We start from the raw sequence: 491,821 nt of genomic DNA, 5'->3' as shown, positions 1-491,821 counted from the left end.
AGCAGAGTTCAAGGAATATTAGTTCTTCTCCTCTCTCTTTGATTTTGGCCCTCAGTTCCAATAACAAATCTGAATGAGGTCTGGATGACAATGCATAAAAGGCCTTAGTGCGTCTGTGAAATTAATCATGTCACCAGGGAGGAGATGGTGTCCTCAACTTTGACATTTTGCTACTGATAAGCATTGCCTTCAGCTGATTCACAAGGTGGACAGGTGATTATCACAATAGGACTGGTGATTATCCCCAAACAAGCCTCTCAGGTGTAGTCCCTTAATTAGCCAGTAAACACCTATTAAAACTAAGACTGGGAAATATACAATCCATTGACCCACAATTTAAAAAGGTTAACTTTTGTTTTTTATTTATTTTTAAATATTTATTTATTTAAGCCACTCTGGGTCTTAGTTGTGGCACGTGGGATCTTTAGTTGCAGCATGTGGGCTCTTAGTTGTGGCATGCATGTGGGATCTAGTTCCCCAACCGGGATCGGAACCTGGGCCCCCTGCATTGGGAGTGTGGATTTTTACCCACTGGACCACCAGGGAAGTCCCTTATTTTTTTTATTTTTTAAATTTTATTGAAGTATAGTTGATTTATTATACAATGTTGTGTTAATTTCTGCTCTTCAGCAAAGTGATTCAGTTATCCACATTATATATATATTTTCATATTCTTTTCCATTATGGTTCATCACAGGATATTGAATATAGTTTCCTGTGCTATATGATAGAAGCTTGTTGTTTATCCATCCTATATATAATAGTTTGTAACTGCTAATCCCAAACTCCCAATCCTTTCCTCCCCCATCCCCTCACCACAGGCAACCACAAGTCTCTTCTCTATGTCTGTGAGTCTGTTTCTGTTTCGTAGGTATGTTCATTTGTGTCATATTTTAGGTTTTTTTTTTTTTTTGGCCACACCACGCGGCATGTAGGATCTTAGTTCCCCTACCAGGGATCAAACCGGCACCTCCTGCATTGGAAGCATAGAGTCTTAACCACTGGACCACCAGGAAAGTCCCTTTTTATTATTTATTTATTTATTTATTTATTTATTTATTTATTTATTTATTGGTGTGTCATATTTTAGATTCCACATATAAGTGATATCATATGGTATTTGTCTTTAAAAGGTTTAAGAATTACAGTGAATAACAACAGATCAATAAGTGATTATATTATTTAGCTTAAACAAAGACATACTGCTCTACAGAAACACCTCTATTTCACTTTTGTGAGTCTAGACAAACTTCTGATTCAATTAATGAAAAATAGCCCTGGTATAAATGTTTAGAGACAACTCTTATTTTTTCTGCACCCTCTTCCAGCTGATTTCTGATTTCTAACAAGGACTCTTTCCTTCACAAAGCCTACAGTTTGGGGATTGGCCATGCTTTTAAAATATGACACGTGGGGCTTCCCTGGTGGCGCAGTTGTTGAGAGTCTGCCTGCCAATGCAGGGCACACGGGTTCGAGCCCTGGTCTGGGAAGATCCCACATGCCGCGGAGCAACTGGGCCTGTGAGCCACAATTACTGAGCCTGCGCGTCTGGAGCCTGTGCTCCACAACAAGAGAGGCCGCGATAGTGAGAGGCCCACGCACCCCGATGAAGAATGGCCCCCGCTTGCCACAACTAGAGAAAGCCCTCGCACAGAAACGAAGACCCAACGCAGCCATAAATTAATTAATTAATTAATTAAAAAAAAAAAAAAGAAAGTCTCTCCAGCCAAGGAGTCCCTGTGATTCCTGCCTCACACTAACCTCCTGCACCGTCAGCCCTGCAGCTTGTAATTGGTAGAGAGTTAGAGGCCCTTAGAAGAAGCGAAAGGGCTAGTGAAGGTGGCCAGCCAGACATAAAGAAATAAAAATGTGACTTAATCATAGGCATTTTCTCTCCTCTTCCTCCAAAAAAAAAAAAATATGACATGTGAAACAATTGTTGAAAGTTTTTATGTTGCAGGGGTGTGGAGCTAGGACAATATACATTGCAAATTTATACAGGTTCAAAACGTTTTCTCTTAAAAAGCAACTTCCTAATAGTCTGAAATGCTGTGATCTAGCCAGAAGTCAGATTTCTCTAAATTTAGAGCCAATTTTTATGGCGGTGTAGCAGACATTGTTGGCTGCCTAAGTAACCTATTTACCACCTTCAGTCTTGCCAACAGCACCCCAGATTGGTTTAGGTATCCACCATATTCTTCCTAGCCATGTGCTTCAGGAAAGTGAAGCGTTCCCCCAAGCTCCAGTCAGAGTTGGTCTAAATCAATCATGGAAATTCCCTTCCTTCTGTAGGGATTAGTCTTGAAAGGGCTACAACCCAATTATGATCAATGAGACAGGAGGGAAATTCGGTATAGATGCTTCTAGAAAAGCTTTTTACCTTTAAAAAGACTTGCCAAAAAAGAGAGAGGGAGGGAGGGAAGAGGGAGAGGGAGAGGGACAGCGAGGAAGAGAGAGACAGAGACAGAGAGAGAGATTGAATTTTTTTCTTCCTCTGCATGTTGGGGCGTGAGAATGTGATACTCAGATTGCTGTAGGCATCTTGAAACCATGAGGGAGCATCCATGATATACTGATGATGGCTGAGCAAGAAGATGGTAAGACTCCGAGACCTTGATGGGTCATTGAACTGCTTAACTGGTCAACTTTAGAGCTTCCTTACTTCAGAATGTCTTATTACATCTTGTTTTTGTATAATCTTTTTTGATGAGGGTTTTATGTTGCTGGTATGCAAAAACACCTTAACTGATTGAGGCTGAATTAAGTAGTGTAAAAAACTGAAGAATGCCCTGGAAACCATGTGTCAGCTTTAATCATTTTAGTGAATTACCAGATTTCTCAAGCAGACATAATCTTTTTTTTTTTTTTTAATTTTTATTTATTTATGGCTGTGTTGGGTCTTCGTTTCTGTGCAAGGGCTTTCTCCAGTTGTGGCAAGCGGGGGCCACTCTTCATCGCGGTGCGCGGGCCTCTCACTATCGCGGCCTCTCTTGTTGCGGAGCACAGGCTCCAGACGCGCAGGCTCAGTAATTGTGGCTCACAGGCCCAGTTGCTCCGCGGCACGTGGGATCTTCCCAGACCAGGGCTCGAACCCGTGTGCCCTGCATTGGCAGGCAGATTCTCAACCACTGCGCCACCAGGGAAGCCCAGCCCTAGGCAACCTCTAGTCTACATTCTTTCTCTATGTATTTGCCTATTTTGGACATTTCACGTAAGTGGACATTTCATACAATACATGGCCCTATATGACTAGCTTCTTTCACTTAGCAGAATGTTTTAAAGTATCCTCCATACGGTTGCATGTATCAGTACTTCACTCCTTTCTACTGCCAAATAATATTTCTTTACATGGATCTACTGCATTTTATTTACCCATTCGTCAATTGATGGACATTTGAGTTACTTCCACTTTTTGTCTATTATGAATAATGCTGCTATGAACATTCATGTTTTTGTGTGGACATATGTTTTTGTGTGGACATATGTTTTCATTTCTCTTGAGTATATATCTAGGAGTGGAATTGCTGGATTATATGGTAACTTTCCATCTAGCCTTTTGAGGTACTGTCAGACTATTTTCCAAGGCAGCTGCCCATTTTTTAAAAAATTAATTTATTTTATTTTTATTTATTTTTGGCTGTGTTGGGTCTTTGTTGCTGTGCGCGGGCCTTCTCTAGTTGTGGCCAGTGGGGGCCACTCTTGGTTGCGGTGCCCAGGCTTCACTGCGGTGGCTTCTCTTGTTGCGGAGCACGGGCTCTAGGCATGCAGGCTTCAGTAGTTGTGGCTCGCGGGCTCTGGAGCGCAAGCTCAGTAACTGTGGTGCACGGGCTCAGCTGTTCCGCAGCATGTGGGATCTTCCCGGACCAGGGCTCAAACCAATGTCCCTTGCATTGGCAGGCAGATTCTTAACCACTGCACCACCAGGGAAGCCCAGCTGCCCATTTAAAATTCCCACCAGCAGTTTATGAGGGTTCCAACCTCTCAATATCCTCACCAACAGTTATAATTATTTATCTTTTTGGTTATAGCCATCCTAGTGGGTGTCTGACTGAATTCTTAATGGTTTATAGGACTTAGCAAGGTTAAGAGGGAAGAAAATGCATCTAGAAGGGGGAACAGCATGAAGTGCCCAGGCAGGTATTGATATTTATGTTTGGTTGGAGCACTAGATATATGAGAGGGAATGTGGGAGATGAGGAATAAGAGTCAGAAAGTAGAGAAAACTCTGCTAAGGAGTTTGAAATTTACTTTGAAGGCTATAAAAGCCAGTGAAAGATTTTAACCAAGTGAGTAGCATGATCCACTCTGCATTTTTAGACTTAATCTGGGAGCAATATAGTGATTGATAAATAGAGACCAAAATGGAAAATAGAGACATCAACCAAAAGGGTAAGAGTGAGAAATAATGGGAAAGTGGAATATGGCAAAGGCGATAGAGATGTAAAAAAGAGGGACATAATCAAGACATAATGTGGAGATAGAATTTATAGGGCTTGGTATCTGTTTTAATGGGAAGGATGAGAAAGGGGGATTCAAAATAATTCCTTGCTTTCTGTTTTTGACAACTGTGTGAATTTATTATGCAATATGTAATATTAAAAATAAGAAAGAGTGGTTAAGACACGTAAAAGAAAACTATGGAATTCACCAAGATATGAAATATATAAGATGGACAAATTTGAGACTGAAGATTATGAACTCAGTTGTAGGTATCAGGAAATTACCTCAACCATATATGAAAAACCCACAGCTAACATCATACTCAATGGTGAAGATTGAAAGCCTTTCCTCTAAGACTAGGATCAAGACAGGGATGTCCACTTTTACCACTTCTATTCAATATATTATTGCAAGTTCTAGCCAGAGCAATTAGGCAAGAAAAAGAAAAGCATCCAAGTTGGACAGAAACAAGCAAAACTATTTCTACTTACAAAAGACATGATCTTACATATAGAAAACCCTAAAGATTTCGCCAAAAAAATAAATTAGAACTAATGAACAAGTTCAGCAACATTGCAGGATATAAAGCTAACACACAAAAATTAGTTGCATTTCTATACACTAACAATGAATAATCCAAAAAGGAAATTAAGAAAACAATTCCATTTACAATAGCATCAAGAAGAATAAAATATTCGAGGAATAGTCGAGGAATAACCTCGACTAAGGAGGCAAAAAACTTGTACACTAAAAACTATAAGACATTGCTAAAATAAATTAAAGAAGACATAAATGGAAAGACATCTACGTTCACGGATTGGAAAACTTAATATTGTTAAGATATCAATACTAGCTAAAGTGATCTACAGATTCAAAGCAATTCTTATCAAAATTCCAATAATATTTTTTGCAGAGATAGAAAGTTCCACCCTAAAATTCACATGGAATCTCAAAGGACCCTGAATTAGCCAAAACCATCTTGAAAAAGAGGAAAAAATTTGGAAGATTCACACTTCCTGATTTCAGAACTTATTACAAAAGTACAATAATCAAAACAGTGTGGTACTGGCATAAAGGCAGACATAGACCAAGGAATAGAATAGAGAGCCCAGAAATAATCTCTTGCATATATAGTCAAATGATTATTGACAAATGCACCAAGACCATTCAATGGGGAAAGGACAGTCTTTTCAACACATGGTGCTGGGAAAACTGGATATCCACAAGCAAAAGAATGAAATTAGAACCTTACCTTATATAATATACAAAAATTAACTCAAAAAGGATCAAACACCTAATCATAAGAGCTAAAAGAAGAAAACAAAGAGACAAAGCTTCATGATATTGATTTTAGCAATATTTTATTGGATATGACACCAAAAGTTTAGGCAATAAAAGAAAAAATAGATAAATTGGACTTCATCAAAACTGAAAACTTTTGTGTATCAAAGGACACTATCAAGAGAGTGAAAGGACAACCTACAGAATGAGAGAAAATATTTGCAAATCATATAGTATCTGATTAGGGATTAGTATCCAGAATATATAGAGATATATAAAGAACACCTACAACTCAACAACAAAAAGGCAAACAACACAATTCAAAAATGAGCAAAGGACTTGAATAAACATTTCTCCAAAGACAACATACAAATAACTGATAAGCACATGAAAAGATGCTCAAGATCACTAGCCATTAGGAAAATACAAATCAAAACCACAACAGGATAGCATTTTACACCCACTAGGATGGCTATTATAAAATGAAAACAAACAAACAAAACACCAGAAAATAAGTGTTGGTAAAGATGTGGAGAAATTGGAACCCTTGTGCATTACTGGTAGGAATGTAAAAAAGTGCAGCCATTATGGAAAACTGGCATTTCCAAACTGTTAGACAGAATTACCATATGATCTGGCAATTCCACTTCTGGGTACATACCCAAAAGAATTGAAGACAGGGATTCAAACAAATATTTGTGCACCAATGTTCATAGCAGCATTATTCACACTAGCCAAAAGGTGAAAACAACCCAAGTGTCTATTAACAAATGAATAGAGAAGCAAAATGTGGTATTATACATACAATGGAGTATGACTTAGTCTTAAAAAGGATACATGCTGTAACATGGATGAACCTTGAAAACATGCTGAGTGAAATAAGCTAAAGACAAAAAGAAAAATATTGTATTATTCCACTTATATGAGGTACTTATAATAGGCAAATTCATAGAGACAGAAAATAGAATAGAGGTTACCAGGGACAAAAGAGGGGAATGAGGAATTATTGCTTAATTGGTACAGAGTATCAGTTTGTGATGATGGAAAAGTTCTGGAAACGGATAGTGGTGATGGTTGCACAACACTGTGAATGTATTTAATGCCACTGAATTGTATACTTAAAAACAGTTAAAACATTTTTAAAAATTAATTAATTAATTTATTTATTTTTGGCTGCATTGGGTCTTCATTGCTGCAGGTGGGCTTTCTCTAGTTGCAGTGAGCTGGGGCTACTCTTTGTTATGGTGTGTGGGCCTCTCATTGCAGTGGCTTCTCTTGTTGCGGAGCACGGGCTCTAGCTGTGCGGGCTTCAGCAGTTGTGGTACGCAGGCTCAGCAGTTGTGGCTCGCGGGCTTAGCTGCTCCATGGCATGTGGGATCTTCCTGGGCCAGAGCTTGAACCCTGCATTGGCAGGTGGATTCTTAACCACTGCACCACCAGGGGAGTCCCAAAATGGTACATTTTATGTTATGTATATTTTATCACAATAAAAGATATGCTGAATCAGGCTCCCGGACTTCAGACTATACTACAAAGCTACAGTAATCAAGACAGTATGATACTGGCACAAAAACAGAAATATAGATCAATGGAACAGGATAGAAAGCCCAGAGATAAACCCACGCACATATGGTCACCTTATCTTTGATAAAGGAGGCAAGAATATACAATGGAGAAAAGACAGCCTCTTCAATAAGTGGTGCTGGGAAAACTGGACAGCTACATGTAAAAGAATGAAATTAGAACACTCCCTAACACCATGCACAAAAAGAAACTCAAAATGGATTAAAGACCTAAATGTAAGGCCAGGCACTATAAAACTCTTAGAGGAAAACATAGGCAGAACACTCTATGACATACATCACAGCAAGATCCTTTTTGACCCAGCTCCTAGAGAAATGGAAACTAAAAAAAAAATAAACAAATGGGACCTTATGAAACTTAAAAGCTTTTGCACAGCAAAGGAAACCATAAACAACATGAAAAGACAACCCTCAGAATAGGAGAAAATATTTGCAAATGAAGCAACTGACAAAGGATTAATCTCCAAAATTTACAAGCAGCTCATGCAGCTCAATATAAAAAAAAACAAACAACCCAATCCAAAAATGGGCAGAAGACCTAAATAGACATTTCTGCAAAGAAGATACACAGATTGCCAACAAACACATGAAAGGATGCTCGACATCACTAATCATTAGAGAAATGTAAATCAAAACTACAATGATGTATCACCTCATACCAGTCAGAATGGCCATCATCAAAAAATCTAGAAACAATAAATGCTGGAGAGGGTGTGGAGAAAAGGGAACCCTCTTGCACTGTTGGTGGAATGTAAATTGATACAGCCACTATGGAGAACAGTATGGAGGTTCCTTAAAAAACTAAAAATAGAACTACCATATGACCCAGCAGTCCCACTACTGGGCATATACCCTGAGAAAACCATAATTCAAAAAGAGTCATGTACCACAATGTTCACTGCAGCTCTATTTACAATAGCCAGGACATGGAAGCAACCTAAGTGTCCATCGACAGATGAATGGATAAAGAAGATGTGGCCCATATATACAATGGAATATTACTCAGCCATAAAAAGAAACGAAATTGAGTTACTTGTAGGGAGGTGGATGGACATAGAGTCTGTCATACAGAGTGAAGTAAGTCAGAAAGAGAAAAACAAATACTGTATGCTAACACATATATATGGAATCTAAAAAAAAAAAAAAAAAAGTTCTGAAGAACCTAGGGGCAGGACAGGAATAAATATGCAGATGTAGAGAATGGACTTGAGGACACGGGGAGTGGGAAGGGTAAGCTGGGCTGAAGTGAGAGAGTGGCATTGACATATATACACTACCAAATGTAAAATAGATAGCTAGTGGGAAACAGCAGCACAGCACAGGGAGATCAGCTCGGTGCTTTGTGACCACCTAGAGGGGTGGGATAGGGAGGGTGGGAGGGAGATGCAAGAGGGAGGAGATATGGGGATATATGTGTACGTATAGCTGATTCACTTTCATATAAAGTAGAAACTAACACACCATTGTAAAGCAATTATACTCCAATAAAGATGTTAAAAAAAATATGCTGGATACCTAGGGTATAGGACAGATATATAACATATAAACTTAAAACATGTGCCTATAAAATATTTATATTACAAGAACACACACCAATGAATTATTAGTATTAATAAGAGACAACTCAAATTCTAAAGTTGATCTGACAATACAATGCAATTTCCATCAATATCCTAACAGTATCTTTTTGTTGAACTTGACAAGTTCATCCTAAAATTTATATTGAAATGCAAAGGGTCAAAAATAGCTAAGACCCTCTTGAAGAAAAACAAGGTAAAATAATTTGATCTACTGGATATTAAGACTTATACAATTATCATAATGAAGATAGTGAGGTAATTAAGCCATTGTAGCTAAGATGGGATTAAAAAAAATGACAAATAGGCCAATGGAATGTAAGAGAGCCCAGAAACAGTTCCAAGTATACACAGATAGTTGATTTATAATAAAAATGGCTTTGAAGAGCAGTGAAGAAAGTATGGTCTTTTTAATAACTAATATGGGGACAACTGGATAGCCATACAGAAAAAAAATAAAACTTTGTCAGTACCTAACATCATATATAACATAAATTCCGTATTTATACCCATAACATAAAATAATGAAGGTTTGGAAGGTAATATATGAGAGATATCTCCCAAATATTATATTGTTATCTTAAACAGGAGACCAAAAAGATTGGAAAATACTGATGTTTAGCCATGTTAAGACTATTGTCTCCCAGGGTTCACCAACCCTAAACTATTCACAACCTTTTCTCAATCGCTGTCAGTTCCCCACAATGGAAGACCCACCTTAAACCAGCTAAGTCATCCCAAATTCCTAAAAATACCCTACCTTAACATCACCCTTTTCAATCATTATCAAGACTGTGTCAAGTTGAGGTTCTTCCTTGCCAAAGGCTTAATAAATAACTCAGTTTTGTTTGATCAAGTTTTCTTCAGTGACTTTTGTGGGGGAGCAAAAAATGGACAGTCCTTATCTTTTTTAGATATCAACTGAAATATTTATAGATGAAATGATATAATTTCTGAGAAAAATTTAAAAATAGAGAAAGTAGATAGGGATAGATAAGATTGGTTATAACCATTGTTGAAGGTGGGTAATGGTACATGGGAGTTCATTATACTATTCTGTCTACTTTTGTATGTTTTAAATCTTCTATAATAATAAAAACAGTTATTTTTCTTTTTCTAGTCCTTAAGAGGGGATATATTCATTAAGGTCACAGTAAATGTAAACTATCTGACCATGACTACCACGCTCACATCCAGAAAGCATCTAGCCAAATGCATCCTAAGTCATGATGGATTTTGCAGTTCTGCCCCTGATGGAAGGCAAGGAAAAGCAGAGTGGCTGTAGATTTGAGAGAAATAATTCTTTTTAATGCCTTCCTACAACACCCGTAACGTAGACCTAAGAGTAGAAATAATTAACTTAAATTTGACATCTAAATCTTGGTTTAAAAAAAAAATGGAATAGAGAATATTTTTTTGTGCTTTATTTATTCAGAGAGTAAAATTGTGCTACAGTCAGCTAAATTCTTAGTTGTTCTTAGAATGTGCTCCTTCCTACATTCTACACTGGAAAAATGAACCTTCTTATTCTTTCTTAGAATCATGGACTCTGAAATTGGCAGTTATTAGGATTCCACACACACACAGAGTGATGCTCAATTTGAGGCTCTGAATAGCTACTCATGTAAGTTGACTTTTCTGTGCATTTGTATGGAGGAGGAACCAGCTCAGGTTGATGTCCTGGGAACCAGTGAGGCTCTCGCTTAAACCCTGAGGGAAGAGAAAAGAGAAGGAGTCTTAGTAACCAATCTCATTCTTATTTCTGAGGGAATAGACAGTGAGGGAAGAGACAGTGAATCCTGTCAAAATTGAGAAAACAGAGAAATCATTCACTCATTCATTCACTTATTCACTCATTCAATTTACTTTTATTTGTGTTCCTTCTATGTTCCAAGCACTGAGTTAGGTCCTGAGAATATAAGAATTAAAAAGAATAGTCCACCTACTATGGGTTGAAAGTGGTATTTTGTTGTTGTAGCTTGTATCATATGTTGTTTCAAAATAGTGTCCAAACTGCAAAGAAAAAGTAGTAGATTAAAAATACAGGAGTCTATAACCAATACTGGGAAATACAGGACACAATGACATGAATTCTAACAGGCTCTGTCATATTTTAGATTGACTATAAGTCTATATGTCATTAGCCTATATCCTACTAATGTTCATATCCTTTGTTGGTTTGTTTGTTTAGGAGATTTAAGGGCAAGATGCAGATAAACAACAAGTCTAGGTAGGCAGGGACCAGGGAAGAAGCTACCCTGAATCAGAAGACATTATATATATATATATTTCTGTAGATTGATGAAGTTCAAAGAGAAGCAAGAGAAAAAGCATGCTACCCATCCTTTCATTACCTTACAATAATATAATGGTCAACTTGATAGTAAAGTGGGATAGGCATTCCAGCTGAGGACTGTTGCCCTTTCCCAACCACTCAATGAACAGAAGTCTGAGAGATCTCAGCATTGGAAGTTATCAGATTTCTGCCTCTCAAATGGCCATTGGCATTTCCTTTTCTAACAGAAGGAAACAAAGAAGAGAAAGTTCGATTACCTGGGAAGGCAAGGGTTTGGGCTGCACGATATTCTTTAGGTCATATCTTTCCTGGTTCCAGTTGCCCATGAGGGTACGGTTCGAATAGGCATCTTCATTAGTGGTGCATCTCCATCCATACTGGAAAAACTTGGACATATCATTCCAATCTGTCCACACTTCAGCATGGCCATCTGCATTAATGAGGCTGCCACAGTGTGGGTTTGTAAGGAAAGAGGTGAGGAATTGTCTCTGGGAAAAGGCAGGAATAGAAAAGCTTGTTGCACAAACCAGAGAGCAGAAAAGGCATCCCTTTCTCTTCCTTCGCCAAGCATAACATAACACCTTCTAAGAATCTAGGCTTTCCTCCCAGTTTAATTGTTGTGGTTCTGTTTCTTTCTCTCCAAGTTCCTGAATCCTTTGGCCTGCCCTCTCAATCAGCAGTAGTAGGTGACTATATAGATTAAATGTCCCCCCCGCAAAAGACAGGAGAACTTCAGTACCCCCAATACTATATGGAGAACTAGAAAATGTTCTGGTAATTTTGAGATGTAGGAATTTAAGGACTAAGAGTATTGCTATCGTCAAAGAGAACAGGGAGAAATGAGAGTTGGATAACTAGATAATACAATAAATGATCAATAAATGATAGTTTCCTTCCTTCTGGGCCCAGATCAAATGCCACTTCCCAGGATGTGGCATTCCCTTTTCATGATGCCTTCCCTCAAGTTAACTTCTCTTTCACTTGTCTCACACAGAACTTTATGTTCACATCTTTATATATTTATAACTTTATACCATATGTTAGAGTTCTTCAAGGAAGTGTGGAATCTCCTACACTGATCCCTTGAGGACACGATCTGTGTCTTTTTCATTACCATATCCTCTCCTTCTGTCTACCCTCCTAATCAATACTACTTTGCACATACCAGATGACAAATGTCTGAATTTCAATTTTTTGTAAGTAATCAGAAGCCTAACCATGTTTACTTTTGGTTAAAAGATGAGTCTGGTCCCTTGGCTTAGGAGCAAGACAATACCTTCCCTGAAGCCGAGTAATTTGAAGTCGAGGAGCTTGTGTTGTTTGAAGATTTTATAGTAGAGTGACAGAAAACCTTACTCTGCCGTTCCATGTTCTTTAAAGGAAGAGATGTTACCAAACCTGGCCCTCCCAGTTCTCCAAGCAAAGAAAGAATATAGATCACCCAGATCACCAGATGGCCATGATTTGGGAGTCACCACCCACCCACCTTTCCACAGGTAGAGACAAAGCCAACACTGTAGGTTTAAAGGTAACTGCCCTCACACCATGGGCCTTTGTGAAGATAGATGCACACACTGATGTCAACAAACAGCATGATGACTAAAGAGTAGCTGGTCCTACAAAGTCTAACAGGCCAAGTACTCAGACTGCAAACCAAGATGACACCGTCCCTGGGGCTGTAAGGACAGACATCACCACGCACTCAGTTGTCCACGCCTGAAACCTGGGGCTTATCTTAGACTCTGATTTCTCTTTCAACTCCCTACAACCATTCTCAATCACTAGGTCTTGTTGATTTTTGAGTCAGTCCACTACCCTCCATCTCCACTGCCAAGTTCCAATTCAGATCACTATCAGCCTTAGTTTCCATTACTGCAGTAGCCTTCTCTCTGACCTCCTTGCCATCAGCCTTTTTCTCCTCCTATCATTTCTCCATAGGAAAGCAGAATTTTTGAAAATGAAAATCTAATTGTGTCATCTTCCTATGTAAAATCTTTCACTGGCTGGCCACTGTTTTGAGAGCAATGTTCAAGGTTGTTAAAATGTCTATATGACCTGGTCCCTGCTTAACTTTTCCGTCTCATCTGTTACCCACTCTCCCTCAAAGTACATTTCAGCCAAACTCAGCTGTTGTGTTTTTCCATCATGCTTTTGCATATAGTGTTCCTTCTGCCTCTTCACTCCTCTTGACTCAGGTAAGGTGTACTTTCCTCCCTTTAGCTTTCAACCCAGGTGCACTTCCTCCAGGGAATCTTTCCACTTCACCCCCAAACTTGGTAAGGTTCCCCTCTGTGTGCTCCCACAGCACCCTGAATTACTCCATTCATAGCACTGCATCCCACTAAATCAGAATTGCCTCTTTTGCTGTGCATCCTCCACCAGACTACAAGCTCGGTGAAATCACAGGCCACATCTTGTTCCTCCATATATCTAACCGCTCTCACAGGCCTGACCCATAACAGACACTCAACATTTCTTGAATGAATAAATGGTAGGAAATAGAAGCACCTGGAGAAATTCCGAACAGCAGTAACAATGGGTTGCAGTCATTTCGGATGAGACGAAGGCTGTGAGAAATTCCTCTGTGTCAGGATGCAGGACACAGCCCAACCTCTTCTTGGCCTCAGCCCGGCCCTGCTTCCTTCACTCAGAACTCGCCTCACCTTCGACCTGTCCCTCGGCACTAGTGACTGCTTGTGACCTCATGTAGGTGTGACGAAGTCGCTCAGGGCTCAAAGGCATCTATTTTAACACTTCCGATAGGGTGAGGGAGTGAGGGGACGGGGTGGTCGGTGTATCGCTTTTGCACTCATGGCTATTTTCCTCCTCGGATGTCGGTGCACCAGACTCTCAAGACAACCGAGCGCTCTGGAGCGTCATCAACCAGCGACGGGAGAAGAGGTAGGGCCGCAAGAAACCGGCGAAGGAAGTGACGTAAAAAAGGAGCGCCTCCGAGAACGCGAGCTGGGAGCACGTCGAGGCCATGGCCCCTCGGCGCCTCCTGTTGGTTGGGGAGGGGAATTTCTCCTTCGCTGCCGCTCTGAGCGAGACCCTGGATCCGAGCACCAGTATAACCGCCACCTGCCTCCATCGCCCGGCCGACTTGGCCCGGGATCCGCTGGCCCGGGAGAATCTGCAGCGCCTGCGCGAGCGAGGTAGCGAGGCCCACCCCTCCGTGAAGCCCCGCCCAGCTGTGGCACCACCCAAAGTGGAAAGGGTGGGCACGCAGGGATTCAAGGAATCTGGGGGTTGCTCTTGGTCTTTACGTGGACATTTACAGACAGCCTGCTGTGTGCCTAGACCTGGGTTGTTTTGCACGGTTCAAGTTAGGGAGGGGTTTTCTCTCGTTCCAGGTCTTAAGACATCCTTATGTCTATATTTCGTTGCAGGTACCGAGGTACGCTTTGGTGTGGACTGCACCCAGCTGGTAGATGCCTTTGAACTGCAAGACAGAGAGTTTGATCGAATTTATTTTAACTTTCCGCACTGTGGACGCAAAGCTGGAGTAGCTAAGAACAGGGAACTGCTTGCCAAGTTTTTCCAGAGGTGAGCACTCACAAGTGAAATGTTTAAGATGTGCATTACATAGTTACTGCACTCAAACATGTTAGTCTGGGAAATATGGCGTACAAGAGAATATAATGCTCCAAAGGAACCCACACTCTAGTTGGAAAGGCAGACATTTAACCCTAAATGCTAAATAAAAGTACTAATAATGTACTGTTGGGCTGGCAAAGGGAGGATCATCTATTTTTGATAATGCAAAATGATGGTAGTATAGTCTAATTTAGGAGCCAGACTGCCTGCATTCAAATTCCCACCCACCACTTAGTAGTTTTGTGGGGTTTTTTTTTTTTTAAATAATTTTTTTAAAAAAAATTTTATTTATTTATTTATTTATTTATGGCTGTGTTGGGTCTTCGTTTCTGTGCGAGGGCTTTCTCCAGTTGCGGCAAGCGGGGGCCACTCTTCCTCGCGGTGCGCGGGCCTCTCACTATCGCGGCCTTTTTTGCTGCGGAGCACAGGCTCCAGACGCGCAGGCTCAGTAATTGTGGCTCACGGGATCTTCCCAGACCAGGGCTCGAACCTGTGTCCCCTGCATTGGCAGGCAGATTCTCAACCACTGCGCCACCAGGGAAGACCAGTTTTGTGATTTTTGTGATTAAGTTTACTTGATCCTTACTTGCTTTTGCTTCCTCATCCATAAACTGAAGATATTAACAGTAACTACCTCATAAAATTATTGTGAACGCAAAACAGTGTTTCATACTATTATACCATAACACATGATACTAATGGAGGTCTCTTTGGCTCATAGTTGTCATGAAACTTTTCACAGAGGCAGTATTTTAAGTTAACAGGCAGGAGGGGAGTGAAAAGAACAACTTTCTAAGTGGGGAAGAACAGCCTGATCGCTGAATCACATATAGGAACTTTACAGACATTGACTTTTCAATGAGATATAGATGAACAATACAAAAACAACATTGGATAACTCTGTGGTCAGCCACTAGTATCAGTTATGAGTTGAACATTGAATTTAAATTCTTGTTTACTTCCAGCTACTTTTTTTGCATGTTTGAAGTCTAATAGACCTTTGCACATAGATATGATTGGATTTTAATTATTTCACAGCCAAACCATATATATACAGCTAACTCCTATGGTAACTTCTACTTGTTTCTGATAAACGGCTGGTGTTTCCCTACCCTCGTTAGCTGTGCAGATGTTCTTGCAGAGGAAGGAGAAGTCCATGTGGCATTGTGTAGAGGACAAGGTGGGACTCCTGCTGATAAGCCCATGAGAGAATGGCACAACAGTTGGCAAGTGGTTGCTATGGCAGCTCTGGGGGGATTTATTTTAAGTGATGTGCATCCCTTCAGCTGTGAGGCTGTGCCAGGGTACAAGTGCACTGGATATAGGTAAGTAATAACAGAGTTCTAAGCCTTTTCCATCTCTCTCACTAATGATAAAAAAAAATCTCAGAGACAAACTTTTTCCTTCTCTATTTCTTGATTCAGTCTCTAGAAATACTTGCTTTCTTTAATAATGACAGACTTAATAATTGCTGTCTATTTTGCCAGGAGTCAAGATAAGTCCTTTCATGTAGAAGGTGCTTTGAACCATATCTTTACCCAGAGCTTACCCTATGAAGGTTTGCAACCAAGAATTTCCAGGATCAAACTTGGTGACCAGTGGTTTTCTTTTCTAGAACCAGAAGTACTTGTAGGAAAGCTGAACAGGTAACCTGATTTTACCAGAAATCACTTCTATCTCTAGTTGTATCCTGATTGGCTTGATAATCAGGCAACCATACATTGAATGGATGCCACATTAATTGTTAATGATGTCATGCTGTGAATACTTGTCAGTCTGGCCTGCACAAGCCTCTTTAGAATTAAAAATTGTCATATTTTCTGCAAATATCATATGATACCACTTATATGTGGAATCAGAAAAAAAGGGTGCAAATGAACTTATTTACAAAACAGAAATAGAGTTACAGATGTAGAAAACAAACTTATGGTTACCAGGGGATAAGGTGGGGTGATAAATTGGGAGATTGGTGTTGACATATACACCCTACTATATATAAAATAGGTAACTAATAAGGATCTACTGTATAGCACAAGGAACTCTACTCAATACTCTGTAATGGCCTATATGGGAAAAGAATATAAAAAAGAGTGGATATATGCATATGTATAACTGATTCACTTTGCTGTACACCTGAAACTAATACAACATTTTAAATCAGCTATACTCTAATAAAATTTTTTTTCAAATTGTCATATTTTCTGTTATATTGTAGGCTGTCAGAGTTCTGAAACACATGATATCTCTCTTTATGGTAGATGATTTCTTTATTTCCTTTCTGGATCAACTTAAGGATAATTCTTTTCTATACAGCTATTTGTGCTTTTAATGCTAGCTATGTTATAATTATTAATAATTTTAAGTTAAAAAAGTTATTTTTGTTTGTGTTTAAACAGGGGTTTCCTAGAAGCACCTTCATATCATCCTATCAAAACCATAAATGAGAAACTCATTGCTGAATTGGGGAAAGCTTTCCCTCTAAAAAGGCTGAAGTGTTCTTCCCCTTTGCTGCCACAGGGAGACACCAGTGTTCTCACTTCCTGCCACTGTGACATCCTATCATCTGCCTTTTGGATTAGTCTCCGTGAAGATAACTCAAATTTTGAGTCCCTGACTGGTGGGACAACACAAGACATGGAGGACTTTCTAGTGTCATTTTCAGAACTCAGCCTTCCCAAGAACCCTAGAAGAGACAGTAAGGAAGAAGCTCAGGAAGGAATGTATGGCCAGGCCAAGGTCTGCCTTACACCTTCTCTTCTAGTTCATGTTCAGGCTCTAATCCAAGCACCAGACTTCCTCCCAGGTTCTCTCTACATCCTCAGTGGACCTGTCTTTCAGAAGTGCCGCATCTCGCCTTTCACAATGCCAGCATTTCATGAGACTTTGTTTATCCTTGGATTTAATAAAAATCTGAAGGATGGCTGTCTTCAGTCACTACTGGATCATCTTAAGGGCATTCTAGATAGCCTTCTGACCCAGACATTGCTCAAGGGCTCTAAGCTGGGCAGTTCAGTGGAATTTGTCTTTCAACCACCTGGGGAAGATTATATGATTACTGTGAAGTCGCAAAATTTTGGCCCAGATTGTGTTAAGGATTTGATTATTGGGTCTGTTACCACATCTGCTACAAGCATCATACACAAAGACCAGTGTTTTGTGTGTGTGTCTATGAACTTGGACCTATTAGCCATGCTTGTCTGGGGTATCTCTGATTGGAGGATGTTGTGGACCTTTGATAAACGTTTCCTGAAGAATTTTGCCCCTGGGAAAATAGAACCCTTTAAAAGCTATTCCCTATATCCTCCATACTATGTGCATGATATTAGTTTTTGGTTAGATACAAAGAAAAGATTTGATGAAGTAGAGTTTCACACTGTGGCCCGAGCAGTGTCGCAGGACACTGTCATATCCATACAATTCCTTAGTCGTTTTCAGCATCCAAAGACGGAACAGGTCAGCCTCTGCTATAGATTGACCTACCAGACCTGTGACAAGGCCCTCACCCAGCAGCAGGTAGCATCAATGCAGTCCCAGCTAAGGAAGGAGATTCAACAACGACTACACGTGACACCTCGGTAGTTTAGTAAATTCATCTCTACATAGTGATCCTCATGGGTGTGGATGAAAAAGACCAATTGGTAACCGGTAGTTCTTTCTAGACTTTTTTTTTTTTTTTAATCTTTTACTTTGTCTATAGCTACTGATGGTTGACTTTAAAGATACCTGTGACTCGATCACTTAAAATTTACAGACTATAATGTGAGTGGTGACCTTTGGAGTTGTGCAATATTTTGTTCATGAGTAATGACTAGGAAAACAAACAAAACAGCATCCTATACACTAGATGCTGTAATGCTGAAGCAGTAGAATTTGAGTGTCTCATCAAATATATTTATAAATATATTTTCCGAATTGTCAATTCCTCTTTCCTTAACTCTATCATATCATCTCTCTAAATCAGTTGAGAGTAGTTTTTAGAGTCAGACAGACCAGCATTTATTACCTTGGGTAAGTTGCAAGTGCTCCGTATTATTGGTATCATCATCATGTTTATTCTGTGGTTGACTGCTGTTAAAGTCATGGAACTAAGTAAGTGTCACACTTAGAGTTCACACCTGGGTCTGTCTGACTCTAAAGCCCCTGTTCTTTCTGCCACTTTCTGTTACTTTACTTCTCCTTCCATAGTTTTTTCAACAGTAATCTCTGAACTGTGATTAACTCTACCCTTTTCCCCCCTAGATTTTGGGACTTCCTGTTGTAAGCATCTCTAAGGGACACTGGGAGATTGGCTCAGCCCAGGACTCTGCAGAATGGGGTGCTATAATGTGCATTAATGTATGTTCCTGTTAATTAATAGTTAGGCTCCACCGATTGGAGCTATATTGTAAACTCTGTGACGTAAATAACATTAATTTCTTTTAAAAAAATTTTTTTTAAATTGAAGTATAGTTGATTTAATATGTTGTCTATTTATTCTTGCATTTGGAGAAGAGCATGTGGAAAGGCAAGAATTGAAGCAAAGAAACAAATTAGGAGGTTATTATAATAATGCAACCAAGATATGATGGTGACCTGGACCAGGGTGGTAAGAAGTGTTTGGACTGGGTAATAATTAGAAGGACTTACTGATGATTTAAATATATGTGCATGCATGAATGTTTTGGAGTTAGAGAAATAGAGGAATCAAACAGAATCCCTAGGTTTTTGATCCAAGCAACTGGGAGAACAGAAGTGTTTTTAATCAGAATAGGAAAACTGGCATGGGAGTAAGTTTGGGGAGTGAAGAATCAAGGGATCTCTTATGGACATATGTATTGCTTAGCTCTCCACATAGACTTAAAGCTACTCGAGGGCAGGTAATGTGATTTATAGCTTTCTTCCATCCCCAGTAGTGCCTGGTACATGTGAAACCAAGCAGACCCTGCAGGGCCTTCCTGGGGACAGATTCCCCCACCCTCTCCGAGGCTCCCGCCTCTTGTTTGCAGAAAAGCTTTAGCCTCCTAGGCCTTCCCTGAACTCTAAAGAGTAGTTTTTTGTTTTGTTTTTCTGTTTTGGCCGCGCGGCCTGCGGGATCTTAATTCCCTGACCAGGGATCGAACCTGCGTCCCCTGCAATGGAAGCGCAGAGTCTTAACAACTGTACCACTAGGGAAGTCCACCAAAGAGCAGATTTAATCTGAGAAATGAGAAAATACAGAAACAAAGGAAAACAGTCATGTAAGACAAAATAATGATAGTTTAGCCATAAAAAAAGTCAAGTACCTTTAGTTCCTCCTCAAGGGCCACAGATAATATTCTGAGCCATATCCTTGTATGTTTTATTGATACTAAACCCCCACCAGGTGGAAGAAGTATGCTGATCACCAGCACAAAGACCGCAGGAGGTTGATGCTGTTGACCCCTCAAATACCAACCTGTTACCTCATCACCAACCAATCAAGGATGTCCATGAGCTGATCATGCACACCTCAACTCTTTCCCTCACCTTGCCTTTAAAAAACCTTCCCTGAAAGCTTCAGGGAGTTTCGGTCTTTTGAGCATAAGCTGCCTCTTCTCCTGCAATAGACACTGTACTTTGCTTCAACACAACCTGGTGTCAGTACATTGGCTTTTCTGTGTGTAGGCGAGCAGACCCAATTTTGGTTTGGCATCACTTGGATGAGGTATCATTTGAGCTGGATCTTAAAACAAGGGCAGGGTTGTGATGGAAGGAGTGTTAGGCAAGGAGGGCATGCATTCCAGGCAGAGGGCATACATGAGCAGAGGTAGAGATATGGGAGCATTTGGGGTACTTTACAGGCTAGCTGGAACATAAAATGTGTATAGGAAAGTAGTGGGAGATAAGATTAGAAAAGTAGGTTGGGGCTGTAGTATTTTTGAAAATTAATTGGACAGTATTGCACCGGATCAGTCTGAGATGGGAGATCCCTGTAAGGATGCTACTGTAGTAGACTGGGGTAGAGTCAGGGAGGGGGCTGCACTAGAGTGAAATGAAAAGGAGGTGGCTGTATGAGATACAGTTACACTGAGATGTCTGAATTTGGCAACTAGTAATTTCATGTGGGAATTGAGGAATAGGATCAATCTCCATTGTTAATACTCAGGAATTTTCAGTATGAAGTCATAACTTGGGACCCTGTCAAGCTTAGCACTCCCTCTATAACCTTGTTTTACTTACTGGTACAGAGCTTCACAGGGTGGGATAGAGCTCTGTGATTGGGGGAGTAGGCAGAGTGTCAGGAACAGATGAATGACCTCTGAGACTCACAGGCATGGTATCATCAAAGTGCCCAGGCAAAAATGCCTGTGTGAAATCAAGAGCTTTCTCCTGATCTCCTGGTTGGAAGAGCATGGATTTTGTAGTAAGACCTGGGTTGGAACATGGCTCCATCACTTCCTAGCTATGCAACCTTGGACCTCAGTCTCCTTTTTGATAAAACAAGGTTGTTGTATTATATTTTAAAAGGATAAAATATATTAAATGCTTACCATAATGCTGTAGTAGCAATGGCAGTGACTGGTGTCTGGTTGAATTTGCTGCACAGAGTTTCTTCAGTCTTTCACTTTTCTCCTCATTCTGTGGTCTGCCATTATGGCTTCATCTCTCTGAAGCAGTTAATTAGCTACAGGCTGTCCCTAATCACTTGCCAAAATATAAAGGACAAGGTGCCAGTGATCTTTAAAGAACTTCCTCTTTTGTAGGCGGCTGTGCTATTATTTTTAACTGAATATCTGCGTACTGGGTGGAATTAATTACTCCCTATTTGTGCTTTCTTTTACACAGGGATGCTGAAGGACAGTATTTGTAGGAGAGTGGAGAATGCTGAGAAGTGAAGGCAGAGAGAGAGGGAAGGAGGCATGCCTAGAGTTACAAGTATGTGGAAGGGATAGCTACAACGGCCAAAGTAAAGTCTCAGGTCGCATTTCTTTTCTACTCAGGGATTTGCCCCAATTAGCCCAGAGCACTATAATTTAGTCGTGTCTGCGCATGTCGAGGTCTTTTGTCCCTCGGCGGACACCGTTGCCAGCCAAAGGCTATGTCTCCGCGCTCGTCGCCTTCATAGGGCGCCGAGTTCTACCTTTTTTCCCACTCTTGCCATGGCGAGCCGAGGAGCCCGGCAGCGCCTGAAGGGAAGCGGGGGCAGCGGCGGGGACACGGCCTCGACCGCCGACAAGCTGCGGGAACTGCTGTGCAGCCGGGAGGCGGGCAGCGCAGAGCCCCGGCCCGAGTAGGTGTGCGGGCGCGGCGGGGGCGTGGCCGGGCGGCGGGCGGCGCGGAGCTGCGGGGGGAGGGTCTCGCCCGGGCGGTGTGGTGCTGCGCCCGGCCCGGCCTTACCGCCGGGAGGGCCCGCAGCCTCTTCAGCCTGCTCTTTCTGCTCTTCCAGGGCGGGTGGACGCTGGGTCTTCACCCGCCTTAGATTAGATCCCCCAGCTCGGGTCCCGTGTTGCTAGTGAAGAAAGCCTGCAGGTCTGTGCGGCTTCCGGCCCAGGCCCAGGGTGGGCTGGCGTCGCGGTGTCTGTGTGGCCGAGCCGCCGTGGGGGACGTAGGCGAGAGCAGAGAGTACCTTTTCCGGCTGTCTCTCCCAGCTTCCTTCAGTCCCCGCAGAGTCCCGACCCTTTACTCTTCTGTGTGGGCCGCACCACCTTGCACACCAGCAAACACCTCTCTCTTCAAGCCGGAGGGCTGCAGGTTAAGCCTGCGCTGGGGAGCTGTCAGCATATGGAATTGGAAAAGGTGATGTCCACTGCACAAGTTAGCCTCTGGGCATTTGAACAGATGGGGAAATGAATAAAGCCATGGAAAGTAATGACCTTGTTAGGAGAATAAAGAAAAGGCGAATAAGAGCTTGTGGCCTGTAAGTGAGTGATTTGTTGGTTTGGGGTAAGCGGAGTGTCATAGATGCAAAGAACTAAAGTGCATGAATTAGCTTACACCTTAAAAGCAGGAAGTAATGACTAACGTTGATTAAGGCCTTAATTCGTTCCTTATTTGTTCTACTCAGGACAATTAACGGTTCACCCTTTTAGGTGACTAACTCATGTGCTTTGGTGTCTCTTGACCTGTTGTCCTTTCTGTCTAGTTTTAGCCCTTCTAGTTAGCAGGTCCTTTCTGACACACACTTTTTTTTGCTTCTGAGCAGGTTATCTGGGAACAAAGCAGGACAAGTCTGGGCACCTGAAGGATCTACTGCTTTCAAGTGTCTGCTCTCAGCAAGGTTATGTGCTGCTCTCCTGAGCAACATCTCTGACTGTGATGAAACATTCAACTACTGGGAACCAGTAGGTGATTTCTTTAGTTTTCTTTTTTTGTTCTTGATTTCACTGCTTGGAACCTTGTTATTAATCGAGATACAAATGATATACAAGTGTGACTATTAGTAAAATAACCTTATTTTCATTTCTGTATTCTAAGCTGATGATTTACCTACTATTGAAGGATATAGGAATTTGCTGTTATACAAAAAAGGTGTAATTTGTAATTTTCTTAAAAATTTTTTTAAGTCAAAATAATACTTTGAGGTAGTTTAAAAATATTAAACGTAAAAGAAAAGCAGAAACTCCCTGTTCCACTTCTCATGGCCAAGTCCTTGTCCCCAGAGGCAATCACTTTCTTTAAACTTTTTTGGTTTTTTTCTTCTGATGTTTACTAAAATAAACAATGTTGCTACATACTATGCTTATATTGCTGTTTCTTGATTTATACTTTTATAAGTCTGTTGGACTCCCTGTTATAGGAAATGCAGAGGTGAAATTTTCTGATCACACTTTGCATAAAAAAATAAGGAATGCTTAGGGTAGGTAGTTTAAGGAAAATACGAGATTTAGAGTTTTCCTGTTTTGGTTAATGAGTATTTTTAAAAAAATAAATAGAGGGTAAAATTCAAGCTTTCAGTGTTGGCCAGACAATAATCTTGTAGGATTTATAATGTCTTAATATTTTTCAGTATTGGGTCATTTTGATTCTTATCCATTAGTTGCAAATCTTATTGAGAATTTCAGCATTTTTGTGTACCTTTGTCTCGTTAATACTTTTGCTTAGAAACTTCGCCTGCATCCTCTTAACAAGGATTTTTGGCCAATATAACCCTGAATCCATCCGTTTTGTACTTTCAGACACACTACCTCATCTATGGGAAGGGGTTTCAGACTTGGGAATATTCCCCAGCTTATGCCATTCGCTCCTATGCTTACCTGTTGCTTCACGCCTGGCCAGCTGCATTTCATGCAAGAATTTTACAAACTAATAAGGTAAGGGCAGGCCAACCTGGAAGCAATCACAACTGATCAAGAGGTGGGTGAGTCTCTGGAACAGTTTTGTGAAAAGGACCAAATATATTCGTAGTTAGGAGGGGATTTTTTTTAAGAAGAATCACTTATTCATTCATTATTCAACAAATATTAATGGAGCAACTTTTATTTGGTAGACACTTTGTTAAGTGCTGTGGGTGTAACAATGACCAAATCCCTGCCCTCATGGAATTTATAGTTTAGTGGAGAAGATGAACATGAAACAAGTAATTATAAATGCAGTGGGTCATGGAGGAAAAGTACAATGTGCAATGGGTTAGCATATTAGGGAGAGCTTAATTTAAACAGAATACTGAAGGATAATTAGGAGTTAACTGAGACCTAACCTGATTACCTTTCAGAAATTTGACTATGATGTGTCTTAGCATGGATTTCTTTGGGTTTATCCTGTTTGGAGTTTACTCAGCTTCTTGAATCTTTTCAAGAAGAAAAGATTTATCTTTTCATAAAGAAAAATCTTTATGTCTTTTCCCAAATTTGGGAAGATTTTAGCTGTTATTTTTTTTTAGTGCTTTTTCAGTCCTGCCCTGTTTCTCCTCTCCTGAGCCTCCAATGATGTGAATGTTAGATATTTTATTACAGTCCCATGGGTCCCTGAAGCTCTCTTCACTTTTTTCCAGTCTGTTTTCTCTGTGTTCAGATTGAAAAATTTCTGTCATCTTTTTTCCAGTTCATTGATGCTTTCCTCTGTCTGCTTCATTCTGCTGTTGAGCCTACCCATTGAGCTTTTATTTTGGTTATTGTATTTTTTCAGTTCTAAAATTTCCGTTTGGTTTTTCTTTTTATCTTCTATTTCTTTACTGAGACTTTCTATTTTTTCATTTGTTTCAAGCGTGTTCTTAATTGCTTATTGAAGCATTTTTACAATGGCTCCTTTAAAACTTTGTCAGATAATTCTGATATCTCATCTCAGTTTTGGTATCTATTAATTGACTTTTTTCCTTCAGTTTGAGATCTTCCTGGTTGACAAGTAATTTTTAGTTGAAACTTGGACATTTTGGGTATTACAGTATGAGACTCTGGATCTTATTCATGGGCCCAGCCTGCTTCCTCTGCACTATTATGCTTCTCTTTTAGCTGGCTTCTTTTGATACCACTGCAGCTGGAAAAAGGAGAGGGTTCTCCACCTTGTTACTGCCAACTGGGGCTAGAAGTCCAGGTTCCCAACTAGGCCTCCACTGATACCACCCTAGTGGTCAGGGTAGAGGTACCTCATTACTGCTAGGTTTGGGAGAGGTGGAAGTCCAGACTCTGCAAGTGGTCTCAGAGGAAAGATATATAGGATGGGGGACTTAGTAGAGAAATAACAATATGCGATGCTTAAGGTTTTCATTTCCATTTGGATATCCACTGTCACTTCAAATTTGGCATATTCAACCCAGAATCCTACCTCTTACATCAGTGATACAAACAGCAAGCAAAACAGGAATGAAGATATCTGTTCTCTTGTTCTTTCCTCCAATTTCCTCCTTTTTAGGTTCTGCCAGTGGGAGCCACAGGGCAAAGGGGGGTTGTAGCTTATAGGGTCCCAGCCCCATCATCATAATTAGAGTAGAAAAGGGTGGATTGTTGCTGAGAGACAATATGGTAATAATTGGCACCCCTAGTGATGGTTACCTTTACAACTTGCTACCCTAAACAAGAACAGTTTTATTTTGTCTCCCTATGGATTGAGGTGTGAAATTCTCTGAATTATACACTCAGGAGTGGGATCCTGTACATAGATCCATGGGCTACTTAATTTCATGGAGCACTGCCAGATTGCTCTCCAGAATGGCTATTCAACTTTGTACTCCCTGCAACAATGTTTGGGGTTTCAGCTTCCTAACATCTGAGCACTTGATATTTCTGACTTTCTAATTTTTGCCCTTCTCATGTATATGAGATGCTTCTCATTTTAATTACATTTCTCTGACAACTAGTAAGGTGGAGAATTTCTTCATATATTTATTGGTCATTCATATTTCCTTTTCTGTGAATTACCTATTTACATCCTTTGCCTGTTTTTCAGTTGGGTTTTCTGGTTTTCTCTTGTGATTTGTAGAAGTTCTCAATAGTAACCCCTTGTAGGTTTTAGATACTGGAAATCCTTTCTCTTAGGCTGTCACCTGTCTACTAACTTTGTGGTCCTTTGTTGAACAGAAGTCTTTAATTTTGATAGAGTCAAACCAATTAGTTTTTCACTTATGGTTGGTGGGTTTTGGGTCTTTCTAAAAGAAATCCTTCACCACAGGTCACAAAGATATTCTTATGTATTTTTCCCTAGTAACTTTATTATTTTATCTTTCACATACAAGGCTTTAGTGCATTTGAATTTTATTTTTTATAAATTATGGAAAGATCCAGCTTTATTTTTTCCTATATGGTGAACTGGATTTTCCAGCACCATCTGCTAAATAATTCATCCTTTTCCTTCTGATTTGTAATACCATCTCTATCATACATCTCATTCCCATGTATGTTTCTGGCCTTTTTAATTCTGTATCATTGGTCAGTTTGTCAGAGAGTACCATATTGCTTCTATTATTATGGCTTTGTAGTATGTGTTAATATTTGGCTGATGAATTTCTCACTGTATCCATTTTAAAAATTGTATTTTATTTTTAATTTTTTAATTTTTAATTTTTTTAATATTTATGTATTTATTTATTTATTTGGCTGCACTGGGTCTTAGTTGCTGCCCGTGGGATCTTTAGTTGCGGCATGCGAACTCTTAGTTGCAGCATGTGGGATCTAGTTCCCTGACCAGGGATTGAACCCAGTCCCCCTGCATTGGGAACACGGAGTCTTTTAATCGCTGGACTGCCAGGGAAGCCCTTAAAATTGTATTTTAAAAATCATTTTAGGGACTTGCCTAGTAGCACAGTGGTTAAGAATCCACCTGCCAACGCAGGGGACACGGGTTCGAGCCCTGGTGCGGGAAGATCCCACATGCCGCAGAGCAACTAAGCCCGTGTGACACGATTACTGAGCCTGCGCTCTAGAGCTCGTGAGCCACAACTACTGAGCCCACGTGCCACAACTGCTGAAGCCCGCGCGCCTAGAGCCTGTGCTCCACAACAAGATGAAGCTACCGCAATGAGAAGCCCGCGCACTGCAGCGAAGAGTAGCCTCCACTCGCTGCAACTAGAGAAAGCCTGCGCGCAGCAATGAAGACCCAACGCAGCCAAAATAAATAAATAAATAAAATTAATTAATTAAAAAAAATCATTTTAGAATCAATTTGCCCCTCTCCCAAATTCTGGTAGGTATTGATTAGAGTTGCATTGAATTTATGTATTAATATGAGAATCAATATTTTTAGAGTGTTGAGTCATTCCATCCCTAAAATGATGTATTTATCCATTTAGTTAGGTTTTCTGTGTCTTTTAATAAAATTTAAACAATGTATCCATTTTAGGCTTATCCATTCTTTGACTAGGATAATGCCTAGATTCTTTATACTTTTTGTTACTGTTATGAATGTATCTTATTTTCTGTAATTTTTGTAGGAGGTCATTGCAGGTGAGGAACACAATTGTGAGGAACACAGTTGATTTTTGCTTTTTGATCTTGATTGAAATCTCACTGAATTTCCTTATTAGTGTCAATGGTTTGTCAGGTGAATCTCTGGATTCTCTTTCATCTGTGCATGTAGAGTTTAGTTTCTTCTATTCCATTCCTTATGTCTCATTTCTTTTTTGTGTCTTTTTGCACTAACCTGACATCCAGTTACTATGTTGAATATTAGTTGCTATGGGAGCATCACTGTCCTGTTCCCAAATACAGTTCTTATATTAACTTGTGTTAATTTTTAACTTTCTAAGTGTGTTTTTGTACTCAACCAGCTGAAGAGTCCTTAAGTGTGGATACCTTGTACTAAAATTATCTGTATTCCTAGTAGCATCTAGAGAGTGCTCAAAGTATAGTAGGTTTTCAGTATGGTTTTATTGAATTAATGAATGAACTTGGGCATTTGCTGATCACTTGATTGAACATAATGATGAAAACTGAAAGTACTTTTAAGTTATATGCAGTAATATTAATCATATAATATATTTAAATAGTGCTTATTTTCAGAGGTATTCATTGCTCTTAAACATACCAGTATACTGTAGTATAAAAGCTATTCGGTACAATTCTTATTATTTTGTTATTTTTATTTGTAAAATTCATGTCAATTCCTAAAATTAATAAAACCACATTACAGACATTTGAAAAATAGGAGGAAAAATATGTACCTAAGTCTCACTAGCCTGATATAGCCACTTTTACCATTTTATTGTATTTCTTTCCAGTTTTTTCATATACAGTACTTCTGATTTCCATAGCTGTAACTCTGATGTATAAATGTTATATCATATATTTTCATTTAGTATTTTGTAATATAATTTTATAATAATTACAATCAATTATTATAATTGTCTAAGAAATGCTTGTTGAATAAATGAGTTTTATATCATAAGAATTTTTCCACTGTCTTTGTAACTGTAAACTTTGATATGTGTATAATAATCCATGAATAGATATAATATAATTTAACCATTTCCCTGTAATTGAACATTTTGTAGTTTATAAAATAGTTTTTACTAAATTAGTAGAGCTGCAATTAACATTTTTATGAATAGAACTCCTCCCCTCCCATATTTTGAGTTAACTTCTGTGGGCCGGAATCAGAGAAGTAGATATACTTCTATACTTGAATTTAGGGATATGAAAATTTGCATGGTTCTTGATACATATTGCTTTTCAAAAGGATTATACCAATTTATAGTTATTAGTGACAAATGAGAGTGGTTTCATCTTTAAGAGTTTTTCTAACTTGTATCTGTAACTTCTGTTTTCTTGTTCTGGGTTTCTTTCAGATTCTTGTCTTTTACTTTTTACGATGTCTGCTGGCTTTTGTGAGCTGTATATGTGAACTTTACTTTTACAAGTGAGTATAAAAGCTTTGCTTCTAAAAGTGCTATGAGGAAGCCCAATATAGCATAGATTATTACTCTGATAGTAGAAGCAGTGTTTAGAAATAGAAAACATTTTCCTTCTAGCTTCTAATATTATATCTAAAGTGCAATTTCTTATTTGAAACGAACCATTGGAAGGGAATACTTCTGATTATCACTTTCTTTCCTGAGGTGATAAATGGCATATCTTCATATTATTATTATTATTATTTTTTAAACATCTTTATTGAAGTATAATTGCTTTACAATGGTGTGTTAGTTTCTGCTTTATAACAACGTGAATCAGTTATACATATACATATGTTCCCATATCTCTTCCCTCTTGCATCTCCCTCCCTCCCACCCTCCCTATCCCACCCCTCTAGGTGGTCACAAAGCACCGAGCTGATGTCCCTGTGCTATGCGGCTGCTTCCCACTAGCTATCTATTTTACATTTGGTAGTGTATATATGTCCATGACACTCTCTCACCCTGTCACATCTCACCCCTCCCCCTCCCCATATCCTCAAGTCCATTCTCTAGTAGGTCTGTGTCTTTATTCCCATCTTGCCACTAGGTTCTTCATGACCTTTTTTTTTTTTTCCTTAGATTCCATATATATGTGTTAGCATACTGTATTTCTTTTTCTCTTTCTGACTTACTTCACTCTGTATGACAGACTCTAACTCCATCCACCTCATTACAAATACCTCCATTTCATTTCTTTTTATGGCTGAGTAATATTCCATTGTATATATGTGCCACATCTTCTTTATCCATTCATCCGATGATGGACACCTAGGTTGCTTCCATGTCCTGGCTATTGTAAACAGCTGCAATGAATATTTTGGTACATGACTCTTTCTGAATTATGGTTTTCTCAGGGTATATGCCCAGTAGTGGGATTGCTGGGTCGTATGGTAGTTCTATTTTTAGTTTTTTAAGGAACATCCATACTGTTCTCCATAGTGGCTGTATCAATTTACATTCCCACCAACAGTGCAAGAGTGTTCCCTTTTCTCCACACCCTCTCCAGCATTTATTGTTTCTAGATTTTTTGATGATGGCCATTCTGACCGGTGTGAGATGATACCTCATTGTAGTTTTGATTTGCATTTCTCTAATGATTAATGATGTTGAGCATTCTTTCATGTGTCTGTTGGCAATCTGTATATCTTCTTTGGAGAAATGTCTATTTAGGTCTTCTGCCCATTTTTGGATTGGGTTGTTCGTTTTTTTGTTATTGAGCTGCATGAGCTGCTTGTAAATCTTGGAGATTAATCCTTTGTCAGTTGCTTCATTTGCAAATATTTTCTCCCATTCTGAGGGTTGTCTTTTGGTCTTGTTTATGGTTTCCTTTGCTGTGCAAAAGCTTTTAAGTTTCATTAGGTCCCATTTGTTTATTTGAGTTTTTATTTCCATTTCTCTAGGACCTGGGTCAAAAAGGATCTTGCTGTGATTTATGTCATAGAGTGTTCTGCCTATGTTTTCCTCTAAGAGTTTGATAGTGTCTGGCCTTACACTTAGGTCTTTAATCCATTTTGAGTTTATTTTTGTGTATGGTGTCAGGGAGTGTTCTAATTTCATACTTTTACATGTACCTGTCCAATTTTCCCAGCACCACTTATTGAAGAGGCTGTCTTTTCTCCACTGTATATGCTTGCCTCCTTTATCAAAGATAAGGTGACCATATGTGCGTGGGCTTATCTCTGGGCTTTCTATCCTGTTCCATTGATCTATATTTCTGTTTTTGTGCCAGTACCAAACTGTCTTGATTACTGTAGCTTTGTAATATAGTCTGAAGTCAGGGAGCCTGATTCCTCCGGCTCCATTTTTCGTTCTCAAGATTGCTTTGGCTATTCGGGGTCTTTTGTGTTTCCATACAAATTGTGAAATTTTTTGTTCTAGTTCTGTGAAAAATGCCATTGGTAGTTTGATAGGGATTGCATTGAATCTGTAGATTGCTTTGGGTAGCAGAGTCATTTTCACAATGTTGATTCTTCCAATCCAAGAACATGGTATATCTCTCCATCTATTTGTATCATCTTTAATTTCTTTCATCAGTGTCCTATAATTTTCTGCATACAGGTCTTTTGTCTCCTTAGGTAGGTTTATTCCTAGATATTTTATTCTTTTTGTTGCAATGGTAACGGGAGTGTTTTCTTAATTTCACTTTCAGATTTTTCATCATTAGTATATAGGAATGCAAGAGATTTCTGTGCATTAATTTTGTATCCTGCTACTTTACCAAATTCATTGATTAGCTCTAGTAGTTTTCTGGTAGCATCTTTTGGATTCTCTATGTATAGTATCATGTCATCTGCAAACAGTGACAGCTTTACTTCTTCTTTTCCGATTTGGATTCCTTTTATTTCTTTTTCTTCTCTGATTGCTGTGGCTAACACTTCCAAAACTATGTTGAATAATAGTGGTGAGAGTGGGCAACCTTGTCTTGTTCCTGATCTTAGTGGAAATGGTTTCAGTTTTTCACCATTGAGGACAACGTTGGCTGTGGGTTTGTCATATATGGCCTTTATTATGTTGAGGAAAGTTCCCTCTATGCCTACTTTCTGCAGGGCTTTTATCATAAATGGGTGTTGAATTTTGTCGAAAGCTTTCTCTGCATCTATTGAGATGATCATATGGTTTTTCTCCTTCAATTTGTTAATATGATGTATCACGTTGATTGATTTGCGTATATTGAAGAATCCTTGCATTCCTGGAATAAACCCCACTTGATCATGGTGTATAATCCTTTTAATGTGCTGTTGGATTCTGTTTGCTAGTATTTTGTTGAGGATTTTTGCATCTCTGTTCATCAGTGATATTGGCCTGTAGTTTTCTTTCTTTGTGACATCTTTGTCTGGTTTTGGTATCAGGGTGATGGTGGCCTCGTAGAATGAGTTGGGGAGTGTTCCTCCCTCTGCAATATTTTGGAAGAGTTTGAGAAGGATAGGTGTTAGCTCTTCTCTAAATGTTTGATAGAATTCGCCTGTGAAGCCATCTGGTCCTGGGCTTTTGTTTGTTGGAAGATTTTTAATCACAGTTTCAATTTCAGTGCTTGTGATTGGTCTGTTCATATTTTCTATTTCTTCCTGGTTCAGTCTTGGCAGGTTGTGCATTTCTAAGAATCTGTCCATTTCTTCCAGGTTGTCCATTTTATTGGCATAGAGTTGCTTGTAGTAATCTCTCATGATCGTTTGTATTTCTGCAGTGTCAGTGGTTACTCCTCCTTTTTCATTTCTAATTCTACTGATTTGAGTCTTCTCCCTTTTTCTCTTGATGAGTCTGGCTAATGGTTTATCAATTTTGTTTATCTTCTCAAAGAACCAGCTTTTAGTTTTATTGATCTCTGCTATCGTTTCCTTTATTTCTTTTTCATTTATTTCTGATCTGATCTTTCTGATGATTTCTTTCCTTCTGCTAGCTTTGGGGTTTTTTTGTTCTTCTTTCTCTAATTGCTTTAGGTGCAAGGTTAGGTTGTTTATTCGAGATGTTTCCTGTTTCTTGATGTAGGCTTGTATTGCTATAAACTTCCCTCTTAGAACTGCTTTTGCTGCATCCCATAGGTTTTGGATCGTCGTGTCTCCATTATCATTTGTTTCTAGGTATTTTTTGATTTCCCCTTTGATTTCTTCAGTGATCACTTCGTTATTAAGTAGTGTATTGTGTAGCCTCCATGTGTTTGTATTTTTTACAGATCTTTTCCTGTAATTGATATCTAGTCTCATAGCGTTGTGGTCGGAAAAGATACTTGATACGATTTCAATTTTCTTAAATTTACCAAGGCTTGATTTGTGACTCAAGATATGATCTATCCTGGAGAATGTTCCATGAGCACTTGAGAAAAATGTGTATTCTGTTGTTTTTGGGTGGAATGTCCTATAAATATCAATTAAGTCCATCTTGTTTAATGTATCATTTAAAGCTTGTGTTTCCTTATTTATTTTCATTTTGGATGATCTGTCCATTGGTGAAAGTGGGGTGTTAAAGTCCCCTACTATGATTGTGTTACTGTCGATTTCCCCTTTTATGGCTGTTAGTATTTGCCTTATGTATTGAGGTGCTCCTATATTGGGTGCATAAATATTTACAATTGTTACACCTTCCTCTTGGATCGATCCCTTGATCATTATATAGTGTCCTTCTTTGTCTCTTGTAATAGTCTTTATATTTTAAAGTCTATTTTGTCTGATATGAGAATTGCTACTCCAGCTTTCTTTTGATTTCCATTTGCATGGAGTATCTTTTTCCATCCCCTCACTTTCAGTCTGTATGTGTCTCTAGGTCTGAAGTGGGTCTCTTGTAGACAGCATATATATGGGTCTTGTTTTTGTATCCGTTCAGCCAGTCTGTGTCTTTTGGTGGGAGCATTTAATCCATTTACATTTAAGGTAATTATCGATATGTATGTTCCTATTCCCATTTTCTTAAATGTTTTGGGTTTGTTATTGTAGGTGTTTTCCTTCTCTTGTGTTTCTTGCCTAGAGAAGTTCCTTTAGCATTTGTTGTAAAGCTGGTTTGGTGGTGCTGAACTCTCTCAGCTTTTGCTTGTCTGTAAAGGTTTTAATTTCTCCATCAAATCTGAATGAGATCCTTGCTGGGTAGAGTAATCTTGGTTGTAGGTTTTTCTCCTTCATCACTTTAAGTATATCCTGCCACTCCCTTCCGGCTTACAGAGTTTCTGCTGAAAGATCAGCTGTTAACCTTATGGGGATGCCCTTGTGTGTTATTTGTTGTTTTTCCCTTGCTGCTTTTAATATGTTTTCTTTATATTTAATTTTTGATAGTTTGATTAATATGTGTCTTGGTGTGTTTCTCCTTGGATTTATCCTGTATGGGACTCTCTGTGCTTCCAGGACTTGATTAACTATTTCCTTTCCCATATTAGGGAAGTTTTCAACTATAATCTTTTCAAATATTTTCTCAGTCCCTTTCTTTTTCTCTTCTTCTTCTGGGACCCCTATAATTCGAATGTTGGTGCGTTTAATGTTGTCCCAGAGGTCTCTGAGACTGTCCTCAGTTCTTTTCATTCTTTTTTCTTTATTCTGGTCTGCAGTAGTTATTTCCACCATTTTATCTTCCAGGTCACTTATCCGTTCTTCTGCCTCAGTTATTCTGCTATTGATCCCATCTAGAGTATTTTTAATTTCATTTATTGTGCTTTTCATCGTTGCTTGGTTCCTCTTTAGTTCTTCTACGTCCTTGTTAAATGATTCTTGCATTTTGTCTATTCTATTTCCAAGATTTTGGATCATCCTTACTATGATTATTCTGAATTCATTTTCAGGTAGACTACCTATTTCCCCTTCATTTGTTAGGTCTGGTGTGTTTTGACCCTGCTCCTTCACCTGCTGTGTGTTTTTCTGTCTTCTCATTTTGCTTATCTTACTGTGTTTGGGGTCTCCTTTTCACAGGCTGCAGGTTCGTAGTTCCCGTTGTTTTTGGTATCTGTCCCCAGTGGCTAAGGTTGGTTCAATGGGTTGTGTAGGTTTCCTGGTGGAGGGAACTAGTGCCTGTGTTCTGGTGGATGAGGCTGGATCTTGTCTTTCTGGTGGGCACGTCCACGTCTGGTGGTGTGTTTTGGGGTGTCTGTGGCCTTATTATGATTTTAGGCAGCCTCTCTGTTAATGGATGGGGCTGTGTTCCTGTCTTGCTAGTTGTTTGGCATAGGGTGTCCAGCACTGTAGCTTGCTGGTCGTTGAGTGAAGCTGGGTCTTGATGTTGAGATGGAGATCTCTGAGAGATTTTCGCCGTTTGGTATTACGTGGAGCTGGGAGGTCTCTTGTGGACCAGTGTCCTGAAGTTGTCTCTCCCACCTCAGAGGCACAGCCCTGATGCCTGGCTGGAGCACCAAGAGCCTTTCATCCACATGGCTCAGAATAAAAGGGAGAAAAAATGGAAAGAAAGAAAGAAAGAGGGTAAAATAAAATAAAATAAAGCTATTATAATAAAAAATAAGAAAAAAATTATTAATAAATTTATTAAGAAAAAAATTTTTTTTTAATTTTTAAAAAGTTTTATTAATTTTTATAATAAAAAATAAGAAAAAACTAAGAAAAAATTTTTTAATTTTTTAAAATAAAAAGTATGAAAAAACTTATTAAAAATTTTTTTTTAATTTTTTAAAAATAGAAAATAAGGAAAAAATTATTAAGAAAACATTTATTAGGGAAAAAAAATTTTTTTTAAGTAAAAAAAAACAAAAAAAAAAACGGACGGACCTAACCCTACGACTAACGGTGAGAGCAAAGCTATACAGACAAAATCTCAGCCAGAAGCATATACATATACACTCACAAAAAAAGGAAAAGGGGAAAAGTTAATATATCCTGCTCCCAAAGTCCACCTCCTAAATTTGGGATGATTTCGTTGTCTATTCAGGTATTCAACAGATGCAGGCACATCAAGTTGTTTGTGGAGCTTTAATCCGCTGCTTCGGAGGCTGCTGGGAGAGATTTCCCTTTCTCTTCTTTGTTCGTACAGCTCCCGGGGTTCAGCTTTGGATTTGGACCCGCCTCTGCATGTAGGTCGCCTGAGGGCGTCTGTTCCCCGCCCAGACAGAACAGGGTTAAAGGAGCAGCTGATTCGGGGGCTCTGGCTCAGTCAGGCCGGGGGGAGGGAGCCGTATGGAGGAGGCGGGGCGAGCCTGCGGCGGCAGAAGCCGGCATGACGTTGCAGCAGCCTGAGGCGCGCCCCGGGGAAGTTGTCCCCGGATTATGGGAGCCTGGCCGTGGCGGGCTGCACTGGCTCCCGGGAGGGGCGGTGTGGAGAGTGACCTGTGCTCGCCCACAGGCTTTTTGGTGGCGGCAGCAGCAGCCTTAGCGTCTCATGCCTGTCTCTGGGGTCCGCGCTGATAACCGCGGCTCGCGCCCGTCTCTGGGGTCCACGCTGATAGCCGTGGCTCGCACCCGTCTCTGGGGTCCGCGCTGATAGCCGCGGCTCGCGGCCGTCTCTGGAGTTCGTCTAAGCGGCGCTCTGAATCCCCTCTCCCTGCACGCCGCGAAACAAAGAGGCAAGAAAAAGTCTCCTGCCTCTTCGGCAGCTGCAGACTTTTTCTCGGGCTCCCTCCCGGCTAGCTGTGGTGCGCTAGCCCCTTCAGGCTGTGTTCATGCCGCCAACCCCAGTCCTCTCCCTGGGATCCGACCGAAGCCCGAGCCTCAGCTCCCAGCCCCCGCCCGCCCCGGCGGCTGAGCAGACAAGTCTCTCGGGCTGGTGAGTGCTGGTTGGCACCGCTCCTCTGTGTGGGAATGTCTCCGCTTTGCCCTCCTCACCACTGTGGCTGCGCTCTCCTCCGTGGCTTTAAAGCTTCCCCCCTCTGCCACCCGCAGTCTCTGCCCACGAAGGGGCTTCCTAGTGTGTGGAAACCTTTCCTCCTTCACAGCTCCGTCCCACTGGTGCAGGTACTGTCCCTATTCTTTTGTCTCTGTTATTTCTTTTTTCTTTTGCCCTACCCAAGTACGTGGGGATTTTCTTCCCTTTTGGGAGGTCTGATGTCTTCTGCCAGCGTTCAGTGGGTGTTCTGTAGGAGCATTTCCACGTGTAGATGTATTTCTCATGTATCTGTGGGAAGGAAGGTGATCTCCGCGTCTTACTCTTCCGCCATCTTGCCCCTCCCTCCCCATATTATTAACTTTAATTCTGTTAATACATATCTAACTGGTATTTTATTTAGTAGGATTTAGTAGGGCCCTTTTTTTTTCTTTTTTTTTTGGTCCTAAGAGATAGGATCATGATTTCTTTCTTCTCCCTTTGAGCTTAGCTGATAGGAAATTATTCCCAGTGTGGGACTCACTGCTCTTATTTGCACCCAGTACATTGTCTTTCACCAAGTACCTATTGGTTGAATGAATATTAGTGAAAGTATTAAGCATTTAAGTGTTCCAGTAATAAAAATAACTACCTTTTTTTAACATGAAACCTAACAAACATCTTATTTTAATAATGCTTTAAAAGGTATCTGGGCTTAGTAATCATTATTTAAAGTCTTCCCACTGCAAAACAGCCAAAAATATCAGATAAAAAAGTTCTTTGGCCTTGACTCTGGGTAGAATAGAGGAAAAAAAAAGAAATCCAGTGTTGCCTTTGAGGATTGTAATCTTAAATTGGTCTTTATATGAATTCAGGACTGAATTCAAATCACCCACATAGTCCCCTAAACCCCAAGTTGAGAATTTATTTTAAATTGTTCTGGGTTGTTAGTGTTCCCAGGCATCTTGCAAAAACAAATGTAAAATTTCTCTAGAGAAGTGGATCCTTAATCCAGGTGTCAAAGCATTACCATAGATAAAGTTCTAGTGAACAAGAATTTATAGTAAAAATAAATGACAAAGCACAGAAGGGAACAAAACATTATGAGTGAGAGCCAGCAGAGATAACAAATCAATAGAAAACTGACCTGCAAAACTTCATTTATTAGGAATTACTAAAATAAGAATATAAAATAATTACATTTAATATTTTTAAAGAAATAAAAGAAGGAATTGAAAACATAAAGAAGAAACAAGAGACTAAACAATCAATGGAGTGAAAAGGAACTTAAAGAATGGGAGAAAATATTTGCAAACCATATATCTGATAAGAGGTTCATTTCCAAAATGTATAAGGAACTCCTGTAACCCAATAGTAAAAAACCTAATAATCAGGCCAACATATATGAAAAGATGACAGTATCACTAATCATCAGGGAAATGCAAATCAAAACCACAGTGAGATCACTTCATATTTGTTAGAATGGCTCTTGCCTAAGGAGGCAAGAATATACAATGGAGAAAAGACAGTCTCTTCAGCAAGTGGTGTTGGGAAAGCTGGACAGCCTCATGTAAATCAGTGAATTTAGAACACTCCCTCACACCAGACACAAAAATAAACTCAAAATGGCTTCAAGACTTAAATATAAGACATGACACCATAAAACTCCTAGAAGAGAATATAGGCAAAACATTCTCTGACATAAGTTGTACCAATGTTTTCTTAGGTCAGCCTCCCAAGGCAATAGAAATAAAAGCAAAGATAAACAAATGGGACCTAATCAAACTTACAAGCTTTTGCACAGCAAAGGAAACCATAAACAAAACAAAAAGACAACCTACAGACTGGGGGAAAATATTTGCAAATGATGTGACCAGCAAGGGCTTAATTTCCAAAATACACAAACAGCTCCTACAACTCAATAACAAAAAAACAAAGAACCCAATCAAAAAATGGGCAGAAGCCCTAAACAGACATTTCTCTAAAGAAGACATACAGATGGCCAATAAGCACATGAAAAGATGCTCAACATTGTTAATTATTAGAGAAATGCAAATCAGAACTACAGTGAGGTATCACCTTGCACTGGTCAAAATGGCTATTATCAAAAAGTCTACAAAAAATAAAGGCTGAGAGGGTGTGGAGAAAAGGAAACCCTCCTACACTGTTGGTGGGAATGTTAATTGCTGCAGCCACTATGGAGAACAGTATGGAGGGTCCTTAAAAAACTAAAAGTAGAATTGTCATATGATCAGCAATCCCACTCCTGGGCATATATCCACAGAAAGCTGTAATTCGAAAAGATACATGCACCCCAGTGTTCATTGCAGCACTATTTACAATGGCCGAGACATGGAAGCAACCTAAATGTCCATTGATAGATCAATGGATAAAGAAAATGTGGTGTGTGTGTATGTGTGTGTGTGTGTATACATATATATATATATGTATACACATATACACACAAAATACAATACTATGCAGCCATAAAAAAGAATGAAATAATACCATTTGCAACATGGACGGATCTAGAGATTATCATACTAAGTGAGGTAGGTCAGAAAGAGAAAGACAAATACCATATGATATCACTTATATGTGGAATCTAAAATATGATACAAATGAACGTATTTACAAAACAGAAACTCACATAGAAAACAGACTCACATAGAAAACAGACTTACATAGAAAAGAAAGTTACGGTTACTAAAATGGAAAGGGGGTAGGGGAGGGATAAATTAGGAGTTTGGGATTAGCAGATACAAACTAATATATATAAAATAAACAACAAGGTCCTACTGTATAGCACAGGGAACTATATTCAATATCCTGTAATAAACTGTAATAGAAAAGAATATGAAAAAAAAATATATGTATATATACTTTGAATCACTTTGCTGTACACCAGAAACTAACAGAACATTGTAAATCAACTATACTTCAATTAAAAAAAAGAAAAAAGAATGGCTCTTGTCTAAAAACAAAGGCAAGTATTGGTGAGGATGTAGAGAAATTGGAACCCTTGCACACTGTTGGTGGGAATGCAAAATGGTACTGCCACTGTGGAAAACAGTATGAGGTTCCTCAGAAAATTAAAAATAGAGCTACCATATGATCCAGCAAACCCACTTCTGGGAATTTATATAAAAGAATTGAAATCAGGATCTCAAAGCAGTATTTGCACTCCAATATTCATTGCAGCATTATTCACAATAGCCAAGATTGGAAACAACCTAAATACCCAGTGAGAGGTGAATGAGGTGGGGGACATGGTATTATTCAGTCTTAAAGAAGAAGGAAATTCTGCAAATGTGACGACGTGGATGAACCTTGAGGAAATTGTGCTAAGGGAAATAACTGGTCACAGAAGAGCAAATATTGCATGATTCCACTTTCATGAGTTATCTAAAATAGTTGAACTCATGGTAGCAAGGGATAGAATTGTGACTGCCCAGTTTGGGGGCAGGTGGAAACGGAAAGTTGCTAATCAATGGGTATAAAGTTTCACTTATGTGATGTGAATTAGCTGTGGAGATCTGCTGTACAACATTATGCCTATAGATAACAGTACTGTATTTTACATTTAAAAATCTGTAGAGAAGGTAGATCTTATATTAAGTGTTCTTACCACAATAAAATAAAAAGGATTAAAAAGAAAAAAACAAATGAGACTACAAAAATGACCGGGCAGATTTGAAAAAGAACCAAACAGAACTTCTAGAAATGAAAATATAATAATTGATGTTGAAAATTCAGTAGATCAAATAACTGATTAGACGCTTCTAATAAGTAAACTAGAAGACTGATCTGAAGAAATTACTAAGAATGTAGTACAGAGTGACAGAAAAAAAGGAAATATGAGAGGTTAAGAAATGTGTGTGGTAGAGTTGAAAGATCTGATATATATCTAATCAGATCTAGGAGAGATAGAATAGGGAGAGGCAAGATTCAGGGAAGTAATAGCTAATAAGATTTTTCCAGAATCAAAGGAGAAAATATGCTAATCCACAGATTCAGGAAGCCTAACATCCTGAGCTGGATAAATGAAAAGGAATTGGTAAGACTGTGTAAAACAAAGGACAAAGAAGATCTTACAAGTTGACAGAGGACTAATATAAAACCTACAAAGGAATGTCAGGCAGTTAGACCAACAAAAGCATTCTCAAAAGCCAGAAGACAAAAAATATGTTCAAAGTTCTGTGAGAAAATGACTGTCATCCTAAAATTATGTACTCAGCTAAACCACCTTTTAAGACCAAGAGTTAAATAAAGACTTTTCAGACAAAATATAAAGAAAGATCAAACAAAAGCCAGAATTTACCATTAAGAGATCCTCACTAAAGAACCTTCTAAAGGATATATTTAGGAAGAAACAAAATTATTTCAGAAAGAAGCTCTGAGATGCAATAAGGAAACTGAGCAAGAAAATAGGTAACACATAGTTACGTCTGAACAGATATTGACTAAATGAAGCAATGATCACCTCTAATAATGTTTTATTTATAGGGTTGAAAAGGCCTGTAAGACAGAAGTAAAAGGAGGTATATAATTGCTTTAGAAACACTGACTTAGATAGCCATTTATTAAAACTTTGGTGTATCTCCTAGTCTTTTTTTCTGATAACTGCCATCTATTGAGCAACTCTGTGCCTGGCACTCTTCTGCGCACTTTACCATGCATTGCCCTCACAGAAACCTTATGCAGTAAGTATTATCATTATCTTCATTTAACAGATGAGGAATCTGACAGATTATGTAACTAGATGAGGGTACCACTGCTAGTGAGTGGAAGGGCCAGGATTTTAACCTGTGCCCATCTGAGGCCTGTTATTTTTCCACTATATCAGGCTGTTTTCCTACTGATATTAGACATAATCTAGCACAGAAAGTATACATTTCCTCTTAGGTAGAGAGCTTCTCTCCTGCTTAAGGAATAAGAATGTTTGGGTTTCTTATGCACATGGAATTGCTAACAGACCTGTTGAGACAGTTCTGTATTTGACTTTAGATCTTCAGTGTTCTCTGTGATGCAGACATGTTTTTGTCCTTTAATTTGAAATTTCCATCCCGAAGGTTTGCTATGCTGATAGTCTTTGCCTTTCCTCTAGGGCTGTGTGCAAGAAGTTTGGGCTGCATGTGAGTCGAATGATGCTAGCCTTCTTGGTTCTCAGCACTGGCATGTTTTGCTCATCATCAGGTAAGTAAAAGAGCAGGTGAGGGCATAAAAGGTTCACTGATATTTCACAGTTGCATCAAGCAGAAGAACTTGTCCAGATTAGGTTATATTTGTATAACATGTCAGTAATTTACAGTCCTGTTATCTACATGATCTTGATTGACCTTTACAGCCATCCTGTGGTTGTAAGGTCAGATAAATATTTATAAGTCAGATAAATATTTTCTCATTTTTGCAGGTAAGGACGCTGAAACTTAGAAAGGTGAAGTGACTTACTGAAAGTCAAAGAATTCATAAGTGGTAGAGCTGTTATTTTCATCAGGTTGCTTTCTATTACATTATTATATTTTTTATCACAGCAGGGCTGAGGAACAGAGGCGTCCACTGCCTTTCTTTGCTGTTAGGGGAAGGACAATAATCTTGTTATTTTGCTCAAGGAAGCACTTTACGTCTAAAAACCCTGGTCTTGATGGTTCTATTTTATGCCAATTATTTGCAATGTATTCTATAAAAGTATAAACGTATACTATAAAATACAGTATTCTATAAAATACTGTATTTTATAGAATAAAGTAAGCTTCTGGAAATTTAGAATAAAATTGTTAATGTAGAGTGGTGGCTTTCAAACTGTGCTGCCATTGAACGTTTGTGTTCTATGAGCTGAGCCAAAGTGGCCTGTTGCCAAAAGGTAGCCTGTTTCCAAGTTTTCAGAAAAATTAAGTTACTAGATATAATCATCTCAATTTTAATTTTAATTTTTGCTTGTGTGTACCAGAATCTAGTATACACACTAAATATACACAAAAAATAGTATCTAGCACAAAAGTATATATTTACTTTTCACTGACTGTATCAAAATCCATGTTCTGCAGAGATCTCAGGGCCTCACGCCTGAATAACTTTGAAAACCACTGTCCTAAATGAGACTATGCTTTGCCCTCTGAGCTGGCAGAGACCTCAGATTCCTCTGCTCCCCTTGGAGCTAGAATCAACAGCTTTGGATGGCATCAATATTATTTAGCATTTATCTGGGAAGGTTGTCCTTCACATGTTTTTTTAGTTACTTTGCTACTCCTAAAATTGATTCTTATGTGAGGGAGATCTGAGAGCATTTTTAGTTTTATAATTTCAGCTGAGGATGTTAAGGCACAGATAAGTTAAAGGCATCCTTTGATATGAGCCTCTGAACCCTTTGCTGAGTTTCTCAAATCATACTGCCTGTTCATTGTGGTCCCTGTTGGAGTTGGTATTGATTTTTCTAGTGCTAGGTGAAGCACTTAAACAGCAGGGAGAGGCAGATCTGCATTTTTTGTAGAGTTGTTAGAAACATTTTGCTGAAATGTGACTGTTGCAGAGACCCTGAAGGTGGTCAGTCCTCTGCTGTGTGCAACAAGAAAGTTACGCTTGATGGAAATAATTAGGGGGACATCTAATGGCCAAACTATCTGTCAGTGGATGAAGGATGCAAAGCAGTGCTGCCATCGAACATATTTGTTCCTTGAGAAGGCTTCTGAGAATTCCTATGGGGTACAGGTTGCTAATAGGACAGTCTCAGAAGACTATCAGAGGATAAACTTCTTCAGAAACAGATTGTTAGCAATGGCTCTAAATTTCTTGAAGCATACTTCTTGTCTGGAAATATAACCTGGAGGTACTTCTGGGGAACCTGGAATCCTGTAAGTTTTGGACTTGGGGTATAGGCCAGGAGATAAGTGGCATGGTTGGCATTGTATAATTGGGTGATGTGTTGGTACATAAAAAACAGGAGAGAGAAAATAAGAAAATCATTGAACTTTGGTGGTTTTTTTTTTAACAAGTATCACTTTACTCCTCATTTCTAATATAGCATTGCTTAAAGTATGTTCCTGGTTATTGACATATTGCAATGCAGCTATATTTTTAATAATTGATAACTCATGAATCTCAATCTCTTGTGCCTTTCCCCCTTGTTTTTTCATTTCTTTTGTCTTGCAGCATTCCTTCCTAGCAGCTTCTGTATGTACACTACATTGATAGCCATGACTGGCTGGTATATGGACAAAACTTCCTTTGCTGTGCTTGGAGTAGCAGCTGGGGCTATCTTAGGCTGGCCATTCAGTGCAGCTCTTGGGTAAGAAACTAACATGATTCATCTTCCATGTATCACTGGGTATATAGTCAATCCTAATGTTAGGTTATCTCCATATTCTTTGGGTAGGACCTAAAGTTGTAGGAATTAATTATTCAAAGATTCTGGGAGGTGGAAGAATATTTCTCTTAGTACTTATTGTTACGATTAATTCTAATAAGAAAGTGACTGTTAAGCATCTGCTGGATCTTGGGCACAGCTAAACCCTTTATGAACTTTATTCCTAAACCTACTCTGCAAGACAAATACAATTATTAGTGCTTTTTTTTTTTTTGGTGGGTCTTCATTGCTGCGTGTGGGCTTTCTCTAGTTGCGGCAAGCGGGGGCTACTCTTTGTTGTGGTGCGCAGTCTTCTCATTGCGGTGGCTTTCTTGTTGCAGAGCATGGGCTCTAGGTGCGTGGGCTGCAGTAGATGTAGCATGCGGGCTCAGTAGTTGCGGTGCGTGGGCTCTAGGGCACGCTGGCTTCAGTAGTTGCGGTGCATGGGCTCAGTAGTTGCGGTGCGTGGGCTCTAGGGCACGTGGGCTTCAGTAGTTGCGGTGCATGGGCTCAGTAGTTGCGGCGTGTGGGCTCTAGGGCACATGGGCTTCAGTAGTTGTGGTGCGTGGGTTCAGTAGTTGTGGCTCACGGGCTCTAGAGTGCAGGCTCAGTAGTTGTGGCTCACAGGCTTAGTTGCTCCGTGGCATATGAGATCTTCCCGGACCAGGGATCGAACCCGTGTCCCCTGCATTGGCAGGCAGATTCTTAACCACTGCGCCACCAGGGAAGTCTCCAATTATTAGTGCTTTATAAATGAGAAAGTGGACTTCGAGAGGTTTTGAGTAATTTGCCTTTAAGGTTATGTTTGCTTTTGGATGCAGGCCTTCTGACTCTTAACAGCTGATGTTTTTTCCACACTCTGCCACCCTGTAATGTGCATTTTCCCAGTCACCCAGGCTTGTTATCTGAGTTTCCTTTCAGTCCTTCTTCTTTCCTGCCTGCAGCATCTTTTTTTTTTTCCAAGTTCCATAGTATCTCTCATTCCTTTTGTACTTTTTGTTTTCACAACTTCTCTAGTTTGTGCTGCCTTAATTTCTTGCCTGTACCACTAGTTATTTAGAAAAATATGTTAGTTTGTGTTAAGGTTATTATCATAGTAGTATATCTTCATTATTAAAAAAAGTACCAGATTGTATGAGGTAAAAAGAATTCTTAGTTCTTTTCTCCCCTAACCCAGTCTTCACAGTTAGTCATTGCTGACAGTTTTGTACATATCTTTCCAGAAATTATCCTTACGTGAATAAATGCACACATACACATTTATACATACATACTTAAATTCTTAAAACAAACAGAATTATCCTATACATATGTATATCTTCTGTACATAGATTTATATCGTTCTTTGTATCAGTTGTGTAACATTCCATTATTATATGGCTGTCCATAATTTATTTAACCATTGCTTTATTGGTAGGCATTTGGTTTTCAGTTTTTTTGCTGTTATACCCAATGCTTCAGTGAACATTTTTGTACATATGTCTATACACTTGCGGAAATTTATCTATGGGATAGATTTTTAGAAGGGAGTTACTAAATCAGAATAGGCATTTAAAATTTTCTTAAGTGGATTTTAAAGGCTGGTTTCCCCACCTCCAATCTTATCTTCTATTCTATTCTGCATATCATTCTCAAATTATTATATTTGTCAAGATTTTCTGTGAGAGCCTCTTCTCTACTTTCTGCTCTCTCTGTCATCTTGATGAGTCCCATATCTTTATATAGTCCAGTCATCTCTTAAGCTTCACTCATGTATACCTAGCTGCCTATTGGATATCTCCATTTATATAGCTAAACATTTACAAAACTGAACTCATTATCTTCCCTCCATATCTGTCCTTTACCTATGTTTCTAGCCCAGTAAATGGTACCACCATCTGTGCTGAGCCAGGACCTGAAAATTCTCTGTGACTGTTTTCTCTTTCTCACGTCTTATTAATTGCTTGTACGTCTTGAATATCTTTTGAATCTACTTTTCTTCACCTCTCTCTGTTCTTTTATGTAGGCTCATAAATGATCTTCCCATCTCTAGTCTTGACCCTTATAAATCTGCTCTCCACACTCAAACTAGAGTTATCTTCCTAAAATGCAAATATGGTTTTATCACTCTGTTTTGTCTTTGTAATAGCTTCCCCATTGCTTTGTGTCACAGAGGTTGGCATTCTGTAGCCTGTGGGTCACACATCCAGCTGGCCTGTTTTGTACAGCCCAAGAACTAAGAAATTTTTACATTTTTAAAGCGCTGTTAAAAAACAACACACACACACACACACACGAATATGCAACAGAGACCATAGGGGACCTACAAAGCCTAAAATGTTTGCTATTGGATCCTTTAAATAAAAAGTTTGCCAACCCCTGCTCTATGGGGTCCAAACTTGAATGTGACTCACAAAGCCTTGTTCTTCCCTCCTTTTTACTTCTCCATCCTCCTTTTGTCAGTTTCTCCATTCCTTTTACTCTCTACTGGATTTACATTGAACTTCATGAGTTCCCCAAATACCTCTGAGTTGGCGCATTTTGATTAGTCTGCCTTTAGATAAATGATTTCAGGATCACAGTTAATCAGTCAGTTAGCAATGTACTGTCATTTATTGACTTATCAAAGGAGAAATGCAGGTGCTATGGAAATGTAACTAGTTGGGGAGAAAAAAGTAAAAACACAGAATGTTAATGCAATATTTAGGTAATAGAATGTGGAATTTCAAATCTTAGAAGAGATGTTCACATGACATTGCCAAAGAGAGGATAGAGATGATAGTGCCATATAAACGTAAAGATTTTATGGAGGAGGCAGGAGCAGAGCCTGTAATTGACATTGGGTAGATTCTGTGTAAGTAAATAGATTGGTGTGGGATGGAATTCTTTGTGACCGGAGCACAGGTAAGGGCTCTGACTAGTGTTCTAGATTAGGAAGTCATGGATATGAAGGTGATTGTTCATGCAAGAGGAGTTGAAGCACCCGAGAAAATGAGTATAGAGAGAGAAAAGCAGAACTTTGCTTTTGGGAGCTAGGACCATGGTAGGGCACACCATGAGGTAGGGAAAAAGAAGCCTAGAAAGGAGCACTAGGGAAGCCCCCAGAAAAGAACATCTGAGCCAGGGAGTCTAAAGAGGAAGGAGCAGATGCTTTGTGTCAAGTGCAACAGAAAGACAAAGGGAGATGAAGCTTGTGGAAAGATACTGGGTTTGGCGGACAGGAGATTCCTGGTACCTTAGATCAGTCTTAATAGCTTGATGTCAGGCCTTAAGGAAGAAATAGTGAAGGCAACACACGTATGCTGTTGATACTTGCTTGAGGAATTTAAGTGAAAGGAAGAAGAACAAATATTACATATTACATTTTGGAGCAATATTACGTATTGGAAAGGGATATATCAGAATTGAAGTGAAAGTTTGTAATATTATTTTATTACTAAAATCTTAATAAATCGTGGAAGGGAGAAATCAGTATTTATTTATTTGGCAGGGTGGGAGTAGGGCAATAGGGTACATTTACTTACAATTAATATATTTTAAATGTCCATTACACATAAATACGTGTAAAATGGAGCTCATTCCGAATACGAATATTTATATTTCTTGTGCATTGTGGGATGCATCTCACTCTGATGAGTCCTGTGAAGAGATCACATTTTTTATTTTTGAGAAGACATCCTTTCGTGTACCAGCTTTCTTCCCTCACTGTAATTGCTAGAGACATTTTATTCTCAGTTCAGCATGAGGTATGTGTAAATCTGACCTGTTTCAGTTACTGTTCTAAGTATTTAACTCCCCACTTTCTATTTCTCTGTCAAATAGTTTACCTATTGCCTTTGATTTGCTGGTCATGAAGCACAGATGGAAGAGTTTCTTTCATTGGTCGCTGGTTGCCCTAATGATCTTTCTGGTGAGTTTTCTTTTTATCTTGTTTTGTTCTAAAGTTGTAGTGAAAGCAACTTCTGATGTGGATGGAAAAGAGAACATTAGGAATTGATTCTGTTTTTCATTCTGAAGTTTATCCTATTAGCATTGTGAGAATGTTTCCAGGGCAGAACTCTACAATTGCTATATATTTTCTGCTCTATTTTAGGTGCCTGTGGTGGTCATTGACAGCTACTATTACGGGAAGTTGGTGATTGCACCACTCAACATTGTTTTGTATAATGTCTTTACTCCTCACGGACCTGATCTTTATGGTAAGGCCTTATGAAATTAGGGAAGAGTTAGGGGATAGCTTAATTTGCCTCAGCTTTGAAATTTTAATTCAGCTGCCACATTTTATCAAATATAGCCTTTCTTTGCTGGTAATGTTTTCTTATTTAAAAATAAATGACATTTGAACATAGCACAGTGATGATATATAGCCACTAAATATTTTTCCTTGATTAATGTGATGTTCAGATCTGGCTTTCTGTTAGTCCTGCTGCCTCTTATTCTCAGGTTCAGAGTAGTGAGGACTGTTGGGTATGCCTTGGGTTTTGATACTACTCGTTTAAAATTAAGTTACTTTTTTCTCTTCTCATTAGAAAATCAATATGATAACAAAAATAAGAAAATTGAAACATTCATAATCCCATCATCTCCAGATAGCTATTGTTAACACCTTGGAAAATATTCCTCCAGACATTTTCTATACATTTGGTATAACATTTGGAATTACTTTTTCTTTTTTTAATTTGTTTTACTTTAGTATTATGCATTAGGGGAGAAAGTTTAGAAAATCTATAGACAAAGTGTAGCAAATGGGGGAGAGGTCAGCATGAGAGGGTGGATAGTTTGGCCAGTTTAGGATTAAGAGGGGAAAAAAGGGAATGCCTTTAGTCTGGGGTTGGTTTTCCAATTTCCATCCATCTCCACCCCTCCCCTGATGGTTTTTTTTTTTTCCCAGCCAGCCCTTGAGCCTGTTTTGTTTTTTTGGTTTGTTTTTTTGGGTTTTTTTTGTCCCCGGAGGGCATTTGAGTTCGTGACCACTACAGAGGGATAAGCTAGAGATCTTTCTAATCAGATCAGCCAAGTCAGTAAACATTTTATGAGACAGTTTCTCATTAAATAAGTATAGTTTCTTCTGCCTTAATCTTTTGAAGGTCTTAGAGCATTCTGTATATGTGACTGTCTTGGGCTCTGCTGTGAAGCAGGTTAACATTATTTCTGTGTCTCTTATCAATTTAACCCACGCCCATCATTTTTCTGTGCCACTTTGCCAATAGAACCAACAGATTGACTGAGGAGAATTAAAGTAAGCATATGAATGAGATTTAATTGGGCCTCCTGGGATTTGGGGAATGTTGTCATTTTAGATGGCGAGTAATAGGTTAAAAATAAACAGTGTTTTGTTCAGTGAATTGAATCCACAAACTGCATAGTTAGAGAATAATTGCTAAGTGAAGGAATTTTAAAAGGCTCTTTTATGTGGCTCCAAAGATCTCTGAGACTATGAGAAAAAGCCCCAATTTTAAGCTTTTGCCTCTAGATGTCTCCCTTTATCTAGGGAGAGTTGCATGTTTTTAATTGCCCATTGTTCTAGTTTACTTGTAAAACTTCAGTTGATTCTACAGGACACTAGAAGGGGGACTGTCCTCCTAGATCCGGATTGCATATTAGAAATTGATTTACATGGAACCTATTGGAAACATACATTATATATAGGTGAATAAATTGTGTTAATTTGAGTTTAATTTTGAAAAGTTGGCTTCTCCACCTTTTAAATGGGTTATTACATATTGATATTCTGACTGCTTATTTATAAATAAAACTTTGTGTGAGAGTATATGAAAGTTTCATAATTTTTATAGTCCTCTAGATTGATGAGGATTTTACATCTAGAGATAAGCAGGTTGGTAGGGAGAACAGGAAAGAAAGAATAAATTCTGACCTAAGTTTATGTTTCTAGTTTAACAGTGGGTAGGTTTTGGGATCCAGGAGCAGTGGCCAGTCTTTCCCTGGATGTTGGCATCTGCTGTTCATTTCAGCCAGTGTTTTATGGGGAAGAGTCCTTGGGTCTCTGTTCTGCCAGCTTTAGTGAACCTGGGTTAGCTTCAGTTCAGATTTTGCTATTTTGGATGTGCAGGAACTGATCACTTTCCTAATGATAGAAAAAGCTTTGTTGGGACAGAGGGAATTGTCGTACTGGGTATCAACAGGACTGAGTGCGGGGCTGTAGTCAGCCAGACTTTAGGGGGTTGTTCCTTGATGGTAGAATTTTTGTGCTTTTCCCTCATCTTTGACAAATTTTCAGGGGTGTCTGATTTCCATGTTAACGCCATTTTGCTTTAGCAGACTTACAGAGAATGTTTCTTCCGTTTTAGGAGTAGGTAGTCTTTGTGTATTCTAGGTCTTCAATAAAGATTTCTCATGAATGAATGAATGAACAAATTCTGGAGTACCCATCAGATTACATAAATGCCCTGATCACTATTATGTCCTAGAACTATTTTGTCTAGACCTGTTGTGGTGTGCTAGGTTGGGATTATCTTGATACAAATTAAGAACAATAGAGGTAAAAGTAGTACTTTACCATTGTCAGCTAATTTTATTGTAATTGTTGAGTCCATTCAGTAAATATCAAAGACTTATATGCTGTACAGTTGTCAGACAGCCTGTTTTTTGTCATGGAAACTCTTTCACTTGTTTGGCATTATTTTGACTATTTTCTAAGAGTCTCCTACTTAGTGCTTTGTTAGCTATGGTAGGCACATAGTTTTTTATCTGAAAATTTAAAATGCGTTGTGCTGATAGTTTTTGCATACATCTAGTGTTGTTTCTTACATATAAGAACATAATAAGCCTATAAATACTTCTTGAATGAATGGATAAATGACTTCAGCTAAAGACACACTGAATCAATTGCTTTTGAGCATTTATCATGTGTCCTCATAGAATTTACTGTCTAATAAGGCTGCAGACACATGAATAGATAATTACAGTCCAATCTGTTATGTGCTACAGTGGAAAGACAGGGAATCAAAGGAGCAAGTTCATCTGGTAGTATCAGGAAAGACTTCTTAGAGGTAGTGATCTTTGAGCTGAGCCTGGAAGGAAGAGAAGGAGTTTGCCAGGTAGGCACCATGCGGGTACATTGTAGAAAAATAGAATTTCAAGTGTAGGGACTGCTGAGACAAAAAGATTGAATATTGAGTTCCTTTTTAAAAACTTAAAGTAGTTTTACAGCATTAGCTGAATTTTAGATAGGAACTACACAGGCATGAGCAAGATAATTTCAATCTCTCCATTGTGATTGTAATAATGGTCCCCAGCTTATGATGGTTCAACTTAGGATTTTTTTTTGACTTTATGATGGTGCGAAAGCAATACACGTTCAGTAGAAACCATACTCTGAATTTTGAACTTGGATCTTTTTCCAATAGGCGGTATGATATCTCTCGTGATGCTGGACAGTGGCAGCAAGCCATACCTCCCAGTCAGCCACTCCATCATGAGGGTATACAATGGAAACTCTTACAGCCATTCTTTACCGGCAACCATTCTGTTTTCACTTTCAGTACAGTAGTCCATAAATTACATGAGACAGTCAACATTGTGTTATTAAATAGGCTTGGTGTTAGGTGATTTTGCCCAACTGTAGGCTAATGTAAGAGTTCTGAGCATGTTTGAGGTAGGCTAGGCTAAGCTATGATGTTTAGTAGGTTAGGTGTATTAAATGCATTTTTGACTTACGATATTTTCAGTTTATGATGGGTTTATCAGGACATAACTCCATCATAAGTCGAGGACGATCTGTAAATATTTATTCTCTCTGTTGTTTCTGGTTTTCAAAGGGACCTTTCTATACTTTCTTGGCCAGATAACATATATTAATGACACATTCCAGACCTGGGCTGACTCTTGACTTTTGAAGCCAGGGGAAAGAAATAGTTTTCACAACTATTACTTGGACGAGGTAAAGAATACTTGGCATTTAGGAAATTTAGAGTAGTGTAGACATAAAGTTGCAAAGTTGTAGGGAAAACATCCCTATAGGGTCAGAGATCAAGAGGTGAAATTTAGTGTTGCAAAAAGGAAAGTGACTGGGCTTGGCACTGATTTTGCCTCTTTCCCTTGTAACATTTCAAGTTCTCAGATGTTGAGGTTAAGTATTTTTGTGTGTGAGTGAAGAGCAGTGCTGCTGTCTGATGAGGAGGACACAGGCCCGGGGAAGGTGTGGGAGGACAGGTGTAAGAAATGCTCTCCCCTCAAAAATAACAGTGGGTCTGCTCAAGGATGCCACTCGGTAGCCTAGGATGTGATCCGTGCCTGTTTGTGTGTTTTATCAAATCTGTTAGATCACAGGACAGGAGATTTCAGAAGGTAGGGGCTGGTGTCCTCTGTCAAAAGGCCCACAGTTTTCCATTCCGGCAGCGGCAGAGGGTGAAGCCCCAGAGGAGTCTTCTGGGGAGTGCTCAGGGTCACCTGCCAGCCACAGCTGTTCCAGAGCCTTCCCTCTTTTGTTAATCATTTCTGTTGAACCTTGGTGGCTTTTTCTTCTTGGTGGTGCAAATTTGACATTTATAAGGATGATTTACTATAATTTAGTTCCTAGAGTTCTATAAAATTGTAGGCCTATAAAATGGTTCCCCTTCATTCAATCTGTGGAACAATAAACATTATCCCCTCTTCTTTTAGCCTCTTGCAAAGCTCCCTTTAGCTCGTTTGAATGAAAGGAATTGAGGCACTTTCCATAAAGAGGGAGATAGGTGAGTCACTCCCTGCAAAGACCCTGCTTCCAGCTTCCTTTCACCTTTCATTTTGTACCAGTTAAATGCTTAGCTTGTCATTCTGACACACTTTTTTCTACATAGTTCAGCTTTGATATTTTCTGAGAGCAGCGCTGAATATCTCCCTGGAAAGAGATAAAAGTTTTTACTCTTTGAAGGCAGATGCCTCATCAAGTAGGAGAGGACACTGGCTAACAGAATTCACTATTTTTGTCCCCTTTTGCTCTTGTTTTTAAGACTGTTGTCAACTTGAACCTTCCCAAATCTTGACTTATCCCCCGATTTTTACACGATCCTTCAGGGAAGTAACAGTCTTACGAAATGTTCACGGCCTAGCTGTGAACTTGATCTATGAGCTCCTAACACATAAAAATAATTGAGTTTACCAACTTACTGCTTTTGGTTCCACATCTCAGAGTACAGCGTACCTTGGTAAAAAGATACCCCTAACAAGAGGGCATAGTAAGTTGTGGTAAAGACAAAAAGACTAAAGAGCTTTCCTGAAAAAACATATATTTACAAAGATCAAAGAGAAAGAGGCTTTTTTCTTTTGATGTTTAGCATCTGTAATAGATGATGTGGAAGGTGATCTCCTTTCCTCTAGTCACTCTGGTTTTTCTTCTCAGGGTGAGATTTCCAGAATTTTGTAAAGAAAAAGGTGGGTCAAGGTTGATAGCATTGCCACCACACTGGCAGTCAGGAGAGGATTGTGCAAAAACTTAGTTCTCTGGAAACTGGATGTCTAAAGAACTCAATTTAGGAAATGTGTTGTTAAATAGTAATTAAAATCCAGAGAAGACTTGTATTTCTGTTTTGAAAATAAAACCATCCATTAGTTTTCTATAACCCAAAAGGTTATTTGTAGAGAATACAAGATATAAATGCCTCTAATGAGCTTGGCCTGGGACAAAATCTGTTCCTGAACAGTCCCTATCATTGTATTTAGACAGGAAGGAGAGAGCTTTCCCAAAAGGTGACCCACGATTGAATTTGAGTCCTTCCTTAGGGTCTCCCTCTTCCTCTTCCTCCTCCCTTAGATGCTTCTAGCATTAAGGGTTTGGTTTCTAATCTTATTTTGCTGTGCAAGCTGCAAAAATGTCAGGCTTTTCTGCCTATTTCTCTGCCTTCTGATTACCCTTTTAAGCAATGCTGATTGCAGGAAATTGCTGTGGTGCAACGCGGGTGTCACAACACACAGTGATTAAAACCCGCATGTGTCATTCACTGCCTGATTGAAGTAATCACATGGAGGGGAAGAGCAGATGAAAAACCTGCTAAATGTGCAGAGGGGGGCTTTTTCTCATCATTTGAGTTTAAGGATTTTGAGTTAAAGAATCAAAACTTGTGTGAGTAAGGCTTGTGTTTTCAGTCATTTTGTTTCATTCTGAATCCCCAAAACTTACGAGCAGGGTCTGGGTCTCTGAACATGGTTTTCCTAAGGAAAACAAGTTGTTAACTTTTTACGGAACACAGGTCCCCTGTATACACACTATCAAATAGTGGTTGAGTGTATCAAGGGGAAGGATGCTAGAATGTAACTAGGAGAAACAGGTGGGAAGGAAATGGGAAAGGCCCTAATAACTCAGCCCTGCAAGACTGCAACCCACCCCGCCCACCCTCCCCCAACCCCTGTGCCCCTACTTCACGTGCCAATTCAAAGTCCAGGTTGTCACCTGGGCTTCTGACTGACCAGCTGTAGATTAGTAGTCCCAGCAGCCCCCTCCTCAGGTTCAATCAATTTGCCAGAGTGGCTCCCAGAACTCAGAGAAACATTTACTTGTGTTTACCAGTTTATTACAAGGGATACAAGCCAGGTGGAAGACATGCGTAGGGCAGGGTGTGTGGGAAGATAATGTGGCACTGCCGTGCTCTCTGGGTGTGCCACAGCCCCGAGTGCTCCTCTGCCTGTTCACCAACCGAGAAGCTCTCTGAACACTGACTGTCCTTTTGGGTTTTCACGGAGGCCTCATTACATAAGTACCATTGCTTGAATCATTGGCCACTGTTGATGAAACCCTATTGCCAGCCCCTCTCACCTCCCCAGAGAAGGGGACGACAGGACAGAAAGTTCCAACCCTCCTATCACTAGATTGGTTCCCCTAGCAACTTGTCCTCATCCTTAGGTTACCTGGGGGCTTTCCTGAAGTTCCCTCATTAATAGAACAAAAGACACCTTTATTACTCTCACCACTTCAGAAATTACCAGGGTAATTTTAGGAGCTTTGTACTAGGAATGGGGGTGAAGACCAAATAAATACTTCTTATTATAAATCATAGTGTCACCACTAAGCTATTTATGTTATTTGGTGGTTCTGAAAAGTATTAGTTCCGTTTGGGCTAGATATAGTGGTCATGATAGAAAATACAGCTAAATATTTGAAACCTGATTTCTAAGAGGGGGGCGGCTTGTGGACTCTCATACACATGAGGCACTGGATCATCAACAGTACTTGAACAAAGAACAGTATGAGTCAAGTGCTGTAATAGGTATTGGAGGCATCCTCTAATGATTTCTTATCTCGTTATCTCCCTCAGGTATAGAGCCGTGGTATTTCTATTTAATTAATGGATTTCTGAATTTTAATGTAGTCTTTGCTTTGGCTCTCTTGGTCTTACCACTGACTTCTCTTATGGAATACCTACTGCAGAGATTTCATGGTGAGTGGCATAACGGATGATAGACTTGGTGGGGGGGGGGGAGGGAAGAGAAGTAACAATGGGTACCAAGAAGTGAAAAAGAATCTACTTACTTTATTCTCCATTTTCTTCCTATGGAAATGGTTGGTTTATTGCATTTTCCATTTGTGTTCGTAGATTATTTAACTTATGTTGTTAACCTATGTGAACGTTTGGTTAATAATTGCAAGTGAGGAAGTCTGTATGATTTACAGAACCACCTGGGGAGGCAAAAACATTTATAAAATCTTGGGAGATAAGCCTATATTAGTCTTCTGTTTTTTAAAGAACTGTGTGTTGGCATGCAAGATTGCTTAAGATAATCAATGCTAGAGGCAAACATTCTCTGGGAAATTCAACCAAAATTTTGAAAACTAAACCATATAGAGGTTCCCCCAAATTTGATGCTTGTTCTGATTCTGTATTGCACAGCCAGTGTTTTCTCAGGTTGTCATGGCTCTGGATATGTAGTGCCCATAGTTTCTTTTATGGAAGACAGATCTGAGCAGAAATGCATCTGAGCTTTGGAAGGAGGTTTAACTTCAGACTTTTTAGTCTGATTTGGATGCCATGTGATCCCTCAGTACCATTCCCCATTCTGCTTTTCTACTATTAATGGTTTATAAAGACTTCACTGTGTTCAAAGAATATGAAAGCAGCCTTCAGAGTCACTTTTGTTTTGTTTTAGGACTTTCGTTGTAACATAACCATGATGCCATTATCCTAACAAAATTAACAGTAATTTCTTAATATCATCTAATACCCAGGTAATATTTAGATTCCTACATTGTCTGAAAAATAGCTTTTTATAGTTTTTATAGTTCTTTATAGTTTGTTTGTTTAAAGCAGGATCTGAACAAGAGTCATATAGTGAATTTGGTGTTATGTTTCATAAACTTTTTTAGAGGTTCCCCCCCTCACCTTTTTCCTCCTGAAGATTTCTAAAGAAACCAGGTCATTCATCTTGCATAGTGTCCCACATTTGGATTCAGCTGTTTGTCCCCTCGAGGTATTAATGTATTCCTCCATTCCTTGTATTTCTTAAGGATCATTTTTTCTTTTTTTTTGAAAAGTAACTTTTTCCCTGACTATAAAAATAATCTATGCTTGTGGAAAATTTGGAAATGCTTGTGATGTAAGTATAAAAACAGTAAAAATAAAATAAAAATAGTATATTAAGCTGTTCTCTAAAGTATGAATCCAATTTTGGTTTAAAAGTGTGTAATGTATCCACATGTCCACCTAGTAACTAGTCCCCATCCTTAGGTTACCTAGGGGCTTTCCTTTATACTTTTTAAAATACTTTTTTAGTACTTTTCTTCTGTTTTTTTCTTTATATTTTTTGTGTATTTTATAATGGAAACAATACTTTTTCAAAGGAAGAAACATTAAGAAATAAAAATAATAAAAGAAAAAAAGTAGAAAAATATAAAGAGGCAGGAAAGAAATTACCCATTATCTCATCATGTAGTACAACTGTGGTTATAATTTTGTACATTTTATAGAGGACATTTCAAAATTTTAGGCCATATTTTTAAAATATATTTGTTAGCTTTTAAGATACAGAAGAGGGAAAGATTGTTTACTTGTAGAAGATAGATTTTTTTTCTTATGATGAAGAAAATTCCAACCTAAAATACATCCTGGAAAGGTATAAGTCCTAAATTATAGCCTAAAATCTCATGATAAAATCTTAGAGTGGAAAGTTTAAAAGATAAGCTTGTTATTGCAGTTCAAGAATTTTTATTCCTAAAGAGTTTCTGCAAAAGCACGGATAACTACGGAGCACAGTTAAACATTGCTAAGTTGGGCTTTGATGACAACCCTGATCTTTTCATCTAAATTTGCTCAGTGTAGACATAATGGACACCAGGGGGCGCTGTCTATCTACCCTTGGCCAGTGATTCCTACGCACTGCTTGTTGTCACTAGTATAAGCCCAGTAGGGGATGCCTTCGCTGTGGGTTGCGGGTTTATCACTCAGTGTTCATGTACCTAACCACAGGAACCTTCCAGTAGGTGCTTAGGTCTTAGTTTTCATTAAATTCCTTTCATTCTTTCACATGCTTTTAAGTACATCTTGGCTTTAATTTTGCGATACAGAGTGGATGGGTACTGCACAACAGGAGAGAAAACTTGATCAGTAAACTTCCTTTAAGAGTGTTTTTATATTTGCTTTGAAACAAACTCTGTCATTTGTAGCTTGACGAAAACCAGTGATGGGTTTGAGAATCCTACTTTTTTCCTTTTCTTTGATCTATAGCTGTTTGGTGTATAAGTAAGATTAATGCAGTAAACAGAACATAGGAATTAAAATCCAAGAAATGAATTTATGTTATGCTTTTGGTTAATCTCAGGAACCTTTAGTCTTAGTGGCAGGACTCATTAGAAAGAGAAATCTGTTTTTTCTTCATCCAGTGTAGAAATTATTAAGCTCTATTACCCATTCACCTGTTCTAGCTAAATCCAGTATTGTGCCTCCCTTTAAATGTTGGACCTCTTGGGAGAGCTAAGGATTATATACCTCTTCCTACTTGACTCCTTTATTATATCAGAGAAAGTGTGAATACAAGAATTGAAACATTTTATTGGGTGCCCTAGGGTATACATCCCAGTTTGAGATCAAGAGAACATTGAAACTAAACATGTGTTTTGTTCTAATATGGTGAAAGGTGGATATTTTTCTGTCTTACAGTTCAGAATTTAGGCCACCCATATTGGCTTACCTTGGCTCCAATGTATATTTGGTTTATAATTTTCTTCATCCAGCCTCACAAAGAGGAGAGATTTCTTTTCCCTGTATATCCACTTGTATGTCTCTGTGGTGCTGTGGCCCTTTCTGCACTTCAGGTGAGTTTCAAGGAAATGTATATCTCCTTCATTCTGTTTCACTTTAAATCATTCATAAAGCTTATAGGCAAATTACAGAATGCTTCCACCTAAGATATTTTATCTGTACATTAAACCTGATACAGATCATATTATAAAGCTTTATGTATTGATTGCTTAAATGTTGCTTTGACTCTTATTTGCTGGTTACATATTTGCAGTGTTAACTTGTGTGTCAGTTTGTCTCTGTTGCCAGTAAGAATCCAATTGCTATGAAAGGAATTTTTTTAAGTCACTGAATGGGCCTAGCACAGAACGGTGGAACCACAGCAGAGCTAATGGAATGTCTACTCTTCCACTACAAGACCTGAATGAAACTGGCTTAAGTGTTTGGGATTACAGCAGGCAGTTAGCAATGTGGGACACTGTAATCCTGGCTTAAAACCTGTCCAGGTCAATTCCCTGTCAGAACTCATCTTGAATATCTCTGTATTTATGGCTTCAGAAGCGCCAGACTCTGTTTTTTTTTTTTTAACCTCTGCTACCATTTGCAGTGAGCAGAAAAAGAATAATTAGGGTGATAGGTTTTTTTCTTAACAGATTTATGTTAAGATATAATTCACAAACCATAGAATTTACCCATTTAAAGTGTATGATACAGTGTTTTTTAGGCTATTCACAGATCTATGTAAGCATCACTGCAATCAATTTTAGAACATTTTCATCACCTCAAAAACCCTGTACCCTTTAGCTGTCGTAACCCCCCTCCCACATCTCCTCAGCCATAAGCAACAGCTAATCTACTTTGTATCTCTATAGATTTGCCTATTCTGGACATTTCATATAAATGAAATCATAAAATATGTGGTCTTTTGTGACTGACTTCTTTCATTTAGCATAATGTTTTTATTTTTATTTTTTTAAATAAATTTATTTATTTTATTTATTTATTTTTGGCTGTGTTGGGTCTTCGTTGCTGTGCGTGGGCTTTCTCTAGCTGTGGCGAGCGGGGGGCTACTCTTCGTTGTGGTGCGTGGGCTTCTCATTGCGGTGGCTTCTCTTGTTGCAGAGGACCAGCTCTAGGTGCGTGGGCTTCAGTAGTTGTGGCACGTGGGCTCAGTAGTTGCAGCAGGCGAGCTCTAGAGTGCAGGCTCAGTAGTTGTGGTGCACCAACTTAGTTGCTCTGCGGCATGTGGGATCTTCCTGGACCAGGGCTCGAATCCATGTCCCCTGCATTGGCAGGCGGGTTCTTAACCACTGTGCCACCGGGAAGTCCTAGCATAATGTTTTTAAAGCTCATCCATGTTAGGATGATAGTTTTAAAAAATAATTTTAATTATAAAAGTAACTGAACTTTATTGCAGATAATTTTTCTTTTACCACTTTCTAAATCAGTCCTACTACCCTAACAAAATCTCCTTCTAGCATTTTTGCCGATCGTATAACAATCTATTATGATTGTAATCTAAGGTTCATGTAACTTTTCATCCCTCTTAATATAATTATAACATTCTCTATATTGCCATATCTATACCCATCATTTTAATAGCAATATAATATTCTAAGGTGGATATAATATACAACATTATTATGTAATATATAATATATTGAATTGGTTATATATAATGATTAGATATAATTTATGTTAAAGTTTAGATTGCTCACTTATTTCAGTATTATAAATAATGCTAGGGTAAATATCTTTGTTAAGGTATTTGGATTTTTTGCTTAAGAGAGATTCCAGAAAATGTGAAAGGGGTCAAACATATTTATGGCACTTGTTATGTATTGCAAAATTGCTTTCCAAAAGTAGTTTCTAGTCTAGGAGGGAAAGAAGGAAAGACAGAAATCTCATGGGAAGGTGTTCAAAGGCTGCAGAACTCATGCAGGTGTGTATATATTGTTAATGATATTCATCTAGTTTGTGAAGTAGTTTAGCAGATAATTAACAAAATTTTCCTAATGTTCTATGAGAGGAATTCTTTTTTCTTTTTGTTTGGTCATGAGACATTTTGTTGTTACTAAAAACTTGGATGAAAACTTGTTAGTAAGGAAAGTGAAGGTTAATAACTAGTTATATCAGAATAGATTGAGATATGTCATATATCAAAAAAAACTAGGAAAAGCATTTTTGTTTAAATATTTTTTAAAAATAAATTATTAGGACTTTAAGCATTAGGGAAGTATCCAAATAATTTTCCTATGAAGCTAGTGAGATTTCATTCTTGGCAAGCCCTCTGGCTAGGCTGATCTACAGACAATTTAGCAGAATTTGCTTTAATCTGAGAATTTGGAGTGGGTACTTCACTGTTTGCTACTGCTCAGACCCTTGGTAAAACCTCTTTTTCTGCTTGCTTCCTCTCAGTTATGATGTCTTGTGATTATGTATATTTTGCAAGGTGTATCTTCTTTTTTCAATAAAGTTTTCTTTCCTTCTAGAAATGTTACCACTTCGTGTTTCAGCGATACCGCCTGGAGCATTATACTGTGACATCGAATTGGCTGGCGTTGGGAACACTCTTCCTGTTTGGGCTCTTATCTTTTTCTCGCTCTGTGGCACTGTTCAGAGGTAGATGTACTGAGAATATCTTAACCCGTGCTCACAAGGCACTATACCTTGGGTTTTGCTTGACCCATGATTGTTTAATACAATTCAGCTTAAGCTGCGGGGGGAGGACTTTTCTACAGGGAGAACCTGTGGACTTCATATTAAGATTGGGATGTGACTTCTGTACCTTAGGATTGAAGAGAAGATTGAGAATTCCTTTTAGTGTGATTAACTATAAACGTCTTCTCTATTCTTACTAATTTTTTTTCCTTTTAAAGGATGAATTAAGGAAGCCTTAAACTTAGGATGCAAATTTGGGGCTCAAGTCCCATGATTATATTCTTTCTTATAACCATTATTTGGATCCAGAATATTGAAATGTGCTCAAAGAACGTGAAATTAAAAAGGTGGAAGGGTATAGAGAAGGGCAAGAAAGCAAATTATTTCTGGCAAAAATAAGACCTCTGCTTTAATCATCTTCCTAACTGTAGAGGCGTTTTACACTGTAGAGTGGGCTTCCTGCTGGGGTTGCGGTGTACCTTTCACATGGATCACAGTGGGACATTAACATGCATTATAATTAAATGTCAAAATCTCATCTCCCTCATCTTTGGCTTTCACAAACCTTTCTCCCTTCCAGGGTATCATGGGCCCCTTGATTTGTATCCAGAATTTCACCGAATTGCCACAGACCCAACCATCCACACTGTCCCAGAAGGCCGACCTGTTAATGTCTGTGTAGGGAAAGAGTGGTATCGATTTCCCAGCAGCTTCCTTCTGCCCGATAAGTAAGTTGCCCTTTAATTCTCAGAGTTTTAAATCAAGGTGTAAAAATAACAATTCTGTGGCAATGTCTTCTTAACTTTTCCTTCATTTTAGATTTTGCACAAGTTTTTGAATGATTTTCCATCTCAGAGAGCTGTGGGAACTGCGCTGAGCACCCATGGCCTGTGTTTGGTAGAATGAGTGCTGTGTCCGGTAATGCACCCTGCACTGCCCTTAACCACAGAGGTCTGGGGACGTCTGAAGACATTTTGGGCTCTGGGCTCCTGCTAGTGGCTCTTCCTGAGGATTCATATTTAAATTTTTATAATTAACTGATATTAATCCACTTTTAAAAGTGGTTTAGAGACTCTAGGTTTCTAGAGTGTTTTTAGAGAAGACATGTTTGTCGTCCGACAGCAGTGAACGTTCTCTACCAACGTATGGACACTGGGAAAGCTGTGGCTAAGACCTCTGTACCACTTTCCTTGATGCTGTCTGTTGTTGGATGTGATAGCATAGGCTCTGAGTTCCCTTGTATTTGCTTCATTTGGACAGAGAAGAGTCCTGTTTCGGGAAAAGGGAAGTCAGGTTAAGATGTCATGTTGCTCCATTTGGGGACTGGCTTCAGCAGCTTAGCTGGTGGTAGTATCTTTTGATGGATAAAGATCCTGTATCAGTCATTAATGATTAATTAAAACTTGTTTTTTAAGTGTTAACTTTAGCCTTTGCCTTTTACATTTGAAATAGTTTCACAACTAAAGGTACTTTTGAGGATTACTCAGGAACAAAGTACTTTTCCCACAGTGAGTTCTTACATTTCACTCTTTTCTCTACACACCTGATGAATTTGCTTTAATTTTGGTAAGTCCCTCTGATCACAGGTAATTGGCAATAAACTTTGATGTTTCTCTTTTGATGGTATGATCACTATTGCAGATTTCACTGCTAAGAGTTGGTGAAATGGGTTGAGAGACCTCTAGTTGAAAATTTCTCAACGATTTTGGACTGAATTGTGACCTCTGTCTCTATTCTCTCTGGTTGAGGTTTTAGCAGAAACATTTTGTCTCCAAGTGAAATGTTTTTCACATGAAAATTTTTTTTTTTTTGCTTGTGTATTTCAAGTACATTTGGCAATGTGAGCCCCCTGTGTTTTTCTTATTCTCCTTATTTGTGTTTCTGACAGTTGGCAGCTTCAGTTCATTCCATCAGAGTTCAGAGGCCAGTTACCAAAACCATTCGCAGAGGGACCACTGGCCACCCGGATTGTTCCTACTGACATGAATGACCAGAACCTAGAGGAACCATCCAGATATGTAAGGGCATTATTCTCCTTTTACTACTTTGAAAAGAGTTCTACCCTTAAAATCTGTTGGCATACGTAATAGAGCATTGATGAAATGGGACTTTTTTAGAAAGTGATTTCTTTAGGGTGAGGGATATAACGACTTTTGTTGAGAAAGGATGAACAGTATCATTTTTAGTTTCAAATGACCTCCTTTATCTTCCATGTAAAATATATAATTCAACATATTTTCTAAACTGGGCTGGAAAATTTCTTATGTTGAATTCAGATCATCATTTTGAAACACATTCTGCAGCTCTTATCACTCTTTGGTCCATTAAAATGCTTCATGGGGAACTTTCAAGTTATAGGTGGACCTTTGACCTAACTATTAGTATACTCTGGTTTTAGCAAGTGGACAGTCAGTGAAGGCTGTTCTCACACTGAGTCCATGAAGCAATATGTGTCAGGGCCGTGCTCTTCTACCCACTCATCTTTACGCACTCGGAGATCCCATGGGGATTTTATTTCAGTTCCTTTGAAAGATGACCCTTTTGTCATTTGATACCTGTAAAATCTTTGATTGTGGAAAAGGTGAGAGCAATAAAGATAATGTTCCTGGTTCCCAGAGACAGTAAAGGACTATTTTGTAGAATTATTAGAAAACACATTTTTTGGCAGCCTATCTGTTAAAGAAACATTTAACAATTTAAATGTCAAATACATTTCATTTAGATTTTCTTATTTAGATTTTCTTATGTCATACACTTAAAGTGAAATATCAGGACTTTCAGTTCTCTTCCAAAGCAAACCTGCAACCACAGCTGGCTTTTTGTCTCCCAGATTGGGGCAGGTTAGACTTCACGGAGACCCTCAGGGTTTATGAGTGAGATTCTTACTGTGTGAGCTTTCGCTTATAAGCTATGAAAATGGACATGATAAAATACATACTTGGCTTGGCTCCCTGAGAAGGTGACACATATATTCCACTAAGTGACTTATCTTGGAGCTTCCTTCTAACTTAAGCCTCTGATTCCTGTAACAGTGACAATACCCCTGGGCAGTATGTTCTGTTGTTAGTCATTTTTATTTTAGCTGCAGATACTCTCCTGAGAGCAGGCTGTGATGTACAGGGGATCACCATGGGGACACTGGATAGTCAAAAGGGTAGGAGAATACACTGTGATAGGGGGAAGATATAATAAATTCAGAGTGTTGTTGTCACAGCTGTATTTTGGGAAGAGATAGTATAGGGTAGTAAAAAAAAGAGCATGGACTTTGGAGTCAAGTAGGCCTGAATTCTAGTCCCAACTCTGTTGCCTACCTTGATGACATTGGGCAAATTAGTTAACATTTGTGTTTAACTAATTTCAGTTTCTGTCTGTGAAGTGGGAATAACCATACCTACTTTTGGAAGAAATAATAGGAGATTGGATATCATATCTCTCTGTCATATATAGCATAGTGTCTGGTACATAGATTTTCCCACATATGTTCTTAATTTGATAATGGTGTATTTGATGGATTAATTTTATTGCTCCCCAACTTGATTTTTATTACAGTCTGTCCAGACTCAGTGTTTTTCTATCCCAGTGACTTTGCTTATCTTGGTGACAGTGCCTGGACTTCCCTTGTCTACCTTCTTATACTATCAAAACTCTTTCTCTCTGAAGCCTTTCCCAACTATTTAAGTCCACAGTGAGCAGTGTCCTTCTTTAAATGCCTTAAATATTTATCTGTGTAGCTCATTTAGCCATTTAATTTTGTTGTCTTATGCTATTTAAATATTTCTGATGTATATGTCATATTTTTCACTATCAGATTGTGAATGCTATGGAGAGAAGGACTGCACCTTATTTCTTTTGTATTCACCATAGTGGCTAGGATAGTGCTGTATATCTAGTAGTTAGCCTATACATGCTTTCTGACTTGAGAGATGAATATTTATCATTGTTGAGATAGTGATGTTGAGAGAAAGCTGGCTATAAAATCTTCAGTGGCTTACAGGCACATGAAAAAAGCTCAGCATCGCTAATTATTAGAGAAATGCAAATCAAAACCACAGTGAGGTATCACCTCACACCAGTCAGAATGGCCATCATCAAAAAGTCTACAAATGGGACTTCCCTGGTGGCGCAGTAGTTAAGAATCTGCCTGCCAATGCAGGGGACACGGGTTCGAGTGCTGGCCCGGGAAGATCCCACATGCCGTGGAGCAGCTAAGCCCGTGCACCACGACTACTGAGTCTGTGCTCTAGAGCCCGCGAGCCACAACTACTGAAGCCTGCGTGCCTAGCGCCCGTGCTCCGCAACAAGAGAAACTACTGCAATGAGAAGCCTGCGCACTGCAAGGAAGAGTAGCCACCACTTGCCGCAACTAGAGAAAGCCCACGTGCAGCAACGAAGACCTAATGCAGTCTGAAAAAAAAAAGTCTACAAATAGTAAATGCTGGAGAGAATGTGGAGAAAAGGGAATCCTCCTACACTGTTAGTGGGATTGTAAATTGGTGCAGCCACTATGGAAAACAGTATGAAGCTTCCTTAAAAAATTAAAAATAGACTTACCATATGATCCAGCAATCCCATTCCTGGGTATATATCCGGAAAACACAGAAACACTAATTTGAAAAGATACATGCACCCCAGTGCACTATTTACAAACAGCCAAGATATGGAAACAACCCAGGTGCCATCAACAGACAGTTGGCTTAAGGAAATGTGGTACTCACACACACACAAATATTGCCATTTGCAACAACATGGATGGACCTAGAGAATATTATGCTTAGTGAAGTAAATCAGACAGAGAAAGACAAATACTATATGATATCACATATGTAGAATCTTAAAAATAATACAAATGAATACAAAAACAGAAATAGACTCACAGACATAGAAAACAAACTTATAGTTGCCAAAGAGGAAAGTGGGGGTGGGGGAGGGACAAATTAGGAGTATGGGATTAACAGATACAAACTACTATATATAAATAAGCAACAAGGATTTACTGTGTAGCACAGGAAATTATATCCAATACCTTGTAATTAACTATAATGGAATATAATCTACAAAGAAAAAATGGAATCACTACGCTGTACACCTGAAACTAATAAAATATTGTAAATCACCTATACTTCAATTAAAAAAAATCTACAGTGGCCTGTTGTACATTTCTTAAGCTTTGGTCGCAGGTTGTCTGTGGTTAGATCATATTTCCATGTTCTCCACTACCAGATACTGTTAAATTTAAGTGACTATATTAGCTTTACCCAAAAGGAGAAGATTTTCTAGAATACCTATAGGAGTCACCAAAATGCTGGCTGGTAAAAGCAGGGACAAACAGGTCCTATATGTATTCTGAGTGTGTAGTGTCTGTCACTGTGCTCATACACCTTTCTCTCTTTGGATTTTCCTGCATGGTGGGGGAAGTGCCCTTCAAATCCATTCCACTCACCTTTGACACTTTGGAAAGTAGAAGAGACACTTGATGGCTTACTGTGCATTCTACACAAACTATGATCAGGGATTAATTTCTTTCAGTTAACTGTTTAAAAAAGTATTTGTTTTTCTTTGATGATAAAAGTAATGAACACTTGTGTAAAATAATGAAAGCTATCAATAAAAAAAAATCAGCTATAATCAAATTACCCAAATATTAAACCACTGTTACCATTTTGGCGGTTTTTTCTTTCACTTTTTTCTCTTGCATTCATATGTGCATATGTATGTAAATAAAAATCTCAATTATTTTGAAAAATAACGTAGTTCTTTAAGAAACGGTGCCAGGATCAAGACTGTAGTGACCAAATAATTTTGCCCGAAATGTGAGAACACACGTTGTAGTACATTTATGTTTGTTACTTCTGGTATCAGGCCTGGTTTTAAGTATGGGTTCATTCAAAAAGGCAAAATAATTATGTTCTCTGTCTTTCCTGAGCATGCTAAACAGCAGCATTATTTTTATTTGCCCTTTGGTTCTGAGTGACAGGTTTTAGCCAACTCTTGGCTTCAATGCTAAATGATGTGGTCTGTCTCCTATTTCTAGTCTGAGTGGAAACTAAGAAACATGCATGACCTCCTGTATTTCCCTATGCTCTTTTACCTCTGAGTTTATCAAGAATTAGGAGTGAGTGTTTGTAAAGGCTCTTGGTTTCTACTGTATTGTTATAACCATACTGCAGCAATAATATTTTTTTGCTGCATATTCTTTCATGATAGATACTGAGTAGCTGTTGAACAGGTGGTATTATTCAATGGTACCTGCCAAGACTTTCTGCCAGAATCAAGGTCTGAATTTAGAAGATACATTCAGTGTCTCCTCTTTACTTCTTGACAAATCCAAATTTTTGTTCACTGTTTCAAGGTGAATGATAACCTTCTGTTTCCAAATCTGGTGTCTGATGTGGGAGCTACTTAGTCAGTGGATGGAGTTTGGGGTAAAAAACACGCGTTCAGGAGGGATCTTACAGATAAAGACTTTTCCCTGACTTTGACTTAATGCTTAAGCAGATTTTCAGGAAGCTTGTCCATCTGTTACCTTTGGAAAAATAAAACTGGTCATTGATTAATTTTTTTCCCAAATAGTAATATAGTCAGTTCTGCTATAACGTGATACACAATTGCTAAAGATAATTGTGTGGAAAACCACAAGGCTTGTGGGAAAAATGGAGTTAGGGACACAATACTCACAAACTTTGTCAGTGACACGTAAAAAAGATAGGAACCTAATAAAAACAGTGGCATAGTTTTATATATGTTAAATGGCGAAAAGTACATAAATGCTACAATAATATGGCAGTTTACCTTGAAGAAGACCTCAGGTTGCTTCTTGAAGTGGCATTGGGAGGGCTGCAGCTTGTGAAATAAGGGTTATTTGAAACATGACAGAAAGCTGTAATACCAAATATTGATGATGTGAATGGGTGTGGCTCATAACAGGCAGTGAACGGAAGAAGCTGGGAGATACTTGAGTGTGGGCTTGTATGCACTTTGTTTATTTCTGGGCTGATTGGTTCAACTGGGTGTAATTTTCTGGATTCATCTAGTTTTACTTGTGGATTAAATGACACATAAGCAAACACAGAAATTGAATTATGCTCACGTTGTTCCCTAATATATCAGTTGCATTGGAACAAATTTGCATTTTCAAAACAAGTGTTACAATAGAACTGACTGTATATTCTTTTTCTTCTTTATCCCTGCCTTTACCATTTAACCAATGGGAAGAATTATGGTTTTGGAAGGGAACTTAAGGTATCATAAAGTTTATGATCTCTTCTTTTTATGGGTGAAAAAATTGAGGCTCAGAGAGGTGGTAACCTGACAAAGGTTAGTCCTAGGCTAAGAAACTTGGTTTCAGGATTCTCCAATATTCTTTTCATGCCTCCTCTTCCAAGTTTATACCATATGGTGTATCACTTGAATATATGTTTTCATGCAATGGTTAATTGTTCTTTAATGTAACAGGACTCAATAGACATCAAGTGGTTGAGCATTACTTTTTTTTTGGCTGCGTTGGGCCTTCGTTGCTGCACGCGGGCTTTCTCTAGTTGTGGTGAGCAGGGGCTGCTCTTCGTTGCGGTGCGCAGGCTTCTCATTGCGGTGGCTTCTCTTGTTGCGGAGCACGGGCTGTAGGCACGCGGGCTTCAGTAGTTGTGGCTCGCGGGCTCTAGAGCGTAGGCTCAGTAGTTGTGGCACACGGGCTTAGTTGCTCCGCAGCATGTGGGATCTTCCCGGACCAGGGCTCGAACCTGTGTTCCCTGCATTGGCATGTGGATTCTTAACCACTGCACCACCAGGGAAGTCTGAGCATTACTTTTTTAAGAAGTTACTTTCCATTTCTAGAGCTCTATTACATGTATGCCAGGTACTTTATGTAGTAATCAAAAGAAGTGATTGGGGTCTACTCCCTTTTCTTTTTTCTCTCTTTCTTCTTTTTCTCTCTTTTAATCATTTCTCCTACCCTTACTGGAAGTCCTTATTCGAGGAGAAAATTAATTGCCCTATAGATAGCCTTACTAATTGTTATTAGCCTTGAGTAGCAGAGCAAGCAGATTAAAATTGCTGTAATATGTGCAGTAGAATAAGATTGGAATCCACTCTGAATTTAAGTTAAGGCCGTTCAAAATGCTTCTTTCAAATTAATTCACTAGTATCCATTGTGTTGGCATTTAGAAATGAAGTGATGTTTTCATGATCTTTAGTGATTGAATGACCCCATATTTTTACCTGTGAGTTTACATTTTTATAGTGCAGTAAACTTTTACTTGTGAATTTAAAGATTCATTCAATAAATATGTATTTAGCAAGGCTTTATGGGAGACAATAAAACTATACGACAGCCTATGCCTCTGGGTGACAACTACTTTTTAAAATTTTATTTTAGTATATATCAAAGAAATGAAAATCCCGAAAAATACTTGAAATCTTTCCCTATCAGATGTTTCCTCCTACGCCCCAGTGTTCCTATTTCAAAAAGAAGGGACTATCATAGGATAATATTGATGCCTGGCACAATGATGTAGTGGCAAGAGCACTGCGCTGGGAGTTAGGAGAGCCTATGATTCTTTTCTGGAATTCAGTGAAGTATATTTTATTCTTATATGATTTTATGAGTTTCTGAGACCCTTGAAATAGGTTTGCATCTCTCTAATTTGCTGTAACTACATCTGAAATCCAGTTGCAGTATTTAGATTTCAGCTGGTCCTGTTTTGTAATCAAATATTTCACGGTGGCAAACCTTATCTTGAAACATGATTTCTGGGCCACATGACCTCATGACCAGAGATGGAAGTCTGTCTGCTGTTTCTGTCCCAGAGGAGATGAGTATCTGTGTCATGCTACCTGAGTGTGATGTTTGAGAGTTGAGAAGACATGGCTGCAGACTCTATCCCTGGCAGAATCTCTGCAACAGCTGATGAGGAAAAGCTGTGAGAATATTTGTTATTGCCCAATCCCCTTGGCCCACTCCTCCCCCAACAAAACACACACCTTTTATTATTGATGTCTTGATCTCTGTCTCAGGCCTTTTATTTTCTTTTTAGAGTCTATATTTTTGTTTACATCTGAGGTGGCATTAAATTGTCATCCTTAATATGTAACATCCTTACATCTTCCTGATAAGATGTAAACAATGTGATATCGATTATCAGTAAATTCGTTTGAATTCCCCTCCCACCACCTTTCTTTTTCTTTCGGTTTAGAGGTGCTGATTTTTTCTTCTTCAAAGCTTCTAGTGGATTGTTAGAAACTGAAAGAAGTCACATTTCTTTCAAAGTGAGTCTTAAATGCTTGTATTTTACAAAATTTTATACTAAGACATATTTTTAGCTTCGACAGCTGGTTGATATGTAGCCTGTGACTAATGAAATGAAACACATATTTGTTTCACGATCATGTGTTAATGTCACCCTACAATTTTGTTATTTTTGATGTAAGAAAGAATGATTAAATCTGAAGAAACAAAAAAATGAGCTATTTGGTTACAATTTAAGTTAAATTTAAATCCAGCCTTTTGATTTTTGAATTGTATATGATGTGGTTATGGAATGTGGTCTCAGATTTTGCACTGAGACATTGATATAATTGAGGGAAGAAACTATTCTTTCTGATTCTCTTAGAACTAAGGGGCAGTAGTCACTTGGTTTTACCAGGGAGTCAAACTGAGAAATCTCAAACTATAAATAGTCACAGTAAAATAGAATATATAGCATGATCCAGATTCTATGAAGAAAAATCTTTATCTCCAAAGAAAAAAGCCTGGAACGTAAACTAACAGGTTGATGTTGATTTTCTTTGGGTGGTAGGATTATAGGTGATTTTTAAAATGCATTTAAAAAATATTTTTATAATAAATCATATTTTACTTTCATAAGTTAAAAAAATTACCATAGATATCTATAGATTACTATAGATATCAAATCTTTGAAACTACCAAGATCTCTGGTAGGCTTTACAGACAATACTCGGCATGCAGTCAACTGACCTCAGGTTTTTGTCTTTGAGCACAAGAACTGTCAACTCAAAATTGAGAGAGAGATTTTCTATTAAGTAATTTTTGCCTCTTAGCCTTCTGGCCTCTTAAGTCATTTCAGTCATTATATCTAAGACTACTTTTGCTGCTCTTTCTGCAAACTAGATCTAGATTGCTTCAAAGAAATAAATTTGGTTTACCTCTTGCAAGCTGTGAGGAAAAATAATTTTTTTTAAATCTAAAACTATAAGAAGATGTTGCTGTGGCAAAGAAACTATATAAAGTAATATGTTCAATTCTTCCAGACAGGAGGGGAGTTAAAGAATTATATAAAAATTTAAATAAAATTAAATAATTTGCCTATTGTTGAGGTTTGGACAAAAGGCCTTGTCCATCCAGTGAGTGCCGGAGACCACCTGTTGGCAGGTGCATCCCCAGCAGTCCTAGAGCACTGGCTAAAAAGACAATGACCTGTAAAGCTTATCAGCACAATAACAGTAATCTCCAATCTTTTGTCATCTTTTTATTCTTAATTATTTTTAAATGTTTCTTATTTTGTTCCTTCTTTGTTTATTCATCCACTCATTATTTAACTTTTTATTGTTCTAGACTATGTGCTGAAGATGCAAAGTGACAAAAAACATAGTCTCCTGTCATTTAAGAAAAGTCCCTAACAAGTAAACAAGGAAAGAAAAAATTTATGGGGATAGAAAGGAATTTGGAAAACAATGTAAGAACCAGAAAAAAAAATTTTAACTTCTATAATTAGTGTTCCCTGATAGGTTAAAAGAAAAGTTTGGGGACCATAAAACAAAAACATGTGTTTTGAGAAGGGAACAATCAGAAAATAAGAGTTCCTAGAAATTAAAAACAAGATAATAGAGACTTTAAAAATCAATAACATGATTAGAGGACAAAGTTGAAGAAATCTTCCGTACAGTAACAATACAAAAACAGAACAAAAAAACAAAGAGATAGAAAATAGGAAAAGGAAAAAAGATCAGAGAATCCAGCATCTAGCTAATAGGAGGTCCAGAAAGAGAGAACAAGTGAAATGGAGAAAAGAAAATTGCCCAAGAAATAATGTGAGAAGATTCCCCAAGAACTGAAGGACATTGCTTTTCAGATTGAAAGACCCCACAAAGTGTACCTAAAATGATGAATGAGAAATGATTCATACCAAGATGTACTAAGTACCAAAAGAAGTCAGCATGTATTATTGTTTGATAATTGAAACATCAAGAACTACCAGAAGACAACATTGGAAGAGTTGTGAGTTGTTGCCTCTGGGAAGTGGGACCAGGGAATAAGAGTGTACTGCTGTTTTTCATAATAAGCTTCTTGTACTACTTAAATTTTGAACTATGCACATACATTATTTTGATAGACCTAAAGATGAATTTAGAAAAAAACATAAATCTTCCCCTCAGAGTTTAGTAGGAGAGACAATAGGTAAATGGTTAAACCATTATAACATAACATGTTCCAAACTGGTTCTCAATATACATAGAGGAAATATTTAAGACAATTATAAACAGGGGAGGGTAAAGGAATGCAAAAGGAGGTAAGATCTCTACACATCACTTGAACTGGTACAGCCAATCTGGAAAACAGCTTGGCAGTTCCTGAAAACACTAAACATATACCTACCATATGAGCCAGCAATCACATTCTGGGGCATCTATCCCAGAGAAATTAAAATGTATATCAATAGGTAAATGGTTAAACCATTGAACATATACATATGTTCCCATATCTCTTCCCTCTTGCATCTCCCTCCCTCCCACCCTCCCTATCCCACCTCTCTGGGTGGTCACAAACCACCGAGCTGATCTCCCTGTGCTATGCGGCTGCTTCCCACTAGCTAGCTATTTTACGTTTGGTAGTGTATATATGTCCATGCCACTCTCTCACTTTGTCACAGCTTACCCTTCCCCCTCCCCATATCCTCAAGTCCATTCTCTAGTAGGTCTGTGTCTTTATTCCCGTCTTACCCCTAGGTTCTTCAATGACCTTTTTTTTTTTTTCTTTCTTCTGATTCGTCTGTTCTGCTGTTTAACACGTGTACTGAGCTTTTAATTTCAGTTCTTGTCCTTTTTATTTCTAAAATTTCCATTTGGTTCTTCTTTACTGCCTCTGTTTCTTTGCTGTGACTTTTTTTTTTTTTAACTTTTTATTTTATATTGGAATATAGCCGACTAACAACATTGTGATAGTTTCAGGTGCACTGCTGTGACTTTCTCTTCTTTTGTTTCAGCATGTTTGTGATTGCTTATTGAAGCATTTTTATCATGGTGGCTTTAAAATCTTTGTTAGATAATTTTAACGTCTCTGTCATTTCTATGTTGGAGTTTGTTTGTTGTCATTTGTCATGTCTTGAGATCTTCCTTTCATTGAAACCTGGACATTTTGAGTATTATGAAACTCTGGATCTTATTTAAAGCTTCTGTTTTAGCCAACTTCCTCTGACCCTACAGTGATGGGAGAAAGGGTGTGTTGCCTTGTTACTGCCAGATGGGGATGGAAGTCCAGGTTCCCCACTTGGCCTCCATTGACACCTGGAGCTGGACAGGAGTGTTTGTTACTGCTGGATGGCAGCAAGAGTTCATGCTCTCTACTAGGCTTATACCGATATCGCCTTGCTGAGAGGGGCAGGGGTGCCTTGTCACTGCTCTCCACATAGCCTCGACTGATGTCATTGGAAGGGGGTGGCCTCATTACTGTTGGACAGTAGTGAAAGTCCTGACTCTCCACTAGGCCCTCTCTGACACCACCTCAGCATGTAAGAGGAGGGGTGCCTCATTACTGCCAGGTAGCTGGGAGTCCAGGCTGCCTGCATGGTTTCTACTGTTGCCACAGGGTGGTGAGGGAGAGGGGAAGCTTGTTACTGCCCAGCTCCCTACTTGGTCTTTTCTGACACCATCCACGCTGGGAGGAGGGGTCCCTCTTACAGCCTGATGAAGGTGGAAAGCTGGGCTTTCCACTGGACATTTACTGTCAGAGGTATGTGTGGAATGACATGTTTTTGATGGCGTGTTGGCCAGTATGTTAGGTTTCTGAAGAGAAACAGAGATCAATAGAATGTGTGTATATGCATGCATGCATGTATGTATATGTGTGTGTGTATGTTTGTGTGTATTAGAGAGAGATTGATTTAAGGAATTGACTCACAGTTGTGGGAGCTGGTAAGTCTGAAATCTGCAGGGTTGATTGGTGGACTGAAGGCCCAGGGAAGAATTGATGTTGCTGCTCCAGTCGGAAGGCAGTCTGGAGACAGAATTTTCTCTTCCTAGAGGGGTGAGAGAATACTTCTTTTTCTCTTAAGGTCTTCAGCTGATTGGATGAGGCCCACCCGCATTATGAGGGGTAATCTGCTTTATTCAAAGTCTGCTGATTTAAATGTTAATCTAATCTTAAAAATACCTTCATAGCAACATCTAGAATGATGTTTGGCCAGATATCTAGGTATTGTGGCCTAGCTAAGTTGACACATAAAATTAATTATCACTGTTGGAGTAGAGTGGTTATTGTCTAAAAATATTGTTCCTGGGGTCCTGAGGTTCCTAGCCAGTCTGCCTTCTTTCATCTACTCTTTCTAGTTGTCTTATATTTATTTCATGCGTAATGTCCAGGGTTTTCAGCTGGACTCAGCTGAAGGAATATGGAAAAGTACCTACTCTGGTTTTTTATTTGTCACCTTCTTTTAACATATTAGATTAAATGCTTCATTGATGTTTGAGGCCATAGGTTTTTTTTTTTTTTTTATAAATTTATTTAGTTATTTATTTTTGCTGTGTTGGGTCTCCGTTTCTGTGCGAGGGCTTTCTCTAGTTGCGGCGAGCGGGGGCCACTCTTCATCGCGGTGCATGTGCCTCTCACTATCGCGGCCTCTCTTGTTGCGGAGCACAGGCTCCAGACGCGCAGGCTCAGTAGTTGTGGCTCACGGGCCTAGTTGCTCCGCGGCATGTGGGATCTTCCCAGACCAGGGCTCGAACCCGTGTCCCCTGCATTGGCAGGCAGACTCTCAACCACTGCGCCACCAGGGAAGCCCAAGGCCATAGGTTTTTATTTCTAATTCTCTTCTCTGTTTTCTCCTGAAACTTAAGTTCTTCCTTCTGTGTGTGTGTGTGTGTTTTAATATCACATCTTTTGGACTAGAGTGTCTGATTTTATGATTTTCTCTGGGTGTTTTTTTCCTCTTTCAGATTTTAGTTTAAATTTTTCTTTATTTAGTTGGAAGTTTTTCTAAGCACATTCACTCTGGTCTTGGTGAGCTGTATCCTGACCCTTGCCAAGAACTCACTAGTCTATAAGCCATAATTCAGAAATACAGTCCTGTGATTTGACTCCATTGTTTATATCCTGCTGTTCACTTCCCTTATCTTTCTCTTCCAAAATCCCAACCTTTAGCTTGGACAGAAATTGAAAATATCATCTCTTGGTTACAAAGACCTTCAGTATACTATCTGTGACCTCAGAGTCACTTAAGATACAGTGTCCCTTTCTTCTGTTGTTTGTTTCTGATGTGAGTTGGCAGAGCTTAGTGTTTGGCAGATTTGTGTCTTAGCTGGTTCCCTATCAAGTTTGATGTATTGCAGGAAGATAGAATACTTTTCTACTTTTCTTTTAACTATGTTAGGTCTGTTTTCACATGGATGCTTCTGAACTCCCCAGTCAGGGTCATGTACAGAAACTCTAATTCAAAGCCTGGGAGCCACAGCTGCTTCACATAAGTTAGTCTCTTCCACCTGGCCTGTCTGGCTCACTTACACCTGTGAGTGAGCATTTGCTATTCCTGTAATGCCATTCTTTTCTGCTGCCTTTCCTCCAGATAGTCTGCCAAACCACTTTTCAAACTACAGATCTTGTTTTCTACAGGAGTTCTTGCAGATTGAGCAAAGGAGAGCGTCTTATATTTCTTTTTATTTTGTTATTGTGACATGATTTTCCCATGGCTCTTTACCCTCTCCAATCCCCTATTAATTATGCACCATCCATTTCCCTTTAAAAAAATCTAAAAATCTTAATCTTTAAAAAAATCCATTTATAGCCACCCTTCAATTATCTATGTTAGTAGAAACAACAGTACATAAATAACCCCTACTCCTGAATATATTTTGCTATTAATATTTTGAGAATTCACAGAATTTCAAATAAACTAACAAAGTTACCCATTGAAACCCAGCATAAGAATCACCAGAAAATTATCACCTTTCCCAGTCTGTTTCCCCTACCTCTGTTTTCCCAACATTCATGTACAGAACAAATTATATAATTTGATAGGTTGATGGAAATATTAACCTAGGCAGAGCTTCATTTATTGAATTTATATCCTTTTGAATGGGTGACGAAAACAACTGTGAAAGGCTTGAATTTGAAAACCTTCTTTTCTTCTTGGTATGCAAAATATATACCAGGAACTGATGATAATGTCAATCAACTGATTAAGCAGAGAAAATTATAATAGAAAAATTGGTGAGCATGTTTTGCCAACTCTGGATGATTAAATAACTTTCTGTTACTTTTTATTTCTACTTTGGCATAATTGCTTTATTCTCTTGGCTGAATGCCATTTAAAGTTTATTCATCTGGTATTGTCCATCTTAGGTAGTGAGCTCCTAAAGGGTAGGTATCTATCTATATGTTTGTCTTCCTCTGGTCTTCTTTTAAATTACAGTGACAATATAAAAACCTTAAAGAAAAAATGGAAATTTTTGACAAAAATGGTGTATAGCTTTTTGTATATATGACTCAACTTAAGTAGAAGTTTTCTGAAAGTTGTGTGATTTATTTTTCTTTTTTTCCCCAATTTGGCACTTAATAGACTTTTCTTAAAGAGGGTAGTGATAGTGACTTCAGTCATAAAAACTGATGAACTTCATTCTATATTATAGATGTAGTCTTAAAATATTTTATATAAACTGATATTTTTAAAAATCAAATTTACAGGGAATTCCCTGGTGGTCCAGTGGTTAGGACTCGGCACTTTCACTGCTGAGGGCCTGGGATCGATCGATCCCTGGTAGGTGAACTAAGATCCCACAAGCCGCATGGCAGGCAAAGGAAAAAAAAATCAAATTTACAGAAGAAACCCTGAATTTGCTGTTGTAAAACAAAAGAAACAGTCTCCCATGATTTCTCAGTTTTCTGAAAATGCATTTTGTACAAAATAGTAGGTTTGTTTATATTGAGATATGTTCTTGAGAACTAAGAGATACGTAGATTGGGCTTCATTGAGTGGCACTACCACCATCCTGGGTATTCACCCGCCTGTACGTTGATAAAGCCCTTGGAATTGAAGAAGCTCTGTAAAAATTTAACATTTTTTCAAGCACACAAGCCCACAGAATTTCCCTAACCCTTTACATATTTAACAATGTCAGAATAACAATGATAATATCTTGGCTTTAAATAGCTCCTTGACTATTTAAGGAGTTCAGAGAACTGAATGATCTCATTTTGCCTTTGCCATTCCTGACAAAGATGTATCTTCAACTATGTTCAGTGCTAGTAGTAACATAGACCTTCTAATTGCCCATGTCTTGGCAATATGAAAAGCGGACCCTGTGTATTTGTTACCTCTAGTATAGGGATGTCTTTCAATATGAAAATACATCTAATGATGAACAGCAGTAGTTTGAGAAGAGTAGAATCAGCAATGTGGAGTATATTTACAATTATAATGAAATTATTTTCTCTACAGTGATCCTTAGAGTTGAGAGGGATTTTAGTGGTTTGTAGTCTAAACCCTTTGAAGAGATGGTAAAACCTCTGAGGCTAGGTTAAGAACTTCCCTAAATCACAGAGCTAGAGCTAGAGGTAGAGTATTTAGAGGTCCCATTTCTTGACATGCATGGTAATATTAGACAGGTTTAAATAAGAAGAGCTCTTAGTTGGGGGCAAGGGGTTCAGAGCATTATTCTCCTTTTCTATTGGTGTCATTTCAGAGAGTTAGCTGTTTCAAATACTTGTTTGTTTTATGATTCCTTGCTGGCATAATCCACATCTAATTATAGTAGGATTATGTACAATAGGATTTCTTTATACATTTATATTTTTTATAATGAAACGTTGTGGCTAAAACGGAGTCAAAAGATATCTTCTCAGAGAAATTCTTTACATGCAGAAAGTTCTGCAAGCTTGTAGAACTGGACTTAGTTGTCTCTAACATCTTGTCTATGAATTGAGAATAAGCAAGGAGTATCCATGTGGAGTTTTGCTTTACTCTTTTTTTTTTTTGGCTGCGTCGGGTCTTAGTTGCGGCACGCAGGATCTTTGTTGAGGCATGGGGGATCTTTTATTGCGGTGCACGGGCTTCTCTCTAGTTGTGGCATGCGGGTTTTCTCTTCTCTAGTTGTGACGCGCAGGCTCCAGGGCGTGCGAGCTCAGTAGTTGTGGCACACGGGCTTAGTTGCCCTGTGGCATGTGGGATCTTAGTTCCCTGACCAGGGATTGAACCCGTGTCCCCAGCATGGTAAGGTGGATTCTGTACCACTGGACTACCAGGTAAGTCCCTGGTTTACTCTTTTTTTTTTTTTTTTTTAATAAATTTATTTATTTTATTTATTTATTTTTGGCTGCCTTGGTTCTTTGTTGCTGTGCATGGCTTTCTCTATTTGCGGCGAGTGGGAGCTACTCTTCGTTGCGGTGCGTGGGCTACTCACTGCAGTGGCTTCTCTTGTTGCAGAGCACGGGCTCTAGGCACGTGGGCTTCAGTAGTTGTGGCACGTGGGCTCAGTAGTTGTGGCACACGGGCTTAGTTGCTCCACGGCATGTGGGATCTTCCCGGGCCAGGGCTCGAACCCATGTCCCCTGCATTGGCAGGCAGATTCTTAACCACTGCGCCACCAGGGAAGCCCCTTGGTTTACTCTTAAATGTGATTCTTCTGTTCATTTTCTGTGTTCTTTGTGTTCTCTAATCCCCTTCCCAAGAGCAGGAATTCATTCATAGATCTGAAGGGAGTTACATATTCTGTTCACAGTAGTGGGATCCCAGAATAATTAAGTTGATTTTTCTAGGCAACTCCCATACTTTAATTTTTTTTATTCTATAAAATATCTAAGTAAATCAAATCTTGTTATGATGAATTGTCTAGCCTTACTCAAAATTAGTAGCCAGTTTACTGGAACTTGAACTCATTTTGATAGCTAGAGACTTTTTAGTAGATTCATCACAATGTGATTTGATCTTTATTGTATATTTTGGAGGAAATAGATTGTCCTCCTGGGGCTTAGAAGCTAAGGGAAGAAATTCTTGGCACTTACAGATAGTTGGTCTCAGTTTTGGTGTTTGAAGTTATCCAGCATCCTGATGCAGCTGGTGACCATTCTTTCCTTCAGCAAATACTTTGTGACTGCCTGCTGTGTGCCAGGTACTGTATCAGGCACCAGGGAGACAGTGTTGCTCAAGAGGGACTCAGTCCCTGCCTTCACAGAGCTTAGAATGCTCAGCTATAAGGAGTCCTGGGCCTCTACAGTTGCTCACAGAGGGACATGAAGACATGTAATGAATCAAAATGTATTACATGTTTTGGAAAGAAAGAGGACATCCTGAATACTGCTTAAAGTTAAGTATTAAATTCATAGTGTATGTCAGCCGTTGTTGCTGTTTGGTAGCCTCAGTTAGAACCAAATTTTACTTACCTCTGGGCAAAGTGTCTAAACAGTTTTTTCAGCTTCAGTCCTCCCACTTGCCTTGGAGGTTACAGGACGATTGATTTCGATTGATCTTTCACATTATCACTTTACACTCTTAGAGGATTCTTTATTGCATTTGTTTACCAGAGAATTTTCAGTGACATTTGAGAAATAAGATGTTTTTTACATGGAGATGGTTTCTCTGTGATGTTCCCTGAACTTCACGTTGGCCCTTGCCAGAGATCTCTATTTTTACAGCTATGTGCGTCATTGTTGTTTCCAACTGATAGATGCATGAATGCAAGTTCACATCCTTCCTGCCTTAGGACTTGTGGGGGCTTGGCTCAGGCGGCTGGATAGACAGCAGGGAAGGTCACTGAGAAAAGGAGGTTAGACTATTAGTTCTTTCTTTGTCCCCACACGACATTCTAAGCTGTAATAAATTTATTGTTTGGTACAACTGTTAAACCCATTCCTGTTGTTATTTTTTTCTCAGTCTTCAGCCTCCTCCACAGCCTTTCTGTGGCTTTTGAAGTCTACTCTCCCCGAGTTTCAAAACAGTGTACTTCTTTGATCCTTCTCCTACGACCTCTCTAAGGGGTCTTTTCATACCCTACTTCTTCCACTTTCTTCTGCCCAGTACTTTAGGTATCTCCCCAAACTTTATCTGGGGTCTTCTGCTCCTCTCTGTTCTTTCTTCTCTTTTCCTACCCTTTCACCTTTTCCTCCCTCATCTTTCACTTTTTGATTCATGCACTCTTGTGTATATTTGTTAAATATATATTTACTTAGCACCTACTGTGTGCTTTGTACTATGCTAGGTACTAGGTTTTTGGAATGCATGCATGAATGAGATAGATACAGCTCCAGCTTCCATAGCATTTACTATTTTCCCAATTGATTCATAAATTATAATTGTGCAGTGTTTTAATGGAGAAGTATTGGTTGATATGAGAGCATGTAATTTAGGGACCTGTCCTAGTTTAAGTGGACAGTGAAGTCTTCCCTAGGAAATCATTTTTAGCTAAAATCTGAAGGAATTTCTGAGGTAGAAGCAGGGAGTGTTCTGGGCAGTTGCAACAGAAGACTCTAACTCAGCGGATTTTCCTGGTGGTCCAGCGGTTAAGACTCCGTGCTCCCAATGCAGGGGGCCCGGGTTCAATCCTTGGTCAGGGAACTAGATCTCGCATGCCGCAACTAAAAGATCCCTCTGCTGCAACTAAAGATCCCGCATGCTGCAACTAAAAGGTCCCTCGTGCCACAGCTAAAGATCCCGCATGCTGCAACTAAAAGATCCTGTGTGCCGCGACTAAGACCTGGTGCAGCCAGATAGATAGATATCTAGATAGACAGATAAATAAATAAATATTAAAAAAAAAAAGAAGGGGGCTTCCCTGGTGGTGCAGTGGTTGAGAATCTGCCTGCCAATGCAGGGGACACGGGTTCGAGCCCTGGTCTGGGAAGATCCCACATGCCGCGGAGCAACTAAGCCCGTGAGCCACAACTACTGAGCCTGCGCATCTGGAGCCTGTGCTCCACAATGGGAGAGGCCGCGACGGTGAGAGGCCCGCGCACCGCGATGAAGAGTGGCCCCCACTCGCCGCAACTGGAGAAAGCCCTCACACAGAAACGAAGACCCAACACAGCCAAAAATAAATAAATAAATAAATAAATAAATAAATAAATAAATAAATAAAAAAAATTAAAAAAAAAAATTCTTAACTCAGTATTCTAGTCACATGGGCCTTCTTTCAGTTCCTTGAATACACCATGTTTCTTCCCACCTCAGGTGATGAAACACAAGTTATCATCTTTTCTCAATCTTACCTAAACTGATTCTTCACTGCAATTCCTTCTTTTCCCCAGTTCACTGCGTTAGAAATCTTGGTGTCATTGATTTCCTTTGAAATAGACCTGAGATCTGCCCTTTCTGCTTCCTTCATTTGCTCTGCCTGCCATAGGGCTTCAAGGTGTGGTCACTTCACAGCTGGATACTGTGATAGTGACTAGAGTCCTTCCAGCCTTCTCCTCCAGCACTTCCTTGCCCCACCCTCCCCAGCATAGCCAATACGGACCTCTCGTTCTGAGACCCATTTTTAATTATATTACTCCTTGGTTAAAAAACCTAGAGTAGATTCCTGATGCACAACATCCAGATTCCCCTAATTTGGGTCCTCGGTTATCAGTCCTCAGGCTGCCTCTCTAGTTTTGTTTCTCAACACACACCTCCTGGGACAAGCAGATACTCCACCTCTTTCCCCTGTAAACCATGCTCCTTTCTGCCTTTTGTTCTCTGTTCTAACATTTGCCACCGTCTCCAGGAAAGCTTTTCAACTACTGTAGCCCCCAGTGATTTCTTCCTTTCTGAACTCTACTTATAATACTTTCTGTATTTCATATGTGTTAATATTATTTCCTGACCTAAATGATAAGTTTAAAAACAGAGACATGTCTTACAGGAATTTTATATACCCTGCTTTAGGATTCACCTAAGTATAGGTACTTAATAAAGGCTTTGATGATGCCCAGAAGATTGACTTTTACAGTTTTTTAAAATTGAAGTATAGTTGATTTATAATATTGCATCAGTTTCAGGTGTACAGCATAGTGATTCAGGGTTTCTGCAGATTATATTCCATTATAGGTTATTACAAGATAATGGGTATAATTCCCTGTGCTATACAGTAAAGCCTTGTTGCTTATCTATTTTATGTGTAGTAGTTTCTATCTGTTAATCCCATACTCCTAATTTGTCCCTCCCCTCTCCCTCTTCCCTTTGGTAACCGTAAGTTTCTTTTCTATTTCTTTGAGCCCAGAAGATTCATTTTGATATTATTTAGTGGAGGCTGCTAATCAAGGATTATGAGTCGTTAATATTGTAACTGTTGTGTCCTACACATTGGGCATAACTTGAATTGACAGTAAACACCAAGCTAGGTTGAAAATAGGAATAATTCATTTTAACGGGCTCTAATGCTCCAAGGTTCTTTTATATTAGTCAAGTTCTCACATTTCACAGAATTAATTAGGATTCCTTCTAATATTACAGCTATTTGCATACTGGTCCTTTATAGTTTGCAAGTTTTATTTAAACGAATCATCTCATTTAATCCTCAGTACAACTCTTTGAGGTAAATAGTATTATCCTTGTTTCTTTTAAACGAATCATCTCATTTAATCCTCATTACAACTCTTTGAGGTAAATGGTATTATCCTTATTTTTTACTGAAGAAGTTGAGGTATAAAAAACTTAAATCAGTGTGAGTCACCCAGCTAGTTTATTATGGAGCCCAGACCAGAGTCTAGGCCTCTGACTTAGAGTTCCTCTTCTAATTTAAAAAAATTTTATTTATTTTTATGTACTTTTTTTTATTGGAGTAAAATTGCTTTACAATGTTGTGTTAGTTTCTGCTGTACAATGAAGTGACTCAGCTATACGTATACATATATCCCCATATCCCCTCCCTCTTGGACCTCGCTCCCACCCCCCACCCCATCCGACGCATCTAGGTCATCACAGAGCACCGAGCTGAGCTCCCTGTGCTATACAGCAGGTTCCCACTAGCTATCTGTATTACACGTGGTAATATATATATGTCAAACCTAATCTTCCAATTCATCCCACCCTCCCCTTCCCCCTCTGTGTCCACATGTCCGTTCTCTACATCTACGTCTCTATTCCTGCCCTATGAATAGGTTCATCTGTACCATTTTTCTAGATTCCACATATATGTGTTAATATACAGTATTTGTTTTTCTCTTTCTGGCTTACTTCACTCTGTATGACAGACTCTAGGTCCATCCACATCTCTACAAATGCCCCAATTTCGTTCCTTTTTATGGCTGAGTAATATTCCATTGTATATATGTACCACATCTTTATCCATTCATCTGTCATTGGACATTTAGGTTGTTTCCATGTCCTGGGTATTGTAAATAGTGTTGCAGTGAACATTTGGGTACATGTGTCCTTTTGAATTATGGTTTTCTCGGCAAACCCAGTGGGATTTCTGGGTCATATGCTAGTTCTGTTTTTAGTTTTTTAAGGAATCTCTATACTGTTCTCCATAGTGGCTGTATCAATTTACATTCCCACCAGCAGTGCAAGAGGGTTCCCTTTTCTCCACACCCTCTCCAGCATTTATTGTCTGTAGATTTTTTGATGATGGCCATTCTGACTGGTGTGAGGTGATACCTCATTGTAGTTTTGATTTGCATTTCTCTAATAATTAGTGATCTTGAGCATCTTTTCATGTGCCTCTTGGCCATCTATATGTCTTCTTTGGTGAAATGTCTATTTAGGTCTTCCACCCATTTTTTAATTGGGTTGTTTGTTTTTTTGATATTGAGCTGCATGTATATTTCTTGTATTTTCTCAATCCATGCCTCCATTCTATTTTTGTTTTTTGATATTGAGCTGCATGTATATTTTGGAGATTAATCCTTTGTCCATTCTTCATTTGTAAATATTTTCTCCCATTCTGAAGGTTGTCTTTTGGTCTTGTTTATGGTTTCCTTTGCTGTGCAAAGGCTTTTAAATTTCATTAGGTCTTATTTGTTTATTTATTTTTTTATTTTCATTACTCTAGGAGGCGGGTCAAAAGAGATCTTGCTGTGGTTTATGTCAAAGAGCGTTTTTCCTATGTTTTCCTCTATGAGTTTTATAGGGTCTGGCCTTACATTTAGGTCTTTAATCCATTTTGAGTTTATTTTTGTGTATGGTGTTAGGTAGTATTCTAACTTCATTCTTTTACATGTAGCTGTCCAGTTTTCCCAGCACCACTTATTGAAGAGGCTATCTTTTCTCCATTGTATGTTCTTGTCTCTTTTGTCATAAATTAGGTGACCATATGTGCGTGGATCTATCTCTGGGCTTTCTGTCCTCTACCATTGATCTATATTTCTGTTTTTGTGCCAGTACCATACTGTCTTGATTACTGTAGCTTTGTAGTCCAGTTTGAAGTCACAGAGCCTGATTCCTCCAGCTCCGTTTTTCTTTCTCAAGATTGCTTTGGCTGTTCGGGGTCTTTTGTTTTCCATACAAACTGTAAAAATTTTTGTTCTAATTTTGAGAAGAATGCCATTGGTAGTTTGATAGGGATTGCACTGAATCTGTAGATTGCTTTGGGTAGTATAGTCATTTTCACAATATTGATTCTTCCAATCCAAGAACATGGTGTATCTCTCCATCTATTTATGTCATCTTTGATTTCTTTCATCAGTGTTTTATAGTTTTCTGAGTACAGGTCTTTTGCCTCTTTAGGTAGGTTTATTCCTAGGTATTATGTTGTTTTTGTTGCGATGGTAAATGGGATTGTTTCCTTAATTTCTCTTTCTGATTTTTTGTTGTTAGTGTATAGGAATGCCAGAGATTTCTTAATTTTGTATTCTGAAATCTTACCAAATTTGTTGATTAGTTCTAGTAGTTTTCTGGTGACATCTTTAGGATTTTCTATGTATAGTATCATGTCATCTGCAAACAATGACAGTTTTACTTCTTTTCCAGTTTGTATTCCTTTTGTTTCTTTTTCTTCTCTGATTGCTGTGGCTAGGACTTCCAAAACTATGTTGAATAAGAGTGGCGAGAGTGGACATCCTTGTCTTGTTCCTGATCTTAGTGGAAGTGCTTTCAGTTTTTCACCATTGAGTATGATGTTTGCTGTGGGTTTGTCATATATGGGCTTTATTATCTTGAGGTGGGTTCCCTCTATGCCCACTTTCTGGAGAGTTTTTATCATAAATGGGTGTTGAATTTTGTCAAAAGCTTTTTCTGCATCTATTGAGATGATCATATGGTATTTATTCCTTAATTTGTTAATATGGTGTATCACATTGGTTGATTTGCATATATTGAAGAATCCTTTCATTCCTCGGATAAATCCCACTTGATCATGGTGTATGATCCTTTTAATGTGTTGTTGGATTCTGTTTGCTAGTATTTTGTTCGGGATTTTTGCCTCTATGTTCATCAGTGATATTGGGCTGTAATATTCTTTTTTTGTGATTTCTTTGTCTGGTTTTGGTATCAGGGTGTTGGTGGCTTCGTAGAACAAATTTGGGAGTGTTCCTCCCTCTGCAATTTTTGGAAGAGTTTGAGAAGGATTGGTCTTAGCTCTTCTCTAAATGTTTGATAGAATTCGCCTGTGAAGCCATCTGGTCCTGGACTTTTGTTTGTTGGAAGAGTTTTAATTACAGTTTCAATTTCATTACTTGTGATAAGTCTGTTTATATTTTTTAATTCTTCCTGGTTCAGTCTTGGAAAGTGTACCTTTCCAAGGATTTGTCCATTTCTTCGTGGTTGTCCATTTCATGGGCATATAATTGTTTGTAGTAGTCTCTTATAATCCTTTGTACTTCTGCCGTGTCAGTTGTGATTTCTCCTTTTTCATTTCTAATTTTATTGATTTGCGTCCTGTCCCTTTTTTTCTTGATGTGTCTGGCTAAAGGTTTATCAATTTTGTTTATCTTCTCAGAGAACCAACTTTTAGTTTTATTGATCTCTGCTATTGTTTTCTTCATTTCTATTTCATTTATTTCTGCTCTGATCTTTATGATTTCTTTCCTTCTACTGACTTTGACTTCTCTTTGTTCTTTCTCTGGTTGCTTTAGTTGTAAGTTTAGATTGTTTATTTGAGATTTTTCTTGTTTCTTGAGGTGAGATTGAATTGCTATAAAATTCCCTCTTAGAACTGCTTTTGCTGAGTCCTATAGGTTTTGGGTCGTCGTGTTTTTGTTGTCATTTGTTTCTGTGTATTTTTTTATTTCTTCTTTGACTTCTTCAGTGATCTCTTGGTTATTTAGTAGCACACTGTTTAGCCTCCATGTATTTGTGTTTTTTACAGTTTTCTTTCCTGTAATTGATTTTGAATCTCATAGTGTTGTGGTCAGAAAAGATGCTTGATACGATTTCAGTTTTCTTAAATTTTCCGAGGCTTGATTTTTGACCCAAGATGTGATCGATCCTGGGGAATGTTCCATGTGCACTTGAGAAGAAAATGTGTTCTGCCACTTTCGGTGGAATGTCCTATAAATATCAATTAAATCTATCTGGTTTACTGTGCCATTTAAAGCTTGTGTTTCCCTGTTTATTTTCTGTTTGGATGATCTGCCAATTGGTGTAAGTGGGGTGTTAAAGTCCCCTACTATTATTGTGTTACTGTCGATTTCCCCTTTTATGGTTGTTAGCATTTGCCTTATGTATTGAAGTGTTCCTTTGTTGGGTGCATAAATATTTATAATTGTTATAGCTTCTTCTTGGATTGATCCCTTGATCATTACATAGTGTCCTTCCTTATCTCTTGTAACAGTCTTTATTTTAAAGTCTATTTTATCTGATACGAGTATTGCTATTCCAGCTTTCTTTTGACTTCCATTTGCATGGAATATCTTTTTCTATCCCTTCACTTTCAGTCTGTATGTGTCTCTAGGTCTGATGTGGGTCTCTCGTAGACAGCATATATATGGGTCTTGTTTTTGTATCCATTCAGCCAGCCTGTGTCTTTTGGTTGGAACATTTAATCCATTTCCATTTAAGGTAATTATTGATTTGTATTTTCCTATTACCATTTTCTTAATTGTTTGGGGTTTGTTTTTTGGGTCTTTTTCTTCTCTTGTGTTTCCCACCTAGAGAAGTTCCTTTAGCATTTGTTGTAAAGCTGGCTTGGTGGTGCTGAATTCTCTTAACTTTTGATTGTCTTTAAAGCTTTTGATTTCTCAGTCGAATCTGAATGAGATCCTTGCCAGGTAGAGTAATCTTGCTTGTAGGTTTTTCTCTTTCATCACTTTAAGTATATCCTGCCACTCCCTTCTGGCCTGCAAAGTTTCTGCTGAGAAATCAGCTGTGATAACCTTATGGGGATTCCTTTGTATGTTATTTTCTGCTTTTCCCTTGCTGCTTTTAATATTTTTTCTTTGAATTTAATTTTTGTTAGTTTGATTAATATATGTCTTGGTGTGTTTCTCTTAGGGTTTATCCTGTATGGGACTCTCTGCACTTCCTGGGCTTGGGTGACTATTTCCTTTCCCATGTGAGGGAAGTTTTCCACTATAATCTCTGCAGATATTTTCTCAGACCCTTTCTTTTTCTCTTCTCCTTCTGGGACCCCTATAATTTGAATGTTGGTGCATTTAGTGTTATCCCAGAGGTCTCTCAGATTGTCTTCAATTCTTTTCATTCTTTTCTCTTTATTTTGCTCCTTGGCAGTTATTTCCACCATTCTTCCAGCTCACTTATTTGTTCTTCTACCTCAGTTATTCTGTTCTGGATTCCTTCTCGTGTATTTTTCATTTCAGTTATTGTGTTGTTCATCTCTGTTTTTTTGTTCTTTAGTTCTTCTAGATCTTTGTAAACATTTCTTGTATTTTCTCAATCCATACCTCCATTCTATTTCTGAGATTCTGGATCATCTTTACTATCATTACTCTGAATTCTTTTTCAGGTAGGTTGCCTATTTCCTCTTCATTTATTTGGTCTTGTAGGTTTTTACCTTGCTCCTTCATATAGTTTTTTGTTGTCTCTTTTTTTTTTTTGATGGGTGAGATTGTGTTCCTGTCTTACTGGTTGTTTGGCCTGAGGCGTCCATCACTGGAGTTTGTAGGCTGTTGTGTAGAGGTGGGCCTGGTGCCAAGAATGAGGACCTCCAGGAGACCTCATTCCTATGAATATTCCCTGGTGTCTGAGGTTCTCTGTTAATCCAGTGGTTTGGACTCAGAGCTCCCACTGCAGGAGCTCAGGCCCGACCCCTGTCTCGCCAAGATCCCACAAGCCATGCAGGGCGGCAAAAAAAAAAAAAGAAAAATAGGAGCAGAACAATAACAAAGAGTAAAAAATAAAATAAGATTAGAAAACTAACAGATATGTTACAAAGAATAAAAAAATAAAAATATAGATGAAACAAGAACTGGAAGGTAAAACAGAACCACAATAGTAAAAAAGAGGAGAAAAGGAAAAAAAGCCTTGGCTGTGGAGGGTGGGGCTTAGGCAGGGGCGGGGTTTAGGCAGTGGGCAGGGCCTTTGCTTAGGACCACAGGGCCAGAAAAGGCCTTGGGGGGGTGGGGGTGGGGCTTAGGCTCATCTCAGCAGGAGGGGCCGAGGGGTGCCTCTGGCCTTCGAGGGCGGAGGGCCAGGTCCAGGACCCCAGCAGGCTCACTGGGCCCAAGTGGGCGGGGGAAATGCCAGCCAGCCGCATTTCCCCCTGATCCTCCCATCCCAGAGGGCCCCTCCCTGTTGGCCTCTCTTCTTCTTCTCCCCAGCCCTCCCTCCTATGCCCCTAGGATCCACATGGCGGAGGGGGCCCCAGAAAGCAGGGGAGCAGACCTGGAATCCCAGTAGGCTTCCCAGGGCCAAGTGGGTGGGGGAAACGCCCGTCGCGCCTCCCCTACTCCTCCTATCTTGGAGGACCCCTCCCCGTCAGCCTCTCCATTGCCGCACCCCCCCCCCCCCGCCTCCCTCCTATGCCCCTAGGATCAGCGCTCCCAGAGGGGGCCTCGGAGGGCGGGTTACCCGGCCTGGGAGCCCAGCAGGCTTTCTGGGGCCAAGTGGGCAGGGGAAACGCCCGCTGGGCCTCCCCTGATCCTCTGGTCCTGGAGGGTTCCCCCCATCATCTGCCTCCCCTCCTCCCTCCCTCCCTCCCATGCCCCTAGGAACCATGAAGCTGGAGGGGATCCTGGAGAATGGAGGGCCAGGCTTGGGAGCCCAGCAGTCTTCCCAGGCCTGGGTGAGCGGGGGAAATGCCCTCTGCACCTCCCTGGATCCTCCAGTCCTCGAGGGCCCCTCCCGCCAGCTTCTCCTCTTCTCCCCCCGCCTCCCACCTACACCCCTAGGACCAACGTGGCCCGGAGGGGGCCTCGGAGGGTGGAGGACCCGGCCTGCGAGCCCCACAGGCTTCCCGGGCCCGATTGGGCAGGGAAATGTCTTGGAATATCAGGGTCCCTCCAGGCATGGGAACCCCTCCCCACTCCCAGCCACCCCTCAGGGGCGCCAGTCCTGTCCAGCCTCCACTGTTCCTCCCCTCTCACTCCCCCTACGTCCTACCTGATCGCTCAGGGGTTCTTCCTGTCTCCTTAGGCGTTCTGGTCCCCCACTAGCGTCTGGCAGGCGCCCTAGTTTTGGGGAGACACGAACTCCACGTCCTCCCCCACTGCCATCTTGACCAGAAGCCTCTAATTTTTTAAATAAAATTTTTTTCCGCTTTATTGAGGTATAATTGACAAATAACATTGTGTAAGTTTAAGGTATACAATGTGATGATTTGATATATGTACATATTGTGAAATGATTACCACAATAAGTTAGTTAACGCGTCCATCACCTCATGTAGTTACCATTTTTTTGTGGTGAGAACATTTAAGGTCTACTCTCTTAGGTGATTTCAAGTGTGCAACACTGTATTGTTAACTGTAGTCACCATGCTGTACATTAGATCCCTAAAACCTTGTCATCTATAACTGAAACTTGACCAACATCTCTCCATTTCCCCCAGTCCCTCGCAACCACCATTCTACTTTGTTTCTATGAGTTCAACATCAGGGGTGCAGATATTGCTTCAAGGTAGTGATTTCATTTCTTTCAGATACATACCAGAAGTGAGATTGCTGGATGATATGGTAGTTCTATTTTTGATTTTTTTGAGGAACTGTTTTCCATAATGGTTATGCGAGTTCCCGTTCCTACTAACAGTACAAGGGTTCTCTTTTCTCCACATATTCGCCATTGCTTGTTATCTCTTGTCTTTTTGATGATAGCCATTCTGTCAGGTATGAGGTGATAATCTCATTGTGGTTTTGTTTTGCATTTCCCTGATGATTGGTGATATTGAGCACCTTTTTGTGTACCTGTTGGCCATTTGTATGTCTTCTTTGGAAAAGGGTCTATTCAGGTCCTTTGCCCATTTTAAATCATATTATTTGGCTTTTTGCTGTTGAGTTGTATGAGTGCCTTATAAATTTTGGGTATTAACCCCTTATCAGATATATGGTTTCCAAATACTTTTTCTCTTTCCATAGGTTGCCTTTTTATTTTGGGCTCCTTTTTTAACCACTGTATTTCTTCTCTGTTAGAGAATCTGCCCTTGATCATACTTAACCATTTTCTGCCGGAGACCTTTGTCCTTGTGTATTTTAGTTCAGTAACTGATTCCTAGAAAAAAAGAATGTTCAGCAGCTGCTTCTCAGGAAGCATGAAAAGAGGTTACATTTTTAAAATGGATTAGTATTTCAATTAATATGATTTTGCCTTAATATCTTTCTAAAAACTTTAAATGAAATTTGCATATGGATGGTGTGATGAGTGAAGCCTAAAGCTAACTGGTGTAGTTGGGTATTAATTAGTTACTACCCACATCTCTGGTAGACCATGTATCCAGCACCAAAACTAGATAATCAGACCTGTAGTATGCCTAGCCAGAAAAGGCCAGGCTGAGGTCAAGTATTGAAATGTCATACTCAAAGCTCCCTCACCAAAGGAGGTCTAGGCATGAGACCATGAATCTTTACCCCTTGCTGGTTCTATTTGATTACAGAGGCATGGCGCTGGCAAAGCTTTTAAAAACTTGTTTCATGTTTTTAAAATCCTTGGGAGCTACAGAGTGGGTGTTCAGACCAAAAAGGCTGCTTCCTGGAGTGTTTATGCAAAGGGTCATTTTTAGAGAGTTATGAGGAATGGAATTGGGTCTGACGTCAATTCTCAGTGTGCTTTCTCTCCCCGGAGGAATAGCCCATATGTAGAGACAGATGTGAGACTGAAGTCTCTTTTACATATAAATAATGCTGGGAGAGAATGAGAATATTACTGTGAGTTAGAGGTTGGGGAAGAACAGAGTTTACTGTAAGCCAGAGATGACCAAGTTGTTTTTTGTTTTTTTTTTTTATAATTTTTATTTTTATTTTTATTTATTTATGGCTGTGTTGGGTCTTCGTTTCTGTGCGAGGGCTTTCTCTAGTTGTGGCAAGCGGGGGCCACCCTTCATCGCGGTGCGCGGGCCTCTCACTGTCGTGGCCTCTCTTGTTGCGGAGCACAGGCTCCAGATGCGCAGGCTTAGTAATTGCGGCTCACGGGCCCAGTTGCTCTGCGGCATGTGGGATCTTCCCAGACCAGGGCACGAACCCGTGTCCCCTGCATTAGCAGGCAGATTCTCAACCACTGCACCACCAGGGAAGCCCCGACCAAGTTGTTTTTATACACACTTTTTCAAACATTCAATTGTGTATAACCCATAAGCCTAAATGTGCACAAAACATAAATGTACAGTAAATTAATAATAATTAATAATAATAGAACAAATACCTGTGTAATCATCCCAGGTCAAATACTAGAACATTACCAGCACCCAGAAGCTCCCCCAACAATTCCTTTTGATCACTACCCAGTTTCCCCTTCAGGAGTCTCCTGACTTTTATGGTAATAATCTCCTTGCTTTTCTCTTTAGATTTACCACTTTTATATGCATTCCTAAACAACATAAATTAGTTTTGCCTATTTTTGAACTTCATATACATGGAATCATATTGCATTTTTATGTGTCTTGATCCTTTTACTTAATGTTTTGTTTGTAATTACACATTGTTGAATATAGCTGTAGTTTGTTCTCTTTTATTACAGTAGAGTATTTCATTGTATGACTATATTATTTTACTTTTGATAGTTGTTTGGTTCTTTCCAGTCTGGGCCAGCTGTAAATAATGCCACTTTGAGCATTCTTTTTTTAAAAATAAATTTATTTATTTATTTATTTTGGGCTGCATTTGGTCTTCGTTGCTGCACATGGGCTTTTTCTGTTTGCGGTGAGCAGGGGCTACTCTTCATTGTGGTGTGCAGGTTTCTCATTGCGGTGGCTTCTCTTGTTGAGGAGCATGGGCTCTAGGTGCGCAGGCTTCAGTAGCTGTGGCACACGGGCTCAGCAGTTGTGGCTCACGGGCTTAGCTGCTCCGCGGCATGTGGGATCTTCCCAGACCAGGGATCAAACCCATGTCCCCTGCATTGGCAGGCGGATTGTTAACCACTGTGACACCAGGGAAGTCCCCACTTTGAACATTCTTGAACTTGTCTTTTGGTGCATGCATTCCCGTTGGATATACATTACCTTGAACCATGTGAAATTACCTTTTTTTTTTCCTGCGCCGTGCAACTTGCGAATTCTTAGTTCCCTGACCAGGGATCGAACCTGTGCCCCCTGCAGTGGAAGCGCAGAGTCCTAACCACTGGACTGCCAGGGAAGTCCCTGAAAGTACCATTTTTGTGGATCAGTCACATATTAACGATTCCATATGGTTCAATGTAATACCTAGGGGTAGAATTGTTGGATCATAAGAATTGCGTATGTTCAATTTTAATAGATTCTGCCAAATAATTTTCTAAAAATCTTGTACCAACTTAATCTCCCGCCAGCAACGTATAAGAATTGTTCCACATTCTGGCCTACATTTGGTATTGTAATTTTTCATTGTAATTTTGATTTGCATTTCCTTGGTTACTCATGAGGTTGAGTACTGTTTCATTTGTTTTTGGCTGTTTAGATTTCTTCTTATGAAGTGCCTATTCAAGTCATTTGCCTGTTTTTCTGTTGAATGGTCCATTTTTGTCTTACTGATCAGCAGGTGTTCTTTATATATTCTAGATATGAATACTTGATTGTTAATGTGTCACATGTATCTTCTTCCATTCTGTGGCTCATCTCTTTACTCTCTTATTGGTGTCTTTGATGAACGGATATTCCCAATTTTAATGTAGTCAAATTTATTCATCATTTCTTTTATAGTTAATACTTTTTGTGTTTGTCTAAAATGACTTTTGCCATATATAAGATTTTGACGATAGTCTGCCATATTATCTTCCAAGAGCTTTGTTTTTCACATTTAGTTCTGTAATCCATCTGAAGTTGATTTTTTTTATGTTATCAATTTTTTTATTGAAGGATAGTTGATTTACAACATTGTATTAATTTCTGCTATACAGCAAAGTGATTCAGTTATATAGATATAGATATAGATATATACACACATATTCTTTTTTATATTCTTTTCCACTATGGTTTACCATGGGATATTGAATATAGTTCTTTGTGCTATATAGTAGGACCTTGTTGTTGTGTACAGAGGTCCAATTTCATTTTTCCCCCAATGGATATCCAGTTGTCCCAGCACCAATTAGTGAAGAGATATACTCTCACCACTGCTCTGAGGTGTCACTTCTGTCATAGATCAGGGTCCATATGTGCCTGTATCTGTTCCAGGCTCTATTCTATTCAGTGGTCTGTTCTATTCCTGCACTAATAGCTCACTGTCTTAATTACTATAACTTTATAGTAAGTAAGTCCCCACCTTGTTCTTTTCTAAGAGTGCCTTGGCTATCCTTGTCCTTTTGCATTTCCATACACATTTTAGACTCAGCTTGTCAAGTTTCATCAAAAAAGTCTGTTGGCATTTTTATTGAGATTGCATTTAATCTATCAATTTATTTAGAATTTACATCTTTATAATAGTGAGTCTTAAATCTAGAAATAAGGTTTATCTCTCCATTTAATAAGGTCTACTTTATTGTTTATCAAAAAATTTTTTGAGGTAAAATTCATCATTTCAACAATATTTTATCATCAGATTTACCATTTTATTCATTTTTAGGTATACACTTCAGTTGCGTTAAGAACAGTCACACTGTTGTGCAACCGTCACCACTCTCTATCTCCAGAACTTTTTCAATGGCTTTCAGTACATTCATAATGTTATACAACCACCAGCACTATCTAATTTCACAGCATTTCATCATCCCCCCCACCCCCCCCAAAAAAAACCCATATGCATTAAGTTGTCACTCCTCCAATCCTTAGCAACCACTAATCTGCTTTCTGTCTTCATGGATCTGCCTCTACTGGACATTTCATGTAAGTGGAATCACACAAAATATGGTCTTTTGTGTCTCATTTCTTTCACTCAGCGTAATGTTTTCAAGGCTCATCTTTGTTGTAGTATGTACCCTTTTTAAGACTGAATAATATTCCATTGCATGTATATACCACATTTTGATTATATGAATATACCACATTATAAATTCATCAGTTGATAGATACTAGTCAATAAAATTCTATAATTCTTTATAGAGGACTTGCCCATATTTCGTTAGATTTATTCCAAGACACATGTTTTCAAATCCTTTTAAATGATATTTTTATAATGTAATTTGAAAATACATAATTTTTTTAAATGTAATTTAATATGTTGTTTACTGCTGTTATATAGGAACATATGATGTTAATTTTACATTCTATAAATAGTTTAAAGTTTGATAAAGTCTCTTAATCCCAAAAATTTATGCTGATTCTTTTGGATTTTATATTTATCAATCATATCATTGTGATGAATGAAGGACTTTTGTTTGTTTCTTTTCATTTCTTCTGCCATTTGTTTCTTTTTTTTTTTTTTTTAATTTATTTATTTATTTATTTTTGGCTGTGTTGGGTCTTCATTTCTGTGCGAGGGCTTTCTCTAGTTGCGGCAAGTGGAGCCACTCTTCATCGCGGTGCGCGGGCCTCTCACTATCGCGGCCTCTCTTGTTGCGGAGCACAGGCTCCGGACGCGCAGGCTCAGTAGTTGTGGCTCACGGGCCCAGTTGCTCCGTGGCATGTGGGATCTTCCCAGACCAGGGCTCGAACCCGTGTCCCCTGCATTGGTAGGCAGATTCTCAACCACTGCGCCACCAGGGAAGCCCTGCCATTTGTTTCTTCCTCGTATCTTACCCTGCTGACTAGAACCTCTAGTACAGTGTTGAATAGAGTAATGATAATAAGCAGCCTTGACTTATTCCTGATTCCAAAGGAAAAGCTTTCAACCCTTCACTGTTAAATACGAGATTTGCTATATTTGTATTCATATTTCAAATGATTTTTATCTTAGCTGAAACCTGGCATTCTAGGACAAATCATTTTTGATTTTAATTTTTAAGAAACATTTAAATGAGCTCCTGAGAGTACTTCCTCTCTGATTCGGTCATTTTTGGCAGTCTTGATGTATGACTTTGGAAGTCACACTGACCTGAGTCCAAATATGGCTCTACTATAAACTCATGTGATTTTGGTTAGGATTATAAATCCTTTTAGGGCAAGAACTGCATGCTATTTATTTAATTCTGTATCATTAGCTTTAACTTATTAATGCCTAGTACATTGTAGGGGCTTAATATAGATCTTGAAAAAAATGAAGTTATATAATTTGTCTCTGAGTCTTGGCTTCCTCATTTATAAAATAGGAATTAATAATCCCCTATAGACCTTTATATAATGATTTAAAAAATAATATGTGTAACATAGTTGCATGTAAAAAATGCAACTTTCCTTTGAGATTTACTTTTCTTTAGCTGACTACATTAGTAATTAAGAGGGTTCTGGGACCCAATTTCTAATATTGAGTGTTGGGGGGTTCTCCACAGTAACAGCAATTCTCAGACACCATCTGGGTGTCTTACAACTCAACACAATTCTTACACTGTCTACTCAGAGATACCATCAGATTCCACAGGTTGAGGGCTCAGTCCTACAAGACTGCCCCCTTCTCCTGCCTACGTCAGACGCCAATCTCAAGCCCAGGTTGTTACCTGTTTCTGACTGCCTGGCTACAGATTGGAGCCATGACCCCCTCCTTGAACTTTAGGTGCTGGTTGTAAGTCCAGGTTGTTCCCTATACTTCTGACTGGATATAAAGCAGAGGTTCCCATGACCCTCTCCTTGTGTTTGATTAATTTGCTAGAGTGGCAAACACAGAGAAGTATTTTACTTACTAGATTATTGGTTTATTATGGAAGGATATAATTCAGGAACAGCCAGTTGGAAGAGATGAATAGGGCAAGGTATGGGGAAAGAGTGGGGATCTTCATGCCCTTTCCAGGTACAGCACTCTTCCTGAATCTCCACATGTTCACCAAGCTGGAAGCTTTCTGAACTTGTCCTTTTAGGGTTTTATGGAGGCGTCATTACACAGGCATGATTGATTAAATCATTGGCCAATCTCCAGCCCCTCCCCCCTCCCCCAGTGACTGAAAGGTCCAACCTTCTTTTCACGTGGTTAGTTCAACTGGTGACCAGCACCCCCTCCCATCTTTACAGGATTTCCGAAAGTCACCTCATTAACATAAGCTCAGTTGCGGTTGAAAGGGGCTTTTTATGAATAACAAGACACCCCTTTCACCATTATGGCTTTGAAGGGATTTCAGGAACTGAGGACAAGAGACTGAATATTATAACAAAAGATGCTCCCATTGCTCTTATTGCTTAGGAAATTACAAGGGTATGGGGTGCTCTGAACCAGAAACCTTGGAAGAAGACCAAAAAAAAAATTTATTATAAATCACAATATCACAGTAATGATTCCCATCTTTGGGTTTTTATTTAATCTCATAGAAACTTGTGTTCTATATTTTTTTGGGACTACCATTGATTTACAGTATTGTGCTAGTTTCAGGTGCACAGCAAAGTGAACTTTGGCTGGGTGAGTGCGTGTCTCACCCCTGCCCTCAGGAGCCTAAATAGCACCCCAACACCCAGCACTCTTAGCTGAGTGAAGAGAGCACTGGTAACATTTTCCAAGGGCTTAGATGTTTGTGCTTCTAAAACCATGTGGGAATTCTTAGGATTACAATTGATGTTTCTTACCCTGAAAGGACCTTTGCAATTACTGATGAAGAGTTGGCCTTTCTCTGTTGCAGATTGACATCAATAAATGCCATTATTTAGTGGATTTGGACACCGTGAGAGAAACACCCCGGGAGCCAAAATACTCATCCAATAGAGAAGAATGGATCAACTTGGCCTACAGACCATTCCTTGATGCATCTAGGTATGTGGCTTTAGTCCTAAGAAATGTACTAGGACTAGTAAGGGCAAAAACTGGAATCTGGGATTGAATAACTTCCAGTCCTGGGCTAACTCTAGTAGCCATTTAATTTTATTTTTATTTGGGCCCAAACATCTTCTATTCTTGTCCAGTTCCCTGAGAAATCTAAAAGAGTGCTCTTCTTTTCTAGGCATCAGAGTGCAAAGTATATTCTGGTATCATTCAAATAACAGAATCTAAACAGATAGATCCACTGAAGAAAACACAAATAAGTGTTTGACATTGATTATTTTTGGCAATCAACTTCAGCTTTCTTAACCAAGAGTTTTCTAATACTGTTAGGAAGATTGACTGTGTTCTTTAAGGAGCTAGAAGTTCATATCCATTAATTTTGGACTCAAGGCTCAGTCAGAGATGGGGCCAGGCCTTACTAGATCTTAAGTAGTGAGACCAAATAGACCAGGGCTTGGCTGGCTCTTCAGAAAGGCCTCAGAATTCATGATAAGAGGTTGAGTCAGGATGTCCAGGTGAAGGAGTGGGGGAGAGTTAGAAAGGTGTAGGTTGTCTGTGAGCAGAGGTCCAGGTAGACAGTTGAAGTTAAGGAGGTCCAGGGAGGCCTGGTGGGCAGAGCCCAGGATCCAGGAGATCAGGCAGAAACAAAAACGTAGAGGACCAGGTCTTGAGAGGCAGGTTTGGGACTCAGAAACAGGGAAGAAAATATTTTCAGGAAGAGGGAGTGATTAGAACCTACTGTTAAGTCAGTTTGATTAATATGACAACTGTTCATTGGATTTGGCAGCTGATAAAAGCAATTTTAGTGGAATGGTGGGGGGCATAGGGACTTGAGAGATTAGAGGGGTCAAAGCAAAACTAGCAGGGAGGAAGGAGGCAAGATGGTGGAGTAGAAGGACGTGAGCTGACGCCTTCTTATGGAAACACCAAAATCACAACTAACTGCTGAAAAACCACTGATTAAAAAAAACACTGGAACCTACCAAAAAAGATAGCCTACATCCAAAGACACAGAAGAAGCCACAGCGAGATGGTAGGAGGGGCGCAATCGCAATAAAATCAAATCCCATACACGCTGGGTGGGCGACCCACAAACTGGAAAATAATTACACCACAGAAGTTCTCCCACAGGAGTGAAAGTTCTGAGCCCCCCATTGGGCTCCCCTGTCTCGGGGTCTGGCAACAGGAGGAGGAGCCCCCAGGTCTGAGTTTGAAGGCCACTGGTGTTTGACCACAGGAATTCCACAGGACTGGTGGAAACAGAAACTTCACTCTTGGAGGGCACACACAGGGTGTCGTGCACACCAGGACCCAGGGAAAAAAGTGGTGACCTCATAAGAGACTGGGCCGGACTTACCTGCTGTGGTTGGAGGGTCCCCTGCAGAGGCAGGGGGCAGCTGTGGCTCACTGTGGGGACAGGGACAGTGGCGGCAGCGGCTCTGACAAGTGCTCATTGGCATGGGCCTTCTAGGAGGTTGCCATTTTCTCACCAAGACCTGACCCCACCCAACAGCCTGTAGGCTCCTGAGTGCTAGGATGCCTCAGGCCAAACAACCAACAGCGTGGAAACACAGCTTCACCCATTAGCAGATAGGCTGCTTAAAGTCTTTTTTTTTTTTAAAGATTTTTTTTTTTAATGTGGACCATTTTTAAAGTCTTTATTGAATTTGTTACAATATTGCTTGTGCTTTATGTTTTTTGGTTGTTTTGGCCCCGAGGCATGTGGGATCTTAGCTCCCTGGCCAGGGATTGAACCTGCACCCCCTGCATTGGAAAGCGGAGTCTTAACCACTGGACCGCCAGGGAAGTCCCTTAAAGTCTTCCTGAATAAACAGCTGCCTGATAATAAACACACCTCCCAGACATGGCCCTGCCCACCAGAGGGACAAGACCCAGCACTACGCACCCAGTCCCTCCCACCAGGAAGGCTGCACAAGCCTCTTAGACAGCCTCATCCACCAGGGGGCAGACAGCGGAAGCAAGAAGAAATACAGTGCTGCAGCCTGCGGAACAGAAACCACAATCACAGAAAGTCAGACAAAATGAGATGGCAGAGGAATATGTCCCAGATGAAAGAACAAGATAAAACCCTAGAAGAACAGCTAAGTAAAGTGGAGATAGGCAATCTACCTGAAAAAGGATTCAGAGTAATGATAGTAAAGATGATCCAAGATCTTGGAAAAAGAATGGAGGCACAGATTGAGAAGATATAAGAAATGTTTAACAAAGACCTAGAAGAACTAAAGAACAAACAAACAGAGATGAACAATACAATAATTGAAATGAAAAATACACTAGAAGGAATCAGTGGCAGAGTAGCTGAGGCAGAAGAATGGATAAGTGACCTGGAAGGCAGAATGGTGGAAATCACTGCCGTGGAACAGAATAAAGAAAAAAGACAAAAGAAATGAAGACAGTCTAAGAGACCTCTGGGACAACATTAAATGCACCAGCATTTGCATTATAGGGGTCCCAGAAGGAGAAGAGAAAAAGAAAGGGTCTGAGAAAATATTTAAAGAGATAATAGCTGAAAACTTTCCTAACATGGGAAAGGAAACAATCATCCAAGTCCAGGAAGTGCAGAGAGTCCCAGGCAGGATAAACCCAAGGAGGAACACGCTGAGACATATATTAATCAAACTGACAAAAATTAAAGACGAAGAAAAAATATTAAAAGCAACAAGGGAAAAGCAACAAATAACGCACAAGGGAACTCCCATAACGTTATCAGCTGATTTCTCAGCAGAAACTCTGCAGGCCAGAAGGGAGTGGCACGATATGTTTAAAGTGATGAAAGGGAAGAAGCTACAACCAAGAATACTCTTCCGAGCAAGGCTTTCATTCAGATTCAGTGGAGAAATCAAAAGCTTTATAGACAAGCAAAAGCTAAGAGAATTCAGACCAGCTTTACAACAAATGCTAGAGGAACTTCTCTAGGCGGAAAACAAAGGCCACAACTAGAAACAAGAAAATTACAAATGGAAAAGCTTACCGGTAAAGGCAAACATACAGTAAAGTTAAGAAATCATCTGCACACAAATATATCAAACCCAGCAGTTGTGAGGAGAGCACAAATGCAAGATATTGGAAATGCATTTGATATTAAAAGACCAGCAACTTAAAACAATCTTGTTTATATATACACTGCTATATCAAAACCTCATGGTAACCACAAACCAAAAATGTACAATGGATACACACACAAAAAAGAAAAAGGAATCCAAACACAACAATAAAGTTAGTCATCAAATCAGAAGAGAAGAGAACAAAAGAGGAAGGGAAGAAAAAAAGACCTACAAAAACAAATCCAAAACAATTAACAAAATGGTAATAAGAACATACATATCAATAATTACCTTAAACGTGAATGGATTAAATGCTCCAACCACAAGACATAGACTGGCTGAATGGATACAAAAACAAGACCTGTATGTATGCTGTCTACAGGAGACCCACTTCAAATCATGGGACACATACCGAAAGTGAGAGGATGGAAAAATGTATTCCATGAAAATGGAAATCAAAGGAAAGCTGGAGTAACAATATTCATATCAGACAAAGAACACTACATAATGATCAAGGGATCAGTTCAAAAAGAAGATATAACAACTGTAACTATATATGCTCCCAACATAGGAGCACCTCAATATATAAGGCAAATGCTAACAACATTAAAGGGAGAAATCGACAGTAACACAATAATAGTGGGGGACTTTAACACCCTACTTTCATCAATGGACCAGATGGATTTAATTGATATTTATAGAGCATCCATCCAAAAGCAGCAGAATACACATTCTTTTCAAGTGCACATGGAACATTCTCCAGAATTGATCACATGCTGGGCCACAAAGCGAGCCTTGGTAAATTTAAGAAAATTAAAATCATATCAAGCATCTTTTCTGACCAAACGCTATGAGATTAGAAATCAATGACAAGAAAAAACTGTAAAAAAAACACGAACACTTGGAAGCTTAACAGTATACAGCCAATCCAACAGCCAGTGGATCACTGAAGAAATCAAAGAGGAAATCAAAAAATACCTAGATACAAATGAAAACGAAAGCACGACGATCCAAAAACCTATGGCACGTAGCAAAAGCAGTTCTAAGAGGGAAGTTTATAGCAATACAGTTTTACCTCAGGAAACAAGAAAAATCTCAAACGACGAAACCTTACAACCTAAAGCAAGTAGAGAAAGAAGAACAAACAAAACCCAAAGTTAGTAGAAGGAAAGAAATCATAAAGGTAAGAGCAGAAATAAATGAAATAGAGACAAAGAAAACAATAGAAAAGGTCAGTGATTGATCATGGCCTTAAGTGGGTAAAGAGGGAGGGGGGAGGGCACTGAAGGAGTGGAAGACCATGACAGGTGGTAGGATCATGGCCTGATACTCAAAAAATTGTCAGAATCAGGGCAGTAGTAGGAGAGAGCTTGAAATTCTCTTTCAAGCAGCAGTGAAGGTATGAAGTTCTCTGCATCACACATATTCTTTGGTGCCTGACTTGTTGTTTGACATAGTATTTGGGGGGCAGGTCGCTATTGTGCCTTCATTTTTGAGTTAAGAAAACTATGATGACGTGAGATCTGGGCCTGAAAGTATCTCCAGCCCTGGAGGGTCAGTAGATCCCAAACAACCTTCCTGTTAACAAAGGGAAACTTAGTGGTTCACAAATACTGACCAGCAGTACCTTGGTCACAGAATAAACTCTGTTTATAGCAAATGGGGCAAGGGAGTATTTTTGAGGCAACTTTTTTTTCCTTTTGGTTTTGAAGGATTGAAGTGAGAAAGGTTCCTCATCTTCCCATTTCCGCTTTTGGTAGCACACAGGCACAGCAGCTGGTAGACATGAAATGAGAGCCCATTCAAGGCAAAGAAGCCTGATGCTTGTATGCTTCTCACTGGAGAACTGGAAATCTTCTGAGGGAAGAGCAGAAGGTGTTGGTCACCTTCCCATCTGCCTTGTGGTGAACAGAGAGTGACCAGAGGTGACCACACCATCACACAGTGATGTGCTTGAGCATCACTCCCCCAGGGCCCGCTGTGTTCAGCACTCTCCTCAGCCAGAGGGAGCAGTGGACACAGTGGGAGACCATGAAATATGAGGGCCTTTCCCAGGGATGCTCCTCACTGCGCCTCCCTGAACATCCTGCTTCCCTAACAAGCTAGATTTTAAGGGCAGAAATACAGCATGACTGGCTCAGTTTGATAAACGTTTGTTGAACATCTTCTACACGTAAGACTATGTAGACTGTGTGCAGGCGAGATGGCTGCCCTGGGAGTTTATACTTTACCTGGGGAGGTACACCGTAGTTCAGAGAGGTGCCATTGGGGCATCAGAGGGAGGGGTTAGTTCCAGGAGGCTAGGGTGAGAGGGACTAAGGAAGACTCCAAGAGGAGATGACATCTGAAGGTCACACTGGTGATAGTATGGGAGGTGGATGAAGGGAGGGAACGTTGGAGGCATACAGACAAGTTGGGAGGCTATTCTGCTTGACTAGATGAGAGGTGACGAGGGAGTGAACTCAGCTGCAAAGGATGGATGGACTCAGGAGGCACATTTTTTCAGAGAAAGGTCAGGCCAAAGTTTAGATCCCAGAAGCCCGCAACTTTCCCCAGTGACCTGTATCAAGCTTTCAAATTTTTTCCTTTGCTGTGCTAGCAGTGCAGTACTAATCATTTTATTGTTTGCTTTCTCTGGCTGGGCTGGTCCCTAACCAGAAGCTTTCACAAGTTGAGCAGCACTTGCTAGAGAGACGAGACCCTAAGCTTATCACGTTGTACGTCCTGTTCTCTTGTACGTCCTATTCTCCTGTGGGTCCCTGGTGCAGCTTCATTTCCCATTTGCCCACTGAGCACACCTCTAGTATAGGTGGAGGGAAGGAGAAGGCTATTGGGGAATGCCTTCACAGGTTTTTAATTTCCCATAAATTGTACTAATTTCCCCTAACTGGCATTCTTTTCATGACCAAATGCTGAGAAAAAAAAGAAATCAGTTGGTTTAAGAACTGAAAAGGTACAGTTACTTGAAGGTATGCAAAGTATAGTGAAAAGAGCATGGGGTCAGAAGACATGTGCATTTAATCCTGGTTACTTGCTGGTGGTTCTTCTCTATTCCCAAATTTCTGTATCAGTAAAACAGAGATGATAATATTTTACATACTTTATGGGAATGTTGTAAGGATTAAATGAGAGCTGAAATATGAAAGTGTTTTTAAATTCTAAAGTATTATATAAATGTCAGACCTTCCAATTAATTAGCAGGCTGCCTGAAGTTCCAAAGTTATGCTGATTTTCTTTACATTTCTCTTCCTCAGCATTTCCTAGTATATACTGACCTAACTGCAAAAACAGCAGGATCCTACAGCCCCATCTGCCACAGCAATTTGTAACTGTCAGCATTGTGACATCTCCTGTTGCTGACTTCGGGCAAGTTGGACTGTACTGTCAGAGGCTGTGTGCCTCAGAGATACCACTCTGAGGCGGTGCATATGAAAGGCTCTTGGGAGCTTGACCCTGGAATGCCTTTGAGCCTATTGAACGGGGCTGTTAATGTTTCCTCTGTCTTCTTGAAACAATGGTTTTTGTACTTTAGCAATTTATATAACAAGGAGAAAGAATGGTACTATCCACATGTAATAGTCACTCATGTCTTAGACCCTAGATCAGGTGGGGCTGCAGGCCTACCTATTTACTTCTAGCTCGTCCTGAGGAAAGGAGGTTTTCATAAGCCTGTGACATACCACCACATGATCTTTTTAGAAATGTAAGCAGGTTAGTTTCTCAAATGTTGAAGCCCCTAAAATTTTTTTCCAGGTTTTTTTTTCATTTTATTGTGTTAATTTTTATTGGAGTATAGTTGATTTACAATGTTGTGTTACTTTCTGCTGTACAGCAAAGTGAATCAGTTATATCCACTCTTTTTTAGATTCTATTCCCATACAGGTCATTACAGAGAGTATTGAGTAGAGTTACCTGTGCTATACAGTAGGTTCTTTTTTTTTTTTTAAACATCTTTATTGGAGTATAATTGCTTTACAATGTTGTGTTAGTTTCTACTGTATAACAAAGTGAATCAGCTATACGTATACATATTTCCCCATATCTCCTCCCTCTTGCGCCTCCCTCCCACCTTGCCTATCCCATCCCTCTAAGGTGGTCACAAAGCACTGAGCTGATCTCCCTGTGCTATGCAGCTGCTTCCCACTAGCACCCTGAGGAAACCATAATCCAAAAACAGATATATACCACAGTGTTCATTGCAGCACTATTTACAGTAGCCAGGACATGGGAGCAACCCTAAGTGTCCATCGACAGATGAATGGATAAAGAAGATGTGGCACATATATACAATGGAATACTACTCAACCATAAAAAGAAACGAAATTGAGTTATTTGTAGTGAGGTGGATGGACCTCGAGTCTGTCATACAGAGTGAAGTAAGTCAGAAAGAGGAAAACAAATACCATATGCTAACATGTATATATGGAATAAAAAAAAAATGGTTCTGATGAACCTAGGGCCCGGACAGGAATAAAGACGTGGACATAGAGAATGGACTTGAGGACACGGGGCGGGGTAAGGGTAAGCTGGGACGAAGTGAGAGTAGCATTGACATATATACAGTACCAAATGTAAAGTAGGTTCTTATTTACCTATTTTATATGTAGTAGTGTATATATGTCAATCCTGAATCTCCCAATCCATCTCTCCACTACCCCCTTTCTCCCTTGGTAACCATAAGTTTGTTTTCTACATCTGTGTAAGTCCCTAAAATTTAAATCTGCTTTCTTTAGAGTTCACTTTGAGATCATTTTTTCTTTCTTCCTTTATCCATCTATCTGTCTGTCTATCTAAATGACATCCATCTAATCAGCAGATATTTTTTGAACACTGCCAAGAACTGTGATGGAGCTTAAGTATATGGTGGTGAACAGAACACACAAATTCCCTGTCCTCTTGGACCCTACAGTATAATGGGGAGGCTGGCATTAAACAAATAACCGTACAGATCAATCTGGAATTACAACCCATGTTAAGTACTTTAAGAGAAGAGTACAGGGTGCTGGGAGAGAAGGAGTCAGCAGCAGGACGTCCCTGGAGTCTTCTTTTATGTCCTGAAGCCAGCTGGTTAAGCAGGTTTGGAAATCAGAAAATATTTATTGAACAGCTATTATGTCCTTGTCACAGAGCTAGATTATTTAAGGGGTGTAAGAGAAGCAATTAGACACAGATTTTTACCCTTGAATAATTTACAGCTTTTGTAGTTACATATACAAAAACACCTTGAAAGACCATAGATGGTGCCAGGTTGTGTGCTAGAACTGTGGAGGTTAGAGTGTACTAACCTCCTGTAGCCTGTGAAGGCTTCCTGAAGGAGGTGGTGCTTGAGCTGAGGCTTAAAGGAAAAAGAGGATTTGTACCAGTGATAGGGTAGAATCACGTCTGTAATTCAAGGAGAAGAAAGCATGAGCACAGGTGTAAAAATAAAAAGAAGCCTGTTGGATGAGGGACCTGAGGGTCCATAAAGAAAAGTTTAGGGAATTCCCTGGTGGTCCAGTGGTTAGGACTCGGCACTTTCACTGCCATGGCCCAGGTTTGATCCCAGCTGGGGAACTAAGATCCCGCAAGCCACGAGGCACGGCCAAAAGAAAAAAGAAAAAAAGAAAAGTTTAATTTACCTCTTTGATTTAAATTTGCTTTTAGTTAAAGTGATCCATAATATATCATCCAAATCAGAACACTTTTAAAAGTGAAAGGGGCCCCGCCCTGGGCGAATTGAGATAGGTGGTCATCCTGTTGTAATGTGGCCAGGGTACAAGAGCTTATTCCAAAAAGCAGGATGGGAGAATGGAGCACATAGATGTAGTTCCTTTGCCCCACAGTCCATATTTACCATGTGGATTTGCCCGTAGTTTACTTATTTGATAACCTGTGGACCTTTCTTGGTGCTGTAGCGTGATTTGGGTCTTAGCTCTCTGAAAGGGAAGCGATGAGTCTAGTTTGAAGACAGTACCAGCACATAAAAAAATTGTCCTCTGAGTGTATGCCAATGGAGACTCAACCCCAGGGGGAAGCAGCCTAAACTTATTAGGACAATATTGTGACTGGTGCAAATTTAGGAATTCTATATACCTATGAATATGTGAAGAGGCGTGTTTTCTGTTGAACTTGTTGGAAGATAAGCAAGGCCCTTACTGTTGGACTATTGGAGAAGGACTCACATATAGGGCTGAATGTTGTTAGCCCGTCTGGGAGAATAGCAGCCCAGATGCCCATCCATTCTTTTCCTGTTAGGCTTCTTCTCTGCTTTATCAAAGGACTGGAGACCCCAGATCCCATTAGTTTGAGAGAAGATCCAGGCATAAGATCTTGATAACCATCTTCTTGTCTCCCCTTGCACATAGCTGGTACCAGAGCTGCAGCTTCCTCTCCCTACGTTTGCTATGTCTGTGTCTGGCTAATATTATAAAGGTTTATCAAACTTCCAAGGTATGGGGGCTAAATTAGTTGAAATATCACTTTTTAAACCAGACACATTTGTTACTCTGTGGACATCTCATACAACAAAGTTTCTAAAATGAGAGGATTTTTTTTTCTTTCTTTGAAGCATGGTATAATGGCTACTTGTGTAAAATAGCTGGACAAGTGGGTGGATGTAATGCTTACTTTGAGATTCCCCAGAGAGGAGTGAAGGGAGACTGTTGCAATAACTTGCCAGCTCAGTGGTGGGTTCCTTTCTAAGTGTGGTGAGAATATTTGGCTGAGGGAGTCTGGTGGGAAATGCCTCTCCAGGATGTTGGAGTTGGCCTCCTGAGCAACAGAGCCTGTTTGTAGCTTTAGAAACAAATTGGGAGGCCCTGCCAGTGCTTCGCACAGCCACTTTCCACCCACTCTTTCCTCCTTCATTATAGGTCCCTTTTGTTTTGCTTGCTTTGCTTTCACCTTTGGTTTTTGGATTGTGATATTTTCTTCTTCCCCATTTTGGAGCATATTAGCCTCATCCAGCTGAATTTTAGGCTTTGCCTGACTAACGATGTGAGATAATTTGGGGAGACTTAAATAGGACAGGATTTCAAAGCCCTGCCAAATTTATGATTACAGGTAGATGCAAGCAAAGAGTTAGAACTTCACATCTTCAGCTAGTATGGTAGGAGAGGGGCCTTTTCTAGTCAGAGGATTTCTATAGAGCAAGGTGGGGATTGTGGTGATAGCATCTGCAGCTTGTGTTCTTTCAGTGCCCAGCACAGGATTCTCATGGAGGTTTTTTTTACTGAGACTATTACTCTCCTTTTAACATCCAAGAAGAAGTGAATCCAGCAGCTGTGAGGCCTAAAGGGTACATGGCACCTGTATCCATTTTGGTTCTGTGTCGTAGTCTAGTTCATGACAGCCATTGTGTCCCCAGCCCTAACCCCAGCATAAGCAGAACAGTTTATTTCTGGAAGATAAGAAGACCACTGGAAAACCACTGTAAAGTGAAAATTAATTGGGAACTCTTGTTCCAGTTATTGCTGTGTAACAAATCATCCCAAACTTAATGGTATAAAAGGACAACAGTTATTTATGATTGTTTTCTCTCATGGGTCTGTGGACTGACTGGGCTCAGCTAGGCAGTTCTTCAGCTCCTCCGGATTCTTATACATTGGCCATCAGATGGTGGTGGGGACTGGAGGCATCTCAAAGGCTTTCCCACATGTCTAGCTGTTGATGCTGGGCTATTGGTTAGCTCTCAGCTGGGGCTGTTGGCCAAAACACCTACAAGTGGCTTCTCCATGTGGCCTGTGCTTCCTCTCAGAATGGTGGCTGGCTTTCAGGAGCTTGGATCTCAAGAGCTATATAGTTTTTTATGACCTAGCCTTGGAATTCACACAGTATCACTCCCACATCATTCTGTTCACTGAAAGCAAGGCACTCCAATAGCCCATGTTCAAGGGGGAAAGGAATTAGACTTCCCGTATTGATGGGGGGGGTGTCAAAGAATTTATGGACATGTTTTAAAAACGTCACAGCTCTTGATGCTGTTCTTCATCCAAATTAGATAATTTTTGAAAAAAAAATTTTTTTGAAGGCGATTTCTTGCAGAAGAGACCTATGGCGCCTAAAATAGTCCAGCAGGCTGTTTCCATCTGCGGCTTCTTGCTACCCAGGTAGAAAGGGAGACTACACCCCCTGGCAGAATTTGGCTTTAGGCCAACAGTTTGACATGCTTCAGATGGCATTCAGATCCTTTGGGTGGAATTAGTTCTCCCTCCCAACCAGCGATTGAAGTGCTCTTGTCAACTTTTCCCTACACGTCAGTCACAGTGGTGCCCTCAGCTCCTTCATCTCTGCCAAGAGTACTGAGAAACTGTAAGGAAGAAGCGATCAGAGTTTCTGTACTTTTGTAATTCTTTATCACCTTGTTATTCTCTTATACTTTCTGTTTCTTTACCAGTTTGGGGGCTGTCCTTTTTTTCTTCTCCCCAGCTGCTCTCCTGAGACCCTTTGTCTGGCAGGACTACTACCTCAGGCTAGATTTGGCTTCAGAACACACTGGTGTTTTGCTCACTGTATTCTTCAACTGCTTAATCATTATCGTTTTGTTTTTCTGAAGCTCAGAGAGTCTGCTTTCCATTGTTGTCGAGTTAGTTCTCCAGAAAGAGACTGTCTGTTCTCCAGGTCCATGCTATAGAGCCTCTCAGGCTTGAAGAGTATATACATACAGTGTCTTAGAACTGCCACCACTTTTAGCTAGCTTAGACCAAGCAGCTGGCATCATCAGAGGTGCTTGTTCTAGGTTTCTCGTGAGTTAGAACAACATCTCTTGTTGAATCTCACAACTCCTAGCACATATTAGGGTCTCAGAAAATATTTATCAATTATTTGATGTATTTCATGCTCTTAAAACTGGATTTATGCCAAAGCAAGAAGGAAAAAAAAGGTGAAATAAGAATTTCTTCAGAAGTTTCTCATGCTCTTATTTGGTAAAATAAAGATTGTCGAGTAGCTGATTGGCTTCTATTTCCTGTCTCCTGGAATGCTCCTTCTTTGCACCCAGGTACCACCCCTTAAGGAAATCCAAAGGCTGTGTGGAGAGAGGAGCCCACATAAAGGAGGACTGAAGGCCTGTAGATCTAGCTGAACTTGCAGCCCATGGCTGGCCATGAACATTCCAGCCAAAGCCCAGTGAAACAGAAAACCCATCAGTCAGCCACAGATTTGGGAGAAATAATAAATTGTTTTTTTAAGCTAAAAAAGAAGAGAAAAGATTGTTGAGTTATTTTAAAGTATACTCATTATTTCCTCTCTCTAAAACTTGCCAGAATCATCTACCTGTTGTGACCTCCAGTGCTACTTACTGTCTGTCACAGAGAAGTAGCTCAAATGAGGGTCCAAAGAGTAGGGACAGAAACCTTCTTGAACACTGTTTAGTGTCTTCTCCACAGGAATGGTGGATGGAGCATGTAATCCCTTCACACCTAAGTAGCTATCAGATGGAAAAAGGCTGGTCAAGAACATTTCTCCATCAACCTCGGTGGGACTGAACGTCAGAAAATGACCGCTTGCTTAATACCAATTCTTTCTCAATTCCCGCATTCTGAATATTGGTGAAAGGTCCCTGTTATGCTGTTATGCTGTTATGTCAGATGATTGGCCAAGGCCACAAAGCAGTGAAATGATTCACTCCGTACACCAGTCTTGCGGTGTTGTGATTCGTTTGTTCCTCAGCAAACTTCCAAGTCATGACACAGTGTGGATCTTTGGAGGTTGCTACCAAAGAGTCAAAACTGTGAATGTATTCATTGAATGCTCAGGGTCTGTGGACATGCCCATTGAAAACAGTGTCATTCTGGTCACACGAGTAATGATGATTTAGTAAATTTTGTGGAAACTGAAACCTGGAGAGGTTTCTTTCTTTTTTTTTTTTTTTTTGCTGCATTGGGTCTTCGTTGCTGTGCATGGGCTTCTCATTGCGGTGGCTCCTCTTGTTGCGGAGCACAGGCTCTAGGCACCTGGGCTTCAGTAGTTGCGGCACGTGGGCCCTAGAGTGTGCAGGCTTCAGTAGTTGCAGCATGTGGGCTTAGTTGTGGCACATGGGCTCTAGGGCACACGGGCTTCAGTAGTTGTGGTACACAGGCTCAGTAGTTGTGGCGCACGGGCTCTAGAGCGCAGGCTTGGTAGTTGTGGCGCACGGGCTTGGTTGCTCCGCGGCATGTGGGACCTTCCCGGACCAGGGCTCGAACCCATGTCCCCTGCATTGGCAGGCGGATTCTCAACCACTGTCCCACCAGGGAAGCCCCTGGAGAGGTTTCTTGACCTTTTGCATTAATATTCTCTTTGCTAGGTAAGAAATGGGAGGGTGCAAGTAGTTCTGTGTTGCTGGGGCATAAAGTGAGAGGCTGGAGGGGAGGAAAACGAGGCAATAAAGGAAGTAGGAACCAGGAGATGATACGAAACATAGAGTGTGAGAGTAATCTGATCAGCTCCATGAAGCCCTAGCAAGGACTGAGAAATGCAGGTCTGCAGAAATGCTTTGTAGGGCCAGCACGATGCTTTAAAATGGATTTGAATGCTTTTTTCCACTTTGTCAGAGTCTTCAGCATTCTCTGTGGTTTTGTCTCTTGTCTCTCCTCTTCCTGTTCCTTCAGTCACTGTTGGTTCCCCTGGCTACTATTTTACTGACATTTAGGCCATTTGTGTTGTACAGGTGTGTCCTACAGGTGTTTCTCATCTCCTTTTACCAGATTTTGTTTTTTAAACCCTTGATATGTGAAGCCTCCCTCCCCGCCAAAAAAAGATTAAAACTTTTTGGGGAAAAAAAATATTCTCTTTGCTGATATGGATGCCCTCCGCATTTCACTTGTGCTCTAAGATCCCAATGGCCACTGCAGCTTCCACCTCCCCACGCGCACACTGAAGACTCCTACTTTGCTCTGCCCCATCTGATGACTTTAGGACTGAATTGGTTGAGAAGAGATGAGAAAGAAGAGCTTCATATTATTTTTGATATTTCCTTTTCCTTGTAGAAGATGAATATTGCCAGAAGCGAGGGAGATAAACTAGATGCTCTGATTTAAGAGTCAGGGTGTAGTCATTCATTCATTCACAGGATATTTATTGAGCACTTTCTGTGGCCCTGTTCTAAAAGCTTAAATACAGCAGTTAGACAGGTAAAGTTCTGTCTTCAAGGGACTGATATTCTAGGGGAGAGTTAACATATAGCATGTAACTCCTGTGTCCATTTCTTTATTTTGGAGAAGTGATAAATGTCACCTCTGTCTTACTTACCATGAGAGTAATGTCTCTCACCCCATTTCCTATTAGAGAATATTAAAGACCAGCCACATTTTTGCTGCATATCAGCTTTTTGAGCAGTTCTTAAACGGCTTGATATGAGACTGAAGACTGACTGTGACTAAGATTAAGTCTTGAGGGAATTCTGAGATTCTCTTCAGAACTGATGATTTCTCTGAAAGGCCAGTTCTGTTCTGAGGCTCGTGGAAGTCTGTCACTGAACTGTGAACTAAGTGCAAGAGAGAACAAGAGACAAAGACAAAAAGAGAGGGAACTAGCTTTAAAAAGAAAGAGAACTGGCAGTGAGCTCAGACTACAGGTTTACACGGATAGTAATGTTTGGATGGATGGATGGATGGATGGATGGGTGGATGGGTGGATGGATGGATGGATGGATGGGTGGATGGATGGATGGATGGATGGATGGAGAGATAGAGAGATAGATAAAAATAAAAGAGAAAACCTGAGTACTCGGACGTTTTCTTTTTAAAACGAAAAATTGACCCAGCATTTCCATTGTGTCTGTTGAACTGGTGACATCAGGGACTGGCAGCCAGTCTTCCACTGACGTCAGCAAGAGCAGATTGCAATCTCCACAGCGGAGTGCTCCCCAGCCCTGATAAGTAGGGCTGGTAATTGAATGAGAAAACATTCTGAGCGATCAGCTAATTATGCTGTTCAGGCAATGGCTTTGTTCACGTCTGTTTCATCCTTGAATTGCCTGAGTGACTTTCTCACTGGGAGGGGAAGTACTTCAGTGTCCACGATAGAGGCACATATTTTGCGTCTCCCTCAATTATGCTGCCTGTGCTTCCCTAGGGCAATACTTTGGCATTTCACGTTATTACAGACATTGTATGAGTTTTGATCGGCATTAGTTTTGTTCTAATTTGTGATTCAGTCCGATCTTTGTTTCCACGTGTCTGAATGTGTGCACATGCATGTTATTCCAATGCTCTTTTCTTTCACAAAGGCAAATAACCAATTTGATTTCCCTTCTTCCAGCAATCATACAATATAACAATTTGAAAGGCCCTAGTCATGCTTAACATATTAAAGCTACTGATGGGAAAGAAATTAATCTAGAACAGCAGCTATAGTATTAGAAATGAAGGATTCACGTCAACTTGGTCTTCTGGTTTAAAAAAAAAAATCACAGAATCTTCCCGTCCCAGCTCAGAAGTGTATGTGTTGATTGTTTACTCGCTTCATCCACTGGAAGAAATTAGTGGCTTTAGGTGTTAAAGATAGATAATGCTATTAAAAATCATAAGCAAAATCTGCAGGAGAAAAGAAGGTTCATCTTCTAGTAAGGATTTTTCCAGTACCAAGCACTGATGATAAATTTTACTTAACTTCTCCTTACATTTTGTTCCCACCTCTTATATAGTTTTGTGTTCAGGCTTAACTAGAAATGCCTCCTTGCTTCCTGAACACATCTAGAATTTGATGCCAAATTTCTTATGCTTGTACACTGAGGAAGCATGGGAGAATCCCAGTGCTTCTTGGGTCTCTTGGGACAAACACATGCTTGTCCTTAGCAAGATGGTTATTGCAAACCACACATTCAGTGGGACTTTGAAATCCTCACTGAGAGTAGGAAAGAACTTGTAATTTTGAGGAACTTGAAAGGAGGCTGGTGTGGTGAGAGTGTAGTGGGCAAGGAAGAAAATGGCACAAGGTGAGGTGAGACAGGTAAGTGAGGGCTAGATCTCCTACGGCTTCGTAGATCATTAGAGTTTGGATTTTATTCAAGCCATTCTCCAGTTGTTGCTGAGTGGACAGCGCATTTAACCTGAGTTGCCTATAGATTTGGTTATGGATGGGCAAGTTGCTTTTTTTTGCCTAGTGTACCTTGGAATGTTGGATGGACAAAATGGAATAATGTATAGTAAATGCTTCTTCCACACCTATGCAACCCTCAGTGTTTGTTCTCTCTTCTGAATATGTGTATTATCACTTTGAACTTCTGTATCAGCTATTTAGTATTTAGTGTATGCTACATTATGGTTACGTTGTTCATATTGTTTCTTCCAACTATAGATTATTAGCTCTTTGAGAACAGAGGCTTCGGGGCTAGCACACAAAGCTCTACACATAGTAAGCACATAGGGTTTTTTTTGTTTGTTCAGTTGAAGGATTTGAGGTTTCCTTTAAAACTTTGTCTACTGGTTTTTAAAAATTGTTACAAGTAATATATTTCATGTACTTTTGTATATGTTTGAAATTTTCTATTGTAACAAATGGAAAACAAAGTAGGTTGTTAAAAAAAGCAATATGGTGCAAAGTACAAAATAAAAATCATCTGCTATATCATAGGGACTGCATAATTTTTGTTTTAATTGGTATTGTTAAAATTGCCTTTCCAAATGGCTCTTGCAGGTTTCCACTTTTATGGCAATGTCAGTTTCCTAATTTCTGGCCAGTGTTTGATACTGTCAGACTTTTCAACTTTTGCAAACCTGATTATTGAAAAATTGTATCTAGATTTACATTTCCCCAATTACTAGTAAAATTGGACATTATTTTTTATATGGTTATTGGCCATTTACATTTCTTTTCTCTGTTTATGTCCTTTGTCATTTTTTCCTTTTGAGTTGTTTGTCTTATTGAATGCAGGAATACTTTATATATTCTAGGTACTCTTCCTCTGTTAATTGTATGGTAAATATTTTGTCCCAATCTCTTTTATTTTTTTTTACCTTTGTTTCAGCTTGCCTTTTGCATTCAACAGTAAAGCATAGTGGCCCTTCTTCCATTTTAGGGAGGTCAGTATTTTTGATGATGATTATGTCCCATGTATAGCCCAAGATAGTTTTCTGAAATGATCTTTTAGAATGAACTCCTTGGCATGACCTATCAGCCTAAAAATAGTCATCACCATTTGCTGTCTTGGCCCAATAGACCCCTTTTGTTTTCATATATTTTAGTTATTTTAAAAATAACTTATACGAATAATGAAAGGATAGTTAAAAAAACTTCATTTGAAATTTTAATAGTAATATAAATGTAGCATCCCCAATCTTTATTCCATATTCTCCTGGTTTTGAATATACATACCTGAAATGGGCACCTCTGAACTCAACTAACTACTCATCAGCTGTCATGCATGAACCTGGAATATATACATCTTGAAAATACTGGTTCCAGACTTCAGATACATCTCTGATAGGTTCTAGCTTGTTACTTCTGGTTCTTCCTGCATTTGTATTATCAAAATACAAAACTTGAAGAATTTTTTGAAACCTTAAATGGCTCGTAATTTTGTTGAAGAGAAGACAACTATCTTCTTTGCTCCATAATTTAAACACTTTCATCTTTAGATTTATAAACATCAATCAAAATGATCAATTTTTTGAATTTTTTATTTCTTTATTATCTGTATCCTTCTAGTCACTTTTGTATATTAACCTGCCCTCAACATTTGTCCACTCATGAACTGTATCAAATAGAATTTGGCACACAAACCCCATAAAAGATAAAAGAATGTAGTCATATGCCCTTTTAGCATAACAGGATAGTCCAAGTTCTTGTCGCAAAATATTGCATGATGAAGTCGTAGGGGAGCAAAACTTTTCCTTCTACCCTTCTAGGTTCTTTTGGTTGGCCTAATAATCAAATTGACGTAAGATAGATTTACAAGATAAAAACCAATTTAATTTCATATGTACAGGAGCTCCATAAAAATAAGAGACCCAAAGACAAGCCTCAGGCAGTTGAGGCTTATATGCCATCCTGAGCTAAGGAACAGGATAGAGGCCTGGGGCTTTGGAGGGGAGGAGGGTCATTCACAGGACAGTAAGAAGGGCAGATGTTTTCCCTGCCACACAGATATGTCATTCAGATAAAAAATTATCTCTGGTAATACCTCTCTCTCTGAGCCAGCTTCCCTATCTAGATTCTTTTAGGTAGTTAAGGGGGAGGGAGAAAGTTCTTCCTGTGTCTCTTGGGCCTTATCTTCAACTCAAAATAATCTGCATGCTAAAGCTGTATGCTTTGGGGAGGCTCATTCTGAATCCCTCCAAAGTCCTTCCTGTTGAATGACTAACTGAATGAGAACACCTATTTCCTTTTTGTTCTTAGAAATATACTGTTCACTCATCATTTCTTGAGTTAGAAAATTTGTCTAGTATGTGGTCATCTAAAGACTCATAGTCTGAAATTTTGCCTTTTTGATAAATGTTACCATCATCATTAGAGTCTTAAGTGCTGCTATTTGTCTCTTTGCATTCATCTTCTGATTTGTCTAATTGTGAAATGTCTTCCTCTGTCAATTTTCTTCTCATTGGCATTATGGACAGAAAATTTTAAAATTCTGAACTCTCAGCTGTGCTCAATTAAAGCTAAGTGCAGACTACAAAGATAGTGTCTCAAGTCTCTTGTACCTTATTGAAAGATGACGCATACTTTGGACAGTGCAGTGAGAAAATTGAAGGATAATGTAATTGAATCACTTTTGCATCTTCCTTTTTGGGGATTTCATCACTCTTCCTTTCTCTTATCATTTGTCTTTTTTTTAAAGCATAGTTGTAAATAATCCAAGATGTAGGAAAAAAAAAAAAAAAGACCACTAAGATTCAATAATATAGCTTAAATTTGTAAAAGCTTGTGCTGGACCCATATGGTAGTTACAAGATAGAATGAGTTTTACTCTATTTTTGATAATAAGTATAATTTCTCTTTGTTGTTCGGAAGACTCTAAGAAGAATAAAATTATGAAATAACAGTCCTCCCAAGTAGTAAGGAATAGTTCCAAAAAGAAAGTAAAATTGGGCCCAATGGACCTAATGTTATACCAAGGACTGAGTTGACCGGAAATATATACTGACTGTATTAGTGGAGCTTTTAGTGTGGAGTCAACTGGAATGGAAATAACGTTTAATTCGGTCTAGCCTTTCTTTACTACACTGAAGCCTGCAGGAGTTTGCTCCAGCTTACAACTTTCTGTTCTGACCTTCCCCTTATCTGTGCAGCACGGACAGAAAGAATAAATTAACTTCTTATTTGACTGAGGTAGGTGCTTCCTCCTCCTGTTCATTCTGTTTGCAGGAGTCCTGCTTTATCTCGTGTGTCTCTCTTCTAATCCTCTTTTCTCTATCAAAGCCCTTGAGCTGTTAGCTGTTGAAGTGAAGTGCATCTCTGTTGAGCACAGAGCACTGCCAGCATCCCAGTTGGGGAGAATCTCTAAGAGGTGTGTATGCCAAGCACGATATCATTGTGTGCAGGCATTGCAGGAGTCTGCCAAACTCAGGGGTAGGCTGCCAGTACAAATGCCACGTTGACATGACATTTACAAATTGAGAGTCTGGAAAAGGACTGGCAGTGGAACACCCTTCAGCCACCTCATTTAGGTTGGCAGTTGCAGGGCCAACTTTTGGTTTGTAGACTCAGAAACCATAGTCAAGAAGTAATACTTTGTATAGAATTTAAAACTATCACTGCCGCTTTTTCTAGTAAGTGATGAATCCTGTTAGCCTGTTCCTGGGATGCAGGATAAACCAGAGTGGTAAGAGTGCAGAACCTGGAATCAAATCTGGATTTGAATGAGGGCTTTATCACTTACTGTGTAACCCTGCTCAAGTTACTTAATCTATGTAAGTCTCATTTTCCCATCTATAAAATAGGGATAATATCACTTTCCTCATAGGGTTATCAGATGGATTAAATAATATCCTTAAAAGTGTAAGCACTTTTCCCAGTGCCTGTTCAATACTAGGTATTCAATAAATGTGAGGTATTTTTCACATTCTTTAGAAACTTGTGAGAAATTCAGGTTTTTAGCTGTTCCTATCTATATTTTAGTAAAAAGTAAAAAGATTCTCTCTTTGACTTAAGAATTGCCAGAACAGTACGCACAGGAAGCCCAGAACACAGTTTTCTCCAGCTCTCTAGGAAAACTTAGAGCCAGAGTCAGGATCATTTGAGCATTTTGGCATCTCTACAGTTTCTTAGGTACAGAAACCTTTGAGGTGTTAAGAATTTATTTCTGTAATAGCAGTCCTTTGATTGAATTGGAATTTTTCTATGGCAAATTCTAATGCAAAGTGCAGACCTAGAGTTATTCTGAAGGATATCCTGTGGCTTAATAGAGAGGCTATCATTTGGGTGCAGGTAAGAAGGTACTTGGTCTTGATTAAGTCTTTTATCAAGATCTAGTAGCTAAATAACAGACTTTTCTGTGCTGCTTGTATAAAATATAATCCTCACCATAGCGCTTCGTTTATTTCCTTTAATCCTTTTCAATACATTAGTAAATTCTCTCAAATGATAAAATTCTGTCTTTTCTTTTTTCTCTTGTTTTTCAGATCTTCAAAGTTGTTGCGGGCATTCTATGTTCCCTTCCTGTCAGATCAGTATACAGTGTATGCAAACTACACCATCCTCAAACCCCGGAAAGGAAAGCAAATCAGGAAGAAAAGTGGAGGTTAGCACCATGCCTGTGGCCCCAAAGGACAACCATCCTGTTAACTGGTAATTCCACTGACAGGAATCCCTCCAAGTCATCGTTTGTAACATTTGTAATAAAAGCCGTCTGACAAGAATACTGGAATCTGGGCTCTTTGGGCTTTGTCAGAGTCAATCACATTCACTTCTTAATGTGTGTCTCTGTTCTGCATGTATACTTTGTGCAGCTAGGTGGAGAAAGGCCCTAAAGTCCGGGTAGATACATTGCTCCACATCTCATTGTTTTTCTTCTGTTCAATTATTTTGCTAGACCGGAGAAGAGTAGAACCAGCTTTCAGGAAGAACTGAAAATCCTGGGACTGGATGTCTGTGTTGAACTGTTCTACACACTCTGGCTTGGCATCCAAGAACTAGCCTCCCTTGGGCCGTATGAGCTTCTCCACCAAAGCTCTTTGGCAGCTCCTAGCAGACCTTCTCGTTCCAATCCTAGTGCTGAAAACGAGCACAGCCTAATTGCCAACCTACATGTCCTTCTCACCTCCAGCAAGACTAAGCTTTTCTAAAGCATGTCACAGGACCAGGACCCTGCCCTGGAGGTATCTCAGGAAAAAGGCAACCAGTTGAGGAACTGTGGCTTAATTTCATTACATAGGATGCCTCTTGCTTTCATCTTGTTTCCTTTACAACAAACTGTAACTATATGGGTTTGGGTTTTTGTTTGTTTGTTTTTTAAGTTTTAGCATGCTGTTTCTTGAGTTCAAGACTTCCCTGTATAAAGGTATCAACAGACCAGACTATAGCTGTACAGGACATACGTGGAGAAAATTAACTCTATCAGTTGGTAGATTTGGATGACATCACATTTTAAAGTAATTTATTCTGAGGCCATTTCTGAGGAAATTAAGAATCTCCCTTTTTTAAACAACCCTAGTGAAAAAGACCAGTGTATATTCATGGCACCTGTTTTTGAGTATGTCTATTGCAAAGCTCATCCTGCATGGGGCACCTCTAGTCAAATAGGCAATGATAAGGACTTAATTAAAACATAAGTATATACTTTACTTTGCTTTTACACACAGTATTTCATAGTTTACAAAGCACTTTCACATTATCTCATTTGATCCTCACAGTCATGACGTGAGGTAGACAAAGCAAGTGGTTTTATCCCCATTTTACAGATGAAGAAACTGAGACTATGGGGCAGGGGGCAGGGGGAGGTAAGGTGACTTGCCCAAGGCCACACAGCCAATAAGTAGTAGTGCTAGGACCAGAACCTGGGTTGCCTAACTTCTCATCCAGTGCTGGTCCCTACTCCTCACTTGACTATGAAAACATTACTTGAAAGAATGATGAGGTTGGCCAGAGACCTAATTGATAACGTAACTTTCTATTTTAAGGAAGAATTTTATCTGTGTTTCTGTGAGTTCTTTGGAGCCTCCAGTCTGCCTGTTGGTTAGACCATCATCGTGGTACTCTGGGATGCAACCTGGCCTGTGGCAGGAAAGTAGTGCTCATGTTTGGAAGTCAAGCTCCTTTGCAGCCACACAGGATCCAATACCAGTTCCATTCCTATAGTCAATCTGGGGTCACATTATAGTGCCTTATTTCCCTAAGGGTGATTGTGTCTAGTATCTGCAAATAGGATGCATTCATTTTTCAGAGTTTCCATCTTTCATTTTTCAAAGAGAAGGGATTTTCAGTAGGAACTGATTCCAAGAGAGGGGAAGTGACAAGGGAAGAAATGGCTAGTTACCATATAAAGAGTCTTCTCATTCAGATCCCCTCTAAAGGAATATCTGGGGAGGGGTTGAAGAATTGTGAGTCAGTAGGTCTAGATAGCATAGAACAATGATAACTGGAGAGTGAAGATAAACTGGGGTCCCACTCGCTGCTTTAAAGATTTTTGTATTTAATTTTCAATACTTGATTACTGTTTCCCAAGGCAAATATTGGCACATGTGGTCTGACTATAGGATGGAGAATTTTTAGTGAAATATCTTGCCATACCTGCAGTAATAGTGCACTGTCCTTCACAGTGGCTAGAGCTCTCTTTTTTTTTTTGCCGAGGTAAATGAGAGAGTACAGTAATGGAGGTCCATGGTGAGTGGCTTTTTTCTAATCAAAGTGGTACAGTGCTGATCCATTTTATCATGTTGCATGTTAAAAAAAAAAAGCCTTCTGAGCAAGAACTTACTGTAATATAGCACAAAAAAGGTCATGATCAATCTAGGTATTCCTTGGGAATATCAGTTGCTATCCCTTTTAAAACCTGATTTCGGTTTGCTCTGTTCTATGAATATCTTTGGTGAGAGCACAGTAAATTGCACAACACTCTGCCAAATTCGATGGGTAAGGGATATAAAAATGAATGTTTTTTTGTTGTGAAGGTGTTTTTCACATGGTATATAAACACGTTAAAACATCTCCACCTCAGCAATACAGGGAGGTTAGCTTTGCCTGGGAAGAGAGTTTCAAAACACTTGGTGAGAGTAGCATTCCTCCAGAGAATCAGTGTTCAGCATGAACTGACCGCTCTGCTCACTGTAAGGATAAAGTATCTCAGGTACGTTTTTCTCCACAGATTGTTGACTGTCAAGGAATGAATGAAGGTCTACAGCTTATTGGTAACAACCTTTGATTATGGAGCTGAGCGAGGGAGTTGGGTGTATTGGCAATTCCGGGGCTCTCTGATCTCTAGATCTTAAGCAGCCTTGTCTGAACCCCAGATCTCACAACACTGAGTCCTATTACTGAACCAGTATGTGTAGTAGCATCTGTTATCAAAGTATACCTGTCAACTGGTACGTGTCATCTGATAAGAAAGACCACTCATTTTAATCTCTTGAGATTATAACAGAAAAGTGAAGCCCACACTCTTTATTACTGAATTCAAGTGTAGAAACTGATTCTCTGTTTTAAATCAAGGTGGTTCTTGATCCCAACCATTTATTTGGGTCATTTTTTCTAGTTTGGAGTTCTGGGAAAGAACCTTCAAAACCCCATGTAATTCTGCAGCATTAGATCCGGATTGACCATTTGGGCAAAGCACAAATGGAAATCCTTTATTGTGTTTTGCATTTTGTGGGATTTATTGAAATAAGAATTCACCGTGATTGTGCTGTCTTCTGGCCAGTGTTGGGCAGCTCTGCTTTAAATTTGGTTAATTTTATTTTCTCTGAAGAGCGAAAAGAGGCACAGTTTAATCTTTGCCTCCATAGCCATATTAAGCTCATGCATTAATTCATTCTTAGGCTCCTACATTAAATGCCTTGGGTAAATAGATAAATGGACATGTGCTCCGCTGTAATTTTTTTGCAACAGAAAGATCTGACTTCCATATGGCATTGTTGGGTTTCAGAGGCTCTCTGGTGTTTTGATAAATCTAAATGAATGTTGCCTTTAATTTTTCCAGTATATAATCTATTCAACCGTGAGATTCATGCTGCAAGTGACATCAGGAAGCACTACAGTGTTGAAGCAAGAGTATTGTTCAATTCATTTGTCTTCCTGATCCTTGTACTTTATTTCACATGTCAGTGTTTACATTACATACTTGTATTTTCTGTGAAAGAAAAAGTTAAATAAATCTTGGCAGTTTGATTTTCCTTTTATTAAGCTGATATTTTCTCTTTTGCTTTTAGCTTTTAAATCTTTGGTGGCGATTGGAACCTGAAGGAGCTCAACTCATTCCATCACCCCCACTTTCATCCTTCAGTGTATAGACCTGCCCTCTGTAGACCAAATAGTCCAGAATGTTTATTCTGAAAACTCTGGCAAGAAGCCATTGGAAAACCCAGTGAGAGTTAGTTTAATTTTGTGGAAAAACCAAGCACAGTGGGAACTACTCAGTGTGTCAACATTGTGCCTAAAAGAGAGTTTCTGGGTCCATGTTATGTTTTTGGATTAAGAATCTCTGGGCTTTGAGAGTCTTAATATTCATAGAAATGTGATCTAGTAATATCTAACATTTAGGTAATTTTCCACTTTGTCAGGGGTTGTCAGGAGCAATAAAACTTTTTTTGTGAATGAATATCTAACATCATTCCTGTATCTTGCACCTTACAGCCAACAACTTCTAGTAGCCATCTGGTTTAGTACCACTGGTTACCAGTTTTCTTTCCATAGGACCCAAAATGCCCGGGAAACTTGGTTTGATTATTTCTTTCAAGTTGTTTTAGAGAAGGATATTTTATTAATATAATTCCAGAAGGGAGAAGTCCACAGCCCTAATGAATTTCTTTTCCCCGCCTAGAAGGTCATCCTTCTCCCTGTTTATTTCTCTTACTTTTAGGGCCAGCTTGAGTCTCCCTCTCTTTTATGAAGTCTTTCTAGACTTCAGACCCCTGTGATTACTTCCTGAACCCTCTTGAGTACCTAGTGTCTTTACTAACGACATAGAACCTTAACATGCAACCCTTGCAAACCTGTCTCTCAAGAACATTGTTGGCACGTCTGGGGGCAAAGACCATGTCACACTTCAAGGAACCTGCAACAAAAATACAGCTGTTGCTTTCAACTTGGTCGATTTTAGGCCACAGAAAATAGAGCAAGTCATGAGCCCTATAGTAACTCAAAGGGCAATTTGGAAGATGTGAATGAGGCTAAATGCTATGTATATTTTAGGAATTCTGAAGGACACATGCTTTCACACAAAGGAGGATTCCTCAGAATACCTTCGAAAAAGAGAGATTGTGTACCTTTATTGAATATTTTTATCATTACTTGGTTTTGGAGGGTCAGACAGCCCACAACACCTTCTGAATGAATTTGGAGCAGAAAGCCTCTCGTCCAGGTGTGAGGAGATGCTCGGTTCCTACCAGATACATGCCCTCCTAGGAAAAGGAAGTCTAACTGCAAGATGACTTCGTAGTGATACGTTCAAATTCAATAATATCAAGTAGTAAGTGGTTTTTTGCAGCTGAAAGCTGTTTTGGCTCTCTTCAGCCCTGGAGTTCACCACAGACCTGGCATTGAAACAAATTATAACCAACAGATTTGATAAATGAAATGAGAGACATTCAGATAAGGGATGTGAGAATACAGAATTGTAGTGAGACGACAGGCAGACTGGGAACTCCTATTGTAGCTCCTTAGAATAAACAGCTCGTGATTAAATTAACAATTGGGTTAAATAGCATACCTAAGTATGAGCATTTCTTTAAAATATTTAAAGAAATCTTAAGGTATCTTTATAAAATACTTCAAGGTAGTAGGGGTTTTGGGTTTGTTTTTGCTTCTAGTTTCTGGGCTGCATGTTCTGCCTTGACATGCCTAGAAATTCCTATCAGCCAAAAGATTGTGTGAGATAAAAGTAACTTCTTCTGACAAGGGTTTTTTGCAGACCACAACCATGGATTCCAGCCGTTTACTGCCTTAGGAGGATTATCTTTGACTTTTATTTGCCTGCAGAATCAGTATTTGGCAACTGGTGCCATTGGCCTGTAATTTGCCATTTTAACCCTCGAATTCCAAGTTGCCAAATGAGAAGGGTATGGTTTCTGGTCTGTTTGCTAGGCTGCTTCAGCAGCATTATACTCAATGCTGGAGAAGATGTGACCCACAGAGCAGTAATTCTCAACTGGAGCTCCACGGAAGAATCACCTGGGGACCCTTTAAAAATTGCCACTGTCTGCTTGGACCCACCCCCTTCCTCCCAGGGAATTCTGAGTTAGTGGCCCAAGATGGGCCTAGTCATCGTTATTATTATTATTTTTTTTTAAACTCCTTAAGTGATTTTTCTAATTACTCACTGCTATTGATATTAGAGACTGGAAAGCAAACAATCACACAAAAGATCAAAGATAATTAAGTCAGCAAAATGTTTGGTGTCTTTTTCCAATTACAACCCCTGCTAACCCAGGCCTCTTCCCCTCCCCAGACCCTTTTCTCTGCTTTTTCTGCCCTATCAAACCTTACCTGTCCCGTCTCTCATTCTCTCTGGGCCCCGCTTTCTGGGAAACAATTAACTAATGTGGTACTGAAGCACACTAATGGATGTTAATAATTTACTCTAGTTCCCTTCTCATTGATCCTCTCATCTCAGTACATTTGAATGATAACAATCTGGAAAAAAGGAATGACTAATTTTGGCAATTTCAGACCCATTCAAGTGCCATTTAATTTATTTATTATATGGGAGGAGAGAGTTTGAGCTGGCAGATCCAACCTTCAGGAAGACTGCCTGGCCTTTTTCAAACCCTCTTGGCCTCCTCAGATAAGGACCTGTGGTTGTCTTGAATAGGAGAATGAAAAAAAAAATGTGTGTGGGTCTTAAGCCCTCCTGCTCAGGGCACACTGAGGGAGGCTGCTTTGTCGATCTTATATACTTATCTGTTTGTTTGAGACAAGTACAGTGAAGACTTCCCCTTTGTTATTCTGCCACTGGTCTTTGGAGCTTCTCTGGAGCTGCTGCTACCCGCCCCTCCCCTCCGCAGACATGAGAGCAAAGGTTAATCTCATTTTGAGAGAAATGACCTGATACGTGTTCACTCAACCAGCAAGAAAACACCATGTATCATTCAGGAATTGGTCTTGCTCCTTGTCTCCCTATTAACAATATGTCTCTAAGCCTCCTTGGTATTTCCTATAATATGTTCCCATTTTTTCTTGCCTGTGAAATATTTGTGGAGTTCTGTAGAAAAGGAGGCTGGCTTTACAGTGCTACATTTATAAAAGAATCTTGTGAATTTTAAAAAAAAACTCAGCCCCTTCCCCTTTCCTTGGGCTTTTTTCTGTAACTGTGTTCCCAGAGTCTGTGATATTCTAAAAAATAGAACTCAGAGTTTAAATTTGTTGCCATGCTTTTTGGGTTTTGTTTTTGTTTTACTCCCAAGTATCACAGTTTCTGAAAACTCGAGGCAGCCTTGTCTGCAGTGCCCTAGTGTCCAGCAGAGGGCAGCCTGTTCTCACTAAAAATTTCAGCTCTCCTCTTCCTCCAGGAATCTAATTAGTTCCACTATTTGCTGTATCCTTGGTGTCAAAATTCCAGTGTAAACTGAAATATCTGAGTTGCATTTCTTTAGAATCTGTATACTTTAGAATTACGCTCCTATATTTCTATAATTACAAAATTTTCCTGGAGAAAACCGTGACCATAATTTGTGACAGCTGGATCATCACTGCTAACAGTGATTCCCTGGTTGGTAAATGATCCACAGGTCAATTCTTCCCAGTTAATTTTACCTCTGTTGACATGACCTTGATGGTATTCATAGGTAGTAAAAGATATGTGTTTGGTTGAGAGGGGGAGGCAGCTACTTTTAGGGGTAATTACCAGCCATTGACTCATTTTCAAGTTTCCAGACATGAGCAAAGCAGTCTTAACTTTTCCTCTGCTAACTTATTGATATCAAAGGCAACTCAAAGGCTATATGAATATTCAGAGTTCTCTCCTCCATCAGATGCCAACACATTATCTACAGCACAGTAGCTCAACTTAAGGTAGAAGGGGCTGAGCCCCTATAAAGTAAAGGGTCTGAGAATACCTTTGACTTCTCCTCATGTGTAGGTCGTGGGGTGAAAAGCAAACATTTGCAGAAGGAAGTAGAATTTGCATTTAAACGTATAGGGTATCCACTTAGGCAGATTTAGGCCTTTAGGGACAGACAAGTTCAGCTCTTTGATAAAGAAGGAAGATTTCCCTTCTTTATCCCATTTCTGAACTCAATCTTAGAACTATCTGGGGAATAGATTGAGGTTTGGGGTTTTTGTCATTTGGGGGGTTTCTTGTTTTCCTTTTATGTTTTTTTTACCTTCTAGATCATCAGATTTGCTCTGTGCAGAAATAATACGAGTAATAGCTAACACTTATTAAGCATTTACTATATGTCAAGAAGGTTTCAAGTTGCTTCTTTTTCTCACATAATCCTCACAACAACCTTGTGAGCTCGGTAACTATTATCCTCCTTTTAAAGATGGGGAAACTGATACTCAGAGATATTAAATGTCTTGCCCAAGATCACCTGGGTAGAAAGTTGCAGACCTGGGATTCAAACCCAAACAGTCTGTCTGGCTCCAGACCCTCTCTCGTAACCATGATCGTACTCTCCCTATTTCATGACCTCTTGTTTGGGTATTGTGCTCAGGTGTCTGGAATGGCTAGATGGGCAGAGATAAGAACAGGGTCTAGTCTTAGTCATGTCACTTTTTCAACCACCTTCTTATTCTGCCTTCCATAATCAGAGCCCAGAGCTTGTCCTAGTAAGACAGAGTGTTCAGTCTTTGTAGGGGCTTTTCTTTTCTTTCTTTTTTTTTTTTAATAATTTTTATTTTATATTGTCGTATAGTTGATTTACAATGCTCTGTTAGTTTCAGGTGTACAGCAAAGTGAATCAGTTATACATACACATACATCCATTCTTTTTCAGATTCTTTTCCAATAGAGGTTATTACAGAGTATTGAGTAGAGTTCCCTGTGCTATACAGTAGGTCCTTGTCGATTATCTATTTTATATAGAGTAGTGTGTATCTTTTAATCCCAAATTCCTAATTTATCCCTCCCCCCACCTTTCCACTTTGGTAACCATAAGTTTGTTTCTGAAGTCTGTGAGTCTGTTTCTGTGTTGTATGTCTATTGCCATACCACCCTGAAGATGCCCACTCTTATCTGTAGGGGATTTTCTAGAACACTGTGAGCCCTCAGCTAATTTTAATTTCACACAGCTAGATGAGAAAGGGAGCTGATTTCCTGAAGTCCTAGAAGTCAGTGGAAATTCTGGTTTCTGACTACAGTCCCAGCTGAATCTCTGCTGAGATGTGAATGGTGTGTCCAGGGGTCTTGGCACTGCTTCTTTCTTACTCCTGTGACCTTTTTCCTAACAGTTCTGTTGGGCAGATCAGAGAAAAAAAAAGGGGGGGGGGCTTCCCTGGTTGTCCAGTGGTTAAGAATCTGCCTTCCAGTGCAGGGGACCCAGGTTCGATCCCTGGTCAAGGAGCTAAGATCCCACATGCTGCAGGGCAACTAAGCCTGTGCGCCACTACTACTGAGCCTGCATGCTCTAGAGCCTGTGCGCCACAACTAGAGAGAAGCCAGTGTGCCGCAACAAAGATCCCGCCTACCGCAACTAAGACCCGACGCAGCCAAATAAATAAATAAATACTTTTTTTAAAATGGGAAAGAATACCATCTTCAGGGGACACCACAGGGAAAAGCTTTTAGGGGACCTGGAATATTTTAAGTAATCCCTGCTTTTGCTAAATCAAACCTCTGCCTAATTGGGGTCTGGGGACAGTATGCCCTGATGCTGGAAGCTACTTACGTTGGCTGGGTGTAGTACAATACATGGTGATGAGGGCTTACAAAAATAAGGGAGAAGGGAATCTGGACTCTACCCCGTGGACATAGCAGGGCTAGATAGGGAATAGCTGGCAGGAGGAGACTATTAATACACATGTATGGATGTCACAGGGGAAACCAACCAGGGGGAGGCAGAGTGCAGTCTACAGTGTGGTAACCAAGAGCCAGAAGGTGTGTTCGTTTGAATATGTAATAATTTTTATGGTTCAGTATTCAAAAAGCTTAAATGCAATGTGATATTCCGGATTGGGTCCTGAAACAGAAAAAAAGACATTAGTGGAAAAATGGATGAAATTTGAATAAAATCTGGAGTTTAGTAAATAGTAAAAACCAAACAAACAAAAGGATAAATGGAAAAATTGAAAAATCTCCCATTTCTGTTTCCCAGATACCCATAATCAACCAATGTGGTTAGTCATGTGTGTTCTTCTAGAGATTTTTTTTAATGCTTATACAAGCACATGTATGTGCATTCTATTTTATACAAATAGTAAGATACTATATACGTTGCTCTGGCAGTTGCTTTTTTTTTTTAAATCTTAAGATATTTTGATATTAACTATTTAGGAGTAATCTATTAATTCTGAACATTTTCAGTTTAAATTACACTGTGTACCAGAATTTCAATAACACTGTGTACCTTGCTTTTTCACTTAACACTGTAACAAAGGTTTTTTTGGGGCTGTGTATAGCATCTGGCAAGATAACCAGGGGTCTGTCCTAAGAATGTTAGGGCCCATAATAGGACTCAGGGGCCTAAGACTTTTGAGAAAGGTCACCGTGTCTGCTTGATCTCCAGATTTGTTGTATCTTAAATCTACCCTTGTGGTCAGGGGAAGTACTAATTCTGACTGCTGTTCTTTGGGAATTGGGGGCCGACAGACCTTGAACTTAGGTCTCCAGGTGTTCTCTTTATGTGTTTGGTGTGGGCACCAGATTCAGTGATTCAGTGAGCCCCTGGAAATCAAAAACGTAACTGCTAACAGTTGTGTCGTTCCTACCATTTACAAGGTACTTTACAGTATGGATCTTATTCCTCACAACAACCCCAAGAGAGAAGTAAGGTAAGATTTGTCCCTATCTTACCAATGAGAAAGCCTTCTGGAAGGCCTTGAGTCAGGTCTTCTGACTCTAAATCATGTAGATTTCATCATCCTTTCACATTGGTCCTCTTTGTTGCTAAAGCTCAGTTGATTGGAATGTTTTCTTTCCTGCCTCTGTTTCCTCAGTAGATGATAACTATTAATGGCTAATATCTGAGGGCTTACTCTTGTCAGGTACTAATCTAAGCACTCTATGTGAATTATTTAATCTTAACCACATGCGGTAAGCTTTACAGCCCCACTCTACAGATGAAGAAACCAAGATTCAGAGAGGATAAGTTATTTGCCCAAAGTCACACATTAGTAATTGGTAGAGCTGGGATGTCAATCTAGGTCTTCCTGATTCCACTGTATACTCTCGTAACCACTGTATAGACTGCCCTGAATCAGAACTGTCTCATTTCTTTGATTTGTTCTTCCCAAGAATTCAAACAAAGTTTTGCTCTGGAAATCCAATTTTACCTACGGTGATAAGCTGTGGCACGGAGGGAGGGGATAAAGCAAGGGACAGTGAGAATCCCTGATTATGAGTTCTATAGCTTCTTCTGAGTCACTGTGTGGGTCCAGGTAAAGTCTCTTTCTCTTTGTCAAGTATTCCCAGCCATAATATTGGGATTAAAATTTTGCCACAAAGTGGAAAAGAGAAAAAAGGAGAAAATATTGAGGTAAAGTTGAGGGGAAAATATTTGAGTCCCACAGAATGAAGACATTCTTCGTATAAATATAAATTGGAAATATCATTAATGCTACGGTGATAATGACTACTCTGCAGTGAATTAAGTACAGACCTGGGAATCACTTTCCCAGGGTCATCTTGCTAAATGAAGAGAGTTGGAAAATGCCTGTATGTGCCTCAGGTTTTCTGTGAATGAACTGGGCCACCCACCACTTCCTTGACGGCCTTCTCAATGGGATGACACTTCTGGGTCTGCCCTGAGAGAACCACCTACACATAGTTCTCTCTCCTGTGCTCAGCCTTCTCCCAGTAGGGTGACTCTGTGGATCAGATCAGCCCTTGAATGAGTGCTTATTTGCAAAGCTCTGTGAGGAAGAGGCAACCTTAATAAACGTGAGGCAAGAGGCAGGAGGATACGCCAATGTCATCCAAGCTTCCTCAGGACTGACCCTTTTCTGCTGTGACACTGAGAGCTGTTGATCCCATCTGCCTGTGCTTCTCTGTATTCTCCATGCTTCATCTGACGGGAACTGGCAAGTCTAACCTTGTCTTCCTTTGATTCATTTGATGAGTGAACTGTATGTGGGTGTCAGAACTCAGTGCTTTTGTGCTGAGCATGTCACGTTGTTTCCCAAGGGTTGCCTTAAATCCTCAGCCTAATCTCAGCGGCTGCCTCTGGTGCTCCCTGGTCACTAGTTTCTTGTGGTGTGTGTGGGACGTGGAAAGGAGAACCAGAGAGAGCAACAGAGGGGGGAGGAGGATATAGAAACAGCTCAGTGCCACAGGACTGTATTTGCAGTGCTTTGCTAGCTTCCAGGAATCACGCGAAAGAGGGATCATTATAATCTGGCAAAAACCACAACCAAAAGGGACAGAATTGTTTAGTGATAAGCAGCTGTAGCTGTCATTTGCTTTTTTTGGACAGAGGTGGCCTCCAAAGGCTACCTGAGCAGACTTTTCAGACTCTCCATGAGCAGATGCTTCTTTGTTGACATGGAAATTATTTTTCCAGATGAATTTTTAAAATCAATGACTTTCAAACATCAGTGAACATTAAAATCACCAGGGGTGCACGGCAAAATGTGCCCCATTCTCAGGGATTCTGATTCAGTAGATCCGGGGTGGAGGCCAGGAATCTGCATTTTTAACAAGCATTTTAGGTGATTCAGATGGTCAGTGGACTACATTCCCCAAAAGACAGTCTTAGATTTAGTTCCAGTTTCCATTCAGCCCAGTGTTTGAAATAGCCTCTTTCTGCTGCAGTCTGTTTGTTTTAATCACTTTATTGAAGGATTTACTAGCATCTCCGCATTTACTACCTGTTTCATCCTCACATCATCGCAGTAACTAGAGAGGGAATCAGAGGTGGTTAGCTCCATTTTATTGGGGGTGAGGGGGTGGGAGGTGGGACTGAGGCATAGGGAGAGGTAAGTCACGATAAGTCAGAGACAGAGGTGGGAACTGAAGTCCAGAATTGATGACTCTCAAACCGGGCAATTTTCTGGGGCCTATTTTCTCAGCTTGTGTTATTCCATAGGTGTCCAATTCATGGTGCTTGGGTAAGCAAAGCATATTTGAGATTTAAACAAAATAGCTTAGCATCCATCAGTGTGCTAGTTTTTGTTTAGCATACCGAAGCTCGTCTAAGCCTGAGCTAATATCTAGAGATGATATGTGTGGGACTGACTTAATGTGCTTCTTTCTGCGCTTGCTTCCTTTATCATTTCTGAAGCCTTTTCACATAAACTATAAGGGAACAGATTTCTCCTCCCCATGCCAATAGGAGCCCCCTCTGATCTCCTAACTGGTAAAGTACTAAATCAAAAAACCTATTAACTTTCCGCTTCTCAAACGAGTAGTATTTGGATCCATTTCTAAGGAAAAAAATCTTGAAAACCCTAAGTTTACTTAAATTATTTTTATTACCATGTTATTTAAATTTACAAATATAAAGTAGGAATATAATGTTCTTTTATTTATAGTTCTTATACAACTAAAAAAACCAAAATAGATTTACAAGTTAAATACAAATGAAACCACAAAACTAATACTACTCATAATAATATTATAGTAATTTAACATGGCAAATGATGTATTTTGCTGAGACTAAATTATCCCTTGTATTGTGATTATGTTATTGCCTGCGAAAGCTCAGCTTCTTTTGAGTTCAACATGCTTATGCCACCAAGTGACCTATATTATCTCAATTTTCTCACCACTTTTCTGTTAGAACTACTGTGACAGTGCAGTCCTATGATGTGATTTGGCTTTCATTTTGTGCTTGAAAACACCATTTTCATTTTAAATCCACCTCTGTTCTTTTCTCATGATCCCAGAACAATAAAAGCAGCAATGAACACACATGCAAATGCAGGTATTGAGATCACGTGGCAATACCAGGTTATAAAGTAGTCATCCAAATAATCCAGAATATGCTTATGCAAATCTAGAAAATAATTATCAAAATGAAAACAAAATTAGGGACTTCCCTGGTGGTCCAGTGGTTAAGAATCCGCCTTCCAATGCAGGGGACGTGGGTTTGATCCCTGGTCAGGGAACTAAGATCCCACATGCCACGGAACCACTAAGCCCGCGTGCTGCAACTACTGAGCCCATGCACAACTAGAGAGAAGCCCAGGCGCCTCAAAGAAAGTTCCTGCATGCTGCAAGGAAGATCCCGCGTGCCACAACTACGACCGGATGCAGCCAAATAAATAAATATTAAAAAAAAAAAAGACAAAATTAAAACCCTAGAGAACACATGCACAAACCTAAATTGAGAATTACTGTTCAGATCCATTGGTTCCCAAACTTTCACTACGATCAAAAGCCTTATCTACTGTGTTTACTTCCAAGAACCCCATGTTTTTAAAAAAAGTCTCCTAAATTAGATTTATTAATAATTTTCCTTTTTTTTAATTAATCAAACACAGAATTACCATTTCAGAGCTTGTGATCACCATAGGTAGCTATCAATCTAAGCTGCTTAAATTATAGTTCAAAACAAACAAACAAAAAGGGACATTCTAGTTATTCCGTGCTGCCCTAACACGGGTAAATGGAAACTTCGCACTAAATTTTGTAAGAAAGCCCTCCCATACCCTCACCTCCTGCCACTGCTGCCTTTGAGGACTCTTGGAGTTCTAGAGAGGTCAGTTTAGCCTTTCTTGTACAAGCAAAGTAGCCACGCCACCCAATTTGGAAGGATTAAAGCTTGCCCTAGTTTTGCTTGATTGTTGTACTTCTAGCATGCTAAAGACCTAAAAAATGGGAGGAAGAAAATACAACAGAAGGCACCATTCCAGTACCAAACTGAAAAGAAACACAAAAACAAGAGCGCAACATGTTTTTAACAGCTTGCATGGAGAAAGCGGAAAAAATATTGACTGGGGAGTTTGGATAGCACTGTTCATTTTCTCTCACCGCCCGCGTTATTTGTCTTACGGAGCAGGAGCCAGATACAATTCTGGCGCACAGGCCGGAGGAAGAGGTGGAGGGGTTTTGTGGAAGCTTGAGGATAGCGGGGAAATTAGGACTGGAGACCCTAATGGCCAGGATGAAGTCAGGAGAGGCGCTAAATCTTTTTTCCTCCTGTCCTTGGGCATCCTCTTTGGTCCGCCTGAGTCCTAAGAGGGCACAGCATGGTTCACTCAGGTAAGTCCCCGACGCCTTCAGATCATCATGAGCAGGATGAATCCCTGCCCCTGTTTCTTTTGCCTGGGGAAAGGACACGCGGGCTTCTTTCGCTTTCTCAGCCCACCTGTCTTTTGGAGTTCAGACCTGCAGCTCCGGCAACGGGGTCCGGGATGGGGCCTCCACCGGCCGGCCAAGCACTTGGTTCCCCGACCTCAGCACCAGCTGAGCATGGGTCTTAGCCCCGCCTCTCCGGGCGCGGGGCGGGGCCTGGGCACGGGGCGGGGCCTGGGCGCGAAGCGGGCGGCGGCGACCAAGCGGAGGAGAAAAAACATGGCGGGCGTGGTGGGGCCCGGCACCGGCCAGGGGGCAGCGGGCGGAGATGGAGACGATTCGCTCTACCCGATCGCGGTCTTAATCGACGAGCTCCGCAATGAGGACGTGCAGGTACTGGAGTCGGGCCGGGGAGCGGAGGTGGGCTCGGCCGGGCGCGTGGTAGGGAAGGGGGAAGGCCCGCCCCGGGGCAGGGGAGGCCCGGGGATTGAAAGCTGGGACTCGGAGCAGAAACTTGACAGGGAGGAGGGGAGAGATCCGTGAGGGATTCTGGTGGCTCGACCCGACGGGCCGGGAACCTCTCCAGCACCCCTTGTCCCGGCCCGCTGAGGCTTCGGCCCGGCGTCGCACCGGGTCCGGGGCGGCTGTGGGGGAACCGGCTTCCCTCCTGGGCCCTCCTTCCGGGCGGGGCGGTGGGAACGCCGCGTCCAGCCTTGGGCCGGCCGTCCCTGTAGCTGAGCGAGCGGGAGGAGGGCGGAGCGGGACCGCGAGGGGCTGGAGCGGGCTGCAAGGATGCCAAGGCGCCCAGTGAAGTGCAGGTGAATGACTGCCTTCCGCTGGGCTTGTGGGGTAGAAATTAGGTTGGATGGCTAACTAACCTAGAGGAGGCGGTGTATCAGCTCTGATGGAACTTTTCTTTGAAAAGGCAGGGGTTGTACTCAACCGTTTCACCTGCTTCACCACTGCCAAAGTTCTCTCTTTTTAAAATTGTCTCACTTTTCTGAATATTGTATTTTCTTTCATTTCTTTAATGGGCCCGTCAACGTGTTTCTCCTAAGAAATCTTCCTTTAGCTAATGAAGGCGTGTTCCACTGTTCTTGAGGTCCCTCATAGAATAAAATCTAAATTAAATGTTTTCTTCATTCTTACCTGTATGTTATTATCTCACCTGTTTGCAACTGCTCTTTTTTTTATTAAATTTTTTTAAAATGATTCACATTTTTAAAAAATTTATTTTATTTTATTTATTTTTGGTTGCGTTGGGTCTTCATTGCGGGCTTCTCGTTGCGGAGCACGGGCTCTAGGCACGTGGGCTTCAGTAGTTGTGGCTCAAGGGCTCTAGAGCGCAGGCTCAGTAGTTGTGGTGCACGGGCTTAGTTGTTCCGCGGCATGTGGGATCTTCCCCGACCAGGGCTCGAACCCGTTTCCCCTGCATTGGCAGGCAGATTCTTAACCACTGCGCCACCAGGGAAGCATGCAACTACTGTCTTTTGGTCTAAATCACAACTGTTTCTTGACTTCGTTCTTCTTTCTACTTTTTTAAAGCTCCGTCTCAATAGTATTAAGAAATTATCAACAATTGCTCTAGCACTTGGAGTAGAAAGGACACGAACTGAACTGCTGCCTTTCCTTACAGGTAAGTGACTCTTTGAGGAAAGGCATGGGCATTTCTGTTTTCCAGTGGCTTTCAAAACTTTGACTATTTTTTTCGAATTTGTTACCCACAGTATTAGTAAGTACTAAACTGAGCCTGCTGTTTCCCATGAAGAAACAGGACAGCATATACTGTAATTTTGTGGCCAGACATATTCAGACCTTAACTATTTAGCTAATAGGAAAGTAATTGATATGGGATTATGGATTTCTAATTCATTCTGTAAAACAGATCCACAAAGACTCTTGATTGAGAAGGAGGAAAAGGCTGTTAGGACTGTGACAGACCATCTAGTTACATGTTGAGTCTATTCCTAGTTTTGTGTGAGTGTCCACCTCTGGGCCAGCTATCCTTGTTGATGAGTACTGGGTTGTTGTCTTTTCCAGATACAATTTATGATGAAGATGAGGTACTGTTAGCTCTTGCTGAGCAGCTGGGAAATTTCACTGGCCTGGTGGGAGGTCCTGACTTTGCCCACTGTTTGTTGGTGAGTATATTCTGCCTACTCTCCTTCTAGAACTTTTGCAGTATAAATGATACCTTGTTTGGTGATAGGCACACTGCAGCATTTTTTATGCAGATCTTTTTATGGATAGTCACAGTGTTAGCTATTGAGAGGCTAAATAACTAGGCCCTTTGGACTCAATTAACCCTTTCTTATTTTTTCTGACTATGAATTAAAGAACTTCTTCCTCTTTTTTGCCTCTGTAGATTTATTTGTTACTTTAGAGGTTGGGAGAAAAAGGATTTGATGGTTTTTGTTCATGGCTTTTTCCCCCTTACAGTGGAAATCTTAATGCTCATCTAGCAATGTTATGGCTTTGGGAATGTTTATTAGTTTTGTCTTTAATTGTAACTTTTGCTTCTGACTTACTTTGCAAATTTGATGAATTCAGTTTAATTTAGTTGACATTTATTGAGAACCTATTATATCAGGCACTGAAGTTACAATGTTAATGTTAGAGAAGAGCATTATGAATGGAATGAGGCCTCTGTCCTTATGTGTCAACAAATAATTACTGTGCGTGTTAGATGGAAAAATCTGAAGCACATAAAAGGCATTCAGGTAATAGAGAAGGGAAAGGGATTAACCCAGGGTGATCAGGGAAGGTCTGTTGGGAGAGAATGTCTGAACTAGGTTTTGAAGGATGACTAGGAATTTGCCAGTTAGACAAGATAGGGCTGAATGCTTCAGGGCTTAAATATTGTCTGTATTATATTGCTGACTCTTGTGACTTCTGTCTTTACCTCTTACCTTTCCATGGAACTCCAGTACAGACACATGTAGAAAGATAGATATAAATATCTATGTTTGTCTTTCTCTATATATCTGCCTATGATTTTTCTACTTGGATGTCAAACAGGCATTTCAAATTTAACATCTAAAACAACTCAATTTTCTCCCCCAAATATGCCTCCTAATTAGTTGCCCCATTGCAGTAAATGGCATCACCGTCTACCCAGTTGCACAAACCAAAACCTAGAAGACATTCTTGAATTCGCTTTCCCTCATTTCCCACATCTAATCCATTAGTAACTCCTATAGATTCTATATATATTCCAAATTAGTTCACTCTCCTCCATCCCTACTACCACCTAGCTCTTCATTCCTCTAGTCTTTCTAGACGACATGATCTTTCCTCTAGATTACTGCAGTAACTTTCTAACTAGTTGCCTTCCACTCATGCCTCCCGCCCCACCACTACAGTTCACTCTTCACCCAGCGGGTGGATCACTCACTACCTGCCACGGCTCTTAGAAAATCCCAAATTTCTACCTTAGCTTGTACCTTAGTTTACAAAACTTGCCCCTATGAGCTTATCTCATGTGTTCCCTCATAACAACCTCATTCCATTCACAATGGTCTTCTTTCTGTTCTTTGAATAAACCAAGCTTATTGCCTTAAGACTTTTGCCCTAGGTATTCCCTATAATAAAATGTTTCTTTTTGAGCTTCCTGGGGCTGTCTCTTTGTCATTCAGATATCAACTTTAATGCATCTCAGAGAGCCCTTCGCTGACCACTCAACCTGAAATTGCTTCCGCACTCACCCCTTATCACATCATCCTATTCTTTTTTTTTTTGGCCGCACCACTTGGCTTGTGGGATCTTAGTTCCCCGACCAGGGATTGAACCTGGGCCCTTGGCAGTGAAAATGCGGAGTCCTAACCATTGGGCCGCCAGGGAATTCCCCTTATTCTAGTTCTTTACAGAACACTCAACACCATCTAGTTGTTTTCTTGATTAGTTGTTATCTTCCTCCATTAGAAAATAAACTATATTCAATATCCTGTGATAAACCACAATGGAAAAGAATGTATGTATATGTATAACTGAATCACTTTGCTGAAATTAACACAACATTGTACATCAACTATACTTGAATAAAATAAATTAAAAAAAATAAAATCAAAAGACCAAAAAAAGAAAAAAAAAAGAATGTGAACTCTACTAGAGCAAGGAAATTGTGGCCTTGTTTCTTCTGTATCCTCAGTGCTAGAATATAACAATAATTATCATTTTAAAAGAAAGAGTTTAAGAGCCTTGGAAGCATGGAACCGGTTGGACTGCAGGAGTTTACAGTGTTGGTGCTAGAGTTGGAAGAAGTGGTGGTCCGGGGGCATAGGAAAAGAGCATGGAGAGATAGAGATAGGCAGAGTTCACATCAAGAGACAGGAGCTTGCCTTACCCTGTAGTAGTGATAGAGATTATCCAGTGCTACTGCATGAGAAGAGGTCAGAGATGGCAGTGGACAGATCATGAAAGGCCTTTACAAGTCAGAAAGCAGTATCTTTTCAAAGCAGTGTCTTTTCAGAAATGCCTCTTAGAAAAGCTGAGTACTTTCTACCTCTGTGTATCAAATAATTTTTGAAATGTATTATTGGATAGACACATGTCTCTCCTTTGACTCATAATTGTGTTTCACTCTCCTAGTCAGTTCTACATGTGGGTTTTATCTTTTAACTTTTGCACCTCATGGTATATGCTGCATTTTCCTGGACTGAGTGTAAAGCCAGAAAGGCAGAGGTTCAGAGAACCCGCCCTCTGTCACTTTCTACTGGGCTGTGTTGTATTCACTCACTGATCCTAGCCCAGGCCAACCCCTTTGGTCTCTTCTATTTCTAAAGCTGCAGGCAAGGTTTCCTACTATCTCTGCCCTCTTCACTTAATTGTTCTTTTGGAAACTCCCACTCTGTGTGTGGCTAATGGGAAGATTCTGGATGTATTCTGAAAAAAGGATTTTGTTCTCAGCCTTTTATAGATTGGTGTGGAGACAGTGGACACAGGTAGCGTCCACCTCCAGGAATGGTAGAATAATGATCCAAAGGCCGTGGACTCAGTGTCCTGATGAGATGTCCTCATGTAATTGTGGTGCCCAGCGTTGGTCATGTTTTTGCACTTACTCTTGAAGTGTACATGATCCTGTCTGAATTTGGCTACAAAGCTTTTATTTATTTATTGTTTTGGCCGCACCGTACGGCTTGTGGGATCTTAGTTCCCCCGACCAGGGATCAAACCCACGCCCCCTGCAGTAGAAGCACAGAGTTTTAACCACTGGACCGCCAGGGAAGTCCTGCTACATAGCTTTTAAATCTAGTGATTCAGCTCACAATAATATTAATATTGTGTCAAGTCTCTTCCACTGTGTCATTTGTAGACACCATCTGGGAATTGCCATCTGGGACGTGAGATCTTGGCTGTCCTACAGAAGTCGTGTCTTCAGGTTGGACACACCATATGTTATCACCATGTGAACTGAAAGTAACCATTTGGTGTGATGTAGCTAACATTCTGGTTACATGTACCACCTCCCTTCAGTCACTTTAAAAGGTGATAATCTGTATCTAACCTGATTCAGTAAGTTTTCTCTCTGGTTTTCCGTTTTGGTCTATTTAGCCTCCTCTGGAAAGTCTGGCGACCGTGGAAGAGACTGTGGTTCGAGACAAGGCTGTGGAGTCCCTGAGGCAGATCTCCCAGGAGCACACTCCTGTGGCTCTGGAGGCTCACTTTGTCCCTCTGGTGAAACGCCTAGCGAGTGGGGATTGGTTTACCTCTCGCACATCTGCATGTGGTTTGTTCAGCGTTTGCTATCCCAGGGCTTCCAATGCTGTCAAAGCAGAAATTAGACAGTAAGATATGGTATTTTTTAGTTATTTGGGGTTATTGGGAGTTCACAGCTGACAAGTTACACAGTACCCTGTTACCAGTGAGTGACTGGTATCAGGGTAGTCGGATTGATGACACCACTTTTTATTGTCCAGTTGAATATACCCGTGGGTTTTCCTTTGTTACTTCTATGAGTGGACGTCTAATCCCTGATGTTTGTAAGAGAAAACCTCTAAAATTTCTGTGTGCGTTGGGGGATGCTTCATCAATGACATTTGACAGGAAATACCTTCATTATTTTATTTGCTGCAGGCACTTCCGTTCCTTATGCTCAGATGACACACCAATGGTACGACGTGCTGCTGCTTCCAAATTGGGTGAATTTGCAAAAGTTTTGGAATTAGACGGTGTGAAAAGTGAAATTGTTCCACTGTTCACTAATCTAGCTTCTGATGAACAGGTAAGTTCACTCTTAGTAATTCAAGTACACAGATATGCTCCTCTTAAAATTTTAAGAATTTCTTTGGGTGTTTTGGTTCTCATGGTAGGATCCTTTTTGCAGAATTAATATTTAATTCTGGCCTGGATAAAGTTTCATATGACCCATCTCAGTGTCCTTATAATTCTTTCTTAACCAGACCACAATTTTCTTTTACATTAGCAGCTGTTAAAAGGAAGGGGGTGTCAAAGAGGAAATGGGAGCCATAATTAGAAAGGAAGACCAAAGCCGCATTAAAGGGTAACATACCTTTGGGCACTGCAGGCTGGATTGTCATGGGAGACTAATGTTTCCTGGAATTTTTGGCTTTCAGATAAACAAGCATAGCATGTATTGGGAAAGCTGTTTGACCCTCTGCATCCTCTATGTGAGTGTATAGGATGACTTCACTTGATAGCAGTTATAAATCCAAGGATCTGGATCTCATTGGTGTAGAAATAGCAATAATAATACACTAGCAAGCACCTAAATAAATCTTTCTCAGCCTGTTTTAAGTGGTTTACATATGGGAAGTAATTCAGTCCTCACAACAGCCCCATTAGGTAGATACCCCTTTTCACATAATTGGAAACAGGCACAGGAAATTGAAGTGACTTGCTCAGAGTTGCATAGTTAGCAGTGTTGGAGTGGGGATTTGAGTCTAGGCGGTTTAGCTCCAGAGTTCATGGCCTTCGCTGCTAAGCTGCACTGCCTCTCTGTATGGTGCTTTGGAGGATCATCCCCCAGAGTTCCTGGACTCCAGAAGAAGAGCCCTTCAGGTTTTGCCTATTTCCTGCCCTACAATCTCTTTCTGTACAGGATCAAGAGCAGCAGATACATACCCATGAGTCTTATTTTCAGCTTCTAGATCTAAAGATGGTAAATCTTTCGAAAGAATTTTTTAAATTTATTAAAATAATATATAGAAAACAGCACAAAGTGAATATGCATCTTAATGAATCATTACAAGTTAATGTCATCTTGTAACTTTCATCCATGAAAGGAGATAGAACTTCGACAGCCACTACCCCGGAAGCCCAGCATGGGCTCCCTCCCAAACACAACCCCGCTCCCCAGTTCCCACTCCTCACTCTCCACCCCCTTAAGACTAACACTTTATCTTGACTTTTGTGGTAACCACCTCCTTACTTCTCTTTGCATTTTTATTACTCATACAGTATAGTTTAAAACAGCACTATCCAACAGAAATACAATGTAAGCTGCTGTTACTTTTAAGTTGTGTAGTAGCCACGTTTTAAAAAGTAAAAAACAGGTGAAATTGATTTTAATAATATATTTTATTTAACCCAGTATATCCAAAATAACTATCCTTTAAACATGTGGCACTAGTTACATTTCAGGCACTCAGAAGTAGGTAGTAAGTGGGTAGTGGTGGTCGCATTGGACAGTACAGGTTTAGAATCCTCATTTGAGATTTCGTTGATTACATTTCCAGTGGTATAATTTAACATTTTCTTTTGTCCTGCAAAATTGGTAGTTGAATCTAGAGTGGAGATTTGTGAAAGGGCCAGATAGTAAATATTTTAGGCTTTGTGGACCAGACAGTCTCTGTTGTAACTACAAAGCTCTGCTGTTGTATGTAGCACACTATAATACGTAAACTAATGGGCATGGTGCCGTTCCAGTAAAATTTTATTTACAGAAACTTGCTGCTTTTCAGATTTGGCCAGCACTTGCCCCAGCTCTGATCTAAAGGCTTAAGGAGAGTTAGGTTTGATATTTTGGGGGCAATAAGATCACTTCGTAGGTGGAGGTTACTTTTCATCAAGAGATACGTCTAGTTGTGGTATTAGCAGCAATGGATGCTCAAAAAAATATTGTGCTTAGTTGTAAAATACGTGTGTGTATATTCACTCTGACTACTGATAGAATTGCTGCTCCTGCCTTAGTCATTCATTGAGAAAGTATTTATCAAGCACCTTCTACATATCAGGCACTGTTATAGTGCTGGTTTACAGTGTTAAGCAGGGTGTACAGGGACCGTGCTGTCATGGAGTTTACAATTTAATGAAGGAAAACAGATAATAAACAAACAGAACATTGGGGATAAATACTATGAAGAAAATAGAGTCGGGTGACACAGTGGTGGGGAGTGATTGTAGGGCATTCCTCTAGACTGGTTAGTCAGAGAAGGACCGTGAAGAGGTGACATAAACTGAGACATGAAAGAAAAATGCCAGCCATGCCCTTTCCTAGGGTGTCAGAGCGCCAGGAAAAGAGAATTCCAGGAAGAGAGGACACTTAGTGTAAAGACCCTGAGGTTAGAACGTAGTGGGTGAAAGGGACTCTGATGAGAGACGAGTTTGGAGAAGATAAGCAGGGACCAGATTGTGGGGGACCTTTAAACCAGGGTGTAGGGTTTGGATTTTCTTTTCTAGGTGGAATGAGAATACACCGAGATTTTAAGCAGCGGTGTGATTTGATGTAATCTACATTTTTAAAAGATCATTCTGGCTTCCGGGTGGAAACTAAATTGTAAGGTGGGGTTGAGAGTAGAAACAGCAAGACAAGTTAGGAGACTTTTGTAATAATCCAGGCAGGAGACAGTGGTGAACTAGGGTGGTATAGTGAAGATGGAGAGAAACTGGAGATAGTTTTGGAGGTAGTCAGTAGAACTATGATTGAATTAGATGAAGGGAAGAGGAATCAAGATCTCTTTGATTTTTGGCTTGAGCAACTGGGTGGATGCTGGTGTCACTGCTGAGATGGAGAAGATTCTGGGAGGAGTAGCAGGTATAGGGAAGAAAATCAGGAGTTCTGGAAGAGAAGCAGTTGATTAATTGAACAAATATTGATGGGTATATATTTCCATAGATGATGGTAATCCCTTGATTCATCATAATTTTTGGAATCTGAAAATAGCTGTATAGCCACTACCAAGAACCTAGTTCTGCCTTTTTTAGCCTGTTCCTTTAGATAGAGTAGTGAGTATCTTGGGCGTAGGGTAAGTTATTGTTGATCTGTAAATGTGTAGTGTTTCGGAAAGTTGGAGTCGCTGTTATCCCTTGTGTGTTTGCACATGCCTAGATATACACATATAGGAATGTTACATATATAAAATATTTATATACGTATATATACACACACATACTCTTAAAATTTTTGTCTTGTTTCTTCCGGGTGCTCAGATGTTTATGTATTTTCAGTTCCTACTAATATATTTATGATTCCCAAATCTGTAGTCTCAATTCCCTATTTTTCATTGATTTGTCTAATTATATACTTCCACTTGTGCAAAGGACATATAGGTACTACGTTGATACTTGGTGGTTTACATTTGGGAAGCTGAGTTCATTAATCCCATACCTAATTTTTTCTGCTGGGTTTTCTATGCTTGGCTACCTCAAAGTTATTTTGTCCTTGATCATCAACATTTAAACTGAATTTTTTTTTTAAAATTACTTTTAAAATTTGTTTTTCTATGTATTTTTTTCCAAGTCATTATCTCATGCCTAAACTCCTATTACTGCCATCCTACAATGAGTATTTTGAAAACTGAGCTTCCTAAGTCATTCCCTTACCCTTATCCCCTATTCTCTTTCTCTGTTCTGATCTGTTGTACAAGCATTGTTTTCATTTTTATCCCTCAACTTCTTATAGTGAGGATTTAGAGACATCATTAAAATGTTTTCTTTTTTCACTTAATCTTCACATTTTATTTTCATTTTCCTTAATAAAAATCCTGCACTCTAAATAACGTCATTACTTTGCTGTGCACTCAGAGAACAGTCATTTCTGCCTTTATGGCTTTGACATGCCTGCCATTCCAGGCAAAGGGAGCAGCTATTTCAAGACATAAAGACATGAGCTGCATATAGTGTGGCTGTTTTTTTTTTTATTAAATGATACCCACGGCACTACCACACACCACATGCTGCCGCGTGGCTCTCAGTAAATATTATCTGACTAACGGAAAGGAATTTTGTTCATTAGGATTCAGTGCGCCTCCTAGCTGTGGAAGCTTGTGTCAGTATTGCTCAGTTACTTTCTGAGGATGACCTTGAGGCTTTGGTGATGCCTACACTTCGACAAGCAGCAGAAGATAAATCTTGGCGAGTTCGCTATATGGTAGCTGACAAATTTTCAGAGGTAAAATTGTTGCACTGACATTTTTTGAGTACTAAAGAAAAAAACCAGAAACCCACAGATTTGCTGTTGTACCAAAAGTTTCTGAATTGAAAGTGCTCATGGCAAAAACATATATAGATCTTCCTGGACTCAGGATGGGGTTATGTCCCGATAAACCCATTGCAAGTTGAAAGTGCATTTAATACCTGCTGGACATCATAGCTTAGCCTCGCCTACTTTAAATGTGCTCAGAACACTTACATTAGCCTACAGTTAGGCAGAATCATCTAACACAAAACCTATTTTATAATAAAGTGTTGAATATCTCATGTAATTTATTCAATGCTGTACTAAAAGTGAAAAACAGAATGGTTTTACATGTATCGGTTGTTTCCCCTCGTGATTACATGGCTGACCGGGAGCTGGGGCTTCCTCCCTCTGCCTAGCATCACGGGAGGATTGTACTGCATATCGCTAGCCTGGGAAAAGATCAAAATTCAAAATCTGAAGTTTGGTTTCTACTGAACGTGTATTGCTTTCACACCATCCTAAAGTTGAAAAATCTTAAGTCAAACGATCATAAGTTGGGGACTGTCTGTACTTGAAGATTGCGCTGTTTTGTGTGTTCATGTTATTTATTTTATTTAGAATACATTAAAACCTGTACAAATTTTTTTATAGCTCCAGAAAGCTGTGGGTCCCAAAATCACCCTAAATGACCTCATCCCCGCCTTTCAGAACCTACTCAAAGACTGTGAAGCTGAAGTCCGAGCAGCTGCTGCCCATAAAGTAAAAGGTTAAGGCATCAGTTTATGTTGTAGTTTATGTCATTCACTTTGGTGCATTTTTTATGTCAGTGAATTTTGTATTTTTTTTGTTCTAGATTATGTTTTCAAATAAATTTTAATGTGTTGAAATGTTACATTGTCACATAAAGCTACTCCCTTTATATTTAAAACCAAACAGCTGTGTTACCCTGTTTCTGTTTTTAGGAAAAAAAAAAAAAAAAGACATTTCCAGGTTGGATTGGTGTGATACACAGTGGCATATAGATTGACCAAAAAGCGCATTTAAAATAAGCCAGTTTTCCTCCTTGGAGCTTACTTGCTTAAACATATGATTTGATTTAACTTGAAACTGTTGATAAACCTGGTTAAATTTCTTCATTTGGCTCCTTGTAATGGCTCTATGTAAGCTTTTTTTTTTTTTTTTCTATTTATCTCTTTTAGAACTTTGTGAGAATTTGCCCATGGAAGGTAGAGAGACCATAATTATGAATCAAATTCTGCCCTATATAAAGGTAAACCTAACTTTAGTTTATTTTTTGTTTCACTTTGCCCTATATGAAGGTAAACCTTACCTCAGTTTTTGTTTGTATCAATATTACCTTAAAGCTCTTTGAGTTTAAACGTGGACCAGGGATGAATGGGACAGATATGTTAGCATGTGACATTGTTATTTATTACTTATTAGTGCTTTATAAGTGTAAAGTGTTCTTTGGTGCATAGGTTTATATTATTTGACAGATGGTCTGAGGAAACTTTATCAACTAATCAATACTGAAATAGTGCTGTCTTTTAAAATTCCTTGTGAAATGGTATGGAAGTTTCTGTTGTCTTGCAAAAAAAAGAAAGGCTTTTAATTTTGATTTTCTTTTAGGAATTAGTATCTGATACAAATCAACATGTCAAGTCGGCTCTAGCTTCTGTAATTATGGGATTGTCTACGATTTTGGGCAAAGGGAATACCATTGAACATCTTCTACCTCTTTTTTTAGCTCAGTTAAAGGATGAGGTAAGTCTGGCTATAAATTTTGTTGTCCTTTGATAGTCAGTGATTTGGTTTGGTTTTTGTTTGGGGTGTCACTGAGATAGAACCCCAAAAAGTAACTTATTTTAAACCATTGACAATGTTTGGGCATGGGGTTATAAGTTCCCCAGAAAATGGGCCATTTGATACAGACTTAAAAATGTCTTTCCATCTTCTCTGCCTAATTCCTGCTTATATTCGCTGCTTTTTTTTTCTCTTTAAACTTAATGGATCTTTGTTTGATAAGTTTCTTTCATTTAAATATAAATATAATAATATCAAAATTATAACGTTAGCTAATATTTATTAACACTGTGTGCCAGGCATGATCATAAATGCTTTGCATGTATTATTATTACATGTAATTCTCACAACAGTCTTATGAGGGTGGATCTTATTATTATTCCCATTTTACAGATGAAGAAGGTGAAGCACAGAGGTAAAATAACTTACCCAGGGTCTCAGCAGTGGTAGATCTGGGATTTGAATGCATGTAATTTGATTTCATAACCTATGCCCTTTACCTTTCTATAGATTTTTCATTGAAAGTTCTGGTTAAGATCAGTTAAATTATGTGCTTTGAATTATTTGTGTACTCAGTGTTAAGTATTTCTTCCAAGACAATACTTTTTTCACCCGAGTCGGTACTTCCTTATTTTAAAATTTATTTACTCATTGTGGTGGTAGGAGAATGTTGGGCAGAGAACTTGATCTTTACATGTGGTCTTTTGGGGCTTGTGTACTTGCAGTGTCCTGAAGTGCGTTTGAACATCATCTCCAATTTGGACTGTGTAAATGAAGTGATTGGAATCCGGCAGCTCTCTCAATCACTCCTTCCTGCCATAGTGGAGCTGGCTGAAGATGCCAAATGGAGGGTCCGGCTGGCCATCATTGAGTATATGCCACTGCTGGCAGGCCAGCTGGTGAGTATGGGTGCTCTGTGAACTGAAGGATAGCATCAGATAGTGGAGCAGATTTACCATGGCAAGTAAGAGGCCCAAATAGCTCCTATGGTTATGTTCATTTAGACGCATGAAAGTATGGTCTCTATTAGTTGCCTGTAGAGTGGTTTGTATTTTCATCAGTGCATTAACTTCTTTTTTTTTTTTTAACTTTATATATCCTTTCTTTTTTTTAAATTTAATTTTATTTATTTATTATTTTTGGCTGCATTGGGTCTTTGTTGCTGCGCGTGGGCTTTCTCTAGTTGCGGCGAGCGGGGGCTACTCTTCGTTGCGGTGCGCGGGCTTCTCATGGCAGTGGCTTCTCTTGTTGTGGAGCACAGGCTCTAGGCGTGTGGGCTTCAGTAGTTGTGGCATGTGGGCTCAGTAGTTGTGGCTCGCGGGCTCTAGAGTGCAGGCTCAGTAGTTGTGGCGCATGAGCTTAGCTGCTCTGTGGCATGTGGAATCTTTCCCAACCAGGGCTGGAACCCGTGTCCCCTGCATTGGCATGTGGATTCCCAACCACTGTGCCACCAGGGAAGCCCTGCATTAACTTCTAACAAAAAGGTATTATAGAAACACATTTCACCTCCCCACTATCTGAAAGCAAAGCCATAGGAGAATATAATTAATTTCTTGGTATATGTCACATAGATTTTGTGCTACTAAATGTCTCTGTGATTTAAGGAATATTTATCTCAGAAGAAAGGGAAGTATGGTTTTGAGATAAATCAGTTTTGACTTTTGCTCAGGGAAGCTTCCCTGTTTGCCTATATTCTGAGCAAAATGTCTCTGGTTACCACTTTTCTTACATTCTGGTTAAAGGGAGTTGAGGACTCTCCATATAAAAAAGGAGTGTTGAAGTTTGCTAGTATTTTGGCCAAAGTCCACATTATCACATTACTGTTTGAGATTCATGGATAGTTGTACTGATCTCAAATTAATTAAAATTTCAGTGCTGGGTTTTACAGCCACATCCTTTCCTTTCTTTTTTAGTAGATAGCCTCGTCAGTTCTAAATTTGATGTGCCCTCAGCATGTTGGTTGCACTTACTATAGTATATTATAACTGTCTGTTAAAATCTAGTTGAGGAGATAGACAACTGATCTCTTTTAGGGCAGGGACTGTGTTCAGTGTTTTATTTCCAGTGCTTACCATAGTGCCTGGCATTACTTAGGCACTTAACATTTGTTGATTGTTGAGAAAATGAATACCTGAAAATTTTTTGAGAAAGCTCGTAATATGTCAGTTTATAGCCAGCATTACTACAGTTTGTTTCCCCTCTTTCAACCCCACTTCTGTTCCTTTCATATCATAGCATATGGGATTTATTTTTTCTTTTCTTGGATCACTGAATTTGTATTGTTATTTTGGTATACTTAGTTTATGAAATGTGTCTTGTGTCTTGTGCATGTGTGTGACGTCATATGTTTTATAAAATGTGAAGTGTCCCATTCTTCAAAATGGATGCCAAAGATTATCATATACAGGTTTCCCCCACTGTTTGAAAGTAGAGCATTCCTAAGAAAGCTTTTGTAAGCTGAAATGGCGTAAAGCGAAGAAGCAATTACCTTAGGACACATCTTGCTAGCAGATACAGGAAGTAAGTCAAGATGAAGCACAGATGCTCACAGGCACAGTTCAAAGCAATGGCGGCCTGATGCTGAGAAGCTGAGTGCAGTTCTAGGGGAAGGAGCTGGGCAGGGCCACTCTTGCTGCTGTGGTGCACGCTGCCTGTCGAAGGGCTCGTTGACTCGCTGCAAAACAAATGCTGAACGCTGTTTTCACCTTTTTTTGTTAAAAAAATCCCCTTCATATTTCTTTTGGTTAGTGAAGACACGTATTGTTTTACAGCTCTTTTGTAAAAGTGAAGTGATATAAAGTGAACTTTCGAAAAGTGGAGGATACCTATATAGCTAATGGGGTCAGGCAGAGTCATCCTGTCAGTTTTTTTCCTCTGCCATTCCCAAGTACTGAGAGTCATCTTCTCTTCTTCACTGGTGACTGTCATGAATCACCTCTCCAGAGTCGAAAGCAGCAGTGCTTAACTGGTTTGCTAAAGATTGAAATAACTGTCCAGAAGGGAGGGTGAATTTTAGTACCATTTCTTTAACCTGTGTCCCTCCCAGACCTGGGAAGCCTGCAAAGGTTGGTAGCTCTCCGGGGGAGTATGGAAACAGGCACCTGGTGACTTTGGCTGCCTCATGCTTGTCTAGCAGAGGTGACATGCATCAGTCAGAAACATTTTGTTATACAACTTCAACTTCTTGTTATTATTATGTATTTTATCCTTTAAAAAAAATCCATAAAGACTTTTATTTCAGGTAGTCAATTTATAAAATTCTTTCAAGACTTTATGTATGGCCTGGCTTATGGACCATGGTGAGTGAATGTAAGGCTAAACCACAAGAATCAGGAAATAAAAGTTAATTAAGGCTCAAGAAAAATCCATGATCTGAAACGAAAAATAAGTCTTTGAGAGCGGACATGGTAATAATCTAAGGGTGTGCTAAAATAAAGCCTGTTCATAATCTATTATTATGAAGCCATTTTATCATATATTCAAAGCACTTTTATTACATTTCTTTATTGAAAATACATAATCACTGGTCAGAAACTTCTTAGGATCCAAAGAAGCTAAAGACTGTGAACGCGTAGACCTCAAGAGGAAGGTGCTGGGAAAGCATAGTTCACAGCGATCGCCCACATGATGTGAAGTCCCACGGTGCTGGGTCTGTGTAAATCAGCTCGAGGAGCTTGTCTGCAGCCTGTGCTGGTGTGGCCACCGTTGAGGGGGAGAGCAGTGGTGGAGAGAAGTAGGATGGTTCCACTGTGACTGTGCTGGGACCACTTCACTGTACTCTTGTGCCTGCTTTATCCTCTCTCTGCTTTCTCCCATGGATCCCAGAGTACTCTCTTTAGCTGGAGATAAGTCTGTCTCTTGATGTCAGGTTCTTTATCCTTAAGGATTTATTATGATATTAACCAAAAGGGGGAAAATTTGAGAATTATTAATATTACTGACTGGTATTTTCCTGGTAATTCGTTTTTACAAATATTCTAGAGATTGTTTGGCAGACTGCATGCTGCACTCTTCCTACTCGTCTGCAGTGTTGTATCTGGCTCCAGGCCACTCTATTCTCTCCCACTCAGCAGTGCCTGGGCCATCTCACTTCTGCTCTTCTTTATGACTTCTATCCAATAAAAATAGGTTTACAGTTTGTAAATCAAATCTCATGGTATTCTTTTTCTGGCTGGTCCATGAATTCAGCTTATTTGGAAATAAGTCATTTTTTTTTAGGTTTCAGGTCACATTGGTGTAATATAAATAGTACATCTTGATTTCTAAACTTTGGAGACGTTTATTAATGGAATCTTCTGTATCCATAGGGTGTGGAATTCTTTGATGAGAAGCTGAATTCTTTATGTATGGCCTGGCTTGTGGACCATGGTAAGTAAATAAGTTAATGGAAGGCCCATGTTTTTGCATATATCCCATTTTGTTCATATATTTCCTTTCTAGAAAGGAATCCTAATCTGACCATATTTTGTTTTACCAGTATGGGGATGAAGACAGGCTTTCATTAAAATCCAGTTAGCTTTTTCTGAGCACAAGTTTGACATTTCTATTTTCTACCAGTTTTTTTCTATCTTAAATTTTATTTTCTTCATTGAAAAATCTCTTTGCCCTATTTCTCACTCATTCTATTACATTATTTTCAGACTGTCTCTTTTATACGTATATTCATTCCTTTCTTATCTCAAGGTCTTCTACTCGGCCATGCCATCTTCGTGTCTTCAGCCACTGTAGACTGGGTCGGATAGGGATTGGAATCAGAAGAAAGGCCTGGGGGGAGAAATGGCTACTTGTCTTCTTTGAGGTGACATAGAGAAGGAGGCATACAGTGGTGCAATAGAGGTGTCTAGGAGTGGAAGACGTCAGCTGTGGCCTAGGATAGAGAGGTCCCAGATTTCTGGTTGTGTGAAAGGCATGTTTACTTCCTGTACCCTGGCTGCTGCTGCCATGATACTAAGAGAGGGAGAGCTGAGAACTCAGGGCAGGGTCAGATAGGACAGCATTTAGAAAATAGATTTTTTTAGTATTTTATCTTTTCTTTGCATTTATAGCATAGTTCATTTCAACAGTCACAGAATCTTTTTCTTCTAGTGCCACATACTGTGTTATAAATAAAAGCTGGAACTGCTGCTTATCAAAATATACAAGGCAATTCATGTTTTATATAAAGCCACTTCATGTTAACTTGTTAGCAGTTGACTTTTTGACCAGGTCTCAGGTCTCGGTATCTCCTCTTGTCTGCTGGGCAGCAATGGGTAGGAGGGGTTCCCTCTGTACCAGTGAGGTCCAGTGCCAGCCCCATGTCTAGACCTGGCAGCTTCGGTGTGGTCTGAGATCTGTTCAGATGAGGGCCCTGAGGACTTACAATGTCCTGTGAGCTTTGGTTCCATATTTTGGTGGATAAGATGGGTATCCTGCTTCAGTTCCACAGCTTCTTTTTTTTTTTTTTTTTTTTGGCTGAGTTGGGTCTTCGTTGCTGCACGCGGGCTTTCTCTAGTTGCAGCGAGCGGGGGCTACTCTTTGTTGCGGTGCGCGAGTTTCTCACTGCAGTGGCTTCTCTTGTTGGCACGGGCTCTAGGTGCGCGAGCTCAGTAGTTGTGGCTCACAGGCTCTAGAGTGCAGGCTCAGCAGTTGTGGCGCATGGGCTCAGTCGCCCCGCGGCATGTGGGATCCTCCCGGACCAGGGCTCAAACCCGTGTCCCCTGCATTGGCAGGCGGATTTTCAACCACTGCGCCACCAGGGAAGCCCCACAGCTTCTTATATATACTTTATGTACTGAACGTACCTCTGTGGGTGCTTATGGGTGACTCTTTGGGAGGAGTGGGGATGTTGTGTCTGCTTGTACATGTAGGTGGTTTTGCTGAGGGCATAGTTGTATCATATGGGAGATCATATGGTTAAGGAAGTGAAGAGGAGGAGTGTGAAAAAAATGTGCAAATCTCATAAAGGCGTATATATGTAGATAATTTCATTGTTTTCAAACTAGATTGTGAAGATTTTATTTCTATTTTTCTTGTCCTCTAAAGTTGCCTTTTTATGGCTTAATTTTTTTTCTTCTTAAATGAAACTGAGGTTTGGCAAATCATAGGAAAGGCAGTCTTCTCTTTTTAGAAATAAAGTGTTTATATTATTTCTGATAAATATTTGATGTTAGTGAGTCCCAGAAGATCAGTCCATACTTTCTTTGAAAGTTAGTATTCTATATGTATTTTGAGGAACTTTTAAAATCCTCCTGTTCTGCGAAGAATTGAATTCCTGACACCTTTTCCTTTTCCATGTAGGATTGTTCTGTCAATGCAGGTTAATTAATACTTCCTCTTTTCTCTGATTTTTTTTTTCCAATTTGGGAGCAACAGAGACCCTTGTGTCTTTTTCTGCAGCAGCATACTTAAGTGGGCATTGCAACTTTGAACCAATGAAATTCTTTGAACCAATGAAATGTCAGCTCTGAAACTGTTCTATACTTAATCACATGGGGTTTTGTTTTCACATTTTAGATTACTGCCATGTAGTGATCAATGATCAATTAAATTTTTGGAAACTTTTTTCTGCTTATTAAACTACTAAAAGGATATTGTAACAGATCCAGAGAACTATAAGGAAGAAAGCATCACTTACTTCTCTTCGCACGGTTGAGTGGATAGTATTGATGAGAGGGAGGAATTTAGAAGGGGAATTTATTTTTTATAGGAGGAAGGGAAAAGTACCAAAGTTAGTGAGCATATAGAGTGTGTTAGAAAGTCAGAGGAACGTTGCAAGTCAGCCAGACCTTGAGGGGAGAGGGAAGAAGAGGGAGGGAGAGAGACAAAACAAGCAGAGAGGAGAGGCAGAACCGTGGAATGGTTTGCATTCTTTTCACAGCAAAATTGAGAGAAGCCAAGAGCATAGTAGGCATCTGGCCAAGTAGAGTTGAGTGCAGTTAAGGTCTGGGTCAAGGCCGAGCGCTCTGTCTCTGGTTACTCTGGCAGTGAGATCCCTTCCCTGTGGTAATGGCATTAGGATGAGAAAAATCTCAAGCAAATAAAAAAAACAATGAGAGGAGAAGACACAGATGGGAAGAGGTTGGTGGCGGGGGGACGGTGTGCCCAAGACAAAGAGTGTGAGTGTGAAGGGAGGGAATGTGCGTTAGGGGCAGAGCAGTTCGCTTGAGCTGCTCCTTAGCGAGTGCTTCTAGGTATTCCCGGCAGGTTGCTGCTCCCACAGGCTTTGGTCAGGTTGCATGTTGGTAATAAATTATATAGTTCCTTGGCTAAGCTGTCTTGCCTGTTCTCATCAGTGGCATTGCCTAAAAGGATCTATGGACTGGGAAGAGCTGGGTATTTCCTGTCCGAAAGCCTTGTAGAAATTGTCCAGGATCAGAGCTGTGGCTTGGATAGCTATCAAGCCACAGCTGTCAATCACTCAGGAGGGTTGGGCCCATCTGGAGAGAGAAGTAGAATAAGGAGTCAGTACCCACCACTCTAGATTTGTTATCCAAGCCCAAATTTTGAGTCGTATCGGACACGTAAAATGAAGCATTGCCACACCGGTCTTTGTTGAGTGCTGTATGTAGCAACTAGTTGTTGAGAAGATCGTAGCTCAGGACTTTATTATCTAGATTTATGATGTCTTTGCTAAATGACCTCGTAGGGAATTACGAGGTTAAAGCAGGCACATATATTCATAGAAGACATTTGACATGTTGTCTCAACAAACATTTTTAAGGGAAAAAGAGGCAAGTCAGTCTTCAGTGTTTATTTGCTGTTGTTCAGATGACAACAGAGGCCTCTAAATAACCTCCTTTCTGTCATTCTCTCAGCTGTTCTTGCTGCTGCTGGAATAATCTTGCTAAAATACCACATTGGTCATAGGGTCACAACTTTGCTTTAAAAACCCATCATTGGTTTTCTTACAAAGTCTAAATTTAGCTTTCATGATGCTCTGTGTTCTGGCTCCACCCTAACTGTTCAACCTTACAGTCTCCAGATTTCAGTTTTTTCCTTTGTGCCCTGGGTAAATTTTTTTCGCCTTTCCAGGAATTCCTCCCCTCTTCTCTCCATTTACACAAATCCTCCCTAATCTTTAAGGCCCAGTGCAAGGCCTCTCTTTCCCAAAGCCTTCCCAGATCTCCCTGTTCTCTGTCCTCTAAACTCCTACAGCCCTCAGGGTCTTTAGTATACAATTTCATGCTTCATTATAATCAGTCTTAGATCACATGACTTCTTGGAATGCATTAGCTTTCATTTTTCTGCTAAAGTGTGTGATCTTTGAGGGCAGTATCTTATGCATTCTTTCTGTAACACATAGCACATAGTTGGCACTCACATTTGGCACTGATTAATTAATGATGTGTATAATGAGCTCCTTACCTCCCTTTTCCTTGGACATTCTATACATTTTGAAACTGTAATAAGACCAAATCAGCATACTAGGAGTCATGGCTGAGCATGCTTGCCATTGCAGTCTGACTAAATTGGAATGTTTACAGAGTTTTATTTTTGGTCCACCTTTGATGATGATGTAAGTAGAAGTAAACTAGGTTATGCTCATGATGTGAGCAGCACGACAGTATGTTCTTCACCTCTTCTGCAGTGTATGCCATCCGTGAAGCTGCCACCAACAACCTCATGAAACTAGTTCAGAAGTTTGGTAAAGAGTGGGCCCAAAATACCATCGTTCCCAAAGTGTTAGTAATGGCAAATGATCCTAATTACCTGCACAGAATGACCACTCTATTCTGCATTAATGTAAGTATTATATAGCTGTTACTGCTAAGCTCAGATGTTAAACCAGTTGTTCAGTACTGTATTATGAATTCTGAATATGTGGCCTTCTATTTGTACTATATTTCTTATACTGATTAATTTGGACAGTTAGGAGATGAGAGAAAAATGTCAATTTTTCAATTTGTGTTAAAATCTGTAGTCAAGTCAGTTCTGAATTCTGGTCTAATTCTGGGATTCTTTGCTACCTTGTATCCTTCATTCACATGCTCACACTGGAAACATTTTCCTGTTGGCCAGTTACTTTCTTATGAAATATTGTCTCTTTAGATTTGGGGATATTTAGAAAAATAAAAGTGTTTTTAATGTGCTGTCTTATTTCTTTTTCTAGGCGCTGTCTGAAGCCTGTGGTCAGGAAATAACCACTAAGCAGATGCTGCCTGTTGTATTGAAAATGGCAAGAGACCAAGTAGCAAACGTCCGATTCAATGTGGCCAAATCGCTGCAGAAAATTGGACCAATTCTAGATACTGAGTAAGATTTTAGTATTATTCTTTTTTTGAATACTTTTAAAATTTCACCCCATATAGGCAGAAATAGCTAAAATTAAATTCGGTGATTTTCACTTCACCTAGGATGTGGGATTGGTTAAAGAAAATAAGAAAGTAAGTTAACAACCCGTTTTGAGTGTGTCTACTCTGACTTTAATATTTAAGCTGTGTACATAATGTAGATCATTGTTCGAAGCTAATTCTGCAGAGAACCTGAGAAATTATTTAATACTTGTCAAGTTTATATTATAGGTATTTTAAGATTTTTTTTTATTTTAAACTTTAAAAATTACCATAGAGCAAATATATATATACACACACACACCATAAAGCATTTCTCTGGCTCAGAAGACTGCCTCTCACAGATGATACCGTTGCATTTTAGTGCTTTGCAGGAGGAAGTTAAGCCGGTACTACAGAAGCTAGGCCAAGATGAAGACGTGGATGTCAAGTACTTTGCGCAGGAAGCTATAAGTGGTATGTCTGTTTTCTGCCTTCCAGCTTTTGCTTCGGCTAACGGGGTATGAGTGGTGTTAAGTGGGCCAGGCGATGAGCATCTGGACCTGGGAGGTGGTAAGCTCCTGGAATGCGTGTCTTCTCTTTGGGTAGAACCTTCTTGGCCCACCACTGAGCTGGCCATTTTCCCAATTCCATGTCTAGGGCTGGGTAGGGATATGCTTCTTACTGGTAAGAACAGTTTTTTTGTTTGGATTTTAATTAGTTTTTAAAGTTTAACTTTTGATTAGCCTGACAGAGTAAAGAAACTGACCACAGCGAGAAGCTCATACATAGTCTTATGCTTTTGGATCATTTTTGTTGTGCTTAATGTTCGCATAGATAGTTCATGAAGTTTCTGTAGCACTAACTTGATTTTGTTTGGAATTTTCTAGTGCTTGCATTGGCATAACGAGGAGCAGGAGGGGAAAGACTTTACTAAATTCTTATCACAGATTTCTTGTCCATGTGTTCTTGAACTGGGTGGAGAGAAAAAATGGAAAACCTTCAAGACCTCATCTGAGCAAACGGCAACAACTAACAAGAAATCAAATTTCAGTGACTCGATTCTTTCTAAAGATTGTTTTTTACTTGTCTTCCTTGTTGGGATAATTATATTTTAACTGTTCTTATTGTTTGTGACCAGTTCCTGACACTTGCACAGTCATTTCTTGGCTGTCTCCTATTGATTTATTTAGCGCCATCTGATCTCCTGCATCCTCATTGTTTAATCAGGCCCCGGCCACTTAGTATTCCACCAAGCCTGGACAGGTTTGGACCCAGACGTGGAACAGAGTGATTCTTTTGATGTTTATATGTATCGGTGTGTCTCCATCATTCCAAAGTTAAATATACATGGTTTAGAATAACTTATTTGATAAGCACTCCACTTGGGAGACACATTGAGATTTAACTGTAGTGAGAGCCATATTTTCCTGGCTAATGATGGTCTGCCTCAGTGTCTCACCTGAAAGGGGAATGTGGAAGCTCAGGGTTCATGTGTTGGTTGTTTTGGTTTTTCTTTGCTCGATTTTGACTGTAATCATGTCATTCAGAAACCTGAAGTGCAGATGCATCTTGCCGCTAATGTGTCATGTTGAAACCGAACTCATTTTCCACAGCTCCCCACTGTGACTGCATTCAAAAATACTCTTCTTTCTCCCCGCTGAGAAACTTAAAATTTAGTGCCTCCTAATAAGCAGTGGTTCTACGGTTTGACTGTAAGATTGCGGTTGTATTTCTAATGAGTGAAGGAACCACTGGTATAATCCACTGTGAGGATTTCCTGCTCTTTACCTGGTTCTCCTTCCGGCTGTGTGAACATTCAGTCCTTGCTACACTGTACAGTAGTAGCTCTCCAAACTGAAGTTTCATTACTAATTTTTTGGTGTAGGTGATGCTGGAATCTTATCATTTGAAATGTTTGTTTTTCTACTTTTACAGTAAAACCTCATTAGTTCCTCCTGGAATTGAAGATAATGAGTTAAGCTGAAGGGTTTGCTGAAGCAAATTAATAGTACGTGAGGAAGCCTGTTGGGTCTGAACTACTTAAACAATTTTAACGCTCCTTAAAAAGCACCCTTTTACCACTCGATATGCTAGTTACTAATCACTCTTTTCAATTATATTAAAATACCTTCCGTGAGGATCTTTATGAGGCCTCACCTTTATTTAGATGCATTCAATTTACTCTTTATCTCTGATATATATACATATGTATTTAATGGATAATTTAAATATTTTTTCTTTAAAATTTATGAACATTTTTCACCTAGTCAAACTCAACTTGTCCCTATGCATTTTTAATTAATGAGGTTTTATTGTAGCTTATTTTTCTCTCAGTGCATCTCGCTATGTAGTTTCCTTGTTTCCATTTTGGTTTTCAGACTGTTTCTTTCATTCACAGTCTCTTAAACCCAGCGAGCCCTGTTCTGTTTTGTGAAGGTCCAAAGACTCCTAGAAAACTTTGTACGTTAAACCATTTCATAAAACCAAGTTTGACCAAATACTTGCAAGTTTGTCTTACCTTAGAAAAACAGAACATTTAAAATCAGAATTACCTGCCTGCATTTAAAACTGCCAAGCTAGTTTATAGTATGTTTCTATTTTATTACTTTTGGGCTAAGGGTTAAATACTTTCCTAGGCAATAATCTTTTCTACATTCTCATTTTAATATCTTAAACTACTATGCTGTAAACAATTTTAGTTTCATGGTTCTTTTTGGTTTTTTATTATCTGCAGGTTTTGTTTGTCTTCATTGAATTTCATATTTGAGAGACTGTTGTCTTGATTGAAACAAATTTGCACAACCATTGCTTTCCTCTGGTTGGAAATGCCATTGGTTTTGGGATAGACTTTTAAATGGCCTAGTGGACCCCCTGGGGAGCTCTGTGCATTGACCTCTACCCTAAAACTGTGATAAAGGGTAGACAGCAAGCCCTTGCTTTCTCAGGCTGGGTCAGGGAGCTCAGCAGGGCCCTGTCTTTTTGGGTGACCCCAAAGGGACTTCATTGTTTCTTTCTGACTTAAACAATAGGGAATCCCTTTTGTTACTCCTCAGAAGAATTGTTCTTTGGCTCATAACTTTGTCATTTTCTCCATGGATTAGTTTTCTTGTCTTGATTTCACTGGAATGTAAGCTCCAGGAGCTCTGTAAGGGCTGGGATTTTTGTCTGTTTTGTCCTCTGCTGTATCTGTAGCACCAGCACCTAGGTCAGTGTCTGGTGTATATAGTAGGTGCTCAATAAAAATATGTTCAGTTAATTTCTAAAACCTGTGCTCTGGTGTGTTTTGTGTGTGGAACAAGTCATGCAAGGTACCAGACTGCTTCTCATTACCCTGTTGACACAATGAAGGAATTTCACTGCTTTTAAGAAACAAGCTTTTTGTGGCCCTTCTCCAGTCCCCGTTCCACTTGGATTGTACAATGCCTGGACTAAGCACTGCCATACTTATCCATCCTAGGCAGTTTACAGCAGTTGTCTGATTGACTAGGAAAGTGAAGCAGAGACATATATACAACATATGTCAATGAAAGTCTCATCAGTAGTGGAATTCACCTTAGTGTTTCTTTCTATAATATTTATGGGGTTTAGCCCTCACAGGCTTAAGAGACCAGATCTTTTTTGTCTGTCTGTGCTGCCATGAAGATAGGAACCCGAAGTGCATTCTGTTTCATAAGAAGAAACAGGTTAATGTATGGTTTCTAACGAGACTTTGTTGAAATAATAGCCCTCAGCTCACAGAAATACCACAGCTTGGCCACTGTGATCCTAGGCCCCGGGGGTCTTTGCTGGACAGCTTGTCTTGACTCAACAGAGACAGCAGCCTGACCTTTGAGCTGTCTTATCCAAGTATCCAAGATGCTTGCATGGACCTCCAGGGGAATCAGATGTGTCATTCCTGACCCAATGGTTAGGCTGTGGTAATGCTGGCTTGTTGCAATTTTATTAATCGCTGTGTTGTTATGGAGTTAAAAATCTGTCCTGTAGAAATCACATTGGTCCCAACCCCCTGGGGATGGCAGGGCAGGGTGGCCAAACAAGTTGGGTGCTTGTTTCTTGCCTTTCACTTAAATTCCTCTGACACTTTTTTTTTTTCCTCCTGGCATTCTTGTCTTAAAACCTCCTTTCTGCACTGCCTGGATATAAACTGTGGAGGGAGAAGGAGCTGTCACCTTGTTCTCCTTGGTTTAACAATGAAGCGATTGTGGTCTGATGTTATGTAATTGTTTCTCTCTGATTCTCTCATATTCCTGTTCCCATCCAGTTCCTTGCTCCTCTTTCCTGTTCACGCACATGTCTCCAGTCTTTTTTTTTGTACCTAGAATAGTCTCACTATTCCCCGTTTGCCTCCACGAGCCTGCTGTTTCCAGGAAATTATATAATGTTCAGTTGAGACGGAAATCTGGAGGATGAAGAGAGTTTAATTACTCATTGGGTAGAGAAGCCAAGTCATTTCTTTATTCAGAGTTGTTGTCTTAAACTGATGTCGTCAGTTCTGAAAGGAGTCAGGTCTTTTCTGTCTGGCTGGGGCTCTGTAGGCTGTCAGTGACCCAGACCTGGGGGAGCACCCAGCCGGTACCAGCGGCCCTGTGGGGTAGCACTTTCCATGGCTCTCGAGGAAAAGCCACCTTCAGTCAGGTCCTGAGGTGAACCAGCTCTCCCTGCACAGAGACCCATGTGCTTCCCCATTGCAGGGCTGGAACCCCTGAGGCATTGCAGGTGGGCTTAGGGGGACGTGGCCTGGTTGGGACGGTGACAGTCTGCTGTCTGTATCTCTAGTGGTGGCCCAAAGGCTGAGGAAGCTAGATTTTCCTGTGAAGGACAGTGAAGAGCCCAGCGCCCCTGGGGCTGACAAGAACCACTTGCTGAGACCCAGAGGGCCTGGAGAGGACACTGGGAAGGTAAGTGCTGCAGACACTCCTGGCCTGAGTCCTTCCTTGGTTTGGACTGAGGTGTGGGCGGAGGGCAGCCAGCGAGGCAGGGCAGCCAGATCTTTACCTCGCTCCCTGAGGGGACGATCACGTTTTTAGGGCCACGGGAGTGTATTTGTAAAGCCTGTTGCCCTGTTTCTTGTCCCTCCTTCTGGGAGTGCTTTCTGAGGGGTGGGGTGGGCTTGCCAGCGCTCTGTCACTCATGTGGCTCTGCCCCCATGCAGAGGACAGAGGAGGTTTGCTGAAGAGTTGCTATTCCCACTCACCTCACAGAGTAGACAGTTCTCATTTGCTACAATTCCTCTCAGGTGGTCGCTTCCATTCAAGGAAAAAACCACTTCTGTCAATTTTACTGGGTAAGAGTCCGAAAGTTTCACAAACCCCACTTGACACCCCTCTGGAGGAGGTATGCCAAAGTTCAAGTTCAGCAAAGTTGGTGCCGGCCACTGCCCTGGGGCTGTTTGTTAGGAGGGTGACTTATGACCTACAGATACGTTCAGAAGCGCAGCACAGAGGGTCTGGCTGCCGTGTGCTGATGTCAGGCTGCACTTAGTTTATTTGGAAGATACTGGTATTTTCGCACCCACGCCAGTGGGTTTGCTTGGTGAAGCTTCTAACATCAAAAAGTTTGTCTTATAAATCTTTATGGCTTTTCCTTCATTTTCTGTGAACGGGGGCCATGCGAACCTTGTGCTATTGTCCAGGCCCTGAACTGCAGTCTTTCATCTTAGAATGTTCTCCCCTTCCTGCCGTGCTGTGCACTGTTCTCCCCGGGCCGGCAGCTCCCGGCTGTTCCTGCGGCGGCTGCCCCGCGGGAGGAAGTGCCGGGGTGACTGCTGCTTGCAGCCTCGGCAGCCCTGGGCCCTTTCGTCCTTACCTCTGTTTCACTGAACTTGGCCTCAGAGAAGATACCGTGGCCGAAAGAGTAGGCACAATAGTCACAAATTTTTAGACCTAAACCACAGACTTCCTTGGGAAGAAAGGAGTATGTTTTCCTACACACTCAGGGTCAACTGGCCATGCCATTAAATGCACGGTTTGCCTTTGATCTGCAAGTGGAATAGTTGAGGCGACCCCTCTGTGGCAGACTTGCCAGGTCTGTAGGCGGCCCCTGATGGCCACAAGCTGGGGAAACAGTATTAGCTGCTGTTCCTCGAGACTCGAGCCTCAGTAACTGTGCAGGCATCTTGTCAGGCACCTGGCAAAATCTCACTGAATCCTTGCAGCAGTGTGGTAGGTGCTGGCAGCTCTGTTTCTCAGCTGGTCGAGAAACTTCCCCCAACCTTGTCGTGTCTATTTGGGCGTCTTTTCTAGCAACGGAGGCAAGGCACTGCTAGGCCTCTGAGGCTGCAGATCACTTAACCCAGAAAAATCCCCTGCCCCGTGACTCAGGGAGCCTTCCCCGCGTTTGTTTCACTTAAGGAAAAGGACTCGAGGGTGAGATGGAAAGGGAGTTGGCTGTTGCCAGGCAGAGCCCTGCGTGTCAGGGGCCAGCAGCCAAGTGAGTGATCCAGGAAGTCATCCAACTGCAAACCAGAAATTGTTCTTAACCCCTCACTCACTCACTGTCCGTGGCCCATAGCAAATTCGCCCATCTGCCCCGACGGGGTCAGAGGGTCCCGAGAGCCCTGGGAACTGCCTCCAATGTCCACTGGCCTCTGGGCCTCGCGGGAGCCGTTCGACCTCCCAGGGGTCTGGCCTGCCCCTTGGTCCAAGAGGGAATGACCCCACGGGGTGAGAGCCAGTTCCTTTGGCGAAGGGTGTCTACTTGGTTCCTCCCAGACTGGCCCTTGGTGTCTGCGGAGCAGTCTGTGCTCTGGATGTCGCCTGTGGCCCCCGCCTCGTGCAGGGGAGCAGTGCGGCTGCCTCGCGCTCCCTGCCCACCCCGGGTCAGCTCGGCAGCTCCTTCCTGGCGGCGGACGGTGGTCTTCCCTCCTAGCCGGGCGGGACTGCCCTCCTGGACGGTCCGAGGGCTGCTCTCTGACGACAGGGCTGCTGATGGGCCTCTGTCAGGCGAGGGTTAACAGAGGATTTGTTTATTGAATCACGAAGTAGCTGTCACATGATTTTAATCAAAACACCATTTCCCTGACAACAGTGATGTCAGTCTTGTTATTGCAGGAAGGAGCAGCTGCGAGGGACAGTCAGGCTCCAGGCCGAGCCCGGGTTCGGAGGCTCAAATCGAGGGACGCATCATAAATAACGCTTGCAGGCACCGACGTGCCAAATCTGCCCTCCTCTTCCTCTTCTCTCTGTCCTGACGGCCTGTCCCGCACAGACACTGGCCGGAGCCCGGCCCCCGTGCCCCCAGTCTCCACTGAGATTGCACCTCCTGCACTCCTTCTACCCTTGTTTCTACTTCTGGTTTTTCCAGTTTTCCTTATTTTCCCCAAACTCAGTCGTTTGGGCCCCTAGGATCTCTGGCGTCTGCCTTCTGGCACCTGGCTCTCCTCTGTGTTCTAAACCAGCACCTACTGGTGAACCAGCAGTCCCGCTAGCCCGAGGTGGGGGACTGTCCAGCAGCTCAGGAGTCTCGGCTCCCTTCGGAGCCAGCTTCCTGGGGGCGGAGGGGCTGCTGTCCTGTCCTTTCTCTCCTGAGGGCAGGTCAGGGGAGCCTAGGGCTGCCTGAGGGTCTCCAGGGCAGTTCTAAGGAGCTTGGCTGTGGGTGCCTAAAGGCTAAGAGCTCCTTAAGGAAGGGCCAACCTCAGGGTTGCAGGATTAGTTCTCTTAAGCCCAGAAAGACTACAGGAGGCCTGCGTCCAATCCAGCTGAGGACTGATCACCGGGGTCAGTGCCGGGGAGGTCGGCGCGGACCGCTCCCAGGGCCAGTGGAGCAGTGTCTGCACGCCCTGCCTCCTCTTGGCGCCTTCTCCTCTCTGTGGGCTGGGGACCAAGCAGCTGTCTCTGCAGAGAAAGATACCCAGGCCCTCCAGCCCTTCTCTCTCCAGGAGCTTGGCCTTAGAAGTTGGGAGATGGATGAAAAAGGCCTCCTAGGTGGGACATGGATTCTCATGGATGTTCCTTCATCTGTGGTACCCATGGCTGGTGCTGCCCAGAACTCATCACTGAAAACAAAGAGATCCTGGGCAAAGTTCTTGGTTCTTAACCTGGAGCAGGTGCTCAGAATAGGGCAGCCACTCTTAAGTCTGTGACAGGATGTTGTAGGCACCAAGCAACCATTTTCTGTGTCCAGTGTTGGGATGCTCAAGAGTTAAATGAGAACAAGACAGGGAGAGGTGCGATACTGTGACAAGCCATTAAAGGGAGCTGGGGGTCTTCTGAGTGCTTTCTTGTTGGAGGCCGTGCTGGGCCAGGCTGCGTCCGAACCTTGCAGTAAAGCTGTGGTTAACTCAGCTAGTCTATGTTCCCAAGTTACCGCTGGGATAATGGGCCTTTGCAATGATTTGCCCAGGTTAGCGGCAGGGCTGGGAGTGGTGCCAGGGGCCGAGGACTCAGCCAGAGGTTCCCTGCTGCCTCCCGGGCTGTCCCTGGCAGAGAATGGGTAGGCTCCACCCTACCTGGTGGGCCTTTCTGGCCAGAGTGGCTGCTCCAGGGGGTGGGCCGGGGAAGCTAGGCTCTGTTCTCCCAAATCTGCTCCTGGCCAGGCCCTCCTTGCCCAGCCCTTTCGTCCCCGGGGCCTGCTCCAACTGCCTAGCTGCCCTTTGGCCCTCTCTCGGCTGGCACAGGGACCCTGCTAAACATCTGGGCTTCTCTAGTGACCAGAGGGCAGTTCTAGCGGGCCCCAGGCTGGAGTCGTTTCGGCTGGGAACTTGCTGGGAACTCAAGGTCCCGCAGCATGGCCCGCTCCTAGGAAAGGCCTTGGGGCCTTTCCCTCAGTTCATTTGTGTTCCACCCCCCAGCTCTGTGGGTGGCCCTGGCGTGGTGGTGATGCACTCACTCCTGAGGGTCAGGGTTCCCAGTCAGGCCCCCTTTTGGTATCTCAGGCCCCATTCAGGGAGTGAAGAGAGAGATGGAGTCAGAAGCTCTCAAAGCCTGCCTGACAGGGAGAGCGATGGCTTCTCCCTCCAAGAGGCCAGATCCCCGGTACCTCTGTCTTCTGGGCCCAGATTTTCTGAGCTCTCTGCCCAGCCAGCTCTTGGGGGCTCAGCTGCAGGGAGAGTCCACCTCCCACAGGCAGTGTCCTCTCTCCCCGCATCCGGGTTCCTCACCTGGTGGCTCAGCCCTGCACCTGCTTCACCTGGGCTTCACACCAGCTCTGAGTCAATGCGCTTGGGAAAGTCCCTTAGAAATTTATACAAAGGCAGCTATCAATGCTCCCTAGGGGTATTTGCAGCTATGGGTCCAGAGGAATTCAGCTGCACCAGCGGACTGGGACATCTATAGCAGGAAGGCTCCTTAGTCGAACGGCTGGAGGCACAGAGCAAGCTCTGCACTCGGCCTGACCTGGCTTTTGGGTTTGGCCTCAGTGATTTGCTAGTGATGGCTAGTGTCTGAGGTGAGGGTCCAACCCCTTCACTTCAGTCAAGACCCACATCTGTCTCCCAAGGGGACACTGTAAAGTATGAGCCGTGGGCAATATTCCATCCCTCCAGAGCTCCTCCGCCTTGTCATTTCTTTTCTTTTTTAAAATTTTAAAAATTTTTATTGGAGTATAGTTGATTTACAATGTTGTGTTAGTTTCAGGTGTACTGCCTTATCATTTATTTGAAGTGACATCACTGGGGCCAAAATGAGAAGGGCAGAGCAGCTGTACCCTGTGCAGGTGGCATTTATTTTGTAGCTGTGTGGCACCCAGGATTTAGTGCACAAAGCCCAGAACTTCCTCCCATGGTGCCCTGGGGCTGCAGGCAGAGCAGGGGGCTCTCTCCCTACCCGGATCCACCCAGGGAGGGATGGGAGCGCTCAGCAGGGAGGCCCTACCAGAACGGTAACTCTGAAGCGCGAGGGGTTGCAGACCGAGTTGCTAGTGCTCTGAGTCAGGGGTTAGAAACTCCTCTAACCCCGTGAACGGGCCTTAGGGGGTCCAGGAACCAACTCCTCCCCTGAAATGATCTGTCTAAAGTTGTATGTCTGTGTACGTATGTTTCCTAGGAAGAGGATCCAAAGCTTTCATCAGCATGTCGAAGGGATCTGTGAAACCTCAACTTAAGAACTAGTGGGGTGGAAAGGAGCAGATGGCCAACAACAGAACCTTGGGTGGGGCCCTGACTGGCGGCGACGGAGGTGGGCTCTGGTGACTGCAGACACGGCATCCCCTTGGAGGTGTGGGCACAGCTGACAAGCTCTAGACCCCAGCCCAGCTGGGCAGAGGCCCTGGATCTGGAGCTCAGGTCGCCCTTGAGCCTTTGGCTCACGAAGGCCACAGACCGAAAGATGTTCTGCACAACGTGAAGGTCAAGGGCTTGACTGGCGGCTAAAGTTCTGGCCAGTCTCTGCAGGCAGGTCTGTTATTTTTGCCTGTACCCTGGACACGGGGTGTTGTTTTTGGCAACACAAAATCCAAATGATGGAGAAACTTGGTGGGAAAGGGGAAAGTTTGTAAAACTTCGTTACTGAAATAATAGTGTTTTCCTTTAAAAAAAGGAAAAAGCAATTGCAACGCAGTGTTACTGAATTCTCGGTTGCAAACAGAGACAACAGCCGTTTGGGGCAGGACTGAGCGCCTGAGGCAAGCGGTGCGAGGCAGCAGGGCAAGTCGTTGGGGATGGCTCCGCGCTCTTCCCGCCCTTGGCCGTCTCCCCCAGGCCTTCCACTCCCACCAGGGCCAGTGGATGATCCCTCAGTTTGGACGCTGTCTCAGTTCTACAGCACGGGCTCAACTGGAATGGTCTGAGTGAAACCAAAGCCTAAACTTGCTGCCAGAAAGTAGGATTTTTTTTTTTTTTTTGGCCGCACCACTTGGCCTGCGGGATCTTAGTTCCCCGACCAAGGATGGAAACTGTGCCCCCTGCAGTGGAGGCGTGGAGTCTTAAGCACTGGACCGCCAGGGAAGTCCCAGAAAGTAGGACTTCATAGTGCCCTTTCATTCAGGGTCTGGCACTAAAACAAGTCTCGAACGTATGAGAGTGCCCCAAATGCCTCCGCAAACGGATTCTCCAGCACCCGAGGGCACTGAGCTGCTGGTTCCTGCCTCTCGGAGGGGGACCACAGTGTGTGCATGTGTGTGTGCGCGCGCGCAGCGTTGAAACCTTTCGCACAGAAGATGTGCCATCGTAAGTGCCAGTGTCTGGCTGGGCCCCCATTCCCTCCCTTTGCCCTGCAGCTTGTCATAGGTGAGCCCGAGGCGCCCGCCTCCCCTCCTGCTGTTTCAGAGGTCCTTGCCCGGCTCCGTCTCTGAAAGTCCAGGAGCCCCAGGCAGCCCTGGCCTTGTCCGTGTGCAGAGTGCGGTTAGCAGCGCTTCCGTCAGCGTTCTCAGCAGCTACCGGGTACTCCGGCGATTTCAGAGCAAGGTATTATTTACCCTGCTGACGTCAATGAGAACATATTATCCACTGTCCTTTTCTGCAGCCTGAAATGAGCACCAGCGCTCAGGGAACACAGCCACCTTCCATACTTTTCAAAATTCCACCCGAGGCCTGATGAGGGAAAGGCCCTAGCTCATCCACCTGACATTCATATCACCCAGGCTCTTGGAAAACAAGTTGTTTTTATTTTAATTAATTCAAGAGGGTTGGAAACGTAAAAACAGTACATTTTCCTTGTAGAAAAGTACCCCATTTAAATTACGTTTGATACAAAGATCATTTATTAAACTGCATTTTAAGCAATTTTCTAACATTGAGTGACAGGTTACATTTTGATTTTTTTCACATTGGAGCTATTATGATTTGCACTCAAAATACCAAAGCTATTGAACTCACCATTTTCTTAGTAATTAAAAAAAAAAAAAAGCACACAGAAAAAATGACTACAATTAGATTAATTTAATCAAAAGTAACTCTTTCACAAACCAAACATCCAGCAAAGACCACCCTCCTCCGTTCAGAAATAAGCAAATAACCTTGCCCTTTCTACAAAGTGCAAATATCTCTGTATCAATTTTACTTCCTAAATTGCAATCCCCAAAGAGAAGCAAACCTCCTTTTCTCTCTGGTTCTTTTTCCTTCAGAGATTTTGGTGGAGGCAGATTTCTTTCGCCATCAGTAGTGGGACAGTATCACCACGTGTATTTCCTTGATTGAGCAAATCTTGAACAGATAGGCATCACACAGCCAGTGGCAAGTCCCTGTTATCTGTATTTGCTAATATAACATTATTCCAATCTGGGGTCATATTTTTCCAGGATGTTATTTTGTACTTCTATTTTTAAAGCTCCTCCCTAACCCACCCACTTTGCCTCTGAAGACAAAAGTATTCAAAGTATGTTATTTTTTAAACCCTAAAAGTGCTTGATCAGCACTTCTACTTGATGGGCCTTAACTGTAAAGATACTTTATCCCCCTCCTCAGGACTGGGCAGAGTTCCTGATTCTTCTCTGAGCAGCACCCTTTCTTGGGGTTGAGTCTGTTGGTCTGCGATGGTGGGCCAAAGCAGTGCAATTTGGCCCCTTGGCAATCAAGAAAGGGTGTGTCCCATCATATACTTTTGCAGGGAGTTACTGTATTGTGTGAGGTGGAGAAATGAGACATCTGTGATGTGAACCTGGACTTCTGTAGTTAATTGGACACTGGAAAGATGGCGATCTGCGGGGTCTGTGTCTCCCTTGGCCTTGTTCATGCAGGGCCACCTGGACAACTACAGCTGTTACCTGGAGGGCAACTCTTCCCCCAGAGCCAGGCGGCTGTCAAGTGGGAGTAAGGTTTCGGGGACAATGTCACATTCACCCAGTGCTTAACCAAGGTGGGGGCTTTGTTTATACAGCTGTTTGCTCATGAGAAGAGTCAGCTGCTACCCAGGAGGGAAGAGCGTGGAGTGAGAAGCCAGAACACCCAGAAGCCCGTCCCGCCTCCGCCACTCACGGGCTCTGTGGCTTGGACAAGTCACATAGCCTTCCCAGAGCTTTGGTTTCCTCAGCCGTAAAAAATGAGGACTATCCGCTCAACTAACTAACTTCATAGTATTGTTGTGAGCATTAGAAAAGATTACTCGTGAAAGTGCTTGGTAAATTAATGTACAGACAGAAGCTACTGCTCCTTTTGGACAGACAAGCTGAGTGCTTGGGCAGGAACCATCACACCTATCATCACTGGCTGTGGGCTGTGCTGCTGCCTATTTCTCAATCTCTACAACAGTAGGTGCCCCATTCTGCCAAATGTGTTGAAATCTGCCCAGATGTGGACAAGATGGTGGTATAACTAGGGCGGCTGTGAGTCTTCTGGAATCAGCCAGGCTACCTTCACGAGGAAAAAGGGTGAAACAAAGATGATGTGAGGGGCCCTGTGAGACCAGGGACTCGGGGTCCAAGAGGGGCTGTGGAAGGCCAGCCTGAGGTCATCTCGTGCCTTCCAGGGGCTGCAGGCTGACAGACACAAAGAGCTCTGTAATTAGTCTCTTCCCTGGGACCACACGCCAGGGAGGACCAAACCAGTGAACCTGTCAGAAGGGATACATACATTTGTTATCATTTGTTTTGTCCAGTTTAGAAAGAGAGGCAGATGATACTGTGCTTGTCTTCCACACATCACTCTGAAGATAAGTTCTGGAAAAATTTCCAGAAGCAACAAGACGAGCAAAGATCCCTGCCTATACAATGACTCCAACTTACTACCTGTTCTCCAGTTTTTACCTTTGATGTCTAGGCACAAAGAGACTGAGCGGCTCGGTGGCTTCCGAGAAGGCAGTTGAGGCAGTCCAGCTTAGGGGTACACGTGCAGCCGAGGTGAGCCATGGCACAGGGGTTCTGCAACTGTTCACTGGGACCAGTGTCGTCCAATGACCCTACGAATTGTCTCAAAGGAGGACGAATGTGAAAAATTATCTAGAGTGAGATTTTCCTTAAGCCAACAGGGAGCTTAAGTGTAACTGCTGATACAGGCTTTCCAATGTAATCCAGGGCTAGAAATTCTGACCCCAACGCAGAAGCCAGTATTTACCTGGGGCCAGACCGCAGCTGGGAGGACCGGGCAAAGGAAACCATTCATTTCCTCAGGTCCACGTGTGTGCACCGCCCGCACCTGAGCAGGGGCTGCTCTGACCACCGTGCACCTGGACCCCCGAGCAGCCAGAGTGGGGGCTGCTGCTTTTCACCTTTCTTTAGTTTCTGGTTGGCCAGCCAGTCACTCTTGGGCTGTGAACACACCCTTCTTCCCGACTCTAACAATTAGGCAGAACTCATTTCTCTGAGAACCCCCCTTTCAGGCAGAGAGGAAGAGGCCAGCGCCACCACGAGTCCCTTCTGCAGAGGCCTTTCTTCGGCTGGGGGCGACACTCACACGAGGCGGTCCCCTCCCTCCCCATAAGGGCACAGGCCCCCCGTTACTCTGGGGTGAGGGCTGCCTTTAGTCCCAATCGCGGGCTCCTGCCCGTCCCGCCGGACTGACTCAGGACACGGCTTCAACACTCTGAGGAAGAAAGGGATTCTTTCTCTTTCCTTGGAGGCAAAGTTTGATGCAGAAAGGCAGGAGTCCTTTAGTTCCACCTCCTAGTCCTCCTTGGTGGGCCCCAGGTGTTTCCCCTTACGTGGAGGTTGGAGGGTCCTCCTCTGTGTTCCCCGGGCAGCAGGAGGGCGGGGCAGGCCTGGGCGGGGCAGCAGGAGGGCGGGGCAGGCCTGGGCGGGGGACAGTCTGAGCAGGTCACCAGTTTCAAATGGAACATCCACCCTCTGCCGCGCTAACGTGCTGTTTGCCTTACAGGGACCAGCATATCGGCTGCATGTAAATACTAGAGACACACTCGCCCAGCTGGAAATTGCAGAGCTAGTGCATTTTCCCCAAAGCAGAGACTAATACCCCTGGATTAAAAAAAAAAAAAAAAAAAAAAAAAGCATAAACAAAAAATAGAGTACCACACATATTGCACTTTTTGCTGAATGAAATTTTTACCTCAGGTTCATCTCACCAAAGTCTCTTCAGAGGAGCCTGGTTTACAAGATAATAAAGCTAATGGTTATTATACAGTAGTGTACACACTGCTAACGTGAAACAGACTGGAAAGAAAGTCATTATTTCAAAGTACCTCTAGTACTAAGCCTTCGTAGTGTTACTTTAGTATCTGTGAAGAGAAAACTGCTTGAAGGCTCACATAGGTCGCTCACTAGTCGGGGGACAGAGCAACGGCGATGGTCAGACGGGGCTGGGAAAACACCTGACTGACGGACGGCACCAGTCTCCTCTCGCCAGCTTACGTTTCAGCAAATACAGATTGTTATGGAATTCATTGATTTCTGCTTGAAATAAATGAGAAAAGCAAACAGGAGCTTACAACATAGTCCAGCGCAATGGGTCATGCTATTCACCCCGCTGTCGTCAGTCTGAACAGACCCGGCCACGGCTGGGTGCTCCCCAGTGTCTACCTCTGGGCCCTCGACCCTCCCGGGGCCTCTCCCGCCTCATCTGTCAGCCCAGTCGTCCTGCCGTAGCTCCCAGCTTTCCTGGGCTCAGTGGCTCATGGCCCTGTCGGGGGCAGGCATCTATGCCGATCTGTGACTCTGCCATTCCGGGGACTCTGAAATGAGCGGCCCTCGTTTTCAATCTGGAAGGCATTTTAATTTCATAAATATTATAGCGCTTCTGTAGAACATTTTGGGAATACATCCTTCAGTCTAAACAGTCTGTTTTGTAACTGCCTTATTTTGCAAAGACTTAAAACAGATTAGAGATCTTAATGAAAGGATCTCTTAAATGAAATGATGTTGTCTATTTCACGAAATCATCAAACTTAAGCATGAGGAGGAATAAACAATCCGCAGAAGGAACCTAATTCTTTCTTCCTGGGTTTTCACTGCGTGTTGTCAAATCACAAAAATGAGTCCTCCACACCACCCTTCCTTGCTCACACCCAGAGTCCAACCCCAAGCAGAGGGCCTCTGTGGAGCGTCCTGGCACCAAGGGGAGCCAGGACAGAACTCCTAGACCTTCCATGTTTCTCCCCACCTGCCTGGACACGTACTAAAAGAGGAAAGGCAACTTAAAGGTGTTTTCTAGATGCAGCATCAGTGTAGTATCTCTCTTCTTTGTGCTTTAAGGAAGATGCTTTGTGCTTAACGCATTCATCTGCTGATAGGACAAGCCATTCTAAAGGACAGAAACGATAGACTTTGTAAATAACACTGAATTTGTAACACTTGGATGTTACTGTCCAAATGACAGGTTACTCCTTACTTCTAAGTATACAGTCAACTAGCCGTAGCATCTTTTTTACTTATTCTGATGACTGGATCGTAAGGGTTAATAATATACACTGTGTTTGGCAGACGATCTGCTTAAATGGTTAACACATCTGTGGTCTTTTGAATATTGCTGTAATACTTGAACATTTCATTGCAAGTCAAAACTCTAAGGAAATTAAGGATGTGATTCCCACATGGTGGAAAACAAACTCTGAAGTGACTTTGGATTTAGCATCGACATAAATGGAAAACTGTTGGTTTCTACAGAAAAGAAATCATTAAAGCATGATCTGGGGGGAAAAAGGCACAGCACTACCACTTCACATGGGAGATAAAAGTTCATTTTTCTCGTCCTTAAAATTTCTAAGCCCTATATGAAACTGTCCAAATATACAAAGCTCAATAAACGACTAGCAACATCTAGTGTAAAGTCAAAGTAGTTATTACATTTTAAAAGAGACGCTAGGTCCTCTAAAGACCAACTGCCCCAAACCAGAAGTCTCCACAGAAGACTGTGCAGGAAGAGCCCGTCTTCCCCGGCCCAGGGCAGCTGCTCTTGACGGTTTCTTGAGTTTCCTGCCCCTGGTCTCCACTGCGGTGCATCTCTTGGTTCCACAGGCGACACCTTTGGAGCTCCGAGGACGCTGTGACACTCTGTGACCCAGGGCACCTTCTGAAGAGGTGTGTCGCCTACTCTCAGATGGAGGTGACTGCCAGTCTCAGGGGTCCGTCCCCGCTGCTGCTCAGTGGACCCTGAAACAAAGCTCACGCTCTTACCGCCTGGGGACAAATTGCATCAGCAGCTTAGAACTTATGATTCACTGACAAAGTACAACTTTCTTTCATTTCCTGTGCATCAAATTTCATTATGTATTCTTGATTTGCCTTTAAGGAACATGCTGTTGCTTGGTTTCAGTGAAAAATGTATTGCCTTTTTTTTTTTTTTGCCTATATGTAACGGCACACATTTTTTCCTGCTTTCGCCAAGGTTTCCCTCGATAATGAACTGATGTAGTTCTGTGTAAAACCTAGGTCTGGATGTCTTCTTCTTATAAAACTTTTGTTGGTGCCTCTGATGAGAGTTTGCTCCACTTGACCTAAGGGCACGAGCTGCAGCCTACAACTATGTTCCAGCACTTGCCACAGAAAACCGTGGTGGGACGGAGCCAGGAGGAAGCAACATCCACCCGGCCAGGCCCTCTGATTCCAGTTGGGTGACTTGACTTTTTCCCCATCAGGGAGAGGGGGGGAAAATAAGTTTTAAATTGAAAAGGCTGGAATAAAAATAGAAATACACACGCTCTTCACCTGACCCGCCTCACTTCCTGCGCTGAGGTTAATTTACCAGGACATAGCCACTGTGCTGTGGGTCCACGGCTTCCAGCATTTCACAATCAAAGAGTCCAGGGAACTCCGAGAGCGCTAAAGGGTCGTAGCTGGAGGGGGCCTCCTGCAGTCCTGAGCTCCTGGGACAGCCCGGCGCCGCCATGTCGCTCTGCTGGGCTCCATCCAGGGAGTACTGACAGGGAGCGGGGCGGTCTGGCTCGGGGGAGGCCGCGCCTGGCAGCTCGCAAGTCTGATAGGAGAACGGTAAGGGTGCCCGGGCGGCCCCTGAGTGCTGCGGTGGCGGTGGCGGTGGCGGCGGGGGAGCAGCCCGGGGACCTGGCGAGGCGGACAGCGGCTGCAGCCCCATCTCCCGGTACTGGCTGAGGAAAGGGCTGTACTGCATTTGCTCCGAGGCAGGCTCCAGGACGGGGCTCAGGGGCTGGGTCAGGCTGAAGGGCGGCGGCTGCTGGGATGGCGGCGGTGTCTCCTGGTGGGGAAGGGGCTGCGGGTACGAGCTCTCTGCTATCTGCATCTGATTAAAATATGCCTGCAGCTGAGACTGTTTCTGGAGGAAGAGCCGCTTCTGTTGGAGTCTAAGTTGGCAACACCAAAAGAAAGAATTTTAAATCTTCTTCAGTGATGGCAATTTTAATGTAAATCCAGTATCAGTCATTAGTGTCCGTCCTCCCACTTCTCTCTTTCCCACAGCAGGAAAAAAAAAAAAAAAAAAAAAAGTGGGGGTAGGAACCAGTCATGTTTGGTTTCTTAAACCCAATCTTATTTTTTGTCCCCCAATTCTGGCTGATCCCTCAGTGCTCAAGTGAACACGAATTCCTTTTCTCTAAGACTCTTTTTTCCTCCCTATGAAACAAGAGGCTGATTTCCCATCTGGAGTGTTTTGAAGCGGGGTTGACACCTTGGTCTCTGTGGGTGTCTGTAGGTTGATGGATTAGGGTAGTTCTACCTTGGCCAAGATGTTTCTACTAGTGAGGCCTGGGGGCACGGGATTACTACAAGGGAGGATGGAGGCCTTCTCTCCAGTATAACCCACTTAAGCTGCAGTAGCTCACTGATCCTGAAAGCTTAGGTCTATTCAGAGCCCAAAGGGGAAACACTAGGAGAAAAAGAAAACAAAGCCGCTCAGGGCTGCTACTCCCTGACAGGCCTATACTCCATGGACAGTGGAATACCCATGTTAGCGGATTGAAACCTGTTTTCCTGGTAGAGACAAATACTAGGGGAAAGGACAACATACCCAGCTTAAGTCTGCCACAAAGAAAGTGATTTCTTTGGCCAACCACCATCTCTCACCTGTGTTCTTGCAGCTGCTGTTCAAGGCTCCGTGGTGGTTCTTTACAATAAAGCTGACAGGTGTTCTGGGCTTTTGACAGAAGGCTGGGCTTCTGGAAGAGCAGAAAAATACAAGCGTGACATGTTGTCATCTAGGACGCAGTCATTAGACTGTCCTTCTGCCTGGAGGACGAAGCCAAGTGAGTCCTCCAGAATCTGCGCAGGATGCAGGGACTGACACTTGCTCGTTGAGACCCTGGGAGAACCTGTGGCCCAGCAGCATTGGGTCAGCAGGCCTGGGCTGTCTCAGCTCTAACCTGCTTCACTTTTCTGTCTCTAAAAGTCCTCTAGGACCGGGAGGTTCATGGAGACTAAAAACAATGAGAAAAGTGGAGTTAGATCTATAGCAAAGGCCACAGCACCTGCTGAATGAACACATGATTCATTCTTTATGGGATCTACGTTGCATCATTTTTAAAGACTTTTGGGCACCAATAGAGAGCTGATAGTACATTTTTTGCTGACTTGAGATTTCCATTTTATTTATTATTCACTAAGAGGCATAACACAGAAGCAAAGAAGCCAGGGTTCCCTTTCCTGCTGCTCAGTGGCAGTACCCTTTGCTGGCGTCTGAGGACAGACCTTTTCTGCTGCCAAGACAGAGCATAAGGCTAAGTCTGAACATGTTTCTAGAAACTACAAGTGCAGAGTCAGGCCCACCTGCCTATAAAGGAATTAAGCAGCTGCCCTAAAAAAATACCAAGCAAAATAGGTTCCTGCTTTGCAGAAAGGCAGGTTCGGGATGGACAAAGTGAGCTGGAGCAACAAGGGGGAGGATCCCACCTGGAGTCTGTGCTGCAGGTACTGGGCCTCCAGGCTGTGCCGCTGGGAGAGCTGAGGGTGTGCGCTGCCCGGGAGCGCAGACACGCTCTTCTGCTGAGGAGCTGCTTCTTCCTGAGGAGCAAGGGGTGGAGACACTTTCAATTTCCCACGTGGGAGAAAGTTCCAAATCTCAGTTTAAGCACCCTGGCAAATGTCCAAGGGGAACTCCAACTCTGCTAAGACATAATCCTCCATGCTTTTACAGTAACTAGTAGGCTGAGGGTTAATCACTTTGCAGAAAGTGTGTACATGCATTACCCGTAGTAAATGATTACCTAGTCAGTACTGGAGCAAAGGCCCCTGATGTCCACAGAAGGTTATTACCTTCATGTGGGCATCAAATGCTATAATATCCCTGATGTACTGAAAATGGGCTCAAATAAAATGTATTAAATAAACAGCAATATTTTTTGTATTTTTGGCATAAATAATTCACTTATAATATTTAGTGAAGTTGATATCACATCAAAAATAGTGGCAACAAACTTCTCATTTGTACTATTATTTGTAATTTCTGTGTGTGTGTGTGTGCGCATGAAGGGAGGGGAGTTCAAGGGAGACTCTAAGAGGTATAATTCATATAAAATCTGCCCTAGGAACCGAGCATCGCTTGACAGCGTCCAAGCCTCCATGTGGTACTGATCACCTGGGCCAGCGTGGAAGGGTCTAACCCAACCTGTCGGGCAGACGGCAGCAACAAGGAAGGCCTTCAGGCTGTGGTCTTTCCAAAAGAACCCTGTTTGCTCCAGGACTGGAGTAAATCCTCTAAATGAAATGACACACCATCAGGACACACTGATGCCTTATTCTCACCCAGCCACTGTGGGCAGGGCCCAGAGCACGCACCTGAGGGCAACTGCTGCCCAGGTCTTGGAGCTGAGGAGCAGGTGAGGCCAGGTTAGCGTCTGCCTCTGATCCTATTTGCTCATAGAGCAACTGCACTTTGTTCAACTCTAGGATCCCTTTGGTTCTAGCCAGATTCTGAAGGTGTTGTCTAAACGCTACAATTCCTGAAAGAAAGAACAACGACCAAACAGTTTAAATAAAACACAAGGCCTTTCAGTGACCAGAGGTGTGAAACCAACATGGCAACAAACCCCATCCAGTCCTACAACACAAGAGCTGTAGGAGCCAGCAGAGAAGGCAGGCAGTCACCTTGGGTGAGGGAAGTGTCTGACGCCCGGCGGCCCTCTCTGAAGCTCACTGGAGACCTGTTGTGGGCCTCTCGTTTCTGGGAGCTCAGAGCCTGCATGGTGGGGTTGGCAGGTCTCAGGCTCACGAAGGGAGACGTCATGCGGGGTGAGGGCTGATGGGCTAACATGATGTCCTTAAGGGAAGGCTTGTCCTCAAGAAAGTGCAGGTCCCTCTGAACAGACCCCATATCATACTCCGAGTCCACACTGTCAAGGGAGGGGTTGTCACGCACGGAGAAAATTTTCCCTTCAAGAGAAAAGACAAAACAAAACACACCACCAATATGACCACCAATAAATCGCAACTTCTTGGAACATGGGATACAAAGCACAACCAGCTTGAGTTTCCACAGCAACAGTGTCCTTAATTTCCAACCAAAACATCTTTCCAGAACTTTTTTACATGTCAATTTAATCAGCTTCGAATTTTGTGGTGAAAACACTCCAGAACCTGTACCCGTAAGATCTTGGCCACTCCAAAAGGGCCAGAGTCCTTGATGAGTCACAGAGCACTCGGATGAATCCTGGGCGTCGGGGGAGCCCACTCAGAGACGTTTCATCTTAATCTCTGAGAGCTGCTGAGCGGGCCTAATCTTAACTCGGCTGCATGTGGTCCACAAAGAAACAAGACATAGACAACATTCCAGGGGCTGGTTGGTATCATTCCTGTTTCTTGGAGAAGACTCAAGATGCCGGGAAGACCCAGGCCGGCCCTTACTGGAAAGCGTACCTGAACCAGGCATCACGGCCAGCTGATTGGTCACTTCCGACAGAGTGTGCCGCCTCTGCCCGCCGCGTGTGGACTGCAAGGCGCCCAGGGCCCGCCCGGGGTCTTCCTCGGTCTCTCCTTCTGTCTCCAGCCCTTCATCAATGGAGGTCTCCATCACGTCGCTGGGCAGTGACTGGCACCCCTTCCTCGCCAGGACGGGAGGCACAGGGTCCAGGAGACAGCCATTTACCTAAACGTCAGTGTGAGAGGGATGTGAGAGGAGCCATCAGTCGCTGCTCTGCTGAGACACTTGAAGAATCCACAAAGGCAAAAGTCAAGACCTCTGGCCAATTAGAAATTAAGTAAAATATTAAAAATGTACATATTGGTTACTAATGACAACCATGTAGATTAGAAGTTAAGGCAAGTCAACGGCAGCACCGAAGAGACAGAAGCCCATTATGACCCAGATTGGCACTGCCTCCCAGGTGTCTCTGAGTCATCATGATTACAATGAACAATTTTTCTTAGTGGTTTCCAGATGAATAGGGTCTATGAGCTTGAGGCCTACCAGTTATTATTATTTTTTTTAATAAGGGAAATGAAGAGGGGGAAGATGAGATTTAGAAAAAAGAAAACAAAACCAACTGCACGGCTCATAGCTAAGAAAAGAGTAGTCATCAGCATTCTTCGAATGTTCAACTGCAAAACATACTGGAAGGCTCTACACATACTTCTATATTCATAATTTAAGTACCTGCACATTGGATTTAGTCTTTAATTGGTTCTATGTGCCTAAGGAATGGAAAAAAGAATTCTTTAAAGACGGACATACCACAAAAAGGAGTGAAAAAAAAATTCAAATGGCAAACAGCCAAAGCCTTCCATTATAGAATAACAAATGACTCACAGGCCCCAAATTCCAGCAGAGGTTAACGAGCAGCAGCGCTCTGAATTCTCTCTGCTCCAGCAACACACACAGTATCTACGCTTCCTATCCCACGGGATGAGCTCAGCACAGCTCCGGTTGAGAGCGTCGCCTTCCTCTGCAGTTGCCAAGCAAACCACCTTGGGGGGGCAGACACAGCACACAAAGGGGAGCTGTGGTTGTGAGTTCTTCTGGCTGGTAAAAGCCCCATTGAGGAGGCAATTATTTACCTCATTACCTTAACTATTCCCCCGTGGAAATCGATCCAGTTTTCTCCTATGAATAGCTGCTCAGGAGCAGCCAGGCATCAGACTGAGCTCCCAGCAGCACTTTCACCTGGAATACACCGGGTAGCGCTATTGTTTCCTTTGGAAGCAGGAGAGGCTCATGTATGTGAGAGGTGACGTGGGACATCGCTATGCCAGACACAGGAAACCTTCCTCTTATGGCAACCAATCTGAAGGCGCTGCGAGGCCCTTTATTTGGAGAGGGAGACTTGGGTGACTCAGATCGTTGTTTGCTTGGGGGAGGGGATGGTTATTTCATAAAATCTGTTCTGGGGCTGTAGCCATTACTTGGATAAGGCAGCTAATGCACTACAGGGTTTTAAAGTGACAAGTGGTCATTTAAAAGGAAGGGTAGAAAATGCTTTCTTCCTAGACTAAGACCAATCTTCTCCATGGCACTAGAAAACAAAAACTCTGAAATCTGGCCAGCAACAATGATGCTCCCCTTCACCGTCCCCAGATAAGTGTTCCCTTTTTGACTAAACTTAAAAGTTTTCTTGTAGGAAAGAATGGTGGTTTGGGGACTTAACATTCATAACTCTACGCTACGTTCCTTGACTGTCTACTAGTATAATTTTCTAAGACTAGCCAAGGATGATTTGGAAATGAATAAAAAACAACAGAGAAAAGACTGTTATCAAGTAAATATCTACTGAGCATCTTTACATTTTATAGCATATGTCAAAATTTTGTCAGATATTTCTTGCGAGAAATATTTTGCAAGTACCGCCTTGCAACCATGCCTTTCTTTCCTTAGTAGAGAAAGGCCACTTTTTTCTGAGTACTCAAAAAACCTTGCGGTCCCCCCCAATTTACGATTTTTCTTAAATTGTCTGCTTATAAATTTATTTCCTCATCTAGACTACAAGAAGAATTTTTATCGTTCATTTAACAATGTTTACTGAATTCAGTTTCACCCTGGGACAGGTAGATGACAATGATCTGGTTTTTCAGATGATGCTTGGTGATGACTGAATCAGAAAATGCTGTGGTGACCCTTTCATAGTTAAGAGGTATGAACAGAAAGCTGCCCTAGAGCTCATGCAGTTTACAGGTGTGAACACTTTCATCTCTAAGATCAGGTCCTGAAACAGGTGATAATCATGCCACCTTTGCCTGCCAGTTTACCCAGGGACTTGATATAACAAATTAAACTCTAGGATTTTGTGACTGTAACATGGGCTGATCTATCTTAGTGACCTAAGCTGCTGGAAATGAGATCTTTTGCTCTAGGAAACAATCCAGGCTAACTGTACACTCTAAGACTGCAAAATACAATATGGGTGGGTAAAAGGTACATTTTCCAACACAGTGTTTTTGCCTTTCCTTAAAGTTCAGTAGATCACTTCCCTTCTGATAAGAGATCTCAGATGCAGTAGATAGCATACAGGTAGGAGTCAGCCTCTCAGAAACTCCACCACTAATTGATAACACCCCTGAGCTTACCACATACACAAGATTCCAGCACAGGAGATTGCCAGACTGTTATGGACTGAATGTTTGTATCTCCCCTTAGATTCATATATTGAAGCCCTAACCTCAGTGAGGCTATATTGGAGATGGAGCCTCTAAAGAGCTGACTGACACGGCAGACTAATGTATAGTACTAGCCAGTGAGCCTGGAGGCTGGGAATGTGCCTTATTTAATTTGTATCCTAAGTGCCTGGCAAGTTTGGCATATATTGAAGAGGCTCAAACCTCAGCTTCATCACTTATTAGGCAAGTTGCTTAACTTCTATAAAGCTCATTTTTTTTTTCCACTTGTAAAATGGAAGTAAAGTTGTTTGGGAGGATTAACTAAAACACTGTGTATATTAACATTATTTCTGGACCAAAGAGAATGCTATTTTACAACAATAAAAATTTTTTAAAGCATGAGAATAAAACAACAACATCTTCTTTTAAAGCATTTTTACCATCTTGAGGCAAAGTAAACAAATAACCAGGTGAGGAAGGAAAGAACTAGACAACCCCAGTTCCAGAAATTTATCCTAAGGAAATAATAAAAGGTATCGTCAAAAATTTAGACACAGGGATATTCACCTGAAGCATATGTAAGGAAGCAAAAAAAATTAAAGTCCCTGATGTCCAAAAATAGAAGAGTAGTTAAATAAGGGTTCATCTAATACAATATATTAGGCAGTTGTTAAATATAACTCATGCTTTCAAAGAAGATTTCATGGTATGGGAAAAATGCTCATGATGTTATATTACGTAAAAGCAAGGTACAAAATTACATATAATAGAATAAAATTTTGTTTTAACAAGTCTGCCTACGTACTGAGTCACCCTATACTCACCCACCCACCCATCCATCTATCCATCCATCTATAACCTACTCTAAGGAAACGTGTCAAAATGGGCTTACCTTTGGGTAGGGGGACTATGGATAAATTAATTTTTTTCTTTATCCCTCTTTGAATTTTCCATGTGTGATTCTGACTGGTTTGATGTCTTTTTTTAATCAAACCATGTTTGTAATAGTTTGTTTGTTTTTTAAAATTAATTAATTAATTTATTATTTTTGGCTGTGTTGGGTCTTCGTTTCTGTGCGAGGGCTTTCTCTAGTTGCGGCGAGCGGGGGCCACTCTTCATCGCGGTGCGCGGGCCTCTCACTGTCGCGGCCTCTCTTGCTGCGGAGCACAGGCTCCAGACGCGCAGGCTCAGTAGTTGTGGCTCACGGGCCCAGTTGCTCCGCGGCATGTGGGATCCTCCCAGACCAGGGCTCGAACCCGTGTCCCCTGCATTGGCAGGCAGATTCCCAACCACTGCGCCACCAGGGAAGCCCGGTTTGATGTCTTTTAATTATAAATTTAAAAATCCAAATTCAGAAGTAAAAGTGCAATTTCTCCCCTTTACAAAGTCTTAGAGGTTAACACTATTAAGAGTTTTTGACGAATATCCTTCTTAGATCTTCTGTTATGTGTACTACCTTTATAATTTAAAAAAGGTATTAAAAACGTCAATAGACATGAACAGCTCTACTACACTTGCACTTTCATAGTTTAGTTTCACAGTTCCCTTCCACTATCCGGACATGAAGACGGTAACTTGGAAAATCCTTTTCTCATAGAACTTTAATAAAGTGTTAAAAGTGACTGAAGTGTCCGTATGTGTGTGTATGTATATAGTCCATTATTCTCAAAGAAACTCTCAAAAGTGAGAGACTGACCCTAAGGGCTTGCATCTGCTCCTGTGTGGGCTCTGTACCACCTGGGGGTCTCGGTTACTTCTCAGAGTTAGATGACTGTCTCAGAAAGGTGCTATTTTGGGAGCAATCCCAAACCCATGTTTCAATGCAGACTTCCCGAGGGATTTTACTGATAGTTTTAAGTTTAAGTTGAAGACTTCTGGGAGGGAAGAAGAAGTGAAACCTCCGAGGCGCACAATATCTGCCACCAATCGCGAGCAGAAATGACTGAGCAACACATGCAGTTACGCGGCATCCTTTAGACGACAACAAATAGGCGTTAGAGGAAATGCATATGAAGCAAGACCAACAACAAAGGGCTAGTATCTCTGTCTGACGGTTTTGTGTGTGTGCGTTTATTTATGGGTCCCAGAGAAAGAGGTGCTAGGGAGGGAAGAGGCACAAAGAGTACTGCTGACATAAATGAGATGGTCCGCAAATAAGACCAGCGGATGTCTACAGCCTGGCTGAGTGCCAGGGTGGCCCTGCCAGTGTGGGTGGCCAGTTCCAGCATGGCATTGCTCTTCCTACAAATGCAAATATGCCATCTAGCTTCTGTCTATATCTTTCACAAAATCATTCATTTCCTGTCTGTTTCCTAGTTACGGTAACAATCACAAGCTTTAAAAATAGCTTGCCCTATATAATACGGCAGACAGTGCCCAATCTGTGTTTCGGGCCTGAGGCCCTCATAGCCAAGCTTTAAGCAGACTGCATTTTAAATTTTTCAAGGGAATTAGATTTTAAAAATAAATGAGTGATGTTGCCTCAATTTATGTCTAAATTTCTGGGTGAGAATGTAATAGCGGTTTATGAGGATTTGAACATGCTAGGCAACCACAGGCAGAGGAACAGACTGACTGTCCACAGGAAGTGGCCTCGTCCTCAGGGACAGGGACACTAACTCCTCATGGTCAGGAACCCGGCTTAACACCTGCTTATGGCAGCCCAGCATCAAGGTGCCTTGACTACGCTCTAGTCATTACTCATTATTTAACTTCTGAATCAGCTCTACCTCCAGAGCTCCCTATTTCTGAAAATGCTATTCACCTTCTTGATCATCAAGGCTCAAAATACCATTATCGGTCTGGACTTCTTTTCTCTGGACCCTAACAGTCCATCAGTTTTATCTGTGCAATCTCATTTATACCATCCCCTCCTCTCCAGTTTCATGGGCACCATCCTAGCTTAGGCCCTCGTCATCTCCCCTGACACACACTCTAACCTTCTACTGTGCTTGTCACCAGTCTCTCTCCTATCCAATGCAGGCTCCGGACCCTTCCAGGTTCATTTCTGAAGCACAACATGGATCATGGTGTTTCCTTATCAAAAAATCTCTGATTGTTTCCTACTACCTTGGAGAAGGTCCATTTGGAAAAAACTCTTTTTTTTTACAATTTAATTTTATTTATTTGGTCGCGCCGGGTCTTAGTTGCGGCTCGTCGGCTCCTTAGTTGCGGTACGTGGATTCCTTAGTTGTGGCTCGAGGGCTCCTTAGTTGTGGCTCGCCGGCTCCTTAGTTGCGGCTCGCCAGCTCCTTAGTTGCGGCATGTGAACTCTTAGTTGCGGCATGCATGTGGGATCTAGTTTCCTGACCAGGGATCGAACCCAGGCCCCCTGCATTGGAGGCAGGGAGTCCCAACCACTGTGCCACCAGGGCAGTCCCCAAAACTCTCTTTTTTAAAAAAATATTTATTTATTTATTTGGCTGCACCGGGTCTTAGTTGTGGCATGTGGGATCTAGTTCCGTGACCAGGGATCGAACCTGGGCCCCCTCCACTGAGAGCGCAGAGTCTTAACCGCTGGACCACCAGGGAAGTCCCAGAAAAAACTCTCTTGATAATACTGAAACACATTCCCATGTTGAGAGCCCCAACCTAGAGAAAGAGTCTATCCCTTGGCTTGCCATTCAAAGCAAGGCTATTTGTCTTTATTTTGTACAACTTCCCTTCACATGCCCTCTCCCTCAGCCACACTGAGCTCCTGCTCTGACTTAGAGGGACCCAGGCTTTCCTGATGTTTGCTGTTGCTCAGGCCTTTCCCTCCACCGAGATCTCACACCCTAGTTTCCACCCACCCTGATTCTGCCTTCCTCTCAATTCCCAGCTCTGACAGTTAAACCAAAGACATTCCTGATCAAATGAACTAAAAGCAACTCCCCCGTCTCCTTCTAGTCTTGCAGCACTTTGATTTTTTTATCTCTTTAAGGGACCAATTATGTTTTATCAATTTATTCAGTACCTGGCACATTACCTTTAGTTACGCCTCATATCTCTTCTGCTAGACTACAAACTTTGAGGCAGAACTAATGTCTGAGTCATCTTTTTATTACCTAACGAGGCTAAAAAGACAGGAAACCAATATTTGCTGAGTATCTACAATTTGCCCAAAACCTCACACACATTCTTTCAATTAATCCTCACAACAGTCTCATAAAGTTGGTATCGTTGTTTTACACAAGAGAAATGGAGGTTCACAGAAGTTAGTCACTTTGTCCAAGTTCACACAGCTAGTGAAGAACAGAGTCTATTTTAAACATACTCTAACACCTGCCCATTAATATGATCCTCTGTATATCACTGGATGCTAAGTATATAAAACAAAAACTAGAAGTTAAATAAATATGCATTAAATGAGGGAAGCTGTCATGTTCCATATACTAAAAGCCAACTTTATGCAGCACACCAGAATAAACTTATCTCCTTTAAGTATGTTCAAACTGGACAAAAAAAGATGTTTAACTGACCAAAAAAGATGGCTCATCATTTTGTAGCTGCAGCACAGGCAGCAGAAGAGAGGCCATAATAACATAGGCAAAGCCCAATTTAGCACCATAGTTATACTTTTGTTTTCAGAATTACAATTGGTTTAAAAAAAAATCGAAAATCTATGAGGGATCTAGAACTCGAGAGAAGGAATTGGTTAAGGAAAGAGAATGAAGAAGGATTCTGAAAAGTACACAGGAGATCTGACATGTTACGTAACCGTTGTAATGACAAGATGGAGAGAGAGCGAGGTTAGGCCTGGATACTTTTCTCAGGTCTTCTGCACAAAAAAAACTCCTCCCAAGTGACTTGAGGAAATGACAAAGTTCAGCTAAGCCGAAGTACAACATTTGTGTGGACAGAGTTGAAATCTCCAGCCAACCAACAAGCTTGGCGTCTCTCAAACACATCTGTACCTTCGGAGTGTCGACACACTCTTCCTCCATGAATGCTGCTTCCGCCTGACAGCCGGATGCTGGAAACGTGAAGGCGTCCACATTGGATGCCTGTGGGAGGAGGGCAGATCGCATCACTCGCACGTTTGGTGAATGCACCGTCACTGGGAGTCCCACAGTTTGTGTCTGTAAATATGGCAAGAACGGAAAGTTTGGGAACATTAATACTTTCTATATAAATATACAAAATTCTTGAAATAAAACAGTTCTTCCTGATTCAATTAAAGGATAAATAGTGATTTGTTGGAAACTCCAGAAAAGATGTGATGAAGTACGTACATGGTACAGGTATTGATCTGAAGCAGTCTAGCAATCAATTATTCTGAGATAGGTTGTACAGAATTTCTTTCCTGTTCCATGATGAGGTGCATAACTTTCACAGATGACAGGAAAGCTAGCCTTTGTAAGGAATCTAAGATGCTCTTTTTCAATTCAATGAACATATATTGTCTATATCCTTAAATATATTACCTTGGAAAGATACAAAGAAGAATAGAGAAGTCCCAGTCTCTAGGAGTAGGAGATCAAAACTGAACCAGAGATAAGATACACACACAACTAACTGTAATACAAAGTACACTGCAATAAGGGCTATCTACCTGCATCTCTCTTTTTTTTTTTTTTTTGGTGGGGTACGGGGTGAGATGGTATATATTTCTTGGCAAGGGTGTGAGTGAAGAGGAAGAAGAGAGAAGCAGCAGCTACTCGGAGGGGACAGGAATGTCCTTCTTTGAAAGAGACGCACAGACTGAACACACACAGCCTGCTTGCCCAGTGGAAACAGAGATGCTTATTGCTGAGCAACTTATGTTCCTGAAGTCAACCTACTCTAGAAAGTCCATTCTCCATGTCTCCTCTGTTAAAAATTCTAAGTAAACAAGTATTACAAAGTCTTCCTCATTTAAAAGAGAATTTTCCTTTATGACAATTGGCAAGAATTGATTTTGAAGATGAAACCGTTGGATAATCCTTTCCTCCCCATCTCTTCAAAACTAGCAGAATAATTTATCAGATGCCTTTTGAACATAACAGACGTTGCAAAACATCCGAGGGAACAATCATCATACCAGTTTCTAAAAGGCAGAGGAATGGCCTGTATTTTTTCTGCCATTGTCACTTTAAGGGATATAGGATGGTGAGCTTTAAATTCAAACAAGTGAAAAGGAACAAAACGGTATGATTCTAGCTTTTCCCTTCCCAAGACCTGGTTTTGATTCCTGGCTCCATCACTTACTAATTGTGTGAACTTAATCAGTTACCTAAACTCTTTGCATCTTATTTTCTTTGCCTCTAAAAAACGTCATAATATCTACTTCACAGTGAAGTTAGGACTGTAAAAGGTAACATGTAAAGCCCTTCGCTCAGTAATGTTAATTCCTCCTTTCTCCTTCTTTCTAAAGTCTTAAAATGACGACAATAATTTAATACAGGAATTAGACTGTAAAATGAATACACAGTTTTGTTCTCAGATACTATCTAATGGTTCCCAGTTAAAATTTCAGGTTAATGGTTTTCAATAATGGGGGAATATGTTATAAATACACTTTATACTTGACTATAACTATATTTAGAATATACTTTATATTCCAACATTAACATCATTAGATATACTGCATGAGATAAAGAACAAAATAGCAATAGCAAAGTGTTGCTATTATATGGATGGTAAAAAGAGACAGAAAATACACTGTATATTATTCTGAGCATGACAAAGAAATAGCTTTTCTTATATCATCATTCCTCAGGCCTATATCCTCAGCCACTTTTGAGACAAAACACTTTTTTTTCCTTTCAAGCATTAGTCATTTAAATTAATTTTTTTAGCCACAATGTAAAATTTAAACTTCCGAATAAAGCATATTTGATACATTCTTCTTACCCTTATCATTGGCTTTTCAATCAAAGGATAAAGCTGAACTTTGATTTCTGTTTCCCAAATTTATTAGACTGCTCCTTATTAGGGCAAAGCACTACCTGTAGACACTGCCCTGGAAATGAGATACCAACATGATAACTGTGATATGTTGTTCTTCTCACTCCCTGCCTCTTGTTAGCTGTGACTTTTTAAATGGCAGGATTGTGCTGGGCCAGACCAGGCATAACACATTTTCCTTTCACATCCAACCTGGACTACAATAACTTACTGTGAACTTCGTAAGGACAGAGAAATAACACATTTTATTGTGACAGCCGCTTCACAGGAAATACAATGATAGATTCAGGGGTCTGCTTTTTAGGATTCTTGGAATCATTGACAGGATTAAAGACGTCTTTTTGGCACAAGTTAGAGTATAAATATTCAAATAGCATGCCCAGCACTAAAGATCTGATTAAAGAATATGTTATTATAATAAATAGATGGTTGATTAATATCCCAAGCAAGCAGATATTACCAGTTTCTCCAAGAGTGGCCATAAACACAATAGGCACATGGAAAGATGCTCAACATCGCTAATTATTAGAGAAATGCAAATCAAAACTACACTGAGATACCACCACACACCGGTCAGAATGGCCATCATTAAAAAGTCTACAAATAACAAATTCTGGAGGGCGTGTGGAGAAAAGGGAACTCTCTTACACTGGTCGGAATGTAAGTTGGTGCAGCCACTATGGAAAACAGTATGGAGGTTCCTCAGAAAGCTAAAAATAGAATTACCATATGATCCAGCAATCCCACTTCTGGGTATATATCCAGACAAAACTATAATTCAAAAAGATACATGCACCCCTATGTTCATAGCAGCACTATTTACAGTCGCCAAGACACGGAAACAACCTAAATGTAAATCGACAGGAATGGATAAAGAAGATGTGGTACATATATACAATGGAATACTACTCAGCCATAAAAAAGAAAAAATAATGCCATTTACAGCAACATGGATGCAACTAGAGATTATCATACCAAATGAAGAAAGTCAGAAAGAGAAAGACAAATACCATATGATATCACTTATATGTAGAATCTAAAATATGGCACAAATGAACCTATCTACAAAACAGAAAGGGACTCACAGGCACAGAGCACAGACTTGTGGTTACCAAAGTGGAGGGGAGGTAGGGGAGGGATGAACTGGGAGTCTGGGGATAGTAGACGCGAACTACTACGTATAGAATGGATAAACAGCAAGGGAACTATATTCAGTATCCTGGGATAAATCATAATGAAAAAGAATATAAAAAACAGTGTATATATGTGTATAACTGAGTCACTTTTCTGTACAGCAGAAATTAACACAACATTGTAAATCAACTATACTTCAATAAAAAAAATAAATTAAAAAAAAAAAAGAGTGGCCATAAACAATGACCATGTCCACTAACTGTAATGACTTTTTAGATCATATGTTTATTGTCTTGAATCTCTTCTTCTGATTTTATGCTTTCCAGCACCATTAAAATGAAAATAACATTTTCTCCTATGGGAAAAATCTTTACTGGTCCCATGGGAATATGCTTATTATGGACAGACTTGTGCCCCCTGCCCCCACCCCCATCTATATGTTGAAGCCCTAACACCCAATGTGACTATATCTGTAGACAGGGCCTTTAAGGAGGTAATTAAGGTTAAATGAGGTCATAAGGGTGGGGACCTAATGCAAAAGGACTGGTGTCCTTCTAAGAAGAGGATAAGATACCAGAGATCTCTCTTCCTGCATGTGCAGAGAAGAGGATGTGCGAGCACATAGTGAGAAGGTGGCCATCTACAAGCCAGGAAGAGAGTCCTCACCAGAACCCTGATGGCCCCTTGATCTTGGACTTCCAGCCTCTAAAACTGTGAAAACATAAACTCTGTTGTTGAAGCTGCCCAGTCTGTGGTGCTTTGTTAACAGCAGCCCTAGCTGACTTTTTCTTACAGTTGTGGAGGGCAACCTCTAATCAGTAATTAAAGAAGAACTGGGATGAGTGTTTCATTCTAGTCTACTTACAGTTGATGGAAAGTTGGAGTGGAAGGACTATTAAAAACTAGTAGTTAGAATTCACAAGAAAAAGGCATATTTTTAAAAAATAGTCACCTGCAGTCAATTAGATGTAACATTTCCTGTATATTATGTGGCAAATATAAGTACTCTAAATCCATCTAAGATGGGAATCTCAACGTTTTCTAAGTAGTAATCATGGGTTGTTCATCACTATACCATAAATTCCTTAAGGGCAGGGACTGTTTCCTGGGTACCTATGAAACCATGATGGCTGGGACTGTGCCTGGCACATAAGTGCTCTATCTGAACGGAACTGCTGGTATCAATTAATCAATCTTATCTTTGTAGCAAACTTATGAAGTAGGTATTGCTATTTCCATTTTATAGTTAAGGACCCTGGAGCTCAGAGATACTGACTTGTTGAAGTCACTCAGCTCAGTATGGAACCCAAGGTCTGCTTGATTGCACAAGTCATGTGATCTCTGCAAAGGATCTTGTGATTTCCCCAGTTCCTTATCACTCTAACAAGTAACAAGCGATTTGCCACTTCTTTAAAAAAGTAGAACATCAAAGAATTCAAGGGAGAAGGCTCTACTAAAACTTTAAGCATATTTATAGTCATAAAAACAGAGAAATCTATTTTTTAACAAGTTCAATACTAAACATTAGAATGTGAAGTCTCGTAGGGAAGGGAGATCTTCTTCAACCCCAGTGCCTGTTTCTTAGCATCCAGAGGGCACTCAAGACAAGTTTCTGAATGAGCACTGAAGATTGCTATTTGAATTAGATACATTTTAAGTCACAGTAAATAGCTTTCTATGATAACTTGGATCAATGCATAAAATGAGAAGAACTCACGGGGTGCTTGGTAATAAAAAAAATGATCAAACGTAAGAAGCCCCAAGCCAAATGAAATATAACTTGAGATCTAAGGAATTTGCTTCAAGTTTAGATATGAAAGGAAATCATGTACAATAACATATGCGTGTGCTCAGGAGCAATCGTTTATGTAACCCTCACTTGTGTAATGTTTCAGAAGAATAAAGAGACTCGGGAGGGAAGCTGCTCAGCATGGGGGCTTTCCTGCTTCCTATCCTTCCGCCTGGCAGCATTTTCCAGAGGGAAGGGGCACCCTCCATCTCACTGTTACTAGCCCAACTTAGGAATCCTCATTTTATCTCCCTCCTCTCTATCTTGAAAGCCATACCACTCGACTTTGAAGGATCCCAAGTGCTCAGAGATACTTCAACCAAAATATCTGGAACTTTATTGATATATTATTTTACTCACATTAGTATCAATATTCACATTATATTAGATATTAAAATATGTATAACAAGGTACACCATTTACCTATTAAAATCAAGATGATTTTAATTTCCTGGGGTTTCTTTTTCACATATTCTGTAGAAGCCAATGCAAAATTCTATTATAATTCTATAAATTTTGTAAAACTGCCAAACAAAAAATACAAAGTGAAAACTCTTTTGCTCTTACTTGCACTTTATTTTATTTTTATTTATCTAATTTTATTTATTTATTTTTTAAACATTTTTATTGGAGTATAATTGCTCTACAATGGTTAGTTTCTGCTTTATAACAAAGTGAATCAGCTATACATATACATATATCCCCATATCTCCTCCCTCTTGCGTCTCCCTCCTATCCTCCTTATCCCACCCCTCTAGGTGGACACAAAGCATCGAGCTGATCTCCCTGTGCTATGTGGCTGCTTCCCACTAGCTATTGATTTTACATTTGGTAGTGTATATATGTCCATGCCACTCTCTCAATTCCTCCCAGCTTACCCTTCCCACTCTCCATGTGCTCAAGTCCATTCTCTACATCTGTGTCTTTATTCCTGTCCTGCCCCTAGGTTCTTCAGAACCATTTTTTTTTCTTTTAGATTCTATATATATGTGTTAGCATACGGTATTCGTTTTTCTCTTTCTGACTTACTTCACTCTGTATGACAGTCTCGAGGTCCATCCACCTCACTACAAATAACTCAATTTCATTTTTTTTTATGGCTGAGTAATATTCCATTGTATATATGTGCCACATCTTCTTTAACCATTCATCTGTCGATGGACACTTAGGTTGCTTCCATGTCCTGGCTATTGTAAATAGACCTGCAATGAACATTGTGGTACATGACTCTTTTTGAATTATGGTTTTCTCAGCGTATATGCCCAGTAGTGGGATTGCTGGGTCGTATGGTAGTCCTAGTTTTTGTTTTTTAAGGAACCTCCATACTGTTCTCCATCGTGGCTGTATCAATTTACATTCCCACCAACAGTGCAAGAGGGTTCCCTTTTCTCCACACCCTCTCCAGCATTTATTGTTTGTAGATTTTTTGATGATGGCCATTCTGACCGGTGTGAGGTGACACCTCATTGTAGTTCTGATTTGCATTTCTCTAATGATTAGTGATGTTGAGCATACTTTCACGTGTTTGTTGGTGACCTGTATATCTTCTTTGGAGAAATGTCTATTTAGGTCTTCTGCCCATTTTTGGATTGGGTTGTTTCTTTTTTTGATATTGAGCTGCATGAACTGCTTGTAAATTTTGGAGATCAATCCTCTGTCAGTTGCTTCGTTTGCAAATATTTTCTCCCATTCTGAGGGTTGTCTTTTCGTCTTGTTTATGGTTTCCTTTGCTGTGCAAAAGCTTTGAAGTTTCATTAGGTCCCATTTGTTTATTTTTGGTTTTATTTCCATTTCTCTAGGTGGGTCAAAAAGGATTTTGCTGTGATTTATGTCATAGAGTGTTCTGCCTATGTTTTCCTCTAAGAGTTTGATAGTGTCTGGCCTTATATTTAGGTCTCTAATCCATTTTGAGTTTATTTTTGTGTATGGTGTTAGGGAGTGTTCTAATTTCATTCTTTTACATGTAGCTGTCCAGTTTTCCCAGCACTTATTGAAGAGGCTGTCTTTTCTCCATTGTATATTCTTGCCTCCTTATCAAAGACAAGGTGACCATAATGTGCATGGGTTTACCTCTGGGCTTTCTATCCTGTTCCATTGGTCTATATTTCTGTTTTTGTGCCAGTACCATACTGTCTTGATTACTGTAGCTTTGTAGTATAGTCTGAAGTCCAGGAGTCTGATTCCTCCAGCTCAGTTTTTCTTTCTCAAGATTGCTTTGGCTATTCGGGGTCTTTTGTGTTTCCATACAAATTGTGAAATTTTTTGTTCTTGTTCTGTGAAAAATGCCATTGGTAGTTTGATAGGGATTGCACTGAATCTGTAGATTGCTTTGGGTAGTATAGTCATTTTCACAATGTTGACTCTTCCAATCCAAGAACATGGTATATCTCTCCATTTGTTTGTATCATCTTTAATTTCTTTCATCAGTGTCTTATAGTTTTCTGCATACAGGTCTTTTGTCTCCTTAGGTAGGTTTATTCCTAGGTATTTTATTCTTTTTGTTGCAGTGGTAAATGGGAGTGTTTCCTTAATTTCTCTTTCAGATTTTTCATCATTAGTGTATAGGAATGCAAGAGATTTCTGTGCATTAATTTTGTATCCTGCTACTTTACCAAATTCATTGATTAGCTCTAGTAGATTTCTGGTAGCATCTTCAGGATTCTCTCATGTCATCTGCAAACAGTGACAGTTTTACTTTTCTTTTCCGATTTGGATTCCTTTTATTTCTTTTTCTTCTCTGATTCCTGTGGCTAAAACTTCCAAAACTATGTTGAAGAATAGTGGTGAGAGTGGGCAACCTTGTCTTGTCCCTGATATTAGAGGAAATGGTTTCAATTTTTCACCATTGAGAACAATGTTGGCTGTGGGTTTGTCATATATGGCCTTTATTATGTTGAGGTAAGTTCCCTCTATGCCTACTTTCTGGAGGGTTTTTATCATAAATGGGTGTTGAATTTTGTCAAAAGCTTTTTCTGCATCTATTGAGATGATCATACGGTTTTTACCCTTCAATTTGTTAATATGGTGTATCACATTGATTGATTTGCATATGTTGAAGAATCCTTGCATTCCTGGGATAAACCCCACCTGATCATGGTGTATGATCCTTTTAATGTGCTGTTGGATTCTGTTTGCTAGTATTTTGTTGAGGACTTCTGCATGTATGTTCATCAGTGATATTGGCCTGTAGTTTTCTTTCTTTGTGATATCTTTGTCTGATTTTGGTATCAGGGTGATGGTGGCCTTGTAGAATGAGTTTGGGAGTGTTCCTCCCTCTGGTATACTTTGGAAGAGTTTGAGAAGGATAGGTGTTAGCTCTTCTCTAAATGTTTGATAGAATTTGCCTGTGAAGCCATCTGGTCCTGGGCTTTTGTTTGTTGGAAGATTTTTAATCACAGTTTCAATTTCAGTGCTTGTGATTGGTCTGTTCATATTTTCTATTTCTTCCTGGTTCAGTCTCGGGAGGTTGTGCATTTCTAAGAATCTGTCCATTTCTTCCAGGTTGTCCATTTGATTGGCATAGAGTTGCTTGTAGTAATCTCTCATGATCCTTTGTATTTCTGCAGTGTCAGTGGTTACTTCTCCTTTTTCATTTCTAATTCTATTGATTTGAGTCTTCTCCCTTTTTTTCTTGATGAGTCTGGCCAATGGTTTATCAATTTTGTTTATCTTCTCAAAGAACCAGCTTTTAGTTTTATTGATCTCTGCTATCGTTTCCTTCATTTCTTTTTCATTTATTTCTGATCTGATCTTTATGATTTCTTTCCTTCTGCTAACTTTGGGGTTTTTTTGTTCTTCTTTCTCTAATTGCTTTAACTGTAAGGTTAGGTTTTTTATTTGAGATATTTCTTGATTCTTGAGGTAGGATTGTATTGCTATAAACTTCCCTCTTTGAATTGCTTTTGCTGCATCCCATAGGTTTTGTGTCATCATGTTTTCATTGTCATTTGTTTCTAGGTATTTTTTGATTTCCTCTTTGATTTATTCAGTGATCTCTTGGTTACTAAGTAGTGTATTGTTTACCCTCCATGTATTTGTATTTTTTCCAGATTTTTTCCTGTAATTGATATCTAGTCTCATAGCACTGTGGTCGGAAATGATACTTGATACGATTTCAATTTTCTTAAATTTACCAAGGCTTGATTTGTGACCCAAGATATGATCTATCCTGGAGAATGTTCCATAAGCACTTGAGAAGAAAGTATATTCTGTTGTTTTTGGATGGAGTGTCCTATAAATATCAATTAAATATTGTTTAACGTATCATTTAAAGCTTGTGTTTCTTTATTTATTTTCATTTTGGATGATCTGTCCATTGGTGATAGTGGGCTGTTAAAGTCCCCTACTATGATTCTTACTTGCACTTTAAATAAAGTAAGTACTCACGTAAGTAGATGGAAATCCTAATAGATCATGTGAACGAACCACTCCTCTTCTCAACCTCTACGCAGGTGACCTCCCAGTTCTCCTAAGCCTTAGACTCTCTCCAGGGACTCAGATCCACTGTTCCTCGTAAGCAGCTGAGTCTCTGCCACCATGACTCTCTCAGCCTTGGGCTTAACAATGGAGTCATCTCTAATTTGTCGTCCCTTCCTCCCCAACATTTATTTATTACTTTATATAACAAACACTTATATAGCACTGTTCTAAGTGCTGAACAATTATTACCTAACTTAAACGTCTTAACATCCTATAATTATTCTCATTTTAAAGCTTGGGAAACTGAGGCAGAGAAAGACCTCAAGTAACTTTTTTAAGGTCCACAGCAGGAAACGGCAGAATCTGGGATGTGCTTGAGTCCCTGCTTTAAACCATCACATTGAGCTGCCTCTCCAGATCAGTGCTAAGTTCATCCAAAGTCTACCTCTGAAATGTTCCTTACACTTCCTCCTTCCTGTCTCCTTCCACTGGCACAGTATTAGCTCAAGTCTTCAGTATTTCTCATCTCAACTACTATAATCATCTCCTAACAGCTCTCTCCAAATTTCTTCTCTTCCCTAGCCAGTCTATCCTTCCCAATGTTACCAAATTGCTAGCTTGAAGTATGGATATAGTTTTATCACTTTTTTGCTTAACAGTCTTCAGTAGTTCCTCGTTTCTTCCTGAATTATTAGTAAACTCTTTACCTTGGCATTCAAAGCCCTTCACAACATGGCTTCAACTTAGCACTCCAACTCTTTCATTTCCCTATTCTTTAATTCAAGTGAATTAATTTGAAAAAGTCCTACGCTTGCCCACTTGAGTACTTCTGCTCACACTACTTCTGTCTACGTATAATGCCTTTAACCACTGCCTCTCCCTAACAAAGTCCTACACAGCTGCGAAGCTCTACCTTAAATGCCGCCTCTCCCACAAAGCCTTCCCCATCAGATGTATCTCTCTCCCCTTTGCCCTTTTTTTAAAAAAGGTTTTCTCTATCAAAATGATATTCACAGCATCTTCTAAATTTTGCCCTTTCTCTATTTTGAAGGATGGTTATTCATGATGTTGTCTTATTTTGCTTCTATAATGTAATGACTCTGAGGGCAATGACTCTTTTATACATCCTCTTCCCTGTAGTGCCTAATAAAAGAAGCTTACATAGTAAACCTGCAATAAAAATTTGTTAAATGAAATTGAATGTACAGGCTAGTTACAATAATTCTTAACATGTGAATGATAAAAAAATGAGAAATCTCTTAAAGAAAAAAACTGTTAGAAATAAACTTAATCCTTAAAAACAGGAAGATGATAAAACATTTGAGGATCTAGTGAACGACGACAGAAAAAAACTTTACAGAAAAACAAGGTGTAGAGGATGAAATCCTAACCCTTTGTACTACACGATGAAAAACGTGTCAAACATGTGAACAGGCACATGCACAGATAAGACTATTGGCTAATGGGGTGTTACCTTGGCAACTGTTTGTTCGGCGATGGTGCTAGGCCGACGCTGGCGGGCATCAAGTCTCTGCTCCACAGGAAAACTGCTCCTATGTGATTTCAGACGCTCCACCAACAAGTAATAGATGGCAGCAAAGTGGTTATAGCTCTTGTTCTGCAAAGCCTGGAAGAGAAAACAAGTGCCAAAGGCAGAGAACCATAAAAACCAATTCAATGATTTAAACCTTTCTAAAAAATGAGGGAAAAACACAACATTGTAAATCAACTATACTTCAATAAAATTTGAAAAATGAATTAAAAAAGGAGGGAAGATACCATGTGTTCTTAAAAACAAGCAAAGTAACAAGCAAAGTATGCCTCAAAACGAACGCTATTCCAGAATTTAGAATAGAAGACAGATAATTTCATTAACTGTATAAAGGATGATACCTCTGAATGACTTGAATGGCTCTTTTACGTTAATAGGATCCATTTATTTTTCTGCATTCAGAGAAAATGCCATTATTGTCTCATGCAGACATTCCCCAATGCTGTTATATGGTCCCATCTCATAGCTGCAACTAGGCTGTAAGGTTGGTTAGTAACCTGAGCCCAGAGGCTCTAATTCCACAGCCTCGACACAAGTCCAAACCATTGCAAACCCTGAAGTCAATGATTAAAGTCTTTGGGGAAATTTCTGGTGATTATTTTGGGCTGGAGAATGACATCTGGATGCTAGGTTGAGAGACGCTGGGTCTCCATTCTTAGGTAATTTTTTCCTCTTGTTTTTGCAGTCCAACCCTCTTGAAACCTTGAAAATAAAGTAGCTTCCCAATTTTTCACATCCCTAGCTGGCCAGCTCTCCCAGGATACTAACGGAACAGAAAACAACGGCTCCTTTGGCGTCTAATTCCACATGACAGGCTGCATGAGTGCTGTGCAGTGCAGCTCAGATGCAGAGCACTGGCAGCAAACATCACAGGCCAGGGGAACTGCACTCACAGCTGCCTTCAAGGGCAAGTACAAAAAAGCCTCGCTAAGCATGTGATGAGCAAAGCAGGAAAGCAGGCTGGTTTCATTTATGGCTACAATGAAGGAAAAGGCAGCACAGGTTGGAGTACTTTATCTTCACAGGGGGGCGTTTTATAGTCTTTCTTGTCATGCTTCATCCTGAAAAGCACTGTTTGTTCTTTGCCTGTTGCGGGGGTATTAAAAAATATGTACATCCTATGCACATGCCAGCTGTTAAAGGACAGAAACAAAGCTGCCAAGGAATTTCCCAGGTTCATGACCTTCTCAGTTCTACGACCCATAAAACTTCCAAATCAGGAATCCACCTGTTTTTGTCTTCTGAGTTTCTTCAGTTCACAACCTAAACCTGATGCCTACCCTTCTTGTTTCCTGCTCAGCCCTCAGCCTTGTTCCATATCTGCACATTTATGTTCCATATAAACTAGCTTATTACCTGTATAGAACTTCATGTTTCGTCTTAGAAGAAACTTTCTACTTTGTATTTGCTAAGCTTCCATCTTTGTCTTTTCTCAATCCTATATAAACACTTCCTTTTGAATTTTTTTGGCAGTTGGGGCAAAGGGAGGAATTTTTATATTGATTAAAAGCAAACATAAATATAGTGTGATGAAATCTTCAGGGAACACTGAACAGCAGGCCTAGGTACTGGGATGGCTAAAAGACCAGGATGACAGGTATGAGCATGAAATTTCAAGTTACTAAGTACAACAGAGTCCTAAAATTTCTTTAGTCGAATCTCTGACCACTTTACCTCAATGGTTTTCTGTTGATCTATTCCAAGGCCGTGCATCAATCGCAGAACCTGTTCATTAAACTCCCCAATGGATGGCTCATTTTCTTGCCCTTGTGGATAGAGAACAGGTCTCTGTACAGGAACTTCTACGAGCATCCACTTATGCTCCTTGATTTGAGCTATGGTTAGCCGTTTGGACGGGTCTAGGACCAACATCCTTCGAATAAGGTGCTCACAATCTACAGAAAACACAATGTTACAAAAGTCACGTAAATCACCTTGCACTTTGGGGTATTTACTTGACTCATGTGACTTTGTACAATGGTGTTAATCTTTGTATCCTCCACAGTGCCCACTGGAAAGCAGAAGGTCAAATGAATAAATGAATACCTGAAGGCTACTTGTATTTGTCAAGTTCACATGATGAATGCTGGCACACAAATTTAACCATCACTGTGAATGAATACTTAAGAAAAAACAGGAGGGTGTAGGTCTATCCAATTCTGTACTTAATGAACCTTTTTACTGAATTTCTCAACTTACAATATCTAGACACAGACTTAGATTTCCACTAAAGAAAAAAACAAGCCTTCTTCCTAGAAAAAGCAAATAATAAACGGTTCCTTACAGTCACTTCTGAGGCTGATACACTAAGGCTATTAAGTGAGGCCAGAGCTCTCCAAGGGACTGTTGCTATTCTCCGTATCAGTGCAACTGAGAAAAATGTACATGAAACACTAGTCACTTCTGATGACACTAAGTAAACTGCACTGCTGCAACCCTGGGCACTAGCTTATTCTCTGAGCTGACATCATATTCTTTACTACCCCCACATAAACTAGCCTTTTATCACTTGCTATGTTCTAGGCACCATGCTAAGAGCTTTACAGAGCTTAATTTAATTAATCCCCACAATACCCCTGTTAGAAACTATTGTTATTTCCATTTTATAGACTGAGGAAACTGAAGCACAGAGATATAACTTGCCAAGGCCAGAGTGCCAGTAAGTGGTGGACTCAGGATGAAAACCAGGTGGTCTGGCTCCAAAATCTATCTGCTTAACTACTAGAACATTACTTCTGTTACAGGAACAAGCAAGTCAAGGATGAAAACCAAAATCTAAACTGAGTAAATTTAACTGCTACCCATGCAGCAAGCCAATACAAGACTGGAAGGGATTATGGCACTTCATCTTAATTCAATAGTTTTGCTAGTTGGTTTAAAATTTAATTAAAAAATTTAATTTTGTAACTTCCCACCAAAAGATGCGGGAAAATCCATTTCATACTTAGAGTGAAATGGTTGTGAATCTGTATCTACAAAATGTTTCTCTAAGTCTAAAATAAACCTGGTTGTTTAGTAGCATATTGTTTAGCCTCCATGTGTTTGTATTTCTTACAGTTTTTTTCCTGTAATTGATATCTAGTCTCCTAGCGTTGTGGTGGGAAAAGATGAGGTATCACCTCACACCGGTCAGAATGGCCATCATCAAAAAATCTACAAACAATAAATGCTAGAGAGGGTGTGGAGAAAAGGGAACCCTCCTGCACCGTTGGTGGGAATGTAAATTGATACAGCCACTATGGAGAACAGTATGGAGGTTCCTTAAAAAACTAAAAATAGAACTACCATATCACCCAGCAATCCCACTACTAGGCATATACCCTGAGAAAACCGAATTCAAAAAGATACATGTACCACAATGTTCACTGCAGCACTATTTACCATAGCCAGGACATGGAAGCAACCTAAATGTCCACTGACAGATGAATGGATAAAGAAGATGTGGTACATATATACAATGGAATATTGCTCAGCCATAAAAAGGAACGAAATTGAGTCATTTGTAATGAGGTGGATGGACCTAGAGTCTGTCATACAGAGTTAAATAAGTCAGAAAGAGAAAAACAAATACCGTATGCTAACACACATATATGGAATCTAAAAAAACGATACTGATGAACCTGGTGGCAGGGCAGGAATAAAGATGCAGCCCTACTAGAGAATGGAATTGAGGACACGGGGCGGGGGGGGGGCGAGGGTAAGCTGGGACGAAGTGAGAGAGTAGCACTGACACATCGACACTACCAAATGTAAAATGGATGGCTAGCGGGAAGCTGCTGCATAGCACAGGGAGATCAGCTGGATGTTTTGTGATGACCTAGAGGAGTGGGGTAGAGAGGGTGGGAGGGAGGCTCAAGAAGGAGGGGATATGGAGATATATGTATGCATATAGCTGATTCACTTTGTTGCACAGCAGAAACTAACACAACATTGTAAAGCATTTATACTCCAATAAATATATATAAAAAATATAAATAAACCTGGGACATTTATAGGCAAGGGTAAATGGGAAGACTTGCTGTTCTTAATCTGGGAAACTTTCTGTTTCCAGTTATGAGTAGGAAGGCTAGAATCTCTCTCTCCTTCATGGAAGGGGTTGCTTATTTCTACAGCTTTTAAAGTGACTCGGTCACTTTATTTGGCACCCAAACTCAGAAAAAGAGAAGGCTTTGTTTAGGCACTCATTTGCAGAACAAATTCTGTAAAGCATAATTTTAAGATAAACAGGTTGTTACCTTCTGACATGAAATACGGAATCCGGAATCTTCCTTCTAACACTCTCTGCCTCAAAATTGGAAGAGTCGGTCCATCAAAAGGTAGAGCTCCACAGACAAGGACGTAAAGAACAACTCCCATGCTCTAGGGAAGAAAACAATGCAGTCTCTTTTCTACTGAGAACTTCAAACACTCTTTGTTTTCCTAAATATCCTCAGGGCTCTTAAAATCATACGGACTGAAAAATTCCTGTTTGAATTTACTATTTTCTCAGAATTAAAAAAAAAAATCTGAAATGCTGACCAGTGCAATAAAGCATCCTATAATAAATACCAAAAGAATTAAATTAAATCATTTTGATTACTAAACTTTAAATCATTGCTGATATTAGGATGATAACATCTTCCCCTAGAAATTCTTTCCTAGAATCTAATTCAAGATGCTCTGACTAATTATAGTCCAGTGGACAGGGAAAGTATGAACTATTGACTATGTGTTAGGTACCGAGAGATTCCGAGATGGGCCAGAGTACTAAGTATTCTCATTATAGATGCATTTAACACAGCAAAGCAAAGAAATACCCAAATATCCAGCTGTGGTCCTTCATACTGCTGCCCTTCAAAGACTTCTGGGGCTGCATAAGGGGGGCTGCCACACCATGTTGCCAGCAGTTCACCACTTTTAAAGAAATTTCCAAAACCGAAATCTATTGGGATGGAAATAAATGTTACTTTCATCTATGCTCTCAAACTATACTGAATTTCTCATAATAATTTTATAATATGCTATATTAACAATATCACTACTATTCACTCTGTGAGAATGCGATGGCATGTATCTTATGATGTTTCCTTAGCACTTAGCACAATGAATAGCAAATATTAAGTATTCAGTAAATATTTGTTGAATGAATGTGTTAATGAATTAAGTTTTCTTCTCAAAGAGAATGAGCGAGAGGCTGGAAAAAGACTTTATCTCTTGTATTTTTAAGGCTGAAAGAAAAATCCACTGATATGGACAATCAACTTGAATTTGATAATCTTAGAATTTCAATTACTCCATGATTAAGAGCTCTTGAGCTTATATGGTTTATAAAAAAAGAAACAAATGAGTAAAACTCTAAGATATTTACCTAAACACAACCAAGGGACTGGCTGCTCTCACAGCCCCAGGCTAACAAGATAAATAACCTTTTAAGGCAACTGAGGACAGAGTTTCCTAAGTAACAACTCTCTAAGTGTTGGCCCGCACATCCTGAACTAGGCAGATACTCATCTGCATAGCTCATTAACATGCAATGGCCCAGCCACAGGCTACCTATCACCAATATCACTTGTTTACTCATTTATGGAATGCAGTGGCATTATACTTCAAAATAGTTAATGGCCTTCCCCTTATGATATTAGTCACACTGAATCTGCAGCTTTGATAAACAGCATGCCCTCTGGAAACACTGTACTCAGATGCCTTCAATATGCATGAAAGTTACGGCGGAAGACAAATGCAGTGAGATTTGGTATAAATGCAAGCTTGTGCTCTTTTGCTAAGCCTTCACATAGTCGCATGATCTTAGTGAAGGAACAAATTCCTGTTGTTTTGCAAGTTAGAGCCAAAATGTCTCATGCTGCAACAGACTCCTGGCTGAAGGCTACACCTCAGTGACGGGAACTGGCTCTACTCTGGCTGGTGTATGCACTGCACGGAGAGTGAGCTTTCGGTGGTGCCCCAAGGGGACTGGAACAAGTCTCCAGCGCCAGACTGACTGGCTGTGGGACGTGCGTTCAGTCTTTGTGAGCCTCAGTCTCCCCAGTTGTAACACTGAAACATCGTAGTCAGCAGGTTGTTATGAGGATCCAGTGAGTTAACAGAAACTCACACTCCACTCACACCCTGAGACTATGGTGCACTTCTGTACCTTAGGGGAGGCATTCTCTTAGCTCCCTGACATAAGCAGTAGTAACAGAAACAGTCATGATCCCCAACACCACAGCCTCATGGCTGAGTACGATCTATGAAGCTAGGGAGACCTACAGCTGATTTCCAGTTTTGCCACTTTCTAGCCTCAAGGCCCCTACGTAAATTATTTAATTTTCCTGAACCTTATTTTCTGTATCTATAAGTGTGGATAATCCACCTACCCAGATAGGATGCTGTGAGGATTAAATGAGACTAAGAATGTAAAATGCCTGGAGCACAGTAGATGTGAAGTGTCAGCTCCCAAAGCCATCATTACCAATTACTGCCTTTCAGAGAAAAGGGTCCTGAGAAAATACACAGGAAGGGTAAAGAAAGTGTGGAGAAGCTTAAGGGTTCACAAGAGAAAAGATGGTGCATGTGGGGAAAGAGATGGTGCATCTAAACCTGGCGGAACACAGCTGTGGCCTGTCCTTGGCATCCAGGAGTACGAGGTGACGATAACACCTCCCTCCACAACGTAACTGCAGTTCAGTCCTACGCTCGGCTTTCCAAAATGACTGTCAGAGAGGTCTTATCTTCTCAATTCCACCTCTAGGACTAACCACTCACATCACATCACAACCCATGTGTCCATATTGATAGGTGTTTCTAATTTTCTAGAAAAACTGTACTCTCAAACAATCCAAGGACTAGATGTTCAAATAACATTTAAAGAGGAAAATGTTACTTTCACTCACACAGAAATGCCCAAGAAGCTCTGGGAAGTGTGTTTGGAGATCATGCAATAGGTCCAATAATTGCTGTACTTTAAACCATAATCACAGGATGAGTTTTAGCACATATAAGTTGAGAATACTCTCTAAATAGCATTGGAACGTTTTAACGTCTCAGAGAGTCATTCCAGAACTCCTTCATTCTGAACCTCCCCCGACTCCTGTAGAACGAACTCAAAGAGTGACTGGGACAGAGGTCTGTCAGGAAGGCGGCCTGGACTCTTTATTCCCCTAGGCTCTCTCACTGGATACTTCACAGGCAGGAAGAGAGCAAAAACTAGGAAAGCACCATGGTGCCTGTAGTAGCCTAGTCTCAACCTTGGCTGTACACATCTGGGACAAAGAAAGCGTCCTGTTAACTTAGAAGAAAAAGGGTACTAAACAGATGTTACTTCTATTTCCTGTAGGTAACTGAAGAAAACAGGAACTTGAGTCTGTAGGAACATTAAAAGAAGCACCGAAAGAAAATCAGGTTCATTAAAATTATTATAATAGCATTTATGTAGATGTCTTCTATAACCCTGTCAAAGCACTTAAATATTTTATTTGTAATCATCTGATGTATGGGTTAAGGAAAGCTTTGGAGTCAGGCAAATCTTGGGTTTTCCACTTAGCTGTGTGATCTCGGGCAAATTACTTAATTTCTCAGAGCCTTGGTTTCCTCATTTGCAAAATGGGGACAATGTCTACACTTCACAAAGTTATTATGAGTAACATATACTCACAATAAGTGAGTATATGTAGATAAGTACACTTACATCATAAGTAGATAACATAATAATGCTTTAGGCATGCTATTGAAACAAAGCAGGTGCTCAATAAACAGTAGCCACTGAGTAAGCTACTCAACAGAAGAGAAGAATAGCAATTCTTCTTCTTGTTTTACTTATCTGTCTTCTCTATCAGACTAAACTCCTTGAGAGTAGAGAAGGGGGAAATGATAAGTCTGTACCCCTAGAACTTAGTACGCTGTCAGCACACAGCAGATGTTCAATAAAGGTTTGCTGAATGAATATGTTGTCATTGTCTCTTTTAAAAGTGTCAGAAGCTGATCTAAGCTCTCCTAAGATAATTTCTTCTTAGTAACCCCATGAGGTATCCTTATTTTAGGAGAAAGTGAGGGTAGAAAGTTAACTACCTTGCTAGAGCTTACACTAAATTGCAGACTTACCAAGTCTGACTACAGAGCTCTCACTGTTAACCACCTTTATGTCTTTCTCTGGTACAGTGATATGTAGCTATTTTTGAGCAGGTTAATAATTGTCAGGTTTAAGAAGTGGCAATGGGAAAACACTTAAAAATAAAAGCCTTTTTATTTCTTCACAGGAATCTGGACAATTTGCTTCATTCACAGTCTGCAGCTTTCTGCCTAAAAGCATATAGTGAAATGAGGGGCGAGCAAGAGGGATGAAATATGAAAACGGCAGAGCTATGCAGGATTTTTTTCTTTAATGTTTTTTAAAAAATTTATTTATTATTTATTTGGCTGCTCCAGGTCTTAGTTGCCACGTGTGGGATCTTTAGTTGTGGCATGCAAACTCTTAGTTGCAGCATGTGGGATCTAGTTCCCTGACCAGGGATCAAACCCGGGCCCTCTGCATTGGGAGTGTGGAGTCTTAGCCACTGGACTACCAGGGAAGTCCCAGGATTTCTTTCTTATCACTATTTATTCATGTGGAATGGGTATTTAATGTTTCATCACACCAACCAAATTCACTGCTTCCTTCATTAAACATTTGAGTGCATACATGTGTCAACCACTGTGCAAACACAGAAGATAGTCTCGTAACAACAGAGAATAATCAAAGACCCCACATTATCACCTGACTTTTGAAAAGTATTATGAAAACAGTCACATGGGCATTCCTCTCTATGCTAGACCCAGACCCAGCCTGGTTTTGCTGGAAAGGAAAGTTTAATGTCTAGTTTAATGTCTTCTCTAATGTTCTGATCTACAAGTTAATACCTCAAATGATGGCTGCTGTGTCCCTCAGACACTTTTTTGCTTCCTGTTTCTCTGTCATAGAATGTATGCCATGCTATGTTGGATTCACTTTGATATTTTTAACTTTTAATTTCCAAATAGTTTTACAGAAGAGTTGCAACAATAAAGTGAGGAGAATTCCCTATGCCCTTCATCCAACTTCCTCCCCTAATGTTAACATTTTACATAACTATATTAGTAAAATTATCAAAACTAAGAAAGTAACACTGGGCTTCCTTGGTGGCGCAGTGGTTAAGAATCCGCCTGCCAATGGAGGGGACACGGGTTCAAGCCCTGGTCCGGGAAGATCCCACATGCCTCGGAGCAACTAAGCCTGTGTGCCACAACTACTGAGCCCGCGCGCTAGAGCCCATAAGCCAAGCTACTGAGCTTGCGCACCACAACTACTGAAGCCCGCACGCACCTAGAGCCCGTGCTCTGCAACAAGAGAAGCCACCGCAATGAGAAGCCCGTGCACCGCAACGAAGAGTAGCCCCCGCTCGCCACAACTAGAGAAAGCCCACGCGCAGCAACGAAGACCCAACACAGTCAAAAAAAAAATAATAATAATTAATTAATTTAAAAAAAAGTAACACTGATTCAGTACTATTAATTAAACCATGGACTTCATTAACATTTCGCCAGTGTTCTCTCTAATGTCCTCTCTCAGTGCAGGGTTCCACAATGCACTTAGTTGTCATGACTCCTTAGTCTTCTCTAATTTCTAACAGTTCCTCAGTCTTTCCTTGTCTTTCTTGACCATGACCAGTGCTGGTCAGGAATTTTGTAGACTGTCTTTCAGTTTGGGTTTGCTGGATGTTTTCTCGTGATTAGATTAAAATGACTGCTTTTTGGGAAGAACATCACAGAGGTGAAGTGCTCTTCTCAGGGCATCATATGAGGGGGTGCAGGTATTATGGCTTAATTATTGGTGGAGTTAACCTTGATCTATGGATTAAGGTGGTGTCTTCTGGGTTACCCCATTATAAAGTTACTATTTTTCCCCTTGAGATTAATAAATATTTTAAAGATACATTGAGTCTACATATACTCTGTTTCTCCTTAAACTTTCACCCATTAATTTAGCATTCATTGGCAGATCTTGATTGCAGCAACGATTACTGTGGTGTTCTAACGGTGAGCTTTCATTTCCCTCATTCCTTCTACAGTTATTAATTACAACTCTTCAAGAGTTGTCCCTTCTTCCCCTCTTATTTATTTATTCATTAAACTATTTGTTTATTTTTTACAATACTGTCATAGTATATTCATCATAAGTATTTATTTTATTCTTTGGGTTATAATTCAATACTATTGTTATTTATTTTTTTTTTTAAATTTTTTTATTTTATTTTATTTATTTATTTATTTATTTATTTTTGGCTGTGTTGGGTCTTCGTTTCTGTGCGAGGGCTTTCTCTAGTTGCGGCAAGTGGAGGCCACTCTTCATTGCGGTGCGCGGGCCTCTCACTATCGCGGCCTCTCTTGTTGCGGAGCACAGGCTCCAGACGCGCAGGCTCAGTAATTGTGGCTCACGGGCCCATTTGCTCCGTGGCATGTGGGATCTTCCCAGACCAGGGCTCGAACCCATGTCCCCTGCATTGGCAGGCAGATTCTCAACCACTGCGCCACCAGGGAAGCCCTGTTATTTATTTTGATGCTTAAATAGTTCCAGCTTTGGCCACTAGGAGCTAATTCAGGTTGGCTCCTGTATCCTTTCAACATGCCCCCATCCTTTTAAAATTTCGTTTTATTTTAAGTATTTCCTTATCTCTTGGTACCAGAAGATGTTCCAGGCTCATCTTGTACTTTCCTGCCCCATCCCAGGAATCAACCGCTTTTCCAAGGAGCCCTGATTCCTTTTACAGAGGAATGGTATTTAGAAACCAAGACTAAGACCTAGATGTACTCACTGCAACTGGGCTGTCACTGAGTCTAGGCCCTGTCATCAAACAGAGGAAATATACGTATGAATGCTTATCAGTGTATACACACACACACACACACACTCCTATATTTGTTTTTGTACCTGTCTATATGTATATGTATTAAGAAAAAACAATAACCCATGAATTCATAGTGATACTTCTCACTCCAATTCAGGGTTCAGACTAGCATTATTTTGATACTATTTTTATTCATGCATGATTGACTAAACAACTCTGACAAAAGTTTGAAGGTATAAAGAAGTTTTTTTCCTCTGCGGTAATTTGTCATTTGTATGGGAGTAATTGGTGGGAGTAATTGCTTGAACTCTCACTCATAATATACCTTGAATTTGTCAGATCAATCAAGATTTTCAACATTTCTTGAGCACAGTAGGGAAAAGACAAATCTTTCTCAAAGAACCTCTTAGCTTCATAATTTTAAGATATGAAATCATAAGAAGTTTTTGAAACAAAATGACAACTAGTCCTTCAACATGGTGTATGAGTTATAATCAAATCCAAAAACCATTTATGTCTTGCCTACTTTGGACTAGGCATTACACACTTGGTATTTTTGTATATATTATCTCATTTAATCATGATGACAGCCCTGTGAGGTATGAATGTCCTTACCTTACAAAGGGGGAAACTGAAGCTGAAAGTAGTTAACAGAATTGCCCAAATATCTACAGCTGCAAGTGGCTTAGCCAGTATTCAAATACAGGGCCTTTGAACTCCAAGCCAGGTGTTCTTTTTTTTTTTTACTATACCACAGATGTTCTAAGAACGTCACTAGTCAGAGAAGTTGTTTTTATTTTTTTTGTTGTAAGGCCTCATAGTCAGAGAAGTTTAATCCAACTTAAAATTGGAGATAAGGCTGTTATAAACCCAGGAAAAATCCTTTACATTATATAGAGATGAGAGATTTTCTAATTTATCCCTCTGCTAGCAGAAGTTGACAAGTGAGGGCTTTCTCATCTCTACAATATTGAATGCTATGTTAAAAGCATCCTTAATAAGTGAATGGGAATAATTAAGATGTTTGCAAAGTAAATGTCAAATATACACCTACATTCATTTCAGAAATCTATATTGATTTTAAGAATGTGTTAAAATAGACACATCTTGTCCTTTTCATGTGAAGATGATTTATGTTCCTATCCCTACAACGCTAAGGCATGTACTCCAAGGTTTTACTTTAACGTTAGTTTTGAGATTTCCTGATATATCCATATTTTCTCACCTGGTTTCTGTGTGGCCTAAAAGGTTGATAGAAGAGAGTGTTTGGGGTAGAGTCTCTAAACACAGAACAGATTAATTAGTGTTGACTGACTCTCATGGAAATCAACTTGGCCTTAAAAGCTGAGTCTTCTAATTACCTCTTATCTAACTAGTAACAGACCATGGATATATTTGAAAACAGTATTAGAACTGCTATTATTGTTTTCTGCTTTATATTTTGAAAGTGACTGACCTGAATCTTCCTGATAACAAAAATCAATTATTATTACTGTCATCACTAAATTACATAAATTATCAGTGCCCAAACGTCATTAGCAAAGGGCTAACGTTTTAGGAATAACAGGGCCTTACACAGAGTAAATAAACTGATTACTGTCTGATGGGAACAAAGCACATTAGTGAATACTGTCGGAGTGAAATAGATCAAACATTAGCATGCATACACATCACCTGGGGAACCCGCTAAAACGCAGATTCTGATTCAGTAGGCCTAGGGGTGGGCTTGAGAGTCTGCATTTCTAACAGACATCCAAAGTGATGCTCATGTTGGTCCCCAGACCACTCTTCCAGTAGCCGGGAAATAAAGAATGAAACGGAGGTTGTGAAAAAGATATAGCTGTTAAACAGTTTGTCGCTGTTTACTGTTGCAAAATAATTATAATTACTAAATACTTTCAAGATTTAATATTTAAATAACAAAGACTAAATAGAAGTCGTTAGGTAAACAATTAAGTCATTATTTTAAAAAGGAAAAAAGCAAACAGAACATTGAAAACCCGTCTTCAAGCTAAGAGAAAGTAAATGATTTCTAGGAATCAACACAACCAAGGCAATTTTTAATCTCCAGCAGTGTGCTATAATGTCTAATTTATAATTTTAAAAATCCTCCTACAGAGAAGCAGATGGTTTTAGGGTTAAATTTATCCTTGTTTCTAAAATTACCAGTAGAATTCAGATATCCAGTCTTGCTGAAGAGTTACACATCTTTTGTAGTTATTATAATAGGAACGAAGAAGACAATTATGAGGAAATGAAAGCGGACAAATGAAAGGTAGTAGAGTGTGGAGACGGAGCTGACCCACTGCACAAACTGAATACCGATCAGCCAACGCTGATGTCACTGCATACCTTGTTGCCCACCAGCAAGAGGCCAGCTGCACAGTTTACTTCCAAACATCAGTCATTCCCTCCCTACCTGACAAGAGGACACAAGAACAATCATCACAGTTGAGATGAAATGTGATCCTGCTGACCACTGTGAGACATCTATTTGTCCAATGAGAGAGTTCAGTGAGCTAAGAAGCAAATAAACGCTCTTCCTCAGCCCAAAATGGAGTGGGGAGGAGGAGGGAGATGAAGAGGGGAAACACAAAACAGAAGGAAACAAAACCCTTTGAGCTGTCTTCCATATTCCAGGCTTAATGTGCGGCTAGTGCTAAGTAGGCTTGAAGGATAAAGACAAGGTCTCATTATGTCTGCTGATGCAGAAGCTCTTTGCACATTTTACATAATAGTAGTGGCAGGAGGATAACAAATGGAAGACTTTTAATAAATATTTTACTAACAAAACCTGCTCCAGCCTCTCCCACCCTTTTTCGGTTCCAGGGCACAAAACTAGAATTATATATACAGAAACCCTGTCTCAAGGTCTTCTAATAAGCAGGAAGGTTGTTAGAAGCAATCATGAGAGGTGATGGGCTACTCAGAGATCATAGTCAATTCAGAAAGGAAGCATTCCTCTTGGGCTAAAGACAAGTGACTTGTGATGCACAGGTCAGATTAATCAGGCTTATTTCACATTACTAATTACACTGAAGGTCCCTCTAAGAAAAAAAAAATTAATTTACATCAAGCAGAGACAATTTAGAATATAAATGATAAACTTTCCTTGTACCTCTGAGATTTGTATTAATAAGGCTTTAAACCTTGGTAATTAAAAAAAAAAGACACGGTTGGGGGGGTTATATGGCTATCAAACTTTTCAGAATTTGTTTTCACATGGAATCAATTATACACTGAATACAAATAATAGCTACCTTTTATGAGTGTTTACATGGTGCCAGGAACCTTAATTAACAATTTATTTGGGACTTCCCTGGTGGTCCAGTGGGTAAGACTCCGTGTTCCCAATGCAGGGGGCCTGGGTTCGATCCCTGGTCGGGGAACTAGATCCCGCATGTATGCCACAACTGAGAGTTCACATGCCACAACTAAGGAGCCCTCATGTCGCAACTAAGAGTCTGCATGCCACAACTGAGAAGTCCACATGCTGCAACTGAGAAGTCTGCATGCCGAAACTAAGACCCAGCGCAGCCAAAATAGATAAGTAAATAAATAACTATATTAAAAAACAAAACAAAAAGCCCCCAATTTATTTAACAAAACCTTAACCAGCACTAACTATGTACCAGGCACTGTTCTAAGAACTTTGCAAATATTAACTAATAACCACTATGAGATATGAACTTCTGTCATTCCCTCTTAACTGATAAGGAAACTGAGGACAGAGAGGTTAGGTAATGTGTCCAAGGTCATGCAGCTAGTAAGTGCAGTGCCAGGGTTCAAATCCAGGTAGCTTGGCTCTAGAGCCCATAATCTTACCTATGACCTCTCTGTGTCTAACATTATCACTAATCCCTACAATGTTCCTGAGAAATGGATTAATCTCTGTTTAATAGATTTGGAAACCTAGGCTCAGTGAGGTTAATTAATCAGCCCAAGGTCACACAGCTACTAATGGCACAGCCAGAATTTGTACCAGTACTGTCTGATATCAAACTCCACATTCTTTATGAGAAGCCTTGTTTGAATTGTGACATTTTCTGAAAACCTCCTCCGAGTAATTCATACATATTAATTCTTATCTAAGTATTCATTATAAACATTTCAGATGAGGAAAGCTGAAGAATAAAACTAAATGTCCTTCATCTATTTACTCTCAAGTTAATGCCTAAATAGTCATAGCCAAAATAGCGTGGAGGAAACAGTACTGCAATTATCAAAACCAATGAAAGGGACTTCCCTGGTGGTGCAGTGGTTAAGAATCCGCCTGCCAATGCAGGGGACACGGGTTCGAGCCTTGGTCCGGGAAGATCCCACGTGCCGCAGAGCAACTAAGCCTGTGTGCCACAACTACCGAAGCCCGTGCGCCTAGAGCCCGTGCTCCGCAACAAGAGAAGCCACCACAATGAGAAGCCCGCGCACCACAACGAACAGTAGCCCCCCTTCACTGCAACTAGATAAAGCCCGCACGCAGCAACGAAGACCCAACGCAGCCAAAAATAAATACATTTATATTAAAAAAAAAACAACTAATGAAAGCCAAAATTTCTTTGCATTCTGCCTCTTACTCTGAGTATCCTAACACTCGTACTTTACGACGGCTGTAGGTCTCATAATTGAGGCGATGAGCACACACAGATGTGGGTGAATTCATGGCCCACCAGTGTCTGAAGTTTTTACCCGCTGGAGGAGCATAAACGAGAAGCTGATTTCAAAGCCAAGTTTCTGCATCTATTAAAATGAACCACGTCTGATACTTCTATTCCATTTTCTGTCTTATAAACAGAGACAAATGTTTTGATTTAAATCTGGTTTTGGTTTGCACTTCTCTTCAACTTCAACATACAAGATGGTTAAAACAGTTCATTTATTCAGCCCATTTAGCAATTAAAGAGATCTTCATAAGCAGAATAAACAGAGATATAGTATAATTTGAGAGAATAATTTTGTATTTTATTCTGAGGTTTTGTAATTTTTCCATGGAGCCCCATCTTTCCTACACGTATTAGATTTCTTTAAAATTCAAGAAGAATCCTCAGAGATCAGAAGACGATATTTTTAAAGGGAAGCAGGGCCATAAAAAAGTTATAAAAATCTATGGATAAAAATATATACCCTGGAGAAGTTCTTTCACAGCATTGGAACACATCTAAACTTCTGATGGCATGTGGAATCCTCCATGATCTGGCTCTGCCTACCTGACCAGGCTCTTTTCCTATCATTCCTCGCTAGCACTTACGCTCCAGTAGCTCTGGTCTGTAGTTTCCCTACACACCTTGAGTTCTCTGGCCTGCCTGCCTTTGCACGTGCTCATCCATTTGCCTGGAGCTGCCATCCCTACCTCACCCCCTCAATGAACTCTCCTCCTTTCTCCTTCTCTCCCCCAATCCCACCACAAATGCCTCCTTCTTAATCAAGTCTTAGCTAATCATTTCCCTGATTCTTCCAGGCGAGTTAGTCTTCCTCCCAGCCTCATAGCCTGTATGACAGTTATCTTTTTATGTTATATTTACTTAAAGGTCTGGCTCTGGATTAGCTCCTTGAGGTAAGAGCAGAGTTGAGTGTTTTTGTATTGCTGTTGTTTTTGTCATGAAATATTTGAGTCTCCAGGATTTAGCCCAGGAGCATAGTAGATGCTTAATAAACATGTGCTAAAATTTGGGGTAAATGGTGGTGAGGATGACAGAGAAAAAAATGTGGGCAACAAGAAATTTGAACGCTTAGCTATACTACGTGTACATGTATGTGTGTGTGTGTGTATCCACTTGTGAGATATGGAATTAAGGACACTAAATGTATAAATATAGAATGATGGAACCCAAAATTCAGTTAGTGAGTACTCCTTGAGGAATAACTGACAAACAATGTTTGGAAAATACAACATGGTGTAGTGGAAGAAGCACAGATACTGTGGTCAGAGAGATCTAGGCTTGAATTCCAGGTCTGCTACTTATTATCTGAGTTGCCCTAGGAAGTTATTTAATCTCTTTGTGTTTCAGTTTTTTCATCTGAAAACAGAGTACCTGCAAATAATGAAGGCTCAATAAATGTTTCTGTGATACTAGCTTAACCAGAGAGAACAACTTTAGGTCTCTGAGATTTTAACTGTCTTCTAGATAAAAATTAGAAGGCCTTGAATTTCAGATATTCAAAAATAAAAATAGCAAAAACAAACAAATAACTAGATTTCACATAATGACAGAAATACTGGGTTTATCTACCTATACTATAGGCCAGAATTATAGAAGACATTATTACAGCCAGGCAAAACTTGGTTATAACCTTAATGGAATATTCTGCATATTTTGTTTGCAAGGTTTTATGATGTTCTATTTTGACACTGTAATTCCTATAGCATATGACTCCCACCTCTAACCTTTCTTTCTCTGCCTGAAATGACTCCCAGAACTCCTTTAAGGTACTGTTTTTGTGAAAGTTTTGTTTTGGCGATAAAGGAATGTAAAGGTGAAGCAGGGGTTTCCCCTTCTTTCTACAGAGTAAAGGACTTCAAAAAAACAAGAATCGTCTCTGAGAAGGACAATTTTAGGGCAGCTGATGCTTTCAAGGAGAAGTAAACAAAAAATTACAGTGAAGTGCGTTACAGAAAGTTTGCAAAAAGGAGTGAAATGAATGAGACCAATGGAAGGGCCAAAAGAAGAAGGAAAACTGGGAGAAATGAACATACATTATAAATTACAGAAACACTAATACTGTATTTTTAAAACAAAAAAGATGAATCAGTACAAATCTTCAAATATAATGGGAATGTAGCAAATTAACTTAAAAAACACTCTTATTCAGGCAATTCCATTAGGGAAAAAAAAAAAAATCACAGACTACAGAATGAAAAATCCATTACTTCCCTGAAACAAATGTGACATTGGCGTTTAAAATTAATTATTAAAATTAAAGTAAGTAAAAGTTAAAGTAAGTAAAAATTATTTGCCTTCCCTAAAATGCCCAAGTTGAAAATGAATGATAAATGGCATAGAAATAAACCAGTTAAATGTACAAATCAGAGGCTTTTCATTTATATTTTATACCACAGTGCAGCAAACTAAGGCAGTTGTTTTCTCCCTAAACTTGGTGAGTCCAGTGAGTATCCAGCCTAGCTAGTCAACCACTTCTTGGTCAGCTTCTCTCATGTGGATGCCTCTGTCCCTCTTTAATACCCTAAGACAAAACACCACCGCTTGCAACTTTGCTAAGCTTTTGCTTTGTGCCCCTTATTTTCTTCCAAACCCTAACCAAAATAAATCTCTCTCTCTCCTTCCCACACCTACAACCTCTACTGCTGTATCTAGCACACACCCACATTCTCTTAATTGGACTACTGCATTAGGTTCCTGGTTAGTTTTCCTGTCTTCAGTCTCACCCCCATCTCCCACCTACCTTCACTCTGTGGCCAGAGAGACATCTTTCTAACATGCAAATCTAATCACCTTGTCCCAGTCCCACTTCATCTCCATCCCCGCCCTAAAATTTCCGATAGGCTATGCTCCCTATTACCTACAGAATAAACTCTAAAATCTTTTTCGTGGCCTTCAAGACCTTTCATATTCTGATCTTCGCCTACCTGCTCTTCCTGTATCAATCCCCCACAACTACAGATTTTACATTTAACTAATATTGAGCAATGGTTCCCCACCATTACAATTTCAATCTCTTTCTCTCTCTTGTACCTGCGGTTATTTACACAGTTCGCCTGTCCTACTTCTGTTTATCTCCCTGGCAAGCTTCTAACTCATCTCTCAAGCCTAAATTCAAAGAGTTCCTTCTTTGTGCAGCTTCCTGACTTCTCAGGTAGACTGATGTTCCTACATCTATATTCCTATTGCACTCTGTACATATATTTTTGGGCAACTATTATATTGTATTTTCATTATTCTTATTTCCCCACCAGACTTTTAAGATCACAGGAAATGACTTTTTGATTTGTATCCTTAGTACCTAGCATAGCACAGTACCTGACACATAAATATTTATTGACTGAATGAGAGTTTTGACCATGTGAAAAGGAAACTTGGAATATAAAATATTTATAAAAGATTTTGCCAACTGTGAAAAGGGTAGGAGGAAAACTAGCAAAATAATCCTTAGTCTCCATGTTATAAATCAAAACCCTATTGTATCAGAAGAAGGCAAGGTGCTTTTGTGTCGCCAGTACTTCTCATTCTACTGCCGTTACCTCCTTTGTCATTCTTCTGTCTACAACCTCTTTGCAGCCACCAGTCATAATTAAGAGAGCAGGGTAGAGCACCAGCAACCTATGCTACTCCTCCAGCCCTATCAGCCCCTCCAATCGCTCACACACTCAGTGGAGTGCCACAAAGGGGCCTGAACACAAATCAGACTGAGGATACAAATCAGACCCCAGTCGTAGTCTTGCCATGGTGTGCGTTGATAAGGAACTTATTTCCCTTACTTTTCATTATTACACATAGGACTAAGGAAATGAATAAAATACACTCTGAGAGAGCTTGATGTCATGGGTGGAGGCTCCTGAATCTCTGCCTGCAGGTCTGTTTCTGTACCCTGAGTGCCATGGCTCATATCTGATCACGTTAGAGCCAGCTGTGTCCCAGTTACCTGCTATTTTGATATTCATGTTGTTATCCAGCAGGAGATTTTCAGCCTTGAGGTCACGGTGCACAATCTTCCGACCGTGACAGTAATCAACAGCAGACAGGATTTGCCAGAATTTGCGCCTCGCCTCAGACTCATTTAACCGGCCGTGATTAGCAAGGTAGTCTGTAAAAGAAGAAAGAATTGAGAATTATTCACACACACCAAAAAACCCCACTATTAGTACTCAGGATTTTTTTTTTTCCCTCAAAAAGGTCTTTTAGAATCTCAAAATTAGTTAATAACAAGAACAATAAAAGAATGAATGAAGGGAAATACAGCACACAGAGACTCAAGTTCAAGGCCTTGGCTAAGTGCCTTTTCCTCTCTGTGCCTCAACTTCCTCAATCATAAAATGAGAGGGTTGGTCTTTTTTTTTTTAATTGACGTATAGTAGATGTAAAATATCATGTAAGTTACAGGTGTACAATATAGTAATTCACAATTTTTAAAGGTTATACTCCATTTATAGTTAGCCTATAAAATATAGGCTATATTCCCTGTGTTGTACAATATATCCTGGTAGATTGTTTTATACCTAATAGTCTGTATCTCTTAATCCCCTTACCCCTATATTGTCCCTCCCTCCTTCGCTCTCCCCACTGGTAATCACTACTTTGTTCCCTATATCTGAGTCTGCTTCTTTTTTGTTATATTCACTAGTTTCTTGTATTTTTTAGATTCCACATATAAGTGATATCATACAGTAAACAAACAACAAAAAAAGTTCTTTTAATAATGAGAGTTAGTGTTCAAGTAAAACGCTGTTTTCCAAGTTCCTTGCCCTGAGAAAAGTAATTCCAATCATATTTTCACTGGAGCCCAGATAAGTGGAGAGAGCCCAAGACCAGACAATAGCAACTGGCATAATATTCACAGTACAATTCAAAATGCTTTTTTAGGTTAAGAGATACAAACTACCATGTATAAAATAAACAAGCAACCAGGATATATTGTACAGCACAGGGAAATACAGTCAATATTTTGTAATAACTTTAAATGGGGTATAATCTGTAAAAATACTGAATCAATATGTTGTAAACCTGAAACTAATCATATTATAAATCAACTATACCTCAATTAAAAAAATGTCTTTTAAAGCCCAAACACTCTCTCTGTTCTTTGTTGAAAAATTTATTGAATATTTTTCCTAACCACATTTTAAAAATAAAATTTATTTAAAACAAAGAACATGAATAAATTCTGACATCTCATCAGACGAGGGATATCTTTCCTTTAAACAACGATTCATGAAGTTATTGTACAAACCACCTGTAAAAGGAGATACGATGGTCCCTGAAAGTAACTTAAATAATTTGTACCCTGTTCTCCTAATCAGTGGAGCAATTCTGATATACCCCAAAACATGCAGACTGGTTCTCAAAACCATGTTCTTTAAACAAATACACTGTGCAAGATACATCAGCTATTTTTGTGCTATGTTATAATATCTATTAAAGCAGTTTACTTGAAAATTAATTCTGTATGAATTCAATAAAACTAAACATTACAATTTATTCAAGTTTTACCTGAAGATCTAAAAGCCCTCTGAAATGGTCTTTTGAGGGAAAGGGGGTCAACATAAACCTTGAAAGGCTTTCCTATTTAAGATTATTTTATGAAGTTAGGAACTGCATGAGTGAAACAATATTTATAGTCACCTTCACATATTTTCTGCTCTAGGCTTTGGTTTTACTAGTTTTTAAATTCCATGCCTTGGCTCATGCCATCCTCAATATTTATTATAAAATTTACTAACATTTGTACAGTACTTTACAGTTTATAAAGCATGTTCATGTCACAGTATCTCACTTAATCTTCCTAAAAGCCCTCTATGAAAACTACTACTCTAATTCCCATTTTGTAGATGAGGAAACTGAAGATCAGAGTCATTAAGTAATCTGGCTGAATTCAGACAACTGGTAAGTGAATGGCTGATCTGGACCTAGAACCTTTGAAAAAAACTTTTTTAAAACTGTAACAAGCTTCTTTACTAGACTCCTGCTGAAATCCTAACTATCCTTCCAAAACCCTGCTCAAATGCCACCTTGCCCTAAAACAGTCCCTCATCACTCAGGTAGTAATAATCTCTTTCCTCTGAACTCCTTATCACTTAAAACAACACACTGCCTCACACTTTAATTATCTGTATATATATCATAATATCTCAATGTGCGTGCACATCTGGGTGCACATGCAGACACATACAGCCCTAATTCTAACACTCTGTGTACAAGAAAATAAAAGATAACCTTCATTTAAGCTTCCTGAGGATAGGGGCCATGTCATTCTCTTCTGCACTCCCCACACTGCTTAGCACTATGCACGAAACAGCACAGGTGAAGTACTTACTAAATACTTGTCTGACTAGTGTCTTAATATGGATGGTATCATGAAACGTTCCAAAAACAGTATTATAAAAGTGTGGAGTAGGAGTGCTATACCCTACATGTTATAGGCTTTAAATGTAAGTGAACATTTTGTATATTTTTCTATATCTGCTAGTATCACAAACCAAGATGAACAGCTCGTCACAACTCCCCTTTGCCTTTACAGAGCACACACAGTAGCCATTCATACTTGTGAAGGGGAAAAAAGGATCACTTAAGAACAAATATGTAGACTTCAGCCAAAATGTCCAAACTGGTATCAGAGCAACTATGTCTAAGTAAACTGGCAAGTGAACAGTGTGCTTTCTATTCATAAGAGTAAACCAGAGCCTCATTTCTATACTGGATGAGCTGGGAAATCTAATAAAGGATTGGATCCTTGGGCAAACAGAAATTCCCAAGGGGAATGCAATATGGTTTCTGTAAGGGATTATCTTTTGGCTAGTTAGTAATATCTTTCCTAAGATTCCACACAAATGCTACTTAAACTGTATCTATCACTAAATGAGACAATTTTTTCAGAAATGATTGACTTCCCCAAATAGACAAAATTTCTTCCTGTTGAAAATTCTGTATCAATGGGTCAATGGGAAAGATTTTTGAGATTTCGACAACACAGAGAAACCTAACAGATCCAATGTGAACAAGTACAAGTTAATATATGTGGAAAAATAACCCGAATTATTGCCTACAAAATGAGTCTTGGGAAGCACAGTAGAATCTACAGTAATTGTTTTTTGAAGCGATCAGTCCAAACTGGAACCGCTACAGCCAAGGGGGTTAAAAAGCTTTGAAGCCTGGCAGGAAGGGGACTGTCTGAAAAACAAAGGTGTGGTATATCTGAACCTAAAATTACTGTTTGAAGCTACAGTCATCACATGTCAATAAGCCTGTAACACACCGTGAGAAAAATGACAACATCCATGTTCCAGAGATTGAGACCAACTATTTAAAGAGATGTTATTTTCACTTCTTAAGTGAAAATCTCAGCAAGTATTTCAGCATATCTATGACCTTCCCCACTTTTTATGATTTCTGCAGTGTAAACATCCTCCAAAACTATACTATCTGCTGAGAGATGAGAAAGTAACTGAGGCAAAAACCTGTGGCTGCAAATTACATCAGTTTAGGTTTAGTATATCATCCCCATGAGGGGCACTGTTATCAATCCAAGCTCAAATTAATGCACAAGGTCTAAAGAGAACATGCAAAAAGCGCACATTTCACATTAAAAAACTACTTAATTATGGTAACAGAAAAAACTTACATACTATACATAGAGAATCCTAAAGATGCTACCAGAAAACTTCTAGAGCTAATCAATTAATTTGGTAAAGTTGCAGGATACAAAATTAATGCACAGAAATCTCTTGCATTCCTATACACTAATGATGAAAAATCTGAAAGAGAAATTAAGGAAACACTTCCATTTACCATTACAACAAAAAGAATAAAATACCTAGGAATAAACCTACCTAAGGAGACAAAAGACCTGTATGCAGAAAACTATAAGACACTGATGAAAGAAATTAAAGATGATACCAACAGATGGAGAGATATACCATGTTCTTGGATTGGAAGAATCAATATTGTGAAAATGACTATACTACCCAAAGCAATCTACAGATTCAATGCAATCCCTATCAAACTACCAATGGCATTTTTCACAGAACAAGAACAAAAAATTACACAATTTCTATGGAAACCCAGAAGACCCCGACTAGCCAAAGAATCTTGAGAAAGAAAAACAGAGCTGGAGGAATCAGGCTCCCAGACTTCAGACGATATTACAAAGCTACAGTAATCAAGACAGTATGGTAGTGCACAAAAACAGAAATATAGATCAATGGAACAGGATAGAATGCCCAGAGATAAACCCACGCATATATGGTCACCTTATCTTTGATAAAGGAGGCAAGAATATACAATGGAGAAAAGACAGCCTCTTCAATAAGTGGTGCTGGGAAAATTGGACAGCTACATGTAAAAGAATGAAATTAGAACATTCCCTAACATCACACAAAAATAAACTCAAAATGGATTAAAGACCTAAATGTAAGGCCAGACACTATCAAACTCTTAGAGGAAAACATAGGCAGAACACTCTATGACATAAATCACAGCAAGATCCTTTTTGACCCACCTCTTCCTAGAGAAATGGAAATAAAACGAAAAATAAACAAATGGGACCTAATGAAACTTAAAAGCTTTTGCACAGCAAAGGAAACCATAAACAAGATGAAAAGACAACCCTCAGAATGGGAGAAAATATTTGCAAACGAAGCAACTGACAAAGGATTAATCTCCAAAATTTACAAGCAGCTCATGCAGCTCAATATCAAAAAAACAAACAACCCAATCCAAAAATGGGCAGAAGACCTAAACAGACATTTCTCCAAAGAAGATATACAGATTGCCAACAAACACATGAAAGGATGTTCAACATCACTAGTCATTAGAGAAATGCAAATCAAAACTACAACGAGATATCACCTCACATCAGTCAGAATGGCCATCATCAAAAAATCTACAAACAATAAATGCTGGAGAGGGTGTGGAGAAAAGGGAACCCTCTTGCACTGTTGGTGGGAATGTAAATTGATACAGCCACTAGGGAGAACAGTATGGAGGTTCCTTAAAAAACTAAAAATAGAACTACCATATGACCCAGCAATCCCACTACTGGGCATACACCCCGAGAAAACCATAATTCAAAAAGAGTCATGTACCACAGTGTTCATTGCAGCACTATTTACAACAGCCAGGACATGGAAGGAACCTAAGTGTCCATCGACAGATGAATGGATAAAGAAGATGTGGCCCATATATACAATGGAATATTACTCAGCCATAAAAAGAAATGAAATTGAGTTATTTGTAGTGAGGTGGATGGACCTAGAGTCTGTCATACAGAGTGAAGTAAGTCAGAAAGAGAAAAACAAATACCATATGCTAACACATATATATGGAATCTAAAAAAAAAAAAAAAAAAGGTTCTGAAGAACCTAGGGGCAGGACAGGAATAAAGACACAGATGTAGAGAAAGGACTTGAGGACACGGGGATGGGGAAGGGTAAGGTGGGACGAAGTGAGAGAGTGGTATGGACATATATACACTACCAAATGTAAAACAGATAGCTAGTGGGAAGCAGCTGCATGGCACAGGGAGATCAGCTCCGTGCTTTGTGTCCACCTAGAGGGGTGGTATAGGGAGGGTGGGAGGGAGACGCAAGAGGGAGGAGAAATGGGGATAAATGTATATGTATAGCTGATTCACTTTGTTATACAGCAGAAACTAACACACCATTGTAAAGCAATTATACTCCAATAAAGATGTTAAAAAAAAACAAACTTATGAGTGTAATAGCAATTCTCTATACTAATTGCCTATGTGTGTATTTTTGTTGACTGGATACAGTTTAAAAAATTCTTCTTTCCTACGTTTACATTTGTTCTGATTAAGTAAAATGTAATTTTATGTTTGTTGGTTTTAATAACAAAACTCTTTAAGGCTATATTTTGTATGTCCTCCCCCACCCCCCAATTTTGCTCTTATGGTAACTGATTTTTATTGTAGTTTTACAAAAATCATGGTCTGTGACAGACAGACAGGCCAATCAAAAAAATTGGTGTTTCAATACTGATAATTTGAGAAATACTGATAATTTGAGAAATACTGGGATAGACAAGTAAACAGGCAATTACAATAAACTGTGATAAAGGCTAGCACAGGAATAAATATATCCTAATAAGTATTTTTGCATTTTAAATTTAAAATTTTTTATTATAGAAGTTTCAAACACACATGAAAGTAGAGAAAATACTGGGTTGGCCAAAAAGTGCCTTCGGTTTTAAAGTAAAAATAAAAGACACATTTTTCATTTTCACCAAGAAGTTTATTGAACAATGTATTCACCCTTCTGTTCTACTACCTTCTGCCGTTTTTCAGGCAAGTTCATAATTCCATCTTCCCAAAACTTTTTATCTTTTTGGGCAAAGAACTGTTCCAGGTGTCTTCTACAGTCTTCCAGGGAATTGAAAGTTTTTCCATTAAGAGAATTTTGTAAAGACCTAAATAAATGGAAATCCAAGGTGCAACATCTGGTGAATATGGCAGATGAATCAGAACTTCCCAGCCAAGCTGTAACAGTTTTTGCCTGGTCATCAAAGAAACACCTGGTCTTGCATTATCCTGATGGAAGATTATGCATTTTCTGTTGACTAATTCCGGACGCTTTTCGTCAAGTGCTGCCTTCGGTTGGTCTAACTGGGAGCAGTACTTGTTGGAATTAATCATTTGGTTTTTCCGGAAGGAGCTCATAATAGAGGACTCCCTTCCAATCCCACCATATACACATCACCTTCTTTGGATGAATACTGGCCTTTGGTATGGTTGGTGGTGGTTCATTTCGCTTGCCCCATGATCTCTTCCATTTCACATTATTGTAGTGTCCACTTTTCATAGCCTGTCACAATTTGTTTTAAAAATGGAACATTTTCATTACGTTTAAGTAGAGAATTGCATGCGGAAATACGGTCCAGAAGGTTTTTTTCGCTTAACTTATGTGGAACCCAAATATCAAAGTGATTAACATAACCAAGCTGGTGCAAATGATTTTTAGAGCTTGATTTGGATCTTTTGAGCATGTCAGCAATCTCCTGTGTGGTACAATGTTGATTGTTCCCAATTAATGTCTCGATTTGATCGCTATCAACTTCAACTGGTCTACCTGACTGTGGAGCATCATCCAGTGAGAAATCTCTAGCACGAAACTTCGCAAACCACTTTTGACACGTTCGATCAGTCACAGCACCTCCTCTATACACTGCACAAATCTTTTTTTGCATTTCGGTTGCATTTTTACCTTTATTGAAATAATAAAGCATATGCTGAAAATGTTCCTTTTTTTCTTCCATCTTTAATATTAAAATGGCTACACAAAAATTCGCCAATTTTGATGTCTTTTTTTAAATGCATGCTGATGTGACAACTGTCACATACAATCTAGCAAAATTGTTTTGAATGAAGTTAAAGATAACTAAGTGCTTCCAGAGCCATCTTACGGAAAAAACCAAATGAACCTTTTGGCCAACCCAATAATATAATGAATCCTCCAGATTTAAAAGTTATCAACATTTTGCCATACTTGCTTCATTTATCCTTTTTTTCTTTCTTTCCTTCCTTCTTCTTTTTTGTTGTAGTAACCTAAGGCAAATCATTTTGTTTCACCCTAAATACTTTTTACGTATCTCTAAAATAAATGGCATTTTCTTACACAACCACAGTACCATTATCACACCTAACAAAATGAACAACTCTTTTAATACCGTCTAATATGCAGTTTGAATTCAAATCTCCCCAGCTGGTTTATTTGAGTCAGGATCCAAATAAGATGTATATTTTGTATTTGCTTATTTTGTCTTTGCAATCCTTTTATTCTGGAACAGCCCCCCACCGCCACCCCCACCTTCCTTTTTTTTTTTTTTTTTTTCCCCATGCTACTGACTTCTTAAAGAAACTGGGTCAGCTGTCCTACAGAATTTCTGGATTTGCCCTTTGCTTCCTCATGATATTACTTAACATATTCTTCTATCTTCCATATTTCCTATAATTTGGAATTCAAGTATAAAGTATAGAATAGATTCAAGTTTAATTTTTTTGGAGGGTGGCGAGAATATGTCATAGGTGCATCTACCTGGATAAATATAACGTGTTTCTCCTGCTTTTAGGAATGCTAAGATTGATCAGTGAGTTCGGGGGTGGGGGAGTGGTAATACCTTGATCCTTCAATTAAAGATTCTCGTCACTTTTCCTCCTAACATGGCTCTCAAGCTCCAGTGTACATCAGAACCCTTAGTGGGTTTGTTACAACAAATTACTGGGACCTACCTTCAGAGTTCCTGATAAAGTAGGTGTTGGAAATGGCCCAAAAATTCATATATTTTTAAGAGGTGCCCAGGGGAAGCTTAAGATATGGGAACAGGGGCCACACTTTGAGACCACAGCACTAATGTTAATATTTATTGGTACCTTAATCAATTATTTCATTGGGGTTACAAAATTGTGATTTTCTAATTTTGTTTTATTCCTGCTACATTTATTAGATGAAATTCTTCTGCTGTCAGTAAGAGCTATTGAAATACAACTAAAACAGATCAAGAAGTATGAATGCTTAATTCTTCCTCATTAAGTAACAATTTTCAGAGTAAGGGGATGGCACACTAGCTACTTCCAATGATAACTAGTAAGATTTGTGTTTATTTTTTAGCTTGCTTTTTTTTCTCTCTCTCTTTTATGATTCTCTAAAGTATCATAATGACTGCATGGATTTTTATATGTTCTACTATTTCAATCAACTACAGTCATTGCTCATTTTGATGCTCAAATTTTCCCATCTTTGACCAGTGGGAACCCCTTTATACTGTTTTTTTTTTAAAACATGACCACAGAAATAATGCCTTTGTTGCTTTCTGGCATAATAAAAATGTCTGATGCTTATCTTGAATACTTCCTGCCCCCAACCAGGAATCAGTAATTGTTTTCAAGAAGCCTTGGTTGTTTTTACGGGGGAATGGTATCTGGGTGCTCAAGGCACTTTCTACTACTGGGTTGGTACTGTTTCTAAGCCTTTTCAGGGACAGACTAGGAAATAAGTGAGGGAAAAAAAATAAATGAATACATTCCCTTTCAAATTTGGCATTACAGGAATTACTTTTCTTTGATTTTTATATTTGTATTTCTTTTTCTCTTACATAAAAGATCCTGGTTCTTAACATTAACATAAATTACTTGCTTTATCCTACAATACAAATGAAATAGTTTCAAAATAGCTATGCTAATACTACTACTAACAAGAAAATTATTGATGAAGTTGAAAAGCTAACATTTCTTTGCAGCTCTTTTTATCCTGAGATTATATTGTCCTAAGAATATACTATGTTTTATCTAAATACTACCTTTTAAAGTTACTTAAAAGCTAGTTCTGTGTGGTGTGTTGCTAACATGATATAAAGATAGTATTATTTATGTGTTTGTTTACAAATATTAAGGGTTATTTTTCTTTCTCCTGTTTGATTTAACCTTATTTTTTGATCATGTAAAATACTTACCTGTTGTTTAATGTGATGCTGAAGTTAAAACTATGTAATAAGGGACTTCCCTGGTGGCACAGTGGTTAAGAATCCACCTGCCAATGCAGGGGACACGGGTTCAAGTCCTGGTCTGGGAAGATCCCACATGCCGTGGAGCAACTAAGCCCGTGAGCCACAACTACTGAGCCTGCACGCCACAACTACTGAGCCTGTGTGCCACAACTAGTGACGCCTGTGCACCTAGAGCTCATGCTCCACAACAAGAGAAGTCACTGCAATGAGAAGCCCGCGCACTGCAAGGAAGAGTAGCCCCCCCACTCACGGCAACTAGAGAAAGCCCGTGTGCAGCAACGACGACCCAACGCAGCCAAAAATAAATAAAAAACAAACAATGTAATAAGATATAGTCTGAGAAGACTTGCTTCCATCCCTGTTTCCTTCCTCTCCCTATAGGTAACTGTTTTTATTAGTGTTTGGCTTACCCTTTCTGTGTTTCACTTTATATGTGAAAATATGTATATATATCTCACACAAAAACGTTTATCCCTTCTTTTCTCCACTTCGTAGCATTATATAGAAATCTTCCACATTCCTTTTACAGCATTGCAGATACTTTTAGTATTTAATAGTACGGTGCTAAGAATGAAGGCTCAGGAGTCAGGCTGCCTGGGTTCAAATTCTGTCTTTACAAACTTGCTAACTAGGTGAACTTAAGCAAATTACTTAACCTCCCAAAACCTTCATTTGGTAATCCAAAAATGGGAATAATAATAGAATCCACCTCACGTAAAGATTAAATGAAAAAAAAGCAATTAAAAAAGAAAAAAACCTCTTCATGGCGCCTTGACACACATAAGTGCTCAAAACATTAGCTGCTATTATTTCAACTATGATTATTACTATTGTTGTTGTTATTGTATTTTCAGGGGTTGACTCAGGCTACCTTCCTTTTCTAACTACTATCTACACATTAGCCCCTTATGATATGATTTGTTTCACACTCCACCAACATTGCTTTAAAGTTCCTGGCAACTTCCCTAGGCTCAAGCCAATTACCTTTTCTCAGTTCTCATCTTTTATGACCTTTCAATTATATTTTATACTTAACTGGTTTCCAAAGTAAACATCTCTCCCTGTTGATTCCGTGTCTGTCTGGTTTTCCTCCATCTCTTTCACTAACTGGCTCTTCTTTCTCTTCTAACCACATAAAACTATCATAGTATAGTTCTGGCTTTTTGCTTTTCTTTTTCTATACTCCCTCCCTCTTAGAATTAACTCTCACCTTCCTGTGGGTAATCTTTGATCTGCTTTATTCTTAGCTGGATGATTTTAGTTTTCTTTCATACTCTTCTCATTTATTGCCTGTCTCAGGGATACCTCTTCAGTCACTACAGTCAAAATATGTCTTAACATCTGGCCTGGAACTTTCTGGTCACAGACTCTATTGAGAATCTAATGAAAATTATACTTACATACAAACACACACATAAAATTTTATGTGCAATTTCAAGGGGGTCTATAAAATCTTAAGTTTAATCAAGGTTAGGAAATTCTTCCTTGGAGGATTTCCTTCCCTGATTAGAATTCTTATAAAAATAACCTCCAGATCTGCCAAGCACATTTGACCTTTCAGCAGCTACTCTATTGTGTATTTAAACAGATTTTTCTTTCTGCTACTGCAGTGTTATCAAGACTGAGCTCATCCTTCTTTTTATAAACTTCATTACCACCTTCTAAGTCACTATAACTATCATCTTACAGTCACTCAACCTCAAAAATTCAAGAGTCATCTTCTACCAACCCCTGAATTAAGTGTAGCTGAAGCCCCAATAAGTAGGTTTCAAGATTTAAGTTTTATATGGTATAATTAATCAATGTTTTCATCTTGCTTTTATAGATTGTAAGTCTAGATTTCAGAGCACAGTGCGTGACAAATAAATGCTCAGTAAATATTAGTTGCTATCAACATCATCATCGTCATTATCACCACCGCCACCACCACGTGGCATCCCTTATCTTTCCCCAGGGATAAGGAGCAGTTTTCCCAGCCTCTTATCAAAGTGGAGAAACCCAGCCAGCTGACTCTTCTCAAATTTCAGGAATGTCAGAATCTTTGAATGACTACCTTTAAGCTTAATGCTCTTCAGCCAGAAATTATTAGCATCCCTTCAAGCTGGAGCTGAGTAACAGTCCAAAAGATTAATACTTTATGCAATTAAATATTTAATGTTATGTTAAAAGGATTTAGTTTGTAATTTCATCAATCTGTAATCTGGGAGTAAAGTAAAAAGGCTGATGCCAATTTAATATTTTATGCTTAAATAGCCTTAAAAAAACACCCCACCTCAGATAATTAAATCCCGGTCAGAGGTTCCTAACCCGCAAATTTACAAAGACTTCACATTTCTAATTACTAAATTTGAAGAGAGATCGTGTTTTCAGGAATGTGACCATTATGAATCCTGAAGCTCCAGTAAGGTAATCAAAATTGGTTCATTTGTTCTCTTCAAAATACTTTGAAGATCCATAATTTTCCATCCCAAAATTCAAATCTCTATTCATCTTTTTCTCTAACATTTCTTTCCTCTAATCAGTACAAAATATTACTATAAAATAAAACTCTATCTCACTGTAGATCAAGACTCTAGTCTTTGTCAATTTAGCCTGTGCTGGTTCTAACCAATTACTCTTGGAAAAAATATAATTAAGAAAGGAAGGTCCATTAAATAAAAACCTGAAAAACAGTTTTTAGCACATTAATATATGTACCACCTTACACTGTAAACACTAATAGAAAATGGATTAGGTGTATGATCCATATTGAATTAGGATAACATGGGTTATCCTAATTTTAAATATTAGATTATAATATTACTTATACTATTAAATTACATTAAACTTTTAACCTTGAGATACATTTATGAATATGAAACTATAGATTTTAAAACATTTTGCTTTTTTCTGTTTGTTTTTGTAAGTATATAATCATTTCAAATTGGGTGTTTGTCAAAAATTAAAGGAAATTGTTGCTTGTGGTATATACTCTGGCAATTTAATTGTGCTTTCAGCAATTTCCCTACATTAGACTGTTCGCATCTGTTAGACTCTGAATCAGTTCTTCAAGCTATGTGGAACTACTGAAACAAACCACAATCTTCTGAGAAGTAAGATGAGTTTTTAGTTACAGAGTTTAAAGTTTTAAAGATTATTTACAATCAACTTCTGTGACTCTACTTTTATGTTTTCAGCAACAATTAAAAGCAAATATGGTCAAACTTTTCTAACATTACATATAAACCACACATAGAAGCCAATAGACTGCAATATCTGATGATAGTAATGGATGCAAACAAACTGATGACTTCAAAAAATTGTTGTATCTTTAAAAAACACATAAGTAAAATAAATCTCTGATTTCCTTGTACCTAGGAAGATATCAAAATATAGCTGAAAAAGTTATGGAGTCAGACAAGCCTGATTATGAATGTTGTTTCTACTTCTCATTGCTGAGTGACCTTGGAAAAGTTATTTAGACCCCTGACTACCCGGATTTTTCAGTAAAAACCCTGAAATTTTGTGCTTTGTGGGAGGGTCCTACCTTAACTGCTCCACACATGAATTCTAACTTTATGGCAGAGAATATTTTTAGAATATTTTATTTTCATATCTATCCTATTGACTTCCATCTATACACAGCAATTTCTTTATCCTGTTGCATGAAAATATCATGCTGTCTGCAGTGTCTAGTAAGAGTCTAGTAGTTACAACACAAAATATGCATTAGAAAAAATTATATTTCCAATTTCAAATACAGCAAATCAAGCAAGACTTGTAAAAATAAACACGTACAAAGAACATGATTTTTGGCCCAGTTTCTATATATGTGTACAGATCTTTAAAAAAACACGCAGACACATCTCAGTTATGAATCAGAATAAATTCAATTGCGAAAGAATAATGAGCACAGTAGCATATGAAGACTTGGGCCCTCAATTGTACTGATTCTTTTCAGGTCAATCTTGAAGCACAACGCTTTCTCTCTCATGGAATCAAATTAAGGAAAAAGTCAAACTTTATTGTGAGTTTATTTTTTATAAATTAATTAATTTATTTTTTGGCTGTGTTGGGTCTTTGTTGCTGTGTGAGGGCTTTCTCTAGTTGTGGCAAGTGGGGGCTACTCTTCGTTGCGGTGTGCGGGTTTCTCATTGCAGTGGCTTCTCTTGTTGTGGAGCATGGGCTCTAGGCACATGGGCTTCAGTAGTTGCAGCACGTGGGCTCAGTAGTTTTGGTGCACGGGCTTAGTTGCTCCGCGGCATGTGGGATCTTCCCGGACCAGGGCTTGAACCCGTGTCCCCTGCATTGGCAGGCGGATTCTTAACCACTGTGCCACCAGGGAAGTCCCTATTGTGAGTTTAAAGTACAAGAGTCATCTGTTTATTCATTCATTCAACAAATACCTAGAGGGGTGGGATAGGGAGGGTGGGAGGGAGATGCAAGAGGGAGGAGATATGGGGATATATGTATATGTATAGCTGATTCACTTTGTTATAAAGCAGAAACTAACATACCATTGTAAAGCAATTATACTCCAATAAAGATGTAAATAAATAAATAAATAAAGCAGAAACTAACACACCATTGTAAAGCAATTATACTCCAATAAAAATGTTAAAAAAAAAAGTAATAGAGAAAAAAATCAAAAACAAATACTTTAGTGACCTCTTTGTGTCAGCCACTATGCTCAGCACTTTGGCCTCATGAAACTTGTATTTGGTTGGAGGAAACAACAATAAATAAGTAGACAAATAAAAAATTATAATTTTAAAGTGTAATAAATGCCAGAGAAATAGGGTGATCCTCTGGAAAGTATCTGGGGGAGGCTACTTTATATAGGGTGATCATGAGAGGCCTTTATGAGAAGGTACTATTTCAACTGGGGAGAAAAGCATTCAAGGAACAGATGTGGCACACTCATGAAACCCAGAAGAAACCAATGAGGCTAAAGCATAAAGATCAAGGAAAAGGGGAAGGCATATAATGAAATTGAAGAAGCAAGGTCAAACTCAGCAAGAATTTAGAAGCCTGAGGAGGGAGTCTGTATTATAAAATATTGGGAACTAGTTAATGGTTTTAAGTAGGTGAGAGACCTTATCTAACTTACATTTTTAAATTACTTAAAAATAATCTGTGAAACTGTGAACTCTATATTAATAAGCAATATAGTTCCATAAAGCAAAAACTTAAACAGAAGATTTAAGCACCCCTATGGGAACAGTCCTGATGGCTGATGTGAGAGCCAGAAGGAAATAAAATTCAGTCCCTAATAATGCAAACAAATTTATAATACATATGAGAAAAGAAGGCTAAATAATAAAGACTTTAGGTCTTCAAGACAACAGCAGAGATGTCAGGCTTACAGACATAAGATGAGATACTGTCTGAAACATCATAAACTCTCTTAATATAATTCCAGAGCAAGAGCTGGGTTCTCTTACTGATTTCAATATATGTAGTAACATTTCATTAACTGTACCAGAACTGCTTTTAAGGCAATAATTAAAAAAAAAAAAAAGTCAACTGAATAGCCTAGGAAAGTACCCAGTCATATTTAATACTACCAGATGATGATGTCATCTCAATGGCATTAAACATTCCAGACAATTCCTTAAATAGGTATTTTCATCTCACCTATTTTTATCATCTCTACAGGACCTCAAAGTCTGTTGTGAATTATTTCTGAGTAATGAATATGACTGGACTGATAAATGACTCACTCTAAACTGAACTACTGATGTTGTGTGCTATTTACTCAACTTATGGTAGTGTTATAATAATATTTATAAATGCAATCTGGTCACACTTCTAACACATTCTTTACACAGATAAATACATCCAGATAGCTATTTTGATATGCAATTATTTCTTAAGAATGAAAGAAATACAGTCTAAAGAACAGGCTGTGGTTTACCAAACTATGCAAGTTTTAGGAATTAGGATTCAAATGCCAAACTTACAGAATAAGATGCTGATGAAGAAGGAAGAAAACCTGTTAATTTTAATATTTTGTCTTCTGTATATATATACTCTAAAGATACAGTGTTAGCGAATACTTGAGATCTAAGACATTGTTGTCATTCACTCATAACTCAAAGGACAAATATATTTCTTTTACTTTTTCATTGAGTTCTTCAGGTGAATTGAGAGTGGAAAACAATGAAGGCAGGCTGGATTGCTTCATTCAGAAATGTGCACAGAGAACTCAAGACTGTAGCTTAAGCTGGTCCAGGCAAGAACAATTTTTCAATGAAACTCTTGCAACAAAATTAGTTAAAGAGGGCTTCCCTGGTGGTGCAGTGGTTGAGAATCCGCCTGCCAATGCAGGGGACACGGGTTCGAGCCCTGGTCTGGGAGGATCCCACATGCCGCGGAGCGGCTGGGCCCGTGGGCCATAACTACTGAATCTGCGCGTCTGGAGCCTGTGCTCTGCGACAAGAGAGGACGCGGCGGTGAGAGGCCCGTGCACCACGATGGGGAGTGGCCCCCGCTTGCCGCAACTAGAGAAAGCCCTCGCACAGAAATGAAGACCCAACACAGCCAAAAATAGATAAATAAATAAATTAATTAAAACAAAATTAGTTAAAGAGCAAATCATGTTGCTTGGGTAAACAAATTCAGGAAAAGTCAAGCCCCGTAGTTTATCATCCAGTGGCTTGACTATGATGTATGTTTCCTGGGGTCCTACACAGGTAAGTAATAATGACATTGTGAAGTCACTTGTCAGAGAGGAGAAAGGAGAACAGTGAAAGGAAAGGACTAGCTGGAAAAAACAAGTCCCTAGCTACTCGCTCAATTATTTAGAAATCAAAGACGACAGTTAGTTCAGTAACAAACTGACATTACAAGGTTGAAATGTTTCTGTGGTAGAATTTTGTTCCCATTTCTTTACTCCGTCCCTGTAAAAGGATTATACATATCTATACTCTCTGTTGTGTAACTCTGCAATGTTTCCCAGTAGAATAGATGGTATATATCCCCGCCCTATTGCCTTTGGTCTTGGTCATGGGGCATATGTGTGGTTTGACTTGATCCCTTGTGTTTCTACCAAGTGCTGTGAGAAGAGCATGCTTCAGAATGAGAAACATGTGGAGCACATCTGAACCCAACCTATAGCCTGAAATAAAGCGACCCCAGCTGACCCACAGACAAAAAATTTGTTGATGTAAATCACAGAATTGTGGAGTTATGTAACATTATCACAGCAGAAATATGACTGATAAAATTTTCAATATTAGAAAAGAGAGGACTGCTCAGCCATATAATGAACCACAGTTGTACCAAGAAATCTTTTGACCATTTTTGTCACACAATTTATGTAATATTTTGTGTTCCCTATTATACGTACACTTGTATTATTTTTACACACCTGGATGACTTTTTTAGATATCAAAACCAACTTGATTGGCCTTGAAGAACAACTAGTTGCGAACTGCTCATGTAGACTGCACTAATTATTGGCTCTGTTACATAAGGTGATGCAAAAAGGATTAGTCTGGTTTCCTTGCAGAAGGAGGTCAACGGATCACTTTTTCCAAGCCAGTTTGCCCACTATTAGCACCTAGACTTACCCACTGCCTCCTATTTCCAGGTTCAGTGCTGATTAGACATGGTTCTGAAGAACCAACTATGATTCAATTCCAAAGGAAGATAAAATAGGCGGAGGGATTAGTTATGGCTACTCCTAAGTCAAGGAAGTAATTAAAGAAGATAGCTCCAAAACAACATGGACTAATGTTGAAAACGCTCTATTCTCAGCTCTTACGCAAATCACTTAACCTTTCTAGGTCTCAGTTTCTAAATATACTTAATACAATTTCTACGGTTGCTTTTTAATTCAATATTAATACTTCAATGGATATCAGCTTTGTGTAAAAATGTGACTTCAAATTTCCCTTGGTTTATTTATTAAAATTTTTTTATTGTGGTAAAATACACATAACAAAATTTATCATCTTAACCATTTTTAAGTGTACAGTCCTCCCCTGGTTTACTTTTATCGCACCTCTTCTCTCTGTAATTTATGGTACAAAAATCCCTAGGGCACTTAGTTTAGGGCTGGAGAGAAGTTAGATGTATTGGGGTGGCAGTTCTAAAGCTACTACTCAATCAGCAGTGACCCGGAAAGGACAGAATCCTAGGTGGAAATGACTACTAGAAAACAGATCAAATCCAAGAAGCTCACAGGAAAGATAAAAGGTAAATGGTTTTAGTTTGGGCAGTATTCAGGGGTCTAACACAGGCAGGAAAGCCTGGATCCCTACCTCTGATAGTTTTAGATAACAAGAGCTAACATTTCATAAAGCTACTATTAGTGTGCCAAAACAAGAGTTCTCAGAGTGACAGAAATACAATTAAGGCCTCTTAATTGTATCACATAGCTAATTAATAAATGTTTCTTTTTAACATGAGAAAAGCTGTAAATGCTTATGACCCCTACTGGTTCTAAGAATTTAGTGGTGATGATCCTGAATAGCAGAGGAACAGGTATAGTCTTGAGCAAAGTTTTCTCCTGTGGTCCTTGAAACATTAATATTCGACAAAGGACATGACTTCAGAGTCGGGTTTGCAGATTCAACTCTTACATTTAATGATGTCTCCAGGTGGTTTAAGTGGCTAGCCTTGTGTTACAGGTGTGGTTAACCAGAAAAGATATTAGCATGGGTTTCTAATCATTACTATCAGGAAAACCAAACGCTATTACCACATACTCCTGACACTCAAAAGTTCAAAATAAAGCACTCTAAGACACAGGTTGATACCTTTCTCACTAACCTGAAAATTTTATTAAAGCCAGAGTTTAAACTAATAGTGGCCATCACAACTAACTGCTGAACAATCATTGACAGGAAGACACTGGAACTCACCAAAAAAGATACCCCACATCCAAAGACAAAGGAGAAGCCACAATGAGGTGGTACGAGGGGCGCAATCACAATAAAATCAAATCCCATAACTGCTGGGTGGGTGACTCACAAATGGGAGAATACTTATACCACAGGAGTCCACCCACTGGAGTGAAGGTTCTGAGCCCCACGTCAGGCTTCTCAATCTGGGGGTCCGGCAATGGGAGGAGGAATTCCTAGAGAATCAGACTTTGAAGGCTAGCGGGATTTGACTGCAGAACTTCGACAGAACTGGGGGAAACAGAGACTCCACTCTTCGAGGGCACACACGAAGTAGTGTGCTCATCAGGACCCAGGGGAAGGAGCAGTGACCCCATAGGAGACTGAACAAGACCTACCTGCTAGTGTTGGAGGGTCTCCTGCAGAGGCAGGGGGTGGCTGTGTGTCACTGTGAGGACAAGGACGCTGGCAGCAGAAGTTCTGGGAAGTACTCCTTGGTGTGAGGCCTCACAGAGTCTGCCATTAGCCCCACCAAAGAGCCCGGGTAGGATCCAGTGTTGAGTTGCCTCAAGCCAAACAACCAACAGGGAGGGAACCCAGCCCCACCCATCAGCAGACAAGTGGATTAAAGTTTTACTGAGCCCTGCCCACCAAAGCAACAGCCAGCTCTACCCACCACCAGTCCCTCCCATCAGGAAACTTGCACAAGCCTCTTAGATAGCCTCATCCACCAGAGGGCAGACAGCAGAAGCAAGAAGAACTACAATCCTGCAGCCTGTGGAACAAAAACCACATTCACAGAAAGAGAAAGATGAAAAGGCAGAGGGCTATGTACCAGATGAAGGAACAAGATAAAACCCCAGAAAAACAACTACATGAAGTGGAGATAGGCAACCTTCCAGAAAAATAATTCAGACTAATGATAGTGAAGATGATCCAGGACCCTGGAAGAAGAATGGAGGCAAAGATCGAGAAGATGCAATAAATGTTTAACGAAGACCTAGAAGAATTAAAGAACAAACAAACAGAGGTGAACAACACAGTAACTGAAATGAAAACTACACTAGAAGGAAACAATAGCAGAATAACTGAGGCAGAAGAACGGATAAGTGACCTGGAAGACAGAATGGTGGAAATCATTGCTGTGGAACAGAATAAAGAAAAAAGAATGAAAAGAAATGAAGACAGCCTAAGAGACCTCTGGGACAACAGTAAACGCAACAACATTCACATTACAGGGGTCCCAGAAGGAGAAGAGAGAGAGAAAGGACCCGAGAAAATATTTGAAGAGATTATAGTCGAAAACTTCCCTAACGTGGGAAAGGAAATAGCCACCCAAACCCAGGAAGTGTAGAGAGTCCCATACAGGATAAACCAGAGTCCCATACAAGATAAACCAAAGGAGAAACATGCCGAGACACATAGTAATCAAATTGGCAAAACCTAAAGACAAAGAAAAATTATTGAAAGCAGCAAGGGAAAAATGACAAATAACATATGAGGGAACTCCCATAGGGTTAACAGATGATTTCTCAGCAGAAACTCTACAAGCCAGAAGGGAGTGGCATGATATACTTAAAGTGATGAAAGGGAAGAACATACAACTAAGATTACTCTACCCCGAAAAGATCTCATTCAGATTCGATGGAGAAATCAAAAGCTTTACAGACAAGCAAAAGCTAACAGAATTCAGCACCACCAAACCAGCTCTACAACAAATGCTAAAGGAACTTCTCTAAGTGGGAAACACAAGAGAAGAAAAGGACCTACAAAAACAAACCCAAAACAATTAAGAAAATGGTCATAGGAACATACATATTGATAATTACCTTAAACGTGAATGGATTAAATGCTCCAACCAAAAGACACAGGCTTGCTGAATGGGTACAAAAACAAGACCCATATATATGCTGTCTATAAGAGACCCACTTCAGACCTAGGGGCACACTCAGACTGAAAGTGAGGGGATGGAAAAAGATATTCCATGCAAATGGAAATCAAAAGAAAGCTGGAGTAGTAATACTCATATCAGATAAAATAGACTTTAAAATAAAGAATGTTACAAGAGACAAGGAAGGACATTACACAATGATCAAGGGATCAATCCAAGAAGAAGATATAACAATTATAAATATATATGCACCCAACATAGGAGCACCTCAATGCATAAGGCAACTGCTAACAGCTCTAAAAGAGGAAATCGACAGTAACACAGTAATACTGGGGGACTTTAACACCTCACTTACATCAATGGACAGATCATCCAAACAGAAAATTAATAAGGAAACACAAGCTTTAAATGACACAATAGACCAGATAGATTTAATTGATATTTATAGGACATTCCATCCAAAAACAGCAGATTACACTTTCTTCTCAAGTGCACATGGAATATTCTCCAGGATAGATCACATCTTGGGTCACAAATCAAGCCTCAGTAAATTTAGGAAAACTCAAATCATATCAAGCATATTTTCTGACCACAACGCTATGAGATGAGAAATGAATTACAGGGAAAAAAATGTAAAAAGCACAAACACATGGAGGCTAAACAATACGTTACTAAATAACCAAGAGATCACTGAAGAAATCAAAAAATACCTAGAGACAAATGACAATGAAAACACGACGATCCAAAACCTAGGGGATGCAGCAAAAGCAGTTCTAAGAGGGAAGTTTATAGCTATACAGCCTACCTCAAGAAACAAGAAAAATCTCAAATAAACAATCTAACATTACACTTAAAGGAACTAGAGAAAGAAGAACAAACAAAACCCAAAGTTAGCAGAAGGAAAGAAATCATCAAGATCAGAGCAGAAGTAAATGAAATAGAAACAAAGAAAACAATAGCAAAGATCAATAAAACTAAAAGCTGGTTCTTTGAGAAGATAAACAAAATTGATAAACCATTAGCCAGACTCATCAAGAAAAAGAGGGAGAGGACTCAAATCAATAAAATTAGAAATGAAAAAGGAGAAATCACAACTGACATTGCAGAAATACAAAGGATTATAAGAGGATTACAAACAACTATATGCCAATAAAATGGACAACCTGGAAGAAATGGACAAATTCTTAGAAAGGTATAACCTTCCAAGACTGAACCTGAAGAATAGAAAATACGAACAGACCAATCACAAGTAGTGAAATCGAAACTGTGATTAAAAATCTTCCAACAAACAGAAGTCCAGGACCAGATGGCTTCACGGGTGAATTCTATCAAACATTTAGAGAAGAGCTAACACCTATCCTTCTCAAACTCTTCCAAAAGATTGCAGAGGAAGGAAAACTCCCAAATTCATTCTATGAGGCCACCATCACCCTGATACCAAAACCAAACAAAGATATTGCAAAAAAAGAAAATTACAGACTAATATCACTGATGAATATAGATGCAAACATCCTCAACAAAATACTAGCAAACAGAATCCAACAACACATTAAAAGGATCATACACCATGATCAAGTGGGATTTATCCCAGGGATGCAAGGGTTCTTCAATATATGCAAATCAATCAATGTGATACACCATATTAAGAAATTGAAGAGGAAAAACCATATGATCATCTCAGTAGATGCAGAAAAAGCTTTTGAAAAAATTCAACACCCATTTATGATTAAAAACTCTCCAGAAAGTGGGCATAGAGGGAACCTACTTCAAAATAATAAAGGCCATATACAACAAACCCACAGCAAACATCATTCTCAATGGTGAAAAACTGAAAGCATTTCCTCTAAGATCAGGAACAAGACAAGGATGTCCACTCTCGCCACTATTATTCAACATAGTTTGGAAGTCCTAGCCACGGCGATCAGAGAAGAAAAAGAAATAAAAGGAATACAAATTGGAAAAGAAGAAGTAAAACTGTCACTGTTTGCAGATGACATGATATTATACATAGAAAATCCTAAAGATGCCACCAGAAAACTACTAGAGCTAATCAATGAATCTGGTAAAGTTACAGGATACAAAATTAATGCACAGAAATATCTTGCATTCCTATACACTAATGATGAGAAATCTGAAAGAGAAATTAAGGAAACACTCCTATTTACCATTGCAACAAAAAGAATAAAATATCTAGGAATAAACCTACCTAGGGAGACAAAAGACCCGTATGCAGAAAACTATAAGACACTGTTGAAAGAAATTAAAGATGATACCAACAGATGGAGAGATATACCATGTTCTTGGATTGGAAGAATCAATATTGTGAAAATGACTATACTACCCAAAGCAATCTACAGATTCAATGCAATCCCTATCAAATTATCAATGGCAGTTTTTACAGAACTAGAATAAAAAAATCTTAAAATTTGTATGGAGACACAAAAGACCCCGAATAGCCAAAGCAGTCTTGAGGGAAAAAAACGGTGCTGGAGGAATCAGACTCCCTGACTTCAGACTATACTACAAAGCTACAGTAATCAAGACAATATGGTACTGGCACAAAAACAGAAGTACAGATCAATGGAACAGGATAGAAAGCCCAGAGATAAACCCACACACCTATGGTCAACTAATCTATGACAGAGGAGGCAAGGATATACAATGGAGAAGAGACAGTCTCTTCAATAAGTAGTGCTGGGAAGACTGGACAGCTACATGTAAAAGAATGAAATTAGAACACTCCCTAACACCATACACAAAAATAAACTCAAAATGGATTAGAGACCTAAATGTAAGACCGGACACCATAAAATTCTTAGAGGAAAACATAGGAAGAACACTCTTTGACATAAATCACAGCAAGATCTTTTTTGATCCACCTCCTAGAGTAATGGAAATAAAAACAAAAATAAACAAATGGGACCTAATGAAACTTCAAAGCTTTTGCACAGCAAAGGAAACCATAAACAAGACGAAAAGACAACCCTCAGAATGGGAAAAAATATTTCCAAATGAATCAACTGACAAAGGATTAATCTCCAAAATATATAAACTGCTCATGCAGCTCAATATTAAAGAAACAAACAACCCAATCCAAAAATGGGCAGAAGACCTAAACAGACATTTCTCCAAAGAGGACACACAGATGGCCAAGAAGCACATGAAAAGCTGCTCAACATCATTAATCATTAGAGAAATGCAAATCAAAACTACAATGAGGTATCACCTCACACCAGTTAGAATGGGCATCATCAGAAAATCTACAAACAACATATGCTGGAGAGGGTGTGGAGAAAAGGGAACCCTCTTGCACTGTGGGTGGGAATGTAAATTGATACAGCCACTATGGAGAACAGTATGGAGGTTCCTTAAAAAACTAAAAATAGAATTACCATATGACCCAGCAATCCCACTACTGGGCATATACCCAGAGAAAACCATAATTCAAAAAGACACATGTACCACAATGTTCATTGCTGCGCTATTTACAATAGCCAGGTCATGGAAGCAACCTAAATGCCCAACAACAGACAAATGGATAAAGAAGATGTGGTACATATATACAATGGAATATTACTCAGCCATAAAAAGTAACCAAATTGGGTCATTTGTAGAGATGTGGTTGAATCTAGAGACTGTCATACAGAGTGAAGTAAGTCAGAAAGAGAAAAACAAATATCATATATTAACGCATATATGTGGAACCTAGAAAAATGGTACAGATGAACAGGTTTGCAGGGCAGAAATAGAGACACAGATGTAGAGAACAAACATATGGACACCAAGGGGGAAAAGCAGTAGCGGGTGGGGGTGGTGGTGGGATGAATTGGGAGATTGGGATTGACATGTATACACTGATGTGTATAAAATGTATGACTAATAAGAACCTGCTGTATAAAAAAATAAATAAAATAAAATTCAAAAAAGAAAAAAACAGGGAGATCTGATGAACTTCAGAATTGGGAAACACATCCACGTGCTGGGAGGTTGGCACACCCAAGTCTATGAGGACAGAAGCTCCTGTGGTTGGGACTCTTCCAGATCTCACCCTATGTACCTCTTCATCGGATGTTCATTTGTATCCTTTATAATGAACCAGTAAGCTTAGGTAGAGTGAAAAAAAAACCCAGAAAACTAATAGTGGCCATATCTACAGAGTTTAGAAAATGCACCCTTCTCAAAGCTCCGTTTCCAAGTTAGAACATGGCTCCATGACTGGAAAAGCATTAAAAGTCCTTGTATCCTCTCATAGGTGGTGCTGTATATAGATTTCAGAGCAAGAGTTTTCTGACTACCTTGTTGCTGTTGTTTAGTTAGCAGTTTCTCAACAGTCTCTGACCTATCCTTCTAATCAATCTTTTCTATCCTCTTGTTCCTTCCTCTTTGAACAAAGGAATAAAAGATTAATGGTAAGTCCATTTTACTTTCTGGGAATTTGTTAAGACATGCTAAATCTAATCACTATTCAACTAGCCAATTATTACGAGAATGTTAACAATAAAAAATAAATGGATTCCTTCATAATTCTGATCGTGCACTTAAAAAATTGCTGCTCTAAGGTTAACTAAACATTCTAGGCATAGTCAAAGAATATTCTGTTGCAGTTTAACATGTCTCATAATACTATGGACTTTTAGAGCTGTGTAACTCTAGGAGGAGCTGAAGCTAAAGCCTTGGGGAAATTCTGAGCTTGCCCTATTTTTAAAGTCCATCATGTGCTAGTATTACCAACAGTTCAAATAGAATACCTTATGTACTATTCAAATATTTGTGAACCATTAAGTTTTGTACAAATAAAGATGTCTATTAACCAAACAAATTGGAAAAAAACAGTGAGATCTGTCAGTGACCTTGGATTTGATCCTTTGAAATCTACAGGATTAAGCAATCAGTGCCAGCATGGATTTATCATTCAGATGCAGTGAGTTTACTAAAGAAAATTTCATCACGCGGATAAATGACAGACTTAACTGGCAGCCTTTTGAACTACTATAATTAGGTTGCAGTTTGTGCCATGAAGAGAATGAGGCTTTATCAAATATGGGTATCCCCATAACATACAGATAAAAGGTAGAAAAGATACTTTGGGAACTGAGAATGTGGAGTAGGGTTTGGAAATGTAGTCTATGGTCAGTAAGAAAGGGATAGCCAAGATCAAAGAGGATGGTAGGAAGTTAAGGAAATGATGCATTCAAAAGGCAAACCAAAGTTGAGTCATTATGGGTAAAGTCATTATGGGCTGGGTAAATTACCATAACCAGTATACCACAAAGTGATTAATATCTTAATTGCTAAGAGGTTTTCCAACTCAGCTTATTAGGGATTTTTGAGGGAAAACATTTCTAATTTAATATGCAAGTCAAAATGAAAAGAGGTTTTCTTTATAATCATTTTGATGAAACACAGCAATTCCATAAAGATAGAATATCTCTATCCAAAATTAATAACAGCAACTATTTTTCTGAGGACTGTCATATCTTAGATACAGGTAGATTCTGAGAGAAATAAATATATACATACGAATGCATTCTCCCCTTCCCACCTCTCCAAACTCTTACCAGTTTAATTCTATTCCAGTCAAAATGAGACCTATCTGGAAACAGAGAGAAAAGGACCATGTACGTGAGTCATAATAAAGGAGTTACCTGTAATTCTTGTTCTCTTTCAAACTTTGCTTATACATTTCCTTCCTGATTTACCTATCAATGCTTCATTCATTTATTAACAAAATATTGGCCATGCTGATCTCTAGCCTCACCTATTAACTGCCTACTCACCAACTCCACGTGGATAACTAATATGCATTTCATACTTAATATGCCCCAAATAGAACACTTGATCATGTCTCCTAAGCCTGTACCGCTCCCTATCTTCTCAACTCAGGAAAAGGCCTAGAACTTTCATCTCAGAGTTAATATTTCTCTTCACATACAGTCCATTAGCAAATCGTGTCAACTCTAACTTCGACATATTTCTGGAATCCTACCATTTTTCTTTATCATTTCTCCTCTAGTCCAAGTCACCATTATCTCCCGCCTGAACTATTACAGTAGCTTCTTAACTGGTTTTCCTACTTCTGTCCTTGCCTCGCTGTCTTCTATTCTTGACACAATAGCCAGAGTGATCTTTAGAGACATTTTTATATATCACGTCAGTCCTCTGCCCAAAATCCACCCATGGCTTCCCATATAAAATGGCTTTTACTCAGAGTAAAAGCCAAAGTCCTTACCATGGCCGAAAAAGGCCCTAAATGACCTGAAATTGAAAACACCTTTGATTTAATCAAAACAACTGACTCAATAATTATACAATACAATGAAGTGTGATTGGTCATGACTCAAATCTGTTAATGCTATCAAAACCAAGGCCTAACCTTTGACAGAATTACATTCACAAGTTTGCAAGGACACGTGTACAAGTATGTTCAGTGCAATATTATTTGAAATAGCCAAAACCAAGCAACAATTTAAACATCCATTGATAGAGGAATGGTTAAATAATTTATGGCATATAATCATACTGTGAAATACTAAGAAGCTGTTAAAAACTGTGATGAATCTTTATGTATTTACATGGAAGGATTTTTCTCCCTCTCTCTGACACACACCCCTCCCTTTAGTAATTCCAAACTGAGTGCAGTTCCCCACATCTATTTGCCCTTGCACAGGCTGCTGCCTCTGAATATCTCCACCCTCCTCACTGTACTAATTCCTACGCATCCTTCAAGACTCATCTCAGAGTATCACCTCCTTAAGGAAGCATTTCCTGACTCCCCTGGCTGTGTAGGACAGGTGCTCAATGTTTGTTGACAAGATTAAAGGAAAAATATCTACATTTTCTCTACTCTAAAAACTAGCTTGAAACTTCATTCTAAAAACTAAGTGGTATCTACTCTCTCTTTCTCTCAAATACAATGTAATTTATTTGTATGTCACAAATTCTACCACTGATATGGAACTATGGTCTTTCCCTAGTGATCTTAAACCACATCTACTCAGAAAGGTGTGCAGTGAGGAATAACAGCTTTATTGAGATATAATTATCTCAACCATGTAATTTAATCATTCAGATCACACAATTCAATGTTTCCTAGTACATTCACAGGGAGATTTTTTTAAACAACACTAAAAACAGTCTGAATTTGGAAGCCATCAATTTGTGATTATCATAAGGTGTAACACAGAGGTGGTAAAAAAAAAAAAAAAAGCAATGATTACATCTTATATAATTGGCTTAAAATATTTCCTTAAGACAATCTACCTAGGGACCACATTATTGGGCTTATAGGAGTAGGAAAGAAACCTGTATTACTCTCAATCTCATCAAATGTTAAAAAAAAAAAAGATATTTCTAGGGCTCGATAAATATTTGTTAAATGAATAAAATTTCCAACTATCTAGTAAATATATCATCCCAATCCTTCATATTTAACATATTCCGAATGGAACTCATTGCCTACTGGTTTTCTTTGTAACTTCCTCATTCCTATTAATGGCGCCAGTACGTCCCTCATAGTCATCTTTGACATCTGGCTCTCCTTCATTCTTTCATAGTCTGTAGTTTTCACTTGTAATTTCACAGCTGCAAATTCATACTCAGGACACAATTCCCCTCCTCTACTCAGCCCATCTGAAAAGTTTCCTGCAGTTAGCCTCTAGATGTTTTGATGTGTATGATGTGAACCACACATTAAGTCTCAGTCCAAATTCAGTTCACAACCACAAACTGGGTCTTCGGCATCGTATAACAAAATAATACTCTTTAATTAAAATAACCAGTAATAGCCATTAATAAGTATTTTTAAAGATGCCTCTTGAAAGAGACACAGATCTCTGGTATAATCTTGTATCTTTCTCCCTAATACGTATTAGTGTTATCCATAACTAAATCTAACTTTTTTTTAATCTCCAAAATCTGATCAGAATGCTCATGCAATCCTGGAGACTCTTTTAATCACACACCTTTTAGACACTGTACTTATTTCTGGCACTGCAAATCGGTTAGCTATTCAGGAATTTGCTCTAACTCTCCTGTTCTCTCAGGTAGTATAAAAAGATAATGAATACATCTTAGAACTGTAACAGAGGATAAATATGTCATAGTTATTCTCTGCAGTAAGTTCTATTTTCATAAGACTTTCTGCCCTTTACTATAATTAGCACCAGAAGTTACTAGTTAGCTGTTTCCTAAAATGTACATTCAAGTTCCTATTTTTAGCTAAATATGGCATCATAAATGTAGTCTGGTTAAAAAGAAGATTTTTAATCTTTTTAATCTTTTTTTTAATTTTTAAGCTTTAATTGAAGCATTAGAAATTTATCAATCTGATGTGAAAACCATGACCATGCCCTAAAACTGAGGAGAAAGAGAACAACAATGAAAATAGAAATGTTTGGATAATGTTAGTACCCTAAAAACAAACAAACAATAAACAAACCAGATTACTGGTATTAGAGGAGGCTAGTCAGCCTGCAATTTATATTGCAAAAGTCTGTTGTTGCTGCTAATAGTCTGAATTACTTCAGCTTTTATAAATCACCTCTAATACACAGAATATCATTTTTATCTTTCAGTTCCAAACATAAGTGTTTACCAGAAAGCAACTTTTAGGCAAATCTACCCTCCCAGCCCCAAAAAGGATTTTGATTAATTTCAAAATAGATCAGTAAATAACATAGAGAAGCAATATGATACCTTAGGACAGTCCTTAGGAGAAAGCACAGGTATCGGAAAGCCCCATGTCCCTCTTGTAACATCAGCATTTAATGAAAATCCTATTTTAACTGTGATGGCTTTGTGCGTGTTCCACAAGATGGACTGAAATCTCTAGCTCCACCAAGATCTCCATGAGGCTGTAGGGAGGCAGACGTACCAGCCTTTTAAATCTTGGAGATACCAAGAGAAAGCAAACAAGAGTGTTCCTTCAGCATCAGTTGTAAGAGTCTTTATCCTGTCTACTACATGCCAGTGCAATAGAGCATATTGCTCCTGCCCTGCTCAGTTTGGAACTCTCCAAGGTTCTGACCCTCAATGGTGGTCAGTAACCTAGTGAGCAGCACTTGGAAAACCAAAGTCCACGCAAAACAGAACTGTAGGCTCAGTGGTCCTCTGCATTTCTAAATTTTGATTCTAATATCTCACACCTACTTTGGCCTTACCCTGATCATTTCATCCCATCCCTGGTCTATACCTGCCTCACAGCACCCTTGATACATCACCAAATCCTAAGAAATTCCTACAGTATCTGGATCTACTCCCTTCTTCCTTGTTTCATACATTCTCCCAAGTCCAGTATTTTAGGAACAGGGTTCAATGGATTGTGGGAGAAGGGTCAGATTTAACTTAACCTTGATTTGTTTGGTTAGATTAGAGCCAATGTAACTGGAGAAAAGTATTGCTCTCAACACTTTAAATGTTTTACTCTACTCACTTCTTGCTTGCTTGGAGAAGTTGGATGTAGTTCTCATCTTCTTTCCTTTATAGGTAAGTCCACCCCAGCCTCCTTTCAAGATTTTTTTCTTTATCTTTGATTTTCTGCAGTTTGAATTACAACATGCCTAGGTATAGTTTTTCTGGCGTTTATGCTGCTTGGTGTCCTCTAAGTTTCCTGGATCTGTGGTTTGGTGTCTGACATTAATTTGGGGGAAATTCTCAGTTATTATTGCTTCAAATACTGCTTCTGTTCCTTTCTCTCTTCTCCTCCTCCTTTCCCATTACTCATGTTATACCTTTTGTAGTTTTCCCACAGATTTTGGATATTCTGTTCCATTTAAAAATAATTTTTCTCTCTTTGCTTTTTGGTTTTGGAAGTTTCTACTGATATATCCTTAAGCTCAGAGAGTCTTTCCTCAACTGTGTCCAGTCTACTAATAAGTCCATCAAAGGTATTCTTCATTTTTGTTACAGTGTTTTTGATCGCTACCATTTATTTTTGATTCTTTCTCAGAATTTCCATCTCTCTGCTTATATTATTCATCTGTTTTTGCATGTTGTCTACTTTTCCACTAGAGTCCTTAGCATATTAATTAAAGTTGTTAAAAATTCCCAGTTTGATAATCCCAACATCCCTGTCTTATTTGAGTCTGGTCTGATGTTTGCTCTATTTCTTCAAACTGTGTTTTTTGACTTTTAATATGTCTTGTAATTTTTTTGTTGAAAGCTGGACATGTTGACTGGGTAAAAGGAACTCCAGTAAGTAGGCTTTAGTGGTATGGTGGTGGGATGTGGGGGAAAGGGAAGCATTCTATAGTTCTAAAACTCACAAAAGCGTGGACCACACCCACCCACCCTGCGCCCTGGAGTTTTTAACTCTCAGACTTGTCCACACTGAGCTTCCAAGAATTCATCATTCAGATTTTCTTACCCAAGTACTGGTTCCTTCAGAGGTTTCTGCTTGTGGACTTCCACTCTGGTAAGATGTGGATCTCTGCATTTGCCTGTCTGCTTTAATTTGGGGCGGTGGGTGGTGGTTTGCCCTGTGTTGATTTTTTAGTTTGTTCAGATTTTTACTTGTTGTTAGGATGGAGTGATGACTTCCAAGCTCCTCAGATTCCAGATCAGAAACCAGAAAAAAATATTTCAAATGTGTAAATTCCTAAGATTGCTTCCTCCCTCCCAGAAGTTTCTCTGAAGCCCTCAAGCCAAGGAGAAAAAGGAAAAGATAAGAGTAAGGTAATGAGCAACAGTAAGCGTTCTCCTGTTTCAGCCATCAGAATCACTCAAAGTAGTTCGGCCACCAGGAGTTGGGAAACAAAAGGCAATTTATAACATCCTGACTGCTATCCCATCTCTCTCACAGAAGCTGTGTGTGGGGAGGGAATGTTTCAAAGAACTGTCAGAACTAACCCCAAAAGAACACCTGGAATCTTATCTCACTCTCTCCCACACTCCAGTCTGCCCAGCACCAGTTTATGCTGCCCCAACCTTTTCCCGTGGTAAAGTCAGAAAACATGATTTCCCCTGAGACACTTTCAAAAATAGAAAAATAAGGAAAAGGACAAGGTTATGTAGAACGTAGCTCAAACATTTTATAAGCAGATTGAAGAAGAAAAACTTTGATTTTATTTCTTATGAATTTTGCATATATTGGATGGATGGAAGAAGGCAGAAGGCATTATATAGTGTTTGCTTGGTACTGGCCCAAGGTTTTCCTCTAATTCCTCCCTAGAGAGGGTAGGGGCCAGGATGACAGAATGACATAATAGAGCACAGGTTCTGGAGTTGTGATGCCTGGGTGCAAAATCCAGTGCCACCACTTATTAGCTGTATGACCCTGGGCAAGCTACTTTTCTGTGCCTTGGTCCTCTCAATTGTAAAACAGAGATAACAACTGTACTTACCTCACAAGTTTTTTATGAAGATTAAATAATTAGTGTTAAACACTTAAAATGAAACCTGGCACATGGTATCACTGACAGAAATTCTTGTCAACTCTTAGCTTTAAAATTCATCTTTAAGCAGATTGCTTACTACCACATGCACCACTACCCCTTGAGACCAAGCCACTATCATCTCTTGTCTAGACCTTGACAATAGTCCTAACCAGTCTCCTTGTCTCCACTGCAATTCCACTCCAGTCTGTTCTCCAAGCGGAAGTCAGAGTGATCTCCTAAAAACTAAGTCACACTATGTCACTCCTCTGCTCAAAACTCTCCAATGGCTTCCGGCTTCACTCAGTATAAAATTCAAAGTCCTTACCATGGTCTATTAGGTGTTTAAGGCCTGCCGTGATCTTACGCATTTCCTGTCCCCTCCCATGCTCCTTTTCCCCTTCTCCTACCATCCTCCACTTCAGTCTGCTCTAGCCACACTGGGCTCCTATCTCAAAGTTTTTGCATTGCTGTTCCCTCTGCCTAGATATCCACATTGCTCTCTTTCTAACCTAATTCAGGTCTTTGCTTATGTGTTCACTCATCAGAAAGGTCTCCCTCTAACCACTGCCCAGGGACTCTACCTTTACTCTGCTTTATTTCTCTTTTTAGCACTCTTCACCGCTTGACATTTTACATATTTGTTTGTTTATTGTTTTTTCTTCTCTTAGGACACAAATAAACTTCATGAGGACAAAGATTCTGAATCATTTTTTCTGTATCCCCTGGATCGAGAACAATATTTGGCATACGGTTTGGGCTTGATGAATATTTGAATTAAGGAATAGAAAACATTCACTATTATTATCCCATCTGTGACATCTTCTTCACACCAAATTATTCCAACAGCTTCCAAACAGGACTTTAGGCTTCCGATCTCTTCTGTCTCCAATTCATCTTACATATCATTAGGTCGTTCTTACTAAAACTCTGCTTTCATAATGTTATTCCTCTGCTCAAGAACACTCCTCTCTGACCTCAACCATTTCTCAGTATGCTCTGCAAGATGTTAATAGATGTTATATGACAAGAGAGACTTGGTAATTAAGAAAGTGTGGAAAATACAGGATTAGAGAAATTTGTGTTACTTCTCAGAGTCTTTAATTTACTAATGTGCATTATTTAAGTCTCCTGGAGAAGAATCTGTTATTTCCCACTATTTGTGACTGCAGAATGAATCCTTTTCAAGGAGCAGGTCAAGGATCAGCTTTTGCGAAACATGCTGTAAAAAATACTGGCCTGTGGAAGTACCTAAGACCATTTTCAGAAGTGACCATCAGGGCTCTAGGTAAAAAAGTAAAAAATACAGTTGTCTTTGGTGCCCTTCCTGCTTCCTTTCCCCATCCCTATTCTACATTCTATGGTTTCTCTTTCTTACTAACAAAGCTTATTAAGAAAAAAACCATCTCGGAACTTCCCTAGTGGTCCAGTGGGTAAGACTCCGCACTCCCAGTGCAGGGGGCGGGGGTTCCAACCCTGGTCGGGGAACTAGATCCCGCATGCACGCCGCAACTAAGAAGTCTGCACGCAGCAACTATGAGTCCACATGCCGCAACTAAGAAGCCGCCAGTGTGAATTAACGCCTGGAACGCCCTGACTGCTCTGTTCACCTCCGGCGGCCACACAGCCACCCAGCCCAGCACCCAGGACACAGCCAAAACCCCCAGCAAGGTGACAGTCCAACCCCCTCAGCACCCACTACCCCGGCGCTCAAGCCGCCTCAAAACCTGATGGAGGGAACGCCCCATAGCCGCCCCGTCTGGGTCCAGATCTGCTACGCTTTTTAGGAGTCTTTTTAGGAGTTTTTTTTGTTGTTGTTGGTGGTGGTCAGAAGGTGCTTTATTGAAGGGCGGGGGCTCCAACATCCCGCGGCAGCTACCAACGGACCTTGCGGAACGCCCGCTTCTCCACCAGCTTCACTTTGTACTTGCGCTTGAACTTGGCTCGCTCCCGAGGCTCCATCATGTTTCTCCTCTGGAAGCTGAAAGATCCCGCACCTAAAAGATCTAGCAAGCTGCAACGGAGATCCCATGTGCCGCAACTAAGACCCGGAGCAGCCAAAACAAACAAATAAATAAATAAATATTAAAAAAAAAGAAAAAAGAAAAGAAAAACCCATCTCAAACTGCAGATATGTGTATTGGCATATATATTTGAAAAGAAGAGCCTTTCTGGGCTTCTGACCTACTTTAGTTTTCCTTTTGATCCATAAATAATCTTGTTCTTCAATGAACATATGTTATATTTTGAATCTTTTGCTTGTATACTGTATCAAGAAGAGATTCTCATAGTAGATACTCAGTATTTTTAGATTCATTAGTATGCACAAATTCAGCAAGATGCAGGCCATGCAAAGTGTGACACTCCTTACTAAAAATTAATCCTGAAAATCATATTAGATAACACAGCTTGGATAGTAAATCTATTAGGTTCAGGTTTTGGCAAGAATATCTCTACTGGTACTATACTATTATACGGAATGCTCATTGTGAATAAGTGACCTTCTTTAAATTATATTCCAAACTTTGCAAAAATTTTATGTGACTGAATACTCAATGTTTTTTCATGACAACAGTAAGAAGCACGGTTTCACTGAAATGAATGTATTCATTACTGAAAATCTCTGAGGAAGGAGTGTGTCTGTAAGAATTCAGAAAATGGATCCCAGAGAGGTATAGACCATATATATTTCATGGTACCTGTCTGCCATGCCCTGTTGGGAGAGCCCTCACTTATAGTATAAAGTGGTTTTGTTTTATATTATGTATATTCTATACACTATACCTCTCTCTCCAGGCCATAGCTAACTGGGAAAGGGGCACATACCTCACCCAAAGATAATTGTAGTAAACTATCTTTCATTCTGATAGAACTTCAATTTTCTTCAGGTAAAATTCCCACAATAATTTCCATTTTAAAAGAAGAGCTTATACACCAGTGCACATGGACATATACCTTTGAACAGAAAGACTTTTCTGGGTCCCCATCAATAGACCACCATTCCTTTTCACTCTTCAAATATAAGGCTTCATTTACCACAGGAGGAAATGACTTCCATTCCAACTCCAGAGATGGGCCTGATTTAATCTCTGGGTACTCACGTTCCCGTTGCCAGTGATAGGACAGGAATTATATATTCCGGTGGCTTCTCTTTTTTACCTACAGAGTTTATTAACTCAAACAAATCTTTAACTGCAAATTTGGTCAATGAGACATGAGGGAAAATCTGCTCACTTCCAGGGCAGATTTTAGGAAAAATTTCCTCACTCCTAAGAAAAGACCATAGGAAGAAATGGCCACTTCTTTTTCTGAATGTCGTTGTATCTGGATGTGATGCCTGGAATGGCTGTAGCTATTTTACTAAGGGTAAAGCCAATCCCAAGGATGGCACGGTGAAGGGATGCAGAGAACTCAGGGTTCCTGATAACACTGTTGAGTCTCCAATCAACCAACTCTAGAGGCTGCCCTTCCTCTGAACTTCCTGTTATAGGAGATAATACATTTCCTCTTCGTCCAGCCAATTTGAGTCAGGTTTTTATTACCTGTAGCTGAATGATTGCTGGATCAGAAAGGATATTATGACTTGGGTTAAGTGAGTTGGGTAAATCAGATTCCTTCTCTTGGGAAATACTAGGACTAAGAGACAAAGAGGGAAGCTGCCCGTTAGTTGTGAGAAACTGAACTGAAAGAGTATATAAAAACTCAAACTCGATTGAGCCATTATAAAAGGAATAAGAAGGCAGAGGAAGTCAGCTAGGAGAGAGAGAGAAGAGGAATACGGAGCTGTGTAGCAAGAAGCAGAGAAGCCATTAGGAAGAATGAGACTGCTCCTTCGAGAAAAAGACATTCTTTTAGCTTTCTAGTTCCTATGATGCCCAGCTAATCTTTCCATAGTCGTGAATTACCATAAGACATCTCTGTAACCGGCCACTGCATTCTCCTTCATGACAGTTAGGTTGAGAGTGTTCTCTGCTACTTAACAAGCCCTGTCTTAGGACACATGAGGGTTGATGGAGAGGGGAAAGTCAAATTAGACTAAAGCTGCTAAATAAAAGGGGCCAAAAATAATGGATGAAGGACCAAAAATGCATGCAATGATAGTAAAAACCTAACAAATAAGATTATAAAAGAAAATAAAAAGTGAACAAAATGATCACACAATCAGTATCAAACAAATTGGTCACCAAAAGAGAACAGATCATGTGTCAAAGATGTTCTAAAAGGTATCCCAGGTCCGGCATTAGATTTTCAAATCCTTTCCTGACACATTTTTACCTTTCATTTATTCTTATGCTTTTGGAAAAGAATGCCAGGGCTTGACATTTTCTCTCTGCCACCTTTCTCCCATCTGGTGCTTCTTTCTTCCACTCCCCCACCAACTGAGTTCCGCTGACATTACCCCATATTAGTCCTGATTACATTTCACTTGGGTTATTGTAATACTTGTCAAGGTAATCACCATAGCTCTGGGATCTCCCAATTCCAATCCAAAGTAATCTTTCTAAAGCAGAACTATCATGTCATCCTTCTATTTAAAAATTCTCAACAGCTCTTCCATGTTTATAGCATTAATTAAGCCCATATTACTTCTTAGTCTACTAAATATACAGAACTCCATAATATATAGTTTTAACCCATCTTTTACACCCTTACTATCTCTTCCCATTACTATATTCTCCTACTATCCACCTTTCCTCCCCCATTTGCTCCAGTCAACCTGAACTGCTTTGTTCTCCATATAAACCTCAAAATTTTCAAACTTTGTACCTTAGTTTATGCTGTTACCTTCGTCTGAAACTTACCTCCCCCCACTCTAAATTCTCTTCCACCCTTGAAGGCAGCATAAAGGAGTAACAGATTTTTAGGAATAGCAGCATATTCTAATTAATAAAATCAGCACATGAATGGATCAGAGTAGACATATGCAAAATCAATTTAAGGATTACCAACTCAGTAATACTTTACTGAAATAGAAAGATAGACTGTAGCCAAAATGGGAGTTTATCAGCAAGGGCAGCAGCAATCTAAGAGTTATCCAAAGGTATCAATCAGAGAAACTAGATCCTTTGAATAGTCCTTCAAGTTCCAACTCAAATGCCATCTTATTTTAAAAAATCCTGCCTTGCTCTTTAAGCTTTGTCATTGTTACGGGAATATGTCTCATTTATTCCAATTGACTAGAAAGCAGAAAACCACATCGTATTCAATTTGTAGTCCACAACACTAAGAACAATGACTTGTAATAGATGTCCAGTAAATATCTGCATAAACTTAGTCTTAGGCTGTTGGAGAACAAAAGGGACATTGAGGTTTCCTTTTCTATCTTCAGGTTAAAATAATAAAGGAAAGACTTTTTAAAGGGTTCCTACTTGTCTCTCAAGGAGAATCTGAGTTAGCTAAACATCTTGTTTAAAGTATAAAAACAATGAACATGTGTGATGATATTATAATGAAGGAGGAATAGAAGTTTTTAAGAAAAGTTAAGTAAGAAAACTAAATGGGAATTGAATTGGGCAACTAGCTTACTAAGCAACTCAGGTCAGAGTTTCATAGCATAATTATTTTACTTGGAATGCCAATGATTAACAGTAAAGATCATATATTATTTGTAAGAAACAACGCAAAACAAAATTTCAGATCGGACACTTAAAAAATGTTAACATGCATTTCAGAACCAAACTGAATTGGTTATTTTGCATTATGAATAACTTGTCCCTGTTTCTTTCCATTAATGAGTTTCTCTAAAAAGAGATAAAAGTGGTGATAAATAGTATGTCAGTTATCCTCATAGAGTGGTAAAATAGAAATTGGTGAGTTATACATATGGAGAATGGGTAATAAACTTGCTTGAAGTCATATAATAACCAGGACAAAGTATCCTTATGTTAAGGCTTATTAGCATTTGACTATACTGAACCAAATTATACAGAACCAAATTTGGAATACAAATTTGGTTCTGTATAAGAATACACTGAGGATATTAAACTTTCTTGGTATATTGAAAAATAACACATTCTCTATTAAGTAAACGACTTAACTGTTAATAACAGAGAAATGGTTAAAAGCAATATAAGTATGTTTTGGGCTGACTATCTTGGTCCACAGAAGTGCAATCTTAGTTCAAAACAGCAATCCGTCAACGTTAGAGAGTCAATACTCTCAATTCCTCAATAAACATTTATATAATATTTACAATATGCTGTGGGCTAAGCACTCTGCCAGGTACTGAAAATACAAACATAAATAAGAAACATTTGTGACCCCAAGGAGTTCGGTTTAGTAGGGGAGACAGATCTAGAAGCATATAATTATAAAATGGCAAGTACAGCACTGAGAGCTATACACAGGCCATTATGGGACCACAGAGAAGGGACCTCTGCCTAACCTACCTAGCATAAGGGAGTCAGGAGAGGCTTTTTATGCCATTGTTCTTTCAATAACATCTATCATCACTGTCATGATCATCATCAAAAGTCCCTGTAGGGACTTCCTTGGTGGTGCAGCAGTTAAGAGTCCGCCTGCCAATGCAGGGGACATGGGTTCGATACCTGGTCCGGGAAGATCCCACATGCCGTGGAGCAACTAAGCCCGTGTGCCACAACTACTGAGCCTGCGAGCCACAACTACTGAGTCTGCGTGCTGCAACTACTGAAGCCCATGCGCCTAGAGCCCGAGCTCTGCAATGAGAAGCTACAGCAATGAGAAGCCAGTGCACTGCAACAAATAGTAGCCCCTGCTCTCCACAACTAGAGAAAGCCCGCGCGCAGCAACGAAGACCCAATGCAGCCAAAAAAAAAAATCTCTGTATACACAGCCAAAAAAGTAAGCAGTAGATTCCCCACACAGATTTTAAGCAATAGTTAATATAAAAAATAGAAAAAAAAATTACTGATCTCTATTGACCTATATATAGAAGTTTAGGATGTCAGATTTTACTGGTAGATAAGGTGACCAAAGGAAAAAGAAAAAAATTTAATTTAAATTTAATTCAAAAAATCTTTAAAAATCCTCCATCCCTCATATAGTATTTATTATATATGATAAATATATATGTTTATATATGAAGGATCTGCTGATAAATCTAATAAATTGTTTGCTACACTGAAGAATAATGTTTTAAATATTCTGATTCTGATTAACTTTTCTCTCAAAGGAATTTGTATTCTTTTTTTAAAAAAATTTATTTATTTATTTGGCTGCACCAGGTCTTAGTTGCGGCATGCGGGATCTTTAGTTGCGGCATGCGGGATCTAGTTCCCTGACCAGGGAACGAACCTGGGCCCCCTGCATTGGGAGCGTGGAGTCTTAACCACTGGACCACCAGGGAAGTCCCAGGAATGTGTATTCTGAAATCAGATTTCATACTCATAATTATCTTCTAAAGCAGCGGTCCCCAACCTTTTTGGCACCAGGGACCGGTTTCATGGAATACAATTTTTCCATGGATGGGGGTGGGGGAGGGGGGATGGTTCAGGCGGTAACGTGAGTGATAGGGAGCGATGGGGAGGAGCAGATGAAGCCTTGCTTGCTCGCCGCTCACCTCCTGCTGTGTGGCCTGGTTCCTAACAGGCTGAGGACCACTACTGGCCCGCGGCCCAGGGGTTAGGGACCCCTGTTCTAAAGAATCTGCATCTACAGTGAAAAATAAAACCAATCCATACCTGGGAAGAGAAATTTCACCTCACATAAAACATAAAGCCATATTCTCCATGAAGCTTTTATACTATACTCTAAAAGAGTAAAGCCGATGGGTGTACAGATTCTTAATAAGACACAACAGATGGACATGGTTAGTGAAACATGGTTAAGACTGAGGAGAAGCAGTTGATGACAAGCAGGAAAATGTACAATTCTCACTTGCATTTAGGTGTGGGGAACTAATTTAAAAGCTATTTGAGATGCCTGTCTTAGACTTGTAAAACAGCACATTAAAAAGTTATACTGATTAAACACAGCACAATATTAAAGAATTTAGATTTCATTTCAATTAGGTTTTTATACAGACAGAATTATAAACAGAGTACCAAATAACAAAATCATACAATTAAGTCAAGAAATTAGTAGAAAGAGGTAGGAAAATAGTACCTATTTTGGCTAAACAATCTGACAATGGCCAAATACTGTTTGAATAATAATGACTAAAATCTTGGAGCAGTCTATATTGCAAAGAGTACAAACCTGCAGAGAGGAGATCATACGATAATCAGAGATTTCAACAAGCAAATGAAATGTTTAGCAGAGAAAAGTAAATCAGCTACTCTAACCCTGACATCTATGTTTCTTTTTCCCATGAGGATTCACTCCATTATTGGAGCTTCTCTAAGACTTTTTTTCTCTCCTTTAAATGTGTTTAATTTGCACTGAAAAACGCTGAAGTAACACAGCAGAAATTCCTTTAAGAGGAAATAATAAGATCATTGTTACAGAGCAAAAAATATTTACTAACATATACTTTATCACAATCATGTTTTACCCTAAACAATTTCTATTTTTGCTTTCCTCACAGTTTTTTGTTTCAAATTCTTAACAGTGGATCACACCTTACAATTGACTGTAGAATTCTAATATACACGTGCAGGTGCCAAAGAATGACTAATCAATAAAATGGAATAAAGCAAACTGAAATCAGAAAGGCGTTCAATCTACATAGATAGATAACCTATAAATTGCAAATAACAAGGAAGGGGAAGAAAGACAGAACTGAGAAGAGAAAAAGACAACTCGCATTACAGAAACCACCCAGCTTGCCCCACAGAGACCCTAAAATTACTGGTGGAACATTTTGGTACTGGCTCTGAAACTGGATCGAATCTACTTTCTGATACCAGTCTTTGGCATAAATCTGCATCCTGTTCCTACAACTGATGATTCCTCATTGTTTTAAGTTCTTAGAAAGCTTCTGTGCAAGGCAATATGTACATTCGTTATCTGTATGTAATCTGAAATCCATCCCGCGAGGAAACAAGCCTTCATTAAACCAGTGTTAGAAGCCTCTCTCTGAACATGTCAAGTCCCTTTCCCACTGCCTTTCTATTTGGATTGTCTCTTCTCTCTCCTGCTGTTGGAAGAATTCTTCTAGTGCAGAGGAAGGATGGAACAAGGACTGAGGATCAAGTTACTGAGCATTTCTGAGCTAAGGAGGAAGAATGAGAGGCTGCTTTCCTCATTCTGTGGTTCCCAGGATGATTCCAGAAATGACAACATTCAAATTCAAGTCTAAAGTTATTTTTATAATGTATGCTCTGACTGAAGGATCTCCAACTAAATTGTCTTTTCAGAATTGAAGTATCAATGTCTTTTCCTATTACCTCTACTGTTGGATGGTCTCCTGTCTGTCCTGCTCTTGGGGTGACCCTTCTGGTGGAGGGGAAAGGTAGCTGGTCCCATGGCTGAGGGTCAAGTTACTAAGCCCTCTATCAGTACTGCTTAGCAGGAAGACAGACTACTGTGTCTTCCTGGAAATTTTCTTCTTGGGGCATCTGGAAAGGCTCAGGATTCAAGGTTGGGTTAAACTTCAATAGTTGGAAATAGTTGGTTCATGGAAGCCAAGTCACAGCTTGAAGCTCTTCCTTGGATCTGTGGGTTTAGATAGGGAGGTGACGCTCAAGGCTCTCAAATTTCTAAAAGTTGACCCAGAAAGGACTCCGGCCCAGTTTGGGCCTTCCAAAAGTTCTAAAAGAAAAAAAACTGAAACAATCTGACATTTATTAGGGATCTGTATGTACTAGGAACTAGGCTAAGAGATGGGGACACAACAGCGAATAAAACATAATATCTAGTCTCAAGAACAGTTTAATGAAGGAAAGAGCTGAAATAGACTGTTTCAGCATTACGATACAGGTGTGAGTGAGCAAGGTGTTAATGGAGCAGAAGAAGTTGGCATCCAACTCTGTTCAATCTACTGGGAACTTCCTTCTTTTCTAAAGCACTGTCCTAATCTTTAAATTAGACTTCAACAACCTCCAAGTCCTCTATATCACAACCTGTTTTCCAATATTACAAATATTGCCAGTCCATTTGGAAGTTATTCACCCTTCCATTACTTCATATGTATCATTCCTAATGTCAGAAATATCCTTCATCCTCCTACCCATCAGTCCTTATTATTTGCGTACTCAAACTACGTAGCAATATAATATAGTACAGTTGTTCTTACACGTTAGTGTTCATAAGAATCACATTGGGAAGCTTGTTAAAAATGCAGAGCCCTGGATCCCATATCCAAGAAATCTGATTCAGCAGGTCTGGTATGGGACCTAGAAACCTTTTTATATAGTTAGCCAGTATAATTTTGATATATTGTATACAAATTATACATAATATTAAAATTATATATAATTTTGATACCTGTTGTCTACAAAACATACTTTGAGAAACACTGTTATAATGGTTAAAAACATGAGTTTTTTTAGTCAAGACACATCTGGGTTTGAATCCTACCTTTTTCGCTTATTCACTATATTACCATGGGCAAATTTTATTTTACCACTGAGTCTCCCTTTCTTCACCTATATGAGGATAATGATAACACATTCACCTTTGTGAAGTTCAAATGAGACAAGAGGTACGAAGCAGTTGGTAGAGTGCCTGGCACATGGTAATGACTCAATAAATGCCAATTATTGTTATCAGCATTATTAACAATAATTTAAAAATTAGCTTTTCTAATCAAGACCATCTGAATCTGGTTGGTTCTGTCTCTTCAAGCATTTACGTTAGTTAGATGCCCTCTTACGCTAATTCAAGTTACTCTCATTTCATATCTAAGTGGTCCATGTTTTTCATGACAATTTGTTTAAAACTGAAGTGGTAAGCCAAAGGCAGCCCACACCCCCAAGATGATACTAATGACATACTGCCTATCACCGGATTCTTGGCAAAACTGCAAACTAGGTGATTTGATTTTGGTGTTCTATCAATTTCTGTCATTTTTCCCCTCCCTCCATCCTCATCCCCACCCCACATATGTGTGACCCATTTGACTATAGAGGTGTTTAAGGGACTTCTCTGGTGGTCCACTGGTTAAGGATCCACCTTCCAATACAGGGGACCCAGGTTTGATCCCTGGTCGGGGAAATAAGATCCCACATGCCACAGGACAACTAAGCCCGCACACCGCAACTACTGAGCCCGTGCGCTCTGGAGCCTGTGCGCCACAACTAGAGAGAAGCCTGCGCACCGCAATGAAAGACCCGACACAGCCAAATAAATAAATAAATAGATAAATAAATAAATATTAAAAAAAAATAAAGGTGTTTAAAAGTCAGAAGTAATGAATTTTACTCATAGTTCCCTAGCCACCAATTTCCCATATATTTAGTGTAGCCAATGGCAAGATTTAAAGTTACATGTGTGTTCTGTGTGAACTTAGGATTTGATTGCATTGTTTTCACATATATAAAACAATGTCATATATTTATACACATATTGTTTATATATACACATACATATTTTTATATATATATACACTTACATACATTTATATATATAAATAATATTTATCTGTTTTATTACTGTATGTTTTTCAGTGTATACTCAATAAATCTGACAGATTTTTAAAGAAATGGTATGTCTAGATGAGATCTTACAAACACCCATGCATCATCTTCAATCACAGTTATATGGAATACATATTTGTATAAAGAGCTGACATTGGCTCCTTGGTACAGCTAATAATTACTCTTATGTAGTATTTATATAATGTTTTTGGAGTAGCAAATTACTTCCATTAAAATTATCAGCCCACCAGACACTACAGAGCCTGCAAAGTTATGCTGGCCAGAGTAATATACTTGCCATTGACAAAGCCAAAATCACAACTTATTACGCTGAAGTAAATTAATCAAACTGAAGTGTCTGCCATATTGTAGGTGTTTGCTGTATACCTGTTGAATGAATGAATGAATGAATGTACAAACAATGGTTACCTTTATACACATCTACTGGACCAAAAAGAAGTAAGCAAATTATTTGATCTTAAAAAAAACCCAAAACACTAAAACTAAAAACAAGCAAGTTTTCCATTAGATCTCAGTTAAAGCCTATATAATTCTTACGTTTATTTAATTTTACTTTAGTGAATTAAAAACCAATCTTTCTTGCATATGATATGTGAAATATTAAGCATTTCAGCAAAGAATATGTAGCTTGAAGCAACTTAACAATATTATAAATCTAGAACTCAGAAGTGCTCTTAACAAAAGACTTAAAAGAGGTCCAATAAAAGCAGTAAAAATCTATTTCATTTTTATATATAATATTGAAGGTAGAAAACACAACTTTTCCTCTATGCTGAAACTCATAACGAACGAGTACTATTTCTAGAAAATGCATGCCTACTGAGACCAGCCATGTTATTAGGTAAACATAAAAGTAGAGCTCACTTTGGTTTTAGCTCTATTGAATACAACCTTTCTTTAAGCTTATTATTTTTACTTTCACTAACTTTATATGATTTTATGAAAAGTATTTTTCCAATTTTAAACATAAAATAACTTAGGGAAAAACAAGCAACATGGTCAATTCAAAGAATGTATATTTTGCCACTTGAATTACTAGAGGTCTGAATAGAAAAAATAGAAGAGGTTGAGAATGATTATTTAAGAAGATCAACAAAATGCTTATAATATTTTTAGATGTTGATGCCTAGCCTTTACTTTCCCCAAACTGATAATTATGCCAAAGATTTTATATCTCTACTAGAGCATTGTATCATTACAATTTCTGTAACAGGTGCAAATAAGTATTTTAAAGATAATAAGCAAGAAGCATTTCTGCTTTTTAGGGGAATGCTATTTTCATAAGAGCTTTTTCTTATTGACTTTCAATACAGAAGTCAAAATTCTTGTTTCAATGTCTTAAAGAATAGCAGGTAGAATATATAACTACTGCTAATTAAAGTCATATGTTTCTATAAAGGTCAGAGATTTTTCTTCTACTTGTTCAGAAAGTTCAGAACAGAGATAGTTGAACTAATTCATGAGTTGAAATTTAGTCGCTCAGAAAAGCCAAAGAAAAGGATAATCAATTGCTACAGCTAAGACTTAAAATATATGTAAATTAAGGATATTAAGCAATATTTTAGCTGGTTAGCGTATTGACATAAAGTGTATACATCTACTAATCCAATGTTTTATGAGGGAAGAATCTACAGAATCACAGTCAAGTAGTAAAGCTTTCAGGGCTAATGAACTATTTATAGTCAATGTTGAGAAGGTACTACTGCATTTGTATATGCCTTGAATATGTGTTTGTTAGTAAAAGACTATGATATTTTTCTGCCTCTCTTCATTCCCTAATCCACTTCTGGATGTGCAAAGACTTACGAGTGCTCCTAGAACAGTTAAAAATTGCTTTAAAAATCAAAGACCTGTTCTGGAGAAAAGATCTTGTCAGCCACAAAAAAGTGATGTTGAAAAAGTACTAGCAATATCTACCTTCTGCACTCCCAGCACCACCACCCCCTGTGACGTTACAGGGACTCCCACACAACAGCAAAAGTAGATGTAAGTGTCAGAACTTCATCTGCATTGTTCTTATCATTTATAAAATACTCTCACTTATATTATATTGCTTAATCCTTATGAATGATTCTACCTTGTTAGGTCACCTCAACAAGCAAGTATTACTAGCTCCAAGTAGATGATGTAACTTCTTAAGTACATAATAGAGCTAGGATAATTACATGGGTCTCCTGGTATCTAGTTAAGTGACTTTGCCACTGTAGTATTATAAACTTTAAGTATTCAAATACCTTCACTTGGTTACCTGTGGTTATCTTGGTAGACAAGATGTTACCTGACCTGGGGGGAAAATTTACTACGTACTTGCAATATGAATATATTATTTTAGAACACAGCGGTCACCAGCTAAAGTGTATACTATATGATTAACAGATTCAAAGTCAGAGTATAGACAGATACATGGAATATGTGCAAGGATCAACAAAATACTGTACTCACAGATGGAGAGACAAATGCGCAGAAAAAAAAATGAAACTATGTGACACTCCCCTAACCAGCTGCAGCATGCTGAATTATAATAGGCGCTCAAACACTGGAACTGACAAGCTACATAACATATCAATTATAAAATATGTGTAGCCTGACAGAATTTAGGGAAGAGTAAAAAGTATATATTTTGCTGAGTAACAATTCAAGAATACAAATACTGACTGGGAGACCATAATTGATGAACAAGACATATATTCCAGCAATAGGATATACTTGTCACAGCTTTCCATCTAGTTGGACCTTCTCCAAAAGATCTACACTCTAAATTGTCTTCTGAGGTTAACTGCAGAGCTGTCTCATATTTTTCCAAACAAAAATATACTTTTTTTCCCCGACAGTAAAAGCTGTGCATACTCATTGTGAAAAGACTTCAAACACAGAAACACAGAAAGTACAAATGAAAGCTCCCCATAATCCCACACTTTACAGCTCAATTAAAATTTTCTAAACTTTGCCCTATGTCTTGAAAATATGTATGTGTAATGAATTATATGCATTACATATAAATATATTTGTTATATAAATATTTCATATCAATATGAAACATATATTATTAAACCGCTTTAAATAGTGTTAAATAGTAATATATTTGAAAACCTAAATGCAAGCATACCATACATACTATTCTGCAATTTATGTTTTTAATCTCTTAACAATTTATCCCTTAACTTTACAGATTACCTAATTCCAAGGGTAATTCTTTCATAGCCACAGTTGATTCAGAAAGAGAAATTCACTAAATGATACAAACAGAAAAAACCATTTTTAAGATTCTAGACTTATTTTCACCTACAAATCCTGAAGAAAGTAAAAGAAAAGTGTTTCATTACACAAAAGGAATATTTTGACTAACTGTATCTAATATATAGTTTTGACTAACTATATCCGACATAATTTAGTATTCAAATGAAAAAATCTGATGAAGATTTAATTTGTCATGTCTAGAAGGCAATCTGTAACAAAAGCTCGAATGTTTGGCTAAGCAATTTCATTTCTAGGCATTTATCTTAAAGAAATAATTAAGAATATATTCAAAGATTTAGTTTGAAGGACATTTATGGTAATTTTTTTTATGATAGTAGAAAAAAATCTAAATGTCCACCCACAAAGAATTGGTGAAATACACTATATCATGTTTAATTGATGGACTACTACAAAGTGACTTAAAATAATTTTATAGGAATATATTTATTGAACTGAAAATATTTTCACAAGATATTAGGGGGGTACATAGGTATACTTATATTTCTTAGAAAGTTAAATACACACCTATCATATCGTCTAGCCATTCCATTCATTGGTATTTAACCAAGAGAAAAGTAAGTATATATCTATACACAGATTTGTACATGGATACTTATAACAATTTTATTTGCCATAGCTAGAAATAGGAAACAACCCAAATATCCATCAACAGGTGAATGGATAAACAAATTGTGGTATATTCAGAGAAGGGAATACAACTCAGCATTAAAAGGAATGAACTACTGATATGCAACAATATGGATGAATCTCAAAATAATTATGCTGAGTGAAAGAAGCCAGACAAAAATGAGAGTGTGTGTGTGTGTATACATGATTCCATTTATATCAAATTCTAGAAGGCTAATCTATAGTGACAGCAAATCAGTGGTTGCCTGGGGGTAGGGGGTTAGGAGGAGGAACAGGTGAGAGGGAAGGATTACAAAGGGATATGAGGAAACGTTGCGGGGGGTGGGGGACCCATTCATTATCTTCATTGTGGTGATGGTTTCATGGGTTAATACATATGCCCAGATTTTTCCAGTTGAATAGTTTAAATGTACAATTTACTGTCTGTCAATTATACCTTAACAAAGCTGTCACATCACACAAACACACACGCAAACTATACTTATGCTATCATCCCATTGCTTTGCTTGAAATCTAAAACACAAATGGAAAAGCGCTTAAAACATAAACATGTAGTTTAATGAATTATTGTAAATACCTATATGAGCACCACTAAGGTCAAGCAACAGAACATTTCCAGCACGCCAGAAGCACCTCCCCCACACGTTCCCCTTCCTAGTCACAACTTCCTCCTTCTCCCCAGAGCTAACCCTATTCTGACTTTTATGGCAATCACTTCTTTTTTAAAAAAAATGTTCTTTTACTATCTCAGTATGTACCCTCAAACAATATAGCTTAGTTTTTACATATTTTGGGGTTTTATATAAATAGAATGTGTTCTTCTGTGTCTGTTTTTTTCCCACAATAACATGTTTTTAAGAATCATTCACAGAGTGTAGTACATTGGTTTTTATTGCTGTATAGTATTCTGTTGTATAAATATACTACAATGTATTTATCCATCCTACTGTTGGTGGGCATTTTGGTGCTTCCAGTTGGGGACTATTAAACAATACTGTTATGAACATTCTTTTAGGTGCATTCTTGTCTATATATACATGAAATAGAATGAAATTTCTGCCCCAACGTTCATAGCAGCACTATTTACAACAGCCAAGACATGAAAGCAAGCCAAGCACCCATCAACAGATGACTGGATGAAGAAGATGTGGCATTCACGTGTGCACACACACACACACAGACAGACACACATACACAAAATGGAATATTACTCAGCCATAAAAAGAGCAAAATACTGCCATCTGCAGCAATGTGGATGGGCCAAGAGAACATTACGTTTAGTGAAATAAGTCAGACAAATACTATATGATATCACTTATATGTGGAATCTAAAAAAAATAATACAAATGAATGTATACGCAAATAGAAACAGACTCACAGATATAGAAAATGAACTTGTGGATACCCAAGGTGAGAGGACAGGGGTGAGGGACAAGTTAGGGGTATGGGATTAACAGATACAAACTATTATATATAAAATAGATAAGCAACAAGGATATATTGTACAGCACAGGGTATTATACCCATTTTCTTATAATAATCTATAATGAAATATAATCTGCAAAAATACTGAATCACAGTGCTGTACACCTGAAACTAACACAATATTGTAAATCAGCTATACTTCAATTAAAAAAGAAAAGAACCCCCAAAATTTCTGGGTCACAAGGTATATTTATATTTTACTTTACTTAATAATTTACATACTACCAAGAGTATATGAGAGTTCCTGTAGCTTCATATCTATGTGTTATCTTCATAGCACTTATTGCTACCTGAAAATTTCTTGTTTACTTTTACTTGTTTAATATTCATCTTCCCCCAGTGTAGAGTGTAACCTCCAGAAGAGCAGGGACCTGGCCTGTCTTGTCCACTGCTCTACTCCTAGTACCTAGAACACTGACTGGAACAGCACTCAACACACAACAGAGGCTGAACAAATATGTGTTGAATTACTAAATGAATAAGTGAAAATTCTAGCCTATGAGTAATTTCAGCCTGGGCTAAACAGAAGGACAACTGGCCTTGCTCAGAGACTTATATGTTATGCAGTAAAAATATTTATATGTTATGTAATAAAAAATGGATACATAACAACTTAAAAAACATGATTCTAGCTATTGAAAACTATGTGCATATACAGAGAATAAAAGTTGAAGGAAATAAACCAAAACTTAGAAACACTTGTCTTGGGTCTTTTTCTCTCTTCTCCCCACTTCTACCCCTACCTTTTACATATTTTCCAAAATTTCTTCAAAAAATGTATTATTCTTGTGAAAAAGGTAAACTTAAAAGAATGAACTACTGATACATATAATAACATGGATGAATCTCACAGACATAGGTTCAGTAAAAGAAGTAGACATAAAAGAGTATTATTCCATTTATCTGAAATTCAAAAACAGGCAAAACTAATCTATGGTGACAGAGATCAGGCTAATGGTTACTTTGTGAGGATACTGACTGGGAGGGAACATGAGGGAGCTTCCTAGGGTAATGGAAATGTTCTCTATCCTGTCCTAGGAAATGTGTACCTAAGAGGAATCTTAAGTAGAAAATTCATCAAGCTATAAACTTAAGATATGTGCACTTTATTGTACATAAATTATAATTCAATTTTTATTTTTATTTTTTTTGGCTGCACCCCGCGGCTTGCAGGATCTTAGTTCCCTGACCAGTGATCAAACCCAGGCCCCGGCAGTGAAAGCACCAAGTCCTAACCACTGGACCGCCAGGGAATTCCCAGTATACTTCAATTTAAAGAAAAGGAAAACATGTAAATGAAGAATGACTGGATAGGAACAAAAAATGGAAATGGCTTTTATGGTTTCCTGATTTTTTGTAACCACATATTCCAATTAAAATAAATAACAGAGGTCCAGAAAGCTTTTAAGTATGTTAGTCAAGAACGTATTGACAGTATTAGATTTGTAAATCAAATTCCTCAAACCATGGAGAAGCAAAACCTTCCCACAACAGTTTCTGAGTCTTTTAGTTTTCCTTTTCTTCAGATTCCTTTATTTTATGCAGCATGAGACATATTGTACATTTAGAATATAAGTTTGGAAATAAACTAACAGGTGAAACTAACAGGTAGCAGAGCTTTTCTCATTCCAAGCAAATCTGAATTTTCCAAAATCAATGATAATAATACTGCTCTCAACAGCAGAAGTCCTGAGAGCAGTCACCTAAAGCGTGAGATATATGCCATGTGGCTAATATGTTAGGAAAAATGTTTCCCTTTTTCTCAGTTCCTTGTGGGAAAATAGGATTTTCTACATTTCTTTGACACTGGTAGGTTTTAAATACGTTGTCTTACTATAATGCCAATTGGTTATTATTTATTTATTTTTTGGCTCTCAATGTACTGCCTACTTTTCATGAATCAGTAAAATCAATATTCAAAGATTTTTTGCTATTATCAAAAGGTTGTTATTGAAAAATAAAATCTATTCATATATTCGTAATGATTGCCTGACTACTCTATACTTTAAAACGTAATATACCTTAAAACCGAAACAAGTCCTACCTCATTCATTCAACTACTGAGTGCCTATTATGTGTAAGGCACTTTACTAGGTGCTGAGGATACAGAAAATGGATAGATATTGATCCTGCCCTCAAGAAACTCAGAGTGCAGTAGAAGATACATAAACTGACAATGGTACTTTACAACAGACAAAATCATGAGAATGTGAATGAATTAGTTTTAGATTAAACTGGCAACTGTGCATAGGATAGACTGGTAAGGGAAATACTAGAGGTGAGAGAGCACTTAGAATGCTAATCATGGGCTGGAGGTGAATTAATGACAGATGAAATGAGGGTTAAGGTAATAGAAATATAAAGAGCAGAAATGAAAAATATTTTAAAGAAAAAATTTGTAAGACTAGGCTACTAAGGAGATAATAACATAAAGAAGAAGACTGAGTCAAAGACATTCAGTGGTGATAAGAATGGTCAAACTGGTGACAGACTTTTGGACACTGGTAGAGCTTATTTAGAAGAGAATATGCTCAGTTTTGTAATTTATTCTCCAGATTTCAAGGTAGAAGGTAAGGATCTGGAGGTCAGGCTAATGCAAAGGCTCAGATTTGAGAATCATCTTCCTAGAGGCACTGAAGCCTTCAGAATAGAGGAGCTCACAGTGAGAAAATGTACAGAATTCCTTCTCTTAGGGGACGGAAAAATGAGACAGGTAGACAAGTCTTAAGCAGGAAAAGAAACCTGTCACAGAAAAGAATTTCCAAGAAAAAGAGTGCTTACGGAGTGTCAAATTGCTACAGTGAAGACAAAGAATGAGGACTAAAAAGAAGCAAGTAGACTTGGCCATGCAGTTGGTCACTGATAAACCTTTCCCAGACGCTATATTGTCACTGAGTTTGTTAACTCTTCACCCAGCAAATTATCTCTGCTTGTTATGATTGTCTGTTTTTTCCTGACTTTCTTCAGAACTTTTCTTGTACTTTCTAATAGCATTTATCACATACCATATTCTTGCATAGCTGTATCTTTAATTCTCTCTTTAGACAGAACCTTCCGCCTCAAATATCTAGGTAAGAAATCTGATAATTATTTATTGAATCAAGAGCCAAATAAATGGCCCATAATGGGATAATGAAGCAAAGAGAAAATGTTATAATACTTATCGTTTACTTTGCCAGTAGTGAAGCTAGATATTTATTTTTTAAAAATCCTGATATTTAATGAAAAGCAAATCTATTAAAAATGACTGAACACAGGACCAAAAGAGATTAGTTTGCATGCTTCAAGGTAGGCTGAGAACTAGCCAGTTTTCCCCTCCGACATCGAATCCTGGAAATGACCGAAAATTAATTAGTTGTCACCTGAGAACAAAAGGAATTGAAGAGCTAGAAGCTGGGGATATTCTGTAATTTACAACAGACTAAATCAAACTAAAGAGAAAAATCAAGGGTAAGATCAATATGGATCTTCAAAGGTAATACAGATGCAAAATGGCCACAGAACTATCAGTGCTCCATGCCCAAAGGCGGAATATAGGAACGGAGGGGGACCAAGGGGTAATCAACAGCATTATTAGTTGGAATACCACAGTGGGTGCAGCCAACTCAAATCAGCCTGTATTCATCCCATGCATAACACTCCTGGCAGTGACAGAGGGTATATGACCCCGGAGGGAGTACTGTGTATAAGATCTTAGAGAGACAGGGCAGTGTCCTAGGAGACTGGTGATACCTAGAAAGAAAAGGAAACATTCATTCCCAATAGATCAGCCACCAGGATATCTAGCCCAGAAATATTTCTACTCGCTCCTTTACTCTCACTGAAAATTGAGTGAAAACTCCAATGGCAGGTTTTAGCCCTCTTCCCAAGCAAGCTGCATAAACAGAGGCAGAAAAGAGTCTAACAAGGAATTTCAATTATAAAAATACATATGCAATCAAAGGATGAGCAAATGCATGAGGAACATAAATCCCATTTAAGACAGAAAACAAGCTCACTCAACAAACATACCTAAAGAAAGAGTTAAAAATATAATCGGAATAGGATTTTAAAATAAGTACGTTGACTTCCACTTCTAGCCATAATATAGTAACAGGAACCAGATGTACCCTTTATCTAAAACAACTAGAAAACTGGCCAAAATATATAAAACAACTGTGTTTAGACACTGGACAATAGGCAACACAGGCCTATGATTCCTAAGAGAGGGGAAACAAACAAGGTGAGGCCTACGATCTCCTGACTTTCTGTGTGGAGGCACACTCTGAACTTCACAGCAGGGACAGCACGCGTGTCTTGCGGAGTAGAGGAGACAGAAATGAGAATTCAAGAAGTCTCAGGTTTCTGGAAGATGTGGGGCTAAGTTCTGGAGAGGAGGGAGTGATGCAGAAAAAATAAAAAGTTCACAAATCTGCATGGGGTGCCATTAAGTCTTTGCTAAATTCTAAGATATGTGTGTACAAGATCAAATTCTACAAGGTTGGGCAAGGAGTGACTGGGGTGCTGTCAGCTACACAGTTCAGTTCCCAGAGCTCACATAGGGCTGAGATCATTCAAATTTCCACCAGCCAAAGTGGAGAGTTCTCACTGATCATTCAAGGCACTCGAGTAGAGACCTTAGTAGTGAGGCTAAATTGTTTCTAGTGTAAAGGTTATACTTTAACACCCACCCTAACAAAACCTGAAAGGATCAAAAAGAACTATAAGTAACTTAACTGCCTACCAAATCTCAACACTCTTTAAGAAAAGATGGCAAAATCCAAAGACTTGACAATGTAAAGTTCACAATGTCTGGCATCCAATAAAAAAAAGCACTAGACATAACAAAAAGCAGAAAAATGTAACCTACAGCCAGGAGAAAAACAGACAATAGAAACAGACCCAGATATGATATAAATGATGGAATTATCAAAAAATAACAATAAAAGGGTTATTTTAATTATGTTCAAGTATTTAAAGGAAAACACAGTGATGAGAAAAAAAGGAACATCTAGAGATAAGTATATATGTTTACTATCTTCCCAGACATAAGGGAATAAATCACATCTAAGAAAAAAAAATAGGAAATGGGAAAAAGAACCAATTGTAGAACTTGGAAACAAAAAGCTTCAGTGTTGAAATACAAACCTCAATTGACTTGAGAAACCTGAAGCCTCAGCAATGGAAAATACCTTGAATCAGTATAATTGACCCAGAAGAATTCCCCCAAAACTCAGGAACTGATGGCACAAGGAACTCTGAAAGTTGGTGTGAGTGAAGCTAAACTAAGGGTGATCAGTTGAAGACGTTTTAAGAAGCAATTCAATCCCCAAATCTCATCCCTCATTCTACGTAATTGGGTGTGTGCCCTGACTTCTACTCCAGTAGAAACCTGGAGGCTTAGTCTCTTGAGAGACTAAAACAGAGGGTTCCTAAACTAAGGATCCTAGGCAGAGCTGAGGACAGGGATACCACTGAAAACAAGAGGATTACATAAACATATGCATACTGGATATTGACATGCCTCAGTCTTCCTTACCCATGAGGTAACCAAGCTTTTACCCTCTGGGTAGAAGACTGGAAGAATTTTCTTGTCAACTCAAGACTGAATATACAAACACTGGGTATCTCTAATAAAAGAACACAGTCAGATCACTCTTATAGTTAAACTCATAGCTGACAAATCCCATCCACTGGCTTAGTTTCCAGTCAGCTTCTTAGTTCCTCCTTCTTGCCAGGAATTGACAACCAAATACGTCTAGTAATCATCTAAAAAAACCTCCTAACATAAAATACATAAACCAAAACATACACAACAACAGAAAAAACTCAAATTGGAGGAAAAAAGGAGAAGAAAATACAGCAAAATTATTGCTGTTCTCAGAGAGCTAAGAAATTGTAAAATCATCAAATAAGAAACAGGTGTTCCTTTTAAAGGAACAATCAGGGAAAGAAATAAACTTACAGATATTAAAAATAAACTTACAGATATTAAAAATACGATAGCAGAAGAAAAGTTGGAAGAAAACGTTTATAAAATCCCCCAGAAAGCAGAGCTGAAAGACAAAACATGGATAACAGGAGAATAAAAAAGAAAAGAAAATTCAAGGGCCAGGAGGGTCAATATCTGAATAATAGGCATTCATGAGAGAGAAGAAAAAGAAAATTAGGGAAGGAAACCATCAACTAAGTAATTCAAGGCAATTTCCTAGAACCAAAGTATATGAGTTTCCAGATTAAAAGGGCCCACCAATAGCCCAACACTGTGAAGCAAAACAGACCTACACTAAGGTGTATCATTGTGGAATTTCAGAAGACTGGGGACAAAGAGAAGATCGCACAAACTCACAGACAAAAAGCAATAATTCTCAACAAAGCATCAGGAACTGGATCACTCAAAGCTTTTCAAAAGCAATCCTGGAAACTACAAGATAATGGGACAATGTCCTCATTACTCCGAAGGGAAAGTATTTCCAACTTAAAATTCTATTCCAAGACAAACTATTAAATATTGTGGATGACATGCAAGATCTCAAGGCATGTAAGGTTTCAAAAAAATTTACTCCTATACACCCTTTCTTCAGGTTTCTGCTCAAATATGTATCAGAGAGGCTCTCCTTGACCACCTTTTATAAAGGAACAAATCTTCATCCCCATCCTGGTTTTCCTATCCTTCTTACCTTCTCTGAAACAGTGACATAGTACATTTTCTTTTAATCTGCCCAACCTAAAACACTCTCACTAAAATATAAGGTCTAAGAGGGAAAGGACTATATGTTCATTGATGTGTTCTGAGTACCTAGAACCGTGTCTGATAGACAACAGACACTCTCTAAACAATGTATTCCTGTGACAGAAATAAAAAAATAAAATTTCAAAAGTAGACATAGAGCAATAGCACGATCAGACTATCTATTCATGTATGAGGATAAAATGCAGGCATTTTCAGAAATATGAGGTCTCAGTGGTCTCTTTCAGAGACCTTTTTCTGAAAGAAGAATATTCTCCAAAAGGGGAAGAAAAAGATCATTCCCTATGCGGACTATGGTTTCCCCATTTACCCTAAGTAGGAAATCTATCTCTCTTACCACCTTAATCAGCAGATAAATTCTACCTCTGGTTCTCCCCTTTCACAAACAAAGAAATAGCTTTCTCTGAATTAATTCAACCTTACTGAAATTCCTAAATACAATGATTCACTTAATAGAAATTCATGCTTAAAGACACAGAAAACACAGACTGCCAAAAGCCTCACATTAACAGAATTCGGCTGGGTATGGTTATGGCCAAGAGCAGAATAGCTGATGCTTCTTCCTCTCCCTTCACTGTAGCCTAGCTGCAGCTACAGCTGCCAGACATGGGAGAAGCTCACTGCTCACAGAAAAGAATGTCAGCTTTGAATCAGAACTAAAGGCAAGCTGCCAATAATCAGCAGGAGATAGCTGAAATTAATACAGAAGTTAACAGGAAAACTGGACTGCTTTTCAGAAACTTGTCTATTCAATTAAGGCCTGTTATGCTTATATTTCCAAACATGTGAAGCTTAAAAATGATTTATTTAATCATTTCTGACAAATCCATTTCATTCATCAAATGTTCAGAAAACTGTTTCCTAAGATTTGTAGACATCAGCTCTTTAGACCTAGAAAACTGACCATGAACTCTTCTAGTACAGTAGTCAAGTCACTTATTTCTTTTTTTCTTTTCAATCCCCCACACTAGGCACAGTATCAAACACATAGTACTGAATAAACTGACACAATTCCCTCATTTCTAGAAGACACTGAGGTTCAGAAATGTTATATGGCTCACCCCACGATGTTTATATTACAAGTCAGATCTAGGACTGGCACACAGACCTCACTTGGGATTTTTCTTTTAATGTCTGACCGAATTTTAAAAAGATGAGGGGAGACCAACAGCAACTTTTTGGATCATGAATCATGGTGGCTCTTTCATGCAGTTAGCAGTCCCTAAAAGTTAACTAGAAAAATTTACAAGTAATCCAATTAGATAGTTAACTGTTTACAAGTGTCTAATAAAAATTCAAAAGGAAATATCCTAAATTTTACATCCAAGGACAGGCTAATTTTATCTGTGTGAACTCAACATGTGCATACCCCTTCTGAAGTATACACCAATTTAATATCTTTCTACATTGACATCTACCATCCTCAGGCACGTGAAAGCAACATTTGCCGATACATCTGCACAATAGATTATGTTCAGTTAATTAAGCTCATAAAATATGTGACCGGGATGTGATTGGGAAGGTAGATAGGGGCTACATTATTACATCAATTCTATATGAAATCCTGATTTTATACACTAAAGGCAATGAGGAACAATAGAAATATTTTAAGCAGAAAACTGACAAGGATCAGATCTGCACTTTAGAAAGATCATTTTGACAGTAACATGGAAGACGGATTAGAAGAGGGACAGATCTGGAGCCAAAGAGACCTTAGGCTGCTGAAGTAATTAAAGTGAGAAATGATGAAGGTCAAAAGTAAAGCACTGATGGAAGAAATTGGAGAAGTGAGGACAGATTTAAGCACTATCGCACCTGGAACCCTGGTTAATAATTTTAAAACCCAAAGAATTAAAACTTAAGTTAGAGTCATACTGGTGTTATAAAGTGAGTAAAACCCTCAAAGTTTATTTAAACTCATAATGAAAGGCAAATGAACAACTTTTCTAACATTACCTTTATGCTGTTAAGATAGTAACTAAAGGCCGCAAAAATTGTCACTTAGTTTCTCAGAGTAACCAAGTGTCTAAAGGTAGTTTGGCTAAAACAAAGCCCTTTTTCAGTCACCAGAGCCAGCATCCTAATACGTTACCACTGAAAGGGAAAGACAGGAAATGAATCAATAAACCTCAGGCACATGCTTGGCCTGGAAAGACACAGAATATCAAGGAGCAGAAATCTGAAAACAAAGGCCTTGGGTAATTTAATTACCAGGCCGGAATCTGCTGACTGCCGGTTTAATTGTTTGAACAGTGCCGAAACGGTCTGACAAGGTGACCACCCTAAGATTTTGCACCATTTTCTGTGTGTGACCACATGGACAAACATGAGAAAGAGCTCTAAAGAATGTAGGAATCTTGAATAACTTTCATTAATCACACTTTTGATTCCAAAGGAAAATTTCAAAACCTTATATTTATAACTAACTCTAGGCTCTTTTTAGCAAATTCATTTGCCATTACACACTCCATGCTGCTAGATTAAGAAAGTAATATCCTTCAGAGATGAGCACCAACTGCTATATAAGAAATGGAAAACAAAAATTACTCAGATTAAATGTATATGCTCTTATTTATCATTATACTCCAAAAAGGTTATTTTAGGGAGGCGTGGGAGTTGGAAGAAAGAATATAACTGTAGGGTGGTAACTACCAGTAAGTACTCAAAGACTGCTCAGTACACTAGAGGAAGCCAATTTTCTCCCTTGATTCAGTTAGTATTTCCTCATTCATGTTTATCTCCTGAAGAGTAGGCCGACAGAAAACTCCTTTCAAAATCTGAACAAAGAAGTACCTTCAGACTACTTCACCTGGCAGTGTTCTCCTGTTGTCTTCACCGAGTAAACAGGGTGTATAAGGCGAAAGTAGACTATTACACCATTCATTCAACAAGTGTTTATAAAATGCTGTGTATTGTGCTAAGTCCTCAGCAGAAGCTTACAATCTAGTAGATATAAAAAGATACACAAGGGGCTTCCCTGGTGGCGCAGTGGTTGAGAATCTGCCTGCCAATGCAGGGGACACGGGTTCGAGCCCTGGTCTGGGAAGATCCCACATGCCGCGGAGCAACTAGGCCCGTGAGCCACAACTACTGAGCCTGTGTGTCTGGAGCCTGTGCTCCGCAACAAGAGAGGCTGCGGTAATGAGAGGCCCGCGCACCGCGATGAAGAGTGGCCCCCACTTGCCGCAACTAGAGAAAGCCCTCGCACAGAAACGAAGACCCAACACAGCCATAAATAAATAAAATAAAATAAAAATAAATAAACCCCAAAAAAAGTTAAAAAAAAAAAAGATACACAAGAAGACCTTAAATAACAATGAAAGGCAGTATGTAAACAAATTCTAAAGTGAGTTGTGCAGGAAAGAGAATTAAATGCTTTCAAAAGAGGAAATCAATGTGGATAGAATTCATTGAGAAAGACTTTACTGAAGAGATGGAACTTCAACTAGGCCTTTAAAAAAGGCAAGACTTGGGCTTCCCTGGTGGCGCAGTGGTTGGGGGGTCTGCCTGCCAGTGCGGGGGACACGGGTTCGGGCCCTGGTTTGGGAGGATCCCACGTGCCGCGGAGCGACGGGGCCCGTGAGCCACAATTGCTGAGCCTGCGCATCTGGAGCCTGTGCTCTGCAGCAGGAGAGGCCGCGATAGTGGGAGGCCTGCGCACCGCGATGAGGAGTGGCCCCCGCTTGCCGCAACTAGAGAAAGCCCTCGCACAGACACTAAGACCCAACACAGCCAAAAATAAATAAATAAATAAATAAATAAATAAAAATTTTTTAAAAAGGCAAGACTTGAATATGTAGAACACAAAGAGCGTTCTAGGGCTCCAGATCAACAAGAGCACAGATTTGGAATCAGAAATTCATGCGTTCTATTTTGAGAATCAAAATGAAGATCTGAATAGTTATGGGTTTTGTGGTCATTAGATTAGATTTGGTCATTAGATTTGGTAAGTCCACTAGCCAGTTTCCAAAGTACTGAAGACAGGGGCTTAACTGCTTCCTACTTCCATTAAAGATAAGGAAGGAATATGGGACCAAAGCAACTCAAGAAGCTCTATCAAGAAGAACAGTTAGGGCTTCCCTGGTGGCGCAGTGGTTGAGAATCTGCCTGCTAATGCAGGGACACGGGTTCGAGCCCTGGTCTGGGAAGATCCCACATGCCGTGGAGCAACTAGGCCCGTGAGCCACAACTACTGAGCCTGTGTGTCTGGAGCCTGTGCTCCGCAAAAAGAGAGGCCGCGATAGTGAGAGGCCCGCGCATCGCGATGAAGAGTGGCCCCCGCTTGCCACAACTAGAGAAAGCCCTCACACAGAAACGAAGACCCAACACAGCCAAAAATAAATAAATAAATTAAAAATAAAATAAAATAAAATAACAAATGTTCAAGTACAATTGGTGTCTAAAAAAAAAAAAAAAGAATTCCCCCACCCTTGGTATCTAATCAAGTTCCTTTCTACCTCCCCTTGATACCTAACCAATTTCTTAAAAAAAAAAAAAAATAAGAACAGTTAGTTATATACACCATCGTGGACAAAACTGTTACATGCTTTGCCTGTCTTTAGTTTTAATGATAATTTAATTAATTATGATTAAATCAATTATATCCTCCAAGATTCAATTAATTGACATGCTTAAGGGGATAGGGGAGGGCAGAGAAACCTGCCGGCAGAAGAAAGAGTAACGTGTGATGTGAATGACAGAAGAAGCTTGTTAAGTTCAAAAAACTTTAAGAAGGCATATAACCAGTTAGTATAGTGGAGTCATTCACAGTTTAGGCTCTGAAGACAGACTACGGCTTCAAGCCTTGGTTAAGTCGCTTATTTGCTTGCGTGCTCTGCGACCTGAGCAAATGGTTTAACCTGTTCCTCAGTTTCCACTATTGTAATACGGAGATATTACTAGTCCCTATCTTATAAGATTTTTGAGAGGACGAAGTGGCACAGTAAATGTATAGGGCTTAGCACAATGCCTAGCATTTGACAAATGTTCAAGGAACGATAGTCTTTATTGTTATTGTTTTTAAGGCTCAGATGTGTACAGTGTAATCATCCTTGTTGGCCTTGTTAAGATTCCTGGACTTTATTCCAAAAACAATGAAGCCTCTGAAAAGTTTAACAGTTTTAATTGGATTTTTGTTTTAAAAATATGGTTTACTTAGTACCTCTCATAAGTAACCCCAAAGGAAAAATTTATTCTAGAATTTACTACCAAGAAAAGTCTTCCTTTCTTTGAAGAATAGGTACCTTTCTTTCTTTTAGACAAAATTCTGTAAATGACTATATCTTCTTTTCATTTTGACAGCCAGAAAGCTTAGAGCCAAACCTGAAGCGCTTAGGCCCTTACTGCCTGCATATTTGTGTTCACTTCCCCTACCTCCCGTGGTTGTTTTCTACTCTTACATGTGTTTTCCGATTCAATTCTTTATTCTTGTTTATATTTTACAATTATTGTTTTTGTATTATTTTCACTTAAAGCTACTTCAGCCATTTATGGAATGAGGTACAATCTAATTAACCAAACAAAAATAAAGGGCATAAACACCATAGCCTCATAATGCATGAATCATGCATTGTAGATGCATTCTCAGCATGCCACCAAAATCACTTTTTTGGCCTAAACCTAGTCAGATGAAGCAAGAAAACCAGATGGCACAGGAAACCTCTCTCTATGCAAAGAAGGAACAGATGAGGAGAGTGCAAAGACCTATGGCCTTTCCTGAATTAGCAGGGCGCAGTTAGGGCAATCAGTGCCAGGAGCAGAAGAGAACTTGAAAGTGGCAAGCTGCTGGGAAGTTATGTACAGACTCAAGGTTAGAGTTTTTATTTTTTGTATATGAATGTTTTTTCCAAAAGTACTTCACCCTCTTCTTAACCTTCAGTCGCTCCACTGTTCTGTTCTCAGCTCATGAGACCCCTTTGCTGTTTCACTTATCTCCCTCCTCAACTTGGATCTCATGGTCAGCCACTTCAACACTGCTCGAGTCCTACATGCATTTGTCCTGTACCATTCCATTCTCCAACCTGGGTCATTCATATTGTCTACTCTTTCCCCTCCTGGGTTGGAAAGCACTGCTGACTATGAGTCTACCATGAATTCCCTCCCACATAGCTAATCATTGATGCTTTTATTCATCCCTTGACTGTCATATGAACACTGCCAGCTGCTCTAAACCTTTCCCCATACTACAGTGTCTAATGTATTGCTCCTTCCCTGATGTCTCATGTGCTACATTACAGAATGAATTAAATCTATTCTATATTAACAAATTCATCTTCCTTCTATTTCCCCCGAAGTACCTCTGTAGCCATATCCTCAGCACAAGCTCTAATTCTCACTGTAACTGCACCCATGCACACTTTCTCAGAGAAGAAGGAATTCCTCTTCTCTAAGCTAACCATTCCCTCTGTGCTCTTGATCTCACTGTCTCGTTTACCCTTGTTTCACCAACTGTGTCTTCTTTCCTGCCTATATTCTCTTCTTTTCTAGCTTCTTCAAACACTAAGACCAACACCACAAAAAAAGCATGATACAATACTGAATTCTATATACCCCAATTATCCCTCAATTCTTTCCTTCTCTCCTTCTTTCTACCTTAAAAACCTCAAAATAATTTTATAATACCTTTCTCCCTTTTCTCACCATCGATATGTACATAACTTCTTGAAATTTGGCTTTACCTCCCAATTTATTGAAAAGTACTCTCTTCAAAGCATTGATGATCTCTTAACGACAAAACACACCCCTTTTCGTTCTAAACCCTCACTTGTCTAATCAGGACAGAAACTATCCTTACTTCCCAAGATATTCTTCTACTTTACCAATTCCACTTTACCCACCTGCCTCCTAAATGAAGGCATAATCAAAACTCACTTCTTAGCTGCCTTCTCTCTGAGGTCTCATTATTAATTATAGCTTCACTCATACTTCTACACAGATAATTGTCAAATCTATACCTCTATTACTAAACTCCCCTTTTTTGAGAGAAAAGGATTTACTGAGGTATAAATTACATACAGTAAAATGCAAGTTCTTAGGTGGTTACTTAGATGAGTTCTGATAATGGCATACTCTGTATAACCACTACTCAAAACAAAAATAAACAGTTCCATCACTCAAGATAGTCCCCTCTTATCCCTTTGCAGTCAATTTTCCCCTCTCTTCAGAAAGAGTGAAAAGAGACAACCACTTTTCAGCTTCTTGTAACATTATTATTATTTTTTTTACTTATTTATTTATTTTTATTTTTGGCTGCGTTGGGTCTTCGTTGCTGCGTGCGGGCTTTCTCTAGTTGTGGCGAATGGGGGCTACTCTTCGCTGCGGTGCACGGGCTTCTCATTGCGGTAGCTTCTCTTGGTGTGGAGCACAGGCTCTAGGTGCACAGGCTTCAGCAGTGTGGCATGCGGGCTCAGTAGTTATGGCTCGTGGGCTCTAGAGTGCAGGCTCAGTAGTTGTGGCGCATGGGCTTAGTTACTCCGTGGCGTGTGGGATCTTCCCGGACCAGGGCTTGAACCCCTGTCCCCTGCGTTGGCAGGCGTATTCTCAACCATTGCGCCACTAGGAAAGCCCCTTGTAACATTATTGTTGCCTGTTTTAGCAACTTGTTTATGTTGCTGCATGTATAAGTAGTTCATTCCTTTTTATTGCTGTGTCATCTTCCTGTATTGCTGTATTGCTATACCACAATTTGTGCTATACCACGATTTGTTTTGGATACATTTTCCTGCAGATGGACATTTGGGTTGTTCCTGCTTGTGAAAAAGGTTGCTATGAATATTCTTGTACAAGTCATTTTATGAATATTTGTTTTCATTTTTCTTGAGTAAATACCTAGGAATTGAATAGCTCAGTAACAGGATAGATATATGCTTAACTTTGTAAAAAACTGAAAAATAGCTCTCCCAAGTGGCTGCACCATGTTACACTCCCACCAGCAATGAATGAGAATACTAGCTGCTTTATATCCTCCTAACATTTCATATAATCTTTTAAATTTTAACCATTCTAGTTGATATGTAATGTTACCTCATTGTAGCTTTTAATTTGCATTTCTCTGATGACTAATAACATTTAGTAATTTTTCATGTGCTTATTGGCCATTTATATATCTTCCTTTGTGAAGTGTTTGGTTCCAGTCTTTTGCACATTGTTAAATTGGGTTGTTTGTCTTGTTAGTGTTGAATTTAAGTTCTCTTATGAAGGTTATTTGTTTCTATCTTCAACTGCCAACAGCTCACATCAAACTAAATGTCCTGATGTTATTTCCGACAGCACATCTAAAATCTAATTTGTAATTTTTTAGTTGGGAACGAGGCCTCTCTATTGCTGTCAACCACATCACAAATATTCTTCAATCACATTTGCTTTAAATCCTAACTCTCGATGTTTTCCTCTTGACAGTCAATAAGAACTCTTGAGAGATGGCAGATAGTAATTATTAATGTACAGGCTCTGGAATTGCATGGTTCAAATTCAAACTCTCCCACTTATTTGCTGTGTGACTTCGGACAAATTACTGAATCTTTCAGTGCCTATCTTACAAAGTTTTTGTGAGGTTTCAATAAATAAATTATGTAAAGTATTTTAAATAGTACCCAACAAAAAGGAAGTACTCAATAAATATGGCTTGTTGTTATTTTGGAAATGCCTTTTGCCTAAAATCTTTTCTCATGAATCTAACAACTAACATCGTAATCTAGGCATTCAGCCTCTTACCTCTAGACAATAAAAAGTCCCCTAAATAGCCTCCTTCCTCTCCTCTAATTCAGACTACACACCCCTGCTGGACTTATCTTCCTAAAAAAGTCCTTACACATATCATCGCCTTTTGGCTCTTCACCATCTTCTGGCTCACAGATGCCCACTCTGACAAATAATCCTAAGCCTTTATCCAAACACTCAAGGTCTTCCACAACTGCTCCTACACACCCCTCTAACATATGCTTCTTACTTATAGCAGTAGAGAAAGAATTCAAAAGCTATCAAAAGATTGTGCCTTAAACAGAAAAAGCCAGAAGCTGCAATATAAGCATTTTACTTAGGAAAATGGAGGTAAATCTAAATTAATCAGCTGAAAGAAGTACAAGTGGTTGCCTCTGAGAAAGGGAAATGGGGGTGGGGAAGAGGATGGGAAACAGGCATTTTTTGGTAACAAATCTTGCAGAATTATTTGACTTCTTACCTTAGTACATGTTTAACTTTTGCAAAAATAAAAACTTGTAAGATAGAAAGATACAGACCAAGAAAAATGGAAAGAAAGAAAGAAACAAACGGAGGGAGGGAAGAAGGGAGGGAAGAAGGGAGGGAGGGAGGGAGGAAGGAAGGAAGAAAGGAAGGAAGGGAGAAAGGAAGGAAGGAAGGAAGGAAGGGAGGGAGACTGATTATTAACTGAGGCAATTTGGTTGTCCTTACCTAAGGATAATCTGTAGACCTATGTAAGGAATAGTTGGGCACATCCATTTACTTAGTGGAGTTATCCTATTTGCAGATTGAAGAGTCTGAATTTTATCCAATAAATAATAGGAAGGTAAGTAAAGGTTAATGAACATAGTAGTAATATAATAAAAATAATAGTTGGGGAAGATTAAATAGGAAATATATCAGAAATGTACTTGACTGGAAAAGAAATAGGGCATGGTAAAACATGAGGTCGTCATAATTGAGACATGAGGGGATGAAAGCCTAGGTAAGGGTGATGACTGTGGAAACAGAAGGGTTTAATTTCAAGTTATTTTTCAAGAACACAGAGTATGACTAGCTGGCCACCTAAATACAAAACTAAGAAAAAAAAAAGGAACACAATGCCCTCCCGCACAGAGGAGGCACTAAAGGTATATTTGTAAAGAGTAATTCCAACATTATAAACATGAACATTAAATCTTAATATATAGTTCTTAATACATAGTTGAATATTGTTTCTGTGGTTCTGTTTCATCTAAAACAGACTGAAAACATTTTGGCTCAGAATTCACTTAAAACGTTATACATATTTTTCATTACTTGATTAATGTTCCGTGGACTGCATCTTCCCACTTCTATTTTACTGTCTTCATGGGCTCCACATGAGAAACTTGCTGGCTTTGCCTGCAACTACTTGAATCTACACTTTACTCTGTCTTATCTTCCATATTTACTCTAGCTATTTTACATGAAAAATCCCCAAATTATGCTTCAATTTATATAAAACAATGTGATCCAAACCTTTATCATCAATGGTCTTAGCAAGAAGTAGCAACTTAGAATATTCCATTTTCATAGAAATGACATCTAACACATAATAGCCATTTCTATCTAGTTTACTCATAAAACTACAGCCCGAAGCTTTAAAAAATATTCCAATGAATAAAGATTTAAAAATCCTTCCCTTGACCTCAACTACCTTCCCATTTTTTTTTCTCCCTTTTTGAAGTGGAAATCCTTTTAAGAGTTTTCTACTTGGCTCTCTCCATTTTCCTCTCTCATCTGCTCTTCAATGTAGCTTTGGCTCACTCACTCCACCAAAACTGCTCTTACCAAGAGCCAGATACAACGGTCAATTGTCATTCTTTATGTTTCTTGACTATCAGCAGCATCTGACATAGATGTTCACTCTATCCTCCTGAGAACACTTTCTTCACTTGGTTTCCAAGACACTGCATTCTCTAGGTTTTCTTCTCTGTCTTCTTTGCTAGTTCTTCCTATTTTCCTGAGGTTTTAATGTTTGAGTGCCTCGGGGATCAGACATTGGTCTCTTTCCTAATCATATTCTCTACTTGGGTGGTCTCCATCTGTCAAGAAATCCTATTGATTCTACTCATTCAAAACATACCGTGAGTGACCACTTGGCACCATGTACACTACTGCTACCCTGGCCTGAGTCATAATTATCTCTCACTTGGGACTACTGGTCTCCTACCTGGTCTCCTGTTTCCATCCTTGCTCACTACAATCTATTCTCAACACAGCAGCCAGTGATGCTTTTAAAATGTTAGCTTAGATACAAGCACTTCTTTGCTCAAACACCTCTCTAATGGTTCCCTAACTTTATTCAAGGTAAGAGCCAAAGTCCTTACATGGTCTACAAAGCCCCCAAATCTGCCCCACTCCTGCCTCCCATTTACTTTTCTGACCTCGTCTGACCTTTCTACTATTCGTCCTTGCTAGTTCTTGCTCTTCCCTCTTGCTTGCTTCTCTCCACCTACACTGGACTCCCTGCTGTTCCTTGAACACACCAAGCACACTGCTGCCTCAGGGCCTTTGCATTTACTCTTCCCTCTCCTTGGGCCACCCTCTCTTCCCCATATCTATATGGCTGTGCTTTCTAGTCTCTGTTCAAATGTCAGCAAGGCCTTCCCTGACCACTCTATCTCATACTGCAATCAACTCTCCCACTCCACATGCCCCCTTCCTTGCTTTATTTCTATAGCATGTACCATCATCTAGTATACTATACAGTTTACTTATTTTGCCTATTGTATCTCTCCCCACACTGAAAGGCAAGGTTCCTGAGAAAAGGAATTTTCATCTGTTTTCTTCATTGTGGTACTCTTCCCACACAGAACAGTGTGGGACATATAGTCAGTTTTCAATAAAGATTTCTTGAAAGACAATTAATATGGTGTAGCCAGCATTGCAAACCAGATCTTTTTGGCTTCAAAGCCCACACCGTCTATTAAAACTTCAGTTAAGAAGCTTCTAGTTGAAACAAATAGCTAAAGAATTTAAATAGCTTGAAGACATAGAAATAGCAACTATCCACAATGAAATACAGACAGAAAGAGGAATTTTCAAAGTTGGAATCAGTGAGCAGTGGAGGATTTCAAACAGCCTAATATATGTGCAATTGGAGTCTTTGACAAAGAGGCCAGAAAAATAATGGCTGAAAATTTTCTAAATTTGATGGAAACTTAACATTCACAGATTCAAGGAGCTCAGTGAGCACCAACCATAAGAATCATGAAGAAAACCACACAAAGGCACATCATAATCAAATTGTTAAAACCAGTGGTAAACAGAAAATCCTGAAAGCAGCCAGAGGAAAAAAAGGTACATTATATACAGAAGAATAAAGGAAAAAGATGACGGCAGATTTCTTGTCAGAAATAATGCAAATGAGAAGACAGTGGAGCAATATCTTTAAAGCACTGAAAGGAAAAAAGTCAACCTAGAATTACATACCCAGTACGAATATCATTCAAAAATAGACAAAATAAGGATTATTTTAGACATACAAGAGCTGAAAGATTTCATCGCCAACAGACCTGCACTGCAAGAAATGCTAAATAAAGTCCTTCAGGCAGAAGAAAAATGATGCCAGATAAAAATATGTATCCACATAAAGGAATGAAGATGAAAACATGCATCTACATACAGAGATGTGGCAATGGTAACTCCACCAGTAAATGTATAAGATTTTTAAAAATATTGAAATCTCTTTAAAACATAATTGAGTTTTTAAACAAAAATAATGACACTGTATTCTGTGTTTTATAAAATAGGTATAAATAAAATGTATGACAAGGAAATAAAGGCGAGGAAGGGTTAAATAGCAGTATATTATTGCCAGGTTCTTACACTCTGTGTGAAGTGGTGAATATTACTTGAAGGTAGACTGTAAGTTAAAGACTTGTACATGAATGTTCATAGTAATTCATGTGTAACAGCCAAAAACTGAAACCAACCCAAATGTCTATCCATACATGAATGGATAAGCAACTTGGGGTACATTTACAAAATTGGATACTACTTACAATAAAATGAAACGATATGTTATTACGTGCAACAAAATGGATGAATCGTAGAATAATTATACTGAGAGAAAGAAGCCAGACAAAGAAAGGGTACAGACTATATAAGCACCTTTATATAATAAAACTGTAGAAGACATAAACTAATCTATAGTGACAGAAAACAAATCAGTGCTTGCCTGGTGGTGAGGTGGGGCAAGAAAGATTACAAAGGGTCACAAAGAAACTTCTGTGGTGGTAGTTTCTTTCACACATCTGTGTGTGAAAACTTATTAAATTGTACACATTAAATGTGCGCAATTTACTGTATGTGAATTCTTCAATAAAGCTGTTTAAAAAACAATTTCGGACTAAATTTAGGTTAAAAAACAAAATATTTAGACTACCTACAGTGTTCTTGCTCCATAAAGTAAAAATAAAATAGATGAAAGCTAGAACCAATAAAACAGTTATAATTTTTTTAAGGGTTAGAATGGATCATAGAAACCAAGTAATCAAATATTTTTTTATTAGAGACAAAGGAACTGAGTCCCAGAGAGGTTTAGTGACTTCCCAGAGGTCTTGCAGCTAAAGTTAACAGCTTACTAAACTATAAGATCCACAATAGCAGGGACTGTGTTATTTAGGTCACCACTGTATCCCCTACACCAAGTACAATGTCTGAGACATAGTACAAGCTCAATAAATATCTGACTATCTTTACCCTGGAAAGAAAGGTAAAAAGGAAGATAAATGAAAGAAAATCTCCTTTGCAATATGACTGAAAGTTTCCCCCATCTTTGATTCTCCAATCTCTTTAACACAGATGAGAGAATTAAGCAATAGCTTTAATATCATAAATACAAGAGACTAAATTATATTCCATATTTTTAGCTTACTGGATATTTAATTATATTCTAATGCTTAAAAATTTCTAATTCATGTTAGCAACTTTTAAACAAGCAGGAGAATTAATAGAAGATACTCTATTCATAAGGCTTACTGACATTTTCAAATTTAAAAAAAAATGGAAAGAAATGTGCTTACCAAAAATTTCTCCATTTTTGGCATATTCTGTCACAAGGTACAACATGCTTTTGGTCTCCATTACCTATGGATAAATAATTCCACATTAGTCTCACAGGAGAAGATTGCAACATTCTATGGAGTTACCTAAATTAAAACTACTAATAAAAGTATCAAGTTATGAATAATTCAGAAGCTGGTGAAGTTGACAAGACTGACAATATCCTTATGCTAATACTTTTGTGAAAAATCTAGACCCTTCATCTTCCAAATGTGGTCCACAGACCAGCAGCACTGCCCAGGCATCTGTCAGAAATGCAAAATCTCAGAGCCCATGCCAGACCGACTGACAAAGAACGTTCATTTTAACAAAATCTTCAGGTGACTATAATGCACATTCAAGTTTGAAAAATACTAATATAGGTAACAGGCATTTTGAAGGTCAACTTTTTACCTCCTCACTGACTTTTCTAGCTGTGTTATATGGTAGAGCTTCTAAAATAGAGCTCAGTTAATCTGGCCTGTAACCTAGCTAATCTGGCACAATGTGGTAGTCCTCCTACTATACTTTCATATTTTTACAAAGTACTGTTATTTTAAAACATTGTTCAAAAGCTTCTTCATAGCTCCACTGTTATACACTTTTATTTAAATCAGTTTTTCTAAATTCAGAAAGGAACATACATACTGGCACATGCTAACAATGTAATATTTAACTGCTATCTACTGAAAGGCTAAAAACTAATTTTGCTCTAACATTTACGTTTAGGACTATTCCTAAAACAGGTCTGAAAACTAACAGCTACCTACAATTTGGGTCTGAACAAGTCCAACAGTAAGTTGATTTAACTGATTATTGGAGTTCATATAAAGACAGAATTATCATGTGAATCATGGTAGTTTTTTTGGTTTGTTTGTTTTGTTTTTTAATTGAAGTATAGTTGAAGAATCATGGTAGTTTTAACCTCAGTTTGAGTTATGGGTCATCAGACTTCTAAGGATGTGATTAGTTTCTTATAAGTATCCTCTTTAGGGAAAAAAAAAAAAGCCTAAAGGGAGAAACACTCTGATATAACTTTGCTCTAAGAGGCCCTCTGCAGTTTTAGGAATTGTTTTGAGTGGCACACCATAGTCTCTCATTCTCAACTAACAGTAATGCTCTCCAATGGTCTCCACATGGTTTACATTGTAAATCTCTATTGATAAAGTTATTTAGCCAAATATATACATGTATGTATGTATACAGGTAAATGTATATATACACATATATGTATATATATTTATGAATATATACACACAGAGAGACAAATTACATACTTGTGCCATTTTATAAATATATACATTATAAGAGGCACACAATATAAAAGATAAACAGAATTAGAAGTTCTAATATTTTCTTATTATACCCCAAGGGACACTTGTGCTAACCAATTTGAGTGCACAGAGTAGTGTGCTAGCACTAGCTCTCTGAGGGAAAAAAAAAAGAGTCTGACTTGTAAACCAATTTCTGTGGTGTAAAAATACTCCTACCATCGCTGATTTTGAGCTATTGACACTAACATGGTGTTAACTGGCTCACAAAACTTCTGAAAATTTAACAATCAGCTCTCACAAGCAAGTACAGGCTGAGCCCAGCACACCACTAGGTACACACATCATACTTTGGAGATCAAAGTCATAGACTAGCGTACTGTAACATTTTAGCTTAAAAACAGTTTTCCAATATAAAAATTCTAAATATTAATGAACAGAAATATAAAAAAGGGTTTTGTATTACATTATCATTCTTAAACATAAATTACTCTTCAAAAATCTGAGAAAAATTTTCCTTTTACAAAAACATGGCTTGGGTTTCCCTGGTGGCGCAGTGGTTAAGAATCCACCCGCCAATGCGGGGGACAAGGGTTCGAGCCCTGGTCCGGGAAGATCCCGGACCACATGCCGTGGAGCAACTAAGACCGTGCACCACAACTACTGAGCCTGCGCTCTAGAGCCTGCAAGCCACAACTACTGAGCCCTGTGTGCTACAACTACTGAAGCCTGTGCACCTAGAGCCCGTGCTCCGCAACAAGAGAAGCCACCGCAATGAGAAGCCTGCTCACCGCAATGAAGAGTAGACCCCGCTCACCACAGCTAGAGAAAGCCCACGCGCAGCAATGAAGACCCAACGCAGCCAAAAATAAAATAAATAAAATAAATAAATTTAAAAAAACAACAAAAAAACCCCCATGGCTTTACACTTGAAAGAGGTGCAGCTTATTTTACAAAAACTGTATCTTAATAAAGTTAATTTTTTAAAAAATGACTTATTTACTTTATCTGATAAAAGAACCATCCAAAAATAAACATTTGGCTCTAGGTATTATAAAGTATGCCACTAAGTAATATACTATTTTAGCCTTTGTATTTCATAAAACATAAACAATATATTTTTTAAGTAAGCAGAACTGCCATATCCTCATTAATGGTACCACCACCAAGACCCAGCAGGTTTAAGCATGTTATCATAAACGCACAACTACAAACTTTGTAAGCAAATAACTTACAGTCTGAGAGACAACTTAAAATTAAGCTGCTAGTAGTTTTTTATTTCCTAATTTTTAATTTAAATATAGAAAAATGGATGTATTCAGATGAATAAAAGCATATAGTTATTTTACAGACTGAAAAAACTAACATAAAAGAGAAAAATGATGATGTAAAATAGAGTATTGAATGTGAAAAGCATGGAGAGGTGTAAAGCTAAGTCATACCTGATAAAGTTTGATTATGTGAGGGTGGTCTAACATTTTCATTATTTGTACTTCTCGGTAGATTTTCTCAAGGTTCACTGCATCCAGCTGAGACTTATCTATTATTTTTATCGCCACCTGCATACAAGACACAAATAAATACGATTAGTATACAATGGTTAACATTTCCAGTTAAGAATCTTTTAAAAAAATGACATCTAAGACTTCGCCTGTAGGTCCCTGTGACGATGATAACTAGCTTAAATTCAATGCTCATTCATTCATCATTCAACAAGTATTTCTTAAACATCTACCATGTATAAGGCACTATGGCAGATTGTTTGGGAGTGTCTTTAACGTGCTATGAAGAATAACCTTGCAAAGTTACTTTAATAAAACATACTTCTCTTTCAGTACAACTATAACTCCTTATTCCATTTAAAAACCGAAGAAATAAAATCTCAGCAGTTTCAATTAGTTATCATCCCACGGCAAAGTACCTATAAACAAATGATCAGCCAAGTAAAAGATAGTTTCTTTTATACTGAAATACAATTGTTTTAGAAAAGCAAGTGATAGGTTCCAAAGCATAGAGATATACCTTTCTGGAAGAAAACTAAGTGTAAATAATTAAAACTCATCTACATGAAAAGATACCAATTGGATTAAATTTTGTTTTAAAAATCAAGTGCAAAAACTCAAATGTTAGTAATCACACTAAATTTTTACTTCCTTAAAGGAATTTGATTTCAAAAAATGTGGCCTCTTCCTGTCATAACTAGATAGGAACCCAAACCACTCAAAAGTTAACAATTTGAAGGAAATGCATCTGAAGGTGAATAACTAGGTAGTCAGAAATCAACAATCGCGTACTTTCTTCATGGAACCAAAAAGAACTAATTTTTTAAAATTAGTATTTGGCATTTGGTTAGGAAATAAGCCATTCTGACTCAGATAAAACTTTCAGATAATTGGGAACCACCTAAACTTTAATAAGTTTTGAAGAAACTCTGAAATGTACTTCACATTCTACCCAAAAGCATTCTGAACATAATTCGGTTTATGTTGTTGTTTCAGGGTAATTTTTTATATCAATTATTGTATGTGGTATAATAGTTCAATACTCCTAAAAGGTAACCAAGAAAATAGGACTCAACCTGTCAACTCACTTAATTCCCTTAGGCTCCTGTTAATACGTTTTTTCTTCTTTCCTTACAGTTGCTCTGTCCTTTCCTGTTATCTCTTAAAGTTCTACTGTAAGGTTTACTTCTTACCTTTCTCTATTTCTATTTTGCTGTCCATAGCTTGTTTCCTAATTTGAATTAATTGTAACTAATAGAAGAACTCAAGCTTCCCAAGGGAAATAAGATTACTAAACATGACAGGTAAAATTAAATTTATTGCCTAAGAAGAAAGCGGGTAGCTCCTTCTCTAGGCAGTAAAGTTTGCAGGTTTTGTGATAGCTATTTTCATTATGTTTGGTGGTATTTTGTTTATTCCCATATCAAAATATTCTAGAAAGTAAAAAGTGCTAAACTTTGACTGCTAGAGGAGTGACTGATCAATATTGTACTTGCTAGTAGGAACATTACTGAACCACCTCAAACCAATACATGTAAGGTGACCGCCCTGCCCAACTATAGTATGATAGAATACAGGATTATCAGTTATTTTGGGTAATTTTGGGTAAAAGCTGCCAGATAAAAAGATAAGTGTATATTTTAATTTCCTCAATATTCCTTAGGAAGGTAACATGGAGTTTCATAGACATGCATATTTTGAAGAAAATTTCTTGCCCTACAACTTCTGGAGTGCATCTACATACCAGTAGTCCCTCCCCAACAAAAAGCTTTTATAATGAAATGGGTCACAATTATCTAATAAATAGAAAAAATAAATAAATAGAAAGGAATCATGGTTTAAAAAAATCTCAGCATGCTGATTGTCATTAAGAAAATTTTTTATTATATATATCTTGAGCATCATATTTAATGTTAAAGAAAAAGTTTAAATACTAAATACCAATTAAAGCGAGGTATTACCAAGAGATTTCTCCTCTTTGATACTCTTTTGGAATCTGGGCCTCAAATAATGAAAAAGTGAAAAATATGTTATCTAATTAAATTTTATTGAGTTATAAACTTCATTATTTAACTGTTCTCAGCCAAAAAATTCTCTAATGACAAAATATAATTCTCTCCTCAATTTTATCTTGGGTCACAGACTGTATGTATGTGGACCACAAGGCTATATATTTATATCTTCACACTGTTACCCCTTGTTTGTAAGGCTGCTTTCAGAGGATTATGAAAAAGTAGATTGTGTGTTAGCATGCTCCTTGTAATAGTTAGGGCTAGTCTAACTGCTATAACAAGTAGACCCCAAAACGTATACTGATTTGAACACAACGGAAGTTTATTGTTCATGCAGCAAAACTGGACGGGTAAAGAAGTTAGCAGGTAGCCCTCTTCCATGCAGGCATACAAGGTATACAAGGAGTCTTTATTACCTTTAAAGGGTTAAATAAAGGTGGTAAAGGGTAAAGGATAGACAGTCCTGGGAATTCCCAGGTGGTCCAGTGGCTAGGACTCTGTGCTTTCACTTCAGGGGGCCCGGGTTCAATCCCTGGTCGGCGAACTAAGATCCCACAAGCCACGCAGCGCATGGGCAAAGAAAAAAAAAGCATAGACAACCCTGAAGGTTGTCCCCATTCCAGTCAGACAGAAGGAGAAAAAAGCTTGGAGGAGCCCTCCTGAGAGGTTTTTATGGGCCAGTCCTGGAAGTGGCACACAATAGTTAAAACTTAGTCATATGACCATACCTAAATGTAAGGGAGACCAAGAAACATTTGAGCTGTAGGTCCAGGAAGAAGAGGAAAGAGTGGATTTTTGGTGGTCAGCTAATCGTCTCTGCTATACTCTTCCAGGTAATTTCTTAACAATGGGACTCTTTACCAAGTACTTCCCAGAAATATGATGATGACTTTCACAACTGTACAGCACTTTTTAATTTAACAAGATCCTTTCACATATTTTATCTCATTTATATCTCAATTTTTTGAAGTAAATGGAACAAGCAGTACACTTGTGAGTTGATGAAACTGAGGTTCAAAAGATGTTACATAATCTACAAAGGTTCTAAAGCTCAAGTGAATTAATGGGAAAAAAACCACAGGCTTTCTAACTTCAAATTCCATCTTTTCACTCTTCAATGAGCCTATTATTCACACATTTACTGAGCACCTGTTGTATGCCCGGAATTATACCCAGGATACAAAAATGAACAATATCTGATTCCTACCTTCAAGGAACTTAATAGGTCTGTGAGAACAAAGAGAACACATTTTGGAAAATAAATTTAATGAACAACAACAACAAAAATCTGCATTGGGGGATTTCCCCAATGGTGTACGAAATTCTGAATTTACAAAAGAGTTGTGTTCCACTAGTTCATTTTAAAGATAACTATGAACTTAGATTTCTGGGAACTTCTTCTCTGCATCCCTTCTCTACTTAGTTCCGAACATAGTACCAAGGACAAAATCTCATGGTTACAACAGTCAAGCAAGGGACTCCAAATCAAAGGATCCTTTTTTGGTGTTGCTCATCTAAATTATTCAACTCTCTAATTCCCAATTATGCATACAATATCTTAAAAAAACCTTCAATGAATTTATGCAGTGATAAAAAATTAATATTTCTTCTGCTAGGACACAAAAGGAAGGTTTCCTATACAACTTTGGAGAGCGTATTGGATAAACTAGGATAATTACTATCAAACTAAATCCCATGTAAAGTAGCAACACTGGATATTCAACCTCATAAATAGGAAAATGTATATATATCTAATGTAATGTTATATGTCAATTATATCTCAAAAATACTTTTTCAAATTATATTCATAAAGATGAAAAAGTAAACACCCTTGTGAGCTAAAATTCAATGAGATGGCCACTTTTATAAATTGTTAGTAGGAATATAAAATAGGTTATAATTTTTCTGGAAGGTGATTTGGCAATCTTTAGCAAGAACCTTAAAAATCATCCATCCCATTTAGCCTAAGGCTTCTATTTCTGAGCATTTATTTGTAGAAAATAATCTGAAATGATGATGAAGATTTGTGTGTAAATATACTCAAGAGTATTGTTCATAATATAAAAAATAGAAACAATAATTGGGAAATAAGTACATGATTTATGGTAGGTTTATATTATGACTGTTATACAGCTATTAAAATAGTTCCTTTTAATAATATGGAGAAATGACGAGATTAAATATTAAATTAAAAAATCAGGATATCATTGCAGTCTCAACACAAGGTATATATAGAAAAAGACCAATAAAAACTAGATATAAATATGACAAAAATGTTATTGGTGGGTGAAAAAAAATCATGAATTATTTTATTTTCCTGATTTACTTTTCAGTGCAATTTTTCTTCAATGAGCATGAACTACTTTTCTAATAAGAAAAAAAAAAGAAAAGCGAAATGGAGTTATATTTATTATATATGCTAACTTCTCCATCTGTGAAACATTAGTCATTTTCATTTTATTATTTTTCTAAGTTCTCTATAAAATGATTATATTATTTAATAAGATTTAAATATTAATTATGAAGACTATATACATAGAAATGTTTCCAACATTAAGTAAAAAAAAAAAAATGCAAAAGTAACAACTATGTAAAACACAAATTTGCAAGGAAGACAAAGAATTAAATGTAAGAGCAGAAATGAAATAGTGTTAAGCTGATGGATAAAAGGGATTTTTTCAATTTTCAAAATGTAATTTAATGGTAATGGTACACTTTTTGATACTTTTAGAAAAAATTATTTCACTTCTCATAAAAGAAATACTAATCTCAAGCACTTAAAGAAACCACACACAAAACTGGCTTTGGGGGACTTTATAAGGAAGTTACACAATAAGAGCTATCCTTCTAGTGAAAAATCAGAAGGGATTAACATATGTTTGCTGTCTCAGGTAATATGTGTTTCAGTGCTATTTACTACTAATACACTAATTCTACACTGTCCTTCTGAAGTACCAAGTAGCAAAATCCTTACCATATAATTAGACCTCTGAAATTAAAAAAATGAATGCACTTTTCAAGCTTATACATCAAATCATAGGTAGAATCAGAACATACCAGCCTATTGTTTGATTGAATAGTGATTGTGATTGAGTGGTCTACAAATGAAAGGGTTTCTGAAAGCAGTAAAGTCAGTAATAAAACTGACATGGAGTTCTCCAGTTATCCTTTAAGAATAAATAAATTCAACATTTTTTCCAGTTTAAAATTTGACTTTTAAAATGTAAGAGTTTATACAATAAAATAAATCCTCATTAAAATTTAATCTGACTTTTATAATGGTGGGTAAGGAAAAGAGATTGGAGGAAAGGTAAATGTCACTAAACTTTTAGATCCATAAAAATTGAACAGAGAATTTTTAAGACTATAAAAGAAGTGATTAAAAATAATCTATCTTAAAAAGTACTTAAATAAATCAACAAAAAGATAACTCAATTAAAAAAATTGGCCAAAAGACAAAAAGCAATTCACAAATGTAAACAGTCATCTTATAAAACTGTGTAATCAAAGTAAATCAAAGAAATGCAAATTCAAATAAAAATATTGTTTTTCCCCTATCAAACTGGGAAAGATTTAAATAATATGCATTCTTCCTGACAAAAATTATTAGGTACTCCTTTTTTGGAGGTAATTTGGCATCTCATGCCATCAGATATGGATGTAAGGACATACTCCCTGATCCAAGAATTCCACTGCTATGGGATTATCCTGAGGAAATAATCAGATAGATGCACAAAGATGTATTACAGGAATGCGCTCTGAAATATTATTTTAGAAAGAGAAACAGCAAGAGAGAAAAATAATCTAAATGTTCAATAACAGGAAATTGATTAAATGAAATACAGAGAGTCATATGCAAGGATACTATTTAACCATGCTTTAGACATTATTTTTTTAAACTTGGGGAAATGTTAATAACAGATTTAGTAAAAAACACAGATTATATGTATAGATGACATCAATTTTATTATATACATATATATGTGAATAGCTAAGAGGATATGAACCAAATATTAACAGTGGTTGTCTCTTGGTCTGGATGGTGGAATTAAAATAAGAATGTTTATTTTCTTCTTCCAGTTTTTCAACAATGTCTACAAAGAACATGCATATCTTTTGTAATTGGGGGAAAAACACATAAATACTATGTTTACTTTAAAGAAGAAAAAACAAATTTTCAGTTTAATTCATCCAAGGTTCACATGTTAACCTGTTTAAAGTATTTTTAAAATGTTTTTTTAAAATGAAACGTTTCTGATGAAATTCCCAAATGTAACTGTCTTTCACGCTTCCAATAAACTCAAACTGGATATATGGGCTCCTTCTCTTTGAAGGGTGGGAAAGCATTTTCCACAAATGTCCTGTATAAAGGAACTTATACATAAATGACATATTTTAAAAATATGGAGGTGGAAGGTAGAAGAGGTATTAGGTACACTAAAGAGGAAAGAAAGATATCTTAATGAATTTCTGGAATCCATTTGGCTCCAAGGAAATGAATCTGCCATCAGTAGTGGGCCATAAATCAAATATCATCATGTGAATCCAGGAATCGAGGCCAGTTTCAGTTATTTCCAAATAAATGGTTTCTTAATTGCCTGATGACTGGGACAGAATTTCCCAGTGGAATTAAAAGCAGAATGCATGAAACTCTGTTAAGCATTTCTACAGAATATAAAAATTTATACAACTCTTATTTTTGCATGTTTGTCTCCCCCTCTTCCCAAAGAACAGATCATTCTGAACAATATGTAGCAGAATAAACTTGTCAAATTTTACTTGTCTGGAGTGCCAAGAAACTAAAGAAAAATTTCTAGCAAAGCATATATGTTCCATGAAAAATCTAATTTTTATTTCAACACACAGTTAAAGATCATTCATAGGCCTAGATACAAACATTACTGGTTAACTTATTTGGTAACAATTCCTCCTGTTGCACATCGTACAGCTGCTTCTTGACATCTGGAATATTTTACAGAACAAGATTAACACCAAGACTACAGAGAGGAGTCTTAAAATTTTAAAGCAAAATATAAAATTCAAATGTATTAAAAAATTGAGTTCTCTTCTTCAAGAAATACCATAATCAGGGTGTAATATGCCCTTCTCTTGTTTCTACCTTTGCTCTAAAAATGCAATTTTGTACTTAACTATTTGGAAAGCTTTAAAAATGCTTACACTTTAAGGTAGTAGTTAGTTTACGAATTATGCCTGAATATAAAAGCGCCCAAATGCACACAGAATGATTTCCAGTGAAAAAAGCAGTTTTTGAAAGTCCCTTGCTATGCTTTATATTCTAGATTTTCTTAATTATAAGTAATACCTACATGTCATTTTAATAAAATAATTTTCAGAACCTGTGTGAAATATCTTTAAGATTCCATGGACCACACACTTATATGCTCTTTAGTCAAGCAACACAAGAGGTATGGTATTGAAGAAAACTCAATTATCTATCACAGAAAAGGTCTGAAAATAACTAATGATGGTTATCTCTGGGTGGTGATATTATAGTTAATTCTTTTCATTTATCTTCACTTTAAAAAATGTTCAATAATAAACATGATAGATTTGATAATAAAAATACACTCTTTCTTTAATGTAAAAACAATACCTTCTTACTTGGTAATTTCCCTTCTAGGAATTTACCTCCAATCCCTCCCCCCTAAAATAATTGAAAATGCAGATACAGAGTTATATACATAAAATTTATTCGCTGCAAATTATTTATTATAAGTGAAAACTTGAAACTGCATAATGTTAAATAAGAAAATTGTTAAGTAAAATAGGATTCATCTACAAGGTAGAACACTATGCAGCTATTAAAAATGTTTAATAAAGTTATATATAATAAGCAAAATGTTTAGGCTACGATGATAAGTGGAAAAAGACGATACAATTTATATAAGTGTATCTACCATGGGATCTCATCCATGGGAAAAAAAAAGCATTAAAAAAAAAAGAAAGACTGGAGGGAAATATGCCATAATGTTAAGAATGATTTACTTCCACTGAGGGAGGAATTACACATGTACTTTTTTGTGCACTATACTCTTCTTGATATTTTCTACAGCAAGACTATGTTTCTTTTATAGAGACAAAAAAGTTTAAGGGCACAAATGACTGTTCTGAAATTTTACTTAACGGACAAAAAAACAACAACAAAAAACTAGTCATATGTTTAGCTGGAGGGAAAAAGTTCTTTACTAGTGCAGTATTAATAAAATACACTTCTCAAGGACACTCACAGCATATAGCAAACTAGCAACCACTACTGCCTAAAATAGTTTAACAGTCTAAATGCTATTATTCTTTTTCCATTATGTTAATTTTATAAAATTAGCTACTCTAATTCATAAATCACAAACCAATACTACAAAGCTTTTATGAAGTATTATATTAAGAAGCTGGATTCTACCACCACCTGCCTTCCCTTTTGTGTGCAAAATTTACATAGAGATCTAACATGAGAGCACTGCTTCAGATAATGATGTAATTATATTCCTTAAACAATGTTAAGCTATTTGATAGATTAGACCAAAATGAAGATCTCTTTTGTCTACTGATTTTTTTTTTTTCCACCTAAAAGGCAGTATTGGATCTCCCAAGCTCTGTGAAAATACATCATTTTTGAGTGATACAGAACAAGAGATGGAGAACCAATTAAAAATAAAAGGGTCCAACTGTTCATCACTTAGCTGTTTAAACTAAACCCTAAAATTTGCCTGGAGTTCAAACTTGTTGACCCTTACATTGTAAGACCCTTGTAAGACCCTTACATTTTAAAACACACAAATTAATATTGATGTTAGTGCATACTATATTGAAGAAATTTTTCTAAGCAGTAAGTATAATCATGATATTTTATTGATATTGTTCTTTATGCCATATTAATTGTTCCCACTATAATTACTGTATGTTCAGCAATGAGAACCTCAAATAATGTTAAATAACACTTTAAAGTTTCCAGTATCCATCTTACTTACAGTATTTGAGGCAGTTGTATTTATTAAAGATACAAATATTTACCCAGTGAATAAAGATAACAAATACTGCTTTAAAAATCCTCATTAACATACAGCAAACTACAGTAAGAAACAATTGCATCTGTGCTAAACAATTCTTAACGAAAATTACCACAAAAGTTCACAGAGCAACTTTATAAAACTTGACATGTACAGGAACTTTTCTCTTCATTAATGCCTTGCTATCTCCCTCACCCCTCTCATCTTTAATATCTCCAGTTACACTAAATTACCACAACACTCATACCCACCCATCTTAAATTCACACTATTTCTTTTTAAATGTTAAGAACACTTTCTTTAGAAAAGCAACGATAGATGGGTTCTACGGACTAGAAACTTAGCTTTTACCTTAAATCATTTTACACAAATATACTATGCACACAATTCAGGATCTGAGTGCTCTTTCATGATCTGACCTGTGCCTTCAATTACAAATGCGTTGATCTCACTGATAGCCAAACCATGATACTACTCCACACTGCCCCCTAGCCCTACAAGATATATCAGTTTAAAAGTTATGGTTTGAAAGGACAACCTCAAGAAAAAGTGTCAGTCACTTATCAGCTTCCCTTAAGCAGTTCTTAAATAGACACTATATTACCTAAATTTGACCTAATAAGTAACAGCTGACAATTAAATCTTTCAATTAATACTGATAAGAGCTGGTGAGAAAAAAATGTTATGTGCTGATGGGTTTGTAATTCAACCACCTAACAATCTAGTTCAAAAGTTCTGTAGAAGTCCTTTGTGAAATTTGTTTGATTTTTAGAGTCATTAAGCAAGGACCCATATGAAAATACACATTACAAATGCCTTCTTTTCATGTAATTAAAGGGCAAATAGCATGGCATTGGGCCATGGTTCTTTGGAGGAATGGAATTAACTTCTTTCTTCGTTTTTAAAAATGCTGGGATCAGATTAAGTAATCTCACTATAGTCACATTATTTATCATTACAAACTTAACCTAAATTTCTAACTCTGGTAAATTTGTGAGAGGAAAATTTGTGATCTTGGTCCTGATGCTAAAAAAATAAGTCGGATTTCGGCTGCCTCAGGATAAGCAGGGGAGGATGACACAATGACACATACCCCTTCTTTTTGGAAATGGAATTCTTCACATTAAGCAAAACTTCTAAGAACAACAGCTACAAAAATCCCTCTAGTTTTCAAATGTCCTTTACCTTACACAGCCATTCTGAAAAAGAATCCTATGTTATTTCATATCCAAACTCTGGTACATTTCGCACTAATAAGGGGAAACACTGAATAGGATGAAAACTGGAAGAAAAAAACTGAAAAAGGGTGAAACTCCAGAACAACTACAGTGAGGCACAGTAGACTACGTCAAAAACACAAGGTTTTATTCTAAAGAACGGTTTTGTTTCTACCGTTCTTCTAAAGTATTTAATTTGCACGTCTTAAAATAGAGACCCTGAGGAGAGCAGCTCGAAGCGGTGAAAGGAAGGGGGGGCGGGTTAGGTAAGAACAGAGACTTGCGAGAAAATATGTGCGGTGCATTAGAATGTGCAATGGAGGGGGGGATGCTAGCTTCACCGTCAGGAAGCAGTCGAGGGCTTTATGAGTAGAGAGGCAGAATATGCTGCGGCTTAAGGAACGCGTATTCACAGCCAGAATGCACACCTGGTAAAGGGATAACCTAGGATAAGAAAGACCAACCCACCAACTGTGCAAATGCACAGATGACCATTTTAACCAGCTCTATTGTCTGGAGTAATAGGTGGAAATGCCTCAGGCACGAGATCAAACTAGCCTGACACTAAGTCAGAGATACTGTCTGGCAAAAAGAGAGAGAGAAGATGGACAGTGGCGGCCCGGGCATTCCCGGCCAGTGGCCCCTTCCTCGCGCGGGGGAGGGGCGCCGGGGTCCTGGGAGCCGCGCGAAGCCCAGTCCGGGGAGTCCGAGCACAGGCGGTCCCCTCCTCGGGGCTGGCGACGTCTCTCACCGCGCAGCCCAGGAGCACGGAGACTTCCCCTCCCACCCCACCCCCAGCTGAAAGCAGGGAAGACGCGGAACTTGGGCTCCAGAGCGGAGGCCACAGACCAGGTCACGGCTCGGGTGGGAGGCTCTGGGTGAAATTCCGTGTGGCCACCGTGGTGGCCTAGGAAAGGCAAAGCCCCTTCTGGTCGGGCTTCCAATCGGAAGACACTGGGGTGCGGGTGACGCGGCCCCGGTCGCTGCGGCGCTCACCGACCCGTGGACCTCCTGGGTCCTCATACTCCCAGGCCCTCTCGCCTCAGCTAGTGACCCGGCCTCTGGGATCTCCCCAGGCCCCCGCTGCGGCCGCCCCTCTCGGTCAAGCTCCTCTCCAGAACCCTCGCCTCGGACGCTCCCGCCGAGCCCCGGGCCGCACCTCCGTCCTGGTGATCCGGTGTCGCCCCAGCTTCACCACGGCGAAGTTGCCTTTGCCCAGCGTGCCCTCGATTTCGTAGAACCCCACCCGGACCGGCCCGCGCTGCAAGTGCCTCGGGCCATCCGCCATGACCATGCTGGGCCCCGCTGCTAGACACTGCGGACTGGAGCGCGGGCTGGAGGGCGGCGGGCAGGCGGGCTGGCTGCTCAGCTCCGCTCGGGCGACGGCAGCTCCGCTCACTCCTTCGCTCAGTCCCTCCCGCTCCGCAGGGCCCAGCCAGGCGCGCGCCGCCGCTGACGTGCGCCGACGTCAGGGGGCCGGGGAAGAGGGGCGGGGGCGGGACCGGGCCTCGATTGGTCACCATGGCGACCGGAGCACCGCGGACGTCCGCGGGCGGGCGGGTGTGAGGGAGGGCAGATGGGCGGGGCGTGGACGGCGCGTTTCTTCCGGGCTGCGGCGCCCTCCATGCTCCCCGCCGCCTCGCCGCTGCCAGGGGCGGGATAGCAGCCCGGCCCGCCCAGTTCCTCGGCCACCCAGCCGAAGGGCAAGAGCGAGCCCTGGTGGGCGGAGCGGAGGGCTGCAGAGACCTGGGTCCGGCTCGGGTCTCCCTCCCCCGCCCCGGCGTTCTCCGCCCACCCGGGGACCTTCCCGCCAAAACCTCTCACCTATGACTACTGTGCATCCTAAATTTGGAAAGGGCAAAGAACTGTGGCTGAGCAATGCATTGCTCACAGGCTCCTTTCTTTGTATCCTTTTTCATCTGTTTCTATATAAATCCCTCCAAATTTGATGGCTCTTAGGAATCATTCTGACAGCATCGCGGGCGCTTGTAGACTCACAGAATGTCAGCGTTGAAGAGACCTTGGAGATCACCTAATCCAGGGATTTGAAGCCTCAAATGGGCTTTGGAAACTGAACCCCCTAAAATGTGTACAATTTTTTGCCTCTTTGGGCTTGCCTCTGGGGAGATGGGACTATAGCTTTTATCAGATTCTCAAACGTGTTGGTGACCGCGAAAAGGTTAAGAAATACTTATTTAATCCAATTTCTTTTCAGATGAGGAATCAACCCCCAGGGAATGCAGGGAATTGCCAAGGTCACACGGGTAATGCTAGAGTCAGGATTGCATATCACCACACCAATCTTCCATATGGTGACCCAAGGAAACAGATACAGCGTTATTTTAATATTTTGAAACATATTATGTGTCCTTAGACCTTGGTTTCTAAATGCCAGTCTCCAATAAAAGGAACCAGACTCTGGAGAAATGGCTGATTGCCAGACAGAGGGAGGGAAAGTATAAAATGTCCTTGAAAATCTTGTCCCATAAAGCAACATTTTCAAAGAATGATGAGGACGCGTCAAAAGGAAACAGGAGCCAGTTTGAAGGTACCTCCACTTACCCATCTGGGACAATTTGAGCATCACGAATGAATAATGATGGAAATGAATTATAACAATGAATTTAAAAAAAAAGAATCCACGGGTGCTTACTTATTCTTACAATGTTAAATAAGTATGGGGGGGGAGAAATGACAATTCTTGATAGTGGAATGTCAACTAATATACATAGAAGAAATGATGAAATTAGGAAATCACCATTTTGCAACCATTATACTAGTAATTGACTCAGATAGAATTATCAATAGATGTTAAAAATCATTGGGTGAAATTTTGCTGGGGAAAAGGATGTTTACACAATCTCAAAGTATCCTCAAATTTCTTATTCATTACAAAGGGATAAAAACAGTACTTTCACGGTGGAGAAATCTGACAGACACCACCATGACTAAATGGTCAAAGTTAATGTCACCAATTATGGGACAAAATGACATGATGTACCTCCTGATGTAAGGTACTGAGAAGTATACAGTATCTCTTTTGTAGTATTCCTGTCAAAAATACATCTTCTGAATCTAATCACAAAGAAACAATCAGAAAAAAATGCAACTTGAGAAACATTCTATCCAACCACTGGTCTGGATCAGTGTCCTGAAAGACTGTGGAACTGTTCTAGATTTAAGAGATTAAAGAGACATGTCACCAAAGGCAATATGTGACCCTGAATTGGGAGAAAAGTTCTAGAAAGGAATATTTTCTATGAAATTTGCCTATGGATTGCATATTGGATAATTTGCCTATGGATTGCATATTGGATAATATTATTTATTTATTTATATAAATTTATTTATTTATTTTTGGCTGCGTTGAGTCTTCATTGCTGCTCGTGGGCTTTCTTTAGTTGCAGTGAGCGGGGTGGGGGGGGGGCTACGCTTCCTTGCTGTGTGCAGGCTTCTCATTGTGGTGGCTTCTCTTGTTGCGGAGCACGGGCTCTAGGCGCACGGGCTTCAGTAGTTGTGGCTCGCGGGCTCTAGAGCGCAGGCTCGGTAGTTGTGGTGCACAGGCTTAGTTGCTCCACCACATGTGGGATCTTCCTGGACCAGGGCTCGAACTCGTGTCCCCTGCATTGGCAGGCGGATTCGTTGTTTTTTGTTTTTTTTTTAATGATTCAGCACCTCTTTTTTTTTTTTTTAATTGATTTTATTTTATTTATTTTTGGCTGCGTTGGGTCTTCGTTGCTGCACGTGGGCTTTCTCTAGTTGCAGTGAGCGGGGTCTACTCTTGCGGGGTCTACTCTTTGTTGCGGTGCTCGGGCTTCTCATTGTGGTGGCTTCTCTTGTTGCGAAGCACGGGCTCTAGGTGCGTGGGCTTCAGTAGTTGTGGCTCGCGGGCTCCAGAGCGCAGGCTCAGCAGCTGTGGCACACGGGCCTAGATGCTCCGCGGCATGTGGGATCTTCCCCGACCAGGACTCGAACCCGTGTCCCCTGCATTGGCAGGCGGATTCTTAACCACTGCGCCACCAGGGAAGTCCCAATAGTATTACTTAAATGTTAAGCTTTTTGAATTTTATGCTTGTGCTGTTGTTATGAAAAAGAGTACCCTTATTAAGAGATACACACTGAAGTATTTAGGGATAAAAGTTTTGATATATGGGACCTGCTCTCAAATGGTTTAGGAAAGATAGATAAGGCAAATGTGGCAAAATGTTAAATTGATAAATCTAGGTAAAGGGTATATGGTAGTTCATTGTATTGTTCTTGCAACTCTTCTGTAGTTTAAAATTTTTAAATTAAAATTAATATATATTTGTATATGTATACATTTTATTTCATTAATTTTATGTTTTTATTTTAATTTATTTTATATTCTTTGTGTAAGATCGTCTGGCTCTTGGGACCTCCACCCGCTCACTGTTCTTGTGCCCTTCACTCTTCCTAAGCAATACCTTATTCTACTGTGAGTTATGTTGTTTGTAAAAGTGAGAAGGAAATTGGGGCCGGGGTTGGGGTGAGGTGGTTATAAGACTGATGATTGCTGGGAGTAGTATATGAGGGTTCATCTAAGTAGACCAGGAGCCCACATATGTACCCCAGTCAAAAATAGTTCCTGTATACCCTTTTTCCAATTAGATTAATGTGTTTTAATTGCTTTGTGAATGGGTTCCTTTAGGAATCTGATGAAAAGCTACTTACTTAAGAACCAAAAAATACACATAGAGACCCACTAGAGCTAACAATCTCCTTCTTTTGGACAGATATTAAGATTCATTTCTATCTGATTATTTTAATCAGATAATCAGGCCAACTACCTCCTTGTGCAATCTGGGAATAAGACTTGATTTGGGGCCGGAAAGAAGAGAAAGGATTGGCAGGGAATACCAAAAGGTTTCTGGCAAACCAGAGTTCAGTTTGAGGGTGCGAGTGTCTAGAAGTTAGAGAAAGAGAGGCCAGAGGTGGGGGAGAGGTCGGAGGGGCTGGGCCAAAAAATAAATCTTGACCACCTGGAAATGCAGGAGGCGGGGGCCACTGAAAATTACTGGTAGGTTGTCAATGTAACCCTGAAGAAGTACATGTGGACTGTTAGAGTATTGCAACTTTGGAATACATGATTCAGCTCTGTTTCCTAGGTCCCAAAGATCTTCTCCCTCTCCAGTTTCAACCCTGTATGTCTCTTATGTGCTTTTGCTTCCAGTAATTGATAATTGTATACAGTTTAGCAATTATTAATATTATCCAAGTTTTGCTTTCCTCTTGCCTTTTTCTCTCTTTCTTTTTTCTCTTCTTTCCTCTTCCTCTCTCCCTACTCCACCCTCCCACCCCCGCCCCCCACGCACACACACCACCACCACCCTGCCCCTTGGGAAAAAGAATAAGGAAAAGGGAGAAAAGGGAAGATAAGAGAGGCTTCATACAAGTCCCACCAGATGACAGATTTCCTTAGGGTCTTAAATTTTAAAGGTATCTTAGAATCACACAAAATTTTTGAAATTATTTCAAAAGTTTAGAGAGAACCATACATACAGATGGGAAGATGAACTCACATGATTCTAAGACACAAAATTTTGTGTCTGTCCCACCTTTTTCATCTCCAGTTTTTGTATCGGTGAGGTAAAGTGACACAAAATTTTTGAAATAATTTTGTGTCTTCCCATCTGATACAGAAATCCCTAGACACTTGACAGATGGCATCAAGCCTTGGTTTACTGTTTCATACTTCATGCTTCACTACATGTCTCACATGTAATCTATGTGGGACAGTTCATATCAGTAGAAAATATTCTTTCTTCAGTTCTCCAAGCAAAACATTCCTAAATTCACTAGCTAGTTGACTATGTTTCTAGCCCACTACTCTTTCTTCTTGTGCTTCTCTGGACTCTGGTTTGTCAAAGTCTCTCTTAAAATATCATTCCCAAAACTGAATGCGGTAACCCACGTGCAGTCTAAGCAGTATAGAATACTGGCCATTGACTAGTCCCTCCTTTGATCCAGACACTCTGCTGGTACGAGTTCAGCCAAAGATTGTGCTAGTTTTCTTTTTTAGCAGCCACAGCCTACAGTTAAGATTAAAGCCAACTTAAACCTCTGGGTCTTTTAAATTAACATTATTGTTACCATTTTCTTGGGCAATTGCTTTTTTAAAAATGTAAATGGAAATTCTGATAGTTAAAATGTCATCTTGTTGATTTTGCTTACTGTTCCAGGTAATAAAATTGTTTTGATTCTTCACTCTGCCATCTATCATGTTACCTAATCTTAGTTCTCTGAGTCATTTGCAAATTCTACCATCATTTTCTATGTCATTATTGCAGTCATTATTCTTTGTATCACCACTCCTAGTACAAGTGTGTGACTCAGAGTAGGTTCATAACTGGATTGGTAAACTAGTGAATAGGGCAAAGCCTGGGCCGGACTTTTAGAGCTTGCCACTAGACATCTTCTAATTTGACTTCCAACAATTCACTTGATTTGAATTTTCATATAACCATGAGTTCCAGCAAGATCCTATGTCTAATGCTGTTGGGGTAAGATTTTAAAGAGGGTCCTCAACATTCTAATACCAGTGTTTCAATATATAAACTACCCCACTCTCAGTTACTTTCCCTTTAGTTCATTCTTTTCTATTATTGCAGTATTTTACTAATCTTCCTTAGCCCCACTAGGTTGTGTACTTCTTTGAGGGTAAGGATCGTATCTTAGTCATTTTTTAAATTCCTTAACTTTTCAGCAGAATTCAACAAATGCCGTTTAGTTTGACATTTATTGCATTTATGTGCTATGCACCATGGTAGACACTGGGGATGCAAACATGAATAAGGTGCTGTCTCTCTCCTTGAGAATTTATGGTTTAGAATGGGAGCTCTGAAATCTGATAGCTGAGGTATGACTTGTAGGTCTACTACTTACTAGCTGGTGACCTTGGGAAAGTTGCTTAACCTTTTTCTGCCTCAATTTCTCATCTGTTAAACAGTCCACCTGCCTCAAAGGATTACTATGAGGAGGGTGGATACATAAACAAATACTTAAAGAGGTGAGAGTTAAGATAAGAGGTTTGCACAGGGGGCTCAGAGGAGAGTTGATTAATTAAGTTTAAGGGTCCGCAGGAGAGGCTTCTAAAAGATGAAACTTGAGTAGAGTTGTAAATTCTACTAAGAGTTAGCCAGCTGAAAAAAGATCGGACGAGCATTTGAAGACAAAACTGCATGAGCAATGGTCCCGAAGGTATGAAGAGACAAGATGTGCTCAGGTACCTACCATCAGTTGTGAATGTCGAGACTCAGTGATGAGAGTGTCCACAGATAGAACGGGAAGATACGTGGGACCAGGTCATGGAGGGCTCCTTCTTCCCCTTCTAGCCAGACTGCTGCGAAGTTGCAGCTGGGCAGGAAACTGCTGGAGCGATGGATTCCAACTGTGGCAGTGATGAGATGTAAGGATTGGGAGAGGGATGCTGAAGATTGCTACCAGGTTTTTAACAGGAGTGAACAGATGCAATCAGTTACTGAGAGCTTACCATGTGCCATTCACTCTGCTGGGCACTAAGGTGGGTGAAATAAGGACCCAGCCCTCAAAGAGCATATAATCAATTTCATTCAGACATTCAGTCCTTATTTCTCTAATACATATAAAGATACTCTGAAAGCCTGTTAAATCATTGTAGAAATCAATATATATTATGTCTGCCTACTGGAGCAAAATGAGTTGTGCTAGGAGTCAGATATTCTGCCCTGCCATTTACAAGTTCTGGATACATAATTCTGGAGCTTGGCGAGGAGATCTAGGCTGAAAATTTAGAGACCGAGAGTACTGATAGTTGAAGTCAAGGATGTGGATGGTATCATGCAATGGGAATATCAAGGCTGAAGGAAAAGATGTTGCAGCTACTTATTGCCTTCTGCTAGTCTAGTCTAGGAGCCTATTACTTACAGCTCAGGGAGATAAGCCCACAGATTCATGGGGGCCAGGTTTTGAGTTTTTGACATTGTGACTCATCTCTTAAGGGAATAAACCTTACAAGTAAGTAAAGAGTCATTCTTTTCTAATCTTCAGTCTTGGAAAGTGTGTTATATTATGAAAACTGGCACTATATTAGCCTCTAATTTACTAGTTCTTTTTGGACCTGTTCTTTTTGGTTTCATAGGTATGTTTTGGGAGCTGTGAATATGTAAGTTTCAGTTTTTTAATATAATCATATCCAATTTTGGTGACTATTAATTTTAACCTAACCTTAGCAGATACTTTTAGATTAAGTGTTTGTTGAATTTAAATTTCTTGTATTTGTAACTACAAAAATTATTTTAAAATTTGCATTCATTTTTGGTCTTCAAGACTGAGGAATATATTCATTTGCTTAGTTCCTGGTCTAAAGATAATAAAATACAAAAACAAGCCAATTAAAAACTCCCCCCCTACCTCCCCTTCAAAAAGAGTGAAGGAGAATACAGAATCCTAGAGCATTTGTTTAGCATTCACAGGAGTGGGCAAATAGGGAGAAGTATGCCTCCCTGCCAAGGAGGAGAGGCCAGAGAAATAAAAGGAGAATGGATCAAGAGGGGAAAATATTTTTTAAAAGTCTAGGGAAAAGAGAGTTTAAAGGAGGAGAATTTCAAGAAGAAGGGAGTACTTTCAATCTCTGAAAAGATGTCAAGCAAGATAAAGATGAATTCATTGGATTTAGTCATGAAGAGATAATTGATGATCTTTGCAGAGGATTTCAGAGTACTGAGGGCGGAAGCCAAACTGGTGTGAGTGGGAAGAGGTGAAGAAGAGTGAATGTAGACTGTTCTTTCAAGAAATTTATCTGTGGAGGAACAAAGATAGAAGAGGATGCAGAGTCAAGAGAAGTTTGGTGTTTTGTTTTATTTTTAATTGGTAGAAGTTGAGCATTTTTGGAAAGAGTAAGAAGAGAGAAAGATGGAAATAAAGGTGATTAGAGATCATCTGTGGAAGGCAATGAAATCTTGAATGCAAGAGTCAGGAGGTGAGATGCCTCCTTTACTCTGATGTGGGTGGGGGATGGAAGCAAGGGCAATTTTGACTGCAGGTAAGTAGGTAGTTTGCAGTCCAGGAAGTTTACTCTTGGCATCGGTTTCCTCTGTGAAGTAAGAAGCAGATTATCCGCAGTGTTAGAGTGGGGCATTGGAGCATATAGATGAGTTGTGAAAGTTTGAAAAAGCTGCTATGAGAATGGGAGAGGAAATTGATTAGAACACATAGAAAACTTCCTGAGCAATAAGAATCTCCATCTGAAGCGAGAAAAACATGAATTGGTAGAAATACCAATCCACATGGTCATGGGACTTTTTGTAACCACGTTTGGTCGCCTGGGTGTCAGATTGATACAGGGCTTAAGCTTGCTGAGTGCATCCTACAGGATGTCAAGGGAGTTGAGGATTTGGCAAGAAAAAACACTGAAAACAAGTATCATGTAGTCTGGATAGAGAAAAAAGTGAAGATAAGAAAAGGCAGGGAGACTGAAGGGCAAATGGAGGGCTCAAGAGTCTAGAGTATAAATGAGATGAGAGTAAGGACATGAAATTTCTTGGGAAGGAGTTATGTCTATGCTAGTATATTTGGATGAGATATTATTTTAGGCGATCCTAATATCCAGGGGATATCCTCAAGAATGGATGATTAAAGTGAAGAGGAATGGTCTACCTCTTACCCCACTGTATTCCCAGTTACTTAACACAATGCCTGGAACACAGTAAGTTTTCAGTATATATGTGTTCAAAAAAATGAATAAAAATTCTTTATTTTCTACTTCGCAGTATATTATACCAATTCTCTTCTTCACATATTTCATTAGTTAACTATAATTATGATAAATTCTCTAAAAGAAAACTACTGCTTGCTATGAGTTTGTGTAAGATGGGGTCCTGATTCAGTCTGGGGGGTTGGGGTCAAGAAGTTTTCCTAAGGAAGTGACATTTAAGGTGAGAGCTGAAGAATCAGTAGGAGTAAGCCAGGGGATGACAGGTGGGGAGAGACTTACCAGTGTAAGTAAAAGATTTCTGAATATCTTGAGGTGGGAAGAAGCTGAAAACATTCCAACTGAATAGAAGAATAGAGACAGAGGCATGGGGCTGAAAGGGTAGGTTAGGACCATATTACATAAGGTCCTATAAATCATGAAGTACATTTTGATCCATTAGACTTAAAATGGGAAAAGTTGACATGCTATTGTTGTTGTTAGCTTATAAGCATTAATAAGAATTATAATGTTATATGGATGTGTGATTATACGCAGTGAAATTTGAAAGCTGAAAGATTATATTTGTCTAAAAAGTCTCCTCCAGCAGCCTACTCCTTCCTTCTACACAACCTTATTCCTTTGGATTAAACAAAGTAAATGAATAGCCTTCCAAAAACCACTATCGAAATGTACTTTGGTTACCTGGAGAGAAAGTCTCTAGGCCTCCTTCTACTCTGCTATTCTCATTTTTTTCCATTAGATTCATGATTGGGTTAATTCGGTATTTGCATAGGGAAAAGATAAGCATCATTAATGGAATACGAAGACCATTAGGAATAGCAGAGACCTTTGGCTGATGATGCTAAAGGGAGGCTCAGGTAGGCAAGCATTGTAATGGAGATTTTGAATGTTGGGCTGTCCTGTTGCACCTAAAGTTCCAGGGTATACTTGTTTCACAATTTTGTCTAATATAAACCTATGTAAAACCTCCAATTTTGCCAAGATAGAGAATTACCACAGGCTGGCTGCTGACCCCAAGATCCATCTCAGAGGAACTGTAGGAAATAATAGGGAAAAACTCCAGAGAAATCCCCAGGGACAAGGAAGCCTGTTTTGAACTGGTGTGTGTGTGTGTGTGTGTGTGTGTGTGTGTGTGTGTACATCTGAAGCCTAGGGCAGGAGAGTTGTGTGGAAATTAGCAATAGAGGCTCAGACTGCTGGTGTAAGTGTCCTCAAGAATAACAATCAGGGCAGAACAGAAGCCAGAGTGTGGAAAACTGGTGGGGATTGATGGACCTTGAACGTTTACTCACACCTCCCTCTACCCCCAACTCCCTCTAGCACCTAGGAGTACTTCCTTTTAAGGCTGCTTCTCCTTGAGGGGTGGAGGGTGGGATGGGTTCTAAAAGTAGGGCCTTGATCTTAAGAGTTATTTGGTGGTATAATACACAGCCCGAGCAATTAATTATGTAGTCTGGTGCTTGGAGTTCTCCACCTTAATGTTATCCCTTCCCCTCTCCTTGATCTCACTGGATGTTGACACAGACTGGGATCTGCCCTTTGGTCTTTTCCCGTACCAAATGCTAAAACAGAACAGCTGATAGCATCAGAGAAATATATGCTCAAAGGCCAAAGTAATGAGATATCTCAGGAGAAAAACTACTTGAAAAGAAAGCAACAGCCTGGATTACAGATGCCACCAGAAGCAAATATGTTAAATCCAATGGTTAACAAACATAAAATAAGCATAGTAAATAACTGATAAGGAAATCATAAAAGTCAAGAGGAAATGCTAGGCATGAAAAATACGTTCGTAATAGTAGAAAGAACAGAGATGGACGCTAGAATAGACGTAGCTGAAAAACAAATTAGTGAGCTGGAAGATCAGATTAGGGAGCTCTTTTGGAAGAAGAAAGGAAGAATAAAGAAAAAGAATATGTGAAATAAAAGCTAAGAGATAAAGAAGACTGAATTGGAATGTGAACGTCAGCTCACAGAAAATAGGAGTGTCAGGAGAAGAGGAAAATAAAAAGGGAGAAGAGGAAATACTTGAAGAAATGGAAATAAATTTCCTAGAATTAAAGAAAGAGAAATGATGATGTATTTATGCAGTTCCAAACAAGAGCAATAAGAAGAAACTAACCATGGTAATTTTATAATGAAATGGAAGTTTTACAAGCAAAAATAAAATTCTAAAATTTTCTAGAGAGATAGAGCAGATCAATCACCAAGGAATAAGAATCACCAGGATCTCAGACTTTTCATGAGCAAAAAGAAGATAATGGTAATATTTTTAAAATATTGAAAAGACAAAAGAACATTGAGCCTAAATTTATATCCAGCCAAATCGTCATTTAAATGTGAGGGTATAATAAAAATATTTTCAGGCACATAAGGCCTCAAAATATTTGTCACACAAAGACCCATATTGAAAAGAGTATTGGAAAAGGTCCTCAAATAAGAAAAGAAGCAAATCCAGATGCTGCTAGAGGTGTATGACATAAAGATAATTAAATACTTGGATAAAGTTTGGTGTTGTCTTTCAAAAACTACCAAAGACCAAAGAAAAGAAAATGAGAAATTATGTCTACCATAACCTAGACTTAAGTTCTACACAATATCAAAAGGTGGTGTCTTTAAGTTAGACATTTTTTTAAGATAGAAAAAAAAACCCCAATAAATTTAAAGAAAGTAGAAGGAAGGAGATGAGAAAAATAATAGCAAAATTAATGAAATGGAAACAAAAATAACAATACAGAAGATCAACAGAACCAAAAGTTGATTCTTTGAAAAAACTAATAGGCAAGCCTGTGGCAAGCCTGTGGCAAGAGTGATCAAGGGAAAAAAAGAAAAGTAATTTAAAAACTAGTATTTTCTTATCATCTTTTCATCTCAACTTTAAAACCTCAGGAGTCTGGAGCATGAATGAGATGAGAGCAAAATATGTCAATGTTATTGTTTGTAATATCATCTCCACACTATAGAAACGCATTTGAAGAAAATGAAATGGACAACTTCCTAGAAGAATATAATCTACCAAATGAATTAAGAAGAAATAGAAGGCCTTAATAGTACCATAACTTTAAGAAATTAAAGCAATTAAAAAAATCATCTCACAAATAAAACTTTAGGCCAAGTGGTTTCACAGGCAATTCTACTAAACTTTCAAGAAACATATCATATTAAACTTAGTACAAACTGTAATAAAGACTAGAAAAGGAGGGAATACTCCCAACTCATTTATGAGGCCATATAATCTTTTTTTTTTAACCAACTAAAAAATAAAATCCCTTTTTAAATTAAAGAATCCTAATGACTTTGAGGTAGATGAAGCTGTTATCAGATAATGAAGTAATTAGGTGTAAGATATAAAAATAACAAAACTGAGCAAAAGAAAGCACTGATTTGAAATTATCTTCCTTTAAGTTTGGATGAAAAATTAAGAGCACGTGCAATTCAAAGTTCTAGGCACAAAATCCAGGTATGTCATGTGGTGGACTTGCTTCTTCAACTTGGCAGCCAATGGAAAGGATCCACACTCTATGGACCAGCAAACTAAAAAATGACTGTCCCCATGAAGAAGCCAGTGACTTTGCATTTGAGTTTTCCAGCTTGGCTCATTCCCAAAAGTTCAGGCTTTGGAGTCCTAAAGTCTTCTTCAACATTTAACTAGTTCTTCATTGGTGGAAGGGGCTGGGACTGTCTCTCCACATGTAAACTGATTTTTGTCATAAATCACTTTTATAATGAGAGAGCAGCTAGGGCACGTTGCCACGTCTTCCCCATTCTCCAAATCTTCCTTGGTGATGCAGAAGTTATCCCCACATGGGCAGGGGTAGAAGTACTTCTCTGAGTCCTCGTCATGTTGGAAGTCCTCAATCTCCACCTCATCGTGAAACACCGCCATCATTACTGGGACCAGCAGAGGTCTGTCACCTCCGCTGTCTGACCCAGGCCAGGGCAGGTCCAACTTGGTCATATAATCTTGATCTTCAAACAAGACAAGGATAATATGAGAAAAGAAAATTACAGATAATTTCCTGAGGGTTTTAAGTGTAGAAATCCTAAATAAAATATTTGCAAACTAAGTCCAACAGAGTATAAAAGTAAAATATACCGTGTAGGGTTTTCCCAAGAATGCAAATAGATTTATAGAAAATCTATAAATGTAGTTCACAACATGAACAGCTTCAAGGACAAAAATAACATGATTATCTTAAAAGGTTTTGAGAAATATTTCATAGAAATCAAGCATAAATTCATGATAAAAATTCTTAGCAAATCAAGAATTTGCTTAACCTAATGAAGGACAATTATGTTATGGCAAACATTATACTTAATGGGGAAACAATAGTAGCATTCCATTTAACATTGGGAATGATTAAGGGCGCCCAGTGTCATCATTTCTATTCAACCTTGTATTGACAGTTTTAGCTAGTGCAATAAGGCAAGAAAAAGAAAGTAGAGGCATAAGGATTGGAAAAGAAGAAATAGAATTGCCAATTATTTGCTGATGACATGATAGCCTCATAGAAAATCAAAGACACTTGGGGCAAAGTATTATATTATTAGAAATAATAGGAGAATTTAGCAAAGTCAGTTCATTTCTGTACACCAGTAACAAATAACCATAAAATGTAATTTAAAAGAAGATATCACTTATGATATATTAAAAAAATCAGATATATAGGAATAAAAATTTTTAAAAAGATGTGCAGGACCTCCTTGGAGAAAATTTAAAACTATTGAGATTCATTAAAGAAGTCCTAAATAAATAAAGAGAAATACTATGATACATATTTCTTATTTCTTAAATGGAAAAAAACTTTAATATTATAAATATTTCAATTCTCCTCATATTGGCTCAGAGACTTAATGCAATTCCAACAAAAATTTCAGCAGGATTTTAATGGAATGTGATAGTTTATTCTAAAATTTATGTGAGGACTTCCCTGGTGGCGCAGAGGTTAAGAATCCGCCTGCCATTACAGGGGACACGGGTTCAAGCCCTGGTCTGGGAAGATCCCACATGCCACGGAGCAACTAGACCTCTGTGCCACAACTACTGAGCCCACGTGCCACAACTACTGAAGCCTGAGTGCCTAGAGCCTGTGCTCGGCAACAAGAGAAGCCAGCACAATGAAAAGCCCGTGCAGCACAACGAAGAGTAGCCCCCACTGGCCACAACTAGAGAATGCCCACGCACAGCAACGATGACCCAAATGCAGCCAAAAATAAATAAATAAATAAATAATTAAAAAAAAAAAAACTATGTGAAAGAATAAAGGACCAAGAAGTCAAACATTTCTATAGAGGAGTAGGGAGGGGAGATTTGCTTTATTAGCCAACAGGGTTTATTTTGAAGCTGTAGTATATACAGTATGATATTTTTTCAGAAATAGAAAAATAAACTTTTGGGCAGGTAGAAAACTCAGAAGCAGACCTATATTCCATGTATATATGTAATTTTGTTACATGACAGATGTGACCTGGCAGATCAATGGAGAATGGGGGGACTATTCAATAAATGAATTTGTAAAAACTGGTGATCTATAATGGAAAAAATGATATTGATTCCTTCCTTAAGTCATTTGTAAAAATGAACTCCAGATAAATTAAGGACTTAAATGTTAAAAGTAAAATTCTGTAAATTTTATTAGAAAATATAGGTAAATACATTTCTGACTTTGAGGTAGGGAAGAATTTATTAAAGACACATAAAAAAACCTCTAACCATAAAAGAGAAATCTGATGACATTAAAATTAAGATCTGAACACCAAAAGATATCTCATGAAAAGAAAAGAGAGAAGGTACCAACTGGAAGAGGATATTTGCAACCCAACTAACCAACAAAGGATTAATAGTAAGAATATATAGAGGTTTCCTCAAATTAATAAGGAAATAGCAAACAATCCAATAGACAATGGGCAAGAAATACAACAGGAATTTCACAGAAGAAAACACAGATGATCAATAAAATCATTATGAGAAGGTCAACTTCATTATTTATTGGGGGAAGGCATATTAAAACCACAACGAGATACCAACTTATACCCATTCAATGGGCAAAAATTAAGAAGTGGACAATGCCACATATTGGAGAGAATGTGAATTAACAGAGTGTTTTATACAAACTTTTGGGAGTGTAAATGGGTACGACCACTTTGCAAAGTTTGTTGTTATCTGATGTTGAACATTTCCATATTAACTCAGCAAATCTACTTTTAGGTATATACCCAAGAAAAACTCTATGTACAATAGGAGACATAAACAAGAATGTTCCCAGCAGCACTTATTGCACTCTTAGCAAGATAAATACCTGAAATGACCCAAATATTTATCAATAGAAAACAGATAAATAAATTGTGGTAATTTCACACATGGCATATTATATAGCAAAATAAATAGCTAGAAGCAAAAATATGAATAACCTGAGCAATAAAATTTTTTTAAAAAGGAAATTCCCTCAGATTTTATAGAGCCTGAAGCTCTTTTATAATGTTGAAAACAAAGAAAATTGAACAATAGAATTATTAGGAATACAAATATGTGATAAAGCTATAATTTCAAAAACAAGTTATAATAATAACTGCAAGATTCAAGGAAGGGGAAGTAGAGGAATAGACTGGGGAGAAGCCCATAGGTGGGTGCAAATGATTGTTAATGTTCTAATTCTTGTATTGGGTGGTTGGTTCACATGTATTTAAATTATTAATAATAATAAGCAAATTCATATATAAGTACATAATTTAGATAAATAAAAACAAAAGAGGACCATGCTTAGACCAGTGATGAGGGTGTGTTACAAATCAAAGATAATCCAATTCTGTGCACTTGAGTGGAAAACCAAGAACAATATCAACTCCCTCACATGTTTTGCTTTTATTATTAGTTATCATTAATCCACCCAACAATCCTATTTTTGGTTACTACTATGATTTTTTTTTTTTGAGGCTAAACCACAGAAAGAATTTATTTAAGTGGCCTGAGAGGACAGGAAGGTGGGAGCTGGGAGAGCTGAGACCAGGATGTCTGATACTTGCTTCCCATATCCTGTAGAAAAAGTTTTCTATTCCAAGACCTAGTCCTTCACATTTTTTTGTTTTCCATTAGTGTTCTGTTTGCTCATCTGTATGTATAGCATTTCAATGTACATTTACATACAACTTAATGTAAAAATGCCTTTTACTACAATAACCATTGTGCCAAACCACAAACTAAGAAGTTAATGTGCTGGAATATTAGCGTGGCAGTGCCTACTCCACCTTTAACTGCCGGCTCAATCAGTAAATATTGGATGGCCATTTCTTTAATCATCTGAATTTTCCTAAAATACATATTCAGTTATTCTTCCCCTCCTTCACCTGACTCACTGTTAAACTGCCTTTCTTCCTTTTACTCCATCTCATATTCTGCAGTCAAGACTTTTCAGTACCTACTCTTCCGAGAGATTGGCTCAAAGAGACACAGATGTAGAGAACAAACGTATGGACACCAAGGGGGGCAAAGGGGGTGGTGGGATGAATTGGGAGATTGGGACTAACATATATACACTAACATGTATAAAATAGATAAATAATGAGAACATGCTGTGTAATGCACAGGGAACTCTTTAACTTAGCTGTACAGTAGAAACTAACACAACATTGTACAACAACTATACCCCAATTAAAAAAAAAAAGAAAATTTTATGTATTATGATTTCCTTTTTACAGATGAATCAAATCTTAGTGAGTTAACATAACTTGCTTGAGTCCACAAAGCTGGCATGTGGTAGATTCCAGAATTTGAAGTTTCACCTGTTTGACTCTAGGGCCTAGCCCTTACAACTGGGTTAGGCTCCTGGTCATTAAGATTGTTTTAATCACTAGTATGCCAACCTAGAGTAATTGTTCTGCTGACGATAACAATCTCTAGATACGTGAAGGTAAGAGTTCACCAAAGAGTTCATGTAAGCGTTTTGCCAAAGTCTGCCATGGCAAGTTGAGGAATTTGCACATGTGTGTCATAATGGAAAAACTGTGTAAAAATGAAGAATCATTGAGTAATAAGAATTTGAATGCAAGAGAGCTCAAGTAAGAAATGTCATGCACTGTTGGATCAGGAGTGATTCATTCCTCTAGTCTGCATAATGTTCCTTTTCCATATGCCCACGCAGGAATGTATAGATATAGAGAGAATGTTCACAAAACCTTTTGAGTGGTTGTAAACGTGCTCTACACCTGATTTATTCTGCTTTGTGACCTCACCCAGACACCCTTCTTTCTGGTTTCTTGTGTCTTTAAAGCACACCAAATGTGAAGCCCAGGCCCCCTCTACTGGTTAGCCACATTTTGTCATAAGTGTCTTCCTAAATAGGCATCCATCCATCCCTGTGAGTAAAGATAAGTTGATGCTTATTTCTAGTGCCCTGATTTTTTTTGGAATGCAGAAATGACAGTGAGAAAGAGAGGGGAGTATGTATTTTTTGTGAAGAAGACAGAATGTCACCAAGAACCTGGTTCGTGGGCAGATGCCGTACAATGACTTGTATGGAAACTTTGCGGGAAGAAGATTGGAGGTGTGGAGATCAGCTTTAGAGGCAGCATTTGTAGCCTTTGGTTTATAGCTTAAAAGTCTATTAACTTTCTTTGACTCATCATCCAAGTTAAATTTATTAGGTAATCCCACAGACAGATGTCTTTTTGGGTGTATCTCTACCCCATTTCCCTTGAAGTTGGGATTCTCTTCTCCTTCCCGTGTTTACATGCCAAATCTATTCATCAGAGTAAAATGAGGACCTCTGAGGCAGAAATCACGTTTAATTTTCTGTCAGGTTCAGCCCCCAACTCCCAAATAGTGCATACCACATGGTAAATAACAACGATGCTACTTAGCTACCCTTCTCAAATTGCCACGTAAGGACGGAAAACATCCCTATACAGTAGCCCAAGGAAATTCAAATCAAAAGGATGAAAGAAGATGCTGACCACTCCCCAGAAGACTAAATACAGTAATTTTATTGTTGTGCACATAATCACTATTTGACGGGAAACATTTCAGTTTATGTTAGTTCCAAGATGTTGAAGTTCAATAAGTTCAGAAAACATCTATTAAAATGACTTCCCTTTTCCTCCACCCCTGAACCTCCAAATCCTTAAACACTAAAGAGGGCAAAACAACATGTTTCTTTTATTCTTTTCAACTATCAAAACCCTGACAGAAATATAGAAGCAACTCTGAGCATCAAGAAGCAGACAGGAAAAGCAGGTTCAGTGGGCAGGGAGCCAAGAGCCCTGGGTTCTGGTCTCAGCTCCACCAAGTGGTGGCTAGGTTACCATTGGAGAATCACATCAATTTAGTTTGTGCCTCAGTTTCCTTATTTGTAAGTAGTAATAATCATATCTGCTCTATATACTAACCTCCCTGGGTAGGTAGATAATGCATGAGAAAGTGTAACAGGGACGAGCCAAATCTGACTACATGTTGGATCTGTTTCTTTTACTTTAACCTTTGCTTCCTGTTGCTTTTGTTCACTAAAAGGATACTGTCTATACATACTGGCCTGCCTCAGGGAACCCTGCCCCTCTGCCTGAATGTCAAACCAAAGTGCCTTTGTTCAGGGAAACATCCAGACCCTGTCCACCTGTGGATGGCTGCAAGACAGCGGAAATTAACACATCCCCTCCCTGAAGCTGGCCAGGGGATATTTGTAAAACTTATGGCCTTTTTACTTTACTTCCCCACCTCCTCCCCCTCTCTGTGCTATAAAAGAAACTGGCATCCAAACCCCTATAAAGTGGTTAATTTGAGATATCTGTCTGCCATCTTCTCCGTCTGCCGTAATAAAGTCGTATTCCCTGCCTCAGCACCTCGTCTCTGCTTTATTGGCCTGTTGTGCAGCGAGCAGAGAGAGCTTGGCCTGAGTAACAAAAGTGCTTTGTAAACTCTTTGTTTCTAGGTCCTCTTCTCACTCTGTATTCTCTCTGGAGCAGAGTAGAGGGCGTTCACGTCACACCTACTCTTTCTACTCCATTATGTTTATGTACTGGAGGCTTCTGACGGCTCTCAGACTGGGGCGAGCGAGGCCTGCCCTGGCTTTAGAGGGCCTTGCATGTCAGAACTCCCCCGCCCCACCACAGAGTATTAAACAGCACCCGGGCCCCCCCTCACTTGGGCATTCAGCATTTACATAGCACGGCCATAAGCCTAAATATCCACTTTTATAACCAACACTGTTTAACCCCCAGGAAAACGTTTCGCACATCTCTTGCTGGCTGCCTCGGAATGTTGGGAAGGTTTGTGGGTCGTGCTGTTTGCAAAGACAGGGTCCCACAGTGCTGGGAAGTCTCGGGAGCATTGGGTGATGGAGGTGTTTGGATAAGAGGAAAGACAAATTAATCAATTCTTCAAACTTCTCTTTCAATAAGAATGACTACATTTTCCCATATCCCAATTATTGGTCTCCAATACGGCTGAGTGTACACTTGTCTTACTTCTTTTGTGTTCACAAATTTAGGGTGATTTCACAACTATCGCACATGGTGGCTGAAGAATATTTTGCAACATTAAGTAATTCATATCCCTCTTAAATTGTATACATGAAGTTCTAATTAAAATGTTTATGAAGCATGATACCAATTCTTTGCATTGGCAACTAGAAGGACAGTAAATTCTGAAAGAAGAATCATTTTATTTTTATAAACCTTTTAGTAACATTTAATTAAATTTTCAAAAATTAAATTTAAAATATTTAATTTAAAATGTTGACATTTGTTCATTTTAATTTATGCTTTCCCTTTTAATTTTAATAGATGCTTTTGAATATTTTAGAAGAGACATAACTTGGACATTATATGAAAAATAATTTTACACTTTTTTTACATTTAGTTTACCCTTATGATGAAAATATAGTAACATTTTGTACAGTTTGAGTACACTTATATTTTACTTTTATATCATTACTGTCAGGAAAGCACAAATCATGTGAGTGTCTTCATTATAACACCTTAATTAGTGATTTTACTAAAATAAGAGCAAGAAAAATAGTAGATACGCTATAAATATTGGTTGAGTGAGCAGAAAAATGCAAATTAAAAAAATATTAAATTACCTTTAAGAGTATGAATTCTACCTCAGAGCAATAAAAATTTATTATATAATTTTCTCAAGTAGGGGTTTTTCAAATGGGGATGTAAGAGACGTGCCATGATTGAGGAGGGGGAGAGATTTCTTAAAGTCTTTCTTAAATATACTGCATCTTCTGGAATATAAATTTTCCCTTTTAAGTTTTTATTTATTTTTTAAAGTTTTAATTTATATATGAAAAACAGAGTAGGTGTGAGATTTAAACAAATAAGATAGACATAGTACTTTGGAGAATGTTTATTTCCCAAAGATTGTGTTGGGCCACTTTCCCCGGGCTGTGCATTTACACATACGAGTGCCCCTGTGTGCGTGCGTGCGTGTGTGTGTGTGTGTGTGTGTTGTGCTGTGTGCAGCTGGCACTCTTCTCTCTCAGTTCTTCAGTGGAAAGGTTTAAGAAGCACTGAAAGAGATAACAAGCAGTTGACAGTTGGACAAGATTAGTATGCCTGGGGAGGAACTGACAAAATCCTTTTCTTTTTTTTTCTTTTTCTTTTTTTGTTTTTGTTATTTTATTTTATTTTATTTATTTTTATTTAAGAATACAGCAGGTTCTTATTAGTTCTCCATTTTATACATATTAGTGTATACATGTCAATCCCAATCTCCCAGTTCATCCCACCACCACCCCCACCACTTTCCCCCCTTGGTGTCCATACGTTTGTTTGTTCTCTACATCTGTGTCTCTATTTCTGCCTTGCAAACCGGTAAATCCTTTTAAAATCCTTCATTTGAAGAGGAGTGAGGCATTACACCAAGTCGCCAGCTTGATGGATTCTTTTTTTGTGTGGCACTAATGAGACCATGTCATTAATTCTGTTCCTGAGTGGGCTGGCTAAAGCTCTTCTACTCTGCTGAGATGGCCCTACCTTGGCCAACCTAGTATGAGGCTGCTTGGCTATTGGCAAAAGGAAAGGAGAGAGGACACAGTGCAACCTAATAGTGCTTTGGAAGAACAACCAAACGAACATTTTCTACCGAAGGTGGGTAAGTATTGCTTCCTTCGTGCAGGTCTGTGCTCTGAGTTCTCGGTTCCTCCAAGGCACTATGAAATCATAATTGAGCTCCATATTCCTTTCTGTTCCTCTCTGCTCTATTTTTCAGTTCTGCAACATGAGAGTGGTAACCCTAGGGATAAGAGTCAGAAAAAAAGGAACAATAATATTAGGAGTTAGGTGGCCTGGTCCTAGTTCTGCCCTGGGCACTAAGTAGCTCTGAAACTTGGCGCAAGTTCATTGAACTTTGCTAGGCCCCCATTTCCTCATTTATAAATGAGAATTTTTTGGTCGCTAGATGATCCCTAAGTTTCCTTCTCATTCGAATGTCTTGGATATTTTTGAACACTTTCCTGAAAAGTTTTCCCTTTATTTTTTGTAACCCCCCACAAAGTGTAAACTTAATGAAATTTTAAAAAGTCTTAATCAGATAGCTTTCAGGAACTCTGATAGGGTCCATGAGTTTCCAAACTTCTACAAAAATAGAAGGATTATATGTGTAGTTCTAATTTTGAATTGGAAGTATCAGTATGAATGAATAATATGTATGAAAAAATTTTTCCTAGCTCTGTCCACTGAAAAGGCCTAGAAACAGGCCCAGTGCTCAGAGCAATGAGCACTCCTAGCACCCAGACTGGTTAAAGATGGTCAGATTATGAGTATCAATAATGATAATCACTCAATGAATTGATGCTTACATTCATGACATAAAGACATGAAAAACCCAAGTCATTGACACTTTGGATGGAAGATGCAAGGAACTACCTCATTGATTTGAAAACTGATGAAGAAAATAATTGAGTATTTTTCCTGTTATTCCTATATAATATATATCAGATATCTATATAGATATCTATAGGTAGCTATAGATATCTATATCTATCTTTATATGATTTAGATATATGATGAGGGGAAAACGAATACAGAGATGATAGAAATAAAACATCACCATTTGGCAGTCCCTGAAGATTTAATGGCATTAAGCCATGGTCATCAATGGCTGACCACTCTGTAGTGGTCTTGTGGGAAGTTTAGGGGGCAGTCCTTAAGACAGTTCACACCTCTAACATCAATTGCAAGTTGGGAATTTCCAAAAGCACCCTTAGTTTTGATAATTCTCTACAAGGACTCACAGAACTCACTGAAAGCTGTTGTACTAACCATTATGGTTTATTATACCAAAAGGATACAGATTAAAAGTAATCAAGGAAAAAAGTGCATAGGACAGAGGCCAGGAAAGTTCCAAATATGAATGTTTCAGTTGTCTTCTCCTCATAGAGCTGTGGACACTGTAACTTTCCCAGAATCGATGTGTGACAATATGTCCAGATTATTGCTAATCAGGGAAGCTCACCTGAACCTTCCTCTGCAGAGTTTTGACTGGCCATGTGACTTCTCAGTCTCCAGGCCCTCCAAAGTTGAGCCAATTATGTGTGACCCAAGGCCCCCAGGCAAACAAAAACATTTTTTTATCAGGGATGATATTGCAAGAGCTTAGAGATTACCTTTCAGGAACCAAAAGCTGGATTCCTTTGGGACAAGATTAAGTTCTTTACTACACATCTTGTAAAACCAAAACCCAAAATCACCTACATTGAACTGGAATCTGATTAAACCTTTAGATGCAACTAACAATTTACAGAAAACATAAAGGATAGAGAACAAGTTAAATGACACCATAGGGATGCAGTCAGCAAACTCAGTTTATGGGAAATTCTACAGACAATCAACCTGCTATCTTTAACAAAATATTGCAAGGGAAAAAAAAGCATGGCAGAGAAACCTATAGATTAAAGTTGATTTAAAAGACATATTGCTCAGTTGCAATGTGTCTTATTTGGATCCCAAGTCAAATAAAGAAGCTGAAAATATTTACAAGATAATTGGGGAAATGTGGATGCTGATTGGATATTTGATGGATATTTGGATGTTGGATATTTGATGATATTAAGGAATTATTGGTAATTTTTGCATTTTATAATTGTGTTATGGTCATGTTTACAGCCTAAAAAGAGCCTTTATTTTTAAAAGATCCACACTGAAATATTTACAGGTGAATGATATGCCTGGGATTTGCTTCAGGATAACCTGGTGTGAAGTGGAAGTGGGTAGAGTTTTGGATGGAACAAGACTGACTAAGAAAGCAAAAATCTGGGCTGTGATAGTTCATGTATTCATTTTTGCCACTTTAAAAAATGCAAAATGGATATGTAAGACGGCTTGTGGGGCACAAGTCACCTTCCCTGGGCCTTGCTTTTCTGCTAAGGTGCTTGTGTATAATAGATCCTTCTTAGTTACCCATTACCTAGTTTCCTCTGGGCCTTTGAGAGAGCAGAAGTTGGTAACTTTGGTTGAAGTTGGAGCTAATATGCATAGCAGTTGTGGCTGTACAGTCATTGAAAGAGATATAGATGTGGGTACAAGATAATGGATATATTTCATCTATTCTTCAAGGAGAATGTTAGTTTTATTAAGACAATAAATTTAATGTGGATAAACATTGTCATATTATTCCGTTAAGATCAATAGGTTTTAAAGTTAAAATTAAAAGCTTCGTATTTGCCATTTAACTGTATATTTATTTATTTATTTTTTAAAGATTTTTTAAAAATTTATTTTTGGCTGCGTTGGGTCTTCGTTGCTGCACGTGGGCTTTCTTTAGTTGCTGTGAGGGGGCTACTCTTCGTTGCGGTGTGCGGGCTTCTCATTGCGGTGGCTTCTCTTGTTGCGGAGCTGGGGCTCTAGGTGTGCAGGCTTCAGGAGTTGTGGCGCATGGGCTCAGTAGTTGTGGTGCACGGGCTTAGTTGCTCTGCGGCATGTGGGATCTTCCCAGACCAGGGATTGAACCCATGTCCCCTGCATTGGCAGGCGGATTCTTAACCACTGAGCCACCAGGGAAGTCCCTGTATATTTATTTTTATATGTCTAAATGTATGCCCATGATGGAATATTAAAATTATTAAGTGAAGGGAGTTTACAGATGATGAAGAGAAAGTTAGGTATTTCACAAAAACATTGAGCTTCTTGTATTCAGTCTGCTTTGAACAAGAAACAGCAAAAAGTTATTCTATGCCCAGTTAGCAGAGATTCCAGGGGTCACTAAAATATACTTACAGGAGAGCCTGTTAACATTTTGTGAATTTTTTTGGTCATGCAACTTAATAACTTTTTAACAAAAATCTACTTCTGAAAAGGCTACAGCTCCTAATACTTATTGTTATTTGCTGGTGTGTATTTTCACTATAACCAGGACTATAACAGCTTCTTCGTTAGGCACATGTGATTTATGCGCCCATCTTGTCTATTCGACAACTTTTTATACTGACTTCTACAAATTCAGGCCCCAAATTTCAAAAAAGAAAACTGCTCAGACATCTTTGAGAATCAAACTATCTTTGAGGTTTCTCAGAGAGCTGCTGGACGGCACCAAAGATTTACTTTCTCATTTTGTAAAAGGAAGGGTGCTAGAAATCATCAGGAGCCCTTGGTATTCTCTGTATTGTTATCACCGACCAGGGTTCCTGGCCTTCCCCAATCAATAGAAATTGATCAGATGCCTGACAAGAAATTCAGGCAAGGCTTTACTGCGGCCCCTGCTGCAGCAGCGGGAAGAGAGAAGAAACAACAGTTCTTTTGTTTGCTCGCTCCCCAAGGTGGGGCAAGCTTGTTCCTGATATGGGGTGAGGGTAGGGGTGTGTCCAGGGGTCGGGCCAGAGGGTGGCTTAGGTGGCCTGCCCGCCCCTCTGGTGGTGTTGTGTGCAGGGGGCCGCTCAGTACCGTGCTTTTGTTCCCAACACCCTGTTTTGGCTCCAGGCTCTTCAAAAGTGGCAGATGGGCTTTTTGGTCTCTTTGTATCTTTTGGGTCCAGAATTTGCCCCAAACGCACGCAGTTATTTTTAGTCAGTTTCTTTGTATTTTGTTGCTTGAGGAGAGGTGTGTCCAGGTGCAAGCATTGCAGCACTGCAGCAAAGGGTCCCAGGTCCCAGCCAAGGGTTCCAGGTCCCAGCCTGTCTCATTGTGAGAGCTGTTTGTCAAGTCCATAGTGTGGGAAGAGCTGGCAAATCAACCTCCATAGGTCAATTGTATACAAAGCATACAAGTAAGATGTTATTAAATTTGTTATGTTATATTAAATATGTTATATGTTATACTACATGTTATATGTTATATTACATATGTTATAATGTTATGTTATATTAAAATGAACATGTTTCAGCAATTGTGTGTCTTCAGGATGAATAGATCATACTCATGCTCATGTGCAAAGACCAACATGATAACTGTCAACAAAATTTATTCACAGCTTTGTATTTTAAAATTCCTGTGTCTCATGCACACCAATGGTCATTGCAGCACTATTTACGATAGCCAGGACATGGAAGCAACCTAAATTGTCCATCAACAGAAGAATGGATAAAGATGTGGTACATGTATACAATGGAATATTACTCAGCCATAAAAAGGAAAGAGGGCTTCCCTGGTGGCGCAGTGGTTGAGAATCTGCCTGCCAATGCAGGGGACACGGGTTCGAGCCCTGGTCTGGGAAGATCCCACATGCCGCGGAGCAGCTGGGCCCGTGAGCCACAATTACTGAGCCTGCGCGTCTGGAGCCTGTGCTCCGCAACAAGAGAGGCCGCGATAGTGAGAGGCCCGCGCACCGCGATGAAGAGTGGCCCCCGCTTGCCACAATTGGAGGAAGCCCTCGCACAGAAACGAAGACCCAACACAGCCATAAATAAATAAATAAATAAATAAATAAAAATTTAAAAAAAAAAAGGAAAGAAATTAGGTCCTTTGTAGAGAGGTGGATGGACCTAGAGAGTGTCATACAGAGTGAAGTAAGCCAGAAAGAGAAAAACAAATATAGTATATTAACACATATATGTGGAATCTAGAAAAATGGTATAGATGATCTTATTTGCAAAGCAGAAATAGAGACACAGATGTAGAGAACAAATGTATGGATCCCAAGGGGGAAGGAGGGGTGGGAGGAATTGGGAGATTGGGATTGACACATATACACTATTGATACTATGTATAAAATAGATAACTAATGAGAACATACTGTATAGCAGGGGTCCCCAAACCCCAGTCCGCGGACCAGCAATAGTCCACGGCCTGGGAGGAACCGGGCTGCACAGCAGGAGGTGAGCAGTGGGCGAGCGAGTTAAGCTTCATCTGCCGCTCCCCACCATCGCTCCCCATCGCTCGCATTACCGCCTGAACAAACCCGACCCCACCCCGCGACCAGGTCCGTGGAAAAATTGTCTTCCACGAAACCGGTACCTGGTGCCAAAAAGGTTGGGGACTGCTGGTGTATAGCACAGGGAACTCTGTTTAACGCACTGTGGTGACTTAATGGGAAGGAAATCTGAAAAAGAGGGGATATATGTATATGTATAGCTGATTCATTTTGCTGTATAGTAGAAACGAACACAACATTGTAAAGCAACTATACTCCAATAAAAATTCATTAAAAAACAATACCTGTGTCAATTAGTTACAATAAAATATACACTTAATGGAATAAACTAAAAGACCCTGGAGATCTGTCAATGCCCTAATTGTCCATATTATTACTACTCTCAGGGTAATTATTGATTAAACCCTTACAAAGTATTCATGCATTATGTCTCACTTGTCTTCTTGTAGATACTGTTAGTTATTACAGTACATTAACCCAAGCCATTCAGTCCTGTCATCAAGAGGTGGTTTCTTCATTCCTTAACACTTGCCTAAACACACCTGTTATTACACTATAGACCAGTAATGGAGTCTTCTGAAAGAAACATTAAAAGAATCATAACCTCAGGAAAGGCCTGAAGCCTGTACTCTTTACTATTGATACCAAGTGGAATAGATTCACAGGTACAGGCTTTCCACTCTTAGTTGATGTCACCAAGTGCATGGTTGAATGATGACTGAGGATTTCCAGGACCTTTTTTTTTTTTTTTTAGTTCAAAAGCAGATGATTTTGTGATAGTAGATGGCCAATTATATACCAAGATTATAAGATAAGAAATTAATTATCTAGGATGGAAGGAAATTAAGATGAAATATTTGCTTGTGACTAATATTCTATTGATATATTCTATTAGGCAAATAAGAACACCCCTTTCTTCCTGATTTAGCACTAATTTTTGATTTAACAAGCTAACTATGTACAAAGTGGAACAAAACACTTTTAAATGGTGTCTTATTACAACTGGTCTCCCAGAGTTCAGGAAAAAAAATCTATAAAATATCTTAGAAAATGATTATAAGGTAATAAATCAAGAGGAAAACCTAAGAAAAGTGATTTTTTTAAACTTACAACATTTTATTTAAAAAATTGAAATATAATTGACATATAACATTATGTTAGTTTCGGATGTACAACAATGATTTCATACTTGTATAAATTGCAAGATGATCACTAAGAAAAATGATTCTGAGGAAAATAGTAACACATACTGATTGGCTTTGTCTGTAAAACTACACAGAACAATTATGGTTACACAAAGTGCCATTTATTGCTTCCCTTTACTTTTTCATGACCATGTCATTATTTACATAGGTTCAGAACAAATCTGTCTTTTTTCTATTGGGATTGGATAAAAATTTGTAACAGAAATGGCACATTCAAAAACAAATCTCATTTAATTAGGTGTGATAAACTCACTATTAAGAAACAAGGACTGCAGTTGAATATTTGGAAATGATGCCTACAAAATCCTTCCAGAAAACATACCTGTACGTGTTCTATGGCTAGTGGAATCTTGGCCTTACAGTTAATAAAGAATGCTACTTCCTGACAGACAAGGAACATTGGCTGACTTGGGGATCTCAGAGAAGGAACAGCACCCCAGTTATACAGTTACTGCAGGTAAAGCTTGGTAGAGGCAAACTGGATGCCTTTTGTTCCCGGACATAGAAAGGACAAGTGGATAACATCGATTCAAACACAGTACTTCTGTAATGCTGATGGGATCAAAGTATGACTAGGGGCTTTATGAAGCCTCTAGACAGATGTTAACTCATCACAAGACTTTAGTTCTTTTAAACCATACAATAAGGAAATCTTTGCATATGAATCAATACCTCTTGTGACTCCTATGTGAATTAAACTAGCCAAATAGGAAAAACCCACCAAGTTAATGACATGAATCAGAAAATTGCTGAACAAACCTATATGTCTACGCTTCAGGGACAGAAACTCACCAAGCAAGCAGGAGCGATACTTGTTCTGCTGCCGTTTTGACTTAGCTCATCATGTACCACAGTCAAAACCCACCCCCTGCAACAAACAAACAAAGAAAGAAACTTCGAACACTTGGCATTTTTAAAAAAACTAAAAAAAGGCAGAAACATCCTAACACTAGCCTCTGAATGAAGACCTGAACCCTTCTTGTAAGCTGCTAACAACCTCATACAAACAACTTTATTCCTGATTTTTGCAATATTGATATCTGACTGTAATCCTGGCAACTTCTCATTTTTTCTCTACATACCTGCTATGTTCTTTGTTTGGAGAACACAGTTGTTCTGAAGTATCGTCTCCCTTGCAAAATAGTGAAAGTAAAAAGTCTTTTCTTAATGGTTCTGTGTCTTGAGTTCTCCTTTCACAATTGGTAATTGTTGAAGCTGGGTGAACAGCTTCTCTCTAATTTTGTATATGCTCTTAAATTTCCATAATAAAAAATTAAAATAATATAGAAGGACTACACACAGTATTAAAGAGATATTGTTACTGCTTTCATGCAGAGACACAGGGCTTAGTCTAATTTTAGCTAGTTTCCAAACCTGAAGGCTACTTGGAAGCTGTGTACAATTTTACAGCACATGCTGCTGGTAGAAATGACAAATCATCACGATGATGGTACTGGGGTTGGCAGCCTGGACCCAAGGAAAGTTATCTTTGTAGTTGTGAAGCTGGTGTTTTCTGGCCTCACTAGTGAGGTTGGGGTCCTTAATGTCAAACAAAGATGAAAGGGGCCAGAGTTTCCATATCATTTGCTGTGTTCAGCGTGCATGTCAAAAACATATCCCAAAGCTATGGCAACTGAAAAATATTTGTTTTAATCAGTGTTTGGGAAACAAATGCTGGTATTTGGCTTTAGGGAAGTCTTCTTCAGCATTGGTATTGGCACATTCAATTCACAATAAAGTCCAACAGCACTTGTGTTGTTTTTTAAAATCCCATATGGACTTACTCTGTAAAACCTCTTGGCACACTTGCACATTTTTGTTTCCTGGAGGTTCCTTTGGATTTGTTTGGCTCTGGTATCATGATTATTTATTATATTTTCCCTTGAAATATAGAAAGAAAGAACTCGCTTGTTACATTCTGTCCTTTGTATATTTAACAAGTATTTATTGATCTCCTACTGTGTATGAAGCTTTATTCTTGGCACTCTGGAAAGATATAAAAATCAATCCGATAAATGTTTTGATCTCAAGGTACTTTCAGCCCAATCAGGAAGACAAGTTATGGGCCACGCATTGAACTAGATGCTGGGGATGCAGAGGTGAACATGCCAAATTCCTGACTCTGTGCTGCTCCATTAAGACAGATAAGTACAGAAATCAGAGAAGGTCTTATGGAAAAAAATAAGCTTGAAGATGGAGTCATAAAGGACAAATTAGAGTTAGCTAGACAAAACAGAGTGGGATGGAAGGTGTCTTTTTCAGTTGTCTCAAGATGTCTTTTCTGGTTGGTTGGTTCATTTCAGCAACCAAACAAAGTCCCCACATCCATAATTCCTTTTAGTTAAAATTTCAATCCAACCCATTACCTCGTAGGTAATGTTTCCTATGTTCTCTTTATCGTACACACAAAAGAGACAACTCCAAATTCCCCTAACTACTGACAGCCCTCCAGCCCACCCAGTGGGCCCAAGTCCCTTCTTTGAGCCTGAGGAAGGCATGATTTGGGGTGAGTTATCTGCCAAGTATGGCAACTTGCAGTGCTGCTTATTCCAGATCAATTTATTCAAGACTCTTATATTCATTGTCCGTGGGGTAGGGCTCAGGGTGAAATGTTGAGGACACGTGCGGCATAGGATTGGGAGTGGGGCTTAGGGGCAGAGTTCCTCAGCCTTAATACTACCTAACTGATCTCAGTCTTTAATAAAATTGGCTGTTAGAGATTCTAGATCTTGGTAGAGGAAAAAAAAAACTACCACCAAGCTTCTTTGCCCCCTTTCCTTTCCCAGCTTTTCTAGGGTCAAAGGAAAATGACTGAAATTCATGCCCTGAGATAAAGAGTGATGCTACAGTTATTAAATTCAACTCTCCAACCAGCAGGAGGCCGCCTCTGGTAAGAAGAACTAACACTTTTATAGGGTGTGGCTGGGAGGCTCAAAACCACAGGGCTCCAAATCCTACCCCTCTCGGAGAGTCATGTGGCCTCTGTGTGAGCTTCCTCAGAGAATGAAGACCTTATAATTCTCATTGTTAGCAGGTGTCCTCCTGTGTTTCACTGAAATCTCCCTCCCTGTGTTGGGAGTTTTGCTCTCTCTTGCTCCATAGAATGTCATGATTTGGGTGTGTGTGTGTGTGTGAGATATAAATCCATGACAGCTGGAAAATGCACTTTAATTTACAGTAGAAATGGTTTTGTTGCCTTGGTACAGTTATATTAAAAGTGTTCACGGCTAATAACAGCTAATATGAATTAGTACTTTTCACGTGCTGTTTGTTTCCCAGGGCTGCTGTAACAAAGTACCACAGACTGGGAGGCTTAAACAACAGCAAAGTATTGTCTCACAGTTCTGGAGGCTGGAAGTCTGAGATCAAGGTGTTGGTAGGGTTGGTTTCTTCCAAGGGTTCTGAGGCAGAATCTGTTCCATGCCTCTCCCCTAGCTTCTGGTGGCTGCTGGGCATCTCTGGTGGTCCTTGGCTTGTAGAATCATCACCCCAAGTCTGCCTTCATCTTCACATGATGTTTTCCCTCTGTGAGTGTCTGTGTCCAAGTTTTCCCTTTTTAAGAGGACACTGACCATATTGGATTAGAGTCCACCTGAATAACTTCATTCATGTGAACTAATTATGTCTGCAATGACCCTATCTCCAGAGAGGGTCACAGTTTGATGTACTGGAGATTAGGACTTCAACATATGAATTTTGGCAGACGCAATTCAACACATTAACATGTGTCAATGCTTTGAATATATTCGTGATTTTATTCTCACAACACTTTTAGGTAGGTAATGTTACCCTCATTTTAAAGATGAGGAAAATGAGGCTTAAGTAATTTAGTAATTTGTTCAAGATTGCACAGCCAGTAAGTGGCAGAAGCAGGATTTAGAACCTAAATTTAGAACACTCTGCTTCTAGAACCCAGGACTTTAACTACTTCATTGTACTGTCTTATTTCTCCTTATATCATTTTTACTTCCCTTTCCCTTATAGTTGCAGAAAGTTACTTGTCAGAAACCAATAAACATCAGTACAGTAGTAAGTAAAATTTCTATGGTACCCTAACACTGCCACCTGGTGGTGGAAACAATTAAAGCAGCTTCTAACTTCCTAGCAAAAGTTGCCTTACAAGAAATGTTCACTTGCATTTTCCTCTAATTACAAGAGTTCAGACAAACAAGTATGGATTCTGCTTGATATTGCTTTGCACCAAACACAAACCATAAGAGAAAAAATAAGAAAGGAATAGCACAAATTTTGAGCCCTTGATGGGCTCTAAATTTTGCTAGTTAAAATATGTAACTCATTATATTGATAGAAAACTCTTTAGTGTCTATTCTGTGATAATACATATTTAACAGCTTTGTATTTTTGAAACCTATACCTGGTCTTTTTTTTTGGCCGTGCCGCCCGTGGGATCTTAGTTCCCCGACCAGGGATCGAACCCACACCTCCTGCAGTGGAAGCATGGAGTCTTAACCACTGGACCGCCAGGAAAGCCCTACCTGGTCTTATTCTATTTTGAAAAACTGTTTTTTCCTGATGCCCTTGCTCTGGTGACTCAGTATAGACATTATTTCATTCTGCTGTTCAAACTCAGGATTCAAAAATAACTTGAGATTAGTTAGCAATTACTAACCACTTACTATTCTTTAAAGGAAAAAAAAGAGGGGGTGTACAGAATTGGCTTTGTTGCTTTTCCATCTCTGGTCATGCTATTTCCTAGGCCTTCATCTGGTAACTCTTTCTACAGTTTGCAATCCACTATTAGGTTACTAATTTATTATTTTATATCAGTAAGGTTTCCTGTTTATCCAATGGTTTATAATCTATCACTATAATTACTTATTTTGATGCTGAAATTATCCCACATTTGGCCAATGCTGCCCACTGTAAGCTGGCTCCTGTGATCTACTGACACATACCCATCATTCTTGGATACTTCCTTGCTTGCCTGCACAAAAAAATTTTCCAAGCTAATCTAGTATTTTCCCTACTCTGGCCATGGAATCAGCAATTTTTTCAAGGAACCCTTTTGTAAATCAGCTATACTTCAATTAAAAAAGGAGCCCTTGAATAAAAACAAAGAAAACAAAAAACAAACAAAATGAAAAAACAAAACCATGAAGGAATTGGAGTATTGAATAAAAAAAAAAAAAAAAAAGGCGCCCGGGTTTATTTTACTGGGGAATGTTATTTAGAAGCCAAGATCTGAGTGTCAGCTAGAGGATATATGTATATATATACATGGTATATTGAAAACCATGAGATCACACCGATATTTCTAATTTCAATCTAATACCACAGAGCCCACTCCAGTTTTCTCTTTTTTCATATCTGCAACTCCCTTCTCTGACGGCGAGAAGCCTGGCACTTCTTATCCTTAGCATGCTTACTTATTTCATCAACACCCCTGTGCAGTCCATCTCCCATCGTAGCTGCTGCCCCACGGCCGGTGTGGATGGCCTCCTTACTCACGTGGGCCACACCCGAACCAGACTTCTGCTCTGCATGGACATCTTCCTCATCCTGCTCCGTCGTGACACTCTGATCTAAGCCACCAAGTCCCCCCATGTCCCCAGACATGGACACTACCTTCCTCTGACTTACCTAATGGCTTCAGGACTGAAGGGTTAAAGAACAGGAAAGAAGGGAAGGGAAGGGAAAGGGGAGGGAGACTAGAAATAGCTGCACACAATTTAAAAAAAAACAAAAACTGATTACAGCAAATTCTCTTTCACTCACTTGTGTTCTGATGTGGCTTCATTCCCTACTAGAATGTAAGCTCCATGGATGGAGCTTGTGTCTGTCTTATTTACCATTATACGCCTAGCACTTAGCGTATTTCCTGACACAAAGTATGTATGTGAAAACTTTTTGAATGAATGAATGAATGTATAACAGGAAGAAAAAAAAGAGCTTTATAACTACCATGTTGGGAAATGTACATAACCTACAACCCCACTTGTCTAAGCCTTAGCCTGACATCCGGCTGTGTGTCACATCTGGCACAGTGTGTGGCAGGCATATAGTAGGTATTCAAGAAATTATTTTTAAATGGATAGATCCAAGGAATTATCTGATACATTCATTTCATCTACTGTGTGTCACAGTGAAAAAAAAAAAAAGCTGGAAACTATGGTTTTAAATGATGAATGAGGTTAACTAAATTTTCAAATGATACCAGGACGGGTAAGCTCAATGTTCAGTTTGAACATAATACTTCACATTTAACAACTGCTTGTTAAACTGGTGAAGTGTAATTATCAGAGATAGAAATGGAGTTGGTTAAATTCAAGCTAAGAAATCTGAGGAGGAAAAAAGAAATTGAGTAATTTAAATACAGGGTAAGGTTGGCTGTGTGCAAACACAGAAGAAGAGATCTGTGGGTCCCAGCGGAGACAAGACACTAATGAGAAAAGGAAGATGCAGAGGGTTAGCTCTGATTATAGCCTTAAGAATGGGTCCTCATTTTAAGTTTTAGTGACATAATTAAGTTGCTAACTAGCTTCTGTTTACTTGTTACTAATGCTTCCTTCTTCCCAGGCAGTAGGAGTGCTTTTCAAACTAAAATAACTCAGTATCCTCCCCCCATCCAGGTGGAGTGTGAAAATCGGGTCCTACAAACTTTTAAGCTGAAATATGTAGGTGATTTTACATCACTCTGAAAGAGGAACTGTTCATCCATCCAACGAGTATTGATGGTTTACTCTACGCAAGGCACTGTCTTGGGTGCAGGAGGTACACGGCTGGCAGGGCAGATTGGATCCCTACCTTCATGGAGCTTGCAGCCTAGTAGGGGCCAGAGCGTAGGGAAACAGGGGCGGATAAAGGCACAGATCACAGAGCCAGGAAGTCTGATGCAAAATGGGAACCTCAGTGTTTTGGACAATGAATCAGTCCTTCAGACTATATGGTCACTCCTTTTGCTTGAAATATTGTTACCGCCACAGAACACACTTCCCTGAAGCAGGCATAAATAATGTTTTTGTTATCCACCCTGCTCCCTGCCTCGGTAAGGCAGGTAATTGGCACTGATTAGAATCCACTACATTTGATACTGCTCCGACCCAGACGAGCTTACTCTGTCTAGATTGGGGCTCCAGGTGTCAGGCAAAGTTACAGACTATTTGAAAACAAGACATATGAGGAATGGTTAAAATAATAAGATTATTAAGCTGATAGCGGGATGTTGTTGGTGATTTAAACAATGACCTTCAGAACTTCATCTGGTAAATGACTGATGTTAGGTGACTTTTCTCTGCATTTGAGTCCAAAAGTTTTTGAAATAGTCAGATCCCGAAAACAAAAAGGTAAAATCGTTAGCGTTATTACTAATGCTATGTTGATGCTGCAGTAAAACACACAAACAGAACAACGTGCAGGAACAGGGCTGGGTACACAAATAAGCTGAGAAGCCTAGATTCAACCTTCATTTTCAGTTTCTAAAGTGTTTCCAAGTTAGATATTTCCAAGTTTGGATGTCAGGAAAAAGAAAAAAAGGTCCCCAGAGGCCACATGCAGAGGAAGGGCTGTAGACACAGACTGACTAACATTCTGTTTCCTGCTTTTTATTTGATTTGATTCTTCGAAAAAAATAGATATAAGAATTGCTGATGTGCAGCCCAGCTCGAGGCTGGCATAGGCGGGCTTTGAAAAGATTCTGTACTTTTCTGTCTCTTTGTGATGATGCTTTGCTGCTGTACAGAGCAAGAGAAACAGAACCTAGAGGCTGGTTTCCCAAGCTCCACAGCAGCTCCCCCCCGCCCCCCCAGTGAAAGCACTGTCCCTTGAAAGTCAGTTGTAACAATCAGTTGTTTACTTTCTATTATGTGCCAGACGCTGGACAAGGTGCTTTCTCAGAAGTTCCAGCCAGGTGAGGGACTGGGATAAGGGATATAGCCCGAACTGCGGGTCCAACAGGGGCTCTCATGCTCACCCCCAGGACCTGATCTGAGCACTTTCACAGACCTTCTGAGGGATTTCCTTATAGAAAATAGACTTTTGCTTCTCTCTTCTTTCTTATTCTTGTCAGTTCAGGGTTCGATCATGCATCCTAATAACCATATATTTCATTTTCCACCCACTCGGCTTCCTTGCTCCTTCCCACTCGGTCTGGGGAGAATTCATAAACGTCGTTGGTCACGAAGCCACTCTCCATGCTCACCAGCGTCAAGAACCCGCTTTCGGATGGGTTCATGGCCACGTTGTCATAGTCACAAGACACGGTGTCGGGAGTGGCCTCTCCCGAGCGCGCTCGGAATGAGATATTCTTCAGGTCCGGCCGGGTCTCGGCTAGATCAGCTTCGTTCTGCTTTCGTATGACATTGTAAACCTCCAGGTCTGGGCTGTTCCCCGGCTGAGGAGCGGGCCAGGTGGGGCGCTGCTCCTTCGTGCTGGGCCCTGGCTGCCCCTGTTTCCTAGGAGTAAAGAGAACCAGGGCTCAGTGGACAAGGGGACTGAGAACATCCCTGTGCCCCTGTGCAGGCAGGAGGGAGTCATTCTGGGCAGTCACTACGCTGTGCTTCTCACCTGCCTCAACCTACAGGTCAAGGTTTCGGGTGGGGTGGGAATAAAAGAGGAAAGTGTTGTTATGTATCTATCACTCACTGCTGCCAGAGCACAGAACGGAGGTGATGATTCTGGGATCCCCAGAGCCTCCAGAGGGTCCATGGATAGAACTGCATGGGGGAAAATACCGCATTTAAAAAAAATCCATCTCTAAGTGAAATGGAGCTTGTCCTTCAGTTTTGAATGTGGGCAGTTAACCTGAGTAGTAATAGCTTTTTTTGTTTTTGTTTTTGTTTCTGTGTTTTTCTTTTTGGCTGCACCACTCGGCTTGTGGGATTTTAGTTCCTCCACCAGGGATCGAACCCGGTCCTCGGCAGTGAAAGCACGGAGTCCTAACCACTGGACCGCCAGGGAATTCCCACTAGTAATATCTTGACTTGCTCACCAACAGAAATCATAGATATTTTCATATCACATCACAGTTATTACTTAAGATGTCTTAAAATATTTTATGCTCATCTCTACTTCAGTATTATGATACTTAAACTCACCACTAAATAAAGAAGCATTAATAAAGGAGCACGTGTATTACTGTTTCACATTAATTTTTGGAAATATTTTGCTAAACTATATAACAGCATTATTCCTTCCCTTGTAATCCAGTGTAATTTATTTTATGCATGTAAAAATATTGTTCTGGGAAGGGCTCCATAGGCTTCACCAGACTGCTACAGGGGTCTGTGGCACAAAAACGGTTAAAACCCCGAGATAGACTCCAGCTTCAAAGCCACAATCCCACATTGTGGTGAGGTGCTAAATAGATAGATAAGGGAGGGAAATCAAGACCCAACCACAGAGTAAGCAGTTAGAAAATATATTTGCAAGTTTTTGAACTGAATTCTATTTTTAGGTTAAAAGGAATTAACCAATGAAAATGATCATAGGAAGAGATAACATTTTTGAGTGCTTACTATATACTTATTCTGCATATATTAACTGCTTTAATTCTTCTAATAATCCTATAAGGAAGTTATTATTAAATGAAGTAGGGTCTACATTGGAATCTTACTAGTTTATCTTAAATTGGTCATCAAAGGGAGTCAAGTCTTAAACTGTACCTTTGCTTTCCTTCTTCTATGTAGACCATGATGATGGGGAATAAAAAGGTAGCTGAGAAGACCTCTGGTTACCTCAAAAATGGTGGCACATGATCCACTAACAGAGGTGCTTTAGGCTACTTAGTGCAGCTATTTTGTAGCAATCTACACTTGTGAATTCAATTAAAAGTCAATTAAAAGGATTTGGCTATTTCATTTTGAATTAAGTGGTTTAGCATCAGTGGTTTGCCAGGCTTTGGAACAGTCGTTTTCAGAGGGCTCACTATTCATTCCTTCACTCACCCAACAAGCATTCCTGGAGTGAGCGCATACATGCATGAGAGCACTTTGCTGAGTGATGTGTGGATGCACAGATGAATAACACGGTCTCACCCCTCAAGTCGTTTAAAATCTTCCACACACACAAAAATTAAAGAATGTAAGATCACTCTCTTAATCACAGCTAAGCACAATGCTTAGTACTTCTGAGTGCCCTGAGCCCATCAGAAAATTTACTCTCAAATCTGTAGAAGTGATTCTCTTGGAGCTGCCACGGCTTTTAATGAAGTCCAAATCTTGAAGAGGTCAGAAAACACAAAGGTTTACATGATGAAGGTTTTACTTGCCTCCTTCTACAGATCCAAACCCAACATACACCTGTGGTGACCACAAGGAAGAGGAGAAGGGGGATGCTGGGGATTAGGATGTAGGCAAGATTCAAGGCAGCTTCTGAAAAGAAAAGCACACATTATCAGCATTAGTGGTGTTTCTGTGTGCTTCAAAACAGGCTTAAAAAAGCATAATCAACACAGAGCATTCCAAGGAGCGCATTCTGGAAGGAAATAGTTACCCAGAGAGCAAAGTCTTCCAGTTTCAATAAATGAGGCTTTTCTACCTGTCCTATTATCTGAAGTAATAGAGAGAAAAGAAGTTTACATTTTTGGGTCTCTTGCAAAATATAAGATGGTCAGTTTTGTTAATTAAACATTTTTTTCAGACGAAAGAGATTATCCCTTTTCTCGTTCTTCCTCTCTGTTAACAAAGCTGAGGCTGCTTGGGGGTGCTGATGTCTTTGACTCTAAGGACAGAAACAGTAGTTTCCAAGGTGGGATCGGGGAGAGGGAGGTAAAAAGAAACAAGCCAGAAGTCTCGGTGTTATTGCCAGGAATGAGAAGGTCACGTGTAACACATGAATCAGACTGTAGACCCTTACTGACGTTTCTGACTGCTAACTGGATCCGGTTGGGCCCATGAGCAGTGACTGTGGAGGGCACTTAGAGATCTACCATTCTTACCTTTCCTAAGACTTAAGTCTTAGAACCAGAGAATTTTCCCTCAAGGGGCTTCGGGAGGAATCAATGATTGGGGACTGATCCCTTTCCTACTCCTACTGGTTAAGATTCCCAACCATCCAGAGGTTGTGGCTTTGTTTTTCTGTGAGGCTACAAACCCGACAACCACCAAAAAGAAACCTCAAAACAAAACCTACTTTAAATACCACCGTAGTAACAATGAACAATAAAAATGCCACCCACCGCTGCACAGCACTTTGGAGTTTTTAAAAAGCATTTTCACACATTACATCTGTTGTATGATAAAGAATTTGACTGGGCTTTTCCCTGGTACCTGGGCAGGAGGCTCTAAATCTTTGGCATTTCTCAGAAATAGGAGTAACTTCCTTATCCATGAGCCCTTCAGACCAGATCAGAGTTTATACCGACAGAGATGTCTCAGGATGGGGGCTGGTGGGGCCTAGGGGGTGAGTTCAGTTACACGGCCAATGATCAAATCAACTGTGCTGCGTAATGAGACCTTAATAAAATCTCTGCACACCAAAGCGCAGTGGAGCTTTCTGGCTGGTGAACATGTTGATTTGCCAGGAAGGTAATTAGGCATCCTGAATCCACAGGGAGAGGACAGAGAGAGTCCCCATTCGAGACCCTCCCAGACCTTACTGTATGTGTTTCATTTGGCTGCTCCTAGATTCGTATCCTTTATAATAAAACATAGTCATAGGTACGGTGTTTTCCTGAGTTCTGTAAGTTGTTCTAGTGAATGATTGAACGTGATGGGGTCATGGGCACTCCCTGGAATTGTAGCCGGTCGATTAGAAGTGTGGGTGGCCTGGGGACCCCTGAACTTGTGGCTGATATCTGAAGTGAGGGCAGTCTTGCTGGGGACTGAGCCCTTAACCTGTAGGGTCTGTGCTAACATGGGGTGACTAGTGTCACAACTGAATTGCAGTACTGTAATATCCTGTTTCATTTTATGGACACAGAAATGCTCTCAGGTAGGTGAGAAAAATGTTATTACTTCTATTATGCAAATAACTAAACTGAAAAATTAAGTGTTTTTAAAAAAATTGCCCAGTGACAAAAACTCAGATCTTTCTCTTTTTTGTCTTAATTGAAATATAGTTGACATATAATATTATGTTAGTTTCGATTGTATTCTATATTGATTTGACATTTGCATACATTATGAAATGATCACCATGATAAGTCTAGTAACCAGCCCTGATCTCCCTCTTGAAACTCAAGGTGAGAGTTGAGGTTGAAAGTCCATTAGCACTCCAATTTATCACTCCATTTTCTTTTATCTTTTATGTCCATTGCCTCTATTTGTCTTGTAAAGAAATATTAATCATGGCCTGGGTCTTTCTGCTCTTATTTCTCTACATCCATTCTCTAGTTCCCCTCCCCCCAAACAACTTCTGGGAGGTTCTCAAGCCTCATCTGTCTTCATGCAGATTTTTTTTTTTACCTCCTGTCTTGTCTAATCGCCCCAGTTGTCTTAGGATAGCTCCATTTGTGTATTTCACTGACAAAATCTAACATATAATGCAGTTTTTACAAAGTCACAAGTGCTCTGTCTGGTTCCATTTTTAAGTAGCTGTGGGAAAGAACAAAGTAGGGTATATAATCATGGGGAATTCGTGATCAAGAGAGTCCTATTATCTATTTTTCTCTGGGAGAGTTCTGTACATACCTTTGCTTTCTTTCAGTGTTTCTGTGGCATCTTCTTTCTCTGTGTCTTCTGGAAGTACGGGCATTGCTGGCTCTGTTCCTTCACCTGGAGAGAGACACATGGACTTGAGAACCTGGAGAAAGGCATCAAAATCCAGATATTCTCTGAGGTCCTACCAGCTTCAGGGTGGGATGCCAAGAAGCACCAGCATTGTGACCAGTGCCGTTCATAAACACAGGGAAGTAAAGAATTGAATTTGCTGACCTAGAGGTTTACTTGTCTTTATCTTTCTAGTGAGACTTGCTGCCAAGAGTCATGTACGGACACAGCCAGCAGGCAGCTGACATCAAGGCCCATAAAGTACTGAAGTGCCAAGGGGAAGGGCCAATGACTCACTTCTAGGACCATAAATTATCAGTTTGACTTGCTTCTTGGATCATTAGATTGGATTATTCCTTTCATATTGTCAGTAATGACAAGTAACATCCCAAACTGAACTTGCAACTATTACTTTTCAGATATTTGAGAGAAAGACAACGCTAGTGAGATTAATGAACTACTGGTCATGTCCGGTGTGGCATATACCTGTCCAAAGGGTCAGGGTTAACACCAGTGGTCTTTCTGCTGAATAATCTGGTTTAAAGAACATGTGGTTCTAAACCTATGAAAAGCTTCTAAACCTGTGAAACAGCCCAAATTAACTCAAATCTCAATTGACAGTCTTACCTCCAGGCCTTGTAGAAGGAGCTGTTGGTTTCTCTATAGCAGAAAGAAACAAGAATGAGAGTAATAAGTAAATTCCCATGCCATCTGAATGAAGTTGGCCAGAGCATGGCATCCATTTATCTGTTCATTCAGTTGTCCAACAAATTTCATTTAGTATTATCAGACACTAGAAACCGGGTTAGTAAGTCCAAAGAATCTCTTCTGCACAAAGACTAGCCTTTCCCCAGCTTTACTTGGGCACTTTTTTCTTTTTTAAAAAGTAAACTTTTTAGTTTTAAAACTGAAAGTTTTAAATATGAGAATTTCCAAATATACGCAAAAGTGGAAAGATCGGTATAATGAACCCCTATGTACCATCATGCAGCTTTAACTCTTAGGAATGTATGGCTAATCTGCTTTCAACAATAATCCCCACTCTTCCCTGGCTACACCCAGGCCTGAACTGTTGTAAAGCAATCCAAGACATTTGATCAATTCCTATTGGGGATATTTTAGAGCAACAAACACTGATCTCCAAGCAGTGGAAGTGGCCTAGGACTAAGTAGACCACGGCCAGCCCCAAGGCAGAGCCTGGTGATCTAGAACACGAGTCATTTAAAATATTTCTAAGAACCTCAGGAGAGTCAGGCTGCACAGACAACCTACATCAATGTTTTTATTTTTGGCTGAAAGTGTGTCAGCCTTTTGTACTGGCGGTGACTCTACGCTGATCAGATGCTCTGGGATCAGAGTGTCAGGGTCCATAAGGTCAAAATTTTAGAATTCACAGTCCTAAGGCCAGGATGTCAAAGCTATTCTGAAGTTTTATTCAGAAAGGAAACTTTTAATCGTGTGTGTGTGTGTGTGTGCGTGTCTGTAGAGATGATGCAAATCCATTTATTTATTAAAAATGTCTGCTATATGATAGAAACAGCATCATGCTCTAAATGTTTTATTAAAAACAAACACAATTTATCCTGATAATAGCCTTATGAGGTAAGTGCTGTTCTGAATTTGCACACAAGGAGACTCAGGTACAGGGAGATTAAACACCTTGCTCAAATCTCACAGCTAATAAGTAGCTGAACTGGGATTTTAATTTAAAAAATTCAAATGAAAAATTAAAATCACAAGGAGACAAACTCTGTGCTAGGTATTAGAGATACAATAGCAAGTGAAAAGTAGTCCCAGCCCTCTAAGGAACTTATATTCTACAGGATGGCAATAAAATGTGGAAGTACAGGAGAATATTAACACATTAATTTTGTGATATATTGCAATACATCATATATTCAAAGACATTACACGATGTAGTCATTTTCTTGTCCCTCCATAGTTCAATCCACTGGGCAAAACTGCAGTGAACATGGCAAATTAACGCAGCACTTCCATCAGTTGCTGCCATGGTCTGTGACACATGGCCTCAGATGATTTGTCTCTGATTTCCACTGAATGCGTCTATGCCTTTAGCACACCCCAGGAGGAATCAAGTGATCAGATCTGGCTAGCATGCCACCTACTCTATGTGGTCATGTTGTCAAATCTAGTTTTAGATGCTATCTTTCAACCTGTCCCTTGCCCTCTGGTATAATGGGATGTTGTGCCATCCTGTTGCAACCATACTGTGTGACCTTCCCCTAGCCCATCAAGCGCAGGGATTAACTGGTCAAACATGTATATTTCCAGACCTCATGCCAACCATATAGTGAAGGAGACAAACCTGTAAACAGGCAGTTAAAGTACTGTGTGTGTGAGGTGTTATGATCCTCATAGGAGGAACACTTAACCTAGTTTTGAGGGGCCCTGGATGCTTCCCAGAGGAAGTGATTTTTTAAAACTTCTTATTTGGAAATAATTTCAGATTTATGGAAATTTGCAAGATTAGTACAAAGAATTCCCATGTATCCTTCACCAAAATGTTATCATTTTATCACGTTTCATTTATATAATTATTCTCTGTCTCTCTCTTTATATATATGCTATATATTTATATCTACAAGTCTATATCTAAATCTATACACACACACACACACACACACACATACACATATATATATTCACATACAGACACATCCATAACTTTTTTCCTGAGAATAAGTTGCAGCCATAGTTACCCTTTACTCCCTAAATACTTCAGTGTGTATTTAAGATGGGAGAGGGGGGCAATACTCTAACATAACCATAGTACAATTATCAAAACCAAGAAATCAACATTGATATATATAGTATTAACCAATCTACAGATCTTATTCAAATTCTGCAGATTGTCCTAATAACGCCCCTTATAGAAAATCACCATTGTCATCGTCATCATTATCATCAAGGATCACCTACTGCACTGGGTTGTGATGAGAGAAGGTGATGTTTAACCTGAACCTGAAGGCTGAGAATGAGCTGACCGGGAAAGAGGGAAGGGTGTTCCAAGCACTGGAAACAGCAGTTAAGAGCTCTTGGGGAACTTCACAGAGGGCAGAGGGGAATGGGATGGGGGAGGAATAAGAGTGGTAAGAACTGGGGCTGGAGACAGGCAAGGGTCTGATCAAGCCAATTTTTTATGGCGTGCTGAGGTGTGTGAACTTATCCTGAGGAGGGGGGCCACGTAAAGGCAATGTGTTAGTCTTTCTCCGTGTGCCCACTTCTCTCTGCTGGATCTATTCTTGGTCCTTCTCTGTGTCCTGGGAGGCTGACGTCTATGGACTGTGTCTTGCGGCTCCCTTGTCCTTTGGCTCTTTTTTTTTTTTTTGGCTGCGTTGGGTCTTCGCTGCTGTGCGCGGGCTTTCTCTAGTTGCAGAGAGTGGGAGAGCGGGGGCTATTCTTCATTGGGGTGTGTGGGCTTCTCACTGCGGTGGCTTCTCTTGTTGCGGAGTATGGGCTCTAGGTATGCAGGCTTCAGTAGTTGCAGCACGCGGGCTCAGTAGTTGCGGCGTGAGGGCTTAGCTGCTCTGCAGCATGTGGGATCTTCCCAGACCAGGAAAGACCTTCCCGGACCTTCTCAAACCCATGTATCCATGCATTGGCAGGTGGATTCTTAACCACTGCACCACCAGGGAAGTCCTGTCCTTTGGCTCTTGATTGGACTTAACCAGTAGGAGGCAGAAGCAGGAGATTAGAGGGTAGGAGAAGAGAGGGGTCCTGGTAGTTATTCCCCAGGCCCCCTTCCCACGTCACTGTGGTTTGACAGTAGCTGTGTTCTCTGGTTACAGCTCCTGTTGGGTGGCTCCTCTTCCATGACTCCAAGCTTTCTCTGGAGTCCCTCCCCTTGCTCCTTGAAACCTAGGGGTAGTAACAACTTCCCATTGTAGCTAATTCCTGGGCAGTTCACCATCTCATGCTCTGTGCCCACACCTTGGCAAATATCATTTTACTTTATTCTTCTCATTAAACTCTTTGAGTGGGCCATCTTTTTCCTGCCAGGACTCAGTCTAAATCAGGCAGTAGCAAAATTAATAAAGATTATGATTAAAAAAAAAACCTAACTAGGTTCAAAGTCCAAAAATAAAAGGGAATGAAAACAAATGTCAAAATCTCACATTTCAAAAAATATTTAAGAAGTACTACATTTTAAATCATGGAGATAATAGGATATAAGGAACAAAAGTGATGGGGCAGCCAGTTTGTAACAAGTGCCTTGCTTTAATTGCTCTAAAAATGTGCCCTGCTAAGCCAGCCTCAGTCCTTGCAAGCTCCCTGCCTGAGACAACTCTGTATGGTGGGGAAGGCCAGGTCTTTGGAGAGAATTCATCCGAAGGGGTGAAGAGGGAGGAAAAACAACTTTAGCAGCAAAAGCACAGTCAAATTCCAACAATTTAAAAATGACAGGATTGTTTAGTCCCTCAATAGATGTAACTAACAAGTCATTCTACTTCTGTCAGGAAAGGATGCAGAACTGGGGTCAAGCAGTTGGCTTCAGGGAGGTGAGAAACTTCAGTAGCAGATCAAAAATCGCTTCACGTTTAGATCGAAGTCCAACATAATGGAGGAGTTTGGGAAACCTCAGCACAGTGAGACTATAGGCTTGTAGCCAATTCAAAACCCTTCACAGATTTAGAAGCAAACGCCAATTAAATTTGCAAGGCATGCATTTAGAGGGTGCCCTAAGGAGTTTAAGCCTGCTAATCAAAGTGACTTCTATCTGCCCAGTGTCAGTAAAATTGGTGTATTTTATCATCTACTTCCTCTGGTCATTATTCTGTTTCCTTAAAGCCCCAGAAAATAATGTCACGTGGCTGGTAGAAGACTTGCAGGAACAATGGCCAGCTTCCTTTCATATTTCTTCTTTACAGTAAGTCCACTACATACGAACGAGTTCCGTTCGGAGAGCACGTTTGTAAGTCCAATGACGTTAGCCTAGGTACCCAACTAACACAATCGGCTATATAGTACTGTACTGTAATAGGCTTATAATACTTTTCAGACAAATAATACATAAAAAACAAACAGAAAACGTTAACAAAAACATTTTAAATCTTACAGTACAGTACACTTTAAATCTTACAGTACAGTACAGTACCAGCTACATCACCACTGTTTTTACACTTGCTTCAGGACATCCTGGGCTTGAAATAAAGATACTGTACTACTATACTCTACACAGTACTGTACAGTAAAGTACACAAAAGCACAACCACTTGTAGGGGATGCGCGCATGTGACAATGTACGCCAGACACGTGAACTAACTTACGGGACTGGACATGCAAATGTAGGTTCGCATCTTTGAAAGTTCGCAACTTGAAGGTTCGTATGTAGGGACTTACTGTATTCCAAGCTCCTACAGCATACAACCTCAAATCCGGAAAGAATAAGAATTATAATTGTCCACTTGGAGGGCTTTTTGTTTCTTGAAGTTCTCATTCTTGCCTTATCATACATAAATTAGACCCTTTCATTTCTTCATCCCTTCTCTTAGCATCTAATACCCCTCTCCTGTGCTAGAATTACTCCTCAGTGAGGAAGTGTCACTACATCTCCCTTCACAAGAACTCCCAATGTTTAACACTGCTGGCATTTGCAACAAGCTTTCTCAGAGACCACGTGACAAATTCTTGGAACCAGCAGCTGCTTATGAAATGAGAGAGGAGGTTGAGAATTCAGCCATATAACTTGGGAGAGGATTCATTACCAGCGGAATATTTGCAGATGAAATTGTTCTTTATGGTGCATCGGTCGTCGTTCCACTGGAACATGTAGGGGCCCCCGATTCCGGCGGGTGCTGATGGCTGATGGTACATGACCACGCAGACCTCGCTGCCGCACGAAGGCTCATCCACATACCAGTTCCTGTAGGAAAGGGGTCAACAGTGGAGGCAACTGGAGAAGGATACCACAAGACTTCAAAGCCTTTGTTTTCCTATCATGTTCCACTGAGCCAGGAGCTTAAGAGACAGGGAGGAAGTGAAGTGCTTCCAGTAAGTAGAACCACGCTTTCTAATACGGACATCACAATCAATCATCTGACATTTGCCTTTGCAGGGAGGAATATATTACCATATAATGTCTGCAAAGGAATTATGAGAAAAAGCAGCCAGCAGGGCCAGTCTGGATGATCTTATTTCTTTTTTGCTGTTGGCTAACTGGGTTTTGTTTCTCTTTTTTTAGAAATCAGATGCACTGAAAGAGGCATGGCTTATCTCATCCAGAGCTTGCCCTGTTTCCATCTCCCCATGCTTTTCAACAGCCATAGCTGCCTTCCTAGCTCTGAGGAGCGGATAGAAAATTCAAGCATCTGAGCAAGACTTTCCAACATGGAGAGGCTTCAAAGCAAGAGATGGGGTGGGGGCAAAAGCAGGAGGCCCAAGTAGTCTTCTTCAGGTTTGAAGTTGTTTCTACTTCATCAGGCTGATGAGCCCTTCTGTCAGCCTCTGCCGCCTGATTTCTTGTCTTTGTCTCCCTAGCTCCTGGATGGGGTACACTAGCAGCCCCAATGGTACTTGAAATTAAATGATGCTGCCACCCAGTTGGATATGTGGGTGCCAGGTTAAAGCCTTAGAGTCCATCGATAGTTTAAATGCTGCGAGCACCCACCCCATGTGCTGACTCAGGGCTGGGCTTTGTAGTTCGCCTGGTTACTCACCTAAGCAGTTTCCTTCGGGGGCCCAGATCTGCCCTGATGCTCAGCCTATTTAGATAAGCCCTGCTGCTCTGCCTAGCTCTTGTCAGAGCCCCTCCTTAGGAGACAGCTCTCTGTGTAGCACCCTCACATGGCTCTGCTCGAGTCTTGTGCTGCGGTTCACCGAAAGGAAAATCCTCTGCTGAATCCACCGGGTTGAATTTGCCTGGATGATAGCTGAACTTGCGAGGCTGCTTGGACACTGCCTGGAGAGCTGGAGATCCTGACTGGGGCTGGGCTCTGCACCTCATTAGTCACCTCCAGGCAATTTTCCAACCCTGTTGGTAGACCTCCTGCTTGTCTGTTCTCCTCCCCACTGGCTCTATGGCTTTATGTTATTTTATTTCACAGATGATGGAATGGTTGGAATATTATGCCTGGCATCTAGTTTCTGGACTTGAGCCAGCTTTCAGGCTTGGAACTCACTGCTAGAAGGAGGAAAGACCCTGCAACACCACAGTAGGTGCACATGGTAATTTCCTCTATTCTCCCAAAGGGACCTATGGCCATTTACTCAAGTAACCATACACTGGGGAAAGAGGAATACCCAAATATTACAAAGACTGCTGGACACAGGGTGCAAGTTAACACTGATACCCAAAGACTTGAAGTGTCATTAAGACTACCCTTTTGAGTGGGAGCATTTTGAGGCCAAGTATTAAATGGAGTTCTGGCCCAGGACTGAAGTAGGAGATAGATGGGCCCCTGGGCTGGACAGCTGGTGTTTGTCAAGTGGAATAAAATTGAAGCTTTGTTCTCACCCAGACACTCCAAGGACAAAGCTAGTGGCAGAAGCTGAGCTCTGCAGGAATAAAGAGATAAGATGACCACTCCTGAGGTCAAGGAAAACTTCTTTGTCTGCACATGCACAGAAAGGCTCCTTGAGGGTCAAAACGGGAGGGGGCGCCACCCCATAATAAGTGTGGACATATCCCCACAGGCCTCTGTGGTGGAATCCATCTTAGCAAAAAGTTGCGCATGCATATTAGGGAGTGTCCTAGGACTGGTCAGGTGTGAAAGAAGAAGATAATTGGCCAAAGGCAAACAAAGACCCAGAAGGACTATCCTATATTAGTGATTTAAATCACCTCTTTACCGCACTCCTCCTCATTAGAGAGGATGCCCGAACCCTTTCTCTCTGGGTGTGTATTTCTGCCTTGCTTCTGTCTTAAATAAACAAACTGCTTCTCTGTGTGCTCTGTCACATGTTATGCTGTGTCTCCAATAATAAACTTTGTACCTGCTTTTACAGTTTTTGCCTCCTTGAGAAATGCATTTTCCAGTGTGGGTAAGAGCTAGGGGAACTTTGCTTCTAGCCTCTAGCCCCTGGTGGACAAGCGGCTAGGATTCCTGGTTTTCATCCAGGCTACCCAGGTTCAATTCCTGGGAAGATGACTAAGATCTCTCTTCAGGACCACTCACTGCTTTCTCTCTGAGATGAGGACCAGCTCACAGTGGGACCCATCCAGTGGTCATTCCCCAGTCCAAAAATATATGAATTGAAAACTTATGGGGTAAGAGCTATAATAGTGGAGAAGGTCAAGTGGAAGCCTCTGAAACTGCATTCTTCCCTATCCTCTCCAAGATAGTAGTAAATAGAAAACAATATCTTATCCAGGCGAAGATGACAGAAAGTAGTGCCACTCCTAAAGACCTAGGGAATGCAAGGATGGTATTCCCTGTCATATCTCTATATAATTCACTAGTCTGGCTCCTGCAAAAACCAGGCAGATCTGAAGGATGACACTGGAGTAGCACAAATTTAACCAAGTAGAAGTCTCAATTGCACCTACTATGCCATTTGTGGTATCTTTGCTAGAGCTGATTAACATGTCCTTGGGTACCTAATCCGCAGATTTGGTGAGTACATTCTTTTTCACCTGTATCAGAAAGAGAATCAGAAAACAGTCTGCATTTATTTGGAATGGACATCAGTATACATTTATGGTCTTTCCTCAGGACTATACTAATTTTCCTACCCTCTGTCATAATATGATGTGAAAAGAGACTGCCTGGATAGCTTGCAAAAAATCACACTGGTCCACCATATTGCTGACATCACGCTAATTGAACCAGATGAGCAAGGACTGGAGGCCTTAGTAAGACTCAAGTGCTCCAAGGGTTGGAGGTAAACGCTATGAAGATTCAGGGGCCTGCTACTTCATGAAACTGTGTAGGTGTCTAGTGATCTAGAGAATGCCAGAACACCCCTTCCAAATTAAAGGTCAAATTATTTCATCTCACAATAATTTGAAGCGTCTTGCAATAATTTTAAGAAGGAAGCATAGCATGTGGTAGGTCTCTTTGAGTTCTAGAGGTGGCATATTTCACACCTGGGAATACTCCTCTGGCCTATATACCAGTTGACATGAAAGACAGGTGTCTCTGAGTGGGGTCCATAGCAGAAAAGGACTCTGAAGCAGTTCTAGGCTGTGATGTAAGCAGATTTCCCACTTGGGCCATATGATCCATCAGACCCTATTATTAGAGGTATCAGTGGTGAGAAAAATAATGCCATATAGAATCTGTACAAGCTCCAATGAGAGAATCACAGTGCAAACCCTTAAGATTCTACAGCAAGGCCATATCATCTATAGATGAGAAAAAAATCACCTTTTGCAAAGCAACTCCTGGCTTGCTACTAGGCAAGGAGCACCAAGAGAACACGCAATCCAACTTGCTTAATGTAAGAGAGACACTGTCAGACATACCTAGTCAAAAGATTAGGCAGGCCTGGAATCAACTCATTACAAGATGGAAGAGGTATATTTAGGACCAGATGGCACTGTATGAACAGGTAGAGCGGACTGCCATGACATCTACCACTGTTGTACCAGAGCCTGTCCCTCAGCTTACACCTATAGCTGCATAAAGGAATCCCTTATGACTAGCTGATAAAGGCAGCCTAAGCTTGGTTCATGGATAGGTCAGCCAAGCACGGGGGTACAACTCCAAATGGGCAGCAGCTGTACTACAGTCCCACTCAGAGGTGGTTCTGAAAGATCAAGTGGTAAGGAAACATCCTCCCAATGGCCAGAGCTTAGTTGATATACCTAGTTAACCACTTAGTATAGAAAGAGAAGTTATTAGAGATTAGACTATATAAAAACTCAGGGGTAAAGGCAAAGAGCTTGGCCAGTTGATTAGGAGTCTAAAAGGATAAAGGGTGGAAGACTGGGGACAAGGAGCTCTTGGACAGAGTGATGTGAATAGACATATGGGAGTAGGTGTAAAGTATGAAAATCTATCATATGTTAAAGCCCACCAAAAAGCCTCTAGCATGGAAGAGGCACTAAACAACCAGGGAGACAAAATGACTTAGCCAGTTGATGTCAGCCAGCCTGTTATCAGCTGCCCCAGTGCTGGTATAACAGATACATACTAGGGTAGCCATGGTGGCAGGGATGGAGGCCATGCATGGGCTCAACAGTAGCTGTTCCCACTCACCAAGGCTGATCTAGCTACTGCCCAACATCCAATCTGCTGGGAACAGAGACCAGCCTAGAATCTGGTAGCAAGTTGACTACATTGGACTCCTTCCATCCTGGAAGGGGCAATGATTCATGTTGATAGGAATAGACATACAATCTGGGTAGGGGTTTGCCTTTCTTGCCTCAAGGCCTTAGCGCCACTATCCAAATGCTTACACAGTCTTTGATCTACCAGCACAGAATTCCAAATAAGATCTCATCAGACCAAAAAACCTAGTTTATAGCAAAGGAGATGTGGGAGTAGGCAGGGGATTTACTAGTCACATCACATATTCACCCATCCTGAAGCTGCCAGTTTGACAGAGTGATGGATGAACTTGTTGAAAACACAGCTGAAGCGCGAGCTTAGAGGCAATACTTTGTGAGGATGAGGCATCATCCTCCAAGATGCAGTGCACATTTTGAATCACTGACCTTTGTATCATCCTTTGTCATCCAAGAGTATTCTGGGGTCTGGGAGCCAAGGGATGTAGAAGAAAAGTTTGAAGCTAACAGAGGTTGGTTCATGAGGTTAAGGAAAAAAGGCCTCTCTATAACAGAAAAATGCAAGGTGAAGCAGTAAATGCTGGTGTAGAAGCTGAAGCAAGTTATCCAGAAGATCTAGCTAAGATAATTCATGAAGGTGGCTAAACTAAACAACAGATTTTCAGTGTAGACGAAACAGCCTTATAATGGAAGATACCATCTAGGACTTTCGTAGCTAGAGAGGAGAAGTCAATGCTTGGCTTCAAAGCTTCAAAGAGCGGGATGACTCTTGTGTTAGAAACTAATGCAGCTGGTGACTTTAAGTTGAAGCCAGTTCTCATTAATCATTCCAAAAATCCTAGGACCCTTAAGAATTATGCTAAATCTACTCTGCCTTTGCTCTATAAAGGGAACAACAAAGCCTGGATGACTGCACAACTGTTTACAATATGATTTACTGAACATTTTAAGCCCACTGTTGAGACTTACTGTCAGAAGAAAAGATTCCTTTCCAAATATTACTGCTCCTTGACAATGCATCTGGTCACGCAAGAGCTCTGATGGAGATGTACAAGGAGATTAGTGTCGTTTTCATGCCTGGTACCACAACATCCATTCTGCAGCCCATGGATAAAGAAGTAATTTTGACTTTCAGGTCTTATTCTTTAAGAAATACATTTCGTAAAGCTATAGCTTATGAAAGGAGGAGTAGCCCTGCTTACCTTCACTGGTAGTACTTACTTGGGGAATTTGTGTTTCTTGTCTCTGCAATGCTGAGCGCTGTGGCTTTAGAGGTTCTGGTATCTTCTGGGGGAATCCTTCCACCAGAAGATACAGCAAGAGTGTTACTGAACTATGAACAATGGCTGCCACTTGGACATCTGGGGATTCTTGTGTCCAGGGACCAGCAGGCAAGAAGAGGAGTCATTCTCTTTGCAGGACCCTAATCATGAGGCGAGGGTATCTCGGCTGTTACAGGCAGGGAGAGATATGTTTGACACCCAGCTTATCTACTTGGGTACCTGTTGGTACTCATGTGCCCAATTTTGATGGTAAACAGAAAAGTGAAATCACTCCAGCCTAAGTAGTGCAAGTTGACTAGGCCTCACACTCTTCAGGGATGAGGGTCTGGGTCCTGTCACAAGTTAAGAGAGCCACTGAGGCTCCCTGAACAGAGGGTGAGGGGAATCTAGACTGGACAGAGGAGGAGGGGGGTCAATAAATATCAGTTGTGGCGCTGGGACCAGCTGCAGTGGTGGGGAGTGTAGTTCCTCCTAAGCTTCCTTTCTAAAGTTTCTCCTAGGAGAGAGGCCCACAAGAATCTTGGAGGAACAACTCCCGGAACTTAGATGAAGGTGTGGATCTGAACAGCATAATGGGTGAACTTCATGCTGTCTTGAATGGAATAGGTAATAAAGATATATTCTAATCTTCTTTCTTTTGATTGAAAATGAGTTTAAATGTTTTCCCCATATTACTGTTTACCAGTTAGATTTTCTATTTTGTGAACTGTTTGCTCAGGTCTTTTGCCCCTTTATCTTTTGGGGTTTTACTGACTTATATAAACTTTTAGTGCTTTTTGACTTATACAAACTCTTTATTGTAAAAAGATCATAACTGTTAAATTTCTTACAACATTTTTCCAGTCTTATGTCTGCCTTTTAATTTTGATATTTTTTGACATTCTTCCACGTCACTGCTTTTCTTAAGGAGGGACGATGGCAATGCCATGGTGCTGGGGGGCAGGTGCGTGAAGTGAGTCCAGTGCTGTGGGTTTAGAAGGGCCCTATAAACTGCAGGCTTCCTTAAGTCCCCTCTTGGTCAATCCAGAGAATTAGATCTTGGCTCTAATTTCTTGCCTGTCATCATAATTTCCTGCAGTCTGGAGCCCTTCAGCCCCACAGGCCTTCAATCTCTCACTGGGTCAGCAATCCCACTCCTGGGCATATACCCAGAGAAAACCATAATTCAAAAAGACGCATGCACCCCAATGTTCACTGCAGTACTATTTACAATAGCCAAGACATGGCAGCAACCTAAATGTCCGTCAACAGAGGAAGGGATAAAAGATGTGGTACATATATACACTGGAATATTACTCAGCCATTAAAAAGAACAAAATAATGCCATTTGCAGCAACATGGATGGATCTAGAGATTGTCATACTGAGTGAAGTAAGTCAGACAGAGAAAGACAAATATCATATGATACTGCTTATATGTGGAATCTAAAAAAAGGGTACAAATGAACTTATTTACAAAACAGAAATAGAGTCACAGATGTAGAAAACAAACTTATGGTTACCAGGGTGTAAGGGGACGGGGGGAGGGATAAATTGGGAGATTGGGATTGACATATACACACTAGTATATATAAAATAAATAACTGATAAAGACCAACTGTATAGCACAGGGAACTCTACTCAATACTCTGTAATGGCCTATATGGGAAAAGAATATAAAAAAGAGTGGATATATGTGTATGTATAACTGATTCACTTTGCTGTACACCTGAAACTAACACAACATCGTAAATCAACTATACTCCAATAAAAATTTTAAAAAAATCTCTCGCTGGGGTTCTAGTCCAAAAGGCCAGGTAGCCAGAACCACTGACTTCGAGCATTGTGTGCCACTGAAGCAATGCTTCTGGGCCACCCTCCTGGACAGAGCTCTCTGGGCCTAGGTTAAGGCTGATTTACCACCTTCACCCCACTGCTTTGGTCAGTGGCTCTGCCAGTACTGCTATCCCCTCAGGGCTCTGCCTGGCTGGGCCTTCTCTTCCCCACTGACTGGCACCGTGGATCCAGCCTGCCTCTTTGTGGAGCTACATCAAGTGAGTTAGCTGCTGTGAGTTCCACACACTTACCTAAATGTTGCTGTGCTGCCATCGATCCAGGCATAAAGGTCCTGGCAGGCTGTGCCATTGCTTTGTTTCTCTTCACGCCTCCTAAGCCCAATCCAGAAATCACCATCAGAAGCCAGGAGGTTTTCAATGAACTTTTCTATCAGTCTCTGTTCATCTTCAGACTCGATGCTGACTAGCTGACCCCCATCTCTCCTGCAGGCTGCTCTGGCTTCCTCAAAGTTCAGTCTTCGAGAAGCATCATGGAAGTAAATGACTTCATAGCAAGGCTTCTGTGTTCCTCCCCGGCAGACTGGCTGACCTAGAGAAAAAAAGAAGCCTCCCTATTTTAGTGCCCCCGACATATACCAGAGCAGGGATGCTTGGAGGCATCTGAATGAAGCTGTCCCTCAGCAGGAATTCTGATTACTCATCAGTGGTTTGTTTTAGTGTCATTAAGCTCTCAGAGCACATTAATACCCCTTCCAGCATGGAGATACAGTGATTCAGACTCCATGTTTTGTTTGTTCCATTACAGATTATTGAAAAGCAGACATTTAAAATTAATCTTTAAAAGAGAGGTAGGTGAAGATTTATTGTTTCACTTAAAGGCAAACAAATAACACTTTCATGCCATTAGGGAGTCTCAGGAGACGGTGTGGCTTAAAGTGAGTTATCTCTGTTTGGGGGTTCCTTCAGGTAAGAGAGGCATTCTGAAGTCAGGCGTGGGCTCCTCTACCCTGGAACCCTCTGCGTATGTGTCAGTAGCAGGACTGAATATTCACCCAGTCTATGGTATAAGCAGAAGATAAAAGCATCAGATCCATGGGGTTTTCTACTACCGGTCTTGCCTAAAGTCAACAGCTAAGGTTCAGTGAACTCTTACTATGTGTCATGTACTATGCTAAGGGCTTTTGCATTTACATACATACCTTATCTCATTGAACACTCATAGTAATCCACTGTTGTAGATATTGTTTATGTCCCATTTTACAGATGAGAAAACTGAGGCTCAGAGAAATTAGTCTGGCTAAGGACACATAAGCTATCAGTAGCATGACTTGAGTCAGAACCCAGATCTAATTACAAAGTCACAGCCATAACCACTGAACTCTGCTCCCCACGCCACCACAGGCTCAGGTTGCACTGGGAGCCCATGTAATATGTCTCATCTGACTGACACCTGAAGGGCTAAAGACGATCAAGGACAAATGGATGGGATTCTACTGAGGACGGATAAAAAATCGTTCACCAGTACACACCACCCTGGCTTGTGTCTGGGTGCCTAAAGCCGTGCTGCACCCAAAACATTAGCCTCATTGCTCCTTCGTTAAGTCAGTATGTATTGTATGTACGCTCGTGCCTGGAGCTGTGCTAGGTGCCGGGAATACAGAAACACTTGCCGCTTCCTAACCCACAGGAACACACAGCATGTTTCTGGATCCAGATGTACAGTGAAAACCAGATTTCAACAAGGGGAATCCCTTGCAATGGAGAGCCAGTCTGTGGGCTGTGGGTATGAATTACTGCCACAGAGCGAGGAATAAAGGATTTTGGTTTGGGAACCTCTTCCCAGCTCTCATAGTTCTCATTTTCCTAATTTGTTTTGCAACTGTGCACAGAGCCAGATAGTATTAGTTATTCCCCAAATTGTCCAGAATACAGAGCAAAAGGCCACAGGCAGTTAACTGCATTTTCAGTGCTTAAATGGGAACAGAGCACATACAGATAATCTGGAAAGCTCCTGTGAATTCTTATTTTCAGTTTCTTCTTTCATCGCTTTTGTAAAGAAATTTTCAATAAACAAATTGTAAAAGTTTTGCATCTTCTCCCTTTCTCTGTCACTTTTCTCCTATTGCTGAATAGGGAAACTCTAACAGGACTGCTCCATCAGCAAATTAGGAGGCCTCAAAAGTGGGACATTCTCGCTAAGGAGGTGTTCCAGAGAGACTAGGGACCACTGGCCAGAGAGGCCGTGGCTGGGATGCTCCCTGGGGAGAAGGCTGGGCCAGTTCAGCTTTATGAGTCCTTAAAGGTGGCTCCAAATGAGGCAGCAGAGGAAAAACAAATGAGCCCCAGGCACCCCCAAGGTGGGGTTGAATTTACTGGCAGTCCCCACTTTTCCATCGTTGGATTATCAAGGGAAAACATAACACCTTAAATGAGTTTCCTGTATGGCCCAGCCTGGCCACACATCCCAAGTCAGCCAGTGACTGCCAGAGGGAGCCAGAGCTGGAAGAAGGCCCAGGGTGCATCTGGTCCCCCTGCCTTCAGGAAGTGTTTCTCTCCTCTCATTTGCAGGAAGGGGAAGGGCGGCCACCGAGGACAGAGCCCGTGCAGCCGTCACCCAAACAGCTGAATTCGGTTACCCTCCCATTTTGCCACCCTGCACCCCACCCCATCCTGAAACCAACTTTAGATCCCTTCAATCAGCTTCGGAAGCACCGATAACGGAGCGGAGGTTTTCATTCTCCTCCATCCCTCTTGGCCAATCTGTTGCCTGCCAAGGAAACCTGAGAAAGGGGAACGGACATCCCCTCCGCCGCCGCCCCCCCCCCCGCACCGCCCCCGCCTCGACATACAGAACAAATGGAAGAGGCAAGGAGCCAGAGCACTGTACCTCCTCTGAGGTCCAAGTCCGAGGCTGCAGTGACACGACAGGAGGAAGGAAGCAGAAAGAGTCATTCCCCTGAGTCAGGCGGGGCTTGCCCCGCGCTAACTAGGCTTCTTTCCCGATCTCTAAGCGCTCTTATTCCAGGCGCTGGATCCTGCCATCCTCTCCCCCCAGAAGAGACCAGGAGTAACGGGCTGCGGTTCCCACGGCACAGCCGATCCAGAATCCCTACTGTACGCACCGTCTCCCGGGACAGGAGACCTCCTTGGTGGGCAGGACAAGCCCCGCGTGGGGATCCCGGGGACTACGGCGCCGCTCTCAGTGGAGCGGAGCGAGGGGGCGCCTACTGGGGCAGTTTGCTCACTGCTCCATCTAGCCTTCGTCTCTCGGTATTCTGGCAGCCCTGGGCGGGGAACGGACTTCGAGCGGTCCAGGACACGCGGGGAACCGGCGCTAGGCTCAGCAGCCGGGCGATTGCTCCTCTACAAGTAGGGGGCGCCGCAGGGCTAAGTCCACTGGTGGGGCAGGGGCGCCACCCCTCCACCCACTCCGCGGAGGGCCAGAGAAGAGGCACCGTGGCCCTGAGGACGGTCAGCCTTAGGTGGGGTGCAGTGGGTGCTGCAGCCCAGCGCCCGGGAACCAGCCCCCGCCCCAGCGCGCGCGCACTCACCGCTTAGCAGGCGACCCGTCGCGCCCCGGAGCCCCGCCAGCAGCACGGCCACCAGCACGGCCTGCGGCGCCGCTCCCGGCTGCATGGCCCGGCTCGGGTGCGCCTTCGGACGCCGGGGCGCTACGGCGGTGGAGCTGGAAGAACGGCAGCGGCGTGCTCCGCAACTTCAACGGCTGGCAGCAGCAGCATCTCCAGAGGACCGACGGACCCGGCGCCCGGAGGAGGCGGGGAGGGCGCGGAGCCAGTCCGTCGCCCCTCCGCCCTCTGGGACGTCACTGCGGGGAGGGCAGCCCCGCCGGCTGGCCCGCCCCCGCCAGGGCCTCCTCCAGCGCGCTCGGCGCCAGACGCCCCGCCCGCCCGAGGGGAGCGAGCACAGGAGGGGAGCCAGCTCCCCACCCCAATTGGAGCTTCCCATGGAAATCCTGCGTTTGCCCAGGGCGCGGGGACGAGGAAGTCCAAGACTGGCTTCTCCGAAATCCGATGAAGACCGCACTGTGGCTAAAAACAGGACCGCATCTTGCCCCCACTCCTCAGGAGCACAGCCAATTTCCCAGCATCCTAGGCTCCGCAGTTGGGAGAGGCAAACTCTGAGACCTTCCAGGGCTCGGTAGGCCGCTGTCCAGGCACTCAGGGCTACACCTGAGAAAGGAATGGCGGATGAAGAGAACAGATGCTCAAGTAGGCAAGGTGACCACTGGCCAGGCAAATTTTGGGACAGCGTGGATAGCGTCCAGAGGTGGCTCAGTTGGAGTTCTGGGCGGGAGGAGAGTGGACTTCCCAGAAGCCAAAGGGTGTCCTTGAGCCCAGCAAGGAAATAATAGTACTTTTTGCAGGGCACATGGGTGTAGGTGATTGTTCAGCCTTGTGGTAGAAAGGAGATGACCCCCTCACTTTTCCCCCAGGAAAGAGTGACCTCATTTCCTTTGGAAAAGCTTTCCTCACCAACCCAGCCCTCAATGTGTGCTCCTTTTTCTAAACTCCCACAATAGTCGTGTTTTACATTTACTTCTTGTTGTAAACAAAATGTTTTCAAATATATTCAAATAATAAAGTGAGCCTCCTGTCCAAAAACTAAAGTACTAAGTGCTGGAAGGTGGGTCTGATTTGCCTTTTCCCCTGTGCCATGCTCTTGTGAAGCACGGCAGAAGCCCCATCTGGGCCACTGACTTCTGAGTTTTGGTCTCAGAATGAGCCACTGCAATTTTAGACAAACAGGCCTGATTGATCACAGGCTGGGGATCTGTTTCAGTATCAGCTGGTAATACTGGGAAGCTCTGCTACTGCAGAAAGCAGCAGCATTGGCAGGAAGAGGGCTGACGTTTATGGCAGGTTCATTTACAGCCTGTCTTTATGTCTGAATTAGAACATTTCACATCCAAAATACATTCTTTTTAGAAATTCCTGATTATCAAAACAACCAAAGAGAGAGCTGATATGGTGAATAGAAGCACCTGAGTTGTCATCAGATGCAAGTTTCTTTGCCTAAATCAATTAACTCTTGGCAACAATAAAAGTTACCTTAACTTGTGCAGGTTTGATAAGGCAACTAGATATGTAAGTGTGCAGATAGCTGAGCACTTAATGTCAATTGCAAAGGATTTATTTCCAAAATTATAACATCTGCTATAACTTAGAGAAGCTGTTACCTTGGCCCAAATAATTAAATTGTGCCCTGAGTTCTCCCTCTGATACCCTGGCCCTTGGTCCAGATAGACTTGGTTAAGGTATGCAGTTAACCTAATGCAGATTACAACAGTGACCCCAATTCTTCACCCCACCCTGTAACCACACCCTTTACTGTGTGACTTTGAAGTTCTTCTTACTAAAGGGGCAGAGTATATTTCCCCATCCTTTGTCCTTGTGTTTGACCGTGTGACTTGTTTGGCCAACAGAATGAGCCAGAAGTTTCTGAGCCCAGACTGGTAATGGCCTCACGTGTTTTTGTTGTTCTCTTGCTTCTCTGCCACTCGCTGAGAGGAACATAGCTCAGATATCCCACTGGTCCAGGTACATCCCGAAGAAGATACGTGAGGAAGAGCTGCCTCTGTCAATCAACAGACATGTAGCAAGAAGCAGACCTGCCCTGCAGCCTGAAGCGGAGCTATCTGGCCAAACTTAGATCAGCCAAATCCTCCGCTGACCTACAGATATGTGAGCAATAATAAATGTTTTAGATCACTTTGTTATTTAGTACTGTTGCAGCAATACCTGACCATTACACTTGGTAATGCAGAGAGGTGTCACTGGGGGAACACTGGTTGCTGAGAAGGCTCATAACATAGAATTTTTCTTGGTAAAATTGTCTTGGTCCGGGGTCCAATCCTTAGTTTGACAAGCTCAAACCCAGTCTAAGAGACTAATATATTTACCTGTTGAGAAATAGACTCATCAGGTATACCAATGTTTGCCTTGGCCTGTTGAGCACATACTCTCCCTCTGGGTGAAAGAAGATTTCTCAGTGAGCATGCAATCAGAACAAAGGGAATTAGTTATATGGTTTGAAAGTTTAGGCTTTGATAGCCTGCTATGTCTGTCTTCACAAGAGAGAGCTATCTGTCTGGCAGTGAAAAACATCACCCTGACAGGGTAACTTTTATTCTTGATAATGCTGAGATGAGATTACTAATTTTGTAACTTTCTAAATTTCCCTTCTCTAAGCCTGATTACCTTCCTTCTGTTCAAAACATTTTTTCTCCAAATAGTATTGTGGCAGAAACATTTCTTTTAGTGATCGAGTCCTTGAATTCTAACTAGGCAGATGTCCCCGCATCCACCCCCATTAAAGACTATTTCCCAGCCTCCCTTGCAGTTTGGTGTGTCCCTAATGATTAAGTTCTGACCAGTGGGTCACTGGCTCCGCTGCTGGCACTGTGAATGGGAGCTGCATCGTACGGAGGTTACGTCCAGGACTTGCAGGTGGAGGCCAGGAGTGAAGTGCACGGTGGTCCTAAATAGAGCTGGAGCCCTGGAGCTGCGTGTACAACCCTGAGTAGGTCTGCCAGTTGGACAATGCAGAAGAGACAAAGTCTTAACCTTCTCTTTTCCAATATATACCAAAGGGAATGATCTTTGAAAGTGAGGGAGATTGGCACTGGGATTACATCCATGTGTATAAGACAAAGGAATGTTGAACCGCAAGATCTTTTTTGATCCTCCTCCTAGAGCAATGGAAATAAAAACAAAAATAAACAAATGGGACCTAATGAAACTTCAAAGCTTTTGCACAGCAAAGGAAACCATAAACAAGACCAAAAGACAGCCCTCAGAATGGGAGAAAATATTTGCAAACGAATCAATGGAAAAAGGATTAATCTCCAAAATATATAAACAGCTCATGCAGCTCAATATTAAAAAAACAAACAACCCAATCCAAAAATGGGCAGAAGACCTAAATAGACATTTCTCCAAAGAAAACATACAGATGGCCAAGAAGCACATGAAAAGCTGCTCAACATCACTAATTATTAGAGAAATGCAAATCAAAACTACAATGAGGGGCTTCCCTGGTGGCGCAGTGGTTGAGAATCTGCCTGCCAATGCAGGGGACACGGGTTCGAGCCCTGGTCTGGGGGGATCCCACATGCCGTGGAGCAACTGGGCCCGTGAGCCACAACTACTGAGCCTGCGCGTCTGGAGCTTGTGCTCCGCAACAAGAGAGGCCGTGACAGTGAGAGGCCCGCGCACCGCGATGAAGAGTGGCCCCCGCTCGCCGCAACTAGAGAAAGCCCTTGCACAGAAACGAAGACCCAACACAGCCAAAAATAAATAAATAAATAAATATTAAAAACAAACAAACGAACAAAGAAACCTACAATGAGGTATCACCTCACACCAGTTAGAATTGGCATCATCAGAAAATCTACAAACAACAAATGCTGGAGAGGGTGTGGAGAAAAGGGAACCCTCTTGCACTGTGGGTGGGAATGTAAATTGATGCAGCCACTATGGAGAACAGTATGGAGGTTCCTTAAAAAACTAAAAATAGAACTACCATATGACCCAGCAATCCCACTACTGGGCATATACCCAGAGAAAACCATAATTCAAAAAGACACATGCACCCCAATGTTCATTGCAGCACTATTTACAATAGCCAGGTCATGGAAGCAACCTAAATGCCCATCGACAGATGAATGGATAAAGAAGATGTGGTACATATATACAATGGAATATTACTGAGCCATAAAATGGAACAAAATTGGGTCATTTGTAGAGACGTGGATGGATCTAGAGACTGTCATACAGAGTGAAGTAAGTCAGAAAGAGAAAAACAAATATCGTATATTAACACATATATGTGGAACCTAGAAAAATGGTACAGATGAACCGGTTTGCAGGGCAGAAACTGAGACACAGATGTAGAGAACATACGTATGGACACCAAGGGGGGAAAGCGGCGGTGGGTGGTGGTGGTGGTGTGATGAATTGGGTGATTGGGATTGACATGTATACACTGATGTGCATAAAGCTGATGACTAATAAGAACCTGCTCTTTAAAAAAAAAAAAAAAAAAAAGACAAAGGAATGTTGAGCCAGCTATTCATAGAACTAGAAGCAATTCACTTCTGACTTCAGACATGTTCCAGAAACTGAATAAACCAAATATTGGGAAATGGATTTTTTTTTTTTTTACTGCAAGAAGACTTTAAAGTTTTCAGGACTGACCTTTCATCTCTATTTCCTTATTAATTGTTTTTACTGGTGGTCTACAAGTTGAAGCACATAAAGCCCCTGTTTCTTGTTTATCTGATATTCATAACATAGATAAAATACAGCAATTTTGGAAATACCCTTCAAATGAAAAGAAGATAAATAGGAGTTTGTGAATGTATAAGATGAGAGAGACGATTACTGTGTGGTACCAAATACAGTGATATTCACTAAGTAAAATAGACACAAGTATTCAATAACTGGTAAAATTCCTAGAAGTGTTGCATATTTAACTTTTATTTCTTTGTCTAATTTAACTGAGTTCAATGATCCTGATGTAAGAGCAGGTTGTTTCAAAAGTGAAGATCTAAGTGAGCCATCCTCTCCCATGTGTCAATCAAATTAGTCCAAGGCTTTGACTTCTTCTTTGTCTTCTTTATCTGACTCTGAAATCACTTTCCTGTTGGCAGTAACATGAATCAGTTCCAATACACAGAACCCTGTAGTTGTGAACACAACATGGCATGAAAAAAACTTTTGAAAGTTTCTCCAATAAAGATTTACTGTCTTGCATTCTGACTATGCCTTAGATTTTGCAATCAAGTGTAAACTTCTTTGTGGGAGGAGTGGTCATTCCACTGTGAAGTGTGACTTGAAGGACACGGGAGCAGACTTCCTAAACTTAAATATACTGTGCTCACCTGAGTCAAACTTCTGAGATTTCATCATTGGTGATTGATTTCTTTGGATGACCCATTGTTCCTTCTTGTCAGCCCTCTTTTACAGTGCAAATATTGGATAAAAAAACATAGTGCCACTGAAACTTTACTATGTACACACTTTCTAGTTCTTTCTTTCTGACAGAAGGGGACCTGGAGTATCCTAAGATCTGATGAAGGGGTGATGGTAAGGGCGTATCTGTATATGTGGGGAAGGTTTGGGTAGACAGGAAAGGATGGAGGGAGGAAAAAGAGGGCAAAATTAAAATAAAATCGTGTTTAAGATATTTCACAAATTTAAAAATGTTTACAAATTAATGTACAGTATAGAAACACCACTTTCTAAATTAGCTACTGCTGAACTACATGACATTTTTTAGCTAAAATTTTTTGTTACAGGGAATTCCCTGGTGGTCCAGTGGTTAGGACTTGGTGCTTTCGCCGTCGGGCCCAGGTTCAATCCCTGTTGGGGAACTAAGATCCTGGAAGCCACTTGGCATGGGCAAAAAAAAATTTTTTTGGGGGGGGTTACAAATATTTTCTGAATTCCTACATGGAGGCAGTGTGCTAGGCACTTTGGGTGACCCAGTTTCTCACGGAACTTACCATATAGTCATAGACGAGTAAAAAATATGTGAAAAGTTAAATAACAACTTAAGAGATAATAAGAGTTGAATAATTATAAAATATGGGCACAAAGTAGTGCATGACTAACTGCCAAAAGAATGGTGCAGACAGTAACTGTGTAAGAAGCTCAGGGGAAGAAGATGTCACAGTGAAATGGAATGGAATTCAAGGCTTCAGGACAGAGGAGGGAGGCCAACCTGGTATACAAAAGGAATTAGGTAAGCACTTAAATCATTAAGGGAATTATCTGTTCAAGTTGTGAAATAATGTTTTACTCTTAGGTGAATCTACATGGGTAGTAACAGGACTGTTCTGATATAAAATATGCACAGAAATCTAAGGTACCCAGACAGATCTGTTGATACAATTCAAGTAGCAATCTTCATTATTTGAATCACATAAGTGAACTTTTGACTGGACTAGTTTTGCTTCACCCTTAGAAGCTAAGTCAAATCATCTATCTGAAAAGCAAGAAATTAAGTTGTGGAACATTGTGTAGACAATATAGCCAGGTGATTAAGTGATCTTTCCATTTTTTCAGAAGTTTTAAAAATCAGCATAGACATATTAATTTTTCATTAATAACATCTGATAACATTCAAGGAAGTCGGCCTCAATACCAATGAGATAAGAATAAAAATTCTATTACTTTTTGTTTTTCCCTGAATGTAGTATGCAAATAAATATCTGTCAAATTAATGTCGAGTTAGCCACATTGGGTTTCAATCAGAATACAAAAATGAAGACATTTACATTTTTTATTAGGGATTCTTTCGTGATTAACCAGTGATAGCCGGTTTCCTTTAAACTCTTCTGGACCATGTGCCTGGTGCTGCTCTAACGTTATTCCACGGATAAGGCTATTAACCCGTCACTGTGAAGCTAGAGCCCTTGCTACATGAACTTAGATTTAGCAAGCTTAGGTATGCCTTTGGTGGTATGAGAGTCAATAATCTAGAAGACCTGCTGATCTGCCAAAGATGGCAGGGCTAGGTGTGGGTAGGGGATAGGGGTGCTGAAGGGGAGTGATGGCAGGTGAATACAATCACCCAGGATGAGAAAGGAGGGGAAGAGAATGTGTACAGACTCAAGGTTGATCTACTCTCCTGTTTGCACCAGTTTATAATTGCATGTTGCACAGACATGTAAGTGGGCACAGGCTTTAATGTAGATGAGCAGAAGAAAGTTTTCTCAAGGCAAGAAATCTCTAAAACGGTGGGTTTTTAGAAGATTTGAAGGTAGGGAGCAAACTGATTAAAAAAAAAAAAGAAGCACTTCTTTGACAGAAGTAAACTTACTTTGCTTTGTGTACTTTGGCTTTTGGTTTATAAGGAAGGGAAACCAGTTCTTTCTAAAACAAAACAAAATAAAAATAAAAAAGGAAAATTTTTAGTTCTTGCATTGACTGAAATTTACTTACTTGAAAAAAATCTGAGGTAAAATTATCAGAGTTTATAATGACTAGCTTCTTAAATCTGGAGACTGTGGGGTTAGAAATGGTCCAGATTAGGGCATTTGGGGTTCATTCAGGAGAGTGCGTTTGTACATCCAGAACTGTATGGGGTGCTATTGCTTTTATTGTTTTTTCCTCTTCATTTAGCATTTGTTTTTGTAGGATCTAAGCAAGATCAATCATTTTAAAACAAATACTAGCAATGAAGTAGCCCATGTTAATATCCTACGGCTTTATAACATGTGACAATAAGCCCAGAGACAAGAGCACCATTTCTGTGCCAGCAGAGTTGCACACTGTGGAGATATCTTTGGTTTATCAAGGATTGTCAGATTATCTAATGTCTATGCCCTGCCCCATCCAGCATATAAAAGGCTCTGGACCATGGGCACCTAGATTTAAGGAGTAAAGCTATAAAACCTCTCAGAATTTGCCATAGTTCACATCACCCCCCCCCACCCCCCCCACCCCGCCCCGCCCAGAGGTTTATCTGAATGCCTCACTATCAGTCTCACCGAGATCCTTTCTTCTCTTTGTTTTCTTAAGAGTTGGATAATCTCATCTCTCTTTTTAGCCTGTTTAAAGGAAAAAAAAAAAAAAAAAAGAGCGGATGAGTCGTTTGACTCAATAATAAAGCTATGTGTCCATGGCGGGGTGGGGAGGGGGGTAGGATTTTTTCCATTTTCCTTCTTGTATTTTGGGGCAGAATTAAAAATTTTTTCCATGATAGATTTATACTTTTCATTTATAACACAATTCAGTTTTTATTCCAGAGGATGCTGCTTTACAAAATAATTTGATTTTGATTCTAAATGGAAAGAATTTTTCTTGCCCATATAATAATAACTTTTATTGACTCTACTACATGAACCATACTAAGAACTTGATATGTTATATCATTATTTTCTTATAATAACTCAGAATTTTGACATCACTATCATCCCATTTTACATATGAGGAATGTGAAGAATACTAAGGTTAAATACCTTACTCAAGGTTTTAAGTGGCAGAACTGGATTTGATACCAGCTCTACTTGAAAACAAAGCCCAAGCTATTGGCCACCGCACTAAATTGCCACTAAATGGTAGCAAGACACAAAATCAGCCAGCTCAAACAGCATGCCACCACGTACATCCATGGCAAGAGGCTCTTCTAAGTAGCTTACATACAGAGCAGAATCTCACACTCCATTGCTCCTCTGTCTTAGATATTGAGATATGCACATCCTCAGGTTAGTTTTCTTAAGAGTAAAAAAAAAAAACAAAACAAAAACTCCCCACTAATTTAGTGCAGGCACAAAGATTTATCAAGATATAGACTGTAGGGCTTCCCTGGTGGCGCAGTGGTTGAGAATCTGCCTGCCAATGCAGGGGACACGAGTTCGAGCCCTGGTCTGGGAGGATCCCACGTGCCGCAGAGCAACTGGGCCCGTGAGCCACAACTACTGAGCCTGCGCGTCTGGAGCCTGTGCTCTGCAACAAGAGAGGCCGCGACAGTGAGGGGCACGCGCACTGCGAAGAAGAGTGGCTCCCGCTTGCCGCAACTGGAGAAAGCCCTCGCACAGAAACGAAGACCCAACACAGCCAAAAATAAATAAATAAAATAAAGAATTATAAAAAATGGTTAAGATGGAAAAAAAATTATTTAAAAAAAAAAGATACAGACTGTATACAAAGAGGCAAGTATGGGTACAAATTTTTTTTCATAGAATACAGTTATGTTCAGTATTGGAGATGGCCAGGCAGAAAATCGCATCTGGAGTGTTTGAGAACAAGAGGAGAAAGAAATCTGAGAATCTGACAAATCAAACTTGTAGGTTCAAATGGCCAAATAAAATGAAAGAAGCTCTGCTTAGATCAAGGCTAGAAGGAAGATATAACTGAGAATGGACATAGATTTGTCATATCTAGGTAAAAATTCTGTCATCCATCCATCCATTCATATTTATTGAGCACTGCATTATTTTCCTAGGGCTGCAGTAACAAAGTATCAAAATCTAGACACTTAAAACAACAGATATTTATTGTCACACGGTTCTGGAGGCTAGAAGTCCAAAACAAGGTGTCGGCAGGGCCATGCTCCCTCTGAAACCTGTAGGGGCATCCTTCCTTGCCTCTTCCTAGCTTCTGGTCATTTGCTGGCAATCTGGGGCTTTCTTTGGCTTGCAGCTGTGTAGCTCTAATCTCTGCTTTCGGTGGCATGTTGCTTTCTCCCTGTCTTCACATGGCTGTCCTATGAGGACACCAGTCATATTGAATTAGGGGCCCACCCTACTCTAGTATTAAATTCTTAACTAATTTTATCCACAATGATTCTATTTCCAAATGAGGTCAGTTTTCATGGTACTGGGAGTTAGGACTTCAACATATCTCTTTTTTTGGTGGGACACATTTCAATCTGTAATGAGCGCCTATGATGTAACATTACTGTGCTAGGGGCTGAACAAAATACCATTCCTGCCTGCCAGGTGATGGCAGACTTGTGGAGAAAAAGACAAGAGTCTCACCTCACATATCCTACAATGGGGTTAGAATAGGATGAAATTAGAGAACTGAGGAGGGACCCTGAATTCAGATGAAGGTGTGTATGTATCTGTGGGGGAAATTCAGGGAAGATATCCCAGTGGAGGTGATGTCTAAGATTAGGCCTGAAAGCGTAGTCACCAGATAACAGTACAGATGGGATGGGGAAGAAAGCTTTCGAGGCAGAGGAAACAGGGTGTGCAAAGCCCTGGAGGCTGCATATTACTAAGTAATTCCTCAGGATGAGTCTTTTTTTTTTTTTTTTAGAGATCACTAAATGTTTATTTCTTTTGTCTGTTTCATACCATCTCTTCTTAATTCTAATAGAAAGTTTCTCCATTAGGCTTCTTTTTTTTTTTTTTTAACATCTTTATTGGAGTATAATTGCTTTACAATGGTGCGTTAGTTTCTGCTTTATAACAAAGTGAATCAGTTATACATATACATATGTTCCCATATCTCTTCCCTCTTGCATCTCCCTCCCTATACACTACCAAATGTAAAATAGATAGCTAGTGGGAAGTAACCGCATAGCACAGGGAGATCAGCTCGGTGCTTTGTGACCACCTAGAGGGGTGGGATAGGGAGGGTTGGAGGGAGGATGAGTCTTTAGTCCTGATGGCTGCAAGAGAAGCTGCAAAGCTCAGGCACACTCCACCAAGACGTGGGGGGAGGAGCCGTGATGGTGCACGAGCAATCAGCAGAGTACACTGCTGCTTTGGCTTTGCTTCATTCCGTTCAAGTTAATTAATCATATTAATGATTAATTAATTAATCATATTAATTTTGCCTTTTAAGAGCCTACAGAGTTTTAATTTTATTTATTTTGGGACAAGATTTCTTCTTTTTACTTGAATTTAAGGCATCATGTATCACAGATATTGAAAGAAAAAAAAATTCAGGGTCTTTTAAAAACTAAGCTTATTTTTTTTCCAGTTATACATATACATGTATCTATTCTTTTTCAAATTTTTTTCCCATTTAGGTTATTACAGAATATTGAGCAGAGTTCCCTGTGTTATAAAATAGGTCCTTGTTGGTTATCTATTTTTAAAGTATAGTAGTGTGTATATGTCATTCCCAAACTCCCAATTTATCCCTCCCCCGCACCTTTCCCCTTTGGTAACCATAAGTTTGTTTTCTGTGAGTCTGTTTCTGAAAAACTAAGCTAATTTAAAAATACCTGTCAATTTGCTATGGATTGAATAAAATAATGTCTATAGAAAAAGACCTGGGATATTTTCAGTGTAGATAATCAATGTTAGTTTCTTTTCCAACTTTCCCATTACACGTGTACTCAGTGGGAATTAAATGCTCCCATACTGTGATTACACAGCACTTTATACCCTTATTACAGTATTGATCTTACTTTCCCTGCTTTATCTCATAGTTGCTACCATGTCTCTTTCAGAATTTATTCATCCTTTTATCCTTCCTTAGAGCTTAACAGTGCCTTGTAAATGATACTCAATGAATTTTTGTTGAATTGATTTGTCATGATATATGAATGAACCCATTACACTGTCTAATGCACAATAATTAGTCTAAGCCAAAAAAAAAAAGTTTTAGAAAGTGAAATTAAACAGTAAGTAAGTTTAGTTCTTAAAATCCCCTATGAACAAAACTATATGATTATTTTCTGTGTAACTATTGGGTAGTCACAGGCAAGTTATATTGTCATAATGCTTCTAATATAAATGAACAAATATTTAGTTATAAGACTCTAAATAATAGTAGGGTAAAAAAATCATTCATTTAAATTTTGATTTCAGGTGCTTTTTTATTATAATAGATTATATTATATTACAAAACTTAATCAGTTTTGTAATATAATATAATGCACCAGAAACAAAGTTTTCAAATATGATTTGATTTCTGCTTCCTGGACATGTTTCCTGGGACTGCATAACAAAACTACTGTAGGCAACTGTGTCATCAGAACAAAAACAGTGCCAACTATTCTAAGAAATCTCTGCCAGGATAACTAAATACATTCAGTGGTAAGAGAAAATTCTTACAATTTACCTTATTAGTAGGGATAAATAATTTACTTGTTAATTTCATAACGACAAAAGAATTCTCATTTCTAACCATGGTGTTTCGGTTGTGTTCATTAATGGAATTTATAAGACATTTAAATCATTTATTAATTCTTAAAATAATAGCATAAGGGGGTCAGAATTTATACTTATAATTTTTTTTCCAGTTTTTGTTGTGATATAACTGACATACAACACTGTGTAAGTTCAAGGTGTACAGCGTAATGACTTGACATACATATATATTGTGAAATGATTAGTACTTGAGTTTAGTTATCATCCATCATCTTGTATAATTACAAATTTTTTTTGCTTTTAATGAAAACTTTTAGGATCTACTCTCTTAACAACTTTCAAATATACTAGTACAGTATTTTTTTTTTTTTTTAAAGATTTATTTTATTGATTGATTGCTATGTTGGGTCTTCGTTTCTGTGCTAGGGCTTTCTCTAGTTGTGGCAAGCGGGGGCCACTCTTCATCGCGGTGCGCGGGCCTCTCACTATCGTGGCCTCTCTTGTTGCGGAGCACAGGCTCCAGACGCGCAGGCTCAGTAGTCGTGGCTCACGGGCCTAGTTGCTCCGCGGCATGTGGGATCTTCCCAGACCAGGGCTCGAACCCGTGTCCCCTGCATTAGCAGGCAGATTCTCAACCACTGCGTCACCAGGGAAGCCCAGTATTTTTTATTATAGTCATAATGTTGTATATTATATCCCCAAGACTTATATATCATAATACATTTATAATATTTTAATGCTGGATATTTTCTTATATTATACATTTTAGTTATATTACTTATAGTTATATCCTACTCCCGAAAAAATAAATTACAGAATAAAAAGTGATTTTAGTAAGTTAGGATATGATCATTTATACATTTAATATCTCATAGAAGGTTAATGAATTTTAGTGCCACTTCAAGGATTAAGCTGCTGAGTTCTCTGTTTTTGGCTTTTCAGAGCCAAGCAATTTGGGTGGCAACATAGATTAGTGGAGTCAAATACATTTGGGTCTGAACCCCAATTCTGCTGTGTGATTAATGGCAAGTAATATCTTAACTATTCCTCCTGGTTCCTCCTTTCCTCCTTCCAATGTAATCACTATCCCATTGGTTAGAGGTTTGTGACCTTGGGTAAATCAAAGAACCGCTTCTCTGAGTACTGATTTCTCATCTATAAGGAAGGTTGTGAAAATTGGAGATAATACAAACATTGCTTAACAATGCATGGCATATGGTGGATATTCAATAAATGGTAGCTATTATTATTATAGAAAAAAATTTTTTCAATGTTTTCAAAATGTGAAAGAGTGGGAAAAAGGAGGAAAGGATGGATTACCCACCTTCTGTGTACAGGCATGGAGGATTTTTGATGATTCAACCTCTTACCTACAGGTGAGTTAGTGAATAGAGTTGGAAGGAAGAAAGGAGAAACAAGGAGGGATATCTAAGATATTACTTGCCCTTTATGCAGTAGAAATTCCTCTACAAATTCTCCAGTGTATTATAAACTTTTTCCTCAGTTAAATTTCAGTTATAAAAAAGCTCTTAATAAGCACTAGACTCTAAAAGAAAGGTCCTTTCTTCTCAAGACCTGGTTCTCATATGAAAAATGCATTTCTTCCTTGTATTATGATTAAAAATTTTTATTTATTTATTTATTTATTTATTTTTGGCTGCGTTGGGTCTTCATTTCTGTGCAAGGGCTTTCTCTAGTTGCGGCAAGCGGGGGCCACTCTTCATCGCAGTGCGCGTGCCCCTCACTGTCACGGCCTCTCTTGTTGCGGAGCACAGGCTCCAGACGCGCAGGCTCAGTAGTTGTGGCTCACGGGCCCAGCCGCTCCGTGGCATGTGGGATCCTCCCAGACCAGGGCTCGAACCCGTGTCCCCTGCATTGGCAGGCAGATTCTCAACCACTGCGCCACCAGGGAAGCCCCTGATTAAAAATTTTTGATTGAAACATTCATCAAAGATAGCATATGGTAGTGTTTGTCTATCTGATTACCTATCTACATTACCAAAAGAAATTTTCTCTTGACCACCACAGTATAGGACACTAATTACTGAATTTAATCTTCAGAATATCTTAGAAGAGTATTGAACTGGTTCCAATTCAATAAGCTCTTTGCTTAGTTACCTGGCAACCATCCCAATACCTAGAGAATCTAGAAACTCTTGAAACCAGTGTGGTATAGTAGTTAAGCACATTGGCTCCATTGTCAGATGGACCCAGGTTCAAACTGTCTTTACTATATTTTAGCTGTGTGACCTTGAAAAAGTCACTTACATGTTTCTGCTTCAGCTTCCTCATCGGTAATAGGGGTAATTATAAAGCTTCTCAGACAAAGCTGTTCTGATGATTAAATAAGAATATGAGCAAAGGACTCAGAGTATATATGCTGTGTAGTTAGTTCTCAAAAATATTACTATTCTCTAGTGAGAGGAGCAGATGGTTGGAAAAGGAAAAAAACTTGAAGAAAATAGACTAGGAAGCACTGGGGGAAATATATTAACTCAAATAGAAATTTAAAAAATATTTATTCTTTCCATTGACTATCAATGCAATACATGCTCATGACACAAACATTAAAACATGTGAAAAAAAGCACATAAAGGAAAATAATATTTACACAAATTCATTGCTGAATCTAAAATCTTAATATAAGTTTAAGATTTTAAAACATGTAAAAATTTTAGAAGAACCCTAAAGGACCTCCAAAATAAATAATCTAAGGATTTAAAGATAATACATCAAAGGGAGAAAGGCAGCTAGGGGAGCAGCTTAATGATCATGACACAAAAAGCATGCTCAGTGATGAAAAGAAGATAGCAGTTCATCCAATTAAAAATAAATGGAGATGTAGAGGCAGGAACAAACTTAAAGTTGCTGAAAGATGGTGATAAGCCTGGCTTGACTGGGACAAGATGTTTGTTTTGGGGAATAGAGGTATATAGGGTAGGATAGTTGAATGGCATCATGCTGAGGACCTTGACATAAAGATAGCTCTGTTTATACTTGATTTAGTAGAAGATAGGAACTATATTTCTGACCTCAATATTAATAAGTTAGAAATAACAAAGAGATAAGAAGACTTCATAGATTTGGTAATTAAAATGCAGACTTCTAAATACTTCATGGGACAAATTATAAGTCAAAATAGAAATTTAAAAATACTTAAAGTGGAATAATAATGAAAACATTATATAGCTTGTGAGTTGCAGCTAAAATAGTACTTTGAGGGCTAGTTATAACTATAAATACTTATATTAGAAAAGAGATAAAGTGGAAAATTAAGAAACAAAGTGAGACGGGAAGGAAGTTAGAATGAAAATAAGAACTAACCCAGAATTGAAGGGAGAAGTAATAAAAATCAAGAACTGATAGCATAGGAAACAAAAATAATGACAGAGGATAATAAAAACAAATGTTGGTTTTTTGAAAAGACTGTTAAAATAGATAATCCTTTGATATAATTACTTAAGAAAAAAGGATGCAAATGATTAGAAATGAAAAGGGGTAATAACTAGAGCTCAGCAGAGAGTACAAAGATGATTAAAAACACTATGAATCCTTTACACGAATAAATTTGAAAATGTAGATGAAATGGACAATTTCCTAGTAACTTACCAAACTATTGCAAGGGAAAAAAAAACCTATTTACTCAAACACGAAAACAAAATAAACAAACAAACCAAACATATAGTACTTATGTAGATTAGCACCATATTTTTCATTTCAACTAATTTTAGTCAATATTTAGCTCATGGGTTGGGCTTGCCTTGGATTGAGTTGGGTCTACTTGCTGTACTATACACCACTTCTAATAACCTTGGCTTCTAAGTTAGCTTCTATACCAGCGTCTTTTTCTAGGTTTCCAAGAACTGTTGCAAAGGGTGTGTATATAGTGGAATATAGTAATATTCTTTTCTCCCTTGATTTTTAACAGGGTTCTAATTGAGAAACACTGATCCAGACCTGCAGAATTATCATGACATTTACCTCTTAATCTATATTTGTAGAGAGAGGCATTATGATAAAATTTAATTATATTTTATTTACCTGCAATGGTTAAATTAACTTTGCCCACACATTTTGCTCCATAGTTGACATTTCAAAATATATCTTCAGTGGTAATTTTTCTTTTTGCAGATGATGAAGATAGGGTTAAGAAAAATATGTGAGAGTCTCTTTACAGTATGAGCAAGCCAATCTTGATTGTGTCTTTTAATCAGGATGTGGATACCTGGGTGACCATGTCTTTCATAATCTACTCATCATCCTTTGAGATTTACCACTTTGGTCAAACCATTTCATTTAATACTAAAGCTTATTTTGTACTTCCTAAAATTCTTCCTAAAATTTTATTTTTCAATTATGGGTTAAAAAAAGAGGGAAAGCAGAGAAGATAAAAACAAACTTTCATTGGGTACCTGCTGGATGTCAGGCTTTGTGTAATTCCTTTAATCCTGAGGTAGATGATATTATTGTCTCTTTACAAATAGAAGGAACTCAACCAACATAAAAATTAACTTTTCTCAGGGTCACTTAACATTAATTAGGTAACTAGTAACTGGCAGAGCCAAGGATTCAAACTCATTCTCAGTTCTGTTTGACTCCATGCTTCTTTTGCTACACTACTTAAAACACATACTAGAGATTGTGGCACACTTACACACACATATACACACAGTAACAGAATGGTTTCTTTATTCAATCTTGATTCTGGAAATGAAGAATTAATTAGGATTAACCATGGTGAAGAAGACAGTCTCTGCTCTCACAGAAAAATTTATATTCTAGTGGAAAATGTGTGCTATGCGAATACACAGCAGGGGGAGCTAATCCAGAGTGAAGTCTGCTTGATCAAAGTTAATTTACTTATTTTATGGGATCATGTAGCACTTTGCAAAAAGTGGTTAAAGGGTAAAGAATAAACTACAGTGGTACCTATAAACTGATGAACTTTCTAAGATCTTATTTAATGTACGCTAAATATTTATGATGACTTTTGATTACGAGTTAAGTATAAAATGAGAATTACAGTACATTCCAATTTTAGAATATTACCTAAGCAGAACCAAGGTTCTGTGGTTTTACAGAAATTAGAGAACATTACCTGATGTTTTTCTTGAGGCTCCAGAATTTAATTTTTATCTCTATGCCAATAATTGCAAGTTAAATGCCCAATGGAATCACAAGGGAGTCTTAGTTCTTATTCTACACAGTCTTAATCTTCAGTAGCTTCTATTCCTGTTCTGTTACAAAATGCAGTTGAGGAAGGTTAGCATTACTATTGGCTTAAGGTCAAACTATGTCTCACATTTGGGCTTGATTCCAAAAGGCAGTATGTGCCTCTTGGCCTGTTGATTTTGATAGCAGAATGCTTCAACTGTGAATTTACTCTATGAATTTACTACCATTCTGTGTCTATTAATTGAAATCTGCTATGTAGATTTTACAACTTCCATATAGTAAATTTATATCTACTATAATAAGATACAGAACTGTTGGCCCGCAAATGATCTACCAGGTACTTTAAAAGATAGCCTGACTGGGCTTCCCTGGTGGCGCAGTGGTTGAGAATCTGCCTGCTAATGCAGGGGACACGGGTTCGAGCCCTGGTCTGGGAAGATCCCACATGCCATGGAGCAACTGGGCCCGTGAGCCACAACTACTGAGCCTGCGCGTCTGGAGCTTGTGCTCTGCAACGAGAGGCCGCGACAGTGAGAGGCACGCGCACCGCGATGAAGAGTGGCCCCCGCTTGCCGCAACTAGAGAAAACCCTTGCACAGAAACGAAGACCCAACACACCCATAAATAAATAAATTAATTAATTAAAAGCCAAAAAAAAAAAAAAAGCCTGACTAATCAGCGAAAAGGCTTTCTCCAGCTCTAATCTGATATTTAGAAGGTAGATCTAAAGGCAGTCATCTATGGAAGTGGATGGAAGATGTTAGAGGATTATTAATCGGAGGGAGGAAGAATGCTGACTTGCAGAAAAAAATGCATGTCTAAGCACATTTTCATACCTCCTGAAAATTGCCTGATCCTGGCTCAATTCCCAGCTTGGGCATATATAATTTTCATTTGAAAAATAGTGGCTTACTAAAATGAGAGAAACATATCAGTCATTACATAAAAGGGAGTCAACAATTTTTCTTAAATGTAGGTTTTGATAAAATATGAATCTATCTGTTTTGAAGAAAAAAAATGTGTATTTTCTTGGTTCTGTTACATATTTTTTCTTAATTCTGTTACATATATTTTAATGGAAAACCAATAGTAATTACCTGAAGAGCATAGCTCTTATTTTATTTTTTTTAATACTCTTTTTAAATATTTATTTATTTATTTATTTATGTTTGGCTGCGTTGGGTCTTCACTGCAGCACGCCGGCTTGTCTCCGGTCGTGGCGCACGGGCTCCAGAGCGTGCAGGCTCAGTAGTTGCGGTGCATGAGCTCTGTAGTTGTGGCGTGTGGGCTCCACAGCACGTGGGCTCTGTAGTTGTGGCACACAGGCTTAGTTGCCCCGTGGCATGTGGGATCTTAGTTCCCTGACCAGGGATGGAACCCGCGTCCCCTGCATTGGAAGGTGGATTCTTAACCACTGGACCACCAGGGAAGTCCCGCATAGCTCTTATTTTAAAGGCACACAAAACAAATGCATGAAAGTATAAGCATAAATGATTTTTAAAAACTGCTTTACTTATTTATTTTTTAAATTTCCCCAGCTTGTTTTTAATTTTTAAAAATTTTTATTGGAGTATAGTTGATTTACAATGTTGTGTTAGTTTCAGGTGTAGAGCAAAGTGAAAAACTACTTTAATGTTGCTTTAAAAGGCACTTATTTTTTAAAAAAAGCAATAAGTGAGATTTGACTTTTAATGTTGAGAACAATATGAGCATAAAATGAATTATTACACCTTTAAATTCAGTAAAGTATAGATATATTAAAGATACTTCTATGTATGATTGAATTATATACTATTGATGATTCGGTCTACAATAATTACCAAGACTTGTCCTTAGCAAACAAGTAACTGCTGAGTCTTTAATGTTTTCATCATGTTGATGGTTACACAGATATGATGAATGGGTGAATGGGACTGACCTCATCTTTCAGGTATGTCTCTCCTGTCCTGCACATTAGGTTGTAAGAAGGAGAGGGTGGGGGATTCTCCATCCAGATGACTCTATCTCATCTCTGGCCCATACTTCTCTAGCCCATATATTTAGCCCACAGGCCTATTTGACAGCTCGAATAGGCTTATCATTGCTTATCTCAAAGGCACCTCACACCCCATGAGTCTAAAACTGAACTTCTAACCCCTTCCCACTTCCCCCAAAACCCCCAACACCTGACCTTTATTTAACGTTCCTTGTTTCAGAGAATGGCACCATCCATCCTGTTGTGCAAGCCAGAAAACTATGAGTTATCTTTGATACCTTGCTATGCCTCACCATCCATATCCAATACACAACTGAAGTCCTACTTATTTTACTTCCTAAATATCTCTTAAATCTATCTACTTTTTCCTAATCCAAGCTACCATCACCTCCCAACTGGATGATTGCAATGGCCTTCACTCTGGTTTCCCTACTTCTGCTCCAGCCACTTTTAATTCATTCTCTTGAATTTTTTCAAACAAATCTGATATTATCATCCCCCAGCTTAAAACCCTTCAATGGTTTCTTATTGTTTATGTACTATGGCCTAACCTTCCCATCACCACACTGGCCATTCAGCTTCGGATACGCGCTATGCTGTTTCTACTGTCCGGAATGCTCTCGTAATGCTCCCTCCACCCCTCCTTCTGGCCTAATTAATGCCCACTCTTCCTTCGAATCTCAGCTTAATCTTTGCAGAAATTCTCCCTGACTCTTTTGATTGGATCAATACTGCCCTATTAAATGTTCCTCTAATATCATGTAAAATTCTTCATAAATATCTCTCTCGTTAATTAAATTGCAAGTTTCAGATAAGGACAGAGTTTGTATCTTGTTTTTTGTTGTTGTTCATCATTGTTCTCCAGTGCCCAGCACAATGCCAGGTGTACAGCAAAGTGAAAAACTGCTTTAATGTTGCTTTAAAAGGCACTTATTCTTTAAAAAAGCAATAAGTGAGATTTGAATTTTAATGTTCACTCAATAAATATTTGTTGAGTGAATCTTGCACAATTTTCCCAAATCAGATTCTCCTAACTTTTGGCTTTTGGCTTTTGGCTTTGGGGTCTTATCCTACTGTTGATGTCTTTGCTTGGCTCTTCTTGCCTGAGCTTGACATTGCCTCTTCAGCTTTGGCCCTTTCCTTGCCTACGTCTCTTCTTTTTTTAAGGCTACAAACTTTTCAACTGCTTTGGGCAAACATTCTGTAAAGTTCAGTTTGGCCTTGTGACCCTACACTTCAGTGCAGGGCCCTCACCTGTATGCACTGAGACCCATACAATGTCCAATTCAACTTCACACATAGAGACTAATGTCTATAACTACTCCAACATCTACATTATATCTATTGGGAACATTTATGGCCATAAACCCCAGAGAATGCAAAGGTAATATATAAAACTTTATAACCACAATTAAGAACTATCTTTTTTCTTTCTGTTTTTACTTATTCAGTGCTCTAAAAATTTATCCTTTAAAATAAAAGTTTCAAAGTTCAGATAAAATATCTTAAATAACTTCTAAGTTTTTTCAAATAAATTACCGAATTATAGTGTTACAATGAAAATATGCCTTTTTCTTCCTTAAATAGTCATTTAACAGAGTTTATCTCAACAATAGAATCAATTATTGGTAAACTGATTTTTGAACAGTATCTTTTGGCTTGGCCAAGAAAAAATTACTATGGTTAGGTGAATTGTCTCATATATTGATGGCTGTAAAGTAGTTTTCTGGGTATGGCAGTAGGGAATGACACAAATGTTTAGGAATGTGATTGGAGTTTGGGGGAAAGGTACATGCTTCTAGGAATTTGCTTTTTTTTTTTTTAAATTTTAAAACCAAGGCTATCTCTGTACCAAAGTTCTACTATATAGAATATTGTCTTGTCTCATGTGTTCAAGTCCATGTCTTGTTTCTTTGTCTAGTATCCCCGACACTCTGGGACAGTGGCCTTGACTTATTTTCTACTCCTGATGCTGAATTCTAATTCCCACGTCAAGATTTCTTTTACATGCTGTTGAACCTTGGCACCATGATCTTAAATTTCCATTTATTGCCTTTTCCTGGTATCGCTTCCTTCAGAGAACTGATAATGCTCATTGACTGTGGCTTTCTTCTGTGGCCTACAGACTGTATTTCCACTCTCGTCTGTTGCTTGCACATCCTTTTCACAAGTGACTACATGTCTGTTCATTCCCTCTGAGTCTGTGAGGCCTCTGAGTCTTGGTGAATCCTATTTTGGACCGTCCTCCTATTAATGAGTACCTCATATGCCATCCAGCTCAAGGAACTGGACTATCATGCAGGATTCTGGTCCAGACAAGTTGCATCATCTATTTATTCACTCATAAGCATTTATTTGGTAGGTTAGGAGATCATCTGATATTTGTCAGGTCCTGTGATTATAAAGTCGAAGAAGTCATGATCCTTTTCCTTAAGAAACTTAGAGCCTGCAGGAGAAATACCTCAACTACACCACAGTACATACCTCAACTACACCACAGTACGATATGTCAGTGATTACGACTGGGGAATGCACAGGGTACTAGGGAAGCACAAAAGAAGGGGCATTTGTTATCAGCCTGGGGAATATATAAGGGTGAGGAAAGACTTGAATGTGACTATTTTTGAATTGTTTTTAAATACAAGTAGGCATTAGCTAAAGGGAGAAACGGGAGAAAAGCATTTCCAAGCGGAAGAAACTGTAGACTCAATGTCACCGAGGTGATCATGTCTCCTAGGTTCCTGCCTGTCTTTGATCACAACATTTCACCAATGGATCAATATATAGCCTTGTTTTATGTATATTTCTCTTTATAGACACCTTATTTAAAATACCTTGTTGATTCATCAACATTGAACTCATAGCCAACAGCACTTATAACTCATGTCTGAATAAAGCTTATCTAATGCATGTATTTTCTCCATAATGCATATCACAACCTTCTTGCACTTAAGAACACTAGGCAGTACTTCAGCAGTTGGAGGCTATTTAAAACAGCGAAATCATCAAAAAAAAAAAAAAAAAAAAGCAAAAAACGTGGCACTTAATAAACTGCAAAAAGGAAACCTGTTCACAGTATGAGCTGAAACAAGAAGGCAGAACATTGCCTTGTTCAGCCTCAGCTAGGAACATGTGTGTTGGGCAAATCAAATTTTTCTCTGCTCTGTGAATGTCCTCCAATGACCATGAAAGTGCTACAGGTATTGATTTTGGGGTTACAAATAAACTGTTGCTAGTAAGTGAATTTGCATATACGGAATTGTGAATAATGAGGATTGACTATATTTCCAACACAGTGGCTTGGGGAACTGCAAAATCTCAGGAGCCAAATAGACAAACGGCTGTATCACCTCAGGCTCTGAGGGTATGCTTGACCACACCTATTGTGACTAAAATACCTTAGCATAGAAAGTGATTAAATGGTGAAGTATATATAGATACAGAAAATTTTAAATTTTCTTATCTGGCTCCAATATAACTTACCTACATATCTTTTCATCTTGCCGTTGATAGAGGCAAAGGGAAAAGGCAGATTATGGATTTGATTTCAGGTATGTTGTATTTTCTGAGTTACCTGATCCACAGAATTACCCAGTTCTTCAATAAATTCTATTTGATTCACCCTACGGCTTATAAGGTGTTTAAAAATTTGAACAATAAGGCTTCGTGTAGCTGGAATCAAATTGATAGTTCTGCCTTTATCTTAAAAAATACACCATCCTTTTTTGCTTCATTCTGTGTTCAGTAGTTTCATTTAATCATGTTTTACCAGGAGATAGATAGTATGGGTCCTTGCCTAATTGTACCGCAGGGCTTAAAATGCTTTTATTTTGTTCTTAGGGTGAATGTATACAGAAGAGAAAGTATACAGATCTTTGGAAAAAAGAGGATGCGATGCATTTGGGGCATGACCCTATCCAACTCTGGAGCTGGGTCTGCCTGGGGCAATGAATTCAGCTATTTGATCTCAAATCTCATTTCTTACCCCGAGTATCTTTTCGTAGATGTTGCTAAAGAAGATTAAGAGGGGAACCTCATCTGTTAACTGAAAATGTTTCCCCAGATTGAATAACGTTTGAAAACAAAGTGGTACAATAGAGGATTTAAAAGAGTGATTCATATTTATGCAATCTTTTAATTATCATTTACTACCAACATATTTGCTTGTTACTGTGAATGCACAGTCTGTTTTTATGATTCTGCCTCTTGAGTTCTTTGACAAATTAGGAACAACAAGAATTTAAATAAGTATCTTTTGTTGGTGAAGGAGAAATCCACCACTTCCTAATGGTATTTATTTTATGGAGGAAAAGGAACTTTGTTATTATTACATGAGGGCAGGAAAGCAAAATTAAAACAAAGCCAGATAACACTGTGACTGAGAAAAATTTGGTTTGTCTGGGAAGCCATTCCTGGGCAATTTGACAACAAAGAGGATTTTCTTTTATCTGAGCATCCTGAGCAATGACACTGAGGAAGTTTATTGTGTCTTCGGTTTGGCTCTACAAAATTGACTTATAATGATTCTGAGTATCCCTTTGAAAGTGTAAGATAATGGAGGATAATGTTAAAGTTTTCCACTTTCATGATTCGGTGTCTAAAAATACACCTTTGTGAAACTTCTTAGACTCTTTTTCTAAGAATGTTCTCATCATAGCATGATTTGCTTCTGGTTCACTGAAGCACCATATAGCAAATTGACTTTTGAGGAAGACTTACACTATGGTCAGTATTGGTTGTAAAGGTTGTGTGACTGAACAGATTAAAACCCCATTCCCAATAAAGAGTATATATTTATTGTTGTTCTGCAGATTGCATATTTTCCTTGTGAAAACCTTTAGTTTATATTCACTCACGTTAAAACTCTGATTCCAGATGGACATTTCTAAATACGTCATCTATATACATGCCTTGAAGTACTGCTCTGATCTTTTCTTCCTCCTCCCAGCAAATGAATTATTTATAATTCTTTTCATAAAGAGATAATCAGCTAAAGAGCTTTCTTAAAGGTGGCAAAACTAAAAAGCAAATTAATTTTATGATTTCAAAGAATTAGCTGACTATTCATTTCTTATAATGTTTTCAGACTACTTTAGAACTCTCAAAGGAAGAATAATGGTCCAGTTGAGTGCTATACGGTTTCCTTTATGGACAGAGTAAGCCATTTAATCTTGACAGACTCAAATTGTTCTTGATTTTCTGCCATGGATATCCATCACAGAAATAGTACTTGTGATTAATAGCATTTTGACCACTAACCAAAAGCATTTATAAGGTGTACCTGGAAAATGTTCCAAAATGGAGGATAACATTAAAGTTTTAAAAGTTTAGCAACTGAAAAATCAATATCAGTTGGGGAGAAAAAGGTATAAAAGTAGTTTTAGGAGAGAGACAGAGATAAATTTTTAGATTTTCATTAATTTTAAGGAGAAAGTGGAAGAAAAAACCTTTAAGAGACTTTATGGGAAATATTTTTTTCCTTTTTATAATGAAAATTATACCAGGCATTTACTTATACAAATGTATATGTTCAAAATATGTAGAAGATTCTCAAATTGAATAGATCATTGTAAATGTTTTATTAGTTACCTAGAACCTCCCACCTCCCCATTTATGTTGTGCCATTAAGGTAAGAATTCTAGAATGGTGGTGGCAGCAATGCAGAGAGAGTACTACAGACTTAGAAAAACAGCAGTATCCAAAAATAGATTCTATGTTTTAGTGATTACAGGGAGTCACATTTCCTCCCATCATATATAGACCCACGAGGTAAAAGCAAAACCGAGATGCGAGGGTATATGCTAAATTGGTCCTAAAGCAGACTTGCAAACAGACTAGCTTTGGGGCATATTCTTGCAAAAATTGTCAGCCTAAAAATATTTGCCAGATGTGTATATGTACAAAAGGCTAACCAAAATGGTGTTATCACTGTATACAGCATATGTTCACTGATTAATTCAGTTATGAATTTATTTATTCAGTCAACAAATATCGATATTTACTGAGTTTCAATAGCTGGAAAAGCACGAGAGTTAAGTAAATAAGAAATGACCTCTGCCCTCATGGAGGAAAAGAGAGTTAACATTTGTTGAGAGAAAACAATGGCCCGGCGCTTTACATATCTTATACCAACTCGATGAGGGGAATATTTTTATCATTCCTCCTTCTCTACCTGAGGAAGCTGAGCCTCACAGGGGTTAAATAGGCTGCTCAAGGTCACTCATATAGTAAGTGGCCGAGTCAGACTTCCAAACCCTATGGTGCCTGGAATTTAGCAGGAAGGACAGAAACATAACTATAACACAGTTACCTATAACACAGATCGTGACTTGCTCTGAGAGCACAGAGAAGGGAGCTATTCATTCTGTTGTCTCTAAGTCACCTCTGGGAAAGCTTCACAGAGAAGTTGCATTTGAGCTGGGCCTTGAAGGTAAATGGGGGAGAGCATTATAGGTAGAGACATGAAAGTGCATTGTAGGTTGAAGAAACAGTGTATAGTCACTGTTTCTCACACTTGTATTCATACCACAGTTTTGAATTTTAGAATATTTGGCAGCATAGCTGAACAATGCCCTGGCCAGCAATCATTACAACACAATGAGTCTCACAGGCTTTGGAGTTAGGAGACAGGCTTTGAATCTAGGCTCGGCCACTTACCAGTTGTGGGAACTTCGGAAAATCATTTAAGCCTTGTTTGATTAAATGGGAATAATCCTCATGAGGCTATTTTAAGGAGAATATGAGTTGATGCATGTACAGTGCTTAGTTTAATATATACAGCACATGGTAGACACTCACTAAATTGGGTGTTATGAGTACCACATCACAACAGTATCTGAGGATATCTGTAAGAGCCTTCAGTTATTACACAATTCTCTTGCTTTTTTCACCATGGCATTGTTTGACTAGAACTGTATCGTACCAAGCTGATTCAGCTCTCCTATATACTCGCAAGGCACAGTTTCAGTAATATTCTCTTTCTATCCTGCTGGCTTGCTGCTTGGTTAGGCCTCTTATCTTGTACTCTCAACATAATAGAATCTTCTTTATACTGCATTGCAGGACCCACTTGACTTAATGTACAATTTGGCAGATATCACAGTATAATGTGCATGTTTAGGTTTAGAAAAAATATATTTTACCCATTTACCACTTCGGTAGTACATATGGGGAGAGGTACACAGTGTGCCCAAGCCTAGTGGTGAGAACCAACTGTACAGAGTAGGCTGCATTGGGGGTAGGGTGGGGTATAGGGGAAGGAGGAAGGAGAGTGGTAGAAGCCAGTCAGGTTATAGTCAGACTGGAAAAGAACTTGAATACCATGCTGGAGAGTCTGGTCTCCATCTTGCAGAAATGGAGAGCCAGGGGAAAAAAACAAAAGTAGGTGTATGGACTGAATTGTCATTTCCACCCCCACTCCTGCAATTCCTATGTTGAAGCCCTAACCCTCAGTGTAACTCTATTTGGAAACAGATCCTTTAGGGAGGTAAAGTTAAATGAGGTCATTAGGGGCCCTAATACAATAAGACTGGTGTCCTTACAAGATGGGGAAGAGACACTAGAGCTTTCTCCCTCTGCCATGTGAGGACACAGTGAGAAGGTGGCCATCTAGAAGCCCGGAAAGGAGGCTTCATCAGAAACCAACTCTGGAGGCACCTTGATCTCAGACTTCCAGCCTCCAGAACTGTGAGAGAATAAAATTCTGTTATTTAAGCCACGTGGTCTGTGGTATTTTGTTATGGCAGCCCTAGCAGACTAATACAGTAAGAAAGCAGCATAATAGGATTTGGGTTTTAGGAAGATAACTAGTGCAGCACGGAGGATATTCTTTGTTTGGTCAACTCTATACATTCTTTGAAGCTCAGTTCCTTTGGGAAGATTTCTTGATTCCTTAAGCTTGACTTTGATGTCCTTCAATGTGTTCCCATAGTATTAAGTGCATACATCTATCATGAAAATGTATCATAATTCCTGCCTTTAATTGGCATTCTCCCCCACCAGATTATAAACTCCTTGAGATCAGGGAACACATCTTGTCTTTGTATTCCCAGCATCTAGTACAGTACTTGGCACATGGCAGGATCTCAATAGATATCTGGGAATTAATTAAGTAATTAATAATAGAAGAACCTGAGGCAAGGAAATCAGTTCTAAGACTACCATTAGCAGAACATCTACTTGTAACTCATCATATTGTCTTAATTGTTTGACAAAAGATGAAAGAAGTTGATAATAGTTTGTCTTTAATCTTTTATTTCTAATCCCTTCCAAAAATGAAATTAAAACATGCTGAAGAAGTCAACTTTTAATGATCTTTGCTTCACTGAAAATTAGGTTCCCTTCCCACTATTAAGTCCTGGTATAAATATACATTATCTAATATCCTCAAGAGAGAATAAAATGCTGACTATTTCTAATCACTTAATTTGTTTGGAGGAATCACCAAGAGTCCACAAAGGAAACTAATGTGATCAGAAAACTCAAATGCATTGTTCTGTAATTTATGTAGAATTCCCGATAAGTCTTTTGGACTTTGCCAATACATCTGTTGATTAAAGACATTAGGCCAGACGAATCCTCTATCTGCTTTTAAAGTACAGGAACAGTTAGAGGAATGGAATTTATCCATTAACCAAATAAAATGTTTCTATAAATCACTGTACTAATTGTTGAGTTAGAGGCTGTGTCTGCAAAATAAAAGCAAACAAGGGATGTTGCCAAGAAGAGACATGTTCAGTTGATTTGACAACACCAATGTGTTTAATTGCAGCCTTTAGGCAAAATGGTTATAGATGACGGACTCATTCCTCTGATCATTTAATTTTGACCTATTAAGGTAGTCAATTCTGTTCAGTTTTTCCTGTTCTTACAATATTTCTGTTCTTACAACACTGTATGTGGTTTGGGGCCTTATTGGGTGGAAGGTGTGTGAATCCATCTTTCCCCACTTCCCTCTGATTTCATTGTTCTTACACATCCTTGGGCTTTTGCAGAGACTGAGAATAGCCAAAGTTTAATAGAATTTCTTAATCTTAAATTAAAATTCTAATAAAGGTTTTCCTATTGCTCAAGCTGATATACTAGAAGCAGAAAATTTTTATATACATATGTTAATAAAAGAATAATTGGGATGATTTAGAAAATAATAATGAAATTTTAATGAAAATCAGATGACTTTCTGAAATATTGGCCTACCTTTTGGAGATACATTTTTTTCTCCTCAGATTCCTGAATCTTTAGGGTTTCAGCAGTGACATCTCTTCTCTCTAAAGAAAATAGAATCAAATACAATCTGAAATAATTTTATCATGATTTTACAATAATGTTGATAAAAAATTAAAGTTTAAAAGGTAATACATAAAGTAGGAAGGTAAACACAAATACGTACTGTCTTGAAACTTTATGAACCAGATTCATAAATAACTGGAGACTGAATTAATTAGCTCTGGCTGCAGGGAACCTCTAATCTCTTTAGAAGAGGAGTAGCCCAAGTCCAGAGACAAGAAAAGGTCTCTAAACAGAACTTACTTGCAGTATCATAGATTACAATTTCTACATTCCTATTCAATGTGTTATAGGAATTTAGGCATTTTCCTCTGGATAAATGGGGTGGTCCCTGAGGCAGGGTCTTGGTATGCAATTCAGAAAGTTATGCCAAAGGAAGAAGTTGTATCTTTACACTTATTACCTTTTTTTTTTTTTTTAAGAGTCTAGGAATCAGGATATTGAAAGGCGTAAAACTTGGTACTTACTGCTTTTCTCAAGGAAGAAAGGCTGGAAGTAACTTTTCTCTAAAAAATACAAAAGGGAAGTAGTCATTGGAAAAACCACAGCATTAAAGGTATTTAATTTTTCTATACCTGTAAAAATTGCATAATAGTTTCCCATCTTAGGCCTTACAGGTCAGGGAACTTGGTTCCTAATGTTGACTCTGCCTTCAACCTTCTCTAGGGCTTTCACTTTTGAACTCTATTATGTGAAAAACCATCCTTCATATCCTTTCAGCCAACATATAACATTTGCCCAGATTATTCTATACCGTTTAGGCAAATAGATGTCATAACCAAGGGATATTTTCAGATGGACTTTTAGATGTAACAAAGATACCACCGATCATTTTGGGGTGGAAGGATTGCTGGGAAGATTTTAGAACTGTTTGTCCAGGGTTTTAGACATCTGAATGAAAGATTCTTATTTTAGAATTAGGTTCGGCAGTTTCTCCTGGGAGGGGCTCTGGTGTCTGCCCCGTGGTTACGGAGGAGGCAGAAATCGCTGACAGGAGGCAGCTACTCACCAAGCGCATTGCTTCTCGAGGGCCGCGCCACCGGCAGACGCTGACTGCTACCTCTGGACAGCACCAACTGAGATTCGTTAGGGGGATACATTGACGCCCGGATCCAGAACTGCTTGGCCAAGTTGGCATCGCGATCCGAAGAGCCAGTGAACACCAGTAATCCCTGCGGGTGAGTTTCACACGACTCCCTTCGGCTGCTAAGACCGTTGCTGGGCCTCGTTTCCATGGCAACTCAGGACGCTTCTCCAAGCTCCCTTGCCCTTCTCCCAGCACCGCCCCCCCCCCCCCCCCCCCGCCTCCGCCGGAAACCCGCTTAAGTTGGCCACAACCACGGCCGGAAGCCCTTAGTTTCCTCGATAGAAGCTGGGGTCTAGCGCGCGTGCTTGTGCGCCGCCTGAATCCCACTTCTGCAGTGATCGCAGACTTCGGGACCAGTCCAAGCCTTGGAGTCAAGATAGGAGAGTCAAAACATCAACTTTGGGGCGTCTTGTCCTGTTGGAGTCAGTGGGGGAGCACTTCAGCTCTTTTATTCTGAGTTAGCCTCCAACCCACCACCTCCACCCCACCTCCCACCCCGCGACCAGCTTCCTTTCCCCCCAACTATATCTAAATAAAGCTTCCCTTAACTCCACCGTCCCAATTCCCTTTCCACACCAGATTGCTGTAGCTCAGCACCCTCTATGGGGAAGTTCTGGGCCTGCAGTGGTTGGTGAATTCAATAAGGCAGCTAACAACCTAGCCTATGGAAGCTAGAGGTGTGAACTGGGCTGATAAGTACCCCTGTATATAATGTTTTATACACTTCCCCCCTGCATCCTTTAAGACCAATCTTACGGAAGGAAGGTCGATTTAGATTGTAACATCAGTCCCACTAAAAGCTGCTTAGACTGCAACAGTTGTAAATATATCGGATGAGTGGACCCAGTCCCTTCATGAAAAACACTATAAAAATTTTGGTTAATGAATTCTTATAAAAATATTAATAAGTGTATGTGCATAGCTTTCCCGGGAGATCTGGTTAATCTAGGAACAATTTAACCATTTCAGCGATAGGAAAGTTGTAATTACTGTGGAAAGAATTGAAATGGACATCATAAAACCAATTTAGGAAAGGAAATGGACACATTGGTAATAACCACAATTTAGTTTCCTTATGGTTTCCATAGTGACCTTATGGCACTTTATGCTTTCAAGATATTAATACAGTCTCACAGAAAGATAGCTCAAAAATTGATAATTACAAATCTATACAATGACAGTCAGATAAGGAGAAAATTATTCCCCAACATATCCGAAAATTTTTTGGTTCAGAGCCTGAAGCAATATTGAAAAATTGTATATAAAGATATACATATATTACATATGTTGTATATTTAGCAGCCAAAATGTTGATATCTCTCTTGGCTGACCTATTGAAAAATAGGCAATGGGTAATGTTAGCAAATTCCAATCCCCCAAATCCCCCCCACCCCCAGAACATTGATATGCACAGGCAGCTCATTTAGATGAATTCCCAAATCTTTTTACCTGGCCGTGTGGTTAGTGATTGGTACTATTAGCAATCAGCTAACTACACTGCCTAGTAACTAGACTCACAGGAAAAAAAAAGGCTTTCATCATAAACTGCGTCTCAGGTTGGTGCCCCATACGTTGTGACAGGCAAATCATTGTTTCAGTTGTAGCTCACTTTACCTGGTGGGTTGGTGAATACCCTACTAAATAATGAAAAATAGGCACAATGAATCACAACAAACGGCATTAAGCGTTACATAGGGGGCCCCACCCAGCAGTTTAAATGTCTTAAAGCCATTCAACACCACGGATTTCGCTTTGCTTACATGGTATTGTACAATCTTACTTTTACTCCTAGAGGCTGCTAACAGTTTAACCATATCTAGAAGCAGCAGCTCGCAGGAGTCTGCAGGGGTTACTAGCATGTTGACAACGTGCTCCGTCAGCAGCGCTAAACGCTGACGCATCAAATCTCGAAGCTCAGCGGGCTCTTCTCAAACGCTTGGGGTCGGCGGTTTGCCGCCGAGGGTGGCGTCTTCCTCCTGGCGGGGCGGCGGGTGATGCTGTGTCTTGTTTTGATGGCAGTGGAATTAGTGATTGTAAGCATCAGAGTACAATCAGCTAATTACACTGCCTACAAACCGAGCACCGGGCGCCCGCGGGCTGCAGCTCCCGGACGGTTCGCAGCGCCGACGCGGTATCCCCGAGCGGGCGGGCCGCGGGATCGGGCCCGCCGCGACCCCACATTTCACCGGGGGCGACGCCCGACAGTGCCTAGGCGCGAGGCCCAGGACGCGGGTCCTGGGAGGACGCCTCCGAAGCCTCCTGGGCACTCTCGCCCGGCCCGCTGGCTGCGCTGGCCCCCGCCGGACTCGCCGCGCACCCGCGGCACTGCCAGCGGGCGGCGCTCCAGCGGGGACCTACACCCCCAGGTTCGGGCCCCCCAGGCCCAGGTGACTCCCGGGAGCGCCCAGCCAGCTGGCTTCACCGGGGCCACCGAATCCCTGCGCCCCGCCTTCCCTGCCGCTGTCTCCCGCACCTCCCAGGGCCCTCGCGCTCAGGTTCCCTTCCCTTCCCTTCCCCTCCCCTTCGTTTTCTCGGGCCGCCTCCCACCTCCCTCACCCGGGTCCGGCCAGCCCCAGAAAACTTCTCTTCAGTTCTGGGCCCAACTCTAGAGCCGGCTCTCTCAACCCCGTGCGCCCCGCCGCTCCGAGTGGCCGAGTAACCGTGGCCGTGGCGGGCTAACCGCCCTTGGAACCCCGCGGGTGGAAGGGGCGGGGCGGGCGCGAGACGGGGTGGGATGGGGGAGGGGCTGCATGGGGGAGGGGAGGAAGCAGCGAGAAGGGGCGGAGGGCGGGCCCCTGTGGGGAAGAGGTCCCGGAGACAGACACTGGTCTTGAGAAGTTCCCTGAGCTCCTCCCCTCCCCCCTCTCCAAGAAGTCCCACAGGCCCTCCCAGTTTTCAAACCCATCCGCGTCAGGGAAAACACCTTGCTGAGTACCAAATTGTAGGCTAGAATTTTCTAATGGGCGGTTGGCCTGGGTAGCCTGTAATGTGCAGGAGGACAGCCTTTGAGGTCCCATCTGTACCCTTGTGTTCCCCGTGGGTTCTCTCTTACACTCTCGGAGGGCCATGCAATAGGGTGGGATCTGGATCTTCTTGTAAAAGAGTGAGACAGCCAGCTCATTAGTTAGATCAGAGTTTGGTCCACTTGAGATCAAGGCCACAGTTTTGTACTCTGTAGGTCAGCTTTAGGCAAAAATGAGTCCTACTTGCAGCACATAATTATTTAAATACCTGCTATATGTTCAGGACCTAAGGTCATTCATTCCACCCTCCCTATGTACAATCTGGATAGTAACACAAGGTGAACGTACATTATTTGCCATTCAAGACAGTATATAGTAAATTACTAAGGTGGGTAGAAATAAAGGGGGCAGGGTGGGGCATGTAGGAGAACTGTAATTGGTCAGGGAAGTTTCATGGAGGAGGTGGCACTAGAGTAGGTCCTTGAAGCAAGACTAAATTTGGACATTCAGGGTGAAGGCTGTGGAGGAGAGAGAAACAATGTCTTGTGACCCGTTACATTTTCTTATTCTCACAATTCCACATTTGATGATGTAGATGTGTTTATGTGTGCATTTGGAGTAGATTGAGCAAAGAGGATAATTAGGATTTCTGGGAGACGTCTACTAATAATTCTTTCCTTTAGTTACTCCTTCCCCTTGTTTCCTTCAGTGCATGAATCAGGAGAGAATAAAGAATAGTCTCTGATTACCCACTTTGTAGAACTCAATTGGAAGTAGCCCCCTGACTGCCCTTTGGTCTTCATGCACCCAGGATGGATTACTTGTTGTTGACCCCAAAAGCTTAGTTCTAAATTATTGCCCACAAAGTAAAACTCCCCAGTTATAGATTGGTTCCCTAAACCCAGCAAGTGGTCTCATAGATGCCACTCAACGTGGATAGGCCCAGGTGATCTAGATCATTCAACACACATTCTAAGCTCACACTGTTAAAACACCAGAAGAACTTCTCAAGGATGAATTTGAGTGAGTTTTAGCATTATCTTTGAATATGAAAGACAGCCCATTGTTTGTTAAACGAATCATTTCTTCTGTGTACACCAAAGAGAAGAGTAAGAAACCAAAGTGAAGTATAAAATGTACAGTACAGAAAACGTTAATTGTAAAAATTAACTTGTAATGTTAAATTGCAAAAGGCAGGTCATTTACAGCTAACTGTAATTTGTATTCATTGTATCTTTGGGAGAGGCACAATGTTGTTGAATACATTATGTAAACCCCTCACATGCCTTTAACATGTATAATATACCAAGCCATATCAGGCAACATGCTGTAATCAGGGCTAATTAACCTCTGAGCTCTCTAGAGATAACTGAGAGCCAATTTTGTATTTTCTAGTTAAATATACATATATAAATAAAATCAGGAGCAAAATAGCCTCCATTCCATTAACAATATGCAGACTTACAAACCTTGGTTAGGACATAGTTACAAAAGCAATTCTGTTCTTTCAAATTGTTAGTCATTTTTACCCAATACAGTATTTAATACCTCTTTTTTGATTGATGTTTTATGATTATTAGTTGCGTCTTACATGTCTTACCTGAGCTGAATTGCTGCCATCCAAGGCAATGGTTGCAGTAGATGCCTTGAAATTTAGATTTTTAAAACTTATCTTCAAAGGTGATAAAAAATAAAGAAAACTTATATAAAAGTCATCAATATGCGATGCCTACTGAAATAAGATTTTTAAAATGCAGTTTATTTTGTAGGTAGCACAACTAAAAAATTAAAATAACGAGACGAAATGTGTGTGGCCTAATTCTGTTTAAAAAAAAAAAAAGAATGCTTGTTCTTAGGGTTGCTGTTGATTTGGCCTGCAGTTACTAGAGAAACTCCAAGGATCTCATTCCCTTTATGGTTCATGTCTAGACATGCCTGGAGACCAGGGAGACCCATGATTTAATCTAAGTAAGAATGCTTGTGGTGTTTTAAATGCCCAAACAGAAGAGTGCATTTGTTTTAGACAGCACCAGGAAGGTACCTTTCAGGGGACTTGTTTACTGTTGTATTTAATTTCTGGGCATTTGGTGATTAGGAAGATGGGGAAGGTGCACTAAGGGAAGGAGGTGAGATTGGTTGTTAGGAGGAAACCAAGAAGAATGTAGAAAACAAACACGTTCTGCTTTAGCTTTGGCAAATTTATATTGGCTAAATTTATCACTCCTAAAAAGAACTAGCGTGATGCGAGTTGGGAATTACAAAAGATGGAGACAACTTATTCTCTGCTTACAACACACACAAACATACCCCCTGAACATTTTCTAACTTCCACAGCTTTTGTCAGGGAGGAAGAAGTGAAGAATCAGACTGAGGAGAAATTATTTTTAAACCTGTTTTTTAAGTGTATATTTTTTCTTAGGAAATATAAAACCATGTTTTGATTTTTATGTAGATCAATAAATGTCAGATTACCTTATTAACATTCATGATACTATAAATAGGAACTAATTTATGTGTTGAAGCAAGACTAGATTGAGGTCAACTTGGTGCCTTTGAAGAACTAAAAATCAACGAATCTGTTTAATTATGAGAGGAGATTTTCTTTCAAGCTAAAATGAACTGCCAGCAATTTTTCTAATTTTACTTCTGATTCCATTTCATTGTACTCTCATTAGTAAGAGTGCACCAGATTCTTAATTAGCTTCGTTTCTACTTATTGATTAATCAATACTGTTGCTTTCCATATGAAAATGTTAAATTAATTTATCTTTTTGTAAATCAGAAACAATGTGAAAAATAAGCTTTATAATTAGAGTTGCTTGAGCACTTAGTTATGACCTAGCAGCAGGAGCAAAGTTATTGCATATTTGTCATCTTTAGAGAACATAGTCTAGGGATCTATGGTCTAGTTAAAGAGGAAGACAATTTCTATACATAGATAATTAAGATAGTTATAGTATATTAATTTTATTACTATATACAATATAAGTTGTATATTATTTATATACTTATATAATATATAATTATTTTAAGTACCAAGATGGTTAGATTAATAGGTGCTTCAAGACTCCTGAATGCTAATGTGAGCTTCATTATTGCCAACATTTAGGAAAAAGAAAAAAGAAAAACACCAAGGATTGGGACACAGAGAAGGTTATGTGGAAACTATGGGCTCGAGCCGGGTCTGGAAAGAAAAGTAGGACATAGATAAAGGGAAAAGATAGAGAGGATGCTCTTGGTAGCAGGAGCAACTTATGAAGAAAAAACACAAGCAAATTCATGGAGATTGTAATACACATGGCTAATAGGAGAGCAATGAATGTGTCCCCACTGGGGAAATAAGATTAGAGAGTCAGGTAAGTAGGAGATAGATCCTGGAGCACTTTAGGTGTTAGGCCAGGGAATTTTAATCTCATTCTTCTGTCTGAGGGGCTGTGACTCATATGACATGTTGTTTTATGGAGATTAATAGAGTGGCATAGGTTAGAAGAGGGAGAGACAGAGGAGGCTTAGAGTCCATTTAGGAGATTATTTTAATAGCCCAGGTATGGAGTCACGCAGAAAGTATGGTCTGAATGAAAGAGACTTTGTGAAGGGAACTTCACAGGACCTGGTGACTGGTTAGAGTGAAGAAGAGAACAGGATTAACCTCCAGGTTTCAGTGACAAGTAGAGATGTTGGCAGGCAAATATAGTGAGAGGAGAATTATGATGTATTTAGGTTTAGGTGTGTTTAGGTAATGGAAGGACATTGTGGTGGAGTTAGATATTTGGAGCTGGAACTCTGGAAAGAGACCAGAACTGAAAGGAGAGTTTTAATAGTTTTCTGAAGCTGTAATAGTTGTAATAGTTGAAGTTACAAAGATAAATGAGATCTCCAGGAGAGGTACATTTTCTTATTTTTCATTGAGCCTCTAGCACATGCTGTGATTCACTCAGGACAGAGTAGGTGATTATCAGCAATGTATTTTTCTTGAATAGAGAATAGAACAAGGAAAGCGGAATGCTCAGGACCAACTTTGAGAGCATCCATTTCCTATTTAGGGGCTGGCAGACAGAAGTAAACCTTGAGAAAGGTTAATCCACAAGGAGAAGCAGAAGAGAGGACTCACAGAATCCAAGTTGTTTTAAACAGTCATAGACACGTATGAATTCAAGGGAAACTGCTGCCTCTGCACCACCACATTGTAAAGTTTGGTCAGTGGAATTAGCCAGAGGGCAGAGGATGACCGCACTGGCTCCTCCGAAGGTTTGCTTTAGGGCTTGATTCAGTGAGACAGTCGAGGGGCAATGAACTTCTCTAGGCTATTACTAAACAGGTTAACTTTCCTGGCTGCTTCTCACCACTGATTAACCTCTGTCGCCTCTCTGAAAAACCTCAGGTAGATTTTCAAGGTTTATAGAGATAATTCGACAACTCTAGGGATTCAGTATGGCCAACAAGTAGACTGAGTACACAGCTGAAGAAAGTCTACTCTCCTTAAGAACTCTATGAAACCAAAAGGAGGAAATTGACTATCTTGTTAATTCGTTTACAGGAACGAAAATACTTTAAAGTGTGATTCTCTTAAGCATCACTCTATGACTACTTATTCTTGTTTTTGTTTCTAATCTCCCCATTTGGTACTTAAGTCTTTTTTCTAGGCAGAATTTATATTCTTTAGTTTTTAATAATTACATAACTCTCATTTGTTACCTTTATTTCCTCTACAAACATAGAATATATCTCAAGGATTTCATCATGCTTACATTTAGTAAGGTTCATATTGTCCTTCCCCTCTTAGCTCATCTACTGCTTGTTTAAAATCCTACTTCCTGGGTAAAATCTTCCTTGTTGGCCTTAGTTCATTTTGATATTTCCCTTTTCTCTTTGCACTTAGTATATTCACTCTACAATTTATGTCTTCCATTAGTAAGATAATATTATTATTTAATACCCAAATTGCATTTTGAAATCAGCATTTTATTATACTATTAGAATACTATAGTATTCTAATACTATACTGCAACAGGTTCAGGCAGGCCTTGGAAATTGTGAATAGAACAGTAGAATAACTGTTATAGTATACTATAGTATACTATAGTATACTATTATATATATAATAGTATATTAGTATACTATATATATATTAGTATATATTAGTATATTATAGTATATAATTAGTATATAATTATATATTAATTAGTATATATTAGTATATTAGTATGCTAATAGTATTAGCATACTAATATATTAAATTAGTATATAATATATTAGTATATTAGTATACTGTATATATAATAGTATATTATATATATATTATATATAGTATACTATAGTGTACTATTATACTATATATACTATTAGGTATATATAACACGCATTTATTATATTAGCACAGAATGTTGTATATACATTTTCTTACACCCTGAATTATTTTTAGTGGGCTAACTTGGTTTCCAACTTGTTGCATGATACATACATTTTTGTGCCCTCTAGGACAATGCCACTTAACCATTGTGTGTGCTCAATAATGCACATGGAAAATACAAATAAAGTAGGCTTGTGGTAAATAAAACACTTGTAGGTAACCTTATCAAAAAGAAGCATTATATAGTTTGATTCATTTAGTTTATCAGTAAATGAGTTTCACTTAGTAGATTAGGCAGCTCTAAACTTAATTTCTTTTGGGTTCAAATTAATATTACATGACTACAGAATTTTATTAGGTAACATTTTGGCATATGCAATTTTGTTTCAACAATTAATGTGACTTCCTTTGTATGTGTTTTGAATATAATGGGAGTGAGTTCATGTGTGGGTTTTAGACTAGTTCATTGCTTTATAAAATGGTGCTGCTTAGTTGCTGTTATCAAAAAATACATACTTTCTGTCAGAAGTGGGATTTTTGCTAAAACAGCTATCTTTTTCCCCTCACTAGCAATGATGTGCATTTGCAAACGGGTGGATGTAATTTGCAATTTAAGGAAGGGAAGCTAATGAAATCAAATAGGTCTGATTTTAAGGCTGGCTATGACATCAAAAGTCCAGTCAATTTAATGTTCAATTTAGATGATATTTTAAAATTATCTTGCCTATTTGAAAACTTCTATCATAAATAGTTTCATTTTATAGCTGAAGGTTAGCTAAAATTAAGAAGACAAATGTAGTGTCAAATTTTCAAGGTAAATCTTTATTGGAGAACCTTGAGGCTTGAAGATACCTTAGTGATCAAGTTGAATTCCCTCATGTTAAAATGAAGAAATGTGATTCTGGAAACTGCTACTTCTACAAGGTCATTTTGGTTATTTTCATGTTTTAAACCATTTGAATCTCTGTTTCAGGCTTAATGAGAAGGTAAAGTATGTCTGTGATGCTCTGTTTCCTTCTGTTCTTCATCCTCATTCTGAGTGACCAGAAATCTCATGTATCCCCCATTTTGTGTGGTGCCTCCCCCAGGCTTTCTCTACTCTTCCAAACCTCTCCAGCCAGAACACAATTCTTCTGTTCTACTATGGATAACCCATCTGACATTTTCCAAAAGGAAATCCTGGAGAGACAATGTCTTAATCAGGGAATAAATGTCTGATAGTGGGAATTCTGGACATTACTTAAAAACAGTGGGAGAGCTGATTTTTTTGTCTTCAAAACTCAACACCCATTTTCTGTTCTACTTAAATATGAAGTTGGATTAGGCTCACCCAGGCTGAACCGTCTGCTAACTTCTAGTTTCCTTTCAGTGGACATTACTATATGGGTATTAAATTGCCATAAAAAACTCAGTAGACCTCAATCTGAACCAACCATTGTTCTTTTTTTTTTTTTTTTTTTTTAATTTATTTATGGCTGTGTTGGGTCCTCGCTTCTGCGCGAGGGCCCTCTCCAGTTGTGGCAAGCGGGGGCCACTCTTCATCGCGGTGCGCGGGCCTCTCACCATCGCGGCCTCTCTTGTTGCGGAGCACAGGCTCCAGACGCGCAGGCTCAGTAATTGCGGCTCACGGGCCCAGTTGCTCCGCGGCATGTGGGATCCTCCCAGACCAGGGCACGAACCCGTGTCCCCTGCATTGGCAGGCAGACTCTCAACCACTGCGCCACCAGGGAAGCCCCCATTGTTCTTTTTATACGGGTTCTTCTGCTGAGCTCAGTTATTTCAATGATAACAATATTGTCTTGGTTACTAATGCTTGAAACTTGAAGTAATTTTGGAGTATCCCATTTCTCAAGCTCTGTATCCAAATGGTCTTGTGTACATATCTGAGCTCTTTCTCTAGATCATAAACCTCTTGAAAGGAAAGTTGAAAAATTTTTTAAGCCCACAGCACGTAGCAGTGTCTAATATGTAGTAGATAATCACTGAATACACTGAGTAAATGTTAATTATAACAGAAGGTATAATTGTCATTAATGTTTAGGAGATGATTTTAATAAGGTGTTTAAGATCATCATAAACAAGTAACTGAAGGAAGTCTTGCATGACGTATAGTTTCTGTTTGATTGTTCTTTCCTGAAGTCTAAATACACTGTTATTCTACTGTTCTATTCACAATTTCCAAGGCCTGCCTGGACCTGTTGCAGAAAATAATGCTAGGAAAGGGTTCAAAGCCTCATCAGCTAACGTGTTTCACCAACTCAGAGTGCAATAGAATGGCATGTCATCGGGAAGGTGAAATAGTGAAAGAATTATTAAACACCATTTTAATGTTGTAAATGCAAACACAAACCATTTGAAAAGGAAAAATTTGAGTATGTGCTAATAACATATGTTGCCTTTGGTTCTGAAGCAGATTTTATTTCAGCAATATAAGAGTAGTTGTCCTGATTTTCAATTTTGTCATCACTAACATAAGTTAAACAAAAATCTTTGGAAAAGTTATCTCAGCAAAGGCTAGAAAAGATGAGAATAAATGATGCAAATTTGTCATAACAATTTTTGTTAAGCTTAAGGCATTACTAAGCAATCAAAAGTGTAAAATAAAATTAAAATCTCCTGGATAGCTAGGAGATATCTATCTTAATGATATTCCACCTTTGCTGCTCATTAGAATCACTTGGAGATCTTTAAAAAATCCTGATGCCCACGTTGCACTCCATCCCAATTAAATCGGAATGTCCAGGGGGTAGGAGCCAGGCATTTGAAAAAGATATTAAGGTGATTCCAAGTACAGCAGTTTGGGAACTCCTGCCACTGAGTGAGGGGAATGAGAAATATATCATGCGAAGCTGAAATAAGTAAGATACTGTGCAAGTAAAAGGACATTAAGGTCCTAGTCTCACCTTTATCTTATGTGTTCTGCGCTTATAGTAGACACTTAAATACTTACTGAATTGAATTGAACTAGCTTTATTAAATCGTGCCATTACTAGACATCAAGGTGCTCACCCATCTGTTTCTACGGTCCTTATATTACCATTTCTCATACATCTTAATCATCAAAGATATTACACTAGCCAGTGCACCTCCTAATATGTGTTCCATCTCAGTTCATCACTGATGAAGTTTGTAACAATCACAGCACTCCAGCATGCCAGGAGCCATCTATACCCATATTCTACCCATATTCTAGTACCACCAGCCATGAGGTTTTTATTTCAGCCAGCAGGTGAGTAATCCACTTCCCAAATCCCATTTTAGACTCTGCTTCCTTACACATTCCTGTTACAAACTGTCTTAGACTAGGCTCCTTAGGAACAGCCTCTGAGATGGGGAGTTGCATGCAGAAAGTTTATTGGGGAGTTTTCTTGAGAAATACACACATAAGGGAGTGAGAAAGATAGGATCGGGCAGAGGGAGAGGTGGACCAGTGATTTGGTTGTAGTAGAGGCCTCTGCCTATCTTATGGGGAGCTCTGGAGATGGGATGGCCCTTCAGAGTTGTTGCAAATTGAACATGGGGGCCAGGCTTTTGTACCCCTACACTAGACAGTCAATGGTTGCAGGCCACCCCTTGGGCAAGGGATAACTATACCATGAGGTAGTTTCTGAGAGTAATTCCCAATGAGAGATAGAGCTTTGAGCCATCATCATCTGATAGTTCCAGTAGTTGGGGGATGATTGTATTGACGCTGAAGAGGGGAATGACTTATCGTTGGCCAATGGGAGCTCTTCATGTAGGGTTTTGTATCTTTTGACATGACCCATTGGATTTTTATAGCTTTCTTGCTTTCTGGTGTAATACATTGCAGGCTCACCTAATATATTACCTGAATGAGAACTGGAATCGACCATTTCTCCAAGAATTTTTTTTTAAAGAGGGAAATTGTAATTAGAGACCACAAAATGAGTGTTAGCATTATTTATTGATTCTAGGCCTTTTTAGTGGACAGAACTAAAATACATATTTTAGTATGTTAAAAAAACCACAAGTTCATATTAATATTGCCATTTCAAATTTAACATTATAGGATTTTTAGTTAATTTCTTTGAGTTTGTACTTTTATTCTTTTTTCCTTACATTGAAAATCTTAGTACATGACAACATGGAAGTAAATATGTATATTACCCTATTCTATTCTCTCTCTATATATGTATATATCTATATATATATATAACTTCAAATTGTAATACTAATATTACTGTAAACATGGTACAGAATGACATGTTAAAAACATATCTTCATAGTTTTCTCTAGAATATATTCCAATGTGTTCTAGAATCACTTGAAATATTTCTTTTCTTTGTGTAGTTGTCACTAGATATAATTTTTGTCTTGCTAGTAAAATATAAGCATAGTAGATCCTAAAATTAATTTGACTTTCCATTCATTTTGAAGTTTTGAGTGAAATTCATTTTACGATAGAATTAATTGGTTGAAGTGAAAATGACTAGTGAAGGAACACCATTTTGAAGCGGGATCTCCTAGGATTCTGTCAAATCACTCTTCTTGATCTTAATACTATTCAGCTTGTTTATTTATTACTTGTAGGAGGACATATTCTTGTCAAATTTACAGATAACATGTAGCCAAAAAGATAGAGAATTTAGTGGATGACAAAATCAGGGTGACAAATAATCTCAATTCCCTAATGGTCTAAATTTAACACAATGACATATGACAGGTACAGCTGAATATGTAGTTATCTTTTACTCCATTTAATCCACAAAAGCATTAGAAAAGACATAATAAAATGATAAATATAAACTTACATATATTAATAAGAAAGGTACTTTTGAGTACTTAGTATATCCAGTAAATTCAGTTAGGATCCAAATCTGGCAGTCTGATTCCAAGAACTTAAGTACACGTCTTATCCACCTTTTTACAGATGATATTTTGAAGATTAGAGCAGTTGAGAAACCTCTCCAAGTTTCTAGTAAGCTAGAGGACTGGGAGTCAATCCCATGACGCTTGATCTTATAGCTGATTTGTTAACTACTCTGCTGTACTGCCTTCCTGTAACAACTGCTACATACCCTCCACTAGGTGCTTTAATACAAAACATTATTGATTGTAGCTTGCTAACAACCCTATGAGGTCACTATCATCCCTCCCAATTTCACAGACAGGCAAATGAAAGTTCAAAAAGTTAAGCAAGTTGCCCAAGGTTACATGGATAGTGAGTTGTAAAGTTGCCATTTATACGTAGTCCTGTCTGACTCCAAAACCCATATATTTAAAAAATGTTTAATTTATTTTTAAAAAATTAAAAAATATTTTTATACATTTTTAAAGGTTACTTTCCATTTACAGTTGTTACAAAATATTGTCTGTATTTTACACCCAATAGTTTGTGCCCCCCACTCCCCAACCCCTATATTGCCCCTTCCCCCCACCTCACTGATAATCACTAGTTTGTTCTCTGTATCTGTGAGTCTGCTTCTTTTTTTGTTATATTCACTAGTTTTTGTATTTTTTTAGATTCCACATATAAGTGATATCAGACAGTATTTGGCTTTCTCTGATTTGTTTCACTTAGCATAATGCCCTCCAAGCCTATCCATGTTGCTTCAAATGGCAAAATTTTGTTCTTTTTTATGGCTGAGTAGTATTCCATTGTGTGTGTGTGTGTGTGTGTGTGTGTGTGTGTGTGTGTGTGTGTATGCCACATCTTCTTTATCCATTCATCTGTTGATGGACACGTAGGTTGCTTCCATATCCTGGCAATTGTAAATAATGCTGCTATGAACACTAGGGTGCATGTTTTCTTTTCAAATTAATGTTTTTGGTATTTTTTGGTGTATACCCAGAAGGAGTGGAATTGCTGGGTCATATGGTAGTTCTATTTTTAGTTTTTTGAGGAACGTCCATACAATTTTCCACAGTGGCTGCACCAATTTACATTCCCACCAACAGTGTACAAGGATTGCCTTTTCTCTATATCCTCACCAACATTTGTTACCTGTGTTCTTTTTGATGATAGCCATTCCGACAGGTGTGAGGTGATATCTCATTGTGGTTTTGGTTTGCATTTCCCTGATGATTAGTGATGCTGAGTATCTTTTCATGTGCCTGTTGGCCATCTGCATTCCCTCTTTGGAAAAATGTCTATTCAGGTCTTCTCAAAGCCCATATTCTTAAGCATTATGTTGTGCAGGAAGGAAAGATGTGACAAAACATTGGCATTAGTGAAAAAGACTAAGTGCTAGTTCAGCATGAAGCAGAGGTATGATGCCACTACCACCAAGGCGAATGCCACCTGAGGCTGTGTTCTAGAAATACAGTATTCAGAGCAAGGGAGGTTAACAGTCCCATTCTATTCTGTCATGGCAGAGCACACCTGGAACATTGGGCTTCTGGGCTTTACACTTTGAAAGAGGATTACTGATGCACCTGAAACTCATCCAGATGTGAGTGCTGAGCATGGCGAAATGTCTGAGTAACATGTTTATGGGAAGAACTGTCGAAAAGCTAAGAATAGTTAGCCACCGCCCACAAAGAGGAGTCTCAAGGGATGCTGAATAGCTAGTATTTGAAGCGTCTTCATTGGTGGAGGATTAGATACAATCTGTATGGTTCCAGAGGGAAAAAATTAGGCTGCAAATATAGAGAATCAAAGAGTTGGATGTAGTTTCTCAAGGGGAGGAAGGACCTCCTGGCATTTGGAACTTTTTAGAAAAGAAATGGGCTTCCTTGTAAGAGAATGAATTCTTTTTCAGTGACAGAGAACCTGAATGACCACTTATGATGGGTGTTAAAGACATATGCCAGGTGTAGTGGTTCTTAAATTTAGTAAGCATAAGAATCACCAGAGGGAACTTGTTAAATACTGATTTCCAGGTCTGCCTTCAGAAGTATTGATTCAGTGGATTGGGATAAGGTCCTGGAATCTGCATTTTTAACAAGCAGCTCAGTGGGTCCAAATCAGGTGATCAGCGACCTACGCTGTGAGAGCTAGTGAGACTAGATAAACTTTGAGGTCTCGTTCACTTATTTTACAAATAAGCATTTTAGTGAAAAATGTGTGTAGTCAATATAATGACTATTCAAAGAGAGTTGTCTTTAGTTTCAGAATAGATCCAAGACAAACTTCTTTAATATGTTGATGGTTATGAGAGACAAAAATATTGGAATGTAGGCTCTTAGGATATGGAAGGAGAAAGCTTGATTCTTAATCAACGTCATAAAAGATAAGACTTTAAGAGCAAAATGGAAGATAGAAATCCAGTTTGATGATCTTTAAACACTTTAAGTAAGGAACCCACTCTGCATATGCCAAGGAGCAATCTGATGGGGACCTGGAAAAAGCTGTCAATTATCCTAAAGGACAGCACCTGTGTAAGGCTAACACCTATCAGGTTTTGAGGCCCAGGTTTATATAAACTGCAGCCTAAAACTGACAAAACAAGTGTGGTGAGAGTGTCTTCTAACTCTGGCCCACTTTCTGTTGGGCTAAAGAGCTTTTGCTGGCAAGTTTAATATATATTTGATTAATCTTAACTTTTACTTAAAGTGTGCAACCTGAGAGCCGCATTTTAGGAACTACTGTATCCTGAAATGTTTTTGCTCTCTGTAAATAGGTTTTCAACACTGGTACGTGGTGTAATTTACTGTCCCATGTCCAGACTTTTAAAAGCATTTAATTTGCATAGTGATTCATTTGTTTAAGTGTATCACAGTATTTAAAAGATTTTTTTTCTTTGAAAATCATTCAAATGATTTGAAAATCATTAAAGGTTAGTTGAGGAATTGGTGTTCTTGGCTGTTTTGTTGATTGATAGTATTGATGTGCTTTTTTTTAGTTCATTAAGGACTAACAAGTGACTTCTGTTTTAAATTTAAGGTATATAAAGTTTCCAAATGGCAATTACATGTTGATAATAAGTTAGACCTTTGTTTCTGTTTAATTTCTTCTTGCCTCCTTTTAATGGCTGCAGACCGACTCGTCGACTCTTCTTGAATCATGAGAGATGAAATAGCAACAACAGTCTTCTTTGTCACAAGATTAGCAAAAAAACATGATAAATTGAGTAAACAACAGATAGAAGACTTTGCAGAAAAGTTGATGACGATCTTGTTTGAAACATACAGAAGTCACTGGCACGCTGATCACCCTTCTAAAGGGCAAGCCTTCAGGTGAGAGTTGATATGCATGGCAAAGGGAAATAATAAGTCAGCAGTAACCACCTGCAATGATTTTGTTGGCAACCTTTAAGTAATGAAAATTTTATGGGCTCAAATTTATTTGTTTGAACTTGGACTTGAAAAAAGGAGATGTGGTAGATGATAGTACAAGTCAAAAACTATAGAGCAAACCTCTTTATGTGAGGTGGATTAAACAATTTCTAACTTGTGTTTACCCTGAAGGTTATACAGTGAACCTTTGGTGTGACTTAGTAATGGAATCCATGTTCTGAGTTGCTGTGTAAAAAGTTGGTATTTTACTCTTGCTGTAAAACTGGAGGGTTGCCAAGGAGTTGAGGAAAGATGGGAGTGAGGTGGGAGCTGTGTGCATTGGAGTTTCTTGCCTACAACATGATTCTCCAGCTAAAGTACCTGTCACCACATCTTTGTTTCCCTTTCCTTGTTTTTAAAGGTGTATCAGGATAAACAATAATCAGAATAAAGATCCTATTCTAGAAAGGGCCTGTGCTGAAAGTAATGTGGATTTTTCTCACCTGGGACTTCCAAAGGAGATGACCATATGGGTAGATCCCTTTGAAGTGTGCTGTAGGTGAGTCATCACATTGGAGTTAGTTTGTGTGCTCTGTGACCCTTGGAAACCTTAGGATATTTAGTCAGCTCTATGCACCTTTGTGAAAGGTGATGCTCCAAAGCCCTGGATTAGCAGGGAGGGCACAGTGTGGCTAAGACTAGATGCAAACTATATCAGACAACACAGACTTCCCAATTAGGGTGGATGGAGTGGGAAGCACAAAGATTTTTGCATAGTATTTGAAATTTGACTTTAATCACTGCATCATATTGCCAACTGTAGATTATAATGTCCAAGTATTGTAGGCAGTATCAAGGGGGAAGAGGAGTTATTTACCATCAGCAATTCAGTCCATCAGTTGAATCGAAAGAAAGTAATCTGACTTTATCTTAGTTAATTCCTAGAAAGCTTTTATAGACTCCTTGACCCCTGCCAATTACGACAGTATTAGTAGCTGAAGGTCATAATGTCTCTCAATGTGCTTTGCTGTCAAGCCATTTCGTTTTTTTTTTAAATTGAAGTATAGTTGATTTACAAAATTATATTAGTTTCAGGTATACAACATAGTAAATCAAAGTTTTTACAGATTATACCCCATTTAAATTTATTATAAAACATTGGCTATATTCCCTGTGCTGTACTATATCCTTGTAGCTTATTTATTTTATACATAGTAGTTTGTACCTACCCCTATCTTTCCCCTCCCCACTTCCCTTTGCCCTGCTGGTAACCACTAGTTTGTTCTCTATGTCTGCTGAGTCTGTTTCTGTTTTGCTATATACATATGTTTTATTTTTTAGATCCCACATATAAATGATATCATACAGTATTTGACTTTCTCTTTCTGACTTAGTTCACTAAGCATAATATTCTCTAGGTCTATCCATGTTGCTGCAAATGGCAGAATTTCATTCTTTTTTATGGCTGGGTAGTACTCAGTTGTATATATATATGCCACATCTTCTTTATCCATTCATCTGTTGATGGACACTTGGGTTGCTTCCATGTCTTGGCTATTGTAAGTAGTGCTGCTCTGAACATTGGGGTGTATGTATCATTTTGAATTTTCTGGATATGTACCCAGGAGTGTTTTTTTTCTGGATATATACCCAGGATATATATTGCTGGATCATATGGTAATCCTACTTTTAGTTTGAGGAACCTCCATACTGTTTTCCATAGTGGCTGCACCAATTTACATTCCCACCGATAGTGTATAAGGGTTCCATTTTCTCCATGTTCTCACCAACATTTGTTATTTGTAGACAGTTTGATGATAGCCATTCTGACAGGTGTGAGGTGATGTCTCATTGTTTTGATTTGCATTTCTCTAATAATGTAAGATGTTGAGCATCTCTTTATGTGCCTGTTAGCCATTTGTATGTCCATTTCTTTGGAAAAATGTCTATTCAGGTCTTCTGCACATTTTTTTTTTGAATTTTATTTTATTTATTTTTTTGTACAGCAGGTTCTTATTAGTTATCCATTTTATACTTATTAGTGTATATATGTCAATCCCAATCTCCCAATTCATCACACCACCACCCTCCCCTACCACTTTCCCCTCTTGGAGTCCATATGTTTGTTCTCTACATCTGTGTCTCACTTTCTGCCCTGCAAACTGGTTCATCTGTACCATTTTTCTAGGTTCCACATATATGCGTTAATATACGATATTTGTTTTTCTCTTTCTGACTTACTTCACTCTGTATGACAGTCTCTAGATCCATCCACGTCTCTGCAAATGACTCAATTTCGTTCCTTTTTATGGCTGAGTAATATTTCACTGTATATATGTACCACATCTTCTTTATCCATTCATGTGTCGATGGACATATAGGTTGCTTCCATGTCTTGGCTATTGTAAATAGTGGTGCAATGAATATTGGGGTGCATGTGTCTTTTTGAATTATGGTTTTCTCTGGGTATATGCCCAGTAGTGGGATTGCTGGGTCATTTGGTAATTCTATTTTTAGTTTTTTAAGGAACCTCTATACTATTCTCCATAGTGACTGTACCAGTTTACATTCCCACCCACAGTGCAAGAGGGTTCCCTTTTCTCCACACCCTTTCCAGCATTTGTTGTTTGTAGATTTTCTGATGATGGCCATTCTGACCAGTGTGAGGTGACACCTCATTGTAGTTTTGATTTGCATTTCTCTAATGATTAGTGATGTTGAGCAGCTTTTCATGTGCTTCTTGGCCATCTGTATGTCTTCTTTGGAGAAATGTCTATTTAGGTCTTCTGCCCATTTTTGGATTGGGTTGTTTGTTTCTTTAATATTGAGCTGCATGAGCTGTTTATATATTTTGGAGATTAATCCTTTGTCCATTGATTCGTTTGCAAATATTTTCTCCCATTCTGAGGGTTGTCTTTTTGTCTTGTTTATGGTTTCCTTTGCTGTGCAAAAGCTTTTAAGTTTCATTAGGTCCCATTTGTTTATTTTTGTTTTTATTTCCATTACTCTAGGAGGTGGGTCAAAAAAGATCTTGCTGTGATTTATGTCAAAGAGTGTTCTTCCTATGTTTTCCTCTAAGAGTTTTATAGTATCCCATCTTACATTTAGGTCTCTAATCCATTTTGAGTTTATTTTTGTGTTTGGTGTTAGGGACTGTTCTAATTTCATTCTTTTACATGTAGCTGTCCAGTTTTCCCAGCACCACTTATTGAAGAGTCTGTCTTTTCTGCATTGTATATCCTTGCTTCCTTTGTCATAGATTAGTTGACCATAGGTGCGTGGGTTTATCTCTGGGCTTTCTATCCTGTTCCATTGATCTATATTTCTGTTTTTGTGCCAGTACCGTATTGTCTTGATTACTGTAGCTTTCTAGTATAGTCTGAAGTCAGGGAGTGTGGTTCCTCCAGCTCCATTTTTTTCCCTCAAGACTGCTTTGGCTATTCGGGGTCTTTTGTGTCTCCATACAAATTTTAAGATTTTTTTTGTTCTAGTTCTATAAAAAATGCCATTGGTAATTTGATAGGGATTGCATTGAATCTGTAGATTGCTTTGGGTAGTATAGTCATTTTCACAATATTGATTCTTCCAATCCAAGAACATGGTATATCTCTCCATCTGTTGGTATCATCTTTAATTTCTTTCATCAGTGTCATAGTTTTCTGCATACAGTTCTTTTGTCTCCCTAGGTAGGTTTATTCCTAGGTATTTTATTCTTTTTGTTGCAATGGTAAATAGGAGTGTTTCCTTAATTTCTCTTTCAGATTTTTCACCGTTACTGAATAGGAAAGCAAGAGATTTCTGTGCATTAATTTTGTATCCTTCAACTTCACCAAATTCATTGATTAGCTCTAGTAGTTTTCTGGTGACATCTTTAGGATTCTCTATGTATAGTATCATGTCATCTGCAAACAGTGACAGTTTTACTTCTTTTCCAATTTGTATTCCTTTTATTTCTTTTTCTTCTCTGATTGCCGTGGCTAGGACTTTATGTTGAATAATAGTGGTGAGAGTGGACCTCCTTGTCTTGTTCCTGATTTTAGAGGAAATGCTTTCAGTTTTTCACCATTGAGAATGATGTTTGCTGTGGGTTTGTCATATATGGCTTTTATTATGTTGAGGTAGGTTCCCTCTCTGCCCACTTTCTGGATAGATTTTATCATAAATGGGTGTTGAATTTTGTCAAAAGCTTTTTCTGCATCTATTGAGATGATCATATGGTTTTTCTTCTTCAATTTGTTAATATGGTGTATCACATTGATTGATTTGCATATATTGAAGAACCCTTGCATCCCTGGGATAAATCCCACTTGATCATGGTGTATGATCCTTTTAATGTGTTGTTGGATTCTGTTTGCTAGTATTTTGTTGAGGATTTTTGCAGCTATATTCATCAGTGATATTGGTCTGTAACTTTCTTTTTTTGTAGTATCCCTGTCTGGTCTTGGTATCAGGGTGATGGTGGCCTCACAGAATGTGTTTGGGAGTGTTCCTTCCTCTGCAATTTTTGGAAGAGTTTGAGAAGGATGGGTGTTAACTCTTCTGTAAATGTTTGATAGAATTCACGTGTAAAGCCATCTGGTCGTGTACTTTTGTTTCTTGGGAGATTTTTAATCACAGTTTCAATTTCATTATTTGTGATTGGTCTGTTCATATTTTCTATTTCTTCCTGGTTCAGTCTTGGAAGGTTATACCTTTCTAAGAATTTGTCCATTTCTTCCAGGTTGTCCATTTTATTGGCATAGAGTTGCTTGTAGTAGTCTCTTAGGATGCTTTGTATTTCTGCGGTGTCTGTTGTAACTTCTCCTTTTTCATTTCTAATTTTATTGATTTGAGTCCTCTCCCTCTTTTTCTTGATGAGTCTGGCTAATGGTTTATCAATTTTGTATATCTTCTCAAAGAAACAGCTTTTAGTTTTATTGATCTTTGCTATTGTTTTCTTTGTCTCTTTTTCATTTTTTTCTGCTCTGATATTTATGATTTCTTTCCTTCTACTAACTTTAGGTTTTTTGTTCTTCTTTCCTTAGTTTCTCCTTTTCTTAGTTCCTTTAGGTGTAACGTTAGATTGCGTATTTGAGCTGTTTGTTGTTTCTTGAGGTAGAATTGTATTGCTATAAACTTCCCTCTTAGAATTGCTTTTGCTGCATCCCATAGGTTTTGGATCATTGTGTTTTCACTGTCATTTGTCTCTAGGTATTTTTTGATTTCCTCTTTGACTTCTTCAGTGATCTCTTGGCTATTTAGTAACGTAGTGTTTATCCTCCGTGTGTGTGTGTTTTATGTTTTTTCCCTGTAATTGATTTCTAATCTCATAGCGTTGTGATCAGAAAAGATGCTTGATATGATTTCAATTTTCTTAAATGTACTGAGGCTTGATTTGTGACCCAAGATGTGATCTATCCTGGAGAATGTTCCATGTGCACTTGAGAAGAAAGTGTAATCTGCTGTTTTTTGGATGGAGTGTCCTATAAATATCAATTAAATCTATTTGGTCTATTGTGTTTTTTATAGCTTGTGTTTCCTTATTAATTTTCTGTTTGGATGATCTGTCCGTTGGTGTAAGTGAGGTGTTAAAGTCCCCCACTGTTATTGTGTTACTGTCGATTTCCTCTTTTAGAGCTGTTAGCAGTTGCCTTATGTATTGAGGTGCTCCTATGTTGGGTGAATATATATTTATAATTATTATATCCTCTTCTTGGATTGATCCCTTGATCATTATGTAGTGTCCTTCCTTGTCTCTTGTAGTAGTCTTTATTTTAAAGTCTATTTTATCTGATATGAGTATTGCTACTCCAGCTTTCTTTTGATTTCCATTTGCATGGAATATCTTTTTCCATCCCCTCACTTTCAGTCTCTATGTGTCCCTAGGTCTGAAGTGGGTCTCTTGTAGACAGCATATATATGGGTCTTGTTTTTGTATCCATTCAGCGATCCTGTTTCTTTTGGTTGGAGCATTTAATCCATTCACGTTTAAGGTAATTATCGATATGTATGTTCCTATGACCATTTTCTTAATTGTTTTGGGTTTGTTTTTGTAGGTCCTTTTCTTCTCTTGTGTTTCCCACTTAGAGAAGTTCCTTTAGCTTTTGTTGTAGAGCTGGTTTGGTGGTGCTGAATTCTCTTAGCTTTTGCTTGTCTGTAAAGTTTTTGATTTCTCCATCAAATCTGAATGAGATATTTGCCGGGTAGAGTAATCTTGGTTGTAGGTTCTTCCCTTTCATCACTTTAAATATGTCATGCCACTCCCTTCTGGCTTGTAGAGTTTCTGCTGAGAAATCAGCTGTTAACTTTATGGGAGTTCCCTTGTATGTTATTTGTCATTTTTCCCTTGCTGCTTTCGATAATTTTTCTTTGTCTTTAATTTTTGCCAATTTGATTACTATGTATCTCAGTGTGTTTCTCCTTGGGTTTATCCTGTATGGGAGTCTCTGCGCTTCCTGGACTTGGGTGGCTATTTCCTTTCCCATGTTAGGGAAGTTTTCGACTATAATCTCTTCAAATATTTTCTAGGATCCTTTCTCTCTCTCTCCTCCTTCTGGGATCCCTATAATGCGAATGTTTTTGCATTTAATGTTGTCTCAGAGGTCTCTTAGGCTGTCTTCATTTCTTTTCATTCTTTTTTCTTTATTTTGTTCTGCAGCAGTGAATTTCACCATTCTGTCTTCCAGGTCACTTATCTGTTCTTCTGCCTCAGTTATTCTCCTATTGATTCCTTCTAGTGTATTTTTCTTTTCATTTATTGTATTGGTCCTCTCTGTGTGTGTGTTCTTTAATTCTTCTTTGTCTTTGTTAAACATTTCTTGCATCTTCTTGATCTTTGCCTCCATTCTTTTTCCGAGGTCCTGGATCATCTTCACTATCATTATTCTGAATTATTTTTCTGGAATGTTGCCTATTTCCACTTCATTTAATTGTTTTTCTGAGGTTTTATCTTGTTCCTTCATCTGGTACATAGCCCTCTGGCTTTTCATCTTGTCTATCTTTCTGTGAATGTGATTTTTGTTCCACAGGCTGCGGGATTGTAGTTCTTCTTGTTTCTGCTGTCTGCCCTATGGTGGATGAGGCTATCTAAGAGGCTTGTGCAAGTTTCCTGATGGGAGGGACTGGTGGTGGGTAGAGCTGGCTGTTGCTCTGGTGGGCAGAGCTCAGTAAAACTTTAATCTGCTTGTCTGCTGATGGGTGGGGCTGGGTTTCCTCCCTGTTGGGTGTTTTGCCTGAGGTGACCCAGCACTGGAGCCTACCTGGGCTCTTTGGTGAGGCTAATGGAAGACTCTGGGAGGGCTCACACCAAGGAGTACTTCCTAGAACTTCTGCTGCCAGTGTCCTTGTCCTCACGGTGAGACACAGCCACCCCCTGCCTCTGCAGGAGACCCTCCAACACTAGCAGGTAGGTCTTGTTCAGTCTCCTATGGGGTCACTGCTCCTTCTCCTGGGTCCCGATGCGCACACTACTTTCTGTGTGCCTTCCAAGAGTGAAGTCTCTGTTTCCCCCAGTCCTGTCGAAGTCCTGCAATCAAATCCCGCTAGCCTTCAAAATCTGATTCTCTAGGAATTCCTCCTCCTGTTGCTGGATGCCCAGGTTGGGAAGCCTGACGTGGGGCTCACAGCCTTCACTCTAGTAGGTGGAATTCTGTAGTATAAGTGTGAGTCTTCAGTTTGTGAGTCACCCACCCAGCAGTTATGGGGTTTAATTTTATTGTGATTGCGCCCCTCCTACCATGTCATTGTGGCTCCTCCTTTGTCTTTGGATGTGGGGTATCTTTTTTGGTGAGTTCCAGTGTCTTCCTTTCGATGATTGTTCAGCAGTTAGTTGTGATTCCGGTGCTCTCGCAAGATGGAGTGAGAGCACGTCCTTCTACTCCGCCATCTTCAACCAATCCAATCTGTCCATTTTTTGACTGGGTTGTTTGTTTGTTGTTTTTTTCATATTGAGTTGTCTGAGCCGTCTATATATTGTGGATATTAATCCCTTGTCAGTTATGTTACTTGCAAATATTTTCTTCCATTCAGTAGGTTATCTTTTTGCTTTCTTGATGGTTTCCTTTGCTGTGCAAAAGCTTTGAAATTTCATTAGGTCCCATTTGTTTATTTTCGTTTTTGTTTTCTTTGCCTTAGGAGACAGATCCAAAAAAAAAATATTGCTGCAATTTATATCAGGGTTCTGCCTATGTTTTCTTCTAGGAGTTTATATCATTTGCAGTCTAACATATAGGTCTTTAATCCATTTTGAGTTTATTCTTTATATGGTGTGAGAAACTGTTCTAATTTCATTCTCTACTTGTAGCTGCCCTGTTGTCCCAGCACCACTTATTGAAGAGACTGTCTTTTCCCCATTGTATATTCTTGCCTCTCTGTCATAGATTAATTAACCATAGGTGCATGGGTTTATTTCTGGGCTCTCTATTCTCTTCCACTGATCTATGTGTCTATTTTTGTGCCAGTATCATACTGTTTTGATTACCAGAGTTTTGTAGTATAGGCTGAAGTGCGGGAGCTTGATACCTCCAGCTCTGTTCTTTATCAAGATTGCTTTGGCTATTTGGGGTCTTTTGTGTTTTCATACAAATCTTAGAATTATTTGCTATAGTTCTGTGAAAAATGCCATTAGTATTTTGATAGGGATAGCACTGAATCTGTAGATCGCCTTGGGTAGTATGGTTATTTTAACAATATTAATTCTTCCAATCCGTGAACATGGTATGTCTTTCCATCTGTTTTTGTCTTCAGTGTCTTTCATCAGTGTTTTATAAATTTCTGAGTACAGGTCTTTTTACCTCCTTAGTTAGATTTATTCTTGGTATTTTATTCTTTTTGATGTGATGGTAAATGAGATTGTTTTCTTAATTTCTTTCTGATAGTTCATTGTTAGTGTGTAGAAATGTAACAGATTTCTGCAACAAATTTCTGTATACTAATTTTGTATTCTGCAATTTTACCAAAATGTTTTCTGGTGGTGTCTTTAGGATTTTCTATGTATACTATCATGTCATCTCCAAACAGTGACAGTTTTACTTCTTCCTTTCCGATTTGGATTCCTTTTCTTTTTCTTGTCAGATTGCTGTGTCTAGAGTTTTGAATATTATGTGGAATAAAAGAGGTGAGAGTCGGTATCTTTGTCTTGTTCTGATCTTAGAGGAAATGCTGTCAGCTTTTTATCATGAGTATGATGTTAGCTGTGGACTTACCATATATGGCCTTTGTTATGTTGAGAGATGTTCTCTCTATACCCACTTTGTGGAGAGTTTTTATTATAAATGAATGTTGAATAGTGTCGAAAGATTTTTGTGCATCTATTGAGATGATAATAGGATCTTTTATTCAACTTGTTAATGTGATGTATTGCATTGATTTGTGGTTATTGAACCATCCTTGCATTCCTGGGATAAATCCCACTTGACATGGTGTATGATCCTTTTAATGTATTGTTGGATTTGATTTGCTAATATTTTGTTGAGGAGTTTTGCATCTATGTTCATCAACGATACTGACCTGTAATTTTTTTCTGTGATATCTTTGTCTGGTTTTGGTATCAGGGTGTTGTGGCCTCATAGAATGAGTTTGGAAGTGTTCCTTCCTCTGCAATTTTTTGGAAGAGTTTGAGGAGGATAGGTGTTCACTCTTCTCTAAATGTTTGCTAGAACTCACCTGTAAAGCTGTCTGGTCCTGGAATTTTGTTTGTTGGGAGTTTTTTTTTTTTTTCCATTATTAATTCAATTTCATTACTGGTAATTGGTCTGTTCATGTTTTCTATTTCAGCCTGGTTCAGTCTTGGGAGATTGTACAGTTCTAGGAATTTGTCCATTTCTTCTAGGTTGTCCATTTTATTTGCATATGGTTATTCATAGTAATATCTTGTGATCTTTTTATTGTTTGTAACTTCTTTTTTATTTCTGATTTTATTGATTTGGGCCCTCTCTTTTTCTCTTGATGAGTCTGGCTAAAGGTTTATCAATTTTGTTTATCTTTTCAAGAACCACCTCTTAGTTTCATTGATCTTTTTTTGTTTGTTTGTTTTTTGTCTCTATTTCATTTCAGCTCTGATATTTATAATTTCTTTCCTTCTACCAACTTTGGACTTTATTTGTCTTCTTCTAGTTTCTTTAGGTGTAAGGTTAGGCTGTTTGAGACTTTTGTTTCCCAAGGTAGGCTTGTATCACTATAAACTTCCCTCTTAGAACTACTTTTGCTGCATCCCATAGATTTTTGGATCATTGTGTTTTTGTTTTCATTTGTCTCCAGGTATTTTTTGATTTTCTCTTTGATTTCTTCTATGATCCATTGGTTGTTTAGTTTATATTGTTTAGCCTTTACATGTTTGTGGGGTTTTTTTTTGCAGTTTTCTTATAGTGATTTCTAGTTTTGTAGCATTGTGGTCAGAAAAGATGCTCAATATGATTTTAGTCTACTTAAATGTACTGAGAATTGATTTGTGGCCTAGCATGTGATTTGTCCTGGAGAATGTTCCATGTACACTTGAAAAGAATGTGTATTCTGCTGCTTTTGGATGGAATGCCCTGTAGGTATCTGTTAGGTCCATTTGGTCTACTGTGTCATTTAAGGCTAGTGTTTCCTTCTTGATTTTCTGTCTGGATGATCTGTCCATTGATATGAGTGGGGAGTTAAAGTCCCCTGCTATTATTGTGTTACTGTTAAGTTGTCCCTTTATCTCTGTTAATATTAACTTTACGTATTTAGGTGCTCCTATGTTGGGTACATATATATTTACAATTGTTATACCTTCTTCTTGGATTGATCCCTTGATCATTATGTAATGTCCTTCTTTGTCTCTTGTTACAGTTTTTGTTTTAAAGTCTACTTTGTCTTAGAGTCTACTTTGTCTGGTGTAAGTATTATTACCCTGGCTTTCTTTTCATTTCTTATTTACATGGTATACCTTTTTCTGTCCTCTCACTTTCAGTGTATGTGTGTCTTTAGATATGAAGTGAGTTTCTTGTAGACAGCAAATATATGAGTATTGTTTTTGTATCTTCAGTCACTCTGTCTTTTGATTAGAACGTTTATTCCAGTTACATTTAATGTAATTATTGATTGGTATGTACTTACAGCCAGTTTATTAATTGTTCTGGTGTTTTTTTTGTAGTTATTTTGTTCCTTTCTTCTTTTCTCTCTTCCCTTGTTATTTGATGACTATCTTTAGTGTTATGTTCAAATTTCTTTCTGTTTTTTGTGTATCTATTATGGATTTTAATTTTTGGTTACCATGAGGTTTATATATAGCAATCTACATATGTGATTATTTAAGTTGCTAATCTCTTAATTTCAAATGCATTTTAACAACCCTGCATTTTTACTCCTCCCCCCTCATGATTACTGTTTTTTGACATCATATTTTCCATCTAATTGTTTTGTGTATCCCTTAACTACTTATTGCAGATCTAGGCAATTTTACTACTTTTGTCTTTTAACCTTCCTATTAGCTTTGTATGTGGTTGATCTTACTGCCTTTATTGTATATTTTGCCTTTACCAATGAGCTTTTTCCTTTCGTAATTTTCATGTTTCTAGTTGTGGTTTTTCTTTTTTGCTTAGCAAAGCCCCTTTTAACATTTCTTGTAAAGCTGCTTTGGTGATGCTGGACTCTTTTAGCTTTTGCTTATCTGTAAAACTTTTGATCTCTCTTTCAAATCTGAGGGTAAGCCTTGCCAAGTAGAATATTCTTGGCCATAGGTTTTTCATTTCAGCACTTTAAATATACTGCAACACACCCTTCTGACCTGCAGAGCTTCTGCTGAAAAGTCAGCTGATAGCTTTATGGGGAGTCCCCTTATATGCAACTTGTTGCTTTTAATATCTTCTCTTTATCTTTAATTTTTTCCATTTTAATTACAATGTATCTTGATGTGGTCCTCCTTGGGTTGATCCTGTTTGAGGCTCTCTGTGTTTCCTGGACCTGGATATCTGTTTCCTCTGCCAGGTAGGGAAGTTTTCAGCTATTATGTCTTCAAATATATTCTCTGACCCTTTTTCTCTTCTCCTTCTAGGATCCCTATAATGTGAATGTTAGTATGCTTGGTGGTGTTCCAGAGATCTCTTAAAATATTCGAATTTCTTTTTATTCTTTTTTTCTGTTTCAGCTTCAGTGACTTCTATTACTCTGTCTTCCAGTTCACTGATCTGTTCCTCTGTATCATCTAATCTACTGTTGATTCCTTCTTGTGTATTTTCACTTCATTTACTGTAATCTCCAGTTCTGCTTTGTTCTTCTCTATCTTCTAACTCTTTGTTTAACTTCTCACTATTTCCCTCCATTCTTCTCCCAAGTTCTTTGTTCATCTTTATGATCATTACCTTCAACTCTTTATTGGGTAGATTGCCTTTCTCCACTTAATTCTTCTTCTGGGGTTTTATCCTGTTCCTTCATTTGGAACATGTTCCTCTGTTTCCTCATTTTGCCTAATTTGTTTTTATTTCTATGTATCTGGTTAGTTGATAACATTTCCTGGCTTTGGAGAAGTAGCCTTTTGTAGGAGACATCCTTTGCATCCCAGCAGTGCACTCCCCTCCGGTCACCAGAGCTATATGCTCTAGGGGTGCCCCCTATGTGGGCTGTGTGGGTCCTTATGTTGTGGTGGACTGACTACTGTTGGTGATCTAGTAGGTGGGGCTGGTCCCCGATCTGGTTGGTTGCCAGGCCCTGCCTTGTATGGAGGCTGCCAGCTGCTGGTTGTGGGGTTGGGTCATGAGGCAGCTGACTGCGGAACCATGGGGAAGGGGGTCCCGGGGCTAGTGCTGGCTCACTGATGGGCAGAGCTGGGTTCTGGCCTTGGTGGTTGTGGGGCTGAGGTTTCCAGTTCTAGTGTCATCCTGCTGGTGGGTGGGGTCGGTTCCTGATACAACTGGTTGTGCATTCTGGAGTGTCTCAGAGTTGGTGCTGGACCATTGGTGAATGGGGCTGGATCCCAAGGTGGCTGGCTGAGGGGGTTCACAGTTTCCTGGAGCTGGTGTTGGCCTGCCAGTGGGTCAGGCTGTGGTTGAGAGGGTGCTGGGGCTAGTTTTGGCTCACTGGCTCACTAGAGCTGAGTCCTGAGATTTCTGGCTGCAGGGCCTGTGGGTCCTAGAGTTAGCTGGTGTAGGCCTGCTGGGGGCTGGGGCAGCTCCCTGACATAGCTGGCTACAGGGTCTGGGGTGTCCCAAAGCTTGTTTTGGCTTGCTGGTAGGTGGGGCTGGATCCCCGAATGGCTGGCTGAGGGACCCAAGGTGTCTCAGAGCTAGTGTTGGCCTGTTGGTAGGTGGGGCCTGGGCCCAGGTGATCTTGGAGCTGATGTTAGCCTGCTGGTGGGTGGGCTGGGTCTTGCCATGGCAGGCTGTGGGGTTATGGTGGTCCTGGGGCTGGTGCCTGCCCACTTGTGGGTGAGACCAGGGCCCAGGGGTCTTGAGGATGTCCACTGGTGGGTGAGGCCAGGGCCCAGGGGTCTTGAGGATGTCCACTGGTGGGTGAGGTTCCTCCCTAGGCTAGTGGTGGCTCATTGGTGGTGGGGGCAGGGTCCAGGGCATCCGAGGGCCGATTCCTTCCCACTGGTAGGCAGAGCTGGGTCCTGGGGTCTCTGCCTGCAGGGCCCTGTGGGTCCTGGGGCTAGTGCTGGTGCACTGGTGTGTGGGGCCAGGCCCTGGGCCCTCTGTTGGACAGTGCTGCTTGCTGGGGCAGCTGTGGGTTCAGGGGGTCTTAAGGCCATGTGCCTGCTAGTAGGTGGGGCTGTTTTCCCACCTGGCTAGTTGCTTGGCCTGAGGCATCTCAGCACTGGTGCTGATGGGCTGATGGGCGGGTCTGGGTCCTGGTGCTAATAAGCTAGAAGGAGGATTTCAAAATGGCGCTTGCCAGCACGAATGTCCACGTGGTAGAACAAGCTCCCCAAAATGGTTGCTGCCAGTGTCTGTGTCCCCAGGATGAGCTCAAGTTGCCCCCTGCCTCTCCAGGAGGCTCTCCAAGGTCAGCTGGTGGGTCTGACCCAGGCTCCTTTCAAATTACTGCTTCTGCCCTGGGTCCTGGAGATTTTGTGCGGGCCCTTTACGAGTGGCATCTCTATTTCCCACAGCCATCTGACTTTCCTAAAGTCAGCCCCACTGGCCTTCAAAGCCAAGCATTCTGGAGGCTCATCTTCCTGGTACAGGATCCCTGGTCTGGAAAGCTCCATGTGGGGCTCAGACCCATTGCTTCTTCGGGAGAACCTCTACAACTGTAATTAGCCCCCCACTTGTGTGTTGCCCACCCAGGGGTATGGGTCTGACCTATACCATGACTCTGCCCCTCTTACTGGTCTCATTGTGGTTCCTTCTCTATAACTTTAGTAGTAGAAGATCTTTTCTGCTAGATTCCGGTCTCTCATCAATAGTTGCTCTCTAAATAGTTGTAATCTTGGTGTGCCCATGAGAGGAGGTAGGCTCAGGGTCTTCCTACTCCACTATCTTGGCCAAGCTCTCAGAATTTGTTTTCTTTTTTTTAAAGTAACTCTTCTTGTAAATTACTGAGTTGTTTCCAGAAAAGATTAGAGATAAAACCTGTGAGAATTTGAATCCCTAATGAATGCTTTATTTTCCTTTCCTACTTAGGTATGGTGAGAAAAATCATCCATTTACAATTGCTTCTTTCAAAGACAGATGGGAGGAATGGGAATTATCCCAACAAATCAGTGATGCTGTTAATAGAGCCACGTTAGACTACTCCTCTGGCACTTCCTCTGATGAAGAAAGTTGTAACAAAGAACCTCAGATAATTCCTAAAGTCAACAATCCAAAGAGTATTTATCAGGTAAAGTGTTCTCCATTTCTTCTCTGTACAATTTTTTTTCTACTCTAATTCTAAAAAGAGTATGCTCACTGTAAAAGCAAAGAAACAAATAATTGGAAAATATGGAAAGATTATAAAGATTAAAATCACAATAATAATATTCTGGCAAAACCTTTTCTGTCTTTTTTTCTTCCTTCTCTCTCTTTATACCCTCTACTTAGCTGAGTGCTCACTGATTTAGGGAGAATCTCTGACCCTTTGTATGTATGTAAATTTGTTTTCTTAATCACTTATGTATTGACACGTTAAAGCAATTTAAATATTTTACATTTTAAATCATTTGCTTCCCTTATAATTTATTTAGCTAATGTATTATTGGAAGACATCTAGGTTGTTTTCACATTGTTGTGATATTAAAAAAGCTAATTTTTACAGAGATGTCAGAATTCTAAGTTATTTCTGGAGATCTGATTCTCAGACATGTAATTACTGGGTCATTGGGTATGGATATTTTATGAGTTCTTACCACAGGACAAAGTACCTTCTAGAAAGATGTCTTTGTTTGTAGTCTTACCAGCTCTATGTGAAAGTGTTTATCATTTTCCCTAAAATTGGGTGTTCTCATTGAAAAATATCATTTTTATTAATTAAATTAAACATTAAAACAAAAACTCCATGTACCTAAATGTTTTAAGTACTTACTGTCTTATGAATTTTTTCTCCTTCACCCATTTATCATTTGAGGTCCTAATGTGTTATTAAAGGCTTTTCAAAGGTTAGAAATATTTTAACCCCTTGTCATATTACTGGCAAACTATTTTCCCCTAGCTTGTTTAGTTTTCTAAACTATATATGTAGTTCATATTTAGTTCTATATGTAAAGTTTAAAATTATGTAGTAAAATGTTTGCCTTTAATTCTATTTTTATGCTTAGAGAGATCTTCTTAATCTAAGGATCAGATCTGTAGTCAGCTATATTCTTTTAGAACAATGTCCTTTGAAAGTGTGGTCTGCAAAACATTTATATTGGTCATCTGAGATGTTTAAGATGGGTGTTTCTAGACCTCAACCCCAGAGATTGTGATTAGATAGTTTTGGGTTGAGCGAGGTGGGGATCAGGTAGGAGAGAACACAGGAATATATACTAATTTGAATAAATTTAAGAATTTTTTGTTTTTAAAATTCTTGGTTGGACTAAAGAATTTTGTTAAAAGATGTGAAGTGACTTACTTCATACCCTCCAATGCAACTCAATTTTCCAAAGATAATGATCTACTTTGATTTCTATTCATTTGTATTTCCTATGCTTTTGAAAGGTTGAACCTGTGAGTTATGGGTTTATATTTAATCCTTAGAAGTGGCTTATCAGTTTACAGAAAATCATCATGCTCTCTTTTTCTTCTTTTTTTCTCCCCAGGTTGAAAACTTGAAACAGCCCTTTCAATCTTGGTTCCATATCCCCCGCAAAAAGAATATGGATGATGGCCGAATGGGCCTCCTAGGAAATGCTTATCATGCATTGCATAAGATCCCTAAGGGTCACAGGCCTGCTGCTGGGCACCGGGTGGACAGGTACCACTGGGTCAACACACACCGATAGTGCAGCAGCGGCTGGGCCCTCGCGGGGTAGAGCTCAGCAGAGCCACTTTATTTTCTCTGAAATGAAAACAAGTCTAAGCTCGAGAGGCCCAGGAAACAGAAAAAATAACCGCATTAGGGACTAGGGTGCATGATGGTGAATCCTCTCATGCAGATCATGACTGTGTTCTTAGCTGTACTTTTAATTCTTTAATTTTATATGAAGGTTTATATAACACGAATGAATGTACCCGATAAGGTAATAGAATGAAGATATTGACCTGTGATAAGATTCAATGCATTATGAAGAGTAACAGTTTAAATAAACGTGCTGTGTTTTTAATACCTTCTTAGTTGAGTTTGTTGCAAGAAAGTTTTAAAAGTTCTTGTTTTTCATTAGCCATTAAAAAAAAAAAAAAGTAGACCTTCATTTAGGGAAGAGTGATCCTCATAGTATTCAGGTTCTACTTTATTACCTGCCATTACTGTTCTATTTTATAAGGTCAGTAAGAGCTTGTTTGAAAACCACTTTTTAAGACATCATTCCCTTAAAAAATTTGGCTTATTTCTAAACCTCATAATAGCCTTAATTATGACATTTTGTGGATGATATATCTCATTATGAAGAATTCAAGTGAAGCAGAAAAAAGCATAGTACCAAGGAAATAAAAATCCCTCCCATCCAACCAGAAATTACCATTATTAACATTAAATGGTGACCATCTTTCCAGAGATCCTTTATATACATACAAATGTAAGAATTGACATATAGACAATTTAATAAGAAAACCATACTACGGGAGCTACTTGATAGATATTTAGATTTAATTTTACTTGACCTTAGAAAAAAAAACCTAAAGTGAAACTGAAAGCTATTGAAATAGTCATAAGATTTTCTACCACAGAGTATTTTATTTTTTGAAATATTTCTTTTATGGTTTAAAAAAAGGAACACCAGGAGGCCAGAACAGTCTTCAAAACTTAAAAAAATATACAGTATTGCTTATTTGTTACTATGAAAGCTGCAGAAATTAACATTCTTCATTATTTTCTTTGCCCCTTATTTTCCATGTCACTTTACAAATTGAAGTATAATTGACATATAACATTAGTTTCAGGTGCACAACATGATCTGATATTTGTATACATTGTGAAATGATTACAACAATAAGTCTAGTTAACGTCTGTCAGCATAAATAGTTACTTTTTTGGGGGGGGGATAAGAACTGTTTTTACTCTCTTGGTAACTTTCAAATATGCAACGTTTTTAATGTCAAGGTTTAACATTTAAGTTCTCTACTGAAATAATTATTCTTAATACTTGTTTTTGCTTAGTTCTATATTTCAACTGATTCAATGAATGCTCATCAATATTTTCTATATATGAAATCTATTTTGATTCATGTTTCTTTTTTTTAATTTTTAATTTAATTTTATTCTTTTTTTATACAGGAGTTTCTTATTAGTCATCAATTTTATACACATCAGTGTATATATGTCAATCCCAATCTCCCAATTCATCACACCACCACCACCCCCCACCACTGTCCCCCCTTGGTGTCCATATGTTTGCTCTCTACATCTGTGTCTCAATTTCTGCCCTGCAAACTGGTTCATCTGTACCATTTTTCTAGGTTCCACATATATGCATTAATATATGATATTTGTTTTTCTCTTTCTGACTTACTTCACTCTGTATGACAGTCTCTAGATCCATCCACGTCTCAACAAATGACTCAATTTTGTTCCTTTTTATGGCTGAGTAATATTCTATTGTATATATGTACCACATCTTCTTTATCCATTCATCTGTCGATGGGCATTTAGGTTGCTTCCATGACCTGGCTATTGTAAATAGTGCTGCAATGAACATTGGGGTGCATGTGTCTTTTTGAATTATGGTTTTCTCTGGGTATATGCCCCATAGTGGGATTTCTGGGTCATATGGTAATTCTATTTTTAGTTTTTTAAGGAACCTCCATACTGTTCTCCATAGTGGCTGTATCATTTACATTCCCACCAACAGTGCAAGAGGGTTCCCTTTTCTCCACATTCTCTCCAACATTTGTTGTTTGTAGATTTTCTGATGATGCCCATTCTAACTGGTGTGAGGTGATACCTCATTGTAGTTTTGATTTGCATTTCCCTAATAATTAGTGATGTTGAGCAGCTTTTCATGTGCTTCTTGGCCATCTGTATGTCTTCTTTGGAGAAATGTCTATTTAGGTCTTCTGCCCATTTTTGGATTGGGTTGTTTGTTTCTTTAATATTGAGCTGCATGAGCTGTTTATATATTTTGGAGATTAATCCTTTGTCTGTTGATTCGTTTGCAAATATTTTCTCCCATTCTGAGGGTTGTCTTTTTGTCTTGTTTGTAGTTTCCTTTGCTGTGCAAAAGCTTTGAAGTTTCATTAGGTCCCATTTGTGTATTTTTGTTTTTATTTCGATTACTCTAGGAGGTGGGTCAAAAAAGATCTTGCTGCGATTTATGTCAAAGAGTGTTCTTCCTATGTTTTCCTCTAAGAGTTTTAGAGTGTCCAGTCTTATACTTATGTCTCAAATCCATTTTGAGTTTATTTTTGTATATGGTGTTAGGGAGTGTTCTAATTTCATTTTTTACATGTAGCTGTCCAGTTTTCCCAGCACCACTTATTGAAGAGACTGTCTTTTCTCCATTGCATATCCTTGCCTCCTTTGTCATAGATTAGTTGACCATAGGTGCGTGGGTTTATCTCTGGGCTTTCTGTCTTGTTCCATTGATCTATGTTTCTGTTTTTGTGCCAGTACCATATTGTCTTGATTACGGTAGCTTTCTAGTATAGTCTGAAGTCAGGGAGTGTGGTTCCTCCAGCTCCGTTTTTTTCCCTCAAGACTGCTTTGGCTATTCGGGGTCTTTTGTGTCTCCATACAAATTTTAAGATTATTTGTTCTAGTTCCGTAAAATATGCCATTGGTAATTTGATAGGGATTGCATTGAATCTGTAGATTGCTTTGGGTAGTATAGTCATTTTCACAATATTGATTCTTCCAATCCAAGAACATGGTATATCTCTCCATCTGTTGGTATCATCTTTAATTTCTTTCATCAGTGTCATAGTTTTCTGCATACAGTTCTTTTGTCTCCCTAGGTAGGTTTATTCCTAGGTATTTTATTCTTTTTGTTGCAATGGTAAATAGGAGTGTTTCCTTAATTTCTCTTTCAGATTTTTCATCATTAGTGTATAGGAATGCAAGAGATTTCTGTGCATTAATTTTGTATCCTTCTGCTTCACCAAATTCATTGATTAGCTCTAGTAGTTTTCTGGTAGCATCTTTAGGATTCTCTATGTATAGTATCATGTCATCTGCAAACAGTGACAGTTTTACTTCTTTTCCAATTTGTATTCCTTTTATTTCTTTTTCTTCTCTGATTGCCGTGGCTAGGACTTCCAAAACTGTGTTGAATAATAGTGGTGAGAGTGGACATCCTTGTCTTCTTCCTGATCTTAGAGGAAATGCTTTCAGTTTTTCACCATTGAGAATGATGTTTGCTGTGGGTTTGTCGTATATGGCTTTTATTATGTTGAGGTAGGTTCCCTCTATGCCAACTTTCTGGAGAGTATTTATCATTAATGGGTGTTGAATTTCGTCAAAAGCCTTTTCTGCCTCTATTGAGATGATCATATGGTTTTTATTCTTCAATTTGTTAATATGGTGTATCACATTGATTGATTTGCATATATTGAAGAATCCTTGCATCCCTGGGATAAATCCCACTTGATCATGGTGTATGACCCTTTTAATGTGTTGTTGGATTCTGTTTGCTAGTATTTTGTTGAGGATTTTTGCAGCTATATTCATCAGTGATATTGGTCTGTAATTTTCTTTTTTTATAGTATCTTTGTCTGGTTTTGGTATCAGGGTGATGGTGGCCTCACAGAATGAGTTTGGGAGTGTTCCTTCCTCTGCAATTTTTTGGAAGAGTTTCAGAAGGATGGGTGTTAGCTCTTCTGTAAATGTTTGATAGAATTCACCTGTAAAGCCATGTGGTCCTGGACTTTTGTTTGTTGGAAGATTTTAATTACAGTTTCAATTTCATTACTTGTGATTGGTCTGTTCCTATTTTCTATTTCTTCCTGGTTCAATCTTGGAAGGTTATACCTTTCTAAGAATTTGTCCATTTCTTCCAGGTTGTCCATTTTATTGGCATAGAGTTGCTTGTAGTAGTCTCTTAGGATGCTTTGTATTTCTGCAGTGTCTGTTGTAACTTCTCCTTTTTCATTTCTAATTTTATTGATTTGAGTCCTCTCCCTCTTTTTCTTGATGAGTCTGGCTAATGGTTTATCAATCTTGTTTATCTTCTCAATGAACCAGCTTTTAGTTTTATTGATCTTTGCTATTGTTTTCTTTGTCTCTTTTTCATTTTTTTCTGCTCTGATATTTATGATTTCTTTCCTTCTACTAACTTTAGGTTTTTTGTTCTTCTTTCCTTAGTTTCTCCTTTTCTTAGTTCCTTTAGGTGTATCGTTAGATTGTGTATTTGAGATGTTTGTTGTTTCTTGAGGTAGAATTGTATTGCTATAAACTTCCCTCTTAGAATTGCTTTTGCTGCATCCCATAGGTTTTGGATCATCGTGTTTTCGCTGTCATTTGCCTCTAGGTATTTTTTGATTTCCTCTTTGACTTCTTCAGTGATCTCTTGGCTATTTAGTAACGTAGTGTTTAGCCTTCGTGTGTGTGTGTTTTATGTTTTTTTCCCTGTAATTGATTTCTAATCTCATAGCGTTGTGATCAGAAAAGATGCTTGATATGATTTCAATTTTCTTAAATGTACTGAGGCTTGATTTGTGACCCAAGATGTGATCTATCCTGGAGAATGTTCTGTGCGCACTTGAGAAGAAAGTGTAATCTGCTGTTTTTGGATGGAATGTCCTACAAATGTCAATTAAATCTATCTGGTCTATTGTGTCATTTAAAGCTTGTGTTTCCTTATTAATTTTCTGTTTGGATGATCTGTCCATTGGTGTAACTGAGGCGTTAAAGTCCCCCACTGTTATTGTGTTACTGTCGATTTCCTCTTTTAGAGCTGTTAGCAGTTGCCTTATGTATTGAGGTGCTCCTATATTGGGTGCATATATATTTATAATTGTTATATCTTCTTCTTGGATTGATCCCTTGATCATTATGTAGGGTCCTTCCTTGTCTGTTGTAACATTCTTTATTTTAAAGTCTATTTTATCTGATATGAGTATTGCTACTCAGCTTTCTTTTGATTTCCATTTGCATGGAATATCTTTTTCCATCCCTTCACTTTCAGTCTGTATGTGTCCCTAGGTCTGAGGTGGGTCTCTTGTAGACAGCATATATATGGGTCTTGTTTTTGTACCCATTCAGCAAGCCTGTGTCTTTTGGTTGGAGCATTTAATCCATTCACATTTAAGGTAATTATCGATATGTATGTTCCTATGACCATTTACTTAATTGTTTTGGGTTTGTTTTTGTACCTTTTCTTCTCTTGTGTTTCCCTCTTAGAGAAGTTCCTTTAGAATTTGCTGTAGAGTTGGTTTGGTGGTGCTGAATTCTCTTAGCTTTTGCTTGTCTGTAAAGCTTTTGATTTCTCCATCGAATCTGAATGAGATTCTTGCTGGGTAGAGTAATCTTGGTTGTAGGTTCTTCCCTTTCATCACTTTAAGTGTATCATGCCACTCCCTTCTGGCTTGTAGAGTTTCTGCTGAGAAATCAGCTGTTAACTTTATGGGAGTTCCCTTGTATGTTATTTGTCATTTTTCCCTTGCTGCTTTCGATAATTTTTCTTTGTCTTTAATTTTTGCCAATTTGATTACTATGTGTCTTGGCATGTTTCTCCTTGGGTTTATCTTGTGTGGGACTCTCTGTGCTTCCTGGACTTGGGTGGCTCTTTACTTTCCCATGTTAGGGACGTTTTCAACTATAATCTCTTCAAATATTTTCTCTGGTTTTTCTCTCTCTCTTCTCTGTCTGGGACCCCTATAATGCGAATGTTGTTGTGTTTAATGTTGTCCCAGAGGTCTCTTAGGCTGTCTTCATTTCTTTTCATTCTTTTTTCTTTATTCTGTTCTGAAGCATTGAATTCCACCATTCTGTCTTCCAGGGCACTTATCCATTCTTCTGCCTCAGTTATTCTGCTATTGATTCCTTCTACTGTAGTTGTCATTTCAGTTATTGTATTGTTCATCTCTGTTTGTTTGTTCTTTAATTCTTCTAGGTTTTGTTAAACATTTCTTGCATCTTCTCCATCTTTGCCTCCATTCTTTTTCCAAGGTCCTGGATCATCTTCACTATCATTATTCTGAATCCTTTTTCTGGAAGGTTGGCTATCTCCACTTCATTTAGTTGTTTTTCTGGGGTTTTATCTTGTTCCTTCATCTGGTACATAGCCCTCTGCCTTTTCATTTTGTCTATTTTCTGTGCATGTGATTTTTGTTCCACAGGCTGCAGGATTGTAGTTCTTCTTGCTTCTGCTGTCTGCTCTGTCTCACTGGCTGTAAGAAGCTCTGGATACAGATCAGGGGTGGAGGGTGCTCAGGAGAAGCACCCAGTCCACCCCTCAGAGGCGGTGGGCGTTGAAGTCCAGCAGGCCCTCCCGCAGGAAAGCATGCACGGTAGGCAGAGGTACCGAGTACTGCAGCCTGCACTGGTCCTCACAGCACGAGAAGAAGTTGGCCGCACTGTCGCGGTGCAGCTTCACTGAGTGATCGTGGCCTGAGCACGGCCTCGCAGACACTCGCTGCGGACACGATGCCCACACCTGCCTGGGGGCCACGGCTCACCTCCTGGCCCCTCAGGCGCCCACAGCCCAGTGGCTACAGCCCCACAGCCTGTGCAGAACCGGCGTCGCAGCCAGAAGACGCAGGGCCATGGGCCCCAGCTAGGCCGGCCCCTCGATGCTGAGCTCCCGCACCTTTATTCACCTTTGATTAGCTGGATTTTATTGTTAAGCAGCCTTTTCACAAATAGCTCATAGATGTTCTATCCTGTGAGTTCATTTGTGCTTGAGGCTCTTTATTCTTTTATACTTGAAGAACAACTTGTTTGAGTATTAAAATCTTAGGTCATGTTTTCTTTCACTTATAACTTCATAGCCATCACTCTAATCTAATGTTTCTGGCATTGTACATTGCTGTAGAGAAACCTGAGACCAGTTTCATTTCCCCAGCTTTCTGACACTCACACAAACATGTATGTTTAAATTTTTAGGTGACTCCCTTTGCCTGACAGTCTGAAAAATTCTTTCTATATACTTGAAGTCTATGTCTCAGTCATTCTGTATCATTCTTTTCCTGAAACATTGTGCCTCTTTCTGATCTGCAGATTTAATTTTTCTAAAGCTATCTTCTGTAATATTTTATTTGAATGCATTCTTTGTCAATTTAGGGGATACCAAGTCTCTTTATGCTGGAAAATTTTCTTTGTCATAACTATTATTTGATTGCTTTCATATCTTTCTTCTTTTTTAAATCATGATTGTTTTAAGCTTTCCTACTGCCAGTTTGATTCTCAGTCCTGTTTAGTCTTTCTTGTTTTTACCTTATATATTCCATAATGATGTTACTTTGGATTTCAATTAATGATTTTCTCTGTACGTTTTATTCACATCTCAAATCTGTTGGACTGAAAAATGAAAGAGAAGTGTATAAAAGTTACTATATCTAAAATATAATGTAATACTTGACTATGACAGAAAAATGGGTTTCTAAGAACTTTTGCACAGAGGGTTTTATTAACAAAGTGCTTCTTGAAATTTGTGAGGCTGGCTTGAAAGAACTTCTTCCAGAAAACAGATGGTAAATCTGTGGCACATGTATTACTACTCCTGTACCCCATGATGGATGTGCTAATAAATCACAATGTTCTTATTTGGGTGCAGAGATTGTCTCACAATTCTATGCAACATAGTACTAGAGAGAGCCATTAAAATGAATTGTTCCAAATTGTACTCAAGAAGAAATCAATTCCATCACTGTTCTAGAACTTGGCACAGATGGAGCCATCCACGAGCTTTACAGCCCTGCAAAATTCATTAGAGCTTCTCATGTTGCCCTGAAGCAAATGTATAGGGGAAAATATAAGGAACTATGTATTTTTTGCTGTGATTAAAAGTAGTCAATATACAAGTCCAGGAAGTGAAGAGAGTCCCAGATAGGATAAACCCAAGGAGAAAAACACTGAGACGCATAGTAATCAAATTGACAAAAATTAAAGACAAAGAAAAAATATTAAAAGCAACAAGGGAAAAATAACAAATAACATACAAGGGAACTCCCATAAGATTATCAGCTGATCTCTCAGCAGAAACCCTGCAAGACAGGAGGGAGTGGCACAATATATTTAAAGTGATGAAAGGGAAGAACCTACAACCAAGAATACTCTACCCAGCAAGGCTCTCATTCAGATTTGACAGAGAAATCAAAAGCTTTACACACAAGCAAAAGCTAAGAGAATTCAGCACCACCAGACCAGCTTTGCAACAAATGTTAAAGGAACCCCTCTAGGTGGGAAAGAGACTAACAACTTAAAAAAACACACACAAAAAACCCTTGCACATATATAGACTGCTATATCAAAACTGCATGGGAACAGCAAACCCCCAAAGTACAATAGATACACACACGAAAAAGAAAAAGCAATCCAAACACAACACTAAAGATGGTCATCAAACTACAAAGGAAGAGAACAAAAGGGGAAGGGAAGAAAAAGAGCCCTACAAAAACAAACCCAAAACAATTAAAAAATGGCAATAGGCATACACTTATCAATAATTACCTTAAATGTAAATGGATTAAATGTGCCAGACAAAAGGCATTGACTGAGTGGATTCAAAAACAAGACCCGTATATATGCTGTCTACAAGAGACCCACCTCAGACCTAGGCACACATACAGACTGAAAGTGAAGGGATGGAAAAAGATATTCCTTGCAAATGGAAATCAAAAGAAAGCTGGAGTAGAAATACTCATATCAGACAAAATAGACTTTAAATTGAAGACTGTTATAAGAAATGAGGAAAGACACTACAGAATGATCAAGGGATCAATCCAAGAAGAAGATATAACAATTATAAATATATGTGCATCCAACAGAGGAGCAACTCAATACATAATGCAAATGCTAACAGCTATATAAGGGGAAATGGACAGTAAAACAATAAGAGTAGGGGACTTTAAAACCTCACTTACACCAATGGACAGATCATCCAGACAGAAAATTAATAAGGAAACACAGCTTTAAATGACACAATAGACCAGATAGATTTAATTGATATTTATAGGACATTCCACCTGAAAGTGGCAGAATATGCTTTCTTCCTAAGTACACATGAACATTCTCCAGGATAGATCACATCTTGGGCCACAAGTCAAGCCTTGCCAAATGGAAGAAAATTGAAATTGTATCAAACTTCTTTTCTGACCACTACGTATGAGATTAAAAATCAATTACAGGAAAAAAAAACTGTAAAAAACACAAATACATGGAGGCTAAACAGTGCACTAAGTAAACAAGAGAACTCTGAAGAAACCAAAGAGGAAATCAAAAAATACCTAGAGAGAAATGACAATGAAAACACGATGACCCAAAACCCATGGGACGCAGCAAAAGCAGTTCTAAGAGGGAAGTTTATAGCAATACAATCCTACCTCAAGAAATAAGAAAAATCTCAAATAAACAATCTAACCTTACCCCTAAAGGAACTAGAGAAAGAAGAACAAACAAAACCCAACATTAGTAGAAGGAAAGAAATCATAAAGATCACAGCAGAAATAAATGAAATAGAAACAAAGAAAACAATAGCAAAGATCAATGAAACTAAAAGCTTGTTCTTTGAAAAGTTAAACAAAATTGATAAACCTTTAGTCAGACTCATCAAGAAAAAAAGGGAGAGGATGGAAATCAATAACAGACTTATCACAAGCACAGAAATTGAAACTGTGATTAAAAAATTCCTAACAAACAAAAAGTCCAGGACCTGATGGCTTCACAGGCGAATTCTATCAAACATTTAGAGAAGAGCTAACACCTATCCTTCTGAAACCATTCCAAAAAATTGCAGAGGAAGGAAAACTCCCAAACTCATTCTATGAGGCCACCATCACCCTGATACCAAAACCAGACAAAGATACCACACACACAAAAAAAATTACAGGCCAATATCACTGATGAACATAGACACAAGAATCCTCAACAAAATAGTAGCAATCTGAATCCAACCATACATTAAAAGGATCATACACCATGATCAAGTGGGATATATCCCAGGGATGCAAAGATTCTTTAATATCTGCAAATCAGTCAGTGTGATATACCACATCAACAAATGAAGACTAAAAACCATATGATCATCTCAATAGATGCAGAAAAAGCTTTTGACAAAATTCAGCACCCATTTATGATAAAAATTCTCCAGAAAGTGGTCATAGAGGGAACCTACCTCAACACAATAAAGGCCTTATTGACAAACTTATAGCTAAAATACTCAATGGTGAAAAGCTGAAAGCATTTCCTCTAAGATCAGGAACAAGACAAGGATGTCCACTCTCGCCACTTTTATTCAACATAGTTTTGGAAGTCCTAGCTACAGCAATCAGAGAAGAAAAAGAGATAAAAGGAATCCAAGTTGGAAAAGAAGTTGAACTGTCACTGTTTGCAGATGATATGATACTATATATAGAAAATCCTAAAGATGCGATCAGAAAACTACTAGAGCTCATCAATGAATTTGGTAAAGTTGCAGGATACAAAATTAATGCACAGAAATCTCTTGCATTCCTATACAAAAACAATGAAAGATCAGAAAGAGAAATCCAAGAAACAATCCCACTTACCATCGCATCAAAAAAAATAATAAATAAAATACCTAGGAATAAACCTACCTGAGGAGACAAAAACCTGTACTCCAGAAACTATAAGATGCTGATGAAAGAAATCGAAGAAGACACAAACAGATGGAAAGATATACCATGTTCGTGGATTGGAAGAATCAATATTGTGAAAATGACTATACTACCCAAAGCAATCTACAGATTCAATGCAATCCCTATCAAATTACCAATGGCATTTTTCAAAGAACTAGAACAAAAAAATCTTAAAATTTGTATGCAGACACAAAAGGCTCTGAATAGCCAAAGCAATCTTGAGAAAGAATAACGGAGCTGGAAGAATCAGGCTTCCTGACTTCAGACTATACTACAAAGCTATAGTCATCAAAACATTATGGTACTGGCACAAAAATAGAAATATAGATCAATGGAAGAAGATAGAAAACTCAGAAATAAACCCACACATCTATGGTCAATTAATCTATGACAAAGGAGGCAAGACTACACAATGGTGGGAAGACAGTCTCTTCAACAAATTGTGCTAGGAAAACTGGACAGCTACATGTAAAAAATGAAATTAGATCATTCTTTAACACCATATACAAAAATAATCTCAAAATGGATTAAAGACTTAAATGTGAGACCAGACACTATAAAACTCTTAGAGGAAAACATAGGCAGAACACTCTGTGACATAAATTGCAGCAGTATCTTTTTAAATCCATCTTCCAGAATAATGGAAATAAAAACAAAAATAAACAAATGATACCTAATTAAACTCAAAAGCTTTTGCACAGCAAAGGAAACCATAAACAAAACAAAAAAATAACCCACAGATTGGGAGAAAATATTTGCAAATGATGTCACTGACAAGGGATTAGTCTCCAAAATTTACAAACAGCTCATGAGGCTTAATATCATCAAAACAAACAACCCAATCAAAAAATGGGCAGAAGACATGAATAGACATTTCTCCAAAGAAGACACACAGATGACCAAGAGGCACATGAAAAGATGTTCACCATCACTAACTATTAGAGAAATGCAAATCAAAACTACCATGAGCTATCACCTCACATCAGTCAAAAAAATCATCAAAAAATCCACAAACAATAAATGCTGGAAAGAGTGTGGAGAGTAGGGACCCCTCCTACACTGTTGGTGGGAATGTAAATTGGTACAGCCCCTATGGAGAACAGTATGGAGGTTCCTTAAAAAACTAAAAATAGAGCTACCATATGACCCTGCAATCCCACTCCTGGGTATATATCTGGAGGAAAACATGGTCTGAAAGGATACATGCACCCCAATGTTCTTTGTAGCACTGTTTATGATAGCAAAGACATGGAAACAATCTAAATGTCCATCAACAGAGGAATGGATAAAGAAGATGTGGTACATATATACAATGGAATATTACTCAGCCATTAAAAAGAATGAAATAATGTCATTTGCAGCCACATGGATGGACCTAGAGATTGTCATACTGAGTAAAGTAAGTCAGAGAGAGAAAGAGAAATATTGTATGATATCCCTTATATGCAGAATCTAAAAAGAAATGATACAAATGAACTTATTTACAAAACAGAAACAGACTCATGGACTTAGAGAACGAACTTATGGTTACTGGGGGGAAGGGTGGGGGAAGGGATAGTTAGGCAGTTTGGGATCGACATGTACACACTGCCATATTTAAAACCTTTACAGACAAGCAAAAGCTAAGATAATTCAGAAGGAGAAATTAAGGATACAATCCCATTTACCATAGCAACAAAAAGAATAAAATACCTAGGAATAAACCTATCTAAGGATGCAAAAGACCCGTACTCAGAAAACCATAAAACACTGATGAAAGAAATCAAAGATGACATAAACAACAAATGGAGAAATATACCACGTTCTTGAATTGGAAGAATCAACATTGTGAAAATGACTGTACTACCCAAAGCAGTCTACAGATTCAATGCAATCCCTATCAAATTACTAATAGCGTTCTTCACAGAATTAGAACAAAAAATTTTACAATTTTTCTTTTCTATGGAAACACAAAAGACCCCGAATAGCCAAAGCAATCTTGACAAAGAAAAACGGAGCTGGAGGAATCAGGCTCCCTGTCTTCAGACTATACTACAAAGCTACAGTAATCAAGACAGTATGGGGGCTTCCCTGGTGGCACAGTGGTTAAGAATCCACCTGCCAATGTAGGCGACACGGGTTTGAGCCCTGGTCCGGGAAGATCCCACATGCTATGGAGCAACTAAGCCTGTGAGCCACAACTACTGAAGCCCGTGTGCTTAGAGCCCGTGCTCTGCAACAAGAGAAGTCACCACAATGAGAAGCCTGCGCACCGCAGCAGAGTAGCGTCCACTTGCCACAACTAGAGAAAGCCCATGCACAGCAACAAACACCCAATGCAGCCAAAAAAAAAAAAAAAAAAAAAAAAAAGACTGTATGGTACTGGCACAAAAACAGAAACATAGATCAGTGGAACAGGATACAAAGCCCAGAGATAAACCCACACACATATGGCCACCTAATTTATGACCAAGCAGGCAAGAACATATAATGGAGAAAAGACAGCCTCTTCAATAAGTGGTGTTGTTAAAACTGGACAGCTACATGTTAAAGAATGATATTAGAACACTCCCTAACGCCATACACAAAAATAAACTCAAAATGGATTAAAGACCTAAATGTAAGACTGGACACTATAAAACTCTTAGAGGAAAACATAGGAAAAACACTCTTGCCATCAACCATGGCAAGATCTTTTTTGACCCACCTCCAAGAGTAATGAAAATAAAAACAAAAATAAACAAATGGAATCTATTGAAGGAAAGGCTTTTGCACAGCAAAGAAAACTATAAACAAGATGAAAAGACAACCCTCAGAATGCGAGAAAATTTGCAAATGAAGAAACAGACAAAGGATTAATCTCTAAAATATACAAACAGCTCATGGAGCTCAATATCAAAAAAACAAACAACCCAATTAAAAAATGGTTGGAAGACCTAAATAGACATTTCACCAAAGGAGACATACGGGTGGCCAAGTGGCACATGGAAAGATGCTCAACATCACTAATTATCAGAGAAATGCAAATCAAAACTACAATGAGGTATCACCCCACACCAGTCAGAATGGCCATCATCAAAAAATCTACAAACAATAAATGCTGCAGAGGGTGTGGAGAAAATGGAACCCTCTTGCACTGCTGGTGGGAATGTAAATTGATACAGCCACTATGGAGAACAGTATGGAGGTTCCTTAAAAAACAAAAAATAGAACTACCATACGACCCAGCAATCCCACTACTGGGCATATACCCTGAGAAAACCATAATTCAGAAGGACACATGTACCCCAATATTCATTGCAGCATTATTTACAATAGCCAGGAAATGGAAATAATGTAAATGTCCAATGATAGATGAATGGATAAAGAAGTTGTGGTACATATATACAATGGAATATTAATCAGCGATAAAAAGGAACAAAATTGGGTCATTTGTAGACATGTGGATGGACGTGGAGTCTGTCATACAGAGTGAAATAAGCCAGAAAGAGAAAAACAAATATTGTATATTAACGCATATATGTGGAATCTAGAAAAATGGTACAGATGAACCTTTTTGCAGGGCAGGAATAGAGATATAGGTGTAGAGAATGGACATGTGGACACATGGGGGGAAGGGGAGGGTGGGACCAATTGGGAGATTAGGATTGACATATATACAGTACCATGCGTAAAATAGATAGCTTGAGGGAACGTGCTATAAAGCACAGGAAGCTGAGCTTGGTGCTCTGTGATGATGTAGATGAGTGGGATTGGTGGGGTGGGAGGGAGGTCCAAGAGGGAGGGGATATAGGTATACACATAGTTGATTCAGTTTATTGTACAGCAGAAACTAACACAACATTGTAAAGCAATCATACTCCAATAAAAAAAAAAGTAAAAAAAAGAATAAAAGCATAAAAAAGAAATGAAAAAGTAAATAAAAAATAAAATTAAAAGAATAATAAAAAAAGAACAACAACAAAACAAAACGAAAAAAACAATAGTAATAATAATAATATTTTCCTGTGGCCTCAGCTGTCAGTGTCCCTGCCCCCACAGTGAGCCACAGTCAATCCCTGCCTTCCTAGGAAGTCCTCCAATACTTCTAGGTAGACCTCTGGACCTGCTGTGGGCACTCTGTGGCCAGCTCAGACTCTGTCTGATCTGGCCTTACTCCTGCGTGTACTTGCTCCCAAAGTCCACAGTTGCCGCCAAAGTCCATAGCCTCAATTGTGGGAACACTCGTTAATTCAGATATTCCACAGATGCAGGGTTCACCAACCATTTGTAGGGACGTAATCTGCTGCTCCTGTGGCTGCAGGGAGAAATCCCTTCCTCTTCTTTGGTCCCACTGCCTCTGGAGTTCAGCTTTGATTTTGGCCCCGCCTCTGCGTGTGGGCCACCCTCAGGCGTCTGTTCCCCCCCGCAGGCAAGAGGGGCGAATGCAGTGGCTGATCAGTGCTCACTTGCTCACTCAGGCCAGGGAGAGGGAGGGATAAGGCAGTCACAATTGGGATGTGAGGGGTGTGCCTGCGGCGGCAGAAAGCGGCAGGAAGTTGCAACAGCCTGCGGTGCACTGTGCGCTCTCCTGGCGAAGCTGGCCCCAGAAGAGCACGTGGCATGCTTCAGACTGCCGTGGGACCCTTGGCAGTGGTGGGCTGCACAGGCTCCCGGGAAGGTGTGGGCAGGGACCTGCACTTGCTCACAGGACGCGCGGTGGCAGCGGTAGCCATCTTGCCCGCCTCTGGTGTCCAGGATAACAGCTGTGGCTTGTGCCCGCCCCTGGAGCTTGCGTAGGCGGTGCCCTGCCATTTGTGAGTGCACGGAGCAAGAAGCTCCTATGTTGGGCCCACCCCTCTCCCCGCGCACCCCGCAGCAATGGTCTCTTGCCTCTCTGGGAGGCCCAGGCTTCTTCCCGGACTCCCTCCCAGGTAGCTGTGGTGCGCTGGCCTCCTCAGGCTGTGTTCACGCGGCCAACCCCAGTCCTCTCCCTGGGGTCTGACCTCCGAAGCCGGAGCCTCAGCTCCCAGCTCCCACCTGCCCCAGAAGGCGAGCAGACAAGTGTCTCAGGCTGGTGGGCACCGATCCTCTGTGCGGGATTCTCTCCGCTTTGCCCTCCGCACCCCTGTTGCTGTGCCCTTCTCTGAGGCTCCGAAGCTCCCCCACCAACCCCCCCCCCCCCCCCGCCAGTGAGGGGGCTTCCTAGTGTGCATAAACTTTTCCTCCTTCACAGCTCCCTCGCAGAGGTGCAGGCCCCGTCCCTATTCCTTTGCCTCTCTTTTTTCTTTTGCCCTACCCAGTTATGTGGAGATTTTCTTGCCTTCCTGGAAGTCTGAGGCCTTCTGCCAGCGTTCAGTAGGTGTTCTGTAGAAGCTGTTCCACATGTAGATGTATTTTTGATGTATCTGTGGGGAGGAAGGTGATCTCCACGTCTTACTCCTCCTCCATCTTGAAGGATTTCCCCAACCTTAGATAGTTGATTCGAGACTTTTCCTCTTTTCTAATATAGGTACTCAGGGCTATAAATTTCCCTCTCAACACTGCTCAGCTGTTCCCACAAGATTTTATATGTTGACTTTTCATTGTCATCCAGTTCAATGTATTTTAAAATTTTTCCTTGAGACAACTTCTTTGATCCTTGGATTATTTAGAAGTATGTTGTTTAGTTTCTAAGTATTTGGAGATTTACCTGTTATTTTTCTGTTACTGGTTTCTAATTTGATTATATTCTGGTTAGAGAATATGCTTTGTATGTTTTTAATTCTTTTAAATTAGTTGAGATTTGTTCTATACTCCAGGATGTGGTTTATCTTGATAAATCTTCATTGGGCCCTTGAAAATAATTTATTCTACTGTTGTTTGGGGGAATGTTCCACTAATGTTAAGTACTATTGATTAAGTGTTGAGTTCTTCTATATCCTCGCTGATTTTCTGTCTAGATGTTTTATAAATTGTTGAGAGGGGATGTTGAAGTCTCCAATTATAATTGCAATTTGTCTATTTCTCCTTTCAATTCTATCAGTTTTTGTTTTACATATGGTACAACTCTGTTGTTGTTTTATATGGTACAACTCTGTTGTTTTATACATTTAGAACTGCTGTGTCTTCTTGATAGACTGACATTTTTATCATTATATAATGTTCCTTTCTGTCTCTAGTAATTTATTTTGCCCTAATATTGCTTTATCTGATATTAATGTAGCCACTCCTGCTTTCTTTTGATTAATGTATGCATGGTATGTCTTTTCCCATCTTTTTACTTTCAACCTGCTGTGAACCTGGTTATAGTTGATGATGTCCATATAGTTGAGTCATATTTTCTGCCAATTTCTGTCTTTTAATTGGTGTATTTAGACTATTTACATTATTATAATTATAGATATGTTAGTTCTTAAGTCTGCTATTTAATTTTTGTTTTCCATTTGTTCTCTCTGCTTTTCATTTGTCTTCTTGCCTTTCTGTGTGTGTGTGTTTAGTGGTTTCTTTAGGTATTGCACTATAAGTACATAACTTGTCATGATCTACCATTGTTATTTTATCAGTTCAAATGAAGTGTAGAAACCTGAACCCCCTTCATTTCTCATTATCCTCCTCCATTTATAATTGTATTAAATATTTCCTCTACGTAGATTTTAGAGCCACATCTGACAGCATTGTAATTTTTACTTTAACTTTCAAACATAATTTAGAAAACTCAAAGGAGAAAGAAAGAAATTGTTTTTATCCTTATTTTTGCTTACTGTGTTCTTCCTTCCAAGTGTTCCAAGGTGTTTTCTTTTGTTTCTTTTCTTTTTAGAGAATTTCCTTTAGCCTTTTTTTAGGGTAGTCTGGGTTTTTCTTCATCTGTGACTGTATTGATTTTTCTCTTCATTTCTAAAGAATATGTTCACCAGATATAGAATTCTGGATTGATGATTCTTTTATTTCAGCACTAGAAAAGTGTGCTACTTCTTCCTGGCTTCTATGGTTTCTAATGAGAAATCTGCTGTCATAAAAATGTTTTTCTTCTATAGGTGAGGTGTCATTTTTCTTTGGTTGCTTTCAAAATTTTTCTCTGCTTTTAGTTTTCAGAAGTCTAATTATGGTGCATCTTGGTGTGGATTTATTTGGATTTATCTTGTCTCATATTCACTCAGCTCCTTGAATCTGTAGGTTTATGTCTCTTTCCAAATTTGAGGAGTTTCAGCCATTATTTCTTTGAGTACTTTTATAGCCTGCCGTCTTTCTCTTCTCCTTCTGAGACTTTGAAGACCTGAATGCCAGATCACTTGTTATAGTACCATAGTTCCCTGAGGCACTGATACATTCATTTGTTCAGTCTTTTTTTCTCTCTGTTGTTCATATTGGGTAATTTCTATTGTTCTATCTAAAAATTCACTTTCTTCCTCCCTCTATTCTTTCCATTTTACTGTTGAGCCCATCCATTGAGCTTTTTATTTTGGTTTTTATATTTTTCAGTTCTAAATTTTTCATTTGATTCTTCTTTTTCTTCGATTTCTTTTTTGTGACTTTATAGTTCCTTGCTGAGGCTTCCATTTTTTCATTTGTTTCAAGCATGTTCATAATTGCTTGTTGAAGTATTTTTATGATGGTTCTTTTAAACTCTTTGAAATATAATTCTAATATCTTTGTCATTTTGGTGTTGGCATCTATTGTCTTTTTTTCCACTCAGTTTTATATCTTTCTGGTTCTCTGACTGAAACCTGTATATTTTTGATATTATAAGGCTTGGGATCTTATTTAAACTTTGTTTTAGCTGATTTCCTTTGACACTATTCCACCCACTTCGGGTGGGAGGGGAGAGGATGCTGCCTTGTTACTGCCTGATGGGAGATAAAAGTCCAGGTTCCCCACTTGGCCTCCACTGACATGCAGGGAAGGGGTTTCTCATACCTGCTGGGCAGGTATGGGAATTCCACCTCCCCATGTGGTACCCATGAATGCTTTAATGAGGGTGGTATAATTACCAGTGGGCAATGGTAAAAGTTCTGACTCACCACTTGGCCTCCACTGATGCTACTCCAGCAGGGAGGTGGTGGTAAGGTAGCGCATTACTGCTGTATGTTGGTAGATTCCCCATGTGGTCTCCACTGATACCATGGGGTGTAGAGGGGTTTGTTACTGCCCTGAGAGGATGGAAAGGTAAAAACTCCTAGTTCTCTGCTTGGTTCTCTTCTCGGACACCACCCCCGAAGGAGGTTGTGGTGTGTTGTTGCAGCCCGGCAAGTGTGAAAGTCTAGATTCCCCACTCAACCTTTGCTGGCATGGGTGGAGTCAGCTTTTTTCTGATATTTGACTAGAGTAAAGCAGTTATTGTCTCAAAGTTTTCTGTCTTGCTAGGCTGCCCCTTTCTTAGTCCTTTGGCTAGAGAGAGCAGGCTTTTGGGGGGCTTTTTTGGTCTGTGCTCGTTGGTATTTATGGGTTACTGGCTTCTTTATATCCAAGTCTGGAATGTTAAGGGAAAAAGGGACTCTGTGGAGTTCACTACCATATCCTACTTTGGGTTCTGAGGTCCCTAGCTGGTCTGCTTTCTTCTCTATGCATTTCAAAATCTTCTTGTTTGTTTTTGTATGTAATGTCCAGAGGCTTAGTTGTTCTCAGTGGGAGGAATAGGGAAAAGTATGTCTGATTCATCCTTCTGGAAGCAGAAGTCTATGTACCACTTTTGAAATAAAAATTGTTTTAAGAAGAATTATTTTAAGCATTGTAGTTTTGGGAAAGCGTTCTTATTGCTGGTAGTTGGTAAAATACGGCTTCTGTATCTATTGAGGTTTTCTGATTCTTCCTTTTGATCAGTGAGTTGTGCATGTGTGTATATGTGTGTGCACACAAGCTAATTCCTTAAAGGTACTAGAGTCTTTAAAAACTTACTATTGATTTGATTCAGCAATAAACACGCATAATGCAGCAGGAAGAAGAACATGATCTTTGCCTTATAATCTATGGTATTTCCATTAAAAATCATGCACTTAGTAAAAGCCTGCAGTTGTTAGTGTATTAATAGAATCAAATGGAGGGCCCAAGAATTCAGCCAAGAGGTTAATAGAATCATGTTTAGGTGCCTTGTTCAGCAAAGAATGAGGAATATAAAAAAAAATAACTTTAGTTTTTGCACGACTTTTTCTTTGCCACCTCTCTGAGGATCTGGATTTTTATTCTAACTATTCTAAATAGTCTTGTGTGTCTGGCTTAGCTAATGTTCACTATGCTTTCTAGGAAATACATTTCATAATTTATGTGAATAGTTAAATAATGTTCTTGACACACACTCAATATTTATCATATCAAAATAAGATTTACCTTCTCAGAGTATTGGAGAAGCCTTTAATCCTATGAAGTTATTATGCAATGATTTTGGAGGTATGCTTTATTTAAGAATTCCCAGTTCATGGAACAGACAGAACAGCTGCCACATAGCCCATTATTAAGGGCAATTATCATTTTATTGGTATCTATTCTATGAAGGCAGCAGGTAATTTTAACTCAGATAGTAACTAATGAAACAGTTTTTTAAAAATTAAAAAAATTTTTTTTTGGCTGCTCTGCATGGCTTGTGGGATCTTAGTTCCTCAACCAGGGGTTGAACCCAAGCCCCTGGCAGTGGAAGTACAGAGTCCTAACCACAGGACTGCCAGGGAATTCCCACTAATGAAACAGCTTTAAGGCTGACAGATTTTGTACTTGCTTTGCCTGATGGCTAATCTAATGATTTAAACCGAATGAATGTTTAAGATGACTAAGTGACCAATCTCTAGCAACAAAGAAATGAAAACCCAATGTCAGTGTAAGATTGGAGAAATGGAGGGGTTAGATGTAGTGAGTTGATTCTGAGCAGATCTTCCTTAGGGCTTGATTTAAAACTCTTTGTTAAACCTTAATTGTAAATCTTCTTGTCATGTTGTCTCGGTGTTTTAATTTTTCTCTAAAGTAATTTACTGTTAGTATTTTGATTGGTTGGATTTAAAGCTAAATCCTCAGCCATTATCTGAACATGTTTTAATTAGGACAAAGACCTGCAGGACTAAAAATGTTGACTATGAGATGGTCACTGAATTAAATGATTAGCTATTATTCATTATCCATCCATATAATGTTTGTTTAAATTAGAGTTTTAATTCTTAACTCGTCTGCTTTCCTTGCATTGCTTGGGAGACTCAATAACAGTTTATATATTAAAAAAAACAACCCTTCTGCTATCTTGAAACACAGTAAGAAATTTATCCATGTGACAAACAGCTTGAATTGCAGACTTTGGATTGTAATCTGAGGTTTGGAGTTTGTATTAAAAAAATTTTTTTTGGCTTACACTGAATTCATGTGATGGTTGTATCTCTCCTAATTAATATTCAAATCCACCCTGAAGCTTCAGTTTTAGGTAACTGCTTATCTCTTTGAAATTTTCCAGTCAGGGCCTCCAAAGTGAATTTTGCATATGCCACATGGCCTATATTTTATGTATTCTCATCCCAGATCACCAAATAGTTTGTAAATATATCCATCTCCTTTTGTGTGACTTGGTAACAAACAATTTTAGATAAGTTAGCCTGATAAATGATGATATATACAAATTTTACATTTTTATAAAGAGGTTCAGTCAATATCTTTAAATGAATATTATAATAATATATGTGGTCTAATCTTTTAGTCACAGTGAAAATGTCAGCATGTTTTTCTTTTGTGTCAGGAATTAGCCCTTTATGTTATGTATCTACCCCAAATTATAATATACATTTATGTGATTTATATACGAATGTTCTCTTATCAGCTTCATTGGATGTTATACTGATATATTTAACACCTTTTAATAATGCAGACTTGAAATGAGGCCATCATTTTCTTTCTAGATCTAAAAATAAAACAGAAAAAGAAACATGCAGTTATTTCTATAAAAAGACAATCCACAGAATGAGGAAAAATAGTTGCAGAATAAAGAATTCCTGCAAATCAATTAAAAATAGGCAATCCAATGACAAATTGGCAAAAGTCTTGAATAAGCATCTCTCTCGAGAGGACATTCAAATGCTGTATAAATATATGAAAGATGTTCAGTTCCATTGGCCATTAGGAAAATGCAAATTAAAACCACACACCCAGAAGAATGGATAAAATTAAAAAGATGGAAAATGCTAGTTCTGATAAAGATGGAGAACGAACAGAACTCTGATCCACGGCTGGTAGGACTCTGGTTGATAGCAGATACTAGCATATCCACACCCTCAGACCCAGAAGTTCTAGTCCTAAGTAAATACCTGACTAGGTATAGTCATCAAAAGATGCACAACTATTTGTAATAACCCTAAGCTGGAAAATACCCACCTGTGCATCAGTATAGAGTGAATAAATTGTGATATATCTGTACAACGGAATACTTTACAACAAAGAGAATCAACAAGCTACAACCACCTGCAACAATATGGATAAATCTCACACATTTGAGCAATAAAGTAACTCATAGTTTATGATTCTATTGATATAAAATTCATGAATAAGCAAAAACAATTTATGATGTTTGGTGTCAGAATAGTGGCCACTCTCAGGTGACTGGGAGGGGAGACATGGGGTGCTTCTGGGGAGCTGGTAACATTCTATTTCTTGGTCTGGATGCTTACATGGGAACGTTCATTTGGCTAGTTCAAGAGGTGTACATTTATGATATGTGCACTTTAAAAAGTTGTATTATATTTTAATAAAGTTTTAAAAGTAGTTTTTCACCCCAGACTCTGGTGATAACTTTAAAGTGGACGGGGGCCCAGGGCTGGAGTCAGTTTTCAGTTACGTCTCTAGGGTGCTTGTTTCTGATCTTTTTTTTTTTTTTTTTTTTTTTAAATTTATTTATTTAATTTATTTCTTTTGGCTGCATTGGGTCTTTGTTGCTGTGCGCGGGCTTTCTCTAGTTGCGGCGAGCGGGGGCTACTCTTCGTTGCGGTGCGCGGGCTTCTCATTGCGGTGGCTTCTCTTGTTGTGGAGCACAGGCTCTAGGTGTGCGGGCTTCAGTAGTTGTGGCATGCAGGCTCAGTAGTTGTGGCTCGCAGGCCCTTGAGCACAGGCTCAGTAGTTGTGGCGCACAGGCTTAGTTGCTCCGCGGCATGTGGTATCTTCCTGGGCCAGGGCTCGAACCCATGTCCCCCGCATTGGCAGGCAGATTCTTAACCACTGTGCCACCAAGGAAGTCCCTGTTTCTGATCTTGATCTCAACATGTTTAGATCACTGCTCTGCATGAGAAAAATGAGGATGCTTGGGGTTTTCTCTTTGCTAATTATACATTACAAAATATTAATTTTGATCACTTGGAACCAAAATATTTGTTGGTTTTTAAGAGTATAACAACATTTTAAGTGCTTAAGATTGAAAACCACCTTTTATAAAACAGCAGTAGGTATCATTACTGTACAGTGGGAGAAACCCTGAATGAGAAGGCAGTGGACCTAGCTGCTGTTTGTCCTCTTCTAGCTGGGTGAACCGGGGCAAGTCTGAGTCTCAGTTCCTGCTCTCTGAGATTAATATCTGACCTGCCTGAAGGCAGAGGGATTAACTCTGAGATCTAATGTCCACCATCTGTTGGTAAAGTTTTTAATAAGTGACTGATGATGTTACCTGTTCATACCACCATTAATTTCCAATCCTGCTGACATGCTCAATGATAAATATGGCCCTAAACATGCAATAAAAAGTTCCAAGGTATATAGCAAAGTACAGTCTCAGTGCTGTAGATCATATGGGCATCTTACCTTATCTTCATCCCCAGGCTGATCTCTTGGTTTTCTCGGCATTTGTTGCTCTGCAGTGAGGATGCTTTTCAGGAAGTGTTCCATGTTGGTAAAAAGGAGAAGATCTTTGTTTTTCCTAATATACTGTAGAGGGTGTGGAAGATAAATGATGATATACTTAATATCTTGGTTTTCATTTCTTTTAAGTACTCTTGAATCTTCTTAACCAGTACCTGAGTGTAATATATACAGTTCTGCTATTAAAATAAAATGAGACCTCTTCATAGATGGTGGTTGGCAGAGTACTAACATCTCAGCTCCACAACTATCTCTGTCTTGGAAAAGTTGTTTTTAATACTTCTAAGCCTCAAAAGATTTCTCATCTGTAAGTTAGGAATAAAAGTAACATCTACCCTATAAGGGCGAGGGGAAGATTAAATGAGATAATGCATGTAAAACTCCCAGCAGAACATCTGACGCGTGGCAAGTGTGTAATGTTTGCTATTATCTGCCTCCTAGTTAGCTCTGGTAGATTGAAATGTTTTACTGCATAGCATCAGGGTCCATATAAATCTATTCATTAGCATAGTAAATATATTGAAAGCCTGTTCTTAGAGTGGCACATGGGCTATAGCAGAAAAAGCAAAGCAAACAACTCTGCCTTCATGGAGCATACATCCTAGCACGGGAAGAAAAGCAATAACCAAATGTAAGTAAATTATGTAGTACATTAGGACATGATATAGGATAAAGAAAAGTAGAGCAGAGTAAGGAAAAGCTGATGAACAGGGTAAAGAGGGTTGCAGATTAAGACAGGGTTGTCACAGTAGTCATTAAGAAGGTGACACTTGAACAAAGACATGAAGGAGGCAAGGGAGTCAGGCCTAGACCAGGGTTTCTCAACCTCAGCACTAGTGACACTTGGGGATAGATGATTTTTTTGTTGTGGGGCTGTCCAATGCACTGTAGGATGTTTAGAAGCATCCCTGGCCTCTACCCACTAGTTAACAGTAGCACACATCTCCTCTGAGTCAGACAATCCAAAGTGTCTCCAGACATTGCCAAATGTCCAGCCAGGGATAGAATTGCTCCTGGTTGGGAGCTACTGCCTTAGAGGAAGGAACATTGCAGGCAGAGGGAACCCTTAAGAGGGGAGTGTCCCTGGTGTGTCTGAAGAACTGCAAGGAGGGAAGTGTGGTTGGAGTTGAATGAATGAGGGGAAGAGTAGTAGGTGAGGGGGTGAGACACAAGGGGGACTTGGCTTCTTTGGCTTTTACCCTAGTGAAATGGGGACCACAGCAGGACTTTGAGCAGCCCCAACTTTCACTTTCAAAGGATGACTATCAGGACTATGCCGAGAATAGACTGAAGAGAGGCAAGCTTGGACTGAGGGAGGTCGGTTAGTAAGTCTGATGGCAGTCCAGGCAAGAGATGCCTTGCACCAGGCTGGCAGCAGCAGAGGTGATGAGAAGTGGTCAGATTATGGATATACTTGAAGGTGGAGTTTGTGAAGGAAGAGTTTCTGAAAAATATCCTGTAGAGGGTGTGGAAGATAAATGATAATATACTTAATGTCTTGGATTTGTTGGGGGTGTATGTAACAGAGAGACAGGTTTGGCCTGAAGAGGAGACTTTGGCCTGAAAAATCAAAAGAACACAGTTGCCATCAACAGAGATGGGGAAGGTTTCGAGTGGAGCAGGTTTGGAAAGAAGATTGGTTTGGGGCATGTTGAATTTGAGATACTTACTAGGCATCCCAGTGGAGATAGTTAGTAAGCAGTTGGATATATGAGTTGAGTTAGAGAGTTGGGTCAGGGCTGGAGATAAAAATTTGAGAGTTGTTGACATATAGGTGGGATTTAAAGCTAGAACACTAGAGGAGATCCCCGAGGGGAGTGAATATAGAAGGGACGAGGACAGGACTGAATCCTGTCCCTCCAACATTAAGAGGCCAGGGAGAAGAGGAGCGACCAGCAAAGGAGACTGACAAGGAACAGTCATCGAGGCAGGAGGAAAACCAGAGGAGGCCGGTGTCCTGGGAGCCAAGTAAAGAAGGTAGATGGAGGAGGAGAAAGGAATCATATTGTCAAATGCTGCTGTTAGGTGAGGATAGAGAATTGACCAACATCACCATCACCTCCAACAACCACAAATAAATCTGACTTAGTAACTAATGGAGGTTTGATTACTGGGAGATGTATATGGAGTATTTCCTTAGGCGTCAGGTGATCTAGAATCTAGTCTCAGATCCACCACTACAAATAGCTGTATGGTTTAGGGAAAATTGCTTGATTTCCCCTTAAATACAAAATGTGAGTAAAAATATGTATGGTACCTATTTTGCAGGATTGCTGCGTGGCTCAAATGAGACATACATATATATATATATACCTTGAAATTTATGGTCTTATATACATAATGAAAAAAGAATATGTTCCTGTTTATAACTCAAGAATGAATTGACCTTTAGTGGAAGACAGTCTTTTAGTGGAAGTTCATAGATTTAAATTTTATATTTTAATAGTTAAAAAGCTGAGATAATATCCTTAGAAAAGTGCTTAATAAGTATTAAGAATACCATTGTCAAGCTTGCACAGAAAACAGCACACAGTAAGTCTGGGTAAATAGGCTACCACTTGGGCATCTGAATTTAATCTCTAAGTCACAGTGAGTTTTATAGATGGAATTCTGCTTACTTATTGATAATATGTTAGTAGGACATGAATTAACTGTGGAGCCGTGTTTGCAATCCCCACGAGCCAGGTCCCCACTGTCTGCCCTGCAGAATATAGGATTTAAAAAATATTGTCATACGTGGTTTGAGAAGCAGCCTGAGTGTCAAGGCAGTGTACCACCTAGGGAGGCCAGAAATATCTGAATAGGTCATACACTGAGGCATTTACTCTGTGAAGGAGTCAATTTTAAAACCATGTGCTACACAAGTTAAAGCCAGTTACCTCCTCTGATGACTCTGGCTCCAAGTGAGACTCATGTTTCCTTTCAATGAGTTTCGAGAGAAGATCTCTTCCTCTTTCAGAGATGGGCTGCTCTCCCAGCAGAATAGCACCTATGCTTTGGCCAAGCTTACTGTCCTGGGAAACTGCTGACATTTGCAGAGTGATAGAGAATGCTTCCCTGAAATAGGCCATCAACCCCTGGTCAAGGAAAAGGTGAGGTGGGCAGATCAGTTCGGCTTCCAGGCAACTGCTATTAAAGCTTTAAAGTAATAGTTGAAAGAAAAATGGGGCTTGAGATTTATCATCTTTACTTGCCCCCGCCACGGGTTACTTTTATCATTTGTAATTCTGCTGAGGCTCAAGTGTTGACAATGAAACATCCACAGAAAGCTGTGACGCTGTTCTCATAGGAAGACCACTTCTCTCCAGAATTCTTAGAGTGGTGCATGCATTCTGTCATATGCTGCCACAGGAAATTTGATTGGGAAAATCTTCTTGGCCAGGCAGTAGGAACCAAAGGCCACCAGTGGGACTTAAGTAGATTTGAAATGTTGCAAAGCTCATAGCACTTACTGTCCTGGGGAATGGGGCGTGAGTCACAGAGAAAGAGAAGCAAAACGCCTGTGCATGTTATAAATACCTTGTAAAATGACCTCAGGAAGGCGGGGTTGGAGTCCTGGTGGAGGTCATTGACAGTGATGTGGGCCAGGCAGTGGGTCAACAGCAGAACGAAACTTCCCACTGATGCCAAACACTCTCTCCTAACAAACAGTGTGTTTTCAGCACTCTGAGTGGAGAAAATGCCCAAACACAGAGAGGTCAACCTCGGGGAATATTTCCACTGCCTCCTTCTTTTTTTAGTTTTATATGATCTAAAACAACTTTGAGAATCATAAAGTCACGGACTCCCTGGGCTTAATGGAAATTTACTGAAGGGAAGATTCAAAGGTCAAGGGAAAAGTTATCGTTTTAGCTCAACTCTCTGAATAAATCATTTTCCCAATAAATCTGTCTCCCAATTTTTTTGCTACCCCTAGCTTATAGAAAACAAACTTGGAAATTCAGAGAAAAATTATTCATATATCTCTGTTTTTTTATCAATGTCCTCCAATTACTGTTTCTTTACTCAGTGGTTCTCAAACTTCAGTGTGAATAAGAATCACCTAGGAGTGATTGTATTTTGGGGGCTCATCCCAGAATTTCTGGTTCTGTGGGCTCACCATTTCCATTTTTACCAAACTACCCAGGTGGTTGATGCAGGAGATCCAAGGACCAGAGTTTGAGAAGCATTGCCTTCTCAGGGCTCTCAGGCTTTCTTTGTCTTTTTTGCCATTATTGTAGTCAAGTTCTCAAATCTCCTGTCTTGCCTAATTGATTTGAAATAACTCCTTGTTCATTCTCTTAAGAGGCAATAGGTTGGCATGGAAAAGCCTTAGATGATTTGGAATCAGACTGTCTGAGGTCAGTTTCTGGAATTAGCTGTGGATGGCAGCATAGACTAGTGATTAAAAAAGTTTGATGTCAGATACACCCAGACTTGAGTTTCAACTCTTGCCACACTGTGCTCTCCGGCAAGTTACTTGGCCTCCCTGGGTCTCAATTTCCTAATTTATTAAATGGAAACGACACCCCCTACCTTGGGGTTAGGGTGCTGTAAGTTATAAATGAGATAATGCATGTAAGGCATATGGCCAAGTGCCTGGCACGTAGCATTCAATGAATCCTGAGTTTGTTTCCCCATCAGTAAGAAAGGATTAAATTCTTGCTTACTTCATAGATTGCCCTGAGGATCAAGTGAATTAATGCCTGGAGAATATCATATATGAGTAATTTTTGGTTTTATTAAATCCCCTAACAACCTACTAGTCAAGTATAAGCCATTTACTAGTCCTCTAACATTGGTTAGCAGTTCCCCTCTCACAATCATTGTTTGCTGTCATAGTGTTTAAGGTCGATATACACCAGCTGAGAGTTCCACCAAGGCACTGCCAGTCTACATATTTGAGGAACTACCAGTATAGGAACAATTTAGATCCCTCTCTGTAGAAAGATGCTGAATGTGCAGGATTTCCTGAGCTGGGACCATGACTCTTACGGGAAACACCAGTCTGGAACCACCTGCTTCGATAAGGACAGAGATTCATTAATGGGCACAAAGCCATTATGATTCTCTGGGCACAAGCCAGGACATAGTCATTTCACTAATTAGAGAAAGCTCTTACATGGGGACTTTTATTATGCCTTAGCTAAATGACTTATTACCTAGAGGGAATAAAATATGTGAGGACTTGAGAGAGAAAAATGTTCTATTATATCTGTTCTTTTTGCTTCTGTCTCTCTTTACTAGACCCTAGAATTCTACAAACCCCACATCTGAGACTGGGAATTTGAAGCACCTGATAGAAGAAGAAACCTTGGAAGGCATTGTCTGAGGCTTCCATGGCAGGAAGAACAGAAGCAATCTGCAGGGTGATTTCTGGAGCCTGAAAAGAATAAAAAACAAACAGAAACAAAAACAAAACCCACCCTTTTGCTAAAAAATTCTCATGTAGCTCAGTTATGTAGCACCAACCAAGAAAGGGAAGTAAATGCATTGAGACATCAATTTAAATTGTAACAGGATAAGTGGATTCAGTATAGACTACAGGAAAGTGGAAGGAGTATTTAACTCAGTGTTTGAAATTTATGCTAACTACAAGCATTGATTTACTACTTTTCTAAACAGAGGTAAAGTGGCAGTCAGGCATGACGGCTCTCAGGCCATGGTGCTTGGATTCTGACCTTGCTCTCCCCGTTTGGTTGTGTGTTCTTGGATAAGTTTACTCAACCATTCTGTATCTCCCCCACCCCCACCAGTTTTAAAATGAGAAAAAAAATAGCATCAGTGCCATAGGGTTTTTGTGAAGATTACATGAGTTAGTTCATGCAAACTAATAGAACATTTTCTGTCATGTACAAAGTACCTAATTCATTCTACTTATTATTCTATCATTTGAGAGATTAGACTTTTGATTGGTAAAATGACTCCTATCCATCCCCTTAAAGGGGAGACTTGGAAAGTTCCCTGTTCTGAGTGCTTCATTCTAAGGAATATCCACCACCTCAAAGCCTCCTTCCTGGTGACCCTGACCTTCTTGGCTCCAGGGATGACCACTCCACAGAGCGACCAGAGCCAGACTCACATGAAGCTGTGGGATGAGGAGGTGCAGGATGGAGAGGCCATGCTGGTAAACCACAAACTCCCTGGCAGAGAGGTCTGTGGATTGCACAGTTGTCAGCCCTTCCTTCTGCGTTATCTGAGGTCTTGGGAGATCCTGCAAAGAGGTTTTGGGGGCTGCAGAGATCAAGAGAAAACAGTAAGATTTCACTGACTTTTGCATACAGTAATGATATATTAATAAAAATAATAACAACACCACCACAATTCAGCTTAGGAAAAGGTGTATTTGTATCCATCCATCCATCCTCCAGTGCTGTATATACATTGTGGCTCAGGCTCTCCTGCCAATCGTCATGGAAAAGCAATTGAGTTCCAGTCATTAGGAACAGAGGTTCCAGAACAACAGAATGAGGGTCCAGAAAAGATGGCGACAGACTTTCTTCTATTTCATAGGGTTGTTTGGAGCATCAAATGTAATGTACTCAGAACAGTGACTGGCACACAGTAAACACTCAGGAAATTCTCAGGAAAGAGTGCTGAGCTAGCAGTCAGAGGACCTGAGTTCTGGTCCAGGTTCTGTAAGACCCTGGGAAAGTCACTTAATGACTTTGAATATCAGTTCTCTCATCTATAAAAAAAATTACACTGTCTTACAGAATCAGAATTTGGGTTACCAGGTGTAAACAAGACAATGTATACAAGATTGCTTTCAACATTATAAAGTCAAATATAAGACAATGAAAATTGAAGTAGTGGTGGGAACTCTCAAAGGAGGGCCCACCTCTCTGCCCATATTCTTCTTAGTTTACCCCAAGGGGAGACAGAATTAATATTAAGAATGGTCAAACTTTTTCTGTAAAGGGTCAAAAAGTAAATATTTTAGGTTTTCCAGCCAAGAGACAAAATTGGGGTTCAGATTGAGTGTTCCCTACCATCAGGGTAGAAGTGTGGCTTTATTCCCTTACAAAGCCTTCCCTTGCTTCTCTGATACAGTGATCTGCCCTCCTGGGAACTCAGCAGAATATGTTGCCTGCATCTCTCTTTCGGCAATGCCTTTACAGTATTGGATAATTTTTCATATGGGGAAGCAGGTTAAGAGCACAGGCTCTAGGGTGAGACTCTCTGGGACTGAATTCCAGCTGAACTTCTCAATAGCAATATAATTTTTCACTGCTTACTTGACCTATTCAGAAGCTTCAGTTTCCTTATCTATAAAATGACTAATACTACTTACTTCGCTGCGTTGTCATAAAGATTTAATGAGCTAACATAACCAAAGATTTAGAATAGCACATGATATATTGTAAAGCACTCCATAGAAATGTTATTCTTCTTTTGACATTTTTTCCTAATCATTTAAAAATGTTAAACCATTCTAAGCTTGTGGGCCATACAAAGATAGATACCAAGCTGGAGTTGGCCTGTGGGCAATAGTTGGCTGACCCCTAGTCAAATTCAAAGATGTTTTTGGAACTGTGCTTACTAGTGGCCTGCATCATGGTCACCTGAAAGGCCTACATTCATTTCCTGTTAATCCTCTCCCACTTGGGAGGTAGATGAGTTGAAACAGAACCGAGTCTTCAGTTCAAGCCAGCCACTTTCTCTTTCCAATTGCAAGGAGGTGGTTTTGGTAAAGTGATTTGGAGTCTCTTTCTGGGGCAAGGTCGTCTTTCTCTGTCTCCTCTGTCTATCTCCCTATGTATCCCACTTTTCCATTAACTCCTTGTAACATGTGGATGGGGTAAAATCCCAAGATTTAGATTCAATGTTCAGTGGGGGGATAGAGGGCCTTTAGGAATTCCCTTTGGGGGAACTGGCCAAGTTATTATTACAGTGGGACTTTGATTTCTATTTGTTATTCCTCATATGGAAAAATCCCTTGGGAATCTTAGGATATGGGTGGGGAGAAAGGGATGATTGGCAAGGCAGGGTTCTGATACTCCTAGACCTAGGGGTTACACCATTGAATACCTTCAGTGCGCCATGATAATTCTAAACAGGAGCTCCCAGGGGAAGGAAATTACCTGGTTTGTGATGCACCTGTCCTTGCAGTTCAGCTCCGTCCTTGTGAGCTTGGGACTTGATATCTACTTTTCTCAGGGTGGAGAAGAGTGGTGAGGTCCACGTGACATCAACTTTATCTGCATCTGAACAGAGGAGAAGAAAGTAGTTGTTGGGAGTAAGGGCACAGGACTGTGGCCAAAGACAAAAAGAGCTAGACAGCAACAGGTGTGATATGTGGCTTCTACAATGGCCCCCGTGATCCCCCATGTGTATCCATGCCCTTGTGTTATCCCCTCCCCTTGAGTGTGGGTTGGATCTACTGATTTGCTTCTATGAATGGAATATGGCAAAAGTGGTGAGATGAGGATACAAAAAAACCTGTAGTTTCCTTTTTTTTGGCCGTCTCTCACTTGCTCTGAAGGAAGCCAGTTGCTGTGTTGTGAGTTGCCCTGTGAAGTCCATGTGGCAAGGAATTGATGTCTCTGGACAAAAGCCAGTGAGGACTTGAGGTCTGCCAATAGCCACAAGAGTGAACTTGGACTCTGCAGTCAAACCTTGAGATGACGGCAGCCCTGGCCTGATGATACCTTGTTGTTGCCTGTATGACATCCGGAGCCAGAGGCTCCCAGCTAAGCTGCACCCAGATTCTTGACCCACAGAAACTGTGAGATAATAAATGTTTGTTGTTTTAAGCCACAAAATTTTGGAGTAGTTTGTTACACGGCATTGTATAACTGATACGTTGGGTTTCTTTATGTTCTTCCTAAAGAAGCTACCATGGCCACACTCTTATGGAGCTTGAAGCTCTGATTATAGTATTAGAACTTATCAGAACATGATCAGCATTAGCAGCAGAAGGGAACATTGGACCCGTGACCAGCCTTACCTGTTCCTGGCCCCCCATCCTCCAATCCTAAGCCATGGCCTTGAGCTCCCACTAGCGCTGCAGTGAGGCTCTTCAGGAAGGGGATCAACAGCGGGCAGGCAGCAGCCTGGTCCCTGGGAGAAGTGATGATTGTTCCATAAAATCTGTCTCCAGGGTAATTCTCCAAACACACAGGGGTTCCTGAGGCAACAATCTAGGATGAAATAGTCAGAACCTAGTCCTGTGCTTGGTTCCTACATGTCCCACGTGGCTGCTTTGGGAGCTTCTCTCTGAAGGCCCCAACAAAAGTTGGACATACAGATCCCCTTGGCCAAGTCCGGAGGTCAGTACCTGGGTGTGCAGGAGTTGGAGGCGGCTCAGCTCCCGTTGGTACTGCAACTGACCGAGGGCCCTGTCCAGGAAGATCTGTCTCGCTCTCACCACCTCCTGAAACTCATGGGAGAGATGCTGAACCACCTAGAACACAGAAAATGAAATGCCCCAAGTAGAATGGAGATTCTTTCTCTTTCTTCCTGCTCCCCTCCCAGACTACCAACTGCTCCTTGAGTCCACCCATCCTTGAATTGTCCTGAAGAGCCACATCTGATGACATGGGCAAATGTGCTATCTCACATGGGTCCCCTTGTCAGCCTCTGAGCCTCACCTTCCTGGGATGGTTCCAGACCTGTGGGCTCTGATTCCTACTCTGCTGTAGCCACATCTCCTCCTCCTGGCCCCTCAGCCGGCCAACTGCTTGCTTGAGCTTTCCTGCTGCCTGTCCTAAACTCTGCAGGAATTTCTGCATGCCCAGAGTCACCTGCGCCTCCTGTATCCACTCCTCCCTGTCTGCTGCAAGGGGCAGAGAAAAGGACCACATGGCAGTGCCACCTCTGGGGTTAGGGAGGAGAAGGAAAGACACAATGGTTCATTGGAGCCAGGGGAACGTGCCAGGTCAGAGCCAGGGCCCGGCTGGCAACCTGGGAGGTAGAGGAGCACATGGAGAGGGCAGGAGGACCGCCGCTGGGCACCTGGGATTGGTGGCACCACTCCCAGGAGTTTTCTGCTCTGGGAATCTGGGCCCTGGGGATGCTGCTTCCCCACCTTGAGAGAGTAGGCCCCGCTCTGGGCCGCTCTGGCTGCTCAGGGCTCTGGCTCTCCTCTCCGTCTCCCGCAGGCAGCAGGACTCCAGGGCCACGCAGGCCTCCTCAGCAGCCCTCAGCTATGGGGCGGGACGGGGAGCACTGAGGGATGCGTCGTGGAGGGGAAGGCAGGAGCTCGGGGACGGGCCAGCTCCTCCTCCCCCTCCATCCTGCTGAGACACTTAGTTTGGGCTCGGAGCTGGGAAATCCTGGGATTTTTCTGCCCTGAGATGGACTCCATTCCTGTGGTTGGGGAGAGAAAAGGGCTCCCCACTTCCAAGAGGCGCCTCTGCAGTCTGGGCAGATGGGTGGGTGAGGCCCAGAGGCGGGGCCTCTGGGCCTCACCTGCTGCCCCACGTCTTGGCCGGGAGTGGAGAGCAGCTGCTGGCTCAGGGCGCTCAGGTGTTCCACCAGCCGGGCCTCTTCGCGTTCCTGGTGGCGCCAGTACTGCTCCCGGGCTCTCAGCTCCTTCTCCAGGGCGTCCAGCTGCAATGTCCAGCTTGCTCATGGCCCAGACACTTTTCCTCCTCACAGTCTGGGGTCTGGCTGAAGACCCCCAAAGCCTTTCAAGACATGGGCCTCCCCCACCCCTGGGCATCCGTGACTAAGCTTGGTGAGCCAGCCGACTTGATGGTAGATGGAAAACTAATCACCACGCACCTTCTGCAAGCTCCCAGGCCCTCCCTCCCTCTTTCTAACACCTGGACTCTCCAGGGTCACCTGCCCCCTGCCCACCTTCCTCCTGGGAGGCCAGGGGAGATGGGCACATGGCACCCACCTTCCTCCTGGGAGGCCAGGGGAGATGGGCACATGGCAGCAGGAAATAGTTCTCAGATCCTCGTATCGCTCCTTCAAACTCATCTGTGAAACTGTGAGCGGGGGGGCTAGAATCTATATTTCTTAGCTTTTAACAAGAATCTTTTATAACATATCTATCTTTGTTTCTGAAATTGCAACTAGGCTGAGAATGCATGGGAGGACCCTAAATCATTTTCATTTCAGTGGAGAACCTGCCAAAGGCTGAATTACTGCCATGACCTCTTGACAGGGCTTCATGCTCTAGTCTGGCCCTGCTCCCATCCATCCTCTGCACTGCTACCAGAGGGAACGTTCTAGAATGCTGATTATCTATACACATACTCAAGCATAAAAATGTGTGGGAGGAGGTGTGCCAACCTGTTAATAGTGGCTGCATTTGGAGGGAGAGACTGGAGGAGAGGTGAGTAGTGTCTGGATAGAGGAGCAAAATGGGGTAGTTGTTGATGGCAGAGTGAGAGGAATGGGGAGGAGGGATCTCTTACATCTTTATTTAGATACTTTAAAAAATGTAGTAGGGGGGGCTTCCCTGGTGGCGCAGTGGTTGAGAATCTGCCTGCCAATGCAGGGGACACGGGTTCGAGCCCTGGTCTGGGATGATCCCACATGCCGCGGAGCAACTGGGCCCGTGAGCCACAATTACTGAGCCTGCGCGTCTGGAGCCTGTGCTCCGCAGCAGGAGAGGCCGCGATAGTGAGAGGCCCGCGCACCGCGATGAGGAGTGGTCCCCGCTTGCCACAACTGGAGAAAGCCCTCGCGCAGAAACGAAGACCCAACACAGCCATAAATAAATAAATAAATAAAGGTGGGAGGAGAAAAAATAGAGACAGCAGCTACTGTGTTTCTCTTTGAGAAACATTAAAAAAAAAATGTAGTAGGATTTTGAGTAATTATTTTCTTTTTGTATTGTTCTAAATTTTCCAAATTTAACAGTCTCGAAAATATTCGTATCTGATCATATCACATGTCTACTTAGAATCCTTCAGTGGCTCCCCATGGTTTTCATGATAAGTTACATTTCTTGGCCTCAGCCAAGCACACAAGGCTGTTCATGATTCGTTTCCTGCCTTCTTCATTGGCTTCACCTGCTGCCTTTGCCCCTCTGCCTTCCTCATTCTCCTGGAACCTTCGTGGTCTCACACCTGCCACCTTTGCACTTTCTGGTCCCTGAGGCCTTTCTCTGACTCCTTCTTCAGGTTTCATCCCAAGTGTTGCCTCTTTAGGGAAGCCTTCCTTGAACTCTCACCCTGTGATTTAGATGCCCCCCCCCCCCGGTGCTCCCTTAACACCCTTGTAAACCATGATCACGGCTGGCACCTACAGCTGCCCAGTGTCCTGAGGAGAGGGGCCCTGTCTAGCTTTCTGCATTCAGCACCAAACACAGTGCCTGAGACACAGAAGGTTTTTGATATGTAGTTGCTGAGTGAATGAAGAAATAGAGTCATCGCCTCCTACATACCAGACCAGGGTCTCTCACTCCCCGAGGTAAGGCCTCCAGCACCTGGACAACGGGCACCACCACCCTGGCAGAAGGGTCCATCTGAGCACCAATGACGGGACCAGGTTCCCCAGTCAAGGGGTCTATGGCTTGAGCCCCAATTGCAATTGGGACCAGACCTGTGGGATGCCAAGCCCATCACCGGCTTCAGGAACCAGTGATGGGGAAAGAAGGCAGGGGCAGTCATGGGAAGAAGGAAACATGGCTGGGAGGGAGCTAAAGGAGCCTGAGAAATCCGCTCACCCTTCGAGGGGCTCTGAGCGGGATTAGAGGGTTTCCTGGAAGCCGCAGACCCTGAGGGTGAGGGTGCGTGGGGAGTTTCTGAAGAGCTCATCTTTGAAAGGACCCAGTTTTCTCAGTAGGGGATAAGTGATCTGTGGTACCAGTGTTCTGGAATCACTGAGCACCTCTATTTTGGGTCTCAGCAGCCCTAGTGGTAGTGTCAGAATGACCCCACTCTTTGGCTCATGAGTGAGTGGACTGGGGGCACCCCTCTGGGGCTTTACAGGGTTTTCAGTTACATTCCTGATCCCCCAGGGCTTTAGGAGGCTCCAAGTTCCCTCCTACCTTTGCCGTTGGCATCTTCCACTGAACCTGCCAGGGGTGTGGCATCACTGGAATTCCCATCAATCTCCATGCCCAGGATGGGTACCATGAGCCCCGAGCCCTCAGGGTCTGGAATCTCCATCCCATATAGGACCGGGACCCACAGCGCTGTCCCAGGATAGCACATCATCCCTAACACAAGGGGGAGGGGGCACAGGGAGGAGGAGGTGAGGGCTGAGTGCCACACTGAGGGCCTTTCCAGGCTCAAAGGGCTACATCTCCGACCAGAGAGGTTTCCCTGCAAAGACTGCATTTGTTTCCTTTGGGGCCCAGCTTAGCATTTTGAATTCATAAAGGAAGGATTGAGTGGCAGCAGGACTTTTGGGAAGCTGAGAACAATTTCTAGGCTAGGCTGAAAAGATGGAAAAGAAAGGGACAAACATTCTTGAGCACCTACATGTGCCAGAGTCTGAGCTCAGAACTCCATATAAATTATATTTTATTTGGTCCTACAACTAAATCTCTGAAGTATATACTATTTTAATCCTCATTTTAAGGATGCTATAATAGAGGCAGAACGAGGTTTAGTAAGTTGCCCAAGGTCAAAGAGGTAATAAACAGTGGGGCAGGTCTTCAAACTCAAGTCAGTTCTGATCCCAAACCCTGGTTCTTTTTTGTACACACGCTGGATAGAAGGTTCGAGAAACAGTGAGTGAGATAAGCTCCAGGAAGATGCCACTCCTACTTCCTTTCCCTGTCGTTCCTTGTGTTAGTTAGTGCTGTGGGGTGGTAGAGGAGTTGGGTGGGCTCCTTTCGTGAGTTTACTAATGGAAAGCCGAAGGCTGCTGCAGGAATGAAAGTGACAAGAGGACTGAGGACCCAGGAGACTCAGGCTTTATGCCTGGCTGTGCAGCTAACTAGCTATGGGACCCTGGTGGTCAAGTCTCTTAGCTCCCTTGACCTCAGATCCTGCAATGTAAAATGGGTGTCATAACATGTTATGGTGCTTGGGGATCCTATGAAGTTACATGAGAATATACACTTTACAACCATCAAGTGTAAGACCCAGTGGAATTGGCAAGAGGTTAAAAGACAGAGATTAAAAGCCAAGCCATTCACGAGCTTGGGGCATGAAGTCATCGAAATCCTTCTCTCTTCCTTTGGTCACATGTGTGCCTGGCCAGTGGGACTGTAGTCTTGTCCCTGGGTTTACTGGCTGAGGGGCACTGAAGCACCAGGTCATTCTGGGCCTGGGATTTCAGGGCCCGGGAGCCTTTGGCCCAGGTCAACACGTACCTATCCTGCCGCCGCCGGCCTCCATGCTCTCTGCTGCCTCCCGCTGTCTCTGCAGTCTCCGGGCCTGCTGCAGGAGGTGGTGCAGACTCAAAGCCAGCGCCTGTCTCATGTCCTTGATGGCAGTCTCCAGAAGCCCCTGTACACGCTGCCCTGGCCTCTCCTGGGACCTCCGGAGCACTGCAATCACTCGCCTCTGGGCCACCAGCACATTGGCATCCAGCAGGGCCTGTGACCCTCCGGTATGGGGAACAGTCTGGCCCTCCTGTCGGGAAGCTCCCTGGAGCCAGACTGGCTTCCTGCTCAGTGGCTCCACAAAGCTGTCACCAGGCAGCATGAGGGTCCCCGAGGTGTCCCGCAGTCCTCCCAGTGCAAGCACCTGCCCTGGAAGCAGGGGGGAAGGGATGTAGGCGGAGGAGGCACGTGAGAGCCAGGGCCCAGGACAGAGTGAGTGACAGGGTGCGCGTGGAGGTTGCAGGGGCAGGGCAGGGGACAGGGTGAGGGAGAGGGCGGGGGGGCGTGTAGTACACGCTGGTGGCAGGAGGAGGGAATGGCCTTCTTGGTGGAAAAACATCCCTATGTTTTTGCTGCAGAAGCAACTCTGTTCTCTCTCCCCCTGGGGGACACCAAAGATGGCAAAGGGTGAGGGGAACTGGGAAGGAGAGGAAAGGTGGGGGTCAGAGGCAGAGGGAGGATGGAGGGTGGAAATACGGGCTTGGGGTGGAGTTTGCAGACTGGACCAGAACGTGGAGGGTCTGGGGGGCTGAGAGGAGAGGATTGGGAAGCCGGGCCAGGTAGGGAGGAGAGGCAGAAGGATAGCACCAAGGGCTGCCAGGAGACCTGTATTTTCATCCAACCCGACTCCCAGGATTGGCGAGATGCCTCCTGTGACTGGATCTTCCATGGGGCCCCCCAACTCTAGAGGGGCCAAGGTCTTGGTGAGGGGATTGCAGTACGTCCCCCCAAGAGTGAGCCACTGCCTCGTTTGTGGGTGCAGAGTCACAGCCAGCACGGGCACTTCGATGCCAGTTATGGGGTCCGTCATGAGAGCCCCCAGCTGTGATGTCCTTCTTGACTGCAGGACAGGCAGGCAGGTGGCTGGAGGGGAGTGTGTGGCGGGACATGTTGGGTAGGGCACATAGGGGAGGATGGCAGCTTCTGAGGTTCGGATGCCACCTGGACAGGGAGAGAGGGAGGTGTTGACACCCGCTGCCGTGCCCTGCAGGGCAGGGGCAGAGAGCACCGCTTTCCTTCACCTGGCAGCTCTCTCCAGCGTGGCGCCTCCTCAGCAAGAATGTTAAAGTGAGGAAGGCGGGGAAGAAGGCATTCACCGCTCTGCTGCTCACCCAGCCCCACTGTCCAAGGAGAGAGCCCTGCCACCTATGCTGTGCCCCTGGGGAGTTCATTCCAGAGGGCCCCAGTGGGCCCTGTGCTGGGTTGGGGCCAGGTAGTGGGCCGAGTCTCACCAGAACTGGAGTCAGTGGTGGGCACCAGGGTAGCTTCCTGCAGATCATAACCCAGATTTCCAGCCTCGGGCAGCACCCGTCCAGTGTCAGGGTGGATGAAGTAGCCAGGGGGTATGGGCCCTGTGTGGCCACTGGCTGGGAGCATCACACAGTTGGGGCCAGGGACCCTTAACTTGGTGACAGGATCCACACTGATGTCTTCGGCATCCCCTGAAGGGCTTGCTGAGGCTGCAGGAAAGCAAACTCCTGCTCAGCCCTGGGTCTGAGGCCATCTGGCAGGTTAGGGGCTCCCTTGGCTGGTGACTGGAAAGAGTTGGTGAGAACCCTACCCAATCCGCACCCTGGTACGGGGGTGCAGCAGGTGCTCCCCGCGGGAAGGGGATCTTGTCTTTGTGCCGAGTCCAGGGCAGGACTCCACATTCGGGATGTGACCCTGACATCATCATATTGCAGGATCCTTCTCCCTCTCTTCCTTTCCAGCTAAGTCCTGCATTTTCCGCACCTGGCCTTTTGCATTCATCAATCAGGCTTTTGCTCTCAGGAAGTGCTACCTTATATGTAAAGCTATACTTTGTGGTGGTATTTTTGTTTCCTCCTCTGCTGTTCCCATTTTGGAGGCTCCCTCTTCTGTAACACAGACCTTCGCCCAGGACGCTGCACAGGAAGCCCCTCCCAACCTTGGGGGTTTCCACTTGGTTTAGGCTTCCTCCTCCCTTCCGCCTGAAAACAGGGCCAGGTTTCCGGGGGCGGGGGGGGGGGGCCTGTCCGAAGACGGCGAGCAGGGCTCACCTGGCCGCAGCAGCTCCGCCCCAGTGCCGGTGCCCAGGACGCCCCAGGCCTTCAGGCGGTGGCCCTCCTGCAGCACGGCCTGTGACAGGCGGCCCAGCACAGCGTCCAGCTGGGGGACTTCCCTGCAGGAGGATGAGGGAGGACCCATCAGAGGGAGGGGCAACTAGGGATAAAAGAAGGACACTTTGGTGTGGCCCGTCCCGGGACCCCAAGAAGCCACACGGCTCCTCCCTAGTCCAGATCTCACTCAGCCTGACTCAGATTCACCAGGTACACACCTTTCTGGGTTCCGCCCAGCCTGGGAGGACTTCGTGGGCCTGGAGCCTGAATACGCCTTCCGCAGCCTCTGAGCTGCCATCAGCGCCGAACAGAAGGAACCCCAGTGCTCCTGCCTTGCACGGAGGTCTTGGCGAAGGAGCGTCAGTTGGTGACTGAGGCTTGCGGCGTACTCGCCTGCCAGGTGCCCCCTCCGCCTGGCCTCCTCCTCCGCCGCCCTGGCAGCTGCCTCCGCAGCCTGGGGTCAGAGACCACCCTGCCTGCTTAGCTGCAGGGGCCATAGCCGCCAGAGACAGCAGTCTCGGGGGACTGGACACCCCGTTCCCCCTGGGCACTGCAGAGCCCTGAGGGTGGGCGTGGCGGCAGTGGCAAAGGGGCGGAGGGTGTGGGGCTAAGACACCTGGGGCCTGGGAGATGGAACAGGGGCTGAGGAGGTGCCCGGCCTCAGTGAAGGGGCAGAGTTGCATGTGGGCCCAGGGACCAGATGGGAAGCGTGAAAACAGCCCAACCTGTTGCTGCTCCCTCTGGGGGCTCTCTGGAAGCTGGCCACTGGAAGCTGGGATGCGGTGCTGAGCACCCCACAGCTGCTGGAGAGACCGGGCTTCACTCCCAAGCTTGAGGCAGAGGAGTTTGAGCTGCGAGAGAGGGCAGAGTTTGCTCCAAGAGGCCCCAGCAGCTTTCACGGCTGTGGTCGCAGCGCCCTCTGCTGCCAGTTTGTGGAGGGACTCCAGAGGACAAAGGGACCTTACCCTGGAAGAAACCGGCAAAGACCAGCCCAGCCGTAAGGCAAGGCACCTTCCCCCTAGGGCACCCCTGGCCCAGCTTAGAAACTTGGACTTCCAGTGTGCTTCTTTTGCTCCCAATATCTGTCACCTACTGGCCTGCCTTTTCTCACCCGGATGGGCTACCCGGATCAGGAGTGGGGATCTTAAGAGACTCCAGAGGTGGTCTGGATAGATTCCCTACCAGAGATCTGAGGCCTGAGGGCTCATAAAATCAGCCCTAAATTTAATCTGAAATCTTCTATTTCCCTTCCCCCGAATGATTTGTTTTTTTTTTTCCGGCTCATTATGGATACTCTGAGGATTTCTTTAGGTCCTCTGCCCCATCACTAACGCTCCCAGAGACAAATTCGCTTGCTGGCCCAGCTTCTCCACTCACCTCCTCCTTGGTCTGGCTGAGTTTGGTTGTCACTGACAGAGACTGCCTGAGCAGGATCCTGAAGAAGTGTTCTGTGTCAAAGCCCTCCAGGTCTACCTGCTCCCCGGCTTCCCAGCTCCCACCTATGGGGGGATGGGAAGCAGGGTTACCCCCCTGAAACGTAAATACGAGCTTCCCTACAGATTCTCAATGTACCTTCCTCCTCAGATCCTCACAGTTTTGCTACTAAAAGTGTGGTCTTTGGATGAGCAGCATTCGCTTTGCTGAAGAACTTGTTAGAAATGCAGAATTCCAGGCCCCATTCCAGACCTATTGCAGCAGGAGATCCCCAGGTAATTCCTAATCACCTTGAAGTTTGAGAAGAGCAAAACTGCTGCTCTCTGAGGCCCATACTTGGAGTAGCAAGAGTAGAAGGGGAAACGCCTCAGCATGACACGTAATGCCTCCTTTAGAAGTACTGGTCATTTCCTAACTTGGCCACTTTGTATGTGGTTATTGTACATTTCTTTACGAAAGTTTGTATTTAGATGTCTCTGTCCCCTCCTACACTCTGTACTCCTAGAAGCTGGCAGTGTCTGGCATACAGTGGCTACTCAATAAACACTTACTGAGCAATGAATGAATGAGTGGAGAGGAATGAAACAATGAACAAAGGAAACAGGAGCTGGCCAGTTGGATTTGGGGGGCACCTCTGGGATTCCAGCCCAAGCCTGTCACTCACCATGACCTCTCTCAACCCTGGGGACATCAGAGTCTTGGTGTGGTCGGCCTTTCCTCACTGATGTTATCCTGGTTCTTGGGGAAGTGTAGGCATCCAGGTTGTAACCCTGCTGATGCTTCCTGAAGGTGGGCTGGGGAGCAGCTTTCCGGGCCCAGCTCAGCCTGTGACACTGAATCTACAGGGTACATCATGGGCGATGTGAAGGAAAGGGAAACTGAGGGAGAAGCATCCCTTCTGAGGACACTTGGAGGAGGAGGATCCCCGCTCAGCGTGGTCAGGGAGGACCTCATCTTTGCTTCTTTGGACCATTCTAACAGCTTCTCTCTCTGTAACTTTCTCCTTTCTAATCCATCTCTGTCTTTCACCTTATTGCTAGAGTAAACATAGAAGTCTTACCAGGTTTTCTCCCTTGCTCAAAATTCTTAATTGATCCCCACTGCCTAGAGGATAAAGTCCAAACTTCTTAGCAGGGTCCATGAGACCATCCACACTTTGTTCTCTTCCCTGGTTCCAGCCTCATCCCTGCCCTTGCACCTGAAGCTGCAGTCACAGGGACCAGGTTTGCTTCCCTGAGCAGGTGAACATTGTTTCACGCCTCTGTGCCTTGGCTCATAACACTCCCCACCCCTCCTCCTAAGCGCATTATCCTCCCACCCTCAACTCACTAACCCCTTGGTCAGTACAGGGACTGAATTTTTGTTCGTGTCATATTTCAAGCCTCTTTCAGGGATCACCTCCTCAGGAAGGTCTGTCTTTACCACCCAGGGAGAACAGTCATCCCCCTCCTTTGTGCAGCTGGGGTCCCCGGCACACTCTCACCAGAGCTCCACAATACTCGCTGGCATTTATTTGTCTCCTTGTCTATATTCTCCCTGCTAAACTTTGACTGCTGGAGGCCTGAGGCTGCACCTTTGTCACTTTGGCATCTTAGCAACTAGGATAATGCCTAGGGCAGACGGACCCTGGAAGACCCATTTCCACGGCATTGGGGAGGTGGTCTGGCACAGTGGTTAAGATGTCACGTGTCCAGCTTTACTCACCAACAGAAGCAGGCAGAGCCCTAGGAGCAGGACAATCTCCCCCAGGACTCCTGGCCAGTCGGACCTCTTCAGGGGCCTGGGGATCTTGGCGATGCCAGTTTGGATGAGATACCTGGGAGTTGTGGGGACAAAGGGCCCTTCCCCAAAGCACTGGCCCCCTGGTGGGAGGGTGCGGACGTACTGGGTAGAAAGAAACCTGTTCAGCCTTGGTCCCACTGTCCACCAGAGCCTGGCCAGGGGACAGAGTGGGAAACCAGGCCTGTTGACACTAACCAAATAGTCCAGATCTTTGCGCATACCTGGATCCCTGGGAAATGAATCCGTATCAGATAGCTATCCAGAGAGCTGCCTGCACGTTATGGGACTAGGTCAGCACAATCTCTTGGAAGCTGGACTGACAGATTGAGACACTAAATCCTGTGTGTGACCAAGACAGTGTACCCGGAACAGTGGTGGCATCGTGCACAGGTCATGTAGATAAAAGCCTGCATAGATTGGCTCGGGATATGTACCTTCAGGATGAAAGAGGGGTGGGCAGGGGTAGATGAAGTGGAGGGCTGTGAGAGATGGCTAGACATTCTATATCCTTCGAGACACATTGTATTTTCATCCTCACAAGCATCCCTTCCTTACACATCACAGGTTGGGCTGCTTTGGAGTGAACCTTGGCATCCCCAGAATTATCTGTTAGGACTGTGGGACCCTGAGACTCTGATAGGGTCATTTGGGGCACCTCCTCCCCTGGAGAGCTGTCTGGGGTGGTTATGAGGCAGTATTTTTTAAAGAGAGGGGAAATGGTGGGATAATGTCTTAAAAAAGGCAAGCCATCACAGACAAACCATCTTCCGATGCCAGTTGCTGTTCAGGCGAAAGACATAGACCCCAGGCTGCTGAAACTGCTGCAGAAAGAGGTGAGGGCTTTGCTCTTGGAGCTGGGACTCCTCAGCCAGGGCCCGGAAGCGCCCCCAGTCAAATTCCCCCTGTGTGTTGTAGAAGTGGCCCCTGGGGTGGAGGAAGGAAGGGGCGTGTTGTCTCTTGGCTGTAGGCACGAGGAGCATTCCCGGTGGTGGCAGGGCCGTGCCCTCTGACACTCACAGGTCATACTCGGGGTAATGCTCACGGGTCACCAGGAAGGCCAGTGTATCATTGGTTTGGAGGCAGGCTGTGGGGTTTCGGATGCTCGGCTCTGGGAGCGACAGATTCCCAAGGTGCGTGGAGTTGAGGCTCAGCGTTGAAGGAGAGCTCAGATATGCTTCCCTGGACTTTCCTGGGCAAGATTCAGAACATGAGGAAAGGCAACCACCCTTCAGGTGGATTCGTGCCAGGATCTGGGGAGGTTGGAGGAGGGGGAGGAGAGGCAACAGGTGTCAGCCGCAATGCTCACCTGCATCCTGGCCTGGGAGCCTGGGATCCCTGAGGGGCAGGCCGAGGGAGCGCAGTAGATCACGGCCTGGTCTGCTCAGGCCCAGGAAGCCAATCCCTAGAACAAGACGGGCATCTCCCTGAGCCTGCAGGGCTGGGGAGAGAGTTGGTCCTAGTGTGTGGATACAGCAGAAGCTGTCCATTCCCGACTTGCACTTGGCAGGATTCAACTTTCTAAAAAACTGTGGGAGGGATGTCGGGATTCACATGCATTTCTTGGGGACCCCTTTATGGAGAGGAGTTGCCCATCACCCCCCAGCTTCCGTGTACAGGGGCCACGTGTATGCCGTGGTAAGGACAAGATTTGCCCACGTGTGGACCTGAGCCACAGGCCTCCCTGGGGCCTCCTTCTGTCCAGCTCTCTTACCATCCACGCTGACCACATACAGAGGGACAGAATTCTGCCTTTGGTCCAAGTGGCAGGGATGGCCCACAGCACGTGGTGAGGAAGGCCTGTCCAGAAGGTAGAATTCCTGGGAACAGGGAGGTCCAGTGTCAGCTCTTCTCTGAAGACACAGTGAGTAACACCCTCCCCTGGCAGGGAGGTGGGGAGAGCACAGGTGTTTTCTCAAGCCCTGTCTGAGTGTCCTGGTGAGGTTGGAGGGGAAGCCATCATGGGAATAGGTCTGAGAGCCCTGGGAGTGGCAGGGGCAACCTGGAGTCATGACTTTGAATATTGTCCCTTGCTCATGTGGGAAGATTTCCATGACACTTTCCCCTCTTTAACGTACACCATGACTTTTTCAAGAAGTTTTATAGGATGAGATTAAATCAACAATAGTATCTTTTCTCTGGCACCAGAGGTTGGGCCAGGGATGTGGGTCAGTGCGCAGGGCTGCAGACCCCACGCATGAATGTGTCACACACCTTACCTCTTAGAAAGGAGGCAGGGGCTGCAGGGGCTGGGTCTATGGCTCTGCCGTGGGCCCGGCTTGGCACGGGTTGGACCTGGGGCGTCGTACCTGGCTTCCGGTGTCTTCGGTGATGGAAATCTGCGTGATGCCCTCGAGACAGCTGAGCTGCAGGACGTGTCTCTGTCTCTTTGGGCAGAGGGGACCACACATCTCACTTGAGTGCTGTCCCCAGCACAGACAGAGCCCCAGGCCTGGGTCATAGCCACGTGCATCCTCTGGTGTGGCACACACCTGCATGAAGACACACTTCTTGGGGACACCTCGCTGGGGGAGGTTGCCCCCAAATCTCCCCAGCTTCAGAGTGTAGAGCGCAGGTCTCCATGTTTCCAAAGGGGGGGGGGCTAGTGGAATGAGCTTCCAGTGGCTAGGAGGTTGGGCAGGTGAACAGGTGAGCAGAGGGCCAGGAGTGCAGGAGGTACACTATATGGGCGCCTCCTACCTCATGGGCACAGTGGTCATTCCATTGATCCTTGGTCAAACAGACCCCCTCTTGGTTCCAGGTGGCCCCATCCTTGCAGCTCTTGTATTCCCGTTGGACACAGCCCCTTGGCTCTCCAAGATCTTGGTAGCCCTGGAGGCAGGGGCACTGCCCGTCACTGGGCTGCGGGTTAGGTGGGGAGGGAAAGCAATTTCAGGTTGGCTGGTAGTACTTGATTGCTGTGAACCACACAGGACCCTTTGGCTGTGACCCTGCGTGAGATGGACCAGAGGATAAGAGCAGGGGAGGGGAAGTAAGGGGTCACCAGGGCAGAGGAGAGTCAGCTCAGAGGGGACGTTACTGGCACGTGCTTCTTAGGGTCCAGGTGGTGCTATCTTTTCTGTCAAAAAGACGTGGGAAGTTCAGGAAAGGAAGAATTCAGATGCATATTTGCTGGCTTATAGGACAAGTTCGAGTTGGAAGGGCTTGGACTTGGGTGTATTTTGGGAGTGGTCATGGTGGAGAACAATATTAAGTCTGCCCTCTCCTCCAAGTAGAGTTGTCAGATTTAGCAAATAAAAATATGGAGCGCTCAGTTAAACTTGAATTTCAGATAAACAGTGAATACTTTTTGAGTGTAAGTATGTCCCATTCAATATTTGAGACAGGGACTTCCCTGGTGGTACAGTGATTAAGAATCTGCCTGCCAACGCAGGGGACACGGGTTCAATCCCTTGTCCGGAAAGATCCCACATGCCGCGGAGCAACTAAGCCTGTGCGTCACAACTACAGAGCCTGTGCTCTACAGCCCGCGAGCCACAACTACTGAGCCCACGTGCCACAACTACTGAAGCCCGTGCACCTAGAGCCCGTGCTCCGCAACAAGAGAAGCCACCGCAATGAGAAGCCCGTGCACCACAACGAAGAGCAGCCCCCGCTCGCCGCAACTAGAGAAAGCCCGCGTGCAGCAACGAAGACCTGACGCAGCCAAAAATAAATAAATAAATAAATAAATATTTGAGACATACTAAAAACGTATCCATAATTTATGCAAAATTCAAGTTTAACTGGGCACCCTGTCTTTTACCTGACAACCCTGTCCCCAAGTCACTTGGAAACCTGAACTAACCCTGGTCAGGTTACACCTGAGCTGAACCTGACTCAAGAACAAAACAGTCCTGGAAATGCAGCCTGTCCCTGGGTCCCTCCCGCCAGAGGACATACCTGGAACACTCGGCCAGGTCCCGGGCATACGCATGTGTCCTTGCCCTCCTCCGGCTGGGTGGCCTCTGAGCCACAGGGGAAACAGGCATCCTGGCCAGGCCAGGAGTTGAAGAATCCCCGAGGGCAGAGGTGGCAGGAGGAGGCATTGTGGGGTCTCACTCCGGAGAAGAAAGTTCCAGGGGGACAGGGCGCAGGTGGTGAGTCAGGACAGAGCCCACCTGTGGAGTGATAGGCAAACAAGAATTAAGGCCAAGACTAAGCTTCCAGGGCTGTGGGTCCCCTGGTGATTCCCCCGGGAGCCCCAGGTGGACCCCCAACTGCTCTCTTCCCCCACTAAGGGGCTTCTGACCCCCGACCCAGCCCAGGTGTCTCCCAAAGCCTGCATCTCTCAGAGCTGTTTTTCTTTCCACACTCCTCAACTTTATCCCCAACTCCTCTGGCCCAAATGCAGCCCCAGCCCCTACCCTCTGGGCACCCTGGTCCGTCTGGCTCTTCTGCACAAGGCATCTGGTCCCCACAGTCTTGAGTATTCTCCCTGCTCAGGCACATGGCGCTCTGGAGGGCAAAGCAAAAGAGAGGTACACAGGCCCATGTCCCTGGGATGCTCCTAAAGGGGAGAATCTTCACCTTCTGGGCAGGGGCGACAGTGTCAGGGAGAGAGGAAGACATGGAGCTGGGGGAGGACAGACACTGAGAAAGAACTCTGGGGACACAGGTGGAGAGAGAGGGGAGCAAAAGGCAAAGACACAGTAACAGAGCAACACCAGGATGGGGGATGCACAGAGAGACCCAGGCCCAGGATCGGTACGTAGAAAGAAATGTCCCGGAAGGCCAGCCTCTGCCACTCACAGGAGCTGTGGGAAGCACTCACTGAATATTTCATGAAATGAAATCTGAGATACAGGTCCTCTGGGAGGTTTTGGCCCAGACAACTTAAATATTGCCACCCTCTCTTTCCTCTCTCCATACGCTTTTCCTTCCTAGAGCACCGTGTGTGTGTGTGTGTGTGTGTGTGTGTGTGTGTGTGTAGAACTGGGCTCTGTGATGGAGGAACATTCCAGCTCCCTCCTTTTGCAAGGCAAAGCTAGTCAACCTCGTTTAAGCACTCCCCATGTGCAAAATCCTGCAGGAGACATGACAAGGAAATGAAACATAAGGCTTCTGCCTTTGGGGCAAGTTCAGCCAAGTTTCAGAGACCCACACGATTTTAGCATTACAAATTTTAGCATTACATCCCAATTTACAGATGAGAAGACTGAGGCCAGAAAGGTGGAAAGTTTGAACAAATTCATACAACCAGTCAAATGCTCTTAAAGTATATGCATACATGAAATACCTGAAAACTATAAAACAGCAGGTGAGCCCCTTGGAATAACCAAGAGATGCAATGGATAAAGCATAGCATGTGGTGGAGAGACAGGGCCTGTCCTGGCCTTGTTAATTACCTTTGGAAATCAGATAGTCAGTTGACTTATCACTTGTAAAAAAAGTGGTAATAAATAATACTACTTGGCTTTCTTCCTTGCAGTTGTGAAAATCAGTCAAGCCAACAGGTGAGGAAGTGCTTGGAAAGCCATAAAGTGCTAACGGAAGTCAGTGCTAAGATGAGATGTGGCTTCAAGGGATAGGGAACTGAAGCTCAGGGATCTTGAGGCCACCCAGCTTGTCCTCATAACTTAAATTTGTAAATAAGACCTCTGATCTCAAGTTTGAAGAGTGCTGGGTTGGGAGAGCCTTAAGAGAACTTATTGCATGGCTTTGTAATCAGGCCTTGGTTTTGAAAATAGTAAATCATGTATCTGATATAATTCATCAGATTTTCCACTGAATGACTTATGACTTGGCTGCTTCTAAAAAAAGATTTACTCTCCAGGACAAGGTGTCCCTGTGCTGTAGAGCACCTTACTTGCTCTCTTATTTATTATTCATTCCGCAGATACTTATTGTGCACTTACTGTGTACCAGGCTCTCTTCTGGGGCTGCTGGTACCTAACAGAATGTGCTGCAAACTCCAAAGGATTGTTGGATGCTGCTTGTGGAGCTGGGGCTGGAAGGAGAGTTACTGGGGTGCAGAAGCAAAGGCTCCTTTACAGACACATTTAAGGGGGAAGAAATTAAGATTCCTAGGAACATGTATTCTGAAACAACATAGCTTACATCAGTGCTGTCCAATAGAAATACAATGAGAGTCACATATGTAATCTATAGTTTTCTGGTAGCCACATTATAAGAGTAAAAAATAACAAGTGAAATGAATCTTAATAATATATTTGATTTAACTTAATGTGTCAAAACTATTACTTCAACAGGTAATCAATATAAAAACTAATAATACGTTATACATATATTTTTTGTACTAAGTCTTTGAAATCCATTTTACGCTTACAGCACACCTCAATTCGGACTGGCCACAGTTCAAGTGCTCAGTAGATCCACGTGACTAGTGGTTACCATACTGAACAGAGCAGGATTACATCTTCCAGCAAAGCCACTTCTCTCCAGGGTCCCCTAGGCCTGTGAGTGCCCCCCTGCCCAGCACATCCCTCTGTCATCTGCTTTGTTCTCACTGAATGGCACAGTCCTCCTGCCTTTGTCTTTCCAGAAGGTGGCACTGTGAGCTCACAGGAAATGGTGTGTGTGTGTGTGTGTGTGTGTATGTGTGTGTGTTGGGAGGCGGGGATGGTGAAAGTGGAAGAAATGCAGTTGCAAGGGAGGGTGTGTGTGTGTGGGTGTGTGTGTGCCCGCACATGTGTGTGTGTGTAAATTAGCATCAATACCTTAATTATCTTGGTGGAAATTAAGATTAACATCTGTGTAATGTTTTATGTTGCTTCTAAAACTTTACTGTTCCTACCAATCATCTGGGGATCTTTTTTTACTTAAAATTTTAATTTTATTTTTCTCTTTTATTTATATATTTTAAAAATAAAAATTATATATAATTAAGGTGTACAACATGATTCGATACACATATATATAGTGCAGTGATTACTACAGTTAAGCTAATTAACATGTCATTTCCTGACCTAGTTACCCTTTTTTTTTTTTGCTTGTGTGATAAGGGCACTTGAAATCTACTCTCTTAGCTTGTCTCCAGTATTCAGTACAGTGTCGTTAACTATAGTCATCATGCTGTGAATTAGCTCTGTAGACAGGGGTCCCCAACCCCCTCCCCCCCCCCCCGCCCCGGCCACAGACGGGTACCAGTCTGTGGTCTGTTAGGAACTGGGCTGCACAGCAGGAGGTGAGCGGCAAGCGAAGCTTCATCCGTATTTACAGCTGCTCCCCGTCGCTCGCATTACCACCTGAGCTCCGCCTCCTGTTAGGTCAGCGGTGGCATTAGATTCTCATAGAAGCGCCAATCCTACTGTGAACTGCGCATGCGAGGGATCTGGGTTGCACGCTCCTTATGAGAATCTAATGTCTGATGGTCTGAGGTGGAGCTGAGGTGGTGATGCGAGTGAGGGGGAGCAGTTGCAAATACAGATTATCATTAGCAGAGAGATTTGACTGCCCAGAGACCATAATAAATCAATGTGCTTGAATCATCCCGAAACCATCCCCCCCCCACCCCAGTCCGTGGAAAAATTGTCTTCCACGAAACCGGTTCCTGCTGCCAAAAAGGTTGGGGACCGCTGCTCTAGACTCATTCATCCTACATAACTGAAACTTTGTACCCTTTGACCAATATCTCCCCATTTCCCCCACCTCCCTGCCCCTTGTAATCACCACAATACTCTCTGCTTCTATGAGTTTGACTGTTTTTAGATTCCACATGCAAATGAGATCATGCAGTATTTGTCTTTCTCTATCTTGCTTATTTCACTTAGTTTAGTGTCCTCTAGGTTGATTCATGTCACAAATGGCAGGATTTCCTTTTTTTCTCATGACCAAATAATATTCCATCATTATTTCAATATTTCTATACTCTAATATACATATCACATTTTTCTGAGTTGAAGTATAGTTGATTTACAATATTGTGTTTGTTTTAGGTATACAGCAATGTGATTCAGTTATATACATATACACATATATATATGTATATGTATATATATTTTTTCAGAGTATTTTCCATTATAGTTTATTACAAGATATTGAATATAGTTCCTTGTGCTATGCAGTAAATCCTTGTTGCTTATCTATTTCATGTATAGTAGCTTGTATCTGTTAATTCCATACTCCTAATTTGCCTCTCCCCTCTCCCTTTCCCTTTGGTAACCATAATTTTGTTTTCTGTGTCTACGAGTCTATTTCTGTTTGTATATATATTCATTTGTATTATTTTTTAGATTCCACATATAAGTAATATCATACAATATTTGTCTTTCTCTATCTGACTTACTTCACTTACTATGATATTCTCTAGGTCCATTCATGTTGCTGCAGATGGCATTATTTCATTCTTTTTTATGGCTAATCTTCCACTGTATTTGTATACCACATCTTCTTAAGCCAATTGTCTGTTGATTGGCACTCAGGTTGTTTCCATGTCTTGGCTATTATAAATAGTGCTGCTATGAACATTGGAGTGCATGTATCTTTTTGAATTAGAGTTTTCATTTTTTCTGGATATACGTCCAGTAATGGGGATTGCTGGATCATATGGTAGCTCTATTTTTAGTTTTTAAAGGAACCTCCATATTGTTTTCCACACTGGCTGCCCCAATTTACATTCCCACCGACAGTGTAGGAGGGTTCCCTTTTCTCCACACCCTCTTCAGCATTTATTATTTGTAGACATTTTGATGATGGCCATTCTGACCAGTGTGAAGTGATGCCTCATTATGCTTTGATTTATACTTCTCTAATAATTAGCAATGTTGAGCATCTTTTCATGTGCCTATTGGCCATCTGTATGTCTTCTTTGGAGAAATATCTATGTAGGTCTTCTGCCCATTTTTTGATTAGGTTGTATGAGTTGTATGAGCTGTTTGTATATTTTGTATATTAAGCCCTTGTCAGTTGCATTGTTTGCAGTTTTTTTCTCTCATTCTGTTGGTTGTTTTTTGTTTTGTTGATGATTTCCTTTGCTGTGCAAAAGCTTTTAAGATGATTGGGCCCCATTTGTTTATTTTTGCTTTTATTTCTTTTGCCTTGGGAGATTGATCTAAGAAAATATTGCTATGATTTATGCCTGAGAATGTTTTGCTTATGTTCTCTTCTAGGAGTTTTATGGTCTCACAACTTGTATTCATCATAGTATTGGAAGTCCTAGCCACAACAATCAGACAAGAAAAAGAAATAAAAGTTATCCAGATTGGAAAGGAAGAGACAAAAATGTCACTATTTCCAGATAACATGATACTCTATATAGAGAAACCCAAAGACTCCACAGAAAAACTATTAGAACTAATAAATGAATTCAGCAAGGTAGCAGGATATGAGGTTAATATACAAAAATCCATTGCATTTCCTTACACTAACAATGAAATATCAGAAAGAGAAAGTAAAATAATAATCCCATTTAAAATCACCTAAAAAAAAACAACCCTAGGAATAAACTTAACCAAGGAGATAGAAGACTTATATGCTGAAAACTATAAAACATTGATAAAGGAAATTGAAGATGATTCAAAGAAATGGAAAGATATCTTAAGCTCTTGAATTGGAAGAATTAATATCATTAAAATGACCATATTACCCAAAGCAATCTACAGATTTAATGTGATCCCTATCAAAATACCCATGACATTTTTCACAGAGCTAGAACAAATAATCCTAAAGATTATATGGAATCACGAAGGACCCACAATCCTGAGGAAAAAAAACAAAGCTTGGAGGCATAATCCTTCTAGACTTCAGACAACACCACAAAGCTTCAGTAACCAAAACAGCATGGTATTGGCACAAAACAGACATATAGATCAATGGAGCAGAATAGAGAGCCCAGAAATAAACCCACACACCTGTGGTCAATTAATCTACAATAAAGAATATACAATGGAGAAAAGAGAGTCTCTTTAGCAAGTGGTGTTGGGAAATCTGGACAGCTACATGTAAATCAATGAAAGAACACTACCTCACACCACACACAAAAATATACTCAAAATAGTTTGAAGACCCGCATATATAACATCTTCTTTATCCATTCATCCATTGATGGACATTTGGGTTGTTTCCATATCTTAGCTATTGTGAATAATGCTGCAATGAACTGGGAGTGTAGCTATCTCTTCAACATGTTGATTTCATTTCCTTTGGATATATATCCAGAAACAGGATTACTGGATCTTATGGCAGTTTTATTTTTAGTCCTTTGAGGAACCTTCATACTGTTTTCCATAATGCCTGTACCAATTTACATTCCCACCAACAGTGCACAAGGGTTCCCTTTTCTCCAAGTCCTTGCCAACACTTGTTATCTTTTGTCTTTTTGATAACAGCCATTCCAACAGGTGTGAGGTGATATCTCATTGTGGTTTTGATTTGCATTTCCCTGATGATTAGTGATGTTGAGCATCTTTTCATGTGTCTGTTGGCCATTTGTATGTCTTCTTTGGAAAAATGTCTATTCAGGTCCTTTGACCATTTTTAAAATTGTGTTGTTTGTTTTCTTGCTATTGAGTGTTTGAGATCCTAAAAGGGAGATTCTGATTCAGTGCTATAGGTGATGTGGGGTGGGGCCCAGAATTCTGAATTTCAAACAAACTCTCAGGTAAAGTGAGATAAGTAGCAAAGTTTTATAAGGAACTTTGACATGCACCATCCTTTTTGATACTCCAACAACCTTGTGAGATAGGCATTGCAATCAACCCATCTTATCATGTAAGAAATGGAGGCTCAGAGAGGTTAAGTCACTTGCCTGAGATCATCCCGTTAATAGGAGGTGTGGTCAGGGGAGAACCCAGGTACTTTTGCTCCCAAGCATGTTCTTTCCATATGAATTATACACATTTCCCAGGTGGCAGAATGTGGGTTCATCTTGCCAACCTTCCTTCCTCTGTGAGAAGATAGGTGAGCTTCATCCTGCTCTGAGATCTTATGGGAAATTCGGTCTCCTTCTGGACACTCTTCTTCCTGTGTCTATAATAGTCACAGCCAGTAGCCCTTCTCATTCTCCTTCCTGCTATGAAATCAACCTTGACAACCTTGACTTTCTACCTGGTGAATAGAGCTGTAAGGTTGTACTTGGCTGGTGAGAGGGTCCTGGGGCCCTAATTAGCATCAGATTACTTGGGTGGGTGAAGAGTATTAGAACTGGAAGGGACCCTAGGAGTTACATCCTTTAACCCTCTTATTTTGCAAATGAGGAAACTGAGGCCCAGAGAAGGAAAGTGGCTTATCTTGGGACAGGACAAGATGGAAAATTCCCATGAGGCCAGGGTACTGGATTGGATTTCTAGGAATAGCAAACTGGAAAAGAGGGGAAAAAAAGCTCAGATTGCTCCTCAGGTAAAAATTTGAATAAAAAATCTGTTCCTAATTGTAGAGAACTACTTTGGGATGCCTGGCATTAGAATCTTTAGCCATTGGGGATATTTTGGGCCCAGAATGTGGCAATGTAACGAACCCCTTTCCGAGGCCCAGTCCTGTGGGGATACAAAAGAAACACAAGACATGAAGGGACTCTGCCCTCGTAGGCCATATATTCGACCAGTGAAGCCACGAGAAAAGATGTAGAATCAAGTGCTAAGTTGTGTGAATGATTATACCTGCTGAAAGGGCACAGAGAGAGGACTTTCCCGGGACTTCATTGGCATGATAAGCAAAAGGAGCAGGAGACAAATGATGAAGACCATGGTAGGAAACCAGCCGCGGTCAGGAAACCTGACTAACCTTCCTTCCTGTGTTAACGCACAGATGGCATTCACTGTGGAGTCGGAGAAGAGAGTTTAGACATTGGTTCCAATCCTTCAATTTAAAGATGAGGAAACCTAGGCTCAGAGAGGTTAAGAGATTTCCACAAGGTCACATAACTGGCCGGTGTCCAAATCCCCATCAGTGCTTTTTCACAAGACCATGATTGGAACCCTAGGTTTTCTTTTGAGTTCCCAGTCTCTTCTCTTCACCACAGCTTCTTCTCACCAATATTTCTTTTTCTGTTGTTCCTTAAAGCTTATAGCCGAACATCCTACTTGACAAGGAAGGTTGTGGCTTTCAAAAACAAACTTCCTGGGCTGACAGTTGCCTTTGATATGGCCCCCCTCCCACAGGGAAACACCCACTCCGCGTTAGATGCTGTGCTTGCCTGCCTTCCTTCCCTGGCATGGCCACCCTCCCCCTTCCCATGATCACCTTCTCTTCTGCCTTTCCTCCAGTTTGGAAGAAAACCTGATTCCATTACCTCTTCTGCTTTCCTTCCCTTCTTTTTCTTCCCTTTCGTCAATCTCTCTCTCTCTCTCTCACATACACACACACACACTCACACACGTCCCTGAGGTGTAGAGATTTGAGTTAATTATACTCAGTTTATGGCATGTTTTCAATGCACGTCTGGGCAGGAACACCCTCTATTTTATTCATTTATTTTCCCCCATTTATTCTCATTTCCATCTCCCCATAGACAATCATTCTAATAAATTTAACATGTATTTGTGAGTGTTCTTGCAACATGAGTATTGTTTATGTGCACGCACTTTAAAAATGTAAAGTTTGTTGTGCCATCTCATCCTGTTTTTCACTTTTCCCCTCAGCATTGTTTTGAAGACTCGCCTGTGATGTTCAGTAAGAAGTTTGAGGCTTCTCACTGAGGAAGAGTCTTTTTGTCTATCCTTTAGGGACACTCTCTGATAGAGGGTCACATTAGTTGTCCCCAGGTCCTCGTACTGTCTCCCCCAGCCCTCTGATTTCTGTAGTCACCATCATCCCAACACTGCCCTCTCCAAGGCCCCTGGCAGTGCCCCCAGCTGGTCTAGATCTTTCATATTTGATTTTACTTGACTCTTCACTGGTTCTGACAGGTTGGGGACTTCTTAACTTCAGTGATTCCGAAGTCCCCTCAGGCTATTACTTTTTCCCTCTGTTTTTACAGTTCTATTTAACTTTTTCCTGGAACATGCTGATTTTTTAAACGAACAGTTCTAGATTTATAGAAAAATTGCAAAGATAGTATGGAGAGTTCCCAAATACCTCGCACTCAGTTTCCCCTATTATAAACATCTTACAGTAATATAGTACATTTATTATAATCAACAAATGAATATATTATTATTAACTAACATTCACAGTTTGTTCAGGTTTCCTTAGTTTTTCCCTAATGTCCTTTTCTGTTCCAGGATGCCATCCAGAGCACCACATTACATTTAGTTGTCGTGTCCCCTAAGGTTCCTCTTGGTCGTGACAGTGTCTCAGACTTTCCTTGCTTTTGATGATCTGACAATTTCGAGGAGTACTCATCAGGTATATTGCAGGATGTCCCTCCATTGGGATTTGTCTGATGTTCTTCTCATGATTGGACTGGAGCTATGGTTTTTTGGGAGGAAGACCACGGAGATAAAGTGCTGTTTACATCACTTTATATCAAGGATGCATACTATCACCATGATGTGTTCCTGTTGATGTTGACCTTGGTCACCTGGCTGAGGTTGTTTGTCAGATTTTCTCCATTGTAAAGTTACTCTTTTATTTTTCTCCTTTCCATACTGTACCCCTTGGAAGGAAGTCCCTATGTACAGCCCACACTGAAGAAGGGGAGATCTATGCTCCCCCCTCCTGGAAGGTCGACTACCTACATAAAATATGTGGAATTCTTCTGCATGGGAGATTTGTTGTTTCTTTCCTATTTATTTATTTATTCTTCCAATTATTTGCATCAGTATGGACTCATGGATATTGATTTCATACTTTGGGTTGAAAGTTTTGTTTTGTTTTGTTTTTCTCAAAATCCAGTGGTGACAGGTGGGAGCTAGTTCAGTTGGCTCCTGGGTCCTTTGATATAACCCATCATTGTGGATTTTAGATGATTTTTATGCAATTTCCTTACTTTGTGGTACTGAAAGATGCCTGAGGCTCATCTTCTCATCTTGTATATTTCTTTTCCTAGTCTTAGAATCAGCCATTTCTCCAAGGAGCCCTGGTCCCTTTATGGGAGAATGGCCTTAGACACCAAGATCTGGGTACTAAATGTGCTCTGGTCTCTTATTTTTCAACCTGCTTTTTCTTTCCTTTTCTGTTAAGTTTCCTCTTCCCTGCCCATTGACCATGGGGGTTTCCCAAGAGTTAATCACACATTCATGTCAGTAACAAAGAGTCCTGGCTCTGCATAAGAACTTTGTGAGAGATTAAAAATGAATAATGCACAGTCGTAGAGTTTAGTCAAGTGTGGGATATAGATGGACATAGAGACGTAAAAGTCAGTCTCTAAAGATTCCCTAAGGAACCAGTGACTAACTCAGACTGTGGAATGCAGGGAGTCTCTGAGATGGGAGGTGAAGGAAGAAATGTTCTAATTCTTTATAGTCCATTCCCAGACTCTTATAAAATACCCTTGATACTATAATATCTTATTATTAACAAGAGGCCCCTTTCTAGTTGGAGCAGCAATTGCTGACACCTAGGTTAGCTACCCTCTTCCTCACCAATGCTTCTTCCCTTCCTGTGTAGAAATGAGCAGACCCCCTTTTCTCCCCAACTCTCCAGAGCCTTGAAAATACACGTGGACCAGGGAACTTCAATACTATTGGTAACATTTTATTTCTTAAGTTAGGGGGTGGGTGCATGGGCGTTTGTTTGTGTATTAGTCATTCCTTTTTGTATGGCTTGGATATTTCATAATAAAATTTGAAACATATTAATGAAGAAAATAAAAAAGACTGTGTGTAACCCTGGTCTATGTGACCTTGCACCCTTGCTCCTGGGGCAAAGACTGCCCTGACAGATGCCTGCCACTCCCAGCCTGGAGCCAGGGAAAGTGCAGCTGGTCTGGGCCAGATGAGTCTTCCAGAGCCTGTCTGACTAGGAGTTACTTGGTATTGACGTGACTCAATGCCTCAGTGGTGTGGCAGATAGAACCCTACCCCAACCCCCCATCCCCCATTCACCTTGCCTCCCTCCTCCTCAAGACTCCCAGGGAGACTTAGAGCAGTGACATAGTGACATCCCTTTCCCTCAGTAGGGACTTGCTGCCGGGGCCATCCTGCAAGGGCCGGGGTGGGACTTGAAGTCTGGAGATTTAACCCCCTATCTTATGGCAGCCTCTTTGCCTCTATAAAAATGGAATCAAACTTCCTTATCTCCCATCCAAAGCCATCTGTTAACAAAAGTCTTTTGAAAAGGGCAGCTCCAGGTCTGGTAGCAGCCAAGAAAAACCGAAGGTCCTGCCAGCAGCCAAGGCAGGTGATAAGCAGGCCAAGCAGTGGGTCAGCTGGGGACTTTGCACTAGGCCAGGGGTAGGATGTTTGCTTGAGTCTTTGGGGGAAAGTGATACCAGCACCTAGGGTACGCAGGCTGGTAACTGTGATGTTTTATTTGCAAGGCTAGGCTATTCGGCCTTTGGGCCCAGGACATTGCTCTCATACTGGTTGTAGGGCTGGTGGCTCTTGAGAAGACCTTTTTAGCTGGTGTGATAGATTAAAGATGTCTGCAAATTCCCTCGTCTTGAACCTGCTTGACCAATAGCATGTGGAAGAAGTGAGATTCTGGGAGTTCTGAGCCTAGGTCATAAGAAGCCTTGCAGCTTCTGCTCTGTTCTTTAGAAACATTCTTTCTGGGAGCCTTGATCTGCTATATAAGAAATACCATTATCCTGAGACTGCCGTGCTGAAGAGACCACATGTAGGCCCTTTGGTCAACAGTCCTAGATGAGCCAAACCTTCCAGTTGCACCTACCAGGGCATAAGACCTCCAGATCAGCCCATTTGCCAGCTGAACACCACAGAGTAACCCCTGCTGATGACACATGGAACAGAAAAATTGCCCGGCTGAGCCCTGAACAAATTTCTGAACTACAACATTGTGAGATAGAATAAAATGATAGTTGTTTTATGCTTCTAGGTTTTGGGGTTGTTTGTTACACAGCAGTAGATAACCGAGACAGCCAGGGCACCCTTATCTAGGCCACCTGTCTGATTATTGACTTCCAAATCCTGCATCAATAGAAGAGACAGGGGATCATGGCTCATTCTCAAAATGACCTGGCAGAGGGTTGGAGCCAAGACAAAAGGTACGAAGCATCCCTTTGAAACAGTGTCCTAGAGGCTCTCTGCTGGGGCAAACTCTGAGACCTGGGGCGAAGTGCTGAAGTAAATGAACTGATGTTCAGAGTGACTCCCAGATGGCTGGACAAAGAGTGCATAATTGGAGGGGCTGCGTGAGTCTGGGAGGGGAAGCATGAGGGGGCCAAACACTGGAGGAGGAAGAAGACCAACTTGGAAGACTAGTAAAGGAAGAGCTGGATTTTGGAGGAGGCGTGGGGGTGAGTGCTTCCCGAGGGAAAGGACAGGGGGCTCTGGGAGTCCGGGAAGCCTAGCACTGGTGTCTGGCTGGCACTTCCTCCCTAGCCCCATCCTCTGCTGCCACTGTGCTTGGCTCTCTTTAAAGAGTTCTGCTGGGCATCCGGTAATCTCACACAAACAGTGCAGGTGCAGGCCTGGCCCGTAAACCACAACAACTGGGGCCTGTGCGGCCACAATGTACAGGGCAAAGCCTCCAAAGGGGGATAAAGGGCGATTATTTGTTTAGCATCATTAGCAATAGTCCCAGAGCTCAGTGAAAGCAAAACAGAAACTTTTGTATGAAGAGATTAAACCTTAAACTCAGCTGAGAAGGCTCTGCTGTGTGGAGTGGCTTTGTTGTGCCCAGCATCGTGTGTGATTATATGCAAATCACCAGGAGGCCTCACTGGGGTCCCGACCACAGAGACTTCGCTGTCCGCCAGGCATGGATGTGCAGGAAAGGGGGCAGCCGCACGCACTGGCCAGGCAGCACCCTGCACCCCAGGCAGGAGAAACCTGTTTTTCCTCGAGTTCAGGAAACTGGGGTTTTGAAAAAGTGTTTAATATGTCAACCAAAGGTTTTTGTTGGATGGGTTAGAAGTGTAGGGACAGATGTGCCACCAGAAAAGTGTAAGTGGAAATTTAAGGTAATGTCCAGAGAGGATGGGGGAGGGTCTTATACCCAGGGACCCTCTGACTGAGGACATTCACTAGCATTCTGTTTTGAAACTTAGAGTAATACATGTGGTTGCCAAGGAGACGGGGACATGTCTTGTTTTCTTGTTTTCTTTTCCCTCAACCATTTGCCAGGATCCCTTAGTGGCCAATCAGAAGGACTTGGGGTAATTATCTTGGATTTATTGATCTGGAAAATGGTTACTGTCTGCTCTGTGCAAGGGGTGGGGAGCAGTGGGTGGTCAGTGAGAACAGATCAAAAGGATATCTTTGTTGTTCAGAAGTTTACAGATAAGATGTATACCCAGATAACTGAAATACCTGGTGGAATTTGGTAAGGGTTGGATAAAAGCCCCAAGAGAGTGCTTGGCTTCAGTTAAGATGGGTCAGGGAAGGCTTCGTAGAGCCAGGCCTTGAAGGTCTGGAAGCCTGGCCAGGAAAAATATGGGGCCTGCGTGAGCCAAGAGGTTCAGGTTGGAAAGCATAGCAGAGCACACAGGCTGGCAACGTGCACTGGGTAACACTGTGTCTCTAGCGACTGGGCAAAGCAGCTTCTGCACACCAGGGCCCAAGTTCTCTCTTTGTTCTAGAATTTGGCCTGCCTAAATTGGAGTTAGTCGTCTAACCCAGGAATGAATCTTGGGAGTCTGGGACCCTGTGTCAACATCTGCAGAACTACAGAACTGCCAGGGGGCGGCCACGGAGACTTCTGTGTCCCACCTACTGATGGCTCTGTGGGTGTCCTGTATGCTCCTTTGCCTTTTCCCTTAGCAGCATCTTCGGCTGCTTCTAGGTCCTTGTAGACAGAGTCAGCTTGGACATCTCCAAGTCCATACTTCCAGGTGGACATAAAATGTCCAGCAGGGCTCAGGAGTGATAGCCATCAGTTTCCCTCCTGGGCCTGGCTGGGGTCCTGTAGGTGTGAGCATGAGGGTAGAGTGAGACGGGCCTTGGCCAGTAAGCTGTAGATGACGGAGATCACTCAAGACATGACCAGGGCTGAAAAGAAAACCCAGGGAGGCTGGGTAGCCAAGTCATCTATCTGAGAAGCTGGGCAGAGCAGTAGAAACAGGAAAGAGACTGAGGGATGTAAACTGGGGAGTCTAGCCGGAGTCACTGAACAGTGGTGGGAGTGCAGGGGAGGGTGGCAGGCATGCCCCTCTGGAGCTGTAGCCTCAGGCATGGGTAGCAAGGACCCTCAGCCCCTTACCAGCCCCTGTATGCTGGCCTTGACCCAGTGCATTTCTAGAGGGAGAGGTGCCTGTCGCCAGGTTGAGCACAGCTCTTGGGGCCAGATGGGGATATTGAGATTTGGGAATAAGAAACATTTGCTTTAAAAACAGAGAAGCTCCATCCTTTTCCAGCACTCCTGTACTCCAATCCCCACAGGAGCACCTGTCTCATCACGGGGCCTCTCAGAGGCAGTGAAAAGTGAGGGTCACTGTGGCCCTTCTGCTGAGGGGAGTTCTGAGCACGGAGGACAAGAATGATCTTCTACCTTCTATAGATCAACGCCTTCCTCTCCTTTTGCCAGAAGTTTCTGTGAGCGTAGGGTCTCTGGGTTCTGAGGGGGCGTAATGGATGGAAGCCAAAAAAACAAACAACCTCCCTCCCAAAAAAACAAATTGCTTTTTGGAACGGTGTGTCCTGCCCCATCAGATGTTTCTGTGAGGGTGGGGGAAGTGTTGGGGGCTCCAGTCTGATGGGAGCCAGGCTGGAAGAGTCCCCAGTGATGGAGGAGTTAAAAGGAATTTTGTAAAGATACTGTCTGGACTTGGGTTGGATAAAAGATGCCGGCAGACGGGCTGTTCAGCTGCTAGGCTTTGGTTCTGCCCTGCAGCGTCTGCTTTCCACACAGCCCTTGGGGTGGGGTGATGGTGGGGAGCGCAGGCTGTCTGCCATCTGTAAGAGAAATTAACAACAAACACCCACACGCGAGCCAACGGAAGCTCTCAGCAAAGCAAACAGCGCGCTGAGGGCGTTGGCCAGGCCAGGAGTGTGGCAGGGAGGGCAAGCCGGGAGAGGTGAGGGGGCACCTGCTGGGGTGGGGGCCTGGGAGCGCAGGGGTCAGGCGAGGTCTGGAGCCCTCAGGCTGCCAGGTCAGAGCTTCTCATTCATCCAGCTGCCGGGTTTGAAAAGCCAGGTGTTGCAAAGCTAGAGTTACTTATAACCCGTTCTACGGATCGCCAGCATCCGTGATCACGCTGCCGGTTTTGCAGCGACGGACTGTGAACCGGAGAGTCAGGTGGCTTGGGTTCAAGTCCTGACTTGGCCACTTCAGTGACTGCCTCCGTATCTGTAAAATGGGGAGACGAGAATGCCTAACTTAGAAGGCTCCTAGGAGGATAGAACTGATGTCTGTAAAAAGTACTTTGCAAATTACAGAATTCTGCACAAACACTGGTTGTTATTAACATTTTACTTCTGTGGCTGACCGTTTGGATCCCAGGTGCTCGCTCCTGGCTTGTGACGTGCCAGACACATAGCCATCAGTAGGGGAAGCCCACAGCCTGGGCAGGGGCTTATGGGGAAGAAACCATGGGCTTGCAGCTGGGCTCAGGGGCCTGGGTCAGTGAGGACAGTGGGAACTGAGATGACATGGGTTGGGGGTGGGATACCAAGTTACATCTGACGGCTTTTGGTGGCATTAAACACTGGGCCTGGCCTTACTCTGGGGGTTGACGGCTGGACTACAGATTTTCTCCAACATCCCTGGGAGAGTTAGGAAGAGAGGGGAGGCACCTCTCCCTTCCCCTGCCCCACATCCACGCCCCAGGGCAGTGAGTGGCAGCTGGAGGCCGGTGTCCACAAACCTGCTGGGACAGGGCAGGCGGCTTGTTTGCTCTTCCCAGGGCCAAGCCTTGTGGGCTGGACCCAGGAGTACTGTGTTTACTCAGCCGAAGAATCCCTCTCCTCCCCTGCCTCCATTTATAAAGGGGAAATAAAACCCAGAGTATATGCTTTTGTGGCCCCAAGCCAGGTCCTCAAGTATCATTTCTGGGGAGCTGCTCTCCCAGGGCAGGGCACAGCCTCCAGGAAAACAAGAGCCTTTCTTCCGCTTCCCCCCTGCTGGTGGTGGTCTTCTCCAGTCACCCCCTACCCCCAGGAGGCCCTGGATTCTCCAGCACTACCCTTGCATATTTTCCTCATCCCAGGTCCGGGCCCTTGAGGGCAGAGTAGAGCATGGAGCTTCCCTTGGCCCAGTGGAGACTGGGGCTGGGTTTTTTGGGTTTCCGTTCCAGCCCTGGGTGGTGTTGGTGCTGGTGCATTCCAGCAAGGGGAACTACCACAAACATCTTTTGCCCTTGTCCGTGGCCTGGTGCCCTTGCCTCTATTTGCTTTGAGAACCTCAGGCAGGCTTTGGATCTTTCAGGGTTTTTACTGCTACACTTGAGTTCTGGTTAGAACTCGGCAGCCCTGGGGAAGCCTGCACCAGCCTCTCTGAGTCTCATCTTGCTGGAGAGTCCCAGAACCAGAGGTCTGAGCAGTAGAGGCCTGCCAGGTGAGATCCCAGAGCCGGACTGGGGGATGGAACGGGAGTGACGCAGGGAGAGCGAGAGGGGAGGGGTTGGATAAAGATATCGTCCTGGCGGCCCTCAGAATGGGAGAAGATACTTGCAAATGAAGCAACTGACAGAGGATTAATCTCCAAAATTTACAAGCAGCTCATGCAGCTGAATATCAAAAAAACAAACAACCCAATCCAAAAATGGGCAGAAGACCTAAATAGACATTTCTCCAAAGAAGATACACAGACTGCCAACAAACACATGAAAGGATGTTCAACATCACTAATCATTAGAGAAATGCAAATCAAAACTACAATGAGGTATCACCTTACACCGGTCAGAATGGCCCTCATCAAAAAATCTGCAAACAATAAATGCTGGAGAGGGTGTGGAGAAAAGGGAACACTCTTGCACTGTTGGTGGGAATATAAATTGATACAGCCACTATGGAGAACAGTATGGAGGTTCCTTAAAAAACTAAAAATAGAACTACCATACAACCCAGCAATCCCACTACTGGGCATATACCCTGAGAAAACCATAATTCTAAAAGAGTCATGTACCACAATGTTCATTGTAGCTCTATTTATAATAGCCAGGACATGGAAGCAACCTAAGTGTCCATCGACAGATGAATGGATAAAGAAGATGTGGCACATATATACAATGGAATATTACTCAGCCATAAAAAGAAACCAAACTGAGTTATTTGTAGTGAGGTGGTTGGACCTAGAGTCTGTCATACAGAGTGAAGTAAGTCAGAAAGAGAAAAACAAATACCGTATGCTAACACATATATATGGAATCTAAAAAAAAAAAAAAGGTTATGAAGAACCTAGGGGCAGGACAGGAATAAAGACGCAGACGTAGAGAATGGACTTGAGGACACGAGGAGGGGGAAAGGTAAGCTGGGACGAAGTGAGAGAGCGGCATGGACACATATACACTACCAAATGTAAAATAGATGGCTAGTGGGAAGCAGCCGCATAGCACAGGGAGATCAGCTCGGTGCTTTGTGACCACCTAGAGGGGTGGGATAGGGAGGGTGGGAGGGAGATGCAAGAGGGAGGAGATATGGGGATATATGTTTATGTATAGCTGATTCACTTTGTTATACAGCAGAAACTAACACAACAATGTAAAGCAATTATACTCCAATAAAGATGTTAAAAAAAAAAAAAAAGCTATAGTCCTGGGATTGGGCTGGGGGAAATCCTCAGAGATTCCCTGCCTGTATACGTAGTCCTTTTTCTATCTGGAGGAAGAGGGATCTCTAGGAAACTGGGATTTGAGTCTGTCAGTGCTACTAATTCACCATGGACAAATCATTTCATGTTCCCACAGCTCGGTTTCTTCATTTGTAAAATAATGAAATCTGGCTGGATGATCTGTAAGGTCCCTTCTATCTTTGATGTACATTTTAGGACCATGTTATATCCCTGGCCCATAGCAAACAATAAATGCTGGTTTATGAAGGATGGGCACCATCTCTTTCCTGCCTCCCCTTCTGGGAAGTCTGCCTGGCTTGGTCTAGCTGAGATGACAGGACTTCTAGAACTACTCCTAGGAGGGACAGCTATATTACTTGAGAAGTAGCGGTAGTAAGATTCAGTTTCTGAGGAATATGAAGGTTTAATATTTTAAACAGTGTAAAGCAGTGTGTAATTAAATTTGGTTGGCACACTTCCCTGCCTCCAAACATGTTCCTGTCTCTTCCACCTGGCAGGACAAAACTTTGACTTGCTAGTTTCTCTCCTATCTGCTATTCTCTTTACATCTTTTCAGTTCGCCTTGTGTTTGTTTAGTATCCATAGCCCAGCTTTGAGTGATTTGGGCGTAGGGACCATGATCTCCATTCTTTCATGTCACCCACAATGAAGTGTCTTGCTCATAAGCATCATCCAAGAGTGTTAGTGCCTGAGAGCCAGGCTTTACCTGTGTGTTCACCATGCTTTCCAGCTCCAGGAATGATGCCTGGCACACAGTAATACTCAGAGATTATTTGTTGAATGAATAGAATGTCAAATGCATGAAGAATAAGTACTCACAAGTGCTTCCTGATTTGCAATGAGCCATTCTCTCCCTTGCTGCCGCCCTTGGATTAACTGGTGTTAGTCTCCTTCTTTCTCTTCTTCCCTCCCTTCCCTCTCCCTCTCCTTCCTTCCCCCTCCTCCTTTTTCTTCCTCTTCTTCCCCAGCTCCTCCTCCCCATCCCCCTCCCCCTCCTCCTCCTCTTCTTCTCCTTCTCCTCCTCCTCCTCCTCCTCTTCTTCTCCTCCTCCTCCTCCTTTTTTGCTTCCCTCTCCCACAGCCTTCTTGCCTCTAGCTCCCAGTGTTTATCTCTGGCTTCTGCTCCCACCCCTCTCATGTCCTCCACTGGGAACTCCAGCCACTATTTGTGACAGCATCTACTTCTTCCATGCTGGTGGCTATAAAGTGTGTCCTTAGCCCTGAACTTTGCTAGAGTTAAGTTCTTACATCTCCCGTTGACTGTCAGCCAATTAACAGAATTACAGAATATTCTTAATAGTTTTGGAAGGAAACTTAGAAGTCATCTAATTAGATCCCTTTCCTAAAATTCCCATGCTTTTCTCTACTCCCATCAGTTCCCTCACAAGGCAGCCCGTTTCCTTGTTGTCCAGGCCCAGTGGTTGTCCTGCATCTTGCTTCTCACCCTTCACTGTCCTCTTGTCTGAATTGTAAGCCTCTCGACCACAGTGGCCATGTATTATGTGGATCAATTAACCTCTGTTTAGAAATAGTAAATATTTATGATATGAAAAGTTTGAATATTTGAACTTAGGTGAGAGGTGCTGTTCCCTAAATAGGTTTTGGGGGTCCTCCCCTTCCCTCAAGTTTTAGAACTGGAAAACTCTGGGTTAAATTCCAACTCTGCCATTTAGCAACTATGAACCTTTAGGAAAGTATCTTCTCTGAGTCTTGGTTTCCTCATCTACAAAGCAGTGATAATAGCAGTACCTATCTCATAAGCTTGGTGTGTGGACTTATGAGCTATTGTAAATTCAATGCTTAGTACAGGACCTGACATGTACCAGGGGCTCTAAAGATGGGAGTTGTTATTATTATTAGGCTGACATTAATATTTAACCTGGGGTTCTAGGCCAGCCACAAAGCAATATGTAGCTCGCACCCAGCACTTTCCTGTCCTCAGTTCACCTCTCAATACAATACTTAAACCATAGTCCTCCTTTATTCTTTGGGTCAAGGTACAATGATCAGTTAGTTCTCCCTTCAGGTAAGCCCATTAATTTCTGCTGCTGGATGTGGAAATATTTCGTCACTGATGTAGACACTACGGGGGAACAGAAGAGAAGAAGGAAACGAATCTGAATGTGAGGCTCTTTGCTGAGCTGCCTTGTATCACGGTGCCTGCCCTTGGAGAGCTTGTAGTCTGGTAGGAAGGAAAGGCCAGTGTGTGGGGAATAATTAGGAAACAATATTAGCTCCAAATGTTGGAGCTACATTGTGATGCCAGAACACAGCTGAGAGGCTCTTTAATATGGTGGTTAAGAGGTTAGTTCTGGAATCACAAAGACCAGGGTTCTAATCTTGGTTCTGCCACTTGGTGTTTGTGTGACTTTGCGGAAGTCATTCAACCTCTCTAGGTCTCGGTTGCCTCATCTGGGCTCCTTGGTGAGGATTAAAGGAGGTCATGTACTGGAAAGCGTTCAGCACGGTGCATGCCACGTAACAAGGGCCTGCTATGTGTTAACTCCGATTGTTATTATGCGCTTTCTGCATTCAGAAAAAAGAGCTCATTGAGACCTGTGTTATTTGGGAGGAATGGGGTTCAGATAAATTAAGAGAAGAAGAGAATGCTCTGTAGATGGAAAACAAGCAAAGCAAAACAAACAACAATGGCACAGAGCCAAGAAAGGTTACGGAATGTTTAAGGACAATGGAATGTTTACGGACAAAGAATTTGAAAAAGAATAGATACATGTATATGTATAACTGAATCACTTTGCTGCACACCTGAAACTAGCACAAAATTTTTAATCAACTATACTCCCATATAAAATAAAAAGTTAAAAACAAAAGGACAATGGGATGTATCAGGACTCGAGCAGAGAACACGAGCTGGGAAGATATGAGAAATGCAGTGGGACCAGCTGGGGGACAATTGAAGTCGAGGAGCTGCCTCTTTGTCTTCTCCACGCGCCTCGCGTGATACTTCCCTCAGCCAGTGCTTACTATCTGCTACTGAAATTCTTGGCCTGATTAGATGGACCGTGGCTTTCACAGCTAAGGAATTTCACAGGTTTCCTACCTTCTTGAGTGCTTCCATTCAATTTCCTGGTTCAAAGCTCTATAAATGTCCCTTTTTCCTAAGAGCTTCAGATTTGTTCAGCAAATTCATGGAACCTTATCTGTGTTGTTCATGAGATGATATGCAGCATCTTCTTCTCAGCCTTTATCTTCCAGACAGAAGTATCTACCTCATTTTGGAGTCAGACAGCCTGGCTTTGCCACTTACTGCGTGACCTGGAGCAAGTTATTTAACCTCCCAGGCTCTTTTTCCTCATGTGCAAAATTTGAGTAATGTGCCAGTAATTCATTTATTGCCTGTCACCAACAGGTTCTCCTTCCATACCTGCTCTGCAGCTCTGGCTGGACCCCAAGCCTTTCTCCCTCCCGTGAGTGTGATGTGATGCTTTGTCAATAGAGGGCGCTACCTCAGAAACAGGTTCTTGCGAATAATGACTTAAAAGGTACCGGTTTCTTTTTGGGGGTGATAAAAATGTTCTGGAATCCCATAGGGTGATAGTGGCGTAATACTGTGAATGTCCTGAAAATCACATAATTGTACAATTTAGTGTGGTTAAAATGGTGAACTTTACATTACGTGATATTTACCTCCACAAAAATAAGTAGGTTGTGATGCTGGGACAAATTAGTGAATGGAAAAAGTTTAGAACAGTGCTTGGAACAAAGTGAGTGGTCTATCACAGTGACTGTAATTTTGATGAATTACTTGGTGGGCTGTAACAGGATTGGCTCTCCTCCGAGCTACCGAGACCCTCGTGCTGTCTTCCTGGTTATCGCAGCCTAGCTACCGGGGGTCTTCCTGTGTCTCCTGCTGGTGTCTCTCCGGCTGGCTCCCCAGGGTGTGGAGTGAATGCTCCCACTCCCATTCCTCCAGAATTGCTCCAGACAGCTGTTGCCCAGGGCTGGGAATAACCCCTCATAGGTGAGAATGGCTGGGTGGCAGAGGAAAGTCAAAACAAAGGGTCTGGTATTGGGCTTTGGGTCCGGGGATTCTGGGCCTCTGGGCCAAAGTTTAATTGAATAATGAACAGCACTGACGATGCCTGACTCTTCTCCCCACGTCTCCTCACTAGTCTGCTGTCCCTGCGTGGTGACTATGAACCACGCCTGTAGTCCCCAGTTCCTCCTGAAAAGAGAAGCCGATGCCTGGTTGGAGCCTCTGCAAAACTCTGTGGTCAGTGGGGTCTGGGTCAGCTCGCAGGACAGAGATGCAGGGAAAAGCAGCAGGAACAATGTGGTAGGGTTTGGGGAAATCCTGGAGGCTGATCTGGGGCAGACCTTTCTGTAGGATGTAATCATAGATGATGATGGAGGGAGGAAAACTGGAGAAAGATGTAGAGGTGTAAACATGGACCTCTATCCCTTCATCTTCTTCCTGTTCCGTCTATGGAATAATTCTTGTCATATCACTTGGTCTAGAAGACCAGTATTTCCATCCTCTCTTCTGTCATTCATATGAAACCCAGAGTTTTCAGGACAGCCCTAGCTCAGAAGTGTTCTGTCCTGATTGCTCCATCTTACCCATGGTCATGACTGGTCGAGTCACTTGTCCTAACTCTTGGTTAGGAAAACATAGCCATTAGTCAAATCCCTCTCCCTGCAGCTTCATTTTCGGATGGGGCTGCTTGCTGGGGGCTTGTCAGAGAGCAGGAGGGGAGCATGCTACTGCCTTGGGCTGCCTCCCTGGAGACCTGTGTGTGTTCTCAGCCTAATGCTGGGGGTGGGGCACCAAAAGCATGTGCCTTGTGGTGGGACACCTCTGTCACGCTGTTTCCATTTTCCGTTAAGCCTACTTGGGAAGGCGCAGGGAGCAAATACCTGTGCAGAAAGTTAGAGGAACTAGCTGCCTGCTTTCAGGACCCACACATCTGACCCCTATGTCTGTGGGGTAGCCTCAACTTCTGGGTGGCATTAGTTTGGGGGTCCCAGAGCTGCCAGGATACCCGTCTGAGTACGCCCCTTGGACCTCCCCTCAGACACAGTTACCAAACATGTTTTTCATCTTTATTAATCGGCTCCTCTTCTCACATTTCTCAGGTCACAGCTGCATTGTTATCTGATGGGCTCACTGCCAGCTCCATGAAGCCTGACAGTTACAAAGGGTGGATTAGCAGCAAAAGAATATTTATTAGAAAAAAGTTTTTCATTCTTCTGCCCTTTTATGTGGAGTTCGCCATATATTGTCTAGGTGAGACAAGAGCAGCCCTCTGTGAGCTGTGAGCAGAGGTCCCATATCTGGGTTATTGGCAATGCTGAGCAAGTGGTGATGGTTCTCCTTTCCAGCCACGGACTGTCCCTCTCAGTTGTTACTGGAGAATCCTGCTCAATTTCACAGCCCAGAGATGTCTATAATGTGGCTGGTTTTCTCCAAAAAGAGGAGAATCCTTTTGTGAATGGATCTCATTTCTCCCCTAATCTCCAGAGCTGGAGATGAGTAGAGAACTGATCATTTATTATTTTTCAATTTGGTAGCTCCAATTTGCTGGGTTTGTTTAATGGCATTATGAGAGAAAACAGATGTTCCAATAAAAAAATTGGAAGCAGCAGTGACTTTTCTTACCCATTTATGAAGAGACTCTGCCACTGAGGGAATTCTAGATCTCCAAGGAAACCAGTTCCTTTGTGGGAAATTGATTTTCATTCTGTTTTTGAGACTTTGGCGGTGGGATTGCAAGTTGGAGGTGTCTGCATTTGGCTGCCGCAAGGCTGAGAAATGTCCTGATCGTGCCTCCTGAGTCCCTGTGACGTGCCCCCAGAGGACATGATCTGTCAGGGCACACGCATTTTGAGTAAGCTCTCAGGAGATGTCAACTTTCCCACCCCAGCCTGGGAGCTGCCCTGCCAGACCTGCCTGGGCCTGTCTGTGCCTGATGTAGCGTGATACTGAGGGGAGGTGGGGGGTAGGTAAGAGGCCCTGATTGCTGGCCAAGAGGGTGGCTTCTGATCTGGTCTTTCTGATGACAGTGGTGGTCATCGTCTGGAATTCGGGCCTGCCTGGGCTCTGGGGATAATGGGGAAACAGACAAGTCAGGATCTCTGGACCAGGAGTCGGGGTTTCTAGAGTGTGGAGGGAGAATAACTGATAACTGTCAGTGGAAAAACCAAGAAAAAGTATTAGAACTACGAAGGACATTGGAGGTGAAGACCCCAAATCTTGCCTCAATATCCCCACTTCATTTGTCACACATATTTCTACTATTGCCTGGTCTCCTGGGGAAGCAGCTATGGTTTTTGGAAGAGAAAGTGTCTTTCTAAAGAGCTTTGGAAACATCAAGAGAGAACAGTAGGTGCTAGGATATATATCTTGAGGATATGTAACTGCTCACTATCTAGCCCTCCTTTACCATTTTTTTCATCTACTTTCCTTTCCCACTGGCCCTCTCTCTCTTTTTAAATTGAAGTATAGTTGATTTACAATGTTGTGTTAGTTTCAGGTGTACAGCAAAACAATTCAGTTATACATATATATATGTATTCTTTTTCATATTCTTTTCCATTATGGTTTAATACAGGGTATTAAATATACTTCCCTGTGCTATGCAGTAGGACATTGTTGTTTATTTTATATGTAGTAGTTTGTATCTGCTAATCCCAAACTCCTAATTTATCCCTCCCTCTCCCCCTTTCCCCTTTGGTAACCATAAATTTGTTTTCTATGTCTGTGAGTCTGTTTCTGTTTTGTAAGTAAGTTCATTTGTGTCATATTTTAGATTCCACATATAAGCAATATCATATGATATTTGTCTTTCTCTTTCTGACTTACTTCACTTAGTCTGGTAATTTCTAGGTCCATCCATGTTGCTGCAAATGCCCGCTGGCCCTCTCTCCATGGTTTCTCGGCTATTCTGATCTCTCTGCAGACGGAACAGCCCTTGCTTCCTTGGTGGGTCAGGCACCGGGCACACCCTGCTTTAACCCCTCCTCTCCTCTCCTGTCCCGATGGACTCCTCTCGACTCCCTGGTTTTGGATCATGACACCAACATTCTCTAAGTTACCCAGGCTCAAGAGCCCAGACCAGTTTAATGCTTTCCTTGCCCGCCTTCTACATCCAGTTGGTTCCCAAATTGGTACAGTCTACCTGGGTAGTATCTCTTCCATTCACACCTTTATATTTCTTCCTACTTATTGCCCTGGTTTTGGTCATAATCTCTCATCTATGTTACTGCAATAGCTTCCTAACTGGACTTTCCATTTTTTTCTTTCTTCTTAAATTTGCCTTATAATCTGGGGCCAGATTAATCTTCCAAAAGTCTCTAATCATATCCTTTCAGCATTAAAAATTGTCACTAACTCTCCAGTACCAACCCACAAATCCCCAAGCGACTTAGAAGGGCAGAATTTGGGGTTCTCCAATCTTCCTTTTTGGCCTTATCCTCGGAGGGACTCTCAGCTCTGTGAGGTCAGGGACTTTACGTGTTTTGTTCCCTGGTGTATCCCCATGGCCGTCATGGGGCTTAAATACAGCGCACAGGGCCTGGCCTCTGCCACAGGGCCTGAGCAGTGCTTGTGAACTACTTCCCTACACATACATGCTGCTGCTGCCTACCACGAGCCTCACTGCTTCCAAAAAACACCCTTCATTTCCCCCACCTCCGCCTTTGCACACGTTCACCCTGGAATGCACGTCCCACCATGTCTGTTCTACTCCTACCCACTTTTCAAGGTCCAGCCCAAACCTTGCCTCCTTCATGAAGCCCTCTGTGATTCCCCAGAGAGATATGATCACTCCTCTCTGAACTGTCGTGGCAGTTTGTACCCTCCCATGGCACTTGGCATAGTTTACCTTTATTCGAGGATTTCTCATACCTTGCTCTGCTAAGGTTTGACCTACTTGAGGGCAGGGATCTTTTTTATTCATCCTTTGAAGTACAGTAAGTCTCCTACATATGAACAATTTCCGTTCCGAGAGCGTGTTTGTAAGTCCAACAAAGTTAGCCTAAGTACCCAACTAACACAATCGGCTATATGGTACTGTACTGTAATAGGTTTATAATATTTTTACACAAATAATACATAGAAAAACAAACACAGTACCTTGAAAAGTACAGTAGTACAGTTCAGCAGCTGGCATACAGGGGCTGGCATCAAGTGAACAGGCAAGAAGAGTTACTGACTGGAGGAGGGAGAGGAGGTGGGAGATGGCAGAACTGAAGAACCGTCAGCAATAGGAGATGGAGGGCAAGCTGCAATCTTACTCATGCCTGTTGCTGATGGCACAGGTTCTGGTTCCTCGCTGGATTCAATTCTATCTACCCTCTTCCTTCTGGACATCCTGAGCTTCAAACAAAGATACTGTACTATTGTACTCTATACAGTATAAAGTACATAAAAGCACAACTACTTATAGAGGATGCACGCACGTGACAATGTACACCAGACACATGAGCTAACTTATGTGATTAGACATGCAAACGCACGTTCACATCTTTGAAAGTTTGCAACTTGAAGATTCATATGTAGGGGACTTACTGTACCTAATACAGTGTCTTCCTCTGAAAGGTACTAGGTAAATTTTATTGAATCCATAAATGAGCACCTAGGTGACTGGTAAATCTTTTACTCTTATCTACAAGCCTAGTTGATTACTAACCACACAGTCTTACAGCCCTAACGATGATAAATGACTCTGAGGCTAATTAGCATTCATTTATGCTGCTGCTGCTGGGTTGATTAATCCAAGTCCAATAAATGTGAACAAATTAGCATTTGTTGTCCTACAGCAAAAATGACATCAAGGTGAATCCCATGCCAAGTTCTGAAGGTGCTGGATTGTATAAACTAGGGTTGCATATGGGAGATGCCCTGAAGTTTTATCCAGGAGGGCCCCCAACATTCCCCCAGCTGACTGCTCTCCTGGATCCTTCCAAAGATGCATTTCATGGTCATGGACAGGACAGGAGAGGCTGATCAAGTCTATGCGCCTTTGTTAATTCCCTTTGCCTGTTTCGCTCCTCCACTAAGCCTTTAACCTACTAGTGTTGGTGGTTCTAAGGCTCTGAAGAGCTGAGGAGGGTCCTTATGGTGAACTCAGTGTCTGGGGAGGGAGAGGTCTGGCCCTCTCTTCTTCTGGCAGGATCCTCAGAGGAGATCAGGCCTCAGAAACTTCCTGGTTCCCAGTCCCTCCTCCTTAGGGTTTTCAGCTCCTCACGAAAGTGACAAAATGTAGGAGGAGCTGAGCTTTCCTCCTGGTACGTTACCGCATCTCTCCATGCCTCAGCTGCTGGTGACGTCTGCTTTATGGGGGGTTGATGTGGAGTTGTTGAGGATTAAATGAGATAATGAATGTCATGGTGCTTTGAGCACCAAGCGTATTATGTTATTACTCATTTCATGGACATCAACATGTCCCTTAGACATTGTAGGCTTGTGTTTAGCTGCCAGTGGCGTAAGAGATGGGCAAAGTGTCTAAGGATTCCCTTGGGGAGGGTAAGCCAGCTCTCCGGGTGGCAGTCAGCGTGGACACAATTGAATTACCTGGCACACATGATTCTTTGAGCTTGGTGCAGTGAGCACCCTGGAACTTGTCCCATCAGGCTGGCCCAGTGCTGGGTTAAAAGGCCCTGTCCTGGGTGTCATTTCAAGTTCTGCTTGAAGTTCTGTGCTGTCTGGGGAGCCCCGGCACTGATATAAAGGCCTCTGCTTCTCAAGATCTCCTGGATAACGCTGCCCTCATTTATAAACGGTGGATTGAGGGGACGGAACCTAGTTTCACAGACTGGTGACTGGGGAGGAAGACCGAGCCCACAAGCCTTCCTGGGCCTGCCACCACCGTGAGCTGTCAGTAGGGGGAGCTCTGTCACCGTGGTGCCTACTCTTGCGGCAGCCGGCGTGACTGTCTGTCTGGGGGCCTGAGGGGGAGCTTGAGGAGTGGCCAATGGGGGCTCTCTTCTGTAGGCGTGTGCTGAAGAGCAGCCGTGTCCAGAGGCAGGGCTGCAGGAGCCATAGCTGGAAAAGAAGTGGAAATCCACTGTGCCAGGTGCCCAGGGGTTGGAAAGATGCTCAGCACACAAAGAAAATGCACGAATGTCCTGACTTGGGGAGACTTAGTTAGGGGGGAAAGGACGGAGGGGTGTGGCCTCACTAAGATGGAAGCTGCCACAGCTCCTACCTACTGAGATTGCCCTCCCTCCCTTGAGCAAGGCTGTCCGCAGGGACTGGCTGTAGCAGGGGAGGGGGGCAACGTGGAACCCAGAGCTCCTGAGTGGGTCCTGTGTGGGGACCTGGAGTCCATGCTCCCTGAGCAGCCCTCGGGGAAGTGCCCGCCCTGGCCCTCGCTGGTCTGCTGCACCCAAAGGCAGAAAGGTTCTAAATGAGGGGGTATCCAAGTGGTAGCAAGTCCTCCCTGACTCAGGCTGAGTGTCTTCACGTGCACTCAGATGGGGAAGAGGTGAAGAAAAGATAAAGGAAGACATTTTTCTGTTCCAGGGCTTGCGGTGGCCATGTGAGCATTTAGGGGGACAGATGTGTGTGCGTGTGCATGTGTGTTCGGGGCTCCCGTGGTGGAGGGTGGGGTGAGCAGCATGGACACCCATCTCCTGCAGAAAGTCTCAGTCGCAGATGGGACTTGCATTTTCCTTCTCTCAGGAGGCCTCAGGGTCACTTCTTCTCCATTTCATGCCAGATGAGGCCCTGGGAAGCTGAGGACAGGACAGTAGGTTTGTTGTCAGTCCTGCATACATGTGAGTTGTGGCTGGCTGTGTGGTGTGGGTCCAGGCTTTGGAGCAGGACGGGCCTAGAAGGTGTGAGAGGCCGAGCACGGAGCCATTTCTCCTGGGCAGGTGGGGAGGAAGTCCAGCAGAAGTGTGGCCCTGTGGTTTTGTTCAGAACCTCCCTACCCTTCCTGGCGACTTCTGAGACAAATTGAGCCTTACAACTGAGATTGAGATTCAGTTTGGAGTGTCAGGGAGGGCAGCTGGCTCAGAGTGGGGGAAGGATTTGCTAGATTCCTTACTGTTGGTCTCTGGGACCAGAAGGACCTTCCCTGCCTCCTTCTTCCTTGGGGTCAGAGTAAATGATCTTGAAGAGACAGAAGTGAGAGAGACAGCAGTGAGTGGTTTTGTAGAGAGATCTTAGTTCCCTGCCCAGGAATTGAATCTGGGTAGCCTGGATGAAAACGAGGAATCCTAGCCACTAGACTACCAAGGGCTAGAGGATAGAAGCAAAGTTCCCCTAGCTCTTACCCCCATTGAAAAATGCATTTCTCAAGGAGGCAAAAACTATAAAAGCAGGTACAAACTTTATTATTAGAGACACAGCGTAGCATGTGGGAGAGCACACAGAGAAGCAGTTCATTTATTTAAGACAGAAGCAAGGCAGAAATACACACCTAGAGAGAAAGGGTATGGGTGTCCTCTCTAATGAGGAGGAGTGCGGTAAAGTGATTTAAATCCCTTATATGGGACAGTCCTTCTGGGTCTTT

At 40.4% G+C, this 491,821-nt stretch overlaps 9 protein-coding genes across 23 annotated transcripts; 4 read left to right on the top strand and 5 right to left on the bottom strand.

Annotated features, from left to right (window-relative positions):
- Positions 1–10,323: 10,323 nt before the first annotated feature.
- On the bottom strand, positions 10,324–14,050 carry CFAP68 (cilia and flagella associated protein 68). 2 transcript variants are annotated; one of them, XM_061202554.1, is made up of 4 exons: positions 13,686–14,050; positions 11,435–11,665; positions 10,828–10,894; positions 10,324–10,591 (listed from the first exon to the last, which is right to left on the bottom strand). In XM_061202554.1, exons 1-4 carry the CDS (start codon positions 13,725–13,727, stop codon positions 10,422–10,424), a joined length of 510 nt encoding a protein of 169 aa, XP_061058537.1. In that variant the 5' UTR covers positions 13,728–14,050; the 3' UTR covers positions 10,324–10,421. The 2 variants fall into 2 exon arrangements, with proteins under 2 accessions (XP_061058537.1, XP_061058539.1); XM_061202556.1 differs by lacking the exon at positions 10,828–10,894 and having other exon boundaries at positions 10,502–10,591.
- Positions 14,051–14,139: 89 nt separating this feature from the next.
- Positions 14,140–18,427, top strand: FDXACB1 (ferredoxin-fold anticodon binding domain containing 1). Its single transcript, XM_061203946.1, has 5 exons — positions 14,140–14,332; positions 14,567–14,723; positions 15,896–16,099; positions 16,262–16,420; positions 17,171–18,427. The coding sequence occupies exons 1-5, from the start codon at positions 14,161–14,163 to the stop codon at positions 18,351–18,353; spliced, it is 1,875 nt and encodes a 624-aa protein (XP_061059929.1). The 5' UTR covers positions 14,140–14,160; the 3' UTR covers positions 18,354–18,427.
- Positions 18,428–21,820: 3,393 nt separating this feature from the next.
- Positions 21,821–121,169, top strand: ALG9 (ALG9 alpha-1,2-mannosyltransferase). 7 transcript variants are annotated; one of them, XM_061203950.1, is made up of 16 exons: positions 21,821–22,002; positions 22,915–23,053; positions 23,888–24,022; positions 28,927–28,997; positions 41,363–41,451; positions 43,405–43,540; positions 47,399–47,486; positions 47,670–47,775; positions 54,826–54,948; positions 57,661–57,815; positions 60,234–60,363; positions 60,983–61,130; positions 62,291–62,420; positions 96,687–96,817; positions 117,411–117,576; positions 121,152–121,169. In XM_061203950.1, exons 1-15 carry the CDS (start codon positions 21,872–21,874, stop codon positions 117,532–117,534), a joined length of 1,836 nt encoding a protein of 611 aa, XP_061059933.1. In that variant the 5' UTR covers positions 21,821–21,871; the 3' UTR covers positions 117,535–117,576; positions 121,152–121,169. The 7 variants fall into 7 exon arrangements, with proteins under 7 accessions (XP_061059933.1, XP_061059930.1, XP_061059932.1 ...); XM_061203947.1 differs by lacking the exon at positions 121,152–121,169 and adding an exon at positions 117,821–119,710 and having other exon boundaries at positions 117,411–117,529; XM_061203949.1 differs by lacking the exon at positions 121,152–121,169 and adding an exon at positions 117,821–119,710.
- An 11,361-nt stretch (positions 121,170–132,530) lies between these two features.
- Positions 132,531–168,455, top strand: PPP2R1B (protein phosphatase 2 scaffold subunit Abeta). Of its 3 annotated transcripts, XM_061203942.1 has the most exons (16): positions 132,531–132,664; positions 133,817–133,907; positions 134,312–134,412; positions 137,822–138,054; positions 138,344–138,491; positions 142,464–142,619; positions 143,280–143,394; positions 143,828–143,898; positions 144,258–144,392; positions 145,157–145,330; positions 148,739–148,799; positions 152,998–153,152; positions 153,520–153,662; positions 154,065–154,156; positions 158,459–158,580; positions 168,363–168,455. In XM_061203942.1, the coding sequence occupies exons 1-16, from the start codon at positions 132,551–132,553 to the stop codon at positions 168,453–168,455; spliced, it is 2,004 nt and encodes a 667-aa protein (XP_061059925.1). In that variant the 5' UTR covers positions 132,531–132,550. The 3 variants fall into 3 exon arrangements, with proteins under 3 accessions (XP_061059925.1, XP_061059922.1, XP_061059924.1); XM_061203939.1 differs by lacking the exons at positions 158,459–158,580; positions 168,363–168,455 and adding an exon at positions 154,570–156,947; XM_061203941.1 differs by lacking the exons at positions 133,817–133,907; positions 137,822–138,054; positions 158,459–158,580; positions 168,363–168,455 and adding an exon at positions 154,570–156,947 and having other exon boundaries at positions 132,601–132,664.
- A 1,425-nt stretch (positions 168,456–169,880) lies between these two features.
- SIK2 (salt inducible kinase 2) lies at positions 169,881–296,620 on the bottom strand. Its single transcript, XM_061203931.1, has 15 exons — positions 296,369–296,620; positions 284,897–285,013; positions 282,165–282,228; positions 213,120–213,281; positions 198,486–198,610; positions 197,925–198,048; positions 195,364–195,584; positions 193,612–193,764; positions 182,824–182,988; positions 175,259–175,487; positions 174,491–174,775; positions 174,182–174,345; positions 173,297–173,407; positions 172,475–172,566; positions 169,881–171,756 (listed from the first exon to the last, which is right to left on the bottom strand). The coding sequence occupies exons 1-15, from the start codon at positions 296,501–296,503 to the stop codon at positions 171,174–171,176; spliced, it is 2,730 nt and encodes a 909-aa protein (XP_061059914.1). The 5' UTR covers positions 296,504–296,620; the 3' UTR covers positions 169,881–171,173.
- Positions 296,621–308,558: 11,938 nt separating this feature from the next.
- Positions 308,559–324,253, bottom strand: LOC133099183 (diphthamide biosynthesis protein 3-like). 2 transcript variants are annotated; one of them, XM_061202685.1, is made up of 2 exons: positions 324,221–324,253; positions 308,559–308,890 (listed from the first exon to the last, which is right to left on the bottom strand). In XM_061202685.1, the coding sequence occupies exon 2, from the start codon at positions 308,877–308,879 to the stop codon at positions 308,559–308,561; it is 321 nt and encodes a 106-aa protein (XP_061058668.1). In that variant the 5' UTR covers positions 308,880–308,890; positions 324,221–324,253. The 2 variants fall into 2 exon arrangements, with proteins under 2 accessions (XP_061058668.1, XP_061058669.1); XM_061202686.1 differs by lacking the exon at positions 324,221–324,253 and having other exon boundaries at positions 308,559–308,623; positions 308,699–308,807.
- Positions 324,254–331,216: 6,963 nt separating this feature from the next.
- On the bottom strand, positions 331,217–353,132 carry LAYN (layilin). 5 transcript variants are annotated; one of them, XM_061202551.1, is made up of 9 exons: positions 349,631–349,698; positions 347,504–347,705; positions 347,252–347,379; positions 344,600–344,686; positions 341,820–341,977; positions 336,721–336,753; positions 336,016–336,099; positions 333,654–333,756; positions 331,217–331,839 (listed from the first exon to the last, which is right to left on the bottom strand). In XM_061202551.1, exons 5-9 carry the CDS (start codon positions 341,926–341,928, stop codon positions 331,476–331,478), a joined length of 693 nt encoding a protein of 230 aa, XP_061058534.1. In that variant the 5' UTR covers positions 341,929–341,977; positions 344,600–344,686; positions 347,252–347,379; positions 347,504–347,705; positions 349,631–349,698; the 3' UTR covers positions 331,217–331,475. The 5 variants fall into 5 exon arrangements, with proteins under 5 accessions (XP_061058534.1, XP_061058532.1, XP_061058535.1 ...); XM_061202550.1 differs by lacking the exons at positions 344,600–344,686; positions 347,252–347,379; positions 347,504–347,705 and adding exons at positions 332,030–332,100; positions 352,891–353,132 and having other exon boundaries at positions 331,622–331,839; positions 349,631–349,928; XM_061202549.1 differs by lacking the exons at positions 344,600–344,686; positions 347,252–347,379; positions 347,504–347,705 and adding an exon at positions 352,891–353,132 and having other exon boundaries at positions 349,631–349,928.
- A 391-nt stretch (positions 353,133–353,523) lies between these two features.
- On the bottom strand, positions 353,524–382,586 carry HOATZ (HOATZ cilia and flagella associated protein). Its single transcript, XM_061203681.1, has 5 exons — positions 382,361–382,586; positions 381,819–381,857; positions 381,262–381,332; positions 360,855–360,914; positions 353,524–353,529 (listed from the first exon to the last, which is right to left on the bottom strand). Exons 1-5 carry the CDS (start codon positions 382,584–382,586, stop codon positions 353,524–353,526), a joined length of 402 nt encoding a protein of 133 aa, XP_061059664.1.
- Positions 382,587–398,717: 16,131 nt separating this feature from the next.
- Positions 398,718–415,271, top strand: BTG4 (BTG anti-proliferation factor 4). The gene is made up of 4 exons (XM_061203080.1): positions 398,718–398,890; positions 399,351–399,488; positions 413,494–413,692; positions 415,089–415,271. Exons 1-4 carry the CDS (start codon positions 398,718–398,720, stop codon positions 415,269–415,271), a joined length of 693 nt encoding a protein of 230 aa, XP_061059063.1.
- The last annotated feature ends 76,550 nt before the right edge of the window (positions 415,272–491,821 follow it).

The sequence above is a fragment of the Eubalaena glacialis genome, chromosome 10, assembly GCF_028564815.1.
Source record: "Eubalaena glacialis isolate mEubGla1 chromosome 10, mEubGla1.1.hap2.+ XY, whole genome shotgun sequence".
NCBI classification, from domain to species: domain Eukaryota; kingdom Metazoa; phylum Chordata; class Mammalia; order Artiodactyla; family Balaenidae; genus Eubalaena; species Eubalaena glacialis.
Note: the sequence above shows the minus strand (reverse complement) of the source record. Positions and strands in the feature narration are given on the sequence as shown.

What these genes read in the sequence shown, in the direction of transcription:
- LOC133099183 (XM_061202685.1), bottom strand. Translation starts at nt 308,879, where the DNA reads ATGACCAAGTTGGACCTGCCCTGGCCTGGGTCAGACAGCGGAGGTGAC.
- FDXACB1 (XM_061203946.1), top strand. Translation starts at nt 14,161, where the DNA reads ATGGCCCCTCGGCGCCTCCTGTTGGTTGGGGAGGGGAATTTCTCCTTC. An exon ending in GCAGCGCCTGCGCGAGCGAG is followed by an intron (nt 14,333 to 14,566) that starts GTAGCGAGGCCC and finishes ATTTCGTTGCAG; the next exon opens with GTACCGAGGTACGCTTTGGT. An exon ending in CTTGTAGGAAAGCTGAACAG is followed by an intron (nt 16,421 to 17,170) that starts GTAACCTGATTT and finishes GTGTTTAAACAG; the next exon opens with GGGTTTCCTAGAAGCACCTT.
- ALG9 (XM_061203947.1), top strand. Translation starts at nt 21,872, where the DNA reads ATGGCGAGCCGAGGAGCCCGGCAGCGCCTGAAGGGAAGCGGGGGCAGC. An exon ending in TCACGGACCTGATCTTTATG is followed by an intron (nt 47,776 to 54,825) that starts GTAAGGCCTTAT and finishes TATCTCCCTCAG; the next exon opens with GTATAGAGCCGTGGTATTTC. An exon ending in AATCAGGAAGAAAAGTGGAG is followed by an intron (nt 117,530 to 117,820) that starts GTTAGCACCATG and finishes TTATTTTGCTAG; the next exon opens with ACCGGAGAAGAGTAGAACCA.
- PPP2R1B (XM_061203942.1), top strand. Translation starts at nt 132,551, where the DNA reads ATGGCGGGCGTGGTGGGGCCCGGCACCGGCCAGGGGGCAGCGGGCGGA. An exon ending in TCCGCAATGAGGACGTGCAG is followed by an intron (nt 132,665 to 133,816) that starts GTACTGGAGTCG and finishes ACTTTTTTAAAG; the next exon opens with CTCCGTCTCAATAGTATTAA. An exon ending in GGACCAATTCTAGATACTGA is followed by an intron (nt 153,663 to 154,064) that starts GTAAGATTTTAG and finishes GTTGCATTTTAG; the next exon opens with TGCTTTGCAGGAGGAAGTTA.
- SIK2 (XM_061203931.1), bottom strand. Translation starts at nt 296,503, where the DNA reads ATGGTCATGGCGGATGGCCCGAGGCACTTGCAGCGCGGGCCGGTCCGG. An exon ending in AGTGTGTCGACACTCCGAAG is followed by an intron (nt 175,488 to 182,823) that starts GTACAGATGTGT and finishes ACTGACGTTTAG; the next exon opens with GTAAATGGCTGTCTCCTGGA. An exon ending in ACCTGCAGCACAGACTCCAG is followed by an intron (nt 172,567 to 173,296) that starts GTGGGATCCTCC and finishes CTGCTCTTCCAG; the next exon opens with AAGCCCAGCCTTCTGTCAAA.
- CFAP68 (XM_061202554.1), bottom strand. Translation starts at nt 13,727, where the DNA reads ATGACTGCAACCCATTGTTACTGCTGTTCGGAATTTCTCCAG. An exon ending in CCAAACCCTTGCCTTCCCAG is followed by an intron (nt 10,895 to 11,434) that starts GTAATCGAACTT and finishes TTTTCTTTGCAG; the next exon opens with TTTGGACACTATTTTGAAAC. An exon ending in AATACCACTTTCAACCCATA is followed by an intron (nt 10,592 to 10,827) that starts GTAGGTGGACTA and finishes CTCTTCCCTCAG; the next exon opens with GGTTTAAGCGAGAGCCTCAC.
- HOATZ (XM_061203681.1), bottom strand. Translation starts at nt 382,586, where the DNA reads ATGGAAACGAGGCCCAGCAACGGTCTTAGCAGCCGAAGGGAGTCGTGT. An exon ending in CTCGAGAAGCAATGCGCTTG is followed by an intron (nt 381,858 to 382,360) that starts GTGAGTAGCTGC and finishes TGTATTTTTTAG; the next exon opens with AGAAAAGTTACTTCCAGCCT. An exon ending in TTTCTTCCTTGAGAAAAGCA is followed by an intron (nt 381,333 to 381,818) that starts GTAAGTACCAAG and finishes TATTTTCTTTAG; the next exon opens with AGAGAAGAGATGTCACTGCT.
- BTG4 (XM_061203080.1), top strand. Translation starts at nt 398,718, where the DNA reads ATGAGAGATGAAATAGCAACAACAGTCTTCTTTGTCACAAGATTAGCA. An exon ending in TCTAAAGGGCAAGCCTTCAG is followed by an intron (nt 398,891 to 399,350) that starts GTGAGAGTTGAT and finishes TTGTTTTTAAAG; the next exon opens with GTGTATCAGGATAAACAATA. An exon ending in CCCTTTGAAGTGTGCTGTAG is followed by an intron (nt 399,489 to 413,493) that starts GTGAGTCATCAC and finishes TTTCCTACTTAG; the next exon opens with GTATGGTGAGAAAAATCATC.
- LAYN (XM_061202549.1), bottom strand. Translation starts at nt 352,975, where the DNA reads ATGCAGCCGGGAGCGGCGCCGCAGGCCGTGCTGGTGGCCGTGCTGCTG. An exon ending in GGCAGCACAGCAACATTTAG is followed by an intron (nt 341,978 to 349,630) that starts GTAAGTGTGTGG and finishes CCTTTCCTACAG; the next exon opens with GAACTGGTATGTGGATGAGC. An exon ending in AACACTGAAAGAAAGCAAAG is followed by an intron (nt 333,757 to 336,015) that starts GTATGTACAGAA and finishes TTTTCTTTTCAG; the next exon opens with AAGCTGCCTTGAATCTTGCC.